The following is a 525,260-nucleotide window of genomic DNA, read 5'->3' as shown; positions in this document are numbered from 1 at the left end:
TATTCAAGAATGGAATTATAATTGTATAATTGCATTTATCAGTTTTTAAATTAATTGAATGTTATTTGTCCAAATATTGTATGTTAGATAGAATGTGTTTTAATACTTTACCAAACAATTAGATTATCGTTAATCACATATATAGAGTTGATTACGTAATAATTTTGACTTGCGGGAAAGGACTGTGTGTTTTTTTTTTTTTTTTTTTTTTTTTTTTTTTTTTTTTTTTTTTTTTTTTTTTTTTTTTGAGGCCCCAGCTGGGTAACCCCGTTTATTTTTCTTTGCATAACATACATGTATATGACATACAATTTTTATATACAATGTCAATGACATATATAGTCAAAAACAAAAACATGATCTTAACATGTTTCTAATCAAAATCACGTCAGATTCAATACGAATATTATGCAAAGAGTTTTGGAAGGTAAGAAAACAGGAAGGAAGGAGAAGGAAGTAGAGAAGAAAAAAAAAAGAGCTATGTCACTTGGGAGTTCTAACTTTGATTAATGAAAAAGTAGATTAAAAAATAAGAATAAAGGGTGATCGTTTCCTGGTTTCAGTAGTAAGTACTCAATACTAGTATATGTACAAGAGTTTTAGGGGTTGTAAAGTTTAGTGTAGTCAGCTGTTATATTCATCGAACTTTGACCATTTTTCTTCATGTCTATCTAACTTGTTTTGCATTAATGCGATTTCTTTTTCAATTTTTATCCTAGCTTTCAAGTATTGTACAAAGCACTCAAACATTGGAATGTTTTTGCTGTACTTAGATTTAAATATAAAATATTTGCATAAATTATTATAAAGTTTAGAACATCATTTTTCTTATTGTTTTGTATTACACCGAAACATATGTTTTTGATATTCAGTTTCACGTCAATTCCTTTAGTAGTCAATAGAATTTTGAATATTGTTCCAAAAGGCTTGTACTTTGGGGCATTCCCATATTATGTGTTCAGTTGTTCTGTATTCATGCAGCAGAATCACATAGGTTACTGGGGGCCAGCTTACAGATCAATAGATATTTATTTGTGGGCAACAGACGCATTAAAAATTTGTATTGAAACTGCGTAGATTTGTATCAATGGTAGAAAGGAATGGTACGCTAAAAAATATTCTTCCAATTTAGGTTTTCATTTTCAAAAAAGATTCCCATTTCACAGCAGCAGTTGGTTTTTCATATGGTACATTGGTTGCTTGTAAATTATAAAGATACTGGTTGGGTGTTTTACAAACTTTTAGTTTTTCTATATGAATGTTTGTTTATTTCCGTACAGAAAATTTTCAGAGATGCTTTCTATTAATATTTTCGGTATCTTTGTAACCAACTGGTAGTATTTGAGATAATCACTTTTTTCCAAGTTAAGTATTCGTTCTGCTTCTTTCAAACTTATAAAACCTGTTTGTTCGGAAATCAAATAATTGATCAATATATTTTATTCCCTTTCTGTTCCAATTGTCCCAATATATTGTATTTTGTTGTAATTAATGTCGGAGTTGTTCCATATTATATTTTTTTCACTTCATTATTTGTGTTTGAAGAATTCATGATTTTAAACCACGAAGTTAAAATATCTTTCAAAAATTGTGATTTTTGCAAATTCTAGCAATATCTTGTGTGTGTAAATTACATTCGAAAATTAAACTGCCCCCAAAGTTTTTAAGGAATTTCTTATACAGTATTTTCCAAAAACCGTTATTTTCATTTGAAATTATTCTTTTAACCCAACATGCTTTGATCGAGTACAGAAAAGCTTTAATGTCTGTGAGTTTAAGTCCTCCCAGATCATAGTTATTTACTAATGTTTTGCGCTTTATTTTTCATTTTTTCCGTCCCATAAAAAATTTAAAAATAGTTGACGTGATATCTTTGATAGTATCTTCTGTGGGTTTCAAGCACCGTAAATGGATAATAAGTTTCGGTTAGAGCATATGTTTTAATCACAGTACTTTACCCAATAGGGTTAGTTTCGATGTTGCCACTGTTTCAGACAATTTTTGAATTCTTGCAATTTAGGTTCGAGGTTGAGCTTATTATTGATTCTAAATCTGTATAAAATGTCATTCCAAGTGTTCTAGCTTGTTTAGAAGTCCAAACGAAATTCATGTTTTCAGCATATTTTAAGTTCCTCTGTTTAAGTGAACCAGCCTTTAGAACTATAGATTTTGTTTTATTAAGTGTTAGTCCAGATATTTTGCCAAATTCATTTATAACTTTTATAAGTCGTTCAAAGATTCTTTCTGTCCATTATTTACCATAAGTGGCATCATCTGCGAACAAGGTTTGTTTAATTTCTGTGTTGTCTATTGTTATACCTTTTATTGTATTATCTTTTGCTATAAAATTGTCAGTAATTGAATGCATATTATGAACAAAGAAGAGGAGAGAGGACATCCTGTCTACCACCCTTCTTTATTGGAAAGCTTTCTGACATATAACCATTATTTATTATTACACTGTTTATTTTGGTGTAAAATAGTTTTACCATGTAATTAAAGATGGTCCGAAGTTGAAATGATGGAGACATTGCATCCATAAAGCTGTGATTTAAGCTGTCAAATGCTTTTGATAATCAGAAAAAAAAGAGTAGACCAGGTTGATTATTGCTTCAAGGTATTCAATGATTTCATAAATTAAGCGAACATTTTCACCAATATAGCGGCTTTTCATAAAACCAGTTTGTTCATGAGTAATAATTTTATCTAAAACTTTTTTAATCTATGGCAATAGTTTTTGGTTGCAATTTTGTAATCTAAATTTAAAAGATTGATAGTCGCCAGTTTAGAAAGTAATGATTGGTCTTTTCAGTCTTTGGTAATAGTGTTAATAACTTTGCTTTTGTAAAATCTGTTAGTTCACACACCTTTCTATACGAGAAATTAAGGAGTTTATGAGGTAGAGTTTTATTTCGTTCCAAAAGAGCTTATAAAATTCTGTTGTTAGCCGTCAGAACCGGGACTTTTGTTGTTTTTCATATCAAGTAGTGCTTGTTTACACTCGTTTTCTGTCAATAAACCTTCGCATGTTTCCATTTCATCATTGATAATTTGTTTATGTTCTGATCCAAAAAATTTATATTTGTTTGGTTTGTTCATGTTTTTCGTATAAAGTTCTATAATAGTTTACTTCTTCTTTTAAAATCTGATCATTTTTTGTTATTTCTGACCATTAATTATTAGTTTTGTAATGTTCTTTTTTTCTGCACGTCTTTTCTCTATATTTGAGAAATATTAGAATTCTTTCATTACCTTCAATATGTATAGCTTTGATCTAATCAATATACCATTGACTTTTTTCTCGTATAAACAGTCAAGCTCATTCTGTTTTTCTGTTATTGTATCTTTAATATTATTTATGTCTTCATTTTCAACAAGTACCTGTTTATTTAAACTTTCAATTTCTTTTATCAGTTTACTTTCCTGATCTGTTTCAATTTTCTTTTTGTATGTAGAATATTTAATTGCTGTATTTCTAATAGTACCTTTGATAATTTCCCATAAAATATCAGGTTCAGCTTCAGAGTTTTGTCTAACTAATTCCTTAATATTGTCTTTATCAATGATTTAAAATCATCATCTAAAAGAATACTGTTGTTTAGCTTAAAATAACCTGGACTCGTTTACATTTGTCAAAATTTATTTGCAGATTAACACACGAGTGATCGGTTTTTAAAGCCTGGCATTATATAACAATTATTTGATAAGTTACATAAGTATTCGGAAATTAAAAAATAATCGAGTCTACAGTATATACGTGGTGTTGAGTTTGATTTCCATGTAAATTGGGTGGATGAATTGTTCATATGTCGCCATATGTCAATTAAGCTACATTCTTGTATAATTGCTTTAAGTTTATTTCTTGATTTTAGTTGAGTGTCGACTCTCCCATTTCGTTTGTCTTTTGTTATATCTAATACTCTATTAAAACTCTCCCCAATGATAACGTTTTGTCATTATTTTCAATTAAAAATTCTTCAAGAGATTTAAAAAAAGTTGACGTCATCTTTATTTGGGCCATATATATTAATTATTGTTATATCTTGGTCCTTATAATTTAATTCTAAGGCAATAAGTCGTCCTTTAACTATTTCTTTGAAACTAATTATATTATGTGATCTTCTATATTGAGCAAAATAGCGACTCCTTCGCTATTGGAACTATTTCCGCTGAAGTAAGATTCACCATTCCAATCAGATTGCCAGAATGTACTTTTATTATCTGGAAATGTGTTTCCTGAATGAAGACATATTGAGAATTTTTGAGATTTTAACCATTGGAATACCTGCTTTCTTTTATTTGAATTTCCTAAACCCCTAACATTCATTGAGCTAATTACGGATGCCATGAACTATTTAGTAGTGCTACTAAAACCTTACTTAACAGGAAACGATCATTTTCCTAACACTGAATTTGTTTTTAGTGGAAAACATATTTGAAAAGATGTCAAGGGTACCAATTTTTAAGTGGTGAGCTTATTTATAGCGAGAACTATCAACATTTTTTCTAAGCTGAAAGTTATTTCTACGTAAGATAAATGCAAATTACATTTAGAAAAATAAAAACAAAAACACACAATACGCACAAAAAAACACAAAAATACATATATAGCGAAAACTATCAACATTTTTTTCTATAGCTGAAAGTTATTTCTACGTAAGATAAAATGCAATTACATTTAGAAAAATAAAACAAAAACACACAATACGCACAAAAAACACAAAAAATACAAAACATACTTTTTAACAGAGGCCTCAATGCCATTTTTCAACATTCATATATGACCAGCAACATGTGATCTTAGAATTCTATTTCAGCTTAAGAAAGAAAAAAAATACCGATAAAATATTCTACGTTTCGTTATCATGTTTTGAAAGCATTCTTATTTGTATCATTGTTTTTTAACAAAAATATTTTTAATAACAACTGACATGAAATTTATGAAGCTTATTGCCGAAGGAGGTAAAACACATGATGTATATGCAAAAAGGAACAAGTTATGCATAGTTTTGATATATATGAGTGTAATTGTTCAAAACCTTCAAACATTACATAGATTCATATTCAGTATTTATAATCAGGGCAGTTGAAAGACAACAATTGTTACTGACCAAACATGGAAGTTATGCATAGTTTAATATATATAAGTGTAATTGTTCAAAACCTTCAAACATTATATAGATTCTTATTCAGTACTCAAGATCAGGGCAGTTGAAAGACAAAAGTAGTTACTGACCAACACGGAAGCGTACTATAAACAGGTGGCCACACTGCCATGCCGTTCTGACCGTTTATGGAACCACACCCTCAAATACCTAGCTAATATCTTCTGGATACTATGTTACATAGTGCCGATTCGAGACTGCTGTCTCTATCTACATGTATATACAGATAGATCTAGTTCAATATCATTTGAATGAGTAAAAACACTTCATGAATAAATATGTTTTCTAACACAAAAAGCATGTAGAGACAGTTCAACTACCAATACTTATTACATACTTAAAATTAAATTATCTTACTTTTGTAGGTTTTCCAGATCTATAATTAGCTACCAACTATTCATTTATAACTGACCTTGTGCTAAAAATAGTCTGTTTTGAACATGATCAGTATCTCATTTCACCTGTTAAAGGTATATACCCATGTTTTTTTTGTATTTTGTCGCATACAGAATACTTATGATCATTTACAATTTATCATATGAACATGATTTTAAATATTTAAAGCGAGTTTAGTTTGTCAATAAAAAAAAAAAAAACAGATTTAACCCTGTTTTCTATTTAATTCAATGTTAAAAAGTAGTGGTGTGTTGGAAGAATAATTTATCAGTGGTGCATAAACGTAGGTCATATACCTTTAGAGTGATTGTGTTATTCTGTAAACATTACTGCCCTCAATATTTTGACAGTTGACATACTGTGTGTTACATTCCATAAAATGAATACACTAAAGGTGTTTTCATACAATAAGAAAATGATAAGTGAAGAAGAATATGCTGAAAAGAATATATAGATTTTGTAATGCAGTTTCATACAGTGCGAACGTCTCCATTGATGGTCTTATTGTGCATAATATATAGAGGTATATTGTGCTTACAAAAAATTCTTAAATAAAGTTTGATCTATTTATGTAAACTATTGTTTTTGTCAATGCACTGATGTGTACTGCTAGTTTATATACGACATTAAGAAGACTTCAGTAAAAGTTTATTTCGTCCAAAATAGTTAATGATGAACCGGTATGCATAAAACAACTTTACAATGACCATTTATAAAGGAGTGAGTTATGGACCATAGTAATGTTGATCATACCATTAATCTAAAAGTTTATCATGATTGATTCTGTGCTTTTGAAAATAAGTTATCTAGAATTTATATTCTTTTGTCAGAAAATTTCTAATGCTGTTCCTGAGGAGGCATATGTCAAAGACCAAAAAGAAACATGAAAACAAGGGTAAATAACCAACAGGAAAATAGTTAAAAACGCATGGTTCACGAGAGCATCCTACTTTAACCAAAAACTCCATGACAGTGTATGTATGGATTTGTCATGATTAACTTATTCACAAAACATTTAGACAAAGTAAACCTTAAAGACAACGAGGACAAAATGAAAAAGTAAAGGAATACAGCAAGGTACCACTTCGGAACAGTGAATAAGTGGCAAAAACACTACTTCGGAATTTGAATCGGTTTATGATATGAACCATTTTTCTTTCTTACATTGTGTAATCACCATCATGTTCCCAAAGTCACATGATGGTTTAAATAAAAGTTATCGCAGCCTGGTGTTCCCACAACACATGGAATAGTATCAAATAGTCGAATGAGTGGCAAAATCAATACTCGACAGATTTCTGGTACGGGCTAAATTTCTTTTTTTAACCACCATCATGTTGTTACGTCAAAGGATTGTTAAAATAAAAGTAATCGCAGCGAGTGTTCCCATAACACTTGCAATAGTATCAAATAAGCGCACTGCATAAAAGAAAAAAAAGATCGTGTCAAATACATGAAAATGCAAAACTAAAGGACATTATAATAGAATCTAAAAAAAAAGATTATTTGAAACGTAGAATGCAACCAGACCAAATAATAGCAGACTCAGCTATATGATGTATGTTCATGAAAGGTGATGAAACGATGCGAAAAAACCAAACAATTTTATTAGATCTCAAGCTCTGTCATATATAATAACACTGAGTCCAAGTACGGAGTGACATTTTCAGCCATCAAGCGGCATTTGTTTCTCATCCACCAGAGGTTCTTCATAATCCCGAGAAACATAGTAGACCTGTGGTATGCGAGAATGACGGCACTTAAATACTGATATTGTGACAAACAATTTAAAGCACTTTCAGTTTGACTATGCCTCTTCGTTAGGGGTAAATTCTTCCACATTAATGCGATCAGATTGTAACGTGCATGACCTAACAACCAACAGAATTGTATAAGGTTACTAACTGTGTAAATGGTCCAGTACGTTAATGCCAGGTGATGTTATTATGTTACCCTGGCTAAGACTCAAATAATAACTTGAAATTCCTATGTGACTTTTAACATTTTTAGTGACTTCCTTTGTAGTACCAAGAGAATACTCACTTTATGCTTATCAAACATACTGACTGAATAGCGAACAGTGTAGATCATGGTCAGACTGCATGTATGTGCAGGCTGATCATGATCTACAATGGTCACAAAGGCAGAATCTATCGTGTCCAGCATGATACGGGTTAAAGTAAAATTATGTTTGATTGCGTTTCTATACGCATTTTAACATCATTATTTTGTTTTTGCTTTGCTTGTTTCAATTATCATCGGTCATTAAACTGGGATGTAAAACAAAACCAAAGGCTACAGTTTCTTCTACGGATACTCAAATACATTATTACTTCCACATAATTAAAGGAACGTACTCATCTGAAACACATTAAAAAGTGTAATTCCAGATTAAATTCGATCAATTTTACAATATTAAATTAACTCAACCTCGGATATTTGATAAATTCTCTGGAAGCACATAACGCAACCAGTAAAGCAAAACAATAGCAGATTTGGCTTGACTGATTCAGTTTAAAAGAGGTATTGAAAAGTAGAACACCGCCCACAATTTTAGCACTTCTAGTATACATATCAACTGAATGGACACATGATCCCAAACGTGTATTACTTAACTCAAATGAGTTATTTCCTTTAGACAAAGGACATTAAATGATATACTTCGTAATTTCGATTCACGGTCGAGGCGTATAACCACCGCGACGATCTGATAAAAGACATTTGTCCTCCAACTCTATGCATGGTGAGAAGTTGGCAATTTGTTGCGGAAAAGATACATGTATTTATATTAAGTACTGGAAAAGATTCTATGAACCTTGTTAGGTTAACTGCCATTAAATTACTGAAACGCTGCTTTAAAAGGCGTTTAAACCAAGACTATAATAATAAAAACAAATAGATGAAATATTTTCCGTAATAGAAATGCTTTAGTCATCTGATTTGTCATTACTTTCGCTATTTATACAATCTTCTTCATAGAAAACAAAAAAAAAAAAAACACTTCATGAATGTATTAAGGTTAAGCAAAATGTCAAGTAGATATAAACTTACAATCCCACTAGACGAAAGTTATCAATGGAAATAATTTGTCTCACAAAATTTTAATATTATTTTAGTGTCGTGGATAAAACTGTAAGGTAAAGTTTTCTTTTTATTGCATGAGATAATTTTCGTTTCATTTGCTCGACTGTAATGTACAATTAATGACTACGTAAAGGGTTCTAAGTCCAAACAACATAATGGCAGACTTGATTTTACCAAGTATGTTCATGGGAGGTAATGAAATCTGCAATACCCCTTGCGGCTTCTAGCAAGGGCTTAACGGGATATCTCTAAATTATATTCTCGTAAATGTGTACATGTTGAGTTCTGCTCAACCCGGGCTAGAAGGCGTGGTTGCTTGCATTTCCAATATTGTCAATGAACAGGCTAAATCACACCGAGCCTGTGTCGCGTTTGGCGACCTGTACTTTTCCACTTCTTATTTTTAATGAAATGTTATTATAAATCAAGCTTTCACTCATCGCATGCAAACGTTTCTGACCACGTTTGGTAACTTTCCATCAAAAAGTTTGTGAGAAGTAATTTAATGTAAAACGCATGAAAACGAATTCCCGACCTAAACTAAAAGCTCACCCCGAATTATTGGTTCAGGCGAGCTTTGAAACGTAGGCCTAAGTATAAGTTAAAAGATACGATTGATTTGACATAACAATCATTTTGATGATGCGCCTATTAATTCTAATGTTTCACTTTTAGTTTAGATAAACATAAACGTAAGAAAAGCCTATTTCGAGGAAAGATAAACTGCTGCGGCGACGGAATCAAAATGAAAACAGAAGCAACATCGATATTTTTTCTTCTTCTAGTGATGTTCACAGCCACCGAAAGCATATGGATAGAGAGAAAGAAACAATGCAAAGTACAAATGATTCATAATCAGAAGGCTCTAAGCTGCAGTCATCAAAACTTACTATACATTCCGAAAACTGGCAATCACATTACGTACTTGATATTTAGTTACAACGATTTAAGAAACGTCTCATCTGAAACATTCGAAAATGTAAGCGATCCAGACAGTCTGGCTTACCTTTTCCTTGATCATAACAGTATTCAGAACATTTCAAAAACGGCTCTTAGTGCGTTTCACAATTTGAAATACCTTTATCTGTCAAACAATCCGATATACTATGAAAATATGAAGAATCTGTTGGGTGAATTGTCAAACTTGAAGTTTCTTTCTCATCTTCATATAAGTGGAATCGGCACCATAACGATAAAACAAGATTTGTTTTCTTTGATGAGAAAAAACAGGATACAAATGCTAGATGTCCGATTTTACAACATGAAAACGCTTTCAATGGACACTTTCGGGACATTTAATAGTTTGAAAGTTTTGTATTTAAGGCACAATCATATTGAAAATATAAAAATTTCTAAAAATAAACATTTGCATAATTTATACCTTGATAACAATAAGTTTGAATCATTCCCAGACTTTGCAGTCGATGGAAGTGAAAAGGATTGCTATATTCCAAACCTAGAGCTTCTCAGTGTCAAAAGTAATGACATAACAGAAATTGATTTTGATAATTTTAAATGTTTATTGAAATTGAAATCATTTCAGCTCAATCATAATCCCATAAAGGTATTATAAAACAACCTCTTGCTGAAACTACCAAAACTTGAATTTCTGGAGCTTCAATTTTTACAGGCAGACAGTGTCACAGTCGAGCCATTAGCTTTCAAATCATCTTCACTAAGATATTTACAATTCGAATTTAGTAGACCTGCCAGAGACCTGTTCCTATCCTTCAATGACACGTTTAGATTTGTGCCAAGTTTGAGACATTTATCATTCGGACTTATTAATTTTCGACAACTAACTAACCAGCAATACTCAGGATTGTTTTCGCCACTCGATAACATTAGGTGGTTTGAGTGTTTTGGATGTCCGATTTCGCAGGATCCTAAAGTCATTTTAAATCATATGAAACAAGTAGTTTATATAAGCCTTCATTCAAGCCAAGTGACACAATTATCTGACGAAACATTTAAAGAAAACAAGCATTTGAGATATCTTGATTTAAGGTATAATGACATTGCACATATACAAGAGTCGGCCCTACGAATTTCACTTCTAAATAATTTACATTCACTTGATCTTAGTCAAAATCCGTTTGTATGTGACTGTGACTTAGAATGGTTAATTAAATGGATGAAAACAAAGCAAGATAATAATGTGATTCGAAGGTATCCACAAGGATACATATGTTCACTTCCAAAAGAAAAGTCTAAAATGCGGCTTTCTGAAATATCTTTCACGTACAAAGAATGTCATCCATGGAGTCCTTGGATATGGGTCGCTATTATTGCCTCGCCTTGTGTTATTGTTATAGGTATTACTGTTCTGTTACTGTATAGAAATAGATGGAATATTAAACATTACATCTATTTGTTAAGAAAGAGAAGGAATTATCAAATTATAAATGGACATAACTTTGTGTACGATGCCTTCGTTGGATACGAGGCAACGGATTCGGCGTGGGTACGTCGCAGGCTGTTACCTGTTCTTGAAGAAGAGGTCGGGTTGAAATTGTGTATTCATGAAAGGGACTTTCAACCGGGCGCTTTTATAAATGACAATATTGTCACAAATATGGACAAAAGTGAGAAAGTCGTTCTTGTCTTAAGCAATGCATTTGCTGGTAGTGAATGGTGTATGTTTGAATTGAAAATTGCACATTCGAAACTGATTGAAGATGAAACAGAACTGGTGATCATTCTTTTAGAGGAAATTGATGGAAGAAATATGAATCACTCCTTAAAAGTTTTGTTTGATACGACGACATACATAGAATGGACAGAGGATGTGGTAGGCCAGGAACTGTTCTGGACAAAATTAAAGAATGTTTTGAAAAAGTAAATACCAGTTATACTAACTGACCTTTTTCCTGTTTTATCTGCAAACTTAAGCTGTATTTTTGCTTTGGAAAACATTCTGTCATATGTCAATAAAAACTGCACTGATCAAATGTAGATTTTTACCATGCGGAATGTTGGAATTTAATCTACTCTCTTATGAATAAAAAAATGCATCATATTTGTTTGCATTTGTAGATTGAGGTAATTGCGCAGTTATTCTTTACAAAATAAACAAGAACAATGTCAACGTTGACAGAATAATTCAGTCAATAACAGGGTCATAACTCAAGGAATAGAAAACAATGCGACACAAAAGTCCCCACAGTATGGACATGTCCTATACATATAAATTTCATTTCAACTGGATGGAAGTTGAAGGTGTTGAGTACAGAAGGAGTTATGACAGACGGACTGATGGATGTGACAGTTCAAACACTATATTTGGCCTGGTTCTTAGGCACCGGGGACATAAACAGTACTTTCGGAGTGTACGTATGTCTTTCAGATAATGTTAAAAAGAGAGTTTTATGTAATTTGAATATGGCATATCTATTTATTTTCATTTCTGTAAATATCACTAGTTATGCGATATTTCATCTTGGTACGTATTACATGTCAATGGTCAAAGGAGTGAATATAACGTTTTTTGAGTCTTGTCAAGAATTGAATACATTTTGCATAGAATCATAGTCAGTTTTAAGCATTGCCTGCTGATGTACATTACTCGTAGGGAGGAGGTATCTGTCGATCAGTGACGGTCAGTGATATTGATGACGTAATATATCAAATTTTCGATATTCTTATGAAAGCGTTGCTGTAAAATGGGGCGCAATTTAGTTTAGTTGTATAAATGATTAATCGTTTAATACGACTATAGTGTGAAAATGAGCAATGAAGACACACGGTGTAAACTCGAGCAGGTGCCCAAATAACTGAAATAGTTAACACAGCATCACAATATTTTCATGCATTGTGCATTAGTTCTTTTGTGCGCTTATCAAATACTTTTGGCTTTTGTATACATTACAGTTGTCTTAACTGACGTGTGCTGAGAGTATGTCATCATATAGGAATCACACCGAGTCTGCTATTATTTTGTTTTGGGTTGCATATTTTGCTTCCAAAGGACCTTTTTACAGACTTGATTTCCAGTAATATTATTCAATTTCTATTTAATCGTTGTATGTAAGATTCTGGTTTTATTAATTATGTACAAAGATGTGAAAAACCTTGGTTAAGAAATAGTTTGCTTTTTGTGAATAATTATATTTGTGAATTTGCTGATAAGTACTGTTTCAATGACTTAGATAGCATCTTATTATGCAACTTAGTGCAAGTATTATGTTAATGGGACTCGAATCAAGTTGCTTTTAAAAACAAATACATGCTCCTTAATGTATATCTGTTTTTCTTTGTGGTGGTATTTTATCTTCATTGTGTTTTTAACATATGCCTTAACATTTATGCAAAGTTTGAGGACATGATATTTATTTTAGTTTTGGAGTAATTTTTAAAAATGTACTTTTGTTTACATTTTGATAATCAATCTCCTCTATTTCTACAGCTGACCGATCAAAATGATTTAATAGCACTGAAAGCGACTGTCGTGAAAGATGTTAGGTTTAGTAATATAAGTTCAGTCGATTTCTTATAGCTTTTTTCTCTTGTAATTCTTTAAAGTGGCCATCAGATGTGAAGACCTGAATTCAGGCTGCCATATTGGATTGCTTCTACCTTTTCTGTGTAATATCTTTGACAATTAAATTTAGTACTTTTAACTCGTTATTTGAAATCTAAAATTCACTGATTATCTGTAATTTTTTTTTCTCTTGTTGATGTTTCGTTTTGATGACATTTATTCCATTTCTTGAATCTGATGAGTTTGGGAAAATGTCATTAACCAATTAGATTGTATCTTTTTTGATAGATGTATTTATGAGCTTTTCAGTTGTTTCTTGCTCTGTTAATTTACGCTCTGAATTCAATATTTCCTCTTGGACTGGAATTCATTTGGAAATTTAGAACCAATTTTTGGACCTTTTTACTTTATTTTTGTTGGAGAATAAGTCAGAACTTGCGGAGTGATATTCAAAACTTTGGAGAATAAGTTAGAACTTGCGGAGTGTAATGAAAAACTTTATTGGCCTGAGAATATACTTAAATTAAGTTGATTTGATTATTTGTGATATCATGTGGAGTTTTCTGAGTATTTTGACATATATTTCAAGATTTTTATGTATGTAATGTAAATGCTATTTTGTGACTGTTATATTTTGGCATATTAGTATTTAATAGTTATGACTGTATGTTTTGTGTGAATGAATAAATAATATAAAGATGAACATACTCTTATGTTTTCATTAAACATGTGTTGACTTTTCTTATCAGGGCAGTGCGATAATAATTAATATAATCTGAAAAGTAGATCCCTCGGAAGCACCGAGAGCAAAGCAAACAGTGAAAATTGCAGGCTCGGTTTGATTGAGTCTGTTTATGAGCAGTAATGGAAAATGCAACACTGCCCACACCCTATAGCACTGGCCTAAGCAGTATTCAATCTTCAAATCCAAACGAGTTGAAATCAATGTTTCCGATAGAACAGAAAATATAACAACACTGAGATGAAGTCGGGCGACTTTTCACGGCCTCCACCCGCTGTTGTGAAGTAAATATAATCTGAAAAGTAGATCGGCCGCCAAACAGCTCTTAACACCTACTGTTGTGATAACATTTAAAAGGCTTTGAGATTACCTAGAAATTAGTGTTTTTAAAGGAGTTCTGACTTTTTATAGAAACAATTGTCAATTCACCCTGAAAATTTAAACCCAAAATTAGGGTACAAAAAGACACCTGTGAGGAATTATGGTCCTTGTTGGAATAAGTTCCTGTTAAGCGCATGGTAAACTGTACTCGTCTCATAATACTGGGTAGGAACTGCGTTTAGTACAGTCAGATCTGTCTATAAAGACCACCCCTAGGAGACCCAAAATGTAGTCTTTATTGGGAGGTGGTCTTTATTTACAGGTTGAAATACTCTGTACTTAACAGAATTGCTCACAGAGTATATTCCTAGTAGACAAGTTTTGAGATCGTCTGAAAATTTTGATTGTCGTTATGTTGTTCCATACAACAAGTGCAAAAAATTCAATGATAGAAGTTTCTGTACTATTGGTCCAAAACTTTGGAATAAACTGCCGTTATTACTACACAAAAGTAAATCAATTGATACATTCAAAATAAATCTTAAGGTACTGTATTTCAGAGATTTCGCTGCATTGTTTTAAATTTTTGATAACTGTTTATCATGCGAAAACAGCAGGTGATAGTTCTTAATTTTTTGTAAAAGGTTTTACATTTCAACATATTTATCTCCAAGGTTTGTTTAATAAACCACTTGTTGGTAAAGCTCTTTGGGTAGGGAAGTGTGTAGTATTTCTTTCTTAAATAGTATATGAAGGCACCATTAACGGGGGTGGGGGGTGAACCTCTATATGCAGCCCGTCTGGGCGTATCAGATGATTTAAGCACTGGTATTGGCAACAGGGGTAAAATGACCTCCAGAGGAGGGGTGCGATCAGGACTGTTTATTACAATAAGGCTGTTATTATTGGTGTTGTCATTATTAATATTTTATAATAACTATTGCTATCATTATTATGTACAACGCCATTGAACATATCATTGTACAAAAATAGGCCTTTAATCAAATTATTCAGTTTCAGTTTAAAATACACTGTAAATGTTAAAATGGGAAACAAAACATGCGGTCTTTAGAGCGGGGTGGTCTCTGTTCAGAGGTGTCTTAACACAGGTCTGACTGTATATGTAAGAGGATTCGCGGGTTATATGTATTGTCTTACCTTTTTATTGACGACACGTTCCAATGTAACTTCAATTACGAAAATGAAATTGTTGTGGATAAAAAAGGTCGAAATGAGAATCATAACATTTATTCTATTTCATTTTAGGCTTGCTGTATTTTCTTGCTAGGTTTATTTAGTGTTTAAAAGCAATGTATAAATTGTCATCAAAGTAAAGGATTCTTATGAATACATTTTAAAGTATTAAATGAGATGATTTAGATTAAGTAAATATATATATATATAATTGAATGCGGCCTTCACTTCAGAATGTCAAATAAAGTGATAACAGCCTGGGCATTAATTAATAGTGACGGGATACAAACTACACAAAATGTATCCAGATATTATCCAAATAAATGTCAAAACCCTTTTAACAGAACCAGTTTACCTTTTTTTAATTTAAGGAAAATATTTCATGCTGCCTATAACAAACTCAAACAAAGACTGATAGTTGTCAATAACGACAGAAAAGGTAAGCATACTTAGAAGGCCTTTATCTTGACCATTGTCCATACATTTAACTACATTTAACTATATGACCTATCATGTGTCGGTGCGACGTTAAATCCAACCAAAACATATGTATATATTTAACTAAGATATAACCCTATGTATAGGCAAAAGGAAGGTAGCGATTCTCTAATGAGATGATTCCTAGAAGGGAAATTTCTCAAGCAACAGTGCACAGTTTATATATCAGATTTGACTAGACCGATTAACAACCCGGATTTATATCGGGTTATCAATTGTACACTTGATAGCATTGTTCAGTGTATGGTTGCTAGGTGATGTTGTCATTTTGATAGAATTTGAACTTAAAGGATTTTTCTACATGTTTAACTCGTTCCCGTTTCCGAGGCACCCTTCAGTGGGTTGTCAACCTTTTCGTGAGGCAGCTGGGCTTCTTGCAATAAGTATATAACACTTTCACCAACAAAGCTTTTTTTTAAAAAAAAAACTAACAGGAGGACAGTGATGGCTCTAAATTGCTCACCTGACTTCACAGTTGGATTGAATAAGGATGGAACGAGAGAGAATGCTGTAACGTTATTTTAAAATAGAATCCATCTGTTCAGCGGAGAAGATGATATCATACGGATATCTGGCAAAGTTTTAACGGGACAAAATGATTTATAGGAATTTAGTAGAGTATTATCCAAAGAACACAGCTATGAATTTTTTTATCGAGCTAGCAATTTTCGAGGAGAAGATTTTTAAAGTTTTCCATATAAGCATATAGAGAATACAAGCTCCGATCCTGACACCAATGTATTTTAACAAATAAACATGGCTTGAAAAAAAATAGGTAGATGGTCAACAAATGAAAATTGCTGTGGAATTATTTTGAAATCAGGCTAGAGGTATAAGGTGAGAGGACTCGAAGTTTTCAAGAAGGGACAACTAGCCCCGTCTCTGACGGGCCATTTTTACGAAACAAAATGATTTGAAGAATTAGAAGCGGGTTACCAAAGGAAGATTGCTGTTAAACTGTTCTCATGTCGGATTTTCAAATAGATCTATAGGGAAATATAGTTCCATCTGGCGGGCGCGAAATAAATATTTCTACGGAGTTTTGTAGCTTGAACATTGCTGTAAAACTGCAGCGATTTCAGAGAAGAAAAAGCAAGAAGGAAAGCTAGTCCCGCCCGCCTAGAGGCCATGTTTTTCTAATGAATCAGAATAATCAGGAATTAAGTCACCCAAGGTACGTTGCTGTGAAATTATTTCAAAATCGGATCAGCGCTTTCTGAAGAGAAGATCTTCAAATTTTTCTCAGTTTGGTTTTGATGGCAACCTGAATTCTGCATTGATCACCTAGATTTAACGACATCTGAAAAGGGACCACATAAGTAACATTGCTGTGAAGTCAATGGCAGAGTGATGTGGACGACAGACGACCTACGGACACCCAACGATCCTAAGAGCTCACCATTAACACTTTGTCCTCAGGTGGGTTAAAAGTTGTAATGAGAATTTTACAATCATTGAAATCATAAATCAAGATTTCTTTGTCATATGATTAATTTGCTAAAGACATTTTAAGACATTAACATGTAAGAGCTTGAATAAGTCCGAGTGAGGAGAAAAAGTGTTTAAGGATAATAAATAGTTCTATGAACTTGTATAAACTAAAAAAAGCCCTGTATACATAAATGGACAGTTTTTAAATTTCAAATATTTTTCATATGAGAGTAATATTTATGTATATTCGTCACTCTTCTATAATACGATTCCCATCATGTCATATTGTGACAGCTACCTATCTCTATGTCACGCCTAAACTGCCTTTGTGTGCGATAATTGTTAGTTCGTTATGTGCCATTTCCAATATATTCTGTACAAATCATAATTTGTTATGTAGATAAAGCAGTTTGTTATGTACATTTGCTAGTTTGTCCTGTACATATTTCAGTTTATGTTGTGCATTCACCAGATTGTTCTGTACTATTAATACTTCGTCATGTGCATTTACCAATATATTCGGTACAAATCATATTTTTTTATGAAGATATAGCAGTTTGTTATGTACATAACATTGATGATCTGCTCAAATAATTCTTGAAACAATCTCCAATTGTTTGTTTGAAGTTGAGGAAAAAAGGAAAGTTTAGTTAACTACAGGCATAATGAAATTTCAGTTTTGGTTTAATAATAGTTAATAATGATTTTACTAATTTCGCTCAACAATTACCATTACGCATAAGTTTTCTATTATGAACCCTTCAGGCCACTTGATTTAATAGTTTGTTAAAAAGTTTATATAGATACGGTAGTAAAAAGGTAATATTACATTTTTGAAAAAATTCGGGCCCCCAGATTTCCCGTCATTTAGCTTTTAACAAGCGCGTAAAATTTCGTATTTCACTATTCCTCAAACAGACATTGGAATTCTCCTTTTACTATCCTCTCGTTAAACTTTATTGCATGTACGACTGTTGGGCGTAAAAAAAATTGTTTGTTTCCGGTATCCCGGCCTACCTTAAACTTTTGGCCCGACGCTAAATGTGTTATGGCCTTGGAGAATATTTTTTTCAACTTTTTAACATAAAGTTGCAAAACTGCACTTTTTATGCTTTAAACATGGCCAGTGATGTTAGAAATCAACTTACTGATGCTCTACAGACATACCCCCTTATTTGTAATCAATTTTTGAGACAAAAATAGTTTCCGAAAAGTCTCCCTTAACTTTCCGACCTACCTGCCCTAATTTTTTGAGCATGTTATCGGAAACAAAGAAATTGTTTAGGCCTAATAATGGCCAAACTGTTGACTCAATATATTCTGTGTTGTTTTTTAACCTGCACACTTGTATTTCAACAATGTCCAGTATTCTTTTGCATTTTTGGACATTAAATATTCTAACTGTTTAGTTGCTTACCCTCATAATTTATTTTCTTATTATTTTCTTATTTCGTTTCGGTTTCTAGACTTGACCATATTCTTTCTATTTTTGTGCATATATCTGCTCTATAGATATTCAAATTTGTATAAAATCTTTCTGTTTCGTTTTGTTTTCATTATCATACCAGGCTTTTATTTAGAAACGTACGTGTGTTTCTTTTGAAAATGGGACCACAAACACGTGTTAAGAAGTTAAAATATTGTAGATTTTCCTAAATACCATGTTCATCTGTAATACACTGAAGAGATATGAAAACGCAACAAACATATGCCTGAATACATTTTTACTACAAAAAGCATCACCTTTAAATGTTCAACACATACACAACTCGATGATCTATACCCATTGTGTTCAAATTTAATCAGCACAACAGACCGTAAAATTAACACAATGTGTATAGAATATCGAGACGTGTATATGTTGAACATTTCAAGGTGATGCTAGTTGAAGTACAAAATATAATCAGGCATATGTTTGTTGCGTTTTCATATCTTTTCAGTGTAGACTCTTAGCCTAAATTTATAGGATCAAGTGTCTGATATGTGTTGGTGTTTAATTACTCTTAAACTCCTTCTTGGAAGTCCTGATTCTAACTATATTTGTAATTTTTCATTACGAACTGTGTCCTGGTAATTTCAAGATAAAATTTAACCCTCTGAATATTCTTCCTGCATTAAAAAGTGCTTGAAAAGATGTTTGTTTTCGACAAAATAAGCTATCCTACTACTCAGGACTCATGAAATAAAAAAAATGACAATCTTTATCATAAATCCTTCAAAAATGGATAATATATTCTACTATGAAATCAAAAATGTGATACGTTTCTAGAACTGCCTTTCGACATATTGTAACATAAGCAACATATAATATCAAACATCAAATATTAAACTATAAACAAATATTCATATACTGTTATCATCAGTTGTTTTCAAAAAAAACAACAACAAACAAACAAGATCTTTTATTTGGCCTTTAACATACACTCTATTTTGTATATACTATTACCTCCACTATCTCTGAGCTTAATCACGGTTCAGTTCAGTTAATATAATTAAGTTTTCTATGCGACAGTCAAATTTATCACTGAGTCATATATCGAACAACAATTTAAGTTTGCTATATCGTTTTCCTCTAAAACTCTAAGTTTTATATTTCCCCATTTGGTACCCCTTCGTTACTGACTGTAAATTTCGCCAGTTCTATTTTTAGACACCGACGTGTTGTGGTCGGTATCCTCGCTGCGTTTTTGTTTTCTATTTATTTGTGGATATATTTCAGATTTGTGTGACAGAATTTATTGTTTGTGACATCGTATCACTTCTGCTGCCTTGGAGTTTTAAACATTTCCTTTAGGGCCGTCTCCTTACTTTTAGGTAAGTTACTGTATTTTCACTTTCAGTAAATGAGTAATACATGTATTGGTAGCACGTGGGGGACGTTAATGCATATCTGAACTAACTTAATCTTATGCTAAATATAAAATTATCATCTTTGTTTAAGTAAAAATCTGAACAGTTTTCAGCCCTGACCGTGGATCGAACTCCCATCCCATCACATCCTAGGTAGAAATTATACAAAAGTCGGATAACTCAGGTGGGTAATAGCAGACATATCTGGTTCTGTCTCAATATGGTCAAATACCACCAATTCCAAAAAGAAAAGTGAGAACAAATCAGGTCAAAAAATACCAATTCTCAAAATTAGCAACCTGTTGCATATTAACTTGCTATTGTATTTTATTCTTTCAAAATATAAAAGAAAGATCACCTTTACAATATTGTAACGTGTAATGCTTGAAAATATTAAATGGTCGAATCCTATTCTTATTTCCTTTTATCTTGATCGTTAGCAATAGTTCGTTCAGATATTTTTATCATAGTCGATCTTTGCCCAGAATTCAAATACTTTTACAAAGAAAAACATTCAGATTTTCTTCAAGTTATGTTTCAAATAAAAATAAATAGTAAAACTATTTCATGTTAATTTTGAAATTATTCTATTTTTATGAAAGCCATATCAGTATTATGACATAAAAGCTTGATAATATGTGTAAGAAATTTATTTTATTTCAATTAACTGAAACGTTTAACAAATACAATGTTCATGTTTCAATAAACAAGCGCCGTTTGTGAAATATATATGTTTTTATGGCTTACCTGTGTAGTTGTCAGTTTCAAGTATTCTGTGAATTTGACCTTTGTTTCTAAGATGCATGCAACAATATAACATAACACGACCGGAGACAAACTATGAAATTGGATCAAGCGTTGTCTGGCGTAGCTATTGAAACCGTTTTAATCTGTGACCCTTGTTGTTTGATCTAGTTACCACAAAAATATCTATAGGCCATTGTTTCGTAGTCTGAGGCCTAAGGGACCATTTCTTATAGAACGAAAACAATTTTTCTGTCTGTGTCGAGGTTACTGTATTCTTGAAATATGGCTTTCTGACATATTTAACAGGGATCATATACGGTTCCCATGCAATCATCCCATGACGTTGGATGGTGCTAGGCCTAATCCTTCTGTAGTCATTGATTAGAATTCTTTTTGGGTGTCCATTACCTTGACTTTTGACCTACTCACCTTAACGTCAAAAAGAGTCACCTACTAACTACAAAACATTATCCTATGTACATTGTAGTTTTAATAATGTAGGCAGGAGCGTTCTCAGTCTCCATGTCATTGTTAGCTTGACCTATGACCTACTCTTCCTCAGGGTAATAAGACTCTTCTGCCGGCCGAAGACAGTCATCCTGTTTACATGTTTATTTACACCTTTAGTTATTGATCGGAAATCATTTTCAATATGAAAAACAAAGACAAATATCAAACAGGGAACGCCACGTACCAAAATCGCAGCCTCCCCAAAACGAAACCTACAGCACGCAAACGTGCACACCACAAACACACACACGCAAAGCCAACACACGAGGACAAAACGAACAAACAAAGGAACACAGTGGGGCACCGCCTTGGAACGGTCAGTGGTAAAAACACCACTGGGGAGCTTAAACCGGTTTAAGTGCGCACCCAACTTCACTCTTACCCCCACCATGTTCCAAAGACACGGGACAGTGTAAATAAAAGTAATTCCCTCCAGGTGAATCTCTAACACACGTAATGGAAACAAAAAGGCATGAAGGTCACTTTTCCATTGTACTTTGTATATGCTTCTGAAAATTTCTCTTATTCCGTTTGTTTTTAAATTGGACACACGGATAACGAAGATTACAGAATTTACTAGTTATGCAGTTTACCACAAACTGTAGATTACATGTAATAAGTTGTACTTTCGTTACTCTATAATTAATTATGAAACCATAATATAGGAAATTTCGACTCATTCCCAAGGCGCCAATATAGATTAAGATTTTACAAAGAATATATTCACAAGGCGCCAATATAGATTAAGATTTTACAAAGAATATATTCACAAGGCGCCAATACAGACTAAGATTTTACTGAGAATATTTTCACAAGGCTCCAATACAGATTAAGATTTTACTGAGAATATATTCACAAGGCGCCAATACAGATTAAGATTTTACTAAGAATATGAAACACAACTGAGCTACATGACAAATGCTTTTTATATGACGGCCTAGATTTGCAGATACAATAAAGGTATGAGAGCAAAACAACAATCTTTTTAATCTGTGAAGTATTAGCAAACATCATTTTCAATTTCAGATAAGGATGAAAAATAACATGGACAATTAAACCGCTGTAGTGGCAGAATCAAAATGATGAGAAAAGGAATATCGACTTTTCTCGTTCTTCTAGTGGTGTCTATAGTCAAAGAAAGCACCTCGACAGAGAGAAAGAGAGAATGCAAAGGACGAATCATGTATAATCAAAAGACTGTTGACTGCAGTCATCGAAACCTGTCATACATTCCAAAGACTGAAAACACGTTATGGACTTAATTTTTAGTTACAATGATTTAAGAAACATCTCATCTGAAACATTTGGAAATATAAGCGATCCGGACAGCCTGAATAGCATCGAACTTGATCATAACAATATTTAGAACATTTCCCGAAGGGCCCTTGATAAGTTTCAAAATTTGAAATACTTACATCTGTCATACAATCCAATATACTACAAAAATAGGTAACATCTTTTAGGTGATTTGTCTAACTTGAAATTTCTTTCACATCTTGTTATGAGTTCGATCGATACCATAACAATTAAAAACGATTTGTTTTCCTTGATGAGAACAAACAGGATAGAAACACTAGATGTTGCATTTTACAACATGAAAACAGTCTCAATGGACTCCCTTGAGAATTTTAACAGTTTGGCAGCTTTGTATTTAAACGATAATCAGATTGAGAATATAAAACTTTCTCAAAGTAAGCATTTAAAAAACTTATACCTTAACTACAATCACCTTAAGTCATTCCCAGACTTTTCAATCGATGGAAGTGAAAACGATTGCTACTTCCCTAACCTTGAGATTCTCGCTGTTGTAAGTAATGATATTAACGAAATTTTTTTCGAAATTTTAAATGTTTATTGAAATTGAAATCACTTGAACTTGATCAAAACCCCATAAAAGTATTACCAAACAAACTTTTGTCAAAATTACCAAACCTTGAAATACCGCAGCTTAGGTTTCTACGCGGAAACAGTCTGACAGTCGAGCGATTGGCTTTCAAATCAACATCACTCATAAAGTTACAGCTAGAATTTAACAGACCTGCGACAGAAGTGTTTCAATCTTTCACTGACACGTTCAGATTTTTGCCAAATTTTAAAAAGTTTAGGTTTGGGGTTTATGAGTATGCTACTATTGACTAACCAGCAATACTCAGTATTATTTTCACCACTCGCTAATATCAGTTCGTTTAAGTGTTTTGCATGTCAGATTCCGCAGGATCCAAAAATTATCTTGAATCATATGAGAAATATTATTAAATTCAATCTTCTGTCGAATCGAATTACAACGTTAAGTGATGAAACATTTAAGAACAATAAGCACTTGAGGTATCTCAGTTTAAGATATAACGACATTGCACATGTACAAGAGTCGGTCCTACCAATGTCACTTCTCAATAACTTACATTCACTAGATCTCAGTCAAAATCCTTTCGTATGTGACTGTAAACTGGAATGGCTCATCAACTGGATGTGGACAAAGCAAGATGAGAAAAAGAAAGTGATTTCAAGATATCCACAGGACTATGTTTGTTCACCTCCAATCCAAAAGTCTACAATGCAGCTGTCTGATACATCTTTCACGTACAAAGAATGTCATCCATGGAGTCCTTGGATATGGGTTGCAATTATTGCCTCCCCATGTGTTTTTTTATAGGTATTACCGTACTTATACTTTATAGAAATAGACAATCTGACTTATAAACGAAGATCTGAGAATGACCAATTCACATTCGTCTTCTGTATATTTTGGATTTCCGATATTGCTATTTTTATTTTCCCAAAATCTATTTTTATTTGAACCAATCAGATGACTTGTTTCAACAAGCATTTAGCTGAACCATCATATACATAACGTCGAATGTCAAAGGGTGAAAAAATGTGCAGTCAGTCCTGGGCTCGAACCTGGGACCTCTCGCTTACAGGTCAAGTGCCCTACCGTCTGAGCTAACCGGCTGTCTGACACCTTACGTGACCAAGTCCGTACCATGACATATTATTTCTCTCAAAGGGCGTAGTCGCGATGTGGTCGTCATAAAAATTGTAAATATGAAAAAACCAGGCTAAATATAGATTTTATAAACTTCTACTTTCACATACAAAATGTTGTAAGTAAGGCTCTGCTTGGCTAGCGGAAGAGTCGTCAGAACGAGGCTATCAATAGCACGTCTTCAGATCCAATCTGCGTAGCGTTAATTGGAGATGTACTTTAGTCAGATTGTAGAAATAGATTGAATATCAGACATTACATCTTTGTTAAGAAAGAGAAGGAATTATCAAGTTCTTGACGGACAGAACTTTGTGTATGATGCCTTCGTTGGATACGAAGCTGGGGACTCCGCATTGGTACGTCGCATTGCTACCTGATGAAGTTGGGTTGAAATTGTGTATTCATGAACGGGACTTTCAACCGGGCGCTTTTATAAATGACAATATTGTATCCAATATAGAGAAGAGTGAAATTATTCTTGTTCTAATTAATGAGTTTGCTCGTAGTGAATGGTGTATGTTTTAATTAAAAGTTGCACATTTGAAAATGATCAGAATGATCAAATGAAACGGTACTGATGATCATTCTTTTAGAGAAAATTGATGGAAGAAATATGAATCACTCCTTAAAAGATTTGTTTGATACGACGGCATACATAGAATGGACAGAGGATGTGGTAGGCCAAGAACTGTTCTGGACAAAACTGAAGAATGTTTTAATAAAGTAAATCAGGCAAACGATGACTGACATCACAATTAGATTTTTGGAAACATTCAGCGGAATAATTTCTTTGAAAATATCATTGAGTAGTCAGTTTCATACAACAAAAACATGTGTTATTGAAACTTTAGCTTCTTTCCTGAGAAAGATTTTCATAAATTATTGCAATTCCACTTTTTAAGTAGGAATATTGCAAAAGAACACTTTTATCTGAATCTGACAGAATTTTTAACGCATTTCATCGCACAGGATTTTCAGACATTCCGGAATCTTAGCGGTAACGCTTTACAAACACTCACAACAAAAGTTCAAGTTCATTTAGTGCTATGTGTGCACGTGTGTTTGTGTGTATGTGTTCTAGCAATATCTCTGTAGTTCGAGCAGATAACAAAGTGTTTTGATTATTTGACGCATTTCAATATACATGTTCTTGCTGTATGATCGTTGCGTTATTATACTGAAAACATAGATATATATCACGGGGGAGGAACTGTTACACGAGACTCGGTTGTGGAGGGTATCATGTTACAGATTTAGGATGCTAGTGTTACAGTATTCCTGGATAACGTTACAGCATTCGGAGGACAATAATCACTGGCGGTGTTTTGTTTGCCAAAGAAATGGTAAAGATCTATCCCTTTTTTGCAAAAATGAAAATTGTATTTCTAGATCAATGGCATGTACGTCAGTTGAGACATAGCTTAACATGAGAAACACAGTATATTGATGTCTGTCAAGCGTTTTATGACAAAATTCGAAATTTAGATAGAAAATTATCAAAAAGAACTTGAATAAAAGATATTTCAACCATATTTTATGCTCATTTGCATCGATTAAAACCCTCTTCAGGCATGCACTTAAAATACGAGGTAGAAAAATTACTGTGGGTCTAATTTTTCGTGGTTTTATATAATGTTGCAGTTTAGCAGGATATGTTACAGTTGTAGGGTGCTACTTCTGAATGTGTTACAGACTTAGGATGATACTTTTTTTCTTCTCTTTTATTAGATGTAAATACTGTCACACAACATTTATTTCGTCATTTGAAGCAGTCAGGCATGTACTAGAGAGGCATTGCTGTAACAACGTTTAAAAACACAGGAAATAAAAAAACTAGAACAATCAAGCTAACGGGAGAAGATGTCGGTTGTGATATGTTAAGAACCACATATGATGAACAGTTAAAAATAAAATTCAGATTCAAACAAAACAAACCGAAAGTCCAGTTAATAAAATCAAACGCCTTATTACACCAACTAAATATGTTCATAAACAGCTATTTCCAAACATTGATTCAAGCAATGAGGATCCTATATCAGAAGTTAATGAAGAAAAACCAAAGATTTCCACAGTTGATAATCCAAGTTATGCAGAGCAAATCTCCTATCTCTTTTCCATGCACATTGACTAATCTCTACATACATCGTTTGTTAAAATTTTTCATAACCTCAAAATAGATCAACGGATATATCGCGGATCGAAAATGTTCTAAGTGTTTCTTTATTTATATTCACATAGATTACTTCCGTTCAAATTTAAGAAGATGTTACTATGGTTATCAGGTAACTCCATATTTTTTAACAATCCGAATTTAATGTGCTCTAGCTCGGGTAAACACAAAGCCAGATGGTGGACATTACAGCCCTGAGACATGCTTTCGAATGGCGCACAGTCCTGTAAAGCCCTTGACACCGGCATACATACAAAGACCAAGACGCGTATGTTTTTAGATGAAAATCCTGAAACATTTAGACTTTTTAACTATGAGTTGCGTTTAACATCCTCTGTTAAATGATTTAGTCTCCTTGCTGTGACCAAATAGATTCAATGCTTCACATTAGCCAATCTAACTGTGCATGCTTGCCTGATTTTCATTACGCTGATGCATATCTGCGTGTAGGCGGTTACGCGCCTGCAAGCAGACGGTGATTCGGTTGTTGTTCCAACAGAAAATACGTATACATGTTTTCACAAAAAAAGTAACTTTTGTTATTTGAAATAAAGTTTTTTCTGCAGAAAAGCCAACTAATTTCTTAAGTTCTCCATTACCGATTCCGAGAGGATATTTTCTTTTAAGCATAAAAGTAATTGAAATCGTTGTTTAAGACACGCATTGCCAAGCTCTTCTGAAGCTAGGACATATCGATTGCTTGGTAGCCCAAACAGGTACTATTTATAAAGGATCAGCTGATTAAAGTGCCAACAACGATTCAATGCGTATCGGTGATTATGGTATCATATACATTGGAAATAGAACAGCAGCTTTCCGTTGAAAATGTTTTTATCATTTTAGTATATAAAGATGTTGATTTAGAATTTCAAAATTCAATAAAAATGCACTTTGTATAACATATATGTTATATCTTACAAAAAAAACGCATAATTTATGATGTTTAAATTTTATTTACTATTCTGGTATAGTATATTGTCTATATGTATTCCAAAACGTATCATCCTAAATCTGTAACACATCCAGAAGTAGTACCCACCAACTGTAACATATCCAGCTAAACTGTAACATTTTATAAAATCACGAACAATAATTATTAGACCCACAGTAATTTTTCTACCCCGTATTATTAGTGCATGCCTGAGGGTTTTTATCGATGCAAAGGAGCATAAGATATAATTGAAATATCTTTTAATCAATCTATTTTTGATAATTTTCTATCAAAATTTCGAATTTAGTCATAAAACGCTTGATAGACATCAATAAACTGTGTTTCGCATGTCAAGCCATGTCTTAAATGACGAACATACCATTGATCTAGAAATACAATTTTTATTTTTGCAAAAAAGAGATAGATTTCTAAATCTTTTTCATTTCTTTGGCAAACACAAGATAGCCAGCGATTATTATCCCCGAATGCTGTAACGTTATCCAGGATTACTGTAACAACAGCATCCTAAATCTGTAACATGATCTCCTCCACAACCGATTCTTGTGTAACAGTTCCTCCCCCGTGTATATTGTGCTTACAAAATATTTTGTGTTAATTGCGCTCTTTGTATATATATATAAGCTAATTTGTATGCCCCCCAGATAAAATAATGACTTTTATCTAAACGAGAAAACGATAGACAGAACCAAACAAAATGGAATTTAGAGAGGGGGATCTGAGGTTATCACAAACTTCCAAAAGACACAAGTGAAGAGCAGGCACCATATCAAAGAAGTGATTAAACAAAACCCAGAAACATTAAACAGCACACTAACACAACATAAATGTCATGTTGACTGATCTGAAGAGATCGAGATCAAAAGAGTTTCATGACTTTTCCCCAATGGGTTATTTCCTTTTTATTTATTTACAATAGACAAAGAACTACAAAGTGGAATATTCTTCCGTGACAAAAATGCTTTAGTTTCCTGACTGGTCATAACTTTCTCAATAAAAGTCGCTTTATGGTTAAACTCAAGTAAATGCATTTAGGCAAAAAATAATCAAAATATACTCAAAAGTAATAATATTAGTGATAATAATAGTATTGGCATATTATTTCTGTGATGTGAATAAAAAAAAGGTAATATGTCTTTTCTTTAATTTTAGAGACAGTTTTCTTTAGTCTGGCTGCAATATTCAATGTAATTTTAACATAAAAGCATTCTAAGTTCCTTGTTTTAAATGACATAATTAATATTTGCAACACATTGTGAAATATATTTGCGGTTATTATTTATATATAGTTGAGTTAGTTCTGCATGATATAGAATCAGAACAACTAAAATATGTATTTGTGCTCATAATATTGAAAAAGACAATACGGGTAACTGTAGAAAATATTTTTTTTATAAATATATCATCATATAGAATCGTCTATTACAGAATAACAAATAAAAGGTATGTCCAAACTCTAATCAATCTGAGTTTATTGGTTACGTTTTAAAGGTATCTTTATGTAACTGTCAATCGTGGCCGCTAGTTTGGTCTTGGGAATCTAGTGCCACTAGTAATATACACCTCATATTAAATTTGACCCAGCTTAAAGTAGGGTAGGAGACCACCAGTTAATGTTTCTTGTAAAATAGGTTACTTCTGAAATTTAAAACAAAAGTCATACTGGAAAAGCCACATTCAAAGAATGCATTTGAACTACTAGGAAATAGTTTTAAAGAATGCTTTGTATTTGTAGGTAAAACAGTGGCACCTGTGATGAATTTTGTCAAAACGATTCGGCTTGCACAAAATTTGTAGTGAACTACTAGCCAAGTATCTAACCTCTTATAAACTTTAGGAGAAAATAGTTTAAAAACATTAACACAAACCGGCAAACAAATTGCTGAATACGAGGTAATGAAATGTGCAACAGCATCCCAGAAAAGATAGCAACAATGAATCCATTGTATAGCCAACACACGGCAATTTAACCTTTACCCTGCCAAATTTCTATAATGGACTGGTCCATGATTCAATTTTGGCAGTACCATTTATCATTCGACGGGGTGTTTACTGAAAGTTTACTGACTGAATAGCGAACAGTGCAGACCAAGATCAGCCTGCACGGTCCCAAAGGCAGAATCATTTGCCGCCAGTAGGCTAAAGATTAACAGTGCTGTTTTGATAGTTATTATGCTTCCATAAGAAGATCATTTAGAAGAATATAATTCAACCATACAAAATAATAGCAGACATGGTTTTTAAGTCTTCATTATCTCTCATAATCTGAGACTGTTATAATTTTGCTTCCAAGGGGTACATACTTATACATATCATTTTCTTTTGGTGAATAGAGATTCCAGTATGTAAAAAGACTGCCTCCTGTGGCAACCCTAAATTTGGTCCAATGAACACAGCTAAACGACCAGTTGTCAACGCTTCATGTGAAATATCGCATATCTAAGCCTAGTACTTTAACTCTGGCGGTCCCTAATTGCAGTCAAACCGTTTACATAAACAAGACAGTGGTCCATGCAAAGGATTCTGACCATCAAGGTTGATGGACATCCATCAAGCGGTTCATGAAAAGTAAATAAATGTACTATGTGGACGCCAGAAAACGGCTATTCATCTTAAACTAAAATCTCATCCCGAATCCTTCGTTCATTTGAGCTTGCAAAAAGGTAAATTCAAACATAACTCAATCCAGAAGTCGTGGATTCGAGCCCCGCTGGGGTCACGACCATGACTTCTCATATGACACCAGTACTGGCTTTTCCAGGAAGCGGACTCGAGAGTGGTTCCAATAAGCTTAAAGCTTTCATCACAATCGAGCTAAAACAAACTAGTATAAACTAAACATACATTACTCTCAATTTCAGATAAACGTAGGAAATCCCTGTTTCGAGGAAGGTGGCTGAATCAAAATGAAATCAGAAGAAACATCGATATTTCTTCTACTTCTAGTGATGTTTACAGCCACAGAAAGCTCATCGATAGAGAGAAAGAAACCGTGCAAAGTACAAATGATTCATAATCAGAAGGCTCTTAACTGCAGTCATCAAAACCTGACATATATTCCAAAGACTGAAAATAATGTTACGTACTTGATATTTAGTTACAATGATATAAGAAACATCTCAACTGCAAAATTTGAAAATGTAAGCGATCCAGACAGTCTGACAGACCTTTTCCTTGATCATAACAATATTAAGAACATTTCAAAAACGGCTCTAGGCGCGTTTCAAAATTTGAAATACCTATATCTGTCATACAATCCGATATACTACGAAAATATGAAAAATCTGTTAGGTGATTTGTCTAAATTGAAGTTTCTTTCTCATATTGGTATGAGTGGAATTGCTACCATTACAATTCAAAGAGACTTGTTTTCTTTGATGAAAGACAACCGAATAACATTACTAGAAATCCGATTTTACAACATGAGAACGCTTTTAATGGACGCTTTCTGGACATTAAATAGTTTGGAAGTTTTGTTTTTAAGTGACAATCATCTTGAAAATATAAAACTTTCTAAAAATAAACATTTGCATCATTTATACCTTGGTAACAATAAGATCAAGTCATTCCCAGACTTTTCAATAGATGGAAGTGAAAAAGAGTGCTACTTTCCAAACCTTGAGTTTCTCTCTGTTAGAAGAAATGATATAACAGAAATTGGTTTCGAAAGTTTTAAATGTTTATTGAGATTGAAAACACTTCAACTCGATCAAAATCCCATAAAAGTATTACAAAATAACTTCTTGCTGAAACTACCAAAACTTGAATTACTGACGCTTCAGTATTTGCACGCAGACAGCGGTCTGACAGTCGAGCCATTAGCTTTTAAATCATCATCACTTAGATATTTAGAATTCGTGTACAATAGACCTGCCAAAGATCTGTTCCTATCCTTCAATGACACGTTTAAATTTGTGCCAAATTTGACAAATTTATCGTTAGGGCTGATCAGTTTACTACAATTAACTGACCAGCAATACTCGGGATTATTTTCACCACTCGCTAACTTAAGTTCGTTTGCATGTTTTGGATGTGAGATTTCGCAAGATCCGAAAGTCATCTTAACTCATTTGAAACATGTAGTTTATTTAAGTCTTCATTCAAGTCAAGTAACGGGGTTAACTGATGAAACATTCAAAGACAAGCATTTGAGATATCTCGATTTAAGATATAATGATATTGCGCATATACAAGAGTCGGCACTACCAATTTCACTTCTAAATAATTTACATTCACTAGATCTTAGCAAAAATCCTTTCGTATGTGACTGTAACCTGGAATGGCTAATAAACTGGATAAAAACAAAGCAAGACAAGATAGTGATTCGAAGGTAACCACAACAATACATATGTTCTCTTCCAAAAGAAAGGTCTAAACAGCGGCTTTCTGAAACATCTTTCACATACAAAGAATGTCACCCATGGGGTCCTTGGATCTGGGTCGCTATTATTGCCTCGCCTTGTCTTATTGTTATAGGTATTACCGTACTTATACTGTATAGAAACAGATGGAATATCAAACATTACATCTATTTATTAAGAAAGAGAAGGACTTATCAAATTATAAATGGACATAACTTTGTGTACGATGCCTTCGTTGGATACGAGGCAACAGATTCGGTGTGGGTACGTCGCAGACTGCTACCTGTCCTTGAAGAAGAAGTTGGTTTGAAATTGTGTATTCATGAAAGGGACTTTCAACCGGGCGCTTTCATAAACGATAATATTGTCACAAATATGGACAAAAGTGCAAAAGTCGTTCTTGTTCTAACCAATGCATTTGCTCGTAGTGAATGGTGTATGTTTGAACTGAAAGTTGCACATTCGAAACTGATTAAAGATGAAACAGAACTGGTGATCATTCTTTTAGAGAAAGTTGATGGAAGAAATATGAATCACTCCTTAAAAGTTCTTTTTGATACGACGACATACATAGAATGGACAGAGGATGTGGTAGGCCAGGAACTGTTCTGGACAAAATTAAAAAATGTTTTGAAAAAGTAAATACCACTTATACTGACTGACATTTTTCCTGTTGTATATGCAAACTTTAGCTGTATATATTTTGCTTTGGAAATAAACCAAGAGTATACATTCCATCATAATATTATGTCAATGGAAACTGTACTGATCAAATGTAGATTTCATACCATGAAGAATGTTGAAAAGCTAATCTACACTTCTTATTAATTAAAACCATTGCATTTATTTTTACTTTTTGAGATTTAGGGAATTAAGCAGTTATTCTTCACACACAAAATCTAAACAGGAACGATGTCAACGTTGACAGAATAAGTCAGTCAATAACAGGGTCATAACTCATAGGACACAAATGTCCCCACAGTATGCACATGTCCGGTTCATATTGGTTTCATTTCAACTGGATGGAAATTGAAGGTGTTGAGTACAGAACGGGCTTATGGATTGATAGTTCAAACATATACTCGGCCTGGGTTTTAAGCACCGGGGACATAAACAGTACTTTCGGAGTGTTCGTATGTCTTTCAGATAATGTACATACAGAATGTTAAAAAGAGAGATTCTATGTAGTTTCAATATGGCATATATGTTATTTTCATTTCTGTAAATATCACTGGTTATGATCTTGGTACGTGTTACATGTCATCGGTCTAAGAAGTGAATATAAGGCTTTTTGAGTCTTGTCAAGAATTGTTTACATTTTGCACGGAATCTGTCAGTTTTAAGCATAACTCGCTGATGTACATTACTCGTAGGGAGGAGGTATTCGTCGATCAGTGACGGTCAGTGATATTGATGACGTAATATATCAAATATTCGATGTTCCTGTAAAATTTTGTCGTAAAATTGGGTACAATTAGTTTATTTGTATAAAAGGTTAGTCGTTTAATACGACTATAGTGTGAAAATGACCAATGAAGAAACACAGTAATTCCCTCAGTAGTGTAAACTCCAGCAGGTGCCCAAATGACTGAAATAGTTAACACAGCATAACAATATTTTTTCATGTATTGTGCTTTAGTTCTTGAGTGCGCTTATCAAATAGTTTTGTATACATTACAGTTGTCTTAACTGACGTGTGTTGAGAGTATGTCATAAAATAAGAATCAACCCGAATCTGCTATTATTTTGTTTTGGGTTGCGTTCTTTGCTTCCAAAGGACAGATTTTAATTCCAGTAATATTGTTATTTCTATTTAATCGTTGTATGTAGGATTCTGGTTTTATTAATTATTGAAAAACCTGGGTTTGGTTAAGGAATAGTTTGCTTTTTGTGAATAATTATCTTTGTGAATTTACTGATTTGTACGGTTTCAAGGACAACGACTTAGAAAGCATCTTATTATGCGACTTCAGTGCAAATTTCATGTTCATGGGGTTGATTTTCTCCACTCGAACCAAGTTGCTGTAAAAACAAATACATGCTCCTAAATGTATATTTTTACTTTGTGGTGGTATCTTATCTTCATTGTGTTGTAAATATGTGCCTTAACATTTATGCAAAGTTTGAGGACTTGAATTTTTTTAGTTTTTAATTAATTTTAAAAAATGTCCCTTTTCGTACATTTTGCTAGTCAATTTCTTCTATTTCTACAGCTGACCAAGGATGTTAGTTTTAGTAATATAAGTTCCGTCGATTTTTTATAGCCTTGTTCTCTTGCAATTCTTAGAAATGGCCATCAGATGTGAAGACCTGAATTTTGGCTGCCATATTGGATTTTTGGGGGACAGATTGATTGTATCATTTCTGTGTCATATCTTTGACACTTGAATTTAGTACTTTTAAATCGTTATTTGAAATCTAAAATTCACTGATTATCTGTAGTTTTTTTTCTCTTGTTCATGTTTATGTTTTTCGCTCTGATGACATTCATTCCACTTCTTGAATCTGTTAAGTTTGGGAAAATGTCATTAACCAATTAGATTGTACCTTTTTTGACAGATATAAATATGAGCTTTTCAGTTATTTCTTGCTCTGTTAGATTACGCTCTGAATTTAACACTTCTTGTTGGACTGGAAATCATTTGGAAATTTAGAACCATTTTTGGACCTTTTTACTTTATCTTTGTTTGTCAGAACTTTCGGAGTGTAATGCAAAACTTTATTTGCAAGAGAATATACCAAAATTTAGGTGAATTTTAATTATTTGTGATATCTTGTGGAGTTTTCTGAGTATTTTGACACATATTTTAAGTAAAGAAATTGCAGATTTTTGTGTATGTAATGTAAATGATATTTTGTGACTGTTATATTTTGGCATATTAGTATATCATAGTTATGACCATATGTTTTGTGTGAATGAATAAATATATACAGATGAACATACTCTCGTGTTTTCATTAAACATGTGTACATTTCTTCTCAGGGCAGTGCGATAACAATTAATATAATCTGAAAAGTAGATTCCTCGGAAGCATCGAGAACAAAGCAAACAGTGAAAATTGCAGACTCGGTTTGATTGAATTTGTTCATGAGCAGAAATGGAAAATGCAACACTGCCCAGACCCCATAGCAATCTTCAAATCTAAACGAGTTGAAATCAATGTTTTCGAAAGACCAGAAAATATAACAACACTGAGATGAAGTCGGGCGACTTTTTACGGCCTCCACATAGCACTTAACATCCGCTGTTGTGAAGTAAATATAATCTGTAAAGTAGATCGGCCGCCAAACAGCTCTTAACACCCGCTGTTGTGATAACATTTAAAAGGCTTTGAGATTACCTAGTAATTAGTTTTTTAAAGGAGTTCTGACTTTTCGTAGAAAACAATTGTCAGTTCACCCTGAACATTTAAACCCAGAATCAGGGTACAAAAAGACACCTGTGAGGAATTATGGTCCTTGTTGGAATAAGTTCCTGTTAAGCGCATGGTAAACTGTATTCGTCCCATAATACTGGGTAGAAACTGCGTTAAGTACAGTCAAATCTGTCTACAAGTCAAAATGTTTCCGCCTCCAAAAATATATATCAGATCAGTCATAATGAAAGTCCTTTTTTATTGTGAGCAATATTTTGTGAGCTAATGATCTCAAAACAATTCGGGTCATCTTCAGGTCATGGCAATCTAAATATATTAAATTATATCCTAAAAAATTTAATATCTATAGTGATATTGATGAGGTCATACACATCAAGCTGTTTTTACAATTTAATATTAAGAAAAAACATAATTCCACAAATCTCCGATAATCGTGGTAATCCTTCATCACCACCAAATTATAAAATTCTTGTCTCTAAGCCAAATGTACCACATGAAAGGCGAAAATTGTAGAAATAAAATGTAAACAAAAGGATCGTGTAAATTAGGTCACGGTCATCCGAAAGGGTCGTAACTTACGGTGTGTTACGAAGATGGCCGAAACTTGACACGTGACCCAAGATTTTTTCATATTTTTTTAAAAAATAATTAAATATATAAATATAATATAAATAGAATATTTTATATTTAAATAATTACACATCTACGAATAAAAAATCTGTATAGGATCGAAAACCTGTCACGTGACTTGCTCCATGTCCAACACCCGAAAAAAAATTAGCATACCAATAAACCCACCGCCTCCTGGCGGCGGGTAATAAAGACCACCCCTAGGAGAGCCAAAATATGGTCTTTATTGGGAGGTGGTCTTTATTTACAGGTTGAAATACTCTGTAATTAACAGAATTGCTCACAGAGTATATTCCTAGTAGACAAGTTTTGAGATCGTCTGAAAATTCTAAATGTCGTTATGTTGTTCCATACAACAAGTGCAAAACATTTAATGATAGAAGTTTCTGTACTATTGGTCCAAAACTTTGGAATGAACTGCCGTTATTACTACACAAAAATAAATCACTTGACACATTCAAAATTAAGAAATAATATATCTCATCCAGTGATTTGTTGTTGAATAAATCATTGTTAGGAGTTCAGATGCGAAGGAATTATATTACGAGGGCGCAGCCCGAGTGATATAATAATACGCATCTGAACGACATACAATGATTTATTCAAGAGCAAATCATTAAATGAGATATATTATTTCGATTCTAACACGTTACCAAAGATTTTTAAGTACATCCTTGACGACATTCATTAAATCTTTGCCCGTTTTCAATCGGTTTCTTTTCCAGCGCGCCGCTATGCCGTTTGACGCCATGACGTAATAATTGTGACGTCAGAACAGTGATTTGTTGTATAATAATTCACCGTTTTCTGTCTTCTTTGTTTAATAGGAAAATGAACCGGATTTTGTTAGAATAAATATTATGACACTGTATTTCAGAGATTTCGCGGCATTGTTTTAAATTTGTTTATCATGCAGATAGTTCTTAAATTATTGTAAAAGGTTTTACATTTCAACATTTATATCTCCAAGGTTTGTTTAATAAACGCACTTGCTGGTAATGCTCTTTGGGTAGGGAAGTGTGTAGCATTTCTTTCTTAAAAAGTATATGATGGCACCATTAACCGGGGGAGGGGTGGGGGTTGAACCTCTATATGCAACCTAAGCGTACCAGATGATTTAAGCACTGGTATTGGCAAAAAGGGTAAAATGACCTCAAGAGGAGGGGTGCGATCAGGACTGTTTATTACAATAAGGATGTTGTTATTATTATTATCATTATTAATATTGTTATAATAACTATTATTATCATTATTATGTACAACGCCATTGAATATATCATTGTATAAAAATAGGCGTTTAATAAAAATATTCAGTTTCAGTTTAAAATACACTGTAAATGTTAAAATGAGAAACAAAACATGTGGTCTTTAGAGCGAGGTGGTCTCTGTTCAGAGGTGGTCTTTAACACAGGTCTGACTGTATATGTAAGAGGATTCGCGGGTTATATGTATTGTCTTGCCGTTTTATTCAGTTACGAAAAGGAAATTGCTGCGGATGAATAAATGTCGAAATGTGAATCATAACATTTATTCTATTTCATTTTAGGCTAGCTGTATTTTCCTGCTAGGTTTATTTAGTGTTTAAAAACAATGTATACATTGTCATCAAAGTAAAGGATTCTTATGAATACATTTTAAAGTATAAAATGAGATGATAAAGATTAAGTAAATATATATAAAACTTAATGCAGCCTTCACTTCAGAATGTCAAATAAAGTGATAACAGCCAGGGCATTAATTAATAGTGACGAGATACAAACAACACAAAATGTACCCAGATATTATCCAAATAAATGTCAAAACCCTTTTAACAGAACCAGTTTACCTTTTTTAATTTAAGGAACCTATTTCATGCAATTACCAATATACCCTGCTGCCTATAACAAACTAAAACAGAGATTGATATTTGTCAATAACGACAGAAAAGGTAAGGATACTTTAGAAGGCCTTTATCTTGACCATTATCCATATATATTTAACTAAGATATAACCCTATGTATAGGCAAAAGGAAGGTAGTGATTCTCTAATGAGATGATTCCTGGAAGGAAAATTTCTCAAGCAACAGTGCACAGTTTATATATCAGATTTTACTAGACCGATTACCCGGATTTAAATCGGGTTATCACCTGACACACTTGATAGCATAGTTCAGTGTATGGTTGCTAGGTGATGTTGTCATTTTGATAGAGTTTGAACTTAAAGGATTTTTCTACATGTTTAACTCGTTCCCGTTTCCGTATGATAAAATTTATGAGGCACCCTTCAGTGGGTTGTCAACCTTTTAGTGAGGCATCATATTCTGGGCTTCTTGCAATAAGTATATCACACTTTCACTAACATACATTAAAAAAAAACTAACAGGAGGGCAATGATGGCTCTAGATTGCTCACCTGACATTCACAATTGGACTGAATAAGTTTGGAATGAGAGAGAATGCTGCAAAATTATTTTAAGATAGAATCCAGCTGTTCAGCGGAGAAGATGATATCATACGAATATCTGGCCATGTTTTAACGGGACAAAATGATTTATAGGAATTTAGTAGAGGATCATCCAAAGAACACAGCTATGATTTTTTAATCGAGATAGCAATTTAGAGGAGAAGATTTTTAAAGTTTTCCATATAAGCATATAGAGAATACAAGCCTCGCTCCTGACACCAATGTCTTTTCAGCAAATAAACATGGCTTGAAAAAATGGGTAGATGGTCAACAAATGAAAATTGCTGTGGAATTATTTTAAAATCAGGCTAAAGGTATAAGGTGAGGTGAGAGGACTTTCGAAGTTTTCACGTAGGGACAACTAGCCCCGTCTCTGACGGGCCATTTTTTACGAAACAAAATGATTTGAAGGAATTAGTAGCGGGTTACCAAAGGAAGATTGCTGTAAAACTGTTCTCATGTCGGATTTTCAAAGTTTTCCAAACAGATCTATAGGGAAATATAGTTCCATCTGGCGGACGCGAATTAAATATTTCTATGGAGTTTAGTAGCTGGAACATTGCTGTAAAACTGCAGCGATTTCAGAGAAGAAAAAGCAAGAAGGAAAGCTAGTCCCGCTCGCCTAGTGGCCATGTTTTTCTAATGAATCAGTATAATCAGGAATTAAGTCACCCAAAGTACGTTACTGTGAAATTATTTCAAAATCGGATCAGCGCTTTCTGAAGAGAAGATCTTCAAAGTTCTTTCGGTTTGGTTTTGATGGCAACCTATATGCTGAATTGGTCACCTAGATTAAACGACTTCTGAAAGGAGACCACATAAGTAACATTACTATGAAGTTAAGTTGAAACTGGCAGAGTGGCAGAGCGGTGTGGACGACAGACGGGCTACGGACACCCAACGATCCTAAGAGCTCACCATTAACACTTTGTCCTCAGGTGAGTTAGAAGGTGTAATGAGAATTTTACAGTCACTGAAATCATAAATCAAGATTTTTTTTCTTTGTCATATGATTAATTTGCTAAAACATATTTTTATGACATTTATATAAGACGGTTCCCATCATGTTGTATTGTGGCATCCACCTATCTCTATTAATTTCCCTTGCGCTGATAATCTCAATCTTTTAAATTAGTATAATTGCATTATCTAAATAAAACTTAAAACCGAACATTGAAAACAGTTTAATAAAAGAGCCCTTAAAAATTAAAGATTAGCTCAAATAATTCTTGAAACAATCTCAAATTCTTTGTTTGAAGCTGAGGAAAAATAGGAAAGTTTCATTTCATACAGACATAATAAAATTCCAATGGTTTTAATAAATGATTTATAATTGTTTTACTAATTTTGCTCAAAAATTACCATTAGGCATAAGTTTTCTATTATGAACCCTTCAGGCCACTTGATTTAATAGTTTGTTAAAAAGTTTATATAGATACGGTAGTAAAAAGGTAATACTACATTTAGAAAAATTCGGGCCCCCAGATTTTCCGTCATTTATCTTTTAACAAGCGCGTAAAATTTCGTATTTCACTATTCCTCAAACAGGCATTGGAATTCTCCTTTTACGAGCCTCTCGTTAAAATTTATTGCATGTAGAACTGTTATTGGCCAAACTTTTGACTCAATATATTCTGTGTTGTTTTTTAACCTGCACACTTGTATTTCAACAATGTCCAGTATTCTTTTGCATTTTTGGACATTAAATATTCTAACTGTTTAGTTGCTTACCCTCATAATTTATTTTCTTATTATTTTCTTATTTCGTTTCGGTGCATATATCTGCTCTATAGATATTCAAATTTGTATAAAATCTTTTTGTTCCGTTTTGTATTTCATTATCGTACCAGGCTTTTAATTTCTATCTGGCTTTGAGGAACGTGTATTTCTTTTGAAAATGGGACCACGAACATTTGTCAAGGAGTTAAAATATTGTAGATTTTCCTCAATACCATGTTCATCTGTAATAGACTTTTAGCCTAAATTTATAGGATCAAGTGTCTGATATGTGTTGGTGTTTAATTACTCTTAAACTCCTTCTTGGAAGTCCTGATTCTAACTATATTTGTAATTTTTCGTTACGAACTGTGCCCTGGTAATTTAAAGATAAAATTTAACCCTCTGAATATTCTTCCGGCATTAAATAACGGTTGAAAAGATATTTGTTTTCGACAAAATTAGCTACCCTACTACACAGGACTCAAATAAAGAAATAAAAAATGACAATTTTCATCATAAATCCTTCAAAATCTATAATATATTCTGCTATGAAATCAAAGATGTGATACTTTTCTAGAACCGCCTTTCGACACATTGTAACATAAGCAACATATGATATCAAACATCAAATATCAAACTATAAACAAATATTTATATAATGTTATCCTCAGTTGTTTTTTTTAAAAAAAACGATCTTTTATTTGGCCTTTAACATACACTCTGTATTGTATATAATATTACCTCCACTATCTCTGAGCTTAATCACGGTTCAGTTAATATAATTAAGTTTTCTATACGGCAGTCAAATTTATCACTGAGTCATATATCGAACAACAATTTAAATTTGCTATATCGTTTTCCTCTAAAACTACAAATATTTGATCTAGAAAAATGCAGTTCTAAGTTTTATATTTCCCCATTTGGTACCCCTTCGCTACTGACTGTAAATTTCGCTAGTTCTATTTTTAGACACCGACGTGTTGTGGTCGGTATCCTCGCTGTGGTTTTCTTTTCTATCTATTTGTGGATTTATTTCATATTTGTGTGACAGAATTTATCGTTTGTGACTTCGTAGGTTTTCTGCTGCCATGGAGTTTTAAACATTCTCCTTACTTTCAGGTAAGTTACTGTATTTTCTCTTTCAGTAAATGAGTAATGCATACATGCAATGTATTGGTAGCACGTGGAGATCGTTATTGCATATCTGAACTAACTTAATTTTATGCTACATATAAAATTATCATCTTTGTTTATTAAAAGTCTGAACAGTTTTCAGCCCTGACCGGAAATCGAACTCCATCCCTCTCACATCCTAGGCGGAAATTATACAAGCCGGATAACTCAGGTTGGTAATAGCAGAAATATCTGGTTCTGCTTGAAAATATTAAATGGTCGCACCCTATTTTTATTTCCTTTTATCTTGATTATTAGTAATAGTTCGCTCAGACATTTTTAACATAGTCGATCTTTGCCCAGAATTCAAAATACTTTTACAAAGACAAATATGTATGATTTTCTTCAAGTTATGTTTCAAATCAGAATAAATAGTAAAACTATTTCATGGTAATTTTGAAATTATTCTATTTTTATGAAAGCCATATCAGTGTTATGGCATAACAGCATGATAATATGTGTAAGAAATTTATTTTATTTCAATTAACTGAAACTTTTAACAAATACAATGTTCATGTTTCAATAAACAACCGCCGTTTGTGAAATACATATGCTTTTTTTGATGGCTTACCAAAAGTAGCTGGATGTGTAGTTGTCAGTTTCAAGTATTCTGTGAATTTGAGCTTTGATTCTAAGATGCATGCAACAATATAACAGAACACGACCGTAGACAATTATGCTATGAAATTGGATCAAGCGTTTCCTAGCGTAGCTATTGATTGAAACCGTTTTAATCTGTGACCGTTGACGTTTGATCTAGTTACCACAATAATATTTATAGGCCATTGTTTCGTAGTCTGAAGCCTAAGCTACCATTTCTTATACAGCGAAAACAATTTTTTCTGTGTCGAGGTTACTGTATTCTTGAAATATGGCTTTCTGACGTATTTAACAGGGATCATATACGGCTCCCATGCAATCATCCCATGACGTTGGATAGTGCTAGGCCTAATCCTTCTGTAGTCATTGATTAGAATTCTTTTTGGATCTCCATTACCTTGACTTTTGGCCTACTCACCTTAACGTCAAAAAGAGTCACCTACTAACTACAAAATATTATCCTATATACCATATGTACTTTGTAGTTTCAATTCTGAAGGTATAATCGTTTCTGTCTCCATGTCACTGTTAACTTGACCTATGACCTAAACTTCCTCAAGATATAAGATTCATCTGCTGACCGAAGACAGTCTTCCTATTTGCAAGTTTATTTAACATTCTTCAGTTATTCATCGGAAATCATTTTCGATATTAAGGTCACTTTTCCATTGTACTTTGATATATTATGCTTCTGAAAATGTCTCTTCTTCCGTATTTATTTTTGAATTGGACACCCGGATAACAAAGATTACATAATTTACTTGTTGTTTAAGAAATAATAAGTTCCCAAACGTGGTTTATCGTAGAATAACCCGAGTTTTGAGTTCTTATGCGTAAGAATAGATCACGAAGGTCGTAGGCCTGAGTGATATATTGTTTCGCATAATTTTGTTTTTCGCATAAGAACAAAAATTCGGGTTATTCTACAATAAATCACACTTGGGAACTTATTATTTCGATTCTAACACGACATAATAGTATCAACAGTGTTAGAAAAAAATGGTAACTACTTTTTGCGACCGTACTACGCACCTGGATCGGGAGTTGTTTATTGCAGAATAACCCGAGATTGATTTTGCTCTACATGTATGTAGGTTATTTGCTGGTCTTGTTAGAATATGTAGTTTACTACAAATTGTAGGTTACATGTATGTATTAAGTTGTACTTCCGTTACTCTGTGCTTAATTATGAAACCATAATATAGGAATTTTCGACACATTCACAAGGCGCCAATATAGATTAAGATTTTAAAAAGGCGCCAATACAGACTATAATTTTTACTGAGGATATATTCACAAGGCGCTATCACAGACTAAGATTTTACTGAGGATATATTCACAAGGCGCTATCACAGACTAAGATTTTACTGAGAATATATACACAAGGCGCCAGTACAGACTAAGATTTTACTGAGGATATATTCACAAGGCGCTAATACAGACTAAGATTTTACTGAGGATATATTCACAAGGCGCTAATACAGACTAAGATTTTACTGAGGATATATTCACAAGGCGCTAATACAGACTAACATTTTACTGAGGATAATACTCACAAGGCGCTAATACATACTAAGATTTTACTGAGGATGTATTCACAAGGCGCTAATACAAATTAAGATTTTACTGAGAATAGGAAACACAACTGAGTTACATGAAAAAGGCAAGTCCGCCCGCTTAGCTCAGTAGGTAGGGCGTTGGTTTACGGATCGTGGGGTTCGATCCTCGGGCGCGGCGTATGTTCTCCGTGACTATTTGATAAATGTCTGAAATCATTAGTCCTACACCTCTTCATGTGGGGAAGTTGGCAGTTACTTGTGGACACCAGGTTTATAGTGGTACAGAATCCAGGAACACTGGTAAGGTTAACTGTCTGTCGTCACATGACTGAAATACTGTTGAAAAACGGTGTTAACCCTAAAACAAACATGACAAATGCGTTTTATATGATGGCATAGCTTTGCAGATAGAATTAAGGTATGAAAGCAAAACAACATTCTCTTTAATGTGTTAAGTATATTCAAACATCATTTTCAATTTCAGATAATGATGAAAAATAACTGATTACCTGGGCAGTTAAACTGCTGTAGTGGCAGAAACAAAATGATGAGAGAAGGAGCATCGACTTTTCTTGTTCTGCTAGTGGTATCTATAGTCAAAGAAAGCACCTCGACAGAGAGAAAGCAAGAATGCAAAGGACGAATTATTCATAATCAAAAGACCATTGACTGTAGTCATCGAAACCTGTCATATATTCCAAAGACTGAAAAACACGTTATGGACTTGATTTTAAGCTACAATGATTTAAGAAACATCTCATCTGAAACATTTGGAAATGTAAGCGATCCGGACAGTCTGATTAGCCTCGAACTTGATCATAACAATATTCAGAACGTTTCTCTAAGGGCCTTTGATAACTTTCAAAATTTGAAATACTTACATCTGTCATACAATCCAATATACTACGGAAATATGAAAAATCTGTTAGGTGATTTGTCTAACTTGAAATTTCTTTCACATCTTGTTATGAGTGGGATTGGTACCATAACAATTCAAAAAGATTTGTTTTGCTTGATGAGAACAAACAGGATAGAAACACTAGATGTTGCATTTTACAACATGAAAACAGTCTCTATGGACTCCTTCGAGAATTTCAACAGTTTGACAGCTTTGTATTTAAACGACAATCATATTGAAAATATAAAACTTTCTCAAAGTAAGCATTTAAAAAACTTATACCTTAACTACAATCAGCTTAAGTCATTCCCAGACTTTTCTATCGATGGAAGTGAAAAGGATTGCTACTTCCCTAACCTTAAGACTCTCGCTGTTGTAAGTAATGATATTAAAGAAATTGGTTTCGACAATTTTAAATGTTTATTGAAATTGAAATCACTTGAACTTGATCAAAACCCCATAAAAGTATTACCAAACAACCTCTTGTCAAAATTACCAAACCTTGAATCACTGCAGCTTAGGTTTCTACGCGGAAACAGTCTGACAGTCAAGCGATTGGCTTTCAAATCAGCATCACTCATAAAATTACAACTAGAATTTAACAGACCTGCGACAGAAGTGTTTGAATCTTTCACTGACACGTTTAGATTTTTGCCAAATTTGAAAAGTTTAGGTTTGGGGTTTATGAGTATGCTACTATTAACTAACCAGCAATACTCAGCATTATTTTCACCACTCGCTAACATCAGTTCGTTTAAGTGTTTTGCATGTCAGATTTCGCAGGATCCAAAAATCATCTTGAATCATATGAGAAATATTATTAAATTCAATCTTCAGTCGAATCGAATTACAACATTAAGTGATGAAACATTTAAGAACAATAAGCACTTGCGGTATCTCAGTTTAAGATATAACGACATTGCACATGTACAAGAGTCGGTCCTACCAATGTCACTTCTCAATAACTTACATTCACTAGATCTCAGTCAAAATCCTTTCGTTTGTAACTGTAACCTGGAATGGCTCATCAACTGGATGAGAACAAAGCAAGGTGATCTAACATGATCCGATTCATTTTCCTATTAAACAAAGAAGGCTGAAACCAGTGAATTATTATACAACAATTCACAGTTCTGACATCACAATTATTACGTCATAGCGTCAAATGGCATATAGCGGCGCGCTGGAAAAGAAACTAATTGAAAACGGGCAAATATTTAATGAATGCCGTCAAGGATGTACTTTAAAGTCCTTGGTAACGTGTTAGAATCGAAATAATATATCTCATTTAGTGATTTGGTCTTGAATTAAATCATTGTCGTTCAGACGTGTATTATTATATCACTCGGGCTGCACCCTCGTGATATAATTCCTTTGCATCTAAACTCCAAACAATGATTTATTCAGCGACAAATCACTAAATGAGATATATTATTTCTTAAATATATTTTCAGAACTGAAAATCCAGGACGAGGATGGTGTTTTCGTTTTGTTGAACTTTGATTTTTCAGAAGCCTTGTTCCCTTGTAATCTATAACAAGAGCACCGCCTTGCGGGTGCTGACGCTCATCTGATTTTTTTTGTGTAATAGAAATATTGTCCTACCCATGATTTTCTAAGTCTAAAAAGGGCCATCATTCTTGCAAAAAGCAGGTTAGAGTTATGTTTCTTGATGTTCAGTGTCCACTTATGATGGTGAAAAACTGTTGCAAGTTTTAAAGCAATAGCTTTGATAGTTTATGAGAAAAGTTGACTTAAACATAATACTCAACCAAGAAAATTATTTTCTAAGTCCAAAAAGGGCAATAATTATTGCAAAAAGCAGGATGTAGTTATGTTGCTTGCTGTACAGGGTCAGCTTATGATGGTCAACAAGTGTTGCAAGTTTCAAAGCAATAGCTTTGATAGTTTAAGAGAAAAAGTTGACCTAAACATAAAACTTAACCAAGAAATCTGATATTTTCTAAGTCCAAAAGGGGCCATAAATCTTGCAAAAAGCAGGATGGAGTTATGTTTCTTGCTGTACAGGGTCAACTTATGATGGTGAACAAGTGTTGCAAGTTTTAAAGCAATAGCTTTGATAGTTTAGGATAAAAGCTGACCTAAACATAAAACTTAACCAAGAAAACTGATTTTCTAAGTCCAAAAGGGGCAATAAATCTTGCAAAAAACAAGATGGAGTTATGTTTCTTGATGTACAGGGTCTGCTTATGATGGTGAACAAGTATTCCAAGTTTCAAAGCAATAGCTTTGATAGTTTAGGAGAAAAGTTGACCTAAACATAAAACTTAACCAAGAAATCTGATATTTTCTAAGTACAAAAGGGGCCATAAATCTTGCAAAAAGCAAGATGGAGTTATGTTTCTTGCTATACAGGGTCAGCTTATGATGGTGAACAAGTATTCCAAGTTTCAAAGCAATAGCTTTGATAGTTTAGGAGAAAAGGTGACCTAAACATAAAACTTAACCAGGCAACGCCGACGCAGACGCCGACGCCGACGCCGACAACCGCTCAAGTGATGACAATAACTCATCATTTTTTTTCAAAAAATCAGATGAGCTAAAAATGGCCCCTAAATTTGAAGACCTTAATTTTAGCATCCATATTGGATTTTTGAGTGGTGTCATTTTTGATCCTTAATTTAGGCCTTACCTTTCTTACTTTCAAAAATCACTGTAAAGGCAGAATTATATTTTTCTTTGATTAGAACAATGAACAACACACTGCAGGGTAAGAAAAATTGTTCTTGTATTTTTGTAAGAAACAGCTAATTAATTCAAGCCAAAACCTTTGAGAAGGAAAAGCAGGTCCTAACTGTCTATGCTAAATTAATATTATGAACTTGTCCATCTTTCATTTTAAACGGTACCATTAACTGTTAAAAGGGGTGCTTACAAAAAGATACCGACTGAATGGTGAACAGTTCAGATCATGATCTACACTGGTTGCAAAGGCAGAATCCAGCATGTTAAGGGTTAAGTACTTTCGAATCTGGAACACAATAATAAAATGTGGTTTTTCGTCTAGTATATGTAATTCGCTTCAGATGGCATTCATTCTATTTCTTGCATTTGATGAAAAGTTTTGCATATTTGGGTAAATGTCATAAACTTATCTTGATTACAACATTTTTAAGCTTGTCTAAAACGATGGGTTCATTACTTATATCTTTGCTCTGATAGTTTACGCTTTGAATTAACACTTTTTCTTGGGTTGGAAATTATTTGAAAATTTAAAGCCAATTTTAGGACATGTTTTTACTTCATTTTTGTTGAACTTTTGGAGCTTAATTTTGAATTTTATTTGCCTGAGAATATACTGAAATTAATGTCCATTTAAATTGTCAGGAGCATATTGTGGAATTATCTTGCAATGTTGACACATATTTGAATGTCAAGAAAATTGCAGAATTTGTTAATTTAAGTTTTAAATTCATTTTGTGACAGATATATAGACATGTTATGACTGTGTGTTCTAAGTGAATTAATAGATTTATAAAACTGGTCTTGTTCTTGTGTGTTCATTTAGTACATGTTGACTTTTCTTACAATCAGTGTTGTGATAATAAATAAATTTATTATTGCAGTATTCAGCATTTTAAAGGCTTTGAAATAGCCAAGAGTTTGTCACCTTGGGACAGACTGGGTTTGGTATTTGTCCCATGCCCTGTTATGCCCTTAGACACTTTAGAAGGCAGTTATCTGGACCATGTGTATAGCTATCAGCTTTAATCCTTTGGAATTAGAAATGCCTTCCCCAAAAGATAATTCCTGTATTGCTGCCTTGGAAGAAATTTATCAAAGGTCTTACAGCAGTGGTATACAACTTAAACATCAAATATAACAAGAGCTGTCTCCGTAGGATGACACATGCCCCCGATGGCACTTTGAATGAATAGTTATGGCCGATGTTAGAGTTTAGGACCTTTGACCTACAGAGCTGGGTCTTGCGCGCGACACATCGTCTTACTGTGTCACACATTCATGCATAGTTATTTTAAAATCCATGCATGAATGACAAAGATATGGACCGGACATGCCCATCAATGCACTATCATGAAAAATGATCTTTAACGTCTAAGTGTGACCTTGACCTTTGAGCTACGGACCTGGGTCTTGCGTGTGACACGTCGTCTTACTGTGGTACACATTCATGCCAAGTTATTTGAAAATCCATCCATCGATGACAAAGATATGGACCGGACACGCCCATCAATGCACTATCCTTTAACATCTAAGTGTGACCTTGACCTTTGAGCTACGAACCTGGGTCTTGCGCAGGACACATTGTCTTACTGTGGTACACATTCATGCCAAGTTATTTGAAAATCCATCCATCGATGACAAAGATATGGACCGGACACGCCCATCAATGCACTATCCTTTAACGTCTAAGTTTGACCTTGACCTTTGAGCTACGGACCTGGGTCTTGCTCACTGCACGTCGTCTTACTGTGGTACACATTCATGCCAAGTTATTTGAAAATACATCCATCGATGACAAAGATATGGACCGGACACGCCCATCAATGCACTATCCTTTAACGTCTAAGTGTGACCTTGACCTTTGAGCTACGGACCTGGGTCTTGCGCACTGCACGTCGTCTTACTGTGGTACACATTCATGCCAAGTTATTTGAAAATCCATCCATCGATGACAAAGATATGGACCGGACACGCCCATCAATGCACTATCCTTTAACGTCTAAGTGTGACCTTGACCTTTGAGCTACGGACCTGGGTCTTGCGCACTGCACGTCGTCTTACTGTGGTACACACTCATGCCAAGTTATTTGAAAATCCATCCATCGATAACAAAGATATGGACCGGACACGAAAATTGCGGACAGACCGACAGACAGACAGATGGTTCAAAAACTATATGCCTCCCTTCGGGGGCATAAAAATGTATAAACCTATGAGCAGGCCGGATTTATACCAGGTTGTCAATTGGTACAGCTGTCGGTGTGGTCAGGTCCATGGTTATTAGGTGCTGTTGTCATGTTGATGTAGGTTCAAAACCTGGTTCCAACTTAAATAATTATATGTTTATCAATCTAACCTTCACACGTTTTGTTTAGTTCTTATTTTTATTGTTCTACCTATGTTGTTTTTATTGCAGGTACTTTTTATTTAACTATTTTGATGATACAACACTGCATGGTAAAATGGAATAATGTTACATTATGACTTTCTATCTCTTATTAGTAGCTTGCTTCAATATGTTTACTCTAGTCAATATGAAGGTATAAAATAACAGCCTTACAAATATAGTTTTTTTTTCAAAAGTTGTATTTTCAATTGCAGCATCTGACATTAATATTGTTAACTTATTCATTCAAAATACATTCAGCAATTTAACATTGAAAAATGTATCTCTAAGTGTAACAGTTACTAACCTCATTTTACAACATTATCAAAATTTGTCTGATCATTTGGTTTTATGTGCCAGTTTTAAAGGTCGAGAAGCACTGGCTCTAAAACACTAACTAACTAGAACCTTTCATCTCCAACAAGACAGCCAAATAATACCTCAAGAGGGGTTCAATTCCACAGCTGCGAGGTGTAAAAGGTGTAATCAGCATCTTTGGCCAGCAAGGTCCAATTTCTGAAACTGACCCTTTATAGGACTTTAAATATTACAGACCATTTTACAAAATGGAATCTATCAAATAGATTGGAAAGGCTAGAAAAGATGTAATCGATATTTTCCATCTTAACTACATTATTTTATGACTAAGTTGTCTGGAAAATAAAAATAAAACTTCATCTGAAGCGCAAGTGAGCCGTGCCATGAGAAAACCAACATAGTGGCTTTGCGACCAGCATGGATCCAGACCAGCCTGCGCATCCGCGCAGTCTGGTCAGGATCCATGCTATTCGCTTTTAAAGCCTACTGCAATTAGAGAAACCGTTAGCGAACAGCATGGATCCTGACCAGACTGCGCGGATGCGCAGGCTGGTCTTGATCCATGCTGGTCGCAAAGCCACTATGTTGGTTTTCCCATGGCACGGCTCAAGTATTTCCCACATTTAACCCTTCAGATAAAACAGAAATAAACAGTTCAAAGAATGGGATAATCACCAAAAATTTTAATTGTCTAAACTCATTGATAAAATAAATGGATGGATATAATATTCAATAATTTCTCTTTACAAATTTACATGGTACATGTGACATATGCCAATCAATTTATATGTTGGTCAATTTATAAAACAAAAGATGTAAACAAGTTCATATAAGGTCACACATTTAAACTCTTAATATTTGTCATGTAAAATGTAAAAAAAAAATTACATTCTAGGAAAACATATGTATATGCTTCTTAAGTGTGTTTAGCTTATTTATGCACACCTAGTAAAAAAAAACAACAGAATTTTCAGTGAAATTGGCAGAGTACTTTCAGCCATCTGCCAACATGTTGCTCACAATTATACAAATGTCGGATGAGTAATGTACAAAATGTTCCTATGACTGTAAGATGAAAGTTTTTATGGAATGACGATCATTTTGTGACTTGTAACAATGACATTCGGAACTGGAGATCACTGTAACGTTTCTGTAATTCTCGTTCACGCTCTGTTTGCCGAACAACATCTTCTGTCAATGACTGAAAAATAAATGTTTATAACAAATATCCTCTGACCTTTTCATAAAGACATGTTTAAATGAATTTTGTCCACATGAAAGTGGAATGGAAATCTTGTAACACACACTGCCTACATATCGAGCCTGGTAGAGGAACATTTCTGTGAAATTATTTCAAAATCAAACCAGAGGTTTTGTAAGATGTTGTATGAAGAATTTTCTATTTCTAGACCCTGCAGCCCCTATGTGTAACTAAGTGGCATTATTTGAACAAGTTTGGTAGAGGACCATCCACAGAACAAGCATGCCAAGTTTTATCAACTTCCATCAAATGGTATAAAAAAAAGTGTAGGTAGATGGATGATTGACTTATAACAGCGAGTAGGCACTATAGCTAACCCGAGCACATTGTGCTCCTGTTACTTAACAAGAGGGCCATGATGGCCCTATATCTCTCACCTGTTATCATTGCAAAGGACAGGAACAACAAAGGAAAGAAATTTAACCAAAAAGAAAAAAAAATTCTTACAAGGTACAGATATGTCAAAATACACCTAAAAATTGGAAGTACCATCCATGTTGTACCACAGAAAAGTGGTCTCAGTTTTTCCCTACGGCCAAAAATAAAAAAGTTACTAAAAATAAGCTATTTATAGTAACGTAAAAGGGAAGTAATTAAAAAGAAAACTGTTGAAAGTGAACAAAAGAAGGATCTGCCAAATAAATCTGTTGACATAAATGAAATTTCAGATCAGTATCTTCATCAGTTACCGAGATATACCCATTTTAATTTGAAATAAAGGGAGGTAATTTGACATAAAATCAGTCCATGGTTATCTACCCTGATTGGCTCAGTCCAACTAATGACAATAATGAAATTTCAAATAAGTCCTTTGAGTACTTACTGATATAAATCCATTTTGACTACAATCAGGGGAGGTAATCAGATATAAAATAACCTATGATTGGATCTGATTTGTAATGGAATCCAAGATTTATTGTTGTTGAAGATATTTTGGAAGTTTGTATAAAAAAAAAAAAAACATAAATGAAGTTTCTATATGGCTGCAAAAGCCAAAATAGCCAATTTTGGACCTTTCAAGGGCCAGAACTCTAGAACCCATGATGGAATCTGGCCAGTTCAAGAAAGGAATCAAGATCTTGTGGTGATACAAGTTGTGTGCAAGTTTGGTTAAAATCAAATCATAAATGAAGTTGCTATTGTGCAGACAAGGTCAAAATAGCTAATTCTGGCCCTTTCAGGGGCCATAACTCTGGAACCCATTATGGGATCTGGCCATTTCAATAAAGGAAATGAGATCTTATGGCAACACAAGTTTTGTGCAAGTTTGATTAAATTCAAATCATAAATGAAGCTGCTATTGTGCAGACAAGGTCTAAAGAGCTAATTCTGGCCCTTTCAGGGGCCATAACTCTGGAACCCATAATGGAATCTAGCCAGTTCAATAAAAGGAACCAAGATCTTATAGTGATACAAGTTGTGTGCCAGTTTGGTAACAAGAGGACCATGATGGTCCTGAATCGCTCACCTCTTCCCACATGACCCTGTTTTGAGTATGACGTCGTTTTTTCTATTATTTGACATAGTGACCTAGTTTTTGAGCTCATGTGACCCAGTTTTGAACTTGACCTAGATACATGTATATCAAGATAAAAATTCTGACCAATTTTCATGAAGATCCATTGAAAAATATGGTCTCTAGAGAGGTCACAAGGTTTTTCTATTATTTGACCTACTGACCTAGTTTTCGAAGCTACGTGACCCTGTTCTGACAATCTAGATATCATCAAGGTGAACATTCTCACTAATTTTCATGAAGATCTCATGAAAAATATGGCCTCTAGAGAGGACACAAGGTTTTTTCTATTTTTATACCTACTGGCCTAGTTTTTGACCGCATGTGACCCAGTTTCGAAACTGACCTAGATATCATCAAAGTGAACATTCAGATTAATTTTCATGAAGATCCATTGAAAAATATGGCCTCTAGAGAGGTCAAAAGATTTTAATAATTTTAGACCTACTGACCTAGTTTTTGACCGCAGTTGACCAAGTTTCAAACTTGACCTAGATATCATCAAGATGAACATTCAGACCAATTTTCAAACAGATCCCATAAAAAATATGGCCTCTAGGGAGGTCACAAGGTTTTTCTATTATTTGGCCTACTGACCTAGTTTTTGAAGGCACGTGACCCACTTTCAAACTTGACCTAGATATCATCAAGGTGAACATTCTGACCAATTTTCATGAAGATCTCATGAAAAATATGGCCTCTAGAGAGGTCACAAGGTTTTTCTATTTTTAGACCTACTGGCCTAGTTTTTGATGGCACATGACCCAGTTTCAAACTTGACCTAGATATCATCAAGACGAACATTCAGACCAACTTTCATACAGATCCCATGAAAAATATGGCCTTTAGAGAGGTCACAAGGTTTTTCTATTATTTGACCTACTGACCTAGTTTCTGAAGGCACGTAACCCAGTTTCGAACTTGACCTAGATATCATCAAGATGAAAGTTCTGACTAATTTTCATGAAGATCTTGCGAAATATATGGCCTCTAGAGAGGTCACAAGGTTTTTCTATTTTTAGACCTACTGACCTAGTTTTTGATGGGACGTGACCCAGTTTCATACCTGACCTAGATATCATCAAGGTGAACATTCTGACCAGTTTTCATGAAGATCTTGCAAAATATATGGCCTCTAGAGAGGTCACAAGGTTTTTCTATTTTTAGACCTACTGACTTAGTTTTTGACAGCACGTGACCCAGTTTCAAACTTGACATAGATATCATCAAGATTAACATTCTGACCAACTTTCATAAAGATCCCAAGAAAAATGTAACATCTAGAGTGGTCACAAGCAAAAGTTTACGGACAGACGCATGGACGGACGACGGACACCGCGCGATCAGAAAAGCTCACCTTGTCACTTTGTGACAGGTGAGCTAAAAATCAAATCATAAATGAAGCTGCTATTGTGCAGACAAGGTCAAAAAAGCTAATTCTGGCCCTTTCAGAGGCCATAACTCTGGAACCCATAATGGGATCTGGCCAGTTCAAGAAAGGAACCGAGATCTTATGGTGGTACAAGTTGTGTGCAAGTTTGGTTAAAATAAAATTATAAATGAAACCACTATCGTGCAGACAAGAAATTGTTGACGCACGCACGCATGCACGGACAGATGCACGCACGGACGGACGACGGACGTAGGGTGATCACAAAAGCTCACCTTGTCACTATGTGACAGGTGAACTAAAAATGAAAAGGAGGCTTACAGTTCTTGGCCTACTTATTCATTTTATGTGACAAACAAGTACACAAATTTCTGAAGTTAAAGCTTTTACAGTTTTCCAAGTAAATGTGTCCTAAACCTGAGACTACTCTGCTAAAAATAGTTTAGATTTTCACCATATACCAACCTCCATTCTCTTGGGTATAGCTCCAACCTCATGTTGGCGTAGATTTTCAAATGTTGTTAACTCAACAAACGTCTGTTCAAGCTGCTCATGTAATTCTGTTACTTGTTTGAATAAACCTTGACTTCTAGACTGAAAAAATAAGTATTCATAATTATTATAAAATTGAAATGATAAAAAATCTACAGTGACATCCAGGTGAAACTTGGTATCTCAAATTCCAAGGAATTAAGCTTTTTACCCCGAGATACCGAAATTTGAGTTAAAATGATATATTGTGCACATTCCAGGTTTCAACTGTACTATATCTATTACATCAAACATTTTCTGAGAAAAACAGGCTTTACCGGTTATAACTCTGGTAATTTTCTACAAAACATCAATGGAAAAATTACTGTATAGTTATCATTTTGTTTTCTGAATGCTGAAAGTATTACGTCCTATTTGTGTTCTAACATATAACTCAGAGGTATTTCTATTAATTTCAATTATAAGATAATTTGGATACAAAAATATATGGAAAAACATTCATCAATCATTACTGGTAACAATGAAAACAGTAATAAGATGTATATTTTTACAATTTTAGGTAAGAAGGTGGTTAGCTGGGAGGAAAAGAATTAATAAGAATACAGTAATAATCATCAAAACTACCAGTATATAAGATCACCATGGTTTGAACTTGCCAATCACTCATCTATGAATCACTGTGATCAGCTTATATGGGATAAAACGTGCTTATGACAAAAACGATTTCTAATACAAACAAAGAAGACATACACACCTGGTATCCTCCCAATAAAATTTTCAATTTCTTTTCAAGTTTTGCAGCTTTTTTAGAATCTTTTGTCATATAAGACCTGTTATTCTGAAAATAAAAAATGTGTATCATAAATAAGTGTACCATAAGTTTTCACTAGGTAAGTCATCACCATTTTGAACTACACATACAGAAAATCTGGACCAACAGTTTAATTTTATCAATTAAACCAAATATATCAACATCATTTTTTATGTGGCATTTTACCTGGTATACTTTAGTACACACACTGATGAATCTGTGAAATGAATTCTTATTCCTGGGTCATATTTTCAAGAAATTCGATAACTGACAATTTCCCTACAGTTTAAAATTTGCATAATTAACCGTTTAAGAAAATTTTTATCATTCCTATTAATTTTATGAATAAACTGAAAATGCCAATACTGCCAAAATTAATTCCTCACAAATAATTCTGACTTGACTTGTGTCATGAGTTTACTCAACACCTACTTGGCCATCATTTACAACTTTAGGACAACAGATTACAGTTTAATCTCTGACATACAGCTGAACTTCGTTCATTGAAACTCGGATAATCTGAACGCCATCCACCGCTTCAACTCATACTTTGGTCCCAGAACTTTTCAATGGCTCCAACTACTGATAAATTGAACAAATCGAACAAATTTTGCCTGTCCCTATTGAGTTCATGTGAACGAAGTTAGACTGTATTTCCAAACTTAACAAAAGGTAAAAAATTACCTCTAATCTTTTCTCAAGAGATTCTATCCTGTCTTTTTTGCTAGCCAGGTTTGCCCTCGTGTACCTGCCTTGTGACGGGAGATACAACACTTGGGAATAGCATTCATCCCACACTTGCGAGAACGCCTCAAGAGATAGGTCGCCATGACCCATTCCTCGTTTAACAACCTCCATCTCCTGATGTAACAACTCTCTAGCCTAAAAATAACATTTTTAACTACATATCATATCTAAATAGTCACAAATAATAAACATGAAGACCAGCTTCACCCTTAAAACACTCATCTGGAATTGACCTTTCGACCTTAACCTTTCCCCCTGCTAAATTTCTAAAATGGGCAGTACCGTTTATCATTTGAAGGGGTGTTTACTGAAAATTTATTGACTGAATAGCGAAGATTGCAGACCATGATCAGCCTGCACGGATCTTGGTCTGCACTGGTTACAAAGGTAGAATCACTTGCCAGCAGGTTAAAGGTTAAATATATATTAAGTCACACTAGTGGTATCATTAAATGCAAAATTCTGTTTGATGTGAAAAATATCCATCCAAAAATATGATAGATAAGACCCTTGCAAGAATGAAGAAGTAAAGATGAACCATTTACAAGAACTTGAAAGAATGCTTTGGACCAAGTTTAAGTGGTAAGTGGTGAGAATAAGTTGTTTAAAAGAAAATTATTGTACCTGCATCAAGCAGAACCACATGAAATTTGAGAAAGGCTCATACAAAGATTCTACAGACAAAGTTTGGTGAAGATCTGTCAAAAGATTACCGAGAAGTAGTCATAAAGATTTTTCTGCTTTTAGCTCTAGCAACCCAAAACAAGAGGACCATGATGGTCCTGAATCGCTCAACTGTCCCCACATGACCCAGTTTTGAATTGAGTATGACGTTGTTTTTTCTATTATTTGACATAAAGACCTAGTTTTTGAGCTCATGTGACCCAGTTCTGAACTTGACCTAGATATCATTAAGATAAAAATTCTGACCAATTTTCATGAAGATCCATTGAAAAATATGGCCTCTAGAGAGGTCACAAGGTTTTTCTATTATTTGACCTAATGACCTAGTTTTTGAAGGCACGTGACCCAGTTTTGAACTTGACCTAGATATCATAAAGGTGAACATTCTCACCAATTTTCATTAAGATCTCATGAAAAATATGGCCTCTAGACAGAACACCAGGTTTTTCTATTTTTATACCTACTGACCTAGTTTTTGACCGCACGTGACCCAGTTTCGAACTTCATCTAGATACCATCAAGGTGAACATTCTGACCAATTTTCATGAAGGTCCATTGAAAAATATGGCCTCTAGAGAGGTCACAAGGTTTCTCTATTTTTAGACCTACTGACCTAGTTTTAGACTGCATGTGACCCAGCTTTGAACTTGACCTAGATATCATCAAGATGTACATTCTGACCAACTTTCATAAAGATCCCATGAAAAATGTGACCTCTAGAGTGGTCACAAGCAAAAGTTTACGCACGCACGGACAACGGACGCCGCGCGATCACCAAAGCTCACCTTGTCACTTTGTGACAAGTGAGCTAAAAAGTTACAAGCAATACCATTTAAACCCAAAAAAATATCGGGAAAACTGATGGATGCTCTCAGAAGTATGTTTACTGCATTTTAAAAGCACATAAGTGGAATTCATCGCCTGGACATATTACTAGTCTAAGTAGTGAAGCATCCAAATTCCAGCAAGTAGCTGTTAAGAAAGAGCACGCACAAGATATGTGTATCTTCTCATGGGACTTAAACTTCCTATAGAGTTATGCTCAAATCCAGAGTGGTTGCTGAGAAATACTCTGGACAAGAATAGCGGGACAGACAGACAAGGCAGCAACATATTCTTGGAGCATAAAAACTCAGAGAGATCAATGCAATGATGCTACAGACCAGGTATACTGAAGATTCATAAAGCAATTCATTAAAAGGTGTCTGGTGGTGGAACTAGAAGACAATACAAGGATGTTACAGCCCAAGTTTGGTGAAGATCCATCATGATTGTGGCTTATGAGAAGCCAATTAGTTTAGTTTATTTCAACAAGCATGAAGGCCTCCGGCCCATATACACAATATTTACATAGCTAAGCTTATACAATACATGCATACAGTTTGTACTTGTGTGATACCCAGCTGACATTTTATTAAATATAATACACAAATAATACAGTAATTATTCAGTTCGTCACATATTATACAAATTTCATATTACCTATTGTCACTATATTCCGCTCTTAACTTAAATGCATAATATATGTATATTGCCAAGTTTCTTATAATATTAACATTGGTACTTGACATCAAAATACAAAATTTATTAACATTTGGATATCTAAAATATTTTTCTTGCAGATATTTTTGTCGTATATTTCTATATATTGGACAAATAAGTATAAAATGGTACTCGTCTTCGACACAATTTTTACAATAAAAACATAATCTATCATTTTTAGGTATACCCAAATGTCTTCCTTTTTCTATTAATAGTTGGTGAGATGAGGATCTTAGAGAGACGATACTTGATCTAAACTTAACTATATCTATAGCATCTACATATGCTTCGACATCAAAATTTGTCTTAAATACATGGTAATATGTTAATTTTCTATTCTCAGCACATTTTGTGTTCCACATTTGCAGATACTGGTCTTTTAGACGTTGCAAATAGGTATATATGAAAACATTTTGATTGTTTACTTTTTGACTTTCCCAAATATATCCAAATCCATTACTGTACAAATTACGTTTAATAACACTGGCCCAGTTACTGTATCCAAGGGAATCTAATTTTAATAACATGTTATAGCATTTTTTCACATATCGACAGTCAGGCATTTCTAAAATCTTGATCCAGTACTTAATTCATCTTTTTTGTGCTACAATATACATAGGATATCGACCACAGTCTCCCATAATAGCTTCATTACATGCTTTAAGGGAAGCATTTAAGAACCGTTTACATGCATATATATGTACTCTTTCAGTATTTTCCATCATATGGATTCCCCATAACTCAGACCCATAAAGTAGTACAGGTACAACTTTAGTATCAATATCTTAAAATATGTTTTGTGTGACATAGGTAATACATTATTCAAACTCTGCAAGAGGGAAACAATAACCCTTTTAGCTTTTGAAGCCATACAATCAGCCATTTTAAACAATGACATACGGCATGTGAATTGTAAACCTACATACATAAAAGAATTTTGTGTTTCAATACGAGTACCGTCATAAAACCATTTTTCATTTTTTGACAGCTGACCACCATTTTTAAATACAACTACTTTTGTCTTGCTAATATTAACAGACAGATGCCAATCTATACAATATTGATGCACAGCATTTAATTGTTTCTGTAATCCTACCACTGTGTCGGAAACAAGGGCAACATCATCTGCAAACATTAATGTAAATACTTCAACCACATCTGGACTCAACTGAACACCATGTGACCCACAATTTTCTACTACTGATGCTAATTCATTGATAAATAAACAAAATAAGATTGGACTCAGCTTACATCCTTGTCTTAGTCCAATAGGGCAGTCAAATATATTTGAACAGACAGATCCGTTTCTTACACAAGCCTTAACTGTATTGTATACTGCTTGTATAGATTTGAATAAATGACCTTTTATACCACTTTGATTTAAGGCTTGGTAAAGTTTTGTTCTGTGTACAGAATCAAATGCCTTTTTAAAGTCGATAAAGGCTACATAAAGACTTTTAACCTTTTTTACACAAGTATTTGCTTATCATAGAATATAGAATAAAACCATTATCAACTGTGGAATAACCAGAGCGGAAACCGGCCTGGCTCTCCGTAATTTTATCATATGCATTTACATAGAAGGTTATACGTTTATTCAAAATACTTACATATATTTTACTAAATAAATCGACCAGTGATATGCCCCTATAATTGTCAGGTTCATTTAAACTACCCTTTTTATGTACAGGTATTAAAATACAGTGTGTCCAAGCACTAGGGAATTCTTCTGATTTAAATATTCTATTGAACAATTTCCTCAGATATGGCAAAATGACATCAATTCCATATATAAAATGTTCAGCTATCAAATTACCAGAGGAGGCTTTCCTTGGATTTATATCATGTATGGCATCTTTAATTTCTTCATCAGTTATATCGCTGTTAAATAGAATATCTTCGACACTATCATATATATTGGTATCATACTCCACTTCTTGTACATAAACACCATCTTCAGAACTAAATACATTTTTAAAATGATTGAACCATTCATTTATGGAAATATTTGGTTCAGCCACATTTTTATTCGTCAGACGTTTTAATTTTTTCCAAAATAATTTCGGATCATTCACTGATGAGTCCAGACTTTGTAAACTACGTTTGAAATATGCTTTCTTTTTCTCTCTACAGACAGCTCTATACTCATTTCTACATGAAATGTAAACATTTAATTCACGTACATTCTTACTTACTCTGAAGCTTCGTAGTAACTTGTTACATCTGGTTTTTAACTTTGAACATTTTGAATCAAACCATTTCTGTCTGTCCTTATTGATGTAAACATTTTTCTGCTCTCTAAACTTCTCTGTACAATTGATTATTACATTTTCAAAACTTGAAATTATATCATCTATACTAACTGCTATATCATCAATGTTTGAATCAATAATATCAAATATACCATTTAATACACCCTCTGTTAACACTGATTTATAATCAGCAGCATTTTCACTATTAATATTGAATTTGTTTGTTTTGATTGCGTCTGTTTTGACTTTATTTAGACACATTTTAGAAGCTAAACTTTGTATACTAAGGCATATTGGTAAATGATCACTGTCAGTCCTAGTTTCAATGTTAAAATTTAATATTGCATCAAATATGCCGCTTGTGCCTATGAAATAATCTACTGTACTACATCCATTTGATCCTAAATATGTATAATCTCCAATATCCTTATCTGTCCCAAGTCTTCCATTTACTATCAACAACCTATAACTTTTGCAAAAAGCTAGTAAGTCTCTGCCATATGAATTTAGTTTACTGTCTCTGTTAGCTCTAAATGTAGGGATGTTATCATCAATAATATCAAGAAATTGTTGTAATACAGGAATATTGTCATTAGTACTTAAATAGTCATTCTCATTCCCTGTTCTTGCATTTAGATCTCCGCAAATCAAAATTTCTCTGTTAACAAACAAATGCATATTTTCAATGATAGTACCCTCCAATAAATTAATACCAGATTCGGAGCTCTCATAGAAGTTTGAATTTTGTGGCGGAAAGTATAAACATGCAAATATGACATCTTTATTCATATGAAATAAGGATTTGTCTAGCTTTAAAAATATCCCAAAATTGCAATTATTTATAACTCGTACAACAAATTTTGCAATATTACGCTTAATATAAACTAAAATTCCACCCATATTTCTACCACCTAATACAGATTTCTTTGCTAAACAACTGTAACACATATATTCAGGTAAAACATTTGTTAAACACTCAGTGTCACTTAGCCAAGTTTCCTGTAAGCAAACAATGTCAAATTTCCCTATAAAATTCAAAAAGTCAGTATCATGTAATTTGTCGCATAGGCCATGTATATTCCAAGATATAAAGTTAACATCATGTGAGGGGCCTTGGCCGGCATCCTATTTACTACATGTACTAGTTTCTTGATTTATCTGGGTGTCTTCTATTATCTCTGTCTCCTCGGTACAGGGATTAGCCTTATCAATTAATGTTGTTGTTTTTCTATTTTCAGCCCTGGAGGCAACAGATACTATTTGAGCAAACTTAAAAGATCAAATAAGAGGCTTCAGACCAAGATTGGTGAAGATCCATCAACTGGTTAAATGAGAACTAGCTGCAGAAAGCCTTTTTTTTCTATTTTCTACTCTTGCAGCCCCTAAAAGGAGCCAAGCAGAAGCAACTGAACATATCTGAATGAAGTCCATGCAAGGATAGTACAGATCAAGACTGGAGAAACTAGAAATGTGTCCATGGGACACAGATGCCCCCACTACATGACATTACAAGAGGACCATGATGGTCCTGAATAGCTCACCTATCCCCACATGACCCAGTGTTGAACTGAGTACGACGTCGTTATTTCTATTATTTGACATAGTGACCTAGTTTTTGAGCACATGTGACCTAGATATCATCAAGATAAAAAATTCTGACCAATTTTCATGAAGATCCATTGAAAAATATGACCTTTAGAGAGGTCACAAGGTTTTTCTATTATTTGACCTAATGACCTAGTTTTTGAAGGCACCTGACCCACTTCTGAATCTGACCTAGATATGATCAAGGTGAACATTCTGACTAATTTTCACGAAGATCCATTGAAAAATATGTCCTCTAGAGAGGTCACAAGGTTTTTCTATTTTTAGACCTATTGACCTAGTTTTTGACCGCACGTGACCCAGTTTCGAACTTGGCCTAGATATCATCAAGAGGAACATTCTGATCAATTTTCATGAAGATCCATTGAGAAACATGGCCTCTAGAGACGTCACAAGGTTTTTCTATTTTTCGACCTACTGACCTAGTTTTTGACCGCACGTAACCCAGTTTCAAACCTAACCTAGATATTATCAAGGTGAACATTCTCACCAATTTTCATGAAGATCCATTGAGAAATATGGCCTCTAGAGAGGTCACAAGGTTTTTCTATTTTTAGACCTACTGACCTAGTTTTTGACTGCACGTGACCCAGTTTCGAACTTGACCTAGATATCATCAAGGTGAACATTCTGACCAATTTTCATGAAGATCCATTGAGAAATATGGCCTCTAGAGAGGTCACAAAGTTTTTCTATTTTTAGACCTACTGACCTAGTTTTTGACCCCACATGACCCAGTTTCGAACTTGACCTAGATATCATCAAGGTGAACATTCTGACTAATTTTCATGAAGATCCATTGAGAAATATGGCCTCTAGAGAGGTCACAAGGTTTTTTATTATTTGACCTACAGACCTAGTTTTCGAAGGCACGTGACCCAGTTTCAAACTTGACCTAGATATCATCAAGGTGAACATTCTGACCAATTTTCATGAAGATCTCATGAAAAATATGGCCTCTAGAGAGGTCACAAGGTTTTTCTATTTTTAGACCTACTGACCTAGTTTTTGACCGCACGTGACCCAGTTTCGAACTTGACCTAGATATCATCAAGATGAACATTCTGACCAACTTTCATAAAGATCCCATGAAAAATGTGACCTCTAGAGTGGTCACAAGCAAAAGTTTACGCACGAACGCACGCACGCACGGACAGACGACGGACGCCACGTGATCACAAAAGCTCACCTTGTCACTTTGTGACAGGTGAGCTAAAAATGACAACTTTTTCCCAGGTCAGGGGCCAGAACTCCTACAATACTGAATGAATCCAGACGCGAAACCCCAGGTGCACATTCCTGTAATCTTTGGTGACTCTAGGTCAAATACTTTTGGAGCTACGCACGACACAACATTAAAATGACGCATTTTTAACTAAGTCAGTGGCCATAACTCCTACACAACTGAATGAATCCGGACGCGAAACCCCAGGTGCACAACTGCATATGCTGACCAACATTCCTGTAAACTTTGGTGATTCTTGGTCAAATACTTTTGGAGCTATGCGCGACACAACATTAAAATGACCAATTTTTTACTAAGTCAGGGGCCATAACTCCTACATGACTGGATGAATCCGGACGTGAAACCCCAGGTGCACAACTGCACATGCTGACCAACATTCCTGTAAACTTTGGTGACTCTAGGTCAAATACTTTTGGAGCTATGCGCGACACAACATTAAAATGACCAATTTTTTACTAAGTCAGGGGCCATAACTCCTACATGACTGGATGAATCTGGACGTGAAACCCCAGGTGCACAACTGCACATGCTAACCAACATTCCTGTAAACTTTGGTGACTCTAGGTCAAATACTTCTGGAGCTATGCGCGACACAACATTAAAATGTCCAATTTTTACAAAGTCAGGGGCCATAACTTCTACATGACTGAATGAATCCGGATGCGAAACCCCAGGTGCACAACTACACATGCTGACCAACATTCCTGTAAAGTTCTGTGACTCTAAAAAACCAATCAAACATAACTTGGCAGAGGTCTATACAAGGATGCTACAGACCAAGTTTGGTGAAGATCCATTAACAAGTTCACAAAAAGGGGTCATTTAAAGTTTTCTTCTTTCTGAGAGTTCTGTTGGCCCCGTATGTTTGAAAAATATGGTTGATGCCAAGCAACATCTAGAGATAGTACCTAAGTTTTTCAAATCATAGGTTTGAAGTTAAAAAGCTTTGAAATGAAGACAAATGTCCATATATTTCTCAAAAACAGAAATATAGACAATATTTTAACCAGAAGTGCGGAGTTATGAGCATTTAATATTTTCATGATAACGAAAATTTTGTGATCAAGGACATGTAACTCTTCTTGAAAATGGAGAGCATAAACATCAAAGGGACATAATATAGTCAATATTTTCTAATTGGGTGTATTTGATTTAACATTCAGCTTTGATCTGGATTGCTAAATACTGATCCATGATACTGTGTGCTAAAAATTTAGAACATCTGGAACAGTCTATTAACAGAAAAACTATGCTTTAGCAGAATCTATATAGTTAAGCTCTAACTGGGACTCGAACCCAGGACCTCTTACACCTAAAGCAGACACTCTACCACTTCCCTATAACAGCAGTAGCTAATAGCTATGCAGTTTAATTGCTGGATTACATTGCGTGAACTGGAACAATAATCGGTGAACTCCGGATTATCGGCGTATTCGCTTTGTTACCTAACGGCATTTTTTGTGTAAAGAAAAAATATAATCTAATGCTGCCAACGTCATAATCGGTCAAATCTGCCCAAATTTCTCTGACGTGTTGTTCAGAGTATGAACTTACTAACTGGCAGTACCAGTGAAATATTACTTACACTGAATATTTTTTATTTGCCCTTTTTGCAGCTGCCGAACGGGAAAGACGATAAGATTTGTCCAAATATAAGTAATTATTTTACCAGTTTTGAGAGAATTTCAATTAATGGGAAATTACAGTTACAAACTAAATACCTTTCTGCAACACATGGAGTCATTAGCATTCACTGTCAATCAGTATTATGATTAAGATCGACTGTCATTCATTCATTTCAAAGTTTCATAGACAGAGTCCGTTGTTTACATTTTTATCGTAACCGGTGCACTTGTAAAAATCACTTTAGTTTGAAAAATCAAAGTATGCGAAGAGCTATGGTATGGTCTCTACAACATCTATTAATGACTACTTCTTATAACCTAAGCATAACCAATCAAACAAGCTTGGCAGAGGTCTATACAAGGATGCTACAGACCAAGTTTGGTGAAGATCCATTAACTAGTTCACAACAAGAGGACCATGATGGTCCTGAATCGCTCACCTCTTCCCACATGACCCAGTTTTGAGTATGACATCATTTTTTCTATTATCTGACATAGTGACCTAGTTTTTGAGCTCATGTGACCCAGTTTTGAACTAGACCTAGATATTATCAAGATAAAAATTCTGACCAATTTTCATGAAGATCCGTTGAAAAATATGGTCTCTAGAGAGGTCACAAGGCTTTTCTATTATTTGACCTATTCACCTAGTTTTCGAAGGTACGTGACTCTGTTTTGAACTTTACCTAGATATCATCAAGGTGAACATTCTCACTAATTTTCATGAAGATCGCATGAAAAATATGGTCTCTAGAGAGGTCACAAGGTTTTTCTATTTTTATACCTACTGGCCTAGTTTTTGACCGCACGTGACCCAGTTTCGTAACTGACCTAGATATCATCAAGGTGAACATTCAGATCAATTTTCATGAAGATCCATTGAAAAATATGGCCTCTAGAGAGGTCAAAAGATTTTAATAATTTTAGACCTACCGACCTAGTTTTAGACCGCAGTTGACCCAGTTTCAAACTTGACCTAGATATCATCAAGATGAACATTCAGACCAACTTTCATACAGATCCCATGAAAAATATGGCCTCTAGAGAGGTCACAAGGTTTTTTTATTATTTGACCTACTGACCTAGTTTTTTAAGGCACATGACCCAGTTTCAAACTTGACCTAGATATCATCAAGGTGAACATTCTGACCAATTTTTATGGAGATCCATTAACAAGTATGGCTTCTAGAGAGGTCACAAGGTTTTTCTATTTTTAGACCTACTGACCTAGTTTTTGACCGCACATGACCCTGTTTCGAACTTGACCTAAATATCATCAAGATGAACATTCAGACCAACTTTCATACAGATCCCATGAAAAATATGGCCTTTAGAGAGGTCTCAAGGTTTTTTTTATTATTTGACCTACTGACCTAGCTTTTGATGGCACGTGACCCACTTTCGAACTTGACCTAAATATCATCAAGATGAACATTCAGACCAACTTTCATACAGATCCCATGAAAAATATGGCCTTTAGAGAGGTCTCAAGTTTTTTTTTTATTATTTGACCTACTGACCTAGTTTTTGATGGCACGTGACCCACTTTCGAACTTGACCTAGATATCATCAAGATAAACATTCAGACCAACTTTCATACAGATCCCATGAAAAATATGGCCTCTAGAGAGGTCACAAGGTTTTTCTGTTATTTGACCTACTGACCTAGTTTTTGAAGGCATGTGACCCACTTTCAGCTTGACCTAGATATCATCAAGGTAAACATTCTGACCAATTTTCATGAAGATCTCATGAAATATATGGCCTCTAGAGAGGTCACAAGGTTTTTCTATTTTTAGACCTACTGACCTAGTTTTTGACCGCACATGACCCAGTTTCGAACTTGACCTAGATATCATCAAGATGAACATTCAGACCAACTTTCATACAGATCCCATGAAAAATATGGCCTCTAGAGAGGTCACAAGGTTTTTCTATTATTTGACCTACTGACCTAGTTTTTGATGGCACATGACCCAGTTTCGAACTTGACCTAGATATCATCAAGGTGAACGTTCTGACCAATTTTCATGAAGATCTTGTGAAATATATGGCCTCTAAAGAGGTCACACGGTTTTTCTATTTTTAGACCTACTGACCTAGTTTTTGAGGGCACGTGACCCAGTTTCGACTTGTCCTAGATATCATCAAGGTGAACATTCTGACCAATTTTCATGAAGATCTTGTGCAATATATGGCCTCTAGAGAGGTCACAAGGTTTTTCTATTTTTAGACCTACTGACCTAGTTTTTAACGGCACGTGTCCCAGTTTCGAACTTGACCTAGATATCATCAAGATAAACATTCTGACCAACTTTCATAAAGATCCCATGAAAAATGTGACCTCTAGAGTGGTCACAAGCAAAAGTTTACGGACGGACGCACGGATGGACGATGGACACCGCGCGATCACAAAAGCTCACCTTGTCACTTTGTGACAGGTGAGCTAAAATGGGGTCATTTAAAGTTTTCTTCTTTCTGAGAGTTCTGTTGGCCACGTATGTTTGAAAAATATGGTTGATGCCAAGCAACATCGATTAATGACTACTTCTTATAACCTATCAGTCTTGTTATTTACCTGTTCAATCTCCTCCTCTGAAACTTTCTGTAGTGGGTGCTCTTTAAGGAAAGCAATATGTGCGGCCTGGTTAGCTACACTCTTCTGACTGGGCTGGTTCTTCTTGGAGCCCGGTGTGATCCCAAGCTGAGCTTCTGTGGCATTGTAGGCTGCATCGTGATGCAACATGATCAACATTTCACGCTTCACCAGCTCCTCGGCCTGTTTTGCAAGAATGTTTTTCTTTTTTAAATACATTCCCTCACATGAATCATTTAATCAAAGTTATAATTGCTGGACTCAATTTTTTTTTGACAGAAATGAAAGCATATAATCTTCCTGTGAAATCTTAGTCCTAAGAGACTACTTTTCTTGCTGGTCAATATTCAAACCCATTGGCCCTTAGTCTTTGTGACCTTAGACCAATAACTTTAGATTTTTGACATGCAAGCCATTCAGAAATTTTGTATAATGCAAACCAATACAGAGAACAGCCTCCTCTTGCAAATACCAAGTCAGAGACCTCTAGATCAGTTGTGAAGGTTTCACTAATCAGCTAAAAAGTATACTAGTAACATGTGCAAAATGATCAGTATTGTCAAAAGAAAAAAGAAAGTTTCTAAAGTAAAGGAAGAAAGCAGCATATATATGTATATACCTTCTGTAGGTCAGTTAAGGGAGGGTCTCCGGGTCCTACATCTCTCAAAATATTTTCATTGACATCATATGGTCGTGGAAGGTCTCTCTGTACAGAGTGAGACTGTAACTTCAATTCTTTCTCCACTGAAAGTATTACAAAGAGAGTAAAGTATACAATGAATCTAACTAACGATTACTGAATGATAAACCATACTAGGGTTAAGAAAAAGTCCACAGACTCACCAAGGTTCTGGAGTAAAATTTTGGAATTAACACAAACACTGTACATGTATATAGCTTCATTCCAAATATTTTAATTAAGAACAAAGTTATCAGAAAAATTCAATTTAATAGCTATTTGGACCAAAATATATGAAACTTTGAGACGACTGAGATGCTATGAAATCATTTATATTAATGGGGCACTAATTATCATGGATTCCGTGGTAGTGTCAATCCACCAAATTACATCTCAAAAATTCATTTTGTCTTCCAACACTGAAACTGCAGGATTCATATTTGCATAAAACAGCTTGTTTTTGACCAGAATCATGGAACTTTATGCCCTCAAAGTTAAATGATTTTAGAGTATTGTATCTTCCCTTCTTTACTTATATGCTCAAACAACAGGTAGACAACTCTATTAATGCAAGGAGAAAACAAGCAAGAAATATATAGGTGGGTGGGGTACATACTTCTTGCCCTTTTATCTGCTTCAGATCTTGCATCAAGTTCTGCCTGGTCCTCAATATACTGATGTTGGTCTCCAGCTTCATCTAGGTCCTCATTCATGTCCTCGGGAACCAGAATCTCAAAATCATTTTTCGGCTGTGGTAGTCCTGCTAACCCTCGCCTCAACTGATCTCTTGGGTCTTGCTGAAATCAATGAAAATACACTTAGTTAACCTTAACCCTCCTAAATTTCTAAAATGGACTGGTCCATCTTTCAATTTTGGCAGTACTACTTATTATTCAAAGTGGTGTTCTGAAAATTTACTGACTGAATAGCGATCAATGCAGACCATGATTAGCCTGCATGGATGTGCAGGCTGATCTTGGTCTGCACTGGTGGCAAAGGCAAAATCAATTGTAGCCAGCAGGCTGAAGGTTAAAATAATTTTGCTTTTATAAATTTATCACATAATAGCTAAACTACAAAACAAAACTGACGCTGTGATATTCGTACATTGTAGTCCACATCCTAAACAAGCATTTGTTGTTTTGAAAGCACAACTTTCACTCTAGATAGGCTAGAACCCAATAAACTGTAGATAAAATAAATAGATTGTGTGACCTGCACTTCTACATTAAACTTATTATGCCCTTTAAATGTATTCCTAAATCAATCATTTTAACAGTATATCTTTTACATCAAATGAATAATAATCCTTTATAACAGACAAAAGTTTCACACTATATAAAGTTGGACAATCAACTTGTATAAATTGTCGTACAAAATATTATTTTCAAGCGGGATCAAACCCGATACTTCTACATTTGTAATTTGAGACTGTAATGGGCATTTACTGAAGTACTACCCCAAACTCGGAACAAATTAAACTGTTGAAAACTAGGGATATACCTGTTCAAAAGTTCCTGATTCAAAGTCATCCCCCTGATTAATGTTAAGTTTATCTCTCATAGGTGTTCTCATGGGCGTGACACCAGGTTGCCCATTCTGTGTGATCATAGGGGTCATTCCATGTGGTGTCATACCTGAAAATGACAAAAAACTGTGTCATACAAAGAAGTGATGAGACATATTAAAATGCTTGAAAACGTACTATAAAGAAATTTATTTCAGTGCAAGATCACAGTATTTTTCACCAAGTGAACATGACATACAATGTTTTCAGCATCCTCTACTGGCTTCTATTCATATATAGAATAAGTGTAAAATGGGTTTAACCCTATAAATACTACACACTGTTTACTTACATTTCTTGCACTCTTTGCAAATACAACTGGACTCTTCTGTTTGTAGTTCATATGCATTTATATTTCTTAAATTAATTTTTGAAATCTGCCCTTGATGTAAACAAGGAGCTGCGTTCAATAAACGCTTGATGCCCCCAATGGCATCCTTGTCGCTAGATTTTGCACCTAAGTCCAAAACAAGGTCATGGTCAAGGTCAAACTGAGGTCAGGTGATGTTTGAAGATGAGGAATGGTCACAGGTTACATCTGCATTAGTATCAAGTCATTCTAGTAAGGGGTATTGATGCTAGACGAAATGGTCCCATTTGGTTAACCAAGAGATGACCCATATAAAGCAACCTAAGTCCAAAATGAGGTCAAGGTCAAACTGAGGTCAGGTGATGTCTGAAGATGAGGAATGGTCACAGGTTACATCTGCATTAGTATCAAGTCATTCTAGTAAGGGGTATTGATGCTAGACGAAACAGTCCCATTTGGTTAACCTCGTACGGACGGACGAACGGATGAACGAACAGACGAACAGGACAATCACTATATGCCTCCCGCATCAGTAGATGCTGGGGGCATAAAAATGGATGAAGACATACAGAGGTCATATGACTTATGATTATGTTCTGCATTCATGACAACAAGCTACACCAATCTCTTTAATTTAATGCACACCTCAATCAGGAAGAGTTAATGATATTTCGTTATTTAGCTTACCTCCCTCCTCCCCAGGTCCTGGTGTTCTGAAAGGTGTTCCGAGCACGGTGTTCGGGGTCTGGATGTTCCTCTGCTGGGGTGTAGCCCCACTGAAGTCAGAGTTATGCAGGGGCGTATTGAGGCCTCCCTTCAGTGGTGTGTCAACATTTGTAAGAGCCATTATGTTCTGGGCTTCCTGCAATATATAGATCACACTTTCACTGTCTTATATTCATTTTATTTCTATTAAAAGATGCAATACTGTGAAATCATTAATATTCGTGGGGGGCTAATTTTCGTGGATTTCGTGGTTAAGTAAATCCACGGAATTAATTCCCAACAAACAAGTAAAATTCCCATTCATTTCATGTTCAAAAGTTGAAATCTACAAATTCATATCCCCACGAAATTGCTGTTTTGACCAAAACCACGAAATTTCATGCCCACGAAATTAAATGATTTCACAGAATCTTAAGATTTTTTCAGTCTATAAATTATTTATAAAGATTTATTTATTACATTTGTACTGAATCAATTTGTTAAAATAATGTTATATTTAAAGCACTAATGAAGGTTTAAACAAAGTTATATTAAAAATAATAATGAAGGGACAATATCCCTATAGAATTCTCTCTTCTTAAATACAGCAAAAAAGGTACACTCGAAACCCGTTATAACGCTTCTCGATATACCGCGGTATTCGTTATAACGCTGTATCGTCTTGGCTCCCAAATTTTAGAGGGTAAAAAAAATCAAAAATCAGAAAAAAAAAAAAAAAATCCGCGGATGTTATTTAATTTGATCATAACCAGCGTTAAAACTACATGTACGTGTACATTAACACCTTTCCATGACAACTGTGACGATTATTGATTTTTATCAATTATCGTCTGCTAGCTTACTTGTTTGCGTATCGCCTTTGTTAAAGTTTCAATACATGTAGACCTGTGACAATTAGGCAATCAGTACCGTGTCAAAATTAGATTGTTTGCATTAACAAGCGTGGAAGATCGGTCAGTCAACTATCAAACCGTTTAAGTTTGCACCAATTAAGTGGATGACATTAACACTCGAGTGAATAAAAACCGAACAACAGGCCCAGTTTTGTAATAAAATGCAGCCATTTTTCATAATAATCATTCTCGGTTCGTCGGAATTTGCGAAGATTCGACGCACTGAAAGCCATATTGAGAATGTTCTCCCTTTTTAATATCGTATATCAACGACGGCGATTTAACAATTTTCTATCTTATTTATCGATTTTCTTCATGTATTCAAAATTATTTTTTTTAAGACTGTCCGCGTTTTTTCTCTTTTAGTTACATAAACCCCCAGTGCAATTGCATTGCGTATGTAATTCTCATGACAGCGCATTCCTCACACAGCATTATACATGTTTACTTCCGGGATAAACAATTTCAACTTTCTTTTAGAATCACCACAAAATGAGAAGATGACACAGCGTTATAATTCTTTTAATGTATTTTTCAGTAGCATTTAAGGTTAATAAATGTCCCGTTTATACGATTCTTATTTCTTATTAACATAAAACAGCGTCCAAAATACGTCTAATACATTACCGATGGGTGGGGTATTGCATTTACCGCTGATACGATCAACCCGCGTTATAAATTTAACCCCGCTAGATCCGCGGGTCTCGAACCTTGGACCCCGATGACAGCGTTATAACGGGGTCACAGTGTATTGTTTAACTAGACAACTGCATAATCATAGTAGAATAACTTGTTAAATAGGAAATCAAGCCAAATTTTTTTTAATCCACATTGCTTTCCTCAGAATACAATTTTACTTAATATGAAGACAAGAAGTGTACAATTCAACATGAATGTTTTTGCAGCTATTTTTGATTGACAAAGTTATAAACATACCTGCATAAGAACATCAGAAGCGAGGGCAGGTGTTCTTGGTGTTCTCAGTACAGAGCTACCTGGTGTGACTGAGTAGTCCTGTAACAAACTCTGTGTAGCTCCATTCTGCATGCCGGACTCCTCGGCTTGGGCTCGAGCATTCTCACTGGCGTATCCTACCTTCACCACCTGTAAAATACTTCCAAACTTATCACTCTGGTTCATTTCTACCAAACTTACTAAGAAATATCAAAAGCAGTCAGTAAATCAGGTTTTACATTGATTTTCATTCACTCATACAATATCAAAAATTTCACTCATACAATATCAAAAACAGAAATAACTAAACTACAAATAGATGCATTGATATATAGCACCATTCCATAGTCTACAATTATGATTTATTTATTTCACTTTCTCATTCCACTGTTTTGTAATTTATTTTGAAACTAAACATATATATGTGTCACTAATAAAGATTTCATAGACATACCATGTCACAATATTTGTAATGATCTTACTGAAAATAACAAACATAATATTTGATCTTGGCAACTGTTTTACAAGAATAATGAAAAGTCTCCTAAACAAGAGCTGTCCGTAAGACAGCCAAGCTCGACTATTCGAAATATTGTCCCAGAAAAAGATAAAATAAGTTTCAAATCTATATGCCTTTTAGTAATAGCTGTATGTACTTGCACGCAAAACTTTAACCAGAATTTTCTAAGTCCAAAAGGGGGCATAATTTGGCCAAAATGAAGGTCAGAGTTATGGGACTTGCTGCTATCAACTAGTTTCATAACCCCGAAGACACATGTGAAGTTTCGATTCAAAATCTGCATTAGTTTTTTTTGGAGATAGTAACTTGCATGTAAAACCTTAACCAGAATTTTCTAAGTCCAAAAGGGGGCATAATTTACCCAAAATACATGTCAGAGTTATGGGATTTGACCCAGTGAGGTTGGTTATTGACCTAAAAAAAGAAAAAATAAGTTTCAAATCTATATGCCTTTTAGTAATAACTGTATGTACTTGCATGCAAAACTTTAACCAGAATTTTCTAAGTCCAAAAGGGGGCATAATTTGCCCAAAATGAAGGTCAGAGTTATGGGACTTGCTGCTATCAACTAGTTTTATAACCCCAAAGACACATGTGAAGTTTCAATTCAATATCTGCATTAGTTTTGGAGAAAGTAACTTGCATGTAAAACTTTAACCAGAATTTTCTAAGTCCAAAAGGGGGCATAATTTGCTCAAAATACATGTCAGAGTTATGGAACTTGACCCAGTGAGGTTGGTAATTGACCTAGAAAAAGAATAAATAAGTTTCAAAGCTAAATGCCTTTAAATGATAGCTGTATGTACTTGCATGCAAAAACTCAACCAAGGTGTGACGCCGACGCCGACACCGACGCCAGGGTGAGTAGAATAGCTAGACTATTCTTTGAATAGTCGAGCTAAAAAATCAGAAATTCTAGATAAAATACTTCAGTGACCTACCTCTTCCAATTCAGCCTCTGAGATCTGGGGTGATGGTAATACAAGTTTACTCCTTTTCTTAATTGGCTCCTGGAAACTGCAAAATAAAAAACAGTTATAAACCAGTTGTGTTACATAATGGCAGTTTTTCAGTTGAACACTTTGCGTACTGGTCTACATTATTTCAGTTTTCTATGGTAGCCAGATAGCCAGTCTCCTTTCAGTGTTCCCTGGCTATAATACCAGTAAATGTGTCACAGTTTCTCCACATGAAGAACAGGACCAGGAAACAAATAAAGGTGAAGTGCAGCTTCTACAATTAAATTTAACGTCACTAAAACACAATTATGTCATATGGCAACTTTTCAGTTTTAAATGGTGGAGAAAGACCCCTTGTGCTCTGCAATGCATTACTTCATCAGGTGAGCATCTTGATAGCACCAATGAACTTCTGTTAGTCAGATGAATGCCTTCCTCACATGAAAAATTTCTACACCCTAAGTGGGATTCAGTACCAGGAGATGTGAGGGACAAGTGATTCCAAGTCAGCGACCTTAAACCACTTGGCCACAGAGGCTTCTCTTATAATTATCAGGGAACATGTGAATTTTACTGCGACCCAAACCCACAACCTTGGAGTATGAAGATCCAAGTATTATCACAAAGCCCTCCAAAAGGAGCCAGTGAAAAGTTAGATGGTAATAAAACAAGAGCACCGCCTTGCGGGTGCTGACGCTCATCTGATTTTTTTTGTATAATAGAAATATTGTCCTACCCATGATTTTCTAAGTCTAAAAAGGGCCATCACTCTTGCAAAAAGCAGGATAGAGTTATGTTTCTTGATGTACAGTGTCCACTTATGATGGTGAAAAACTGTTGCAAGTTTAAAGCAATAGCTTTGATAGTTTATGAGAAAAGTTGACTTAAACATAATATTCAACCAAGAAAATGATTTTTCTAAGTCCAAAAAGGGCAATAATTATTGCAAAAAGCAGGATGGAGTTATGTTGCTTGCTGTACAGGGTCAGCTTATAATGGTGAACAAGAGTTGCAAGTTTTAAAGCAATAGCTTCGATAGTTTAAGAGAAAAAGTTGACCTAAACATAAAACTTAACCAAGAAATCTGATATTTTCTAAGTCCAAAAGGGGCCATAAATCTTGCAAAAAGCAGGATGGAGTTATGTTTCTTGCTGTACAGGGTCAGCTTATGATGGTGAACAAGTGTTGCAAGTTTTAAAGGAATAGCTTTGATAGTTTAGGATAAAAGCTGACCTAAACATAAAACTTAACCAAGAAAACTGCTTTTCTAAGTCCAAAAGGGGCAATAATTCTTGCAAAAAGCAAGATGGAGTTATGTTTCTTGATGTACAAGGTCTGCTTATGATGGTGAACAAGTATTCCAAGTTTCAAAGCAATAGCTTTGACAGTTTAGGAGAAAAGTTGACCTAAACATAAAACTTAACCAAGAAATCTGATATTTTCTAAGTACAAAAGGGGCCATAAATCTTGCAAAAAGCAAGATGGAGTTATGTTTCTTGCTATACAGGGTCAGCTTATGATGGTGAACAAGTATTCCAAGTTTCAAAGCAATAGCTTTGATAGTTTAGGAGAAAAGCTGACCTAAACATAAAACTTAACCAGGCAACGCCGACGCCGACGCCGACAACCGCTCAAGTGATGACAATAACTCATCATTTTTTTTCAAAAAATCAGATGAGCTAAAAAGAAACACGTATGATAACACTGAAGAGTCTGAACAAAACTGGGACTTATTTCATATGGCATTTCTTAATTAACATTTAAACCAAAGTTATATATGCAGTAATATATCATTCAGTCTTACTTGCTTTGTCCCGCTATATGTCCTGGTAAGTCACTCTCTTTTCTTTTCTTCTGTTTATCTTTATCTTTTCTTCTTTCTCTCTGAAAAATAAATTATACATTCAAAACTACCTAACTCAACAGGACAGACATGAAATTGGTCAAACATGTAACAGAACAAACAAAGTGGGTCAAACATGTGCAGGACAAACATGAAATGGGTCACATGTAACAGGACAGACATAAAGTGGTTAACAGGGTAGATATGAAATGGGTCAAACAAGATATGTGTCAATCATATAACAGGACAGGCACTGAATGTGTCAAATATGTCACAGAACGAACATGGAATGTGTAACAGGGCAGACACCCTGTGTCAAACATGTAACAGGACATGCATGGAATACGTCAAACATGTAACAGGGCAGACACGAGTGTGTCAAACATGTAACAGGACAGGCATGGAATGCGTCAAACATGTAACAGGACAGACACGAATGTGTCAAACATGTAACAGGACAGGCATGGAATGCGTCAAACATGTAACAGGACAGGCATGGAATGTGTCAAACATGTAACAGGACAGGCATGGAATGCGTCAAACATGTAACAGGACAGGCTTGGAATGTGTCAAACATGTAACAGGACAGGCATGGAATATGTCAAACACGTAACAGGACAGGCATGGAATGTGTCAAACATGTAACAGGACAGGCATGGAATGTGTCAAACATGTAACATGACAGGCATGGAATGTGTCAAACATGTAACTGGACAGACATAGAACAGGACAGACATGGAGTGTTAAACACATAACAGGACAGACATGGAATGTGTCAAACATGTAACAGGACAGTCATAGAATGTGTAAAACATGTAACTGGACAAACATGAAACAGGACAGACATGGAGTGTTAAACACATAACAGGACAGACATGGAATGTGTCAAACATGTAACAGGACAGTCATAGAATGTGTAAAACATGTAACTGGACAAACATGAAACAGGACAGACATGGAGTGTTAAACACATAACAGGACAGACATGGAATGTGTCAAACATGTAACAGGACAGGCATGGAATGTGTAAAACATGTAACTGGACAAACATGAAACAGGACAGACATGGAGAGTAAAACACATAACAGGACAGACATGGAATGTGTCAAACATGTAACAGGACAGGCATGGAATGTGTAAAACATGTAACTGGACAAACATGAAACAGGACAGACATGGAGTGTTAAACACAAGCAGGACAAACATGGAATGTGTCAAACATGTAACAGGACAGACATTGAATGTGTCAATAATGTCATAGAGGAGACATGGAATGTGTCAAACATGTCACAGGACAGTCATGGAATGTGTGAAACATGTCATAAACCACGGAATGGATCCTACATGTAACAGAATTTGATATGAACCATAATCCATCCATTCAGCTCCAGCGTATTAACACTGGTACCTCCAACTGCTTTATTTTCTTGGATTTTATATAACACAGACACAATCATAGATTATATGGTGACTTTCAAGCTTTTTATGGTGAAGGGAGACCCCATTTTCCCTCCAGACATTATTTCAGGCACAAATGAGCAACTCAGTAGGATTATTGACCCTCCTTAGACCAAATGGAAGAATTCTACACACCAAGCAAGGTTTCAAATCCTACAGTCATTAATATAAGATCTTTTCCCTACAAAGAATGAAAACTCCATGAGCAGTTACCTCCTCCTTTGCATCTCTTCTCTCTCCATCAAGATCTTGCTGTCTCAGACGCTTGAAATTTGGGTCCAAGGGATCATAGTTTTCTTCAGATGTGTCGTGAAATCCTAAAACAGGCACACAAAAAATTACATTATGAAAGTCAGTACTGTTTATTAGGGCACTAAAAGTAGACTAAGGGCTAGTACTTAAACTTTAGGTAACAATGCTTGATTTCTACTAGCCTGTCTCAAAACGAAATGGTTTCTTTAACCAGTTTATATTCTGGCAACCTTAAAGCTAGGGTGTTTGACTTTTCGCTGCACAGTATGACATTCAGCCCAATAGTATGGAATTTAACCAGTAAGTATCGCATTTAGTCCAGAGGTATGAATTAGCTAAGTGGTATGGAAATTTAGCCTTGAAGGATTGAATTTAGCAGGACAGTATGACATTTAACTAAACAGTATGGAATTTAGCTAGGTAGTATAGAAAAATAGCTAGGCAGCATGACATTCAGGCCAATATTTTGGAATTTAGTCATGCAGGAAGGCATTTCACTAACGGTATGTTGTGGGAAAATGTGAATAACCACCTTCACTTGACACTTACCAGGTGCTGGTTTCTTCTCAAAGGGAACCTCTGCATTGTAGTCTACACCTCTCTTCCTCCTAGCCTTCTTCTTTATTCTAAAACATAAACATCATGAATTTCAAATTACTTCTTTGTCATTTCAAAGCAATGACCTGAATTTGAAAATACTGCACTTGGTGTCAATGAAACTAAAGAGAACTGTTCTAATTCAGTGAAACCTTTGAACCCTTACCCTGCTAAATTTCTATAATGAACTTGTCTATCTTTCAATTTGGACAGCACAATTAACTGCTAAAAGGGGTGCTTACCAAAAAGATACTGACTGAATTGCGAACAGTGCAGATCATGATCAGACTGCACGGATGTGCAGGCTGATCATGATCTATGCTGGTCGCAAAGGCAGAATCAATCCTGTCCAGCACGAGAAGGGTTAAACTCATTCTCAGTAAAATTTTACTGCACAAAGCAAAAACAACTTACTCTATTCCAGCAGCTCTGAGTTCTCTACGTTTCTGTAAGGCAGCCAATCTACGAGCCTCTTCCAGCTGTTTTTCACGAGCTTTCCTCTTTGCTTTCTTACCCTGGGTGTTTGCCAATCTTGCTCTTGCTTCTGACAACATTTCCAACTCTAGAAAGCAATACAACAAGAGCTGTCAGTGGACAGCGCGCTCGACTATTCTCAGTGCTTGATAGTATAATATAAGCAATGAGTAAAACTTTAACATTACAATAAGCATATTCTAAGTCGAAAAAGGGCTATAATTCAGTCAAAATGCTTGATAGATTTGCAAACTGGGGTTATATGCAAAACATGAAAGCAATATCCCAATGGACTTTGAAAATATTTTGGGTGGTACGCAAACTTTTAACATTTATTCTAAGTCGAAAAGGGGCCAAAATTCAGTCAAAATGCTGGATAGAGTTGCTTCCTCCTTTTTACAGACTGGGGTCATGATGGTAAACAAGTATGCAAAATATGAAAGCAATAATAATTATCTCAATGGACTTTGAAAATATTTCGGGTGGTATGCAAACTTTAACATTTATTCTAAGTCGAAAAGGGGCCAAGTTCAGTCAAAATGCTTGACAGAGTTGCCTCCTCTTTTTACAGACTGGGGTCATGATGGTAAACAAGTATGCAAAATATGAAAGCAATATCTCAATGGACTTTGAAAATATTTGGGGTGGTACGCAAACTTTAACATTTGTGTGATGCTCACGCACACGCCGGGGCGAGTATGATAGCTCCCCTATTCTTCGAATAGTCGAGCTAAAAACTAGTTCAATCATTTTCATTTTCAGCATTCTCAAACCATATTGAATTAGCCAGTCAGCAGTAATTAAACAAGAATGTTTTTTCGCTCAATTTGTCAACAGCATTATCATCACTTTTTCCGTTATGTATCTGAGATTAGTTTACCTATCAGTCTTTTATCATTTATTACACTTTCTAACTTGTTCCTGGCCTGTAACTGAGAGCTTCCTCATTAAGAACCAGTAGTTAACTAAGTACCTATCAGTCTCTCTTTATCAATTATACTTTTTAACTTGTTCCAAGCTTCCTCGTTAGGAACCAGTAGTTAACAAATCCAGGCACATTATTATCATTATAGTAGCACTATCCTATAGCAAGTTTTTATAGTCTCATTCCACCCCTACTTGGTCTGTATTCTTGAATGTTTTAGGTGTGAATTTCTGCCTCATAAATTTCATTATGCTAAATTTTCCCTTTGCAATCATTGTCAAATAAGAACAGAATTTAATGAAACATAAACAGTAAAACACAGATCACTCAAGACCTTAAGAGGCTGAACAAAAGGCTACCTGCCATCCAGAGTTTAGGGCACTCCAAACATAGGAAAATGGCTGGGGAAAGCAATAAAAATTGTTGGAATAGTCCTTGGTCCTTAAGCCATTATGCACAAGCAATCCCAAGTACTCATGATATCAATGCTTGAGCTGAACTAGGTACTCAAGCCATCCATGCTATAGTGGTCCAGGTGCTAAAGCCATCCATGCTCAAGAAAGCGAGTGGCGTTTCAGAGTATCAAATATTTACCATCTTCATCCATATCAACAGGATCTGGCTTGGCTGGCTTCGTTTCAGCATTAGGGTCAATCTCTCCGGGTTTAAGCCTCCGAGGGTCATCCTCACTCTCATCACGATTCTGTGCCTTGTCTCTGTAAAAAAATAACTAATGTTATATATTCACTCAACATTTTCAACAGAACTATTTTTTACAGAACTATTTTTAGACAAGATCAAGACTAAGCAAATGTAAAATCATCAAACTTCCACATTAACATACAGATGATGCTACACTCATTTTGACTAAAATTTGTTCTTAAAATGGCATTTTTTAAAGACAAGCATGCTTGCCATGAGAAATAAATATATTGTATTACATGTATACTTTTTTAAAACTATTTTTTTTACTTACAGTAAATATTCATAATGCTCGAGACACTGTGCTGCTGTACGTCCTACTATAGGGGCTATGGTACGCCACTGGGTAGGCATAAGTTTAGCCAGATGTAGCAATTTTTCTTCTTCTTCCCTGCTCCATTCTGTCTTCTTAATGCTGGGATCCAGCCACTCATACCTGAAAAATAATGGTTTTATACAATTGCTTAATTTTCCATTGAGAATGACGAGTTTATTTGTATGTAGTAGCAGAGTAACACAGCATATAATCCCTTTGTTGTACATGCAACTACTTAGTAAATATATAGGTATAACAAGAGCACCGCCTTGCAGGTGCTGACGCTCATCTGATTTTTTTTTGTGTAATAGAAATATTGTCCTACCCATGATTTTCTAAGTCTAAAAAGGGCCATCATTCTTGCAAAAAGCAGGATAGAGTTATGTTTCTTGATGTACAGTGTCCACTTATGATGTTGAAAAACTGTTGCAAGTTTTAAAGCAATAGCTTTGATAGTTTATGAGAAAAGTTGACTTAAACATAATACTCAACCAAGAAAATGATTTTCTAAGTCCAAAAGGGGCAATAATTATTGCAAAAAGCAGGATGGAGTTATGTTGCTTGCTGTACAGGGTCAGCTTATGATGGTGAACAAGTGTTGCAAGTTTCAAAGCAATAGCTTTGATAGTTTAAGAGAAAAAGTTGACCTAAACATAAAACTTAACCAAGAAATCTGATATTTTCTAAGTCCAAAAGGGGCCATAAATCTTGCAAAAAGCAGGACGGAGTTATGTTTCTTGCTGTACAGGGTCAACTTATGATGGTGAACAAGTGTTGCAAGTTTTAAAGCAATAGCTTTGATAGTTTAGGATAAAAGCTGACCTAAACATAAAACTTTACCAAGAAAACTGATTTTCTAAGTCCAAAAGGGGCAATAAATCCTGCAAAAAGCAAGATGGAGTTATGTTTCTTGATGTACAGGGTCATCTTATGATGGTGAACAAGTATTCCAAGTTTCAAAGCAATAGCTTTGATAGTTTAGGAGAAAAGTTGACCTAAACATAAAACTTAACCAAGAAATCTGATATTTTCTAAGTACAAAAGAGGCCATAAATCTTGCAAAAAGCAAGATGGAGTTATGTTTCTTGCTATACAGGGTCAGCTTATGATGGTGAACAAGTATTCCAAGTTTCAAAGCAATAGCTTTGATAGTTTAGGAGAAAAGCTGACCTAAACATAAAACTAAACCAGGCAACGCCGAAGCCGACAACCGCTCAAGTGATGACAATAACTCATTATTTTTTTTCAAAAAATCAGATGAGCTAAAAATAAATAAGAAAGGCAAGATGGCCATACACCGCTTACCTGACTTTGACAGTATGAACTTCAATACATGTTACATACTGAATGATGAAAGGTCACATTATGAAGACTCCATGGGAAATTATTTAAAGTTATTTTAACTTGTACGTTAGAGGCAGTGATATAACATTAAAACAAAGACGTAACATACTCTGACGCACTTGTAAGATGTCTGCAAAAAGGACGGGCCAAAATGGAAGCCTTTCAAATATTGATTTTTCTTTATTTAGCTCTGAAAGGTCAAGTGGCTACATTTGAAAATAGTCCATACAAGGAAGCTACAAACCAACTTCTGATACTAAGTTTTACGAGAAAAAAGGATCTTCTGTCACACATTTCTCTCATGGCTGAATAAACACAAAAATTTCATCACACAGCCCTTGTCTAAAGACAGTCCAAGTCAAATAAGGGGAAAATTGTGAGTAAAATTATCATTCCCACAGAACAGATTTTCAATCAATACATTTTTGTGTCCTGTTTTACAGTTTAAGGCAGGTTCTACTCCACCATTTGTCAGAATCTGAGAAAACAATCTTTAATTACCATCTAGCTTTGCACTGTTTGGCTGACTTCCTGTGTAACAATGATGCAATTCTTGCCCACTGATTTTTGCCATATTTCATCACAGCCGCCTTAAGAATCTCATCCTGAAATTATATCATATCACATTCTGTAAAATTATAAACATTTATGGGAGACTAATTTTCAAAGTTTTCACTGCTGAGTCAATCAAGATATTAAATCCAAACAAGCAATGAAATTCCCATTCATCCAGTGTAAATTTGAAAGTTTAAAATAGCCAATACCACGAAATTTTGTGCCTACAAAACTAAATAATTTCACAGTAAGTAAAAATAAACAAAACCAAACACATAACCTTAATAATATATATATATATATATATATATATATATATATATATATATATATATATATATATATATATATATATATATATATATATATATATATATATCACCTCAGCACAATAAAAAGTGGGTATACTGTGGTTCTTTAAATCAATGTAGTATTCAATTTTCATGGTTCATACAGAATATCAGAGACAAAATTCAAGTACTTTTCAAGGACATTTTACAACTTTTCAAGGACTATTTTTTTTCAAAACCACGACCTAATCTGAACAACTTTATTGTTTTCATCATGTAATGCAAAAATAAAACAACCATCACTTGTCACACCATTGTAAATGACGTAATTGGATTGTTAGATTTATGTGATTCACTATTTAGCTGTTATTTAACGCTTCTCTTGTGATTTTTTAGCCCACTCTCTCCCACTGATGAAATGTCAAGAATTTTGTCACACGACGTACAAATACACTTCGTTCTGTCTGCACTATAGGGCTTCAGCCACTGTTTATATTCGTCCTTTGTCTCCTACTTACTTGAGTAAACACATTTATTTTTCTTACTCATTTTAATTCACTGGAAACACTCGCAAATAGCAAAAAACTGCGTGTAATATTCACTGTGTTTATAAACAGAAACGGAAATATGCAAACAGTGATAAAGTAGAAATAGCATTTTGTGTAAATATCGATAAAATGTGGTCGTAGACCACTATCATAGCATACTGGGAAATCATTGAGTGACCCAATCGCGTAATTTCAAAGAATTTATTTTCATTTTCTCTGATTTATTTAAAGCCTTATTCTTTTTGCAAAGGCAAGTTACGGACAGAATGTTTTCAAGGAGTGAAAGGTCAAATTTAAGCAGTTTTTTTCAAAAATCAAGTACTTTTCCAGGTTTTGTAGGGTTTTTGTCATTTTCAAGGACTACCATCGAGTTCAAGGACTTTTCAAGGCCTGTGCGAACCCTGATTTTTATGCTGAAGTGATGATATATAGAAAGTTTCCACCCCTAAGTGTTTTTCTTTTGGCTGTCTCATTCCACAATATTGATGACAGTATCACAATGTATACATATGGTGATATTTTACAATACAATATATTTTTTACTACAACTATATATCACCATTACAAACATGTGTATGTACCATTTTATGAGTCTTTTGCAAATATGTAAAAATTGTTGAAAATCTAAATTTTTTAAAACAAAAACATGTAAAAAAGTCATACTGTTAACATCAAACAAAGTTGCCCTGAGAATACCAGCATTAGCAATTCATTAATATAGAAGTTATAAAAATAAATTGTACTTCACTTATACAAGAGGACCATGATGGTCCTGAATCGCTCACCTGTCCCCACATGACCCAGTTTTGAACTGAGTATGACGTCGTTTTTTCTATTATTTGACATACTGACCTAGTTTTTGAGCTCATGTGACCCAGTTTTGAACTTGATATCATCAAGATAAAAATTCTGACCAATTTTCATGAAGATCCATTGAAAAATATGGCCTCTAGAGAGGTCACAAGGTTTTTCTATTATTTGACCTAATGACCTAGTTTTCGAAGGCACATGACCCAGTTTTGAATTAGACCTACATAGAGAAGTCAAAATGTTTTTCTATTTGTAGACCTACTGACCTAGTTTTTTAACCGCAGTTTACCCAGTTTTGAACTTGACCTAGATATCATCAAGATGAACATTCAGATGAACATTCAGACCAACTTACATACAGATCCCATGAAAAATATGGCCTCTAGAGAGGTCACAAGGTTTTTTTATTATTTGACCTACAGACCTAGTTTTCGAAGGCACGTGACCCAGTTTTGAACTTGACCTAGATATCATCAAGGTGAACATTCTGACTAATTTTCATGAAGATCCATTCAAAAGTATGGCCTCTAGAGAGGTCTCAAGGTTTTTCTATTTTCAGACATACTGACCTAGTTTTTGACCGCAGTTGACCCAGTTTCGAACTTGATCTAGATATCATCAGGATGAACATTCAAACCAACTTTCATACAGATTCCATGAAAAATATGGCCTCTAGAGAGGTCACAAGGTTTTTCTATTATTTGACCTACTGACCTAGTTTTTGATGGCATACGACCCAGTTTCGAACTTGACCTAAATATCATCAAGGTGAACATTCTGACTAACTTTCATGAAGATCCATTGAAAAGTATGGCCTCTAGAAAGGTCACAAGGTTTTTCTATTTTTAGACCTACTGACCTAGTTTTAGACCGCATGTGACCCAGTTTCGAACTTGACCTAGATGTCATCAACATTGAACATTCTGACCAACTTTCATAAAGATCCCAGGAAAAATGTGACCTCTAGAGTGGTCACAAGCAAAAGTTTACGGACGGACGACGGACGCTGCGCGATCACAAAAGCTCACTTTGTCACAAAAGTGACATGTGAGCTAATAAAAATAAAGTAATTTTTTATAGTTAAAATGCGATTTAATAATTGCTGCATAGAATCATTGTGGAAGGTTCACCACAGAAAAGGTCCTTCCTATGTTGTATGTGGAGGAGAGATATTGACCTTTGCAAAAATTATCACAATATCTCGACTCGCATAAAATTAGTTGGACTAACCTTGATCGGGCCGTCAGTCGTACATGTTGTTGACAATTCATTTGTTCTACTGAACAATTTCATGAAGAAGACAATGTTTTATTAGAAAAACAGTACTATCGGAATGCTGAAAATCTTGTATCATGCTATTTTAGTATTTATATCACAAACTGTATATGGCAAAACAGTGAAGCCTCATATATGTATGGCTAGAAAAATGTTTCAGCTATAAACACTAGTCCAACTAATTTGACGCGATATTAGGAAATATTGAGATAATTTTTTCATATGGGCAATATCCCCACTTGCGTCAAACACATGAAAGTAATTGAAGCAATTTCCGCTGTAATTTTCGTCGCTTCCAGTGCTTTACATGCTATAGGTTTTAATACCGATTATTTCATGAATTTGCCATATATTCAAATAAAACTTACATGTATCGAAAGGGAATTCAATTCTTCATTGATTTATGTAAAAATTATCAAATAATATCCAAAATTACGAATTTTCTGGTGATTTAAACCTATGTTTGTACTACACACGATTAACGTTTATCACGTGTCTACACGCTGATATGCGCAAGCGATAAAACCGATATCTTTACATGACTGTGTACTGTGAATTTATCCTCCATTATTTTGGTCCTTCAAAGTTTTGCGTTTAGATTGCCCATCACAAATAAAAAACAATCTGAACGTCAAATTATTTTGGCTACTATAAACACCAGAAAACGGAAGATCTGGACTCTTTATTTTGACAACTTGATACTTCCCTAGGCTACTATGTGATTTGGTAGTGATCAGCATTATAAGGCATACAGACACTAAATAGAAAAGAATGGTAGTCGCATAATGGCGGATACAAATAGTCCTCAGTTTTTTTGCTCTGTAGAGCTATTTTCCTTGTTTTCTTTGCAATTTTTTGGTAAAATCACATGACAGATCTATGCTTGACATGAAGGTAGCATTTTGATAGTGAAATAACAACATGACAAAATTTTTCATGGAAACTTAGATCATACAACACTAGTATAATTTGGGGTCTCATTTTTTAGCCGCTTTTGCAGTTTGTGTGTTTGACTGAAATTATTTTTCTTGCATCAAACATGACCCCCACTTTTCTTTTGATTTTTATTTAGCACCGACACTATTCTTCAAGAAAATATAGGTTACAGACAATTAAAATGGGTCCTGATGTGTGCTGCGGCCATTGGAAATAGGTCAGTTTTATATAGAATAAAGAACAACAACTATTTAGTGTGTTATAACCTATAAGATGACATTGGTAAAAATTGAAATCTGGCCAGATGATGGTGGAAATGGGCTACTTTGATTAGAATTTGATAGAAAATGACAATTTTATTGCAATTTTGTTGAAAATGAGGATAAAACCCAAAAATATCAAATTTTCACTGTTTTAGGTGTATTTTTTACAAAAACTGCGTATTTATAGCCTACTGACAGTCAGGGGTGTAACTGTTTAAAGTTATCGCAGTTTATAACCCATATGAGTTATTGCTTATACTTTCATAACTTGTTTCAGTTATCATAAAATATTATAACGCCCTCCTGTGCCAATTCCGTATTTTGAATGTGACTAATGCTATTATTACCTGAATCCTTGACGTTTTATCTTTCCAGCTCTGCAGTAAAAAAAGTTACGCAAGGCTGATAAAGTTTTACGCAAGAGTTTTAAAGCTATAAAACTCTTAACATCCCATTATGCTTATCAGGTCATGATCAGACTAAAAGAGAATTTGATTAACCACAGTTTGCTACTAATTTCACTATAAAGGTCACTTTGTGAGAAGAGCAAAAAGACTTTTATTGAATAACTTACCCGAGTTAACAATATCTTATAACTAATACAGGTTATAAAATGCTTTCAAGAAAAAGTAACTGAAATAGGTTACATAACTTAAAACAGTTATACCCCTGACTGACTGATAGCTGATTTCTGGCCATCAGAGGTAAAAGTGAACATATTTAACAGCTTAAATGTGTAACTTGTATGTAGATCAGAGTAGAAAATGTCAAAACAGGGCAAAACAAGGCTGCATTTAGGGTAACTGCTTCAAAATTATGTCGCGACAGCTATTTTTGACAAAATCTGACGCTTTGTCTTATGGTACTGAAAATGCCATAAAACCTTAGAAACTGTTGATATCAAGCTAAAACCTTGTATTTTTTCATGCATTTAGGGTTCTTGTACATTTCAAATGAAACTGGCACAGTGTCAGAGAAAAAAGTTTTTCTTATAGGCATACAGACACTAAATACAGTGCTTTAGGGTATAGCGGATAGCTAACTAATTTTTCCTGCATTCAAATTCAAAGAAATGAAAATAGTAGTTTTTTTTCAGTATATCAGACAGAAAACATCTATTCTTCTTAAAACATTCAGCTTTTAATAGAAATTCACATGTTTTTTCTCTCCAAGTCATAGTTTACATATGCGCTGATTTAGGGTGTACAGGATAGCTTTGGTCATTTTTTCGATTATTAGTTTAAAATCCACATCTTAACAAACTTTCCAAGATTTCTTTACTATAAATCAGAATAATAATGTATTCTCTTTTCAAAAACATTCAGCTTTTTAAATTTCTATCAAATACTTTTCATTCACTGATGTTTTTTACATATACACTGATTTAGTCTATAGGGGATAGCTTTATTTCACATTTGATGGCATATGAAAAATAACACAACAAGCAAATATTTAAAATGCATGTCAGAATGTATGTTTGCATACCAGTGAAAGAATGATATGAAAATTTATACAATAATTCAATTCTAAAGATAAAATTTATCAATCTATCCTCTATACCCTAAAATCCGCTATACCCTAAAGCACTGTAGAATAATGGCGCGAAAAAAAATGGTAGTCGCATAATGGCGAATACAAATAGTCCTCAGTTTTTTTGCTCTGTAGAGTTATTTTCCTTGTTTTCTTTGCAATTTTTTTGGTAAAATCACATGACAGATCTATGCTTGACATGTACGTAGCATTTTGATAGTGAAATATCAACATGACAAAATTTGTCATGGAAACTTAGATCAAAGACCACCAGTATAATTTGGGGTCTCATTTTTTAGCTGATTTTGCAGTTTGTGTGTTTGACTGAAATTATTTTTCTTGCATCAAACATGACCCCCACTTTTCTTCTGATTTTTATTTAGCACCGACACTATTCTTCAAGAAAATATAGGTTACAGACAATTAAAATGGGTCCTGATGTGTGCTGTGGCCATTGGAAATAGGTCAGTTTTATACAGAATAAAGAACAACAACTATTTAGTGTGTTATAACCTATAAAAATTTTCTATTTTTGTTGGCATTATTTCCCCACCCACTTAAAAGTAAACTTGCAATTAAAAAAAACACAATTTCTGCCTTACCTCGGTGTTCCTCCAAACACCACCCTTAATCATTATACGAGGCATGTTGAGGAAATTAAAATGCAGCAAACAAATTAAGATATCTTATAGAATTCTTGAACGGAAAAAAGAGAAAAATCAGAAAACGTTTTCCAATCTAAACGGTGAGTCGTTCTAATTCAATATCGTGAAAATTGCTACCCGGAACCAGAAAAGCAGCTTTTCCCGCAAAAATGTCAAATTGTTAAATTGATCGACATTGGTAAATTGGTAACTATTTGGTGTTGTTGTTCTTCATATTCAAGTAAACAAGTCAACATCCACAGCTAAGCTATACAGTGCTTTAGGGTATAGCGGATAGCTAACTAATTTTTCCTGCATTCAAATTCAAAGAAATGAAAATTCATAATTTTAACATGTCCAAAACATTGCTGAATGATACTTATTTCACTTGGGTATTGATTAAATTTTACTCGGACTTTATCATAGACTCCATGTGTAAAATCGCAAACTTTTAACTAAAATAAAGGTATTTAATCGATACTATATTTCAAAGAAACTTCAAGGTTTTGTTGTTTGTAGCATCATCTGGGGCATGTGCAGTGAAAAATCTTAATTTGATTTCTAAAATAGTGTGATATTTATTTCTAAAGTCACTATATGTTCATTGTAAATATACTTCGCTATACCCAAGTGGAAACTGGCAGGTACTTGAAAATGCAGCTCTCTGATTGGTCAATTAGAACCCCTAATGTACTGTGATGTCATGATAAAGTTATGAATAGTAGTTTTTTTTCAGTATATCAGACAGAAAACATCTATTCTTCTTAAAACATTCAGCTTTTAATAGAAATTCACATGTTTTTTCTCTCCAAGTCATAGTTTACATATGCGCTGATTTAGGGTGTACAGGATAGCTTTGGTCATTTTTTCGATTATTAGTTTAAAATCCACATCTTAACAAACTTTCCAAGATTTCTTTACTATAAATCAGAATAATAATGTATTCTCTTTTCAAAAACATTCAGCTTTTTAAATTTCTATCAAATACTTTTCATTCACTGATGTTTTTTACATATACACTGATTTAGTCTATAGGGGATAGCTTTATTTCACATTTGATGGCATATGAAAAATAACACAACAAGCAAATATTTAAAATGCATGTCAGAATGTATGTTTGCATACCAGTGAAAGAATGATATGAAAATTTATACAATAATTCAATTCTAAAGATAAAATTTATCAATCTATCCTCTATACCCTAAAATCCGCTATACCCTAAAGCACTGTACCTTGCAGCAGTGCAGCAATCTGAAATTGAAATTAGAAATTCATGTGAAAAAATAATCACCTAAAAACAGCTTGGGAAATGCAAAAAATAAATAACAAAAGTTGAAATAATATATCTGTAGGTAAATTTGTAAATATGAAAGCTACGCTAAACACTAGATCTATCTCCGCAGTGTGTTGAAGGAAAATGAATGAAAATTTTCAGTACAGGATTTGGTATCATATGCAACTCAAATTGCTACTAAATATGTATTTTCTAATCAAAGAAATACCTAAATAATGAATATGTACAGGCGTTACTTTTTCAAGAAAATGTTAAACCTCTAAAAAACACAAGCACTGTTTTACTAAAAAGTTTTATACCAATAGGGGACTTTTGTATTGCCACGTACGTACTGCAATAACGGGTTACTTTAATTTTGCCTTTTTCCAGTTTTTTGATATGCAGGCTACATTCTCCCTCTAAATTCCAGTTTGTGTCCAACCTCCTCAGTAGCCTAGTGGTAGAGCGGCTGCTTCGAGTGTGGGAGGTCGTGGGTTCGATCCCTGGCCTGTCATATCAAAGGCGTAAAAAATGGTATTTGTAGCTTCCTTGCTTGGCGCTCGGCATTAAGAGGATAGTATTAGGACTGATCAGCCCAGTGTCAGTATAATTTTACTGGGTGGGATATCATGTCACGTGTCTACAGCATGATATTCCAGTGAGGCAGCACTATAAAGTTGGGCATTATGCTCACTGCTACAAGTAGACACCATTGTTATGTGACTGAAAAACATGTTGAAAAAGATGTTAAACTTGAACATGCATTCCAGTTTGTTTATTTATGCCCATTGTTTTTTTAGTTTAGGGCAAACCCATTATTTATCCCCCCGCCAAAGGCGAAGGGGATATTAGAAATGCTCTCCGTGTGTGCGTCCGTCCGTCCATCTGCAACGATCTTTGTCCAGAGCATAACTCGTGAAGTACTGGAGGGATTTTCTTCAAACTTCATACACTGATAGAACACATTGGGAGGAAGTGCAGTGTGCAAGAACAATAACTCTACCTTGCCTATTTTTTGAGTTATTCTCCTTTATCATATTTTCTTAAAACATTTTGTCCAGAGCATAACCCCAAAAGTACTGGAGGGATTTTCCTCAAACTTCATACACTAATAGAACACATTGGAAGGAAGTGCAGTGTGCAAGAACAATAACTCTACCTTGCCTATTTTTTGAGTTATTCCTCTTTATCATATTTTCTTAAAATAAATTTGTCCGGAGCATATCTTCTTTATGCATGGAGGGATTTTGATATATCTTGGCACAAATGTTTATCACCACGAGGCTGAGTGTCATGCGAAAAAACCAGGTCCCTAGGTCTAAGGTCAAGGTCACACTTAGAGGTCAAAGGATACAAGAATAAAAACCTTGTCCGGAGCATTTCTTCTTCATGCATAGAGGGATTTTGATATAACTCGGCACAAATGTTCACCACCTGGCGACGGAGTGTAGTGCGCAAGATCCAGGTCACTAGGCCTAAGGTCAAGGTCACACTTAGAGGCCAAAGATCAGATACAAGAATGACTTTGTCCGAAGCATTTCTTCTTCATGCATGGAGGAATTTTGATGTAACTTGGCACAATTATACACCATCATGAGACAAAGTGGCATGAGCACTTCCCTTCTTTAGAATTACTTCCCTTTGTTGTTACTTTAACCCTTTACCACACAGAACAGAAGCCAAAGTAACCTCTTTTACATAACACTGATAAGTGATAATCAATAATCTATAATCGGTATATGGCTGATAAAGGTGACTGTCTTATCTGAACAGAGGTGTTGGCATTATTTTGTGATTACACACACTTATGTTAAAAATGTCATTATTTTAATATTTTCTGTAAGTTTGACATTATTTTTGTCAATATAAAGTTTATAGCAATTTAAATTCTCTTTCCGATGATACAAAATTTATTGTAGTTTCTCTTTGAGTTTCGAAGATATAAAGTGTTAAAGTACGGGAATATATATTTTTAGGCATAAAATTCTGTTTTGGATTACTTTCACATTGAAATTCATATACAATTTCATTTCAAAATGATGTTTGAAAGTTTGATTTATAGTTAATAGACTTATCTTCCGAATCGGAAACAGTAAGTATTTATATAAAAAAAACAACCATCAAACTGAATAACACTACAAAAATAACGGATCGTAAAATTTCTGAAAGTGCAAAAAGATCGCTGAGATCGAGACTCGTAACCGACTACAGTATTCTTGTGCTAAAAATTAAAATATTTTTAGGATAATATTACGTAATATTTTGATGATCAAACGTCGGTACATCACGGGTGACTTCCGCTGCAATTAACTCTTGGGGTGTCATAAAATATTTGAAAGCCGCGGTCCTTCTGTTTTGATTAACACTTCCCGTTATGTAAGGCCATAAATTCCAAGCCATCGTATACACAAATTGTTGTTTAGGGGAAATCTGCATGTATCACGCGTGACCTTCATGACCTAACACATTTAAAAATACTTCGATGTTAAATGGTTGTTATTTTTAGAACGAGGAAAGCCCGCGAACCGGCCAGTTGCAAGCAGTTTTCTCAGTAATTTTCCATGACGTAGCGTCGTGCACATGTAGGAAATTTCTTTGCAAAGTACTCGATAAATTTAAATAGTAACCACATGATCTTGTACGTAAATAATGATGACGAAATCCCATATTTTGAGTTAGTAAACATCCGGAATTTGTTTCTTTAGGAAAAGAACGAAAATAAAGCGATTGATTATGAGATACGGGATAAAACGATTCTGTTCAAATGGCCGTTAATCGGTATAATACGTTTCTATCGGGGAACCGATAGACACGGGTCAATACGTTTCTGTTTGGTAATCGATAGATACGGTGATAAACGTTTCGGTGTGGGAAAGGGTTAAATAGCTTTTATTGCAACTTTTTCATTACTAGTCATAGGGAAAAACCGAGACCACTTTTCTGTAGTACAACAAGCATGCTAAATCCAATTTTGAGGTGTATTTTGACCAGTCTCTACCTGATAAAGATTTTTGTGTGGACTTGCATTTTTTTTTTTTTTTTTTTTTTTTTTAAAGGTTAACTTCCCTTAGTTGTTACTATAAATAACTTATATTGTAACATTTTTATGATTGACCCTAGGGAAAACAACAAGACCACTTTTCTGTGGTACAACATAGATGTTACTCTCCAATTTTAAGTGTATTTTATTATATATAAGGTACCTATACCTGGTAAGGAGTTTTTTGTGGACTTTAAAAAACAAAAGACTTACAATGATTACTAAACAACCACAAAATTAACATTCCATTTGCAAATACAGCTGCTAGAGTAAAGAAATTTGCTTTGACGGGTATATATTGTGACATTCTGGCACTCTTGTTCCCTATTAGCTTTCCATTCTGTCTTTCTACAGTGGCAATATAGAAAAACATCATAGCTATACTGTTCATGAAAATTAATAAAATTTAGCAGTAAACCGCCTAATTACTGACTTATCCTTTCTTCCACATCTTAAAACCCCTGATGCGAACCACAACTAAATGGTTCTTCAAAGCTTTCCCCAAAATTAATACTTTCAGACACTAACTTGCCAGGAACTTTAGGCTTCAATTATAATATGCCCGGTGGGGGGATTAGCCATGTGTAACATGGCTCTTGTTTTAACTGGGAACCATTTTGCTGCTTTTCATGGAATTGCACACTAGTGTGACATTGAAGGTTCCATGTGCACCACCATATAAATACATCTGTGGGTGTCTCTAAATTATATTTTGGTACAGGTAACATGTGTAAATGTTGAGTTCTGCTCAACCTGGGGCTAGAGGGTGTGGACAGTAGCTTGCATTTTTAGCTCGACGATACGAAGTATAAGGAGAGCTATCCTACTCGACTCGGCGTCGGCGTCTTTCCGCATGCCCACCTTGGTTAAAGTCTTTTTTACACTCTCTTTTTTCTTCTTATCTCGAGATCTGTAATTACTTGATGGATTTGATTAAAACTTAAAATAGTTATTCCTCATCATCACTCACATCATCTGAAATAAGGGCCATAACTCTGGCACCAATATTTCATGAATTATCCCCCCTTTTCACATAGATTTTTCAGGTTAAAGTTTTGATGCACTTTCACTCTATCTCTGTTATTACTGAATGGATTTAATTCAAACTTAAAAAAGTTGTTCAACATCATCACCAACATCATATGACACAAGGTGCATAACTCGGGCACAAATTTTTCATGAATTATTCCCCCTTTTTACTTAGAATTTCAGGTTAAAGTTTTGATGCACTTTCCCTCTATCTCTGTTAATACTGAATGGATTTGATTCCTACTTAAAATAGTTGTTCAACATCATCACCCATGTATATGGCACAAGGTGCATAACTCGGGCACAAACTTTTCATGAATTATTCCCCCATTTTACTTAGAATTTCAGGTTAAAGTTTTGATGCACTTTCACTCTATCACTGTTATTACTGAATGGATTTGATTCAAACTTAAAGTAATTGTTCAACATCATTACCCACATCATGTGACACAAGGTGCATAACTCGGGCACAAATTTTTCATGAATTATTCCCCCTTTTTACTTAGAAATTCAGGTTAAAGTTTTGATGCACTTCCCCTCTATCTCTGTTAATACTGAATGGATTTGATTCCTACTTAAAATAGTTGTTCAACATCATCACCCATGTATATGGCACAAGGTGCATAACTCGGGCACAAACTTTTCATGAATTATTCCCCCATTTTACTTAGAATTTCAGGTTAAAGTTTTGATGCACTTTCACTCTATCACTGTTATTACTGAATGGATTTGATTCAAACTTAAAGTAATTGTTCAACATCATTACCCACATCATGTGACACAAGGTGCATAACTTTGGCACTAAGTTTTCATGAATTATGCCCTCTTTTACATAGAATTTCAGGTTAAAGTTTTGATGCACTTTCACTCTATCTCTGTTATTACTGAATGCATTTGATTCGAACTTAAAGTAGTTGTTCCACATCATCACCCACATCATATGACGCAAGGTGCATAACTTTTGCACCAATATTTTATGAATTATGCCCCCTTTTTGCTTAGAATTATACTTATATAGTGTTTTGATACACTTTATCTTTACCTCCCTTATTACTTAATATTTTTGACATAGACTCAAGCTATTGTGGAATATCTTCATCCATCATTGGAGTCATTAAACACTCCAGTGACAGCTCCAGTTTCCTCAGATGTGCCCAGTTTCACTGGCGTGTTGGGCGACCTATGGTTTTCCACTTTTTCTATTTTGGCAATGATATGTACACTTTTTTTAATTTATAGATTGCTTTCATGTTACTAAATTGTGGTTTTCTTGGCATTTTTAGGGAATTTTCAAGAAACAGAATGATAGTCATCATTTTTAAAAAGTTTTAGGACCAAAGATGACTTAAATGAAAAAAAATGACTTTTAACAATAAATTTTGAAACGTAAAAAAAAATGATATTCTTATCATTATATTGTTAAGAAAAATTTAGTTTACTGAAGTCTTTCATCATACAACTGCAAGTCTAGGTTGTTAACTCCACATTTGATTGATTTAGAAATTGCCAATTGTTGATTCTTGACAGCTTGTTGTCTTGGAGAGAAACTGTGTAAAATGTTTTCTTCTTTCTTTATCTGGTTTTAAGTTCGACTATATGAAGTATATGGAGAGCTATCCTACTCAAGCAGGCGTCAGCGTCCTTCCGCGTCCCTACCTGGTTTAAGTTTTTTTTACACTTTCTCTTTTTTTTCTCCTTATCTCTGTAATTACTTGATGGATTTGTTTCAAACTTAAAATAGTTATTCCTCATCATCACCCACATCATATGGCACAAGGGCTATAACTCTCACACCAATATTTCATGAATTTTCCCCCCTTTTTACTTGGAATTTCAGGTTAAACTTTTGAAACACTTTCACTCTAACTCAGTTAATACTAAATGGATTTGATTCAAACTTTAAATAGTTATTCCACCTTATCACCCACATCATATGGCACAAGGGTAATAACTCTCACACCAATATTTCATGAATTATCCCCTCTTTTTACTTAGAATTTCAGGTTAAAGTTTTGATGCACTTTCACTCTATCTCAGTTATTACTAAATGGATTTGATTCAAACTTAGAATAGTTGTTCAACATCATCACTCACATCATATGACACAAGAGCCATAACTCTTGCACCAATATTTGATGAATTATCTCCCCTTTTTACTTCGAATTTCAGGTTAAAGTTTTGGTGCACATTCACTCTATCTCAGTTATTACTGAATGGATTTGATTCAGACATAAAATAATTGTTCCACCTTATCACCCACATCTTATGATACAAGGTGCATACATCTTGCACCAATTTGTCATGAATTATGCCCCCTTTTACTTAGAATTTATGGTTAATTTTGATGCATTTTCACTATATTTTAGTAATTACTAAGTGGATTTGATTCAAACTTGAAGTAGTTGTTCCACATCATCACCCACATCATATGACACAAGGTGCATAACTCTTGCACCAATATTTAATTAATCATGCCCTCTTTTTGCTTAGAATTATACTTATTTAGTGTTTTGATACACTTTATCTTTATCTCTCTTATAACTTTTTTTTTGACACAGACTCAAGCTATTGTGCAATATCTTCCTTCACCATTGGAGTCATTAAATACTCCAGTGACAGCTCCAGCTTCCTCAGATGTACCCTGTTTCACTATCCAGCATCGAAATAGTTGAGCGCGCTGTCTCCTGTGACAGCTCTTGTTTATGTCATGTTGGGCGACCTGTGGTTTTCCACTTGTTAGCTCACCTGAGCACGAATGGCTCAAAGGTGAGCTTTTGTGACCGCCCTGTGTCCGTCGTCGTCAACAATTTGACTGTTAACACTCTAAAGGTCACAATTTTGGCCCAATCTTAATAAAACTTGGTCAGAATGTTACCCTCAATAAAATCTTGGATGAGTTTGATATTGGGTCATCTGGGGTCAAAAACTAGGTCACCAGGTCAAATCAAAGGAAAAGCTTGTTAACATTCTAGAGGTCATAATTTTGGCCCAATCTTAATGAAACTTGGTCAGCATGTTACCCTCAATAAAATCTTTGACGAGTTCGATATTGGGTCATCTGGGGTCAAAAACTAGGTCACCAGGTCAAATCAAAGAGAGCTTGTTAACACTAGAGGTCACAATTTTGGCCCAATCTTAATAAAACTTGGTCAGAATGTTACCCTCAATAAAATCTTGGAAGAGTTTGATATTGGGTCATCTGGGATCAAAACCTAGGTCACCAGGTCAGATCAAAGGAAAAGCGTGTTACTCTAGAGGTCACAATTTTGGCCTAATCTTAATGAAACTTTGTCAGAATGTTACCCTCAATGAAATCTTGGAAGAGTTTGATATTGGGTCATCTGGGGGTCAAAAACTAGGTCACCAGGTGCAAGTCAACTGCAAGTCAGGGTTGTTAACTCCACATTTGACTGATTTAGAAATTGCCAATTGTTGATTCTTGACAGCTTGTTTTCTTGAAGAGAGAAACTGTGTAAAATGTTTTCTTCTTTCTTTATCATTCTGGTTTTTATCATTTTAATACAGTTATCCGTGGTAACATTTACTGGGTTTCTTTTCTTTTAGTGACAAGTAGACTTGTGTCTTTTAGCTTTTAATGGCACACAAGAAAGTTTTGTAGGAGTTCAGGCTTGAAAGACATAGGTCAGTTGTAGCAAAATCCTGAAAATGCTGACAACAAATAGTTAGACTATGACAGGAGTTAAAAGATATTTCTCATACTGGTATATTTCTTCCAAAATCACTTAGATCTTCATTGTAAAGGCCCGCAAAAAGTATAACATGATTAAGAGAATGGTGCACAGCACTTTTACCAACATTTTGATCTGCCTTTTGCACAGAGTTATTTTGCATAGAAATGAGGGTAAAATGAAAACATTCATGGGGTCACAAGTTTCTCTGTTGGGCTTAGTTTTGAGAAATTTAGTTACTAAAAAGCCAAAACTTTCGCATCTGTTGGAGGACAGTGATATTGCAACTAAATTTGTTCATAAGATTATAACAGTTCATCTTTTATTTCATTTGTTTTTCAGATCTGGCAGTGTGAGGCTCAATATTGTAGCATCCAGGCAAGGCTGTGAAGCAGACATAGAATTTCAAGGGGAACAACTCATAACAGAACCCTTTCCAGGAAGACAGTTGGCACAGTTTTAATACACACCAAAACTTTTTTGACCAGTCTTTAACTAGTAAAAGTTCAGTATAAGATTATAATTTAAGTTTTCAATGTTCAGTATTAAAGCTTGAGTGCATTTGAACCACTGTCATCAGGCCCCTGTCCAGACTTTTTTCTGAGGGGACACAAGTTGTGGGTGAACACCTCACTGGTGAGATAGCAGGAATGTAAGGTACTAAATACAGGAAGAATTTTAGAAAAATAGGTATGAAATGGTGCATTTCTTGGTCTAAACTTTGATGAGTAAAAGTCACTTTGCAGCCACATGAGTTGGGGGGGGGGGGGTGCTACCCCCTACCTCCCCCTCCACACACAACCCTGGCTCCAGGCCTGCTCATCAGTCTAATTCCATTTTTGTGCCCCCCCCCCCCCCCCCCCCATGAGTGGTGGGGGCATATAGATTTGCTCTTGTCCATCCGTCCATCCTTCCAAGAATGTTGTGTCGTGCCTAGCTCCAAAATTATATGATGTAGAGTCACAAAACTTTACAGGAATGTTGATCAGCATGTGTAGTTGTGCACCTTGGTTTTCGCATCCGGATTCATTCAGTCGTGTAGGAGTTACGGCCCCTGACTTTGTAAAAATTGGTCATTTTAATGTTGTGTCGCGCCTAGCTCCAAAAGTATTTGATGTAGAGTCACAAAACTTTACAGGAATGTTGGTCAGCATGTGCAGTTGTGCACCAGGGGTTTCATGTCCGGATTCATTCAGTCGTGAAGGAGTTATGGCCCCTGACTTTATTTTGTTTTTCATTACACAAGTCCAGACTTCTCGTCCAGACTTACTCAAAAAAAAAAAGTTTGTGAAACATGTATGTTAAAATGTACTTGACCTAGAATCATTAAACATTAGAGGATTGTTTTATAGCCTGAGAAGTGTTCTCTTTAGGATTTACTCAGCTAGGCCAGAGTTACGGCTAACTAAGCGAAAAATACACATACGGTTCTTAAAAGTTTGTGTTGCAAACATCTTAAAAATTATTTAACCTGAGTCATTATACCATGTTACAGTGGCAGGAGGGAGGGTCACCTGTGTCCTATGGACACCCATCTAGTTTCAATGCCAGTTATTTTATTTAATCATTGTATGATAATCTGTTGGCTAGGAACCTGTACATAAATATTAAGTGCTCAGTGACTTTATTGATAGTTCATTGAAAGGGCATGTTCTAATCTCTGGCCTGGCCTGGCCTGGCCCGGCCTGGCCTGGCCTGGCCTGGCCCAATGAGCCCAATTTTCGACTGGGCCGGGCCAGGCCAGGCCAGGCCAGGCCAGGCCAGATTTTATTGTACATAGAGAAATGAATGGCATGAAATCTAAATATACAATTACAATAGCAGGCAGTATTAACCTGCATTGTTTACTTGCTGCATGTCAAACAAAATGAGAAACCAGTCCCCTGGAGAATCATTGATTAGCCATCATTCATCTTATTTGAAATACAGATTTGCACTGAAGAAAATGGTGTAACTAAATGATAACTACCCATTTTTTTCTGTGATCAAATTATTTAAAGTCAACTTTAACACTTAGTTTTAAAACTAATGGCTAATTTCATTGATAAGCTTACCTGCTGCAATATAACTGAATATTTGCATGCATCTCTTTGGGAATTGTAATTACAGGTTGTGTCCCTACTATCCTTAGCTGACCTTCTAACTGTTCAGTTGAACTTTTAATGTGTTTGGTTTAGTTAATCTGATGTTCAATTTATGGAAGAGTAATAAAAATAATATTCATTGTGGGACCTCTAACTCATTGTCAGGGTGTTGGCATTTTAGATTATTGATATTTGTCTTGCACAAAAAAATAATGGTGCATTGTGTTTATGTAATTTCTAAGTGATACATTTAATGCTAAAAGATGCTCTTGAGCCTGTTTCACAAAACTTTGTAGGATTTTTTTTCCACATACTTATATCAATATAAAAACAATCTTACAAATATATTCAGTATATGTATAACCTAAACTACAAAATTTATATATTGCTTCCCCGCACCATACTATCCCAGATTCTAGAACGGAGATAGCATTATTTTAGAAATTGAAAGTTGTTGTCCGTTAGTATTGACAGGTGCCATTCTTTATTTTACACCATATTTGTAACCTGAAAATATCTAAATTGACCAAAATAACATGCAATTAAAGTTTACCAATGACACAGTGGCGTAGTGATAAGTTCTGCGACTTTCACACATGTTACCATGGGTTCGATTTCAATTCAGATTGTTTTCATTAAATCAATATAATGTCATTTTATTGATACTGGTTTTGTTCTTACAACATTTTATGGTAATAACTTGTATGTAGAAGAATGTCAAATACTTGTGTATTTCATTCAATAAATGAACAATAAATCACGATAAGTGACAATTTTCCTGCATTCTAAGTTTACAGAGGAAATTTAAAAAAAATGATAATGAAAATGGTCAAACAGGTCACGGTTTCGAACTTACAGTCCCGAGATTGGTAGCTGAACGTTTTGTCAGCACAACTTTATCTGCATGTACGACCTGGCAGTAAAGAAATGTAACTTGTTTATATTTTATTTGGTTTTCAATATTTATTATTTTATTTATGTTTGGGCACCGATTTTTTTACGGAAGCATATGGAATATTCTTGAGTGCTAGTTCAATAATTTCAGACAATACTAAATAATCCTCAATAGACAAAATAATAAACTTAGTTAGCTTATTCAATTTGGGGAAAACCAAGCCACCAGTCAAGAGTCAATTGAGGTGAAGATCCCCTGATAATAGTCATAACAATTAATCAGGCATCGCCTTTAAATTAGACATAATAGTTATGTTAGCTACAGGCTTATTCCCAGGTGTATAATTTTACAGAATGAGAGTTCAAAATGTATTTATATAATGTCTGAAATATCCAAACTTATTCCAAAAGTCAGATTTTAAAGTTGCTATAAAAATCACTTTCACCTTTTACGAAATTGAAATCTATGGCCTGGCCTGGCCTGGCCTGGCCCGGCTCGGTCGAAAATTGGGCTCATCGGGCCAGGCCAGGCCAGGCCGGGCCAGGCCAGGCCAGAGATTAGAACATGCCCATTGAAAGGAAGTTGATGTTACTTCGTCAGTACTGTTACACTCTTGCCATCTGCCAGAGTGCTACCAGCTGTCTGGTATGTTATTCCATGTAAAAATTATTTTAATAGCTGTATATATTTGAAGCAAGTTACTGGGGATTTTTAGCAGTTTTTTTCATCATTTGAAAAGCTACACACTACTGTTACTTTTATAGTAAGATACATGTGACTGTGTCACAATTTAAAACAAATTAAATGTGGGGCTAGGTTAGTTGATTGCTAGTTATATTCAATATGACACATTCCCATTAATTAACACAATGTTAGTGACCTGTCAGCAGTGTAACATAGGTCACAGTACTCTACTGTACTCCACCTGTACACAGACAGGGTGATGAGCAATCTGACTAAAGTACTTGATCTTCTAAACGAAGATCTGAGAACGACCCATTCGCATTCGTCTTCTGTATATTTTGGATTTCCAATATTGCTATTTTTATTTTCGCAAATCTATTTTTGTTTGAACCAACCAGACAACTTGTTCGAATGTCAAAGAGTAAGAAAAATTTGCAGTTAATCCAGGGCTCGAACCCGGGACCTCTCATTTACAAAGCAAGTGCCCTACCGACTGAGCTAACCGGCTATCTGACATCTTTCAACATAAAAATTGTTGATATCAAAACCCACGGCTTTTAAAGCTTGCAGGATATTGTAAGGTAGCTTTTGATTGGCTAGCGGAAGGGTTGTCAGAACGAGGCCATGAATAGCTCGTTGTCAGATCCTATGCGTAGCGTAATAGGAGATGTACTTTAGTCAGATTGGGGTGATGAGTACCTTACTTGTCTGGGTCATTTTTTATCCTACACTGACCCACCCAGATAGATCATGAACTTATTTGGATGTATTTTATGTCTATATAAAAGTTGCTAGAAATTACAGAAGTATAAAAAAAGAGAAAAAAAACATATATATAAGACACTGTTGTTATGGCAGATATCAACTTAATACTTGTAATTTTTCAGGAAGTAAAAACAAATTTTCTTTTTGTTTCAGAGTACCTGTAACATTTCTGAATACCTGAGGGAAAATAATACTGGATACAGATCTATGGTTAACTTTTGTTAAACTTTAGTTTATTTCCCCTATTAAACCTTCAGCCTGCTGGCGGCAAGTTGTTCAGCCTTTACGACCAGTGCAGACCAAGATCAGCCTGCACGTCCGTGCTGGCTGATCATGGTCTGCACTGTTCGCTATCCAGTCAATAATCTTTCAGTGAACACCCCTTTGAATAATGAATGGTATTACCCAAATTGAATGATGGACCAGTCCATTTTAGAAATATAGCAGTGTAAGTTAAAGGTTAAACCAGTCATTGTATATATATCCGTATGGATTACATAAAGCCTAAGTTACCTTATTTGATAATAGTTACACTTGCAACTTTAAGTGGGTATCATTTAGATAATAGACTGGTTTCGCTGACATACTTGCCCAGGAGGCATAGCAAAAATGTCATAATAATGTGAAAGAAATGATTTAATTAAGACTTTATCAATGTTATTCACCTATGCTTGCAGCATAAGGAAATATCTTGATACAGATACTTCGAATTGTTCCATAAAAGGCAGTGTTGTGAAACATATAAAGTGCAATGTCTATATCTGCATATTAATAAGTGTGTGAAAATATTTGCCTAGTAATAGATCTATACATTCACAATGTAATAATTTTGTGAACATTAATTTTAATGTTAATGATAACGCCCATTTGATTTTATGTCTCGTATATCTTTTCATATAAGTTTGCACAGCCTGCATTCAAATCTTTAAAATCTGCAAGTGAATAAACTGTGGTTAAAACGTAATCTGTAGCATGTTGGGTACAAAAATTAATCATTTAATCCGTGCTTTTCAAAATAAATCCCGTTACAGTACACATACATGTTATTACTCATTTGAAATTTAAATCGGAATTTTGCCAGCACTTCCCACTAAGAGGTGTCAGAGTTGGAATCTTCCCTTACAAAATCATTGTCTCGCAACATCGGTCATAATCATTTTAAAGACCTTGTGCTATCATTACTGCGAAATATTAAACCTACTTTGAAAAGGATTAAACCGGTATTTCTTTTACGTTGAACGACTAGGTCGTGTAATTATTGTTGTAACAGGTTAAGCGGTAAAGTGGATTTGTTTATGTTTATGTCATTCACTAAAAGTGGACGAAATGAGACAGTAATGTGCGAGACATCAGTGTCGACAAGGGGGTGTCAAAGGTTACGACAATTTGTATTACCTTAAATTACGGGCTTGTAATGGTCATTCAAGTGGATAAAATTGCTCTACCATTTATGTGGATGTTATGATACGTGTATAGTTTTTTATGAGTGTTTTATATGATAAAGCAAAGTTTTTATTGAACAAATACGCAGCATAGTAGCTAAAGTTTTATTTGTACATTGGATTTTAACATAATTACCACAAGGATATACTTGTTTTTATACTGGTAGGTATGACTGTTAAATATTTATCAAAAAAATTACACTACTAAGCTGAATTTTAGTATGGACTTCCCTCAGTTTCTTCATAAATTTCTGCAAATTGTTTGCCTTTCTGCAAGATTTTGTTTGTTGTCAGTCTTTGTTTTCTGTTTAAAATTAATTTTAGGTTTTATTTCATAAGTTTATTTACTGTAATTATTACTAGGCTTAGGAATTTGCATGTTTTTGATGTGATAGTTTTTCTCTGTGAACATACAATAGAAGCCAGTTCTTGTGAGGAGGTTTCCATGTTGAACCATCCTGAACTGTATGAAAACAGCCATAAAACTGAAATTCTATTTTTAATGGCACTAAACACAAATGTTTGTTCATTTTTTGGTTTGTATGGTCAAGTAGGTTTTTAAGTTAATGTTAAGCTGTAGAATAGCATTACGATACATGAAACTAGCAACTGTGAAATGTACAATATGCTAGGTAAACAATAGATATACAAGACCAGACTGAAGTGACCACAAATATGTCTGTCTTTCAGTTGTTCGGTATTTTTAATTGAGGTTTAGAAGACTTTGACATATAGTATGTGTGCTTAAGGTTTAGCAGTATATCACAAAACAACAGATTTTTTTAGAAAATGAACAGCATCTTGACACACAACTTATCTGTCCAATACATGTTTTACTGTTCTGTCCCACAGAGTTGGATACTTAAAATATTCTAAATGAGTTGCCCCCCTTTAAATAAGAATGCCATTTGTAAAGAAATAAATGTAAACAAATGTCAAAAACGATGTTTTACCTAGTTATGTAAAGTTTAAACACTCGCACGATGTTGCAAATGCATCAAAACGAAGGCATGTAACAGCTTTTAAAAAATGGTGAGTTTTTAAAGGCGCTGAACTGTCCAGAAGTGTGGCCCCTTCATGCAGTCCCTTTCCGGAATTCAATACATATATGAGTAAATTGACAATGGTTTTGTGGAATAATATAAATGCTTCTTATGCTGTTAAATTGTCATGTAAAACAATGCTTTCTTTCAACGATTTGATGACGTTCGAACTTTTTTTCTCTGAAACATGGACCTATACCTTAAGGTAATCTTACATATTTTTTTAAACATTGCAGTCTTCTTTTCTTTTCTTTTTTTTTTTGTAAAATTTAATGTGTTCAGTTCTATTAAGGGTTTATGTATTTATGAGTTTGTGTATTCAGTGGGACATTGTCATATATACCAAACTAATTGTTATTACAAATAATTGACAAAAAAACAACAAAGATTTACAAAGATTTTTTAGATTATTTAAGACATTTTTTTGCTTTATCTAGATCTGTACGAGTATTAAAGCCACGTGTAAGGGCATAACTTTTAACGGCCTTATTGAATACAAAATAACAAGCTAATCTTGCAAATCAGATTTCTGCAGAATAAGAAGTATGTATGATTGAAATCAATAAAAGAGATCTTTGATTCATTAACCTTTAGCATGCTAGATAAATTGTCGTCTGCTGGAAATGTCGTCTGCTAAAATTGTAAAATTCATTCAGTTTGCTCCAAAATTGGAAGAAATATTGTCAGAGTAGCAAACAGCTTGGAACCTGATCAGACGCCGATTTAATCGGCGTCTGATCTGGTTCCAAGCTGTTTGCAAAGGCTGTTAAATTCGCCTGCAGCAGGCTAAGGTTTAAGTAATCTTTCTGTATCTAATGGACTGTAAAATATTGAAATGTTGTAATCAATTAAGCTGTCTTCATTTTGTTCTTTAAGGTACTCCAAGGACCAAAATAAAAACTGGGCTTTGGGTTTTTAATAGGGAAAATTCATGTAGTTATATGGTCTGTAGTCTACTATCATTACTGAGAAAGAAATGGAGATTATAGGCATTGCAAGTAATGATAAACATTCCTTGTGTTTTGTGCATTGTGGAAATGTAGTTGAAAAAGGTTATATTCTCGCTAAAACAAAGGCAGGTTAGTCATTTTATCTCAAAAAGTTATATTTCTGAAATTTGCTATTTCTGAAAGAAAATTTTGTGGAATTTCGTATATTCAAATGTACCAATAAATTTGCAGATTTCACAAGCATTTTGAAATTGACATACCAAAATGTGTTTCTGTTTCAAAATAAATGGCTGATAATATAATGATGGTTTTCGATATTTTTTTTTTTTTTTTTAAATCTTAGGGAAAAAACTGAGAGACTCATATGTATGTTGTTGTGTCTGACAGTCTTTCTGCTGGTTTGATTGTCCTTCAACAGCTGTTTATTTGTTTGTAGTGGTTAAAGTCACATGATTCTTCTTGGCTAATGCTGTGAAAATTAACAAAATCTTACAAGAGTTGTTGCCCCTAAAGGGGTTTTAAACGATAGTTTCATCCGAAAAAGTCTGTATTTCTGTGGGAAGAACAATTACTGTATTTGTAATTGAATTGCTTTGACTGGTTGGATCTTTCATAAAAAAGAGAAAGGGGACAGATTTAAATGAAACAATAAAAAAACCCTGAGGGTTAGGGTTAGGAACAAAACAAAGAACTCTGCTGTTTGTCTCAATTTTACATGCTCTTAACTAAAGTAAGTCATTTTGTAAAAAAAATATTTTGTAGATGTTTTCTTTTTTCAGAAATATTGATTATTTCTTTGCAAACAGAACAAAATTTACATGTACTTTTTTCCTGTATTTGCCTTTTAAAAATTTCATGACCGTGAAATAGTTGTGGTGATATAATGTGGTTTTACAGAATATTAAACAAAATGTGGAAAAGTAGGTTTGTTAATGATTCTATCTATCTTTGAAAAATGGGTGAGATGTAAATGTAAAGAAAAATGTCAGAAAGTGTCGGAAAGTGTCATAAAAAATTATATAGTATGTAAATAGTTATGACATAACATTTTGTAATACTGCATAGCTATGCATAAAACTGTTAAATTGCTTTATTAGTGTTTGAGGAAAAATTATTAAAAAAAGGAAAAAGTTGGGAAAAGCTTAAGAGATTTGAAATAATGAAGGAAAACAATTTATAATTTTATCTGGAATGCACAAAGTTTAAGAAAAAAAAAACATGCATCATAGGTAAACAATACTAAAAAAGTACTTGTATTGTTAAGATGGACAGTTTTTAAGAGCATTTTCTTCAAGGCAATTATTTTTGTAGTATGTGTTATTAATAACTTATATTGTAGTATGTATATTAATATTGACATATGTCATGTTGCGTAACATTAGAGGATCTAATGCTGTCAATTAACTATCACACTTCTGGGCAATATAACAGGTAATTTAAATGTAAGGTGAAACAAGAGATCAAAATGTTATGGACATTAAAAAATATATATATATAAATTGAGACAAATTTTGATCTTGTGTTTTATTGTCATGTAGGATATAATGTTTCCGGCTATTATGCAAAAAACTGGTGATTACACCTAATTTTGAAATAGTAGTACACTGTTCTGACATGATAATTTCCCTCATTTATTTAAGGTCACATATGCCATTTAAAGGCAAGATATCATTCATTTTAGCTTATGATAAATCAGGGCTGTGTTATCTGTCTCTGCCAGTACCGTATTTGTCCTATATTGAGTATCCATGTGTGTAGGTGCAGATATTAGGTACATTTCATGTTTATAAAATTCTACCTCTAATTTTTAGCAGTAAGTCATATAATCCAAAGTTTTGATGGCATCAAACAAGAGTTACACAAGTTATGGATTTGTGCTAACTTTAAGATAAGTACGGTATTTGCTGGATTATGAAATGGATTATATTTTTGTTTTCGTTAATTTTGAAGAGGTTTTGTATCATTTTATAACTTTGACAGTTTTGAGATTTTCTTAATTGGATTTTAATGGGACATAATTAATTTTATCATTGTTTCTTGTGAAGCAAAAATAACTACTGTCAGGATGTTGAAACAATTAATACAATATTTTTTTAAGTTTCCGTTTATTCCATTTTTGTTACACATCTAGATTTCAGTGATTAGAAAGTAAACTGCTGACTATAAGCCTAGTATTTTGGTGAAACTTGTGACTTTTGTCTTTCATTAAAGTCCAAAAGACTATAATTATAATGTATTAAAACATGATATGGCTGTCTGTAGCCATGATATTATGTCTGTGCACGTGGTTGTGGGTTCAGTCATGTTAATCAAAGGTTTTGTTCTGAAGCTAATCAGATTGAGATCTTGTTGTGAATATTATTTTAGATTCTGCTATGTTGTTTCATCTGATGCCTTCTGGTACCTGCCTGTCCCCATCCTTTACATCTTGAAAATATTCTAGCATCATCATTTGTTTTCTATTTCAGACTGTGAAATTCATGTATCTAAGCCTGGATTATTAATGTGATTCGGTCAGATTCAGTGTTGTGAATTGTGATTGGTTGATTTCTGTGTTGTCCACGTCCGATTGGTTGATTTATGTTGTCAAGTGCCAGGATGTGGGAAATTTAGAACTGGAGGTAGCTGTACACTATAATAGAGATGGCAAGTGATGGGTCTGAGAACACAAGTTTTGGATCAAGGATACAGGAAGCTAAAGGTAACCATACCAACAAAATCACTTATACAATAGGGTTATTATAACAGTAGCTCGATCTGGGATGCTTTATTCGGCTCTAGTGGATTTTGCCAGATTGGATCTCACGAGGCGCTTGCACCGAGTGTGATCCGTCCTTGCAACTGTGTCAGCTCATGCATATTAATGAAAGTAGTGCGGCAACATACAATACAGGATTTTGGAAGGTACAATACAGGATTTTTTTCAGCCTGTTCGTATTTCCTTGTGAAATGCAAGCTGTATTTTTGACAGAATTTTTATAGGTATATAATAAAAATGAATATCAGTTAAGTCAAACTCCTACATATGAAAAAATTCAGTCCACAGTCTCAGCCTACAGAGAGCAAAGGTCGTAATAAGCTGCCTTGGCATTTTTTTTTTCAAATATATTTGTGTTTAGGTCAAGTCTTTTTGCAATTTTTCATAGTAGTGCATATCAGTGAAAGTATGTGTAGGCTGTCTGGCCCAAGTATTATCTAATTCTACAGGGTACATTTGATAATTTCTAGATAATGAAACATAGATAACATGCCAAAATTTTAAAACACTAGACACAGTGTACATGCACATTATATTACTTACATAAATTTTATTCCCCCCCCCCCCCCCCATGTACAGTGCATGCTTTTTACATGCAGAAATAACTCTGTTGAAAATTAATCTCTTGCTCATTAGTGAATTGTCTCCCTTACCCCTTATTTACAAAGAGCACAAACCTCCTTGCAGTGATAACTACATATAAATTAAAATGGAACATAGGGAATTCATGTTAAAATCTAAATGTTTCTAGTTTTAGTACCAATTAGAAATTAGCTCAGAGGTAAAGCATACTGTTCATGTTAAACAGATCTTTTGCCGTGTGGGTTCGAAACTCAGCATCAAATTTTTATTTCTTTTTGCAAAAAAAATTAAGATACCTTCATGCGCTCTGTGACAACACAACAGAGAAATATTTAAAGACGATATGACAGATTAGAAAGGTTTAGCATTATATCAAAGATGATATTAATTAAATGCATGCACTTAAGCAAATAATGAACAAAGACAATTTGTATGCAAATACAAACCATCAAAGAAAGAAATGAAAATATGGGAACAAAAATGAAAACGAATGGGAAAAACAAAAAATAAACTTGAAAAACAAGGAGCGCTTGATGCCCCCGGTGGCATCCTTGTCGATACAAAGCAACCTAAGTCCAAAACGAGGTCAAGGTCAAACTGAGGTCAAGTGATGTTTGAAGATGAGGAATGGTCACATGTTACATCTGTATTAGTATCAATCCATTCTTGTAAGCGGTATTGATGCTAGACGAAACGGGCCCATTTGGTTAACCAAGAGTTGGCCCATATAAAGCAACCTAAGTCCAAAATGAGGTCAAGGTCAAGGTCAAACTGAGGTCAGGTGATGTCTGAAGATGAGGAATGGTCACAGGTTACATCTGTATTAGTATTAAGTCATTCTAGTAAGGGGTATTGATGCTAGACGAAACGGTCCCATTTGGTTAACCTCGTACGGACGGACGGACAGGATGATCACTATATGCCTCCGCATCAGTAGATGCCAGGGGCATAAAAAATCCTCACAAGGATTGAACCCAAGGAACAATTTGCTTATATCCAATTATAAACTGCATTTTACCTGACTGAGCTATGTTGCTGTATACTTATTAGATAGTTAACATGAAACAAATACTAATAATTACTTGTCAAGTTATGTGCGAGCATTTTGAATTGTTATTCTACCAGTTATTATGAAATGGACTCGTCCTTGTGTTTCAGCGGGAATTACATTATCATTGGGGATTAGTACCAGTTTTTGTCAGTTTTTTTATCAATTTAGATTTTAAGATTTGAAGACACCTCTAAAATACTGCTGAAAGTTACCTAACGAAATTTTGTTTTAAGATGTTTTGATAAATATATATGATGATGTCTGCATTGTCTCATAATGTTTATGAAATAAGGTAGGCAGGAGTGAGAATTCTTGAAAGTTGTTTAAACTTGGTGGTTCCGAAAATTTCTAATAATGAACTGTTAATATATTAGGAATATCTTGCAGCTTTGATCTACATCTCTTTGCAGAAGAATTTTTGTACGAAATTATAGGAAGAGAGTTGGCAATGCTGCTGTTTGTAATTAACATTTATTTAAGTTTTATGATTGTATCTATGTATGTTGGAAACTGGGAACTCTTCCAGAACAATGAAATGCATGAGATTAAGATCTTTTTCCCCAAGATACTGAGTTTGAGTACCAATTTCAGAATGCAACCTCACCGTTGGTAAATTTCACCATTTAAATTGCTCGGAAAAATTGATACAATGTAAAAGACTGGAAACTGACCATTAAGGTTGCCTCTCCTGTACACTTTGTGCTCTCCTATACTATCATTTTGCACTCAAGGTTACCGTCCTTGCGCACTACACTCAAGGTAATACCTTTCCTTTACTATCATTTTGCACTCGAGGTTACCTAGGTTACGCTCCAGGAAATACCTCTCCTGTACTATCATTTTGCACTCGAGGTTACCTAGGTTACGCTCCAGGAAATACCTCTCCTGTACTATCATTTTGCACTCGAGGTTACCTAGGTTACGCTCCAGGAAATACCTCTCCTGTACTGTCATTTTGCACTCGAGGTTACCTAGGTTATGCTCCAGATAATACCTCTCCTGTACTATCATTTTGCACTCGAGGTTAAATAGGTTATGCTCCAGATAATACCTCTCCTGTACTATCATTTTGCACTTGAGGTTACCTTCCCTGAACACTACACTAAAGGTAAAACCTCTCGTGTACTATCATTTTGCTATCAAGGTTACCTTCCTGCACTCTACACTCAAGGTAATACCTCTCCTGTACTATCATTTTGCACTCGAGGTTACCTTGCCTGCACACTACACTCAAGGTACCGTTATACATCTCCTGTTCTATCATTTTACGCTCAAGGTTACTTCCTCTGCGCACATTGTGTTCAAGGTAATAACTCTCCTGTATTATAACCACTTTGCACACAAGGTAATACCTCTCCTGTGCTATCAATTTGCATTCAAGGTTGCCCTCCCTGAACACTGCACTCAAGGTAATTCTCTACTGCACTGTCACTGCACTCACGATAATACCTCTCCTGAGCCAAGGTAACCTCTCCTGAGCAAATTATCTCACAAGGTTATCTCCCCTGGTATTAAAACCCATTGCTTACATTATGCTCTTAAGGAAATCTCTTTAGGGCACATTGTGCAAAACCTTTCAGACATGATTGAAGAGTTTTTGACCTTGATTATAAGCTTTATATTACCCCTTGTCTGTGAATGACCTTGACCTTTAACCTGTCCCCTTGTCTGTGAATGACCTTGACCTTTAACCTGTAAGGGGCAAAGACTTTGTGACAGCCATTCAACATGTGGCCATGATAATTATAGTCTTTTGCAACCTTTAAAATTGTTTGACCTTTTGTTCGTTGATCTTTACGTTAAACAATTGCAGTATGGGCACTGCAGCCCCAATTTAAAAAAAAAAAATGTGCACTGTAACTATATAATATGCATAAAGACAAGACTAGCGTTGTTTCTCCATTAATTTGGACAGAGGGTATTTTTCTTTTGATAGAATTCCATAAAATATTCTAGTCACAAATATTTTCTGATATATGGTACATCCTTCAGCCCAGCCGTCTCTATCCCAATGTTTATAGCATCAAAATCATCTGGAATACACTCAAAAACATCTTCCTAAAACATTTTTGTCAGAACCTGTGTAGTAACAGCAAAAATACTGCGGATGTAAAAATCATTTCACAGGTCGCTATAGTGATCTGAAAAATGTTCTTTTTTCTGAGAGGAACTATTTTTTGTGACATCGTGTTGCTTATTGAAGACGTGATTGATTTTCAGTGGTATATCTGTGGTGTTAAGATTTTCGGGGAAATCTAGCCTGGTGATAATGTTGTCGGCTAAGATTAGGATTCCAAGTTGGAAATAATAATTTTGCAGATTTCGAGAAATTCTGGGATGAGTGTTGAAGGATGTTTTGACAGATTATGTCATTTTTTTTCGAAAGTTTTGGTGGTGCGTCTTGGAATTTTGACTTTTGTTGAAAGTCTTATTCGGAAGTTAATTGGTATCGAAATTATCAGATACAGAATGATGTAATTAATTGTAACTAGATAAACTTGTAATCAGTGGCTGGCAATATTAAATGGAGTTAATTAACACTTGATTTATTTCTTACTGGGATCAGGAAATAGTGCTATACAACAGAAATGAGTGATTAGTTCTGACAGTTATATTGTAAACAAATGTGAGGGAATATTCTTACATTGGCTTAATTGATTAACAAATGAGAGTTCATTTGACATGATGATTACAAAATGAGGAACATTTATTTTAAGTGTCCAGGTGAATTTGGATTGGACTTGTCTTTCCAAAATAAAGTTGAAATAGAACAATAATAAGAATAATATTCGTGTATTCCTAGATAAGATTTTTTGTAACAGAAAAAATATAGCTGATAAGGCATTAAATTATTTATAGCAGTGCAAGTTTTATTTCATTCAAAATCTAGTAAATAAAAATTACTTTTATATAAAATTTTGATAAAAATGGTAACAGACATGAAGTATTTATTTCTTTGACTGGATATTAATCTAGATTATCAGATAAAGTAAATCTATATCTAAATCCAGCCTAAATCAGGTGCTTCCAGATGTTATGGTAGACAATTTTGATGTTGTAGAAAACCAAGGTACAGTGACCTTTCCATACATCGCTAGCATTGATTTGAAAATTACATTTTTATGCAGCTACTTTTCATTCATGTATTAAAAATCCAGAAAAAAATTAAAAGGTGACAATTGATGAAATTGTGAAAAAAAGTACGAAAAAGGAAGTAACGAAACAATATAAAGGGACAAAAAAACGATAAAGGATATCATGAAAGATACAACTTGCTTCAGAGGAAATTTAAAAAAAAGGTTTAGAAAAAATCTCATGTCTGCATCAAGATTATATTTATAAGAATATGTGAAGTATTTTTATTTGATCATTTGGCAGACATTTAATTTGGTGTTATACATATTCTGTATTAAAATCTCAGTTTATTACCATGCCCTTATTCTTACCTGGGTCAAAGTATTTTGAGTGTAAAATATTACCACTCTGGTCAGGGCATCTTTTAGAACAAAATATTTTCACCCTTTTGACATTATCTTTGAGTTAAGATTTCATACCCTTGTCATAGCACTTTTGAGTCTAAGATATTCATACCCAGGTCACTGTGTTGTTGAGTGTAAATATAGGTATAACCCAGTCAAAAAGAGTCATCAAGAATAAGATATTTATACTTTGTGTCACTACATACTGAAGGGTTGGGGTTAGGTTAGGGCATTGTCATAATTATAGGATAGACCAGGGACCAGACATTGCTCTTTGACCTGACTGTAGGGAGAGGCTGTACATTCCAAACATCCACTGCTCTACAGTATACTCATGCCCCTACTTTTCTGTGACGTTTCTTGTTTCCAATATAATAATTTACAGAAGTAATTTGTTTAGTTGTCTGCTTCAATTATTATATACAGAAATCCTTCAGACTGGAGCTAGAAAATTGGAAGCATAAAACCAGTCTGAATTAAACCAGTCTGAAATACTTCCATCTGTTCAATATTGCTTCTTTATGCATTTTCAGGATGGAAATTCAATTTATATTATAATCCAAAAAAACTGTTTCAAGGAGTAAGCTGCAATTTCAGAAAGAACAAAATTCCGCCTAATCAGGTTTTGGCATCTATTGCTACCATACTTAAAGTATTTTATGAGTTCCTTTGAAATAAGTCAATAAACTGAAGCACCTTAAAACACATGTTTAGAAGCATAAGTCTTACAAAAAAGATAAATTAGTGCCCTTTTATGAAGCTAGTGTCTATAGTTATGATCAAGTGCTAAATTAATGGCCAAATTTTACTTGAAAATAAAATCGAAAAATTTGGCATTCCGCTAATTGATATAAGCTAACAAAAAAGTTCTTTTACTTCCAACTGACCCAGGACAGTATTATATTAGTGTTAAATCTAAAAATGACTACAGTGTTGTTGAAACTTTTTATAAGCCTGTAAAATATGTGTAATGAAAACCATACACTTGATTAGTCTTTAAATATGTAAAGAAAAAGTACTGCACTTTCTTAGTCTATAAAATGTATAAAGAAAAACCAAACACTTAATTAGTCTGTAAAATAAAGAAACCTCCCCCCACCCCGACTCCATCTGTAAAATTTGTAAAGAAACATTTCATTAGTCTGTGCAAAATATAGTAAGGCTGCGTCTTGTGTTAGTCACTCAGTAAAATTGTGAAAAAGAAGAAATTTTATCTTTTTTATCTGAATTTCAACTGAAAACTTTGATGTATGATTTCTGTTTTAATTATAGATAAAATTATATTTAAATATATTTCTCGAAATATGAGTCTTGCACAATTTCTAAAAAAATAGTGCATATACAGTATAACCTCTCCGGAGCGACCCTCTCTTAAGCAAAAATCTCTCTATAACATCATCAAGCTGAAAAATACTATCAAATTTACCTCTCCAGAACAACAACCTCTACATAACAGTCAATATTTATATCTCCCAAAGGGTGTTGCTCTACAGAGGTTGCACTGTATATGATATCAACAAAAAAAATGAAATTATGATGAAAAAAAATCAAAAGAAAAGTTAGTATTATTGAATGTTCCGTATTTGTTGAGTAAGACTTTAAGACATTATTGCTTAGAAAGCAAATGCTACATCGTCTCCTCCCGGGATTTATTGTTTAAAATACTCTCTGAGTTTTTGTATTGTCCTTTATGAGAATTGATTTCTTCTTGTATAATAGGCACTACAAACTTGTTTGGCTATTTTCTAGAGAGAAGCGTCTTAGGTTTTCTGTTAGACAAAGAATAGTATTTTGGAGATGTTCGGACCCATTTGAGGTTTTCTGTTAGACAAAGAATAGTTATTTTGGAGTTGTTTGGACCAATATATTAACAAAAACCAAGATTGTTGGATATTAGCACTATTTCCTGACACTGCCGATGATTTAGATATTTTAAAACTAACGTGAAGAGATCACACACAACAGCTGAAATCAGGAGTATAAATTGAACATGATACTGAAAATTTGTTTAAAATTTTAAGAAACATGGATAAAGACATTGAAAGTAATAATGACTATACTGAAAGTTTAAATGGCAACACTGGAGAAGAAATAATAGAAATGTCAGATAAAGAAGCACAGTTGGCTAGTGAGGCAATGAAGTTGGAAGATTCTGGAATAACTCTTGATGAAAAACCTGCAGAAAAGACTGACACTGAACACATCCAGGTAGAGAATTTACAAGATAAAAGTGACACCGAAGAAAAACAGTCAGCTGAAGGGAATGTTTATTCTATTGAACAAGACAAACATAAGGCTGAAAATGAAAATCCTGATAATGGTAATGGAAATATAGGCACGGATATAGGAAGAGATGAGCAGCCCATGGAAGAGGGTATTGAAGACCTTGAACACAAAATTAGACAGTATGGAGAAGGAACAGAATATGTAAATGAAGAGGCCAAACTAGGCAGTGTTGAGGATTTGATAAATTTCGAGGAAGACATAAGTAAAGGGGAAACATGTACTAATGAACTGGTCCATGAAGAAAATGCAGCCCATATGAGTAATGATAAAGAAAAGCAGTCAATACTTGATAAGAGCTTAATACAAGAAGACGAACCAGGAAATATGCAAGAAACAAGTGGTAGAGATGAAGCAAAAGGTACTAGTTGTATAGAGGTAGAACAATATTCTGAGGAAAAAAGCACTGCAGTTGCACATATCAAAGAAATAGATGCAGAAGATATTTCGGCAAAACAAGAAATAGAAGATAGGAGTGTCGAAAGAGATAAAGATACATGTAAGAATGAAGATGTTCCTGAGAATAGGAAAAGCATACAAGAAAGTAATGATACAAGTAAAAAGATAGAGATTGAAACAGTTGTACAGGAAATTGGTCAGAATCTACAGAACTCTGAAGATAATGCAGGTCAAAGCAGAATGGCATCACAGGAATTTGTTGAGTGTTCAGATACAAACAATATGGATGAGAAGGAGAACAAAACAGATACCTATTATCAACTTCTTGAAGAGCTAAAGAAGGATGTAATCAATTTTGAGAAAAGCTACGATGAAAGTTATTTGGGCTATGAAAACTATGAAGACAAATGTGAGGAATACGGAAATTTCAGAGATAATATAGAAACTGAACAAAGTGTAGATTTGGAATGTGGTTTAAAGTTGGAGCAAAATGTAGATTTGGAAAGTGATGTTGGTAATGAACAAATAGTAGAAAGTTTTGCATCTGAAGTTGAGAGACATAGTGAAGATGCTGACTTTAAACAAGAGGTTGAAAAGATTGATCAAGTCTTTGATAGGTCTACTGCTGCGACGTTGAATAGTCCAGAAAATTTTTATATGCCAGAACCTTCAACTGATCTAGATACAAACATTTATCAAGGATTACAACCTGAAATGAACAATACATTTACCAAATCTTTTGAGCAAGGTGCTGCTGTTCATAACAATGGGATAACAACTGAAAATGGTTTTGAATTATTGCAGGAAAGTGAACAGGTTGATTTAAGTTCAAAGTTAGAATTATATAGAAATGACGAATGTCTTCAGAAGGGTACAGATGCAAATACTGTGAAGATAGATCAATCAATGTATGAGTTACAAGATGTGACTGAAAATGAGATCAGTACGGAATGTCAACCAGAAAACATTAGTAAAATTGACAGTCATGTCTTAGAAAATACTAGTAAAGAACTTTCATATTTAGAAATGGAAGGAAGTAGTGCTAGAGCAAATGCAGGAGAAAATGTATTAAAGTTTGCACAGCTGGAAGATATCGAAGAATCATTAACAGATATTTCAGAACTGACAGAATGGAAACTGGATCATGAAATGTTAAGCATAGACGACAATGTTTCCTGTCAAAATAGAGATACACTTGAAAATGCGCAGGCAGAAAATGCAAATAATATAAACATTGAGGATGAGAAACAAATTATAAATGGTTTGAATGAAACAGAAGTGGACAGTCTAGTGAATGAGGCCACAGCTAGTAATACTGCAGAGATGAGTGAGAATGCTAACAAAGGTGCTTTCGATAAGACAGGATTCAGAGATAATGAAGGTGAACATTTTAGAATGGAAAGTATTGAGCTAATATGTGTTGAAGAACTGTCAGACACTGCTTCAGAAGAAGGCTATGGATTAGATTTACAGATTTTAGAAACAGCAAGTAATTTGGTGATGCTTGACAAAGATTTCACATCACCTACTGATAGTGAGGGTAGAATTATAGTCAATGCTGCATTGTCTGAAGATGAGGAGTATCATAAAATCATGTCAGGTGACCTTGAACTTGACTCCGACCAGTATGATAGCCTTGACCTTGTCCCTGGGTCTGACCTTGAAGACAGTGGGGTCAACCAGTGCTTTGAGGATAGAGAAGAGAATGATGAAGGTGAGGACAGTTGTGTGCATTAGTTGGTTGCTATAGTAATCTGCATGTTGCATTCTAGAATATTGAAAGTGTCTGTTGCTACTTGAAATCATCTGAAGCTTGAGTATTAATTGCACAGCATCTTGGAATGCATTGCTAAATGGTTTCTCATTTTTGTGAAGTTCTTTAAATGTTATAAAATTGAAAATAGATTCAACAACATCGGTCCGAGATAGATGTTCAGGTATCTGATACAGGTGCCAGCTTCAGTGTGGCACATGTTTGTATCCTGTCATATTGCCAACTGTGAAACTGTTAGATTTTATTGCTTCATGCAGTATTTATTTTCTTAACAAATGTGTAGATTTCAGTTTGTTTTCTGTTAAATGCAGGTAAATCTTAATTTGTTTGAATTTGAATTTAGTTCAATGCCATTTTCAAGTCAATAAAAAAATTCATACATTCGTACAGGTAAGGGATACCCATTTTAACAGACAAAAGAGGCATACAGTGTGAGCTTAAAGATTTAGTAAATGTATTCTTTCATATAATATATACTCTCCCACCTACTTTTTATCGAAATATTTCTAAAAAATTTGGTGCTCATAAGTGAATCAGTGTTACTTTGGTAACAGATAGTAAGATTTGTTTCTTGCAAGTTTGATTTATAGCTGTAATCATTTATGAAGTTTTATTTTTATACACCCGAAGGGACTTATTATGTTATGACGCCGGTGTCTGTATGTCAGTCTGACTGTCTGTCCGTCCGTAGCAATTTCGTGTCTGCTCTGTATCTCTTGAACCCCTTGAAGGATTTTGAAGAAACTTGACACAAATGTTCACCACATCGAGACTACATGCAGAGCACATGTTTTGGATGGCTCACTTCAAGGTCAAGGTCACACTTAGTGGTCAAAGGTAATATGACTTTGTTTCGTGTCCGTTCTGTAACTGCTTGGAGGATTTTAAAGAAACTTGGCACAAATGTAACAGCCCTGGCTGATATACAGAGTAACCATTTTTAACAATGAAGGGCTAACTCTTTTATGTCTGAGTGATGTTTTGGTCAGCACTTTTATTAAAAACTCAGGAAACTATTATAGAGATTTCAAATTAAAGAAATATGCTGTCAGTGTCCTTTGTTTGGCATAGTTCATTTAAAGATGGCATGCTGTGTCAAATTGTTTATCAGACTTCCTAATTTCAGCCTGTAACATGGTAAAATTGATGATTTCACACCATGAAGGTTTGAATTAAGTTGTTACAATTCATTGATCTGTTCGGCCCATTTACAGTCTTGATAGTTGGTAATCTATAAGACAATCTATATACTATGTGATACCAGGGAAGTAAATCGTGTGATTGTCACCCCCAGGCACTTCTTTCTTAGATGATTATTGCACGTTTTTCTGATGCTGGGTCATTAATTTTGCCAATCAACAGGTCTGAAATGTTTAAGATGTCTATCACACATACTTAACTAGACTTAAAAAAGAAATCTAAAGAATGTTTCATTAACCATTGAAACAGAACGGATCTTCATATTTTGGTACAAAAGTATTTGATCAGTTCCGCAAAATCAACAGGAATAGATTTGGTTTTAGAAACTTTATTTAAAAAAGTATTTATGGAAATACCCGGTAAATTGGATTTTTACATTGTGATAAAATTATTATGCTCAGTCAACGGGAATGGAAAGCTTTTTGTAGTAAGTTCATCCTTTTTGTACTGTAATTGAAAATAAGGATGCTACATGCTTTTTCGTCCTGTTTGTCATTTTGACAGCCAGCAATAAAATAGGCGTTATAAAATGTCTGCAATCTCAGTTGTTATTGCTATTGTCAGTGCATCAGGAAAGTAGTCCACACTTCTTGGAGGAAATGCTGCTGAAAACATGATTTATCTAAGATTGTTAACTGAGGATGTAGTTTTTTCGAAGTTGTTTTTCTGTGAACAATATTCCTATAGAGATTAAATAAGATTGTTGTCAGCCAGTGAACATGTTTTCTTTAGGATTGTTGTCATGTGAACTACTTGCTTTCTCTGAGATGGCTGTCCTTTAAACTTGTTTCATTCTTTGAGAATGTGTCACAGGGTGAGAAAAATGTGCAGTCAGTCCGGGGCTCGAATTTGGGACCCCTCGCTTACAGGGCGAGGGCTCTACCAACTGAGCGGAGCGGCTGCCTGACACATCTCCCCTAACAAGACCAAGTCCGTACCGTGACATACACCCCCACAAATTGGAAACTAGTCCTCGAGTTCCGGAGGTATATAATAATGCATGCGTCGTAAGACTGACCAAGCAAGCATGCCACGGTCCCATGCGATCCTGTTAACATGTTTTCTCTGAGATTATTAAGTTTCTCTCAGAACATAATGTGAACATAATTCCTCTGAGATTGTTGTCCTGTGAACATGTTTTCAATGAGATTGTCATCCTGTGAACATGTTTTCAGTGAGATTGTCGTCCTGTGAACATGTTTTCAATGAGATTGTTGTCCTGTAGACTAGCTACTAGTCTGATAATAAGTTTTTTTTTATATGCTAATGTATTTCCTAGTCAGATATCTTTCATTTATAGATAGCTCCCTGTTTATAGATTGCTCCCTGTTGAATATCTGGCTGTACATTCGGCAGCAGGAACAGTTAACCATGTTATAACTATGAAGGGAAGTAATATAACATAAAATACGAGAAGAGACTATGACTGGCAAATGTAAGGACTGTGACCAGTCTAGTTGTCCTGTGAACATGTTTTCAATGAGATTGTTGTCCTGTGAACATGTTTTCAATGAGATTGTGTCCTGTGAACATGATGTTTTCTCTTAGATTATTGTAACTTACTACATGTATCTATGTGAACATGGGAATCATGTGAGGAAAAGTCAAAATAGGAAGAAACATTTTAGGGCAGGTGTTCAACCAATTTCAGATTTTAGTGTATGAAATAGCATGGTATATGTTTAAGGAGACTGCTTGCTTTTCCTTAACAAGTGCCTTATTATGAGGTCTTGCATAATTCCTTATATGGTCATATCAAAGTGGATCCTGAGTGGTAAATAGCTTAATTACTGATATGGTAAATATGTTTTTATTTGTTGTTATGAAAGAAGGCAAAAATATCACAGTAATTATGTAACGGAAATAGCAGACATTTCTGCAAATGGTATGCCGTAATTAGAGGCTTGTTATGCACGGGAACTAGTGTTAACTAAATCAGGAGACATCTAATTGCCAGTGGATGAACAATTAAGCATTTATAATTTAACATAATTACTGCAAATATGGTTTCAGTGTAGACTGAATTTGTATATCAGATAATTTAACAATCTGGGTTCATTTTCACTTGAGAAGGTTATTATAAACTTATGAGACTGTGGTAAACAAACATTCAAATGCTTATAAAGTCGACATCGTAACCTTGTTTGACCTGGGAAATATAGTTTGAGAACTACATGACCATGAATTTGTGGTTTTATTGTTTTTCTAAGAGGCTGGTTAACTATGGCCATCTGCCATTGGTGAAAAATATGGATTTTCTATAGTGGACATAGCAGAAGCTTTTGTCACAGAAAATTGTGTTAGTGAATTCAGGGGAGAGAGAAAATTTCATTGAAGATATTTGTTTAGTGCGAAAAATAATCTGGAGTTTTATTGGATTTAGAATGGTTTAGTTAAATCTTAGTAGAAATAAAACTGACTTTGTATGGAAAAAATTCAGTTTGAATAGGACAACCTGAGTGTATTGCATGTATATCATTTAAAACAAGAAAATTAATAGAAAATAAAGGACATAAGAAATTTCCTTTTTTTCCACTTTTCAGACTTAATAATTCTGATAACGGAACATTTATTTATTTTAAGGGTATTAACTTAAATAATCATTTTGCTGATTTATAAAACAAATCTTAAGATTATAATTATGATATCATATTAAAATGTGTTGAATTTTAAAGCTGCTTCAGCACATTTTAAAGTGACTGCAAACGCAACAAACAAAAGAGGAGAATTTAGCAATTTTGAGAAAGCCCGCAGCTCAGAGTTAATGTTTAAGTTAATGATTACTTTACGATGACACTTTTTACAAGTAGCGTCCTTTTTGTCACTTTAATGCTTCGCTGACTCTCGTTAAGAAGTTAGCGACTACAGCAGCCAGTCTCAACTGGTTGCTCCTCGCAACACTTTCACTGTATCTGATCTGGATCGCCCAGGTGGAACCGCATGCTGTCCTGTTTACCTGCATTTGTTGTCATCAAGCTTTTCTGTGACACAGATGCTAAATGCAAATATTTGAGAAAGTAATGTGAAAATGTGACAAATTCAATTGATTTTTGAAACAGGAGTTATATCAGTGAAAGTAAACAGTCGTGTTAAATTTGAATGTTTTAAAATCTGGTTAAAATGTTACACCTGTGATCCTTGTATTTTTAGGTCATATTCAGTTAGAACACCATACGCAGTAGCTATACGTGGTCATAATCAATCAAACATGTTCAAGTAAAATTTCATTCAAAAAGAAACATGTTTGCCTTTATTTGGATAAGTAATTTACATATAAAAAGGAAATGGGTGGATAAAAAGTGCTTGTATCTAAAGCTTGGATTAAATTCGGAAGGCTAAGTCAAATAAAAGAAATTTAAGGGTGTTATTTTACACAGATATAAAATGAGATTAATATTTATCTATGGCCTGTTAGGAAATCTTATGACATTGGTGTTGATTTGTAGCCTATAAAATTATGCAAATATTTGGTCGGCTCAATTAACTAAAGGCTACAATGCGGTCACATTAGTTGAATTGAAAGTAGTGCTATATATAGAATAAATTATTACTGGATTTTACTCACTTCTCATTGAAATAAATCGTGTATGTACAAAAACAAGTGAACGTTTTTTTTGCTAATGTAAAAATGTGGATGTTAAAGATGCTTGTCACCGTGTAATATTGTGGATTTAATAGACAAAAACATGGATGCAACCACACAGAAGTTTCACAAGTTTAGAGGTAACATTTAAAATGACAATTTTTTCTTTTGAATTTTATATCTTTTTTCTTATTTGTTTAAGTAAGAATTAAGGAAACTGGATGTAGTTTTCAGAGGTATCCTTTTCTGTAATATCATATTGTTCATGTTTTTATTTTCATTTTATTCTTTCCTGTGAGCGTTATATTTCTTGAACAAGGAAAATATGTTAATTTTGAAGCTACAGTCCATGAATTCCTAAATAACTACAGGGTTTTTTTCCGGCAGTTTTTATAGCCGTTATTCGGCTATATTCCCAATGCCAAAAAGTATGTTTTTTTCCCAAAATGAGTGCAAAAATTCCCAATCTACATTCTAAAAAAAAAATTCATCAAAATTGCACAAAAACTGACCAAATTATGGACAATTTTGTAATGGAAGTATGTTAAAGATGTTCTAAAATGTGAAACAAGTGTATGAGAAATGTCTTTAAACACACCCTTACTTTATCCTATGGGACTAAATATTTCCCAATTTGGAACATTTACACATCAAAATTCACAATTTTAGGGGTAAAGGCTATGTTCCCAAATTAGCTAGAAAAAACCCTGAACTATTGAAATTTCAGGTTGCTTTGACATTATCCAGACAGGTTTCCTTCAATAGTTATAAAAATTTAACAGGATTTAACAGTTTCTGTGAAATTTAAAAATATTCCATTTGCAGTATTTTGAGTCTCTCAGACACTTTAGAACACAAGCTTTGTTGATTTACTTTAGACAGTTTCAGTCTCTCAGACACTTTAGAACACAAGCTTTGTTGATTTACTTTAGACAGTTTCAGTCTCTCAGACACTTTAGAACACAAGCTTTGTTGATTTACTTTAGACAGTTTCAGTCTCTCAGACACTTTAGAACACAAGCTTTGTTGATTTACTTTAGACAGTTTCAGTCTCTCAGACACTTTAGAACACAAGCTTTGTTGATTTACTTTAGACAGTTTCAGTCTCTCAGACACTTTAGAACACAAGCTTTGTTGATTTACTTTAGACAGTTTCAGTCTCTCAGACACTTTAGAACACAAGCTTTGTTGATTTACTTTAGACAGTTTCAGTCTCTCAGACACCTCAGAAAGGGAGCCTTATTGACAGATTTCTTTCATTCTCTCAGATACTGAAGAATGGGGTTCTTGTTGACTGAATTCTTTCAGCCTCTAAGACACTTCAAAACAGGAGTCTTCTTCAGCTTTTAAGACACTGCAAAACAGTAGTCTTGTTGACTGAAATTTTTAAGCATCTTGGACACTGCAAAACAGGAGTCTTGTTGACTGAATTATTTCAGCCTCTCAGACACTGCAAAACAGGAGTCCCGTTGACTGAATTCTTTCAGCTTCTCACACACTGCAAAACAGGAGTCTTGTTGACTGAATTTTTTCAGCCTCTCACACACTGCAAAACAGGAGTCCTGTTGACTGAATTCTTTCAACCTCTGAGACACTGCAAAACTGGAGTCTTGTTGACTGAATTCTTTCAACCTCTCACACATTGTGAAACAGGCGTCTTGTTTACTATATTCGTTCAGCCTCTTACACACAGCAAACAGAAGTCTTGTTGACTGAATTCTGTATGCAAACAGGAGTCTTGTTGACTGAATTCTATCAGCCTCTCACACAAATCAAACAGGAGTTTTGTTGACTAAATTCTTTCAGCCTCTCACACACGGCAAACAGGAGTCTTGTTGACTGAATTTTTTCAGCCCCTCAGACACTACAAAACATGAGTCTTGTTGACTGATTTCATTCAGTTTTTCAGACTCTGTAGAAGGGGCCTTATTGACAGATTTCTTTAAGTCTCTCAGATACTGAAGGATGGGGTCTTGTTGACTGATGTCTTTCATTTCTCAGACATCTTGTTGACTGATATCTTTCAGTCTCTCAGATAATGCAAAACAGAAGTCTGTTGGCTGATTTCTTTCTGTATCTCAGACACTGCAGAATTGGGGTCTTGTTGAATGATTGCTTTCAGTCTCTTTGTTGATCTACATTAGACAGTTTCAGTCTCTCAGACACCTCAGAAAGGGAGCCTTATTGACAGATTTCATTCATTCTCTCAGATACTGAAGAATGGGGTTCTTGTTGACTGAATTCTTTCAGCCTCTAAGACACTTCAAAACAGGAGTCTTCTTCAGCTTTTAAGACACTGCAAAACAGTAGTCTTGTTGACTGAAATTTTTAAGCATCTTGGACACTGCAAAACAGGAGTCTTGTTGACTGAATTATTTCAGCCTCTCATACACTGCAAAACAGGAGTCCTGCTGACTGAATTCTTTTAGCTTCTCACACACTGCAAAACAGGAGTCTTGTTGACTGAATTCTTTCAACCTCTCACACATTGTAAAACAGGAGTCTTGTTTACTATATCAGTTCGGCCTCCACTGCAAACAGGAGTCTTGTTAACTGAATTCTTTATGCAAACAGGAGTCTTGTTGACTGAATTCTATCAGCCTCTCTCACAAGTCAAACAGGAGTCTTGTTGACCGAGTTCTTTCAGCCTCTCACACACTGCAAAACAGGATTCTTGTTGACTGAATTTTTTCAGCCTTTCGGACACTACAAAACAGGAGTCTTGTTGACTGAATTCATTCAGTTTTTCAGACTCTGTAAAGGGGCCTTGTTGACAGATTTCTTTGAGTCTCTCAGATACTGAAGGATGGGGTCTTGTTGACTGATGTCTTTCATTTCTCAGACATCTTGTTGACTGATATCTTTCAGTCTCTTTGATAATGCAAAACAGAAGTCTTGTTGGCTGATGTCTTTCATTACTGAGACATCTTGTTGACTGATATCTTTCAGTCTCTCAGATAATGTAAAACAGAAGTCTTTGGCTGATTTCATTCAGTATCTCAGACACTGCAGAATGGGGGTCTTGTCGAATGATTGCTTTCAGTCGCTCAGACACTGCAGAATGGGGGTCTTGTTGAATGATTGCTTTCAGTATCTCAGACACTGCAGAATGTGGGTCTTGTTGAATGATTGCTTTCAGTCTCTCAGACACTGCAGGAAAGAAATCTTGTTGACATATTTCTTTCAGTCTCTCAAGACATTGCAGAATGGAAGTCTTGTTGAATGATTCTTTTTCAGTCTGTCAGACACAGCAGAATCAGTGTCTTGTTGAATGATTTTTAGCTTGACTATTCGAAGAATAGGGGAGCTATCCTACTCGCCTCAGCGTTGGCGTGAGCGTGAGTGTCACACAAATGTTAAAGTTTGCATACCACCCCAAATATTTTCAAAGTCCATTGAGATATTGCTTTCATATTTTGCATAATTGTTTACCATCATGACCCCAGTCTGTAAAAAGGAGGAGGCAACTCTATCAAGCATTTTGACTGAATTATGGCCCCTTTTTGACTTAGAATATGCTTATTGTAATGTTAAAGTTTTACTCATAGCTTATATTACTATCAAGCACTGAGAATAGTTGAGCGTGCTGTCAACTGACAGCTCTTGTTTTTTCATTTTATCAGACACTGCAGAATGGAAGTCTTGTTGACAAATTTTGCTCAGTCTGTCAGACACTGCAGAACGGTAGTCCTCAGACACTGTAGAGCAGGTGTTTTTGACTAATCATGATTTTTCTAAATCTCCCTAACCCTTCAAAACAGGAACCTTGTTGACTCTAAATCTTCCTTTCACTACAGAACAGGGGGAACCTTGTTGACTGATTCCTTTTATCTGTCTAGACATCAGATTTTATTCAGTTTCATTTGACATCATAAAAAGACATATGCCTGGCACTGGGAGACAAAATAGAGACATTGTAATCACTGAGTACTGTGTCTTTCTGATTTATTTCTATTGATAAATCAAATCTCTAGACTTGCAGTATCACTATTGGGACAGCTTTTCATCCTCAAATAATTGTATTTCTCTTGCTAGGGACTTCGCAATGGAGAGGAAGTAGCTCTCAGATACTTTGAAAACTGGTGTTACTTTTGAAAACTGGTGTTACTTTGTCAAGGTGGCTGTGTGTCAGTCTTGGGTATATATTTGTGTACTTTGGTTAGCCATGGCTGGTATACCCTTCGATGACGATGACGGCCATAAAAAGATTGGACTTCATACTTTTGTTATGTTTGTGGTGTTATACTGGTTAAAGTTTTGAATGAATTTCTAAAGTCATGGCTATATTGTGTAAAATTTTGTACTTATTTCTTAAGTACTGGCTGTAATATTTAGTTAAAATGTTAATTGTATTTCGTAGGCCATGGGTGGCCTATAGACAAAGGTTTGTATACAAATTTTCTAGTTAGGCTCTGGATTTTATATTATGGGTAAGACATTTTCTAATACATTTCTTTGGCCTAGGTTGTAATATTTGGGTAAAGTTTACTTGCAAACTCCTTCCTGTCGGCAGCATCACTTACAAGGTTAATTTAGTCATAAGTTTCCCAGGTTGCATTATACAAAGTTTGATGAATAGAACCGGTACTTAAGTCAAAACTTACCTTGTAACTTTTTGTTTGCAGGTGTTTTGTGACGGATTAAATTTCTTAGAAATGCATGTATCTATTTCATCCTTATATAATGTATAACAGTGAAGGCTGTTGGCAAAATATCATATATCAATACAGCTTAATTAAATTGATCATGAATTTCTTGGGGGGCTTTTAGTCACTTTTATTAATGCTACCAATTTACTAACTTCCAAGTTGGTCTTGAGTTTGATCCCAGGTTGCATTAATGTCCTCTTTGACCATCCACACAGTCTATAAGCTTCATTCCAGGTTGTAGGAGAGGAATGTCATATATATACTTTAAAGGCGTATGCTAGAATATCACCATTTTTTTCCCAATAAAAGATTTTGTTCATATTTTATATATTGTTTGTTCATTCTATAAGTAACTTAAAAATAAAAAGAAATAAGGGGGTCACCGACTTCGTTTTTGTTTTATTTCAGATTATAATGCATGACCATGGTACAAGAGTATGTTGAAATCTAGAGCGTGTCTGCCATAACATATAAGATCAAGGAATCAAATAAATGATTCATGAAGTATAACTGCTAGTCAAATCTCATAAGACATGATTATTTCCTTTCGAAACAAAAAGAAATTTTAATGAAATTCAAGAAATAGTTGCATGACACTTGTATGTTGTTGTTGTTTTCTAAGTCAAAAAAGCATCATAATTATGAAATGTTGTATATTTCCTTCAGCAGTTAATATTTCCAAATCTACATATAGGAATTTGATTAACCCTTAGCCTGCTAAATTTCTATAATGGACTGGTCCATCTTCCAATTTGGGCAGTACCATTTATCATTTGAAGGGGTCTTTACTAAAAATTTACTGACTGAATAGCGAACAGTGTAGACCATGATCAGACTGCACGGATGTGCAGGCTGATCTTGGTCTGCACTGGTCGCAAAGGCAAAACCAATCGCCGCCAGCAGGCTAAGGGTTAAACTTGCAAGAATAGCACAATATAATGTTTACTTTTGAAATATAAAAAGAAAAAGGGTGGTCACCGAATTAGATTTTTCACATTTTCATTTTGAATGATTGCCCCTTTATGATACTGGTTTGTGATCTCCATGCAGAGAAACAAAAACCATTATAAATCCAAAATAGTCGTAAATACTGGTCAGACTCCAATCGATTACAAATAAATATTCATAAAGAAACGTCACATTGGTCAAATATAACTCATAATTTTAAATAAGAGACTAAAATCTTTGGAAATATGTGAAAAAGTGCGAGAAGATATCTACCTCGACACCGGTTTCAGCCGATGACACTAAAATGACAGAAACAAAAACACAAAACTTACGTTCAAAAATATCAGCGAGACAATTGTATGTTTTAATGTCAACATAAATTCATTATCAGACCTGTTATCTTTACAAATACATTCATATGTACATGTACCAGAAAACGTTCCCAACAAACTTCATCAGAGGTGTCCTTACATAAATACGCACAATAAGCTCGGACTGATGGGACTGTGACAGTCAAACGTTATTGCGTTGTCCCGAAACATACATCCTATTATTTGGATTTGTTTTGATCAAGCATTAGAAATAAACACAGCGATTGTCCGAATATCCAAAACCATGCAACTTTAACGGAAACGGTGAGACATGCCTCGTGAAAATTTTATCTTGCGTACGTTTTCATTGCGGATTTCCTTACAGAAATACTCAGAATAAGCATGGACGTAATGGGACAGATAGTCAAAAGTTATCATGCCGTCCTGAAACGTACGTTCTATCATTTCAACTAGTTTTGACCAACCGTTGAAAATAAACTTTACCGGAAACGGTGTCGTAATCGGTGCGTCATGCGATTTCTGCCTCGTGAAAATTTTATCTAGCATACGCCTTTAATGTAAATTATTATAGTAGGTTAAAAAAATGCTGAAACATTTTTTACTATGACAAATTTTTGGTGTCATACTGAGCCAGTTCATACCGTGAAATTTTTTATGAGGTGAAAATTGTTTTACAATGTAAATTTTGTCCAAGTGAATGAATAATTTAAGAGACTGTGACTATGGTGTTCTGATGGATTTATTAGGTTGTAGGTAAAGGTGACTGTGATTTTATGAGAAGAGAGGAGACTAGGTATAGAGCTGAATAAGCAAACTTCACCCTGCTAAATTTCTAAAATGGACTTGTCTAGCTTTCAGTTTTGGGCAGTAAGTTATTATTCGAAGGGGTGTTCACTGAAAATTTACTGACTGAATAGCGAACAGTGCAGACCAAGATCAGCATGCAAAGTCTGCACTGGTCGCAAAGGCAGAATCACTAAAAGGTTAACATTAACTCTGAATTAACTTTATTATGACATGGTGAAACTGTACCCAGATGAAAACATTTTTTATGCCCCCGAAGGGAGGCATATAGTTTTTGAACTGTCCGTCGGTCTGTCGGTCTGTCAGTCTGTCGGTCCGTCCGCAATTTTCGTGTCCGGTTCATATCTTTGTCATCGATGGATGGATTTTCAAATTACTTGGCATGAATGTGTACCACAGTAAGACGATGTGCAGTGCGCAAGACCCAGGTCCGTAGCTCAAAGGTCAAGGTCACACTTAGACGTTAAAGGATAGTGCATTGATGGGCGTGTCCGGTCCATATCTTTGTCATCGATGGATGGATTTTCAAATAACTTGGCATGAATGTGTACCACAGTAAGACGACGTGCAGTGCGCAAGACCCAGGTCCGTAGCTCAAAGGTCAAGGTCACACTTAGACGTTAAAGGATAGTGCATTGATGGGCGTGTCCGGTCCATATCTTTGTCATCGATGGATGGATTTTCAAATAACTTGGCATGAATGTGTACCACAGTAAGACGACGTGCAGTGCGCAAGACCCAGGTCCGTAGCTCAAAGGTCAAGGTCACACTTAGACGTTAAAGATCATTTTTCATGATAGTGCATTGATGGGCATGTCCGGTCCATATCTTTGTCATTCATGCATGGATTTTAAAATAACTATGCATGAATGTGTGACACAGTAAGACGATGTGTCGCGCGCAAGACCCAGCTCCGTAGGTCAAAGGTCCTAAACTCTTAACATCGGCCATAACTATTCATTCAAAGTGCCATCGGGGGCATGTGTCATCCTACGGAGACAGCTCTTGTTTAAGTTTAAATCTTTTCCTATTTCTGTGTTCTTGTTGAATAGCATTTTAATTAGAAATAGTCATAGAAAAATTTGTCTTAAAGGAAATTGTCAGACTTGAAAATGATTAAAACTAAAACAGAAATATCTCCTCCGAATTCTGTGAAGAACAGAAGCAATTTCTCAGATTTATTTTGTCATTTCATGCTCAAAATCATGGATGAAAATGAATTTTGTATCTTAAATTAATAATTGGTTTTGTTAATTAAGTGAAGTAATCAATTGATTATTTCCTGAAATTGAAGGGCTGTGCTCATAAAACAAATATTTGTTAGGTGAATTATTTCTTTGTTTCATTAACACAGAGATTTGTTGAAATAAATTATTCGCATTTTATCAAACTGCTCATCTTACTTAACAAAAAATTAACAAATATTTGCATAAAATATTGCTGCTTGAACAATTTGTTAAACCTTTGATGTTTTTGCAGTTTTTTTGGTTTATTTTTGTTTCCCCACTTACACATCTTCAGAGTTAATAAAGTTAAAGTAATGTTGGAAAATATTTTTACTTTTACCCTCTTTCGGTATCATACTGTGACAGTTCATACCGTGAAATTTTTATGGTGTGAAAATGGCTTTATAATGTAAATTTTGTAGGAATTTTGTGTATAATTTAGGAGGCACTTTAGTAGTTATGATAAACATATTATATTTTAGGACGGGAATGAGGATAAAATTGTTGTGTTATACAGATTCAGTGATGAATAAAAAATGACATTCACTGTTATTATCGCTAGTTGACTAAATGTATTTATTTTCCTTTTGCAGTCTTTTGAAAAGTTCAAATATTCAAATTTGAGTTCAGAGATTTGCACAGGGTTGGGTTTTTTTGCTGGAACACCTGGTTTTTGCTTAATGTTTTAAATTAATTGCTAAGTTAGTGATCAGTTGTGTGCACCTTGCAGAAAGATGCTATAACGCCATTGTTCGTTACTTTCCGATTATAGTGTTTTTGTGACAGCATAACCTGCTCTTGGTGTTTGCTGATTGGATGAATATAGCAGCAATGGTTTATTTGAGACCAATGGGGAGGCTTGAATATTTCATAGGAGCATTGTCTTATAAAGTATAACCCCCAGAAGACACAGATCCAGACCCCCACCCCTACTCTCCCAATAAGTTCTTAACTCTGTTAACAATCCATTCTTGAAAAACAGATGTTTTCTACAATATTGCTGATCTGTATGCAAAATGGTTGCGCAGGTGGCTTATTTCACAGTGCCGTCTACAGTGCTGTCTGCAATTGATACATTGATATAACATGCATTAAAGATTACCTCTGTTGACATTTTATACCAAATAAGGTAAAAGTAAATGATGTTTAACATGTGAACAGCTTGTTAACTAAATGACGCCTTATTATTTATCTTATAGGCAGCATAGAGGTAACCTAAGAAACGAATTGTTTGATGTAGCATGCTGCATGGATTAATTTTTACAACAGATATGGGAAAAATAAGATTATATTTATAACATGTAGTCATTTCCATTTTCATAAACAGCTTTTTTATGCCCCCGAAGGGAGGCATATAGTTTTTGAACCATCTGTCCGTCTGTCAGTCTGTCCGCAATTTTCGTGTCCGGTCCATATCTTTGTCATCGATGGATGGATTTTCAAATAACTTTGCATGAATGTGTACCACAGTAAGACAACGTGTCGCGCGCAAGACCCAGGTCCGTAGCTCAAAGGTCAAGGTCACAGACATTAAAGGATAGTGCATTGGTGGGTGTGTCCGGTCCATATCTTTGTCATCGATGGATAGATTTTCAAATAACTTGGCATGAATATGTACCACAGTAAGACGATGTGTTGCGCGCAAGACCCAGGTCCGTAGCTCAAAGGTCAAGGTCACACTTAGACATTAAAGGATAGTGCATTGATGGGCGTGTCCGGTCCATATCTTTGTCAACCATGGATGGATTTTCAAATAACTTGGCATGAATATGAACCACAGTAAGACGACGTGTCGCGCGCAAGACCCAGGTCCGTAGCTCAAAGGTCAAGGTCACACTTTGACTTTAAAGGATAGTGCATTGATGGGCATGTCCGGTCCATATCTTTGTCAACCATGGATGGATTTTCAAATAACTTGGCATGAATTTGAACCACAGTAAGACGACTTGTCGCGCGCAAGACCCAGGTCCGTAGCTCAAAGGTCAAGGTCACACTTTGACGTTAAAGGTCATTTTTCATGATAGTGCATTGATGGGCGTGTTTGGTCCATATCTTTGTCATTCATGCATGGATTTTAAAATAACTACGCCTGAATGTGTGACACAGTAAGATGACGTGTCGCGCGCAAGACCCAGCTCCGTAGGTCAAAGGTCCTAAACTCTAACATCGGCCATAACTACTCATTCAAAGTGCGATCGGGGGCATATGTCATCCTATGGAGACAGCTCTTGTTATGCAATGAACTCATTTAAGGCGCAGATATGGCATGCCTCCTGGTGTTAACTTTATGATCAAATATGTTACCTTTTGTGTTGATGAAAGCGCTATCTTTAGGACACCAAGTTACATGTTTATAACCACCGGCGTTTGAAAAGTTCAAATATTCAAATTTGAGTTCAAAGATTTGCACAGGGTTGGGGGTTTTCACTGTAACACCTGGTTTTTACTAAATGTTTTAAATTAATTGCTAAGTTAGTGATCAGTTGTGTGCCCCTTGCAGAAAGATGCTAAAACGCCATTGTTCGCTACTTTCCGTTTATAGTGTTTTTGTGACAGCATAACCTGCTCTTGGTGTTTGCTGATTGGATAATATAGCAGCAATGGTTTATTTGAGACCAATGGGGAGGCTTGAATATTTCATAGGAGCATTGTCTTATAAAGTATAACCCCCAGAAGACGACAGATCCAGACCCCCACCCCTACTCTCCCAATAAGTTCTTAACTCTGTTAACAATCCATTCTTGAAAAACAGATGTTTTCTACAATATTGCTGATCTGTATGCAGAATGGTTGCGCAGGTGGCTTATTTCACAGTGCCGTCTACAGTGCTGTCTGCAATTGATACATTGATATAACATGCATTAAAGATTACCTCTGTTGACATTTTATACCAAATAAGGTAAAAGTAAATGATGTTTAACATGTGAACAGCTTGTTAACTAAATGACGCCTTATTATTTATCTTATAGGCTGCATAGAGGTTACCTAAGAAACGAATTGTTTGATGTAGCATGCTGCATGGATTAATTTTTACAACAGATATGGGAAAAATAAGATTATATTTATAACATGTAGTCATTTCCATTTTCATAAACAGCTTTTTTATGCAATGAACTCATTTAAGGCGCAGATCTGGCATGCCTCCTGGTGTTACCTTTATGATCAAATATGTTACCTTTTGTGTTGATGAAAGTGCTATCTTTAGGACACCAAGTTGCATGTTTATAACCACCGGCGTTTGATGTTACCTCTGTGCCCGGTGTTACCTTTATGTTCGTTGTTAGCTCCATGTACAGTGTTACTTTATGACCCAGTTTCATCTTACTGTTCAGTTTTACCTCTATGCCCAGTGTTACCTTTATGTCTGGTGTTATCTTTATTACCAAGTTTCAACTTAATGTCCAGTGTTACTTCTGTGCCTGGTGTTACCTTTATGTTCGGTGTTAGCTCTATGTACACTGTTACTTTATGACCCAGTTTCACATTAATGTCCGATGTTACCTTTATGTCCAGTGTAACCTGTATGTCTGGTGTTATCTTTATGTCTAAGTTACACCTGAATTTCCGGTGTTACTTGTGTGCCTGGCATTACCTTCATGACCAAGTTTTATCTAGGTCTGTGTCTGGTGATACCTTTATGTTTGGTGTTACCTCTATGTCTAGTGTTACATTATGGTTCCATACAACAGTGTAGTGATTTGCTAGAGGCAGTGACTTTTATCCACAAACTGAGAATTAACCCTTAGCATGCTAGATAAATTGTCGTCTGCTGGAAATGTCGTCTGCTAAAATTGTAAAGTTCATTCAATTTGCTCCAAAATTGGAAGAAATATTGTCAGAGTAGCAAACAGCTTGGAACCTGATCAGACGCCGATTTAATCGGCGTCTGATCTGGTTCCAAGCTGTTTGCAAAGGCTGTTAAATTCGCCTGCAGCAGGCTAAGGGTTAAGGAAATTCAAAATACAGGACCAATGGATGATAGTATTTTACAGAATGAACCAGGTAACAACTCCCCAGGAGGTCAAAAAAGTCTTTTTTTATGATGGAAAGAGCATGACTAAGTACTTTTCATAAAAATTTAAAGAATTTGAAAGTTTTCACTAACAAAAATTGACTGCATTTTAACACAAGTGAAGATTGTGCTGTATTGTGTTTTATTTGTATTTAGGGGTGCGAAATTAGAGACCCTGGATTAAGCGGCATACGTTTAGGTGTCTTATAACACTGCACAAAGGCATATTTTATAGCTACCAAAAGGCACACTTTGTTTGCACTTCATTCAAAAGCAGTACTTGAGTATCCAATAGGCTTCTGTATAATAAGTTGATTAAAGAAAATATTTAGTGTAAAAGGTGGCATAAATGAACTGCTGGGGATCAAGCAGAAAAATCCATGTGAATTTTTGGAATGAAAATATATACCTGAACTAGCTCTTTGTATACCTTAATGAAGGGAAGAGGCTTAGGTAATGTAATTAACAGAAAATTTACAATTTTTTGCGCCATTTCCTCCTGTTACCATGTTTACCCTAATTGAACATTTTATGCGTTTATGTTCGAAAACAACATAGGTTTACATAGGTGCTTGTTGTATGTGAAGCACTGGCACATAGTTAATGTAGGTGCTAGTTGTGCCTGGAGCACTGGCACATAGGTTAATATTGGTACTACAACAGTTGTACCTGAAACACTGGCGTACAGATTTACATAATTGCTAGATGGGTCTTAAACACAGGAATATGGGTTTACATAGTTGCTAGTTGGTCCTGAAACACTGGAATACTGGTTTACATATAGGTGCCAGTTTTCACTGGAATACTGGTTTACACAGGTGATAGTTGTACCGAAAACACTGGTGTACAGGCTTACATGTAGGTGCCAGTTTTCACTGAAACACTGGAATACAGGTTTACACAGGTGCCTGTTGTACCTGAAACACTTGTACAGGTTTACATATATAGGTGCCAGTGGTACCTGAAATACGGTTTACACAGGTGCCAGTTGTACCTGAAACACTGAAATACAGGTAAACATAGATGCTGGCTCATCTGAGTCACAGAGCCTAAAAAATGACCTTGGCAATGGTTATCAGTCTTAAAATAAATGGTATATAGCTGTAGATAAGATACTGTGTGCTCCAGATAAGATGTCCTGTGATCAAAATCCAGCATGATTTGCATATCTTTAACATTGTGATGTCTGCATGAGATTTCTGCACTCTTAACATTTGTTTTTATATTAATTGATTTTTTTTTCATCCCTTTCATCTTGCAAAAACAAAAAATATAGTACTGAAATATACACACTGTTTTTCATACAGAATATTGAAAACAGGCTGTGTCTATCAAACAACTTTGAAGGTTGTTTAATTGAATGAGTGATATTTTATCTTAACCTGTCATCAAAGAATGTTTCATACAGTTTCATTTAGATTATGCTATCTTGCTATATGATATATATATAAAAATATGATCCTTTCTGAAACTTTAACACATTTTAAAATGCTGCATTCATACCTATTATCATACAATCTTACTGTATTCATGTATTGAACAGGCTGTTTGCAGGTCGACATGATTGTAAATGGTATGACATGAAATAGCTATGATCCTTGATCCCAGAAATATGAAACACAGAATGATAAGAGCTCAAATTATAAACCTGTAATATGCATAAAATTCTTTTTAGATAAAATTTGCATAGGAATTGTAGCTTCTGTCCAGTAAACTTGTATAATCCAGCCTGCAGTCGAGGACTTTCTGCTACCTTCAAACATATAGTAAACTGCATGTTTATGACATGATGTTGCAGTAAACTGTATATTTATGACATGATGTTGTTGTGGTTAACTGCATGTTCATGACCTGATGTTGTGGTAAACTGCATGTTTATGACCTATGTTTATGACATGATGTTGTGGTAAACTGCATGTTTATGACATGATGTTTGTGGTAAACTGCATGTTTATGACATGATGTTGTGGTAAACTGCATGTTTATTGCAGTAAACTGCAGGTTCATGACATGTTGTTGAGATAGACTGCATGTTTATGACATGATGTTGCGGTAAATGTTTATGACATGATGTTCTGGTAAATTGCATGTTTATGACATGATGTTGTTGTGGTAAACTGCATGTTTATGACATGATGTTGTGACACAATCACACCATGCCTACAAGTCAGGGCAGTTTATTAGGAGTTGAGTTGCATACATTGTAAATGGGTTGATTGAAGGAAAGACATTCATACTAGGTTCCTGGTGTATGAATCATGCCATTATTCACTGATGTTTCATTCATTGATGTTCTAGTGATAATGTAGCAACCATAACTTTAGCTCTTTCGATCAAAATTAAATTGATCAAGTGTATTTATTATCAGAATTTTTTATCTTTTTGTTCAGTCAGTAGCAACATTCCAACAGTACCAGGATACCCCTTACTGATTGCTTTTTGTTTTTATCCAACATTTTAATCGGGGAACTAACATACTTTATGGGGTAGATCAATTTCGAAGCAGTTTAACATCAAAGTTCTGTCAATTAGACGAGTATTGAAAAAAAGTGATAACTGCTATTTGACAACGGTAAGCTATGTTCATATTTACACATTGATAAACTCCTTCGATTTTATTCAATTACCTGAGAACTATTGGGAGGTCAAAAGATTTATGCGAAATTAGTCCAATTTTAGTTCTGAATGGGCATTCTATTAATGCTGAAGACATTATAGGTAGGAACAGACAGGTATTTGTTCCATATTCAGTCGGGACCTCCGTGACCGAGTGGTTAAGGTCACTGACTTCAAATCACTTGCTCCTCATTGATGTGTGTTCAAGCCTCACTCAGGGCGTTGAATTCTTCATGTGAGAAGCCATCCAGCTGGCTTAGTGAGGGTCGTGGTCCTACCAAAGTGCTTGCCTGTGATAGGGCGTTGAATTCTTCATGTGAGAAGCCATCCAGCTGGCTTAGTGAGGATCGTGGTCCTACCAAAGTGCTTGCCTGTGATAGGGCGTTGAATTCTTCATGTGAGAAGCCATCCAGCTGGCTTAGTGAGGGTCGTGGTCCTACCAAAGTGCTTGCCTGTGATAGGGCGTTGAATTCTTCATGTGAGAAGCCATCCAGCTGGCTTAGTGAGGGTCGTGGTCCTACCAAAGTGCCTGCCTGTGATGAAATAATGTATTTCATGAGAACGAGATGTGGGTGGTTTCCAGAGAGAAGAAACAAATACATTATTAAGAGTTAGGTCCAGGTTTTGGGGGGAAAACATGAACATCATCAAATCATATAAAGAAAGAGTTGTTTTTACATGAAAATTAAACAGCATATAAAACATATATATAAAGGTAAGTCTACAAAAGCATTATCAATTTGCTCACATATATATTGAATTCTGAAAAGGGACTGCATGAAGGGGCCATACTTCTGGACAGTTACGCGTTTAAACACACAACATTTTTAAAGAACTGTTACATGTCTTTGTTTTGATGCAATTGCAATAACGTCCCAGTGCTTAAACTTCACATAAATAGGTTAAAACATCAGTTTGAACAAATGTTTATATTTCTTTACAAATGGCATTCTTTTATAAAGGGGGACAACTTTTGAAAATATTTTAAGTATCCAATGGTACAGGACAGCAAGTTAAAACATGTATTAGACAGGTAGATTGTTGGTAAAAATGTTGTTCTTTTACCAAACATTTCTGTGATTTGGTGATTTACTGCTAAACCTTAAACAACTTTTTCTCCTGAACCACTTGATGAGGCTCTCCCATACATACTCTACAAATGTTTGGATGAACCTTCCTAATGTTTGTTCAGTAGATTCTACTTGACGGCACTGAATAGTTCAGCTGCCAGAGCAACCTTGGTCACTAGCAAGGTCTGAAAGTCCATCTCAGATAAATCACTTTAATATTTGCACTACCGTTATGTGAACACGTTATTCTTCCCCTGAGTGTACAAAAAGTGGGTAAGTGCATTGATGTAAAGAAGTACTCGTCCTTTCTTGCACTCGGATCACAAATTACATTTCACGAATCAGTTTTAATGCAGTAGCCATCTTGTTTGTGGCATCAGAAGTTGTATTATGTAAATACTCTATTAGTAAATAAATTATGTAATTTAAATCTTAAATGTGGGAATCCTTTTATTGTAGTGAAATGACCTTCTCTTTTGTCTGGCATTGTCGTTATGATATTTGCACTCTGTGTTATCTCCCAGTTCGGACCTCAACATAAGGATAAAGTCTTGTTGACTCTAGTGCTAGAGTAAACAGCTCTCCACTGTTTGTAGTGGACACTTAACGTGTAATATATCTAGCATTGTTTGCAAATGTGAATTTGAAATTTTGAATAGAACGTTAATATTTGGATACCGAAACAGTCTGTGAACATTGCAGAAGATAAATTTCATTGTATCGCAGATAATTTCATTGTGTGGTAGATAATTCTATTAAAAGGAAGATAATTTTGTTATATATGATTGGATTTAAATAGCATTTATCTATTGGGTTGCAAAGTTGTAGTGTTCTAGTTGACATTCTACAACTTGTGCACTAATTCTATTGTATTTTTCGGATATTTTGTTGTTCGTAGAGGACGTTTTTTGTTTATCTGTGAAATGTGACTGGGTTTTAAATTGAATGCATGCTATATTGTGTAGAATGGTTTATAAAAGTTAGGATAGAAGTATGTGCAAAGTTTGATATGGCTAATAGAAGATTTTATGGGAACTGTTCTAGAAAAGGACTGCCATCTAGCCTCCTTGGACTTGTTAAAGGTACTGTAAATATGAAACAGGAAAATGTGCCATATGGCAAATTTGTCATGGCTGGTTTTTAACAAAATCTATGTTTAATATTCAAATATTAGTACTTCTGGGTTGAAACTTGCAGATAATTGTTTCGCTAATTGAAAAATTAATTGATATGAAATTCTACACTGTTTAATGCAAGATATTAATTAAATATTTGTATGAATTAATATATTTAAATGATTTGTCGGGAACATTTCATTTGCATCTTTAAGAACTCATAAAGTTTGGGAAAATGCATTGCATGTCATACATTATGCATTGTGTGACAAATGAAATTTTGATAAAGTATAATAAATGAAGTTTTGACATGTTTTACCATTTTGCAAAGTCAAGTTTTATATTGACCTAGTTTGGTTTTTTTAACCAAACCTCCACATATTTATCATGGCCTATCATATTTTATGGTATTATTTACCTTCAATGAATTATGTAAATATACCAAGAGTTAAGGGGATTTATCTGTGAAGTAAATCTCCTTGGTATTTGTGCCCTATGTGATGGTTTCACTGAACTAATAAAACATATGAGCTGCGCCATGAGAAAACCAACATAGTGCCTTTGCGACTTACAATAGGCTTTGAAAGCGAACAGTATGGATCCTGACCAGACTGCGTGGAGATGCAGGCTGGTCTGGATCCATGCTGGTCGCAAATGCACTATGTTGGTTTTCTCATGGCGCGGCTCAATTATATCTGTAAAATCATTATAAAAGGCTAGACACTGTCAAATTGTCATTTCTAAAGAGACTAACCCACACATTTTAGGCGAAAAATAATTTCCCTCAAAAAATATAGTGCAGAAGGTAGTATACTGTTGCAATGCTTTTGAAATAATGCAGAAAATTTACATTCTTCTTGTATTTTTACCACCTTGCAATATCAGACTTTTATTTTGACCCACTTTATCATTTTTCAGTGTCAATATATACATTCTATGCCAAACTTGGTGGCAATGAACATGTTGAAGAATTTCACCCAAACTGTGGGCAGAGTAGTTTTAAACGGATTTAGGTTTTGTTGTTTCTGATTGTGAGTAGATAAAGATTTTCACTGTGCAAAAACCCCAACACAAAAACCCCAGCACAAAGGAAACTCAGTTGATAACTCTTCACTTAGTATACCACAGGGTAAGGAAATGCCCTTATAAGCCCACAACACCAGAAGGTATATTTTTAACATTCAGCCTGCTGGCAGCAAATGATTCTGCCTTTGCGACCAGTGCAGACCTGAAGATCATCCTGCACGGCCATGCAGGCTGATCATGGTCTGCACTGTTCCCTATTCAGTCAGTAAAATTTCATGAACACCCCTTTAAATATAAATGGTAGTGCCCAAATTGATTGATGGACCAGTCCATTTTAGAACAATAGCCGGCTAAAGGTTTATTTCTAAATATATTTGTTCGTGGTTATTCCAAGAAATATAATGAAAAATAATCTAGATATAAAAATCAAATCGCTCCTCTAAAACAAGTGTCAATCTATAGAAAAAAAGTAACATAACATTTATTGTAATTTTATTACTGAACAAGGTACCAAATGAGTCCCCTCGTCACCGACCTCTCTAGAACTGTGTGCACCCTGGATGTAATAAGGTATATGGCAGTTTTTAAATTTTGTAAAATAATGTTATCTTCTTTTTTCAGATGAGAGGGAAGATGTTCAGAAAAAGACATTCACAAAATGGATCAACTCACAACTTTCGAAGGTTAGTAGTCCTTTTTCTTTCTGTTTTGGCCATGAAAATGGAAAAATAGCCATTGTTTCCTGTAAATATGAATGTTTGACCTTGTTGAACATAGCGAAGGACCTCTCTGGGTTTATAGTGGAACCTGTATATAAATACCACTTAGGGAAATGGAAAAACTGGTCTTTGTTGACAGGTTGTCTCTTAGCACAGGTAAATTGGCTTGCCAGTCAATAGTCAAAAATACTGCCCAAGGTCGTAAGGTCCAAGGGCCAATAGTTTTGACTAGTGACCCACAAGCTATTCAATAAATGTTTAAATTATTTTCATATCTATTTTCTTCCAGTTTTGACTGGTCAATAGCACATACTATGGACTGGTGACTGCCCCAGTGAAAAAGGTTCATGAACTTCATGAATTTATTCATGAACAAATTCATGAAATAGTTCATGAATAAATAGTCATGAGAAGCAAAATTTATGTTTCATGAATTTCGATATTCATGAACTTATTCATAAATTAAAAATAATACATGAACAAGTTCATGAATATTGAAATTCATGAAACATAAATTTTGATTCTCATGAATATTTATTCATGAATTTCAATTCATGAACAAATTCATGAATATTGAAATTCATGAAACATAAATTTTGATTTTCATGAATTTTTATTCATGAATACTGAAATTCATGAAACATAAATTTTGATTTTCATTAATATTTATTCATGAACTATTTTTGTAAAAAAAGAAAAGAAAAAGTTCATGAAGTTATTCATGAACAAATTCATGAACTAGTCAAGGAAACCTGGTAGGAGTTAACACTATGAAACCTGAGAGATCTGCATGTAATGGAATTCTTTTAACAATTCGGGTAGACTTGATACAAGAAAAAATCCTGTAGGTCAAAGTGTTGTTCAGTTAGCCTGGCCAGAGACTGTGTTTCTTTTAGTCTCTGCTGAGTCACTGTGACAATGACATTTTCCACCCTCGACAAATGACATGTTGAGTAAAACAGTAAACTAGAGTGGGATTGGGAGCATAATAAGAAGTAAACAATTGCTGTATAAAATACAAAACATTAAGTTAAACAATGTATAATTTACTTTAATCTCAAGATTGAAATTCAGATACTAGCTTTGCTCAGGGTCGTGAAAACTTGTGACATTTTAAAAGGATTTTATTTTTTTAAATGAACGATTTATGACAACACCATAATTACTTATTTGATTTTCAGTATACTCGTGTTCCTTTTAAACCATTCCTAACTGTAGTATGGTAATTATTTCCTTCTTATTTGCTGCACAAACTTCTCAAAAATTGCTGAATCACATGTGCAAAAAATTTCCCAGCATGCAACAAGATAATGGGAACTGATCATGTGACATTGTGAATTTAATGTTCATGAACATTCATGAAAAGTTCATGAACTTATTCATTTATTGTAAAAGGTAATAAACCTAAATTTTATGTTTAATGAATGAACAGTTCAGAAACTCACGATTGGCTTCAAGAACTGGTTACACTGAACTAGAAAAAGGTTTTGAATTTTAGTACTTTTAATGAACCTGTGTTCAATTGTGAACAATTTTGGTTCTTAGTCTTAGTCTAGACCAACAGTAACTGTTCAGGAACTGGTAAAGTTCTATAAGTTCTTGAACTTTTGCAGTTTTTGAACCAATGTTCAAGAACTATCATTGTTCTAGAATCACAGTCTAAGAACATTTATGCTGGTTCAAGAACAGTTCTTCAGAAGTTCTTGAATGTTCAAGAACTTAATACTAGTACTAGAACATTTCTTACAGGGTCATAACCCTGTAGTTCCTGAATCACAATTTCAATCATTATCTGAATTTCATTTTCAAGTTCATGAATTTCTTAAATTAATGAATGGATTTTCTGAAATGTTCATGAACTACATTTACAAGTTCATGAAATGAAAGTAATATTCTTGAACTTGAGACTTCATGAATTTAAGTTAGTGAACTTTTCCTTGTAGTTCATGAACGTTTTTGATAATTCATGAAATAATTCATGAATTCTTAAAAATTCATGAATAAATTCATGAAGTTCGTGAACCTTTTTCACAGGGGTGGTGTGTACAAAGTCATGTAATAGTGGTCTTTACAAGCAGGTTTTATAGTAGTGGCCTCTATTTGGAGGTGCTCTTTACAAGCAGGTTTGACTGTATTTTCATGATTTTAAAACTGAATTGGATACCAGTCTTAAAAGTGTAGCATCTGATTTGTTGCCTTAAATTGACCAATGGCTTGGTTGCATTATAAGACTGGTCTTGTAAAATGCAAGCCAGTGTTAATATTCTCAGAGTGAGATCTTGTAATGCATTTTCATCTGATTGTTTAAATTCTTTAATTCTGTTTTCAGTATTGCATAAAAAAAATTCTATTCTGAAATTGGCTGGATATCGTGCACATGAATAGGCTGCACACCCGCTGCACACCCTAGTGACAACTGTTAATGTTGGAAGGTTGTTACAGAGACACCATGTGCACAACAGTGTTGCGTCATGATCAATAATTCAAGACATTATACTGTACTGAAAATTACAAAATTTAATTAACTTTTTTTTTGCATTTTATGTATCTTGTCAGCTGCGGAATTGGACAGACAAAATGCTCTCTGAGGAGTTAATGTCTTGATTACTGTCTTCTAGATTTTATTGATTTGGTAACTGTAGAATACTCATTTAATAATATGGCCGGCTCTTGTTTAATTCATCAACATTAGGCAAAAGTTGACACCAAGTTCCAAGGTCATAAAACTGGGTTAGGAGACCAGTCTCAAAATACAAATCTGCCATTGGTCAATTTCAAAAGTATTGCCAAGAATCAACCAATCAGATGCTTGAGCTTTGGGACCCCTCTCCAAACTGGAAACCCAGATGTGGTATTTGGAGTCTATGTAGTCTTGTGGTTAAGGTCGCTGACTCCAAATCACTTGCCCCTTACTGATGTGGGTTCAAGCCTCACTGGGGGTGTTGAATTCTTCATGTGAGGAAGCCCTCCAGCTGGCGTACGGAAATTCAATGGTTCTAGCCAGACAGACATATTTACCCTTTAGCCTGCTGTCGGCAAGTGATACTGCCTTTGCGACCAGTGCCGACCAAGACCAGCCTGCACTTCCTTGCACTGTTCGCTATTCAGTCAGTAAATTTTCAGTGAAAACCCCAAATTGAATGATGGACCAGTCCATTATAGCAGGGTAAAGGTTAAGGTCGCAAGAACAGGAAGCATTTGTAGACTTAACTAAATTTCCTGTGGACAAACGCATCTTTATAATGTTAATCAACTATTTCTATCCTGTCAAACAATATAGAATTTGGCTTTCAGACAGTATGTTATCTAATAAACTATCCAGACAGAAATCTTTTAATGACCAGTGTTACATTCATTGTCCCAATCTGTTGACAAAATGACTACTCAGTGGAAAAAGTAACAAAGGGGAGCCAGTCTAGATGTAAGCAAGCAGAAACTGGTGTCAAGGTTATTATATAAAACAAAATTTGGCAACCAGTTTCCGAGTGCAGCTTTGCTATGGGTCAGTTTTAAATTTGTGCTCAAAAGCAACCAGTCAGGTAGTTGAATTTTAAGACTGGTCACCAGGTTAAAGTTTTTAACCTTTGTTCTGATCAGCATTTTGATACCTGTTAAACCAATCTAAAATAGTTAAAAAGTACACTGTCAGCCCAGTCAAAAGATCTAAGGTAATGACCAGGCAGGGATATATTATCTTATTTAGCATGGCCTGAAGTTCATTGTATTTTAATTTCAGTCTGGCAGGCCGGTGTTGGAGGAGCTGTTTACAGACCTGAGGGACGGAACACACTTGCTGTCTCTCATAGAAGTTCTGAGTGGATCTCCGCAGGTAAAATCAACAGATAACTTTATGTTCACATGGTTAGAAAAATAGTCAAAGTGGGACTTAAACCCTGGCTGCGGAATACGGTTGCTAGAATTCCCTACCAAATGATCTGCTTAAGTTCACTTACACATTCTCCCTAGATTTTTAATTAAGGACGAAGCTGTGACATGATTAGATATAGTCTTTAAAAGATTGTGTAAACACAAGGTAAAGAAAGAAAAGTTATTAAAATGCAAGAAAGGATGTTATTTATTTAGATTTTGATAGGTAATAATTTATGGTGTTTGGTTTCTTTGAAGTTATTTGGTACATTGTTTTATTACAGAGTTTGTGAAACTGATAATTGTAAAAAAAATCCATCAATATTTTGTTTCCAGGTTCGAGAGAAGGGACGAATGCGAGTTCATCACATCAACAATGTGAACCGGGTGCTTGAGGTCCTTGAAAAACAGTACAATGTAAGTAAAGTTTGTCCACAATCCTACATCACACTCCAGTCGTTATCCAGGAAATAGTTCCAGGGCTTTTGGGCGTTTGCTTCTGTGGCATAGTTAACCTCGAGAGTGATTCCATGGCATTTCATTTATGCTTTCAGCAAGTTTATTCTCCTATGGTTTCACCTACAGATTAAGGTTTGCTTGCATCATCCTACTTCTTGCAAAAGTAGTCTATTGCTGCTTTTCTGAACTTAATAACACAGCCATTAAGCATTCCAATTCGTCTAAGGTACACTTTCTTTTTACCTGTCATACATATATTTAAAGGAAAACATTTCATTCATAAAATATACCGACAGTAGGTTTACAACCATTAAATCCCCAGATATAGGTGTCATTGTGTTTGTGGCCGATTTTATGCCTCGGTAAGCACTTGTTATAACAATAGAAATCGTATAAACTTAATGAAGCGATCTATTGTAAACAATTACTTTAATAGTCCCCATTTTGTAAATGAGAAATTTCTGTTTTCATATATCGCTACTGTTTATTTGATGGATTTATTAAAAAAATTGATGAGTAATTAATTAAATTGTTCTGTAAATATTGATTGCAGATTTATTTATGTTTACTGAATTATGGGATTAATTAAGATATAACTGGGAAATGAAATGGATTAGATGATTAACTGATGTATTTTGACGCTGTGCGAGTTTTTGATGGATTTGTTACAATATAGACAATTGATTAGTGCCCAGAGAAAAAATCAGTATTGAAGGGAGGTAACTCCAGCAGGCTTGTTGGCTCTTCATAAGATTTTACTCTTCAGTTTGGAGGTGTTATTTTTTTCATGGAGCAGTGTATAATTTCATGCTGTGTTTTGAGATGGTATGGAGTTCATTTAGTGAATGTTTTTTACTGGATAATATCTACAGATAACCCAGAATAAAATCATAATATTTTTCTGTGTTTTATGGGTGTGTTTTTGTTGGATATTACTGTGTCACCGTAAACTGAAAGAGGGGAATATACACAGTTATACCACTACTGTCTAGGATTTAAAACCTAGGTATGAATATATAATCATGCTATGCCTGCCCTGTCTCTGATAAAATTTACATGCATCATTCACTCTTTACGCAATTAGATATCAATTTATCAGTGATATGTTGATAATTTGCATATCTCAAGGACATGCTACAGGTCTGTTAAAATGTTAAAGTAAAAGGCTGTGATTCAACATGTTGTATTTATTTTAAGTTTAACTTCTGATTTTTTTTTGTGCCAAATTCAATCTTGTTTCATCTTTTCAAAGTTATGCTTCCTGAAGAAGCTTAAACATACTTAAGGAACATCATTCAGGAATGCCCTTAACACTCTTACCCATTGATGTAGTCAATAGTTTGGATTTTGACTTTTGTGTGTTTTCTATAATATATGATTCTTAATTTATGCCTTACATAATTCAGAGTGTGTAGAATGTTTGCTCTTATTCTTTGATGTCTAGGAGTATATTGATTTTTGATGAGGCAGCTGGTAATTTTTTTTTCTATTCTTTATCTTCTAAACAAAATGCATGTATAATGAGTAACTGAGGTGTTAGAATATTCATAAACAAAGGCTACAAATGTTTGCAATGTTTACATCAAACATGTCAGTTTTATAGTTTGATAGCTCACAAAAAAGTGATTGATTTTAAAAGGGAGATTTAAGAGTTTGCATTTTAACCTTAAAGAATTTTTATGTGTCACCATTTTGTCTGCAGTGGAGCGTAACAGGAAATATAGTGAATCTTGTTTTACCTGACACCTGCAACAAGTGGAAGCCTCCTAACAAAGACAGTTATCACATGCGTTTCCTTATCAAAGGTTTTGGCTTGAATTGATTATTAAAATTTGGTGAGAAAATTAATAAGCTACCTCTTACAAAAAGACAGAAACAATTTTTCTTTCCCTGCAGTGTGTTGTTCATTGTTCTATGCAAAGAAAAACATAGTTCTGTCTTTACAGTGTTTTTTGCTCTAACGAAGTATTTGCACATTGATACTGTTATGAGCCATGCCAGGGGTAACTAGAAAGAAAAAGCTGCAACAGACTATAGCCATGCAGCCAATAACAAATTTTTAATTACAAAAAAAAGAAGTTTTCAAAATGCTGTATCAGTCAAGAACGCCTACCAGGTTAAATGAAACACAATGAAATCTTCACAGATCCGGGTTATATAGATTTAATAAAGTTTCATATATCTTAATCCAGACAAAACACTTTGTTAAGCTCTAATACTGGTATCTAAAAGTACTGTCAAAATAGTTCCCACCTTCACTGAAAAAATGTTAACTTTTAAAATAAATGCACCCCATTCGGAAAGGAACTAACTGGAAGTTTCAGTAATGAATTCTTTTAAGATAATCAGTAGAGAGTGGTTGTCCTTGCAGGAAAATAAATGATTCAATCCTGTTTTCATCTGCTTGAAGTTTTTCACCTGTTTTATTATTTTATGTTCCTTGCACAAGAAAGTGTCCTAAATAAATTATGAATTTTGTGTTACGATACAAATTGATGCGGCATGTGGAATGATATCGAGGCCTGAAATTAATAACAAGAAAAGGCAGACAACTCATGCAGAGTGAAAGAATAGTTTAAGCTCCTGCTGCTCTTACATTGAGATAAGAGTCCATTGTATTGGTGCTTTACACTTGGCACACTAAAGAACCAGGGGAGCTTCTTGAATTGGGCGTCTTCTGTATCTTGAACTATCCTCCCACTAACATTACTAACAGTCTTCTGGAGGAGTCGTCTGTATGGGTTACTGGTGGCGGCTGTAAAAAAGCTTTAATATGAACAAACAAATAAACACACAGATCATACCAATAAAAACTAAAAACCAGAGAGTCAACCGATTGTGACATTTGGCTGTTTTGAATCATATTTGCATATGAATGCATGCCAGATTCTCCTAGGAACTGTTTTATTGTAACTATTGATTTGATTTGTGACACCATGATAGGGTTATTTAATCATTATTTTGTGTTCACAAGTATCAGAAAGTGCAGGCCGGAAACACGGAAACTTTGTAATGCAGCTGACAGTTGCGGAAAGCTTCAACAAGGAAATGTAATTTCACACAATAAAACCCAAAGAGATAAATCACAATAAAACAAGAAACAATGCTAATGAGCAAGGGAAAAAAATATGAATTAAGATTTGGAAGATATAAATCAATCATAATAAATCCAGATTTATGACAATAAACTAAAATTGATGCCATATAATTTAGAAAAAAATGCTGACATTTATGGAAGCATGTATTTGATTTAAACAGTTTTAAAACACATTTAAAAGTTTTACAAAGTTATATGGTGAAGATAGGAGACAGGCTGCTATGTTGTAGTACTAGTTGCTAGGGTTTGACAGACTTAGACAGTGTTTTTTTTTGAGGGTGGCTGGTTGATTCTTATGAACTCTGTAATGTTTCTTTAGTTGTTTAAGCGAAGAGTTTACCATGATGCTGACTATTTACTGGGTATGTTACTGACCCAATGCTGCCCCCCTCCCCCTCTCTCTTGTCCCCCTCTCCCCACCTTCATAAAAATACATGTGGTAGTCAGCTGTCTCTATCGTTACTATTTATTAAACTGATCCCTGTATTTCCGCAGAGGGTCAGTAACAAACACAGTTTTTATTTCTTTAGTAACAACTATTAAATAAGACCTGAAAATCTTCTATTCCTCTGCAGAAATGTATTTGGTTAGTTGACCATTTTTAACCAATAACGATGATGACAATGTAAGTCTTGTTTCAGTTAAAACTGATCAGAAATTCAAACTTCGTTTGGAATTCCTGTTCACCTAACTATAGGTTGACAGACATAGTGTTTCCAACAGATTCTGTTATTTTGATAGAGTGCCTGCATGTATAAAATAAAAGTACAGGAGACATATTGATTTCTGTAAATCTGTGTCAGCCAGACTTTTAACATCATTTTATTGTTCCTTTATCTCATCAACAAGATTGTTCATTAGCTTCTGTGAAAATTATTATTTCCTGTTTAGCACAGCTGATTAAATGTGTTTTATAGCATTGGTTCCCTGGGGGCCTCCATGGCCTAGTGGTTAAGGTCACTGACTTCAAATCACTTTACCTTCAATTATGTGGGTTGGAGCCTCACTCGGGGCGTTGAATTCTTCATGTGTGGAAGCCATCAAGCTGGCTTACGGAAGGTCGGTGATTCTACCCAGGTGCTTGCTCTTGATGAAATAATACATGGAGGGGCACCTGGGGGTCTTCCTCCACCATCAAAGCTGAAAGTCACCATAATTATGACCGATAATTATGTCGGTGCGACATTAAACCCAACAAAATAAAACCCAAGAATCGATCTTGCAATCCGTAGATCAGCGCTCTTCCTATTGAGCTATACAGGCAGGCTGGTCATTGGTTCCATTATATTGTCTGTCTATGTCTGAAATTGTACCTTGATGGTCTGTTTAGTCTTTCCACACTAATGCTACTGATTAGGTAATTTTTGCATCCCTTCTGTTTTGCCACTAGATAATCATGTTGTTAAGAATTCTTGTTTCATAGCTGGTCATTGTTCTGGAGAGGCTACTGCAACATTTTCCCTTGTCTTTTTAATTTATCGTTTTGTAAATTTTACTGAAAATGATAGCATTATCCACAATTTGGATAGTGTATCATTATGGTGTTTCTGTCACTTTGTTGGTTAAAAGCATTCTTACGGCATCATCAGTTAAATACTCCATACATGGAATGTAGGAGACTGTTATCGATTCCTGGAAATCAGTGTCAACAAGACTTTTAGTGAGGCCTTTTAGTGTCAATTTCATTGTAGAGATCTTATCAAATCATTGGTTTATTAGGTTGTGTGAAAATGGTATTGACTCATTGATGTCTTTGTTAATGAGTTAGCAACAAGCTCGGAGAAAGGTGTTTTTTTAACCTTTAGCCTGCTGGCAGCGAGTTATTCTGCCTTTGCGACCAGTGCATCGGTGCAGGCTAATGATGGTCTGCACTGTTCGCCATTCAGTCAGTATCTTTTTGGTAGGCACCCCTTTAAACAGTTAATGGTACTGTTCAAATTGGAAGATGGACAAGTTCATTATAGAAATTTAGCAGGGTAAGGGTTTAAGTAAAATCTGTCTGAGTTGGAGAATATCACCTTTGTTTGTTTTTGTTTTTTGGGTTTAACGCCGTTTTTCAACAGTATTTCAGTCATGTAACAGCGGGCAGTTAATCTAACCAGTGTTCCTGGATTCTGTACCAGTACAAACCTGTTCTCCGCAAGTAACTGCCAACTTCCCCACATGAATCAGAGGTGGAGGACTAATGATTTCAGACACAATGTCGTTTATCAAATAGTCACGGAGCCTGAGGATTGAACTCACGACCCCGTGATCCGTAGACCGACGCTCTACCTACTGAGCTAAGCGGGCGGGTGAAAACGCTGATGTCTGTAACTTAGAATCTGTCAGACATACATTTTTCTGATCTTAAATGTAAGTCATTTTGAAAGAAGTTTTTGATTGCATTTCTTGTAAACGACTAACATTTATGTATTAGGGAAAAGAGTGTTTGAAAATGCCAACGGATTTGGACATCTGGAGAACACCATTCAATGTATATCTACATAAACAACCAGCTCCCATTAAGATGATTACACTGAATTTATTCTGACATATTTATTGTTTGTTCAGAATCAAAGAACACAACATCTTTACAATGTCATGTTTAGGCAATAAAAGTCTTGTCAAAAAGCTGTATTTAAATGTTACACAATTTCCTACAAATCTTTCCTTCACAAACCTTCAACTTTCATTTGCTAACCTTTAACCTGCCAGCGGCAAGTAATTCTGCCTTTGCGACCAGTGCAGACCAAGATCAGCCTGCATGGTACCGTGCAGGCTGATCATGGTCTGCACTGTTCGCTATTTAGTCAGTAAATTTTCAGTGATCACCCCTTTGAATAATTAATGGTTTTGTCCAGATTGAATGATAGACCAGTCCATTTTAGAAATTTAGCAGGCTAAATGCTAAGAGCAAACTAGTTAAATTAGCTGTGTCTGAAGATGTTGCTGAAGAAGTCCCACAAGTTAATTATTCAATAAATCTCCCACTGGAAGCACAAAGTAATAGGAAATGGTTTCCAAGGCGAGCTGGTATTTTGTAGGTCTATTTAGTTGAAGAGATTTTCCTGAGGTCAATTGTAAGTGGAGTGTCTCCGATTGTCTGCTGTCTGGGAAATTTCTAAGATTAGAAATTTTAGTTTTGGCGCAGTTCAGATGCTGAGCTTTAAAAGTGACATTAAAACTCAGTTTAAACATATTTTATTGCCGATATATATTAATTTTTAATTACAGCATCGAAAAATTTTGTTCATTTATTAGGCACAGCATATTAACAATGGTTCTAAACTCAGCTTTTTTTCTTGGACCAAGTTTTGTGACCATTAAGTGATGTTTCAACCATTTTAAACATCATTTGCCGCTATTAAACTGTGCTTTTCCTAAAAAAAGAAAATATTTCAACCTGTAAACAGTATACTGTGAAATCATTAATATTCGTGGGGGACTAATTTGCATGGATTTCATAATTGAGTCAATCCACGAAATTTAATCCCAACGAACAAGTAAAATTTCCATTCATTTTATGTTCAAAAGTCGAAATCCATGAATTCATATCCCCATAAAATTGCCGTTTTGACCAAAACCTCAAAATTTCATGCCCATGAAATTAAATGATTTTACAGTACCAAGTATGTAGATGATGCTAGGCATAGCTAGAAGTAACCAACCTAAAAAAAAAAAAATTCTTGAACGATTTTGCTGTGTTTCAAGGTACCTGTTATTTTATTGCTATATTATGTGACACAATATTTCGTACCACTAAGCGTGTCCTTAAATGGGACAACTGCATAGCAAATTCATCAAATTACATGTTGTAGTTTTATCCTGGTTTTTACTTAATGAAGAGTGTATGTAACCTTGTGGAAAAGATGACAGAAAGCTGGATGTAATTTAGTATTCTGTAACCTATGACTTAACTATAGATTTACCTTTTAAGTCAGCAAGATCCCACTTTGTTTGCTGTATACAGTTACAATGTAATAAAGTGTAATTGATCCTTGAATTAGTCAGCATGAAAAAGCAGACTGATTGTTGTGAATGAAATGGAGTTAAAAGTTTAATGAATTTTCTTTCAATTTCAGATAAAGTTGGTGAACATCAGCAGTAACGACATTGTTGACGGGAACCAGAAACTTACTCTTGGACTTGTATGGTCTATTATTCTACATTGGCAGGTTATTATGAGACACTTTATAATTACTATATAATGAATTGTGTGTCAGAGAAAGGTTATCTCCCTTTGTTTCATCTCCACCATTTGTAATGGTTTGAAATTGAGGGCTGGAAAAAAATATTCAAAAAAAATTAAATTTTGTTTAATTAAAGTTTGCACTTACTCGCTGACTGTAAATAAACATTTCTTGTAATCTAAATACACACTATACATATATAGCTGGAATTAAATAGCTATAGAGCAGTGGGTACAGAGAAGTGTAGTTAAAAGAGGTAAGATATTTCTATTCAATTAAGATGATAGCAGTGTTGATTACATAATTTATTAACAACATCAGTAAAGCAGAAAATTAAACTAGCCTGCTATATTTCTATAATGGACTGGTCCATCATTCAGTTTGGGCAGTACCACTTATTATTTAAAGGGGTATTCACGGAAAATTTACTGACTGGATAGTGTGCAGGCTGATCTTGGTCTGCACTGGTCGCAAAGGGAGAATTGCTTGCCGCCATCAGGCTAAAGGTTAATATGCTTAAACATGTTATTTCATACATTAGTAAACAGTCAAAAAGAATGTAAACACTGACAATATCTTGAAAATTTTGCAAAGGAAATCTCCCCATTTTACAGTAATTCTCATAGCAACAGTAGATAGATGTGTAGGCATATTTAATAGGGAAAACTGCTCCTAATGAAATAGAAGTACAAGCTAATCAATTAAGTCCTGATATTTTATGCAAGATGCATAATATTATAGATTTACACAAAGAAATTGATACCTTCTGTCCAAATAGATGTATTCATTCCAAATAAAGTGCTGCTTTTCAAATTATTGCATGAATGATAGGTGTGGTTTCAGAGTGTTCAGAATGAAGCATAGAAAGGATGGAGAACAGTTAAATTAACTGTGAATAAATATAATAAATTGTTTGGATTCTATTTCTTTATGAATATTTCATGGATTTTTTAGCACACCTGAGCACTTGGTGTCTATTTTCATTGTGTGTTGTTAATGTTTTACACTTAATGCTTTAGAGATCACAGTTGTGGCTCAGTAATAATGAAACTTGTCAAAATGCTTGCATTAATAAGATCTTTTGTAACTCTGAAACTGGAGTCAAAACTAGGTCACTAGGTCACTCGACGAAATCTTAGAGAAACCATGTTATTACAATCTAGAGTTCATATTTTATACTTGATTTATATGAAACTGGGTCTGATGATTCATTTTTATATAATCTTTGAAAAGATTGAAACTGGGTCATCTGGGGTCAAAAACTAGGTCATGAGATCAGATCATGTAATACCTTGGTAAAACTCTCAATGCCTTGAAACCTGATTAGAAGGTTTGTCTTTATAAAATCTAGGTCAATTTAAACTGGGTTATATAGGGTCAAAAACAAGGCCACTTGGTCAACTGATAGAAAACACATGTTAACACTCAAGAGGCCATATTTTCTACCTGTTCTGTTGAAACATGTAAGACTGTTGTGAAATTTATGTCTATGTTCGAAACAGCTGTTTGAGGCAAGAATTAAGTCACTAAGTTAAATCATAGAAAACCCTTAGTTACACATTAGAGGTCACATTTTCTACTGGATCTTCATAAAATTTTGTCAAAATGTTTATTTACCTTCATGGAATCTAGGTAAAGTTCGAAACTAGGTTGTCTTAGGTAAACAAGTAGGTCATTTTATCAACAACAAAAAACCTTGTTAGTTGACACTCCAGAGGCCAAGTTTTCTGATCTTTATGAAACTTTGTCAGAATGGTTGTCAAGTTTAAAGAAGTAAGAAGTAATTCAGGTGAGAGATACAGGGCCTTCATTGTCCTCTGGTATAAAAAATTTGTATAAAACTTTCCTAGACTAGAGACTGGTTCAGATAAGCTTCTAGCTTTCTTAGTAAATTATTACAGACTAAACTGAAACTTTATAAAGTGCATTTCTTTTCTTTTATTAAAAAATCCTTTAGTCAAAATTTGACATAATGCCATTGTCATGCTATATAAATAACAAGTGTTCTGGTTTAAATAAAACACTTGTGTCAGCTGATGTATCAGTTAAGTAATTTACATACTTCAGTTGTTTGACATGCTAAAATAGTATCATGAATTACAGAGCAACAAATCTAAATGTAATTTACTATGATTTCAAAAACAAGTTAAACTGTGCTAATTTAGAAATAAAAAATATGGTTTGCAGAGGAAAAGTAGATAATGAGCCCCAGCATCAATAGATGGGGAAATGATCTAAGATATATTACAGTCTCAAATTAGATAAAATTATCCTAGATTGGTTTGATGTAATGAGGGAGTTTGCTGTTGGGATTATGGGATTTAGATTGTGTACAAGTTTCTCAATTGATGATTTTATGGCTTTTATATCTTAATTTGTTTTGGTGGAACTTCTATGTATTTTATGGCTGAAACAAAATGTTGAAATACAGTTTATCTGTACTGGGTTTTTGCACAGCAAGACCTGCAAAAAGCATGTTTTGTAAATATGCCAGGAAGAACAAAGACAAACAAAACACAGGAAACTGTTTGTTATTAAATTTTCATTATATCTATATCAGTGCCAGAAACTCCCACCTTTATTTCAGGCTGCAGTTTCAGGCAGTAAAAATAACATTTAGGTTACAATATCAGTTGAATTACCACTAATGATCTCGTGCTATCCCACGAAAAAAGTCCTCTTCTTGTCATTTTCATGCTTTATAAAATCTAGCTAAAATCCAGAGATTTATGTAATATTTCAACTTAAGTTTTGATTCTTCTGTAACTTAAGTTTTATATTGAAAAGAAATAGGAGGACACTTATTGTAAATAAAAAAAAAATTTGAAGGAAATATTATGTTAGAATAATTTGTTGTTACAGGTTAAAGATGTTATGAAAGATTTGATGGATGACCTACGACAGACAAACTTGGAGAGGACACTGCTGGTGTGGTGTAGACAGTCCACTGCTGGGTAACTATTATTTATCTGTCTCTGTTTAGCTATTAAGATTGCGGTTAAGATCGGAAAATGCCCTTATTAGATAGTAATTTAGCCTTACGACTGAAGAAGAATTTTAATTCTAATATGCTTGTTTCTGTTAAAGCATGCTTACAGTAAAATGACGTTACGCTAAGTTGCGATGACTTCAATGTTTTTGTTGCGACCAAGAAAGAGCGTTACTATATTTTATCTACTGTTTTAGATTAAGGGCATATTAGAATCGAAATAATGTATAGCAAAATCGTGTTTTTACCTTAATTAATACACTCAAAATCGGTTATACATCGCCAGAAAAATTCACTTGGGCTATACCCTCGTGAAATATTCAGCAGATGTATAACCTCTTTCTGTGTATTAATAATGTTAAAACACATTTTTTTATACATTATTTCTTAAATAAAATATCTGTAGATATGGCGTTATCTTACATGCAGCCATGGGTTCAAGTATTGTAGAGTTAAAGTTTGTTGGACTTAGACAAAATGTGTACATTGGCATTTTGGAACATGGAAGTTTGTTGAAAAAGGGTTCCAAGCCCAAAACAAATAAATGACTACATTATATAGGTCTACTTTAAAATGGGATGAATTTCTGAGTTGTGAGGCTAGGGATGCTCCTCCTCTGAACAGCTGCCGACTTTGAATCGCCTCTATGGCTTCAAAACTGGATGTAGCATTCTTTCATTTGAGGAAATTAACCAGCAGGTTGTGAATGTTGTGTTGGTGACTTTACCCAGGTGTTGACCCTTGTCGGAAACGATGTCCTTAGAGTCTTCCAGGGGGTTACCTCCTCCATCAAAAGCTCGAAAGTTGCTACTGTAACCTAAAAATGTTTCAGTATGGTTTAAAAAGCTTGACTCTGAGAGTAATTAGTAGTTCATAAGAGATTCCTAGTGGTTTGTAAGAAGTGTAATAATTCAACAGGAAATAACATTAGCAATGACATGTTGATAAACAGGTAACATATTGCATATTGTATGAGATATTTACTAGTTTTCTAGGTGCATACCCCACCTGATACCCTTCTTGTGTGTACAGTGTAAATCAGCATCCCTCCCCACCCCACCACCCCACCCCCTCCCCCGCTCCTTGTGTAAATTGACAAGAAAACACATCTATCAAAGTTTTTAATTAACAAATATTGAATCTGTATTATTTGTTGGAGTTGCATTTTTCGTGGATTTCTTGGTAGCACCAATCCATGATAATTGTCTGAAAGAACTTAAATTTTATTCAGTAAAATTTGAAATCTATGAGAAGTCAGTAATAGCCATTGGGTTTAATGCCATGGCAACGAAATTAAATGATTTAGCATTATCCCTAGAGTAGCAAGATATTGTTTCAAAACATAAATGTAATGTTTAGGCAGTAACATTTCTGTGTACTTGATACAAAAGATTCACAACTTTGATGAAATTGTCTTAAAATGCTATATTGAAGTAAAATTAAGTTACATCTTACATAATTATAAAAACTTGTTTTCCTAATTAGAAAGATGCTGTTATGTTGAGGTTCATAAAATTTGATGTGATACAGTTCACATTTTGATATGTTATAGTTCACAGTTTGATGTGCTACAGCTCACATTTTGATGTGATACAACTCACATTTTGATGTGATACAACTCACATTTTGATGCGATATAGTTCACATTTTAATGTGTTACAGCTCACATTTTGATATGCTACAGTTCACATTTTGATGTGATAAAACTCACATTTTAATGTGATACAGCTAACATTTTAATGTGATGCAACTCACATTTGGATGTGCTACAACTCACATTTTTATGTGTCACAGCTCATTGTTTTTATGTGCTACAGCTCACATTTTTGTGTGACACAGCTCATTGTTTTTATGTGCTACAGCTCACATTTTTGTGTGACACAGCTCATTATTTTGATGTGATACAGCTCACAGTATGTTGTGATACAGCTCACATTTTCATGTGCTACAGCTCACATTTTCATGTGATACAGCTAACATTATCATGTGATAAAGTTTACATTTTGATGCAATATTGATGCTCACATTTTGGTGTGATACAGCTAACTTTTTTTTATGGTAGTGTTTACATTTTGATGCAATACAGCTCACATTTTGATGTGATACAGCTCACATTTTGATGCGACACTGCTCACATTTTGATGCGATACAGCTCATATTTTGATGTGATACAGTTCACATTTTGATGCGATACAGCTCACATTTTGGTGCGATACAGCTCACTTTTTTGTGTGATACCATTTACATTTTGATGTGATTCAGCTCACATTTTGATGTGCTACAGATCACATTTTGATGCAATACAGCTCACATTTTGGTGCGATACAGCTCACTTTTTGTGTGATACCATTTACATTTTGATGTGCAACAGCTCACATTTTGATGCATACAGCTCACATTTTGGTGCGATACAGCTATCTTTTTTGTGTGATACCGTTTACATTTTGATGCGATACAGCTCACATTATTATGTGCTACAGCTCACATTTTGATGCGATACAGCTCACATTTTGATACGATACAGTTCACATTTTAATGTGATACAACTGATATACTTTTGTTTAATATTTCAGATATGCATTAGTTGATGTAAAGAACTTCACAACTAGCTGGAGAAGTGGCCTTGCTTTCAATGCTTTACTACATCATTACAAGTAAGTTTAATATTTAAGTGTTTAAATATATCATTACAAGTAAGTTTAATATTTAAGTGCTTAAATACATCATTACAAGTAAGTTTAATATTTAAGTGCTTAAATACATCATTACAAGTAAGTTTAATATTTAAGTGCTTAAATACATCACTACAAGTAAGTTTAATATTTAAGTGCTTAAATACATCATTACAAGTAAATTTAGAATTTAAGTGCTTAAATATATCATTGCAAGTAAGTTCAGTGTTTCTGTAAGTGCTACCAGTAGGGAGGCCTTTAAAGAAGAAAAGTGTTTTACAAGTATCCTATGTATCTCTCTATGGTCTCTGATCAATATTTGGTGAATGCTTTGGCCTACAGTCACCAAACTTCATACAGTGATTGCTTGTAGTCTGCAGTATAAATTGAAGTATGTCAAAGCCTAAGCCCATAGTGACATTAAGGCTAAAAATTATATCCAGTCAACATCTGATGCTGGTCAGTAGATGGCCCCCTTTATTTTGGATGTATTAATTCAAAGGCCAGTGCCACCATGACCTTTGGACTGAAAGCAACGTTTTATCAGTGAGTGGAGATTGCTTTAGTCTATGCCGCCAAGTTCAGTTGATGACTCTTATTGTCTTTGGAAATAGTAGCTGGAAGGTCACAGTGACTTTCAGGCAGGCTGATACAGGTTTCCAGTCAGTAACTGAAGAATGTTTAGGACTTTTGTTGTTAAACTTTAAAGGGTGACTGCCTGTGGTCAATAGATGTTGTTTTATGGGTTACTTTGACAGAGGTCAAGGTCGCAATTGCCTCCAGACTTGAAAACTGTTCCCAATCGTGTTTGGGTCTGTGCCTTTCAAAAGTCATATAATGTTTACTGATCATGTGTGGTCAGTAGATGACCACTAGTATGAATGGGGTTACTATTGCTTGATTACCCTAAAGACTGAAAATTATATATGTTATATACATTACACCAGATTTATAAAGCACCCTGTTCATGATAAACAACTTTAAAGGGACTTTACTTAGTACAAAGGCAGCCACTCAGGGCACCAAATTCATCCTCTACTAGACACACAGCAATCTGACAGTGAGACACAGCGAGAGAAAGCCCCACGAACACAGACAAAGAAATTTTTAAGAGACAGGCCTGTCTGGATAACATAGCCTAGCTTTTTGCTAATAGACAGTCTCGTTCTTATGCCCAGTGTATAGCACCAATACACTTGAAGCCATCTTTCCTGGAAAGAACCAGTAGTGGCCACTTAGTGAGGTGGGACACACTTCAGAGCATGTGCTTGGGCCGAGACTTGAACTTGACAGTTGAGCTGGTTACCACTATATCCCCGGGCCACCTATAAATTATATAACAAGTCATCATGGAAAGTATATGCATACTAACCAAACAGCACTAGTATTATAGAATTGTGTTTACTCCACTAGATGTTATGGGTTTAGATCCTTCCAGAAGCTGAAATTAGATAATTTCCCATATTTCTTGGATAATTGACAAAAACTTCGGAAGCATGTAAGGGATTGTCTTATTTATGACCTGACTATAACATAGTCATTAGTTGGTAAAATAAGCAGTGTAGTAAGTTGGTTAAAATCTCCATTGGAAACTGATGGGTAGTTTGAGGGTAGTGGTGGTATCTTATGACCACTGACCTCTGAGTTTCTGCTGTTATGTCTGTCCTTATGAAGTATCTTTTGAAAATGGTTAATACAGCTAAGAAGTAAAGTTTGAAGAAAAAATATAATCTGTTGGGTTCATCTATATGCCCGATATAGGTCAGGAATCGGTTTTGTTGCAAATTCAAAGATGTTAAAGTCAGTCAGATTCTGAATTTCTGTAGAAGGCGTAATTCATGTCAAACTGTTATCGTAACATGGTAACATCATTTGTGCATTATCTAGTTAGTATTTATACCAAAATAACTAGATTATTTCCAGCTAGACTTATTTAAATAGTTGATCTGTTTTGTATTTCAGGCCAGACTTGTTTCACTTTGGATAATTTTATTTTCAGGCCAGGGTTATTTAACTGTGTGTTATTGTTAATTTCAGGCCAGACTTGTTTAACTATGATGATCTGTTAACAAAGACAGCGGAGGAGTGCCTGGAACATGCTTTCACTGTTGCTCATGAACATCTTGGTGTGGACAGACTTCTAGATCCTGAAGGTATGTTTTATTTGAAGCATCCACTCATGTCAGTAATTGGAAATCCAGAAGTGTCTCATTTTGTGTAATGGGGTGAGGGTGCACAGCTTTTCATCAGTAATAATCAAATGTTAGTGTGGTGTATAGACAGAAGAAAGCCAGGGTTATGTGTTTGATCAAACCATCATGAACAAGGATAGTTATGTAGGGATTAAAATTAAATGGGGATTTAAAGTGTGAACTGCAGGAGGTATGCCCTGTAAAAACATTTTGTAGGTTAATGTCCGTATGTTAATCACACATTATTCCTTAAATTTTCATCTTAATTAAGAGATAAGGGGCTATTATTCACATATTACATTTAAAATTTCACTTAAAATTAGCTTAACGGATAAGGTGCTGCGGTATAGTCTTGACATAGAACCAGGAGATCCTGGGTTTATATCCCGTAAAGAGCACAGGCTCAGCTGGGATCTCCATAACCCCTTATCAGAGTGCAAGTACAAAAAACAGTCAGTTTTAAACTTAATGGACCCATAAGGGTATTTGGCTTTTTTTTTGTGTGTGATTTCTTATTCTTGATAGTTATTTCAACATAGTTTGACTGTAACCATAACTCATACCAGCAGTAAGTTTTGCGTCGCTCAGAAAATGCCGAAATCACAAACAGAAAAAATGGAGAAAATGTTTTCAACAGAATTTTGGATCAAGTACCTTAAACTGGCAGCTAATGTCCGTCCAGAATTTACATACAAATGTATCTCATACAAACCAGGCCAAAGGCTGTAAAAGCAATATCTACCATGTTTGAAATACCTGTAAGACTGTATACCATTGTATCATTTTAACAACAAATCTGATTGACATTTTAGATGTAAATGTCGACACGCCAGACAAGAAGTCTGTGATGATGTACCTGATGTGCCTTTTTAAAGTCCTGCCACATTCAGACATTCCTCTGGACCAGAATGTGGACTTGCCTATATCTCCAGTCACCCCTATAACTCCAGAGTCTATGTCAGCATCTGCTAATGTAGGAATACAAGAATCTAAAACATCAGGGGTATGTATTAAACATTGACTAAGTATATTGTATCTTTGGAAAAAAAACAGACTGTAATGCGATCATTTGAAATACAGGGCGTTTTATTTTTTTGCTCATACTGGTTGGTGGTAGGTACATTAATTTGTCTATATTTGGATTCAATCTATCTGTAGACTATTTCTTATTCCAGTCAATTATTGGAGAACACTTGGGCTCGCAGAACCAGTAGTACATTTGCACTATTGTTTCTCAATTTCAAATCTGCAGGTCACCATTTGATTATATTCATGAATTTGTTGCATCATTTTGTTGTAATATTTACTGGATATGTAAACATGAGAAGGTGAGAAAATACAATGCACAGATGCCAGCCTGAAAGTAACATTACAAAAGCCTGACGTTTTATATATTATTCAGTACAGTTTTTTTTTCCAAGAGCAGTCTTGCAATTTCCATAAACATTGGCCGACTTGCAAGTCTTCAACTGTCATGTTAATTTATTCTTACACTATATAGGAGTTAATTTCATTTGTTTCAGTTTTTCCGCATTTCTTTATTTTATCATCATCATCACCACTATCATTTTCTTGACAATCATTGTAATCACCTTGTTCATTATCAGTTATCATCAGAAAATTTATTATCAGCAACAGCCATAGCATTAACATCATCCTTATTATCTTCATTATCATCACATCATCATTGACTTCATCATAATCATCATTCATCATCATCTTTTCAACATCACCATTATCATCATTCTCTTTATCATCACTTTCATTCAGCATTGTTGTTGTCATCATCATAATAATCACAATCATCATCATCATCATCAACAACAACAACAAAACAACAACATCATCATCTGTTTGTTTTTTATGTCATCTTTTTTCTTCTTCATGATCTTTTTTGACTTTTTCTGTATGATTCAGTATGCTTAGGTAAACATCAACAAAACATGACAGTGATATTACCATTGTGGAAAATATGCTTACAATCTACATCATCAACTTCAACAGAAACAACAACATTATTGGCTATATTATGATAGTTATCAAAATATAATTATCTTTATTAATCATAAAAGGTTGTTTTCCCATTGAATTCAAGATAAGGCATCTTTATTATTTCACAGAAGTCCTGTGTAATTTATCAGTATTTTACAGGAGAAGTGCAGTTCATTAAAGGACTACATACATTCTGTATTCTTAAAAGGGATAACTGCCTTTTGTTCTGTTCCAAAAAATAAAAAAAAGATCTCCATCTTTATCTGTCCAGTGTAGTGAGGTTTTCTGTAGGATCAATCATAAACAACTTGAACAGAAAAAAATCTCTGATTTTTATGGCTCCTATCTAAAATGTATACCAGATGTTTCAAAAAGAGAGAGTTGTTTTGTGTAAACATCTTGCAAAAATATTGTTCTGTTTAGCTTATAGAAACAGCCAAGGCTTAACCTTTGATTTAATACAGAACACCTACCCTGATGCATTTTTGGCCCATAATAATGGCTATTTCATGTTATATTTGACAAAATATACTTCTCTCTTGGAACCTATCAGGATTCCAGTTAATTGCCAAATGTTTATTAGTTGGCTTTGCAAACAAGTGAATGGTACTAGGAAGTCAAACTTAGTAAAGTATATTCCATTGAACACTGATAAGCTATAGTTATACTTGAAAGCTTTTGTATTTAAACGCTGTAGTGTTCTTAGTATTTCCACCTCCACTATTCCATTTCCAACTAAATCAACAAAGGTTCCCCACTTCCACCCAGCCCATTTTCATCTACATCAACATAGTTCCCCACTTCCACTCAGTCTATTCCAGCTAGATCCACAAAGGTTCCCCACTTCCACCTAGTTCATTTCCAGCTGAATCCTTAAAGGTTCCCCACTTTCACTCAGTCAGTTTCCAGCTTAATCCTTGAAAGGTCTTGCACCTGCAAGTTGCATGTAGAGAAATATAGTCAGAAATATTTAGAGAACACCACAAGGTTGACTGTACAGTTATTATCATCAAGTTGAGACAGAGTGTCATTGCTCGAGCAAGCATGAGCCATTGATGTTGTCCCTGACCATTTTTACTTAAACTTTGTATGTTTGAATCGCTCAGAACTCTGGATAATGAGCACTTTGCCCATATCCTTGCGACCTTGAATGACAGAATTATACTGAAGCTACTGGATAGGGAAACAAAAGACTCATTTTATGCTTATGACTGTCTTCAAATTATTTTACACATTTTATCAGAATTTAGTTAGGAAAATCTTCTTAAAGAATAAAAGTTAAGGGTAGAATTCCCTTCTTCAGCAAAGTTAACCTTTAGTCTGCTGGCAGCAAATGGTTTTGCCTTTGCGGCCAGTGCAGTCCAAGATCAGGTTCGGCATTAAATCTCCTGCATTACCTGTGTTGAACCTAACCCTAACCTTGAGTCAGTATATTGTACACTCAATAAGTGCATACATCCAATAGGGGCGATTTAATGTTGGGGCTAACATCAGCTGCAGGCTGATCTTGGTCTGCACTGTTCGCTCATCAGTCAGTATATTTTCAGTGAACTCTTCTTCGAATAATAAAATGGTACTGCTTAAATTGAATGATGGACTAGTCTATTGTAGAAATTTAACAAGCTAAGGCTTAATGATATCTATTCCCCCTCCCTGATGGATCCTGTAAGTGCACTGTTATTGTTATTTATTGATTAATGAAGGAAAATCTTTCCTATGATTGATGAGCATGCAGCATATTCTGCCAGTTTTACTGCTTTTCAGGTCTTTGATGTTAATCTGTATGAATATTATTAAAAATATCCGTTTCAAATGTTCTTTCCAAAACTATGTATAATTAAATCTGCAATTTCCAACTTGTTTATGGCTTATTTTCATTTCTTAGTTTTCAATCTGTGAGATTTTAGAAAAATGTGCTCCATCTTGCACGTCTAGGTTAGGTCAGTTGGAAAGGTTTAAACATAGAGTCTCATGTTTCCGGCGATTTAATTAGTCCAGTGACCTCCGAAAAAACCTGTATGGGATCTCATGCTGGCCATTGCATCATTTAATATTCAGTTATGTTGCAATCCCAGTAACCTCCCCTTTAACCCATACCCTACTATATTTCTAAAGTGGTCTGGTCCATCGTTCAATTTGGGCAGTACCACTTCTTATTCAAAGGGGTGTTCACTGAAAATTTACTGACTGAATAATGCAGACTGATCTTGGTCTGCACTGGTCGCAAAGGCAGAATCACTTGCTTCCAGCAGGCTAAAGGTTAAATCTCCTTCCTTGGTAAATGGGGAAAAGCCACTGTCCGCTCCTGAAATATGAATAACAAAGAAATGGATACTAGCAAGTGTATGATTTATGGTAATTAGTATGGAAGATACCTGATTAGCTGTAATCTTATTGATCTATTGCTGTATTATCTTCTAGTATCCTGCTACATTACAGTACACAGTCTGTAGATCAAAATATTGTAAAGCAGAAATTTTTACGAGGGTTTAATTTTCACTAGATTCGCAAGGCCGTACATCTCACAAAAATTAATCCTCACTTAAATATTCACCATTAATTTAGTATAATTTTGATTCAAGAAGGATACCATTTTTACAATTTCGTGAACATACTCAAAATTTCAAATTCGCAAAATTGTGACCCAGCAAAAATATGTGCTTTTGCAGTAGTAGACTTGTTGTTTATTTACTGTCTGATGTAAGGTCAAAGATGCTGGATGTACAAACATTCTGCAGGTGGTTGGGAATAGAGTGTTAACTGGGGTAGTGGACCAACTGCTCAGCCACAGACAACTTAAAAAAGTCTGGGTAATGCAATCTTTGGGAGTAGGTCAAAGGATTAGGGATCTGTATACTACATGACTTGTGATCTAGTTCGGGCAGGTATACACATGTATATAATACCAGATTTTATTATATTACAGTCGAACTTTGTTCACGCGAACTCAGATCACTCGAAAGCTGCATTTTGCTCAAACTCATTGTCAGGTCCTAACAAAGTCCATTAATAATGTATAATTTTGGCTCTAATTACTGATAACTTTGCTGGTCCCCTCGTGTTCAAGCGAACAAAGTTTTGACTGTATAATTATGTAGTACAGAATAAGATCATTATCTGGCTCAAGGAACCAACCTGTAATTTCAAAGAAAGAATGCCATTAATTAAGTTTACAAGAAAGATGATAATATGAAATATCTGCATTGTTCATTTCAATTCCAATTTTTGTAGTCAGTTCTCCTTCAACAAATTTGGTTTCTCCCTCTTATTCATATTAGGAAATTTTGTGAGATAGTACTAATATGAGAAAAATGCAGTCTGAATAAAATTATGGGAATTAACCTTTAGCCTGTTAAATTTCTAAAATGAACTGGTCCATCATTCAATTTAGGCAGTACCATTTATTATTTGAAAATGTACTGACTTAATAGCAAACAGTGCAGACCATGATCAGCTTGTATAGACTGATCTTGGTCTGCACTGTTCTCAAAGGCAGAATCACTTGTGACCAACAGGCTAAAGGTTAATTACATAACTGAAGTATTGTTTAAAACCAAACTTTTAATCAGTACAACAAACATACTGATAAAACATTGGAAAAACCGGCAAATGTGTATGCAGAATCTGACCTTAAATTATCACAGAACAAATGTATAGCGGAAGTCTCGGAAGTGTCTCGGGAAGTGTCTCGCAACCTTACATTATAGATGATACAGCAATATGCAAATCCTGAAAGGATCAATTTCAAAAACTAGGAGAGAAAGTGGAGTAAATCAGTCAGAATGAAAGAAACTAAATGAAAATGAATAGCCTTGAGAGGTAAATTTCAATCATATTTCCTCGTTTTTCATTGATCATGGTTAGAAGTCTGCATTTTTTGCTCCTCATTTCAATACATCTGCTGTAGTTTGAAAGAAGGTTTGATTTGCTGCCAAGAGTGTGCCTGTAGATGGCGCTGTAGCGGCTGTACTGATTGATATAGTGCTCTGAGAACATTCTGTAGTAAGTTCAGTTTGACACTTGGTGTGCTAGAATGTGAGATATGATAAGCAAGAAGTCATGTCACATACTAGGGGACTATTTTTATAAACATTTTTTAATTATTTTTGTACCCCCCCCCCCCCCCCCCCCAACAACAAAGTTGTAAGTGGGGGGGGGATATACTGGTTTCAGGTTGTCTGTCTGTCTGTCCGTAGACGCAATCTTGTGCGCACCATCTCTCCTTATCCCCTTGACAGAATTTAATGAAACTTCACACAAGTGATCAGTACCAACAGTAGTTGTGTATGGGGCATGTTAGGTTCTTTTAAAAAGAAATTTGGCAGAGTTATTGGACTTTGTTTTTTTGCTACTATACTATATACATAGACACAATCTTGTGCGCACCATCTCTCCTCATCCCCTTGACACAATTTAATGAAACTTCACACAAGTGATCAGTACCAACAGTAGTTGTGCATGGGGCATGTTAGGTTCTTTTAGAAAAAAATTTGCAGAGTTATTGGACTTTGTTTTTTTGTAACTATACTATATACAATCTTGTGCGCACCATCTCTCCTCATCCCCTTGACACAATTTAATGAAACTTCACACAAGTGATCAGTAACAACAGTAGTTGTGCATGGGGCATGTTAGGTTCTTTCAGAAAAAAAATTTGCAGAGTTATGGGACTTTGTTTTTTTTGTTACTATACTATATACATAGACACAATCTTGTGCGCACCATCTCTCCTCATTCCCTTGACACAATTTAATGAAACTTCACACAAGTGATCAGTAGCAACAGTAGTTGTGCATGGGGCATGTTAGGTTCTTTCAGCGACAAAAATTGCAGAGTTATGGGACTTTGATTCTTGTTAACATACTATGTACATACAGTCTGCATATGCAATCTTGTGCGTGCATAATCTACCAAACCCTTGCACACAATTTAATGAAACTTCACACAAGTGATCAGTACCAACCCTAGTTGTGCATGGTGCATGTTACATTCTTTTAGATAAATATTCTGCATAGTTATGGGACTTTGTTTTTTGTTACTATACTGTATACATACAGTCTATATACATACAGTCCACATACCGTAGATACCCATGTATAATGCGCAGTTTTTTGACCCCCGGGACCACCCCCGAATCGTGGGTGCGCATAATACACAGGTATAGACAATTTTCCAACTTCAAAACAAGTTTGTTACCGATGTTCACCATTTTGGTAAAGGGAAACTACTCCCCGCGCTTACTGTCTCCGCTAAAATCTAAGATTGCCATTACGTTCCGTAAAAGATCGAATTGTTTATTTTTCTTTCAAACAAAATTAATTTCATATAAATTTAAAAGTATTTTGACGAAAAAAATGTTTACAAATCACAAAAATTATGATACTAATTAAAGATCAAGAATTATCTTTAACCGAGATAAAACTGTGAACAACATAATTGGCATGAGGTGACACGTTAATTGCCGGTAATTACTGGCTTTATGGTCATGACAAAAAGACTATCACACCTTTTGTTATCAGTTTGAATTGAGAAGCTCATGTCATTTTGAAAGATATCATTCCGAAATATTGAATCAGCTGCTATTTATTTATTCAAAATAGTGAATTAAAAAAGGTAAAACAACAAATATAACAATAATTTACTGGTTTTATTTTCGAGAAAACAAAAATCAATAGTACCGTGAGACCGATGCTGCTCTCCGCCGCAGAGATAAAATTTATTACCGGTGTCGATGTAAACTCTACTTTCGTTTTCCATCCACCTCAAAATTGACCAAAAATTTTTAATTTTTTTTTCCCCCAACATTTTGGACTAAGATCGGGGGTGCGCATTATACACGGATGCGCATTATACATGGGTATCTATGGTAATTATGCAGTCATGTGTGCGTCAAATTGCAATGTACTGTGTGAGTGCATGCGGGGGGGGGGGGGGGGGGGTACATTCATCACCTTTAGTGATAGCTCTAGTTCCATTCAAGAAAAGTTGTATCTGTATGCATATATATACAGACTGTGTCTTAACAGGCTTCAAAATGGCAAGAAATAGAATGTTCAGCAAGAAATAGAATGTTCAGCAGAACTTGAAACAAAATTTGTTTTGTAAGGTGTGCTGTCAGGGTTCATTTTCATAATTTGTTATTTTCATGTTTTTTTTTCTGAGATACTGTAATCTGGTAACAGAAGAATGTTTGGGTGTCAGCAGGGGCATATTATTTTGTAATCTTGAAGTAGTTGATCTGTTTGTATCTGTCAGTTCTACTCTAATCATCTACAATCTACTGATACAACAAATCAATTTCTAAAACACCACTTTCTTATCAGTTTTCTGTTAATCCTTACCCTGCTAAATTGCTATAATGAACTTGTCTATCTTCCAATTTTGATGGTACCATTAACTGTTAAAAGGGGTGCTTACTAAAAAGATACTGACTGAATGGCAACATGGATGTGCAGGCTGATCATGATCTACACTGGTCACAAAGGCAGAATCAGTGGTGTACAGCATGGTGAAGGTTAAGCCTCTTTATATGTTTTAAATAATCAACCTATTCATCATCATCATCATTTTTTTTCTTCTCTATTACTTTCACCATCATCTGTTTCATCATCTTAGCTAGCAGCAGCATCAATATTCGTTCAGACCAAATTTCCTTTTTATGCCCCCACTTTGGGCAGGTGGGTGCATATAGATTTGCCCTTGTCCTTCCGTCCATCCGTCCGTCCTTCCGAAAATGTTGTGTCGCGCCTAGCTCCAAAAGTATTTGACATAGAATCACAAAACTTTACAGGAATGTTGGTCAGCATGTGTAGTTGTGCACCTGGGGTTTCGCGTCCGGATTCATTCAGTCATGTCTGAGTTATGGGCCCTGACTTTGTAAAAATTGGTTATTTTAGTGTTGTGTCGCGCCTAGCTCCAAAAGTATTTGACGTAGAGTCACAAAACTTTACAGGAATGTTGGTCAGCATGTGTAGTTTTGCACTTGGGGTTTCGCGTCCGGATTCATTCAGTCATGTAGGAGTTATGGCCCCTGACTTAATAAAAAATTGGTCATTTTAATGTTGTGTCACACATAGCTCCAAAAGTATTTGACCTAGAGTCACCAAAGTTTACAGGAATGTTAATCAGCATGTGCAGTTGTGCATCTGGGGTTTCGCTTCCGGATTCATTCAGTCATGTAGGAGTTATGGCCCCTGACTTAGTTAAAAATTGGTCATTTTAATGTTGTGTTGAGCATAGCTCCAAAATTATTTGACCTAGAGTCACCAAAGTTTACAGGAATGTTGGTCAGCATGTGCAGTTGTGCATCTGGGGTTTCGCTTCCGGATTCATTCAGTCATGTAGGAGTTATGGCCCCTGACTTAGTTAAAAATTGGTCATTTTAATGTTGTGTTGAGCATAGCTCCAAAATTATTTGACCTAGAGTCACCAAAGTTTACAGGAATGTTGGTCAGCATGTGCAGTTGTGCACCTTGGGTTTCGCGTCCGGATTCATTCAGTATTGTAGGAGTTATGGCCCCTGACCTAGGAAAAAATTTGTGTCATTTGTCATATAGTGGGGGCATCTGTGTCCCATGGACACATTTCTAGTTTCATTGTGATTAGTTGTTTTAGTATGATTATAAAAGTAATCATTTTCTCATCTCTGTCATCATTATTGTAAAAAAATATTATTGGCCACCACCTCCCATCATCATCGTTGTTGTTGTCATAGTCATCATCATCATCATCATCATCATCATCGTTGTTGTTTACATTGTCATCATAGTCCTCATCATCATCATTATCAACATCATCTTATCATCACCGTCATTTTCACCGATATCATCATTATCATCATTACCATAATCACCAATAAAAACTTCTTTTTCATTATTTTGAACAGACTTACAACATTATACTTTTCCGGTGTTTATTTTCAAACACACCCTTCATTTGTGATAATTTTTTCAGTCATAAAATTGGTTACTAGAGTGTCTTTACCCACCATGTGTGAAATTAGACCCTTCTAAGTAAATGAAAACACCATTGTTTTCAAGCACTTTTGAAAGTTTGTCAGACAATTTTAAAGTTCACTAGAACATATTAACTGACTTAATGTTCTGATATTTTGATGTAGTTTTTGTTTGAAGGAAAACAACAATGATTGTACTGAAATGATCATATCTTTAAATAACAGTTGAGATATATTATATAGAATTACAATGGAAACACATCTCCCTACTGGGTGATTAGCATTCAGAGCTTTTAGCAAAATAACATCTCTTGTTGCAAAGTGCAGTCATTAGTTTTCTATTCTATCTCTTTGATATAATATAGAAAAGAGAGTTTGGAATCTCTTGAATATTGTATGTTTTCAGTAGGAGGATTTGAAGAGTATTTTTTTTTTGTAAGCAAGTACCTGTTGGAGTTTCTATTGAGCTCCAAATTAAAAACTTCTAGAATGAGTTTCAGTAAAAATGTTACTGAATGAAAAGATTGCTGTCCGCTCGCTTAGCTGTGTAGGGAGAGCACATATGTATGGATCATGGGGTCATGAGTTTAATCCCCGGTTAAGGAATATGTTCTCTGTGAAGATCGATAAAAGATATCATTCATCCTCCACCTCTCATTTATATAGGGAAGTTGGCTGTTAGTTGCAGAGAAAAGGTTAGTACTTGTACAGAATCCAGGTGCACAGGTTAACTTCCTGCCGTTACGTAACTGAAATATGCTTGAACAGAATCCAGGTACACAGGTTAACTTCCTGCCATTACGTAACTGAAATATGCTTGTACAGAATACAGGTACACAGGTTAACTTCCTGCCATTACGTAACTGAAATATGCTTGTACAGAATACAGGTACACAGGTTAACTTCCTGCCATTACGTAACTGAAATATGCTTGTACAGAATACAGGTACACAGGTTAACTTCCTGCCATTACGTAACTGAAATATGCTTGTACAGAATCCAGGTACAGAGGTTAACTTCCTGCCATTACGTAACTGAAATATGCTTGTACAGAATCCAGGTACACAGGTTAACTTCCTGCCGTTACGTAACTGAAATATGCTTGTACAGAATCCAGGTACAGAGGTTAACTTCCTGCCATTACGTAACTGAAATATGCTTGTACAGAATACAGGTGCACAGGTTAACTTCCTGCCATTACGTAACTGAAATATGCTTGTACAGAATACAGGTGCACAGGTTAACTTCCTGCCATTACGTAACTGAAATATGCTTGTACAGAATCCAGGTACACAGGTTAACTTCCTGCCATTACGTAACTGAAATATGCTTGTACAGAATCCAGGTACACAGGTTAACTTCCTGCCATTACGTAACTGAAATATGCTTGTACAGAATCCAGGTACACAGGTTAACTTCCTGCCATTACGTAACTGAAATATGCTTGTACAGAATACAGGTACACAGGTTAACTTCCTGCCATTACGTAACTGAAATATGCTTGTACAGAATACAGGTACACAGGTTAACTTCCTGCCATTATGTAACTGAAATATGCTTGTACAGAATCCAGGTACAGAGGTTAACTTCCTGCCATTACGTAACTGAAATATGCTTGTACAGAATACAGGTACACAGGTTAACTTCCTGCCATTACGTAACTGAAATATGCTCGAAAACTTGTGCTAAACCCAAAACAAACAAAAAAAAGAGAAAAGATTATTCCAAGCTAAAAATGCTTTTTAGTAGAAAAAGTTGGTATATGCATAAGTGTTTGTCACTCCCCTAAACATATTTCTAAGATAAGATAAGTTTAAATTATTGTGCTCACTTAATGTACTAAGATTGGTCTTAATTATTTATAAGGTGTCTGTTATCAAAACTTAACTACCTGCCCCCAATCCCCAACCCTACTCCTCTTCCATCTTTCTTATGGATGCTAAACAGCCAGTATGATTGCATGGAGTTCTTCATGCAATGCTTGTATCATTTTAACATGATTATTTATTTCCTGTTATAGATGGCAGCATCTCTCAGCTCCTCATCCAGTCGTCAGAGCACGATGAGTTCCTCGGGCTCCGTTGACCTACTTTCGTACCAGGACAGCCTTGAGAATGTACTAACGTGGCTCCTGGAAGCCGAGGAAGTTGTGGAGACACAGGAAGTGATTGGCAACACAGTGCTGGTCGTAAAGAAACAGTTCAGCCAACATGAGGTTAGCCTTCATAATGTATTTTGTGTATTTATAAGGTCCATCCATTGTTGTGATAGTACAATATGCTCCACAGTACTGTATAAGGAAGACCATAGGTAGTCCTGTGGTCTGTGTCTGTGAATATGCTATAGATTGTTTTATGAGCTGTACTGGGGAATATATAGTCTGCCTACCGACTAGATATTTTTTTTTTAGAAAAAGTATTTCTATTATATATTCTAACTTCATCAGTCTTGCTGTGTTTTGAGAAGGAAAGGGACATAAAATATACAAAATTTGAATAGCCTCAGGAGTTATCTCCTGTGAACAAAACACAGGGTCTGAACACAGACTAGGGAATATACTATACAATGACCTCAGGGCTGTACTGGTGAATATGCAATATGGATAAGTTATAGAATGTTATAGTCTGTACTGGCAAATATGCCATATATTGCTTTATTAGCTGTTCTGGTGAAGGAAGACCATAGATGGTCCTACATGTGTTATTTCAGGAAGGAGAAGTGGCACCATAGAAAAGATCAATGCAGTCTGATCATGATCTGCACTGCTCGCCATTCAGTCAGTATCTTTTTTGGTAAGCACCCCTTTTAACAGTCAATGGTATTGTCCAAATTGAAAGATGGACAAGTTCATTATAGAAATTCAGCAGGGTCTGGGTTAAAAGTGTAGAATTATATGTTTCTTGCAGGAATTCATGTTGGAACTGACCAAACATCAGGACAGTATAGGAACAGTGCTGAGAGAGGGAAATGACCTTATAGTGGAGGGCAAGGTCAAGAGTGATGAGGAAAATGAAATAAGGGTTCAAATGGGGCTTCTCAATAATAGATGGGAGGAGCTACGTCTAAAAGCCCTTGACCGACAGAGCAAGTAAGTGGTCATTGATTGGTCATTTTAGAAACATTTTAAGGCTCTCAGATTTATTATTATGGTATGGGCCATAGTGCTTCCCCAACCCCAACCCCCAAGGAAAGGTCAGGGCCATCATTTGCAGGTCTTTGAATCCTTATCTCTTAAGGATGATGCAAGCCATATTTGGTTTAGATTCATAGAACACTTCACAATAAGTCATTTATAGCCAAAATGACTAGATCTAATTATACTTTAGAGGCCACAACTTCTTGTTTTCTCCACCAGCCTTGTCACTGTCATCAGAAGTTTTTTGTATTATTAATGCTTTCAACCAATTTTGGTTAAATCCATTCAGTTGTGCAGATGAAGATGTTTAGATTTAATGGTTGACAACAGTGTGAATGCACATGCCATATGCTGCCATATGCATAGGCTCACCCTGGTCAGTTAGACAAAGGTCATATATCTAAAATGGAGTCTTACTGGCAGTAATTGAGTGTTGAAACTTGAAGTGCAAGAAATACATTTATATTCTGAATATGTGCATTACAGTAAGTGCACATTTCCTATTTTCATGACCAACTGATTTCACCAGGGGAAAGTTAGATGAGAACATACTGATCAAAGTCTTAAAAACAGATCTTAATTTTCCTCACAAAACAATATGAGTGACACAGACAGGATTAAATGTGTCTTGGCAACACTGGCAGTTAGCCTGTTTTTGCAGAAATTGTTGAAATTGTTCCCACCTTGTTGGGAAGCAGGTGTTATACCCATCATAGATAATTAATTTTCAATTAGCAACCTCAGGTCTGGTTTTCTCAGCTCTTCTTAACAACTATTTAATTGTGCATAGAGTGTTTATTGCAAAGTGGTAATGTATATAAATAATAAAAAAAAGTGTTCGCTATTATTGTTGAAATTTGGCCACATTTTGATAAAATTCTTGTAGCCACTTTCAAAAATCTGTAGCCAGTTCTTTGAATTTGTAGCATTTGGCTACATTAGCGAATGGTAGAGGAGGCTTTGACTATATATATAAAAACATTGAAGCTGTATGGTTCAGTAACACCAATCTTCTAACATTTTAACAAGATTACAGGTTTTTAAGGCTGCATTTAAGTACATATTCTTTTAAGATTATAGGCATAAATATGAATTTAAAAAAAAATTAGTTGTTTTAAAGGCTACTATTTAAAGTTTGTAAGGATGAACCATTCACAACAGATGAAAATATATGGACATAATAAAGTATACCATGTATGACTGTAAGAAATACCTTTGTGTAAAGGAGTATTAGGTACTTCTAAATTTATTAGGAAATTTTCTGTTACAATATAGTTACTTATTTATATAGTATCATCATTTTGATCAATCCTTACATAATTATTATGTCTCCCACCACATAGTGGTGTGGGAGATGTATTAATTTACTGCTGTCTGTGTGTCTGTCCTTCTGTCTGTCTGTCACAAATCTTGTCCACGCTCTAAGTTGAACAGTTCTCATTCAATCTTCACCAAACTCGAACAAAATGTGTTTGCCAATAAGTCCTCGGCCAAGTTCAATAACTAGCCAAATCGGCCCAGGCACATCAGAATTATGGCCCTTGAATTACGAAAATCACTCTGTACACAGATGCCAGTGATACATGTATTAGTGCATGGTTGACTCAGATACATAACTATTCAGATGATTAGACAGTTGTGGGAGATATGCGCTTTCCTCAAAAGCAGCTCTAATTTAAATGTTTTGATTCCCTAAGTAAGAAGTTATGAAGCCAATTTCATCTTGGCAGCCGGTCATCATTGATTTTATTTGAAACAGCATGCCAATTCTTGCCCCTACCTTATGTCTCTTGGATCTGTGCCAGTTCCCCTACCTTATGTCTCTTGGATCTGTGCCAATTCTTGCCCCTACCTTATGTCTCTTGGATCTGTGCAAATTCTTGCCCCTGCCTTATGTGTCTTGGATCTTATCAGGATGCTGAAGCGAGTAATAAAATGTTCGATAAATTTTCAGGCTTCAGTCTACATTGATGACACTACAACAACAACAGCTAGATGAGTTAGCAGACTGGTTAACTAAAATGGAAGAAAGAATCAGTGTGGAGAAGAAGCTTGGATCAGACTTGTCCCATGTTAAACAACAGATTGAGGATCATAAAAAGCTTCAGGAGGAGCTTGATCAGCAACAGAAGAAGGTGGACAGTCTACAAAATATGGTGGTGGTAGTGGACGACAATAACACAGAATCTGGTAAGATTTCTTTATAGGCCTGAAATAAGTTCACTTTGTAGAAACAGACTGGTGCTCCTTTTCAAAGTTACAGTAGAAATTTAACCTCGCCCTTTTAAGATATTGAGATATTTGTTTTGTTTGTGATTGCAGTCAGACATGTTTTGAGAGAAATATTTGTTAATTATTATAATTGAAGTTAAATTGCTTTCAGTTTGAACATTTTTCATCTCTTTTCGCAGCCTGTGAAGCAATGGAAAGACAACTGCAGTCACTAGGAAAACGTTGGGCGACAATCTGCCATTGGACAGAGGAACAGTGGCTCCTCCTACAGGAGGTGCTACTCAAATGGCAGAGCTTTTCTGAACTTGAGGTCAAGTTTTCTGATTGGCTGGCCAGCAGGGAGGCAATTCTTGAGAAAATGAAGACATGTGATTTGTCAGACACAAATGTTGCAGTTGCTCAAGTACAGGAACTAAAGGTAATCAATTTGGTTTTTAGCAACAAATATACAGTAAAGCAAGAGGTTGAGTAATATTTTCAAGTTATCTAGGGTTTGGGGTGACCAAAACATAGAAAATAGGAAAATGGCTGGAACTACATGAATTACTCAGGTGAGCCCTGGTGTTTTAGGTACCAATGCTTAAGTGAGCGATGTTTCATTTTATGGTAATATGGGTATGCTGTGTTGACTATAGATGAAAGTAGATACATGTGAATGTCTCAAAAAATCTTTTTATAGTGTAAAAATATTAATTTAGTTCTCAAGAATTGTTTTTTAGAAAAAGACGTTCTAAGTTGTACCGGGAGTAATCTTTGTTGACTTTCAATGCTTTTTTGTTGAGTATGCTTGCTCAAATCGTGTCTTCTCAGGGCTCAAATCCAATTTTGTCTTTTAAGAATTAAAGCAGCCAGCCAGGGGCCTCTGTGGTCGAGTGGTTAAGGTCACTGACTTCAAATCACTTGCCCCTCATCGATGTGGGTTTGAGTCTCACTCTGTGTGTTGAATTCTTCATGTGAGAAAGCCATCTAGCTGGCTTATGGAAGGTCAGTGGTTCTACCCAGGTGCCCACTTGTGGGGAAATAATGCATAGAGGGGCACGTGGGGTCTTCCTTCACCACCAAAGCTGGAAAGTCACATATGACCCTTAATTGTGTCGCTGTGATGTTAAACCCAATAAAAAAAACAACAACAAATAATTTAGTCCAACTTTCTTGCAAGATAGGAGGTTCTTAGGGATTCTTTTTTTGTTGACATTATATATTTCTATTATATGTAATGTGATATATTTGAAGGTTATAGAGAGGGATATGGTTGTTCAAGTACAGAAATTTGAAGAGTTATACGAGTTAGGGCAACAAATAGTGCAGTGTGTAAACAATGATGAAGCTGTGAGAAAAATTTCGTCAGATCTTGAAGCCTTCCAGGAGAGATGGAAAAATCTTGTTGAAAACATGGAACTACAGAGTAAAAAGGTACAGGCAAACAATTATTTGTTAAGATACTAGAAAAGTGAAGTTTTTTGTCTTGTAGAGTGATCTGAGAGATTATGACTTGGTCTAAAAATTGATTTGACAACTGTGAAGTCATTCACCTCCTTATTTTATGTTGGGAAGTTGCCTTCCATACGATATTAACAGTTTTGTTTCGGTTTAAAGTTCTGAAACACTTGGCTGACTGACAAAGAATGTTGAAATACAGCATCGAACCTATAAAATCGTGGATGAGAAAGATACCAATGTGATTGGGAAAGCAGTAGAACAGTGGTTAGCAAGCTGGACTATAATGCAGGTTTGATTCCCAGTTGTGGCTGATATCACTACTAGTGTTCAGTTCTTGGTGATTTACTTAAATTGGTATTGTTTCCAGCAGTGTCGGCCAAGACTGGATACAGGGGAAGTAATTCCCTGCTGTGGGCTTGATTGAAAATAACTGGTTCCTACCATTCAAGGGAGTGACTTTTGTTGACTCCCCTTGCTAAATAAGAAACGTTAAAATCCTTATATGTATATGTATGTTGGGGTTGAGTGAAAGTATTTCAAATATTTTACATTAATCAATCCTACCCTTAAAATATAAATTATATGATTCATTCCTACATTATATATGTTAATTCAGATTGTAAGTCTGGGACTTGAACTCAGCGAAATCCCCGACATCTCTGAGGAACCTATAGAAGTCTCTGCAGAGGCCAAACTGCGGAGCACAGCGCCAGCAGGGGCCAAGAAGCGCAAGGTGGACTCCACTGTAAAGTTTGAGTTTGAACAGGACATGAAGAAACTGGATGAATGGTTCGAGAGGATTGAGTCTGGACTTGAACTCCTGGCTGGCGATGAGGACCAGGACTCATTTACAACTGAGGAACAGTGTGTACTGATTGAAGTAAGTAAATTTAATTAGATGAATCATTTAAGAGGATAAATGCTAGGTTTGAACTCCTGTTTAGAGGTAAGGACCAGGAATCATTCACAACCAAGGAAAAGTGTGTCTGATCAAAATAAGTAAAGGGAAACTTGAGAGCTGGTAATGTGGAACAGGACATGTTTTCAACCAAGGAAAGTGTGTCCACAGTGAAGTAAGTACAGTTAATTTTGAGAAAATGGTTGCTTTAAGAGGTAATAATCTGATGTTTTAAGTATCTAGAAAGATGTTGAGAGTTGAAGGAAGACTGGTCAGTTGTAGAGCAAGCAGTTGTATTCAATAACTGAAGGAAATGTACCATAACAGAGTTTTCTCCCTTTCACTTAGATTGCTGTGAAGTATGAGTTGAGTCAAGCAACACTGTATTACATTGTTTATTCTGTTTCAGGACAGTCAGAATGAGATAGATGCTCAGTCCAGTACTATCCAGAGGTTGCTCACATTGGGACAGACTCTGTCTAGTGAACTCGGACAAGGTTAGTTACTCTGAAGATTTTTACATACATTTTAAGATAACAGGATTTATCATTGCTTTACGCTCATGTTTGAAAATGTCATTCAACTTTAATAGGCCTGAAGAACCATTTTAAGATGTGTATTAATACAAATCTGTGAAGTTACACAGTTTCTGACACTTTGGAATGGACTTTCTGTTATATTATTTTTGAGCTTTAGTTAAAATAACTTTTTTACAACAGTGATTCATATTTCAAAGATCTACGATTTCTGTGAATTCATATTTCAAAGATCTACAATTTCTATGAATTCATATTTCAAAGATCTACGATTTCTATGAATTCCTATTTCAAAGATCTATGATTTCTGTGAATTCGTATTTCAAAGATCTATGATTTCTGTGAATTCGTATTTCAAAGATCTATGATTTCTGTGAATTCGTATTTCAAAGATCTACGATTTCTGTGAATTCATATTTCAAAGATCTACTGTTTCTGTGAATACATATTTCAAAGATCTATTCATATTTCAAAGATCTATGATTTCTATGAATTCATATTTCAAAGATCTACGGTTTCTGTGAATTCATATTTCAAAGATCTACAATTTCTATGAATTCATATTTCAAAGATCTACAGTTTCTGTGAATTCATATTTCAAAGATCTACAATTTATCAAAACCTTTTTGTCAGTAGCTTGGATTAAATGAACAATTTGTCTTATTTAAAGAGCAAAAATTATAGAGAGCAGTGATATATTGGATAAGGTGCCGTCTACTTGATGGGTTGGTTGTAGTTTTGAACCCAGCTAGGGTTATAAACACTTCTCTTCCAATAACAGCAGGATTCCAGGTTATAAAACTGAGTTTGGGACCAGTCTAAAAACTCAAGCATCTCATTGGTTGATCTTGAGCTCAAATTTGAAATTGACCAATGACAAAGCTTCATTCTGAGACTGGTCTCCTAACTGTTTTATAGCCCAGGGCCAAGTACTTTGTTTTTCAAGACAGGAGCCCAAAAACGATTCATTTAAAGTTAAGGCCTAAATATATTAACATCAATTAAATACAAGAAGTGTGTTTGTTTTTTATTAGAAAAAATGTACTACTTATCACTCTGATTGGTTATTTTTGCAGCTGGTGAGCCATATGAAAATGTTTCCAAGTCAACAAACAATTTAGAAAAACGTTGGGAGACTTTACAGAAAATGCTGAGTGAAACGAAGAAAAAAGTTGATCTTAATGTGGACTCTAAGAAATTTTATGATGAATTAAATTCATTACAAGACTTGGTGGGGACTTATGAAAAGTGGGTTGGTTCTGCAGAAATGATCGCTGAAGATGCGGGTGATATAAATAAACAGGTGGAGCAGTCTAAAGTAAGTGTTGCTTAGAACAAGAAAAAAATACATGATGAATGTTTGTTTGCACAACAAAATCTGAAGCCAGCCATAAAGTCTGCAACTTTTTTGGCTTTGTAATGAACCAAATGCTTGTCAGTATATGAATAATAGGTTGTTTAACAAAATGATAATAAGATTTGAATTTGTCAAATTTTATGAAACTTCCAAGGCAGTGTTCCAAAAAATTGTTTTGCTGTTTGTTAAAACTGAACTATTAATGCTTGATGTATCTTTTCTGTGCTTGATAAGCAGTTTATAACAGGCCTCGTACTGAATATAAGGTATGCATAGTGTCAAAATTGTAGAAAAGGAATGCCTTGAATCTTTTCAGATGGAGATATTTTTCCCAAATCTGTTTGTTTCTAAGAGAAAATTTAGAAGTATAATTCACCAAAATTTTATTTAAAGTGATATTATTGTGTAGGGAAAAAAGGTTTTAAGCTCCATGCCATGGATTTAAATGTTAGAGATCCAAATTTCATAAAATTTTGAACTGTGTACTGAAGTATGAGTTTCTGTAAGACATGCAAGAGAGTTTTTATCAAGAACACTAATGATATTTTCTGTTAAGATGTCCAGTATATGAGTAGGAACAAAATACTGTAAAATCATGTATGTTGGTGGGAGACTTAATTTTCCTGTATTTCACAATTGTGTCAATCCACAAAGTTATATCCCAACAAACAAATAAAATTTCTATCTATTTTGTCTTCTAAATTTAAAAATCCATAAATTCATGTTGCTACAAAATGTATGAAATTTATGTCCATGAAATTAATTTTTTTCATAGTATTTCATTTTCATAGACATATTTTGACATTTTTTCACTGCGCATTTTCACCACTTATTGTATTTTTCGCAGATAAAACAAAAAGCAATGAAGACACAAGAGGACAGGGTACAGAAGTTGTCACGACAGGCAGAACATTTAACAAGGGGGACAAACAAAGCAAAATTCCAGCAAGATTTTGATGCATTCTTTGAAAGATGGAAATCCACATTTCAGAAAATTGGTATGTTTCACTAGTTTTTGTTAATGCTAGCGCTATTTTAAATAGTCTTAATTTGAGGGTATTTACCCTAATTTCATTTTCATCAGTATTACATTAGTGGATTTATTACCTCCCTTTTTCACTGGTAATATTGTGATCCTTTCCCCTCCTCCCTGTATCACAAGCAAAACAAGAATGTTGATTTTATTGATTTTTTTCCCCTTTTAAGTTTTGACATGCATTTTGCCAACTAAATCTTTTTCAAAATACTTGTGTTTATAACAGTATTGTTAAGTGTTGGGTACATCTCGAGTGCTTCCCACTAAAATGTATATAAACTTTCTTTGAAATAATCATTTAAATTCCCAATTCTGTCCACGCGTAGACTTCATTTTTGTCCTACATCTAATACAACAGGAGTAAAGGAAACCAACTTTAGGAGGTTATTTACTTGTGAAGAGCAATTTATTTGGTACAGAAGTCAAAGGCAGCTGGACTGTAGAATGGTGTTTAAACTGGCTTCAAATTCTTCCGCTATGTATTTGTTATTCTATATCTGTATACAGAATGAAAAAAAATCTTTATCTGTTTTTATGTTTTTGTTTTTCTGAATGAATGATGATTCCAGCATTTGACTGACAATTTTTATCGATTTTCAAGGTTTTTGATGTTACGTCCCAACAGTTGAGGCTTATTTTGCTTTATGTTTTAACAAAAAATACTGCGGCTCCAGCACTGCTTTATGTTCAAACAACAAACTTCAGTTTGCTTTATGTTTCAACTACAAATGTTGCTTTTTTTATTGGCAAATGTATCATTTCCTGCATTAGCTTTCAAACTCATTAATTTTGAAGTTAAGGATGTTCTTACATAGATATTTTCAACCTCAATATATTTACATTAGGACCTGAGACGTATGTTTTTTTCCATATTTCAAATTTTCATATCTTGTGCCTGATGGATATTGCCAAGTATAAAGAACAAAATTTGTCATTTATAGATAAGAATAGATGCATTTGTAATGAAGAATTATTAGATTTGAATCAAGAAGTATGCACTTGTTCTATCTTAGAATTATATTGCACTCCTTAAGTTGCACAATATTTTTGCTACAGAAGACTTGCAAATTTCTTGATACAAATCAAGCAATAATTTTCTGACTCATATTTAACTGTGATACTTCTTAAATGTAGTGTTAATTGAACAGACAACCTAAAGGGTTGTAGATATAATATATAAACCCTGCTTCATTAACTGTCATTTTTTGTGAAAAAAATAAAATAACTGGTTTATGTTTTAATGTTTTGCTGCATGGCTGCTACTTCAGATACCCAGGAGAGTGAGTAGATCTGTACTAAACTTTATACATGTATTGTACCTGTGTATTGTGAACCTTTGTACTAAGTTTGATGCATACATGAAATAACAATTAACCCCGTGTATATTGTCCATTTTAATTGCTTGGGATAACATGGTGTAATCATAGTATATCATTTTAATAGTTTAAAATAGAATGAGTGACAATTTTATAAAAGATTGTGTAAAAAAGGCCCTAACTTTTTTCGTATTAAATCCTGGTATAACAGAGACTTATTTTACACTGCTTAAGACATTTGTCCCTTGCAGTCCTTAATTGCACCCAAACCTTTCAGATATAATATGCACGTAACTAGCTGGTTTCACTGTAAAGAAAACCACCCAATCCTACTGTTTTTACATGCTTTAAAATGCTCAATAACGTTAACCTGTTCTGAAGCAGAAACAGTCTGGCTATAACCTTACCCTGTCCTATGTAGCTTGATACCTAAGTTCAAACCCAGCTTAGCTTGATGTGAAAAACAGCTCAATTTAACTTAAAGATTATACAGAAAGATACACTAAGAGAGACTAGAAGAGGCTGGTGTGTTCATTATCCCTCAGAAAACTAAGTTCAATGGTGTATATTGGAATCACATTGAGGCTAGGTGGTCTATTGTAAAAAGTTTGTGGAGGGAACAACTTTCCATGTTTTATGGGGTTTCCAGTGAAACTTCATACATGTCATCACCATGAAATGTTGTTGGTCAAGACAAATTTTTCATGGGTGGATGAAGTTGGGAGTACAGGGGCATGTCTGAAACTTGGCTAGTTTTTTAAAAACATTTTTGTCCATATTTTGCCAACTGGTTACTATTACGGCATGCACTATTGTCTTTATTCAGTGCATGTTTGAATGTTGTATTTTAGGTATTTAAAGTTTATTTCAGCAGTTATTGTTGCATGATGTAAACACCATTTGAGCAAAACTAACACTGTTTGTCAATTATTAAAAACTTAAACTAACAGATTTTATAACATATTTCACGTAATATATAATTAAGACCACCTTAAATGCGAAGGGAAATAATCATTGTTCTGCTCATGTTGGTTAATCTATTATAATAATAATAATAATAAAATCTTTATTTAATGAAGGTAACATACAAAGTGTACATAACATGAAAATGAAACATAAACTAGTTAATCAGTTAGTTGGTAGACAATTTTGGGATCAGATTGTTTTGGCCTATGGCTGTTCAGTTTTATTCAATGATTACACATGGTCTAGTGACAATCTGTCTCGTTTTTAGGGTCATAAGGTCAATGTTAACTAAAGGGTGAGGGGTGTTGCACATTTCATTACCTCTCATAGGCAGACTGGATCAAACTTGAGGGGTTTTGCACATTTCATTACCTCTCATGGACAGACTGGATCAAACTTGAGGGGTGTTGCACATTTCATTACCTGTGTTGCATATTTCATTACCTCACATGGACAGACTGGATCAAACTTTAGGGGTGTTGCACATTTCATTACCTCTCATGGACAGACTGGATCAAACTTGAGGGGTGTTGCACATTTCATTACCTGTGTTGCACATTTCATTACCTCACATGGACAGACTGGATCAAACTTGAGGGGTGTTGCACATTTCATTACCTCTCATGGACAGACTGGATCAAACTTGAGGGGTGTTGCACATTTCATTACCTCTCATGCACAGAATGGATCAAACTTGAGGGGTGTTGCACATTGCATTACCTCTCATGGACAGACTGGATCAAACTTGAGGGGTGTTGCACATTTCATTACTCATGGACTGACTGGATCCAACTGAATCTGTGCTATTTTGCTTGGTTGCATTCCAAAGGATGTTCTTATAAATTTATTACATATTCCGTTAACTCTGTCAGACTATTGAGCGAATCAGAATCATATATGTTATGCAAACAACAATTTTGAAATATATCCTATGACTGTGCTTACATTATTTAATTCAATTAAGCAAACCAAAGCCATGATATATATACTACTGAGCTTGATTTGTTTGATGTTTAAATTGCTTTAGGAAAATTACATCAAAAGTTGTAACCACAGAATTTATGAATTATTAATAATGTGTAGCTGTCAGTTTTCCAGAAATCAAATAATTTTGCTTTATTTCAGGTGAACGGCAGAAAAAGTTAACAGAGGCCCTGGAGAGGGCGCCACCAAAGGCTTATTTGGAGGCGAGGGAAGCGTTGCTAAGGTGGTTACATAATAATGAAGAAGTTCTCGTCTCAGAGAAATTCTGTATCAAAGATCTTCCAATAATGGAAAAACAGCTTAAGCAATTTAAAGTAAGTTTTGTAGAAAAGAGTTGTAGAGGCTTGTAAAATTGATTTTGAAGAGTATATGCTTTGAAATCATTTAATTTCATGGGCATAACATTTCGTGGTTTTGTTCAAAGTGGAAGTTTCTTTTTGGATTTCAGATTGTAAAAACAAAATTAAAGGGACTAATTTGTGGGTTTTGGGGGATTTAATTCAGCAACCATGAAATTCTCGAAAATTGGTCCTTCATGAATGATAAAAATTTCACAGAAGTTTTTAGTTCACTCATTCATTGGTTGTGTATGCTTATATTTGGCATATAAGCAGTTTTACTAAAGTAGTTCTTAGAAGGCTTTTGTTGTTTTGTGAAGATGAAATACTGACTACAAGAAGAAAGATAATCAAACGCCTTTGTATTTCCCCCAACAGACATTAGGAGAAGACCTTCGTGAGCAGAGAACCAGTAGAGATTACATCAGCAAAACAGGAAATGACCTCATCTTGAAAGCGCCCTCTAGTGAGAAAGCTGAGAAATTGGAGGCTGATCTAAAAATAGTAACAAAGAAATGGAACAGTGTCTCTGCGGCCATGGAAACCAGAATAAATGAGTTAGAGACTGCAGTTGAACAGTTAAAGGAATATGAGGTATATAGAGAGTGTTTTTAACTCCAAAATTTTAATATTCTGATGATGTTGCTTACATGAATTAGCAGAAATTAATAAATAGATTCTCCTTTCTGAGATTGATGTGCTAGTGAAGTCTGCGTCAGTATTTGAATTGATGATTTCTTCAGCTCCTACCTGGCAATGTGTTCAAATGTCAGTGTTCCTGGATGTGCATGTTTTCCTTACTGTCAAGTTCAGCTACTTCAGTATGGAGAACATCCTGTACTACTTGACCAGAAAATTTTATTGAAGGGACTTTCTGGATGTTTGAAGTACCTGTGCTCTACTTCCAATTGCTTCCAATTTTTATGCACAGAAAAAGTTAACACTAGCCAGAAGTGCATTATTAGTCCCCTGCCGATTGAGAAAACAGTATTTGGGACTAAATCTTTTGCTTTTCTGTCCATCTTTCTGTCCCTCCACATTTACTTACCCGGTTCATAACTCCTGTCATCCAAGAAGGCATTTTAATATCACTTGGCATAAATGTTTCTTATACTGAGACAGTGTGTAGTGCATAGTACCTAGACCCTTCATTCAGATGATTAGGTTAAGACATGCCATTATGGCACCCAAATAGTGTCATGCGCACATTCTTTTACATGTTTATCTTGGTGAAACTTCTGATTTTCTTTTCTTGCAGACACAAAGGGAAGGCCTGATGACGTGGATGAGGGAGATGGATATTTTCCTTCATGCCGAGGACCCGACGAAGGGAGACCTTCCGACACTACAAGCACAACTTAACGAGAGCACGGAGGCCCAGAATGATATAAAAACATTACAGAAAAACATGGACAACATTAATCACTTATATAGAAGCTTATCATTAAACACGGAGCCAACTTTCGGTGCTAAACTGACAAAAGAAGTGGAAGAATTAAATTCTCATTGGAATAAAGTGCTTACACTTGCTGAACAGCAGCACGCGAGGTTGAAAGGATCGTTAGATTCTAGTGAGGAGATATACAATGAGATTAAAGCTATTATAACATGGCTCGAGCCGATTAAAGAGGATATATCTCATAAGGACTATTCAGTGGAAAGTTTGAATGATTTACAAGTGAAAAATAGGAAATTTAAGGTAAATATTTCATTGAACCTTCCGTCTGTCCTTCCCCTTTGTTGAAGAACACTTAGGCACAGCTCTTTGTAGCAACCTCAAACTTGGTAGGCAGGTTGGTCATCACTGGCAGAAGACATCTACTGATTTTGGGATTGGATGCTCAAAGGTTAAGGTTACGGTGACCCTGAGCTGAAGATCAGTTTCTGAATGATAACTGAAGAATCCTTTGGCTTAAAGTCATCAAACTTCATTGAACAATTGTTTGTAGTCAGTAGATGACCCCTTTTTGTTTGGGAGTAATTAGGTGAAGGTCACAGTAACCCACACACTGAAAACAGTTTCTGCTCAATGCAGTGAAAGAAGGCTTTGACCTAAAGTTGTCAAACTTCTTAGGTTGATTTACTGTGGTCAGAAGATAAAGCTATTTGTTTTGGAGGTCAGTAGGTCAAAGTTCTAGGTCACATTGACCTTGAGACTGAAAATGGTTTCCACTGAGTAACTTAAGAACCCTTTAGCCTACTGTCTTCAGACTTCAAAAGATGATTGACTGTGGTAAGCAGATGACCTGTATTGTTTTGGATCAGGTCAAAGTCCAAGGTCACAATGAACTTGACACTGAAAACCGTTTCAGCTCAATAAATAAAGAAAGCTTTGGCTTGCTGTTCATTATCTTCACAGGATGATTGCATGTGGTCAGTAGATGACCCTTAACATGTTTGGTATGGGTAGGTCAGAGGGTAAGATCATACTGATCTCGGGACTGAAAATGGTACAGACCATAATGGGGGACATACATGTTTTACAAAGAGGTCTTCTTTTTACTTTTAGAATTATTTTTTTAAAACACCAGGAAATAAGTTTAGTCTGACAGAAATTCAAATTTTCAGTATTGTAAATCACTACTCAAAGGCATTTTGACCCAACGTCATAAATTGCTCCCCAGGTCTGTTACATTATGTTTGCCGTATATGTACAGAACTCTTGTAAATGTGACTGATTCCTTCCTGTTTTTTCACAAGTATTCTAACTACATTTCGTATCATTTTCTGACCTTGTATTTCAGAGTTTGAAGATAGAGATGGTAGAGAAAGACACAGAAGTAACCAAGCTGAACGAGACAGCCAATGAGATGTTGAGTAAGGCTCCGTCAGGGTCTTTACAGGATCTAGCAAGGTCGTTGATGCGTATGAATACATTATGGACACACACGTATCAACAAGTAGATCACTATTACAGGCTGTTCTCAAGTTCAGACCAGAGCTGGAGACAGTTCAAAGGTACACCACTCAGTTTTGTTGTCGGTCTGGCCGCTTAGCTCAGTAGAGAGAACACAGATCTACGGATCGTGGGGTCCTGAGTTTGATCCCCAGGCAGTATGTTCTTCATGACAATTCGATAAAAGACATTGTGTCTGAAATCATTCGTCCTCCACCTCAGACTCACGTGGTGAAGTTGGCATTTACTTGCAGAGAACAGGTTTGTACTGGTACAGAATCCAGGGACACTGGTTAGGTTAACTGCCTGCCATTACAATATTGAAATTCTGTTGAAAAATGAAAAACCTAAAAACAAACAAAATCAGTTTTGTTGTCACAAGTTTTTGCAGTCATTTGATAAATTAAATGCTGAGTTACTGTACATGTATCTAATAAACTAAAATCTAGAGAACTACAGATTGGCCCTGTAATGGTATTTCTACATATTTTGGTGGTGTAGATAATATGTAACAGTTGTATAAAGTCTGTGCATACAGTTTGAAATAAAATATTTCAACTTTGATACTGAAATACCAGAACCACCCATGCAGTAGTTTTAATCACTGGATTTCAACAAAACATATGCACAGTTTCATATATATCCATATAAGGAAATTTTTATTGTATACATGTCATTGCATCAGTTATTAACAAGCTGGTTACAAGTTTTTACTTAAGCATATAAATGGCTCATGGATGTATTTGGAAAAAGTCCATAAACATTCTGTAAAATCAGTTAGCTTCATGGGCATGAAATTTCACGTTTTTTTTTGCCGAAACGGCTGTTTTTGCAGGGACAGGCATTCATTGTTTCCAGATGTTGATGATAAAATGAAGGGGAATATTATTGAACAAACAGCATTGGCTCAAAGCCATAGGCTCTCATTAAAACAGTTAAATCAGCTATTTAAATTATTTTGGGATTTAATTACTTAGACCGATTCAACAACAAACCATGAAAATTAGTCCCCCACAAATATTAATTTCACAGTACATGGTTTAACTAATTTTGGCCTATATTAACCCTTAACCTGCTATATTTATACAATGGACTGGTCCATCTTTCAATTTGGACAGTACCACTTATTACTCAAAGGGATTTTCACTGAAAATTTACTGACTGAATAGCGAACAGTGCAGACCATGATCAGACTGCACGGATGTGCAGGCTGATCTTGCTCTGCACTGGTTGCAAAGGCAGAATCATCTGCCGCCAGCAGGCTATGGGTTAATGATGGTTAAAGATATAAAAGTAACTTTGTCATGTGTTAGACATGGTAGGAGTGAAATAAAGTGGTATTACTGTAGAGTTATAAAGCATTGATGTTAATAAATTCAATATAGAAAGACACCTGTATAATACCCTCTGTTTATCATTACATTGTAGTTTTTCAGTTAACAAATAAGGTATTATTAAGATGATTAGGAAGAAGTGTGGCTTACTGTGAATCTGCTTGGAAATATCATATTTAATACCAAATATTTATCAAATGAAATGTTTTACTTTCAGCTGCTATTGATGAAGAAACACGGTACCTTGATCGTTTGGAGAGTAAAATACGACGATCTGCATCATCAAGTGCTGATGCTGAGGAAATCTCAGAACAGATGGATGTAAGTAAAAAAAAAAAAATAAATAAATTGATCCAACTTCACACTTTTTGAAGTGCCCCTCACCCCTGTAGGTTCGAACTCGTACTAAGGGTGTGGAATTCTTTCATGTGAAGAAGCCATCCAAGCTTCTACCTTGTGTCACTTTGACATTAAAACAAATATTTTCCATGTTGCTTTGTCAAAGCCAAAACCCTGGTCAATGTTGCTTTGTCAGAGCCCAAACCCTTGTCCATGTTGCTTTGCCAGAACCTAAACACTTGACCATGTTGCTTTGTCAGAGCCCAGAACTTTGTCCATGTTGCTTTGTCAGAGCCCATACCCTTGTTCATCTTGCTTTGTCAGAGGCCAAACCCTTGTTCATCTTGCTTTGTCAAAGTCAAACCCTTATTCATCTTGCTTTGTTAGAGGCCAAACCCTTGTCCATGTTGCTTTGTCAAAGTCAAACCCTTATTCATCTTGCTTTGTTAGAGGCCAAACCCTTGTCCATGTTGCTTTGTCAAAGTCAAACCCTTATTCATCTTGCTTTGTTAGAGGCCAAACCCTTGTCCATGTTGCTTTGTCAAAGTCAAACCTTATTCATCTTGCTTTGTTAGAGGCCAAACCCTTGTCCATGTTGCTTTGTCAAAGTCAAACCCTTATTCATCTTGCTTGTTGAGGATTCAGTGCGCAACAAACCCTTTCCTGTTTGGGCCTTCTTTGTCAAAGTCAAACCCTTATTCATCTTGCTTTGTTAGAGGCCAAACCCTTGTCCATGTTGCTTTGTCAAAGTCAAACCCTTATTCATCTTGCTTTGTTAGAGGCCAAACCATTGTTCATCTTGCTTTGTCAGAGGCCAAACCCTTGTCCATGTTGCTTTGTCAGAGGCTAAACTCTTGTTCATGTTCCTTTGTCAGAATCCAAACCCTTATTCAGTTTTCTTTGTCAGAATCCAAACCCTTGTTCATCTTGCTTTGTTAGAGGCCAAACCCTTGTCCATGTTGCTTTGTCAGAGGCTAAACTCTTGTTCATGTTCCTTTGTCAGAATCCAAACCCTTATTCAGTTTGCTTTGTCAGAGGCCAAACCCTTGTCCATGTTGCTTTGTCAGAGGCTAAACTCTTGTTCATGTTCCTTTGTCAGAATCCAAACCCTTATTCAGTTTGCTTTGTCAGAGGCCAAACCCTTGTCCATGTTGCTTTGTTAGGGGCTAAACTCTTGTTCATGTTACTTTGTCAGAATCCAAACCCTTATTATCCCCCCACCAAAGGTGAAGGGGATATTAGAAATGCTCTCCGTCCGTCCGTCCGTCCGTGCGTCCGCAACGATCTTTGTCCGGACCATAACTCCAAAAGTACTTGAGGGATTTTCTTCAAACTTCATACACTGATAGAACACATTGGGAGGAAGTGCAGTGTGCAAGAACAATAACTCTACCTTGCCTATTTTTTGAGTTATTCCCCTTTATCTTATTTTCTTAAAAAATTTTGTCCGGAGCATAACTCCAAAAGTACTGGAGGGATTTTCTTCAAACTTCATACACTGATAGAACACATTGGGAGGAAGTGCAGTGTGCAAGAACAATAACTCTACCTTGCCTATTTTTTGAGTTATTCCCCTTTATCATATTTTCTTAAAACATTTTGTCCGGAGCATAACCCCAAAAGTACTGGAGGGATTTTCTTCAAACTTCATACACTGATAGAACACATTGGGAGGAAGTGCAGTGTGCAAGAACAATAACTCTACCTTGCCTATTTTTTGAGTTATTCCCCTTTATCATATTTTCTTAAAAAAATTTGTCCGGAGCATATCTTCTTCATGCATGGAGGGATTTTGATATATCTCGGCACAAATGTTTACCACCACGAGGCGGAGTGTCATACGCAAGAACCAGGTCCCTATGTCTAAGGTCAAGGTCACACTTAGAGGTCAAAGGATACAAGAATAAAAACCTTGTCCGGAGCATTTCTTCTTCATGCATTGAGGGATTTTGATATAACTTGGCACAAATGTTCACCACCACGAGACGGAGTGTCATGTGCAAGATCCAGGTCACTAGGCCTAAGGTCAAGGTCACACTTAGAGGCCAAAGGTCAGATACAAGAATGACTTTGTCCGAAGCATTTCTTCTTCATGCATAGAGGGATTTTGATGTAACTTGGCACAATTATACACCATCATGAGACGAAGTGTCATGCGCAGTTCCCTTCTTTAGAATTACTTCCCTTTGTTGTTACTTTAAATAGCTTTTATTGTAACTTTTTCATTACTAGTCGTAGGGAAAAATCGAGACCACTTTTCTGTAGTACAACAAACATGCTAAATCCAATTTTGAGGTGTAATTTGACCAGTCTCTTCCTGATAAAGATTTTTGTGTGGACTTGCAATTTTTTTTTTTTTTTTTTTTTTTTTTTTTTTTTTTTTTTTTTTTTTTTAAAGATTAACTTCCCTTAGTTGTTACTATAAATAACTTATATTGTAACATTTTTATAATTGACCCTAGGGAAAAAACAAGACCACTTTTCTGTGGTACAGCATATATGTTACTCTCCAGTTTTAGGTGTATTTTATTAATTTTATTATATATAAGGTATCTCTACCTAGTAAGGAGTTTTTTTGTGGACTTTAAAAAACAAAAGACTTACAATGATTACTAAACAACAACAAAATTAACATTCCATTTGCAAATACAGCTGCTAGAGTAAAGAAATTTGCTTTGACGGGCATATATTGTGACATTCTGGCACTCTTGTTCCCTGTTAGCTTTCCATTCCTTCTTTTTACAGTAGCCATATAGAAAAACATCATAGCTATACTCTTCATGAAAATTAATAAAATTTAGCAGTAAACCACCTCACTACTGACTTATTCTTTCTTCCACATCTTAAAACCCCTGATGCGGACCACATCCTTCAATTATGATATGCCCGGTGGGGGGATTAGCCATGTCTGACATGGCTCTTGTTCAGTTTGCTTTGTCAGAGGCCAAAACCTTGTCCATGTTGCTTTTTCAGAGACTAAACCTATGTTCATGCTGTTTTGTCAAAGCCCAAACCATTGTTGCTTTGTCAGAGCCAGACCCTTGTCCATGTTGCTTTGTCAATCTATTGTCCATGTTGCTTTGTTAGAGCTTGACATCCAATTCCATTTTATCGTCATTGTTCTGTGTAATAGTAACATAAGAGTCCAGTTGATTTCTGTCAGTAGCCAGTACTTAATTTAACTTCATTTGTGTACAGGGTATTAATTCATTTATAAACCCGGCAAGGTCAATGCGTATGTCCTTGACCTTATCTGAAACAGATCAAAGAGATTCCAGGGGTCCCTTTGCCATGTACTGGTCAATGGATTAAATGGATACTGTCCAACTTATGGTCAAAAGAAACCAATTAAAATTGTTTGTTTGATAGCATGAGTAGCAGCTGGTATTTGTCTCTATTGACCTTTACTCTGCTAAACTTCTATAATGAACTTGTCCATCTTTCATTTTGGACGTTGAAAGGGTTACTTACCAAACAGATACTGACTGAATGGCGAATGGTGCAGATCTTGATCAGACTGCATGGGTAAGCAGGCTGATCATGATGTACTCTGGTCGCAAAGGCAGAATCATTGGTGTCCAGCATGGTAAGGGGTAAAAAAAGTTTTGCAGTTTGATAAGAACATACTTCAACATCCCGGTAATTAAGAAATTACACCACTTCACTTTAACAGGTAAAATTGTAGATAACTTCATCGCCAGGTGAAATAAGTATTTTATTTCATATATATATTCTAATAGCTATGATATATTTCAAACAATTTGACATGCAGTAAACAAATTTAATAGATTTTGTGGTTTTGGCGCAAAAAAAAGCATGTGGTAAAGATAAATGTTTAGATAACGGGGAATCATATTTTTTGAGTAAGGTTTTCATAAACCACAATGAGATGTTAGTTTTGCTATTAATAAGATGTTTAATGGGGATGATAAATTCAAATTATAATCGGGATTAATTTATGATTGTGGATTTTAATGTAACTACAATTTTGAAATGTGAGCAAAATATTTTTTTTGCACTTTTCGAAAATGTAATATTTCTGAAAGTTAACAGTTATAGGACAAAAAATCTTGAAGTAGAAATTTTAACAATTTTTTTGGACAGACTTAAATAAGACATTTATTTTCATAAATTTGCAAAGTTTTGACTTGTTTACTGAATTGTCCACCTACACAACCATGATGTATATTTTAGATTGTTAAATGCATTGTCTTGCCAAGAGAAATACTTGTTGTAGATGTGGAAATCATAACTGCAGATAGATATGTGTAAATAACTGACGATATAAAAGAGAATATAAACAGATCATAATTGCATTTAATGATATATTTAATGTTACAGAATTTTATGTTGCTGTAAATTAATCAAGTAACTTTCTTTGTTTGCTGTTGTTAACTTCATCAGAACCAGAAAATGAATTTCTTACATTTTGAAATGCTGTATTTTTTATATGTTTATTTTGTCTAAGCATTAAGAAAGGATTGTTTATTGAATGTTAGGCAGCAGTTTTGGGAGCTTTGATGGATTTTACACAAAAATGCACAAAGTGCATGAAAGTGCGTGTTCTAAAATTTCACCAGTTCTATTGATGTTGGCCATACGATTATGTGCATGATTACATGCTTTTGGATTTTTGCCCGTTATTGTAGGATATGGAATCGTATTTAAGCCAGCACTCATCGGAGAATCGGGCGACAATCGAGGAACTTAAGCAGGAAATGATAGTGAATAGCATTCTCACAGATCTCATCAGAACAGAGTCGGAACAATATGTGAAGAGATTGGATACACTAGAAAAACAGGTAAGTTGTTTTTTGTCCATAAAATGTAAGTTGTTACTAAGTAAGTGGGAGTGTCTCCATTGTGTAATGTTTTAGTTTATACAATTTATTTTACATGGATTATAGGGAAGAAGAACTTTCATTAACTACAGTTGGTGACTGCTTCCTGGTTTTTCAGGTGCCCTTGATTATTAATTACTGGGTTTGTTTGTGACCCTCTAAAGAAATATGTGGGGTCAAAATGGAGGGTGGGGCATTAGTCGAGTCCCCATATTTATCATACTTACCCCCACATACTTCCGTGGAGGGTCACTAACAAACCCTATAATTGATTTGTTTTATCGACCACTTATCTATAGCCTTGGTCAACATGAAAATGTACTGACCCTCCACAGTAATATAGGGGGTCACCACTTGACATCTTTTTATGCCCCTGAAGGTGGGCATTTTAAAATCCCACTGTCCATCTGTCTTTGCGTGCGTGTGTCTATATAAATTCTTGTCCAGGCTGTAAATCTGCCATTCATAAAGGGATTTTGAAATAACTTGGCATAAATGTTTACCATAATTAGACGATATGTCGTGCGCAAGACGCAGACCCCTAGCTCCAAGGTCAAGGTCACAATTAGAAGTCAAAGGTTAAAATAGGGTCTGTTTGGTGTCTGGTTCATTATTCTGCCATTCATCAAGGGATTTTGAAATTACTTGGCATCAGTGTTCCCTGTAATGAGGCGATGTGTAATGTGCAAGACCCAGACCTCTAGCTCAAAAGGTCAAGGTCACACTTAGAAGTCAAATGTAAACATGGTCTGTTTCTTGTCTGATCCATAACTGCCATTTATGAAGGGATTTGAAAATAATTTGACACAACTGTTAACCATATTGAGAATTGTGTCATGCTTATGACCCAGGTCTCTCAGGTCAAGGTCAAGGTCACGAAATGATTCATACCTAAACTAGTCTGGCATATTTTGCGAAGACAACTGTAGCATTCTTGGGCATGCTTCGGGGGCATTGTCACTAATAGTGACAGCTCTTGTTATCTAATAAAAATGTTAGAATTTTATTGGAGGGAAAACACGAGGTTGGGAGTGCAGTCAAATTCAACTATTCAACTCTTTGCAGGATTTGAACCTGTAACTTCTGGGCCAGGAGTTGGATGCTGTAACCTAGTACCACTGTGCCACCTGTCACTTTCCCTTCAACACTTGTGTTAAGTTCTTGGTTCCCGGCTTATGAATAAATTAATGGTGAAGAGATAACACAGATCTTTGACAGAAGTTGTGCTAGTTGTCATATGACATTCCTTATTATACCTAACAAAGTATCAGTTGAAAGATCTAGATATTTTTAATATGTTGAATTAAAAGAATATTATTTTCTGTTTTTAACTGATTTCACTATAAAATCTATAAGAAGATCCTTTGGAAGCAAAGAATGCAGCCAAGCAAAATAAGAGGTGACTGGGTTTGACTGAGTCTGGTCTTGAAATTTGAAACACCCCACAGACTCCCTAGCACCAGCTGAAGCAAAAATCTGTTACACATTAACATTGAATGGACTGCAAGTACAAGTTCTGTTGTTCGTATTTCAGGCAAGAGAAAAAATAAAGCAGTTAGAAGAGTCGATTAATGAATCCCAGGCTGTAGAGAAACAGTTACTGGATATGTCACAGTGGATGACAGAGGTCAACAAAGAAATACAGAACCGTCTTGACGCTGATGTCCTTGCTGGAGACGTACCGGAGGAGAGTGAGGTAGGTTGTTGCCGTGATACTCAGATTATTATTATTTAAGTTCTTTGAAGGAGAGATCTATTGCTTTGAATAACACAAAGCATCTTTTGCCTGATACAAAACAAGGCTATGTGCATTACAGGAAGCTAAATCCAGTCTATATTTTTCAGTTAACCCATATCTTGATGAAATTTTATCTTTGAGAAGGTATTTATAGTTCATCAGAAGAGAATTTTTTAAGTAAAGGGGAACAACTACTGTTGTTTACTGAATTTGATTTAGCAAGGATAACCTTCCATGTTCTTACATGTGATATTTTTCCAGTTGAACAGTTTGGCATAATTAGACAGAGTAAAAATCTGAATTATTTTAGATCTGCCAGGTCACAGATATACTTGTCTTGCTTCAATGAAATGTGGTATGAGTGGTAAACATGACATACGAGTTGGAGACATAAGATATGAGAGGGAGGCATTAGGTATGAGAGGGAGAGAATGAGATATGAGTGGGAGAGATGAGATATGAGTGGGAGAGACTTGAGGTATGAGTGGGGATATGAGGTACGAGTGGGGGAGAGACTTTAGGTATGAGAGGGAGACATGAGGTATGAGTGGGAGACATGAGGTATGAGAGGGAGACATGAGAGGGAGACATGAGGTATGAGTGGGAGAGACTTGAGGTATGAGTGGGGATATGACGTACAAGTGGGGGGAGAGACACGAGATATGAGAGGGAGACATGAGGTATGCGTGGGAGAGATGAGGTACAAGTGGGAGAGAAGAGGTTTGAGTGGGAGAGACTTGAAGTATGAGTGCGGGACATGAGGTACGAGTGGGAAACATGAGGTATGAGTGGGAGACAGGAGGTATGAGTGGGAGAGACATGAGGTATGAGTGGGAGAGACATGAGGTACGAGTGGGGGACATTGGGTACGATTGGGAGACATGAGGTATGAGTGGTGGACATTGGGTACAAGTGGGAGACATGAGATATGAGTGGGAGAAATGAGGTATGAGTGGGGGACATGATGTACGAGTCGGAGAGACATGAGATAGTGGGGGAGACGTGGTATGAGCAGGATACTTTGGTATGAATGGGAGACAGGCTTTTCCTAATAGCGGTGTCTGGATATAATAAGATTGTTAGCAAGTGTATGTTGTATTATAATTGTTATGAAAGTCTATTATACTTCAGCAAATGAAAGAAGAATTTCGTCAACAAGACGACGTGATTAAGGCTCTAGAGAAACAATCAGAGAAGTACAAGGCTGAGGGGAAACAAGAGGCGGCCAGCAGGCTCGACTATCAACTTCAAATGGCCAAGGTATATTCTTCATACTGCCATTGCACCATACAGCTTGCTAAATAGTATTTGACAACACAACCCACTGCAAATTAAGACTTGGTTTTAGTACTTACCGTTGTTCTATTTTGATATGCTTTTTGAAAAGTTTATTTAAATACTTTAATAATCTGTCATTAAAAACTGAGAATTTATGCTTTATATGCTGGTTTGGAACATTTCACCAAGGTAATATTGAGGGCACTGCTTGGAAGTTGAAGGTCACAGTATAAATTATTCAGTAGACCGTCAGTCTATTATTGATAGTTTTTCAGAGTTTGTTAAATTAACTTGTTTACAGAGGCATCTGGGAGACCTGAATGTGAAGTTTCAAAAGTTCCAACGTCCTGCTGACTTTGAGCCAAAGCAGAGCCACGTTAAACGTGAACTTGATGGCATACAGGAGAGGATATACCTGCTCGAGATTCACGGGGATGATCTCGACCAGTTACAAGATAAACATGACCAATGTATGGTAGGTGATCAGTGTTAATACTGTACAAGCAAAAATTTTCACTGGGTTAAAATTTCGCGAGTTTGAAATTTTGAGTATGTTCGCAAGGTTTAATATGCCCGAAATTACAAAAATGGTATCATACTTGAATTTGAGTTATATTTATGGTGAATACTTACAAGATGGTTAATTTTCGCAGGATGTAGGGTCTCGTGAAAATTTCTGCTTTTACAGTAGATGATGATATTGAATACCTTGACACTTCTCAGCAAGAAACAACTTTAGTTTCGTTTAATCTTCGATCAGGGTGATAGAAATCTCTTTCCAGTTGAAAAAACGTGTAAAAAATAGGCATTGTATTTGAGTATTTACAGACTGGCAAAGATGATACTGATTGTGTAAAATCTCTTATGATTTATTGGGAATTGAACAAAAATTTGACAGAATATGATAAATTTTAGGTATGCCAAACGATGTTGAATTGCAATTTATGGAGTAACTTGATAATATAGAATTTACTGTAAAAAGACATATTTTTGTTGGGTCATAATTTCATGAATTTGAAATTTTGAGTATGTTCGCATGGTTTAATATTGGTGAAATTGTTAAAATGTTATCCTACTTGAATTAGAATTTTACTAATATTCATGTGAGGATTAATTTTCGTGAGATGTAGGGCCTTGCGAATATAGCGAAAATTAAACCCTTGCAAACATTTCTCCTTTTACAGTAATAAAGTACGCTTTTTTAAAGAAATTTATTTGAACTGGAAGAAAAAAACAAAATCCTGCTACATGAAAAGTTATTTTTGAGTGCAAGGACAGACAGTTTTGAACTTGTTTTACAAAATATTTATTACAGAAATTCTACACAACAATGAGTGAGTTAAAATCTGAAGTTGAGTATGTGATCAAAACAGGAAGACATATTGTTGAGAAAAAACAAGTGGACTTTCCTGATAAACTCAACAAACAACTGGATGCCTTGAAGCAACAGTTTAATGTCATTGGTGCTCAGGTATGTATGTTTAATCTAAGTTATTTGATATTGAAAAAATTCTTATATACATTGAGGCTTTTAAATTTTAAGTTTGTTAGTATCTTTTAAAGACTTAAAACAGCAACAACTGAGGTTTAATGTTGAAGGCTACCACAAATTAGTAGATACTAGTTTACATTGAAGCACATGCAAAAGTTCTTTCTACAGTAATTATCTAGAAATTAAGTAAGAAATAGAAATACATCTGAATGTCTCCAGATTATTATGGTTTTGAAACTTAGCTGGGTTAAAACAAGTCGGAGAAAGACAGCACTAGTTGAGTTTAGAAAAACAGGAGGTTAAACATCCTCTGTGCAGTGGGATTGTTAACCCTCCTACTAAAATAACACCATAAAAATAAAACCTGTATTTTAAAAGTTTGAAAATTCTGTTGTAGGTTACTGAAGGTAAAACCAAAGTTGAAAAGGCGTTAAAACTTACGAAAAAGTTAAGGAAGGAGTCGTCTGCAGTTCAAGATTTTGTTAATAGAAGCAACCAGGAGCTTGATGCACGAGAGAAGACAGTGGCGACCTCTAGTGTTAGCAAGGAGATTGCTTTTGCAAAGGTTTGTATATCTTAGTATAACTGTTTTTTTTTATGTTACAACAGAAATCAAAAATATTTTTTTAAGGTTGAAAAGAATGTTAACTTTCAGGTGTTGCTTGCTGTATGCCTTAAAGAAAAACAGCACCTTTGATTGATTACAGGTATATTTATAACCAATCTCAGAGACCAACATTTTTATCAAGATTTTAATAGGGGATGAAAATCCCCGAGACGGTAACGTCCATATATAGTTATTCGTCTTTGTTGTTTGCATATACTGAGGCAATTTTTTCGATGCTTTCCGGTTCCGGTTTATGTACACACCGCAGACTGGTTGTCTGCATGAACATCCGAGCACCCCGAATCAGTCACAGAAATTCGTAAACCGCACCAACATGATTCTTTTTCTTCTTTTACGTAATGATAACTGTACATGGAACTGAAAAACACTTTTAAAGCAGTAAGGAAGTGTAAAGGTCGTCAAGTTTCTGCGTGGAGTGCAAACTAACAAAAAAATCCTAAAGCCAGTGCGAGAACGCGGTGAATGACGTCATCGTCACGGCTTTCCATAAATTTTGTAAATTATGATATTCGCTGAAAGAGGCATGATGACACTTAATGTAAACTTCACTGTAAGAGCGAACTTTCACTTTCTGTTTCTTTGTAAGTGGATGTATAAAAGATAAATCCCCATGCTAGGCGGTGCCTTAATTTATATTAAATTCTTTTATTCGTCATCTGATATTAGATTTTAGTTATTGAAATAGTGTTTGAGTATATTAAACAATCTAAGGCTACTGTGGGTGATAAAACGAAAAAAATAAAGTCAAAATAAGAAAATGATATTTTGAATCTCTTTTCAATAGTCATGTGATTTACATGGTTTAAGGGGAGGTAATCATTGCGTGGAGTTTGATTTATGACAGGGAAGGGTTGAGAGCCAAAGCCCTGGCTTCAGTAGATATTTATGGAAATGAATAAATTTTTGATTGGAAATGTTTGAATTTTATTGATTAGCCAGGTTTGTGTTTGGGCGAGTTTCCATGGTAATAAAAAAATAATTTTGTATATAAATTCAGGCAACACATGAAGAGATGGTACGTCGCCAGTCGCTGATTGGCTCAATGAAAGATTTGATACATCACTTGGCAGAGTTGACGGAAGAAGGCCTGGTTACCGAGACAAAAACAAATTATGAAAACCTTGTCAGTCAGTGGAACCAGCTGTCAGAGAGATTGACGGCTTGGATAGCTAAATTACAGGTAATAACTGTGAAGTCAATTATATTTGTGAGGGACTACTTTTCATGAATTTTGTACTTGCATCAATCAATGAAATTAAATGTAAATGAACAATAAAATTCCTTCATTTTAACATCAAAAGACCACGAATTCATGTCCCCTAAAAGTAGGGTTTATGGCCAAAACTGCAAAATTTTAACCCCAGTAAGTTAAATGAGTTTACAGTATTTAAATATAGCAGTCTGGATTTTATTTTTGTAAACTGTAAACTACATGCTGCGGATGCAGCAAACTTGAGACGGAAGACAATGGATCAGGTAATGCAAAAATTGTGTAAACTAATTAAATTTGCATTCTTGCGGATAAGTATGATGATGTTTAGTTTTCTTCTAAGCAGATTTTCTATAATTACAGTGTTTACATTTAAGATATTGGATTTTATTTTTGTTTTGTGCAGTTTCAGTACAATTTGGTAGTCATTTAAATATTATGTTGCATGATTTATAATAAATAATTCTCCGAAAGTTTTAAGAACGCAAGATTGAGATGACATGACTTTAGGCAGCCTGTTTTATATTCAGTTACTGTAGTTAATTTTGATATCAGTGAAGGAGAAAGTGCTGAGAATGAAATCAGACTCACAGACTAAATGAGCCACGCCATGAGAAAACCAACATAGTGCATTTGCGACCAGCATGGATCCAGACCAGCCTGTGCATCCGCGCAGTCTGGCCAGGATTCATGCTGTTCACTTTCAAAGCCTACTGCAATTAGAGGAACTGTTAGCAAACAGCATGGATCCTGACCAGACTGCCCGGATGCACAGGCTGGTCAGGATCCATGCTGGTCACAAATGCACTATGTTGGATTTCTCATGGTGCGGCTCAGATAATGTCTTATTGTGAGGATTCTTTGAAAAACAGGGGAGGTAACTGTTACAGAATAAGGTCGCTGGAAAACTAGCCCATTTAGAGTTATTTACCAGTTAGGGATATAATATCTAATGTTTGTTAGAAAATACTTGCATACTTGTAAAATATTTTTTACAGTCTGAAGAAGAAAATGTAGATGTAGACTTCCAGAATTTTCAGACGTTACTTATGAAGCTCAAGGATTGGTTGACTCAGACTGAGGCTGTCTTACATACCCATGATACCCTGTTACCACAGCAACAAGTTGCTGATTACTGGACTGGAAAACTGCAGGTAATACTTGTACATTTATATTACATATTCTGTAAGGATGTAAACACTGACATTACTGGTCAGGGGTGCAATATGTTTCATTCTTGCTAGAATGCTTTAATCAGCATTATATAGGTAGAGTAAAAGCCTGTGAATCATGAGGTCACAGGGGACTTCTGTGGCCGAGGGGTAAAAGTCACTGACTGAATCACTTGCCCCTCACCGATGTGAGTTCGAGCCGCACTCTTGGTGTTTAATTTTTCATGTGGAGAAGCCATCCAGTTGGCTTATGGAAGGTTGTGGTCTCCCGAGATGAAATAACGCACAGAGAGGTACCTGGGGTCTTCCTGTACCATCAGAGCTGCCAAGAAAGTCGCCATACGACCTATAATTGTGCCGGCGTGACATTAAACCCAACAAAAAAAAACACACTGGAGGTCACAAGTTTGATACCAGGTCATGGCATTTGTTCTCCCATGACAGTATGACAGAAGTCAGTGTATACAAAGTCATGCTGCCTTCACCTCTGATTTATGTGAGCCATGCCATGGGAAAACCAACATAGTAGCTTTGCGACCAGCATGGATCCAGACCAGCCTGCGCATCCGCGCAGTCTGGTCAGGATCCATGCTATTCGCTTTCAAAGCCTATAGCAATTAGAGAAACCGTTAGCGAACAGCATGGATCCTGACCAGACTGCGCGGATGCTGGTCCTAAAGCCACTATGTTGGTTTTCTCATGGCACGGCTCATGTCATTTACTCGAGGAGAACAAGTTCAGAACTAGAACAGAATCAAGGAACACTGGTTAGTTAAGTGACTACTATTATATACCTAAGATATTGTTGGAAAACAGCGTTAAATTCCACCAAACAAAACAAGAAGCTTTAATTATGTTCATCAAAGTTATATGCTATATCAAGGGGGATATTTACTATACCGGTTGATTTCTGTCTCCACGGCTATTGGTGGGTCCAATTTTCTTAATGTTTTTTGCAACTGTTTTAGATTCAGAAGTTCTTTTATTTCATCACAGAACCAGTCTGCATCTTAATTTGAATACAAGAAAGAGGCAGGATAACACAGTTCATCATTCCAGACGGAATATTTGTCATAACTGGCTGCAGATCTCCTACATTTTAAAAATTAGAAATTCATGATTGATTGAATTTAACCCTTTATATTCTTTAAAATTACTTAATTTCATGGGTATGAAATTTTATTGTTTGGTCTTGCACAGAATAGGTTTGTACTGGTACAGAATCCAGGAACACTGGTTAGGTTAACTGCCCGCAGTTACATGACTGAAATATTTTTGAAAAATGGCATTAAACCAAAAACAAACAAACAGTATTTCTTGTGGATATGAATTTGTGAATTTCAGATTTTAACCCTTACCCTGCTAAATTTCTATAATAAACTTGTCCATCTTTCAGTTGGGACAATACAATTAATTGTTAAAAGGGGTGATTACCAAAAAAAATACTGACTGAATAGCGAACAGAGCAGGTCATGATCAGGCTGCACGGATGTGCAGGCTGATCATGATCTGCACTTGTCGCAAAGACCGAATCAATTGTGTCCAGCATAATAAGGGTTAAAGGGAAAATTTGCTTATATGTCATCATTTAAGTTTGTAGATTATTGCAACCATGTAATCTACAAATATTTATTCCCCTTGAAGAGTGAAATGATCTCACAGTATACTTATTATGTTGACAGATGTTGCAGAGTGACTGTGTGGAGAAAGCCAGTGATGTGGACGAGGTCCGAGAGTCTGCCGTCCACGTGATGAACCAGAGTAACCGATACACCAGTATGGTCGAACCAGAACTGACATACCTGAACCAGAGATGGGCGGAACTTATTCAAAGAATAAAGGTTAGGATGAGTTTTAGGTGCAACACTAAGTTCGATTAAGTTTCATATAGCACAAAACTTATTCCCTTGAAACATGGACCTTGATTAATATGAAAATTCTTAATGCCTATAACAGCTTAAACAAAAGGTGTTTGCAATATGTGTGAAACATTTTGTGGGTAATCATACTGTATTTATTTCAGGACAAGTTAGCAAATGTTCTATTATTAGACGTCACTGACAATACGGAACTACGCTCACCTAAAGAAATAGAGCATACAGAGGTTAAAGTTGAGGTTGCTAAGACAGCTGTGACCAAGACGACAGTCTCCCAGGTGATGACCTCTGTGACCCCTGTACTGACAGCAGACATTGAAGGGTCGGCCAAAAAGTTCCACTCGCTCTATGAAACAGCACAGGAGATGATAGAGGTGTACCAGAGGGATATAGTTTGCCATGGCAACCTGCAGGCTAAAGACGGCATTGGAGATCTTCAGGATAATGCCAAGGTATGGAAATGTCGATATAATTTATTGAATTTCAACTTGTTTAAGTATATGTGACTGACTACAAGAATCAGTGAACAATTTCAATTTTATTTATTGGAACAATGATGTAATGGATAATGTAACTGAACAACAAGGTCCTGCGTTGGACCTCCACTTGGATGTAACCTTTTTCATAAAGCATCAGTACTAATGTTTTCCACAAAGAAGGGTCCACAGCGGTTCAAGTAAATTTTGGACTTGTAACAAGTGACTTGAGACGAGTAGTTTAAACAGTATCACTGTGCATAGAATATGTTATTGGTGTTTGTTCTTGTTCTGTATGAAGGTTTTGCTATAATGCTTAGTTGTAGATAAGCAAGTTTAGTCATTGATTATATCAGTTGCAATACAGCATTTACAAAATGCTAGAAATACAATTTTTAATTGACTGAATTCTGCATTTTTATATATAAATGTAAGAATGGGAACACTGTCTTGATAGTTACTTGCAAATATCTTTGCACATTTCATAAACAAGATGTTAAGTTATAATAAAGAAATTAGGAATTAATTTCTTTTTAAAAATTTCAGAAACTAGACACCAATCTTCAGAGGATGTCAGAGAATGTTGAGAGTCTGGTCTCCCAGGGAGACATGTTGTCACGGCAACTAGAAGACGATGACCCGTCAGAGAGTTTACGCATACAAGCTGAGGTTGAAACTCTTAAGGTAAGATATAATACAGTTTTTAATTTTCAGCCATTTGCATTTGAATAAAATTAAAATCTTTGAAGATCCTTTGGAAATTGTTTTGTACCTATTGCAAGTAGAACAAATTTACTGAAGTTTTACTTTGCTTATAACTCAAAAGAAACATGATGAAAACTAGCTATCATTGCTCTTCTTAAATAATACCCAACAATAAATGTGTTAAAAGTCTTGAACAGTTAGTGAATATTTGAATACTTCAGTTAAAAAAGACAATTTGACAAAGTCACATATTCAAATTTAGACTGGATTTTCTATTACTGTCTTACTATTGACTGTTAGCATTGGCACCAACAGAAATTTCATTGCCTTTTTCTTGAGTCAAAGAAGTATCCTGTCTTGTTTACTGATTTGCCTAACTGAATTTATGTTGGATACCTAACTTCATACCTTCTAATTTTGCCCAACTTTGTGAAATTTATTAACTAGGATGCCTGGGAGACTTTGAAATCTGACACGGAGAAGAAAAGGAAGACTTTGGTGATAATAGTCCCGCAGTGGACAACGTTTAAGCGGACAGCGAAAGATCTAGAGATGAACCTTGATGCCATGGAGGCAAACATTAAGGTTGCGAATATCAACAGAGAAATACACAAGGTTTATAGTTTTTGAAATGCTATGTGGTTTTGAAGTTTTTGTTTACTGTGGCTTTGTCTTTTTAAAGTAAAACTGAGAGTTGTCAGGTTAAAATGGACCATCACATTCTGGTAAAAGTAGATACATCATTTTTTTATGCTTGTTCAAAAATATTCTTGTCTCCATATGAAAATATTTTTCTTGAGATTATTTTAAAGTTTTGTCTTTTAATTAAGAAATGACTTGTGGCTTTGATATGAAATGCATGGGTATGTTTAAAGTGTACAGAGGTCATGCATACTTTAAACACAACCAATTTCCAACAAGTGCAGCAAGTATATCTTTGTGACCTGATGAATGCCTGGGGTTTATGAGACCAGTTATTTGAGTACAAATTTTATTCAAGGAAATGTATTTTGATTTTAACCATCTAGAATTGTAGTCGCATTATTCCAGGAACAGTTGAAATTTTTTGGACTGCTTGAAGGTATACAGGAAGATGGTCCATTTTGAATGGCAACACTCATTGAGCTTCTCTTTAGCCCCGCCCACTGAATGTTGGATTGATGTTTGGCCTTTTCATTACCTTTTTACAAAGTTTGATGCTTGCAGTTGATGATTTAGTGAAATATGTTTGATGAAATTACATGAAATGCAGGAAAAATTTAAAGAATTCAAATATGAACAAAAAATTTGTAAAAAGTTCTTTCAGTTTTTGGATTTATGCCAGACTCTTTCTTAGAAGTTGTACTTTAAAGCAAAAAAGGTAAAAATTTGTGATAGTTTATGTTAAAGAAAAAACATGTTTATGATAGGTACTATGGCTTATATGAACTTGAGATTAACCAGTTTGTATTGATGTGTTAAGATCCACCTTCAATAAACCATCTTCAGAAGGAGCAAAGATTACTTCATTACAGGAGATAAAACATTTAGCAGTTTTACTAATATCCCTCTCTAGTACAGTCATATTATATGTTATATGAAAGATAATTTTATAATAGGATATGTTGGACTTACTCAAAGATAAAAAGTCTTAGAATATTTAAGACTTTGTTTCAACCTTTGAGGATGAAGTTGAGTCATAAGGTAAATACATTTAGTATTGTTAAAACTTAACTCACTTTTTTCTTTCAAATTGACCAATCAGGAGGTATGTATGGAAAGTAATATTGTTACCATGGTTACGTTGTTTGCATCATTGTTTAGTTACAGTTTATGGTTACTAGCACTAGTTCATGTTTAAAACACACACTGGTTTTAGTTTTCCCCTGTTGAGTGTTAAAGTTATGGTTTCTTGGTAGTCATGTGGCTGTTTACAAGAAACATAATGACTTTTCTGGTAGCCATTTAACTCTTTGTCTGGCAGTCATGTGACTGTATGTTTGGTACTGATATGACTATTTGTAATGTAGTCACATAAAGATTTTCTTGGTAGCCATGTGACTCTGCCTGGTAGTCATGTGACAGTTTACAAGGTAGTCACATGACTGCTTGTATTGTGGTCACATGATGATTTTCTTGGTAGCCATGTGATTCCTTGCCTGATTGTCAAGTGACTGTTTACAAAGCAGAGGTGGCAAAATCATCTGTAAGACCTGCCCAACTAACTTGTGCCATAAGCCGTAATAATGGACAAGTAGAATTTAACCATATTTTACTGTATAAAATTGTATTAACAAATGGAAAATAGCTCTTGGCAAAAAATGGACAAGTAATTAAAATCATATTTCACCAGGACAAAATGACTTTTCCTGGTAGTCATGTGACAGTTCATCTGGTAATTACATGACTGTTAATGAAGCAGCCATTCTATTGTTTGCATGATCCCACTTGTAGTAAATTTACATGGTGTTTGTCACCAGAAATGTTCATTTTCATGGCGTATGTTTTTTGGTGCATGGTAAATTTACTAACTTGCAAGTGAAACAACACAACTAACAATAAACGAAACTTTTGTAATAACAAATGGAACCTTGTTTGGTGTAACTCAGTTCTGTACTTTTTAACATTATTTGAGTCGCGCCATGTGAAAACCAACATAGTGGGTTTGCCACCAGCATGGATCCAGATCAGCCTGCGCATATGCACAGTCTGGTCAGGATCCATGCTGTTCGCTTTCCAAGCCTTTTGCAATTAGAGAACCTGTTAGCGAACAGCATGGATCCTGACCAGACTGCATGGATGCACAGGCTGGTCTGGATCCGTGCTGGTCGCAAAGCCACTATGTTGGTTTTCTCATGGCGTGGCTCATTTAACAAAAAGGTGAATAGTAATTGTTAAGATAAAGTTATTTTGAAATCAGCATACTGTTTTCTAGTTTACTTTGAAGTAGTTCATTATTTTCTCAAAGAAGCTAACATTCTGCTGTAAACATTTTGTTATAGATAGGTTGATTTATTCTGTGTAAAATGTACTTATTCATGGCAGTATAAATAACAGCATACAGAATAACAATGAACAAGTATGCATGTTAAATAAAGCCATGTCATATACATTATAACACAAAGGATGACACAAAAAAGATATAGAAATCATCTCTTATTTCCAGTGTGGTCCATTGACAGATATTTTTCTTTTAAATTGTTGTAAAGTTTGATTTAATTTTATATGAAATTTCCTTTACTTCAGAAAGCACTGTTTAAGTGCCTCACATATTTACTTGATTCTCTTCTTCTGCCTGTTTTCTAAGTTTTTATACCCGTGTTTGAATGTAATTAAGTTAACAACTTGGTTAATGAATATTCTGTTTCTTTAGCAGGGTATCTGGATACTCTTGCAGTTGTATTCCATATCTTATGCGTGAAGGAAGCTTTGGGATTGTACTGTAGCAGTTCTTTCACATATTTCATGTCACTTCCTACATACTCTTTATATGTGTAGAAAGTTTTGAAAGTGAACTGTAGTAGGTTATCGACATGTTTTATGTCAACCAATATATTCTTTCTTTTGTTCTTGTGTACTGTAGCAGCCGTATATACTTTCTGTGTGTAGAAAATAGTGTACTGTAATATCTCATTGACATGTTTTATGTTACTACCTGTATATACTTTCTCTGACATTCTAACATTTCCACCATACCTCTCATTTTCTCCATCATAAAATTGACATTTTTTTTACTTTCCATGATTGATAATAGTAAAAACCAGGTAAATATGGATGCTATGTTTCCAAGGCAACATAATTTGATACAGATGCACAATTTCTGGGGATACTTATTAAACATGCCCCCCAGTAATAGTCTTATTACATATTGTATTACCTGAACATTAAAAATATATTTGCGTAGCTCTAATTAGATAGATGACAGGTGAGTTAGAAACCTCAACATTTTTGTAGTAAGGGGGAGGAGTTGGAACAATTTCTCCCCTGTGAAAACTACTTCATAGAACTGTACATTAATCTAAACTGATGGAAGCCAGCTCTAAACTGATGTTAGGCAGTTGCTCATAAATGAAGTCCATTTTATTTTAGGAAAATTCTAGACACCTACTGCTTTGTAGAGTGGTTTAAAAAAAAGGTTTAATTTTTAATGTTCAGTCATTTGGAATGCATTAAAAACCGTCATTTCTGTTTCAAGATAACTACATTTCTTCTTGGCTCACAAAGTTTTGATACATTTTACATTTCAATTATTTTGTTTGGCATTTTGAAGAGTTATTGCCCATTATCTATAATTATTTCATTAGAGAATATTGTTAGTTTTATTCCAGCAAATTATGGCAAATACCATGTTTATTTAAATAAATATCTTCCAATAGCATAATATGCCCAGTCATTTAAGTCTATTGTCAAATTGTCTGGTTGGATAACTTTACAGAGTTAGTGCCCATTGCAAAACACTATGATTTTTGTTCACCAGAATTTTGAATTTATAAATACATGAACTTCATACTCGTGCAATAAACTTGAAAAATTAATTTCCCTGCTAGTTGGTCATGTGACCTTCGAATTGTTGCAAGTTATTTGGCAGAGGCATTGCTTTAACCAGTCAGAATGTTCCATTGGGTCATATATTTGTACTCATTATCTACTGACACCAGCTCACATAAATAAATGAGCCGCGCCATGAGAAAACCAACATAGTGGGTATGCGACCAGCAAGGATCCAGACCAGCCTGCACATCCGCGCAGTCTGGTCAGGATCCATGCTGTTCGCTAACGGTTTCTCTAATTGTAATAGGCTTTGAAAGCGAACAGCATGGAGCCTGACCAGACTGCGCGGATGCGCAGGCTGGTCTGGATCCATGCTGGTCGCATACCCACTATGTTGGTTTTCTCATGGCGCGGCTCAAATATGGATGTAGGACAGCTGCAGAGTGAAAATATAATCGGCCATTTACAAGATGGCAAGCGGCCAGTGATTGGCTAATAATTGATACATAATGGCTTACATATTGTCACTGCAACATATTACAATTTGCAAATCGGCACTGTTTTTCGTTTTTTTATCCCCGAAGACGGAAAAGTCATGTTTGCTTGATGCATTATAAGCATTTAAGGTTAATAAACACCTGATAAATCTTTCAACAACGACTGTCTATGATCGCAGTAATTTTGGTTTTCTTATATACTGCTCATAATTATTCCTATGTTATGGTTACAAAAACAGACTAAAACAACATCTTTATGACAGAAAAAATAAAACAAGAATAAAAGATTGATGGTATGTCAGCGAGGAATGGGGTGGTTGGGGGAAAAATCATACCTTTACGACATAACTGTGCAAAGGTTTATGGGTAGTTATGTACAATGGAAACAAGAAGAAAATGAGAGTTTTAGTGCACCACCTACTATCAGAGTGGGGTGAATGTGTGCAAGAAATTCTGAGTCAAGTAGTTGATGCTAAAAGAATTCTGACGTTAAAGTAATAACATTTCTTCAAAAAATAAAGTTTGTTTATTTGTTTTGAGTTTAACGCTGTTTTTTTTCAGCAATATTTCAGTTATGTAACTGTGGGCAGTCCACCTAATCAGTGTTCCTTGATTCTGTAAAAGTACAAACCTGTTCTCTACAAGTAATTGCCAACTTCGCCACATGAATCAGAGGTGGGAGACAAATGATTTCAGACACAGTGTTTTTAATCAAATCGTCAAGGAGAACATATGCCCCGCTCAAGGATCGAACTCACGACCCCGCGATCCATAGATCAGCCCTCTCCCTATTGAGCTAAGTGGGTGGTATCAAAAAGAATAGTATTTTTGAGAACAATCGTCCAGATTTTTTGTAGATAATCTGTGTCACTGTTAAAGTATATATAGAGAATATTACAGAAGTGTCTTTTCATGAGAAGTTCCATGGAGCATTTTATCATTTTATTAGCTTAGATTTTGTGATCGCCCTTTGTACCTCGTCTGTCCGTCCGTCCACAATTTCTTGTGAACACGATAGAGACCACATTTTGAAATCAATTTTAATCAAACTTGCACACAACTTGTATCTGCATATTATCTCGGTTCCTTTCGAAAACTGGCCAGATACCGTCATGGGTTCCAGAGTTATGGCCCCTTAAAGTGCCAACATTTGCTATTTTGGCTTTTGCAGCCATATAGAGACTTCATTTATGGTTTGATTTGATACAAAGTTGCATAATATCTTCAACAGCAATAAATCTTGGATTCCTTGATGAATCTGTCAGATCCAATCATAGGTTCCTGAGTTACGGCCCCTGATTGACCCCTCAAAGAGCCAAAATTTGTAATTTTTACCTTATGAAGACGATAGAAGTGACATTTTGTATTTGATTTTGACCACACTTACACTCAACTTAAGTCACAATAAGATCTTGGTTTCTTTCGAAAACCAACTAGATTCCATCATGGGTTCTAGAGTTACTGCCCCTGAATCAAAGGAAAAGCTTGTTAACAACCTAGAGGCTACATTTATTACCCTATCTTTAGAAACTTGGTCGGAATGTTTATCTTGATGATTTCTAGGCCAAGGTCGAAATTGGATTATATAGGGTCAAAATCTAGGTCACCCGGTCAAATCAAGGAAAAGCTTGTTAACACTCTTGTTCATTTGATCTGCATGAAACTTGGTATGAATATTTGTCTGCATGAAATATTGCATGATTTTTTATCTGGGTCATGTGGGGTCAAAAACTTGGTCACCAGGTCAAAACAAAGAATAAGCTTTTTTACACCCTAAGGGGCATATTTTTGATTCTATCGTCATAAAACTTGGTCAGAATGTTTGTTATTATGAAGTCTTGGATGATTTTAAATCTGGGTCACATGGGATCAAAAACTAGGTCCTAGGTCAAATCAAAGGAAAAGCTTTTATACACTCTAGAGTCCACATTTTTGCTCCAGTCTTCCCGAAACTTTGTCAGAATGTTTGTTTTCATGAAATTTTGGACAAGTTTGAATCTGGGTCATGTGGGGTAAAAAACTAGGTCACTAGGTCAAATCTAAGAAAATGCTTGTTTACACTCGAGGCCACATTTTTTGGTCCAATCTTAATGAAAATTGGTCAGAATATTTGTCTCCATGAACATGTTTACACTGTTATGGTGTGTTACTTAGATGAGCAACCTAGGGCCATCTTGGCCCTGTTGTTCAGCAATTGTAATTAATTCAATGTGGAAAGACACAAATGCAATATTCTTTTCATCACATGTTTTTTAGCTTTTTTTACTGAAACATCAAAATTTCTTCTTTCTTTACCTATTCTAGACATCTAGACATAATCACTTTGACCAGCTTCTCCTTTACTTGCATCAAGGTAAACTTCAAAATGTAATACCAAAACTATGTGCTGGCTTTATTTCACTCCAGTGATGTAGCTCAAAGTTAATATGAAAGAGATTAGATTTTCTGGTATTAGGCTAAAAACAAAAAGCAGTTATTATAGTGCTTTTGCCAATTTAAAAAAAAACTTCATTCCAGCTTGAAGTAAGTACACTGTTGAGAAGTTGTGTTCTTGCGTGCCAGACAGAATTTTCCTGTGTTTTCAGAAGTGCTTCCCACTTAGCTCAGTAGGGAGAGCACAGATCTACGGAAATCACGGGGTTAGTAGTTCACTCCCCGGGCAAGGCTATTTTTTGTGACAAATTGTTAAAAGACATTGTGTCTCCAGTCATTTCATCCCCACTTCTGATTCTTGTGGAGAAGTTGGCAGTAACTTGCAGAGTGGAGGTTATAACTGGTACAGAATCGAGGGACACCGGTCAGGTTAAGTGCCCCTTGTTACATAAATGAGATACTGTTTAAAAACAGAGCTAAACCCAAATAAAAAAATCAAAAGGTAAGGGTAAATTTCCTGGGAGCACAGAGCACCCCAAACACAGCCATAGAGCCATGCATCGCAAAGTAGGCCCACAAGAAAAAACGCTGTAATGGAAAAATATTGTAGATGGGTTGCTCCAAAAATCCAACAAGTACATTTTAATTATATGTAAAATACAGAAAAAGGGGTGTGGGGAGGGGTAAGGGGTAGATAAAAGCACACAAGGAAGTGATGACATCAGGCTTCATATAACATTGGCATTTAAGATGTGATGGAGAAGTTGATTAAAATGATATACCCTACCCAGGTATGAAGAAGCAGCCAGATATGTGGGTGGTTCTGCAGTGGTTATAATGAAGTAACAATTTGATGAAGTTAATGAAGTTTCCATACATTGTGGTCAAAGTTGCGGTTCACGCGTTGTTACAATTACCGCAGACGTATGCAACTATCATTATTTTGTTTTTGCATTATGTAATGTCACTCAGCACACTCGGTTATTGTTACTGCAATTGCGTCAGTGCAAGCCCGTTGTAAATCAAGATATACATGCTAGCACTTATTAACTTTTCGTTTCAATGAAACAAATGGCGTTGTAGGTGCAAATCTTGTTCTTTATTGTATTGAATAATAATAGTATTATTTTTGGGGGCAAAGGAACTAATAATCACATGTTAAACATTGTGTAGTTTATGAATTTGTATGATCTTTATTCAGAGATTATGGATCACAGGGAAAAAGTTGATTCCGGAATTCAAGTGCAAGTGTTCAAAGCATACTGTACCCAGTATAGAATGTTATGGTTGCATAAAATTTGTATAAAATGGAGATAGGTGTCTGTAAGTGGCTTTGTTGTTTCGTGAGTCATACTTGTGGATCATCTTTTCAGGAAGAATTCTTGATTTACTGAGAACATGTTTATAAATACTCAACCATAGATTTGTAGCACCTTTGGAAGTGTGAAGGCATCTGTGCAACTTTGCCAGAATGAAGGCTTTTTCTATGCCATTGGCAGAATGAGGGCATTTTTGGCAGGTTTAAAATGCATTCCAGCACCTTTGGTATACTGATGGCAATTAACTCTTTTGACAGTTTAAATGCATTTCTGTACCTTTGGCAGAATGAAGGCATTTCTGCACCTTTGGCAAGAGTTTTCGGCGTCTTAATCAGAGTGAAAGGCATTTCATCTCTTTTAGCAAAGTGGAGGCATTTTTGTACCTTTTGGCACTATGCTTCTGGCAGAGTGAAGGCATTTCTGCATCTTTGGTAAAGGCAGTTGCACTTTTGGCAGTGTAAAGGCATTTTTGGACTTTTGGTAGAGTGAATGCATTTCATCACATTTGCCAGTGTAAAGGCATGTCTTTTCAAAGCAAATGCCATTCTGCACCTTTGGAAAACCAGGCAGAGGAAGCTTCTTATAGAAATAGGAAGACTTCCTGAATATAAGATATACACACAGAATTTTGAACTGTTGATTTATTGTTTTGAGGAGAATGTTATGACATGCCTGTTCTAAGTAAAGGCAAGTTGTCAGAAAAATGTCTGAGAAAATACAGACGGGATTATCATATATAAAACTTTAGAATATTTGTTATAGAAAATACATATACCTGGATGTCAGTGTTCTTGAATCATTTTGTTTTCTTTCAAAGAAGGCCACTAGTGGCAATAGAAAGTATTCCTCTTTGTAAATAGTCCCTAAAAATAGAAAATAATTATTTGCCTTGTATAAATAGTCCCTAATTATTTTCAGTTTCAGGTGACTTTTTAGTTGGACATGTTTTCCAGAATTTGATGATACCTGCAAATTTGTGCATCTCTTCACTATATATTATATATTAGTATAGAACAAACAAATTTGAAGCAGAATTCCGATACAAAAGTGATTGATATATAGATGACATTGGTATACAATGTTTACAAGATACTGTTGCAGAAGTGGTTACTTAAAACTAAGTGCCAGAAACAATCATAAGTTATGTTTGTAGAAGTTATAATAATTAAGTGTCGTCTGCTAATGGGTGTACACTTGGCGCCACCTGGTGAATCATTGTCTTTTGCTACCCTGTGGCTTACCTGTGAACTTGAGAGAGTACTTTGTATTGTTTCTGTTACTGCTGTGTGCTACCTGAGGAGAATCATGTCCGTCTGCTGAGAGTTCTGAAGGAAGAGAAAAGAAGTGAAAGTGTCGTCTGCTCTGTATGGTGTTGTATGTTTGAAGTTCAAAGGTTAACGCAAGAATTATTGTAAAGTGGAACTATTTTTTTTCTGTAAAATTTCGTAACACATGTAAGAGCTTCATTGTGTTGTATTTAAGCAATATTTTATTAAATGAAATTTACAATTTTTTTCCCGTAAAGTAATAAATGATAGCTACAAGATTAAAATTTGGAATATATATTTTCATTAAAGTAAAAGAGACTTTCTAAATATTAAATTAGCTCTAATCAAATTGGAATGTAACAGATGATTGTTCTGAACGTTTCAGAGGTTGGAAATTGGCAAAACGTTGGTATTGTATTCCAGTTCAAAGAGAATGTGAAGTTTCGACTTAATTTCTTACTGAATTTACGTTAGGATAATAAGGGTGGATTTAATTTGTTTACCAGCCATGTTTTGAAATGGTTCACAGCTTGCTCACCTGTGGCCGATGGGCTTGTTTGCTCAAAGCTGAAATTATTTTTGCAGCCCAAAAATATACTTTTTTATCTTGTCAATTCCTATTCATCAAGTGCTAATTATTTCAGCAGAAAGTAAATTGTTGAAAATCTGTTGGGAATATTTCGTAAGTGATTTTGTTGTTATAAAGGATACAAAAGCGATGATTTTCAAAAACTTTGGCTTCGATTACTGGCGATGAATGTGAAAATAATGAAAAAGTGTTTTAACCATTGGATTTTAAGAAGTGATAGACAATCTTTAATGGAAATTACAGTGGTATTCAGGGTGTTTTAGGTATACAGAAAGAAAATATGCTGGTACAAAAAAATAGAAAATGTGTTATTGTTGATTGCGATTGATACAGTGACAAAAATATGTGCAAAAGTGCACGCTTGAATGCATTATGCCGAAGTTTGATTATTCTGGGACGATTCTGGATTTATTTTAGGTAAGATAATTATGGGAGACAAGAATTACCTGTATAAATTTAGGAACTAATTGTTGATTATCATCACTGAGTAAATATTTGAGAATGTGCATTATCATTCGCGAAAAGATTATTTGAAAATTTGGAATTTATTTGTATATCCATAACGGTTAAAGTGAGTTTTATATGGTACGGAAAGAAACTTTGATAGTTGTAATGAAAGTGTTTTGAATATGGGTTGAATATGGGGAGAATATTGAACTCCTGTCACATAAAGAAATAAGATAGACTACAGTGTTGAAAAAAATCTAAATAGGAAGATTCATGTTGCGAGGAATTATAAAGTATGAAAGAGTGTGAAGACAAACTATGGGCTTTTTGAAAAGATAGCTCTGTGTTTGGAAATCTAAAAGTTGAATTCTGGGAAAATGGGAGCAGACGACATTTTGTCGCTTGTGTCGGCGCTGACACTCCTTCTATCTTTAGTCTTCCTTTGCTTTATGGCGGGCATTTTAGGATTTGGAATTCTAGTCCTTAAAAATGTAAGTAAATTTCAATTGTAAGTTATAATGAGTGAATAATGCTTTCTCAATGAAAAATTTGTCTTCATATGTTCATTCTGTCTCTGTCAGATTGTTTGACATTTTTTCCAAAATTTGATGTTTTTTTCCCAGTGCAGTTTCATTATCTTGAACTACTTAAACAAACAAGCTAAAAAGGCAGTTTAATTCTATATAGTTTTTCGGGTAGTGCAGAAAAACAAATCTGAAGAGGTTTACAGAGATTCCCAAAATAAAGACATACATAAGACTATATGAGCCGTGCCATGGGAAAACCAACATAGTGGGTTGCGACCAGCATGGATCCAGACCAGCCTGCGCATCCGCGCAGTCTGGTCAGGATCCATGCTGTTCGCTTTCAAAGCCTAAAGCAATTACAGAAACCATTAGCGAACAGCATGGATCCTGACCAGACTGTGCGGATGCGCAGGCTGGTCTGGATCCATGCTGGTCGCAAAGCCACTATGTTGGTTTTCCCATGGCACGGCTCATATATTCAGAGATGTAAGTCTTTTGGGTTTTCCAGGAATTATAGGTTTTTCTTATCTTACCAATGTTATAGTTCTCAGGGTGCATATATTACAATAATATTGCATTTGGGAGTTCTGTTGTTAAAAACAAGTCGAGACATAAATGGAATACAACTTATGTGTTTATCTGTTATCAGAACTTTCAATCTAGTTTCTTTGGCCTTTTTGTGCTTTTAAAAGATTCTGTAAAAGTTATGAATATCTGATTATAATAATATTTTTGCAACACCCCACCTTAATATGGCCATCTTTAAAAAATGTTGCACCATTAGATGTTAAACAATTATACCAAAAACTGTGTGATTTTGACTGGTTTGCCTTAAACTTTCCATTAAATGTATTTTGCAATAAACTCTCAGTCCAACCAGAACAGTCTCCAAAATCTCAGAAAAATCAGAATAGTCCTTGGACAACTAATCAGTTATGGCTTTGAATGTAATGCAGCACCATGACAACAGTTACAAATTGATTTGACATTGGTGATTAAAGGTGGAAAATCAGATTTTATAAACTTAAACAACTGATCATTGTCAATTGTTTATGTTCATTAACCTTAGCTGCGCAATTTAACAGCCTTGCAAACAGCTGAACATCAACCCGATTATGCGTTGACAGGTTCAAGCTGTTGTACTTGCAAATGTTCCAATTTGGAGCAAATGAATGAACTTTACATTAGCAGACGACATTCACGACGACAATATCTAGCATGCTAGTTAAAATGCTAAAGCTCTGCTCCGCTGCTATTCAAATTCTGTTGTGTGTGTGCAACTCGTGATTACAAAAGGTAACAGTTAATGGCCAATGCGCCACACTTTAGCATGCAAAACCACAGGTATTTTATATAGAATTTTATATTAAATAGACTCTATTTTGACAGGCATCACTGTTCATAGTCAGGATTTTCATGCTTTTTCAGTGACAATTTAAGGGTTAGAAGGTAGGACTGGAGCAGGTCTTTAAGACATTTTAGATTTTTCATTGGTTTTGATTTTCCTATAATCCCTGTTGCCCAACCAAGATGGAGTTATTTTAGTATAACTATAAATTTAATAAACATGATTTGCCTATTAAAAGAATGATACAAATATCAGAGCTGCTGTACTATTATATTTGTAAAAGATTTACATTGACAAATGTAATAATATTTAGCTAAAATTCATTAGAAACAAGTTCGTAGAATTTTACCTCCCTTTGCCAACAACTAGGAAATGAACGAATTTAGAAGCTACACGCAGTTATATTGAAATGAAAAGAAATAGTCCACTTTTTAAGTACTACATTATTACCAAGAAAAGCAACTGCCAAATTCTGCACAACTGTTCCATATCACAGTAATAGAATATGAAGAGGAAAGTGGGAGAAGCCACCTGCTCAACATCTTACTTATATCCGTGGTTTTTTGTAGATACAATTGAAAAAAAAAGTATGTTCTAGGTAGTTTTTATTTATATGGAACACCGGGGTTGTCAGATTTTTTTAGCGCACTGAGCTGCGTAATAAAGAGAATAATTATTATGAAATTATGCTTTTATTAACAAACAGTAACAAAAGTTAAGCTTGTGAAAAAGATGTTAAGAAAACTGAAAGTACAGATTTTTATATACAAACAAGTATGTATGTCTGTTGAAAAGTACTGATGTTATGTCCTTGACAAATGTATAGAACAACATTAAAATAATTTACAGTCAAATATATAGCATAGATTTTCAGTTTTGTACCACCTTGGCCTTAAACAAAATATGTTAAAATGAAATTGTAAATATATCTAGGTGAAATTTTACTGTTGTTACTAAAAGAAGTTTGAAGTTTTAATTTTAGGGGGAACTGTATGTAAGTTTTCTGAGAGGACTGTGTACATGTTCCTGAACCATAGTAATGTCTTTTATGATTGTTGCCTTTTTGCATAGTTTTGTTTTAGTTAAGAGAAAGTTTTTCAAGAAAACACACTTGACATTTCATATGACAGAGAGATGCTGTACATGGCTGTACAGTTTAATCTGGAACAGTTCGAATGTTCCAGAAACCTTTTTGATATCACAAATATGCTGATGTACCGTAACATTATTTTGTTGCAAAGTTTAATATTTGTGAGAAATTTCTTTGTTCCATAAATAAAGGACAGCTTTGATGTTCCATAAAAACAGCTACTATATTGTTGTAAAGTAATATGTTTGTATAGTTTCCAAGAGGACAGTGCAGGTGTTCCATAGCAAAGTTACCATTCTATGATAACTTTCTTTTGTTGTATAGTTAGATATTTGCCTAGGTTCCAAGTGCCTGTCATGTCTTAAAGAGCTGTCTATCACTAGAAATGGTTTTCTCAATCTCCTTCAAATGAGAAAACATTTTGTTTCATGTTATTTTTAGACAAAAAAAAAAGAAAGAAATTGCAAGCACATGGGTAATTAGTGTTTTTGCAGGTTGTATACAGTTTGTGCAGGTGTAAAGGTAGATTTACATACTGTGAGAACACAGCCCAGTCAAAATTGATGGTAGTTCATGGTTTACCATGGTAGTTCATAGGGCAATGGTTAACCATGGTTGACCATGTGCAGTAATTGGCACCACGGCCATAAATAGCACATGGTATCGGAATATGGTCACAAACCATGGTCGACCATGGGGGGAAAACAGTCAGAAATGACGGTTTATTACCATGGTAATTCATGGTTTACAATGGAAGTTCATGGGACCATGGTTTACCATGGCTGTGGTAATTGACACCATGGTCATAGAACATGGTATCAGACCATGGTCAAATACCTTGGTCGACCATGGTTGTGGACCACATTACAACCATGGTTGACCAAGTTCCATGACCATGGTCGAACGTGGCGATTATTGACTAAAACTGTATAAATTTGAATTTGAAAGGGTTATGAAAAAATATGACAATTGCAGTCTGTATCTATTTTGCAAGTCAGTCATTTATTTGTCATAAAAGAGCAAGATGACAACAAATTATAATCAGACTATGAAAATTTACCTTTGAATCTGTCTATAAATGCAGGAAAACTATTCTATAACTAGGAAAACCTTTGGAGCCAAAATGCAGTCAGGCGTCTTTGGTGCATTGTAAAACTTGACAAGTGTGAAAATTACTAACATGACCATGGTTATAAAAAGTTGACCACAGTAGACCATGGTCAAACTACTGATCGTCTTTTCTGACCATGGTCAACCATGGCCAATCTTATCTCACCATGATTGACCATGGCTGATGGTGGTCCTGACCATGTTTCACCATGGTATTTGATGGTTGACCACGTTAGTTCATGGTCAAACATAAAAAACTGTGGTGACCATGGTCAACCATGGTCATCATTTCGTCTGGGAGGCCTGTGAGCAGGTTTACTTACATTCTGTGAGAACACAGATCTGTGTTCAGCTAGACATACATGCTGTGAGAACACAGGTCTGCTTACATTCTGTGAGAACACAGTTCTGTGTACAGGTAGACATACATGCTGTGAGAACACAGGTCTGTGTACAGGTAGACATACATGCTGTGAGAACACAGGTCTGCTTACATTCTGTGAGAACACAGTTCTGTGTACAGGTAGACATACATGCTGTGAGAACACAGGTCTGTGTACAGGTAGACATACATGCTGTGAGAACACAGGTCTGCTTACATTCTGTGAGAACACAGGTCTGTGTACAGGTAGACATACATGCTGTGAGAACACAGGTCTGCTTACATTCTGTGAGAACACAGTTCTGTGTACAGGTAGACATACATGCTGTGAGAACACAGGTCTGTGTACAGGTAGACATACATGCTGTGAGAACAAAGGTCTGTGTACAGGTAGACATACATGCTGTGAGAACAAAGGTCTGTGTACAGGTAGACATACATGCTGTGAGAACAAAGGTCTGTGTACAGGTAGACATACATACTGTGAGAAAAAAGGTCTGTGTACAGGTAGACTTTAATACATTCTGTGAGAACACAGGTCTTTTTGCAGGTAGACTTGTATACCGTGAGAACGCAGGTCTGTGTGAAGGTTCATGCAAAATGGCCAGACAAGATCACCTTTAATAGCCGAAGATATACTGTTTGAGTGATGATTCTAAATTAAAGTGGCATTAATTCCTGGATTAATTCCCATTAATCTTGCCCACCAGAAATTATAAATACCAAATAAGGTAAATGATTTATTTGTGGGATGGATTTGGAGAGTGAACATTTGAGATAGATCTGCCTAAAATCTCCGTGATGACCTGTAAGAATTGGTTGAAGTCTTTAAGAATATTATGGATAAAATGTACGTACATTCAGGAAACAAAGTTTTGAAGAGCCTTAATTCCCTGTTAATTCATTCTTCCTCTCAAATGAAATACTAGATTATTAGATAGTGTTTTTTGCCAGGATGCCATATTCTATTATCTGATGCTAGATACTCTAAATTGACAGCAGGTTCTTTCAATTTTTGTCCACAAAACACACCAGAATCTTCCACCCATACTGCTTTTAGAACACCCATATCAGTCAAATTTAATGATGTTTATAATTGATCAGTATAATCCTGGAGTTATTTAAATTAAAATTTCAACAGTCACAGTGAGAAGTATGATGTAATCAGTGAATTACTGGCACATTTAATTACCTATTACTGTGTTTTTAAATATCAAAACATTACTGATAAGAAATACCTGTCTAGGTGATATTGGATAAAGAATTTTTTTTCCGATTATATTTTATACCAATAAGTTAAATCAGACTGACACTTGAAAATGAAATTGCAGTAATACCTTTGGAAGTAGCAAAATTTCTCCTATCGGTCACTAAAATTTATGAGATCGACATTAAATATACAAGTTTGATTGATTGCTTAACCTCACACCAACACAATTATAGGTCATATGGTACCTACAGTTTTAATGGTGAAGGAAGACCCCAGGTGCCCTTCTGTGCATTATTTCATCTTGAGCGGGCACTTAGTTAGAACTTCTGACCTTTCTCAAGCCAGCTGGATGGCTTCTTCACATAAAGAATTTAACATCCCAATTGAGGCTTGAACCCACATTGGTGAGGGGCAAGTGATATGAAATGAGCAACCTGAAGCTTTTGGCCAAGGAGGTCGAAACATACTTGTTAGTCTTACCAAAATTTATAAGATCTGCATTCAAATATATACATTTATGTCAGCGACCTTTTTTTTTACATCCACATATACATATTTTGTTTATCTTAGAAAAGTTAATGAGATCTACATTCAGATATACACATTTATCTCATCAAAGTTTAAGAGATCTGCATTCAGACATTCGCATTTATCTCGTCAAAGTTTAGAAGATCTGAATTCAGATATACCCATTTACCTCATCAAAGTTTAGGTGACCTGCATTCAGACATTCACATTTATCTCATCAAAGTTTAGGAGATCTGAATTCAGATATAATACACATTCATCACATCAAAGTTTAGGAGATCTGAATTCAGATATACACATTTACCTCATCAAAGTTTAGGTGACCTGCATTCAGACATTCACATTTATCTCGTCAAAGTTTAGGTGATCTGAATTCAGATATACACATTTATCTCATCAAAGTTTAGGAGATCTGAATTCAGATATACACATTTACCTCATCAAAGTTTAGGTGACCTGCATTCAGACATTCACATTTATCTCATCAAAGTTTAGGAGATCTGAATTCAGATATAATACACATTCATCACATCAAAGTTTAGGAGATCTGAATTCAGACATTCATATTTACCTCATCAAAGTTTAGGAGATCTGAATTCAGATATGCACATTTATCTCGTCAAAGTTTAGGAGAGATGAATTCAGATATGCACATTCATCTCGTCAAAGTTTAGGAGATCTGAATTCAGATATGCACATTGATCTCATCAAAGTTTAGGAGACCTGAATTCAGATATACACATTTATCTCGTCAAAGTTTAGGAGATCTGAGTTCGGATATACACATTGATCTCATCAAAGTTTAGGAGATCTGAATTCAGATATACACATTTATCTCATCAAAGTTTAGGAGATCTGAATTCAGATATACACATTTATCTCGTCAAAGTTGAGGTGATCTGAATTCAGATATACACATTTATCTCGTCAAAGTTTAGGTGATCTGAATTCAGATATACACATTTATCTCGTCAAAGTTTAGGTGATCTGAATTCAAATATACACATTTATCTCATCAAAGTTCAGGTGATCTGAATTCAGATATATACATTTGTTTTACCAAAAGGTATGAGCTGAACATTCAGATTTAGATCTACATTCAGAAATACGAATTTCTATCAAGAAAGATTCTACATTCAGACATTCTAAAAGACTTGCAATTTAATTGCAGCAGTACAGTTTTACTTTTCATGACAATTTGTGGCGTAGTTGCACATTTTGTTGTTTCATTGGTGAAGGCCCTTCAACATAAGTGCTCTGTTCATATATCTCGACTTTCCATTCTCTGTTTCTACACTTTGGTTTTTAGCTCACCAGAGCACAAAGTGCTCAGGGTGAGCTATTGTGATCACTCACCGTCCGGCGTCCGTCCGTCCGTCCGTCCGTCGTCCGTCCGTCCGTCCACACTTTCCTTTAAACAACATCTCCTCCTAAACCAACAGGCCAATTTTGATGAAACTTCACAGGGATGTTCCTTGGATGGTCTTCCCTAAAAATTGTTCAAAGAATTGAATTCCATGCAGAACTCTGGTTGCCATGGCAACCGAAAGGAAAAACTTTAAAAATCTTCTTCTCAAAAACCAGAAGCCCTAGAGCTTAGATATTTCGTGTGAAGCATTGCCTAGTGGACCTCTACCAAGTTTGTTCAAATCATGACCCCGGGGTCAAAATTGACCCCGCCCCAGGGGTCACTTGATTTTACATAGAAAAATCTTAAAAAATCTTCTTCTCGAAAACCAGAAGCCCTAGACCTTAGATATTTGACATGTAGCATTGCCTAATGGACCTCTACTAAAGTTGTTCAAATCATGACCCCCGGGGTCAAAATTGACCCCGCCCCAGGGGTCACTTGATTTTACATAGGAAAATCTTCAAAAAATTTCTAAAAATAAAGCAGAAGGCCTAGATCTTAGATATTTCACGTGTAGCATTGCCTAGTGGACCTCTACAAAATTTATTCAAATCAGACCCCCGGGGTCAAAATTGACCCCGTCCCAGGGGTCACTTGATTTTACATAGGAAAACATTAAAAAATCTTCTTCTCAAAAAGCAGAAGCCCTAGAGCTTAGATATTTGACATGTAGCATTGCCTAGTGGACCTCTACTAAAGTTGTTCAAATCATGACCCCCGGGGTCAAAATTGACCCCGCCCTAGGGGTCGCTTGATTTTACATATGAAAATCTTCAAAAATTTTCTTAAAATAAACCAGAGCTTAGATATTTCACGTGTAGCATTGCATAGAGGACCTCTACAATATTTGTTCAAATCATGACCCCAGGGTCAAAATTGACCCCGCTCCAGGGGTCACTTGATTTTACATAGGAAAATCTTAAAAAATTTCTAAAAATAAACCAGAAGGCCTAGGTCTTAGATATTTGACATGTAGTATTGCCTAGTAGACCTCTACAAAATTTCTTCAAATCATGACCCCGGGGTCAAATTGGCCCGCCCCATGGGGTTACTTGATTGTACATAGAAAAATCTTCAATATTTTCTAAAAATAAACCAGAAGGCCTAGAGCTTAGATATTCGACATGTAGCATTGCTTAGTGGACCTCTACAAAATTTGTTCAAATCTTGACCCCCTCAGGGTCAAATTGACCCAGCCCCAGGGGTTACTTTATTGTACATAGGGAAATCTTCATAAATTTGCTTAAAATAAACCAGAAGGCCTAGATCTTAGATATTCCATATGTAACATTGCCTAGTCGACTTCTACAAACTTTGTTCAAATCATGACCCCCGGGGTAAAATTGGCCCCGCCCCAGTGGTTACTTGATTGTACATCGGAAAATTTTCCAAAAAATTTCTAAAAATCATCAGTTTGACATTTGAAACATATTACTCTGGTGAGCGATCCAGGGTCATCATGACCCTCTTGTTTGTCTTTTTCTCTTACATTAAGTATGTATGCTTTATCTATTGCCACACTTAGTTCAGCCAGATTTTCATATTGGTCATTGTGGCTTCCACACATTTTGTGTTCTGACTGTTTTTATACACATTTATTTTGCAACACTCTTATGATATACTGATGCAGCACTTCCACACAACACCTCGACACAACACCTCAACACAACACTTCGACACAACACCTCGACACAACTCCTCGACACAACACTTAAATGCAACAGTCAATGGGCTCCTTACTATGTCTGTTCCAACAATTTGTGGTTTCTTCACACAATTTTTGCTCTGACAGTATAGGTTTTATGCAAGCACTTTTTTCACATTTCTGCACTGCACAAAAGACATTAAAATCAGTGATAATGTAGTTGTTGGTCCCCGCCCCCCTCTTGTCAAATTGCAACTGTTACATCTAATTGCATCTGTGAGTGCCAAACTTCTGTCAGAAACATGTAACACTCCGGCAGAATTGGTGTCAAAACACCTTTTATCAACAATAACAAGCAATTGTTACAGGTTTTCAGTTATTTTAAGTGCAGAAATTCAGAGAAAATTTTTAGTGAAGATGTAAATTTCAAACTTCGATAGAAAATAAAGTTTGTTTTAGCTTGATTTTTCAAAGAATAAGGAGGGCTGTTTTTGCCCCAGCATCAGCGTCTGCATAGGTTAAACTTTTTTATGAAGTTCAGTTCATTACTAAACCCATATCATGCTGGACACGATTGATTCTGCCTTTGCGACCAGTGTAGATCATGATCAGCCTGCACATCCTTGCTGTCTGATCATGACCTGCGCTGTTCGCCATTCTGCCAGTATCTTTTTGGTAAGCAGGGTCGATGCGTGCAGCCCCTTTTAACAGCTAATGGTACTGTTGAAAATGAAAGATGGACAAGTTCATTATAGAAATTTAGTAGGGTAAGGGTTAAGATATTCAGTTGAAACTTGCTTTACTTGCTCATAGCAACAAGTTACACTAGTGTGACAAGTTGAGTAACTCTACCTGCAAATCCTAAATATGTCAGCAAATTGCAATTTTCCCATAGGCTCCCATTATGAACACTAGTCATGTATGAGGTCCAAATTTTTCAAATCAGTCTAACAAAAAACCAGGCAGATGACCCTATCTTTTGTATTTCCTGGAATTTCTTAGTATATTCTGAATTTTAGAAAAATATGTTAATTCAAATTCTACATTATAGAAAAATCTGCAGAGCTACCTTGGTTAACTAGCTTGTGGAAAAGACTAGGTTAATAGATAATGTTATCAAATTAACAAGAAAATGGTGTAATAATTATTGGAAGGTTAATGAGATTTAGATGTTTCATAGATGATGTTAATGTATATAAGAGATTAGCTAGAAAATGGTATTACATGTATATAGTTACTAAAATAAAAGCATCCTAGGAAACTTTTAGTTTAGTATTGGTGTATAATGTATTGTCTGAAAGCATGTCTTTATATTGCTTTAAATTTTGTTGATTTTGGAAAGTAACATTAGTAAAACTGAACAATCTGCTGAAGTTTCTAAGATATTAACAGTATTGTACAATTTTCCAAGTTAAGTGCTCAATTTTGTATGATTGATGTAACGAACAGCTTTTTTATTAGCTCACTTGTCGTGTAATGACAAGGTGAGCTTTTGTGATCGCCCGTCGTCCGTCCGTCCACAATTTCTTGTGAACATGATAGAGACCACATTTTGCAATTGATTTTAATCAAACTTGCACACAAATTGTATTGGCAGATTTTATCTCGGTTTCTTTCGAAAACTGGCCAGCTCCCTTCATGGGTTCAGAGTTATGGTACCTTAAAGGGTCAAAATTTGCTATTTTGGCTTGTGAACACGACAGAGACCACATTTTGCAATCGATTTTAATCAAACTTGCACACAAATTGGCATAATATCTTGGTTCCTTTTAAAAACTGGCCAGATCCCATCATGGGTTCCAGAGTCATGAAACTTGATAAGAATGTTTATTTTGATGACACCTAGGCCAGGTTCGAAACTGGGTCGTGTGGGGTCAAAAACTATGTCACTACGCAGATCAAAGGAAAAGCTTCTTAACACTGTAGAGGCCACATTTATGACCCTATCTTCATGAAACTTGGTCAGAATCTTTATCTTGATGATTCCAAGGCCAAGTTTAACAGGTGAGCAATATAGGGTCATCATGACTCTCTTGTATGTTAATTTAATGAAGATCTCTTTTACATGAAGAATACTTATTTCTATAGAGGATCAGTGTGCGAACCAGGGATCTTTAACATCTTCCCTTCTGTCCTTGAAATGGTCCAACTTTAACCATCTTTATGTCAGTGTGATAGAATTCAAGTGTGTTTTGTTTTAGACTGCATACCATCAATTCTTGAGAAGATGGAAAACATATTTAGAAATACAAATATTTTCTCTATGTGAGAGTTCTCTTTCTAGTTATTCCCTCTTGAATACTCTTCAGTGTGATATTTGTTAATTGAAGAAATAATTACATACTGTAATATTATAGAAGTTCAGATAATGTAAATCCATTACATTCACATAGCTGAAATTTTTTATCTGTTTTCTTTTTAGCTCATCTGATTTTTTGAAAAAAAATGATGAGTTATTGTCATCACTTGATCGGTGTCGGCGTCGGCGTTGCCTGGTTAAGTTTTATGTTTAGGTCAGCTTTTCTCCTAAACTATTCAAGCTATTGCTTTGAAACTTGCAACACTTGTTCACCATCAATAGCTGACCCTGTACAGCAAGAAACATAACTCCATCCTGCTTTTTGCAAGAATTATGGCCCCTTTTGGACTTAGAAAATCAGATTTCTTGGTTAAGTTTTATGTTTAGGTCAGCTTTTCTCATAAACTATCAAAGCTATTGCTTTAAAACTTGCAACACTTGTTCACCATGATAAGCTGACCATGTACATCAAGAAACATAACTCCATCCTGCTTTTTGCAAGAATTATGGCCCTTTTTGGACTTAGAAAATCATGGGTAGGACAATTTTTCAATTATACAAAAAAAAAAATCAGGTGAGCGTCAGCACCCGCAAGGCGGTGCTCTTGTTTTAATTAGAAATACATATACACAGGTATACTTTAATGTTTGGACTTGGGGGTTTGTCAGAAGGAACAAATGTACATAATAGGGTTCCATTGTAGCGACTTTAACAAGTTTGTTTGCCTCTATTCTTGCATTCGTCTGTTTTATTCCGGCATACTTCTTCTGCTCTTGTTCTATTCTGGCATAGTTCTGCTTCTTTTGTTCTGTTCTGGCATACTTCTTCTGCTCTTGTTCTGTTCTGGCATACTTCTGCTCTTGTTCTATTCTGGCATACTTCTTCTGCATTTGTTCTATTCTAGCATAGTTCTGCTGCTCTTGTTCTATTCTGGCATACATCTGCTGCTCTTGTTCTATTCTTGCATAATTTTGCTACTTTTGTTCTATTCTGGCATACTTCTGCTGCTCTTGTTCTATTCTGGCATACTTCCGCTGCTCTTGTTCTATTCAGGCATACTTCTTCTGCTCTTGTTCTATTCATGCATAGTTTTGCTACATTTGTTCTATTCTGGCATACTTCTGTCACTCTTTTTCTATTCTGGCATATTTCTACCACTCTTACTTTGTTCTGGCATACTTCTGTCTCTCTTGTTCTATTCTGGCATACTTCTGTCTCTCTTGTTTTATTCTGGCAGAATTCTGTCAATCTTGTTCTAATCTGGCATACTTCTGTCACTCTTGTTCTATTCTAGCATACTTCTACCACTCTAACTTTGTTCTGGCATACTTCTGCAATTCTTAAAGCCCACATGAGCACATGGTTTCTAGTAATGACCAGGGAATGCATAAATTTATTATGAAAAACATGCTTGCATGAAATTGCTGGTTGTCATTAAAACATACACTACCTTTTTGTTGCAGACACAGAAACTATGTAAATGTCATCTTATTCATGGTTTGAGTTAAAGAATTAACATTATTGAATTACTTGAATTTGTAACAATGATAAGATGTTTCTTTCATTTTCATACAGTAATGTATTCTATTTTGTCATTATGTATTTTCAGGCATTTGAGGAAGAACTGAAGAGACGCCAGCGTGACCTTGACACCTTACGGCAACAGGCACAACCTTTGCATGACAAGGGAGCTGGGGCACTTGTTGAGCCAGATATAGACCGGCTTCAGCGACGATGGCACGACGTCAACAGTCAGGTTGCAATGATACAGTATCCTCCAGTGAGTGTGGAACCAGCTGTCACAGAAGGTCAGGTGACACGTACGACATATACAGTCGTTCAGTCAAGTGTTACACGTGCCAGTTCTCCAAGAACTTCGTCCCAGATTAAGGTCGATATTCGCCGACTGTCTGACCAAATTGCTGATATCAACAGACAGTTAACGGGGCCAGAACTTGGAGGAAAAGATTTCGATGAATTTACCAAACAGGAGGATATACTTCAGGTATAGTATATATATATTTAACAGATCTATGCAAAATATAGTATGACACAAACAATACCTGTCACTGTTATACAATACCTGGAAAATAATTATATTCTTGTTACATTAAAATTGCTGAGAACAAGATTCCAGTTACAGTCAAACAGTATTTATAAAATAGATACCTTTTACACAATAAAGAGTAAATTTTGGCTGAACAGGTAAAGAAAATAGGTACCTGTTGCACTGTACAGTTTAAAAATCTTTTATACATAAAAATAGATGCTCTTACTCTGGTATAATTTTGAAAATAGTAGATACCCCTTGCACAGGACAATAGTAAAAAGAAGTGGGTAGATACCCTTTACACTGAAAATCTAACAGTATTGAAAAGATAGACAATTGTTACTGTGAAACAACAGTATGGAGACAGAAGATACTGGCAAAACTTAAATTTGAGAAACTGCATAATGTTACTTGACAAATTAGATACCTATTACACTAATTGAGTATATTGAAACATACCTGTAAAACTTGCAGTAATGAGACAAAAGATGCCAATTACACAAAATGTACTCTTTTAGAACAAAAAAGAACAAACTACTCTGAACAAAATGGCAAAGATGGGTACATAGAAAATGTTTTAGAGTAGTTATTAAACAAAGAACCTGCATGGAATATAGAGAAAAGTAATTGAGCCGCACCATGAGAAAACCAACATAGTGCACTTGCGACTAGCCTGGATCCAGACCAGCCTGCGCATCCGCGCAGTCTGGTCAGGATCCAGGCTGTTCGCTTTCAAACCCTATTGCAATTAGAGAAACTGTTAGCAAACAGTATGGATCCTGACCAGACTGCGCAGATGCGCAGGCTGGTCTGGATCCATGCTGGTCGCAAATGCACTATGTTGGTTTTCTCATGGTGCGGCTCAATTGTGAAATAATGATCCAGCATACCAATTAGTACTTCTCTTTCATGATATACACTTTACAGAAGATCAAAATCCAAACATTAATAAAAGGGATGTAAAAAAGGAACAGTTTATTTTGCAGACATTTTTTTGTTGTGAACATAACTGTTAACAGTAATAATCATTACATTAATTGTGCTGTCATCCTACTTGTACATTACACTAATTGTGAGATTCTTGTAGAAAGGTATTGTATAGTTCTAGGATGAGAACTTGACATTTGTTTACATTAGAAGGTAAGAAAATGTTACCAGGTAAAGTGCTTTTAAAGATGAATGAGAACTGTTATGAAAAAAAAGAACTGGTCAGCCAATCAAAGTCCAATAATTTTTTGAATGACCAATGATATGATGCAAACCTGGTAATGCTATTCACAGTAACATTATTTGTTTACATTACAAAGTAACATCATTTGCTTACATTACAAAGTAGCATCATTTGCTTACATTACAAAGTAACATCATTTGCTTACATTACAAAGTAACATCATTTGCTTACATTACAAAGTAACATCATTTGCTTACATTACAAAAGTAACATCATTTGTTTACATTACAAAGTAACATCATTTGCTTACATTACAAAGTAACATCATTTGTTTACATTACAAAGTAACATCATTTGCTTACATTACAAAGTAATATCATTTGCTTACATTACAAAAGTAGCATCATTTGTTTACATTACAAAAGTAGCATCATTTGTTTACATTACAAAGTAACATCATTTGCTTACATTACAAAGTAGCATCATTTGTTCACATTACAAAGTAACATCATTTGCTTACATTACAAAAGTAACATCATTTGTTCACATTACAAAGTAACATCATTTGCTGACATTACAAAAGTAACATCATTTGCTTACATTACAAAGTAACATCATTTGCTTACATTACAAAGTAACATCATTTGCTTACATAACAAGGTAACATCATTTGCTTACATTACAAAGTAGCATCATTTGCTTACATTACAAGGTAACATCATTTGCTTACATTACAAAGTAGCATCATTTGCTTACATTACAAAGTAGCATCATTTGCTTACATTACAAAGTAGCATCATTTGCTTACATTACAAAGTAACATCATTTGTTTACATTACAAAAGTAGCATCATTTGCTTACATTACAAGGTAGCATCATTTGCTTACATTACAAAGTAGCATCATTTGCTTACATTACAAAGTAGCATCATTTGCTTACATTACAAAAGTAGCATCATTTGCTTACATTACAAGGTAGCATCATTTGCTTACATTACAAGGTAGCATCATTTGCTTACATTACAAAGTAGCATCATTTGCTTACATTACAAAGTAGCATCATTTGCTTACATTACAAAGTAACATCATTTGTTTACATTACCATACATGTCATACGTCCCGGATTGTCCAGGATTGTCCCGGAAATCACATACTCGTCCCGGTGTCCCGGACAGTGTTGAAATGTCCCGGAAAATTAAATTAGAAATACAGAAAAACGAAAATAACCCCCTCCCCCCCCAAAAAAAAAACTAGGTTTTTTTGCCTATAAATTGTTGAATTTTGCATGAATAAAACACAATAAACAGTCACCGGTGTCACATTGTTTATTCCTAATTATCCGATAATCAGTTTCATGCCCTCGAGCGGGACACATGTTGATTAAGCTAGCTCCTATCACCACTTATATTGCGCACTGCGATATTTTGATGACCCAGATTAATTTACAGTCAGCTATTTTGATGACCCTGATTATGAATTGACAAAATTATGCAATCAATAACAGTTTAATGATAATTTAATATTAGGAACAATAGCCGAAAATCTCGTTGTTGTTAGCACGTAGGCGGTGAAGCTACATGTAGCCTTGATTAGAAGAAATGGCTGATAACGGTCAATTAAACGATAATTATTTTAAAAGGTTGTAATCTTTCAAAATGTAGATTAATTGTCACACATATTCTAAATTAAACTTTTGACTATTGAATGCCTTTGCCGGCCGATCCTTGAAAATTGACCCAACCCGAAATATTTTATATCGATTTTATCTACAAGATTTATTTAATTCCTTTGAGGATTCCATTTATTAATGATTAGGTAAACTTTTAAGCATTAAAAAGATACCAAATAAGCTGGATTCTAAATCGCGATGACCAGGTTAATTCTTCGTATATAGCAAGTCTCCCAATTCAGTTCACCTCGGGAACGCAACCAATTCACGTGCCGAACTATAGACGTAAATTACCCTATTTACCTCCCTTAGAAAGCTAGACGACATTTGCAACAAATTATTCCTAAGCGAGGGAACAATGTTTATCTCCGGAAACTGCATATAATTTTATGATATTTATGCATGAAACAGACGAAAACTAATGTCACGGTTTATGTCCCGGACAAAGGGTAAAAAGCCCGGAAATTTTAACTCAGAGTCCCGGAAAGGTCCAGAAAAACTATGGCATGTATGCATTACAAAGTAATATCATTTGTTTACATTACAAAGTAATATCATTTGTTTACATTACAAAGTAACATCATTTGTTTACATTACAAAGTAACATCATTTGCTTACATTACAAAGTAATATCATTTGTTTACATTACAAAGTACCACTATTACTGTGCTTTTAAAGATAAGTGCTAATGGTTATAAACAAATTGATTTGATATGCCATATTTGACTGACCTTTGATATGTTGCAAACATGATTACAGTTTTCTCAGTGTTAATAGTTTACATTACAAACAGCATGTGCTTATATTACAAAGTTACTACATTAGTTTACGTTGCAAAGTAATGGTAACAAAAACAGAACTTACAGTTTGACAGAGGAATCCTGCTAAATTAAGGTACACTAAAATGGATATAAAATTTATTAAATAAAACAAATACTCATATAAGATATAACTGTTCTGAAACATTTGAGGGTATAGTAGGGTACTGTTTACTGTCAGATTATCATGGTGTATCTGTAGAACTTTCTACATTATGTTGTTTGGATGCTCTCTTAATTGGATGAGGCAAGTTTGTATCATAAACATTGTTACAAGTTAGCCAAGATATGCCTCAAATAACACAGGGTAATTGTAATGAGCAATATATGTCCTAAACCTGTAGGGTGTTACGATTATGTATAATGGTATGAAAGGTTGTGAGCAAAAATTACTGTAAGTGCCAAAGCTTATACAAGTCTTTATAATACTGTAGCTTAGGTATTTCCCTCATCACTTATTTTGCTTTCTAATAACAACAATCTCCTGCCAGTTCTTCAGAATTCTTGCCTTATAATAAGCAAGGGATATTTTTGGAAACATGACTGTTTGAAATTAAGATGATCACAGAGAAGATTAGCAAAAATAAAATCAAGGCCAGGATCATCCAGTGTTTAGTACTATCTCCATCACAGTGATTTGAAAAAAAAGACAAGTCCTGGTATTGTCTCCATCACAATGATTTTAGAAAAAGGACCGAGTCCTAGTATTGTCTTTATCACAGTGATTTTTGAAAAGGACAAGTCCTGGTAGTGATTTCAGAAAAAGAATGAGTTCTGGTAAGGTCTCCATTACAGTGATTTTAGAAAAGGATAAGTCCTGGTATTGTCTTGCATAATGTCTTGTAAATATTAAATGTAAATGGCGAGATTTTTGCAGTATCTCCATGATGTACTTTTAGCACTCTTGGGCTGTACAAATTTTTACAGTGTATACTGAACAGTATTCGTCAGATATAGGAAGAGTTCCCATATCTAACTTTTCTATATAAGTCTGATTTGCTATGTAATTTAAAATAAAAGCCTCTTTATTTACCAAGTAAATCCAGAGTCATGTCCCTTTAATTGACAGTAATAAGCCTGATTTACCCAGTGAATCCAGAGTAATGGCCCTTTGTCAGTAATAAGCTTGATTTACCAGTGAATCTAGAGCACTGGCCCTTTGTCAGTAATAAACCTGATTTACCAGTGAATCCAGAGTAATGGCCCTTTGTCAGTAATAAGCTTGATTTACCAGTGAATCTAGAACACTGGCCCTTTGTCAGTAATAAACCTGATTTACCCAGTGAATCATGAGTAATGGCCCTTTGTCAGTAATAAGCTTGATTTACCAGTGAATCTAGAGCACTGGCCCTTTGTCAGTAATAAGCCTGATTTACCCAGTGAATCCAGAGTAATGGCCCTTTGTCAGTAATAAGCTTGATTTACCAGTGAATCTAGAGCACTGGCCCTTTGTCAGTAATAAACCTGATTTACCCAGTGAATCCAGAGTAATGGCCCTTTGTCAGTAATAAGCTTGATTTACCAGTGAATCTAGAGCACTAGCCCTTCGTCAGTAATAAACCTGATTTACCCAGTGAATCCAGAGTAATGGCCCTTTGTCAGTAATAAGCTTGATTTACCAGTGAATCTAGAGCACTAGCCCTTCGTCAGTAACAAACCTGATTTACCCAGTGAATCCAGAGTAATGGCCCTTTGTCAGTAATAAGCTTGATTTACCAGTGAATCTAGAGCACTAGCCCTTCGTCAGTAACAAACCTGATTTACCCAGTGAATCCAGAGTAATGGCCCTTTGTCAGTAATAAGCTAATAAGCTTGATTCACCAGTTAATCTAGAGCACTGGCCCTTTGTCAGTAATAAACCTGATTTACCCAGTGAATCCAGAGAGATGGCCCTTTAATTGTCAGTAATAAACTGATTTGCCAGTCAAGAGTAGTAGCCCTTGAAATGTTAATGTTACACAGAATTCTGGATATCACCCTTGATTAAGATTTTTATCAACATGATTTTTACAACTGGTTAGATCATTCTTGGGTCTTTTCAGTGACACAGATGATATAATAAGGACTGACAAATGAATGTTTGAATTAGAAATTTTTCATAATTGTTGTTTTTTTATTTACACCAGTGGCATTTCTACTGGAATGAAATTCTGAATGTAGTAAAAGTAAGTTATTATGATGATGGGAAAACCAGAAAGAACAGTAATATCATACTTTATCCTGTAGTGAAAACAGAAAGCTTGAGTGCTCCTGTGAAATTATATGTAAAGTGTAAGTCTTAAAGCAATTAAGGAAGGAATTGTGTTTCATGCACTTACATTAAATTACACAAGAGAGTAATGACCCATAATGCAATGGCACTTTAAATTACACAAGAGAGTAATGACCCATAATGCAATGGCACTTACTAAGTTTAGATCAGTGTTTGTTTCTGTCAGAACAGAATTTTAGTAAAACAAGAATATCTAACTTAAACTTTAATAAAATACTTCATAAAATTTGTATTCATATTTGAATACGGTAAATTATAGATTTTTCCTTGCCTATGTTTGTTGTACTTTGGGCTGAATGATTTACAAAACATAGTTATGATATGTATGACAGTCTAGAATTGATTTGTTTTCCTGTATCTATATTACCTAACCATCTGCTGTATTTTCTCAAGATTTTAAGCATCCCAGAATGCCTGTAAAATATATAAAGCTGTGGGAAAAGTTCAGCAGCTCATGCTTAGATAATCGCCTGCTTGTTTCAGGGTATACAATGGCACAGGGTTAGTATCAGTATTCCATTCATTATTCCTGAAGTATACCTTTTATATGTATCATATTAGATGTATATTTCTATACAAGATAAATGACGTTGAATTACCTTGAAAAATATGGTGTTGGAAATATTAATCACCTTTATATTATATATATTAAACCTTGTATGGTCATTTTTCATCATGTTACATAGTTGCTGTTGTATCAACATCCAACAGTACAACATCCCAGGGTTATAAGATTGTGTTAGGAACCAGTCACAGAATGCAGCCTTGCTATTGGTCAGTTTCAATGTCATGCTCAGAAACAGCCAATCAGATGGCAGAGTTCTGTGACTGGTTCCCAATCTTAGCTTTATAATCTTCAGAACAAATACATGTAGAGAATAAAAGTACATAGACGACCAACTTATTAAAATGTTATAATTGTTATATGTTTAAATTAAAGCAATTAAAATGTTATAATTGTAATATCATTATATTCAAGCAAATTGATTGGTTTAGCCAAGATGTCCCCACATCGATGAACCCCTTGTTTATTTAAGTTCATGCGCCTTTTTCAGCATTTCGTCAGTGCCGAAACTGATAGAAGTTAGTCGTAGAAACAACTATAACTTTCTTATTATTTCCGAATGAAACATACAGTTACTTAGTTAGATCATTTCCTAGAACATATGATAATCATGGCTTCGGCTCATAATTTGACAAAATTGTTTTGGAAATGTTTGTTGTGGAAAGCAATATCATAAAAAGACTAAAATTCATTGTGAAAACATGTTTACTATTAATTTTTTTTCTGTGTTCATGCATGTATAAACCCAGTTGAATAATGCACACATTGAATAAAGCCCCTCAGTAACATCATTCTGTATTACTCTATTATTATTTATGCCATATATATCCACTTTGGTTCAGAGATTAAGGTAGTTCTGAACGTTTGATAAACCGGAAGTGATGGCGTAACGTCATTTTTCCGGAAAACGTAGAATAAAGCCCGGAATCGGCATACGGAAATGAAAATCATTTTATGAATTAATGGCAACCCGTGAGTAAATTTATTTCAATGGCACTGTTACTATCTTTCAAAAGTTAATATATTATATTAAAGCATCTGAGACGTTAAATAATGTAAAATAATGTCTTAGATTATCTTGAAACGAGCAGTTCACTTTAAGTATGGGCAAATATCTATACATAAAGCACATGGACCTATACATTTTATTTCACCACATTATAGACTATATGTTTATTTACGAGTGTGAGAAGTTTCATCAAAATCTACATTGTAGAAAGATTTCTGTTAACGAAAATGTTATGAAATTTGTGATTTTCCCATAGACTCCCATTATGAAAAAATGCGTGAGGTCCAAATTTTTTAAATCAGTCTAGCAAAAAATCAAGCACACGGCCCTACCATTTTTATTTGCTGAATTTTCTAAGTATATTCCGAAGTTTTGAAAAGTCGGAGTTCAATCAAATTCTACATTGTAGAAAAAATTCCGATCCAAACGTGCAGAACTACCTTAATGTAATTTTCAGTACCCACTGGCATCAACCTTAAATACTAAAAAATATTCTGCAGTAAGTTTATTTAACAAGAAATATTATTATAATAAGATCTTTGAGTGGTTTATCTCCTGATGTTCAGAGTTTAGATGCCCAGGAACTAAATATCTAAGCATGTGAATGCTGAACCAGTCCATGGTAAATTAGATGATGAACCATAAGAAGACCCTGATTGTTTTCATTGTAACATGTTCTTTGATTTTGATACAAATCATGCTGGACTTCATTTATCCAATTAGTAATGATTGGGACGTCATGTGGTAATTTGACGTCATACTTGAAGTCATAATGCTGTCTTAATGGTCTGCATGTTGACCGTTGTTTATGGCAGAATATTATATACCCTGCTAAAATGCGGTCATTTGATTGGTCGAAAGGGATGCACGCGCGGGTCCGCAAAAAGCGATATTGACCCGCAAAAGTGATAATGACTCGTGTGATATCACGTTTTCTTATATGTATGAAATATAGGCCAGCCAAATGGGTGCATTTGAGAATAGCATATAATATAACAATTATAGACGTATGTTTTGGTCAATATATGTTTTTACGGACCTGTAAAAATGATGTTGACATCATTTTACAGGTCCATAAAAATACATAGTGACCTCAACATAAGTCAATAACTATACTATAGAGAGCTTGACCTTCTTAAGTCAAAACAAGCTATGTTCGAATGTTTATTTCTAAGCCATCAAAGAAAGAGAGGAAAAGTGCTCTTTAAAAGTTTATTATAGGTACAAGAATACTGTTGAAAAGCTTCAGGGTAGATAATTTATACATGTTTCATTCTTTGTTGAGAATGATAAGCTGTTGAGAACATCCTCATTGGGTGATGTCTGCAGCCTGTAACATAAACCTGCTTTGTATATTATTATATATTATAATTATTGTTATCTAACCATGGGGCATGCGGTATATAGATTTATTATAGAAAGATAGAACAATAAATATTATTGTGCTAAGTTTAGTTGATCCAAACATTTTACCCTCCTGAAAACATTCAATTATTTTATGATATGGTTTGCCACCTGACTTTATTTATGTTATTTTCTTAATCTTAATTACAAAAGTCAGCGTATTAGCTGAAAACTGAAACATTCTTTCTACATTTACTTTGATAAATTCCTTGTTTTCAAGAGGTTACCAATTGCTCTGTTTTTTATTTGTTGTTTTCTATAAGTTTAAATAAATGAAGTTTTCATTCCCTAAAGATTTTTGGCGATGGAGTGAACAGTTATAGCTAAGGGAGGTATCTCTAGTGTTTTACACTGGTATTGATGCCACTCTGTTGATAACAAATTATAGAAACACTATTTTTTTAATTGAAATTTAAAGATTTGCCTTTCTGCAATACATTTAAATAATTTTGTAGGCTAATAAAATTAAGATAATGATTATGAAAATTTCTGTTAAAACTTTAAAAAGTTCACTGAAACCCTTAATAGAATGCTGTGTTACATCACAAACTTGTAAGACACACATATTTACAGAATAATAAAAGTGGATTTTAGGAATCATTGCAAAAAAAAGTTGTTTCTCAGATTTTGGCAAGCTCGGCTCTGAATCTGTTACCGTAATATCCTGAATATAGTTTTTCATAGGCTTTTCTTTCCTTGTCTGTAAAGATGTAATCATTTCATGAACAGTTTGCCAGTAACGTATCTTTATATTTGACTGAAATCTTTATTTTTTGATAATTGAAATAAGATGTCCCTCTGGCAGTGAAATAATTTTCATTGGAAATGATTTATATTTAGACTAGATGGTTTTTTTTTTTTTCATTATTACCACCCTAAATTAATTTTTGAAATCTGCAGTTCATGCAGTTTATTCAGTGATGCTAGAAGTATATGTGCTCATTCTAACTATTACATCATTTAAACATGTTTTATTTGGCAAGTGATTTGGGTAACATTTAAAATTGTAATAGTACACTGAGTTCCATGAAAAATGGTTATTTTACTTCCAGATTAGGGATCGTCAAATTTAGTTACTATATTAAGTAACAACCTCCTGTTTAGGAACTTTAGGGGAAAAAAACAACTAATGTTAGATTACTGAAATAGGAAGATAAGTAGGCATCGACAATAAAAAAAAGTTCAAGGACCACTCTATCTTTGCTAATGTACTTAAAATGTGTAGGCTGGTTCACAGACTTGGCATTATGATGTTGCCTGACAGATGTCAGAGAACACAGTCTGAAATATACATTATATATGCCATTTGTTTAGAAGTTAGGTGACAACGTATAACATAAGAAACCCCGATTGTTATGTCTAAAGTATTTCAAAACAATTTGCTACCTTGTTCAGGTGATGTACTAACTCTTGCAGGGGAAACTGAGCATACTTTGTATTGATTGATAGGCTGACTTTAGTTTGGAAACAATTCCGTTGTCTTGATTATTTCTTCCTAATTTTCAGGGTTTTTTTACCCAAGTCTAGCTGTCTGCCTGTCTATTCATCATAGTCTTGTAAAACACAAGAACATTTTAAGACAGTTAGAAATGATGGAATTCAAGAAAATTTGCAATTTAAGTACCTGAAGGTCTTGCAGGAGAGCATGTATCTAAGTAGGCAAATGCCAGGTTTGAAAAAAATAAATAACAGAATTCCGTAAAATGTTGAAGGGACAGTAATCCTACTAGTATCTATGATCACATTTGTATTAACTTGCTGAATTGTTCTCTATTATAAGGAGGTGCAGAAACGTCTTGAAGATGCTAAGGCTGGAATTGATCGACTGGATCGTGAGAAAGATGAGGTTTTCTCTCAGTGTGAACCAGATGAAAGGCAGAGGTTACGGACATTACTTCAAGATCTCCATAGCTCATGGCAGGACATCAGTGACTCCTACACTGACAGACACAGGTAATTAAGGGCATCAATGAGTGAAAATGTCTCTTTTTAGCTTGACTATACAAAGTATGGAGAGCTGTCCTATTCGACCCGGCGTCGACGTCTTTCTGCGTCCGCACCTTGGTTAAAGTTTTGATGCACTTTCTCTTTCTCTCTGTAATTACTTGATGGATTTGTTCAAACTTAAATTAGTTATTCCTCATCATCAGTGCAAGGCCCATAACGCTGGTACCAATATTTCATGAATTATCCCCCCTTTTTACTTAGAATTTCAGGTTAAAGTTTTTATACACTTTCACTCAGTCTCAGTTATTACTAAATGGATTTGATTCAAACTTAAAGTAGTTGTTCCACCTTATCACCCACATCATATGAAACAAGGTCCATAACTCTGGCACCAATTTTTCATGAATTATGTCCAGTTTTACTTAGAATTTAAGGTTAATTGTGATGCATTTTCACTATATCTCTGTTGTTACATAGAGGATTTGATTCAAACTTAAAATAGTTGTTCCACATCAGCACTCAAATCATTTGACACAAGGTCTATAACTTTTGCACCAATATAGCTTTGGTGCCATTTCACTATTCTCTCAGTTATTAACAAATGGATTTGATTCAAACTTTAAATAGTTGTTCCATATTATCACCCACATTATATGACACAAGGTCCATAAATCTGGCACCAATTTTTCATGACTTATGCCCCCTTTTACATAGAATTTAAAGTTACTTTTGGCCCCATGTGGTTCTGGGACGATCTGTGTATGAAAAGAGTTGGAACCACTGCCTTACCCTTGCATGATAGTAAGAGGCGACTAGTAGGGTCTTAACACTTGGTTTTGCTGTAGCACTGTGATTACAGCAGGTATGCAAATTTTGATTCCATACCTCATGTTTTTATTTCGATGTAAATGAGATGTGAAACCAAAATTTGTAGTCCTGTTTGGCGCCATATAACCTTTACTATGTTGGTGCGCCGTAAAACCCAAATAAATAAATAAGTTACTTTTGATACATTTTCACTATATCTCTGATATTACAGAGAGGATTTGATTCACACTTTAAGCGGTTGTTTAGCATCATCACTCACTTCATATGACACAAGGGCAATTACTCTTGCACAGTATTTCATGAATTATTCCCCCTTTTACTTTGAATTTCAGGTTAAAGGTTTGATGCACTTTCTCTCTATCTCAGTTATAACTAAATGGATTTGATTTAAACTTAAAGTAGTTGTTCCACATCATTTGACACAAGGGCCATCACTCTTGCATCAATATTTTATGAATTATGCCCCCTTTTTGATTAGAATTTTAGTTTAATTTTGATGCATTTTCACCATGTCCCTTTTATACTTATTTAATGTTTTGATACACTTATTACTTAATACTTATGACACAGACTCAAGCTTTTGTCCAATATCTTCTTCCACATTGGAATCATTAAACACTCCATTGACAGCTCCAGGGTCCTTAGATGTGCCCAGTTTCACTATCCAGCATCGAAATTGAGGAAAGTCTGCTCCTTGAGTTGTTGGAACAACTAATTTTTTGGCCATGTCTACGGCATATGTCATATTTACATCACTAGCATCCATTCTAGGCCGATACTGCTGGAAACATTACCAATTAGAGTAAATCAACCAGCACTGAACACTCGTGTACCTATCAGTCTCAACTGGGAATTGAACCTAGATCACCAGCACTGAACCAACTTGCTAACCACTACACTGCTAACTAGATAGAGTCAGTTTTGTCTATGGGTGCAATTTATGAATGTTAGATTCAGAACATAACTGCAATGATAAAGGGCTAGGAAAAAATAAACTTCAACATAATTATGCCCAGAAAGTTTATTGGAAGTGTGGCATATGATTATTTATCAAATAATTCACAGCAGACTCTAGGGAATCTCTGCCAATAAATGCTCATCAACATGGCTGCATGTTAAAAAAAGAAATGATTTGCTTACTCTCTTTGTTTCTGATATTGCTTAAGTTTTATTATTTTCTAGTTTCTGGTTAATTTTTAGCTTGACTATTAGCTATTCTTTTCTCTTCATCACCTGTTGCTTGTACTGTTACTTTATGGATAGCTTCCCAGTCGTCAAACCTACTGAAAGAAACTAGTTAGGTAACTCTAAATTGATTTTTTACTGTAAAGATTTCCTTTTTTCAACTTACAGAATTTGCATGGTTAAAGTATTATAGTGCAAGTTTAACGATCAAGCTGTGTCTCAGTAACAGCTTTCTGTATTATGTATCGAAAGTTCATGAAATTATTCCCAGTTTTCAAACAGCTAAGCAACAACATGTAGTATGATGTTTTCCTTTGTCGAAGATATTTCTATCTTATAAAACAAATATCCTGTATATAAGTAATGGCGTTCAGTGCTTTCAATTGATAAGTTAAAATCTTCAGAAATAAAGACTTATCACAAAGTGAACACATTATCTTCAATGCTGGACATGATGCATGATATAATATCCTATAATAAAGATTATTTTACATACTGTGAAATCATTTAATTTCGTGGGCATGAAATTTCGTAGTTTTGATCAAAACGGCAATTTCTTGGGGATTCGTGGATTGACGCAGCCACGAAATCCACGAAAAATTAGTCACCCTCGAATATTAATAATTTCACAGTAAGTAAATATGGTCAGACGAATTGCCATTGTGTGCCATATTTCAGTCCAGCGGTCCTTTTCAGAATCCCTGTAGTGGGTTTAATACACTAAAATGTCAGGTCTCGGCTATGAAAACTTGCGAAAATATAAATAAATTACATTTTTTCATCTCGATTTCTCCTTATTTCAACTTGACACAACTGAAATAATGAGTTTACCATTGACATTGTTCATTTTTCTGAAACTAATTAAATTTTAATTACCCTAATTTGCTATAGTAATGCGGATTTCCTCTGTATTATATGTCTTAAACAATGTAAATGAAAGCTTTAGAAAAGGGAAAATGTATGTTTTTATACATTCGTAATACAATAAACAACACTAACCAGTCTTCTAGAATTTCTTAAGATAGTAATTTAAGCTACTGGGGTAGGTTGAACAAATATCTAATTGAATTTTTTAGAAAATCTAAACAAGAATGCAAGTTATTGTTTAATTGAAATATGTGTGCTGTCAGGTGAAAAGGAACCTTGTGTAATTGAGATGTTCCACAAAAAAAAAACCCAACTATAATGGACTATTTATATTGTATTAAGCTCAATCAGCCTTGTTAGTGCCTGCAGCCTTACAAGCACCAACACTATCCAACTCTGGGTTTTTCTGTTACAGGAATCTTTACTTGTGTTATACCTTTGTCCCCTAGAGTGGAGAGTGAGGGCCCAGATTTTAAAAAGGCTTTTTAAAATAACAATTTGCATCTTTATTATTATTATTGTTATACCAGATTTATATAACGCCCTTTTCATGATAAACACGTTCAAAGGCGCTTTACATATAGCAAACGCAGCCACACAGGGCACGAAATTCCTCCTCTACTAGTACAGACACAGAGCGATCTGACCAGAGTGACAGTGTGAGATAAAGCCCCCAGAACAGATAAAGAGAAATCTTTTAGATACAGGCCTGTCCGGCTAACTTAGCCTAGCTCTTTGCGAATAGACAGTCGGGTTCTTTAACGTGCCCAGTGTATAGGACCAATACACGTGAAGCTGTCTTTCCTAAGAAGAACCAGTACAGGCCTGAGACTACATTTGCAAATTGTTTGCTGAAATGAAATATTTTTCAGTTTGGCTTAGTTAGAGGATAGGTGTTTCCCACAAGACTTTTAATTGGATATTTTCATGGAAAAATAAGTTTTATAAGATTATGAATTATTAAATTGATATATGATTTATGTTTACGGGTGGCATATAATTGCATGGACAGCAATTAACTTAAATAGGGATCATAAAAGATTAACATTTTTAAGTTGTCATCTTGAAAAGGAGACTCAATTAATCTCTATTAGCAAAACAAGGTAACTTTGTATATAGATAAAGGTGGGCTAGATATTATGACCTAATAAAGTATCGCTTATGACGATTTAATGGTATTAGACAGATTGGCTTAAGTGGGGCTTGACATTGATATTTCACTTATCGAGAGTGACCCTGATGATCGCCGAGATAACTGTTGTAGAATCGTCTGGCACTGATACTTCTGTTTGTATACAATGCTATAATCACATACTGAGGTTTAAAATTGAAATTTTTGATGATTTATGGACATAATTTTGACCGGAGGATTATTTTAACGACATAATTGAAAAGTGAAATTTAAAGTTGTAGCATTTAATCAATATATCTGAATTGGATGAATTGCGGTGATCTAGCTTTGTATTCAAATTCATGATGTTGTTTTCCTTATATTTGATACAAGAATGTTTTTAAAGAGGAGATGACTAAGTGTTAAAATTGTAAAGAAAAAAAATGAAATAATAAAGATGAAAGGTATTAATGTTGTGTAGATGACTGAACAATTGTTAACATTAATAAGTTTTATATAGAGAGAATCTAAAAATGTTGAATATAAATAAATGATAAAAATTCGGGCTTCAAATTAAATGTATTTTTTACAAGTTTACAAACATAATGTTATGAAAAAAAAAAGAACATTAAGTTTTACATTTCAAAAGAGACCTTTATGTTTAATTCATACAGTTTAAAAGGTATATTATAATAGGGTCTTCAGTCTATGTCAGCTAGTGTTAGCTGTCACTGTACACAAGATATGATAATAGCCGAAACTGACAACATTGTAATTTACGAGTTTTGCACATGACTTATTTTTCATTCATGGTCAGTGTAGTCCTCATACAGTCAGTTGATACGGGATTAGTAGTGACCCCCGTCTTTTGAGAATTAATGCAGACCTTGCTTTGCTAAACTAGTTCAAATACTCGTTAAATAGATGATGGTCAAATTAAATCGGTAGCGTTCGTTTATTCCGAATAAATATTGACTTTTAGCAAACAAGAATATATACTTAACATTATGCTGATCTGTTGGACAGAAGTAGCATTTTATGGTTGTAAAACTATGTTGAAGTACTAAATGTGAGATTAGATTAGTTAATTGGAATTTAAATGAATGGAGTTACTGTAACATTTTGTGAAAATTCATTAATTTAGTTTTAATTTGACTTTAACATGAAAAAGCTGTTGTTCAAATGATGATAAACAGTGTAAATATGTAAATGAAGGATGCGGCATTTTTTAAATTGACTTTTTATATTATAAGGATATTTTGTTAGAAAAATCTTTTTTGTTATAAACATTCATGTTCCACAATCTACACTGATTTAGGAGCAGAAAAGCTGTATATTATGTTCTCCATAATAAATTATATAGTTTTGCAAGGATGAAATACAGCAGTTATTTAATGATACTAAAAAGTGGTTAAATACTTGTGCATATATCTCTAGTTTTACAAACAAATTTCTGGTGGACTTATTTCTGTACTATGATGTTGGACCGCAACTCATGGTTCACTTGGATGTAATATGTATTACAGGACCTCATTTTATGGTTGACATAGAGTTATGGATGTAGGATGTCATTTTATGGTTGACATAGAGTTATGGATGTAGGACCTCATTTTATGGTTGACATAGAGTTATGGATGTAGGATGTCATTTTATGGTTGACATAGAGTTATGGATGTAGGACCTCATTTTATGGTTGACATAGAGTTATGGATGTAGGATGTCATATATAAAAATATAGGACCTCATCATTCTTATGGTTCAGTTCGAGTTATGAATATACTACATTCATACAGACCTCAAACTGAACCATTTGAAGATGAAATCCTACATTAAATGTATGGCCTCATTTTATGGTTATGTTGAAATTATGTAGGATCTCATCTTATGGTTCAGTCTGAGATTTGGTTACAGGATTTGGAAACACTGTAGTGAATATGCAGCAGGAATGAGATTTTGTTTTAAACTTTACCGTGCTAAATTTTTAAAATGGACTGGTCCATCATTCAATTTGGACAGTACTATTTATTATTTGAAGGGGTTTTCACTAAAAATTTACTGACTGAATAGCGAACACTGTGCAGACCATGATCAAGTCTGCACAGATGTGCAGGCTGATCTTGGTCTGCAGATCAGGTCGCAAAGGCAGAATCACTTGAAACCAACAGGCTAAAGGTTAAATAGGTCCAGTTTGACTGTTTTCTTCTAAGATTTTCATTACGTTCATTTTTTACTGAAAATATGGAAAGTAATTGAGAACATAATGGTTTATATATGTTCATGGTTCCTGAAAAGAGCACAGCTCTGAAAACGTGAAGGCCAAAATAGAATACATTTTTGCCACTGAGAGCCTGTTGCATAATACTGAAGCAATAATAGTAATAATTGAAGATGGTTATAATAATGACATTAAGCTTGTTGATTTAGGAACAATCCTAGGGTGATTGGAAAATGTTATAACATGAATAAATCAACAACCTAATGAGACAGATTTAGTGTAAAAATGACAACAATCTACTAGAATAGGACAGAAATTAGCTAGTTTTTGTTCCAGAGACGCTGAGTTTTCTGTGTTTTAAGGAAGTAAAAGGAGCGTTATTTCAGTTTAATTAGAGATGTTAATAAAGATGTCATGTAATATTCTACTGGGATATTGAATCTCGAGATGGAGACATTTTACATACTTTGAAACATTTGTTAACTTTTGTAGAATTATATTAAGGAAACAGTTCCTCTTGAAATAGTGTAACTATTTGTGCTGAAATCTGCTACAAAAAGTATTGCTGTTGTGTTTTATTTCGGAAAACTGTGTAAAATTGTATGTCGGAAAGTGTTGAAATTGAACGATGAAAACAGTTGTGTGTAAGGATGGTACCATCAGGATCACAAACAACCCAAAACTGATCCAGTAAGTTCTTCTTATGAACATTTTTGGGGGCATAATCCATCGTGGTGCTACTGTTGTAACGTTAAGATTTTATCACATGTACCTGCCTACATGTTAAAGACATAATTGGTCGAGGTGCAACTGTAATAAGGTTGAGATTCCTAGTCCGTGAAAAATTGTCACATGAAAAAATTTACTTGCTACAAGTAAATAAAATGAAAGTTTCAAACTTCATAAGTAGTGAAACCCAGGCCTTGAGCACCAGTTAATGAATAACAACTATTCTTTTTTACTTCTCGTAAGATTATAAAAAACAGGTCCATTTTCATAAAAGTGAAAAATAAAAAAAGATGTAGATTTTACTGAAAAAATGTAGAATGGCTGACTAAATTGTTGACTTAGCAGGGCACTATATTGCTAAGATGCTGCAGTGTGGACTGAGTACCAGAAGTAAACAAAAAGAGAATGTCTCGGGTTCCTTGTTCAATTTACTATAATTGGCAGACAGTAAAAAAATATACAGTTAATTCGGTATCTTGAATTCCAAGGGATCGACGCAGCATTTTAGTTTGTTATCCGAAATTTGACTTAAAATTATATTTTGTGCACGTGTTTTTGGGATGGGACTTGGAAATGTGTTCAAAACAGCCAAAATTTTGAGATAAGCGTGTTCGACATATCGAGTTTCTACTCTATTTATGTCTCCCACCACACAGTGGTGTGGGAGACATATTGATTTACTCCTGCCTGTCTGTCTGTCTGTCTGTCACAAAGCTTGTCCGGACTCTTAAGTCGAACATTTCTCATCCGATTTTCACCAAACTTGAACAAAATGTGTTTGACCATAAGACCTCGGCCAAGTTCAATAACTAGCCAAATCGGCCCAGGCACTTCGGAATTATGGCCCTTGAACATAATTACCAACAACTACCGGTGCAGCATTGTAGACCGGTTACTCCACTACGTTAAAACATTGTAGACCAGTGCAGCATTGTACACCGGTTACTCCACTACGTTAAAGCATTGTAGACCAGTGCAGCATTGTACACCGGTTACTCCACTACGTTAAAGCATTGTAGACCAGTGCAGCATTGTACACCGGTTACTCCACTACGTTAAAGCATTGTAGACCAGTGCAGCATTGTACACCGGTTACTCCACTACGTTAAAGCATTGTAGACCAGTGCAGCATTGTACACCGGTTACTCCACTACGTTAAAGCATTGTAGACCAGTGCAGCATTGTACACCGGTTACTCCACTACGTTAAAGCATTGTAGACCAGTGCAGCATTGTACACCGGTTACTCCACTACGTTAAAGCATTGTAGACCAGTGCAGCATTGTACACCGGTTACTCCACTACGTTAAAGCATTGTAGACCAGTGCAGCATTGTACACCGGTTACTCCACTACGTTAAAGCATTGTACACCGGTTACTCCACTACGTTAAAGCATTGTAGACCGGTGCAGCATTGTACACCGGTTACTCCACTACGTTAAAGCATTGTAGACCGGTGCAGCATTGTACACCGGTTACTCCACTACGTTAAAGCATTGTAGACCGGTGCAGCATTGCACACCGGTTACTCCACTACGTTAAAGCATTGTAGACCGGTGCAGCATTGTACACCGGTTACTCCACTACGTTAAAGCATTGTAGACCGGTGCAGCATTGTACACCGGTTACTCCACTACGTTAAAGCATTGTAGATTACTCCACTACGTTAAAGCATTGTAGACCAGTGCAGCATTGTACACCGGTTACTCTACTACGTTAAAGCATTGTAGACCGGTGCAGCATTGTAGACCGTCACTCCAACACTACCGACACAGCATTGTAGACTGGTTACTCCAGCATGTGAATACCAATAGGCCACAAACAGTATACAAAAACAGACTTACTATTCAGATGATTAGGCAGTTGTGGGAGACATGCGCTTTTCTAAAAAAACACCTCTAGTTTTAAATTATTATTTCATTAATATAAATACTGTTATAATCTGATATAATGGTGCTGATCAGAATTTGCAGGTGCTTTAAGATAATTAAATTAAATAAATGTTAATTATTATATGAAGACATTTGTCTATTACTATAAAGTTTCTTTTGATGTTGCTCAGTAATGTTTTGAGGTTGGTTCATATTATCACTGATGGGTTGGAACACTTTGGTTAATGTTCAGAATGAAAGGGAATAGATGTTGTAATTACCAAATTGTATCCATCAAAATTAGTGCAGAATATTTTAGTGAGTGCCAGGTGTTAATACTGTATTGTTGACTCAAAGACTGCCAAATAGCTGTATACTTTGTATATAGATTAAAAGAAGATTTGTATACTTTTCTGCACTTCTTTCCCTTTTACTTATATGACCTCTTTACTTAAGTTTTGACCCACCCATTGTTGTTTTCTTCATCATCTATCTGTTTCATTTAACTGCTAGTATGACACCTGTTTATCAGTTGCTCTAAGCCTGTTTCCTATGGCATATTTTTGCACAGCCTCAGTAGGTCTGTGGTAGATTGTTCGCTTGAGTGCAGGAGGATGGTTAATTCCCTGGCCATGTCATACTAAAGACCCGCAAACCTGCACTAGTATCTCCCTTGCGTCACTTTCAGTATAAAAATGCTCAGGAAATTGGCAGTTGTTGCAGCACTAGTTCATATAATGCAGTTACAGGTTGAAAATGGAAAAATACAGTCTGAGCGCTAAAATTTTGATCTGCTTGTAGTACGGAAACTTGGTTTTTCAAATTCTAAGATCAAATGTTTTACTTCGAGATAACCAAATTTCTACTTAAAATGAAATTTTGCGCTCATGTTATAGGAATGGGACTTGAAAATGTGTTCGAGATAGCCGGAAATTTTGAGATAAGCGAGTTCAAGATCTCGAGTTTCATCTGTATATCTACATTTACAGTAATTGGTCAAACTAATTTGTCACAGTAATTTGTTCACACAAGAGCTTTGTAGCCACTGTTTTCATTTGAACTGTAAAACATTTGTTACAAAAGTGTTTTGTGCAATGTAAAGTTTGTTATGTGTAACCATTTTGTTGTTGTTGTTGTTACAGGCGATGGACACGTGCAGCAGAACACTGGAGACAGTACCACAAGGATTTGACAACAGTAACAAAATGGCTGACAGACAGCGAGCAGAAACTGGCAGATCTCAAGTTCCTACAGGACAGCAAACTCCTAGAGAAATCCTACGCAGTAAGTTATAAACCCTTGCCCAGCTAAATTTCTATAATGGACTTGTCCATCTGTCAGTTTGACAGTACCATTAAGTGTTAAAGAGGTTACCATTAAGTGTTAAAACGGGTGCATACCAAAAAGATACTGACTGAATGCGAACAGTGCTGATCATGATCTACACTGATCGCAAAGGCAGAATCAGTCGTGTCCAGCATGATAAGGATAAACTGAAAGAATGGATGAATATATGGTCAGAGACCAACAATACTAATTGCACACTGATTTGAATCAGTAAGAACATACTGGGAATAGGGTAAGGCTTAGTGTGTCTTATAAACAAGGTTTTAGTTAGTTCCCATGTAGTTGGAATAGTGATATTTTGACAAGCTTTGTGTTGGAAAAAGTGATACACTTGCAGATTCTCCAGTCAGGTCGTCAGCAAGAACAGGGGGGTCATCATTCATTCAGAAATTACAAAGATCAAGAATCACATCTCACATTCTTTGGCCATTATTTCCATGAAACTCAGACCATTTCTACAATAAGTTGCACCATATCAGTTTCCTTGGTGACAAGAGCTTAGTTTCATGTAACTTAAGTTACAAAATATAACACTGTAAATAAATGTTTTGTCAATAGACTTGATGTTTGAATGAATGTATTAATGTGTTTGAAATGGTTTGATCGCTGTACTTGGTGACTTGTAATTCAGTATTTTTTGTTTCCGTGTCAGGATTTGGAGTTAGATATCCGAGATCACCAGGGCACAGTTAACAGTATGAATGCTGCGGGAAATGAGATTATTCGCCAATCAGCGGCACCCGACTCAAACAAACTGCGGGAGAAACTGGAAGATGTGAACCAAAGATGGAAAAACATCTCATCTGAAGTTCTAGATAGACAGGACAGGTTTATATGCTTATTTTTCTAGGCAATCCAAATTGATAATTTCGTCCGATTCTTTTCTTCTTTTTATGTAGAAATTATGTTATTTAATTCTGTGACTAGGTCACAAAAGTATTTTCAGGATGAAATGAACTTATTTGAAAAGTGAATTTGTATAAAGATTATTTTTGAACAGTTACTGCTACAAGAATTCAAAATGAAGTTATATTTTAATGTAATTTCTGTAAAATTAAGATGGAGTAGAGTCACAGCCCAGAGGTTTCGGACTCGGTCCAGTCTTTAAAAACTTGAAATTTTTGTGTTAGGTTGGAACAAGCCAGTGTGAAGACGAGCGAGTTTACAGACGACATGGATGAAATGTTTTTCTGGATTGATGAGACAGAAAATATCATTTCCTCTGCGCTGAAACCTGAGGAACAATACCTTGAGGAAGTGCTCGAGAAAATGAGGGTATGGGTCACATTTGTATGTACTTTGTCATGAGTTGTTAGAGAAAATTAGGGTATAGCACTGCGAAATTTTATATCTGTAAGTTCTTTATATCTGTCAAAGGCATGATGTTATATTTGGAACACTTTTGTTCTTTTTATGGATACTGTAATTGTTATGTTTTCAACACCTGCATGAACAAAGTGTGAGACTGGGAAAATATTGTATTCTAAAAAATGATTTATTTATAAACACGGCATTCCCAGAATGCTTTGGCAATCAGTTTTCAGAAATAGTTTTAGGAGATAGTCATAAAATTTGGATGTTTAGAACAAAGTGAAGTAAAATAATATAAAAAAAGGTGAAAGATTTTGTGATAAAGAAAATTGGTTGTATTATCTTACATGATATACATTCAAAGTTCTTCAACAGATACAAAAAAAATAGCATTTTTGGCGAAAACAAAGTAATTGATATCACATTATGGGATTAAATTTTATGAAATTGTTTTATTTATCAAGGATCGTGAAGATGACATTCCCGCCAAGAAGCAGACAGTCGCAGCAATAAACAGAAGTGGGGAAGTTTTGATAAAACACGACACTCTCAGTAAACAGGACAGAGACAACATTCACAAGGATCTGGATAACCTCAATGCCAGGTGGTCAAAGGTAGGTAACTCTTGTATTGTCAGGTGGTCAAAGGTAGGTAACTCTTGTATTGCCAGGTGGTCAAAGGTAGGTAACTCTTGTATTGCCAGGTGGTCAAAGGTAGGTAACTCTTGTATTGCCAGGTGGTCAAAGGTAGGTAACTCTTGTATTGCCAGGTGGTCAGAGGTAGGTAACTCTTGTATTGCCAGGTGGTCAAAGGTAGGTAACTCTGGTATTGTAAAACTTTCATTCCAGGTAGTCCAAGGTAGGTAACTTTTGTATTTTAAAACTTTTATTCCATGTGGTCAAAGGTAGATAACTCTGGTATTGTAAAGTCTTTATACCTAATGGTCAATGGTAGGTAACTCTGGTATTGTAAAATCGTTATACCAGGTTGTCAAAGACATGTAACTCTATTAATGAAAAGCCTTTACACCAGATGGTCATAGGTTAGTAACTCTGGTATTGTGAAATGATCAAAGGCAAGTCACTCTATTAATGTAAAATTTATGTACCAGGTGGTCAAAGGTAGATAACTGGTATTTTGAGGCCTATTATTGCACGACTCCCTTCAAGTGGTGTTAAAAGGATATTGCCTTATTTTTTACATTATGATACCAAAATCATATTATGGGTTGTCATTACTATATGAAGCAGATAGTATAAACTAGAATCTGTTTGATTTCTATGGTAGCTTTTACTAAATATAAACATAGACATTTCCTCAAGCAGAAGTAGCTGTGGAATCATGCAGTGCCCAGGTCTTATTGGTTGTCCAGTGTTTATTTTTTATACGCCCGTTTGAAAAACGGGACGTATTATGGGAACGCCCCTGGCGGGCGGGCGGGCGGGCGGCGTCCACAGACCTTGTCCGGAGCATATCTTCTACATGCATGAAGGGATTTTGATGAAACTTGGCACAGTTGTTCACCATCATGAGACGGAGTGTCATGCGCAAGAACCAGGTCCCTAGGTCTAAGGTCAAGGTCACACTTGGAGGTCAAAGGTCAAATTCAAGAATGACTTTGTCCGGAGCATATCTTCTTCATGCATAGAGGGATTTTGATGAAAGTTGGCACAATTGTTCATCATCATGAGAAGGAGTGTCATGCGCAAGAACCAGGTCCCTAGGTCTAAGGTCAAGGTCACACTTAGAGGTCAAAGGATACAAGAATGAAAACTTTGTCCGGAGCATTTCTTCTTCATGCATAGAGGGATTTTGATATAACTTGGCACAAATGTTCACCACCATGAGGCGGAGTGTCATGCGCAAGAACCAGGTCCCTAGGTCTAAGGTCAAGGTCAAACTTAGAGGCCAAAGGTCAGATACAAGAATGACTTTGTCCGAAGCATTTCTTCTTCATGCATGGAGGGATTTTGATGTAACTTGACACAATTATACACCATCATGAGACGAAGTGTCATGCGCAGTTCCCTTCTTTAGAATTACTTCCCTTTGTTGTTACTATAAATAGCTTATATTGTAACTTTTTCATTACTAGTCGTAGGGAAAAATCGAGACCACTTTTCTGTAGTACAACATGCATGCTACATCCAATTTTGAGGTGTATTTTGACCAGTCTCTACCTGGTAAAGATTTTTGTGTGGACTTACAATTTTTTTTGATTTTTTTTTTTTTTTTTTTTTTTTTTTTTTTTTTTTTTTAAGATTAACTTCCCTTAGTTGTTACTATAAATAACTTATATTGTAACTTTTTTATAATTGACCGTAGGGAAAAACCAAGACCACTTTTCTGTGGTACAACATAGATGTTACTTTCCAATTTTAGGTGTATTTTAAGGTATCTCTACCTGGTAAGGAGTTTTTTTTGTGGACTTAGAAAAACAAAACACTTAGTTATTACTAAACAACCACAAAATTAAAATTCCATTTGCAAATACAGGTGCTAGAGTAAAGAAATTTGCTGTGACGGGCGTATATTGTGACATTCTTGCACTCTTGTTTAAACTGAAGTTCCCTCTACCTTTTCTCAGTTGAGGAAGTAACGGAGAACAAATTAGCAGTGGTTGGACTCAGAGGAACAAGACAATGTTACATAGTTAAAAAAAATATGTGAACAACTTAAACTTAACCCTTACCCTGCTAAATTTCTATAATGAACTTGTCCTACTTTCAATTTAGACAGTACCATTAACTGTTAAAATGGGTGCTTACCAAAAAGGTACTGACTGATTGGCAAACAGTGCAGATCATGATCTACACTGGTCGCAAAAGCAGAATAAATTGTGTTCAGCATAATAAGGGTTAATAATGTAACGTGTCTACCAAACAGGTGATGAATGAGATTCCTGACAGCATACACAACGTTGAGCGACTTCTACATCAGCTGCGTAACCTTATGTCCGCCATAGACGAGTTACAGCTGTGGGTGAACGGTACAAGAGATGTTCTAGAGGTCAAACATGCTCAGTCAGCAACAAGTGTAGACGAACAAGATTCTATCATCGTAGATCCGCAAGTATGTAATACCTTTTGCGATAATATAACTTTGTTCTTTAAACACAGACTGTAATTCCTACAAAAAAGAACAGTACAAAACAACGATTCAGTTGATCATAAATTTCCTGTATCTTGGAACAAGCCGAAGTACAGGCTATAATCTCAGGAGTAGTTGTAATGTGACATTGGAGATAGATGTGATAACTTACTCTGAAGTTAGTACAAAATTATAAAACTGGTTTTAGATTTTTCATAAAATAACATTTTGTTATAGATTAGAAAAGTAAATTACTAGAAATAATAGAATTCAAGCCATTCTAATCTGAATTTTAGACAACACAAGAAGCTGTGAGGGCCAGACAAAATAATGTAGATACAGTCAACAAAACTTGTGATCAGTTGAAAACTGAGTACCAGTCTAAATTACCTGAACCAGTTCAGGAGAAAGTGAACAAGCTCAATGCTGATTGGTTAATAGTGAAAGAATTGGCTGAACAGATGGAACCAACTCCGCTAGACTCCTCTGTGCATGAAGTGTTTGCTCAAGGTACAATCCACTGTTTTTTTTGTAAATTTTTGTCCTTCTGCTGTCTGTTTCATACACCAGTAAAATGAGATCTCATTCAGTTCCCACGTGATGTTCAGGCGAGATTTGCTCTATATGCCTTTCAAGTTGCCGATCTATCTATTTTTATAGTTCTTTGATTTAACTGTATACCATTCTATACAAAAATATATTATTCTTGGATTCAGTTGGTTATTTTCTGACTTGATTGGTCATTTTATTTCACTAAGATACAGGATCAGAATGCATATTAACTATTTATTACTGTGTTGAGATGTAAGAGATATTTGTTATATTTCTTATGTAGTCAGAAAAAATGTATCTATATGGTGCTGTTTAAATCCATTTTACAGATATAAAACTGAGCGTAAGTGATACCATTAATGCTTAAGAATTTGGTACAGAACTCTGGATGCTTTTTAATAATTAATATGAATGTTTGGTTTAATTAAACAGTGAAAGTCTCACAGGCGGCTGCTCAGCCTGCAGCAAAACCTGATTGGTCAGAATTTGACCAATCGGTGGCAGAGCTTCGTGACTGGTTGACATTGCTTGAACGTATGTTGAAGTCTCAGCGGGTCACAGTCGGCGATATAGAAGAGATAGAGCAGATGACAAAGAAACAGAAGGTGCGTACAGAAAAATAACAGATGGTATATGTGTTTATATAATATTCAGATAATAGAGAGGTTTAGGTTTTGATACATGTTCTTGTACGCATATGGAGGGAAAATTTATGGATAACAATGAGCATCTGTTCAGTAAATTGCATGTAAATATGCATTGTTTTTAAACTGCTGTGTGAGGTTTTGCAAGTATTTTGTTACTGTTTACTAAAAAAAAATTGTCCCTTCGTTTGGAAATGTTCAGAATTTTGACACATTGAAATATTAAAAAATTCTAAACCTAATTTTATGCATACTGATACATATGAAATCTCAACCTCTTATAAAAGTATAAAGTAAAACTTCAGAATTTTCATTTTGTTGAGTAGTAGATATTTGAAAAACTGAGCTCAAAACTTTATGGTTAAGATAATTTATCAAATCACTTGCTAGTCACTGGTGTTAGTGTGAGCCACACAGGTCACTGAAAGTCCAGTCTTTTGCTGTGAGTATGCCATACAGTTGGCTCACTTATGGTTCGTGGTTTTACCAAAGTGGCTAACATCTCAAAAAATTGAAAGTAGACATAAAACCTGAACTGTATCAGAATCAGTTGGTAATAGATTTAGACGTAGTTGTATATTTGTACTTGTGTGCTTTCAGTTATAGCCTGCTTTCCCCGTATATCTGGTTTTATAGCGTGTTTCTTGATGAATCTTGGCCTATAGTTTGTAAAGAGCAAGTTTAGTCCATCCAGTGTTTGTGAACATAGAACTTTGTTGTCCTGTATGTTGTTTGTGTTTTCTGAAAGATTTTTTACATAATGATACATGAATTTTTTTTTTCAAACTTGTAGAAAGTTTCTGCCACGCTGCCCTGTGTTTTGTAGATAGTTTGCATAAACATAACAACAATACTCCTTATTGTTTATAATAGACAACAACAAAATTGATGGCAAAATAATTGTATTTATGAAGAGTATTGCATAACATATTAGTATAATTACATTGTCAGGTAGAACTATCCACACATAGCTCTTTATTATAATATCTTTCCCAGAGGAACAGTTTTGTTTATAGAATTACCTACTATCTAATCATGACAGATCACGCTTTGCAAATACTTCTACTTGTATTTATCCATTTGCCGTTTTTTACCTACCAGGCATTTTCATATATGAATAAATAACATTGCTCTACCGATATAATTATTACAGTAACTATTTTACCATGTTGACATGCAAAAAGACGACCAGAAAAAACTTTTTTGTTGTGTTTGTTGCGGCTTTCTGTCTATATTCTCAATAGAATTATTGAAAACCTGCAGAATTTCCTAATTAACCGGAATCACTTGTTTGCAAGAAAGAAATGTAAACAATGTTACTTTCAGGATATTGGAAGCGAATACCACTTACATATGCCTGAATTGAGTATTGTTGAAATAGAAGCTGTAGAAAGCCTTGTCAAGGACATAGGTTCTGAACTTAAACAGTTACAGGTCTGAGGATTATTTATTGCCTGACTCTTCCCTCTCAGGATACTTGGTTTGCCCACCTGAGCACAACTTTTCCAGGATCCTGACAGACTTATATAGCCATTTGTCCAAATGCCTGAAGATATACCTTCTGTAAATAACCAGTCATAGTTTATCACCACATGCCTTTGCGACCAGTGTGGACTAAGATCAGCCTGCACATCCGTGCAGTCTGATCATGATCTGCACTGTTTGCTATTCAGTCAATATCATTTTGGTATTCACCCTTTTTTAGCAGTTAATGGTACTATCCAAACTGAAAGATGGACAAGTTCATTATAGAAATTTAGCAGGGTATGGGTTAATAACTTTTTGCATTGAGGTGACAATATATTTAAAAATTTTACTTGTAAAAAGGGCACTATTTATGTATTAAAGAATTTTCTGGTTGTTCATTAAGTTGTGTTGCAGAACCATTCAATATGCAGAGCTGTATTCCCTAATACAGAAAAAAGTTTGGCTGGTTACCACATAATATAAATCCATGTAGTCTTGATACAATTCATGCTTTTGCATTAGGAGTTTTGACATATCAAACTGCCAATGTTAATTGATTTTAAATAGAGTACTCATTTGATCATACACTGGTCAAATAAATTACAAATTTCAAACAGAAATGTACTGCTCAGGTGGGTTTATATGGCTCCATCAGGGACTCTTGTATGTTTTATTAACAGTTGTGTTCTTTAGGTGCTGGATGTTGCTGAATTCCTAATGCTAGCTTTTTCTGACATGTTGTTCAGATATTGAAAGATACTAGTTGGTTTAGTTATTTTAACCTTCAGCTTGCTGTAGGCAAGTGATTTTGCCTTTGGGACCAGTGCAGACCAAGACGTGCAGGCTGATCATGGTCTGTACACTATTCAGTCAGTAAATTTCGAGTGAAATTTTCAGTGAACACCCCTTTGATAAACAAGTGGTACTGCCCAAATTGAATGATGGACCGATCCATTTTAGAAATTTAGAAAGGTAAATGAAATGGAAAATATTGAATTATCTTGATAATTTTTATTTATTTCAAAGAAGGCAAGTTAAAGTATAAGTAGACAAAAATACATCGAAACAGAAACAAAATTTTTTAGTTTAAACATATTTATTTTGAAATTAACATCAAATCAGAAGTATACATGTATTACACAAATAGGAAAATGGATTGAAATGAAAGAAAACTTAGAATGTCCCTCATCCTCTACCCAAAACTTTATGTGACTTCATTATCATCATGAACAACTTTTATTCCAATTTTTTCACAAGCAAGAAATAACATTGTCAAACTAAAAACAAGCAAAACAAGTTACCTTTTTTAGACCAATTCGGGCAAAATCAGAAATTCAATCTGTGCATGTTTTTTGGTCGCTTGTTTTGGTTTCTGCATATATGTGAAAACCGTTGATAATTGTTGTGCATCCTAATTTTTGGGTTCTGTTTTGGAAATATAGCAACCTGAAGATGTTTGTTACTGGTGTTGCTGATTTTTATTTTCTGCTTTTTAACTGCTGAGCTTCTAGATGTTCTGTTTAATAATTTTATATCTGTGATGAATAGACGACATAATATGAAGTAAATGCAGTTTTATTCTACCGAGGGTCAGCAAGCATCCATGATTTGAACAGGTCATACAGACAAAATATATTTATTTACTACATGCTTATTATGGAAACAATTTACCTTTTCTCTGGAAAGTTCTTCAGAATCTGTTTTAAGATTGTGTTATACATTAATAGTTCAAATTTTAAAAGTTGTGTTGAGATTCAATTGTCAAAGGTTTACAGGTTTACATATTACATTATAATGCAAAGAAAGCGCTAGAATTTTAGAAATCCTTTGTTATGCAATGAAGAACAGGAGAAAAGGACTTCTTTTCAAGTGAAGAGAAAATTATTTACCAAAGTTTGTTTTAGTATTGAAGGGATAATTATTATGTCTGTAGTAACTTTCTTGTACTATATGTGTGACTGGTGACCGGAGGGTTTAGTGGGGCCCAGTGTCCCTTCCCCTAAACAGTCCAGGAGATTGTTTACTTAAACCTGTATATACACCATTAAGTAGACACAAAACAGCAGAAAGTAGAAGATTCCTGCATGTTTACCTCATCTAGTGTAGTAACATTTCAGTTTTTGTTTCAGCTTTATCAGCATGCAGTCAGTAGAAATTGTAAAGATACAATACAGAATATAATATAATATGTATGACATTTGAATACATAAAATGTAATATCATTTATTGAATACATGCTTTTGCATAATAATACAAAAACCTTTTACTTTATATTTTTTTCTGGCTGTAATAACTGAAAAGGATTGTTTAATTGAACAGTATAACTGCCTTAGATTTTAATTAATTGTAGTGGAAGACTAAAATTTGTCCATTTTATTTTTCAGGGCTTCCTTCAGGACATGGGTAACAAGAAGGCGAAGTTGGCAGAGGTTCTGTCTAAGGCGGAGACACTTCGTAAACGATCTCAGAGTGATGATGAGAAAAGAACGCTACGAGAAAAAGGTATTCATTGCACAAAAGTTACAGGGTACTCTTGTTTGTATGAAGGTTCAGAGATATTATTTATGTCACCATGCCTTTTATAATCAGAACTAAAATTTTGACCAGTGAGGTTTAGTTTTCATCTTTTGACTTGTAAAGTTAGAACAACATTGTTTGGAACACAAAAACATTTTTAGCTCGACTATTCAAAGAATAGTCTAGCTATTCTACTCACCCTGGCGTCGGCGTCGGCGTCACACCTTGGTTAAGTTTTTGCATGCAAGTACATACAGCTATCATTTAAAGGCATATAGCTTTGAAACTTATTTATTCTTTTTCTAGGTCAATTACCAACCTCACTGGGTCAAGTTCCATAACTCTAACATGTATTTTGAGCAAATTATGCCCCCTTTTGGACATAGAAAATTCTGGTTAAAGTTTTACATGCAAGTTTCTATCTCCAAAACTAATGCAGATATTGAATTGAAACTTCACATGTGTCTTCTGGGTTATAAAACTAGTTGATAGCACCAAGTCCCATAACTCTGACCTTCATTTTGGCCAAATTATGCCCCCTTTTGTACTTAGAAAATTTTGGTTAAAGTTTTGCGTGCAAGTACATACAGCTATTACTAAAAGGCATATTGATTTGAAACTTATTTTTTTCTTTTTCTAGATCAATTACCTACCTCACTGGGTCAAGTCCCATAACTCTGACATGTATTTTGGCCAAATTATGCCCCCTTTTGGACTTAGAAAATTCTGGTTAAAGTTTTGCGTGCAAGTACATACAGCTATTACTAAAAGGCATATTGATTTGAAACTTATTTTTTCTTTTTCTAGATCAATTACTTACCTCACTGGGCCAAGTCCCATAACTCTGACATGTATTTTGAGCAAATTATGCCCCCTTTTGGACTTAGAAAATCCTGGTTAAAGTTTTACATGCAAGTTACTATCTCCAAAACTAATGCAGATATTAAATTGAAACTTCACATGTGTCTTCGGGGTTATAAAACTAGTTGATAGAATCAAGTCCCATAACTCTGACATGTATTTTGGCCAAATTATGCCCCCTTTTGGACTTAGAAAATCCTGGTTAAAGTTTTGCGTGCAAGTACATACAGCTATTACCAAAAGGAATATAGCTTTGAAACTTATTTATTCTTTTTCTAGGTCAGTTACCAACCTCACTGGGTCAAGTTCCATAACTCTTAACATGTATTTTGAGCAAATTATGCCCCCTTTTGGACTTAGAAAATTCTGGTTAAAGTTTTACATGCAAGTTACTATCTCCAAAACTAATGCAGATATGGAATTGAAACTTAACATGTTTCTTCGGGGTTATTAAACTAGTTGATAGCATCAAGTTCCATAACTCTGATATGCATTTTGGTCAAATTATGTCCCGTTTCGAACTTAAAACTCTTTTGATATTTAACATTTTGGGTAATAATTTCCTGCTTCTGTGACAATATTTCGAATAGTCGAGCTTGGCTGTCTTACGGACAGCTCTTGTCTTTATTGTTCTGGAATGTTGTCAAGTTGGAAAGAAGATAATTGCCTTTGTAGAGAGGTCTTGTTCAGAGTTATTGGGCAATATCATTGATAAAATGGTAGAACACCATCCATTTCAGCTGGTTGACTTCCGCAAATAGAAGAATAAAAGAGTTGAACCGTTGGTAAGGTGCAAACATACATTGTCAGGCACCTTTGATTTTTGGGACAACTGTTTGAAATGCAGTGGTTAAGATCGCTGACTTCAAATCACTTGCCCCTAACCAATGTGGGTTTGAGTCCTGCTTGGGGCATTGAATTCTTCATGTAAGGAAGCCATCCAGCTGGCTTATGGAAATTGGTAATTCTACCCAGGTGTCTGCCCTTGATATAATAATGCCGGAGGGGCACTTGGGGTCTTCCTCCACCATCAAAAGTTGGAAAGTCGCTAATGACCTATAATTGTGTCAGTGCAACGTTAAACCCAACAAGTTTGGCATTTTATGCACTTAATAAAATTACAAATGAAATTTTGAATGTATACTCCCTATAAAAAACTGTGTAACTTTTTATTACAGCTGACAAGCTTCAGGAGCACTGGGATCAAGCTCTATCAAAAGCTCAGCAGAGACAGACTGAGCTTGACGACATGTTACTAGAATGTCATCAGTTTGACGCGATGTATGCAGAGTTTGATCGCTGGCTTGTTACAGTCGAAGAGGAACTCAGTACAGATACTCCAGCAAATCTGAACACACAAAGACTCAACAAACAAAATAAGGTAAAGTCTGAACACACAAAGACTCAACAAACAAAATAAGGTAAAATCTGAACACACAAAGACTCAACAGACAAAATAAGGTAAAATCTGAACACACAAAGACTTTACATACAAAATAAGGTAAAATCTGAACTCACAAAGGCGTAACAAACAAAATAAGGTAAAATCTGAACACACAAAGACTTTACATACAAAATAAGGTAAAATCTGAACTCACAAAGGCTTAACAAACAAAATAAGGTAAAATCTGAACACACAAAGACTCTACAAACAAAATTAGGTAAAATCTGAACACACAAAGACTCTACAAACAAAATTAGGTAAAATCTGAACTCAAAATGGCATAACAAACAAAATAAGGTAAAATCTGAACACACAAAGACTTTACGTACAAAATAAGGTAAAATCTGAACTCACAAAGGCTTAACAAACAAAATAAGGTAAAATTAGAACACACAAAAACTTTACAAACAAATAAGGTAAAATCTAAATACACAAAGACTTAACAAACAAAATAAGATAAAATCTGAACACACAAAGACTCTACAAACAAAATAAAGTAAAATCTGAACACACAAAGGCTCCACAACCAGAACAGGTAAAACAGAACACAAGAAAGCTCAATAAATAAAATGAGGTAAAGTCTGAACACGCAAAGGTATGCTTAAGGTTCAACAAAGAACATGAGGTTAACATGTTAACAGAAAGAGTTGCAGTTTGGGCAGTAATTTAAGAATATAAAAGATAAACATAAAAAAAGAACAGAAGAAGTTGATATTTAAATTTGTATGGTTTAGTAAAACTATTTAGAATTTGGAACTCATCAAAGCTAGTTTTGAACACATTGAGGTTAATGTTTATACACCAAGGTTAATCTTGAACACCAGATCTAATTTTGAACACATCAAGTCCATTCTTGAATACATCAGTGTTAACCATAACACACTAATGTTTATCTTGAACACTCTACATCAAATTTTGAACACATCTAGGCTATCTTGAATACATCAGATGTAAATCTTGAACACAGTAAAGCAAATCTTGAACATACCAAGGCACATTGAATATAACTGCTCACAAAAAAATGTACATATCTATTTAAAAATACAGTGAAGGTAACTCCAGCAGATATTTGAGTACTGTCATGTAGTTATGTCCCTTTGCAGCATGTTAGAGAGATTAATAAGCAATTTGGTTAAAAAGCTTGGCTGGATAATGTCTATCGAAACAATATAGGGATTGCAGTCTAATTGCAAAGTATGTTAGAATTATTGTAGACTTCATTATGGTAGTAAAATGCCAGTTGCAAAATTTAATATTATAAAAGCATTTTGTTTGAAGCTCATAATTTACCAATGAAATTGCCTTTAAAATTGCCAAGGGTAATAAATTGGATACAAATTGTTTTTGTTAGTGGGGAGTTGTAAGAACATGAATATTTTCACTTCTGTGGAAAATAAATAATGGCACTGAATCCTGGGGAACAATAAAAAATAGGTAAAAGGCATTACCACTTGCTTTCTAATGTTTTATTTGGAGGAGAAATAAGACAGAGCAGTGTAGAAATGGTCAGTCTATTATCTTTGTCTAGCCAGGGTTTATATCTACTACAGACAGTGAATTACTCCTTAGGAACAAATAAAATTTGGTTCATAAAGAAAAAATTAAATAATAATAAGAAGTAATGCATTGTCAGCTGTTTTATTTCACGTCTATGGTGGGCTGCCTCATTAAGGGGTGATTGGAACTACTGAAGTGACAAGGTGACACATAGTGACAAGGTGAGCTTTTGTGATCACCCTTCGTGCGTGTGTTCGTCCGTCCGTCAACAATTTCTTGTCTGCACGATAGTGGTTTCATTTATGATTTTATTTTAACCAAACTTGCACACAACTTGTATCACCATAAGATCTTGGTTCCTTTCTTGAACTGGCCAGATCCCATAATGGGTTCCAGAGTTATGGCCCCTGAAAGGGCCAAAATCAGCTATTTTGACCTTGTCTGCACAATAGAAGCTATAATTATGATTTGATTTTTACCAAACTGGCACACAACTTGTATCACCATAAGATCTTGGTTCCTGTCTTGAACTGGCCAGATTCCATTATGGGTTCCAGAGTTATGGCCCCTGAAAGGACCAGAATTAGCTATTTTGCCCTTGTCTGCACAATAGCAGCTTCATTTATGATTTGAATTTAATCAAACTTGCACAAAACTTGTGTTGCCATAAGATCTCAGTTCCTTTGTTGAACCGGCCAGATCCCCTAATGGGTTCCAGAGTTATGGCCCCTGAAAGGGCCAAAATCAGCTATTTTGACCTTGTCTGCACAATAGCAACTTCATTTATGATTTGATTTTAACCAAACTTGCACACAACTTGTATCACCACAAGATCTTGGTTCCTTGCTTAAACTGGCCAGATTCCTTCATGGGTTCCAGAGTTATGGCCCCTTAAATGTCCAAAATTGGTTATTTTGGCTTTTGCAGCCATATAGAGACTTCATTTATGGTTTCATTTGATACAAACTTCCAAAATATCTTCAACAACAATAAATCTTGGATTCCATGACAAATCAGATCCAACCGTAGGTTCCAGTGTTATTTTATTTCTGATTACCTCCCCTGATGGTAATCAAAATGGATTTATATCAGTAAGTACTTATTTGAAATTTCATTATTATCAGAAGTTGGACCGAGTCAATCAGGGTAGATAACTATGGACTGATTTTATGTCAGATTACCTCCCTTTATTTCAAATTAAAATGGGTATATCTCGGTAACTAATGAAGATAGTGATCTGAAATTTCATTTATGTCAACAGATTTATTTGGCAGATCCTTCTTTTGTTAACTTTCAATAATTTTCTTTTGAATTACTTCCCTTTTACGTTACTATAAATAGCCTATTTTTAGTAACTTTTTTATAGGGGAGATCGTGTTTGTATACAAATCCGTTGTATATTCTATTTTTAGAACTGATAAGACAAAGATCGGGTGGGCTGTCGCCGAGCGTCCATGTTTTTAGCTCACCTGTCACAAAGTGACAAGGTGAGCTTTTGTGATCGCGCGGCGTCCGTCGTCCGTCCGTCCGTGCGTGCGTGCGTCCGTCCGTCCGTAAACTTTTGCTTGTGACCACTCTAGAGGTCACATTTTTCATGGGATCTTTATGAAAGTTGGTCAGAATGTTCACCTTGATGATATCTAGGTCAAGTTCGAAACTGGGTCATGTGCCATCAAAAACTAGGTCAGTAGGTCTAAAAATAGAAAAACCTTGTGACCTCTCTAGAGGCCATATATTTCACAAGATCTTCATGAAAATTGGTCAGAATGTTCACCTTGATGATATCTAGGTCAAGTTCGAAACTGGGTCACGTGGGTTCAAAAACTAGGTCAGTAGGGCTAAAAATAGAAAAACCTTGTGACCTCTCTAGAGGCCATATTTTTCATGAGATCTTCATGAATATTGGTCAGAATGTTCACCTTGATGATATCTAGGTCAAGTTCGAAACTGGGTCACGTGCCGTCAAAAACTAGGTCATTAGGTCTAAAAATAGAAAAACCTTGTGACCTCTCTAGAGGCCATATTTCTCAATGGATCTTCATGAAAATTGGTCAGAATGTTCACCTTGATGATATCTAGGTCAAGTTCGAAACTGGGTCACGTGCGGTCAAAAACTAGGTCAGTAGGTCTAAAAATAGAAAATCCTTGTGACCTCTCTAGAGGCCATATTTTTCAATGAGATCTTCATGAAAATTGGTCAGAATGTTCACCTTGATGATATCTAGGTCAAGTTCGAAACTGGGTCATGTGCGGTCAAAAACTAGGTCAGTAGGTCTAAAAATAGAAAAACCTTGTGACCTCTCTAGAGGCCATATTTTTCAATGGATCTTCATGAAAATTGGTCAGAATGTTTACCTTGATGATATCTAGATCAAGTTCGAAACTGGGTCACATTGGGTTAAGAAATAGGTCAGTAGATCTAAAAATAGAAAAACCTTGTGACTCTCTAGAGGCCATATTTTTCATGAGATCTTCATGAATATTGGTCAGAATGTTCACCTTGATGATATCTAGGTCAGGTTCGAAACTGGGTCACGTGGGGTCAAAAACTAGGTCAGTAGGTCTGAAAATAGAAAAACCTTGTGACCTCTCTAGAGGCCATATTTCTCAATGGATCTTCATGAAAACTGGTGAGAATGTTCAGCTTGATGATATCTAGGTCAGGTTCGTAACTGGGTCATGTGCGGTCAAAAACTAGGTCAGTAGGTCGAAAAAATAGAAAAACCTTGTGACCTCTCTAGAGGCCATATTTTTCACGAGATCTTCATGAAAATTGGTGAGAATGTTCAGCTTGATGATATCTAGGTCAAATTTAAAAGTGGGTCACGTGCCTGCAAAAACTAGGTCATTAGGTCAAATAATAGAAAAACCTTGTAACCTCTCTAGAGGCCATATTTTTCAATGGATCTTCATGAAAATTGGTCAGAATTTTTTATCTTGATGATATCTAGGTCACTTGTGCTCAAAAACTAGGTCACTATGTCAAATAATAGAAATAACGACGTCATACTCAGTTCAACACTGGGTCATGTGGGGATAGGTGAGCGATTCAGGACCATCATGGTCCTCTTGTTTTGTAAACATTGATGTTTTTCTAACGGCTTAAACTTTCTTAAATCATAAATGATATCAATAATTTTTTGATCAATGGAAAGGATATAGAACAAGCAATTTATTGATAACTTTTAATTTTTATTTCGAAATAAATTCGATTAATTATGAACGCTTAACTTATAGTGTTTTTTCTAAAAGTTTTGAGCATCGCTACGCCGCTATTAAAATCATATGTCATTTAAAACGGTTATTAATTTTCAAAAGTTATTTGAATATAAAAATATGCAAATCGTAAGCATTTCAAAACTTTTTGAATTTTTAAAATCCATAAATGAATGAAAAAGTTATTAGAAATTAAAAATTCCGATCCCATACACAAACGATGTAAAAATATTTGTTTTGCCCACCGTCAGATAAACAGGTGTTGATGCGTGACGTCAGGGCGATCTCTCCTATTATTTGCCGTAGGGAAAAACCGAGACCACTTTTCTGTGGTACAACATGGATGGTACCTCCAATTTTTAGGTGTATTTTGACATATCTATACCTTGTAAGAATTTTGTTTTTCTTTTTGGTTAAATTTCTTTCCTTTGTTGTTCCTGTCCTTTGGACTTAGATATTTTTTCTGAGGACTTTCTTGTCCTCAAGTGCAATGATAACAGGTGAGCGATATAGGGCCATCATGTCCCTCTTGTTATTGTTATTATACCAAATTTGTATAGCACTCTTTTCGTGTATAAATACAAATTAAACACTATTACAAATTTTAAAAAGGCTGCAATAATTTTGAATAGACTAAACATGAATATCATAGTAAAAATATAGAAGCAACCAAACAGATGGACAAAAGAAAAAAGAAATCGAACATTAGAAGAGTCATAGCATAATTATAATACTCTTACACTTTAGCTGTATTGTGTTGAAAGGTCAGAAACCCTAACCTGCCTGGCACAGTATTGTAAAATTATTTAACTTTGTGGACGTGAAGTTTCGTAGTAGCTTCAGATTTTGTGGCTTTTATCATAACAGCTGTTTTGTGGGGATATGAATTAGGCAATTTTAACTTTTGGACATAAAAGGAATGGAAATTTTACTTGTGCATTGGAATTTAACTTCATCAATTGACTCAACCGCGAAATCCATGAAAATCAGTCCCTCACAAGTATTAATGATTTCACAGGATACTCAAAACCTGTGTTAACCCTTATCATGCTGGACACAACTGATTCTGCCTTTGCGGCCAGTGTAGATCATGATCAGCCTGCACATCCGTGCAGTCTGATCATGATCTGCACTGTTCGCTATTCAGTCAGTGTCTTTTTGGTAAGCACCCTTTTTAACAGTAAACGGTACTGTCCAAATTGAAAGATGAACTATTTCATTATAGAAATTTAGCAGGATAATATAGGTTAAAAACCAATACAAACAGTTACTGAAAAAGAAATTGAAAAAGAAAGGGGGACCAGTCTTCAAAATGTCATTGCATAGAACATAGTAATTAAAACTTTATAATCAATTTGAATTTCAGACTTTGCAAGCAGAAGTTGAAGAATGGCAGGTAAAGGCGGACAACTTGAAACAGTTGGCAAACAAGCTGATAGAAGAATACAGGGAGGATGATACCAGTCTTATAAAACTACAGCTTGAGAAAATCATGAATAGATGGTCAGCCTTACTTAACAGGTAAATCATTATTTATTACAGATCAGAGTATAAGAAAGACAGGAGCTAAGTCACAGACATTGAATTGCCATACTTGCCTTCCATTTGTCGAAGTCCGATCCTTATCATTGCATTTGGTAGTTAGTATGTAAGGAAGCCATCAAGATAGTTCAGTTACTCACTTTTTCCAATGTGATACCCGTGATTGAGATATGCATGGAAGGGTTTTTGGAGTCTTCCTCAACCAGAAAATCTTCAAACTTACCATAAATGTTTCTTTACTTTTAAACCAAACAAAACATCAATGATTCATTGACATAAATGATCATTTCCTCATCAGTCTGAGCTATCTCAACAAAATCATGTCATTATGTTGTGAAGAAAGGAAATTATGTCAATAAGAATTTTCAGTGTAAGAAGTTCATGTACCAGTATCTGTACAGTAGGGTAGGGATGACTCCGCTGACTAGCTTAGATATTTCCATGTTTGTAAGTTGGCAGTTACTTGTGGAGATTAAGTTGTGCTTGGCCTGAAATCTGCGAGTGTGTAGGTAACAGACCAATATTGCATATACCAGAAATACTGCTGGAAACTGTCAACCCACAAAGCTAGATCAGCATTGTGTGAATAAGTGGAACAGAAATTAAAATGCAATTTCATAAGCTTTCAGCAAATATCTTACAAAATTGTGTTTTGTTTCAGACTTGCCAACAACATAAAGGCAGCAGAGAAAACTGTACAAACACCAGAACAGCTCCACCTAGCCCTGGACGAGTTCTTCAGTTGGATGGAGGGCACAGAGAACAGTTTTACGAGACTAGCAGACGAAACCAAGAAAGCAGATGTCATTGAGAACAAGGACCTTTGTAATCTCTACCTTGAAGAGTTTCGGGTAAGTTGCTATTACATTGTAGACATAGATTCTTTCAAGCCATGTTGACATGATCACCAGAGGATGACGCTAGATTTCAGTACATAGCTAAATGGAAAACTTTGGAAATCTTCTCCTGAAACCACGGACTTTATTCAAAATAACTTTTGTAAAATGTCTCTTTGATAGCCCTCTACCAAATTCCTTTATGCTATGTTGATTTGTTAAAGACTAACATTCCTGCAAAGGGGCAGGGCTAATTTTCTCAATATGGCTGTATGGAAAAAAAATCAAAAAAATCTTCCCAGCAGTTGACCTTTCCCCCATTGAAATATATTGAACACGGCTGCTGTATACTAGCCCCACCCCATACTACACCAGTATTATCTCACGATACCTATAGAAGATATCTATGTCAAGGATATTGTATACATGTACTGTTCTAAGGCCATTAACCATGTGCATGAATATTTATGAAAAATTTAATTTTATAATGTAGATGTTGTAGTGTAGAATGTATAAATTATTCTCACATTTTATTATAAAAAGCAACAATGTATGCATAAATTATAGCATAATATATATAAAATATGTCATGTTTAGATGTATTGTAAACCAAGTTCTTAAATATGAAACAAATTCCCAGACATGAAAAACTGGTGAATACATTATAATATCTTGTTCTGTTTCAACTTTGAAGTGCTTTATTTGACTTCACCTTTAGCTCTTAAAAATTATGCAAATTATAATTATGCTGTATATAAAAATACATTTTGCATAATAGTGTATATATATTACATTGTATTTAATAATGCTCAAAAATTACTTACTTTTTAGCTCACCTGTCACACGAAGTGACAAGGAGAGCTATTGTGACCGCTTGATGTCCGTCGTGCATAGTCCGTCGTCAGTCGTGCATCGTCCGTCAACAATTTCTAAAAAAATCTTCTTCTTGAAAACCACTGGTCAAAATTACACCAAACTTCACAGGAATGATCCTTGGGTGGCCCCCTTTCAAAATTGTTCAAAGAATTGAACTCCATGCAGAACTCTGGTTGCCATGGAAACCGAAAGGAAAAATCTTCTTCTCAAAAACTAGAAGCCTAGAGCTTAGATATTTGGTGTGAAGCATTGCCTAGTGGACCTCTACCAAGTTTGTTCAAATCATGACCCCGCCCCAGGGGTCACTTGATTTTACATAGGAAAATCTTAAAAAATCTTCTCAAAAACCAGAAGGCCTAGAGCTTAGATATTTGACTTGTAGCATTGCCTAGTGGACCTCTACTAAAGTTGTTCAAATCATGACCCCTGGTCAAAATTGACCCCGCCCCAGGGGTTACTTGATTTTACATAGATTTCTATAGGAAAATCTTCAAGCAATTTTAAAAAATAAACCAGAAGGCCTAGAGCTTAGATATTTGACATGTAGCATTGCCTAGTGGACCTCTACAAAATTTGTTCAAACCATGACCCCCGGGGTCAAAATTGACCCCGCCGCAGGGGTCACTTGATTTTACATAGGAAAATCTTCAGAAATTTTCTAAAAATAAACCAGAAGGCCTAGATCTTAGATATTTGACATGTTGACCCTGCCCCATGGGGTTACTTGATTGTACATAGAAAAATCTTCAAAATTTTCTAAAAATAAACCAGAAGGCCTAGAGCTTAGATATTTGACATGTAGCATTGCCTAGTAGGCCTCTACAAAATTTGTTCAAATCTTGAACTCCCAGGGTCAAATTGACCCAGCCCCATGGGGTTACTTGATTGTACATAGGGAAATCTTCATAAATTTGCTAAAAATAAACCAGAAGGCGTAGATCTTAGATATTTGATATGTAACATTGCCTAGTAGACTTCTACAATCTTTGTTCAAATCATGACCCCCAGGGTAAAATTGGCTCCCCCCCAGGGGTTACTTGATTATACATCGGAAAATCTTCCAGTTTTTTTTTTAAAAATCATCAGTTTGACATTTGAAACATGTATCTCATATTACTCAGGTGAGTGATCCAGGGACATCATGACCCTCTTTTTTGTAAGGTAGAAATTTGAAATTGTAGAAATATTCTGATCCAGAGAGGTGTGGTGCAGGTCGCGTTTTGACTTTGACAGTGACTTAAATAAGATCTGTGTCATTAATTCTTAGCCTGCTGGCGGCAAGTGATTCTGCCTTTGTGACCAGTGCAGACCAAGATCAGCCTGCACGTCCGTTCAGGCTGATATGGTCTGCACTGTTCGCTATTCAGTCAGTAAATTTTCAGTGAAACACCCCTTTAAATAATAAGTGATGCTGCCTAAATTGAATGATGGACCAGTCCATTTTAGAAATTCAGCAGGGTCTTGGTTAAGTTAAAAACATGCTTGAAAGTATATGAAGTTTTCATTGTGATATCTACAGTAACATTAACAATTTTGTGGTTGTGTTTGGAGGATCTTTTGTGATAAATAATTCGGAATGCTAACAAATTTGGACGTTATGTTGTAAAGTGTATTATAGTATACAATAGTCATTATAGTGTTAATTTTGCAGGATTTTGAAATTCTGTGTGCTTCTAACATTCATAAGTTGAAGATAGATCGTATTACATATTTGATATATGGATTACTTTACACAAAGCTAAATAGTGTTAACATTAACTTGCACACTAAATAATGTTCAAAAAGTGATGTGTGTCTAGTAAACAGTTATAAATTTAAATATACAAAATACATGGTTGTCATAGAGATGAGTTTTATATCAGAGATTAGAAATTTACTATTCATAGGGTTATAAGAAGAAGACAAGATTTCTAATTTCCCTGAAATCCTCTGCAGTGTACCTAGATGATAGAATATATATAATGGGCAGCCGTATAAATAACAGAAACCTGCTCATTAGATATAATTGACTTCTGCTGCCAAACAAAATACAAAACTTCCATCAGTATTGTCTTATTAAGGGGTAATATAAGACTCTGACCTGAGTGTCAAAGATTATTTTGAAGGTCATTAGAATTAGGCACAAATTATTGAAATTTTCTGGTCCGTTTCACTTCAATGTTGTTACTAATATATACTGTAAGACTTGCTCATTTTAACTGTATTTGAAAAATTGAATATTAATGAAAAAAGGTTTATATAGGTAGAGGTGAACAATATAAACAAGTCAAAAATATATTAAATTATTCAAGCAACCTGCTGGTAGGATGTAGAGGAATCTGTTAGGCTTCATTAACATTCTATCTATATTTCACATCCAAGTATTATAGGATAGTGACTCTAGAGAAACCCTGGGAAAATACCTGGCAGGTGTAAATATATTATTTGTTTCCTGTAGATAGTTGATAGTAATTGTTTTCATTGAATAGATTTGAATGTTTCAGAAAGTTATTAGTATAAACCAACCCCTTTTTTGCCAGTGACATTATAAACATGAAATATTTCATGTAGAGGAGAGAGGAATGGGAGTGGGGGTTGTTCCAGGTGTTAGTCTCTTACTTAGTTTTCAGGGTTAACTGTGCTGGTTCTTATCAGACACCTCCTGGGAACCAGACAAGGAGAGTGATGCAGGAGTATTGAAATTTCTTCAAAATTATGTTAACTAAATACTTAAGGTATTCCATAAGCTTAGTAAGTTAAAAATACATAAAGTAATTAGACAGTAAAGACGTTAAAATTTTAGTACCAATGGCCTTTGAAGTGATTTATTATGTTTGTAAGATGTAGCATTTTCTTCAACTTTATGATGTGACAATTTAATAGTTCTAATATGTCAAATATTCCTAGACATTCAGACTCTATGTCAGAGTGTTCTTTTATCAGCTAAACTTCTCTTCACCTTAAATAATGTCAGTGTTATATTGATAAAAATTGCAGAAATTAAATTTTTAGAAGGATACAAGAAAAGAATAATTTTATGCTTTAGCCTAAGCTTGGTATAAGTAATATGTGGTCTGATAATCAAAGGTATTCCACTAGGCTTTAAGCATTTTTTGTGGATTGAAAGCAAAAATATATCATAAAAAGTAATACCTTAACTTTGAGATAAAATGTGTGCAAATTGACATGGAAAATAATTATTTATGTGAGTTTTTTTGTGTGTGTGCTAACGAGGTGTAAAAATGAATGGATTGAACATTTATGGAATACCATTATGTTAATATTTTATAGGTTATTGGTCACATGAATGGACTTCCAAGTTGAATTTTGTTAAAACTAAGAGTTAAATATTATAAAAAATAAATTTTAGTAAATTTGAATTCTGGACATTACAAAGCACGAAGATTGCAGAAAACTAAGTGATAGAAATGAGAAATCATATGAAAAAATGAATACATTACTTGTTTAATTAATTAAGTGAGATAGTAACAACAATAAAAGTTATGTAGGGAATATAGGTTATAGGTTTGTTAAAAGGAAATATGTAGGAAAACACCTGTGCTTGCAGGACTAGATTTATTGTGAAAAAAAGTGATTTTAATATTGCCATGAGGGAAAAATAATATTGTTATCATTTTTATACACAAGATGTTACAGAAATAACTGGTTATGAATTAGGGTACATTTTACAGATGCTGTGACCTTTAGAAACAATAGTACAGTCCTTTTACTTGGTGTAATTTAACTAAAAATTCCTATAAGCATTCTGCCAGCAAAACTGTTCCAAACCAAATTTAAAACTGGTCCATCCCCTGTATGGTTTAGAGGTGAATCTTCCTATAAAGGGACTGAGTTCCAACATTGTTATACATATTTTTCTATCCATGAAATTTTAGAGTATTCAGTATAATAAGTAACAGAAAACTTGTTAGACTACAGTGGGGGTAATTGTGTATGTTGGATAGTATTATCTCTAGCAGAACAGAATACCTGAAAAGTAAACTTGGTGCCTGTAATATACAATATACCTTTGTTTTTCTCAGCTTCAAACAATATCAAGCACATGGTCTGTTTCCTATCCTTGTTATACCAAGAAAATATCCCTCCATAAAAAATGAACTCTAACACATTTTTGTTCTTTTGTACTGTTATAGGACATTCTTTACACAAAAAGTTGGTATTACTAAGATTTTTTTCCTGGCAAAGTTCTGAATTTAAGGACATTCGTGTTTGGATGTTTTGAATTGAAAGACATTCTTGCTTAGAAGTTCTGAATTTAAGGACATTTATGCTTGGAAGTTCTGAATTTAAGGACATTCTTGCTTAGAAATTCTTAATTTAAGGACATTTGTGCTTGGAAGTTATAAATTTATCGCAATGCTCTTTTAAAATAATAATAACAAGAAATTCTTTGATGGATTATGCTATGAAATTTTAAATCTAAGGATGTTCTTAAAACAAATAAAAAAAGCTCTGAGCCTCAGAAATTGTATTCAAACAAAATTATAAAGCAGTCCTGTCAAATTCCATGAGCTATTCATGAACTGCTCATAAATTAAATTCATGAATAAAATCATGAACACGCATAGATACAATGATGCAGAAATATATATAGCATACTTAGGTGATGTATATGATCTATTTGTCATTAACTGACCATATGGAAAACATCACTTTAGTGGTCAACCTTATACCTGACACCAGGTATTGTCAACAATTGTTTATTATACACCAGTTATCATTAAGAAATTATTAACATAGATATATTTGTATAGATCAAGTGTACATTATCAAGTGTTATTGTAAATCACATAAAATTTAAAGTGGACAGGCGACGTTTGAAGTTAAGCGGAAAATGTGACAAGTCGCGACATCAGTTTGACATTAATATAACACATATAAGACTATGTTTGGAAATGATGCATTCTTTGAAGTCATAGTTAAAGTTACTTTATGGCACTGGTATTTACATATATTTTTGATGTGAAAGTTACACTCATTCCTTTATCTTAAAGGGAATGCACACAATTCATTGAAAAAGTAAAAGGACATACTGTTGTTTCGCTGTGGAATTCTAGAAAAAAGTTGCAAAGTGTTTTATGACCTAAAAAGGATAGGTAGAATATTATATAATACAGAAATATATGGAAGAAACACAATGAGAAACAACTGATTGAGAGAGGAATTCTATATTAAGGACAGTGGGATGGTCAAAGAGGTAACTTGCACTTTTGTGTTCCATCATGTTAAAGGTGTGAGGATTGTGAAAGACAGTGTCAGCTCTTCTGAAATGGAGATATATTATATTGTATAACTGTAAGGCTACCTGATTAATATGAAGTCGTGCAGTGTTGGATATTTCATTTTAATCAGGTGTAGGTGGTCATGTATCTTGTTTTTTAGATGGATCTTGTTTTGGTATCTGAGTGTCATCTCAAATTGATTTAAGTTATTGAAAAATTTAATTGAAAGGAGTCAAAAAATATTTTTTGAAACAGGTGATGTAAGAAATAAATGTACATGAGATGGGAAATTTCGTTATGGATATAATCTTACCATATGAAAAATCAGACTTATAATATTAAGCACACTTTGTGACGAAAACAAAAACATGCAGGAAAGACTTGTTCTGAATAATTCAAAGTGTAGTCACAGAATGGACTGACAGACATGGAAATATCTAACATTGAAGTGTAATATGGAATTCTGTGACAAAATAAAACCAGCAAGAACATCAGCAAGTTTTGAACAGGAATTAATTGACCAGATATATCTGTCCGAGTTGAAACTGTTTCAGGTGAGGGTTCTACTTTCTGTTATTTTGTATAAGAAAAGTAGTTCAGTTGAACTTGACTCAAGCTTGTATAATTGGAACACTACCCTTCGCTCGAACTCCATGTCATGTCCTGGTAAAATCCCTATATATGATATATATTTTTCAATGGCTTGAACTGCCGGTCACTCAGGCAAGTTTTTCGAGTACTGTCTAGTTTGAGTGAAGGGAGTTTGACTTCGTTTTCTTTTTCAGTTATTTTTTATCCAAAATTTGTTCACGAATTGCAGAAGTTTTTGTCATGGATAGTTGTCAGTAGAATATAAATGAAATTAATGAGTAATATAAAAACCTGAGATATAACCGAGCTGCAAGAAAATAGGCAAGTTTTGAGAAAGAATTAAATTGAATATAAGGAAACCATGTGTACTGAAGGGAGGTAAATCTAACAGCAGTTTGGGTAAAGAGCAGTTAAGGGAGATAATTTGGTATTCCTTTTGTCAATTAGTTGCATCCTTATACAGTAAAAATTCAATTATGCAAATGCTATTGCCATATTTATTCTCTGAATGAAATCTCTAATTCATTTCCCTAGGAACATTGGAATCAATTACAGGCGTACCTTTTGTGTTAAGTTTCCACTTGTAAACAATTTATTGTCAATTGCTAAGTGAATAAAGAAGATTTCTGTAAATTGATCTATTAATCAATACAATTGTTTGATTAATGCAATTTTTTTAGATATTTGAGCCATGCTTCAGACGATTGACCATGTTAAGTCACTAATTATATTATTGATAGGCGCGATAAATCCTTAGTTCCATTATTCAATGAATATTAATGAAGGAAAGCCATGTCCCAGATATGTGAAGATATTCAGTATTTGATATATAAACTGAAGAAATTTGTTTCCCAGCGAACTGATGTATGACGTTGACATGTTGTACAGTTGCATAAGTAATGATTTTCGTAAAGCCTGGATATGACAGCAGCTCAAAACTCTCTCGTTCTCTCTCTCTCAGGTTCAGTAGTTTTGTTACAATGATGTACTTAAAGAAAACAAGCAAATTCAGTGAACAGGTATTCCCGGCCAGGATAGTGGCTTCACCCTTGAAGAAACATTCTTGCCTACAAAAAAACACTTTAATACAACTGAATTTCAGTCTGTTTGAAAGCTACTCGTTCATTACTAAATTATTGATTAAAAACCTTTTTTCTACATTTAGTAACAGTGACTTTGACCCAAGCTACCCAAAGTTAAAGAAATACTATTGTCTCTATGGAAGCTACCTATTTACAAAGTTTTGTCTGCTTACCTCATCCTAAATGAAGTTATTTTGAGAAAACCATTTTTCTGTTACTAAAATTTTCTGTTTTTAGTAACAGTGATAGGCAACAGTCTCTAAGAAAGCTATATTTATATACTTAGCTTGGTCAAAATATCGCATAGCCAAAATGGACGGTAAAATGTAATTAAATTTGCAGTATAGTAAACATTAATTAGTATTAAGGGTTCTTGAAGCAGTGTCACTGATTTTGCAGGACCACATTTCCCAATTATGATGGTCAGATTTGAAGGGGTAAACAAGCAGAGAAAGTTACTTGAAGGGGTAAACACGCAGAGAAAGTTATATAATGTTGAAGGGGTAAACAAGTGGAGAAAGTTATGTAATGTTGAAGGGGTAAACAAGCAGAGATTATGTTATGGAATGTTGAAGGGGTAAACAAGCAGAGATTATGTTATGTATTGCTGAAGGGGTAAGCAAGCAGAGATTATGTTATGTAATGCTGAAGGGGTAAACAAGCAGAGATTATGTTATGTAATGCTGAAGGGGTAAACAAGCAGAGATTATGTTATGTAATGCTGAAGGGGTAAACAAGCAGAGATTATGTTATGTAATGCTGAAGGGGTAAACGAGCAGAGAAAGTTATGTAATGCTGAAGGGGTAAACAAGCAGAGATTATGTAATGCTGAAGGGGTAAACAAGCAGAGATTATGTAATGCTGAAGGGGTAAACAAGCAGAGTTTATGTTATGTAATGCTGAAGGGGTAAACAAGCAGAGATTATGTTATGTAATGCTGAAGGGGTAAACAAGCAGAGATTATGTTATGTAATGTTGAAGGGGTAAAAGATCAGAGAAAGGTATGTAATGTTGAAGGGGTAAACAAGCAGAGAAAGTTATATAATGTTGAAGGGGTAAACGAGCAGAGAAAGTTATGTAATGTTAAAGGGGGAAACAAGTGGCAAAAGTTATGTAATGTTGAAATGGTAGTATATAATGTTTAAGGGGTAAGCAAGGGTAATAAGAAAGCTATATAATACAGAAGGGGTAAACATCATTTGCAAGGAACAATGTAGTTTATCATTCTATTATAGTCTTGCTTCAGAAAAAGATGTTTTCTGTCATGAGTGACTTGCAGAATAGATTAACAAAGAGGAACATTGATGAGTTTTAGCCTTGCTGGCTGCTATTTTCTTGAAATAACACATCATTAAGTATAATTTGCTCTGATAGAATATGATGTATTTAGTGAAGAACTTTTCACTATAGATAGTTCTAGTCATCTTAAATCTTCACAAAAGAAGCAGATAGTTTGTATTTTTTCTAAGAGGAAGGAAAAAATTGGAAAATGGATTTATTTATGTATGAATTTCACTGAAGCCAGGTCTATATTTCAGTCTAAGTTTGCTGGACAGAAGTAAAAAATTGTGAAAGAAAAACTTTGAAAATTTATTTTGTAATTTTGTAATGTCAGATAATGAAATAATTATTGAATGGCATGTCAGTCAGTGAGTGTATAATATTGCCAAAAAATTGCTGTTGAGTCATTTATATAACACCTTATTTCTGTTATATATTAGAGTTATTTATCTTTTTTACCATCAGCAGAAATTTATAATAAATTCAGATGGCATGATGTGGCTATATGGAAAACTTAAAAATGTTCTCATATGGAAATGCTGACCCAATTTAAAACAAATTCCCACAAAATATTCTTGGTAGACCCTCTACAAAATTCCCTATGTTAAGAATTAATGGCTGCCAGTGGGCAGGCGAGTTTTCCTTATATGATCATTGTAGCGAAGCCTTTGAGAATCCTCTGGTCAGAAACTGCTGATGTGATCTCAAAATCATTTCGCACAAATGTTCCTTGGGTAAACCTGTAACAAACTTCAGATTATACCTTTTTTGTGGGGGCAGGGAGGGGGTGGGGGGGTTCAGTTGCAACCAGTGGGCAGGTTAGGTTCTCTAAACGGGTAAAGTATAAAAGTTTTAGAAACTTTAAAAAAATCTTCTTGTAAGAAAACATTGGCCAAATTTTCAAAATAATTTCAAAGATATTTTATTTGTGCACAATTCAGTCACTCAAGCTGTGAAACTGATGAGCTATCTAAAGCCATTATGCCTCCCTCTTGTTCAACTATGAGGTAAAGTTGCATTGTTCTGCGCAACTATGAGGTAAAGTTGCATTGTTCTTGCACAACTATGAGGTGAAGTTGCATTGTTCTTGCACAACTATGAGGTGAAGTTGCATTGTTCTTGCACAACTATGAGGTGAAGTTGCATATTTTATGGATCTTCCCAGCTGCATGAATATCATATATACAGAGGATAAACCTTACTTGACAGTGTTCAGGATATTATAGTACATGTAACGTTGTTTTGCACGCAGTTCAAACGGCGTCACTTTAACACGCATTAGTATTGTATTGTAATGTTTACGTATGATGGCCTTGACGTCACCACTTGCATTATTCCGCCGCTTTGTACAGATCGGCCATAAAATATACAAACGATCATTATCATTTGCTTACTAACATATAGTGTCTTTCTGACACAGGGTATAAACTAATGTTGAGGACTGTAGACTGACTAAATGTTCAGGGGAACAACTAATTTTGGCAACTGTAGGCTATGGAGATGTCTGACATTTCGTCTCCATGGTTTTCGTGTCTCATCAGATTCCATTTATGGGAAACATTTCGAATATATTGCAAAGTAATATAAGCTATAAGTGGCTTTGGGTATAATGTGGAGAACCCTGTCTCAATTTCATCTTCCTGTCTTCTGGCAAAAAAAAAACAACTTTTTTGTTCAGAATTATTTGTTTGTTCCCATAGAAATACTTTGACAATTTGGTCCATCAATAATTGATGAATTGAAAATTCTCTAATAGTTAGTGCCGTCACATATAGTATTGATTAGTATGTTTTTATGTATGTATATCCCAGTACGTTTGTGCGTCTATTGATTGTCACCATAACGTAGAAATAATCGTAATTTGCGTGATTCCCCTTGTCTTTAGAGAGCTGTCAGAGCAGTGTCCGGCCGCTAAAATGTGGTGAAAAAGAAATTATTGAAAACTACGGATTATTGGATTTCCCTCATCGGGGAAAACCTTTTGTGGATCGTAAATGAAGAAAAATGTTGAATGACATGTCTAGCACAGTTTTTGTGTTGTTAATGTCACTAATGATAAAATCGGAAGGACAAAAATAATTGTAGTAGATCATATATTGTATGAGATGAGCAGCTGCAGATAAAAGAAAAAATAGTGCACTTGGACTGTATTGGGTTGCGCTCAGAATTATTAGGTTATGATTGGAATTATTCACAGCTGGCCACACAGATAAATGAGACAAGTAGTAGAAAAGTTTCAAATTGTTTTACTAATTATTAAACTTCTGGAAATATCCGTCAGTTTTTAAGAGACAACTTGTGTCTTAGTGCTGCTGTAGGATTTGTGTACTTTATATAGGTTTGTTGACTTGAAAATTAACCGACATTGTATTTAAAATCACTGGAATATATTTGGTAGACAGTACAAAACTTAGCAGCTTAAATATGATGTTATGAAATAATAATATACATCCCACAAAGTACAGAATTTACATAATTTTACTATAATAAAACAATTGTTTTGTATGAGGAAGTTTTAAACAGTTGTAAATGATTGGCCTGTGGTGGGAAAATACAGCACTGTTACTGCACTATAACGACAGTTACCTGATGTATAATTAATTTAAAGGTGCGGTTTTAATGAAAGAATTACTTTAAATTATGACATTATGTTATCTGATACCAGGATAGATGCACTAATGAATGCTATTGCTTTAAGTTGTCTTGTACAGCAGTAATGATTTTCTTAAGTCATAAATTTAAATTTATTTTCTTCATATAAAGCAGTATGTTACTTTGCTACAAACTTTAATGGCAGTGGCTTATTCTTATAAAGGGAAGTAACTGTTTCCTAAGAAGCAAGGAGACAAAATTGGAAGACATCATATGATAGTTGTTTTGCCAGAGAAGTAAATTTTAAGAAACAGTGTCAGCAAAGGTTATAACTAGAGTACAATAACTCACACAGGGATGTAATAGTAGTAAGTTCTTCAAGAAGTAAGACTCTTCAATTAAAATTAGAAATAAAGAGGAAGAAAGTACATTTGCATCTGTTTAGTGATTAAGTCAATGCAAATTCAGTGATGACTTTGGATTTACACTGTACCTGTTAGTGAGTCTTGCAGTTTTTTGTGATGAGTTTGTTTAGAATAAATAACTGAAATGGAAAATGGAGGATACAATACACCTCCACATCAGCCGTATTTCTCAGAGGAGGTAACTTCATTCAGTTCAGGAAATAGTCCACGACGTAATAAGGGGAAGAAATACAGAGTCACTTTTGAGGTTTGTCAGTTTAATCAGTAAAAATATAGTGATTGATTGATTAATTGATTGTCTATATAATGATTGATTGATTGTCAATATAGTGATTGATTGATTGATTGATTGTCAATATAGTGATTGATTGAACTTTGTTGACTGATTGTAATCTTCCTGCAGTATTAAATTCATCAGCATTATGTCGCTAATATATCATCTTACTGTGGTAATATAGTTTCTTATTCTTTAAGAAACATTGTAGAATTGTAACTGTTTCAGTGTTCATCTGCACATGTAGCAGTGTATATCGGACCTGGTTGCATCTGTACATGAAGCAGTATACATTGGACCTGGTTTCTTTCTTCTGTTCATTTAGCCCAGTTTCTTGCATATGTACATGAAGCAGACTTGACCTGGTTTCTTTCTTCTGTTCATTTAGCCCAGTTTCTTGCATTTGTACATGAAGCAGTGTACATTTGACCTGGTTTATTTCTTCTGTTCATGTAGCCCGGTTTCTTGCATACATTTGACCTGGTTTAGTTCTTCTGTTCATGTAGCCCGGTTTCTTGCATCTGTACAGGAAGCAGTGTACATTTGACCTGGTTTGCTTCTTCAGTTCATGTAGCCCAGTTTCTTGCATCTGTACAGGAAGCAGTGTACATTTGACCTGGTTTGCTTCTTCTGTTCATGTAGCCCAGTTTCTTGCATCTGCACAGGAAGCAGTGTTCATTTGACCTGGTTTGCTTCTTCAGTTCATGTAGCCCAGTTTCTTGCATCTGCACAGGAAGCAGTGTACATTTGACCTGGTTTGCTTCTTCTGTTCATGTAGCCCAGTTTCTTGCATCTGCACAGGAAGCAGTGTTCATTTGACCTGGTTTGCTTCTTCAGTTCATGTAGCCCAGTTTCTTGCATCTGCACAGGAAGCAGTGTTCATTTGACCTGGTTTGCTTCTTCAGTTCATGTAGCCCAGTTTCTTGCATCTGCACAGGAAGCAGTGTTCATTTGACCTGGTTTGCTTCTTCAGTTCATGTAGCCCAGTTTCTTGCATCTGCACAGGAAGCAGTGTACATTTGACCTGGTTTGCTTCTTCAGTTCATGTAGCCCAGTTTCTTGCATCTGCACAGAAAGCAGTGTACATTTGACCTGGTTTGCTTCTTCAGTTCATGTAGCCCAGTTTCTTGCATCTGCACAGAAAGCAGTGTACATTTGACCTGGTTTGCTTCTTCACTTCATGTAGCCCAGTTTCTTGCATCTGCACAGGAAGCAGTGTTCATTTGACCTGCTTTGCTTCTTCACTTCATGTAGCCCAGTTTCTTGCATCTGCACAGGAAGCAGTGTACATTTGACCTGCTTTGCTTCTTCTGTTCATGTAGCCCAGTTTCTTGCATCTGCACAGGAAGCAGTGTTCATTTGACCTGCTTTGCTTCTTCACTTCATGTAGCCCAGTTTCTTGCATCTGCACAGGAAGCAGTGTTCATTTGACCTGCTTTGCTTCTTCACTTCATGTAGCCCAGTTTCTTGCATCTGCACAGGAAGCAGTGTTCATTTGACCTGCTTTCTTCTTCACTTCATGTAGCCCAGTTTCTTGCATCTGCACAGGAAGCAGTGTTCATTTGACCTGCTTTGCTTCTTCACTTCATGTAGCCCAGTTTCTTGCATCTGCACAGGAAGCAGTGTTCATTTGACCTGCTTTGCTTCTTCTGTTCATGTAGCCCAGTTTCTTGCATCTGCACAGGAAGCAGTGTTCATTTGACCTGGTTTGCTTCTTCTGTTCATGTAGCCCAGTTTCTTGCATCTGCACAGGAAGCAGTGTTCATTTGACCTGGTTTGCTTCTTCTGTTCATGTAGCCCAGTTTCTTGCATCTGCACAGGAAGCAGTGTTCATTTGACCTGGTTTGCTTCTTCTGTTCATGTAGCCCAGTTTCTTGCATCTGCACAGGAAGCAGTGTACATTTGACCTGGTTTGCTTCTTCTGTTCATGTAGCCCAGTTTCTTGCATTTGTACAGGAAGCAGTGTACATTTGACCTGGTTTGCTTCTTCTGTTCATGTAGCCCAGTTTCTTGCATTTGTACAGGAAGCAGTGTACATTTGACCTGGTTTACTTCTTCTGTTCATGTAACCCAGTTTCTTGCATTTGTGCAGGAAGCAGTGTACATTTGACCTGGTTTACTTCTTCTGTTCATGTAGCCCAGTTTCTTGCATTTGTACAGGAAGCAGTGTACATTTGACCTGGTTTACTTCTTCTGTTCATGTAGCCCAGTTTCTTGCATTTGTACAGGAAGCAGTGTACATTTGACCTGGTTTACTTCTTCTGTTCATGTAGCCCAGTTTCTTGCATCTGTACAGGAAGCAGTGTACATTTGACCTGGTTTACTTCTTCTGTTCATGTAGCCCAGTTTCTTGCATCTGTACAGGAAGCAGTGTACATTTGACCTGGTTTACTTCTTCTGTTCATGTAGCCCAGTTTCTTGCATTTGTACATGAAGCAGTGTACATTTGACCTGGTTTACTTCTTCTGTTCATGTAGCCCAGTTTCTTGCATTTGTACAGGAAGCAGTGTACATTTGACCTGGTTTACTTCTTCTGTTCATGTAGCCCAGTGCCTTGCATCTGTACAGGAAGCAGTGTACATTTGACCTGGTTTATTTCTTCTGTTCATGTAGCCCAGTTTCTTGCATCTGTACAGGAAGCAGTGTACATTTGACCTGGTTTATTTCTTCTGTTCATGTAGCCCAGTTTCTTGCATCTGTACAGGAAGCAGTGTACATTTGACCTGGTTTATTTCTTCTGTTCATGTAGCCCAGTTTCTTGCATCTGTACATGTACAGGAAGCAATGTTCATTTGACCCGGTTTATTTTTCTGTTCATTTAGCCCAGTTTCTTGCATCTGTACAGGAAGCAGTGTACATTTGACCTGGTTTATTTCTTCTGTTCATGTAGCCCAGTTTCTTGCATCTGTACATGTACAGGAAGCAATGTTCATTTGACCCGGTTTATTTTTCTGTTCATTTAGCCCAGTTTCTTGCATCTGTACAGGAAGCAGTGTACATTTGACCTGGTTTATTATGTCTCCCCCAGGAGACATATTGTTTTTGCCCTGTCCGTCTGTCCGTCCGTCCTTCCGTCCGTCCGTCCGTACGTCACACTTCATTTCCGAGCAATAACTGGAGAACCATTTGACCTAGAACCTTCAAACTTCATAGGGTTGTAGGGCTGCTGGAGTAGACGACCCCTATTGTTTTTTGGGTCACTCCGTCAAAGGTCAAGGTCACAAGGGCCTGAACATTGAAAACCATTTCCGATCAATAACTAGAGAACCACTTGACCCAGAATGTTGAAACTTCATAGGATGATTGGTCATGAAGAGTAGATGACCCCTATTGATTTTGGGGTCACTCCGTCAAAGGTCAAGGTCACAGGGGCCTGAACATTGAAAACCATTTCCGATCAATAACTAGAGAACCACTTGACCCAGAATGTTGAAACTTCATAGGGTGATTGGTCATGAAGAGTAGATGACCCCTATTGATTTTGGGGTCACTCCGTCAAAGGTCAAGGTCACAGGGGCCTGAACATTGAAAACCATTTCCGATCAATAACTAGAGAACCACTTGACCCAGAATGTTGAAACTTCATAGGATGATTGATCATGAAGAGTAGATGACCACTATTGATTTTGGGGTCACTCCGTCAAAGGTCAAGGTCACAGTGTCCTGAACATTGAAAACCATTTCCAATCAATAACTAGAGAACCCCCTGACCCAGAATGTTGAAACTTGATAGGATGATTGGTCATAAAGAGTAGATGACCCTTATTGATTATGGGATCACTCCGTGAAAGGTCAAGGTCACAGGGGCCTGAACATTGAAAACCATTTCCAATCAATAACTAGAGAACCACTTGACCCAGAATGTTGAAACTTCATAGGATGATTGTACATGCAAAGTAGATGACCCCTATCGATTTTGGGGTCACTCCATTAAAGGTCAAGGTCACAGGGGCCTGAACATTGAAAACCATTTCCAGTCAGTAACTTGAGAACCACTTGACCCAGAATGTTGAAACATAATAGGATGATTGGTCATAAAGAGTAGATGACCCCTAACGATTTTGGGGTCACTCTGTGAAAGGTCAAGGTCACAGGGGCCCGCACATTGAAAACCATTTCTGGTCAGTAACTTGAGAACCACTTGACCCAGAATGATGAAACTTCATAGGATGATTGGTCATGCAGAGAAGATGAACCCTAACGATTTTAGGGTCACTCTGTTAAAGGTCAAGGCCACAGGGGCCTGAACATGGAAAACCATTTCCAGTCAATAACTTGAGAACCTCTCGACCCAGAATGTTGAAACTTCATAGGATGATTGTTCATGCAGAGTGAATTACCCTTATTGTTTTTGGGGTCAATTCGTTATAAGTCAAGGTCACAGGGGCCTGAACATTTATAACAGTTCCGATCAATAACTTGAGAACCACTTGACCCAGAATGTTGAAACTTCATAGGATGATTGAACATGCAGAGTAGATGACCCCTATTGATTTTGGGATCAGTCTATTAAAGGTCAAGGTCACAGTGGCCTGTTCATGTAAAATCATTTTTTGGAAATAACTTGAGAACCACTTGACCTACAATGTTGAAACTTAATAGGATGATTGGACATGCAGAGTACATGACCCCTATTTGTTTTGAGGTCACTTGATCAAAGGTCAGGGTCACAGGAGCCTGAACAGTGACTTGAGAACCACTAGGCCACGAGTGTTGAAATTTAGCAGGATGACTGGACATGCCAAGTAGATGATCCCTATTGCAGCCAACCATCAGTGTCTCTTTGACTTTCGCTCCTGACCCCTATTGACTTCTTGCCTATAGGACTTTGCATTGGGGGAGACATGCGCTTTTTTACAAAAGCATTTTCTAGTTTCTTCTGTTCATGTAGCCCAGTTTCTTGCATCTGTACATGTACAGGAAGCAATGTTCATTTGACCCGGTTTATTTTTCTGTTCATTTAGCCCAGTTTCTTGCATCTGTACAGGAAGCAGTGTACATTTGACCTGGTTTATTTCTTCTGTTTATGTAGCTAAATTTCTTGCATCTGTACATGAAGCAGTGTACATTTGACCTGGTTTTTCTCATCTGTACATGAAGCAGTGTACATTTGACTGGTTTCTTTCATCTATTCATCCAGCAGGCAACTTCTCTAGAACTTTGAATGAGGCTTTAGAGAAGAATGATTGTATAACTATTAATTGGAAACAGTGACACAGTTTTCTTCAACTGAATGGTTTAGTGTCACCTGTTATTGACTAATATTTTTGCTATCAAATTCTATGGCTTCCTACTTTGGTGTTTGTTTTTTCTACATTGAAAGGTTAGTTGAAAAGATTAATAAAGATTTGAACAATATTGATATGACATATGACATTTATATCAGATTCTGTCTGGAAGCCATACTAGATGCTGTTTTATGAAGAAAAAAATATTTTTTACATTTTTCTTATCATTTTAGTTGATTTAGAATGATAATTTGTTGTATTATCATCAAAATTTTATATTTTGGAAATTAAATGTGAAAATGTAATGCTCCAAAAATATTATGGTATAAAAAGAAAGGGCCATAATTTCATCGGTATCTAAATTTTTCTCAGTGTTTGACAAACCATTGAGACAGTTTGATTTTATTTATGTTTCAAATTATCTCCCTTTAGTAAGAATACTTTTTGATAAATTTTGTTTTCTAATTACCTCCCTTTAGTGAATTATTTTTATGCCCCCAAAAGGAGGCATATTAGTTTTCAACTGTCCGTCTGTTCAGTCGTTAGTTCGTTAATTTGTTCGTTCGTCACAACATTAACTTTTTGCATGAAGGCTTTTTACTCGCGAACCACTGCACCCAGGACCTTCAAACTTCACATGCTGATAGTACTTATTGAGTACACGACTCCTATTGACTTTGGGGTCACCAGGTCAAAAGTCAAGGTCACTAGGTCAAAAATCAAGGCACTGCGGGGGGCATTTGTCACCATTTGTGACAGCTCTTGTTTCTAATTACATGTGTTTCAGAAATTTAGTCTTTTTTAATTATCGTACTTTAGTAACTAGGTTTCTGATTACCTCCTGTAAGTAATTTAGTTTTTTAATTACTGTTTCTTAATTACTTCCCTTTAGTAAGTTGGATTCAAGACATTTTCCAAAAAAAAAAAAAAAAAACAGGAATTAAAAGCAGCTTGAGACCTGAAATAAAAACAGAGACAAGTCTATATATGTTGCTATAAAGAAATTGTAATGTTTAATTGTGTTGTAAAGGTTGTTTGTTTTTAGATTAAATGAACATTTTTACAGCAGCACTTATTGCTATTTTTCTTGTAAATTAAAGAAGATCTAATGGGCAGGTGTCTAGAGATAGAATGCCTGATTATTGAATTACTGGGGGGAAAGACAAGAAGATACAGTAGACATATAGTTAGGGTGTCTTCATGAAATTTTTTATGAGGCAGAGTTGACATTTAATCTTGGAGTTTTATTGCTAAATGTGGGTTGCCAAAACATGCAGTAAATTCACTTTTTCTTTTGACTTTGAGGCAGTTAAAGGTACTGGCTTGTAATAAGATACGGTTTGAGGCATACTAAATTACAATTTCCAGGTAGCTATTTCATCATCATTAATTTGTGAAAATCCAATAGAAAGAAATACTTACCAGGATATCTGTAGCAGTCATTTGATGGAGCCCAAAAATTACCATTTTAGGTAGAAAGGGTAGAGGCAAGATGATTTGGGAGCAGTTATTGTAGGGGTGGGTGGGGTTTATTTAGAGGGAGCAGTTAAAATAGGGGTGGGTGAGGTTTAAGAGGGAGAAGTTATAGTAGGGGTGGGTAGGGTTTATTAAGAGGGAGCAGTTATAGCAGGGGTGGGTGGGGTTTAATTAGAGGGAGAAGTTATAGTAGTGGAGGGTGGGGTTTATTTACTAGTAGAGGGAGCAGTTAAAGTAGGGGTGGGTGGGGTTATTTAGTGGGAGCAGTTATAGTGAGGTTTAAGAGGGAGAATTTATAGTAGGGGTGGGTGGGGTTTATTAAGAGGGAGCAGTTATAGTAGGGCTGGGTGGGGTTTAATTAGAGGGAGAAGTTATAGCAGTGGTGGGTGGGGTTTATTTACTAGTAGATGGAGTAGTTTAAGTAGGGGTGGGTGGGGTTATTTAGAGGGAGCAGTTTATTTAGGGGTTGAAGGGACTATTTAGAGGGAGCAGTTTATGTAGGGGTTCGTGGGACTATTTAGCGGGAGCAGTTTATTTAGGGGTTGGTGGGACTGTTTAGAGGGAGCAATTTATGTAGGGGTTGTTGGGACTATTTAGAGGGAGCAATTAAATAGCTAAATTAGTTATAATAGGGGTTGGTGGGGGTTTATTATAGAGAACAGGTGTATGGGGGTTTATTAGAGGGAGTAATTATGTCTCCCCCCCCCTCTGGGGGAGACATATTGTTTTTGCCCCGTCCGTCCGTACGTCACACTTCATTTCCGAGCAATAACTGGAGAACCATTTGACCTAGAACCTTCAAACTTCATAGGGTTATAGGGCTGCTGGAGTAGACGACCCCTATTGATTTTGGGGTCACTCTGTCAAAGGACAAGGTCACAGGGGCCTGAACATTGAAAACCATTTCCGATCAATAACTAGAGAACCACTTGACCCAGAACGTTGAAACTTCATAGGATGACTGTACATGCAAAGCAGATGACCCCTATCGATTTTGGGGTCACTCCATCAAAGGTCAAGGTCACAGGGGCCTGAACATTGGAAACCATTTCTGATCAATAACTAGAGAACCACTTGACCCAGAATGTTGAAACTTCATAGGATGACTGTACATGCAAAGCAGATGACCCCTATCGATTTTGGGGTCACTCTGTCAAAGGTCAAGGTCACAGGGGCCTGAACATTGAAAAACATTTCCGATTAATAACTAAAGAACCACTTGACCCAGAATGTTGAAACTTCATAGGATGATTGGTTATGAAGAGTAGATGACCCCTATCGATTTTGGGTTCACTCTATCAAAGGTCAAGGTCACAGGGGCCTGAACATTGATAACCATTTCCAATCAATAACTAGAGAACCATTTGACCCAGAACATTGAAACTTCATAGGATGACTGAACATGCAAAGCAGATGACCCCTATCGATTTTGGGGTCACTCCGTTAAAGGTCAAGGTCACAGGGGCCTGAACATTGAAAACCATTTCCGGTCAGTAACTTGAGAACCACTTGACCCAGAATGTTGAAACTTAATAGGATGATTGGTCATGCGGAGTAGATGACTTCTAACGATTTTGGAGTCACTCTGTTAAAGGTCAAGGTCACAGGGGCCCGAACATTGAAAACCATTTCCGGTCAGTAACTTGAGAACCACTTGACCCAGAATGATGAAACTTCATAGGGTGATTGGTCATGCAGAGTAGATGACCCCTAACGATTTTAGGGTCACTCTGTTAAAGGTCAAGGTCACAGGGGCCTGAACATGGAAAACCATTTCCAATCAATAACATAAGAACCTGTCAACCCAGAATGTTGAAACTTCATAGGATGATTGTTCATGCAGAGTAAATGACCCCTATTGTTTTTGGGGTCACTCCATTAAAGGTCAAGGTCACAGGGGCCTGAACATTGATAACCAGTTCCGATCAATAACTTGAGAACCACTTGACCCAGAATGTTGATTGAACATGCACAGCAGATGACCCCTATTGATTTTGGGGTCAGTCTATTAAAGGTCAAGGTCACAGTGGCCTGTTCATGTAAAATAATTTTTTTGGAAATAACTTGAGAACCACTTGACCTAGAATGTTGAAACTTAATAGGATGATTGGACATGCAGAGTAGATGACCCCTATTTATTTTGAGGTCACTTGATCAAAGGTCAAGGTCACATGAACCTGAACGGTGACTTGAGAACCACTAGGCCAAGAGTGTTGAAATTTAGCGGGATGACTGGACATGCCAAGTAGATGATCCCTATTGCAGCCAACCATCAGTGTCTCTTTGACTTTAGCTCCTGACTCCTATTGACTTCTTGCCTATAGGACTTTGCATTGGGGGAGACATGCGCTTTTTTACAAAAGCATTTTCTAGTTATACAATGGTATACACTACTGCATGTTGTGAAAGCTTTTTCACAAAAAAACATTTTGCATGTGACCTGCCTTAATAGACTTACAGAATAACACTTGCAAAACTGTTTTACATTCAAATAACAGCAGATCAAAATGTGTTCCTTGTGTTTTAAGGGGAAAGCAGTAGTCATGCAGATATCCTTAGGGATTGTTAGTCATTTACCAATCACTTTCTAATTGGATGATGTTGTGTATGGAAATGTAAAAAAATAAACAGATGGAATTTCAGATCCCAAGTGCATCTAAAAATGAGCAATCAGTTGCATGTAAACATGTTTTGTTTAAACCAGTGTTGTCTGGAATCTCTGTGGAGACAAGTTTGTGTCTCCAGCACTAATATATGTCAAGACAAATTATCTTCTCTTGTAATGTCCTTACAGATAGGTACACTCGGGGTATTCATATTTCTATAAATTATATGGAAGTTATTTAAAGATGAAAACATGCCCCTGAACACTACAGATTTATTTCTACAGGTAATCTCGACTGTCTTTGAAAAATGGGTTTAATCTGTATTAAACAAAACAAAACAAACCTAATTGAAATAATTTTTGCCTTTGGATCACTTTTTTAATTTAATGAGGAAAGTTAATGAAAATTGTGCCAACTGGAATTTCAAAAATCTCTTTGGAATTTTTTCATTCATTTTGTCAAAGCCAGTTTTCAGAACATAACTGCCTGCTCAATAAATGAGCCGTGCCATGAGAAAATCAACATAGTGGGTTTGCGACCAGCATGGATCCAGACCAGCCTGCGCATCCGCGCAGTCTGGTCAGGATCCATGCTGTTCGCTATTAGTTTCTCTAATTCCATTAGGCTTTGAAAGCGAACAGCATGGATCCTGACCAGACTGCGCGGATGCGCAGGCTGGTCTGGATCCATGCTGGTCGCAAACTCACTATGTTGGTTTTCCCATGGCATGGCTCAAATAGATCTTTAATTACAGGAAAAAAACTGTTAATTGGATTTTGCTTAAGGGATGTTTGGAAAAGGCTTAAAATGCCTAGAGTTGAATTGTTCTGCGATCATTTCCCGTTAGTTTTTTGGTAAGGTAGTTGCTCAATCTCCTGCAGTCCTTTTGCAATTTTATATGTGTATGCTAATATTGTCTTTAGTTGATTCTTATACAGCAAGTAAAACAAGCCGGCCTGCTAATTAGCTCAATATGGAGTGTGCAGATCTATGTATAGCGGAGGCGTGAGTTTGATCCCCATGCGTGTATGGTTTCCGTGACAACTTGGTAAAGACATTGTGTCTGAAATTATTCGTCCTCCATCTCTGATTCATATGGGGAAGTTGTCAGTTATTTGCAGAGAACAGGTTTGTACTGGAGCAGAATCCAGGAACACTGGTTAGGTTAACTGCCCGCCACTACGTAACTGAAATACTTTTAAACCCAAATCAAACAAACATACTCAGTAAAACACCTTACCAAGTGCTTCGATTAAAGTGTTGCCAAGTGCATTTAAGTTAATATGGTCAGGTAATGGAAATGTGGTCACATTTACATGGAAATATGGTCATGCAATGGAAATATATGGTCACGTAATGGAAAAGTCAAACAGGATTTATTTCTATGATACAAGCATATGGAATGGATTTAAGGGGGTTACTGAATAAAAAAAGTTGCTTAATACAGGTGGTTGTATGTACAGCGTTGACTGTACTCATAGCCCGCCCGCTTAGCTCAGTAGGGTCATGAGTTTGATCCTCGGGCGGGGCGTATGTTCTCCGTGGCGATTTGATAAAAGACATTGTGTCTGAGATCATTCGTCCTCCATCTCTAATAATTCATGTGGGGAAGTTGGCAGTTACTTGTGGAGAACAGGTTTGTACTGGTACAGAATCCAGGAACACTGGTTAGGTTAACTGCCTGCCGTTACATGACTGAAATACTGTTGAAAAACGGCGTTAAACCCAAAACAACAAAACAAAGCCACACATTTCAGGAATAGACCAAAAAGAGCAACATTTTTAATGGTAAGATACATTCTTATGAGGAAAGGAACAAAAGAAAAGGATAGATCTATCTCATACAGTCTCCTTCAAACTATGTCATTCATTGTGCAATGTGCGTTTGTCAAGGTCTTTACAGGAGAACTTGATTGTCTGTTCAATAAAGAGTTCTTTAATTACAGGGAAAAACAGGATTTTCTAATTAGATGTTACAATTTATTTGTGATATTTCGGAAATGCTTAAGATGTCCCCAGAGTTAATATGGTAATTATTTCTAATTTGTTTGTTGTCTGTAAATGTAGACCCCGGTAACTTAAATTAATTCTTTGTACTGTGTGATATCTATACTGACAGTACCCATAGTCATGCCATGTGATGCAAACTCACTGGGTCCTCTGTAGGCCTATATCCTTGTCTTTGTATAGGTTACATGTATGTAGTAACCATTGAAAATATTCAAGGCAGAACAAGGCCGACTGGAGTTCTGTCATATAGTTTCCAAGGGGTTGCGGGATTATGCCCCCACAGAGTTCCTGGCAGGCTGCTCAGGTGTTTCATCTCAGAGATTCAGCAAGTTTCAAGATGGGAGACCAGTCTCAACACTTGAGCATCTGATTGGTTGATTATAAGTTCAATCTTGAAATTGACCAATGACAGGACAGCATTCATAGACTGGTTTTCAAACTGAAGTTTTATAACATGGCAGTATTAAAGCTGTAAAGTTGCTGTCAGGAATGTTCCAGTGTTGTCTTCCTTCAGACATAATCCATATTTTCCTCAAGTTCTGAAAATCCTTACAATTGCTTTATTCAGACATTGTTCTCTCAACTTCTGTTTTATTGTTAACCGTATGAAAATAGAAATTTGTTGATGCTTTTCCGAAGCATTTATATAAATACTGTTACAACTTTTAAAGCATAAAATCCCCAACTGACTGTGGCCGGATTCAAACCTGCGTCGCTCGGGTGCTAGTCCAATGCTCTAACCACTAAGCCAAAGGGTCAACTCCCTGGTGCAGCTCTCAGAGATTGGCTTTAAACATACAGGTTATGCATATTAAGTGACAGTAACAATACAAAACATAAATGAAAATTTGATATCTGGATAATTATATTATTTTCAAAAAAGCAATGAATGAACATATTTTACCATAGCTTTGTGGAAGACTCAGTAGAAGTGTCACAAATCAGGGGAAGTAACTAGTAAAGTCATATTGAGTTTTACTAACAAACAGTCAGGGGAGGTAACCAGTCACTGATTGTGACATAAACCCTAGAATTGAATTTTATTGATTTTAGGTTACAGAATATTAAATTCTGTAGTAAAATTTCTAGATGAAAATTATGTGTAATTTTCTTGAGGAAATGACTGTTATCATCAGAGAAGGGTAGTTATGTTACAGACAATACTGTAACAGCATGACAACTGATGTATTTTACTGCTCCTTTATTCTTTGATGATAGCAGAATAATTCTCTTGGCACACTGACCTTATTTTTAGCTCACCTGAGCACAAAGTGCTCGTGATGATCTGTTCGGATTGTTCATTGTCCGTCTGTTTGTCCACACATTTCTTAAGATAACATCTCTGAAAATACTCGTCAGAATGGCACCAAACTTGGTGGGTAACATCATGGCATGGTCCTCTGTCCAGGTTATTAAAATGTTTCAGTTTAGCCCTTTTTAGGGGCCTCGAAAAGCTAACAATGGAAAAACCTTCAAAACTGAGTTATTAGTGTCATTATAAGTTCCTGTCACGATTTTGTTCAAATTAGGAATAGAAAAAAAAACTTTAAATGACTTCTTCATATGATCGGCTTGATGGATCTTCATCAAGTTTGGTCTATTACATCATCATAAAGTCCTCTCCCATTAGTTTTGTTCAAATGGGGGCATTTGGATATACACTTTATCTGTATTTCCCCATATACCTGTCTCTGCTCACATATACCACCGTTCATCTGTTTTCTTCATCTGTATTTCCCCATTCATCTGTTATTTTCCCACATGAACCACCATTCAGCTGTTTTCTTCATCTGTATTTCCCCATTCATCTGTTATTTTCCCACATGAACCACCATTCAGCTGTTTTCTTTGTCTGTATTTCCCCATTCATCTGTCTTCTTCCACTTGTACCATCTTTCATCTGTTTTTATGCCCCCGGCATCTACTGATGCGGGAGGCATATAGTGATTGTCCTGTCCGTTCGTCCGTCCATCCTGTCCGTTCATCCGTCCATACAAGGTTAACCAAATGGGACCGTTTCGTCTAGCATCAATACCCCTTACTAGAATGACTTGATACTAATGCAGATGTAACGTGTGACCATTCCTCATCTTCAGACATCACCTGACCTCAGTTTGACCTTGAACTTGACCTCGTTTTGGACTTAGGTTGCTTTGTATGGGCCATCTGTTGGTTAACCAAAATGGGACCGTTTCATCTAGCATCAATACCCCTTACTAGAATGACTTGATACTAATGCAGATGTAACCTGTGACCATTCCTCATCTTCAAACATCACCTGACCTCAGTTTGACCTTGACCTCGTTTTGGACTTAGGTTGCTTTGTATTGACAAGGATGCCACCGGGGGCATCAAGCGTTTATTGAACGCAGCTTCTTGTTTTGTCTGTATTTCACCATTCATCTGTCTTTTCCCACATGTACCACCATTCATCTGTTTTCTTTGTCTGTATTTCACCATTCATCTGTCTTTTTCTACATGTACCACCATTCATCTGTGTGCTTTGTCTGTATTTCACCATTCATCTGTGTGCTTTGTCTGTATTTCACCATTCATCTGTTTTCTTTGTCTGTATTTCACCATTCATCTGTCTTTTCCCACATGTACCACCATTCATCTGTGTGCTTTGTCTGTATTTCACCATTCATCTGTGTGCTTTGTCTGTATTTCACCATTCATCTGTTTTCTTTGTCTGTATTTCCCCATTCATCTGTCTTTTTCTACATGTACCACCATTCATCTGTGTGCTTTGTCTGTATTTCACCATTCATCTGTGTGCTTTGTCTGTATTTCACCATTCATCTGTTTTCTTTGTCTGTATTTCCCCATTCATCTGTCTTTTTCTACATGTACCACCATTCATCTGTGTGCTTTGTCTGTATTTCACCATTCATCTGTGTGCTTTGTCTGTATTTCACCATTCATCTGTTTTCTTTGTCTGTATTTCCCCATTCATCTGTCTTTTTCTACATGTACCACCATTCATCTGTGTGCTTTGTCTGTATTTCACCATTCATCTGTGTGCTTTGTCTGTATTTCACCATTCATCTGTCTTCTCCCACATGTAACACCATTCCTCTGTTTTCTTTGTCTGTATTTCCCCATTCATCTGTCTTTTTATGCCCCTGAAGGGAGGCATATAGTTTTTGAACCGTCTGTCTGTCGGTCTGTCAGTCTGTCGGTCTGTCGGCATTTTTCGTGTCCGGTCCATATCTTTGTCATCGATGGATGGATTTTCAAATAACTTGGCATGAATGTGTACCACAGTAAGACGACGTGTCGCGCGCAAGACCCAGGTCCGTAGCTCAAAGGTCAAGGTCACACTTAGACATTAAAGGTTATTGCATTGATGGGCGTGTCCGGTCCATATCTTTGTCATCAATGGATGGATTTTCAAATAACTTGGCATGAATGTGTACCACAGTAAGACGATGTGTCGCGCGCAAGACCCAGGTCCGTATCTCAAAGGTCAAGGTCACACTTAGACATTAAGGGATAGTGCATTGATGGGCGTGTCCGGTCCATATCTTTGTCATCGATGGATGGATTTTCAAATAACTTGGCATGAATGTGTACCACAGTAAGACGACATGTCGCGCACAAGACCCAGGTCCGTATCTCAAAGGTCAAGGTCACACTTAGACATTAAGGGAAAGTGCATTGATGGGCGTGTCCGGTCCATATCTTTGTCATCGATGGATGGATTTTCAAATAACTTGGCATGAATGTGTACCACAGTAAGACGACGTGTCATGCGCAAGACCCAGGTCCGTAGCTCAAAGGTCAAGGTCACACTTAGATGTTAAAGGTCTTTTTTCATGATAGTGCATTGATGGGCGTGTCCGGTCCATATCTTTGTCATTCATGCATGGATTTTAAAATAACTACGCATAAATGTGTGACACAGTAAGACGACGTGTCGCGCACAAGACCCAGCTCCGTAGGTCAAAGGTCCTAAACTCGAACATCGGCCATAACTATTCATTTAAAGTGCCATCGGGGGCATGTGTCATCCTATGGAGACAGCTCTTGTTCTACATGTACCACCATTCATCTGTGTGCTGTGTCTGTATTTCACCATTCATCTGTGTGGTTTCACATGTACCATCATTCATCTGTTTCTTTGTCTGTATTTCTCCTTTCATCTGTGTGGTTTCACATGTACCATCATTCATCTGTTTCTTTGTCTGTATTTCTCCTTTCATCTGTGTGGTTTCACATGTACCATCATTCATCTGTTTTCTTTGTCTGTATTTCTCCTTTCATCTGTCTACTCCCACATGTACCACCATTCATCTGTATGCTCTGTCTGTTTTTCACCATTCATCTGTCTTGTCCCAGATGTACCACCATTTGTCTGTTTTCTTTGTCTGTATTTCCCAATTGATCTGTTTTCTCCCCCTTGTATTAACATTCATCTGTTCTCCTTAACATGTGCCACCATCCATTTTTTCTGTTAGCCCTATGTATCTGGTCATACTGTTTGTCCTCATTTATCTTTCCTTTATCTCTACCTTCCTTCCCCCCCCCCCCCCCCCCCCCCCCCACACACACACTTTAGTAGATAATTATAACCTGGCAGCAGTGGACATACTACTCTCACATTGTGTTGTTTGATCTCTTTGAAAATTTACTTGATTTTTAGTGTTTCGGGGGGAAATGTAGTAGGAAGTAGCAATGTCCTGAGACATTAGAGAGGCAATGTTTTATATTAATTATCACATTATAATCTACTTTATTGATTACGGTAAATGATGTATGTCTGAAAGCACGGCTGTAGACAACAATCCCCTCAGAGAGGTGGAGTAATTATTGTGGAGAATTGATGAGGCTCTTTGTACTGTAGACCTACATAATTACATATGGTTGCTAAGACAAAATTCAATATTAAACCAATTTATCACTGTATACCTACCAATCCTGATAGGTAGCGGGAATAATGTAGGAGGTTTGTATCAAAGTGAATTTATCTATTTTCACTTACAGACCACATATTGCTTTTGTTCAAGTGAGGTTACTCAGAGTTTCTTCAGTGAAATTTCCTTGCAGATTGTCTCCCTTCGGTTAAAAGGCTGTCTGAAAAATGTGCTTGTACAATTAAGAATGATATAACAAGACAATGTATTAAGTGGTTTTTTTTTAATTTTAATAAAATCACTACATGGCATAATTATAATGTTCTTGGCCAGAAATATTATGAACAGAATTCTGGACCATATTTAGCACAACTGAACCTCTGTAACTGACATATCTGGCTGAAAGATTTCCCTCTACACAGGAACAATGTCTTAGTAAAAGGAATTCCTTTAGCCTGCTGGTGTCAAGTGATTTTGCCTTTGCAACCAATGCAGACCAAGATCAACCATTTGTGCAGGCTGATCATGGTCTGCACTGTTCGCTCTTCAGTCTGTAAATTTTAAGTGAATACCCAATGGTACTGCCCAAATTGAATGAATGAGCACTTTCAATATGCAAACCTTATTAGACAAGAAAATGTGAGTCTGCTAAAAAAAGCAAAATATTGCTGTATCAAACATTTTAAGGTTTAAAACATTTAATTATTTTAGAAACCAGGAAAGTGTTAAAATTTTAATGTTTGAAATTGTTAACCAAGCACCATTTACATTGTCTGTTTCTGTTTTGATAACAAGAGGATGTTTTCTTCTCTGTATAATACTGTGTTTTTTTATATATAGCTTATGGAAAACACAAATCAGGTATATAAGTATACAGAGGCTGACAGATCAGATCATGTACTGTTAGAAATAGATACCAAGGTGAGCTTTTATCAGGAAAAAAATTTAGAATTATCAAGAAATAAATGAATTATCACCAGAAATGGCCTCTACCTAATTGCTGCTGCCTCCTAGAGAGATAAGCCGGACCTGACAGAATATATAAATCACAAACAAAGTTCCATTTTTCTTCCTTTATAGATACAGTACTTTCACCTGTATATACAGTGAAACAACAGTGGGAGGAACGCCTAGACTCACTTGAACAGTTTATGTGGTCTCGAAACAGACTCTCACTTGACACCCTCTCAACCAAAACCCTCTTACTCAAAATCCTTCCATGCAAAACCTTCTTACTTGAAACCCTCTCACTCGAAACCGTCTCACCTAAAACCTACTCACTCAAAACTTTCTCACTCAGAACCCTCTCGCCCAAAACTCTCTTACTTAAAACCCTCTCACCCAAAATGCTCTCACTCAAAGCTCTCTCATTCAAAACCCTCTCACCTGAAACCTTCTCTCTCGAAACCCTCTCACTAGATAATCCCTCTCCCTTGAAACCCTCCCATCCTAAGTTGTCTTCAGTCGATAATTTTAGCATTTTGTTCATGTCTATGTGACACTTTTAGGGATTGGAGTTTTACTGTATATTATTTTAAGGGACTTATTGTTAGTTATCTACCTAATTGAAAGAATCGCTGAAGGTATTTTTAAAAAAAAAAATATAAAATGACAACTTTGTTGAAAGGAAGATTTTGTTGAATGTCAAGTTTAATTTTGGTCAAAAAAACAAAAAGATTTCTCAAGTATACACATGAAAGGGACATGCCTCCAGATCAATATAAACATTTCAAAAGATGTAAAAATTGTAACCAATCCAGTAATCCTTATATTTTGTATCAAATTTCAGTATTTCACAATCAAGTCATAATTCTGGCATATTCTACATATCTTACTGACTGAAAAAGTGTTATTGTAGATAAAAAAAACTCTTAAAATGTATGGCATCACTTTAATTGCAATTACTAAGTGAAGAAAGATTTTTTATGCCCCCGAAGGGAGGCATATAGTTTTTGAACCGTCTGTCTGTCTGTCTGTCAGTCTGTCGGTCTGTCAGTCTGTCCGCATTTTTCGTGTCCGGTCCATATCTTTGTCATCCATGGATGGATTTTCAAATAACTTGGCATGAATGTGTACCACAGTAAGACGACGTGTCGCGCGCAAGACCCAGGTCCGTAGCTCAAAGGTCAAGGTCACACTTAGACATTAAAGGATAGTGCATTGATGGGCGTGTCCGGTCCATATCTTTGTCATCGATGGATGGATTTTCAAATAACTTGGCATGAATGTGTACCACAGTAAGACGAGGTGTCGCGCGCAAGACCCAGGTCCGTAGCTCAAAGGTCAAGGTCACACTTAGACATTAAAGGTTATTGCATTGATGGGCGTGTCCGGTCCATATCTTTGTCATCGATGGATGGATTTTTAAATAACTTGGCATGAATGTGTACCACAGTAAGACGATGTGTCGCGCGCAAGACCCTGGTCCGTACCTCAAAGGTCAAGGTCACACTTAGACATTAAGGGATAGTGCATTGATGGGCGTGTCCGGTCCATATCTTTGTCATCGATGGATGGATTTTCAAATAACTTGGCATGAATGTGTACCACAGTAAGATGACGTGTCGTGCGCAAGACCCAGGTCCGTATCTCAAAGGTCAAGGTCACACTTAGACATTAAGGGATAGTGCATTGATGGGCGTGTCCGGTCCATATCTTTGTCATCGATGGATGGATTTTCAAATAACTTGGCATGAATGTGTACCACAGTAAGACGACGTGTCATGCGCAAGACCCAGATCCGTAGCTCAAAGGTCAAGGTCACACTTAGATGTTAAAGGTCTTTTTTCATGATAGTGCATTGATGGGCGTGTCCGGTCCATATCTTTGTCATTCATGCATGCATTTTAAAATAACTACTCATAAATGTGTGACACAGTAAGACGACGTGTCACGCGCAAGACCCAGCTCTGTAGGTCAAAGGTCCTAAACTCGAACATCGGCCATAACTATTCATTTAAAGTGCCATCGGGGGCATGTGTCATCCTATGGAGACAGCTCTTGTTTAATTTTGAAAAAAAAAACATAAATCTGGAGTCGTGCTGTTTTATTAAACAACTATTTTACACCTTGCTCTGACTGAAATGACAACCAGTTTAACAACAGAAAATTTGAAAAATTGTGTTAAACTCGCTCTGTACAAGTTACAGACAAACTGACACAAAACTACTGATTGTAAGTTTTGAAGTGACAGAAAATTCAGTAATTCAACATATTTTGATTAAAGTGATATTTTCATGTTTGAAAGTCATTTAAACATGACATCTTGAAGAGTAAATAGGGCAATTGTTACAAGAATAATACAATTAAATGTAGATCCTTTTCTGAACTCACTGAATTAGGTAAATTGAAGCTAGACATGTACAATGAAGATTGCTTTAATGAAACAGTTTTACACCAGTTGTATTTATAGTTTATTTATATGAGCTGCGCCATGACAAAACCAACATAGCGGCTTTGCAACCAGCATGGATCCAGACCAGCCTGCGCACACCATGGATCCTGACCAAACTGCACAGATGCGCAGGCTGGTCTGGATCCATGCTGGTCGCAAAGCCACTATGTTGGTTTTCTCATGGCGCGGCTCATATATTTTTCAATGGAAAGCTAATAATCTATTACATACGTATAATCTACACATATAAATGTTATATATTTGTTCAGTAGCCTTAATATAATTGACATAACTGGCGCAGTGACACACATTAAAATGACGTCATGCACCTAATGTATTCAGACGTCAGTATGGGAAAGTATTCACTTTCCAGTTCCATTGTGACTTAACCCTTACCCTGCTTAATTTCTAAAACAAACTTGACCAACTTTCAATTTGGACAATACCATTAACTGTTAAAAGGGGTGCTTACCAAAAAGGTACTGACTAAATGGCAGACTGTTCAGATCATGATCAGACTGCATAGATTTGCAGGCTGATCATGATCTACACTGGTCGCAAGGGCAGAATCAATCGTGTCCATACATTGAGAATGTTCAGACAGCTATCATACTTTTCCCTCGCTGGATTTGCACCTACGACTTCCAGGTCAGAAGACCAATGCATGTACACCTGCTTCTCTTCTACTTGATGCAGTTTTATGCGTACAGTTCATGTTGTCAAAACTGTGGATAGTGTTTTAAAAATCTTTTTATCAACTATCTTCTTATGAACACTGTCATGTTCTTGTTTATCAACAACTTTTGTATAAAAACAGGTGTATTTCTTCCCATTTGTGATTGCTCTGATATACTTCTAATGATATCTATTTAAGGTGTCAAGATCTCTGAGACTGTGTTTTAAGGCTGCGAGATCTCAGAAGCTGTATTTGACTTCATGAATTCAAAGTTTATTAATGTTATAAACTGTTAGATTTTTTTCAGTAGCTGAGATAATAGTGTCTTCATGATCTTGAATTTGTTTACTTCTTCCCACCCCTGGTCTTGGCTTTTGCACATTTTTGCATGTAATTGTGTTTACAGTTTACACCACTTTGACTTTGAGTTAATAAAATCTCAAGAGGTTGTCAGTAGTTTTTTGTTTGCATCTAGACAGGTTTATACAGTAGCTTTTGAAGCAGTGTTGATGAAACTTCCGTTGAGACTATATTTTCTACATATCTCATTGTATACTGGTTTCAGGCTTTCTGTCCTAGTGTCTGTCCATAGACACATTCTTGTGCTCACCAGCACTCCTCATCCCCTTGACACAATTTAATGAAACATCACACAACTTTTCAGTAACAACAGTAGTTGTGCATGGTGCATGTTAGGTTCTTTCAGAAAATCATTCTGCACAGTTAGTGGACCTTGTTTTTTGTTACTATACTATATACATACAGTCCACATAATTATGCAATCTTGTATGTGCCTCAAATTACAAAGTACTATGTCAGTGTGTGCAGGGGAGGATGGGTGTTGGGTACATTCATCACCTTCAGTAATAGCTTTAGTTAGTTATTAGTTTATTCACATTTCACATATATACGTACCAAACTTAGTAAGAGGTTTGTTTATCAGAGAATGAGATCTTGAACACTATATGCTGCAGTTTGTCATTGTTATTAAAATAAAGATTTTGGTGAAAAGAGGTAAGTAAGTAACAGCTTTATTTAAAGTGGATAACATATACGGCATTGGATACATTTTTCAAAACCAATTAACAATATGATCAACTTTATACAATGTACAGAACATCAAACATATACATGTAATAAACTATATACGGATATAACAAACCTGAAAGGAGAACATTATAATATGGAAAGAAGCAAAAGGCAACGACAATGAATCAGTTTTATGTAAAAATGTACAACCTAAACATTTAAAATATACCAAGTCAAGAAAAACTCAAAATATGACAACATGTGACTATTGATATTGCTTTGTATTCTAATTATATATATCAGAGAAGTGCCACTGAAGATGATGATCTTTTGAATTTTTATGCCCCCGAAGGGAGGCATATAGTTTTTGAACCGTCTGTCGGTCTGTCAGTCTGTCCGCAATTTTCGTGTCCGGTCCATATCTTTGTCATCGATGGATGGATTTTCAAATAACTTGGCATGAATGTGTACCACAGTAAGACGACGTGTCGCGCGCAAGACCCAGGTCCGTAGCTCAAAGGTCAAGGTCACACTTAGACTTTAAAGGTCATTTTTCATGATAGTGCATTGATGGGCGTGTCCAGTCCATATCTTTGTCATTCATGCATGGATTTTAAAATAACTAGGCATGAATGTGTGACACAGTAAGACCACGTGTCGCGCACAAGACCCAGTTCCGTAGGTCAAAGGTCCTAAACTCTAACATCGGCCACAACTACTCATTCAAAATGCCATCGGGGGCATATGTCATCCTATGGAGACAGCTCTTGTTCTAAGGTATATAATGAGAGTATATTTATAGGAATGTTGTTCCAAATTACAGCTCCTAAGAGTACTGTAATGATTTACGAAAGAATTCCAATTCTTGGCTTTCAGGTACCATGCATTACAGCACTACAGACACAGAAATGTGCAGATATAATGAATTTGAACATTTCTACTGACCATTAATACTCATTACAGAAAATAAAACTTTTTATTGCACAGAAAGTGCATGAAGTTGGGGAATCAAGTGGCTATATGGGCTATTTATGTGTGCCTGGATACAGTTTATAGGCAGCATATGGCAGGCCTGATTTTTAGTGATATGAAAACATTTACACAGTTCAATCAACCTTCAGTGCTGCCAATTATCTTAATTGCTGTTAAAAGATCATAAAATTCACTTGTTTTGCTTCATTCATCTCCTTCCCCCCCCCCCCCCACACACTTTTCCTTGGGACAGTTTGACCAAGGTGGACAAAATCAGCCACCATTTATTGATTTTGTTAAATAAAAAAATGAAATATGAAATTTTTAAAATGATAATTTTAAATTATCAAAGGGGTATATTTTCAGCTTTGGTAAAACTTTGGTCAAGCAGGTGAGGATTTTGTCCCCATTCAACTGATTCAACCTTTAATTGACTGGAAAGACTAAGCTTTTTTTATTCAAGAGGAATTAAAGTATCAAAGCCATCGCTTCTGACTCCATGTAGAAATTTTTACACAAAATCTCAATAATGTAGTTTAAGCAGATTAGTGTCACAACAAACATGGCCAGATTCGGCTCTTTCTCAAATGTAGCAGTATTTGAAGACTGCAGGCACACAAAATGTAAAGATATCAATTCTTGTGTAATTTCCTTGTGCATTTGTCCTTATTCACCCAAAATGTATCATAAATGATATACGGCAAGTCAGACATTACATAGTTGTAAAATTAATTTTGATAAGGTTAACTAAAAGTCATTGTGAGATCTATTCCTGGCATACAGACACTAAATAGGAAAATGGCGTGGAAAAAAATGGTATTCGCATAATGGTGGATTCAAATAGTCCTCACTTTTTTTGCTCTGTAGAGCTATTTTCCTTATTTTCTTTGCAATTTTTTTGCTGAAATCAACGACAGATCTATGCTTGACATGTAGGTAGCATTTTCATAATGAAATAACAACATGACAGAAGTTTTCATGGAAACTTAGGTCATACACCACCACTACAATTTGGGGTCTCATTTTTTAGCTGATTTTGCAGTTTGTGTTTGACTGAAAAAAAGATGTCTTGCATCAAACATTACCCCCACTTTACTTTTGATTTTTATTCAACACTGACAATATTCTTCAAGAAAATATAAGTTACAGACATTTAAAATGGGTCCTGATGTGTGCTGCGGCCATTTGAAATAATGTCAATTTTATATAGAATAAAGAAGAACAGCTATTTAGTGTGTTGTAACCTCCCGGGCAAGCCAAGATGATTGGACAGAAAATTTTATGTTCTTGAAATCAGTTCTCCTCCCTCAGTAAGAACTGAAATGGAGTTAAGAAATACAAGAGTGAAATCCTGTTGAAAAATGGTCAGATACCAATTTCAGGTGAACAAACATTAGTCATTGTAAGGAATGGTAACTGATGAGTTCACTTGAATGGAGTAATAATTGATGATTCTGTCGGCAAAATTTAGAAGACTTTTACATTTTTTCATCAGTTTTGATAGGGACAATTTTCTTAATGGTACATGCACACAAAGAAACACTGTACATCCTGCTACATTCTTTGAAATACAGAAAAAATGTTTCTGTCTGCATTCTGCAGGGTAGTCAGTCATATTATATGAAGAAAAATGTTTCCATTAGCATTGGATTGTATGTTGAAAATGTCAAAACAATTCATGGTTTGTTTTGAGTAATGGATCAATGGAAAACAAGAGTACAACATATGTTAAGCTGGTATCCCAGAATGCATTATCAGTCCGTTTTACTGTCTTTTATTTATTAGAAGCCCCAGTGAATATTGTAAAAAAGCATTCCTTGAAGTATTTCTTTGATGTTTTCATCTTCCCAGTGAGGATTCTATGAAGCATATATTTTAAAAAAATGCATGTGAAATTTTGCACGACATGAACTGTATTAAGTTAGAAAATTTATGTTACAGAGTAAGGGTGCACATGAAAGATTTACTGGTATATATAGATGCACATTTTCATGTCCATCAGTAGTTTAGGTCAAAATATTCCAATTAGGTTTTTGCCATATCAAAATGAACTGTTATTAAATCATACTGCTATTTTTTTTCAAGGTGAACCATATAGAAAGTCTTTAGCAGTCTCCTACAGTGGCATAGAGGGGACATAGGAAATATTTTATCACGTGTGCACGTGGTAGCTATCATGTTCGCATATCAAATATTTTATTTATCACGTTCACATAGGAAATATTTTATTTATCACGTGCACACATGTTAATTAACACGTTCGCACGTGTTAGCTAACACGTGTGCACGTGATAAATAACATATTTCCTATGTCCCCTCTATGCCACCGTAGTCTCCAGTGTTATGCTGATTAAATTAATTTTCACACAATCACTAGCATACATATGAAAAAAATAATCATCAAAATTATAACATGATAATATTAGATAAGAATAAATTTTGTTGTTGACAGTATTTATTACAGAAATCAGTTCAAGTTATGATATATATTATATATTGTCCAGTTTGATTGATAACTAAATTGTTTCTTTTTTGAGATATTTGAAATGACATGGTTTAATGAATGCTTTAAAATTTATGATACAAGGTACTTTTCATATAAGTCTCTCTGTCTGCATGTAAATTGTTTCGAGATATAAAATACTTTTAAGAAACTAATTAAAGGATGGTTGTTGTAATATATATCCCACTTCAAACAAGTTTCCATTTCACTAATTTCCCCTTCATTTTCTTACTGAAAACGTTAAATACAACAAAATTCTCTTCAGACATTTTAAATTGGTTCGAGGTATTTAAAAGATATACATGCTGATCGACCTATAGTTAAAAGTTGATTTTACCACCACAAGTACAGTGACCTTCCAGGTGGGTAATCTCATTGTTTCTGCAGGGGGTAGGTCTGTTTGATTGACAGTGCTATTTATCAATCAGCAAGAGAATATGTTCTTCAGCTTTTTACCTGGCTAAGATTCTTAATTCAAGAGTTGTACTTCATTTGAGGTTAAAGTTTGAATGGATAGAGTTTGCTCTAATGGTGTTCTTTTTACAGAAAGAAAATATTCAAATATTTTTTTGTAATTGACATGTATTTGATCTCCGAAGGATGTAAAGAAGTTGGAATACCTATCTTGATCAAATTTAATGAATAGAAATTGGATATATTTGTGAAATAGAAATATCCCCTGGATTATTTGTTAAATGTATATGAGAACTGGACATTAGTTTCATGTAGGGCATGACTAGGGAGGTTATTGAAAAGTTAATGAGTTTTGTGTTTAATCAAAGAATAAAGGATGACTGTTCAATAAAACAAACATGTAATTACTGATACGGAAACATGTAAAATATCATGTGAAATTTTAGAAAATAATTTTTCACATATCACATGATGAATGATGTGTTTAAGGCTATCTAGTCACAATTAAGTTGTCAATTAGTGACCAATTTACTGATGAGTGATGTAAAAATACTGCAGATAAATATTCTAATTGATTTTCTTAATTAGAGGTGAAAAGTGTATCTGGTAATATTCTTAATTGAGTAAATTTGATCAGGTTCATTTCACTGTTAGAATAGGAATAACTCTGATGCATATCAGTGAAAAATGAGAGAAAGTTCAGAAAATGATTTTACATGTCAATGTAATGGATGAGAAGTATTGTCAACTTCATAAACAGCTGGGATAATTATTGGAAATTATTGTGTTATAATTTACTGTGGTGCTGAAAGTCAATCTAGATTATTACTAGGTGAAAGTATTATACAGGTATTGATAGGTATAAAATTTGAATGGCTGTAGTTAGATACATGACTTCCATTGATGCACATGAAACGATGCACACTTCGAATTAATGAAAGCATTAATAATTCAAGTTTGGACACTAATTTATTGTCGTCAGCCATTTATATTTCAGAGACGGATATAAAACACAGCTAAGTGTCTGTTAACATTTTAATTTTATTATCCTGCAGAGATTAGTTGGAATAAAATGTTTTGTGATAGTACTTAGCATGAGAGAAATTTTACTGAAACATGTTGTTTTATTGTGGATTAAAAAAGCATTGGCCTATTATTTATAGTTTAAAGCAAAATATGTGAAATCTTCTATGCTATATCAATTGAAGCTGAAAAAGAAAATTGAGCAACATTAAATTGCACAGAAGGGAAATAACTGATACAATTTGTTTATAGTATTCAATCAGTGGAGATGTTAGGTTGCTATTTTAGGCTTGAGAGATAAGTTCTGATTGACAGGGGCAGATAACTCTTTTGTCAGATGTGGAATATAACAGAGAAAATGTACATATATATGGGTCATGGAAACATGTTGGTTTAGATTATGAAGATGGACAGTTATCTCTGAAAAAAAGGGGAGGTAAATCACGAAGATATTTTTTGTTTTTTCAAAAGGAAGATAACTCATTAAAAGCATCTTTGACATATAAGAAAAGTGATTTTTTTTCTTAAAGGGAGTTAACTTTGGAAGGGGAGATATTTTTGTTTGAATGAGGAAGATAATTCAGAAAAGTGGAGCTTTACGAGCTTGCCAATGTTTTGTCACGCCTGGTGCAAACAACATCGCAGGAATTGAGGACCAGGAGAAGACAACTCCAGCTGTCTCCAAATCTCATTGAGATTACTATGAATCTTAAATGCTTGCTTAAGAAATTTGAACAGGTATATATTTAACATTTCACAAATGATTTTGATTCGTAACACATTAAAATTATTTAAAGTCTTATTTTGCTCTAACTCTGGTACCAGGTCAGTTAATGCTACATGTCGTAAAATGCTCTGACTCTGGTACCTGGTCTGTTAAAACTACTGTATATCTTAAAATGCTCTAACTCTGGAACCAGGTCAGTTAAAACTACTGTATGTCTTAAAATGTTCTATGTCTTAAAATGTTCTAACTCTGGTACCAGGTCAGTTAAAGCAACTGTATGTCATAAAATGTTCTAACTCTGGAACCAGGTCAGTTAAAACTACTGTATGTCTTAAAATGCTCTAACTCTGGAACCAGGTCAGTTAAAACTACTGTATGTCTTAAAATGTTCTATGTCTTAAAATGTTCTAACTCTGGTACCAGGTCAGTTAAAGCACTGTATGTCATAAAATGTTACTAAATCTGAACCAGGTCAGTTAAAACTACTGTATGTCTTAACATGCCTAACTCTGGAACCTGATCAGTTAAAAACTACTGTATGTCTTAAAAGTTCTATGTCTTAAAAAGTTCTAAACTCTGGTAACAGGTCAGTTAACTACTGTATGTCATGAAATGTTCTAACTCTGGAACCAGGTCAGTTAAAACTACTGTATGTCTTAAAATGCTCTAACTCTGGAACCAGGTCAGTTAAAACTACTGTATGTCATAAAATGTTCTAACTCTGGAACCAGGTCAGTTAAAACTACTGTATGTCTTAAAATGTTCTAACTCTGGTACCAGGTCTGTTAAAACTACTGTATGTCATAAAATGTTCTAACTCTGGAACCAGGTCAGTTAAAACTACTGTATGTCTTAAAATGTTTTAACTCTGGAACCAGGTCAGTTAAAACTACTGTATGTCATAAAATGCTCTAATTCTGGTACAAGGTCAGTTAAAACAACTGTTTGTCGTAAAAGGTTCTAAATCTGGAACCAGGTCAATTAAAGCTATTGTTTGTCTTAAAATGTTCTAACTCTGGAACCAGGTCAGTTAAAATTACAGTTTGTCTTAAAATGATCTAACTCTGGTACCAGGTCAGTTAAAACTACTGTATGGCTTAAAATGTTCTAACTCTGGAACCAGGTCAGTTAACTTTACTGTTTGTCTTATAATGATCTAACTTGGTGAACAAATTTGAAATTTCATTAGATTTAACGAGAAGTGTGCCATACAATTGAAAATATTTACACCAGCTGTTTCATGACTATTTACAATTTGGCGGATTGCCGATGGCAGCTGATTCTGTGAAAGTCTGTTACCACCAATACCTGGTTCACATTTTTTTCACAAAAATTAAATTATGGGTTAATTGACACTAATAATTGATCCTATAAAGAAGAAGCTTTTCCTGTCAGGTTTATAAATGATGAATTGGAGTTTAGGTGAAAATGTGTTCCTGTGGAATTATCCTTGATTATCTTGGAAAATAAAACAAATATACTGCAGTTCTCTTTCAATACACATTGGTAATATTAGACACCTATTATTTCTTTTGTGAAAGATGTTTGTTGAAGTCAAAAGAAAGTAAACATGTTTACTTCTCAGTTTTAAGCTCCATGTTTATATTGTCCTATATTCAAAAATAATTCTATAAGAATTTTTTGGTGTTGAAATTCAGCCAAAAAAGCAAGTCACAAAATGTAGTCAGTATTTGGAATTACCTCTCTTTAGTAAATCTTTGCTTAAAAATTTGGACCTCTAAGTAATGGCTTTTGCTTAGAAACACTAGCCTTTTAGTATATCTATCAAATACACTGATTTAATATGAAACATATGTACCTTTAATCAAGAAAAATTCATTCTGTCAATTTTGATTATATCCCTTTATTGGTCTCTGCTTATCAGCCTCTAACACAATTTGATGGGATTTTGAACCATTATGATAATTGCCTTTCTGGCTGGACATTATCTGCTATACATTAGAAAATGGCACCTTATCTACAACATACACAAACTGTGCTAGATCATTAAGCATTAATTTTTGATATATGGAATGAACCTTAATTGAACAAAAAAAAATATGGACAAAACAAGAAAGGATAAAAAAGTTACTATTTTTAATTACAGAAATGAAAAAAAAATGTCAAAAAAGGTTTTTGCTATTTTACTGTTCTTGATACTGTCTGTATATTTGGTTCAACAGTCATTCATTCTGATTTAGTTCTTGAAAATTATCTCCCTTTAAGCATTGTGCATTAAAGTTACATTATTAATTTGTACTCTTTAGGATTAAATGTCTCAAGTGGGAGGCATATTAAACATTACATAGTAAGTTAACTATTGACCAGTTTAAATGAGGAGATAATAATTTCCAAGTATCTTCTTACTAAATTAGTTAATCTCCCTCAAGCCCACTTAAAATGAGAATACAGTCTGTTAAGAAATATCAATTACCTCCCTTTATATTGGTAAATATAACATGCTATTTAATTATTTTGAATGTCTATTAAAAGGCCTGTCTCAAGTTGGGATTGAATTAATTCACAAAGAGATAGTCAGTTGTTAAACACTAATAATTATGTGGTATACTAAACCCTTTTAGATTATTCAGCCATTAAATTTGATTTTAGATTTTCTTACAATTTTCAATGTATGTGTGATGAAAAAGGAGAAGACATGTTAGTATACTGTTAATTTAATGTTATTCCAGAAACATAACCTTTATTATATCTTTTTAAATAGACAGAATCAGATCTGTAATAGAGATGAAAAATGGCAAGATACTGTTGGGCATTAGATGTCTGACACCCATCTTGAAGGGTCTAGGTTCAAACTAGATGGGACCAGTGACCTTTTCTCCTTTATAGGCCAGGGTTCTCTTCTGTTCTAAAAGTGGTTCAGGTCAGCTTCAAGCTTTCTTTGCTGTCACATTTGGCAAGAGGAAAAAATGGCAACTTAATTCGAAAGTATTTCTCAAGAGGAAAAAGGGGCAACTGAATGCAAATGTATTTGACAAGAGGAAAAAGGGGCAACTTAAAGCAATGTATTTGACAAGAGGAAAAAGGGGCAACTTAATGCATGCACATGTATTTGACAATAGGAAAAAGGGGCAACTTAAAGCAAATGTATTTGACAAGAGGAAAAAGGGGCAACTTAAAGCAAATGTATTTGACAAGAGGAAAAAGGGGCAACTTAAAGCAAATGTATTTGACAAGAGGAAAAAGGGGCAACTTAAAGCAAATGTCTTTAGCAAGAGGAAGAAGGGGCAACTTAAAGCAAATGTATTTAGCAAGAGGAAAAAGGGGCAACTTAAAGCAAATGTATTTGACAAGAGGAAAAAGGGGCAACTTAAAGCAAATGTATTTGACAAGAGGAAAAAGCGGCAACTTAAAGCAAATGTCTTTAGCAAGAGGAAAAAGCGGCAACTTAAAGCAAATGTATTTAGCAAGAGGAAAAAGCGGCAACTTAAAGGAAATGTATTTGACAAGAGGAAAAAGGGGCAACTTAAAGCAAATGTATTTTACAAGAGGAAAAAGGGGCAACTTAAAGCAGATGTATTTGACAAGAGGGAAAAGGGGCAACTTAAAGCAAATGTATTTGACAATAGGAAAAAGGGGCAACTTGCAAATTAAATTGTTGCTTACATCAGACTAAATAAGCAGTATGAATGTGTACTTTGTATGATGGTAAAACAGCAAGGACTAGAATAAAAGCAAACAAATACTCTATATTTTCAGAAAGTTATTATTATAGGCACAATAATATCTGGTATAGTTGTTACTTTGGCCAGTTGTAATGAAAGTCAAACACATAAAGCAGAACTCTTCTGTACATTCTTCTGGGATATGTTCAGAAACTGGCGGGATGTTATGATTTTTGTCAGTTACAGTTTGTATGATTGTGGAAATGTGTTTTGAAGTATGCGCTTAATTGACCATTTCTTTTAATGTGAAATACAGGCTTTTATTAATACCTTATGCCAACTTTGGCCGGATTTTCACATCTTGGAGCATCGAGGATCACTGTTTTTTTACTGTTCTCATAAAATAAAAAAGATATCTGGAACTTCTTTTCTTACAAAGTACAAAAAAGTTAGTATTTGCAATGAATTATAATGTGGTTGTTTTCTACACTTTGTATTGGGATACAAAAAAAAAATGTTTGTGAACAGAAATATTTCTATATCAGTGCTGTCTATCAGTCTAGGTAGGTTATGTGAAGAACCAAGTTGCTATATGGCCCTTTCAAGAACAAATCTTTCTCACTTTAAAGTGTTTTTTTTTTTTAAACTTCAAGTTCATTGCTTGCTTAGAATTTCAGACTGTTTGCCTAACTGAACTTCTGTCTTAAACATTTCATCACTTCAGAGCAAAACATTCTGTTTGTTTGTTCGTTCTTTTTGCTGTTTTTCAACAGTATTTCAGTTATGTAACCATGGGCATGCCGTTAACCTAACCAGTGTTCCTGGATTCTGTACCAGTACAAACCTATTCTCCCCAAGTAACTGCCAACTTCACCACATAAATCAGAGGTGGAGGACAAATGATTTCAGACACAATGTCTTTTATCAAATCGTCTTGGAGAACATACGCCCCACCCGATGACTGAACTCACGAACCCGTGATCTGTAGACCAACGCTGTCCCTACTGAACTAAGCGGGCAGACTAAAACGTTTTGTAGACAAAAGGATTTTATTCAACTTCTGCCATTGTCAGCTTATTCGGATCTTCAGGATGTGACTACAGTGTGGATCATTTCAACCATCAATGACCACACTATGCTTGTTCATTGTACACTTTTACATGTAAATAATGAATGTAAATTGCCAATTAAGATTAAATATCATTTGAATAAGTAGGAAATTAAAATCAGACTGATTATACGAGATGACCCTTTAATTCGCCCATTATTTGCATTTCTATTTGCATTTGATATAAAAGAACAAATTCATGATTTAATTAAACTCCAATAGGCCAAGATATCAACGTTACTTGAAAATTTATTGCTTGTATATGTTATAAACTCAAGTTAGTATTAATAAAAATTAAGTTACAGTACAATTTGTAGTTACAATATGTTACAATTTATATTTTGGTTGTTACACTTTGTAACATTTAAGTTAACCTTTACCCCGCTAAATTTCTATAATGAACTTGTCCTTCTTCCTATTTCGACAGTACCATTAACTGTTAAAAGGGGTGCTTACCAAAATGTTACTGACTGAATGGCTAACAGTGCTGATCATGATCAGACTGCACGGATGTGTAGGCTGATCATGATCTACACTGGTTGCAAAGGCAGAATCAGTCGTGTCCAGCATGGTAAGGGTTTAAGTACATTGCAGCACATTAGTCAATTTGGTCAAGTCACAGAGTCAAATTAAAATACTTCATTACACGTTTTTCAGTGAATTATAGAAAAATTACAGTGAAATATATCTAGTATTTTCACAGTGAAAAAAATCAAAATGTATTTTTCACTGGTTAGAAACTACAAAATGGGTAAATTTATAAAAGGAAAATTTGTTTTACATGTAAGATTGTTCATTTCTCTATAATTCTTCAGTATACGACGTTTGTAACAACTGATTTAAATTTTATAGCACGCAACACAATTAAAATGTGAATATCACGATATATGATAATTATCTAAATGTTAATTATTTTTGCAATATTGAAAATATGTTTAATTAATGCCAGGGTTTACCTGCGGCAATTCACCGAGATCACTTTATTAGTCTGATATTGACCACTGAGTTACTGCCCTTGGGCACAGACATATATTATACAAACACCTATGTTGGTCAATAATATTTGTGATATGTCATAGAGATAAACAAACTGATAGTATAATTAGTGAAAATGTTATACAATATTGGATATAAAACCCTGCCTATCAATATTTGATGTGTAATATTGAAACCAGATATTGTTAAGAATTCCTGATATGGCTAATTGCAACATTGAAATGGGTATCCAAGATTATGCAATCCAGGACTAATTATAAATATTTATAAGGGGTTATTCGATGTAAATCTTAGATTTATTCTGCTTCATTGAACTGATGCCTTGTAAACCCATCCTATAGAAAACATGTAGATACTACAGTGTAGATAGCCTATATTTAATTTGTGACAAAAGAATGATGTCTTACATGGTACTGATGGCTAAGCCAGTAAGATATAAAATAACAAACTTGAATACCACACTAGCTGTTTTCAACTATTTTCTACAGGTCTTCAGCATAATTCATCTTGACTAATCCTCTTTCCATACGATATGAATGGGAGGCAGTTTGGTACTGTTGAAAGATTTTTAATTATATGTGTACTCATATGACTTGAAGATGGCAGTCTGTTGTGAATACACTAGGGCTAACCAGTACCCCAAAATTAGTTTAGACTGGCCTGATCCTTCTATCCCAAATCAAATTCTTAAGCAATGGTCACATTTACGTTCACGCACGTAGTTGTTCGTAGTTCATTTTAAACGTAGTTTGTCGTACGTTGAAGTACGTGTAAGTACGAACAACTACGTTCAACTACGAGTAAATCGGGTAGGGTTAAATAGGGTATCACTATGTCTTACCACGAGTTACTACGTTACACTACGTATATACTACGATCGAAGTACGAACAACGACGACAAATTACGATCAACTACGTTGAGCTACGGAAAAGCGTTAAGCCGTAGTGGAGCCCTAGTTTAGTTTAGCCGTAGTGGAGCCCTAGTTGGTCGTAGTTGAACCGTACTGTCGATGTGTTTTTCTTGTACTACGATCAAAAACGATACACACTACTGTTAAGTACGATCAAGTACGTTTAACTAAGATCAACTACGTTCAAACTACGGTCACAGTAGGGTCAAAACATCGTAGTTAATCGTAGTCAGATTTTGAACATGTCGAAAAATTATTTGCTTACTACGGACAAATCATAAGTTCGAACTACGATCATTACTACGTTTGACTACGATTATCTACGTGTAACTACGCTTAGTACGATCAACTACGATCAGCTACGATCATTCCTTACTACGATTAACTACGTGTAGTGTGACCACGCCATTAGTCTGAGGTTATAAAACTAAGATTTGAGACCATTCTGAGAATGGAACCTTGCCATTGGTCTATTTCAAAATTGTGCTCAGAAACAACCAATCAGAATGATGCTAGAGTTTTTAGACTGGTCTCAAAACTCAGTTTTGTAACCATTCACCTTTGACTGCAAATAAAGCTAGATGCAGAACAATTAGTTCTTGGCATAGTTGTAAAAAAAATCATTTAATAAAAGGTTTTGTGTGAATGTTTCCTACATTTTCGTCTTCCTGTTTCAGGATCTGCAAGCTGAGGTTGATGCTCATGAGAGTACCTATGATTCATTGACTTCTGCCGGTAACCAGCTTTCACACAGAATGGTGGGAACCGATATTCAACGACTACACAAACGTCTGGAGGAGATGAACAAACGGTGGCTCAGTCTGATGACCAAATCTATGGAAATTAGGTGAGACAGAAACTGTTTCTGTAAGACTGTAATACAGGGAACCCACTCCAATTTTGATAGATTGTCAAGAGTAATTTATTTGAAGTATGAAGATTTTATGCCCACGAAGCCTTTCTGTTTGGAGGTTTCTGGATTCTGGTTTTGGGGGTGTTTCACTGTATCATTGTTGAAATTTGTTACCTCCTTATTTTGAACCCTCTTATGATGCTAACCTGCAGCTCTGTGCCTAATGGACAGCTGGAATACAGACTAGCTACAGGTATTTCATCATTAAGGTTTTCAAGGATTAAACACAATTTTGACATCCCCTCTGGCCAAAGCCCTGCCCCTTCTCCACTGACTTTGTGGTTGTTTGATCTAAAAGTAACTTACTGCATGTAATAAAGAAAAGTTAAAACTTCTATCACCAAAAATAATCAGACATTTTTGATATAATTCTTGAAAGCTCACCTAAGCAAAAAGGCTTTATAGATGACCTGAGCATAGGCTTGTTAGCTTGCTTAAGCAAGACTTGATAGTCCACCTAAATTAAAAACTTGTTAGCTTACCTGAGCAAAAGGCTTTATAACTTGCCTGTGCAAAGGCATGTTAGCTGACACCTAAGCAAAAGGCCTGTATGCTCACCTAAGCAAAAGGCATGATAGCTCACCTAAGCAAAAGACTTTATAACTCACCTAAGCTAATAGCTTGATAGCTTGCCTAAGAGGCTTGATAGCTCAGTTAAGCAAAAGACTATATAACTCACCTAAGCAAAAGGCTTGATAGCTTGCCTAAGCAAAAGGCTTGATAGCTCAATTAAGCAAAAGGCTTTTATAGCTCAATTAAGCAAAAGACTTTCTAACTCCCCTAAACAAAAGGCTTGATAGCTCACATGAGCAAAAGGTTTGTTAGTTCACCTAAGCAAAAGTTCTGATAGCTTGCCTAAGCAAAAGACTTTATAACTCACCTAAGCAAAAAGCTTGATAGCTTGCCTAAGCAAAATGCTTGATAGCTCACCTAAGCAAAAGGCTCGATAGCTCAATTAAGCAAAAGACTTTATAACTCACCTAAGCAAAAGGCTTGATAGCTCAATTAAGCAAAAGACTTTATGACTCACCTAAGCAAAAGGCTTGATAGCTTGCCTAAGCAAAAGGCTTGATAGCTCACCTGAGCAAAAGGCTTGATAGCTCACCTAAGCAAAAGGCTTGATAGATTGCCTGAGCAAAAGACTTGAAAGCTGACATGAGAAAAAGGCTTGATAGCTCACCTAAGCAAAAGGCATGATAGATGTCCAAAGTAAAATGCCTGTTAGCTTACCTAATCAAAAAGCTTTATAGCTGACTTTAGCAAAAGGTTTGATAGCTTAAAAAGGCTCAAACTGAGCTGATCTTGATGCCAGCATCTTTTGTTTAGCACTTGTATTGTTTAGCGCTATAATCATTTTCCTTGTATCCGACAATGTGCAAGTTTTGACTCTTCAGTATCATTCCTAGATTTTGCCTGGAAAACTCAAACCTTGTTTCCAAACTGATGCTGGCTAGTGTTGGTGATATCTAATATACAGAAGATCAGATAAAAGATTTCATTACATTTGATTCTCACAAAAAATCAGTTAGTCTGTAGCTGACACCTCAGGCTATATGTAATGATCCTGGTTTAAGAATTTCGAGACTGTGTTACTCAATTATGCATGATCTTGTGGGTGCTGTTACTGTATAGTGTCTCACACTGATTATTTATTCATTTTAATGGGGATGTTTCCACACAAAATTTTAATCATGTGTCCGGAGTTTATGAAGTACACTATACTAATAGGGGCATACCTGCAATTGTATATAACAGTGTCATATTTTATGAAAACAGAGGAGCAATTTTTTCAACCATTTGAGTTATATCCCAGAAAACAAGACAAAATTCAGTGGGAGCTGGGCTGGGTTTATATTGAAGTCATCCTACAGTCATTTAACCTCATCAGTGTCAAATTCTCCACTAGCACAGCATTGGAACCAATGCTTCTGTGAAAGCTATGGCCAGTGTTTACACATACTGCCTAGAACTCTGAACAAAAAATTGGCATACATACCTGAACAAATATTCTTTATGGTTGCTCTCACTCATTTGTTCTGGACACTTATTTGTCTGTTTTTCCTATCACTTTACTATTAGGGATGAATAATTGAGCACATTTAGTGTTCTGACCCAGATACTGATGTCTGCACTATTTCCTGGATATATCGTTAATAACTTTTATACCATGTGTTTTAGCATGAACGTTTTAATTAAATTTTATCGGCATGTAATAGATTCTGAAATAAAACTTTTATTCTGATTGCTTGTTGTATGTTGCACTGTAAAGTCATTATTATTCATGGGGAACTACTTTTTGTGGATTCAAAGGTTTTTCTCATTCGCAAAATCACAACACAAATGAATTACAATGAAATTGTCTTACCTCTTATTGCACTGTTTATTTTTGGTTAGAGATTATAGTGGTAAAGGTTTGTTTTAGGTTAGAGATTATAGTGGCAAAAGTTGGTGCTGGTACAGAATCCAGAAACACTGGTTAGGTTAAATGCCTGCCTTTACATAAATGAAATACAGTGCTAAACCGGAAACAGCAACAAAAAAACGTGCAGTTTTGTTTTAAATTAGAGATTATAAAGATGTGATTAGCAAACAAAAAAGTGCTGCATAGATCATTTCTTATGTTCATAACCTAAATTCAAGTTTAATTAACTATTATGACCGTATGTACAAATTTTGACTTGAATACCCTTGACCTTTCACCTTTGACAGCTTTCTGACAGTTTCTGATGCTCTTGTTTCAGGGGTCGTCTGGAGACAAATGCAGAACAGTGGTTACGTCTGCTGCACACTGTACAGGACCTGTTGGCATGGATACTGAAGAAACAGCATGATCTCAAAGCTCAACGTCCAGTTGGGGGAGATAACTCAACATTGCAAAAACAATTGGAGGCAAATAAGGTATGTTTGAATTACCCCCCTTTTCCTCTTAGTGGCATGGAACTAGATCATGTTGTTTTGGCATCTGAATTAAGTATTTAAAAAAATTTTCATCATTTAGGGATTAAGCATTTTTCTTGACAGGTATTTACTGTAATCTGATAGGATAAATTGCTTCCAAACTTTTTTCAGTTAGATTAAATAGACTATGATGTAATCAGGTGTTTACTGTGAACTAGTATGTCAGTTTCCATTTGATTGTTAAATTATCTGGTTGGTAGACGTGACGGTAGTATTAAGTTTAATTTTTGCTTTTCATCAGAATTTGTGTGAAGAGTTGAGTATGAAACGTCAGTTGGTCGAGCAGACATTAGAAGCAGGGCGCCAGTACCTACAGGAAGAAGGGGAAGATAGCCGGCTCAGTATAGATAGCGGAGACAGCAGTGAGACAGGTAAATATTAACACCAGATTATGTAACACTGTAAATAAAATTTAGGAAAGCTGGGAAAGCATTATCATGATTCTGATGGAATGTTGTTAGATCAGATCAGTGTCTGTACAGTCAAGAACAATTTGATTGGACTATTAATTATTGAATCTTTTTTGTTTGCTTTTGGTTTAATGCTGTTATTCAACAGTATTTCAGTTAAATATTGGCAGGCAGTTAACAAACCAGTATTCCTATATTCTGTACCAGTACTAACATGTTCTCCACAAGTAACTGCCAACTTCTTAATGTGAATCAGTGGTGGAGGACAAAATGACTTGATACATAATGTTTTTTATCAAACCATCTTGAAGAACATAATCCTCTCCCACAGTTCACACTCACCACTCCTAGATCTGTAGATCTGCGCTCTCCCTATCATGTTAAGTGGGCCAGCTCTCATAGGATTTAGACAGAGGCATAGTAATATGCCAAGATGCATGAACCTATCATCTCAAAAAAATTTCAATATTAAGAAACAAGTCCAAAAAAACAACAAAATAATAAGTTGCAATACAGACATTTAAGACTATTTGTTACAAAGTAACATATTATGTTTTATGTTACTTTTCAGGGGATGTCAGTTTAGAAAAATCACCAGAGCATGAGGCCCGTGAGCTCATTAAAAAAATTCGACGCCAGGTCCGACTCTTGAATAGAAAGTGGGTGGAGCTAAACCAGAACTGTAACCAGTGGCAAGCCATACTGGATGAGGTGTCAGAGGTAGGATAAATGGTTAACTCCCTTAGATCAGTATTAATGGTATACCATGTGAATAATGTTCTTCTATTGTTCAGTGGTGCGTGAAAAATTACTGACGTTTGATGAATATATTAAAAGACTTCACCATAACTCATACTTACATTTTCATCCTTCTTTTCTATTCTAGTTATATTAAAGAGTTTTCCTTGATTTCTCTGTAAATATAAAACAATACCAACTCGAGAGGTTTAATGGCAGCAATTCATGAAAAATGCTGTTACAGATTAACATTACATTTGAATTGGTTCCAAAGAAATGGTCTGTTGTGTCAGAAATAGGTGCAAGTGTAATTCCTATTTTGCTTTCTTATTTTAGCTTGATTGTGCAAAGAGATAGAAGTTTATTTTAATGTCTTAAATCTGCTTCCCCAGTGGGTTTTACAACCATAAACTTGCATTTGAGTGCCTGATACTGTTGCCACTATACCAGGCACCTGACTTCACTGTGATTCTCTGAAGCTGTGCAGTTTTGTACATTTTAGGAAAATTTAAAAGATTTTACAATGTCTTGTTTTCAATTTTTGATTGAAGTGCTTGTTGTTGTTTTTTTTCCAGAAAATGACGTTTTTCCAAGATGCAATGGATGATTTGAATGAGAGTTTGGTAAAAGCTGAACACGAGAAAAATAGCTGGCATCCTGTAGGTGACATACTCATAGAAAACCTGCAGTATGAGATAGAGAAAACTAAAGTAAGTGAGATAAGATAGCTGGCATCCTGTAGGTGACATACTCATAGAGAACCTGCAGTATGAGATAGAGAAAACTAAAGTAAGTGAGATAAGATAGCTGGCATCCTGTAGGTGACATACTCATAGAGAACCTGCAGTATGAGATAGAGAAAACTAAAGTAAGTGAGATAAGATAGCTGGCATCCTGTAGGTGACATACTCATAGAGAACCTGCAGTATGAGATAGAGAAAACTTAAGTTAGTGCATTCTGTAGGGACATACTCATATAAAACCTACCATATGAGATAATGAGAGAAATAATCTGCAGCATAAGATAGAGGTAACTAAAGTGAGATGATCTGCAGTATGAAGTTAAGAAAAACTAAGTGGGATAACGTGAAGTAAAAGGTTGAAAAAACTTAAGTAAATGAGATAACCTACAGAATGAGATAGAGAAAACTAAAGTAAGTGAGATAACATGCAGTATGATAAAGAGAAAATTAAAGTATGTGAGATAGCACACAATTTGATATAGAGAAAACTAATATAATGAGTTAACCCGCGGTATGAGATAGAGAAAACTAAAGTAAGTGCGGTAACATGCAATATGAGATAGATAAAAACTGAAGTAATTGAGATGACCTGCAGTATGAGATAGGGAAACCAAAACTTGAAATATCCTACAGTATTCATTGTATAAGTTTCAGTTACTCGTAAAGAACAAGTTAATATTGTTAAAGATCCAAGAACGCTACTAAACTGTATTAACTTTTAGCCTGCTGACTGCAACTGATTTTCCCTTTGCGACCAGTGCAGACCTAGATCAGCCTACACGTCCTTGAGGTTGATCATGGTCTGCACTGTTTGCTGTTCAGTCAGTGAATTTTCAGTGAATACCCCTTGAATAATAAGCTTTGCGGGGTAAAGGTCAAAATACAACAGGTCATAACTGAAAAACAATTTCTCTTTCAGACATATCAGCAAGCAGTGGCCCCTATACAGGGACAGGTGGACGATGTTAACGACCATGTAAATGATTTTGAAGCAGCTAATGTAGTGCTATCACATGTTATAGTTCACAAATTAGAAGATTATAAAACAAGGTAAGAAAATATTTCTATGTCTTGTTATCAATATCTTATGATCATATTGTGAGAAAATGTTTTTGGCACAAAACTGGTTTAAAAAGCCAGCACATTGTCAGATTTTGTGCTAATCTTGTTAATCTGTTTTACCTTATCAGTTGAAGATACAAACTGTGAAAACCTTAATGTTCATATGGTACTATTTTTATGGATTTCATGGTTGGATCAGTCCACGAAATTAATTCTCGGTGAACATTAGCAAAGTTCCTATTATTTTTTCTTCATTTAAATGGAAATCCATGAATCCATATCTCAAGGAAATAGTCATTTTGGGCAACAAATCTGATATTAAAGACATTAAATAAAAAAGGTAAAGAGCTGACACAAAGATCCTTTATAAAACTAAATATTTTAACTTTTGTTTTTGTTTTATTCAGATGGAAAGAAATCCAGTTATCTGCAGAAGATCGTTTAAAAAATCTCCATGATGCCTTCCGAGCTTTTGGTCCGAACTCTCAACATTTCCTCTCAGGTAATCACAAACTTGTCTGAGCTTTTGGTCCCAACTCTCAACATTTCCTCTCAGGTAATCACTTACTTGTTTGAGCTTTTGGACCCAACTCTCAATATTTCCACTCGGGTAATCACAAACTTGTCTGAGCATTTGGTCCCAACTCTCAACATTTCCACTCAGGTAATCACAAACTTGTCTGAGCATTTGGTCTCAACTCTCAACATTTCCACTCAGGTAATCACTTACTTGTCTGAGCTTTTGGACCCAACTCTCAACATTTCCACTCTTGTCTGAGCATTTGGTCCCAACTCTCAACATTTCCACTCAGGTAATCACAAACTTGTCTGAGCATTTGGTCCCAACTCTCAACATTTCCTCTCAGGTAATCACTTACTTGTCTGAGCTTTTGGACCCAACTCTCAACATTTCCACTCGGGTAATCACAAACTTGTCTGAGCATTTGGTCCCAACTCTCAACATTTCCACTCAGGTAATCACAAACTTGTCTGAGCTTTTGGTCACAATTCTCAACATTTCCTCTCAGGTAATCACAAATTTGTCTGAGCATTTGGTCCCAACTCTCAACATTTCCACTCAGGTAATCACAAACTTGTCAGAGCTTTTGGTCACAATTCTCAACATTTCCTCTCAGGTAATCACAAATTTGTCTGAGCATTTGGTCCCAACTCTCAACATTTCCTCTCGGGTAATCACTAACTTGTCTGAGCTTTTGGTCCCAGCTTTCAATATTTCCTCTCAGGTAATTACTAACTTGTTTAAGCTTTTGGTCCCAACTCCCAACATTTCCTCGCAGGTAATCACAAACTTGTCTGAGCTTTTGGTCCCAACACTCAACATTTCCTTCCAGGTAATCACAAACTTGTCCGAGCTTTTGGTCCCAACATTGTCAACATTTCCTCTCAGGTAATCACTAATGTGCGTTCTTAAGTGCAGTACGATGCTACATGTGTTTAACGGACTTTAATACTCAAATACTAGAAACATGATAGTTTAGACAGTTTGTTAAAAATGCAGTAGGATATTATCTTATTTTAGGATATTTTGAAAAGTTCAAAAATTATTTAACAAAAGGGGCCAGGTTTTTTACCACTGGAGTAGCAAAAATAATTCCAAATTGGGGTAAAAGCCATCTAAACATTATTAATTGGCAGGTATTTTATTGAGTCGGCTAAAGGCTGAAAGCCTTTTGACGAGTCCTTGCTGTTCAGCGATTCTCTAAATGGACCGAATAATACGTGAAGGGATGTAGTTCCATTAGATTTCTCAAACTTCAAACAGTTCACTGCTTAAATGAAGTTAAGTTGTGTCAATTCCCTTTGCTATGACCAATATACAATGTAATCTGTCATATTTATGACTTGTAATTGTGCAATACTCGAATGTAACTCATTAAGCATAAATGTGCATTTTAAGAATTGCGCAGGCTTACAAAGCTTGGGTAACATCCAGCTAAAGACAAAAAATAGTTCCACAGGGCTCCAGATAAGATGCGTATTTGCGTAAATTACGTATAGAAATAATGCAAATACGCATGTCTAATAATTTCTAAGCGTATAAAAACGTATATAAAATTACAGAAACGCACACAATGCCTTTTTAAAAACAAAATCTGAATCGTCTGGATGCGTTAGGTAACATAGCTGATCAGCCTTAATTCTCCCACATTGAACGTAAACACGCATCTTATGATTTCTATTAACTTTGCGTGGGTTGAATTTTACAGTCAGTAAACGGATAAATTATCGGAAGAAGAAGCTCTTACTGGTTTGTTTAGTTACTACTGATATTAAAAATGATTTTAATTCTTATTTTTCGAGAAATAAACAAATCGGCGAAACATTAAATTGTATTTTCTTGTAGTTTTTTAAATCGAAAGTAGATAGTCTATGTTGGCTGCTTTCACGAAAAGAAACAACTTTTTTATGAAAAGATTTAAATAAGAGGTAATTTAACTGTAAACCTCAATGTCAGATACTGCCAATTGCTGCTAAATGTCTTCGTATCATCACAATTTGTAAAATATATTGTTGAAACTGGAGAAAAGTGTAATCGTATCCGGATATAATATTTTGGGTAAATATCGAGCTGTGTTATGAATTTAAAGAAAAAAACTAAAAACAAACTGAAACTGGTAGACTATACTGTCAGTACATCAATCATTAGACGACTCAGGCCCTTCAGGCCTTTGATTCATATTACCTGAAATGATAACTGAAAACATTATAAAATGTATTTTTAGCATCCTTTGTAACATTTCTAGATGAATTTAAACAGAAAGAAGATTGCTTTGAAATATTTTTTTACAAAATTCTAATCTAAATTAGTGTCCTTGATTAATTGGCCATCTACTTTAAAGTTGATGACAAACAGATATGGATAAATAAAGTAGTTTGTATTCATTCATGCTGAAACATAACGATGTATTGATAGATTAGTCCATTGTTTCATTTTATCTCCTCGGTTGTGATTATTTCTTAAATACTATTATCATTTATTGTATCAGTATCAATGTTTACCTGTGAATAACCTTGTGAAACATTTTAGATATACAAAATAGTTGTAAAATCATTCACATCTTAATAGTATATGAATAGTATTTGTGCACTTTAAAGACAAAATTTATAAAAAATGCTTTTAAAGGGACTTTGGTGTGGTGAAAATAAGATTTCTTTTCTTGCAAAATAAAAAGAAATATCTTTGTTAAAAGTGATTATTCGATAGTAATGGTTTTGATTTCAATTGTTTTAGAATTTAAAAGAATCCAAAAATTTGCTGTTAATTTATTTCTTTTTTGATTGGATGGTGGGTTTTAAAAAGAACTACTTTTCTCATATGTGTGTGCAGTAGAATTAAGTAAATTTGTTGTGCAAATTTTGATTTATTGCCAGGATTATGTTCTTGCAGGGTAATTAACCGGCAATTATCAGGGCCGTTTACGTAACTTTATCACTGCTATTCACATCAATGTCTAAATAAGAGCAAAACTTTGATAATGGAAATCTTATCTTTGTTCGGGTTTGCCAGAGTATGTTGAACTTTTCGATGCATTGTGGACATAGTGATTATTTTACTGACCTATAAACTGCCTGTGAACCTAGTGCTGAACATTTAAAAACAGACTTTTTTCTTTGATATTTATCACACCAAAAATTTGGAATTTTCATATTTTCCAAAAGCTGAATGTAGAGTGTATGTAAATTTAGGCAAGAAAATCTTGATTTACGAAAATAAGTAGTGGAAATAAAGGAAAAAGCTATGGAGTCATTCTTAAAAGGTATATTACTTTTATCTGCATCAATCTATTTTTAAGAAAAACAGTTTAATTCGGTTTGAAGAGATTTGTTCACATACGAGTATAACTAAGAAATATAATGTATAAGTGTATAATATCATGGACATATTTAGGGAGCTGTTAAATGTCTTGAGTTATCTTTGTACACTTTTCAAACTAGTGATAATAAAATAATCATTTTTTTGTTATGATTGTATAACCTAATTAAAGTATAAAAGTAAAAATGAAACAGAAATTATTTGTCCAACTATCCTTTAGACAGTGAGTTTATGAATGGCAGGTTATTTGATAAGTATAACTGCAATTGATTTGTCCAAATATTTTTGAATGGTAGGTCATTTAAAAAGTAAGCCATTTTTATGTATAACAGTGCAGAGATCACTGTTGTATGAAATATCTTCTTCATTGATTGACACGATTATTTATTGACAAATTATTTCATACATAACTTTATAAGATATATATATATCTATACATAAAAAATAAGGAATTATATATCTGATAATTATTTTTTGAATCAGTATTGTAGAGCAGAAAGATGAATATCTAGATTTGACTGTATCGTTCATTCTGATTGGCAAATGAAGCTTATAAACCTTGCAATGTTCCGTTTATTAGCTCACCTGAGCAATGCTCAGGTGAGTTTTTCTGATCGCTCGATGTCCGGCGTCCGTCGTCCGTCGTCTGTCGTCTGTCGTCTGTCGTCCGTCGTCTGTCAACATTTAGCTTGTGTATGCGATAGAGGCTGTATTTTTCAATTAATCTTCATGAATATTGGTCAGAATGATAACCTTGATGAAATCTAGGCCGAGTTCGAAAATGGGTCATCTCGGGTCAAAAACTAGGTCACTAGGTCAAATCAAAGAAAAACCTTGTGTATGCGATAGAGACTGTATTTTTCATTTAATCTTCATGAATATTGGTCAGAATGATAACTTTGATGAAATCTAGGTCGAGTTCGAAAATGGGTCATCTCGGGTCAAAAACTAGGTCACTAGGTCAAATCAAAGAAAAACCTTGTGTATGCGATAGAGGTGGTATTTTTCAATTAATCTTCATGAATATTGGTCAGAATGATAACCTTGATGAAATCTAAGCCGAGTTCGAAAATGGGTCATCTCGGGTCAAAAACTAGGTCACTAGGTCAAATCAAAGAAAAACCTTGTGTATGCGATAGAGGCTGTATTTTTCAATTCTTCTTCATGAATATTGGTCAGAATGATAACCTTGATGAAATCTAGGCCGAGTTCGAAAATGGGTCATTTCGGGTCAAAAACTAGGTCACTAGGTCAAATCAAAGAAAAACCTTGTGTATGCGATAGAGGCTGTATTTTTCAATTGATCTTCATGAATTTTGGTCAGAATGATTGCCTTAATGAAATCTAGGCCGAGTTCGAAAATGGGTCATCTCGGGTCAAAAACTAGGTCACTAGGTCAAATCAAAGAAAAACCTTGTGTATGCGATAGAGGCGGTATTTTTCAATTGATCTTCATGAATTTTAGTCAGAATGATAACCTTGAAGAAATCTAGGCCAAGTTCGAAAATGGGTCATCTGGGGTCAAAAACTAGGTCACTAGGTCATATCACGTAAAAACCTTGTGTATGCGATAGAGGCTGTATTTTTCAATTGATCTTCATGAATTTTGGTCAGAATGATTGCCTTGATGAAATCTAGGCCGAGTTCGAAAATGGGTCATCTGGGGTCAAAAACTAGGTCACTAGGTCAAATCAAAGAAAAACCTTGTGTATGCAATAGAGGCTGTATTTTTCAACTGATCTTCATGAAATTTAGCCAGAATGATTACCTTGATAAAATCTAGGCTGATTTCGAAAATGGGTCATCTGGGGTCAAAAACTAGGTCACTAGGTCAAATCGAAGAAAAACATTGTGTATGCAATAGAGGATGTATTTTTCAATTGATCTTCATGAAATTTGGTCAGAGTGATTGCCTTGATGAAAACTAGGTCGGTTTTGAATATGGGTTATCTGAGGTCAAAAAACTAGGTCACTAGGTCAAATTAAAGAAAAATCTTGTGTATGCGATAGAGACTGTTTTTTTCAGTTGATATTTATGAAATTTGGTCAGGTTGATTGCCTTAATGAAATCTAGGTCGAATTTGAATATGGGTCATCTGAGGTCAAAAACTAGGTCACTTGGTCAAATCAAAGGAAAAACTTCTGTATGTGATAGAGGCTGTATTTTTCAGTTGATCTTCATGAATTTTGGTCAGAATGATTGCCTTGATAAAATCTAGGTCGAGTTTGAACATGGGTCATCTAGGGTCAAAAACTAGGTCATATCTAAGAAAATGCTTGTTTTATCGCAAGAGACCAATTTTTTGGTCCAGTCTTAATGAAAATTGGTCAGAATATTTGTTTCCATGAAATCACTAGGTCAAACATGTTTTACACTGTTATGGAGTGTTTCTTAGGTGAGCGACCTAGGGCCATCTTGGCCCTCTTGTTCCATAATTTATGCTCCAGGGGCATTACTACTTTTTGGAAAAGGGTGGCGTTTATTAAAGGCCTAATTTTTTTAGTAAATATAGACTAAAAACCAACTTCAAATAAATGAATTTAATATTTATAGCATTTCCATAATGCTAGTTATTTATTTGTGACCCGAGTTACATGTGGACAATTCAGGAACAAGATCAATTAGAGATAAAGAGTTCATCGAATGACATATTATTGTGAAAGCATTTATGTGTTTTTTCTCTATGTCTGACATGTATATATAATAACAACATATATAAATTTCAGCCTCTGTAGAACCTCCATGGGAACGGTCAGTTGCTGGAAACAAAGTGCCTTACTATGTCAAGTAAGTATTCTGATCACTCTTAATAATACTGTAAAAGCACATATTTTCTCCGGGTCAAAATTTTGTGAATTTGAAATTTTGAGTATGTTCACGAGGTTTAATATTCGCAAAATTGTAAAAATGGTATCCTACTTGATTTTGAATTATACTAACGGTGAATATGTACTCGAGGATTAATTTTCGCGAGATGTAGGGCCTCGCAAATATAGTGAAAATTAAACCCTCATGAAAATTTCTCCTTTTACAGTATATATAGTATTTGTTTTAATGAACCCTTATAGAGCATTTCCAGTTTATTTCTTGGCCTTTTTGGCTTCAATGTTCTTTGTATCTTACTGGTCTGCTTTTTATGGATCATTATCAGGTTTCAGAGCTTTGATTGATTAGATAGAAATACAGTTATAGGACTAAATTTCAGAGAAATTTTTGTTTGAATTTCAGTCATACCACACAAACCACACATTGGGACCATCCTGAAATGACACAGCTCATGGAAGCATTAAGTAAGTTACACTTGAGCAAGTAATTACTACAGTAAAACCTGTGCTAAAGACCACCTGTAAAGAGAGACCATCTGGCAGTTGAGACATCTTGTTTTACCTAGTTTAACATATACAGTGTATTTTAACCTTTGAATAAAGACCTCATACCTGTAAAAAACACCTTTTGTCTCTCCCAATGGTGGTCTATATAAAAGGTTTTACTGTATTTGATTAAATATCACTTCCAGTGTCGGCTGTCAAACAGTTTTGATGATAAGATAAATATCACTGTGGTCAGGTCCATAGACTGATATTCACCAGTGTCATCATATGGTATTTTATTAGCCCACCATCATCAGATGGTGGGCTATTCAAATCACTCTGCGTCCGTGGTCCGACGTCCGTCCTTCTGTCCTTCCATCCTTCCGTTAACAATTTCTCGTTATCGCATCTCCTCAGAAACTACCAGGGGGATTTTGACCAAACTTTGTCAGAATGATGTATTGGTACCCTAGTTGTGTCCCCCTGAAAATCAGACTGGTTCAACAATTCTTTAGTGAGTTATGGCCCTTTGTTTATTTCTATAATTTACATAGATTTATATAGGGAAAAAACTTGAAAATCTTCTTGTCCAAAATCACAGAGCCTAGAGCTTTGATATTTGGTATGAAGCATCATCTAGTGGTCCTCTACCAAAATGATTGAAATTATTTCCCTGGTGTCTAATATTGCCCCGCCCCGGGGGTCACATGGTTTATATAGACTTATATAGGGAAAAACTTTGAAAAACCTCTTATTCAAAAATACAGGGCCTAGGGCTTTGATATTTTGTATGTGACATTATCTAGTGGTCTTCTACTAAGATTGTTCAAATTATTCCCCTAGGGTCAAATATGGCCCCGCCCCGGGGGTCACATTGTTTACATAGACTTATATAGGGAAAAACTTTGAAAATCTTCTTGTCCAAACCACAAATTCTAGGGCTTTGGCATTTGTAATGTAGCATCATCTAGTGGTTCTCTACCAAGTTTGTTCAAATCATCCCCTAGGGTCAATTATGGCCTCGCCCTGGGGGTCACATGGTTCATATAGACTTATATAGGGAAAAGCTTTTAAAATCTTCTTGTCAATAACCTACAACATTCAAGTTTGGACCACCTGTATGGTTTTGAGTGGCAAGATGAACCTTGACATGAGTTGACCTTGATTTTGACCTAGTGACCTACTTTCACATTTCTGTAGCTACAGCCTTCAAATTTGGACCACATGCATAGTTTTGTGCACTGAAAATAACTTTGACCTTGATATTGACCTAGTGACCTACTTTCACATTTTTGAAGGTACAGGCTTCAAATTTGGACCACATGCATAGTTCTGTGTTCCGAAATGAAATTTGACCTTGATTTTGACCTAGTGACCTACTTTCACATTTCTCAAGCTACATCCTTCAAATTTGGACCACATGCTTAGTTTTGTGTTCCAAAATGAAATTTGACCTTCATTTTGACCTACTTTCACATTTCTGAAGCTACAGCCTTCAAATTTGGACCACATGCATAATTTTGTGTACCGAAACAAACTTTGACCTTTACATTGACCTAGTGACCTACTTTCACATTATTGAAGGTACAGGCCTCAAATTTGGACCACATGCGTAGTTCTGTGTTCCAGAATAAAATTTGACCTTGATCTTGACCTAGTTACCTACTTTCACATTTCTCGAGCTACAGCCATCAAATTTGGACCTGTTGCATAGTTTTATGTACCGAAATGAACTTTGACCTTAAGATTGACCTAGTGACCTACTTTCACATTTCTGTAGGTACAGGTTTCAAATTTAGACGTACATGCATAGGATTGTATACCGAAGCAAACTTTGACCTTGACATTGACCTAGTGACCTACTTTCACATTTTTGAATATACAGGCTTTTAATTTGGACCACATGTATAGATTTGTATTCTGAAGTGTAATTTGACCTTGATTTTGACCTAGTGACCTACTTTCACATTTCTAAAGCTACAGCCTTCAAATTTGGACCACTTGCATAGTTTTGTTTACCAAAATAAACTTTGACCTTAAGATTGACCTAGTGACCTACTTTCAAATTTATCAAACTACAGCCTTCAAACTTGATGCACATGCATAGTTTTGTGTACAAAGAACTTTGTCCTTGAAATTGATATAGTGACCTACTTTCACATTTCTCAAGCTGCAGGTTTCGAATTTTGACCACATGCACAGTGTTTTGTACGGAAATGAAATTTGACCTTGAGCTAGTCAATAAGTCTTAAAATTTGGAATTCTCAAAAATGGCACATTGGTGGGCGCCAAGATCACTCTGTGATCTCTTGTTTTTTGACTGCATTGAAAAAACGAGCAACGTATCTAATAAAAAGTAAATGTTAAGATTGTTTATAAGAAAAAATATTAACAGACACTTTTCTTATGTATACTAGTTTCTTGTTTAGAATTGCTTGACAGATCTATATTTAGTATTGCATAGCGTTTGTTTCTCATTTAAGGTTGTTTACAAGAAAATCACTTTTTACAGTATCACATACTATGAACGTCAATGTGACCAGTTACTGGTCATTGAGATAAGGGAAATTTACGAGTCATAAAATAAACATGAATATATTCAAGAGCCTTTAATTGTTATGTTGAGTCACCAGTTTGTCACCCGCTTTGTTCCAATTTGTGCATGCTCTGTGTTCACGCGTTGTAAATTGAAACACTGTTGAAATAAATTCTTCTTTTCTTGTAACCATTTATTTTATTTTACAGACGACCTAAACAATGCAAGGTTTGCAGCATACAGAACAGCCATGAAACTCCGGCTCGTACAGAAAAAACTCTGCTGTAAGTTTGTAGTAATGTAGTACTGGCTTTTACTGGTATTAACCCTTAACCTGCTGGCGGCAAGTGATTCTGGCTTTGTGAATAGTGCAGACCAAGATCAGCCTGCAAATCAGTGCAGTCTGATCATGGTCTGCACTGTTTGCCATTCAGTCAGTATCGTTTTGGTAAGCACCCCTTTTAACTGTTAATGGTACTGTCCAAATTGAAAGATGGACAAATTCATTATAGAAACTTAGCAGGGTAAGGGTGTTAACTGATATTTTCTGCAGTGATCAATTCAGATCTGATTCTGAGTTCAGTAGTTCTTAAATAGTAAAATGTTTAAATCAATTTTGACAGAGATTGGAATCAGTCGCTCTTCCATACAGCCTTATTGACTGGCAATAACAAATCCAGCTACTGTGCCATTTATACATCACTGCAGCAACCTACTCTGCCATTTATACATCACTGCAGCAACCTACTCTGTCATTTATACATCACTGCAGCAACCTATTCTGCCATTTACACATCACTGCAGCAACCTACTCTGCCATTTATACATCACTGTAGCAACCTAATCTGCCATTTACACATCACTGCAGCAACCTACTCTGCCATTTATACATCACTGCAGCAACCTACTCTGCAATTTATACACCACTGCAGCAACCTACTCTGTCATTTATTCATTACTGCAGCAACCAACTCTGCCATTTATACATCACTGCAGCAACCTACTCTGCCATTTATACATCACTGCAGCAACCTACTCTTCCATTTATACATCACTGCAGCAACCTACTCTTCCATTTATACATCACTGCAGCAACCTACTCTGCCATTTATACATCACTGCAGCAACCTGCTCTGCCATTTATACATCACTGCAGCAACAACACCAAAACATGAGCAGATCATTTGGATAATATGATTTTTGTATTTGACAACTTATATATATTGTTCCTATAATGGTAATGGCTACAGGGTAATGATATTTTTATGCCCCCGAAGGGAGGCATATAGTTTTTGAATGGTCTGTCAGTCTGTCGGTCTGTTCGCAATTTTCGTGTCCGGTCCATATCTTTGTCACCGATGGATGGATTTTCAAATAACTTGGCATGAATGTGTACCACAGTAAGACGACGTGCAGTGCGCAAGACCCAGGTCTGTAGCTCAAAGGTCAAGGTCACACTTAGACGTTAAAGGATAGTGCATTGATGGGCGTGTCCGGTCCATATCTTTGTCATCGATGGATGGATTTTCAAATAACTTGGCATGGATGTGTACCACAGTAAGACGACGTGCAGTGCGCAAGACCCAGGTCCGTAGCTCAAAGGTCAAGGTCACACTTAGACGTTAAAGGATAGTGCATTGATGGGCATGTCCGGTCCATATCTTTGTCATCGATGGATGGATTTTCAAATAACTTGGCATGAATGTGTACCACAATAAGACGACGTGTCACACGCAAGACCCAGGTCCGTAGCTCAAAGGTCAAGATCACACTTAGACGTTAAAGATCGTTTTTCATGATAGTGCATTGTTGGGCATGTCCGGTCCATATCTTTGTCATTCATGCATGGATTTTAAAATGACTATGCATGAATGTGTGACACAGTAAGACGATGTGTCGCGCGCAAGACCCAGGTCCGTAGGTCAAAGGTCCTAAACTCTAACATCGGCCATAACTATTCATTCAAAGTGCCATCGGGGGCATGTGTCATCCTACGGAGACAGCTCTTGTTTTCTGTCAGTTTGGATTCAATCATATATCATTATGAAATATCAGGTTTGAATAATTAAATTCATTGTTTAATAATATTATTATTACAGCTTGGTATGTTTGTCTATTTCAGTGGATCTCGTTGAAATGGAAGCAGCAACAGAAGAGTTTGAAAAGCAAGGATTACGCGGCCACAATGATAACCTCATGGATGTAATTGAGATTATAAACTGTGTGGCGGCGATGTATGAATCGTCTGCCAAAAATAATAACAACATTATCAACGTTCCACTCTGTGTTGATTTGGTGCTAAATTGGATGTTAAATGTTTACGATGTGTAAGTTTTTTTACTATGTGAATGAAGTTACCACACGTGGAAGCAGGATTTTCCTTTCAAGGGCTATAACTCTGAAAGTGCAATAGTTTTAAGTAATTTCAAAAAAAGTTTAATTAGTCTTTAGTTTGATTTACTGTTGTTGAATTTCTAAGAAGAATGTTGTAGAGGACTTAATATAATCTCTAAGCATGTGTGTTATATGCTTCCCTGCACACGTATTTGGGAGCATAGTTTGGGGCTGAAGAAGTAAGTAGGAAAACTTTGCATAAATTGTAGAAATAAATCACTTTCACTGCAGTTCTTTATATGAAAGTTGTATTTTTATGTTTTGGATTAAGATTTAAACTTTTAGTTTTGTAAATTAATATTCATTTTCTTTGCTTTAGAACGAGAAGTGGTAAAATTCGAGTGTTGTCATTCAAGGTCGGTGTGATATTAATGTGTAACGGCCATGTGGATGACAAATACAAATGTAAGTTTAGAGATTATATCTTGGTGTAAGTTTAGAGACTATATCATGATACAAGTTTGAGATTACATGTGTTATGACTGATTACAGAAACCTCATAGATCTAGTATCAAACAACCATATTTAAAAAGTATGATAAGATATGTTACATGCATCAATTATTTCTGCTTCAGAAAGTGGGGAATAACTTTCCAGTATATAACATGGTGTACAAACTGCTGGAATTTTCTCCCTTTCACAGATATTGAAGATTTTTCAATTGATGTCTTTTTTGTGTGACTAATTTTGGTCTGTCAAAGCTGATAGAGGCACTCCCCTATGGAGCAGTGAGGTTTTACATGAAAAAAGCATGATTACTTTTAAATGCATCACAGAATTGCAGTTTAATATGCTTTTGCCATGGTATCAAACATTAATTAATATATTCTACTTAAATAGAAGTAGAAATCTAGCTTATGCCATTTCATTAATATTAATGAAGTCTCTGTTAAATATTGATAGGTTGCTTTTAAACAATTTAACACGCAATTAAATACATTCATGAGTACAAGAGCTAAGTTTCCGACTTAAAACTTTGATAACCTGCGGAGTGGTACTGGGTTGTAGTGGAGAGAGAGAGAGGCCCTGAAAGGGTATAATGATTTAATTGATAAAATACAGTAGGTAATGGGTCAGGGATTCTAATCTTGATAGACTTCATTACAATTCTGCAGTGAAAATGTCAAGGTGCTGTAACTTTCAAGCTTTCATTGCAAGTGGGTCTGAAATAAACGACAGTTTTAAGCTACTTTAAATATAGAAATTTGTACCAACAAGAAGACCTGTACCTCTGGGGACAAATTTGTCTATATTCTCATTTTAGACACGAGTAAGTGTCTAAGTTCATTTTGGCAAGATAAATATGATGTGCTACTGAGACAGATACAAAAGGGAAATTTGAGAATTCTGAAACAAGATCAATGTTATATGATTATAAACCACTTTATCTTGTTGGGGAAATGTGTGTGTTATGATTTATGGACTGTATTTTATAGGCAGTATTGAATGGTGTAAATGCATTAGCTGAAGCCCATCAGTACTCTAATAGAAACTTGATCATGAATGAAAATAAATCTATTAGAATGTTGTCAGTATTGTATTATGATAAAATAATGTTGAAGATTCTTTATCATGTTATCACAATATCTGCAAAATAGGCAAGTCAGTAATAAATGCTAGAGTTAAATATTATGATAAACATAGATTTTGCCTAGTATTTTAAGAAATCATAATTAAGCTTTTTCTCATAAAGAATGTATGTTATATGTTACAGTTTTGTTCCAGTTGATAGCTGATAAGAATGTATGTTCTATGTTACAGTTTTGTTCTGGATGGAAGCTGATAAGAATGTATGTTCTGTGTTACAGTTTTGTTCTTGTTGATAGCAGATAAGAATGTATGTTCTATGTTACAGTTTTGATCTGGTTGATAGCAGATAAGAATGTATGTTCTATGTTACAGTTTTGTTCCAGTTGATAGCAGATAAGAATGTATGTTCTATGTTACAGTTTTGTTCCGGTTGATCGCAGATAAGACTGTATGTTTTGTGTTACAGTTTTGTTCCGGTTGATCGCAGATAAGAATGTATGTTCTGTGTTACAGTTTTGTTCCGGTTGATCGCAGATAAGAATGTATGATCTATGTTACAGTTTTGTTCCGGTTGATCGCAGATAAGAATGTATGTTCTATGTTACAGTTTTGTTCCGGTTGATCGCAGATAAGAATGTATGTTCTATGCTATAGTTTTGTTCCAGTTGATTGCAGATAAGGATGTATGTTCTGTGTTACAGTTTTGTTCCGGTTGATCGCAGATAAGAATGGGTTCACAGATCAACGTAAGCTTGGTTTGTTACTACACGACTGTATGCAGGTTCCACGCCAGCTCGGTGAAGTCGCAGCATTCGGAGGAAGTAACGTAGAACCTAGTGTCAGAAGTTGTTTTGAAAAGGTAAATTAAATGTTTATATACTGTGAATCATTCTTACTTTTAAATTAAATGTCACCTTAGAACAAGAAAGAATAAACAGTGAATGATGCAAAATGTTGACTTTATGAAAGAACAAAGTAATATATGGATGAAGATATTCCATATTGTGTTGATTTTGTACCTATTTTGCTTATCCAATCGGCTATTTGCATTTGGACCATGTGACTATACAGTATATTTGTAAACAACAAAAGCTGTTGACCAGTTAAAGTATAAGCATGAAATGCAATATCAATAAATACATGAAACACCTTTTCTGTATACATTTCATTGGAGTCATATCAGTCTATATTGTTTTCCCAAAAATAAAAAAATGGAAAAAAGTACAATTTAACAATACAGTGCAACCTCTGTAGAGCAACACCCTTTGGGAGATACAAATATCAACTGTTATGTAGAGGTTGTTGTTCTGGAGAGGTAGATTTGATAATATATTTCATCTTAGGGAAATTTTGATGATGTTGTTATAGAGAGGTTTTTGCTGAAGAGAGGACTGCTCTGGAGAGGTTGTACTGTATTATTGTGTACAGTATATGGTGTATTAAGACTCGTACCCATCTGCAAAAACACTGGACTAGTCCATTGACTTGTCCAGTATATTTTTCCAATGTGTTTTTCCCCAAATAATTTTTCATATCCTACAGAGTTATTTTAAATAGACTAGCAACAGTTTGTTTAGTATGAAATATCTATAAAACTGTTTCTCTGCTGATGTTTTCAGGTAAATGGTAAACCAGAGATAGAGGTGAAACACTTCCTGGAGTGGTTACGCCTGGAACCGCAGTCGCTGGTCTGGGTACCAGTCATGCATCGTTTGGCTGCAGCAGAAAACGCCAAACATCAAGCAAAGTGCAATATTTGTAAAACTTTCCCAATTGTTGGCTTGAGGTCAGTTTATGTGATTAATTTAAAATTCCTTTGAAATTTTCCTTTCTTTTGTTACAGCATTGAAAATTGGCTAAAAGAATAATTATATAATTATTTGGAAATATTTCATGTTTTGTCAACTCTGTTAAAAATATTGAAATTCAAAAATTTGAAATTGAAATTCTTACTCTAAATTCAATAAGTGCTTCTTGAACTAAAATCCATGAGTGCCATGGGAAAACCAACATAGTGGGTTTGCGACCAGCATGGATCCAGACCAGCCTGTGCATTCGCGCAGTCTGGTCAGGATCCATGCTGTTCGCTTTCAAAGCCTATTGCAGTTAGAGAAACTGTTAGCGAACAGCATGGATCCTGACCAGACTGCGCGGATGCGCAGGCTGGTCTGGATCCATGCTGGTCGCAAAGCCATTATGTTGGTTTTCTCATGGCATTGCTCATTTGTAAAAAATTTATTTGATTTGTAGTAATCTCCAGTTTTGTAAGAAATCTGAGCCATAAAATGTTGTTTAAATACAATATGTGACATTTTTGCGAGTAACCAGAAGAAATCATAAAACTTGAGACTTTTATTGGGTAAATGTAAATCAGTTTTACAGACTAATGGATGTTGGGATATATATTTCAGATATCGATGTTTACGATGTTTCAACTTCGACATGTGCCAGAATTGTTTCTTCTCAGGTCGTCGGGCAAAGCACCACAAACTTACTCATCCTATACAAGAATACTGTACCACTGTAAGTCAAAATTACTTCTTATAAGATAATACAGTCACACCTGCAAATAAAGAACGTGATTACATAACCTGTCTTAAACAGATATTTCACCATTTTCTGTTTTCAGCTTACTTACTCGCTGTACATTTTTACTTGGTATTACAAAAACACCTGTAAATGGATACCTTACTTTTTTTTTCTCAGAGATGGTCTCAAAAGACAGATTTGACTGTATCTTAGTCTTTTCTCAGTAACATCTTTGTAAGTAGGATGTAGTGTTTTATTTTACGCACCATCACCATCACAACCTCTAAGAATAATACATTACAGTACTTTGTAAATCAGTATTGGTCAAACTTTGAACTTGCCATAGGTTGAAAATACTGAATGTCAACTATTACTTACATCAAATACATACCTGATTGACTTGTAATACGATTTGGTTTGTTTACTTTCAGACCTCTTCAGGGGAAGATATTCGAGATTTCACCAAAGTTGTCAAAAATAAGTTCAAAACCAAACGGCATTTTCGAAAACATCCTCGACTGGGTTATCTCCCTGTACAAACAGTACTGGAGGGAGATGCATTAGAAAGGTGAGTAATTCAATGCTATCTGAATATCATTAAGAGTTGTTGCCCTTGACTAAGTAGTATTTGGTTAGATTTGGTAGTAAGGAAGAGAACTTTGGCTCGGTGGTTAGGCAGTGTGAGTCAGTAGCTTAGTGGTTAACATACTGGATTACAATGGATGTCATCCCAAGCTCCATTCCTGGTCTTTGGTGATATTCTGACAAGTATTCAGTGCTGGGTAATATACTGAAGTTGACACTATTTTCAGACATACTGGTCTAGAGATAAATAAGACACCTGTTGTAGGCTCAATTAGAAATTAGTTGTTCCATCCATTCCAGGTAGGGACTTAAACCATCTACCCAGAAATCCAGGAAAATTATTTGCTGACAATTAATAGTGATTTTGCAGTGTTCTTAATTCACAAGTAACAGTGGTCACAAGTACAGGGAAAATAAAAGTACCCAAACTTAAAACAATCCTTAAAAAGAACAAAGTATGTACTAGACAGTTTCCAGAAACAGACAATTCAGGTTCAATGAGTGCATGACTAGACTTAAGATGGAATGCATTTCAAAATGTCTGTAAAAGTTTCTGTATGCAGCAGCATCTCGGCAAACTTTATTTGATTTGTTTACTTTAATTCCCCCAATGACTCCTGCATTATTTAATGACTCAGGCTGATGGTTACTGTCTAGAGAGGGAAAACATATTGGATTTTGTCTTTTCATGCTATATAAGGTACTTGACTCATCAAACAGTTTATTCATCAATTATTCTATGTCTTTCTACGTCTTTTTATTTTATGGTACGGTTTAACCCATATCCATCTCATTTCCACAGGTCTGTGGTCTTTTCGTTCTAGTATTTCATCTTTTAATATGGTTGCATCATATTGCTGCAGTAACAAACTTGTTTGGAGAGTTCCGCAACCATATAGGATGAAATAAGTGAATGCTGCAACCATATTCATGAACGTTCTTAGTCTGAAACTACAATATCATAACTTTGTTTATAGTAAATTGAAATGAATGAAATTTGGCAGAGATGTTAGAAGTTATCAAATGCACTTCCATGCAAAGTTAAGTTACTATATAATCATGATAGTTTAACAATGCTAAAGCAAAATGATAATAAAAGATCAAACTCCTTAGTCTGTGTTTTATACTTTTAACATTGCTAAGTAATGGCCCTGATCTGGGTTCAACGTTTATAAAAGAGAGTTTGGGAACCAGTCTCAGAACTTAAAGTTCCTGATTGGCTGTCACAATTTTGAAATTGACCAATGAAAATACCGCATTCTGAGACTGGTCTCCAAATTTATTTTATATCCTTGGAAGCAGCATTTTTGATTAAATTATTTCATTCAATAGCTTCATTATCTGTCTGCTGTCATTGACATGTCGTCTGTCACCAATTCTAATAAACTTGTAAGGACTGGTATGAATAATTGACAAGTATTCTGCAGATTTCATGCAGAGTGTGATAATTGCTTGAGTTATCGCCACGCTATAATGCAGTATAGGTAAAAAAAAAAAATATTCCAATCAGCTTTCAGTTATTGCTTCTATTGGGATTGGAAATCATGAAGAAAATAGTTTGTGAAAGTTGCTGTGTTGATTGACTCGCTCTCAGTGGTTACATCATTTACACTTCTTACCTCCCGGAATGGAAAAAATAGATTAATAATCATCTATTCAACTTGCTGCTAGAAATTCCCCATCCGATATTATAGGAAAAATATCAACTGGTCTGGAAAAGAAAACAGATGTCATTTTGTATTTTAGAAGCATTGTTATAGTTTTTTCTAAGTTTTTTTTATCAGTACAAGCAAGTTCTCCGTTACTGAAAAAATACAGCTGTAAGAAAGTCTTCCTTCAATGTTTTCTTCATAAGAGCAAAAAAAACATTTTCAGAGAAACTTCATTACTGTTCCTATAATTATATTTTCAAGACAACTAATCCAATTGTATGAAAAATGAAAAGTTGTGTGAAAAAGACAATTTTATTGTTGATGGTCAATATGTATAAAGCTGTGAATCATTGCCTGACAAAAATCAATTTTACGATCAATGATAGTTTTCCAAGCATCGGATAAGCAAAAAACCTGCTCTACGTATTGATTGGAATCTTACAGTAGAGTAAAAGACGCAATTGGTGTTGTTAAATAAAGGTTGCCTAGTAAATCCATTCTAAAATGAAATAATTTGCTACAAATAGATATAAATTGAACTTGGATGTAATTTACAATTGAGCTAATTGATATTTATTGAATATTATTTATTTGTGTGGAATTCCGGTGTCTGTGGATAGGATTAAAGTACATTTAAATACCTGAACAAGTTTATCAGGAGTAGTAGAGAGGAGTCGGGAGTAGTGGAGAGGACTTGGAATATATATTTGTGTGTGTGAACAATTTCGTGTTTATAAGGCAATAAATCAGTTGTGTTTATGAACTGTTGTGAAGTTTGTGAAGAGTGGTTAAGTTCCAACATGGGTGTGGAATTCCTTATAAGGTAGTAATATTGTTTAATTTTTCCATCCAAGAATTAAAAAAATAGGAAGCAAATAAATAAAATTGATGTATAATAGTCTATAGGGAATAGCTGCTTACTGCAGATATATAACATTCTGTACTTGATATTATTTTGTATGAGAAATAAACTGGATATGAAACATGTGTTGATTATACTGTGCAGTATTGAAGAACACAAACTGGTTGTAGTGATGTTAAACTGAATAAAAACAGATTTTCAGCCTGCTAAAATGTGAAGCTTTCTCACAGATTTAGGCAATCTGTTTGACCTTGAGTAAACAATTAACATTATGTTCAGCATGCTAATCTTATCATCTGTTATGAAAATATTGAATATGAATATTGTTTGTTGTATGAATGTGTTAGCTTGTTGAAACATAGTGTTTACCAGACAAACCCCTCCTATTACCATTTGTATAACCTGTGAAAGAGAAAAACCCATTTCTCCTTTATCAATATATCTGTATATACAAATCGCCTTATACTGCTTTACCCAGAAATGGTAGAACCAGGAGTGTTAAAGTACTGATCAATTTATTCTGTAATTCTGTCTTTGTGATCACACTGTTGGGAATGCCTGAATGGTTACTGTGAATACATGTAGATTAGGCTACTCTACAATATGTACATAGACAACCTGCTGTTTTCATTGTAAAAGTGAATTTGGGGACCAGTCTCAAAATACAGCCTTACCATTGGTCAGTTTCAAGACTAAGCTCAAAATCATCCAATCAGATGCTACACTTTTGAAACTGGTATCCAATCCTAGTTTTATATATAAGCATAGATCCAGGTCCAGTTTGGAGAGGCAACTGAAGCCTTCAGAACCAGGGTTTTGGTATAGTCCCCTTTATTGACAATTCATGTCCAGTCTTGATTGTCCTCCACCTAGAGTCCATGTAAGACAGTTGTCATTTACTCCAGGAAAATGAATTTGTACATGTTTGAAAAACCATCTTATTACTGTAGATTAAGTAGTTAACACATAGGCTTTATTTAATGGGTTAGCACCATCATTTGTGATGTTAATAGTTCACAAGTGCAAATAGTAGCAAAAATGAATCTATTGCAAACATAACTTAATCTATATTAGTTTACTTAGGGGAGTTAATCATTAATTTTACAAAATTTGTAGGAATATTTGCAGGTAGATCGAGGTTCTGTCGTATTTAATGAAACATTTTGTGTAGTATGATCTGTCTCAAAAACTGTTCTCTTTATCAGATGTTGGAACCGATGGTTCCCTAATGAGTAATTTTTGCGATATAGCAGTAGTAGCACGTATTTTTTGCGATATAATAATTATCGTTAGTGGAGATATATGACATTTTATCAATATCTGTTACTGTGATATTTTATTGATTGTAACTCTATAGATCAGTTTGTAACTGTTATTCTGTTGCGTGTGAAGTTCTATCTTTAATTGATGAGGCTGTGGCAAATAATTTCCTTTTTTGCATTTGATTTTTCAAAATCCGATATGTTATAATGGAATGTTAAATGTCAATATAATGACTTATAAATATTTATAGGTTATTAGCTTTGTATTGGAAAATAAGCACAACACGAGTTCTTAAGCGGAAATATTGCGCGACTTTAGGAGCGTAATATTCTTCCGCTGAGGAACGAGTGCATATTTTCTGATGCAAAGATAATAACCTTTTTATTACATACGCATCTACACGTATAAATATTATGTAAAAAATCATAAATATATTCAATAGCCTGAATAGGATTGACAATACTGAACTAAATAGAAAAAATAGTGAAACAACACACACTGAATTATGTCACGCACCCAATATGAAATTCAGGCGTCAGTGTATGGAAAAATATTGACGTTTCCAGTACCAGTGTAACTTAACGGAGAATAGAAACGAGTATGTAATAGTATGCATCATTGTACATATGTTTACTGAAGCTTGAAATTAAGTTGCTTGTTCATGCATTTTTCACATTCTGTTATATAGTGACTGTTTGGCATCTTTTATAACATCAGTCCGCTGCATTAATAGCTTCATGTTTTGACTTCAGTTCCTAAATTTTATGTTTCTTTTCACAGTTTTAAGAGTTCTTCTCTGCGTTTGGGTTATGTTGTTTTTTCGACCTCCCCAACCTATGCCATTTATTATGTCATGGTTATTCAAGCATCTGTTTTTCTGGCTTTGGAATATTGCTTCCTGCTGAGAACTTTCTGATGATATGTTAAATGCAAGATAAAGACCCCTAGCTCAAAGGTCAAGGTCAGACTTAGAGGTCAGACGTTTCATTTCATTTTACGTATTTGGTCTAAAACTTTACTTGGATGGATATCTAAATAATTTAACAGACTAAATCAGTAAAATTAGACACGTTGTCAAATGTAAGACTTGGGTCCTGAACTGAAAGGTCATCAGGTCACAGTTAGAGGTCAAATTGGCATGTCTCTTGCAAGAACCTTAGGTCTAAGGTGATGGTCACAATTAAAGGTCAAATCGACATGTCCCTTACAAGACTTGGAACCTTAGGTCAAAGGTCATGGTCAAACTTCAGGTTCAGTCTGTTGTCAAGGTGCCATTACTGACTGTCTGTCCTAACATCACATAGCCATGGCATTCCAGTCCTCTAGACACATTTCTAGTTGTATTATCTGTTAAAACATACAGGTCTGTTCTTAGATTTCTGTTTAATCAAAACATATAGAAGCAGACATGTTTATATTCCTCTAGGAACACAAAAGCATTCATATAAAGCAATACAATGAAATTATGCGATCTCTTACGTAATGCACCCTATCTAGCTGTTATCTCCCAATATTCTGCCATTTTCTACATATAATAAAATATTCAACAGTTCCTAAAACGACATATAACTCACATTTAAGCGTATAAATTTTGCACACAACTTTTCAAGCTCGGTTTTTATGTTTTGGTGAACATTATGCGATACTGTGTCCATTAACAAATTATTCAGCAATGGTATCGTGCAGGAGTTTGGGAGTGTATATTTTGATATCTTCCATTGACCAGTAACCGGACAAGTTAGGAATAAAAAGCTGTAAAAAAGGAAATTTTGCAGAACAAAATGAATAATTTATATGGTGCTATTTAATAGAAGGAATTCATCACTAATTTTGCCTTTATCTGATGTTTGAGCTTTTATTTATTTATGGGATGTGAATAAAAGTTGCTAATAATCAATTCATTAATCAAATGATAAATAAAGTTTTCAAGGTATACTGGATGTGAGTAAAAACGTTTCGATTATTTGTGATTGCTAGGAATATCTTGTTCCCACAATGCATCAGTTTGACGTCTGCTGTTGTTGTAATTGCTCTTCATGTTGGAGATGGTAATTTGATTGTGCTATGATATTTGATTCAGAATTGTCTTGTGTCACAGATAGTTTGTTTCTGTGCTTTTATATGGCAGTTGTATTGTGTTATACTGGACAAATTGATCTATTTGAGTATAGTTTGCAAATATTTATTTCTATAAAGTATAGATGTTATCAAAATGTTCCATGTAACCTAGTGATGGAATCTTCGTGTATGTCTAGTGTTAAGATGGTTCCAGACTACACAACCAGGGTCTCAAGTTTGACTACTTGATCTAAGAATACAAGTTTTCTTGACACAGTGTTGCCAATGCACACCATATTATGGCAATTTGATAAAATACAATTTTATATGCAAGACTTATTTTATTGGTTTGTTTTCAGCCCGTCACCTTCCCCACAGCACAGTATATCACAAGACATGCATTCCCGCCTCGAGCTGTATGCCAACAGGTATGTTGTCAATTTAGGAGACATTTTTTTCATTGCGAAGGAAAGGTTTGCCCCTTCCAACTATGGTTTGTTAAAGAATACATTGAGGTTTTTTACCAAATTTGGTGATAGGTTAGATACAAAGTCAACATTTGATGTCAGTGACCATCACTTAGACAATTCGACTTTTTAAGATGATTTTTGTTCTGCCAGCATGTTATAGGTACAGTGTTGTGATAAAACATGCCAGTCTGACCTTCATTCACATTACAAATATTCAAATTCTTCAGACATTATTAGCTCCTAGGTTCAAGGCTATTAAAAACCATTGGAGATCAGTCTTAGATTGCATCATTTCCATTGGTCAGTTTAATGATCGAATTCAAAATCAACCAATCAACCAATGCTAGAGTTTTGAGACTGGTCTACAAAGTCTTGTTTGTAACCACAAGTAGGAGTAATATGTGAAATGAATGTCTTGACTTTTAAGAGCTTTAAGAACAGTCAATGAACTGTTCTTGATTTGGCTGTTAATTTTTTTTTCAGGTGCTACTTCTTTAAATGAAAAACCATTTTGACTTGCATAGAAACAACCAGGCAAATTATATTGCCTACAAGACTTCACTTTCCAATAAAAAAAATATACAGAAATTGTTCAGTTTCTAGAGCGTCAAATTTTGTAGAGAATTCAATTTGTGGATTTCATCCATTAATGTTTAATGAATGGGTGTTTTATCTGATTGTGAGGTTTTAATTTTGTGGATAAGCGTAACCACGAAAAGTATTCCCCGACAAATATTACTGATTTTACAATACCCGTAAATGGTAGCGCCCATAATTAGGAAGATAAAACAGTATGGTAATTAAGAGTTGTAATGAAATGTTTAGGTTTGTGTGTTACAGGTTGGCAGAAGTTGAACAGAGACAGGCTACAGCTGCCCCAGATGTGTAAGTTTCTGTTGACTGAATTTTCTCACAGATCTGCTGTCAGACTCATTCATCAAATTTGAATAACACTTTCATCTACAGTTCAGATTCAATTTGAAATAAAGTTACATATATAATGACACTGTCCTTCCAGTGGCAGATATGGTCGCTTTTCAGGAAGTGTATAAAACTAAATTACTGATTTGTTTTTACTTGTTTTCAAAACAAAACAAAAATGGAAGAAAAAAAAGGAAATCTCGGATTTTTCCAAAAGATCATTTAGCAACTTCATGTTTGCTAAGTGAATCCTAAAACTCCTGTTATTTCTCAAATCATGAAAGGGAAGTATGGCTGTTAAAACACATGAATAAAAATCTTAACACCAAAACTGACAGTGGATTTTCAAAGAATAGTGATGATATACAGAATAAAAATACTACCTCATGGGCCTATCTGTCATTTGAAGAAACTCTGTGGATTGCATATTCGTAATTTTTCCTAGATAGAAATCTGCACAGAGTCTCCATAATCTTAGTAAAGCACCATGCTGAAAACTTATTCAGTGAAGTTGTTTAAAACCACTATGCTACTGTCAAAGATTGCAGAAAACATAAAAAGAAAAAAATCTTACAACTTGTGGTTAGCCCCAGTTGTCCTTTAAACAGTTGAAGATTTTATTACATATTGATCTGGAGTGTCTGATCAACAGGAATCTACAAAAACTGTTTTTATATTGTACTAACAGGATCCTGAGCTCAGTCTTACTTACATTAATTAGGATGTCTGCCTTACATTAATTGGTCATGACCACAATGTTTTGTCAGAGAGGGAAGGATATATCCCAGACTTACACATGAATACTGTTAATCAAGTCTGAATGCAGCATTGCTTCTCTTGGGTTTAAGACTAGTGGAAATGAAAGTGGTACAATAGTAGACAGTCTTCACTTTTAAGATTAATTGTTCAGAAAATAGGAAAATAGAATGTTAGTTTACCAGGATAGAATGGGGCCTCCTGGGCTGAGTGGTTAAGGTCGCTGACTTCAGATAACTTGCCCCTTATTTCTGTGCGAAACATCACTTTGGGCCTAGAATTCTGTCTTGTGATGAAGCCATCTAGCTGTCTTACAAGCATGATGGCTTACAGAACATTGGTGCCACCAGGGTGTTGTGCCTGAAATAATGCCCAGAGGGGCACTTGGGGTCTTCAAAAGGTTGAAAGTTGCCATATGACATAATACTGTGTTGTGAAGTTAAAACTCAACAAAATTCTATAAAAAGAAGCCCACCCACTTAGCTCAATAGGGTGAGAGCAGATCTACAGATCACGGGGTCGTTAGATGGGGCTTATTTTTTCCGTGACGATTTGATAAAAGACATTGAATTTGAAATCATTTGTCCTCCACCTCTGATTCATGTGGGGAAGTTAGCAGTTGCTTACAGAAAACAGGTTTGTACTGGCACACTGGTTAGAATAACTGCCCACCTTTATATAACTAAAATAATGTTGAAAAATGGCGTAAAACTCAAACAGACAAACAAAACTATAAATAAACTTTATATTATACAGAGATGATGAGCATCATTTGATAGCCCAGTACTGTCAGAGTTTGAATGGTGACACTTCACAGCTTGCTGTAAGTTATTCTTTATTTACTTGCACCAGAAAACTTAATTCTTTCTAAAAAAGAAATTGTCCAAAGATTAATTTTGTTAATGTTATATATTTTAGAATTATTTTCCTTTAATGGCAGGTGTTGGAATAGAGAGGTCTAAGATTGAGTCACAATGCAGGTGTTCCTCTTGAAACACCTCATTTCCACACATACCTACACACAGCATTGTTTCCACACATACCTCACACAGCATTGTTTCCACACATACCTCACACAGCATTGTTTCAACACATACCTCACACAGCATTGTAACTAAACAAGCATAATAAATAATGATGTACCTACCTGGCCAGATAAAAAATTTCATAGGAAATTGAAATAGACATCTTTTGAACAAATTAAAACACCTGTTGAGGTTTGAAACATGTACAGTTAGCTGAAGATTTGGAGGTTGTATGTGATTTCAGTTGAAGAGTCCTATGCAGATAATGATGGCTGTCGATGTACATCAGAAAACAGAACTCGAGGCAATGATCAAAGATCTTGAAGAAGAAAATAAGTAAGTAAACCAGCAAACAAGTAGAACTTGAGATTCCATGCATATATGTGTGGACAAGTCATAAAAATACACAAGGGAAAACTTAAGGTTTCATACTTAAATGTGTGGACAGTTCACTTGAGATTCAATTCGTTTACATTAGGACAGGTCATGTAAATACACCAAGGACAATTTGCTGTTCCATACAAGTATTTGCGGATAGACCATACAACAGGGAAAATGGCATTCCATACATGTATGTGTGGATAGAACATACAACAAGGAAAACAACATTTCATACATGTATGTGTGGATAGACCATACAACAGGGAAAATGGCATTCCATACATGTATTATGTGGAAAGTCCATATAAATACATTTATCTTATGTTTGACATTGTGGGAGGGAAATAAAACCATTACAAAATTTTAGTATTATACTAGTGTAATAAAGCTTTGATGCTGATGTCATTTTAAGTCTAGGAGATTCTGGTCTATAATAGATAAAGAAGAAATTTTAATAGCTGACAAGTGATAAAAAGAATATTACATTTTTGTCTTTCCACATTGAATTTATTAAATTGAATGAATAAATTCAGTACAAAAAGACACACACATAATACCATATGTATATATATGATACCTAATCATTTTTAACCTTAAGCCTGCTAGCGGGAAGTGATTCTGCCTTTGCGACCAGTGCAGACCAAGATCATCCTGCACGTCCATGCAAGCTGATCATGGTCCGCAGTGTTCACCATTTAGTCAGTAGATTTTCAGTGAACACCCCTTCGAATAATAAATGGTATTGCTTAAATTGAATGATGAACCAGTCCATTTTAGAAATTTAGCAGGGTAAAGGTTAAGACAGTATGGAATGAAATTAAGCCTGGGCAATGGGTGCGTTGTTAACTGGAACACCCTCTCCATTTAAAAAATCTTAATCCTTTTTAACATGTCTTTCAGGAAGTTAATTTGCATTCTGCTGATCAATTTATCCTGTTATTTATTGCTCTGCATGGAATTTGTAATCTAGTTAGTGTGTATATATTGTTGCTGGTTCCAGTTTTCAGATGGAGAAAAAATGTGCCTTGTTATCAGATGCCTTTATTAGGTAAAATTGACTGAGAAGGTCTGCTACATTGAATATTCTGGTATATATCAGAGTTTACATCAGCTAATTGTTGCTGTGAAACATCTAGAAAGACAGAAATGAAACAGACACTGTTTGTTCTTTTCTTGCTTCACATCGATTACTGCCTGTATTGTAATTATTTGTGGATTAAAGTGTAACCATAGCAATGCAGACAAGCAAACAATTTTGAATTATATGTTGTTCACACTGGCTGTAATATCCTGTTGTACAGATTTTAAAAGGACTGTCTTGGTGCTTAATGGCATAATATCAGAATTTGCAAAGCAAATACACATTTGTAGAAAATGCAAAATAATAAATGAACAGAGTCCAATTTTAACATTTTACTAATTGTTAGAGGTGCACAATATATCAAAAAATAATTTAATTATTCATGGTTTTAAAATCTTTATTTAACCTTTAGCCTGTTGGCGGCAAGTGATTTTGCCTTTGACCAGTGCAGACCAAGATCAGCCTGCACTGTTTGCTATTTAGTCAGTAAATTTTCAGTGAACACCCCTTTGAATCATAAGTGGTACTGCCTAAATTGAATGATGGATCTGTCCATTTTAGAAACTGAGCAGGGTAAAGGTTAAACTGAAGTGTATTCACTACTCTCCTGAAGAAAGGCTATGTAGTAAGAGGTTAGACTACAAAAGCTAGCTCAGAATTACTATCACCCACTCCTCCAACTAAAATCATGTATATTCTTTTGGATATGAGTCTTTTTGTATACATATCAAACAACCAAGGTCTTTGTGTGGATTATTGCCTAAATAACACAGGTCAGATTATTAAAAGGCACACAAGAATTGAGCTACGAGGGGGCAAACGTAATGATAGAAATTATGCTGATCATTCATCAGAGTAATAATGATCCAGACTCATGCAGTAATTTGACATCATATTGTTCTCTCACTGGTTTGGGCATCGACTATTCTTGATAGAGTTAGAATATACAACTCTTGATATCCTTATGAAACTTGACATTTAGTACTGGTATAAAAATCGGGAAATAATCCATGTGTGAAAATTGTCAATTTAGTACTGGTATGGAAATTGGGAATTAATCCATTTGTGAAAATTGTCAGTTTTGCACTGGAGAAGCTGGGAATTGATCTATGTGTGAAAGTTATCAATTAAATATTGGTAAGGAACCTTAGAATTCCGTTCATAACTAATTCTTGCATGAACTGAATTCAACTGGGGAGAAATTGTAAATCCAACAAACCAACTCCCATTGAATAATACATCTTAGTAAGACTAATTCTTATATATGCAATCAAAATTTAAAATAAAAAGTTTCAAAACATTTGATCCTCGCCATAAGAAAACCAATATAGTGGGTTTGCGACCAGCATGGAACCAGACCAGCCTGCGCATCCGCACAGTCTGGTCAGGATCCATGCTGTTCGCTTTTAAAGCCTAAAGCAATTAGAGAAACCTTTAGCGAACAGCATGGATCCTGACCAGACTGCGTGGATGCACAGGCTGGTCTGGATCCATGCTGGTCGCAAACCCACTATGTTGGTTTTCTCATGGATGCGCAGGCTGGTCTGGATCCATGCTGGTCGCAAACCCACTATGTTGGTTTTCTGATGGCGTGGCTCATTTTAAAATGCCGTCTATATTTTTTTTTTTCCCAGAACATTACAAGCGGAGTACGACAGACTTCGAACGCAACAAGAACATAACAACAATGAGAAGACACTTCAGGCAAACGAAGATGATTTCACAAATCATGATGAAGAAATGCTTGCAGAAGCTAAGTTGCTACGGCAACATAAAGGTCGTCTAGAAGCCAGGATGAGAATTCTAGAAGATCACAATAGACAACTAGAGGCTCAGTTACAGAGATTAAGACATTTGTTAGAACAGGTTAGTTTTCTGAATCTTTCAAGAAATATATACAGCTCCTTTTGTAAACAGTTAAGTAGTGCTGTGTAACAATTTTTAAAAGATGAATTTTGAATCTGTTACGACCATTATCTATTTTTGTGCTCAAAATATATAAAATGACTTAAAATTACTACATTATGTAGGTAGTGTCTAGTTTATCTATGTTATGTAAGTTATGTCTGGTATAGACATAGTCCAAACAATAGGACGTTTCAAGACAGCGTGATAACTTTTAACTGTCGCTGCCCATCTCGTTTTAAAGGGATATGGCCACAATAAAATCAGATAAAATAAGCCATCCATTAAGCCGAGTATAAGGCTTAGAGTATAGACAGTATGTTCTCTGGCTTTTCATTTATCATTTAAAACATCTTCAAAGGTTTCATTGAGGTTTTACTATACATTGTACTGAATAATGAGACGTTATCATTGTGTATATTTCAGTCGGGAGATAAGAGTTTATCATTATCCTCATCCATACATGGTTCACCAATGACCACGCCCAGTTCATCCCATAGTTCCCTCCCCGGTGGTACATCCAAATATTTGATACCGCAGCTAGAATCCACACCACAGATGAATGGTCATGAACATACAGGTAGGTCCCATACTTTTTTTGACTTTTTTTTTCTACATTTTAATCGAGATATTTTGAGAGCTTAATTTGAAAATTGGAGCATGAACTCAGAATTCTGTTTGAAATACAGATAGTCCTAATACATATTTCTAAAATTTGAAGAAATTGAACACACTAATGTTTCTTTATAAACTTAAAGCACTTAACCTTCCTTTGGAAGTTAGTTTAGGGATGGTCAATCAAATCTTTCCTTTTAGTGTAGAAGCATTAAGTTTTCACTAAAAACAATGCAGTACAAGTATTGTTGAAGTGTCATTCAATATAATTATTTACATTTTGAAATGCATGTATTATTATTTTCTTGCCAGGTTTGCACGATGATGACAAGAATATGAGTCCAGTGTTAGGTGCTGATAATTCTTTACCCCCATACAGTGCTGACAGAGCCAGGGGTAAGTTAAAACTGCTTGAATATTCCAGTAAATATACAGTGAGATATTTTAGTATAATTATGTCTTAATTGAGACCTTTTAAGCAGTTTTAAGGGACATCCATGGCCAAGAAGTTAAGGCTGCTGACTTACTTGCCCCTCACTGATGTGGGTTTGAAACCTTGCTTGGTGTAGAATTCTTTCGTGTGAGGAAGCCATCCAGCTGGCTTATGGAAGGTTGGTGATTCTATCTTGTGGCAGTCCATGTCTGAAATAATGCCTAGCGTGGCACCTGGGGTATTTCTTCACAGGAAAAGTTGCCATATGACCTAAATTGTATCATTGTTATTCTAAACCCAACAAAAACAAAACAAAAACTTCAAACACTGTCACGTATTGACTTTTTAGCTAGACTTTTCAAAGAATAGGTAGAGCTATTGGACTCGCCCATGCGTCAGTGTCGGCATCCCAATTTGGTTGAGTTTTTGTATGTAAGCTGCTGTCTCAGTACCCATTAATGGAAATGGATTGAAACTTCACACACTCGTTCACTGTCATGATCTGACCTGAAATGCACAGATTCCATAACTCTACTTTGCATTTTAACAAAATTATGCCCCTTTTTCGACATAGAATTTTTTTGTTAATGATTTATATGTAATCTGGTATCTCAGTACCCACTGTTGGGAATGAATTGAAACTTCATACACTTGTCCACTGTCATAATCTAATATGCAGTGTACAGGTTCCATAACCCCATTTTGCAATTTTACAAAATTATGCCCCTTTTTGGACTTTTATATTCACAAAGCTGTTGAATAGACGAGCATTGCTGTCCCCCCGACAGCTGTTGTTTTATTTTGCACTTGTCATACCTTTTCATAAGTATAGAATTGCTTTCGAATATTTTTCTTTACAAAAAGAATTAACAGCAACATTGTATTTGTCTCCTCTTTCATGTTATTCAGAATAAAGCAATATCACAATATCTAAAATTTACGTAAAATTTTAATTATATTTTACAGTGTCGGGTTCCAATAATGTTGGCGAGTTGTTCAATATGGCGGGTCAGGTCGGCAAGGCTGTAGGATCTCTGGTCACAGTGATGACCGATGACAACGGTGACACCATCGTTGAAGACAACAACAAACACTGACACACGGCCAAACACTCGAAAGACATGTCGTAATTCAGGACCATTTGTGTCACTAGATAAATGTCTGCTCTCACATACCACTGATACATATGTGTCTGCCAAGAAGACTACAAAAAAGCAGTCATTCAGACACAAATGCTATATATGAGATAGTCAACCGCCAGTTGATACATTTCTGCCACAATACCACAAGTGGATTGAATCTTACACCCAGCCAGTACATCATTTTGTCATGATACAATACTAGACAAATTTGTATGTTATTTGGAACTTAATATGGAGGGAAATAAACGGGAAGGGTTGTTGAGGCCATTACTTTAGAATAGTAGTAAATGTTTTGAAATATCGTTAAGTTCATGAAGAAAGATCAATGGCATAAACGTAGTAAGTGTAACTATAGCAACTGTTCCAAATTAAGGATATTGAGTAGTTAGTGAATACTGAGTTTTAAAATGCTTGATTATCGAAGGAAGAAGGGTAGCATTTTAAATTAATATTTTTTTGTTTTGATTTCGCAAGTGCTGGATTTTTCTTCAAGGGAAGTAACTTTTCTATAAAAATGAAACAGTGTAAATTTAAAGCACATTGCTTGTGCTGGCAATTCTTTTAATGGCAAGGTTTTCAGATAAATTTAGATTTGGGAGGTTGTGAGAAAATGACACAAATGTGTAAGTTCAAATATTTTCGAAACATGTTAAAAAACTGTATACCGTTATGCACTGACGTATGATTTACTACTTTTTATGTTGGCAAAAAGTAACAAAATGCTCATTTCACCAATTGTGCTTTATTTTTGTTAATTACAACTTTTGTTAGCTGAAACCAGTGTGCGACTACCAGCAGTTGTTTTTATCGTAATTTTGAGCAATTGAATTTTACACACATAGTAAGATACCCATGTATTATGATGATGATTTTGTTTTTCATTTTTATGATTCTCTTCAAAGAAGAGGTTATATTGTTCGGCTCTTGTTGATTGGTCAGTTGGTCAGTCCATCTGTAGACAGTTTATTTCTCAAGGAATATCTTGAGAATACTTGGGCCTACTTTTACCATAGCAAGATTGCAAGTGATCACTAGATTACCCATAGCTTACCGGGCTTGCATGATCGTAAGAGGCAACTAATAGGGTCTTAACACTTGGTTTTGCAGTAACTGTGATTCCAGCAGGTATGCAAATTTTGATTTCATACCTCATGTTTTTATTTCGATGTAAATGGGATGTGAAACCAAAATTTGTAGTCCTGTTTGGCGCCATATAACCTATACTGTGTTGGTGCGCCGTAAAACCCAAATAAATAAATTTTTGTGTCAGGTCAGGTGTCAAGGTGACAGAAAAAAAGTTTCCAATCCATAAATGGAGAATACTTAGACAAACTAACATCGAAAGTAGATATCTATTAGTGTGATAGTTATACCCATTGTTTTGAGGGGGTCATATGTGTTTTACAAACAGTTTTTATTAAAGGTGGACTTCAAGGTCATTTACAAATTCTACTGACACAAATTAGCATAAACTGTTTCTTCCATGTGGACATTTTAAATGTTACCATCTGTACAAATATTTTATTATTATTATTCTTTTATTATGTATCATCCCCCATCCATTCCTTATTTTATATGTAGTCATATTTTTATTTAATTTTATTAAAGCATAGATACAAAGCCCTAGATTTTAATTCCAATGTGTAGATATATATAGGACTGGTAATACTAATTATGCAAGTGTAAATTAATTCTGGAAATATGTTTTGAAACAAAAAGGTACTAAAATGATGGTACAGATACTGCAAATGAGATTTTTATAAAATTCAGGGAAATGTTGACGCTTTATGTTATAGAATTGTAGACCTTTAGTTCAGCACTTTCAATTCTGACACCAATTTACTGATTTGATGGCTTTTTTAATTTGTAAGTATGAATAAAAAAGCATTTAGACATTTTTTATTTCTCTTAAATTCATGCATTGCTCACATTTACTATCACATGCAGTTTAGTTCTGTCACATAGTTCACTGTGAAGTATTTTCTGCACAGTAATTAGGAAGCGTAGCAGATTGTAAAAAGCTTTCCAGATTTCAAATATTTTCGTTCACCATGTAGGTTTACTGTACGGATAAACTTAAATAGCAATTTACAGAAATAACTTAATTTTCTGTAACAGATTTTACATAGACCTGCATGTGGGTACCACTATAGACATACATTTGGGTACCAGTATATATAGACCTACATGTGGGTACCAGTTTAGACTTACATGTGGGTACCAGTTTAGACTTATATGTGGGTACCAGTATTATATAGACCTACATGTGGGTACCATTTTAGACCTACGTATGGGTACCAGTATTATATAGACCTACATGTGGGTACCAGTTTAGACCTATGTATGGTACCAACTGGTATACTTATATATGGGCACCAGTATAGACCAACATGTAGGTACTGGTATATGGTAGATGTACGTATGGGTACCAGTATTGACCAACAAGACTTTAGTAGGTACCAGACCTATTTGTGAGTAGCAGGCATGAAAAGTTTCCAAATGTCTGAGGAATGATCTTTTATTTCGTTTTCCTGATATGTTGTAATACTAAATATATGTATATATTAAGGAACTCACATATATTTATTATGGTGCTATAATAACACAAATACTAAATACATTTTTGTAGATAAAACAATAAATGGTTGTATTTAAATTTGTAACACCCTTTCAAATGTTAGTCAAATCTGACCAGAATTTTTTTTTAAATATTTTCATTTTAAGGATATGCAGCATTATTTAAGTGGCTTCTTTCATCAGTAAACTTTATTTTCACAATATTATTACTGGTATGCATCAATATTTAGAAATTAGTTACTCTATTGTATGAGTCAGTGCATAGATTTTCGTAAAGGAAATGGATGTTCTTCGGTAGAATAGGGCAGATTTTTCTCTCTTGTGACAGGAACATTTCGTTAAAGGGTACACATTAATTGAAGATATTCTGGTCAAATTTTAGAACTGATTTTGGAAGGGTGTGTAGTGTAGTCCTAGAGTGTATCTGGAATAGTTTTATAGTTCCAACTGTTTTTGTGAATTAAGGGTTGATAGGAGAGACTGTTTTACAACAATCCAATCATGTGTAAAAGTTATGACTTGTTGTGTTAAAACCACAGATGTTTAAAAAGCAGTTACAAATTTCTACAGAATTTTACACATATTTTGTCTGCTCCACAGAAGGTGAAAAATGTTACAGATTCAATCAAGTACACCAAAATTTGTTTTTTTGACTGGTTTGAATGTTTTACTTTAATTAAGATATAATAAACACCAGTCATCTTTGTTTTACTGGTCACACATGGTTGTATTCTAAATGACCTTGGAGTCAAAGGTCATGACCCTTCATTTTAAATTACAAGGGTTATGACCTTGACCTTAAGGGTCATGTGGTATTTGAAGTTTCTGTGAATGACAGCCTGTTTCTGTCCATGTACATGATGAGATATTTTAACCATAAATGTCCATTTTATTTACCTTTTACATACCATTTTACTGCTTTTATTATATTTACCATATTTAAAGTATTTACCTATCTGTGTAAACATGTAAAATGCAGATGAATGGTTGTGTGTTCAGAAGGTCATTATTGATATCTATAGATTTATAAAATGCAAATAAAATTTGATACAAACAAAGGAAGGTTTTCTGTTGTATATACAGTTCCGTACTAGATGAACATGGCAAAGAATATAAATAAGCTGGTATTTGATCCAGCGCAATACCAGTGCAGTTGTATTGTGTTACTGTGAAATCATTAATATTCATGGGGGATTAATTTTCGTGGAAGAGTCAATCCACGAAATGTTATCCCAACGAACAAGTTAGATTCCCATTCATTTTATGTTCAGAAGTTGAAATCCACAAATTCATATCCCCACGAAATTGCCATTTTAACCAAAACCACGAAATTTCATGCCCACGAAATTAAATGATTTTACAGTATTAAGGTGGTATAAGTAGTTTTCTTCCTTGTAATGAAGAATTCTTTCAGATTAGAAGATACACAGCTGACTGGACTTTGTCCAGTGGTTCTACCCAGTGCCTGTAATAATGAATGTACTGTATGGATGGAAAGCCAGGGTCTTTCTCCACCAATTTCAGCTAGAAAGTCACAAATTGTCTTAAATTTTGTTACTGTAACTTGAAACCTATCCAAAAAGAAGTGCCTAAGTCAACCTATGGCATCTGTGTATCTGTTCCTTTCAAAATAGACAAACAGCAACAGAATCATCGGCAATGATAGGGAGCAGTCCTCTTCCACAGAGGTTATATAGTATATACAAAATTACGGATGAGTAAAAACCAGTGACCCTTCATTTGCATAATGACAACACTTTTATCTATGTATATAATTGTCAATGAAAATGCATGCAACCTTTGCTCAAAAAGGTTCTATTGGATGCAGCTATACTTCTGTTGTGCTGTATAAACCACTGGATCTTACTAAAAGTAAGCCCAGAGTGAAACGTATGACAAGTCAATGAATTATCTACTCGTATTCAATTAGGTTTATTAACAAATAATATTAGTTTGATGAACACATAAATAATATGGTAAGAAAGGAATATTTCACATCCTGTGAGGATATCTTGTCCAGACGAGTTCAGTTGAAGCACTCAAATATAAGGCTGCAAACAGAGGAAAAGCAGTTCAAAAAGTTCTGATACTTGGATGAGTTGAGCAGAAGATCTAGTCTGTGTTCCTCACTATTTTAAGTCTGAAACTTCGACGCTAAAATTAAATTTTCCCTATATTCTTTAAATCTTCAGTTGATTTTAATAAATCTGACCAAATATATAATTTTTACTACAACAAAGTGATGTGTAATATTTGGTTGCATTATAAAGGCAGTTACGGCAACTTCCCTTTCTAGAATCCTGGACCCAGACAATCATGACTTAAAGGATCTCAGTTTTTTCATTTTATCACAGGTTTGACGTCGCAGGAGTAAAATAAGGCCATTACATAAAAATGATTATACACTAGTGTAATAAAGCTTTGACGTCGACGGCTTTTAAAGTATCGGAGACGTTGGTCAAACTGACTTGTTTATAATAGTTAAAGAAAGTAGAATTTTTTATGTTTCCGCTGGAAAAGCTTACATGTGATAAAAAGAATATTACATTTGTGACTTTCCACATTGAATTTATTAAACTCGTTGAATAAAATTGATAAAATGCTCGGCAGAGCCTCTCATTTTATTATTTTATTCAACTCGTTTAATAAATTCAATATGAAAAGACACATGTAATATCCTGTATGTACATGATTATTTGCACACTTAACATTTCTCTTAAATATAACTAAACCATTTGTGGTATTACAAAGGAAAGCATCAGAGTATAAACTTCCATGTTCTATCCGAACAACAACACTCCATTATCATGCTGGTACAACAACACTTCACTATCATGTTGGTAACAACAGCACTCCATTATCATGTGGGTAACAATATCAATACTCTATTGTCATGTTGGTAGCAGTAACACACTCCATTATATGATCTACTTTTTTGTAGGTAAAAAAAAACATTTATCATGTTGACAACACAATGACTTGTACCCTGTTTCTGTTTCTTGTTTTCTATACCTTTTCTACTTATTTTTGTGTTTTTGTGTCATGTTTCTGTATACTTCCAGTATCCATTTCCTTTGTACTTCCAGTGTCCTGTTTGTGTCCTGTTTCTTTGTACTTCCTGTATTCTGTTTTTGTGTACTTCCTGTATTCTGTTATTGTGTACTTCCTGTATTCTGTTTTTGTTTACTTCCTGTATCCTGTTTTTGTGTCATGTTTCTTGGTCCTTCCTGTATTCTGTTTCTGTGTACTTTATGTATCCTGTTTTTGTGTCCGAAGTTTCATTTGCAACTTTCTGCCACCCAGCTTCACAAAGATTATCTCCTAGTCCACATTGCTATTCTGTTTCCAAGCAGTACAAATTTTGACCAAAGTCTCAAATTTATCTGTCACAAGTCAGCACCCAATTTTTCACATTACTCCAGTACCCAGTGCAAACTTAGGCCACAATTCACACAATTAGTTTAAAAGACAGGCTTCCATACCAAAAATTTAACATAATTCCAGTACCAAACACCATTCAGTTTGAAAGACTGGCCATCCGATACACAATTATGATATAATTCTAATACCCAGCACAATTTTTAGGCATAGACACAGTCCACACAATTAGTTTGAAAGACTGGTTCCCAGCACCACAAATTCCCCATCAAACAAATCCACTGTTTATGTACGACTAGGATATATTTGTTGACTGCATCTGGTCGAGGATGGGACCAATGTTTAAATTCATGAGCTTCACAATTTCCTGAAATAAAGAAGTGCCCACATGTAATGCATAATGTTAGGAAACATGTTTTAAAATATATATATATGAAAGTAGCCAACATGCAGTGTGTTTGAACCCTGTTCTGCAGCGATAGATTTACTTGTCAAATAATCAAGCACAAGACTAGTGTGGGTAACTGCAATGACTTAACCGTTAGCCTGCTGGTGGCAAGTGGTTCTACCTTTGTGATCAGTGCAGACCAAGATCAGCCTGCACGTCCAGGCAGACTAATCATGGTCTGCAATGTTTGCTATTCAATCAGTAAATTTTCAGTGAACAACTCTTTGAATAAGAAGTGGTACTGCCCAAACTGAATGACGGACCAGTCCATTATAGAAATTTAGTAGGTTAAATGTTAAAGTTTTTGCACCGAGTTGACAACATGTTTCACAAAGACATGTGATGGGTGCACACATACTATTTCAAATTTTGATCATTATTAAAAAACTTAAGACAGAATGTCACTAAATATTCAATTGAATACAGTTTCTCCAGAAGTTAGGATAGCCGCAAAAAGATGACACATAAGATATAATGCCTGTTACTTCTTTTTTATTAAACAGGTTGAAATTCTTACTGAAGACATATCTTTGTTATAAATAATCAATGCATGCTGCTGATGTTTTTTCTGTTACTCTATATTGAACCTTATTACAGTCGTACTTCATTAGCTTAACCTTGATGGGATCAGCAAAATTTGTTCTAGGAATAGGTAGTTCGAGCCATCAAACAAAAATCATTAAACAGGGATACTGCCTGGACCTGACGCCGAGTTCGAGCGAAAAGTGGTGTACAAATTATCTGAGTTCGAGCGAACGAAGTTTGACTGTATATATTAAGGACGTATGCTAGAATTTGGTGCTAAAATTTTCCCAATAACAGAATTTCTTCAAACTTTGGATATTGAAGGACAATCATCTAAGAACAATAAAAATCATAGGTCACCGTAGCGAAAAAGAGTTATCTGTCCTTGAAAACGCATTTCCCCATAAATGACGTTTTTCAAGGGCATGATAACTCTTTTCGAATCCGTGACCTATGATTTTTATTGCATTTTTTTGTTTCTTAGATGATTGTCCATTAATAATCCAAAGTTTAAAGAAATTCTGTTATTGGGAAAATTTTTGCCCATCTCATATACAGGGAATTCTAGCGTACGCCTTTAAAGGAGTCTATTTTCTGGTGAAAACTTTATTTCTTATTTGTCTGGAAATGTTTTTGAGGGTATCTTTGATTTTTTTTTCATTTTTGGTAAACATTCCTTTAAATGAACTTAAGATTTCAATAATTTCACTTATCCCTTATCACAGTTCTTATTTCACTCAGATATATATATTGTAAGATACCTGACTGAGACTGTAATCCTCCAGCTGTAGATTTTCTATCACATTAAAGTGGTCAGTATCTGGTATGACCATCAGAGTGGATTGTATACCTCGTGAAGATAAGGCCTAAAATATATATACACTCAGGTTTATCTATACTTGGGCAACTCATGCAGTCACAACCTAAAACATAAATAGAACTGGTATTCCAAGGAAACTGTCCGTACAAGTTTAAAATTTTCTTCATTCAAAAAAATGGTGTAAAGTAGAATAAGTCCACAGTTCCATTCCTTAAAACTGTCCAAATACTGCACACTTGGTAATACTTGTGACGATTCTGTTTTTGCAAATATATGCCACTCACAAATTCAAAATGTTTGCAAAAATTAATCTGCATTATGTCCTAAAATACACACGCTCACATTTCACAAAATGTTAACCCTTATCATGCTGGACACACTGTGAGAAGTTTCATCAAAATCTACATTGTAGAAATATTTCTATTTGCGAAAATGTTATGAAAGTTATGATTTTCCCATAGACTCCCATTATGAAATATTGCACGAGGTTCAAATTTTTCAAATCAGTCTTAGACTAGCAAAAAATTTATTTACTGAATTTTCCAGGTATATTTTGAAGTTTTGAAAAATCAAAATTTAATCAAATTCTACATTGTAGAAAAAATTTCAATCCAGATGTGAAGAACTACCTAAACGAAGGGCCATAATACTGGTCAAAATGGTCACAGCCCATCCTTTATGGTCAAATCAGATAAGGTTGTACATCTGAGCAACTTTGAATCCATTCCTCTAAAAAATGTGAGGAGCTGCACACACCAAATTTCTACACTATGGTCTATTTTGTGAAATTAAGAAAGGGCCATAATTCTAGAAAAAAATAGCCACAGAAAAAAGTCCATTACTTATGGTCATCTTCACATCAAGATCCTTCATCTGTGAAACTTTCAAGCATTCCTTTCAATACAGTGTTGGAGGAGCTGGACACACAAGATTTTTCTTTTTTCTCTATATTCTAAATAACAAAACTATCAAATGGTATCTGCAGTAACTATAGTCACAGTAAAACAATCCTTCCTTTATGATCACATCAAGCTTGTTCATCTGTGAAAGTTTGAAGCAAATCAGTGTGAGAGGAGTAGGACAGGAATCCAGGATGTATATACGGATGAACATACTGACATACGGACAGGAGCAATGCTATATGCACCCCCCCCCCCACATAAATGAGGGGGCATAATTACCAAATCTAAAGTACAATAATGGGTACACTACATACTTACAATGTTAAATTCTGTACTTTGTCTCTGGAACTCGGGTGGATCATGATCACCATAGGCAACAATAAATCTTCTTTTCTCACTGAACCCAGCAATTTTGTCGAGATGTGTCACTGGACTGTTCCTCACTGCATCCTCCCTGTAATATTTTCGTTGGTTACCACTCAAAAATATTTTAAAACTGACCAATGGTAAGGCAGCATTTTGTGACTGATCTCCAGTCAGTGTTATGACAAAAATGTTTCACTTTCCCAAATGTAACAATAAAGAATAGAGAATAAAAAGGCATAACAAAAATTGCCTTAGGTAAAAAAAGAGGTTTTGGTATTTCAAAATAATTTCTTGTTAATCAACTAAGAATTAAAACAAGAAATTAGAACAAAGACTTTTAAATAAAAACTTAATCCAAAAAAGGTGGTACGTTATCTTTTTATGTTGAGTTTCATATATGTATCTGCTTACACTGTCATTTTGAGGGGATCATTGACGTAAGTGTTGACCAACGGTCTCAGGTCATATACTCCGCAAACCAACACAGCACCTGAAATAACAATGTTACGTTACTTTGTTGAGTTTTATGTTACTCAATATGAACTTATGCATCAATCATATGTTTTTCTTGATTTTATTATTAACTACTTCAAAATATAATTTGAATACAGCCGATTGCGAATGAAAACTGATTCTGCGGATGGTCTGAAACGTCGTACAAAATATTGTGAAAAGATCGACAATATCTACAAGTTTGGTATTGTTTTCGAAAAAAAAATTCTACAACTTGTCACATAAAACAGGCACCAATAAAAATGAACAAAAGATAAAAAGATATCACATTTGTGCCTAATACAAACTGTTAATCCGTAGTGATGACCCCAGGTAATTATGCATTGCAATTTTCTTGTTAATTGGACATCTTTTGACATGCATCTGACACACTGACGCCTGTTGCAAACTGTTAATCCATAACGATGGCCCCTGCCAATTATGCATTGCTATTTTCTTGTTAATTGGACATCTTTTGATATGCGATAAACTAACATGACATGGTTTTATTCTGTAGAATTAGCACGCTCATATTGCCCAAAATCAATGATGCTTATTTTGAAAAAAAAATTACAATAATTTACGAATATTCTAATTTGATTTTTATATTCGAATTAACCGATTTTCGAATATTCGAATATTCGTTCCCATCCCTAGTTTCAATCCATTCCCACAAGTGGTTACTGAGATACCAGCTTACATACAAAACCTTAACCAAATCGGGACGCGGGCGCCGACGCAGACGCGGACGCATGGGTGAGTCCAATGGCTCTACTATTCTTTGAATAGTCGAGCTAAAAAGTGAGAGTCAAGTGATTCAAAGTACACATCATTAACCACTCAGCCAGTGAGGCCTCAAATCAATAGTATATATATGAGAACATTTCTTTCATCTAATGTAACTTTTTTAACATGTCCTCTCTTCAAGTTATATTTTCACATTACTCTGTGTTATTGATGATTTTATAAAGTTAAGTTCTACCAGTATGTGAAAATAAGGCTTCAGAAAAGCTCTTGATAACAGTTCACAATATTTTACATCTTAGGAATAACCATAGATTGCTCAGTGACATTTACACTTGGTACATCCGACTTACCTTTTATCATACCAGGACTGACCATAGTTTCCTCTAACCAGTTTTGGGACAACATTAATGCTGCAAGATGTGCACCTGCTGAATGTCCACACAAATACACACCACTGCAACAATATAGGAACAATAGAATCACTTTCTACAGTTAAGAATATTTTCATACTCTATGAGCTTGAAGAACATTAATTTCTAAGACAAATATGGGCAGAAAAAACATAGGTCACCAAACTCATTTTAATTTTATAGGCATTTTCTTCAGCCACTATTTAAGCATTTCTGAAATTAAGTAAAATTTAAAAAATGGGGGTACTTTAGATTATATAATCATAAATATCACTAAGAAATCTTTTTCATTTTTACAAGTTGGCATAATTACCCAATCCACCTTTTTTCAATGGAAAAACTGAACCTACAAAAAAATCTGCTGTTAAGATTTATAAAATATTTTGCTGCTTTAATGACACAAAAAAATGCTTCAAATTGGAAAAATGGAAAGAAACAATGTCGGGGTCACAGTGCATCTAAGAGATATATTTAGAATAAACCTTTAAAAACTGGTGAATTTTTATATTTTCAGTTCTTTTTGTTTTAATTTATACTTCCTACATAACATCACAGGCACTTGAAGCTCTATCAATAGATTTATATGCATTATCAGATCCCACCCACTTAATATACTATGGTTAACTAGATGATTTTCAGCTCTGTCCTTATAAGCACAAGGCAAAACTATTTCAACAACATAAAAGGGGGACGAACCATCCAAGAACATCAAGGTAAATTTTCATCATCCTCTAGTGTATGGTGTCAGAGGGACTGGTGATGAACAACTAACAAAGGAGGAATCACAACTGCTCGACCAGAACTTACATCCAGATGAACTATAATGGCACTGGTACTATACAAAATATATCAACTGACCTTGAGCCCCGTCTTGTTGCCATAGTGAGTACAAAACTGACGGCTTTCTTCACCTGTGAAACTATTTCATCCATATTTGCTGCAAAACAAATGTGTAAAACAAAGTGTAGGTTAAACTGGTCTATAGATAACATCAATTATTAACCCTTATCTTGCTGCACACAATTGATTCTGTCTTTGTGACCAGTTTATATCATGATCAGCCTGCACATTCATGCAGTCTGATCAAAATCTGCACAGTTCACCATTCAGTCAGTATCTTTTTGGTAAGCACCCCTTTAAAAACTTAATGGTACTGTCCGAATTGAAAGATGATAAGTTCATTATAGAAATGTAGCAGGGTAAGGGCTAAATAACACATATGTGGAGTGTACATGACCTACACGATACTGATTATTTCCGAAAGCACTGGTGTGTCCTTGCCTACAGATAGAATCCATGGCTTCTGGTAAGTATGTCTGTTCCCTCTCTAATGAACTAACATAAAAAAAATTTATTGATACAAGAACAGACATGGATACTTTCGGCACCAGTCAGAGCAATTATTATGCAACTGACCTGATGGAGCAAAATCATATCTTACTGACACCTTGACAGCAGAGCTTGTAACTTACCTTGTGGAGCAAGATCATATCCTACTGAGACCACTACAGCTCCGGCTTTACACAACACTTGTAACTTACCTTGTGGAGCAAGATCATATCCTACTGAGACCACTACAGCTCCGGCTTTACACAACACTGGTGCCATAAAACTGGACATCTCTCGCCTGTAAATGTTTATGAAGGGAAAAACTGTTGCAGTATATTATAAAATTACACCTCTCTAAAGAAATTCACAACGGATATATGATTTTTTTTTCATATTTTCTTTTCTGAATAATATATTTCTAATATTTCAAAAATACAATGGCACCCCCTCTGTTAAAGAATAGCACATACTTTTCTTATAATGACAAAGATCTTAGATGCAAGAGTTTGTCTTTAAAGAACCAAATTCGGCAAACAAGAGGGTCATATCGACCCTGAATCGCTCACCTGAGTAGTATGAGCCACATGTTTCAAATGGCAAACTGATGCTAAAATATTAAGAAAGTAGGTCAGTAGGTCACATTCATGGTCACTGAAAGTCAGTTTTAAGATTGGTGTGCAAAACTGTATATGTTGTCCAAATTTCAAGGCTGTATCTTAAAAAACAAGAAAGTAGGTCAGTAGGTCAAGGTCACAGTCAAGTGACCCCTAATCACTTGGGGTCATCAGGTAATTATAATTAAACAGTCTAGGAAATATGACCTGACAATTCTTTAAGTATTTTTTCCTATATAACTCATAAAGTGACCCCCAGGGCATGGCCGCTTTTCAACCAAGGGGCATAATTTGAACAATGTTACATACCAAATATCAAAGGCCTAGGCCTTGAACTTTCAGACAAGAAGACTTTTCTCCTATATAAGACTATGTTGAACTTGGGACCCCTTGGGCAGGGCCTCTTTTCCCCCAAGGGACATAATTTGAACATTTTGGTAGAGAAACACTAGGCAAGGCAACATACCAAATATCAAAAGCCTATGTCTTGCAGTTTCAGGCAAGAAGATTTTTAAAGTTTTTTCCTATACATTAAGTCTATGTGAAACTTGAGACCCCCGGGGCAGGGCCTCTTTTCAACCAAGGGGCGTAATTTGAAAAATTTTGGTAGAGGATCACAAGGCAATGCAACATACCAAATATCAAAAGTCAAGAAGGCCTTGCAGTTTCAGACAAGAAGATTTTAAAGCTTTTTCCTATATAAGTCTGTGTAAAACTTGAGACCCCACCCTCCCCCACCCCCCCAAGGCAAGGCCTCTTTTCACCCCAGGATTATAATTTGAACAATGTTGGTAGAGGACAACAAGGCAATGGGTGGGGTGGGGCCTCTAGGGTGATCACAAAAGCTCACCTTTGAGCACTTTGTGCTCAGGTGAGCTAAAAAAACAACAACAAAAAAACCCCATCTACTTCACTTTCTAGTACAGTTTGTTCATCAATCCTATCTTGATATTAGTCTGAAACAAGAGCTGTCACTAATGGTGACAAATGCCCCCGCAGCACCTTGACCTTTGACCTGGTGGCCTTGACCTTTGACCTGGTGACCCAAAAGTCAGTAGGGGTCATGTTCTCAATAAGTACTATCAGCATGTGAAGTTTGAAGGTCCTGGGTGCAGTTGTTCGCGAGTAAAGTGCCTTCATGCAAGAAGTTAATGTGTGACCTGGTGACCTTCACCTTTGACCTACTGACTGGTTGTGTACTCAATAAGTACTATCAGCATGTGAAGTTTGAAGGTTTGAAGACAAGTGCCTTCATGCAAAAAGTTAATGTTTGACCTGGTGTCCTTGACCTTTGACCTGGTGATCCCAAAGTCAGTACGGATTGTGTACTCAATAAGTACTATCAGCATGTGAAGTTTGAAGGTCCTGGGTGCAGCGGTTCGCGAGTAAAGTGCCTTCATGCAACAAGTTAACGTTTGACCTGGTGAACTTGACCTTTGACCTGGTGACCCCAAAGTCAGTCCAAAGGTGACCCCAAAGGTCCTGGGTGCAGTGGTTCGCGAGAAAGTTAACGTTGTGATGAACGAACGAACTAACGAACGGACGGACAGTTAAAAACTGATATGCCTCCCTTTGGGGGCATAAAAATTTTGGACTTTTACTAAATATAAACATACCCTAAAGCTGACCAGTAGCCTCCATGTATATACACAAATATAGGAGCATCTGCAAAACAATACAGCAATTTGTAAAAATGCTTGGGCACTGGAGATATAAGTAATTTTATTAGATCTTCTTTAAAATTGAAAAGATGCTAAGTATTACTTTTACCATAGTCTTGAAAGCCTTGAACAAGTATCATATACTAATATTTACATTCTCCTTATTGGTTTCACTGAAAATTGTGAAGTTCATTTTGCTTGATCCGCAAAAGGAAAGGTGCCAAAGTTATGAAATTGATGCCTGGTGATAATGTGCCCCGTTTTAACGATGCCTGCATGTAGTCAGCGAGAAAGTTCCAAAGATGATGTCACAGTTGTTCAGTATGGTGAACTGAATGACGAGAAGCTGATTCTAATGTTAAGTACAACAAAATGTGTGCAGTTTATAAAAAAAATGTGTAATGGGAAGAAAATATCATGTAACAAGAAGGCCATGATGGCCCTATATTGCTCACGGGAGTTGATCTGGCCTACTGATCAAGTTTGACCCCACATGACCCAGTTTCAAATTCACAACTGTGGCCTCTCTAGTGTTAACAAGTTCTTCCTCGGATTTGATTGGGTGACCTGCTCTTTGACCCCACATGAACCAGATTCAAAACTGACTTAGAGGTCATCAAGACAAACATTCTGACCAATTCTCACAAGTTTCAATCTTAAACCGTGGATTCTAGAGTGTTAACATGATTTTCCTTTGATCTTGCCTACTGACCTAGTTTTTTTATCCAACATAACCCAGTTTCAAATTTGATCTAGAGATCATCAAGACAAACATTCTGACAAAGTTTCATAAAGGTTGGGTCACAACTGTGGCCATTAATGTGTTCACAAACTTTTCCTTTGATTTGACTGGGTGACCTAGTTTTTGATCTCACATGACCCAGATTCAAACTTGACCTAGAGATCAACAAGACAAACATTCTGACTAATTCTCATGAGTTTTAAACTTAACTTGTGGTCTCTAGAGTGTTAACAAGATTTTCCTTTGATCCTGCCTACTTAGTTTTTTTTTATCCCACATGGCCCAGTTTCAAATTTGATCTAGAGATCATCAAGACAAACATTCTGACTAAGTTTCATAAAGACTGAGTCACAACTGTGGCCTCTACAGTGTTCACAAGCTTTTCCTTTGATTTGCCCTTGTGACCTAGTTTTGACCCCACATGATCCAGATTCAAAACCTAACCTAGAGGTCATCAAGACAAACATTCTAACCAAGTTTCATAAAGACTGAGTCACAATTGTAGCCTCTTGAGTGTTCACAAGCTTTTCCTTTGATCTGGTTTACTGACCTAGATATTGACCACATGACCCAGTTTCAAACTTGACCTAGAAATCATCAAGACAAACATTCTGATAAAGTTTCATAAAGGTAGGGTGACAACTGTGGCCTCTAGAGTGTTCACAAGCTTTTCCTTTGATCTGACTGGGTGACCTAGTTTTTGACCCCACATGACCCAGATTCTCGTGAGTTTCAAACTTAAATTGTGGTTTCTAGAGTGTTAAGATTTCCTTTGATCTGGTCTGGTTACCTAGTTTTTGACTCCACATTGCCCAGTTTTGAACTTGACCTACATATCATCAAGACAAACATTCTGAGCAAGTTTCATAAAGATTGAGTCTACAGTATTCACAAGCTTTTCCTTTGATTTGACCTGGTGACCTAGTTTTTGATCCCACAAGGCCCAGATTTGAACCTGACCTAGAGATCAGCAAGACAAACATTCTGACTAAGTTTCCTAAAGACTGAGTCACAACTGTGGCCTCTAAAGTGTATACAAGCTTTTCCTTTGATCTGGCCAACTGACCTAGTTTTTGACCCCACAAGACCCGTTTTGAACTTGACCTAGAGATCATCAAGACAAACATTCTGACCAAGTTTCATAAATATTGGGTCACAACTGTGGCCTCTAGTGTGTTCACAAGGCAAATGTTGACGGCCGCCGCCGGACAATGACCGGTCACAATAGCTTACCTTGAACACTTTGTGCTCTGGTGAGCTAAAAATAAGAAATGAAATACATTTTTCACTGTTCATGTGAAGTGAATGATAGCATATGAAAGGCAAATTAAACAAAAATCGCTACTGGAATTCATGGATATGCTGATTATATTCTGTCCATCATTTTATATGGACTCAGAAGAAAAAGAATTAATTTTTCAAATAAGTACTCACCACCTGGGAGAGTTTTTGCTCCAAACACATCAAACTTTTCTTTCTCTGACAAACCAAAACTAAAGCCAACCTCACAGTCTACACATTCTCTCGCTAAATTGCTACCTGTAAAAGAAAGAGAAAGACTGACACTTAAAAGTTGTTTTTCTTGTGGCTATTTACTTTAGCATGAACCAATCTCTGTAAGATGCTTATAAATAAAAATCAACAGAAATGTTTTTTAAAAAATAAAAAGTGCACTTGTTTCTTTAACTAATATGTACATGAAAACCATTTCAGCTACTGTCTAATATAGAGAGGAAGTCTAAATATAGAGTTGAAGTCTAAATACTGAGAGGAAGTCTAAATATAGAGAGGAAAGCAAGTACTGTGAAATCATTCATTTTTGTGGATTTCCTGGTTGTGTCAATCCACATAATAAATTCTCAATTAGCAAGTAAAACTTTTATTCATTTTAATTATGCTCAAATTTTGAAATTTAGTTATTTATATCCCCATGATGGCCAAAAGCATAAATTTCGTGCCAAGGAAATTAAATGATTTTACAGTATATTTTGTAGAATGTTAATTCAAAATAGTGAGGTATAGAAAATGTAAAATGAAATAAAACTGTAAGGCTGAAATGAGGTGACCTTCAGTGAGTGTTTTGATGTGAGCATTTATGACATCATCAGATCCCATCCTGTGAGACCATCGTGACGGCGAATATGCATGTTCCAGCTCCTGAAACAACACAGTAAGTAAAGAAATCACAAATTAAAAAACAAACCTGACAATGTATGACATATTGTATTACATTTATCATTCACTTGTTCTTACTTCTTTTTGTAAAACTTCAGCCCTAGAAAATCAGGTGGAGGGGGAAAGGTGCATCATCTTAGTTGTTCATCTTTAATTGATCTTTTATCTACTTATCTTAGTTTACATAAAAGTATCAATTACAGAAATTAACATACAACATGTCTGTTGACTGTCTACTGTTACAATGCCAACTTAATTGTATCCTGAATGCAGAGATTAACCCTTATCATGCTGGACACATTGATTCTACCTTTGTGACCAGTGCAGATCATGATCAGCCTGCACATCCATGCAGTCTGATCATGATCTGCACTGGCCGCCATTCAGTCAGTATCTTTTTGGTAAGCGCCCCTTTTAACAGTTACTGGTACTGTCCAAACTGAAAGATGATCAAGTTCATTATAGAAATTTAGCAGGGTAAGGGTTAACTGAAACAGAGTGAAATTCTGAAATATACCAACCTCTCTAGATGCCATCATATCTAGCAACAGTAATCTTTGACACAAACTGAAACAGAAAGACAACAAAATAAATGCTTGATTACTCTAAACTCTAACAGGTTTATCCTTTAATCTTAACCAAAATATGGTTTGGTCTATATTCTTTAATTGCAAACTGGAGATTTTCACTAAACCTAAGAAACAATGATCATTGAAGTTCACAAACTTCATAAAGTCATAGCTGTATCTGTATCTAGACGACCACTTCAGACATAAATCATTTGACAGCAGTTTAGAAGGGATGTGGGAGGGCTTGTTTAAAACCCTTGATACCATAGCTACATGCCTTTCTAAGTTATCAAAGTTAAAATGTCTCAGAATGACTTCACTTTTATTGATCATCTATAAGTATGACTGTTATGTAACTTTCAGGGTCCACTGCCTGCACCAAACCCCTTGCTATCTTGAAACCTAAGCATCACTGGTCAGTTGCAGGTGCAATGAACTTGTAGGGTGCTGAGCTTCGATGATCTTAGGCATATTTGTTACACACCCTTCTCCCTCGGATTTAAAATAAAACCTCAAGCTATGGCTTTGTCTAGGTATGTGTCCCATTTAACTGAGCAAAGTTCTAGCTAGGATCTCATTAGTGCATCTAGCCAGTCTAGTCAAAATAATTCGACGTTCAGATTGTTTTATATTTGTGACAGGGCAATCTAAACGTCAAAACTTTGAAAAAACAAAATAATGGGGGATAAATCACAGTACAAAGTCATGTAAAGTTATTGGTTTTATCGCTTGCACATATTGGCATGCTGACACGGTAAACATTAATCGTGTACAGTACATACATAGGTTTAAGTCACCAGAAAATTCGTAATTTTGTATATTATTTGAGAATTTTTAGGTAAATTGAATCCCCTTTTGATACATGAAAGTTTTATTTGAATTTCTGGCCAATATGTAACATAATCGGCATCTAAATCTATAGCATGTAAAGCGCCTATCTATCTATTTTCCATTTAGTCAAACACCTGCTGGGGACCTAGACTTTGCGCATCAACTAGCAAGAATGTTAAACGAGTAAAAAGTATTGGTAAAAAGCAAGAAGGAGAATGGTTAAAAACAGGTTAAAAACAGGGCAGGTGTATTTAAGGGGAGAAGTGCTCAATCTGGTTTACAGCCTGCATGACTGAACACTGGCCCAGACAATTTGACAACATCTGAAGGCAAGGCATTCCAGCAGCAATGAAAATTTCATCGGAAATTTGCGCTCCTATTTTGGTCTTTTGAGTGGGGATATTGCCCATATGGAAAAATTATCTCAATACTTCCTAGGATCGCGTAAAATTTGTTGGACTACTGGCCAGTCTCTAAACAAAATGTCACCTATTCAGAAAAGGACAAAAAATGATCATTAAGTTGAAAATAAATAAATGTCATGTGAAAACTACATTCATAACATTGTTGTCATCCAAAAGAAGAATGATTTTTCTGAAAGAGACAACCTGACAATTCTTCATATTAATAAATTCATTCAATTTTTAACTTGACTTTTTCACCTTTCTGTTGTCAGATAACTTGTTTACATTGAAATAGCATCAGTTTCGAATTTACTAAAACTGTGTCTTTGGTGAGTCAGTTAAATTGTATGCTGTAAAAACAACGAATACATCATTAAAAATATAATTTGCAATTTATCACAGAGAAATATTTCGGTAATTCGAAAAATTATCCGTAATATTTTGCCTTTTTTTCCTAGCCGCAGTTTGAATAAACAAGATGGCGGAAAATTTGAGTGTTCCTGCAGATTTTGCTGAATCAAAACAAAAAGGTGCTATTACTTGGCAGTCTGAAAGAAAATGGTTTATTTTATGTGAAAACTGAATTTCTGATGGTTATGCTACACATCATTCAACACATGAAATTTTCAACTCAAAAGAATTGTTTTCAGAACATGCCCAAGCCTGAAAACCAGACAGATTCAGAGTTTAAAATATATTTGAATAGGAGAGATCGCCGTGACGTCACGCGTTAACATCTGTTTATCTGGTGGTTGGCAAAACAAATGATTTTAACACCGTTTGCGTATTGAATCAGAATTTTTAAGTTTTAATAACTTTTTTGCTCATTTATGGATTTTCAAAATTCAAAAAAGTTTGAATACTAAATTTCATATTTTGTACCAAATATCTTTTTCAATGAATAACCGTTTTAAATGACATATAATTTTAAAGCGGCGTAGGATTTCTCACAACCTTTAGAAAAAACAGTGTAAGTTAAGCGTTCATACTTAATCCTTTTTATTTCGAAATAAAATAAAAGTAATCAATAAATTGCTTGTTTTATACCTTTCCATTGATCAAAAAATTATTTATGTAATTGTGTTTTAAGAAAGTTTAGACCGTTAGAAAAACATCACTGTTTACAAAAAACATGGACGTCGGCTTTCTGCCCACCCGATCACTGTCTTATCAGTTCTAAAAATAGAATTTGTTTACAAACACGATCACTCCTATAGTTTGCTGTTGTAAATTAAAAGTGACTGATCATAACTTAAATGGCAATTGATCGGTAGAAAATTTGTCTCCAAATATTGGCATAATCCTGTCATCGTCCCCCTATGATGGAATGAATGAAAATAAATAAATGGGCGTAATAAAAAAATAAATAGGAAGTGGCTGCCGGACGCCGGACCTCTAAACTACTCGTATAGGGCAGGCTAGAGGTCTGGTAATCAATATGAATGCTGAGAACGGTATTTACAAAGAGCTAGGAGACTAATTTATCTTTGAAAACGGGAGATGATTCCAAAATTTTATTGTTTTCATATTTTTCTCGGTGTTTTAAATACATTGCAAGTCACAGGAAACAGAAGTAGTTTAATCCCGGGAAAACACGATCACAGATAATGTGACAAATTCGACAAAAAATTAATAGCATTTTTTTTGTAAGCCGTATATAATCTAATGTTTTTATTAAAGCTTCTGATTACGGCGTACAAATTGCTATTAATCAATTGAATTTGCGATCATGTTTTCCCAGGATTAAATAATAATAAATACATCTGTTTCCTGTGACTTACCAGAACAAACTTTTGAAATCATCTCCCGTTTTAAGATAAAATACAGTCTGCTCTATTTTGTCAATTTTCAGTATTCATATTGATTACCGGACTTCTAGCCTGCCCTGTACAGGTTGTCTAGTCTCAGGTCCGATAACCAGACCTCTAGACTCCGGGTTTAGAGGTTCAGTTACCAGGCCTCTAGCCACTTCCTAATAAATATTCAAATTTATCATCCCTTCAAGCTAAGGCGTCCTCAGTTTGACAAAGGCATAATATTATATGGCCACACAAATTGCCTCTGTCACGGTATAGAACTTGAATGGACTTATTTTAGTTAAAGTGCTATGAAGTGTCCCCTGAAGACAAAAGGTAGGTAGAATATTGAAACGGGGAGAAAGTGTGTAGGGGACCGGGTGGCTCAGCTGGTAGAGCATCGGAACAGTATTCCGAGGCCCCGGGTTCGAGTCTTGGTTTGTCTGCACATTTGGCCTCCACCATGGGACTGTGAAGGTATTACACTGGTTAGTCTCCGATGCCTGTATTTGCTGATATATAAAGTACCTGCTGAAATTTGAGGACGAATTTCAAAATGGTGGGGAATTATGTCACGGTATAGAATTTGAATATTAAAATGGGGAGAAAAATGTGCAGCCAGACCAGGACTCAAACTCTGGGCCTTGGAATACCATTCTGATGTTGTACTGACCAAGCCACCCGGCCGCCAACACACTTTCTTCCCGTTTTGATATTCAAGTTCCATACCATGATTGACCTATTTCCCCACCATATTGAAACTCGCCAATGGACTAACCCTGGCTTAAATTAATGCTGTTATAAGGCTTAGATATATATGTTCCGTACAACTGGGTTCTGTCGAGGCCGCGATACCGCAAGGATCTTGCGTAAAAATTTTGAATGTCGCACTAAAATTGGTCTAGAACCGTCAGTTGTCGCGTTACAAAAATTTTAGGGATGAATGTGCGTATGGGACGATGGGAACTGAGTATGAATCATTCCGTAACCAATAGAGGAGTTTCCTGCAAAAATGTCATCTTGATCAACATTGAGCAATTTTAAGCTAAATTTCTGTATCTGCAGATAAGAAAAACATTCAGTCCAATGATTAAGAAGCCCCATATACCACACAAACCCGATATTGTTTACTGTTCTACACCCACTCTTGGCAGATGAAATTTAAAGTGCGCCCGTTGACTGATTAAAATCTGTCTACCATTCCAAACTTATTGTCTCCAAAACTAAAATGTGTCACAAAATCAAACCACAAAGGTTGCAGAAAATTCGGATGAAGCCAAAAAGGAAAGTGACTCCAAATTTCAGGAGAGTTGATAAAAAGAGTTTCAATGGTTGGACTTAAATAAAGACTTCAATTTTGGTGATGTTACTGTGTTATTTCAGTGACATACGGTTAAAAGTTGTTGTCTCCAAGATTTTGAAAATGTCCCCACAATTTTCGTACTGGGGGGACATGTGTCCCCAACATTTTTTATCCTCAGCAGAACCCTGGTACAATATTTCATCACTTAGTGGCAGACTAACATCTGGCAGCCTATGCATGTTCATTCCAGATTTAATTATTATTCCATCTTCAGGTAATAGTCTGTTAATTGAAATCACTGTCTTACCTTTGCATGATTGTAAGAGGCGACTAATAGGGTCTGAACACTTGGTTTTGCCGTAACTTTGTGATTCAAGCAGGTGTAAAAATTTAGATTCCATGCCGTATGTTTTTATTTTAATGTGAAAGCAAAGTTTTTAGTCCAGTTTGTACTGTACTGTGTTGGTGCGCTGTAAAACCCGAATCAGATCAAATGTGTCGCTCTGTCTGCTGGCTGTTTAATACAGGTTTGATTATAGTGTAATATTTGGTATATCTAAACAAATATTCCTTTTTTACCAAAAACAGACATGAATTTTACCAGTTGAAAAAGTACCAGTACCATTCCCAAAGTGGTGAAAAGAAATTTGTGTTTAACTTGAATTTAGTTTGGTTACTTTCAGAAGAAATTGATCAATTATCACTTGTAAGTTTTAAGGTGTCTTTCAGATTGTTTTGTATGCTTAAGTTGCAGTTCAATGTTACATTTACTTTTAACCTTTAGCATGCTGGCAGTATGTGATTCTGCCTTTGCGACCAGTGCAGACCAAGATCAGCTGCCAGTCCATGCAGGCTGTTCATGGTCTGCACTTTTCGCTATTCAGTCAGTAAATTTTAAGTGAACACCCCTTTGTATAATTAATGATACTGCCCAAATTGAATGATAGACCAGTCCATTTTACAAATTTAGCACGGTAATGGTAAAGAATTAAGAAAAGTCTTTGTATTACTTTCAGGTGTGAATATGAACCTGTTACCCCCATCAGCATTCCAAACCAAAACACGACAGGGAGATCCCTGGAAGGAAATTGCTAAAGCCACAGAGGAAGTTGTCAAACTAAAGATTGAAAACACCAAACTCAAGTAAGAGATGAATGAGTGAAGACAGTACTCGTTTATGTAGTACTAAATTTTCACTAACAGATATGTACTATGAAATTACTGCTTTTAGTGAGGTCAATATGAAGATTTGCCAACCTGGGAAAAGTGGTATAGATCGATAAAGGCAACAATTATAAATAGTTTCCTTTATCAAATCCAATAACTCAAAAGTGTTGCAAACATTTGCAGTTGTTGCTAGATTTTTAGCATGTAAGGATGTTTCTCAGGAACTTAGTTGAATGCTCCTGAAACTGCTAATATTCTTATCAAACAGAATACTGGTATAAGTTTCACAACCCATATACCACTGGGAATATTCTACATAAGCAAAACAAGTTTAAAAGTAGCGAACGTTTAGCATTTTGAAAGAATCTTGACTCTGCAGTTAAACATCTCTATACCTGATGGGAATCATGTAGTGTAAATCTGTTTGTTGCTTTTTTAGCAAACTGAAAGTAGTAGCACTTCTTTGGCACTATTTTGATCAAGCAGTATAATTATGTTTAGATTTTTGTGCAAGTTCAAGTTTACTGTCCACAAAATTGCTTTGATGAAACAGAAAGTGAAATGAATGCAAGTGTTGCAAGGAAAAAATTATGTATTTCAGAGAGGCACAGAGCAAGTCACCAGAACCAACAATTGCCCAGCCAGTACCAGCACCAGTAATACAGGTATATATTTTCAAGATTCATTTCAGTCCACCATGAACCTTCAGTGTGTGTTTGATAAAGACTCAAACTCTTCAATAATGTGTTATGTCACTATAGCTTCTAAAGACAATGCCAGGAGGAAGGAAAATTCAGTATTTTGTTTTATGCATGAAGCCCCATGTATATTAATTAGTAGTTAATGCCATGTTGTAGCAACAGAACAGAATGTTTAAATTCTACTTTTAGTGTAAATCTTTAAAGCATGAAATTTCCACCTGAGAAACAAACATCAATGTTCTGTTAGAACTGTTAAAGGCATTATCTATCCATTATGCATTGATTTATTTCCACTGTAGGAACTGTAACAGTGACAAATATTTTTTCACACTTTATTGATGCTCAATGTTTTCAGGAACCAGCTCAGAGAGCCCCTCCACCTGAAATCTGCAAATACTCTTCAAAAAAGGAGGATTTCAAATATATTGATGAACTGATCAACAAACAGGCGTGTGAAATTACAGAATTAAAGAATGAACTGAGATCTTTGAAATGCCAGCATAGAGAAGAAATGACAGAAATGGAAAGGCAGTTAACTCTGAAAGAGAGAGAATATACTCATCAAGTTACCTCCCTTGAAGTAGAATTGAAAGCTGCAGAAGACCGATATGAAAGTCAGGTCAGTGACCAACTCATGGTCTGAGATTTCCTTTATTATTGCAGATAATTTTTTCACTAATGTGTAGATTCCTGTCCAGAGCATGATTTGTAAACAAAAAATTACCAGTAATCTGCAGACCCATAGGTCCTTTCAACTTTCTGAAATGGTCATTTTCAAGTTTTAATTTGTGTATACTATTAGTTATTGCCTGCTTTTTGTTTGTTCTAAAAAAAATTATCATAAAGCACAGGCTGATTTACAGATAGCTGGGATTCTCTTTGGGTTTTAAAACATTTGATTCTCAAGAACTATAGTTTTCTGAGGCTGTGTATTTTAAAGTACTGAACTGTTTACTATGAGACATATGTTTAAAGTGATTTAAAATGATTTTAGCAGTTTATTTCCTGTGTTCTGTTACTTTAGCACATCATGAAATTGAAGAAATAGCGGAATATACTATAATAAATTTCATGTTTATTTCTTATTCTTCTACTTTTAGATGGATAGGTTAAGTCGGGAACATCACAGGGAGGCAGATAACCTGAGAGGAACCATAGACAAACTTCAGGAGGAACTGGAAAATATCAAAACCCGGTCATCAGAGAGGATCAGTGACTTAGAAACAACGTATGAAAACTTCAAACGTAACAGTGATGAGCAAGTGGAAAAGTTGATGCAAGAATTAAAGTAAGTATCACTTGATAATAGTTACTTTGAGGTAGATGTTTCATCTTATTTCTTTATTGTGTTCTAAAATGTTTGGACAGCTTTTCCATCTGTTTTTATCATAAGATTTAAAGATTTATGGAACTTTATAGCTATAGGACCGTAGCTTGATATTAAACTCAACATAACAGACAAAAGTTTTATTTCATCTCAAATTAAATTTTTAGACTATGTAAATTGTCACTGAAACATGTAATTTGCTTTTTTATGCCCCCAGCATCTACTGATGCGGGAGGCATATAGTGATTGTCCTGTCCATCCGTCCGTACGAGGTTAACCAAATGGGACCGTTCCGTCTAGCATCAATACCCCTTACTAGAATGACTTGATACTAATGCAGATGTAACCTGTGACCATTCCTCATCTTCAGACATCTCCTGACCTCAGTTTGACCTTGACCATGACCTCATTTTGGACTTAGGTTGCTTTATATGGGCCATCTCTTGGTTAACCAAATGGGACCGTTTCGTCTAGCATCAATACCCCTTACAAGAATGAATTGATACTAATACAGATGTAAACTGTGACCATTCCTCATCTTCAAACATCACCTGACCTCAGTTTGACCTTGACCTCGTTTTGGCCTTAGGTGCTGGACTTAGGTGCAAAATCTATCGACAAGGATGCCATTGGGGGCTTCAAGCATTTATTGAACGCAGCTCCTTGTTTTCTATAATTTGAGCCGCACCATGAGAAAACGAACATAGTGGCTTTGCGACAGCATGGATCCAGACCAGCCTGCGCATCCACGCAGTTTGGTCAAGATCCACACTGTTCGCTTACGGTTTCCCTAATTGCAATAGGCTTTGAAAGTGAAGAGCATGGATCCTGACCAGACTGCACGCATGTGCAGGCTGGTCTGGATCCATGCTGTCGCAAAGCCACTATGTTCGTTTTCTCATGGTGTGGCTCATTTCATGAGAAGAAAAATGTGCAAAAGCAAACAGAACCATCTGTTTGCTGAAAAAAGGACCCGTTTTACAAAATGTAAGTTCAAAAAAGAATTCATTTGACTTTCAGATCTAAAGAAGTTACTATGGAGAAGCAGGTGAAACAGATTGGTCAATTAAAGAAGTACATTGGCGAGACAGAGAACCTGCCAAAGCCCAAAGATATAGCTAGGAAAGAGATGGAATCCATGGTAGCTAAATTAAAGGTAGCTTTTTGAAGACATTATTATACTCCCACAAAACGAAGTTTGGGGGGTATATAGGAGTGAGCTTGTCTGTCGGTCCGTTGGTTTTCATGGTTTCCGGATGATAACTCATGAAAGGCTTGACCTATTTAAATAAGTTTTTGTACACAGGTGTAACCTCAGAAAATACAGGTCAAGTTTGACTTTGGGGTCAGTAGGTCAAAGTCACAGTTACTCGAAACAGTTAAACGATTTCCGGATGACAACTTGAGAATGCTTGGACCTAGGATCATAATTTTTTGTACACAAGTGAAACATGATAAAATACAGGTCAAGTTCGACTTTGGGGTCAGTCGGTCAAAGGTCAAGGTCACAGTGACCCTGAACAGGTAAACAGTTTCCGGATGATATCTTAAGAATGCTTGGGCCTAGGATCATAAATTTTGGTACACAGGTGTAACATCATGAAATACAGGTCAAGTTTGACTTTGAAGCAGTAGGTCAAAGGTCAAGGTCACAATGACACGAAACAGTTAAACAGTTTCCGGATGATAACTTGAAAACGCTTGGGTCTAGGATCATGAAAACTGATAGGGAAGTCGCTATTGACTAGCCTGTAGTTCAGCACTAAATTTTGATTGGCAAAAATCAGAACTTGAAAAAATGAATATGAAAATTTATTTCTTATGTCCTGTAATAAAACACATGGATGGATTGCCTGTCAATAGTCAAAACTATTGGCTTTTGGTCTTTTGGACTGTAGGCAATAGTTTTGACTATTGACCAGCAAGCTATTCAGTAAGAGTTTAACAGCGAGATGGACAAATGCGTGGAAATAACTGCTGAAAATATTCATGTAAATTTATTTTACAACTGCCTACATAGAGACATTTCAGACTACTGAAGTAGGTTCTGCATGTGAAATTATGAATGTTAATTGTCATCTACCCTGTGAAAGAAAAAGGGTGATAGTGAAGAATATTTCTTGCAGACCAATACTGTGAAGTTATTTAATTTCATGTTCATGAATTTATGTGGCTTGGGCCAAAATAGCTGTTTTGTGGGCAAATTGATTTGCGGATTTCAAATTTTAAATATAAATTGGTAACTTTACTTGTTATTTAATTTCATGGGTTCATTCAAACGCCTCAAACCCTGTCACAAATATTCAGGCTTTTACACTTTGAACAGTACCTGTCAAAGTACATTAAAGTTTCTAATTCTCAGTGATTTTAAGTGCAGTGTAGCATTCAAGTACCTAAAAGTAATTTGATTATGAAATTATAATTATATAAAGTCATATTTTAATTTGTGGGCATGAAATTTTGTGGTTTTGACTGAAACAGCTATTTTGGGTGATATAAATTTGTGGAGACAAAAGAATGGTAAGTATTTGTTCATTTGGAATTATGATTTATGAATTAAACAGTTCTGTTATTTTGTTCTTTCAGACATATGAATCTGAGAGAGAAAACATGAACTCTACCATACAGCTGTTGAACATCAGGTTGAATTCAATGAATGAGATTTTGAAACTTCAGGAGTTAGAACTGAGTAAGGTATGGCTTAAGGTGTTGTAGACCTAAAGTTTTCTCATTTAGTTAAAATGTAAGACCAAGAGAAAACCCGAAGTATTGACAAAATCCATTTTTAGCTCACCTGTCACAAAGTGACAAGGTGAGCTTTTGTGATCGCGCGATGTCCGTCGTCCGTCCGTGCGTCAGTGCGTGCGTCCATAAACTTTTGCTTGTGACCACTCTAGAGGTCACATTTTTCATGGAATCTTTATGAAAGTTGGTCAGAATGTTCATCTTGATGATATCTAGGTCAAGTTCGAAACTGGGTCACGTGCCTTTAAAAACTAGGTCAGTAGGTCTAAAAATAGAAAAACCTTGTGACCTCTCTAGTGGCCAAATATTTCACAAGATCTTCATGAAAATTGGTCAGAACGTTCACCTTGATGATATCTAGGTCAAGTTCGAAACTGGGTCACCGGCCAACAAAAACTAGGTCAGTTGGTCAAATAATAGAAAAACCTTGACCTCTCTAAAGGCCATATTTTTCAAGGGATCTGTATGAAAGTTGGTCTGAGTATTCATCTTGATGATATCTAGGTCAAGTTCGAAACTGGGTCAACTGCGGTCAAAAACTAGGTCAGTAGGTCTAAAAATAGAAAAACCTTGTGACCTCTCTAGAGGCCATATATTTCATGAGATCTTCATGAAAGTTGGTCAGAATGTTCACCTTGATGATATCTAGGTCAGGTTTGAAAGTGGGTCACATGCCATCAAAAACTAGGCCAGTAGGTCAAATAATAGAAAAACCTTGTGACCTCTCTAGAGGCCATATTTTTCATTATGTTGATAACATGAGCCAATATACACAATTTATGAATTCATTAAACAAGCGATTGGAAACAAATGTAAGATTCTCTCATGATATTTTACGTTTTGGCATCATGACACTCTGCATGAGTCCGTATAGTGCCAACTCTTAGACAACACAATATAATCGTGCCAAGTCACCAGTTGTCTGGCGAAACAGTCAAGAAATGTTAGGTGGAGACGAAAATTGTCGCAAAAAATAACATGTGGGCATATACACGTATTTGTTTGAATATACTACCGGTATTTCATAAGTAAAGCATGTGCAGATCCAGAAATTTTGGTTAGAGGGACACCAACTTTAAAGAGGGGTCACCCATTTCAGGGGAGGAGGGGAGAGGGGGAGGGGAGGGGGTCACACCGAGTTTCAAGACCGATTTTCTTTGTAAAATGTAAGAATCAAAAGGGGAGATTTACCCACAATACCCCTCTGCCAGACTCTGGGTCCGTGCATGTAAGGAATGGAGTTATCCCATACGGCTAACAGGAAACTTCCCGCATCATGATACCATAGATCAGAAATTGTCTGATACTTCAGAAGAATTTTCCGTCTTACTAGTACCATTTTATGTTTATAATTAAAACGCAGTTGTCGTATTAAGTGTCCAACAGAAACGGATTGATTTTATTTGGAAGTGAAAATAAAATATTCCACCAAATTCATTTTTCAAGTAAAAGGACTGCCATGCAATGTGCCTCCATCCAAATTCCAGTCTTTGATGCCGAGTATGTGGACAGAGTAGATGTAAAAAGACTGAAGTTTTGACTTTCGTGATATCACATCTTCGGACGTTCGAAACTTCACTTCATACGGCAAAAAAGGCCCATCTAGTATAATCAATACCGCCTGGGGACACAAATATGCCGTAGAAGTTAACGTTTGAACAAAATCTCAAAGTTTCTCAAAATCAGTTGATAACTTCATACTTCCAGGTTCAGTTCAATGTATTTAGTTAAAATCATTAGCCATACAAAACTTCATTATTCTTATACTTATTGATAGTGTTTCGAATCAAATTCAGTCTAATTATACATGTGGATAATCGAGTAACTTAATAAGCAAAAATCTTGAAACTATGCTTTTTATTTCACATAGTAATAAAGAGAAGTCTTAGGCTTACTTGATATTACATGGAAAACTTCAGTAGCAACGTCTGATATAAATAAAATACGCGCATGTCGGTGACGTTTTACCCCAAATATATATGAGAGACGTTGAAGGCGAAGGCGAAGGTTGAAATCTCAAACTCTCTAATTTCACTCAGGCCACGCCCTTGTCTAAACTATTTTCTTAATTAAGTTCATGCTCTTTATTTGTAAGTACAACAAAGAAAGTGTTTCCTTTATTCATTCAATAATTTCTTAATACGGTATACAAAAAATTCCTACAACTGATTGGAAGATCTGACTCTCAGATAACTGTGTGGCAGTCAAAAGGCTTCGCCGACCGGAATGTGTCATTCGTCCACTCCTTCTGTGTGAATTGCACCACTCAAACAAATAAAGCGTCACGAAAAACTTGCGAATTATAACTCATTCTTAGAATGTCGTGAACATTACTTTAAATCATCCAATTATTAAGGGTAGCAATTCAAGCCGTTTAACGGTTTGTAAATAAAATATGTAAAAAGATCCTTTGGAGGAATAGAATGCAACCAAGCAAAATAATAGCAGACTCGTTTTAATTGAGTCTGTCATGTATTACACATGTATTGAATGGACTCCATGATCCCAAAGAAACCAGAAAATATACAACACTAGTTAAGTCAATTATAGTCTGAGAATTTTCTTTCTAAAGTTCTCTAAAATAAATGTGGTTTAAATATGATTTTGTTTAAAATGGGTGATACAAAATGTCAAAAGCTGTAAAAGAAGTTTTCTTCGTCCAAAAACCTTTGACCTTGACATGTTTGAAATTTTGTTTTATTATTGAATCATTTTTGCCAGGCTATATCAAAATCCGTTGATTGATGGCACAAGAAGGAGCTGGACTTGCAGTAGAATTTAATTTTTCAACCAGTATGGGACAAAGAATTATTAAATTTTAAACAAAGATCACTTTTAATATTATTTTTTTCTGTTTTAGGGGAAGCCATACTTTGTTGACATCCCGTCACTAGATCAGACTGTAGACTGCAAAATATATTCGACATGTGTTATAGCATTGTATGTTAAATCAACGATGTAAGTAAAATTTAATATTCTTGACATGACAATTTATGTTTTACTTTCGTTATTAAATGTATGATTATGTAAAGTGAAAACTGTCAAACTTGTATCGCGTTAACAAGATGCTTCAGGTGAATATTGTTTTCAGGTAAGGACACACCAAATTGATGTCTTGTTCTTCGGATTTTCTTTTTTCAAAAATATTTGGGACGAGCGAGCGAAAACATTTTGTTTTTCAAATCATTTATTGAAGCGAGCGAAAAGCGATGAAAAAAAATCACTTAATGTCATTGTGTCATATTTGACATCAGATCAAGTGTGTTTCTGTTCATAGGCCGGAAAGACAAATTTGTGGAGGTAACATTCATACAGCATTGTCTTTGGAGTACTGAATGTTTAATTTGTGATACATACAATAAAAGTAAGAAATAAATCTGCGTAATTATCATTCTGAATTGTCATATAGATCACTTAACAATTATCTCTGCTCGTTGACATTTGACCTCTTAACCGTTGGAGTACTAGACAAAAATATATCCATTACAAATGCAGTTCACACAGCACTCAACTGAACCTGCTTAAATCTTAGGTGGCACTATTCAGTGCTAAGTTAGCAGGCTGGGTTTTACCGCCAGAAATCAAATGAAAATCCAGCTCTCTGAGGGTTTGACGATACAAAATATTAAAAAACAAATGTTGAAACTTTTGAGCGACATGTAAGCAAATGTCTAGAGGACCTGATGTTACTCTTTAAAACTGCAGCTCGGGGAAATTTCAACAGGTGTTGTTGGAAATATTTGCGTTTTGTCATCTCGATAGGGGCTGCCATTTTGTTTTGCCCGATTTTTAAAGCAATCGAATATTACAAACATTTAATCGAATAAACTGATACTACCGGGGTAGGTACTTCGTCTTCGAAGGAGGGAGACTATGTAGTGGGTGGCTGTGTCAGAGAACATGTTCTTCCGATGTTCCAACAAATTACAAGCAAGGTGCGTTTAGACTTCGTAATTTCCTTTTTTTTCGTTCCTAATGATTTCGACCCAGCGCATAAAGATACGCCAGGAGCGGGCGGCCAAAAAATGTATGTATATTATTTAATTTCCTATCAAATTGATACAGGAAATCCGACGAAACGGTAATCAGTGTGGTGTGGCCTGACAACAAGAAAATTATTTTTGTCTTAAACAATTAAACAAGCAAATACCGTCGACGCGCCTAACGGACGTCAACATGTAGACGTTTAGACAATAGATTTAGCGCATAATAAATGTACATCATGAAGTAAAGAAACACTACTACTTGCTTTTAAATGAATGATTGTTTGATAACGTACTTATTAACGGTTTATAGCGAAGTTGTAGACGTACACGTGACTGTCAGCTTCTTAGATAACTTTGAGTTTGGTCCAGTACGGAGCGTGACACATAAAGGTGAAACAATGTACCAAGCGGATCTTTCATTTGAGCATTTCATGCACGGGAAGGAAAAAATCTGCTTCGTGGCAATAGATAAAAATGGGTATGTTAGATTAGTATATTGTTTACAATGTATATGTATTTCTTCTTCCCCTTAAAACTGTGAGTTTTGGGACACAGTTTCAAGCTACAAAGCATATAAAAGAAATACACTGGCTATTGAAAACGCATTCGGCAATGGCCTACGGACTGTGTCTGTGGTATTATCCGGAAACAGTCCTCCTTGAATTCCAAAAAAAAGTTAACAACAGGGCAAAAAGTTAACTGAATATCAAAGAACATCATTTACTTTCAAGAAATGACGTTGTAGAAGGTGGAAGAAATAGTGTACATTTAACAGATCTTTTAATAAAACATGTGAGATGATCCTATTTGATCCTATTTGTGGTCTGCGCTTCTGTGAAATCTACCCTTACCTTTTATTTTTGATAGTTTGTTCATGAGAGGTATTGAAATGTGCTTGAAACCTCACTCCATAGTGCCTGCCTAAGCGAAATTTTATATAAAAAAATGCGGAATTCTATTATAGAAGAATTGAATATTCCCTATGATCTTGAAGTACCAAAAATATAACACAGCACCTATCTTTTGCTGGCGTCTTTTGAATTACTCAAATATCTTCTTTAGATCCAAATTTATATAAAAAATATGAAAGCTCGCCAGTTATCTTAGTAGAGACGACGTCCACAAAACTTTTGTGACAGACGAAGAGACATGCAGATGGAAGGACGGACAAAACAAAATCATTATATCTCCCTGCATATTTGTTTGACTTCTTTTTAGAGGCCTCAGTTTGTTTGGAGGGCCTTATTCGATTTATGGAAAACCCTATGAGGAAGGGACTCAATATAATTCTGGATATGAGATATCTTTGGAGATAATTTTATTGACTGTTGGCTCTTATTCCTAACCATTGTTAATGGAATGTTTTATGATCCATAAATAAGTTATTGCGACATACACGCAAAACACATTATTAATTGGTTTAAAAAGCAGTAATTGCGTTTGGAGAATTATGTTTGAAAATACAATGTATTTCACTTGTATATCGGATTTATTAAATTATTTTACAGAGGTGAAAGTGAGATAATTTGCATACAGTGCAAAATTGAACCTCTAGGTAAGTGAAAAATATGTAATGAAAAAAAAAACAAAAAAAAACAACTGTGTATTAATGTTTCTTGTATCGAATTCAACTTTAAAAGACAACTCGCATTCGATCTAATAATTTCAGCGTCAGACATGTTTGTATGCTGAAACAAACCCAGTACTGAAACCCAACAAAAAATCGTTCAAGAAATCTATCACGCTATAATTTCATCAAATGAAATGCGATGGACCCATCCTTTGCTTCAAATCTTTAAATCATTTTTTCTTTTGATCTTGCGTATCAAAAAACATGCAACACAATCTGAACACAAGTTATACACACACGCTGCAAGCGGGCGCCGTTGTCTGCAATATTTTGCCTACCATTGCAGTTGTGACGTGAGCAGGGTACCCTTCATTTTGAAAACAAAAAGGCGGTTAAAATCGTTGTTTATTGATCCTTTTTCTGTGAGTTTAAACCTTCTCAAGTATATTTTCCTGAACTTTGTTGAAACTGGTTTTATTTATGACTCAATTAAAATTCTTAAATATATACAAACTGTTGTTCTTGATTTTCAAAAATAACAGTGTGTAATAAAAATTGCACGACGTAGTCAACAAATATCTCTCCCTCGTGGGAGGCTCCCTGGCCGAGTGGTTAAGGCCGCTGACTTAAAATTTACTTGCCTTTCATCGATGTGGGTTCGAGCCTCACTCGGGGCGTTGAATTCTTCATGTGAGGAAGAAATCCAGCTGGCTTACGGAAGGTCGGTGGTTCTACCTCCACCATCAAAACTGAAAAGTCACAATATGACCTAATTGTGTCGGTGCGACGTTAAACCCAACAAAATGAAATAAATAAATCTCTCCCTCGTTTCATAATATTCCTAGTAAATTAGCATCTATAAAGCAACAACCTTTACTTTTCCTCCTTAGCAACAACAAGAACATGTTTGCCTGTGTGTGCGCTTATATGAAGTTATTTAGTGAGGATATGTCCCACGTTGATTATGTATCTATATACTTTTTGCCTTATAGATCCGTGTAGATTTGATCCATGCCAGAATTCAGGTACCTGTGTAATGGATACCGATACAGGAGGATTCACTTGTCGTTGTTTGCCTGGATTATCGGGAGAAAGATGCCAATTTAGTAAGTTCACAACATTAATGTACAAAAACAATGTTTACATCTTTCATTTTCAAATATACTTTAAATTAGTAATATTAAAATTTTATTATTATTATTATTATACCAGATTAATTTTCATTACATATTTTTTACTTACATAGAGGTTTAAATTTTCCATGTGTGAGCTTTAAAACAAATAGAGTAATCCCTTTGACGTTTTCTTTTCATCCAACAACATCTGAAGAAACACGATGAGTATGTTGGTGTAGGGACATGTAGGGCGTGAGCAACAACATAGTCCAAGAGATTCTGAAAATGTTGTTTCACGATAGAAACGTGTTTAATCCAATCCCTTTCTGCGAAATTTTCAAGTAATTATGAAAAGATGACAGCCTTTGGTCTATTGGAGCTGCGAGAAACTGCGCCTGCAATGCGATGTCATTTTATTGATACACAAAATGGCGACATTCGAATATGTACTTCGACAATCGAAATATCAAGGAAAGAATATTCATAATAGAGTGTTTCATTTTACTGAAGACAAGGATACATGACTTACATGACTATATGACATTTTATTTGCATTTAGGAAACTTTAGTTGAAATACTGCAAAGCAAATGTTAGTTCCGCTATCTGTGTATTAAACAGGAAGAACTGAGGAACAAGTGTTTGTTCCGCGGTCTGTGTATATATATTTTATATTCATTTTAGATAATTTGATTGTCGCACGATTTTGCATCTGTTTGTAACTCAAATAGCATACAAATGTTTGCAAAGCGTGCAAATATTTATGTTATACATGTATAGGAGTAAGACAAACAAACACTAAGAAATCATTATTATTCTTTGGGTTGAAGTTTCGTTGAATTGGACTTATCCAAGTTGTGTGTTGGAGTAGATTGAAAAATGTGTGCTGTAAAATACTAGCAACACACCAGACAACTTACTGCATGCATGCCCTCCTCACGCCGCCTACGCCACCAGTGATGAAGTTTTTTTTTATTATTATTACTATTTTTATATATATTATTTCTGTATTGTTTTATTTATTTTTCTGTGCGTTTATATCAATTTCTTTTAGACACATACTTAATGTCACACGCATTTATAACTTCAGGATTTTTTTTTTGTAAAATTGAACTGAAAATGCCGTGGGGGGACTAGGCAAAAACATCACAAAAAGGGGAGTATGTGCACAGCAGCCAACGATTTTTTGCCCAGCTTTACGTTGACGATACCAAGCAATAATCTGAACCTGACTGTAAATCTATCCGACAGAAATAACGCTTGGCATTGATAAGCCTGGACTGGATTAATGACATAATCAGGCCTGATGCAAGGGCAGATATATTTATATCATAATCACCTTCCTCCACGGGTGTGACATTGGCTTGTTTTAAATGATAACTACTAAATGTTAAAGACTGGAGTCGTTGCGGATTTAGCTCGAATGGCATCTGTATGTCCACCTGCCACGACTTGAGAGATGGCCATTTTCAATTCTGCTAAATAGTTGACTGCGGGTCAACTCCGCGTTACGAAGCATATCATTAACAAGGGCCACATCCTGATTATTGGTTTGTATTAGCGGTGGACGAAAAGCATTTGTAGTGGATGTCAGAAAATCTGTTTAAGGGTCCGAGAATGTGATCCAAATCATGGTGGATGACATGATCGAATAACAGCCACTCATTCATTCGCCGATGATATGCCTCTACTGCCAACCTTGCTTTTGTCACAAGCCGAGATAGATTTGCTTCTTCAATAGAATGCTTTGTCATCCCAGCAGGAAGGAGGTCATCTTTGGTTCCAAACCATAATCTTCAAATACATTAAGCACATCACGGAAACCTCGATTTACTATCTCCTTCCTGAAACTTTTCAATGAGGTCACCCTGCAAGGATAAAATGTGCCCCTTTTACCTGCATCATTGTTCTTGCCCTCGGCAAGGTAAGGACCAACAAATTCCAATACATAACTATCTGGCAAGACATGATTTTAACAGAGGCATGTGCTTCTGACCGAGTTTGTTTTCTACCAAACTCATTGTCACCACAATTGTATGAATTAATACGTTCCATCCCATATTACACAAAGTCTACTGCCATAAAGAAACAGCCAGTTTGCTGTCATATAGTTATCTAGAACTACTCGTCTTTGAAGGTTATAAACTTCAAGTTGAATAGGGACAAAATACTAGTACAGATTCATAGCAATCGTCTTGAAAGCACGCGAAGCTGCTCTGCGTCCATTATCATTTTTTTGCTATAATGAGAGAACCTATTTGATGAGATGACATATTAATTTCAACTTCACCAAAAAATAAAAGCAGTGCCTCACATTTGTCGCGATTTAACTGGACCAAAGTATCTTCAAGATACACAAGCATGGACTAAAACTGTTGCTTTTTCCGGTCAGTTCAAATCATAAATTATCATTGAACATTGGACTAAAGAAATCAAGTTTAAATGAAGATTCTTCCAGTGATTAGGTCAAGAAGGGTTCAATCAGATTAGTAGTGTGTTGGCAGGTCATATCAGTGACAGATTCACATTCAGTTTAATGCCAAGAAAGTGATGTGTGATGTCGCTTTCCTTTAAATTGGCATATACAATTACGACTAGACTTGTCAGATAAACTCGAAAACGATTAAAAGTCCAGCCGAGCTTCAGATGGAATTTTTATGCAGCGGCATGCTTCTACTTTATCCCTACAAATGATATAGATGTGAAAATCAAGACAGAAATATATGTTTTACTGCAGTGAAATATTAATACATTGAAAATATGCATAATATTTCACCGTCAGTATGTCTCAATATTTCATTAGAAAGTATATAATCCAAGTAGCATGTGATTCAGTATACGTCATCGTTTGAATTTTCAGAGGAAGATAAATGTACTCCAGATCCATGTGTTCAAGAACATACAGTTATGTGTGTCGATTTGGCCGGTGTATTGTGCTATTGCAAACCGGGATTTACTGGAGATACGTGCGACATAAGTAAGTCATTGAGTCTTTTACATAATAAACATGTACGTTTCATCTGTATTTAGTTACTTTTTGCCCAGATTTCAGAGAATTTCTCTGATTTTCCCTAATCCACGCATGTAAATTTATGACCATTTAATGGACATTAGTTGATAAAATTAAAGCTGTTTATTGAGACAACATGTGTTTATAATTCATTTATAAACAATGATACACATTTGCTTTCCAGTCTGTATAAAGTTTTATGGTGCATCCAACTTCATTTGCAAGAAGTCAGAACTATTGAACAGCCTGCTTCTCTTGAACTTCACCTTTGGTCCTTATAAAATACCTATCTTCATATGGTATATAATTACTATGAACGTTTTGAGTAATCATAAAACTGTATTTTTAGCAATTCCATACTTTCCCTAGTTAATTGCTCAGTAAGAAATGCAGTACATCATGTTTCTCCAATTCTCTTGAAAAATGAACTTGCAAGAGTGCTGTAGACGAAGTTTAGTGTAATTCCTGCCTAGTTTCAAAAAAGATGTTTATAAAACTTCTGGACGATGGACTACAGGCCATGAGCTCGGGACAATCCATCTAAACTAATAACTCCGCCTGACCCATTGGGTTCGGATAAGCTAAGAAATCATTTTAAAGGCACTAACCCCAATTATACGACAACAAAAGAATAGAAGAGGTTTTTTCTAAATATCAGGAAATTACTTCTGTATATTTCTTAAAAAGGCTTTGAAACTTAATTATTGACAGATCATAAATTATGGAGACACATAAGAATTAGTTGTTTTTATTGATTGTTTTCATTCAAAATTGAAAAGCGTTTGATATGGGGTATCTTAGGTAAACTGTCTTAATTATAAAACTTTATATTTTACTACCCGTTAAGTATATATTCCAGTCTATGGTGTAAGGGTCAAGACTGCAAGAAAATATTTATTGCCCGTGTTCGATTCACGATTCGTGCTGGTCTATTTATTTTCTTGATTTGGCATTTTCAAGCTATTTCCGAAACCAGAATTAATGTTCATAATATCACCAAACCTCAATTTTAAAGATTGATTATTTTAGACAAATTCTGAAAGTCAGTGCCTTTAATACTTTTTTTAATTCATAAATCTGAAACACTGATAAAATAAGATTGGCTTTCTCAAAGGGAACGGGGTCCAGACTTTGGCAAAAAATGACTGTTTTGTCACATTATAACATGAATGTTTATTTCTATTAAAAAATCCACATTATGCTTTAGATTCATGATCTTGATCATGCTGTTTAATTTGGAAACAGAATATGGAAATTCATGTAAATTTAAAAAAAAATATTTTCAGATGATATAGAATATCAAACTCAGTGCTTAGTTAGAAACTACAAAATGCATGAGATATATGATAATTTTACTTGAAGTATTCATTTGCCACAATTTTGAAACTATAAACAACCACTTTTAAAAAAAATGAATTTGCATTTGTTGGATTATAAACAACATCTTCTTTTTGTGTAACAATACATGTACAGATCAAAAGTACCCAGATACAAATACATCACAATATATCGCTGTTGTGATAGCCTGTAGCCCCGTAACTCTACAGGGGATCAGGAAGTTGACTGCTATAGTGATAAGGTTAATTGGTTCACAAGTAAGCTGGAGTCCTAGTAGTTTCTACTAGGAAAACTGGGCAAAAAGAACATACTGTATTTGAACATATACGTATGACTGAGGGGGTTAAGGATTTGTGCAACATATAATGATAATGGTTGAATTTTTATTTTTCAAAAGTCTTCCTCATCAACGTGTCTGGTTTATGTTATGTATGTTTTCTATAGGTTTTGAAAGTGGTAAAATTCATGTACTAATATGTTTCTTTGTGACAATTTGTAAAAATATTATTCTGAACTTTTGATAAGCATTACTTTAGTTTTCAAGAAAAGCGTGAATAGAAAGTTTTAGAAAATTCGTACAGAATATAACCATTCATAAATTAGATGTTGAATGTTATAGAATAAGCCTTGCCTTAAATAGGTATATATATATACTGATGGAAGAGATTGAAAGATTGTTACTTACTGTAAGATCTTTTGCCACAGAAAATGCTGCATTTTAGCCTCAGCTTTTGACACTAATAGTGCTGTTGAAAGTTATATCGTGTACAACTGCGGCTAATTTTGTAAATAAAACTTTTGAGACCATCCTTCAGAAACAACAAAGCAACCTGATGTTATCTGTACTCAAGAAAACCGATTCTGATATTAGTTTGAGTGGTCGTTTGCTGTGCTTGTAATTAGCTATGCTTTTAACGTGTTATTACTTTTACTGATGCAACCTGAGAGATTGCTTGTTTACTATGCTTCCAACGTTCTGTTATCTTTGCTCGTGCAGACCAAGTCTGATATTACTTTATCTGGTTGTTTACAATGTTTTGGACGTGCTGTAATCTGCACACATGAAAACCTAGTCTGATATTATTTTCTTGTTTGTTTCTCATGTTTACAAAGGAATTTCTTGTATATAACGTTAGGAAATCTTTCATGAAACTGCTGGATCATGTAAAACCCCTGATATCCTACGTGGGAGAATTAAGCTTGTATTCTGCGCACAACATAATGGTCAAGAATGCCCAGTTGTTCTGACTGTTAAGTGCAATTCCTTGTTTTCGTCCTCGTGTTTATATGCATTATGTACTTACATATACATGTTCATTTCAATGATATAAGCAAAGCCCTTAGTAGTAAGTACCGTAGTCAGTGTAATTTTGCTTTATAACACAATACTAATATTTGCAATTTCAATGTTTTATCCAACAGACATTGACGACTGTCATGCCAATGCATGCAATGGACATGGGCTCTGTAAAGATAAGGTTAATGGGTTTGACTGTGAATGTTTCTCACGTTACAATGGAACAAAATGCGAGATTGGTAAGACTTTTTTCACGATTTTCAAATTATGTTTGTATAGTTCTTAGTTTGTATAATTATATTAGCTCTTTGATCCTTTCTTTTTTATTCAATTGCATAGACTAATAAAAAATTAAAAACGGTTATATTCAAATAGTAAAATCAATAAGCCAATCCATATCTTGATATTATTTCACTGTCCAATGACTGGCTACAAACCTGATAACGGTATTCCCAGGTAATTTTGACAAAATAGTAACATAAAATGTTGTTTGAGGATTAGAAAACAACTTTGGACGTCAATAATAAAGACTCTTACATTGAAATATATACAGTTGAAAAAATATTGTTTGCTATGTTACAGATAAATGCCCAACCCAATCAGCTGGAAACATGAGTTGCCCCGCAGGTACTGTATTTAAACAAATTTCTGTAACTGTAAATAAATAACAGCGAATATTTTGCAATAAGAAACTGTTTAATGGTCTATTGAAATATGCAATTAATTCCAGTAAGAAACCTAAATACTACTCAAACCTTTCCAAGTTCCATAAGGCTTAAAAGTCTAAGTAAAAAGGACAAAATAACTGTCCAAACAGGTATACTGCATAAAAATATCGTTAAAATAAACAATCCCTTAACTACTACATATGACCCTAGGCAGTTAGAAAATATATCTGTAAAAAGATGCTTTGGAAGCATAGAATGCAACCAAAAAGAACAATAGCAGATTCGGTTTGATTGAGTATGTTCATGAAAGGTAATAAAATGTGCAACATCTCTCACGCCTAATAGCACCGATTAAGCGGACTATCTTTACACATGTATCGAATGGACTGTATGATCCCACAGGACTAAAAAATATACACAAGGCGCTTAAATATTGCTGTTGTGATAGTTAATTGAATTTGTAAAAAGGCGCCCTGAAAGCAGAGAGCCGTAATGGGAGGTAAAAACAATGAATTCAATAAAACTGTCTACAGTGGTAATCAGAATTAATACTTGGCAAATATTACGGAAAATAATTATCTTAAGTATGATTGAACAAAATTGTAATATTTTATGTTCACAACGGAAACGGTTACAGCCACACAATGACACGGGCATTGTAAGGCTTTAGCTGAAGAAAAAATTGACTTTTAACGGGGTCTCATTTCCTGGTATAGTTGAAGCACTAATTGATGTGTTATTATACATTGGAAACATAAGCATTTATGATATTTCCGTTATTTGTAGAAGGCAACCATATCACATTTATATATCTAGCCACCAAGCAGTTATATATTTAAAAATAAACAATCAATTTCAAGATTGTGTTACTCTTATGGGAAACATTATACGGTGTCTATATTTTACAACTTATTCTTTTTGTATGAGCTTGTTCAAATAAAGAGGATTTTAATAAAATCTTCCTAAAATATTTGATACATCAACCCGACGGAAGGCTTTCACTAAATTGTACTAAGATTGTCAGAACTTTTAAATAAAAATAACTCAAACTTTAAAACAGTACTATAGGGATGTGGTTGATAAAATTCAGAGTTTGTTTTGATAAAATATGTAAAATATGTACAAAAAGCTTTATCAAAAGAGTATTCAATGTGAAAATCGTTCAGCATAGAGCCCGTTAGTTGATTGGACTCCTCTGCAGTTAGTCGCCACGCTTTCTTACTTGATGATGCGATGACCGATAAAGTGTAATACTTCTAGATGCTTTTCTCCTAAATCCTAAAATCCGATGGAGTGAGTGATATTTAGTGTCGCGGCTTTATTAATAGTGCACTTAAAAGTTACGCTCTTGGTGCTCTGACTTCAGGCAAGTGATTAAGAACATTGGCGTAATTATGCTTTAAATTGATCATTTGCGAAATGGGTTGAAAAACAATGTAATAAACTTCAAAATTATATTGAATCATTATTTAGTTTTTATCATATTTAGATATCAAAATCTTTATAACAAGAATAAGCAGTTATGCAAAATCAATTAAAGTCTTTCTTAGTTTTTTATTGTGTACCTTTTCCATATACATTACTGAGAGACATAAAAAATATATTGAAAACAAAATACTTAAAAAATTAGTTTTGAGAAAACATAGATATTTTTTTCATTTCTTTATTGTTGCTTTAAGCTACCACTTTTAATGTCTTATCATTTAAAGTAGGTACATGTTTTACGTACAACAAATTGAGTGGGACATTCACTTTCATTTCATATTTCATTTTAATGTATTTAACCCAAGTTTAGATAAATGCATAAGAGATGAATCCTTACCCCCAGTACTACTGGTAACTCCACTGGTAAAATACTCTAAAAACAACAGACATGTGTTCATGGAAAATGAGTTTCAATCTGCTTGTTTTAAATAACCTTCTATGTATTCTGTCACATCATCTATATTTGTTGATCCCTGCACGGGTAATCCTTGTGTTAGAGGAATCTGCTTTTCTCATGTGTCCCATTTTTCCTGCTTAAATGTCCGAAGGGATTTTTGAGAGAACTTGTGATACTACCAAACAGTAATGTTTCCTTCGAATTAATTGTTATCATATTTACATTACTGTTTTATTTGTGTTCTAGTTTCTCCAAACGGGAAGATGATCTGGCGCTCAGTGTGAAGAGAACAATTTATTTGTTCGGCCTACCTCTTCATTAACATGAAGAATATTAGTTAATCAATGACCCATGTTACATTTGAATTTGTGTTTATTGTTGTTAAGGATATTAAAAATGTAATTTGACATGAACATAATACAACTATTTTTACATAAATTTCCACTTAAATATTACCTATTATGGACGATATTAATTTTGTATCAATCTGGTTTCGCCTTCAGTACAGCACGCACTTGATGGACCGAAAGAAACATATTTGAAAGTACCTGTCGGTAGTGAACTAACGTTGAACTGCAGCATGTCTGGGCTGCATCCGCCTACACTGTACTGGTCAAAATTAAATGGTTGCGGGTTTGAATATGAAAATATCAAAGGTTTGAGGATTTATGTAATATCTTAAGCACTTGCAGGAACTCTAGAAGCTTTACTGAAAAAAAAATTGAAGAAGTGTTCTGCAACTATGTATCTGATAAATTGAAATAATTTTTAACGCTCTCTTTCTATTATTTAGAACTGCCACCTACGTTTAGACTTTTATAGTTGCTAACCACTGTTAAAATTGATCTAATTTACGTTTTAGTATCTTAAAGATTTTAAACATGAAGCATTCTATATAACTTCACTGAATGTTTCTATGTATGTATATCTAGCGTCAGTTTACCGCCAACCACATGCAGCAATAGGGGACTCTGGAACTTACATATGCACTGGTTCAGACGGGTCTGGTCCTAATATTACCAGATATTTCCATGTGAACATTACAGGTAAGTCTTTGAGACAGAGATTGAAATTTAGTCTTACAATGTAATTATCTGTAACAGAATGATTTATGTACTATTTAATTTTCTTTAAGTGAAGACCGTTCTATTCTCTTTATATCTTCGAGGTATATAAAAATAACGTCCTTTGAATGCACATCTATTTACAATTACATAAGTTGCTATAAGTAAACGGTTATAGGAGTATTAGTTTTAAAAGATTTTAGTTGTCATATTACAAATATATATATCATAATGAAATTATATTCAGAAGTATCTGTACAAAGATAGAAATTTTATATTATAACATTGATACAGACTGTCAAGATGACTTCGACAGATTGCAGCTTGATTGCGTCCTAAAATTAGGCATCCAAAATGAATAAAGTTAAAATAAACATACTTTCTTTCATCTTGAGCATTTGGAGCTAATGCTAGGTCTTGTTTTTTCCATTTAATCTGCATTAAGTTTTCCTTGAATTCCTGTTTTATTGTGCAAGATCCTGACACATCAATACAAAATTGCCCAAGTCTGGTACTTGAAACATTTTGAATTTTCAATTCGTCCGGGAAAATGTAAACTTTATGTCAAAATATCAAGAATACGATTCGTTTAGCGTTTATCATAGAAAGATTTTTGTTTTATGCGTAACAGGAAAAATAGTAATAATTCACAGATAAGTAAAGCCAACATTTGAATTTAAATAAATAGTTCTGTGAAATAAATCAAGATATTTGGAAAATTTGAAAAGTTCTTTTACCGTTCTAACGTTGCATAATGTAAATGTAAGTATCCTATGTTTAAAGAAGCTTGTTACGGAAAAATCAAACAGTAGAAGGCGGATCCTTTTTAGTATACGTATTATTGCGAGTTCATTTATTAAATAATGCAAGTGAAATATAATAAGATAAGAGCTAATTAAGTTTGTAAAAAAGCAGTGAAGCTTTTGTTAAAACAAAAGAAATGGAACCTGATATTATGATATCGAACTTATACAGAAATTTCGAATTTGTTTTTGCGAACAATGTTCTGTAAGACTTCGTCTTCCTTGTTATTAAGATTGTTTATACCTTTTTCTGCTTTTAAATATGATAATGATTGAAAACATGTGCATAGACATCCTATAAATTAGTGAAACATAACTAAAACGCTTAAACTGATCATTTTACAGTACAGGGAAAGTACATATATATAGAATCGTCATCACCAAGAAAATACGGGGAACATGCCAGTATTTCATCGCATGTCCTACCGGCGAACAGGACGATGTGTTTCGAGTTTTGGTATTATATGTTTGGAGATGGATCTGGACAATTGTTCGTATTTATACAGGTAAACATATGACAACTAAATCCTTTATCTATGTAAATATATTGAATCTTAAACTGCCGCTAAGAAGTCCAGAATTTCTAGTTGGTAGTTTGGACGCACCTAACTTTCCATTGACAAAATGTCGTAGTGTTTCTTTTGAATATGTAAAACAATACTTTAAGCATAAAACGCAATCAACCAATGAAAAGCCGAGTCCTTAGATGAGAGGTAATGAAATGAGCTCCATCCTTGCGTTCCCTAGTACCGGATTAAGCAGAATTCTGTTCTACACTTACTTATAATAAATACTTTCAATGCATATTTCAGCAGCAGGCTTGGTTTATGACAGGTAATGAAATGTGCACCTTTTATAAATATGGCAAGTTACAGTGCTTCTTCGATTTGCAGTCACTTAAACATATAGATAATACATTTTTACATCGGAATGTCAGAATCATCTGTGGTGGTACAATGAACTACGTGTCTGTTTAAATTTTGTGAAATATGATCACAGTTCCATAAAGACAGTCGAATCTCACATATAATTGTATTGATGCAGAAAGTTCAGTCCATCTTTAAACTAAAATAGTTGCTGATCATAAAACCCTTATTTATACCTAAATGAAAAAGTAACTAGACTGTACCGGGTTGTAACGTGAATTATACCGTGTTTGCTACCGCTAATGTTGTTACCTAAAAGACATTGTCTGATTAAATTTCATTCGTATCCATATCTTTAAACCAAGATTTTGAGGATATACATTTTAACTTTGTATTTCTAATTAACCCTTACCAAGAATTTGAGGATATACATTTCAACTTTGTATTTAAAACAAACCCTAACCCTTACCCTGATGCAGGATACGTGTACGAAAATGGAAACACAGTTGCTTAAGGAGGCAGGGGACAAGGGGCAAAAATGGAATAAAGCTTCTGTTACAATAGCCAGAGATTCTGTTCCAAATGACTACAGAATCGTCCTCATGGCCGACGTCGGAGCAACATATCATGGAGATACGGCAGTAGACGATTTATTCATACATGATGGACCATGCCAAGGTATGGTATAGGTTGGGGTCGTAGAGAGCTTTATCACAGAATAGTAAGTTGCGCATGTTTCAATCCCATGCAAAGAGTACTAAATTGACAAAAGGGGGTTTAGTATTCGGAATGTTTGAAGAATTCATTAAATTTGAATGCTGCGTTTGTGTGTTTCTGATTATATTTCTTTTATCTAATAAATCTTTGAATATTGATTATCTACGACGTCGTATTTGATACATTTTAATTAAATGAGAAACTCAGGTTTTCATTATTCAATGAATGATTTTTATGCACTAAATATTCGAACCTATTCCTCTTCGATTTCTGTCGTCTGTTCGTTATTTTCAGTGGAAAAATTATTTCAAACATCTATCTGTTTATTTCAATTTAATATACTAGCTAGCATGTGTTCGTCATAATTTAGGAGATTTTGGAACTGTAGATAAAGTTTGGGTTTATAAAAAATAATTGGAATAGGAAGAAATAGGAAGAAATGTTTTCTAATTTTAACGTTTGCTGCCGAGTGAATAAAATCTGAAATATATCGATTTTACAGGGAGCAACGGAGCACCCATAGTCGGTAGGTTTATTTGAAGACTCTCCATTATTTAATCGTAATTTCTTTTAATTTTCAATTTGTGTATTAAATAATAATATTATTCTTATCGTATATTATATAAGTAAATATGTTATCTTATATATTAATTAGAGAAATTCGGATTTTGATAAATAACCATTGCTACAATTTATTTAACTCATTAATGGTAAAATGGTTTCATTACAGGTTAGAGACGACTAGGGCGAATATTTTACTTCATCATATTAATCAAGAGTGTCAATTGTATAGTTGTTACAAAATTTTTTGTCTTTTGTTCTGTGGTATTGTATGTATTGCAATTCAATAAAATGCACTTAGAAACACATACTGTATAATTTGTTACTTTTCGGCGAGTAATATAATATAATTATTATATATTATGTTTTTTGGCAATAGATTGAATGCAGTACAAAGCAGTAATAAGATATAACTGTATAGTGCTGCGAAAAGTGTTATTTTTTCTTTTCATTGAAGACGTGAATTCCTGTAATCAAAGAAGTAATATAATTTCTTGTCATAAAAGATGAAACGTTTTTACTTGTTGAAAAGATGTAACAAAAGTTTTGTCACAAAAGATGTAACATAATTTGTTTTTATAAAGGACGTAATAAAATATCTTGTCATAAAGGTCATCATGTAACATGTAGAATAGTCTGTGGTTTGTTTTTCTTGCTTGATTTTATTTAAGAAAAATATGTGCTGTTTGTTAATAAAGAGCTTGTAAAATATGTTGTTTGGTTTTTATTTTGAATAGAGCGCTCAATAGTAAATGTTAGGGTCACCCACCAACATAGCTCAAAAGGGATATCGCAGTCCAATTGATCGTACATTAGATCCCTTAGCATGGCATATATTCTCCGTAACGTAACTTATTCATGTAAGGTTGACAGTTAATAGCAGAGAATCTGTAAGTACTGATTGAAATACCATTTACGGCATTCATTTGCCTTTACCTTTTTCTCATCTGGGCTAAGAAAAATATTATATGTGAATGACATCTACATCTCAAACGAGTAATAAACCACTTGGTGCTTATAAAAAGATCTTTATATAGGTATGAACCCTATTTTTGCTTTTAGCACAGCTGTATTAACACTTACCTTGCTTAACTTCTATAATGAACTTGGAGAGTAATATCAATAGTTCAAAGGATGTAAGAAACGGATATGAAGGCTGATTATGATATACACTAATCACATAGGCAAACTGAGTTGTGTTCAGCATAAAAAGGGTTAAGCCCGTTTTCATAACCTGCAATGACCAATGCAGATGCAGCGTGACTATGTTGGCAAATCTAAACTGCTTTTTAATGCATATGGGTTGCATTTTTTGCTTCCAAAGGATCATGTACAGATTTTATCAACTATCACAACCGCAGTCTTTAAGTGCAGAGTGGCGGCTGTAAAATGTCTCGCTTTGATTTAGTGTTGTTATATTTTATTTTCTGGTCCTTTGGGATAATAGAGTACATTCAATTGATGTGTAATGGAGTTCCGCTTAAGCCGGTGATAAGAGTTCGTGAAAGGTGTTGCATTTTTCATTACCTTTCATGATGTGACTCAGTCAAACCAAGTCTGCTATCATTCTGCATGCTTGCATTATTTGCTCCCAAAGGATCTTTTTAAAAAAATTATTAGCTAAACTGAAGATTTAAGCAACATTGCTTATCGGATGAAAGGGTCAAATGTTGTACTCTGTGTCTAGTACAATTCCGTCTGATATGCTACAGCGTTCAGCTCAAGCTTACAGCTTTAAAGGTATGTGTTGGTCAGTGTATTTAACAATAATGTTGAGATGTGTAAAAAATGTATGAAGTATGTCAAATACAGTCGAACCTCGTAAACTCGAACTCAGCGGGACCAACAAAATGTGATCGAGTGATCGGTTGTTCGAGCCATCGAAGAAAACTCATTATACAGTGATTTTTCCGGGATCTGACAATAAGTTCGAGAGAAGGTTGGTGTTCGAATTATCCGAGTTCAAGTTATAAAAATTGACTGTAAACATAATACTTTTCTTGAATCTACAGAATCATATAACTAGTACATACTGCATATTATATTTACAGATATAGTTTTCAGGCGCAATCGATTAAAGACTACCAGGAAGAGAAGGGTTTCTATTGACAGTCTTTTCTCTTCTATGTATTAAAATACAGCCAATTTTATGTACCAATATTTTCAACTTGTTTTTGTTCGTTTCATATTTTATGATACATTTATTGTCTTGTTTTTTTTGTTGATGTTTCTTCTCTCAGCTATAGCCCCCTTGTATTTACACCCACTCTCTTTCCACTGAGCAAGGTTAGGTGCCCACCATGTTTTAGCTATCTGCCGTCTCTGTAACCAGATTGTCAATTGGTCCGAATGGTCTGACCCTACAGAAAGAAGTAAATCAAATTAAATCTACGTCTTTTGTAGGTTGATAATAGAGAGGTGTCGTTGATTATTGAAAACTTTGTGGATAAAACGAAATAGATTGATACTGGTTATTAATCAAGGTTGTCTTTGTCACAGTAACTCCGAGAGCCAGCTGCTGTTATATATGTGGACGCTTACGTAGTGCAGTCGGAAATTATAGTCTAACAACATCTCGGTGCATAGATGCTGAAAGGGCTCTAGTAAAAGTATGTTTTTGTTTCTTTTTTTCAGTACTTTTGAATTATTACGAGCTGTTTTAGATAACTTGAGTTTTGTGGTTCCTAGAACTATTGCAGGTATAACCGGAGGCCAAAATCTACTATAGCCTTTGGACAAATTACGCAGACCACTTGACATATGTATGTAGAGAAAGAGCCTAGGATTTTTAAAGAAAGAATCACAACACACAAAAAATTAAATCAAATAACCAAAACCTATTTTCCTGCTCTAGACATAGCTGCAATAGTACAATTTATAATTTAATACATGTGCATATGTAAAAGGATCGTCTTACATATTTTATTTGTACTGAACGGTGAGATACTCCCCGAAATTGAATAAAAACAACGCGAAATTCATATTTCAAAGAATATATTGCCAAGCAAATCTGTTTTATTCTCTTTTCTGCAATTATACATTTTACCGGTAGATGCAATACAAAAGAAAACCGATATGATCGTTTTGTTGATAGTGAAGTAAAGACAGCTTGTCCTAAATATCAGGAACCTACAGTTTAAGGGTGAGCACATAAAGGCACCGCAGACATTTTGAAAAGATTCATGTAATTACTACGCAAGTTCCTTTTGATGTTCAGTACGGGATATATAATGTCAAAAGCTAGTTTTGGGAAATTAGAAGAGATAAGAAAAGCGGAACCCCATAAAGACATTTAGCATAACACACCGTCACACATTATCTACAGTTACAAAAAGTGGGGGCCTCCGTGGGCGAGTGGTTAAGGTCGCTGACTTCAAATCAACTTGCCCCTCATCGATGTGGGTTCGAGCCTCACTCGGGGCGTTGAATTTTTCATGTGAGGAAGCCATCCAGGTGGCTTACGGAAAGTCGGTGGTTCTACCCAGGTGCCCGCTCGTGATGAAATAATGCACGGAGGGGCACCTGGGGTCTTTCTCCACCATTAAAGCTGGAAGTCGCCATATGACCTATCATGTGTCGGTGCGACGTTAAATCCAACAAAAAAGTTACACAAAGTAACTTTAAAATAGGTGCCACTAGCCTGGGAATGCATGTGTCTTAACAGAAATTTAGAAATGATATTAATTTTGCAATTGGCAGCTGTGTTTCCCAGTGTTATTCTGCATAGATTGTATGTTTATACTAGAGGTTATTTATTTGAACAAAAGAAATTCAAAATACAAAGAATGCTGCATAAACAAAACATTTTAGCACACATGATATCTTCTTCCAAGATATGAGGAAACAAAAGAAAACCGCTACAATTGACACATTTGATACGAATATTAAAAAATACTGTGCCTGCTACATTTTAACAAAATTATGATGTTCCGTAAGATCTTTTAAGTTATAAAATGAACGTAAACTTAAGCATAATTGAATTAAGCTTTTTGAACGAGAAAAGGGAGGGTGTAGCAGACGATATATCTAACTCTGTTTACAGATATTAATCAGAGACACTTCCTTTTTAAAGTTCTTCATCATTTGGGATGTTTTCTCCGCCTTTTTTACATTTCATTTTACTTCTTCTGGCAGATAGGTTAAGATCCCTGACTTTGAATTACTTGCATCTCACCGTTTTAAGTCTAAGCCTCTCTCAGGGTGTTTAATTCGTCATGTGGGGAAGCCATCCAGCTGGCTTACGGAAGTTCTACCCAGGCATTGGCTCAAAATGGCATAAAGAACGAAGGGGCACATGTGGTATTCCTCCATCATTTCAGCTTGAAAGTCCATATGAACAATAGCTGTGTCGGTGCGACATTAAACTCAACAAAACCAAAAACTTAAATGCCGTATTTACATTTAATTTATTTTCGAGAAGTACTAGAACAAAACAGTTTCCTCAAATGGTTCTGACATTGTTGGATCCGATTAGACAACACCAATACGCACGAGTTCGAGCCTTTGGATGGCTACAAAAGATAAGCTAATGTATTTTAATATAAATGATGTTTCTATAGCTCCAATTGTGCTTTTTCCAGTTTTAGCAAGATACACTTTATATGACTGTTTGAAGAAACAGCTTGCTGTGGTATTTTGATATAAGCTACTACTCGGATATATAGTCTGTCAGAAAAAGATGCACAGGCATACATTTGGAGAATTATCAGACATCTTACTCATTTTGACATATGTTTTGAGATAATATCTGGTTTCTATTTTAAAATGTATATATAGAAATTCTTAAATGTGTAAGTCGTCTGTACGGTTATTAGCAACCTGATTATGTTTCAGTACAGGTAAATTGAAAAAATAGCATATTTTTATTAACTGTATGGCGGCCATTAATCATTATTGCACTTTGGATATGGTGCTAAGACAGAAAGAAGTGAAGTGTTGTCAAAACAATATCAACATGGTTGAAAATTTTCTAAATAGAACTTTATGGATAAAAATTTTTAAAAAGTGGTATTTGGTGCGCTTAAGCAAAGTTTCTGTACACCATTAAGTCTTTGACAAGCAACATACGAATCCATAACAGTATTGTGGAAAATAGCTATAGCACAAAGAGCTAAGACGGAAGAAAAATATCACAACCTTTAGCCAGCTGGTGGCAAGTGATTCTGCCTTTTCGAACAGTGCAAACCATGATCTACATATCCAGGTAGGCTTATCATTGTATGCACTGTTCGCTATTGACTCATTAAATTTTCAAAGGACACCCCTTTGAATAGTAAGTGGTACTGCCCAAGTTGAATGATGGACCAGTCCGTCTTAGAAATTTAGCAGGGTAATGGTTAAAATCCAATAAAATTCAGAAAAATTAAGAAGTGTCAGTTTTACGTATAGAATAAAATTATCCTTTTTAAAAAAATCTTTTTATCTTTCATGATGGACCGGCCATATGAAAATTGCAATTGGTTTCAGGAGCTTACAAAATTATCTTATATATGTATTTCTTGTACAACAAAGAAAACTGGCACTTTCCATTTATGAAAAAGCAAAACGAGTCTATGTTCAATGTTCGAGTTGAAATAGTTACCCCAACGCGAAGTTGAGAGTCCGGACACATTACCCAATATACAAGAAGGAGCATAATGCATATTTTTCATGACTGTAAAATGTTACACGTCTTGAATATAACACATCTGAAATGATACACATGCTATGCATGTAAAAAGTTCCTTATGTGAAATGTTACATTGTGAAATATTATGCATGTAAAATATTTATCGTAAGATCGCCAAAGAAAAACGACATGAACATCGACTTAGAACATTTGGTCCTGAGAAATAATAAATGATGGAAAACTGCTTAAATAGTCCATTCAGTCCGTTCTTGTTAAAAGTAGTTTGACCGTTTATCATTATGAATGTTTCAATGATAAACAGAGGAAATATGTTTCTTTTAAGTGAATATGGAATATATCTGAAAAGTAAGAAAATTTCAAATATTTGAAATGTTTTAAACATTTTCTCACTTTGAGATGAGATATATTCCATAAAATTCTACTAAACACACACAAAAAAAAAAACACATTGTCTTTTTATTTTATGCTTAATTACTTTGAGATATGCATTTTGCAACAAATTTTATTCTCAGCGCGGGAAACAGACGTGTTGTGACGTGAATGTTTCTCATTGCAGAGTTGGTGTAGCCGTTTCTGCGCATGCGCGGAATTATTATCAATTGGAGCGCATGCAAACATACTGACTAAAGGTTAGGGTTAGTATCACCATGGTTAAAAAATATATACATTTAAGATATTTCCGTTAAATTTAGTTAATCCGGTATATACCGGAGTCTGTAATATATCACAGGCGCACCAACTCTGTATTTAGTCACAGCCTTGTGACGTTAGAAAGACGCACATGACATAAAGTTTCATCTTATTTTATTTCTTGCTGCATAACGTTACGAAATTATCATTAAAAACAATTTGAATCGAGAAATATACTATAAAGAAGAAAGTGCGCCTACAGTTTTTATCCTGTTTTAAGCAAATAATTTAAAATTTATACACAATGTACTAGTAGATCGGCAAAGCTGTATCAATTACAGTGAGTATTATTCAGTGAGTGATATGGATTATATCCCATTGATAAATACAGTATTTCATGAGTTAGCGTAAAATTAATATTGAAAGTTAATGCTTTGAGGTAATGAAAATGCATAGTAAAAATTCTCCATTGTAGCCAACTTTCAATCAATTAATTAAGTGATCATTTATTACAAAGGCATTTCTTTCAAGGAAAGTACTAAATATCTACCATCTGTCTTCATAATTAAGTAATATATCTTCATAATTCTGTAAAATCTTGAAAAAAATAGGTTATTTTACTTAATAAATGAATGTACGTATATTCTTGGTGAAATAAACAGTATTACCCATTCTTGAAAAAAAAAACTGCTTGTTTTATATATTACTAAAGAAAAAATAATCAAATGTCAAAATTTGGGCGGTATTTTGTATAAAATTATAATATTTTCCTTATGCCAGTTTATTGAATCAATTCGAATGTTTGTCATCTTACTAATATGTGTGCACGAATTGATCTCAAAGAATCTAGGTCTGAAACGTGATAGTTTAATTAGATAATCATTAATCACGGAAAATGTCAGTCCATGAGTCCAATGTACACAAAGTAAAAAATATAAACAACCAACGCTGTGACATCTATATCTTTAATCAATGATAAAATAGTAACCCTTCGATTTCCTCTTTATGATCAAACATCAACCCGAGGATCAATTTTAGAGTTTTCCAATATTTTTTTTTTCAAGTTTGGATTTAATTTCCCCGGTATCACAGGATTGTCAATACATTGGCTGAAAATATGACAGTCTAGATAAAACATCACATTGAAAAACATGCATTTTGGATTATATATCAGGTTTTAGCAAAAAAAGGTAAATTAACTAGTATTATATATTCAGTGTTTGCACTTAGTAAATTGTTTGTTTTATAACATTTCTTAAAACAAAATTAAATGACTATTTAAGCTATGTGTAATATTAATGATAGAGTTGATCAAAACCTTAATGCTCAAGTGCTTTATATTATATAATGGGAACTTTATTTAAAAAAAAATGGTCAGAAACTGTTGGCATGATTTAAAAAAACAATCATTCAAATGTTCCTTGAATAACGCTTTGCAAAGATGGTTTAAATTGATCAGAATGGTCAAAAGAAGGCAAAACGCGTGATCATTTTTTTTTCTATATTGTGTATCGGAGACGTTAAAAATCTTCATGTGAAACTGCCGGTGTAATGAAGTATTTCGACCCCCATAGAATAATGACCCCCCGGTCATTATTCTATAGAAAAAGTGACCCCCCGGTCATAGTATTATGACCTCCAGATCATAGTACTATGACTCCCCCACGTGAAGTAAACTGAACCTCACGAAGAATATTGACTCCCATAAATCAACGACCCCCGGTCATTTGGTCAAATTTAGTGATAACTCAATTATCTAAGGCCTAATTACTGCATTTTATGCCCCCACTCGGGGGAGGTAGGCATATAGATTTGCCCTTGTCCGTCCGTCCGTCCTTCCGTTTGACCATTAGCCCCAGATACCATCACTTGACACAGAAATCAGAGCATTCCGCAACGGGAAAAGGGATTCTATTTCTAGACGCTGTGTCTTGGTGTATACATTTTTTTCAGGAAAATAATAATTCACAATACGTTCACAAAACACGCCAGTGTCAATAATCCCTGCAAATTTCGGTATGAAGTAATCTTCAGAAGAAAACTGCACAAGAAACTGCTAGCATAGAACTTAGTATTAATAGAAGTTGCAATACTTAGCAGTGGCAGTAAAGTACGGTAGCGGCAACAATAGAAAGTAGTAATAGAAGTAGTAGTAGTAGTAGTAGTAGTAGTAGTAGTGGCAGTGGTAGTGGCAGTTGCAGTAGCAGCAGCAGCAGCAGCAGCAGCAGCAGCAGAGGAATAAGTGACAGCAACAACAGCAGCAGGAGAAGAAGAGGTAGATGTACAAGACGTATTAGTGGAAGCAGGTATAGTAGTATCAGTAGCAGCAGTTGTAGTAGTAGTAGTAGAAGTAGTAGTAGTAGTAGTAGTAGTAGAAGAAGAAGAAGTACATGTAGTAATAGCAATAGAAGTAGCGGCACCAGTAATAGTAGTACAATCAAAATGTTACTATTGGCAATGGAGGGTATTAGAGTTGTAGATCTAGTAAAATTGTCAGTTAGGTTTGGTGGAGATCACTTTTTAATAGATATTATCGTCGAAAGTCTTTTTAGGAGCCGGTGTTTTACACGGAAAGAGTAACTTTTTTAAATAGAATAATGTCCGGGAGTCGATATTGTATGAGAGTTCGAATGTAGTAATTTCGACAGTGAGTATTTTACATGGAAGGAGTCACTTTTTCTATAGAATAATAACCGGGGTCGTTATTCTATGAGATTCGAAGGGAGTCATCTTTAGGGAGTCAGTATTTTACTTGGAGGGGTCAGTTTTTCTATAGAATAATGACCAGGGGGTCGTTATTCTATAGAGTTTTCAAAGGGAGTCAGTTTTTTATAAGGGGAGTCAATATTTTACAGGAAAGGAGTCATATTTTCTATAGAATAATGACCGGGTGGTCGTTATTCTATGGGGGTCGAAATACTTCATTACACCGGCTCAATTTAATGTCATTTTTACACAAAGGTTTCTTCAGTGGCCCTTTATCAAAAAGATTATTCTGTGTGGGGTAAATACTTCAACTAACTGATTTGAGAACATTTTACAAATACTATGAATACCCGTACAAAAGTTTGATATTTTGATTCGACATAAAACATAGACAATACCTTCAATTTTTCGTTTAAATTAAGATATTTAGGTGTTCTCTGTTTTCTAAATATCAAGTATATTATTATGGTAACACTTGTCACATATTACTTTTCCCCACAGGGGCTCGTATGACTTAATCAAATGAACGAAGTGACTTCCACTCACAAACAAATGTAAATATAAAACTTGGCTTAGTCTCTATGTGCAGTTGGTCTGTATTAACAAAATGAAAATGTATGATTTTAAAATGAAGCTAGTGATGTTTAGAGTGATTGTGTGTATGACAGACGGGAAACGATAAAATATCAGAAAAAAAGCATATTAAGATTGATCATCAGGTGGTATTTATTAAATGTCTGCACATATCGGAGTTAAAAACACCGAATACAAAGACTGGTGGTTTGAATTTTGTAAATACAGCTTGGTTTGATCGAAATCAATCAGCTATAAGCAGAAAAAAGTGTGAAGTACGGAAGGTCGGTGGATGTGCCCGCTAGTGGATAAAACAAAGTTTGGTGAGACAGCTAGGTCTTTAACTAATGTCAAAAGTCACCCCAACACCACTACCAAAAAAGCAACAAAAATCAACTTACCAAACTAGTTTTCGTATAAGTTTTGTTTTTTCTCAACTGTAAAGTTGGAGCATTCACAAATCATCTATAATGAATAGAATGTTCAGGTCTGCAAAATTTTACCTGCAATGTCAATCAGGATAAAACATACAGGAATGCATGTGATTGCATCATTTGATAAAATATTAAAAGTTTCTTTGTATTTTTTAAAAGTTAAACATGATTTGAAGCCTTAAGCGAGCTCAAAGAAAACAGGATTTACTACTTTAAATATACTTGCGTTACCGTAAAACTCAATTCTCGAGCAGGCCCGAATCTCTTCGTGCTAGTTTTTTTTTTTTTTTTTTTTTTTTGTTAAATGTTCAATAGCCTTAATAAATCTGACAATACTGGCGTAAATAAACATATAACGCAACGAGAAAAATAACATGACCTCATGCACTCAATAATGGCTATATGAAATTCGGACGTCAGTGCGGAAAACAATTGACGTTTCCGGTTCGTTTTGTAACTAAACGGTGAGTAGAAACAAGTATTATCGCATACTTGATGTCGTGAGATTGAAGTAAAGCAATACCATTTACAGGTTATTAGATTTGTATCGAGAAATATGCACGAGTTCAACAGCGGAAATATTGTGCGAATCTGGCATACAACACTTAAAAGTACGAGGGTTGATAAAAAGTAATGTCACTATATGTGACGCACCATGCCATTTTGGGTCCAAATTCGGCGTTACGTCATTTGAGAAAACATCGATTAAAGTTAGGTCACAAAAAAAATGCTGGACGTTACCACGTGTTCGCGGCAATTAATGCATTTCTTGTTTTCAATAATACTCTACCTTGCCACAAGAAAAAATGAAGTGACATTTATTAACATTTCCGTGTTTTGCAATTCCGTTTCTTTAAAAAATTTAAATGATTGATAATTTATCGCCCTTTGAATCGACACGCCATTTGTAAACATCGAAGGTCGCGGGGAAAATGAAACTACCAAAAACAATTATTTGATGATTTATTTCGATTGTATAAAGAATGACAGTTAGCAAATCTCAAGGTAAGTAAGTATTTAAGCGATATGTAGTATTAAAAATATTATTTGAGTTCATATCGACAGTTTTGTCCGATATCTTTTCCAAAAATAGCCCGGATTTGACACTAATGACAGATTCGAGGTAGATTTAGCGCAGTTCACATTTTATTTACAAGTGTCAATATATTGTAGACTATATTTTATTTACTGAATCTGCCATGAATTCAACTTTTTTTAAATCGGTTTTGACTCTTACTCAGTAGAATCTGTATGCAAGACAATTACAAGAAGACCTTGTGACTCTGGTGCCAGACAAAATTACAACAGTCAGTCATAATGTTTAGTTACATATTAAAGTTAAAGCCCTGATCATTTTATAAATATAGCCATGCCATGAAAGTGACTGATTAAGAATAGTTGAAACACATCTATTGTCAGCTTCAACCACTAATTTCTTACATGTAATGTCAAATCAGTCCATACATAAAACTTCTACAAGGCATAAATATTGTTTTTACTTGGAAAGAGACAGTTTTTTTTCCAAAGCTTTTCATGTTAAATTTGCATACTGTTCACTTGGCCATTATTTCTGGATTCCTCACCATTTTGTACTGTTCTTGGCAAGTGACTAAAAACCACTTAGCAAAATAAATAAACTTTAGATACATTCTGTTTTGAAAGCCTTGCCAGGAATTCAAACCTATTACTCTTTTTATAGAAGTCTTTGTGCTAAATAAGTACTGAGCTAACTGCCCAGGGCATTTTTATCTCACATTTCAGCCTTTTTCAGTATTTTTTTTCATTTTACAGATCAACCACTGAGGATTGTTTGGCTTGATGCAATGACCTTAAACAGTGAAATTATTTTCCAGGAAGGTCTATACACAACAAGCTGGATTTTATGGGGGTTTGTAAATTTCTTCTTACATTTTTACACTTACTATACTGCTATTCTAAGAAAGATAAAGACATTAAAGTAGCATAAACATAAATGATCTATTTCATTCATAACATTTTAAGAGAAATGATTTTGATTATAGACCCATTCAACAAATATGTGTAATATATTAAGAAGTGAATAAGTAATGACATACAATAATTGAATATATCATGTACGTATTTTTTCATATTTTCAAAATTATTTTTACAGTATTTGTGTTTACATTAAGTTTGATTGCATGAATTGTATGTCTAGTCTGTAGGAATCTTAGCTAGTTTATGTATTCTTGAAAAGCTACTTTTTCTGCATGAATACTGTAAGATTCTTGGATGAGTTTATACTTATCAAATCTGCTTTCAGTCAGCTTTTAACAAAAAGACTCTCTTAAGCTTAAAAAGATGCTTTACAGTCTTATATTCTGTAACCTTATACTAATCTTATTAAAATGAAGTTCTAATGTTGATGAATTTTTGTTTTGCAGAGATGAAAGAACTATGAATATGTAAATGGGAATGAAACAGAAGGAATTAATATGTTCTACTGATCATCCAGCTGAAATCATGCCTGTGGAATAGAGTGCATGTCACAAATACTGATATGAGCAAATAACTCCATATTGAACAAATAATGTCATGTTTCCTGCCCTCATGACCTGAAAAAGTTAAAAATTCTAGTTCAAATTACAAATGTGTTTCAAGAAAAAGTAAAACTTAGTCAGCTGTGAGAAATATTGGGTAAAAGTAGTGTTTTGATGTCATGACAGCTGTTAAGTTGTTTGAGAAGCACTATCTTAATTGTTCTAACAATACAGAATTTAACATAAATTTTCCAAAACTGCATGCATGAAATACTAAGACATGTCTGTTGAATGAATCCTAGTTGTTTCAAAACTAAACATGTGTGACATTAAAGCACAACCTTTGGAGGAAACATTTTTACAATAAAAACTGCCTTGCCAGTGTGAGTGTAGGAAGGATTTTTCCAGAAATGGCAGAAAACTACCAATATAGCAGAAAGTATTTGTTACTGGCTGAATATAATATATTTTATTTCAAGAATTAATCATGTTAATCCATGGTTATAATTGTGTTAAAAGATATTTTTACATGACATGACCTTTGCAGAAATAGCTATTTTTTTGCAAAACATTGTGAGTTGCCATGGTAACACAAATTTGACTTAAATTTAGATTTGTTTGATTATGTAGACAGCATGTGTCTTCTTTATATTCTGCTAATCAGACTATGTTCTGCAAGAAAATATATTTTATGTGTAACCATCAACAAAACATGTCATAACACAAATCTGTCATAAAATGGCAGAGCTGTAATGCAGGTAGGCATATCAGGAAAATATGTAGTTCTGAAAGACAAGTTATATTACATAAAATGATGTTTGTTTTTTATAAATGATCATAATTGACCATTTGTGGTGTAAAACAAATGTATACTGAACAGATGCTAAATGAATGTTCTGATTCTTTCTGGAAAATTTACAAAAAACTACTATTTTAAGAAAATAGTGTATTGTTGCCATGGTAACATTAATTTAACTTTTAAATTATTTTGGATATCATCATATGTAAACAACATCTTTCTTGTTTATATGTTAAGCTGTATTATGTTAGTGAATATATTTTCATATGTAATAATTGCATCAACAAAGCACTATGTTATTACACAAGCCTGCCTTAAAATGGCAATAGTTGTAACTGAGAGAGGTGTATCTGAAAATTATGTATTTCTCAAACCATATTACATTAATTTTCACGGAATGATGTCTACTCTCTTACTTTTAAATAAGAAAACAGACAGCTTTTGATGTAAATATATGGAAAAACACTTCCAATATTCAATTTATTACAAAGAAACTGCCAAAAATGTTAGTATTTTTGTAAGAAAATACCACATTGTTGCCATGGTAATGTTAGTATTTTTGTAAGAAAATACCACATCTTTGCCATGGTAATGATTCACTGATCAGTAATCTAAGTCTTTTGAAATTTTAGCAAACTCACAGTTGATAATAACAGTCTAATAATTATATTTTCTTGCCTGATATTCTTTCTTACTGTTTAATAGATAAAGTGTCTATAATAATAAGATTAATGTCCTAGTTTTTGGGATGTTGTCTAATTTGATATCAAATGATTTCTGTATCTTGTTCAAAAGAATGTCATAAAACAGTTGTCTGTAAACTGTTAGCACACTAGAAAAAGTTAATTGTGTTTTTATTTCACATTCTATGTAATTTATTGCCAGATTCATCAAAAAACTGTTAAAAAAGAGGTTAAACAACAGTGTTGCTATAGAAACGATTTTTAGAACATAAATATTTTTATACTACATGAAAGAAAGAGACAAAAAGAAATACATTCCATTAATTGCATGTTGCTTTTATTATTTTATCATGTATTTTATCTTGATATTATTTAAATATGGTGTCATTATTAAGATATACTGCCTCAATTTTGATACTGTTAGACAAAAACATGGTGTCCGAAAAGTGGTAATATCTCCATGACAACGACTGATTTTTGTTGTCAAATTGAAGATTTTTACTCAGAACGGGTCAGTCTGTCAGATTAGCCCAAAACCCCATTTTTGACCAAAATTGCATTTGGACCCAAAATCTCATGCTCTGTCACATATGTATAAAATCGTGTATAATGAAATGAAATAAACAAAAAATGCAAAACGAAGTACCTTTATCTGTTTACAAAAATGTCTGAAAATGTTGATTAGATATGTTTCAAAGCTTCAACGATATCGACATAAACGGGTTATTAAAGTCCTAGACGACGTTTCTTACTGCCTGCTATCAATATCCATTCCTTTTAAAAGTATCGTCCTTGATTTTCTACACACCGCTCATGTCTGTTCACCCATTTACGGAAAGCATCAACATACTATTACTTTGAATAAAATGAAAATCCCTTTTTACATGCTGTATACAAGCCCCCCGGTTCACTGTTTACGACCCATATGTGTTATCTATAGCCTGTGTGACCTCTAACCGAGACTTTCCTAATTTGAAACAACGATGGAGAACAGCGCGCTGCGATTTTTTGTCTAATACCCCAGTCACACATACGGCGCGGATAGCTACGTCTAGCTACGGATATATACGTAATAATCCGTATCGATCCGTACCGGAGCCGTACGGATTGATACGGATTGAAACGGATTACTACTTTACGGTACTGTTCAGGTACGGATCGATACGGATTACAACGTTTCTATCCGTACCTAGACGTAGCCATCCACGACGTATGTGTGACTGGGGTAATACATCGGCATAGTTTCTCTCAGCGTTATCAAGCGAGAACATTGCATAGATATTTTCAACGGGCGGTGTGACGTCAATAAAATTTCAACAGCGGACGGCAGAGATACGAGATGTCACGTTGTAAAAAATTTCATATGATCTTGCGCGTTATTTTGATAAAGATCACTGGCTGCCTATGACAGTTTTATCAATGAAACCAATAATAGTTAAGCGTGCGGCGACATAACGTCAGTGGTATCTTTTTTTATTTTATATGCATTTTTAACCAAAAAAAATAATAACAAAAAACATCGGAAATGAACATTTTACCATATTATCAGAATTGATTTTGTACATTTCGATTGATTTTTATTAATATTATGAATTAGCGCACCATGGACGCAGTGAAATTACTTTTGAATCATCCCTTGTATTATATAAAATATCTAAATATTTTTCCTTAGCCTGTGTAAAACTGAAAATGAGGTCACAATTGATGTCACGCACTCGATATGAAATTTAAACGTCAATATGGAAACAACATTGACGTTCCAGGTTCCACTATTATTGAATAGAGTATATAAATGAGTATGCAGTACACTACTGTAATAAAGCTCTGACGCAGACCTTGTTTTAAGTATTGGAGACGTTGGTCGAAATGTCTTGAATTATAAAGGTTAATAAAAGAAATAAAAATACCCGACTAACCACGAAAAATCCGTTCTAAATTCCCGCCAAACAAGATCAATAAATTACCGTACAGCCTGACAATTTCAAAACGGGAATAATTTCACTTACTCACACTTACGCTGTGAGTAAATCAATTATTCTCTAATCTTAATTATCAGAAGAAAAAAAGAAAGAAAAAAAAACAGATACAGTATAGGTTTAGACTATGTATTTTGACAGCAAATATCAAGTTCAATTAGCATCAGATGTTAAGATGGTATTGTATGTTATTTGGTATTTCTTGATAATTTTTTCCTCTTTGTTGTGTGTGTGTGTGTTCGGGTTTAACGTCTTTTTCAACAATTTTTCAGTCATATAAACGACGGTGTCTACTTGTAGCAGTGAGCACAATGCCCAACTTTATAGTGCTGCCTCACTGGAATATCATGCCGTAGACACGTGGCATGATACCCCATCCAGTCACATTATACTGACACCGGGCTGACCAGTCCTAGCACTATCCCCTTAATGCTGAGCGGCAAGCGAGGAAGCTGATAGTACCATTGTTTTTACGTCTTTGGTATGACGCGGCCGAGGTCGTGGGTTCGATCCCCGGCCGCGTCATACCAAAGACGTAAAAAAATGGTACTAGCAGCTTCCTCGCTTGGCGCTCAGCATTAAGGGGATAGTGCTAGGACTGGTCAGCCCGGTGTCAGTATAATGTGACCGGGTAGGGTATCATGCCACGTGTCTACGGCATGATATTCCAGTGAGGCAGCACTATAAAGTTGGGCATTGTGCTCACTGCTACAAGTAGACACCGTCGTTTATATGACTGAAAAATTGTTGAAAAAGACGTTAAACCCGAACACACACACACACAACAAAGAGGGAAAAATTATCAAGAAATACCAAATAACATACAATACCATCTTAACATCTGATGCTAATTTGAAGACTTGTAACTGTAACATTCTTAACCGCAACTGCAGTTATCATGCCCTCCTCTACATCCAGAATCTAATCCAGGTTAGTACTATTTTACATCAAATCTGTCCATTCAGTTCTAAAATATTGAAATGTTAATCAATATGATGTCATCAAAAAGTACACGTGTTATAATATAATCATCAGTATATTCTAAAAGCTATAAAGAAAGCATTACTGTCATACTGATATAACTATCGAAACAAATGTGTTCTTTTTGTTGTATTCGAAGTGAAATTAATAATTTAAATGTGTTTGTCTAAAACAATTCAGTGAAAGCATAACTGTGTACTAAACAGTTTAAGGAAAATAAAGAAATAAATGAATGAATAGAAATAAATTATTAAGACAATCGATTCATGTATACTTTGCTCACCACAAAAATGAAGTTTAGAATACTTATCTCGAACAGGCAGAATTGGAATGACATCTCACCGTAACTAAGCCACAATCACTCTATTCTTTCGTCAACTTCAGATCCATGCATCTCCAAAACCATCTTGTTAACTGGACATGTCATCAATTTTTTCCATATAACACAGCCTGGGCACATTACTAGAAGTTTATGATCCGTCTGTTCCACATAACGCAGCCTAGGCACATAACCAGATAGCTATCACCCATGCGAATCACCTAATGCAACCTGGGCACATAACCAAAAACTTATCAGCCGTGTATTAAACATAACGCAACCTGGGCACATAACCCATAAGGAAATCACCCGTGCGTAAAACATAACGAAGCCTGGGCACATAACCCGAAGGATATCAACCGTGCGTACAACAAGTTAGTTTAAACATATTTTATTGCTTATAATACATGTATTTATATCATTACAGCAACATATGGATATTAACAATCAATTGAATTATAGCAATAGGGTCGGGCCACAAGTTTTAATGCAACGCAGCCTGGGCACATAACCCGAAGGATATCACCCGTGGGTACAACAAGTTTTAATATAACGCAGCCTGGGCACATAACCCGAAGGATATCACCCGTGCATACAACAAGTTTTAATACAACGCAGCCTGGGCACATAACCCGAAGGATATCACCCGTGCGTACAACAAGTTTTAATACAACGCAGCCTGGGCACATAACCCGAAGGATATCACCCGTGCGTACAACGATTTTTAATACAACGCAGCCTGGGCACATAACCCGAAGGATATCACCCGTGCGTACAACAAGTTTTAATACAACGCTGCCTGGGCACATAACTCGAAGGATATCACCCGTGCATACAGCAAGTTTTAATACAACGCAGCCTTGGCACATAACCCGAAGGATATCACCCGTGCGTACAACAAGTTTTAATACAACGCTGCCTGGGCACATAACCCGAAGGATATCACCCGTGCGTACAACAAGTTTTAATACAACGCTGCCTGGGCACATAACCCGAAGGATATTAACCGTGCGTACAACAAGTTTTAATACAACGCTGCCTGGGCACATAATCCGAAAGATATCACTCGTGCGTACAACAAGTTTTAATACAACGCAGCCTGGGCACATAACTCGAAGTATATCACCCGTGCGTACAACAAGTTTTAATACAACGCAGCCTGGGCACATAACCCGAAGAATATCAACCGTGCGTAGAACAAGTTTTAATACAACGTTTCCTGGGCACATAACCCGAAGGATATCACCCATGCGTACAACAAGTTTTAATACAACGCAGCCTGGGCACTTAACCCGAAAGGTATCTCCTGTGCGTTCCACATAGAGCAACCTGGACACATAACATAAGGATATAACACATGCGTACAACATAACGGAAACTTGGCACATAACTCCGAAAGATATCACACGTGCGTTCCACATAAAGCAGCCTGGACACATAACATAAGGATATCACCCGTGCATTCAACATAAAACCTAGGGACATAACCAAAAGGTTATTACCGTACCTCTATAAACTTGGTTATCATATAATGAAACGTAGGCACATAATTCAAAGTTGTCACCCGTACAGACAAATTTACATAATCAGTGCACTAAAAGTCAGTGCTATCATCAATCACTCTGCAAGCTCACAACTCCACATTATACCCTTTTTATAGAATAACTTGTTTGAATAAGTTCAACTGAGTCGGCTTTGATAAAGGTACAGAATGACATCCTCACATCTCTCGATCAAAATTCTGTAACAGTCCTCGTGCTACTCGATCTTTCTGCGGCTTTCGACACGATTGATCACCAAACACTGTTACACCGGCTCGAACATCATTTTGGAGTCACAGACAAAGCACTTGCATGGATGTCATCATATCTTAGTGACCGCTATCAAACTGTATGCGTTGATGGTGAGTTGTCGACGCCTACGTTGATAGAATACAGTGTGCCCCAGGGATCAGTGCTTGGTCCAAAGAACTATATCATGTACACTAAACCCGTGGGTCTGAAGGAGCTTCACTGGTTGCCAGTGAAATACAGGGTGCAGTACAAGGTTCTGACCCACACCTTTAAGGCGTTACACAATCAGTCCCCTGCCTATATTAGGGATATGCTAGAAGTGTATAAACCGGTCAGGACCCTAAGATCGCAAGACACTGGTCACTGGTTATGCCAAAATCTAATACCATGATGTATGGCAATCGCAGCTTTTCGTGCACTGCTCCAAAGCTTTGGAACTCTCTTCCTGTCAAGATCAGGGAAGCTGACACGCTAGCTGCTTTCAAAAGCCTGCTCAAAACCCACTTCTTTGTACAATATTTTGTTAACTGACCGATACATTTATTTTTTTTTTTATCCTGTTTTTTTTTTTTTTTTTTTTTTTTTTTTTTTTTTTTTTTTAAATTATACTTGTTCTCATTCATGATTTTTGTTAATGTGGAATGCATTATCTTTGTATACGTATTTGTTTGTATTTTTGCAATTTATTCTGTAAAGCACTTTTGAACGTGTACAAGTGCATGAAAAGAGTGCTATATAAATGTGGTATAATAATAATAACGGCAGTATCGTCACGATATAAGTGACCTGCATATGTCAAGGCAAGGTTTTAGCTTATATTCGACAAAAAGAATCTGTGTCCAAGGGAAGTATGTACCAAACATCTCATTATCACCGTGTATTCTAAAAAAGCAACATGTGAACATAACGCAGTCACAAAACCGTGGACAATAGGATATACGGGAGGGGCATACAATTAGATGTGCATTGTTGAATATACAATGCCTGATCAGCAAAAACGTTAATAAACTGGAGTCAAAAGAATTGAAACACTTATTCGCAAATAATGATTTTGTTTTCTTTACAGAAACTTGGTCTAATGATTTGCATGAAATGACAGTTGATGGATTTCAATTATATAATTTGCATCGTACAGAGAAAAGTGTTCATACCAAACGTGAGTCTGGCGGTCTTGCCTGTTTTATCAAAAATGAGCTTTCTAATTTTGTCTCACTCTACTGTACCGAAAATGATGATATAGTGTGGCTAAAAGTGGATAGGAGTTTATTTAGTTCACAATATGATGTATATATATGTTTGTGTTATAATGTACCGAAAGGTAGTTCAAGGGAAGTTTTCATTGATACTGATATATATGATAGAATTTCGATGACCATGTCAAAAATCCAAAGTTCATGTAACAGTAAATGCAGATTTATTGTTCTTGGAGATTTAAATAGTAGAATTGGCCAGTTAAATGATTATTTAGAATTAGACTTCGTTGATGATCACACAAATTTTCTGCCGGAGGATTATATATCAGACATTGAGTGTGCGCGGTCATCACAAGACTACGGTACAAATCAGTATGGCACGCTTTTACTTGATTTTTTAAAACAAACAGGATTGAGAATTGTTAATGGTAGGGTTGGTAGAGACCGGTCTATTGGTAAGTGTACATATGTTGGGCCTATGGGTAGTAGATTAATAGATTATGTGATTGCAAGCCAAACGTTATTTGACAATTTTGAGTATTTCGAAGTTTCAGAACCAAATATACTCTCAGACCACTGTGTAATTAATTTTGGTGTATCTATTCGTCGAAACATGGTAAATAGCCATAAAGATATACAAATCTTACAGATGTGTCTATAATACAAGTGGGACGGAAATAAGAGTCAGAAATATAAAGATTCTTTGAATACAGAAAATGTTAAAAATACATTACGTAATCTTTGCTCGGATCTTGAAAATGTGGAGAATTGTGAGCAAATAGATAATAACCTAGCTAATTTTTTGTCACTTATGGGCGAAGTATGTGACCCATTATTTAGACAAGAGATTAAATCTGCCCCATCTCAAAATGTATCTGGTTTTAATAATGCTAACAAATAGTTCGATGAAGAATGTATGTTAAAGAGGAATATTTTTTATCATTGCTTAAATGAATATCGATTAAATAAGTCAAATGAAAACAGGCGGAATATGTGTAATGCACGATCTGTGTATGAACGCACTATTAGAAATAAGCGTTACAAATACAGAGAAAACTACACAAATTCCTTTTTAAACGCTAGAAAAGATAATGCAAGGGCTTATTGGAAAATGTTAAAAGATGCAGCTTATGTTAAAACAAATACATTGTCGGCTAATGAATTTGCCAGGTACTTTAAAGCTATTAATAACCCTGAAGATGCTTTTTATCAACCATACGAAGATATTTTATATTTTACTGATAGATTTTTAAATGGTGAAATGCAGGTTATGTTTGAAGAGCTGGATGTAAGAATAGAGGATGAGGAGATATTTTTTGCTGTTAAACAATTAAAAAATAATTCTAGTGCAGGTGTAGATAATTTGATAAATGAATTTTTCAAACATGGTATTTCTTCTTTATTACCTTACTTATCATGTCTTTATAATAGTTGTATCGAACACGGGCATTTCCCGGAGTCTTGGAGTGAAGGGCTTATAGTACCTATTTTTAAGAATGGCAGTCCTAATGACCCAAACAATTATCGAGGTATTACTCTTTTGAGTGCACTCGGAAAGCTTTTCACACGTATTATTAACAACAGACTGAATAAATGGGCCGAAAATTACAATGTTTATATTGAAGCTCAGGCTGGATTTAGGAAGGGTATGGGCACTACTGATAATATATTCGTCTTAAATGGTTTGATATCACATTGTCTGAATAATAATGAGATACTTTATTGTGCTTTTATTGATTTTACAAAAGCCTTTGATTTTATAGTTAGAGATATACTTTGGTATAAATTAATCAAGTATGGAGTTAGAGGCAAATTACTAAATGTTATTAGGGCTATGTATAATTCAGTAAAATCCAGAGTTAAGCTAATGAATACTTATAGTGACGAATTCGAATGTAATTTAGGCGTACGTCAAGGTGAATGTTTATCTCCTTTCCTTTTCAGTATGTTTTTGAATGATATTGAAGAGACTCTAATTATAGGTGGTGCTGAATGTATAGATTTGGACACGGTAAAACTATGTGTATTACTTTACGCCGATGACATAGTCCTTTTTTCTAAAACTGCAGAGGGACTCCAACAGTCTTTAGATATTTTACATAATTATTGCAGCAAATGGAAACTAACGGTAAATATACAAAAAACAAAAGTTGTTGTTTTTAGAAGAGGTGGCAGACTTCCAGAAAATATAAATTTTTATTATAACGGTCTGCGTTTGGAAATAGTCAGCAAGTTTAAATACTTAGGGGTTATATTTACTCCTGGTGGAGCATATAATGAAACAGATAAAATGTTATCTGGTCAAGCACTGAAAGCTATATTTATGTTGAATAAGTATATGTATAAGTTTACTAATATACCGTTAAATCATATTTTTGACTTATTTGATAAACTAATTATGCCAATACTTAATTATTCGTCTGAGGTATGGGGTTTTAACAAAGGTACTGCTGTTGAGAGAATTCATTTAAATTTTTGCAAACGACAACTTGGTGTTAAAATTAGCACTCAAAACAGTTTTGTGTATGGTGACTTAGGTAGATTACCCTTATCTGTTAAAAGACAAATAGATATAGTAAAATATTGGATAAAGATATGCAACACTTCTCATAACAAATATGTTAAGGTTATTAATAAATTATTGAAAAGAGAGTCAGATTTAGGAAAAGTAAACTGGGTTTCCAATGTTAAGACACTATTGTCTACTTCTGGGTTTTATGATATATGGCTAAGCCAAGGTGATTGTAATCAAAAACTGTTTTTATATAATTTCGAGCAAAGAATAAAGGACATATACATACAGAATTGGAATACAAAATTAGAAGAGTCTTCAAGGGCATTGTTTATCGCAATATTGCTAGTTTTGATTTCAAATCTTACTTAAATATTGTTAATGTTTATAAATACAGAGTTGCTTTAACCAAACTTCGATTATCTTCACATAGGTTAGAAGTGGAAACTGGACGTTGGAAAAGACCTAGTACAATTTACAATGAACGTAAATGCAATATATGTAATACTCTTGAAGATGAATATCATTTCGTATGTGAATGTGAACTTTACAAAGATCTTAGAAAACAATACATTAAACCTTATTTCAGAATTCATCCAAATTTTGTTAAATTCATAGAACTAATAACAAGTGAAAACACAGCATATCTAAGATCACTAGCAGCTTATATATATAAAGCATTTGAAAGAAGAAGACAACTATTGAATACTTTTATATAATAATAAATAGCTCATTATTGTCTCTCCCTGTAAATGTTGTATATAATGTTCTGATGCTTAGTAGTATTTGGTATGTGTTTCTGTTCGCCATCTGACCTGCATGTCATACTAGTATTTATTGTACATGTTAACATGTTTTGTAAATGTTCATGGGCCAGAAATGGCTTATTACGGAAATAAAATGTAAATACATAACTATCATGTATTCTGCATAAAATAACTTTTGAACATAACACTCTCACCTTGTATTCTACATAAAGTGACCTGTGAACAAATCATTGCGTTACCACCCTGTATTCTTTATAAAGTGTAATGACCTGTGAACATAATATTGCATTATCACTCTGTATCCTGCAAAAATGGATCTTTTACATAAGACGCCTTGTATCCTGCGAACAGCGAACTGTGTACATAACACTTCTTTATCTCATTGTTTTATGCATAAGTGACTTGAGAAATTAAAAGTTATCGCATTGTATGCACATAAAGTGACCAAATAAATTATTATCAACGCAGCATATATTATTTGGTGTTAAACGACTTTAATCATGCAAATGCAAACAAAGTGTTACTATGCCGGGTGTAGGGTAAAATAGGTGGACATGGATAAAAGTAGACAGCAAGTCATGTGCGCATGTGCTAATGTATATATAGTTAATGGGCGGAGAGCCCTAAATATAATCTCAGGGTACATCTCAAAACCTAAAATCACTGGTTCGCCGATTGATAAAAACAGCCAGTAACAAATAAATATCATCTGGATTCAAGACATTTAAATTTCCGTGTATAAATTGGCATAATATTCTATAGCTGACTTATCTTAATACGATGGACATTGATATCATCATAAGGTCTAAAAATAGTTTCTGTGTTTTTCCGGTTATATTTTACCTATATATAATGCGCAGCATGAAAGCTCCAGCGAATAGCGATAGTTGTGTGCTCGAGTCCAGTCAGAGATTATTATCAATCGGCGAACTAGTCGAGGTTATATTAAGCGCGCTCCGCCCATTAGCTATATATAAGTTAGCGCATGCGCATATGACCTTCTGTCCACTTTTTTCATGGGTCCACTTATTTCACCCCACGGATAATTGTGTCTTGTTTTAATAAAGCTTATTTCTTAAACTTGAATCTCATTTTACTAATTCAAAGAGTAAATGATAACAAAACAGTTCTTGATAATCAAGCTTAAGTGTAATAATAAACCACATATAAAACATGTGTATCTATCTTAACATTCCAAAACACTGTCTCTATTCATATTCGGAAATACTGTGCAGGTAAGGCAGAGAAAAATCTGCGTTGAAATAAGTTACACAACTTATCACTTAATTCATTAGATAGAACTTAAAAACGTTATATTTCATTAATCAGCTGACTTATAAACGATCCGGTAAGAGTTTTTAACATATCCGACTCTAGCAAAGACAGATTTCCACCTCCCATGCCGTTGCCTTAAGTCTTTCAAAGGTTTTATTGTTAGCGCTTACTGATGCTGCACCGGATCTGAATGAATGTAAACCATAAGAGCCAGGATTCAAACCTAATATTTCAAAATAAGACTTGAACAAGTCATTGACACCAGTATAAGAGAGCGGTTTATCTTTCTTCCTTAACACATACTTTTTCGACTGTTTACAGTATTGAACCGATCTAAAAACATATTCTGACGACTTTGAATTTATGTCAGCTTCAGACAAGTATCTTTCGAGTAAACGAACTGGACAGGAAAATGTAACTGTCCGGGCAATTACAACAGTATTGCCGTCTCTTAAGACATCCGTTTTAGATTTTGAAATAAATATTTGACAGTACGTGTCAAAAAAAATGTAATGTCCGATCTCCTTAAATTTAGAACTTCACTGATCCTAAAAAAATCAGCATATATAAGAACAAACAAAGATACGATTCTTAACTCTGCAAATGAACTGCTCTAAGAGGCAAAACTTAAAATAAGCTTTTTAATTATATCTGAAGTCATTGGTTCTTTCTTATTAACTTGTCTTGAATCCTTTTTGGGGGCCTCCGTGGCTGAGTGGTTAAGGTCGCTGACTTCAAATCACTTGCCCCTTATCAATGTGGGTTCGAGTGATGGATTTATCGAAATATGGTGGTAACCGCTAGATAAATCAACATGTATCCATTAGGTACAATATACTGTTTAGCTATTTTAAAATCCTCGAATTTAACACTTTCTTTTTTAACGTAAGTATAACAAATACTCAAATCCAAAATGAAACGCTTCTTGCCGGACGAGTTAACTGCTTCAGAGAGAGGATTAACATTATGCGGAATAAATGGTACCTCATATATACAATGTTTTTCTAGTAATTCAGTAACTGCCGAATCAAAAAATTTCTGATTTTCCATTGCAGACTTAATATCTTTATAACACATATCGGGGGTTTGATAATAAATTGAATGACGTAACCATTTTGAATAACTGTCATGACACCACTGTCCGGCTGAATAACATCTGACCAAAACTTTTCTGCATTTTTAATTCTACCTTTAACTGAACAATCAGATACTTTAAATTTGGTTTTCGAATGTTCACAAAAATAAAGTTTGAAAAGTCTACATAAGGATCAGATAAAAGCCAATACTTATCATGATGGTCGCAGTGCAAGCTTTCACTTCTTGGATTGTTCTGCCACAGTTGTTGCCGAACCGGAGGTTGGTGCCTGCGTGGAGCCCATGTGTGCTGATTGGGAAATGTCAGTTGCACAGCTGGAAGCGAAATGTTTTCCCAGCCCGCATTCTTCTCCTCTGTGAACGAATCTTCCCGCCATTTGAGTTATAGTGTTTTTACCACGAAAGCTGCGAAAAAACTGATCAGCAGGATTAACATTTGAAGGACTGTCAGACTTTTTGTACTTTTTAATTTTCTTTTTTGCCCTCTCTTCAGCCCTACGAATTCTCTTGTCATCATCGAAGTCGCTGGCCATACCACACAATTCACATTATTGGATGGTTGCCCAACCATCGGGCGAACTGTCAACGATTCTGATCAATTTATTCCAGTGCTAAATTTTGTCAGAAGCATCTTCAGTAAATTCATAGGCCTTTTTTGCCTCTCTAAGCTCAACTGCCGTTCTAATAGAAGCCAACAAGTTAAGAATCTCTGAGTTAAACGAAAATGTTTCCTGTTGGCAAGTTTTTTTTAAAGTAATAGAATTATTAGTTCTAACCTTCTTTCTCGTGTTTTCTGCTATCCATTCTAAATCTGTCGTCAAATCCCTCTTTAGCTGTGTAAATTTGCTGTCGAACAACTGCTCTAAATCTGAAACAACCTGTTTCCTCTATTCAACACTCGATTCATCAGGATGTGTATTGCTGTCAAAATTATAGCCTCAAGTGACGACTACACCTGTGTAACGCCTAAATACACCTGAATAACCACGAAAACCCCCTTCTAAATTCCCGCAAAACAAGATAACCGTACATCTGACAATTTCGAAACGAGAATAATTTCACTTATTCTCTGCAGTGCCTCGCATTTTCTTTAACTGTTTTGATATATTAAGTATAAGAAAGACACTCATATTTTATCCTCTAAATATTATGATTGCTGGACATGGGGCTACTACCGGACAGACCAATAAATATCTTCCCTGTTTTTTTCGTTTCTTCAGAAATGATAAAAGTTATGGTAAAGCACGTACTCATCATAATTGTGATCTTGGCCAGTGTACTTCAACAACATGCACGAGCTGAGCAAGGACAGTTTTATGGTGGATCAATGAGCTACAAAATGGACAAACAAGCCAACGGCACAAATATGGTTAGACTTTGATAGTTTCTTTTGCAACTGACTCGACATTATCGAGCTATTGTGCACAGCTTATATGTACAGTACAACCTCTCCAGAGCGACCCTCTCTTATGCAAAAACCTGTCTTTAACAACATCATCAAAATTTCCCTAAGCTGAAATATACTATCATATTTACCTCTCCGGAACAACAACCTCTACATAACAGCCAATATCTATATCTCCAAAAGGGTGATGCTCTACAGAGGTTGCACTGTAATAATTATAATATATTTGATTCAGATCGTGAAAAATGTTATTTACATATGAATTAATCATAATTTGAAATAGGCGAATAACACATTATGGTAGTCTTACATGTTTCTGATCCTCAAGAAAGTAGTATATAAAAAGCTAACACATTTAGAAATTCATGGCAAAGAGTACTTTACGCTTCATTTGCAAGTATTATATATATTTTTTTTGATTATTCCTGACATTTTTTGTAGGTGACCATTGAGCTAATTACAGGGTGGGTACTAGGGAAAGGTCCCTGTGGCCCAGGTTGTAGTCGTAGAGACATAGGTAGATCTACACGCTCTACAAGACCATTAATGACGAGAACATATTTAGACTATCTAGGAAACTACACATCTGACTATGTAAACAGGAGCACCGGTAAATGGGAAACTCGAGACATGAATGCGCTAGTACTTTCAACATACAATGAAACTGTAATAGCCGTCAGCGAGCACGAGAAATGGGAACAGGATATACTTCATTTTAGTTTCATAATGCCTACTGGAACAGAAAAATTACATATAAAGTAAGTAACAAGTAAAAACGTTTGTCTAAATTATCCACTTTAACTTTTGATGCAATAGATTGTTCACCTTAAATCTCGATGCATTAGTGCTAAGATAAGTACCAAGCTGTACGCGAGGTGAATACAGACGATGTATATATTATGCATTTCTTGAATAAATAATGATTTTAATACTTAAAACATTGTATTTTGTGTTTAACATTTTGATGTGTAAATTTTACATTCAAAGTTGTCACTCTTATACTATAAATATTGTTAAGACGGGACGTGTTTAAAAATTTATACCTTTTATAAAATATTTCAAGAGTTCTTTAAAATTATCTTACTGTTATAGTTCTCTTGTCGGAAAGAAATGTATTTCATAGGTGTGACTCCCATAGTATTCCCTGCTTTGGAGAGCGTGTCACAATTTTTACCTCACGTGAGCATGGTGAGCATGAAGTGCTCATATCGTTCGATGTAGGTCGTTCGCCCGTCCACCATCTATTATTTCTTTAAAGACCTCTCTTCCTACACCAATATGCCAATTTAAAATAAACTTCACAGAAATGTTCCCCTTTTAGATTCCTTAATAATTAAGGTCATCCTTGCTGATTTCTTGTTGCCATAGCAAAAACTTAAAGTTCACATGTCCATTTTTGAAATTATTTCAAGGCGGGACGGGATTTGTCTATCTAACGTTAAAGAAAATTTTGAAAATCTCCTTTCAACCATCAATCCGTTTTCAAACTTATTCGACCGTCTAGTTACTTTATTTCGTTAAAAAAGAACATGGCCGCCTTGGGACGGAGCTAAGTTTCTCTCGACGTCTATATGGAAAACGTTTGTTCTGAAACTGATTGTCAGAATTCAAAATAATTTCATACAGATGCTCATTCGGTGATCCTCAGCCAAATTTCTTCAAGCTTCCACTTGCATTACCCCGAGCCCAACCTGACCCCACCTCAGCCCAACCTTCTTACTTTTAGTTTCTTCTGTTTCTTGATATTTTCTCTTAGTTTCGTGTCATCCACATCCCGCTTCACCTCTACACACTCCTACATAACTCAACCTTCCCAATATTATACTATTTCTTGATATTATGTCTTAGTGTCCTATGTCTCAGCTAGACCCCTCTACACAAGAAACGCACATTCTTTACCCACCCTTATTTATTAAGCGGAAACTGCTGGCATATTCCCATCACCAAAAAATGTTCTATTTCAAAACGAACTAAAGTTATTTTTCAAAGTCAGGGTAGCGATATAGGACCACTTGTTTAACCTCCCATAAGATTCCTACATTTTCATTGTATAAAAGGTGGTCACATGGCGGCCTCCTATATTTTTATATAGGGTCAATAGATTTTCATGTCAGTCTAGGCTAAAAATAAGTGGTCGGTAAAAAAATCAAATATAAGGTATAAGTGATCTCCATGGACAAATGTGGTGTCAGTATGATGAATAAAGGGACTCGGCTAACGCCACGACCCCCATTAATCAAACGTACCCTATATATTTCCGCAGAAAGTCACTAACAAACCCAATGATTAATATTGTTTCATTTAGCATATACAGATTATTTCTATTTTCGTTGCGTTAACTGCCACACCGACACACTACGGTGAGTTTTCTAGTGTTTGTTGACGGAGGAAGATCACAGTTACCCCTCCGTACATTGTTTCAGACATGAAACAATTTACGTCCCCGGTGAGTGGGAGTGATTCAAAGACAACGAGCTTAACCACTCGACTGAGGCCCTAAAATGCAGCACTCGGCTTAAGCCCTTAGATGCAGACAAATTTAATAAATAAAAACGTGTTCAAGGTCGGGACAAATTATTTTTCATTCTTTATGGAATGGTTGCAAAAGCAGAAATAATAATACACGCATGTCAGTCTGCTCTTTCCAGTTCATGCTATAAACCGCGACAAAACCCTGATTTTATAAAAAAAAATGTTTCAGAGCTTCAAAACAACTGTCGGTGGCTTTAGTGTCAGTTTTCAAAAAATAAGACATTTGAGTAGCCAGAGTTCAGCCAGAGTTTAGCCAGAGTAGCCAGAGTTCAGCCAGAGTTTAGCCAGAGTAGCCAGAGAAGTCAGAACTCTGGTTACTCTGGCTATTCTATTTTTACACTCAAAGTTATATGGAATTCACTGCAATTGTTTATGATATCAATATAAACAAGAGGACCCATATGGTCCTGAATAAGGTCTTGAATCGTTTACCTGGACCTTGTGGGTTATGACAGTCATAGTAAAAATTCACAATTTGTAATTGTTAACTCTAAATTCTGGGCATTCTGGAAATTTTAAACTTATATTGTATAAGATTAGAAGTATATTGATTATCCACAGAGAGAGACTAATATTGCCTTTGGGGTGGTGATTCATTTAAAAGAACTCCATTATAAATTTTGCTAATTTACATGCAAAATATTTCAGCTCTTACCCTTGTGGCTCTGAAAAAGAGTTTTGCTATGTAAGTATATCATGTTTTTTTTCTATATAAAACTTAAGTAGAAACCATTTTGATTCTGGGGTATTGATTTGAACATGTAAACTATCTTAACTCTTGTCATTGCAGTTCTTTTGAGAAGATTTTAAAGGATTTTCCTGTAAGACTTTGCAAGCTCATTAGCACAAGCGGGGGCAATTTTGACATCAGGGGACAGGATTTGCTCAATTTTAAGAGTGGCATTCACTAGGCCATGCTACATACAATATATATATAGTCTGGGCCTAAAGGAAATAAGAATATTTTCATATGATTTAATATATTACTCTATGTGAAACTTAAAGCCCCAAGGAAGATCCAATATGACTCCGGTGTCCATGATTTGAACAATTTTGAAAGAGATGTATTTGACAATGCTTCTTGCAAAGTATCTAAACGCTGGGTCTTGTGATACTTGAGAAGATTTTTTAGGCTTTACAATATAAAATGGAATAAGTATTGAGTTCAGTCAAAGAGCCTGACTCAATCTGATAGTCAAGACAAAAGTTGATCACAAAACCTTTGGCCAGCCAAAGTAACCAGAGCAAATGAAATCCTGGTGACTCGGGCTTCTCCGGATACTCTGGCTGACCAGAGTAGTCAGAACATGTTAAAATCCTAGAAACTCTTGCTACTATGGCTGAACTCTGGCTACTCTGGCTGAACTCTGGCTGAACTCTGACTACTCTGACCAGCCAGAGTAACAAGAGTTCTGGCTACTCTGGCTACTCCAGAGTAACCAGAGTTCTGGCTACTCTGGCTACTCTAAATAGCCACTTGAAAATAGTAATTAACTTGAAATTCAGTTTAAACATGCTATTTAGATAGAAACGACATATTAAGTTTCATAATCAAACTCAGCTAAGACGGAAAGTGTTTTGTGAACCAGGTTACTCTGGCTACATTTAAAATCCTAGAAACTCTGGCTACTCTGAGCAAATAAAATCCAGGTGACTCAGGCTAGTCTGGATACTATGGCTGACCAGAGAAGCCAGAACATTTTAACATCCTAGAAATTCTGGCTTTTCTTGCTGAACTCTGGCTACTCTGGCTGAACTCTGGCTACTCTGGCCAGCCAGAATAACCAGAGTTATGACTTATCTGGCTGAACTCTGGCTACTCTGCCTGAACTCTGTTTACTCTGGCTAGCCAGAATACCAGAGTTCTGACTTCTCTGGCTACTCTGGCTAAACTCTGGCTGAACTCTGGCTACTCTGGCTAGAAACTCTGGCTTTTCTTGCTGAACTCTGGCTACTCTGGCCAGCCAGAGTAACCAGAGTTCTGGCTACTCTGGATGAACTCTGGCTACTCTGGCCAGTCAGAATAACCAGAGTTATGACTTCTCTGGCCGAACTCTGGCTACTCTGGCTGAACTCTGACTACTCTGGCTAGCCAGAATACCAGAGTTCTGACTTCTCTGGCTACTCTGGCTAAACTCTGGCTGAACTCTGGCTACTCTGGCTAAACTCTGGCTGAACTCTGGCTACTCTGGCTGCTCTGGCTAATTTCACGCACATTAAATTTTCGTACTTAAAGCGGCAGTTGTTTATTATAGAAGGTAAAAACGTGTAGTTTATGATGCTATTACAAGAGTTAGCTGAATGTTACATCATAATCATACCTTCAGGAAACGAATTAATAATTATAAAGGATTAGATCTTGTCAGCAATATAGCGTGTCACAGTCAGAGGAGAGGTAATATGGCTGCTACAAGAGACAGACTATTTCATGCAGAACGTAATATGACGCTACATGTTTGAAACTTAATACATTTATACAGAAATTGTAATTTATACCTGCATGTTTACTTTTCAGTTTTGATGGTGAATATTGGCGAAAAAATTTTACACTACAAAGAGGAACTGTCAGATGGCATTTACAAACCAGGGTGTCAGCAGCTGTGCGTAGTGACACGGGAAAAACTAACCAAAGTCCTCGGTCATTTGCAAAACCGTTCTATAGGCAAGGAATAAGTTTGCGGGAATACCTTTTTGCTTGATTTTAGTTCTCATATCAAATAGCAATTTGAACGCTATAAAGTTCAATGTCTTCTGGTATGGTCATCGCACAACAAGTGTTATCAAATGACTCCTTATTGAAACCGATGGTCCTTAGTTTTTGTTTTTGACTGGACTAAATTAAAAAACTAAATTTTGCTTGGTTAGGCTGAATACCTGAAGAACAAAATCATGAAGATTTATTTTTATGTCATGTGATACAACACTTCTGAAATGACATGTAACTTAATAGTCAAAACTGTTTGCTGCCTGTCTTTCGGAGCTTGGGCAATAGTTTTGACTATTTACCGGAAAGCGGTTAATTACCTGAATACTAAATCAAGTTGTAATTGATGGTATGTTAGCGTAAACCGTTTCACTATCTAGTCAGAAAGTACATTAGCTTTTTATTCTGGCACTATTTACTGACATTATCATCTCTTGATTGATTTAATTCTGCGGTTTTTGTACGAAGGCATTGACTTTGGAAAAGGATTTTTATTTGTTTTCATTTGTAACATATGATTTAAGATTAAAAAAACAACATTTAAGAGCATAAATCAAAGGTACAAAGGTAGATGTATCAACTCTGTTGAAGTCGAGATTAAACTTCATAGAATAGCTGTACACAGACGACAACACTCCCAGCAAGATATGACGTTGCATAGACGTTGTACGGACGTTAGACCATGACTTTGGATGATTCTGCGTATCATCAACATAACTATGTATTTTCTAATCTTTATTTCCTACAGTGGCATCTCCATATTTACGCGTGCACGTATGAAAACATATACAGACACACGTACATATTAACGCATGCACGCATATCTTTTTACCCAAAACAGCCTTTCGACGCGAATGGTACACCACAAAATATAGCATGTGCCAATAAGAAGTTAATGCCAAGTGGTAGAAAATTTAACAACATTTAATTGATACTACTTCATTTCAGAGTTAAATTAGGGGCAGCCACAGAAATACACATTCCAGCCGTTGATGATGACGGAGACTTTATTAAATGTGATATAGCAAAATATATTGAGGGAGGTGATATTGCAATCCATCCACCGCCAAATGTGCAAGTCTTCAAAGTAGGTTATCTTAATTTCGAAACGCAATGACGTCTTGCGCGCTTAATAATTACTAAAAAACACATTGCTGACAGTTATCATTTAACTTTAGTTGGCTAGGGTGTAAAAGTTTCGATATTGTTGCAAAGCTTTTCAAACATTTTAATATTATGCAATTTTATGGTATTCTGTTTCTTGATTGATTTTACGTTATGATTTTCACATTTTCAAAAGTGATTTCCTCTGTCAACCATTATTATATTCATGTGTTCATAGAACTGTACAGTATCCATCAATACATCAAAGTCTAGCAACTACACGGATGACTCATGGATCGCCGTGCCAGTCATTGTGAAGGACTACAATAGGAAGAAGATTATTTATGGCACGGATGAATACATGCCATACAAATATCGATTAAGTGCAACTGTTGTGCAGGTTATGCTTTATACAATGTATATAGATGTGTTCAAATTTGAGCATTGAACAGATTTGCTTAAGTTTACGTGTAAAATAAAAGCTCACAAAACAATTTTTGAAATATAGGTTTATATGCGTTTCAATCTTTTATGTAACGGTCACATCTAACAGTATTACGCATAGTGCTACTATCAAGCAATTGCACTATTTTATGATTATATTCTCATTTATTTTGTGTCCACTCCTCCACAGTGCTTATGGCCATGTTCGTCTGACTGTCCGTCCGTGCCCTTGTCTGAATTCGTGTCTGGGATTTCTCAAAACGTATTTGATCCAGATTTATCGAACTCTACTTGATTGTCATTCAGAATATGAAGTTGCGCAACAGGTGTTTTAATATTTTAAATATAAATATGAGTAGTTATATATATAGCGTTTTTAAGCCACTCTGACCCCAAACTGACACCATTTTGACCAATGCTAACCATTTAAAAAAACATTCGGTTTGGTCAATTAAAAAAAACCGGTTTGATGAACGTAAATCCCTGGGAACAAGATTCACTTAAACAATTAAAAAACCACAGGTTTTGAACCCAGTGGAAATAAAAAGTTTTAAATACATATGATATAGATGAGTTTACAGAATAAAATATATTGTTTGAACGAAAGAAGATTTACTGATAATATAAATCCTCGTTATGTTACAGCAAAAAGCGGGAGAAAAATGATACTAGCTACCTGTTCATCTTGTGGAAGAATTAAATCAAAGTTTGTTAAAAGTACAGGGGGTAATTTAGATATTCATAAAGCAATGTTACCTTTATTACCTAAGAAAGGTTTAAAACTCCCAGGATACAACTATTGCGGGCCGGGAAACCCTTTAGATAATGGGCCTCCTGTTAATGAACTGGACGCAGTATGCAAGACCCATGACTTTTGATATAATGATACTAGTACAAATAAAAGCGAATGCGATAAAAAAATGTTATCTAATTTGAAGAACACTAAATCAAAAACATTTGGAGAAAAGATTGCAAAACATTTAGTTGTAAAACCTGCAATTTAAAACGAAATACAAACTTGGTCTCGGACAAAAACGAAAATCAAAAAACGGGAAAAGGGTGTAGAGTATTTACTCAAAAAGACCCCCGAAATAACATGATGAATTAGCAGAAGAATTACATAAACCAATTAAACGAAAATTTATTAAACGAAGAGTGATAGTTAATGATATTGATGATACTTGGTCGGTCTGTTGATTTAGTTGATATGCAAGCTTTTTCAAAATATAATAAAGGTGTAAAGTACTTGTTAACCGTTATTGATATATTCAGCAAATATGCTTGGGTTATTCCATTAAAGAATAAAACTGGAGAATCTGTTACTAAAGCATTGAAAAAATAATTTCTGAAGGTAGAACATCTACAAATTTATGGGTAGATGAAGGAAAAGAATTTTATAATAAAAAGTTTAAATCATTTTTGAATAAAAATAAGATTAACATGTATCATACATTTAATGAAGGAAAAGCTGTAGTAATTGAAAGATTTAATAGAAGTTAAAAAAGAATAATGTGGAAATATTTTACAGCAAATAATACTTACACTTATTTAGATAATTTGCAGGATATGGTTGATAAATATCACAAAAGAAAACATTCTAGTATAAAATGACACCGACTGAAGCCAGTAAAAACTTAAATAAAGGTACTGTTTACTTTAATTTATATGGTAATTTAAAGATACCAAAGAGTAAACCAAAATTTAAAATTTGTGATCGAGTTCGCTTAAGCAAACTTAAACGACATTTTGAAAAAGGATATACACCAAACTGGACAGAGGAAATATTTAAAATTTATGGAATTAATAATACAAATCCCAGAACATACACTATAAAAGATTTAAATAATGAAAAAATTCAGGGTTCATTTTATGAGCAAGAACTTTTGCCTACTAAACAAGAGGTTTTCAGAATAGAAAAAGTTATAAGACGAGACTATAAGAAAAAACAAGCTTTAGTAAAATGGAAAGGTTATAGTGAAAAATTTAATAGCTTGTTTCCGTTTAGTGAACTGGAAGAAATTTAATTAAAAAAAAATATATTATATAAATGAGTAATAAAAATCTAATTTCTAATGAAGACAAAGTCTTCGGAAACCACGGGTTTCCTAAAATAGAAACAATAGATCAATTAATTATTCACTTGACTAAACTTGCTGCTGCTTACCGAAAAAGTTATCAGTTTTGTGGAAGAGTAAATACAGGATTACAAATTACAGCAGGTATTTTTTGTTGTTCAGCTGCATTAGCACTTGTTCCAGCTATTCCTATATTTGTAGCAGTTGCTGGCGCTGTTCCATCAATAATTACTATATTTATTAATAAACTAAAAGTTGGAGACAAAAAAACTATTTTAAAATTACATCATCACAAAATAAAACAACTAATAACAAAAGCACGAATCGGAAAAGTAAATAAAGAAGATTCAAATAAAGTTATTCAAGATATTTTTACAATACTGTTAGAAATACAGAAAGGAAAAAACTATTCAATGCCTCTTGAAACGTATATGAAGGAATTTAATCTTAACGGATATAAAAGAAAAAATATTCTATAAGTATATCATATATAAACGAGAAAAATTATATCAGTTGAAGGTAATGTTGCATCAGGAAAAAGTACGTTTTTAGATATTATTAAAGAATATAATCCTAATTTTAATATAATTCCAGAACCAATTCATGAATGGCAAAATGTTATGGATCCTGGTTATAATTCATATAACCTTTTTGAACTTGCTGCTCAAGAATCTCTAAAACTTTAAAAAGTCATATAAAAATGTTAAATTCTGCTAAAAACTTTGATGGTGTTTCTTTTCTTGAACGATGTTATTTAACTAACAATAACGTTTTTACAAAACAATATCATGACAACGAAGTTATAAATGATCCCGAATGGGCAGTATACAATCTTTTCTTAACTGATCATATTATTAAAATACATTGAAAACCCCCAATTGATGCTTTTATTTATGTTAAAACCGATCCTAAAATATGTTTTCAAAGACTTCAAAAAAGAAACAGAACTGAAGAAAACAGAGTTGGTTTAGATCATTTAGAAAAACTACACTAATTACACGAAGAATGGTTAAACAGAATGTCTCAAGAAGGTATTAAAATTTTAACAGTTGAAAACGATTAAGAAAAAAATAATTTTAAAATCTTTTTCAAAAGATATAGATAATATTAACACTTTTTTAAACGTTCTTTAGGTGTGCTGTTAAAGATATTTTTTCTTTAATTATATTATATAATGGTGATTGTCATAAACCAAATAATCACCGAAACAATCCGAAAAACGTTATTGCCACCGATTGTGATACTAACGAAGAAAAAATATATAGAAGCACTTACGCGGCATTTAAAGACCTTGATATTAATTCTGGTCTAATAAAAATGTGCTGTGAAGGGAAAAACAGAGTAAAAAGCGGAATATCAAAAACTAATGGAAAAAGATTTAAATTTAAATATTTTATTTCTTCTTAATTTTATGTTTTTGCTTAACGATTTTTTCTCTCTAATTATAATATATAGATGATGATTAAAGAAATCGAGAAATCTACAAAACAATATATGAAAAAATTTGAAATTAAAATTTTAAGTTCAGATCCAAAAATTCAATTATATTCGAATATAAAAGATATAAACAATACTCTTAAATCTGAACTTAAAACTTTAAAAGGTATAAAAATAAATGTTGTTTTAAAATTAACTTTTGTGAAAATGAGTAAATCAGCTTATTTTCAATCTAACCCTTTAATTATTATTAACACAAACGAAATAAAAAACACTTTACATCAAACCTTTGATGAAATAATAAATAGAATTGGTAATTGGATTTCAGAAGAAAGCGGCTGGAGAATAGAGTCAGTTGATGCTCATTATATAAATAGATATAAATATAATCCATTAGCTGCTTCAAGTTATTTAGAATTACCAAAACCATTACAACACCCAATGAAAGCATTAATAAATATAAAGAATGAGCATGATAATGAATGTTTTAGATGGTGTCATTTAGCTTACAAATTTCCTGTAACAGAACATCCTGAAAGAGTTTCAAATTACATAAAAAAACATATAGAAAAACTCAATTATAAAGGAATAAAATTTCCTGTTACATTAAATCAAATACCTAAAATAGAAACTCAGAATAAAATTAAATTTATTATATTTGGTTATGAAGATAATAATGTTTATCCATTGTACGTATCAAAATATCAATATGAAGAACACTGTGACATGTTATTAATAAGTAATAAGAAAAAAAAACACATTATGTTTGGATAAAAGACTTTAATAGATTAATGTTTAAAAAAACAAAATATCAACATAAAAAACATAACTGCAAATCATGTTTACAATGTTTTTCTCAAGAAAGAATATTAAATGAACATATTCCAAATAGTTTAGCTATTAATGGTGTTCAAGCTGTAAAAATGCCAAAAGAGGGAAGTAAGATTTATTTTAAAAATTATCACAAACAATTAGAAGTACCTTTTGTAATTTATGCTGATTTTGAGTCAATAACTAAGAAAGTTTCAACTGCTTTACCATCACCTGAATCTTCATTTACTGAACAATATCAAAAACATATAGATTGTGGTTATGATTATAAAGTTGTTTGTTGTTATGACGATAAATATACTAAACCAACACTAACCTACAGAGGCCCTAATGCAGTTTATAAGTTTATAGAAAAAATGCTCGAGAAAGAAGAATATTGTAAAGAAATATTTAATGAAAATTTTAATAAAGATTTAAGAATGACTAAAAAAGATGAAGCTGAATTTAAAAAACAAAAATTGTGTCATATCTGTGAAAAAGAATATAAGGAAAATGAAACTAGAGTAAGAATCCATTGTCATATAACAGGAAAATTTAGAGGAAGTGCTCATCAAGACTGTAATATTAATTTTAGACTAACACACAAAATTCCTGTTATTTTTCATAATTTAAGAGATTATGGTGATCATTTTATTATGCAACAAATAGGAAAATTCAAAAACGAAATTAATGTTATTCCTAACAATATGGAAAGATACATGGCATTTATGGTAAGTGATTTGGTTTTTATAGATAGTTTCAAGAATTTAGTAAAAGTAAAGTTGCGAAGCTGGAACCTTCGGTTGCACTTGAATTTTTAAAAACAAAAGGTATTTATCCATATGATTACATGGATTCGTTTGATAAATTCGAAGAAACAGAATTACCTCCTATAGAAGAGTTTTATTCAATTTTAAAAGGAACACATATATCTAACGATGAATATGAACATGCTAAAAATGTTTGGAATAAATTTAAAATTAAAACAATGGGAGAATATCATGATTTATATTTAAAAACTGACGTATTACTTTTAGCTGATACATTCGAAAATTTTAGAAGGCTGTGTTTGGAATATTATAAACTTGACCCTTGTTATTACTTTAGTAGTCCTGGTTTAGCTTGGGATGCAATGTTAAAAATGACCAGAATAAATCTGGATTTAATAACTGATATTGATATGTATCTTTTTATTGAAAAAGGACTGAGAGGAGGAATAAGTTATATAGCTAATCTTTACAGCAAAGCAAACAATAAATATATAAAAAACTACGATTCTGAATTAGAATCTAAATACATTATGTACCTCGGCGCCAATAATCTTTACGGTTGGGCTATGTGTCGACCTTTACCGTCTGGAAATTTTAAATTCATATCCGAAAAACAATATAAGAAATTAATTGCAAAAGGTAAAACTAACTTTATAATTGAATGTGATCTTGAATATCCAAAAGAATTACATGCTGTACACAGCGATTATCCTTTGGCTCCTGAAAAAATTAAAATACCAGACGAATGGCTTTCAAATTATAGTAGAAATATTAAAGAAGAATTTGAAATAGGAAAAAGTAATGTAAAGAAGTTGGTTCCAACTTTAATGAAGAAAAAGAATTATGTTGTTCATTTTAAAAATCTTGAACTATATGCACAATTAGGATTAAAAGTAACAAAAATGCATAGAATATTAACTTTTGACGAAAGTTCTTGGTTAAAAGGATATATTGATTTTAATACTCAAAAAAGATCTAAAGCAAAAAATTCTTATGAAAAAGACTTTTTTAAGTTAATGAACAACTCTGTATTCGGTAAGACATTAGAAAATTTAGGCAAAAGAGTTAATATTAAGCTGACGCATGATGAAAATCTTTTATTAAGATATATAGCAAAACCTTCCTTTGTTAGTTCAACAATGTTTAATAAAAATTTATTTGGATTTCATAAAATAAAAGAAAGACCTTGTTACGTCGGAATGTGTATTCTAGATTTATCAAAATATTTAATGTATGATTTTCATTATAATTATATTAAAGAAAAGTATAAAGACAACTGTAAATTACAATTGACCGACACCGATAGTTTGTGTTATGAAATAAAAACTAAAGATGCATATTCTGATTTCTATAAAAATAAAGATTTGTTTGATAATAGTGATTATGATCCTGAATCAAAATTTTATTTCGACAATAATAAAAAGGTAATTGGAAAGTTTAAAGACAAAGCTGCTGGAATTCCCATTGTTGCATTTGTTGGATTAAGAAGTAAAATGTGTTCTTATTTATCAGAAAATCAAGTTAATATTAAAAAATGTTAAGGAATTAAAAAGCATGTTGTAAAGAAAACAATAGTTCATAAAAATTACAAAGATACTTTATTTAATTCAACCCAAACTAACCATACCTTTAAAGTTATTCGTTCAGATAAACACAATCTTTCTAGTTATGTTATTAATAAAACATCTTTATCATGTTATGATGATAAAAAATATATTAAACCTAATGGTATTAATACATTAGCTTTCGGTTGTAGAACCATAGATTGTTAGGTTATGTCCTAGAACCATAAATTGTTAGGTTATGTTCTAGAACCATAAATTGTTAATTGAATATTCTTAACGTTTAGATTGTTTCATTTTTTTCTGTTATTTTTTGCATTGTAACTTTGAAGAATTTTATTTTCTTTGTTTTTTTCATTCTAATTTAACTTCTCCTTTATTTAATTTAATTGCATCTATAAGAATAATTAAGATGCAATTTTGTTTGATTGTTACATTATTACCTTTTTCAACTAAACCAGGACTAGCATTACCAACTTTCCATTGAAATAATCCAGCAACATCTTCTGTTGCAGATGTTAAAAACAAAGGAGGTTTTCTTACTATTTGCCGTTCTATTTTATTTACTTTTTCATTTATATTATTGAATATTCCCATTATATAAAAGATTAAGTTTATTAATTAACTAGATAGAATCTGACATAACTTCCTGGTTCTATAGTAAATTTAACATCACCAGATACCGGTGCCGGATAAATGGCAAACGCCGCTTTTTTGTTTAAATTAATTTTAATTTTTTTTCTTGAAAACCAATGTTGTATTTTTAGCCTCAGGTGATGTATACTCTTGTCCGTTTGTGTTATCATCTTGCCATCTAAAAGTAAAACGATTTAATTTTTTACTAGAATATTAAACGATAATATTTATTTCAATTATATAATCCCCATCTTATTGGATTATAAATACACTCTCTTTAAATCCTGGTATAAAATAAACAGAATTATGATCTGTTTTAATAAAACTTTTATAATCTGTAATCTTATTAACTCGTATTTCAAATAATGCAAAAAAATCTGTGGTAAATGATACCTTTTGTTGTAACTGTTTATCTTCAATATCATATCTTCTATAACCAAAAATCGTTACATGTAGTTGCCTGCTATGGTAATATTCAAAAAGAAACACTTCACGTCTTACTTTTTCCAGTTCAGATTTATATTCTGCAAATTTATTTTCATGTTCGAGAATTACTTCAGCTAAATCATCAACTCGTTTTACTGTAGCAACTTCAGAAGCAGACAAATTGTCAACAGTAATTTTTGTTCTGGCTAATCGTGTTTCTTGTTTTAGAAAAACATTTTTTACTTTTGTAATTTCTTCAGCATTAGTGGAAATTGCTTTAGCATTAGCAGTAATTAATTCTCCTTGTTTAACTGATTTTTCAACTACAAAGTTCAGTTCATTTTTATTTTCTTCAACTTTAGCATTAAGCTGCGCTGTATCTTTTTGTAATATTTCTGTAAGTGTATTTAAGTCTGCGTACTTTAAATTGTGACGTGTGTCGACAGTACTAATCAAGATCCGAAGTTGTTTCTTAAAATTTTCTATTTTAGAATTAAGCTCTTTTCTAAGGTTAGTTAATGTTGTATCATGGTCATCACCTCTTTGTGAAGCTGCCTTATCCAGTTCAGATTAATATTCTGCAAATTTATTTGAAACTGTGTCAAACAAATATTGATGTTTTTTGTAAAGTCATTGTTAAGTTTATTTACTTCTGTCCTGATTTCTAACTGATACATATTTTGTAACTTTTTTCAGCTTCAATAATCTTGTCTTTTAGTTCTTCATGTTTAATCATACTGTCTTTTAATTCCTGAACTTGAGTGAATAACATTTCAAAATTAACCCGTAATACTTCTTTCATCTGAATGTCTGTCAAATCAGATTTTTCTTCAAGTTCTTTAATAGAATCAACCATAGCTTTCATTTCTTTTTCAATTTTACCTTGTAATTCAACTATTAATAATGAATTGTTTTTAAAATCTTTTTTTATTTCTTCAGTATTCTTTACTTCTTCTTCTAATGTCTGTTTTATACTTTTGATGTCTTCAAGATTATAGTCTTCTATTACACTTTGAACTTTTTTAAACACAAACCGTTTTGAAACTGCATCACCGGGTTTATCTGGATTTCCTAGGTTGATTATTTCATTACCTCCCATATCTAATGCTCTGCTCATTGTGTTATCAAGTTCCTTATTTTTATGAAGATACGATTCCATGTCCTTTTCAAGTTTTTTTAATTGTTTTCTTGTGGCATAATCACTTAAATCAACATCAAATTTAACTTTACTTATACTGTCTGGTTGATTAATTTGTTTTACATCATTAAAAACTCCCATTTATATAATTCCCGTAAAGTTTTTTCTTAAAAACTTCCTTGGTTTGTCAACATATAAGAAATCATATTTTTGTTTTGTTGCATTAGTAAAAGAATCACGGTTTATATTTTATTCATTACCAATCATATCATTTTCTCTTTTACCAGGGCTTTCAAATAAAATATAACGTGAACAGTTAATACGGATATCCTTCGGTGTTTTATAGTAAGACTGGCTTAATAAATACCGTCCATGAACAGGCTCATTCAAACCGAGCCTGCAACATTTTCGTTTTTGTCTGAAACAAGGTATTAATGAACTAACTAAAGGAATGCAGAGAGAAGCTAAAAAAACGACAAGCTTTAAAACCGGCTCCCTATTTCCATTCGGTAGATTGGGGAGATGAACCTGTTGGAAAGGTTCCTGAATATGAACTTAAGAAATTAGAAGATTATGGAAGAGAAAGGATGAGAATAACTGAAAAACCGTTACCGCCAGAGAAAATAATAACGAAAAACAATTTGATAAATTAACAGAAGAAGAGATTAATAAATTAAAAGAAAACTATGTACCAGTAAAAGAAATGAAAGATGGATCTATTAAATTATTACTTAAAGAACATAAGGGTTCGGATCCGGATGAGTATGAAGAATTTCCTGATGAATTGGGGACAAGACCAAAAGAAAAAAAGTTAATTTAAATGAAGGTATTGATATAGACGATTTGGATTATTTTCCAACACCACAACAAGTGTATGAAAATATCCTTGACACCGATCCATTTTCTGAACCGGCCGGACTATTAAACCCGAAAATTGTTATAAGCCATGTGACAACAAAAATATAGTCCCTAAATTGTCAAGCAGCGGGTTTAGGACGTAATCCTGATAACTAAGAAGAAGTAAAAAAAAATAAGAGATCGAGTAAAAAATTTCCAAAATTACAAAGAACGAATTAAATATATCCAAGGTCTTAAACCAACATATATGGGAGAAGGAATAAAACATCATAATCCATATAAAGTTTCACCAAATGGTAGATATGGTAATTTATTGATTGATCTTAGTAAACTTTATGGTCAAAATAAATTAATTGCTAAAGATAGAATAACTGGAAAAGAAGTTATTAACGTTAAAGTAGATGATGATTTGATTGATCTGATTAATAAAAGATATAATAATATAAAACATTCAATACTTTCTAGGAAAATATTTAAAGAATTAACAGAAAAATCAGGACTACCTATCAATAAAAGATCTATGATATTTAAAAAAGTAATTAGGGGACAGGGCGTTTGTCCATGTAATCCATGTTTGTCCATGTAATCCAGAAGAACTGGTTAATAACTTAGAACTTATTTGTGGTTCAATTAATTCCGGAAATAATAATGAAGAACTTAAAAATGAAGGTATTAGCATAATTGATGAACTATTAAAAATAAATAAATTGTTACCAGAACAACATGAAATGTTATATAAAAAATATTTTTCTTGAATATATAAATGGAACAAAAAATAGTATTAAGTTCTGAGGCAGTTAAAAACAACACTAAAGATACTCCAAGCGATTTTACAGTTAGATTTAGTCGTTCTTTAATTTTAGATAAAAATAAAACTTATGTTGTTGGTTTGGATAGTATTAACACTATGACTTACTCTTGGTATAATATTAGTGATGAATATGATGATAAAAGAGTTCGTTATAATAATGGTAAGGATTGGAAAGATATTATATTTCAAAATGGTTCTTACAGTTATACAGACATTAATAATTATATCAGGGAAACATTAATAAGCAATGGTGATTCTGAATTCATGATAATTTTATATTGGATTTAAGAATGACAAATTTTCATACATTGCTTGGATTAGAGAAAAAAGCTTTGAGAAATACTGAGTGGGGAACTACAACACCAAATATAATTAACTCTGTAGATACAATTTACATTCATTGTGATCTTATTGATAATTCACTTGTCGACGGTAATTTTAGTGATATTATCTATGTTTTAAGTACTGCAGATTTAACAAGAGCCTATCCATTTACAAAAGAACCAAACAGAGTCGGATATTCTGAAATCAATAAGAATGTTATAAATTCAATTAGAATATATATTACAGATGTATTTGGTAGAATAATTAATTTTAACGAGGTTGAAACAAGTTTTACACTAATTTTAAAAGAAATTAATTAATATATAATGTAAAAAAAGGTTTATGATAAAAATAAAGGAATATTTATTTATGTTGATGTTCAAACTGGAGAAGAAATTATACATGGTAAGCCTTTGGCTTCCGGAGATTCCATCTCTGGTACAGGTATCTTCGACACTTTAACAAAATTAATTCAATCTTCTGTTGCATCTGCTGGAAAAAAAGCTTTAGAAACTGCAGGAAAAGCAGCACTTGAAAGTGGAACCCGCAGGATTGGAACGGAAGTCGGGAATTTAGCTGCTGATAAAATTACAGAAAAAATTAAAAGTTTCAAAAAACCCGCTCGTAATGACATTAAAAAAACCTGCTGTTGGTAAACCTGTGGTTTCCGAGAGTTCCACTTACAAATTACCAATTACAAAAAAACAAATTCAAATAATGAGAAGGAGGATATTAATATAAGAATAAATAAATTATTGTCAGGGTCTGGGACTTCAGCTCGGCGTAAGCGTATTAACAGATTAATTTATAAAAAATAAAATAATATATAATATATATGTTTAGAACAAAACAGTATTGTGAAAGATATGAACTAACTCCTATTCAATTAGATACACCTTTAAGAACCCTCCTGGGAAATAATGTTAAACAGCAAAAAAGTGGGTATCACTTTACAATTAATGATAGAAGTTCATATTTTGATTGGTTTAATGGTTATTTTAAAGTAAGTGTTAAAGTTAATAAACTTGCTGATAATAATAATTTTGCTGATGGAGATCAAATTGCTTTAATTAATAATGTAGCTTCAATAATTGTTCAGCTAATAGTTAAACAAAATGAAAAATTTTCTATGATTGTAATAATTTATATAAGGTTATTAACTTAAAAAATTTAGTTGAACTATCTAAGGATTATGCAGAATCAACTGGAACAAATGAATTTATTTATTTAGATACTACTGCTGTTGCTGAAAGTAGGGATGACCAAGCTGGATATAATTAAAGGTTTTGAAATTAGAAAGGGATTAATCCAAGGTGGTAATAATGTAAATGCTAAAATTCCGTTAAATAATTATTCATTCTTTCAGGGTTTGGAACAAAACATATTACCTCCAAGCCAAATCCAAATAACATTACAATTAACTAATGATGATGAATTAATTTTTAGAGCTAATGCTGCTGATCCAGGTAAGGTAATTGTAACTAAATTAATTTTGTAGGTTCCGCGTTTAATTTTTAATGATTATGGAATTAATTTAATTTCTGAAAGATATACAAAAGCAAGGTGGAAATACTTGCGCGAAATGGTTATGCAAGATGTAGTTACCAGACAAAGTCATATAAATTTAGAATAACAGCTGGTGTAACAAAACCCGAACATGTGTTTGTTTATTTACAACGACTTGATAAAAGTAATTCACAAGAACATGATCCACATTTATTGGATACATTTAAAGTTAATGCAGCAAATAATAATTGCACATTGGAATCTTGTCGTCTTGAAGTTGGTAACCGTGTTTTTTATCCTGAAACGGAATATACAAGTATATCAAGAATTTACGATGATGTTCTTAATTATTCTTATAAACAAATTAATAAAACCACTGGAAGTCTCTTAAATAGATCAAATTTTCAAAATTTGTTTGGATTTGTTCATTTTAACTTAGAATTTAAAAAGGAAAGAATTGCAGAAGATCCTAAACATATTGCATTAACAGTTAAATTAAATATTCCACCAGCAGCTGATATACGTGCTTACGCAATTGTATTGTATGAAGAAACAGTTGAAATAAATACTATTGGAAATGAACTTGTTATTGTTTAAATAAAATAAATTTTAAATATATAATGACATCAAATTATACTGAATATAAAGTTAACCTAACAGATGGACAAAAGAAAAACTTAGCGAAAGCTTATAACAACAAAATTTCACATACTTTCTTGATTAAAATATGAACAATTACGTGGGAACTTTCCTTTACTTTTAACAAAAACACAGATTAATCAAATTAACAACTCTATTAGGAATAAAAAAGGATTAGAAATTACAATTTCAAAAAAAAAACAAATGTCCAGTCAAGGTCAAAATGGAAGATTCTTGGGAGCTTTGGCTGGATTAATAGGAAAAACAATTCTTCCAATGGCAGCAAAAATAGTTCCAAAAATATTAGCTCCTCTAGGCGTTGGTTCTTTGTCTGGGCTTGCCAGTAATGGTGTCAGTAAGTTACTTGGGAATGGTATGGTTTCGGTAGCTAATAATAAGAGAAATATGATAACACCATATCTTACGCCTAATCAAAGAAAACAATTGAGGGGAACTGGTGTAATTACATTAACACAAAAACAGAAACAAAATGGCGGCTTCTTAGGTATGTTAGCTGCTAGTCTAGGGATACCTTTGATTACATCTTTGTTAAGTGGTAAGGGACAAGGTCAGGGCATACAGATAAATTCACAAAGAAGACCTTACAGACGAATTCCTACTATAAAAAAAATAAAATTTATAATCAAGCCAATCTCTAACATTGAAATTGAACAATGGGTAAAACAATTAAAAGTTAAAAACTTTAGGGGTGTATTTAGTAGAAACGATCTCCCGAAAACAAAATGGAAAAAGACTGAATGTGGAATAATTAATTTAGATAACTCTGTCGGACCTGGAACACATTGGGTGTGTTATGTCGGGAAAATATACTTTGACCCATTCGGACTTCCTCCACCAAAAGAAATCGTCAAATATATACCTGGACGTAAGTCCCCGGGGACTGAAAGCTCACCTGGAGTAAAGTATAACAACATACAATATCAAGACAAAACAAGTGTATTGTGTGGTTATTATTGTTTATTTTTCATGAAAATGTTACAAGATGGTATAAACATTTATGATTTATTGTACAAAATACTAAAAGTTAACAATCTAAAACAAAATGAACAAACAATCACTTCCTATTTCATGTCCCATTAACACATCTGCAGAAAATTGTCAAACAATCCTACGCTTGAGTGAACAAGTCTCATTAATTGATAGATCAATATCCTGCAGAAAATTGTGAGAAAATCCTACGCTTGAGTGAACAAGTCTAGTTCCACAGATCAATATCCTGCAGAAAATTGTGAGACAATCCTACGCTTGAGTGAACAAGTCTCATTAATTGATAGTTCCACAGATCAATATCCTGCAGAAAATTGTGAAACAATCCTACGCTTGAGTGATTTGGTTGTTTTATTTACCAACCTTTTTCTTCAAACACTTAATCGACGTTGTAGTTCTAATATATTTTGTTCTAAACGTCCGTCGTCTTCCTGAAGTTTGACATACTGTTGAATAAGTTGGTAATAATCTTTGTAGTAGAATTCATTCCATTTCTTTATTTAGGGGTCGTCGGGGTAAGTGTTCCTCAAATGTGTAGTAATGTAATCAGTATCACGCGAGAATTATTGAATACTTCTGAAATGAAATAAAGAAAATATTTTTTAAAGTCATGTATCACTTACGTTTTCTGCAACGTATAAATAAATTGTTTACATCAATATCAAAATATTCAAACAGTGGGTAAATATACTCAACATCATTGATGAACTTTATATTTTAAAAACCGCACTGAACTGTATTAAAAGCATAACACGATTTATTCTTGACGTAATTGAAACGTCACTGTTGGGCTGTACGTGCAAATGCTGACATGTATGAAAATTCTATCACAAAACATTCATCGCATTTGAAAGACAGCCGACAGACTAAAAGGAATACGTTTAAAAAGCAGAATTTCCTTGCTAAGAAATGCCAACAGGTAATTTGTATGGTTAGTGTTGACCTTTCATGTCGTGAAATTGCACGCCGTATGTGCTGTTCTCGCTTGACTTCTAAAGTTAGTCAAAAGATAAGAAAAATAACACTTACATTTTAATTGTTTTAATTCCTTCCGTCGTATAAATTAGTTGTTATCGACTTATTCTACTTCTTTATGTCAATAAGTTTAGCGTCCTTGATGTCCTTGAATAAAACACTTGCCAACACACGCGTCGCGAATGTTCTAGAATCCGATAACCACCTGACAGCGAAATACTCTTAATGGAAAAGCGATCAATAGTGCGTACGCGCTAAGGCTGAAACTATTCTGTAATTGTTTTCAGTCTTGATAAAGATTTTGAAAGTTGAATATATATTTTTCAGTACTTTATTAAACCAGAGGTTTTCGCTGGATTCAAAACCTGTGGGGTTTTTTTAATTGTGTAAGTGGATCTTGTTTTTTGAATTGGTCAAACCGGATGTTTTTTGAATTGGTCAGCATTGGTCAAAATGGGGTCAATTTGGGGTCAGAGTGGCTTAAAAACGCTATATATATAACTACTAATATGCTTAAAATGCCCTAAAAGTGCGTTCGCATGTGTCTTAAAAGTATTTGAATAACAATTGTGAACTATTATAGAAATATTATTCAGCATGGAAAGTTTTGTTTGAGATTTTACACAGCCAAATCTGGGTTATTGCCCTTGACTTTGTCAAAAATATACATAAAATGGCATAAAAGTATTTGATTTGGAGTGGTAAAACGTTAGAGAAATGGTATAAAGCAGGTGAAAATGTGTACCTGGTGTTTCGGTTGGGATGTCACACAGCCGTAACATATTTTCGGTATTACACTGGCCTAGTGTAATAACATTTTGACGTTGACTTGTTATTTAGCATAGAAGACGTTGATCGATTCAGTAGTTAAAGAATGAATGGCTAGCATTTTATTATTTTACTCAACTCATGTAACAAATGCAGTATGAAAATACACTAATTTAATATTCTCTATTTGTTACTGTAACATTGCTTTCGGAACTAAATTGGATGGGCTTCCCTGAACGCATTAATTCAAAAAAGCCATTTTCATGTACAAACCATAGCTCCTGGTTATCTCAAATATCCATTTACATATATTCATTTTAGAACATTAATGGCGTCCTCTAATATGAAACTTTATACGCTATTTACAAAATTACTCTTTTTGAAAAATATTTGTTTCTGTATTCTTATTCAGCTTCTTCGGATGGCCCCGACATCTTGTATTTATATTGTTTTGATGACCTCATGCAAAAAGTATTACTGGCTTGAATGAGAATTACTTCCCTTTAATATTAGATACTTATTGATATTTAAATTTGGTCGTCTTTTTGGTTTGAAAGCATAGTAGAACTAGTTTGAAGTGTTCACTAGTTTAATCGTAACGAGTTTATGAGTTTTTAGTCGGGTCAGCAAAGTAAAGTGCGACAGGACTTGTGTTACCCAGTTACAGTTCTGACAATTCTATTATGATTCAAGATATGATGATTTTCTTGTCAGATTATATTTCCGGTATCTTGAAATATAACTTTTATATCATTTTAACAGCAGATCTAGGGTATAATTTTCATGAACATTTGTAACATTTTATTATATGTACATACACAGATTTCTTCATACCTTTGGCATGTTTGTTCAAGTGATTTGAAGTCAGCGACCTTAACCACTCGGCCACGGAGGCCCCCTTGTCATGTTTGTTACATAGTGAGACGGTTGTATAAATTCAATGCTATCTGATCCGACTCATATTTCTGTTAAGAAAAGCATATGTAGTTTTATTATATACCTATATAAATTTTGTAAAAAGAAAACCGGTTTGTATTTCACAAGTAAATATGATCAGGCAGAAAACAATTCCGTATTGTACCTTTTAAATTCCGTATTGTATGCTGCCGGACTACTTTCATTAATATGCATTACCTGACACAGTTCTATAGGTAGTGCACATAAAAAAACTTCACTAAGTTCCATTTTAATATCGATAAACATTGGAGATTTCGTTCAATAACAAAACCACAAACAAAAAGGTAGATGTTGATACTAAAACGGGTCATTAGTAGTAGCTAGATCTGGGATTTTGTATTCGGCTCTCGTAGATTTTGCGCGCCTCGTGGGATCCGATCTGGCAAACGTCCACTTGAGCCAAATACAGCATCCCAGATCGAGCTTCTGTTATAATAACCCTAGTGTATCCATTTTGTGATGACTCTTATTATGGTGTACATGATTGTGATGAGATGCAAATAAAATATATCTACTTAACTTGAAAAATAGATGTGAACTTTGATCAGGGATAAGATTTGCCCCAGCGAATGATTACTTTTCTACTGAAACAGGAATTGTAAGTAGGGCCTTGTCACTTCTGTAATAGCACTATTTCATTTATCGAAGATTTTGTGTAAATGCAATATTACATGTAGCACAAACTATTAAAGATATCCCCTTTAGAATTTCAGTAACAAAGCCAGTCTCGTGATATAAAGCGAAATTCATAAGCATGTCACAATCGTTATAAAAAAAAACTCTCAAAAGACAAAAATCATGTTTAAATGACAAATGCTGATAAACGGTTTTATATTATTTGCAGAAAATTACGAACAAATTAAGGGTAACGTTCAGTTAAATTTGAGCAATTTGGTGTCAAAATGGCCTGTATATGTATCACAAAAGATAGAAGATTTTTTTCAGCTGTATCCACACATGTAAATTAAAATTAAAGAAAGAACAATAATTCAAACGTCTCTCGATTAATTACATGATCCTCTATTTTGCATTTGAAAAACGCATATCGATTCCTTTTCAAATTTACGTTACCTCCCTTTAAACGGCAGCGAAATTATTTGTTTTATAAGAAGTATAAATCTTGAAGGTCAGGACATAATTAAGAAATAAATAAGGTTTTCTTCCCTTGCCTATTTTGACTGCAAAACAAATAGGTAGGGTAATATACAATCCAAAACAATTAATCCTGATCGTTCAAAAAGTCCTATAAAATGTCTTTCCTTGAGTAAGTCTTTCGGTATTGCAAACAAAACATTGGATTGATCGTACTTGATAGCTTGGAGCTACTGCCATATATTTTTAGCCCCCTACCGGTGGAACACCGGAGGGACTATAACAATGCCCTCATTCCGCCCGTCCGTCCGTCCGTCCATCTGTCCGTCCAAAAATCTGGATCTTGCGATAACTTAAAATTATTCAAGCTAGGTTTATAAAACTTGATATGTGTATAAAGAGCAATATGTAGATTATGCACGTACATGAATTAGGCTTGTAGGTCAAAGGTTAAGGTCACTATTAAAGGTCAAATGACAATTGTTTCTGCTCCATAACTTTTATATGCATTGATCAATTATCTAAGTGTTACATACAAACGTTCTGCATGGTGAGACAATGTATCAACGCATGACCTGTGCGTGTCGGTTAAAGGTCAAGGCAACTGTTCAAAGTCAAGTTAAAATTTGTTTCTGCTCCATTACTTTTAATTGCATTAAAGGTTTTTTAGTACAACACATAAGTGTTCCCATGATTAGTCACGCACATGACCCATGGTTGTCATTCAAAGGTCAAGGCCGCTAGGGTCAAGGTCATGTAATTTTTTTTCACCCGTAGGAGGTTTCTGTGTTGTATCTGCAATACACGGTCGCTTGTTTCGATTATTTTGCATCCCCGAATGTAGTTTGGTGCAATAGGAGAAACCGGGAAACAGAATCCCACCAAGAAGGAATCTATTAAAACTCTTCCGAGACTACATGGTCAATGCCACATTTGCAGTCCAATGATTTTGGGTTTACCCTGTGAAATATAAGGTCTAAGAATAGCTCATTGTTTTTCCTAAATGTAGAACGCTGCATAGTCCCCAGTATAACTGCATGTCGTTTTACTTAAACGAAAAACAGCAAATTCCTGCTTTTACTGTCCGGCAGCTTATTTCAAGCTCAGCTTGTATTATAAAAATAAATATAAAAAAACACGAAGTTTGTCTCTGAGAAGATAAAACATATAAATGAAAGATAGGCTTCTAATACGAAGAAAAAAAACTAGATCTAATGCCTGTTTCCTGATGTTAAGTTTTTAAATTAAGGATTAAAATTTCTTTTTTTTATCAAATATTGGTTTCTACCATTTAGCCTAAAAAGGAAATTTGACATAATGATTCAGTTGTTGACTTCTGGGCCATTTAATATGACCAGGAGAAGACAATATTGACCGAAGCGATGAGGTAAAGTAACCTGTCAAATGGGTATCGCGGAGGAATTTTGTAGCAAATTTCTGTGCTTATGTTGTGGTCGATCCCACTAGTCTGTAAAGGGTTGGTGTGATCTTTATGCCGCTTAAGCAAATATGTAGAAAAATTATTACCTTAATAGGCCAAACCATTCCTTTTTAGAAGGAATTTTGTTTTTCATTTGTATCGATTTAAATGTGCATCTGTAATTCCTGCTTTACTTCACAAAGTCTGAGATAATAACAACTTTGTATTTGTTACATTTTCAATGCCTGAATCTTTATTTGATTGAGAAAATTCAATTCAGAATCTACCGAATGCTCACAATGACTGTATCTGTGCTTGTGACAATCATATTTAGTGCGAGAAAGTCAAAAATGTTAAAAACACTCCTTGCTGACCTAATATTTCATTTTGAGACAGCTTTCTTGAAAATGTCCTACCCAGGCATGGCAAGCAATGTGAAGAGGCAAACTATTCCACGGAACTGTAGGCGTGACAACATAAACCTGGCTGAAACAAAAGTGATGTATAATGCGGAGCTTGGAAATATGTGAGAAGTTGTGTATCTACTGGCCTGGATGTTCCAAGATAGATCTTAAGATATGTCCACCTCTAGATATTTTGCATTGAATAATAGTTTTTACGGTAGGTATGATTACTAGAATTATGTAAGACCGAACGACTCGAGTAAAACTTCATTTGAACAAGCTCAATCAAACCGAGCCTGCAACATTTTCGTTTTAGTCGTGTTGAGCGACCTGTGGAATTTTCTCTTTTACTATTCCATTTCTTAGCTCACTAGAGCATGAAGTGCTCAAGGTGAGCTATTGTGACCTGTCATTGTCCGCTGTCCGTCGTCGTCCGTCGTGCGTCGTCCGTCAACATTTGCGTTGTTAACACTCTAGAGACCACAGTTATGATCGAATCAATATGAAACATGGTCAAAATATTTGTCTTGATGATCTCTAGGTCAGTTGAGAAACTGGGTCATGTGGGTCAAAAACTAGATCAGTAGACAAGATTAAAGGAAACTCTTGTTAACACTCTAGAGGCCACATTTATGATCCTATTTTCATGAAACCTGGTCAGAATGTTTATGATGATGATCTCTAAGCCAAGTTTGAATCTGAATCAAGTGGAATCAAAAACTAGGTCATCCAGACAAATCAAAGGAAAAGCTTGTTTACACTCTAGAGGCCGCATTTGTGACCCTATCTTCATGAAACATGGTCAGAATGTTTATCTTGACGATTTTTAGGCCAGGTTTTAATCTGGGTTATATGGAATCAAAAAGTAGGTCATTAGGCCAGATCAAAGGAAAATCTTGTTAACCCTCTAGAGACCACATTTTTTAAGTTTGAAACTCATGAGGAATGCTCAGAATGTTTGTCTTGATAAAATCTAGGCAAAATTAGAATCTGGGTTATTTGGGGGTCAAAAAGAAGGTCAGTCGATAAAATCAAAGAAAAACAATGTGTGGGTAATAGGGGCTGCATTTTTCAATGGATACTTATGTAAATTAATCAGAATGATCTTCTTGAAAAAATCTAGGTCAGATTCGAATATGGGTCATCTTGGGTCAAAAAACTAGGACACCTGCTCGAATCAAAGACAACCTTGTGTGTGCAATAAAGGCTGCATTTTTCATCTGATGTGCATGAAACCTGGTCAGAATCTTTTTCTCCATGAAATCTCGGATGTGTTTTTATCTGGGTCACACGTGGTCAAAAACTAGGCCACCAGGTCAAATCAAACAAAGAGCTTGTTTACACTCTAGGGGGTCACATTCATTATTCAATCTTCAGAAACTTGGTCAGAATGTTTTGTATCGTGAAGGCTGGTATGATTTCGAATCTGGGTCATGTAGGTTCAAAAACTAAGTCACTTGGTATAATCAAAGGAAAAGCATGTGTACACACTAGAGACTACTCTTTTGTTCCAATCTTCACGAAACTTTGTCAGAATGTTTGTTTTTATGAAATCATGGACGAGTTCTAATCTGGGTCATGTTGGCTCAAAAACTATGTCACTACGTCAAATCAAAGAAATTGCTTGTTTACACCCAGGCCACATTTTGGTCCAATCTTTTGAAAACTGGTCAGAATATTTGTCTCCATAAAATCTCATACGGGTTAAAAATTTGGTCCGGTTGGGTAAAAAACTAGGTCACTACGCCAGATCGAAGTAAAAACACTAGAGGCTACATTTTTGCTCCAATCTTCGTGAAACTTGGTCAGAATGTTTATCTCCATGAAAGACGAGTTTGAAACTGGGTCATGTGGTGTCAAAAACTGAGTCACTTGTCAAACATGCTTGTTATGGTGTGTTACTCTGGTGAGCGACATAGGGCCACTCTTGTTTAATATGCAGACCTGATCCTGAGTTAGTATTAAATTGCTTTAATTTCATTTTCACTTTGGTGAGTTTTGAATATTGTCATGTTCAATGTAGTCATAGCCTCCAAATTGATAGAGATCGTTTAAACTTCACGTTCAACAGTACTGGACCATTGCAACAGTCATGTCTTTATTAAAATAATTAACTTTAACCGATTCATTAAAAGCAATCAGGGTACTTTTTTGAAGTATAAGTCTTGTGTCTAAAGTAACATTCACTGGGCTGTGATTTACTTTATACTTAACTATCTTTGATCTTCAGTTGGCATACTGTGGCTTTGATACTTTGGAATTGAAGTATTTGACTGTCAGACATGATGCATATTTGTATTAAACATGTTTATACATGCATGAAACAGTGTAATGCTTTGGGTGAATATTTCATTTATGTTCTTTTCAGTAACAACGCTATGCAAACAATGCATGAGAACCATTCACTTTTTGGCGCTCCGTGTCATTTCTGGAAACAAAGGGTAAGACAATAGTCGGTTTATAAAGTTATAATAGTTGCTCATATTCCCCACGGGATAACTTAACTGTGCAAGCATCGGTGAGCACCTCTATGATGTTTACGGCATTCTATTGTAAGTAAAGTTCCCTAAATTTTGACATATTGTTTCAAATATTCCACCCATCAAAGGTAGTAATATTCTCATAAATAGTAGAGATGCTTTTAGCATTTTCGCATGGTGTTCACTTTTTCATTACCGAAATGTTTTCTTTCTTTCTTTTGTTTTATACAGTAGCACTATTTGAACGAAAACGGTTTCTAGACGCAGTTTAGAATAATATATTTTTACGCGTGAAAAATCATAACTAATCAGATATTTATACGATATTTTAAAAATTGATATAATAATATTATGAAAAAAAATATGAAAACATCACAAGACATTTATAAAATAGAAAAAGTGGAAACTCCACAGTTCGCCTAACACGACAAAAACGAAAATATTTCAGGCTCGGTTTGATTGAACCTGTTCATAGATGGTAGTGTATATGTATGCTTCCGTCGGTTGGGCGGAACTAAAACATTTGCACAAGTTACAAGTACCAAATCACAAGTAAAAGAAACCCACAAAAAAGGCGTCAAAACTTTTGATATTTTTCTTCATTTTATTCAATTACTTTCATGCCCTTATATGTGCTGTAACAGAGGATCATATCCCTTAGCTATACAAAAAGGTGACAAGATTCCTTTCAAATAGAGAGTACTGTATGATAAATAATTGACTTTTTCGCCATTCAAAGATTTGTAAGAAGTCCATGAGTATTTGAATATCATAAAATATAAATATATATCTGTCCACGTTAAATTCAACTTGACTTTCCAACACATGGTTTTATACATGAAAGAGACTTTAATAAACTAATAAACTAGTCGTTCCGATTTAATTTTGATCTTTATTGTGTTTGTTCATAGCGTGGCCTAAATTATCTCAATAAATGTTTTGAGATGCTCCCTAAAAAAACGTTTATAATATCAGGTTACGCTTCGATACGAGTACAAATAAAACCCGTTACATGACAATTATATATGTATCAAAGCCAACATGGCGGTGGAAAGCCCTGGATATGTTTAATTTTTGTGGAAAATTTACAAAACGGTAAATATTTATATCTTTCAATATAAAAGCGTTAATGAACTGCTGATACCAAGCTTAATGTCTCTACTTTATTAATTTAAATCAAAATGGAAATTAAATTTATATCAGATAAACGTATCATATCTTGTCTAAATACTCATTTCCGTACTGATCGATTCACCTTTTCCTAACAAGGTTGTCTTTTAATTTCTTTTGAAATATAAAACTATACCATTCATGTTATACGTCATTTTAATGAACTCCGAGGGTGGTAATATGAACTGATTAAATTTCCAAATATTGTCAAATTCGATTTGATAGTTGAAATGTACCAAAAACGTTTAAATTTATCTTTTTTAACATGACTTGTTGATGGATTCTTTTAACATTTTCTGGTTATCTTAATTAGGATAAAAGCAACATTTACTTGTAAAATATTTTTTATGGATAGGGAAAAACACATTGTTGAAATAAAAGTGACATTATCAAAAATATCAGAATTATTTCAAAACATTCTACCGCCGCCCCAGAGACATTTAAAAAGATGTATAACTTATATTTGGATATTATATAACAAAACCGTTATTCACGAAAATTTCATACGGGAGTGGTAATTTCTGAAGGGGAAGTGATCAAATCAAGAAGACACTTTAAATAGAAAAAATGATGCTATACGATGAAGAATATCAATAACATAATGTCAGATTTAAATAGAAAGTAGAAATAAAAAAAAAAAAAGCAAAAATAGAAGTTGAAAAATAAAACAACAAAAAACAACAACATTGCTTTCAAATTATATGGCACGTTATTTTTGTTGTGTAATATAGAAGTAGCTAGGTTTGCATATACTCTGGTTCGCAAGGGCGCACTAAGATCACGGAATCCACGTATACATACAGTTTATGAATGGAGGCTACTATCGAGAGTTTATCGTAAATTGTAATAACAAAATCAGTTCGAAAGTACATTCTCCCTATGCTGATTACCTGCGGCCTGCCTGAAGGACGCAGGTATATTGGAATGCAACAAGTAGTATAGCACATGGGGACTGGGTGATTTCACGTGACTTTTTACCGATATGCGATTGGTTTATCGCATTTATGGAACGCCGTTTTTGCAATATAGCTAGCACTATATATGATATATAGAGAAATGTTTGTGACCTGAATTCCTCATTCATTATTTCATATAATTTATTCAATCTTTCAGCAATGATCAATATTGATACCATATTGTGCATAAGGGTTTTTATGTTACTTGCTCTTCAATTTCCTAGATCATTATGGTCCTGTGTTGTCAAGCAAGTCCATGTGAAGGCATGAATCACATTTGTGAAAGCTCTAGTGAAGTATTTCAATAGTCAAGGAATGCAACCAGTTGAGCTAAAAGTTATGTTATAACGAAAGGGAAATAGTTATTTTTGCTCAAAACAATAACTTTCAGAATTAAGAAATACATACTTCATATATCTACTTGTAAATCATGTAGAATGGAGTAATATTTCTTACATTAAAGCGTAATGGTATAATAAAAAACATAACAAGTACGTTATTCACCCATAAGTTACTATCAAGAAATTCTGGTCTGTATAACTTCTGGCCGCAGGAAATCTTTCCACTTGTATCAAAATGGATTAAGATTTCGGAATGCATGGACTTACACGAAGGTACTTTATTCTCTTTCTTAACTGAAATACAAACGAACAAGAATTCGTAATGCATGGACTTACACTGGTTTGTTAAATCTTACTAAATTCATTTGGTACATAATAGACACAGTTTAAGAAAGGTATGTATGCAAATAGGAAGTTACTTAAATTCTCGCATTACTTGTTTAACAAAAAAGCATAAATTATGAATAATTGTTTCATTTTTGCACGTCATCAATTCTTTGTATTTCAGGATATTTGGTCTATGGGAAAATCTACGAGGGATTTATTTATTCCTATGAGCTGTAAAGAAAGGACAAATTAAGAGGTAATGCATTTCATCCCCAATATCGTTAAGTGGGCACCGTGGGCACTTTCTCTCCTCATGTGCAACATAAGATTGTCGCCGGTGTAATGAAGTAATTCGACCCCCATAGAATAACGACCCCCCGGTCATTATTCTATAGAAAATGTGACTCCTTTCCTGTAAAATATTGACTCCCCTTATAAAAAACTGACTCCCTTTTAAAACTCTATAGAATAACGACCCCCGGTCATTATTCTATAGAAAAACTGACCCCTCCAAGTAAAATACTGACTCCCTAAAGATGATTCCCTTCGAAGCTCATAGAATAACGACCCCGGTTATTATTCTATAGAAAAAGTGACTCCTTCCATGTAAAATACTCACTGCCGAAATTACTACATTCGAACTCTCATACAATATCGATTCCCGGACATTATTCTATTTAAAAAAGTTACTCTTTCCGTGTAAAACACCGGCTCCTAAAAAGACTTTCGACGATAATATCTATTAAAAAGTGATCCCCACCAAACTTAACGGACAATTTTACTAGATCTACAACTCTAATACCCTCCATTGCCAATAGTTAACATTTTGATTGTACTACTACTACTGGTGCCGCTACTTCTATTGCTATTACTACATGTACTTCTTATTCTTCTACTACTACTACTACTACTTCTACTACTACTACTGCAACTGCTACTACTGATACCACTATACCTGCTTCCACTAATACGTCTTGTACATCTAACTCTTCTTCTCCTGCTGCTGTTGTTGCTGCCACTTATTCCTCTGCTGCTGCTGCTGCTGCTACTGCAACTGCCACTACCACTGCCACTGCTACTTCTACTACTACTACTTTCTATTGTTGCCGCTACCGTACTGTACTGCCACTGCTAAGTATTGCAACTTTTATTAATACTAAGTTCTATGCTAGCAGTTTCTTGTGCAGTTTTCTTCTGAAGAATACCTTCATATCGAAGCTTGCAGGGATTATTTACACTGGTGTGTTTTGTGAACGTATTGTGAATTGTTATTTTTCTGAAAAAAATGTATACACCAAGATACAGCGCCTAGAAATAGAATCCTTTTTTCCCGTTGCGGAATGCTCTGATTTCTGTGTCAAGTGATGGTATCTGGGGCTAATGGTCAAACGGAAGGACGGACGGATGGACGGACAAGGGCAAATCTATATGCCCCCCTCCCCCGAGTGGGGGCATAAAATGCAGCAATTAAGCCTTAGATACATGAGTTATCACTAAATTTGACCAAATGACCGGGGCTCTTTTTTTGTGGGAGTCAATATTCTTCGTGAGGTTCAGTTTACTTCACGTGGGGGAGTCATAGTACTATGATCTGGAGGTCATAATACTATGACCGGGGGTCACTTTTTCTAAAGAATAATGACCGGGGGATCATTATTCTATGGGGGTAGAAATACTTCATTACACCGGCGTCGATGGTTTCCTGTTCTGAAATGCAGGAGACTTAGACGGAGCGAGCAAGGCAACGACAACAAATAGCTTTCCATCAGAAGGTTATCTTTAAATAGGCTATAGCCTGTATCTTTTGAGGATCCATTTAGAGAAGTTGACCACTGCTGGTTAAGTTGGTCTGTTAGAACCCTTTTAACCAAAATATCGATACCTTTACAATTTAATGTTGCCTGATTAAGCCAGGTATCACTTGATGAAAATACTGGGACCAAAATTTCCAAATTCTAGGTTAAAATATAGCTAAATGTGTGAAAGCATTTAGTAATACAGATTTTATGACATTTAAAACCCACGCATCGCATTCTTCGTTCTTATTTCTATTACATATTTGTGAGGAAAGTTATGAGAATTAGATATGGACGTCTAACATACTAGAAGACATTAGACTGAAATATCACTCAGCAAAACAGAATGATAACGTTTAAAGTAAACAATAGAATACATGTACTAACATCAAAGAAAAACAAGTCCAACAGAAAAATACCTCTTTCTTATTCATTCGTTTTGAAGTTATTATATCAAGATTTGTTTTGGTGGGATATTTTCAGTGTATTGTAAATATCAGACCTTTTCTATTCAGTTGATTGTAGTTTTGACATCATTTGTCGAATTATCACGAAACTTCCAGGGTATCTTAAAGTTATCAAAAAGTGTATTGAAACATTGAGTACAATTTTAGAAAAAAAATCTAAATATTTACGGGTCAGAAATTTATACAGGAATTTTCCTATGAAAATATACGTTGGCCAAAAATCAAAATGATAAAAGATATCTCCAAAATTTAATTTCCAAATGAGTCCACCGCGTTACATACTCTTGAAATTATGTTTAACTTCTGTTTAGTTAAAAAATGAAGGAGTTTGCAGCTTTTTTTCTTCAAAAGTTTTCATTCAATATTGTTCTGAAAACAAGATTCGAGTTGGCTCATGAAAAGGCATAATATAACAAAACAGGCGATGTTTGATTGATTAACACGCTAGATCAAACTCTGTATCTATGTTTCATTACCTCGCGTTAACAGCAATATCATTATTTTGCTTTTTTTCTTCTTAATATTACAGATGATTCTATTCATTTTGATATGAAAAACGTATTATGTTAATTGAATAATATTTTGAAATTTCACATTCATACTCAACGCTTCGATAATTCACAACAAAGACGTATCAAATACATCTTATTTTTATAACTATTTGTTCACAATTACCTCTTCTTCAAATAACCATAGAAAAACAAGAAACAGCGTGCTGTATGTATTGAAGGTTACTTGTGTAACTTGATCAGGTCTTGTATTCACACTCTATAAACTTCTGTACTCCCCCTTTTCCTGTTGCGACCGATCAAAACGACCGAAGTTATGAAATCGTCTTTTTGTATTACATGGTATGTGTATTTAAGTTTTACGATAAATTGAACATAAATATTTGCTTGTGGTGATATACCAGATAAAACGGAAAGTAATGATTACAAAATGCTGACTGATCACACTCATTGCAAAGAAATTCACTCAACCAAGCCACGAAACTGGTGAATAACATGTCAAATCGATTTGCAATCCAATAATACATGTTGTATTAGCATGCATACTCCATAAATATATCTAAATAAGATGTTGCATAGCTTTTGCGTTTTTGAAAGAAATTACTTTTTATCTATACATTTATCAAAAATTCACTGTATGCCAATTTTGATATTTGATCTGAACTTTTCTTTGCGACAGACACTGTTCCATTTTGCGATTTTAGCATGCGATTTGTGTCCTTCAAGACACTGATTCTGGTATGCAAGGTATGTGGCCTATGGTCTGCGTATTGGCGGTAAGAGCCAATATACAAGACTGGACGATTGATAGACTTTCTTCTGCTTATCATATTAAGCTACTGTATAGCTACTGTGCAGTACATAGATTGCATGTGATATTTTTCATCTTTATAACAAACCAGTTCTCACTTTTATAACGAGTTTAGAAAGCCTAATTAAATTCGGACTAAACAAACAAAGTGATAAAATACAACAGCATATTTAGTTTTCAATTAATCAAGCTTTAAAACAATTATATCTCATTATTGCTTAAATTTAAAAAATAATAATAAATAATTCTAACACGATCCGCAGCAGTTGCTATATACATGTAAACATATAGCGAAATCGCCTATACATGATTCTACGATAAAATATAGCTGTTCCATTCCACCCTACGATTGTAACAGGACTGTGAGATTCTACATGCAGACTAAATTATAGTACATACTCTACACTTTCAGTGATAAGTACTAGTAATAAAAAGTACATCAAATTTTCTGAAACAAACAATTTCTAAATGATGAATTTATTTGTTTATATTTTTACCGTAAGAAAATGTTTCAGCCCGGGAAGTTTCAACTTCAACATCGGTGCATCTAGATCTATATCTGGTCGTATGCGTATTTTATAATTTCTGCGTTGTAGGACCCACACATGTCAACTCTATTCTACTTTGACAGTAAATAAATTATAATTCATGTTCCAGTCTTCCAGACTCAAGAGTTTACGTGTTTATATGCTGCAATGTTCTGGCGTGTATGTTTCAGTATCATCATGTTTGTGACGTGTACTATTTTTAGAAACTGCATATATAAATTTTGAATGAAGTATTTATTTCTATTTCTGTATCCGACCTTAAGGTATTAGGCCCATAATAGAGTACCTCCTTTTTGAAAAGTATTCAATTCCTATCATAAACCCAGATTGACTGCAATTTTCAGGGAGCTAGGTTCAAGCCCCACTGGGACCAAAATTTTTTTTCTTATTTTCCTTTTTTTCTAGTAAGTTTTTGCTTCTTTCAAAAAAACAAAGAAAAATATCAAACAGGGAGTGCCACGCACCAAAAGCGCAGCCTCCTCAAAACGAACCCCCCAGACTTGTTATTTACTTATTGTACACAAATGGGAAAAAAGTGATTTTCTAAGCTATTTCTTGCTGTTCAAAGTGAATTTACCTCTGAAACAGAAGGGGTAGAGTTAGACATCTCTAAAAACACTGAGTTACATACGGTGAAAGTTCTCAATTTTGCCTTCATTCTTTAGATTACATATTGTGGAAGAAATATAGGTAGGTTTTACTTCTGCCCCAAGGTTTATTTTTAATGAAGTGAGCAAAATTCAAAACAGACCCGCATGATTCGACTTTAATTTTTCGATGTTGGCGTTACAATTCTGTCTCCTTAAATCCGTTTACTCGAGGCACCCTAGCAAAAATGATATTGACAGTTTTTATTTTAAGTTTTATAATTATTTACCAATAGTTTGATGTTTCTTTAATAAAAAATAATGGTATAATGAATTCTCTGCAAACGTTTTGGATAAAGGCCACCACTCGTGATTTAATTATTACGCATTCGAACTCCTGCCCATATTTTATTAACTGATAAAATATAGGCACATATTTATTATTTCTTAAATAAAATCCAGCAATATTCAATTTTTCTGTTTTTATTTTGTTACTTAGATAAACAGATCATAATCAAATAATGATTGAAAAAAAATCTTTGTCCTTTCTGTTATAGAGTTTTAAATAATTATTTCATTTTTCATTAAATAAGGGTGATAGTTTTACTAAAATGGTGTGAATTGCCTTGATGTAAGAATTATAATTTAATTGGTCAGGATATTACTCATCAAAAATGATCAGTTACAATTAGTATATTATCAATTAAAATAATTGTGTGTATAATCTGAAAAAAAACTGCATTTCAACCAGTGAAGTGTATAGCACTGGAAATAACCAATTATCTATACATATCAATAAAATTTATGATCCTCTGACATGGACTAACTTCAAGTCTACAGAGGAACCTTATCAGACTGGACCAGACAGGATCCTGTGTATTGGGGATTAAAATGTCTGGCTTTTAGGGGTGGGGGTCACTTATATAGGAGATTTTCTTTGCCTTTAAAGGGCGTAAATAAAAAATACATACCAAAGTGTCTCCATCTATCAATCTTCATGTCTGTACCGTCATTTAATGTCGAACCCCTTGTGTAATGTATGTACTTATCGATTGGGGGTGGTGGTTGGGATGGGGGTCTGTAACTACCTAATAATATAACGCTACTGAATGCTTCATGTAAGTATTCCGTGTTTGTTTTAAACAAAGAAGTATAAAATACACAGAATGGCAACTGGCTGTAATCTCGCGTGATCTCGTGTCAGAGTGTGAATCGGCGTTATCTTAGTAAAAACAAACATCGGCAGGCATGGAGTTACAATTTGTACCTTTAAAACTACATTTAAAATACATGTTAGCTTCTAAAACAACATTAGTTTAATGTGAAATAGTCTTAAGACACAGAGTACACATTTCTTACAATTAAAAGAAGCGTGGTCATACGGTGATAATTAATTTACCGATGAATAATTGCTTTCGTATACAAAATGGCGCGTGGAGAACGCATCACTTCCGGTAAACGATATCTCATTCAGTTGTCACGGGGTGTTGGCGAGATTTGCTCCTTATGCCTTTCAAGTTGCCAATCTATTTATTTTATGGCTCTTTGTTTTACAGACATAATTATACACTCAAAAAAATAATACAGAATAAGAAACCGAAAGTATACACAGCGTCCCTAGTATGTAACGCAAGAAATTACCTCTGTCGATTCCCTATAGCTATGGATGTCACGCGAAGAAATGTTTCCTGCCGAATTCAAAAAGTCGATGAGGTGAGACAGGAGGGGACTATAGGTTTACCCACTGGCTGTCTGTCTTTCCATCCGCAAAGTCTTCTAATAAGTGTAGTTTTCGTCAATGGGTTAAAATTTTAGAGAATATAGTAAATGGAGCTAAACTGTGGCGAATTTACACTACAACCATATGGGAAATGTTTCACTGGTATATAGCTTCTACAATAACGCACATTCTCCACTTTATGTGTAATAAACGTAGAAGCTAGAGCTGCCGCCTAACAGTCGCTACTTTATACCTCCGCTTCTGCCGTCAGACCTGGCCCAATTCATAATGGCAATTATTTTTTAAAAATAAAAAGTACAAGCGAAGACAATGATTGCTATGTGCAATAATTGTATACATGTTTTAGTGAACAAGTAACATAAGTTACGGTACGGACACGAAAAATCAACTCTTTATTTTTATTTTGTGGTCTTGACCCTGGAGCAAGGGACCAGCTTATTGTATGGTACGATCAAAATTTTCTCTGAACACTTTTGTTAATACCAGTAACAAAACACGTTACCTATTTCATATGTTCAAGATTCTATGTAAAGACTTACGAGCAGGTAGCATGTTTCTGTATAATTGTCTATTTTCAAGAAAATAGATATCACAGTTTTGTCCGTTGAATGAACGAACATTTGTCCGGTCTTGAAGATTTAAGTCGACATTTTGTAGGACGGTTTACTGACATGTACGTAGAAGAATGTTGAATAGTAGAGTATTTCTTTCAAATAATGAACAATAAATCATGATAAATGTGACACTTTGACAGATGAAAACATATGGATAGACAGAGAACTCGAATCCATAACCCTGAGATTGGCACCTGAACGCTTTGTCCGCACAGCTATATCTGCACATGCGACATAATAATGTTGATGTTTAGAAATGTATATTATTGGTTTTTCAAGAGTTGTAACGTTGTTAAGGTCCGGGCACCGAAAATTAATTTACGGAAACATACGGAATATTCATGAGTGCCAGGTCAGTATTTACGGACAATATAACAACCTCAAAGAATGGGCAAATTATCAACAGACCTAATCGATGAACACACTTAGTAACGGAAGAAGCTTAGTACTCGACCTGGTACCGGCGTCCGCGTTAGCATCCGTTCCGCGTCCACATCTTAGTTAAAGTTTTGATGCACTTTCACTTTATCGCTGTTATTACTTAACAGTTATTCCTCTTCATCACCCACATCATATGACATAAAGGGACATAACTCTCTCTGAAATATTTAATAAATCCCCCCTCCCCCGTGACTTTTAACTTAGAATTTCCAGATAAAGTTTCGGTGCACTTTCACTTTACCTCCATTATTTCTTCATGGATGTGATTCAGTCTTAAAATAGTTGTTCAACATCATAACGCACATCATATGACAAGGCCCATAACCGTGACATCAATTTTGCATGAACTATGCAATCTTCTTACTTAGAATTTTAGGTTATTTTGTTGCACTTTCGATATATTTCTGTTATCACATAAGGAATTTGCTTTAAACTTACTAATTCTTCCACATCATCACCAACATCATATGACACAAGGGATATAACTCTCACACCAATGTTTCATGAATTATCCAGCCTTTTTACTTAAAATTTCAAGTTGAAATTTTACACTTTCGCTCTACATTTGTTATTACTGAATGGATTTGATTCAGACATAAAACAGTTGTTCCACATCATCACACACATCATATGATGCAAGGCCCATTACTCTGGCATCAATTTTTTTAAATATGCCCCTTTTTCTTAAAATTTCAGGTTAAAGTTATAATGTCTTCCTCAGTTTGTTACCAAATTGATTCTATTCAAACCTAAAATAGTTGTTCCACATTATTAACCAAACGATATGGCAATGGTGCATTATTCTTGCAGAAATATTCCATGAATTATGTCCCTTTTATACTTAATTAATGTTTTGATACATTTTCACCCTATCTCTGTTATTACTAAATACATTTGACCCAGATTTAAAACTATTGTCCAACATAGTCATACACATCGGAGGAATTTAACACTCCAATGATAGCTCCAGTTTCCTCACATGTGCCCAATTTCCTTATCTGGCACCGACATAGTCCAGCGCGCTGTCTCCTGTGACAGCTCTTGTCTACTTCCTGTTATCATCATTAATAAAAAATAATGATCAGTAAGTAACTTGTAATTACCATTTAGGTACTCGTAATTACATTTATCATGCAACTACTTTTTTGATATCAGGTCGTTAACAGACGTATAATTTTGTTGGGTTTTTTTTATTAAGCTCCTCCCATATTGACAGACTAGTGTTTACATCAGATTGAATTTTATTACTGGTGGCATATTTCTGCCAACCACATATCCACTTATTTATATAGACAGTTTTCTCTAGAAATGTCACATATCCAGTCTTTCTGGCATGTGGCAAAATTAAGTGTTATTCAGATAAACAAAATGGAAAACCACAGGTCGTCCAACACGACATAAACGAAAATGTTGCAGGCTGGGTTTGATTGAGTCAGTTCATGGTCGGTAGTGGGGATGCATGCTATCGTCCATGTCCTCTAGCCCCTGATTAAGCAGAACTCATCATTTACACATGTTATAAATACTAGGAAATAATTTAGAGACATCAGCAGATGTACTCATATGGCGGCGCACATGGAACCTTCGGTGATGTACAGTCTGACTAAAGTACTTGATCAAAACGAAGATCTGAGAAAGACCCATCCACATTCCTCTTCTGTATATTTTGGATTTCCAATATTGCTATTTTTATTTTCGAAAATCTATTTTTATTTGAACCAATCAGACGACTTGTTTGAATGTGAAGGAGTAAGAAGAATTTGCAGTCAGTCCAGGGCTCGAACTCGGGTACCCTCGCTTACAGAGCTAGTGTCCTACCGACTGAGCTAAGCGGCTTAGACATCTACGACATAAGAATTGTAGATATCAAAAATCAAGGTTTTTTTAAGCTTGCAGAATGTTGTAAGTTAGCTTTTGATTGGCTAGCGGAAGGGTCGTCAGAACGAGGCTATCAATAGCTCGTGTTCAGATCCTAAGCGTAGCGTAATAGAAGATATACTTTAGTCAGATTGCGGTGATGTACAGAGTGCAATTCCATGAAAAAAGCATATGGTCTCCAAATGAAATAATGGCTTTGTCCTAAACGAGAAAACGGTGCAAAACTTAATAAACTGGAATTTAGAAAGGGGATCTGTGGTTATAGAGCCTGCATATCACTGAAACTGCCAACAGACAAAGTTAAATAGCAGGAACCATATGCAAGTGGTGATAAAACAATACCCAAAGTTTTTAAAGCGGTACTTGAAAAGGATTACCATACCTATTCTTCATTTATGCCTCAGATAAGGCATCTGATTTTAATAAGCAGAAATAAAATGAATGAATGAATGAATGAATGAATGAATGATTACGATAATGATGATGATGATGATGATAATAATGATAATGATGATGAAGAAGAATACATGTAATGTTTGATGGTCAAAGACCACCTATTTAAAACATGAAGGGATTTTACTGAGCGTAAGGTAAATCGGCTACCTGGGAATAAGGTGATGTTTTCCGTTCTGAAAAGAAACACAGGGAGTCCAATTTATGTGAAGCCGCAGCGCAGTTATAATTACCAAATGCTAAATGACAAAATTAATAGTTAATGCAAAATGCTATTTGCCAAATGCTTAACGTCAATTATTATTGTTAAATGAAAAATGCGAAACAAAACTTCCAAAAGTTTATGATCTTATGGGCTGTAGAGCATGTTACTTTTTTATGTTAGACTGGTAGAATATTGTATGTCTGAAATATTCAAAAGTAGCATTCATTAGATTAAAAGATAGAAATCATTATATTAACAAAGTTTAAGAATTTGAAGATTAGCATTGATCATTTATACCCCGGTCACAAGAACTCTACGAGCTCCATACTGTGAGTAGGTTTTCAGTCGAATTTTTGCAAACCCGTACGGCGTCGGTACGGACATCGTTGACTCGTACACGCATCGTATGGATTGCCGCGCTCCCGAGTTCTCTTTGAGCTCGTAGAGATTTTCGAAGTCGGGATCAGCTCGCTAGAGCCCTGTACGAAAACCACACCGACCACGGATGAGCTCGTACGGGCATCCGTGCGGATTTGGGAAACTGCCAGGCTTGCTGATGCTCGCACGACTACCGTAGGGGACTCGCACGGTCAACGTACGATGTCCGTACATTATGGCCGTACTGACTCCGTACGACTTCCTTTGTGATTTATGGTGGTATCAAAACACAGTAACAACGGAAACCGTACGAGTGCCGTGCGAGCGCTGTACTATCCCACGAGCATCGTACGAGGTACGGCCGGGCTCATTGCGAGCTCCGCACGACTTGTCTGCGATGTCAGTACAGATACCCTACGATTTTATCCTCTTAAGATCGCACGGTGCCCGTATTTACTGTGATGAGACGCTACGATTGTACAGAGACTGTAATGATTCTAAAATTGGTAGACTCGTACGATTTTTTCAAACCGTACGGACATGTATGGTTTTTGACCGAGGCATTAGCATTAAGCATTAGCTATTTGACATTTAGCATTTGACATTTTGCATTAAGTGTAAGGCATAAAGCATTTGGTATGTAGCTTTTAGCATTGAGTAATTGGCAGTATGCATCAAATAATTGCCATTATCATACAGTAGTTTGCATTTAGCATTTAATATTTGCTATTTAGGCATGTCATTGAATAACTAAGCAAATCAATCAGACGAAACACTTACTTCTATATGTTCAATAAATAAACAATTTCCTATCGGCCAAAACTGATGTTTTTGACAAATAAATAAAACTCTTTATACTGACCATAATTATAAATCATCATCACCCTTCATTCGTAATCATTTATTATCATATTCAATTATTCATTCATTTCTTCATCACCGTTATTTATTCATCATTATTTTTCAACATCAGTGATAAATCGTCATTTTTCATCACCATCATCATCAAAATCTTCAATTAAATCTTCATTTATCACCATTCATCGCCATTACAATTATTTGTCATCATCATCTTTCTTTAATTCAGTTGTTACTTGATAGCATAACTCGGATGAACCATCGATATTTTAGTCGAAGGATGGGTGTGGTAGGTATGTATAATAGTGTATCCGTGTTGTAACTGGAATGACCAGAAATCTGATGTAAACACTGTACTGCAGTTTTTAATTATATATTAATCAAAGTACATGTATCTTCAAGAAAATGGTGCAATGAACAGATTTTGAAAGTCTCTTTCAAGCTCTAAGAAATAAATTTTAATTTGAATGTGTTCAATTATAAGTTTAACACCCGTAAATGACATAGCGGTCAATTTTTAGACAATTGGAATGACAAATTTTAGCAATTTATTATGTTACATAGGCGTTCCAAAGATAAATACCATGTCTGACAACCCAGAAGAAACAGCTTACTACCTTCGACTTGTGTCTATGTATATGGACCTTTGTACAGAGAGTGTCAGAAAAGTGTTTAATTTTCATTCACCAAATAAAAAAGGGGAAGATTTTATTCTATTAAACCAAGCCAAACTGAATGCATTAAAGACAAAGGGAGTTCTGAATCAACAAGAATGTGAAGTCGTAATCACACCATGGCCAAATCTCAGACATATGGATGTATCGCTACTGATTACTCTCTCTATCAATTTATTTACTACCGTACAATTACCGCCTCCGACAAAAGGATGGAACTATCCACCAAAAGGTAAAGACAAATCTATTGCGGCTGATCTGTTACGTTTGAGAAAGATAAGAAATGCCATAGTCGGTCATCATCCCCGTGCTCGTCTGTCTCAGGGGACATTCGAAGAAGAGTGGAGGAATGTTGAGACTATATTACTAAGGATAGAAAGGCAAATAGATCCGGGAAACGAGGTACATCTTCAAAGCCAAATTGAACGTTACTTGATACAACAGCTGCAACCATGTATTCATGATTCGAAACTGAAAGAATGGTATCAGGAGGTGTCCAAAGCTCAGAAACAGGTATCTATCTATAATAAAATAGTTTTGTTGACAATCTTAACCGCACTGTAAATTAAAGTTTATGCACTTTCATGATAAATTATAAGTTATTGATTGCAAAACCTTATTACGAACGTTTAGTCGTAATTTTAAACTTTCTTGTGCTCTGTATTATGTTTCGATTACTTTTTATTATCTTGTTGTCTTCTTGAATAGGTAAACGAATATCTCACGAACCTTGAAGGTAAGATAGATTATATCTTGTATTGTGTTAGATGTGTAAGACATATATATATATTTACTCGTGTATATACATTATATAAATATCACACATTTTAAAATAAAACTTACTGGGCTTAAAACATGTAAAGTGATTTTTAATAAAAGAACATCATACTATAATAATCTCATTTAATTCTGAGTGGACTGTAACCTTGTTATTCAATATTTGTTTTAAGACCATGGTACCAAGTCCGGTTTACACTGAGCAAGTGATTTGTTGTTTGAACATTTATATTGCCTTATATGAACTTTTAACTTAGACTAAACATTTCTGACAATATTGTTTACTTTGACGCACAAAAAGAACAACACAACAACATCTAGATATTTGTAACTGATTGGCTAAATATCATGTTCATTGCAGTCAACAGAAATTCTTTCATTTTTCTGAGTTTTCGTTTTGACACCAAAATCATTGCTCAATTTTACCATGTAAAAAGAGTAGATTTCTTAAATTGTAATAATACGATGGTTATAAAATAGCTTATCGGTCTGCTGTTTTGAATATGTATTTCTTTATATTTTGATTCCTGTCTTTCTTATTGGAGTATATGAACGTTACATAAAACTATTGGTTAAAGGCGGGAGATTTGTATTGTCTGCTCTAATTAAAACAAAATGCCAGCAAAACGATTTGAGATGCAAACTGAATGAGAAAGAAGATATACTTAGGGAAAAGATCACTGATGCGGATCATTTGGAAATTATCTATCCATCTGCATCAGATCGTTTGGAAATCCCGTTGGATTTGTCAGTATGGGACATTTCGTTACTGGCTGGGGTATTACTGTTTGCTTTTGAATGTAGTGGTGATCTGAAGGAAGCAATTGGCAAACTCCACGATGCACGGAAGAACTATGCAGAAGTAGCTGTCTTATTACTAGATCCGGAAGCCTTCTTTGAATGCCTGTATGATCTCAAATGCAGCATTGATGTTGCTAAATCTTATCTGAATTCGGAAGAGAAATCTTACATTAATGAACTAGTGGAAGAGAGTAAGCAAAAAGCAAAGGAAGATGGCTCGTTTAAGACATACATGGAAGAACTCAAATCGCAGGGTTTGCAGATGAAAACTTTTTCAGACATTCACAAAGGTGAAACTAAATTTTGAATTTTATGTATTTGTTGTGTAATTCTATTTTGCTTAAATTATTTATAAGAGACGATAATCATGCTTTTTTATCTAATGTTAAACGAAAACAAATATGTTCCTTAAATGACAACATAAAAACTGGACTTGATGCCAATAATAAAAATAAAATCTGTTCTTCATGTTTCTTTCAGAGATCGTTCAGAAAACGAAAGAAACACTTCAAGAAATGATCACACGTGGAATATGCTTTGACAGTAATCAAAGTATGCTACAATTTTTATATTCATTATAGCTGACCTGTCACGTAGTGACGGAGTAAACTTTTGTGATCGTCCTTCGTCCGTCGTCCGTCCGTTCACATTTTGCAATTGATTTCAATCAAACTTGCCCACAACATATATTGCCCACGACATCTCGGCTCCTTTCGAAAACTGGCCAGATCTCATCATGAGTTCAAGACTTATGGCCCCGCAAAGGACCAAGATTTGCTACTTTAGCGTCTGAACACGATAGAGACCACAATTTGCAATTGATTTGCACAGAATGATTATTTTGATGATCTTTAGGCCAGTTTCGAAACTGTCTCATGCGGGGTCAGAAACTAGGTCACCAGATGAAATAAAAGGAATAGCTTGTTAACATCTTAGGTGCCTCATTTATGACCCTATCTTCATGAAACATGGTCTGAATATTTATCTTGATGACTCCTATGCCGAGTTCTAAACTGGGTTATCTGGGGTCAGAAACTAGCAATTCCAGCACTGAAAATACAAAGATATCTAAAATTGCTGCATTTTCAATTATTATCATAATTACAAGGGGCGTTCAATATGTAATGTTATTCCGTATACAGTTCCGTAACCGCTGGTTATTTTTAGATGCGATTTTCGGCACATTATAGAGCAATTTATTGGGAAAAAAATGCTATACAAATTATAAAAATCGGCAGGTTCAAAGTAAAGATATAATCATTTGAGGTGTACTGAGGTATACTGGACCATTATTATAATTTAGGTTTGTCCTTGGCATCCAGAGTCTCAGAAAAATAGAATAACTTGTAAAATCACATAATTCTATCATTTTTCCACGAGATACAGCAATTTGTAATGAGTTTGCTTGTGTTTTAAGCTATTTATTGCATTTTTAATTTTACAACACAACTAAAAAATCTAAACTCGAGGTTGATTCAATCCGGGATGGGTGTTGAGAGAGATTCATCAACGTTGTAAGAACTAGTTTCGCAATTGAGAATTAAGATAACAGTATCAACTTAAAATACAAGAATGTTTTAAATGATGATTATCGCGCCTGACAAAATTGCAGAGGCTTATTGTACTCAACTTATCATTTTTCGAGTAAAAATAAACACAGTCAATTTAATACTGATATATACTTTTTTATTTTAGTTTTCAAATGTTTTTGTGAAGATCATGATTTGTTTTTATCTGTTTAAACTGAAAACTGAACTATAGTTCTAGTTGTTGAATAGTAGAATCAAGGAATTGCACATTACAATCTCAATATTTTGGACATAAAATTGTCCAGTATACCCGAGTACACCTCATTCAAATGATTATATTTTTACATTGAATCTACCGATTTTTTATAATTTATATAGCATTGTGTTCCCAATAAATTGCTCTATAATGTGTCAAAAACCGCATCTAAAATTAACTAGCGGTTACGGAACTACATACGGAATAACATTACATATTGAACGCCCCTCGTATACGGTTAAATAAAGGAAAAAAAGAAAAACTTGTCCACACTGTAGTGACCGACCACATTTATGATCCTATCTTCATGAAACTTGGTCAGAATATTTATCTTGATGATTCCAATGCCAAGTTTAACAGGTGAGCAATCTTGTTTTGACTGTTGCAATCTTTATTCTCTGTTTATTTCTTTATACTTACTATTTCTCCATACAGAATAATATTTACTCCATGGTCGATTATGATAGTAATGGAAAAAATGCAGCAATATTTAAGTCTCTTTGTATTTTCAGTGCTAGAATTGAAAATGATAACTGTTGGATCCGACGAAGAGAAGAAGCAAATTGCTGAAAACATTTTGTTTGAAGTGTGGCAGACAGCATTGGATCAAACAGAAAACAACGACAATTTTCAGGACATCCAGGAGGAAGTTAACAAGATTTTGAAAGAGATAAAGAAGTCAAAGAATATAAAAAATATATCCGTTGAACAGAAATGTGTCCTTCTGCAGATTGAAAGTAGGGAACCCTGTGACATGTTGGCCCTTATTGATATTTCGAAAGTAACTTATTCCACAAAAGTCTGGATGATATATGTAAAGAGATTGGATATCATTGCGATACGATTGTTGCAGTATGTTCAAACGTGACCATTGAATCTCTGCACGGCATACTTAATGCACGTAAGTATCACCGACTTAATTACTTACTAGTGTTAAACAATAATACTTTATGTTTTGATAAAGATTGAAATTGTTTGGATGCTGAGCATTGTGAATAAATTGTCAACAACGTACGAATCATGGATCTATGGCTGTGTTTGGGGTGTTCTGTGCTTCCGTGAAATCTACCCTTACCTTTTATCTTTTATCAAATATTCATCTAATCTAAAGTTAATCGTTCTATCCTCGAAAAAATCATAATAAAGAAAACATAGAATATGTCGGTTCTCTTTATCCATTATATTGTTCAGCTATAAACACTAATGTGAAATAAATCATTAATATTCACCAATACGATTTTTAAGTTGCTGTTCTTGTTACTTTCGTTCTCGTTAATGTGCAGAAAATCTACCAGAGCAACAAGAAAGTGGCATAAGAGTTCCAATTACTATTTCTTCGCCAGCTGCCATGTTTCAATTGTGGAAATTATTTCGAAGTGAGCAATTTTCAAATAGCACAAATGCTATTGCGGAGAAATTGTCAAAACATTCTAACACATCAATTACCCTGAAAACCTTCACAGATATGAAAGAGTTTAACGACGTCTTTGATGGAGGTTTGTTTTAAACATGTTTTATCACTTGAATTAAAGGAGTGATGGATAGTTTTTGATGTTTACTGCAAGCGAAACGGACAGGGTGGATGTAATTTCAGAATGACGCATGTTTATCCACCCTACATCTATAATGACACAAACGTTTATATATACATTGTGGCAAAGTTTTCTGTTTTATAGAATTGACTTGAAGAAGTAATAAGTAAGAAGTAAATGCTCTTTCTTGCATGCTTTGACTATACCAACGTTGTAAATCTATCATTTCATTCTACTAAAATAAAAAAACTACAGTGAGGCTTTGCAGTAAGATATACAAAATGATTTCAAATATCTCATACTTTCACCATTCCAACATTAAATTCAGCCATTACAATATTAATAGAAAAATATATATCTCCTTCGTACAAATCATCTTATGTATAAATTTGATATTCCGCAGACACTGAGCAAAGCAGTACAGACAGCGAAAGTAATGATTCCTTGACTCAAGACAGTAGCCGAACGTTTAACACTGAATTAGATTTCCCATACAAAGGAGATGTAGCGGGACATCCAATTGGTCAGTCGTACCAATTTGACAAACAAATGGTCAGTATAATTCACTTCTCTGACTTTGGGCTTATATTTATCAAAGTTTTAGACTTACACTTTAAAATGCTGATTTTTTATTTGTTTTGTCATTGTTAAGCTAGCACATTTTATAATGTCATAATATGTGAATGTACTTTCTGCAGATGCAGAGAAAAGTGATATGAACTAAAATAGACAATTCAAACATTTGTCTTTTTGGACTTTATCACGCCCGTTTAGCTCAATTGGAAGAGCGCAGATCTACGGATCGCGGGGTCGTAAGTTCGATACCCGAGCGAGGCGTATGTTCTCCGTGAATATTTGATAAAAGTCATTGTGTGTAAAAAAATTTGTTTTTATCTCTTATTCACGTGGGAAAGTGGGCAATTACTTTTGAAGAACACGTTTGTACTCGTGCAGAATCCAGAAATAATGTATAATATATTGATCCCCAAATCAAAGCTATACATCAAGAATATTAGTTACATAAGATTTCCACTTGTAGTTATTTTTCTATTTTCAGAAAGAGATAGACGAAAACAAACAAACTATATCCTTCTCATTAAAATCTGAGCCAGGTATGGTAAATACATTTGTCACCCCAGTAAATTCGTTTTATAGTTGCACAGTATACTAATTACTACCACCTTTAGTTGCACAATATACGTGTTACGAGCACACGCCTGACGATTTATAGTTGATCGATATAATTCTTACAATCTATAGTTGCGCAATATGCTTATACCAATGATTTCAAATATCTCATACTTTCACAATTCCAACATTAAATTCAGCCATTACAATATTAATAGAAAAATATACATCTCCTTCCTATAAATCATCTTATGTATAAATTTGATATTCCGCAGAGACTGAACAAAGCAGTACAGACAGCGAAAGTAATGATTCCTTGACTCAAGACAGTAGCCGAACGTTTAACACTGAATTAGATTTCCCATACAAAGGAGATGTAGCGAGACATCCAATTGTTCAATCGTCCCAATATGAAAAACAAAAGGTCAGTTTAATTAACTTCTCTTACTTCTGGGTCCATATTTATCAAAGTTTTAGACTTACACTTTAAAATGTTATTTTTTCATTTGTTCTGTCATTGTTAAGCTAGCATAGATTATAATGTCACTTCATGTGAATGTGCTTTCTGCAGATACAGATATCAAAGTGATATGAACTAAAATAGCTCAGTAGGAAGAGCGCAGATTTACGGATCGGGGGGTCGTGAGTTCGATACCCGAACGAGGCGTATGTTTTCCGTGATTATTTGATAAAAGACATTGTGTCTGAAATGATTCGTTCTCCATCTCTTATTCACGTGGGGAAGTGGGCATTTACTTCCGGAGAACAGGTTTGTACTGGACAGGTACAGAATTCATGAACACTGGTTAGGTTAACTGTCTACATAACTGAAATATTGTTAAAAAACGGCGTTAAACCCAAATGAACAATCTTTTCGGACTCAAAATATGATAAATACTGACGCTTTTTGATATTTGTAAAATACTAATTCAAATAAAATCTGTAAAAAGATCCTTTGGAAGCAAGAATGCAACCAAGAAGAATAATAGCAGATTCGGTTTAATTGAGTCTGTTAATGAAAGGTAATGAAATGTGCAACACCTCTCACGTCCCCTAGCACCGGCTTAAGAAAGTTATTAATTAATTCCCCACTTCAAAGCACGAATAAAAGTAACTTTGCACATATTTGTCAGACGGCCATACCAGTGTTGTCAAATCCTAAACACTTTTGCGTGCGTAAAGCCACAAAAATTGTTTGTATAAATGTAAGAGAATTTATGTTTAGTAAAAGGAGAGGAAAACGTGTTAGTGATTGAAAGATAAAAACGAGTGGAAGGTCAGGTTATGGTACGGTTATTACCAATATCGAACAGCTCAGTGTTTTTGGAGGAAGGGAATATCAGGTGGGAGACTATTCCACTGAACAATAGATTTAGAGAAGTATTTATAAATTCACATTTTAAGTCAAGAAAAGATTTCCCCGAAGGACAGAGCACAGCAAACACAGCTAGAGCCATGCACCGCGAAGTGACCCACCACAAATATACTGTAGTGCACAGATATAGCAGAGGAGTTGCTTCGAAAATCCAACAAGTATATTTTGATGGTATATAAGACACAACAATGGGAATGGGGTAGAGATAGCGTTGTTGGGGAACATGGCCGAAGTCGAACATAGCCAAATGCGCTGTCCGTGTTGACAGCTTCCATCGGGTCTTTTTGGTTTTGGTGTATAAGGGCAAGACATCGGAGCTACTTTCCAGCTGGAATCTCACAAGAGTCTTTGTAAGCCATGGACTTTGCATTGACATTTCTATGCCTGCAAAGGAGACATAGAATTTGACTAGCCTTATTTTTTTATCAATTTACAATAAAGGACTTTTAAATTCATGCGAAAATTTGATCTATTTGTGTAGTGCATACATTAATGAAATGTTTAGTAAATGAGAATATTAAGGTAGTATTTCACTATGCTAAACGAAATCTATATATCTCTAGATACTGCCAACTCCTCTCGCGAATGTTACATATAAGTGTACGTCGGATTGTTAGTAGATAGGGGAGAGAGAAGCGTAACTATTCCTTATTAAGCTCATAGTCGGGCTAGTTTTATTTGGATACGTAGGTTGTCGCCGTCAAAAATGAATGTCGACTTTCCGTTTAAGTAGTTACTCTGTTTAAGATAAATAAATTAATCAGTTTTTATGCCCCTCGAAGGTGGCCATATTCAACTATGTCCGTTCGTGTGTCCGTGTAAATTCTTGTCCGGGCTGTAACTAGGGATTTTGAAATTACTTGGCATAAATGTTCAACATAATGAGACGACATGTCATGTGCAAGACCCAGACCCCTAGCTCCAATGTCAAGGTCATACTTAGAGGTCAAAGGTGGTTAACAGGGTCTGTTTCGTTTCGGTCCATAACCCTGCCATTCATCCATGAACAGATTTTGAAATAACATCGAATAAATGTTTACCATAATGAGACAATGTGTCTTGCACAAGCTTAGACCAAGACCCCAAGCTCCAAGGTCAACGTCACACTTAGACGTCAACAGTGTATGTTTCATGTCCTGTTTATAACTCTGCCATTCATCAAGGGATTTTGAAATTACTTGGCATAGATGTTCCCCATAATGAGACGACGTGCACAAGATCCAGACCCGAAGATCCAAGGTCAATGTCACACTTAGTAGTCACAAGTTAACAGGGTCTGTTTGGTATCCTGTTCATAACTCTGCCATTCATCAAGGGATTTTGAAATTACTTGGCGCAAGATTCAGACCCCTAGCTCAAAGGTCAAAGTCACACTTAGAGCTTAAATGTTAACAGGGTCTGTTTCTTGTCTGGTCCATAACCTTACCATCGATGAAGGGATTTTAAAATTACTTAGCATATATGTTCCTTATAATAAGGTGACGTGTTATGTGCAAGATTCAGACCCCTAGCTCCAATGTCAAGGTCACACTTAGAAATCAACGGTTAACAGGGCATGTTTCTTGACCGTTTAATGACTCTGCCATTCTTCAAAGGATTTTTAAATTACTTATCACAAATGTTCCCTATAATGAGTTTATATGCCATGCGCAAGACCCAGATCCCTAGCACCAAGATCAAGATTACCTTTTGAGAATTTTTTTTCTTTCTTTTTCGTCTAGTCACAAAATGATTCCTACCTTAACTATTCTGGTAATTTTGACTGTAGCATTCTTGGGCACGCTTCGGGGGGGAGGGGGGGGGCATTTTTCACTAAAAGTACAGCTTTCGTTCAGTGACAAAAGGCTGAAAATTAAATTGCGAAACGTCAACGTAGGTGACGTTGCCGCTTTTTAAAACGTTCACAGTGTGATGAGAGACGTTGAACCCTAGGGCTGCAGCCTTGTCTAGTATAATGGCGATGACTGTCCCATACCGAAATAATTAGATGTATATAGCTTTTCGATATGCCTACTTTTGACAAGATTAAAATTATAAATACTGATTGTGATGAATAGAGATTTGATTGGATAATAAGCGGAAAATTTTGAAAACCTTGTTGCTCATGGGTTTGTAATCGACTTCAATACGTAATACCATTTATTTTTTCATAAATGCGCCCCGCGCATTATGTATGACGAATATAACAGCACGAGCTACACATGCACAGGTGTCAACGGTCACGCTTCAGGTATCAAAGAAAGAAACTACTATATTTGATAAGATTTAAAGTTCCACAAAGCTTTGATTTTATTTTTAAACAGATAAAGTAACTGTCCATTTAGATGAAATGCATATTTACCCGAATATAAAATCGCTACTTTCAATGTTACATGTGAATTTAGTCAATTAAGGGGCCGCAAATAGCTGTTTTCACACTTAAAGACGCTCGCGGTAGTTTTTTCGGACGGGTCGATATTTACTCCAACACCGTGCGAATTGGTTGTCCTAATCCCCGTACTGTACCCGTACCGTACATCCGTTTTCGGGAACTATCGGTTTTGATCGGAGAATAGCGGAAACCTACATTTATAACATCTATAACATCATAATACTTCAGAAACACGTAAAAATCCGCTTATTAAGAAATCTGCCGTTTGATAATTTGATATATCTATATTTAATGATTTATTATTAATAATAATAATAATAATAATAATAATAATTTTATTTGTGCACTTCATGTCAAAACAAATTACAAAGCATAATAAATTATCACAGTATTTCACAGATATCACAGTTGTAACAGTAAAGTCATCTATCATATAATATTGATTATAATTTATCACAGGATGTTATTCTTGTTTTGAATATATAGTTACTGAAACAAAAAATGTAAAAGATATCGATATCACCTCTACATAGTTGTAATGCCAGTATTTATAATTTCAAATAGAAGATAGTGCACTGGATTGCCCGTAAAGCTTTGGCATTTACATGCAAAAACTTATTTCCAACGGGGTCCATGCTGTCACATTTAGATCTTAAGTGACTAATTACTCTACTTAGAACTGTCACATGATGGTATAAAAGTGATAATGAAATCATAAGATAATGATCTTACGTTGTCATATTACATATTATAGAGTGGTAGATACATTCCATTTTAAAACAGTATTCTTTTTTTGAATACGAAGGTGTTAACAAGTCATCATCTTATGAGTGACTTTAAAGATTTAGGTGTATGTGTCATAAGCATATTATATAGGTCTTACAAAATCAATGACACCATGATACAAACATATGCAGAAACTAAGAGTCTAATAACTTTCTACACGAATTGACATGTTAACACAAATACTAAACACTAATTTCATAAAAATACCATAAAAATGTTAAAACAAAACCAGTTAAAATATATATATAAAGATTTCTCATCTCTTTCCATTTCTGTTAATAGATGTTTCTTTAAAAGTTTCTGAAAAGTAGCTTTGGACTTTGCTGATTTTATGTCAACTGGTAACTTATTCCAGTCCTTAATTGCATTGTAATAAAATGAATTTGATGTAAACCCATCGACTTGTGGCGTATAAAAATTTAAATGTGATCTGCTCCCGTAAGAATGGATATCACTGCATTTTGTAAAGTGTTCATGCATGTAACTTTGAGACTTGTTATGGAAAATCTTATAGACATGATTCAGTCTCAGTTGTCTACACTTGAATTCAATATTCAAAAAACCAAGATCTTTAAAATCTGCGACGCAAAGAGATGTTCTACAATGGCAATTGTGAATAAAACGAATTACTTTGTTTTGAGCCACTTGTAGTTTACTCTTCAGCTTTTTAGTAAGCTAAAAATAATTAAATTATTATTGTGTCAACATTTATATACTTTCATGTATAATAATGTAAAAATATAAACAACCGCGGAAAAAACAGTTTCTTCGGACACACCGTAAGCCAGGTACACATAAGCAAATACATGTGCGGAGAGTTTGATTTAGTTTTATTATTTAAAACTCGATAAAATAGCAGAAATCCCAACTTAAGATCGACAAAAATATGAAAAATAACCATCGGGTCTGCAGAACAACTATTGTTTTTTTACAAAATCAAATTCTTTTAATTTCTCTGAGCATGTTTCCAGAAGAAATATTATTTTCTGAAATAAAAATGCTTAGATTTCAAATTTATGCTAGTTATTGTACTTTACGAAAATACATGGTAGGAGTATGGAAATTTTGAAAAATGACCAAAATAGCATCATATCTGGGGGCAAATAAAACTGAAACAGTGTTGGTGACCTAGTATTTTTATTTCACTTTTCAATACATCATAACATGATCTTGTAATACAGAACATTTCATCAAACTCTATTATTGCGAAAAAAATCACGAATCTGCCGCGAGCGTCTTTAATGCAGAAATGAGGAAGGGGTGGATTTTAAAGAAATAGGTGATGGGTAGACAAACAAGAGCTGTCACAGGAGACCGCGCGCTCGACTATTTAGATGCTGGATAGTGAAACTGGGCACATCTGAGGAAACAAGAGCTGTCACTGGAGTGTTTAATGACTCCAATTGTGGATTAAGATATTGCACAATAGCCTGAGTCTATGTCAAAAATATCAACTTAAAGTAATAAGAGAGGTAAAGATAAAATGTATCAAAACACTATATAAGTATATCCTAAGCAAAAAGGGGCATAATTCATTAAATATTGGTACCAGAGTTATGCACCTTGTGTCATATGGTTCGGGTGATGATGTTGAACAATTATTTTAAGTTTGAATCAAATCCATTCAGTAATAACAGAGACAGAGTGAAAGTGCATCAGAACTTTAACCTAAAATTCTAAGTGAAAAGGGGGAATAATTCATGAAAAATTGGTGCCAGAGTTATGCACCTTGCGTCATATGGTGTGGGTGATGATGTTGAACAACTATTTTAAGTTTGAATCAAATCCATTCAGTAATAACAGAGATAGAGTGAAAGTGCATCAAAACTTTAACCTGAAAATCTAAGTGAAAAGTGGGTATAATTCATGAAATATTGGTGCAAGAGTTATGCACCTTATGTAAGATGATGTGGATGATGAGGAGGAATAAGTATGTCAAGTTTGAATCAAATCCATCAGGTAATTACAGAGATAAGTTGCAAAAAGAGAAAGTGTAAAAAAACTTTAACCAAGGTGGTGACGCGGAAAGACGCCGACGCCGGCGCCGGGTCGAGTAAGATAGCTCTCCTTATACTTCGTATAGTCGAGCTAAAAACTATCCCTAAATCGATAAAATGTTCATGGACACCTTTAATATTCAGTAGTTTGTGGATAAGTATGCGGTACTATGAATGTAATAAGAAAACAAAGACTTTTGTGCAAGTGCAGCCAGCATAAAATGTTAAGCTTTTGTATAAAAAAAGTTTTGTACAATACCAGTGTAACAAAAAATGTTGTACTTCTGAGAATTTTTCTTTCTAAAATACCAGGTTTCCTAAACAGGACAAAATTGAACGCCCCACCATCTCAACTTGGGATGGATGCTATCTTTCTCATTGATGTAAATGTAAACAAAAAAAATCAGAGTTGGATTAGCATTGCAAGGGCAAAACAGGACATTCTACAAAATGAATACCTTAGAACAGCTATCTAAGATGCTACACTGGTCTGGTGGGTCAAATACATAGTGTCGATCACTTAAAATTGATCTTGAAAAAGTTGTTAATTTAGTTTATTTATATAATTTTTAATTTTCCCACGACTTTTCGGCGATTAATTGCAAACAGAGTTACTGCGCTGGACGAACGGTAACTCTAATCATACAACGGGAGACAACATAGGTGACAGCACGTGTGTTTGTTTTAATTTTAAAACTGTTGATGTTTAGAATAAGAATTTCTTATCGAATAATGAATTCTACTTAAAAAGTGTCTTCAAGATCTGAAAATTATTAATTTGTATTGACCTACCGCTGTATGAACACATCTGCGGATGTCTCTAAATTGTTTTTGTACTTCTAACATGTGTAAATGTTGAGTTCTGTTCAGCCCGTGGCTAGAGGGCGTAGACGGTAGCATGCATTTCAACTACCGTCCATGAACAGGCTCAGTCAAACCGAGCCTGCAACATTTTCGTTTTTTGTTGTGATGAGTGACCTGTGGAGTTTCCACCTTTTTATTTTACCAAAAAGTATTACCGACAGAGGACTATTTCTTCATGTTTGTTTCGTCTCCCCGTTGACCTTATACGCTTTAGTTTGTCTGTGTAGGTATGCGTACATATTAACCATGTACACATCCACAATAGAGTTCTATACGGTTACTGTTGAGAAGTCTGTTTTCTTGGAATATCAAACACTATGAGCAAGTATAAGCCGGCCTTTAAAACTTTGTGCATGTACGACCTTACAGCTGCGTTGGCAATTTAATACATGTATAACATGATAGATACATACCTATTTTATATCTCCCAGCAATTTATTTGCAACAGATACTTTGCCAACTTCGTGTATACATTTACGCATACCAAAATTCCAATGGGTGGAGTGTTGTATGTGATGTTGCATCTTTCAATGTGTCTTTTCTTCTTAAACATATTTCCTTTATTTTCAAGCTATTTCTCTTACATGATTATTAACTTGTTATCTAATGGATTATTCAAATGTTGTATCAATTAAATGCTAATGCCTCAAAGTACTTTAAAATGACGAACTTAACATCATGACCGCTCTTCATGGAATGTGAAAAAGTATTTACATTGTAACACCTTTGAAAGCAGAGCCCGGAAACTCAAAAAAAAAACAAAAAAACAAAAAAAAAACTCAAAACAAGACAGATTTTGTGCTCCCTTTAAATGAAGTTTAATGGGGTTACACTGTTACGGTGTGTTGACTTAGAAATCATTAAATTATACTGGAATAAAAATTTGTTCAATTTTTCTAGTTTGGCTTTTTCTGAAGATATTTGGATAAAAAGTCATGTAAAAAAAAAACTAAAAAAAATGTTCTTTTGATTTTGTTGATTGAAGCAGACTATAGAAAGAAGAGGACATGATTTATATTTCAAAAAGAAATGAGAATGAGATGATTATTTTCCAGAAAATGTTAAGATGGTTTATTTAAAAACTGAGATAATTTATAACCAAAAAGTGTTACAGAAAAAAAGAAAGAAATAGTTTATTATTTTTTTCAAAAAATCTGTGAAAAAGTTGCTTTAAAGTGTTGGTTGTAAATGAGGAGGCTAGTTGATGAACATATATAAATATAAATAAACATATTCACATGATGATAAAGTCATCAAATTTGACAAAAAATGATTGTTCAAAAATTAATTTGACAACATAATATTCTTTATCAGTTTAAGAGCTGTTGTAAAATGATAAAGTCTTAGGGCATTTTTTTAGTTTTTATCATTGAAAATACATTTAAGGCGTACAGTGTGTAAAATAAATATATACAACCGTTGGTTAAGAACATATTGAAAAAGATTTATGTGCAAAATGAGGGGAAAATAAGAAAAACAAGTGAATGAAGTATTTCCATGCAATACAAAGTCCCCTACTGGAAGGCACCTAATTTTCTCTACTGCAGTATAACATAATGAACTGATATCTGTCAATGATGTATAAACAATATTGTACTATATATACAATATGTTATAACAACACACTTGGATTAAAATATGCATATATAAAAACCCACAGCTGTTTTCATATTGAATTGTTTTGGCTGATTATAAAATGTTATCATATAAGTTATTTATAGTAACAACAAAGGGAAATTAATCTTTAAAAAAATCTATATAATATAAGTCCACAGGAAACTCTTTACCAGGTAGAGATAGGTCAAAATACACCTAAAATTGGATGTAACATGAATGTTCTACCACAGAAAAGTGGTCTCGATTTTTCTCTACCGCCAGTAATAAAAAAGTTACAATAAAAAATATATTTATAGTAACAACCAAAGGACGTAATTCTAAAAGCAAGTGTGCCTCATGGTGGTGCATATTTGTTCCATGTTACTTCGAAATCCCTCCATGCATGAAGAAGAAATGCTCCGTACAAAGTCATTCTTGAATTTGACATTTTACCTCTAAATATGACCTTGACCTTAGACCTAGGGACTGGCTTTTGCGCATGACAATCCGTCTTATGTTGATGAACATTTGTGCCAAGTTACATCACAATCCCTCCATGCATGAAGAAGAAATGCTGCAGACAATGTCATTCTGACCTTTGGTCTCTATGTGTGACCTTGACATTAGACCTTGGGCCTGGGTTTTGCGCATGACATGTTGTCTCATCCAGGGGAATATTTGTGCCAACTGATATCTAAATCCTATTTTGCATGACAAAGTTATAGACCGGACAGGAAAAAAATCCTCTTGACCTTTGATCTCAAAGTGTGACCTTAACCTTTAAGCTAGGGTTCTGGGTTTGCACATGGCACGTCGTCTCATCATGGGGAATATTTTATGCAAAGTAATATTGTAATCCCTTGATGGATGACAGAGTTCTGGATCGGAGAGGAAAAACCCTTCTTGACATTTGACCTCAATTGTGACCTTTACCTTTGAGCTAAGGGTCTGGGCTTTGCGCACAACATATTGTCTCATCATGGGGAACATTTGTGCCAAGTAATATTAAAATCCCTTCATTGATGGCAGAGTTATGGACGGAAAAGGAAAAAAACTCTGTTGACGTTTGACCCCCAATTGTGACCTTGACCTTTAAGCTAGAGGTCCGGGATTTGCGCATGACATGCCGTCTCATCATGGAGAACATTTTTGCCAGGTGATATTAAAATCCCTTAATGAATGTTAGAGTTATGGACCGGACACGAAACAGACCCTGTTCATGCTATGTTGACATTTGTCTGCTAAGTATGACCTTGACCTTTGAGCTAGGGGTCTGAAAGTTGTGCTTGACACATCGTCTTATTATGAGGTACGTTTGTGTCAAGTAATATTAAAACCCCTTCATGGATGGGAGAGTTATGGACCGGACAGGAAAAAAGCCTTGTTGATCTTTGACCTCCAATTGTGACCTTGACCTTTAAGCTAAGGGTCTAGGCTTCGCGCACAACATGTTTTCTCATCATGGGGAACATTTGTGCCAAGTAATATTTAAATCCCTTCATGGATGGCAGAGTTATGGACGGGAAAGGAAAAAAACTCTGTTGACCTTTGACCCCCAATTGTGACCTTGACCTTTGAGCTAGGGGTCCAGGATTTGTGCATGACACGTCGTCTCATCATGGAAAACATTTGTGCCAGGTGATATTAAAATCCCTTAATGAATGTAAGAGTAATGGACCGGACACGAAACAGACCTTGTTCATGCTATGTTGACATTTGTCTGCTAAGTATGACCTTGACCTTTGAGCTAGGGGTCTGAAAGTTGTGCATGTCACATCGTCTTATTATGAGGTACATTTGTGCCAAGTAATATTAAAACCCCTTCATGGATGGGAGAGTTATGGACCGGACAGGAAAAAAGCCTTGTTGACCTTTGACCTCCAATTGTGTCCTTGACCTTTAAGCCAGGCATTCAAGTTTTGCGCAAGACACGTTGTCTCATCATGGGGAACATTTGTGCCAAGTAATATTAAAATCCCTTCATGGATGGGAGAGTTATGGACCGGACACGAAAAAAAGCCTTGTTGACCTTTGACCTCCAATTGTGACCTTGACCTTTGAGCTAGGGGTTTGGGATTTACGCATGACACGTCATCTCATCATGGGGAACATTTGTGCCAAGTAATACTAAAATCCCTTCAAGGATGGGAGAGTTATGGACCGGACAGGAAAAAAGCTCTGTTGACCTTTGACCTCCAATTGTGACCTGGACCTTTGAGCTAGGGGTCCGGGTTTTGCGCATGACACGTCGTCTCATCATGGGAAACATTTGTGCTAAGTAATATTAAAATCCCTTCATGGATGACAGAGTTATGGACCGGACACGAAATTGCAGACGGACGGACGGACGGAATGACGGAAAAGCGCATTCCTATAGTCCCCGAAACTGGTTTTCAACCAGTAGGGGACTAATTAACGGCTTAGTTTGTAAAAGTGATTTATGATCGTCAGAGATAACAAATGGCAAAAAATGTACAAGATTTGACAAAAATTATTAACTGATAAATGGATTTTCGGTGAAGAATAGACATTTAGCTGTCCGACACAGTGATAGTATTGAATTGTTTGACACTTAACGATGTAACATTTTTTGTTTAAAAAATATTTTGATTTTGGATTGATTATTCAAACTGGATAGGCTAAAGCTTTGTTTGTACTTTTAGCGATACGTCAAGTTTTTATTTAAATGGAGGACAGGATTGGAAATTTTTGTAATTGAAGTTAAAATTTCTTTTTTTTTCACTAGATTAGAGGATTTGAAAGTGAAGCTTCTTTATGAATATTTTTGTAAACATGTGTTCATGCGTTCAATTTTGATACACTAGTACAAAGTTACAATATCCAGACTTGATTAGAATTGTATAACTCTCACTTGTGTAAGGATATATATATATATATGTACATAAATTATGTACAGACAAACAATTATATCAATTCAATATTGATATAGTAGGTATTTTAGAGCAGGAGGCTGTAAAATCCACCTGTAAGTATCATCAGTGTTGTATATATATATATACACTACCTTTAATTATTTGTTTGTGCACTTTTTTTTTACTAATTTGGATGAGAATCAAAAGTTTTGGTAGACATGGAAACACTGTCTGATGCGCAAGTAATAATATTGATGATGTGTACAACACTTTAGTTCATTGCTTGCAGAAAGGATGGTTCAAAGTTGGCTGTAATATACATTATTTTCTGGATTTATTGGAAATTTGGTACACTCTTATACCATGCCGTTCAAACTGAGAAAGGTAAGCTGTCATTTAATATACCATAGAAAACTTTTATGTTAGGTTGGAGTAACTCTAGTAATAGGTTTGAATCTCTTAAAGCTACTTGCTCGCAGTAACTGTTGGGGTGAAGTTTTTTTTATAACATGTTAATTTGCACTGAGTTTGCATAGAATATATATATGACACTGAAAAATGATGAAGTGGGTGAAAATTAGTAAGACTTCGGTAAAAGGCAAGAAGAATGCTACATATGGCATGACAGGTTAGCTCAGTGGCATGCAAGGTTAGTTCAGTGGCAGGACAGGTTAGCTCAGTGGCATGCCAGGTAAGCTCAGTGGCCGGACAGGTTGGCTCAGTGGCATGCCAGGTTAGCTCAGTGGCAGGACAGGTTAGCTTAGTGGCAGGACAGGTTAGCTCAGTGGCAGGACAGGTTAGTTCAGTGGCATGCAAGGTTAGCTCAGTGGCAGGACAGGTTGGCTCAGTGGCAGGACAGGTTAGCTCAGTGGAAGGACAGGTGAGCTCAGTGGCAGGACAGGTTAGTTCAGTGGCATGCCAGGTTAGCTCAGTGGCAGGACAGGTTAGCTCAGTGGCAGGACAGGTTAGTTCAGTGACATCCCAGGTTAACTCAGTGGCAGGACAGGTTAGCTCAGTGGATAGAACACAGTAGTCCAATCAAGAGGGGGTGTGTATGAATGAAGACAAGGCGTAATTACATGTATTTTCTTTGTTAGAATAGGCTGAAGATGTTATACGTCTTTTATAAAGATTTATGTTTGGAAGTTGACATTTTTGCATGCCAAGATTGCCAAAGATTTTGTTAAGACTGGTATGGAATCTGGGAACACTGTAAGGTGTACACATAACAAAAACAAAAGATGTGAAATATAGATTAAAAACAGTAATTTGATTTTTTTCCCATTTATATGTAACAATTGTATGTTAATGATTGAACCATTAAATCATTTTACCATTTTTTTGTAATTATTGTATATAAATGTAAGATGAAATCACTTTTACTGGTATGACCTTTTACATTATTATGATAGTGGCATGTATTGTTTGTCAATAAAACCAAATTATCAAGTTTTCACTATACTGCTAGTTTTCAGCTTTGCCAGACTATGCAGATAATGATTACATCAAGATGTCTCAAAATTGTATAAGATTATATACTCAGCAAAAGTTCTAACTCCACACCTACATATTTGGATATATCTTGCTAACCTATGGACATATTGCAACAAAATTTGGACACTATTTAATATAGATCAAATATGTAATAAAAGTAATTCATGAAACATTTGCATAAAATGGCAAATTCATTGAAGCGTTAACACTTTGAACAGTACAACCCCAAAAATGAAAAAGAGAAAAGTGGAAACTTCACAGGTCGCTCAACACGACAAAAACGAAAATGTTGCAGGCTCGGTTTGATTAAGCCTGTTCAGTCACACAATCCGAGTTCTTAGTATCTTGTGTGCCCTCCGACAGCATTAATACCGGCTGTACACCTGGAACGTATGAATCGAATGAACGGTCGGATAGGCCCTTGTGGAATAGCATTCCATGTTCTTACAACAGCATTTTGTAGTTCATGGAGATTGCGAAGAACAGGTCTCAGACAGGTGTTCAATGAGGTTCGAGTCAGGACACTTTGAACACCACGGTAGCGCACGAATGTTCTTTTCGTTTTAACTAGTTTTCGAATGTTATTTCATATAAAACATGTTGTTTAAGCGTGTACCTCTCGGTTTGATATGCCACTTTTGACCATTCCGACGGCACACCCTTTCTCGTTTAGCGTCATCCGGCGCATATTTGTGGAAACAGGAAACTTTTATGTTTTTCACTATTGATCACACAGATTTCATATACACATATTTTGTAGAGCGACCGGTAGATATTTAAACATGAAAAGCACGTAATGCACGTGCACGGTGGAAATCGATGAAGGAGAGGGTATTTGCTTATGTATTTTATAGTTAGATAAAATTATTTATGTCATTGTTGTACATTTGGGCGTATAGGTCTCATTCTGTATTATGTTAATGTATGTACTACGCTAAAAGCCAATCAGGGATTTCTCACGTGATACCGTTTAACCAATCGGGAAACGGCATCTTCCTTCTTCGTGAAAACCACGCTTCTTTCTTCTAAGTTCATTTTGGCTACTTTTTGGTTTTATCTTGAGTGAATCGATTTGAATTTTATGGTAATCTAATACACACTATATTTGTTGGCATTTTCATTCTAGTTCATTGCAGTACGGATGGGATATACTTATAAACTTAGAGGTTATTTTTATTTTGGTGTACACGGCGTTGGACTGTAAACCATGACGCACGTCTTTGTTGAATAATTCAAAATGGCGGTTTCAATCCAGCTTTTCGGACATTCTTTTGTGACTCGTTTGAAACGTTTCATTAGGAGCCAGCCGCAGCTACATTTCAATTTAAATTTATCGTCGTCCCCTTTGGTTCAATATTCTGGTTATCCTGGAGCTAATGTCGAAACACTACGGAACAATTTGTCGGACATAACTGATTTTTCTCCGAACGTTGTGGTTCTTGTGGTTGGAACAAACGATTTATATCATTTAGAAGCAGACCCTAACACTGTTACGTCATTAATTTTGGATCTTGTGGACAGGTTGATATTTTTAAACACGTGAAAAGAGTGATAATCTGACAGATCTTACATCGACAACCGTCTGACACAGGCCGCTACCAATTTGACACTTCCTGGTTCAATCACCGGGTTGATGACACAAATTATCTGTTATCAGCACGGATTCAAGAACTTCCGCATACTCGGATCACATTTTGGCGTCTAAAAGGATTTTGGTCGCAAGAAGCCCAGTCCACTGCCTTCTCAGCAGATGGTGTACATCTGTCAGATGAGGGCCAAAGGAAATTATATTTCAACATCCGTGCTGCAGTGGTTCACACATTAGACAGAGGACTACAGACTTAGATAAACAAGATACGTAGCTTATTTACGCTTATCATTTTATGCTCATTATTTTTTCTTCAGATTTGAGAAGACTATACTAATATTGTTCAGCAGATAATGTAAAGGACATTCTTATATTGTTTACTTTTGCCAAAATTTTATTCTATGTAGCCTGCTGCTTCGATAATGTTTTCACTACAGCTTACATGGCAGGCCAACCACAGCCTTTGACCGTCTGTACCATGTATGTCGTGTTGTCAATGATACACAAAACATAAGACAATTTACATCAGTCTGTAAGGGTTGAGTGGTTTACTTACATGCTGAATTTATCAGGAATCTGTCCTTGCAGGCTAACAAAGTCAATAATTAATAGGTGCAATAGGTTGCCGTGCTATTTACAGTATTATAACATTCCAAGATTATATTTCGTTTGTTTTATCTTGTTGAGGTGACGTGCAGGAATTCGAATTTTGTACATTGTACCTTCTAACCTTTCCCTGGTGTAAATTTTCATTCAGTAACAAGGCAATTCTTTTGTGAGCAATATAAACTGAACGGTTCATTATTTTGTATCCAGTGACAGGTTTCTCTAGGCAGCGCAGTCTGACATTTTAAATGGTATGGTAATTGATGAAAAACAGCTCTAACCTTAAATTCGAGATAAACAAGAGTGGTGTAGCATGAATGGGTTTTTAATTATTTTATCAACTGCAGCTCGCAAGCATGAGATATCAAGTTACAGTACGATCTGTCAAATTCCATAAATTTGTTCACGGCATTTTTACAGTATATATTTGCCTAATCAGTTTCAAACTTTAACACGGAAAAGCTGTCATGTTTAAGGATAAATAAGATTTTTATTTTATTACTTTTTTTGTCCGGTTTTAACCACTCGAATTATTAGTAACCTAGGAACATTTTAAGTTCCAGACTATGTTCTGAGGTTCCAGACTATGTTCTGAGGTTCCAGACTGATGTTCTGAGGTTCCAGACTATATTCTGAGGTTCAAGACTATGTTCTGAGGTTCCAGACTATGTTCTGAGATTTTAAGTTCCAGACTATGTTCTGAGGTTCCAGACTATGTTCTGGGGTTCCTGACTGATGTTCTGAGGTTCCAGACTATGTTTTGAGGTTCAAGACTATGTTCTGCGGTTCCAGACTATGTTCTGAGATTTTAAATTCCAGACTGTGTTCTGAGGTTCCACACCATGTTCTGAGGTTCCAGACTATGTTCAGAGATTCCAGACTATGTTCTGAGGTTCCAGACTTTTTTCTGAGTTTGATATAAACATGAAACAGTAACATTAAGATTTCCAATATTCTAATATCATTATGATCTTCTTACAGATGAAACACCAAAAGCGCTCTGCTACCACGAGCACGTGTAGTCTTCCTTGTTGTGAGGGCGGTTGTTCAAAACAAAGTGAAAGTTCTCAGCCTTCCTCGACCCATCAGTCCGGCAAACGCGCTAAAACTAAATCCAAACAAAACTCACACAGACAAAACAGTGACAGTCTTAAATCTTACCCTGGGCAAATTATTCAAGAAACGCGGAACGCCAGTAATAATAAACAAAACATACACAAGAGCAAAACACGGACACAAAAAGCTCAAGGAAGCAACCAAGTTCATGCAAGTACAGGGAGAGTCCTCTCTCGGAAGCCTGGATAACTTCACAGCTACTCCATTACAGGACCAGACGGAACACCAGCAGGTTGAGCCTGAAACAAACAACGATGTATCGTCGATAGTATCTGAAAATACGTCAATTTCAGAATATTCAAACAGTGATGAGGTACAAGACAATTTAGATAATGTTGTAAATTCACACTTCAATCAGCTTCCAGGTAATATCCTTGGTAGCCAGACACACTTCGTCGAACCGGTTTCCACTCCAATTGCCCACTCAGTTTCTAAGTCCCTAATTAAAAAAAAAATCCAGAACAACAAGTTCATAGACTTTGCATTACTGCTACCAAACACGGCTTTACCGCATACAGAAGGTTATTCAATTACCGTCAAATCACCTACATCTTATCTCCTCCTCTACTTCAAAGAAAATATTTTCTTGATAGACACATGGACCACGGCTTTTATCAGGTTTGCAGCCATATACTCTGCAACCTACCCAAACGAGACCCCACAGTTAATGAAATATGGGGAAATTGTTCGGGATTTAGCTCGTCGTCGACCTGGCCTGGCATGGTCTATTGATGATAGACAATTCCGGATGTTTAGAGAACATCAACTCATGCCATGGGACCGCCTGCATACAGAATTTTGGGTAATGGCAACAACACAATATGCCAACCCTTTCCCTAATAATTCATTTCAAGGCAATCGTCCCTTTCGGCCAGGGTCCAGCAGGTCATTCCGTCCTTCCCAGAACTCTTTCCGTTGATCCCCCATTTTCCTCGACAACACTTGCTGGACATACAACCGGCGAGGTTTTTGCCGAGAGCCACGATGCCCACGGCCCCATGTCTGTGGGTTCTGCAGGGGACAACATCACTCTGGCCAATGTCCCTTTACTAGCAAAGAACAAGCCTTCTCCGCAACCCCTCAACGATCGGTCAGCAACAAAACAACACCCAACACCAGTCGTAATCCAAAAAAGTAATATATCTGGCAAACCTACTACTCAAATACAAGTAAAGGTTTTGTCAAGATTCTTAAGGGGTTGCCCGGGCCATGACTACTTAATATAAGGTTTCACCAGAGGTTTTCATCTTGGTTACACTGGTCCTCATCACTCTTCTTCAAGCTCAAACCTCAAACCTCCTTTTTCTGAAAGACCTTTTCCTAACCTTCATGTCAGTCCCATTGGGTTAGTTCCTAAGAAAACGGCCGGGAAATTTCGCTTGATTCATCATTTAAGTCATCCAAAAGGTAACTCCATTAATGACCACATAGACTCAAACTTGGCAACTGTCAAATATGCTTCCTTTGACAACGCAGTCACAGCGTCTACAACATGGCCCAGGTAGCTATTTCGCAAAAACCGATATAAAGAATGCCTTCCGGTTAATTCCGATACATCCAAGTGATCATGACCTGTTAGGCATCACATTTCAAGGAAAATACTACTATGATACATGCCTTCCAATGGGGTCCTCCAGTTCCTGTGCCATTTTTTAGGCTTTCAGCACATCTCTACATTGAATTGCTTCATATAGACTTAATATCCCTAGCAAAGTTCATATCGTAGATGATTTCCTTTTCATAGGTCACAACTTTCTCAAATACCAGGGATACCTCCAACAATTCCTACAACTTTGCCAGGTTATAGGAGTTCCCATTAAACAAGAAAAAACAGAGTCGGCCAGGCAGATTATAACCTTCATGGGTTTAGAACTTGACTCAATCGCGATGGAGGCCCGTCTTCCTCCAGACAAACTTAGGAAGCTGCAGTCACTTTTAACACATCATTTAGGTTGTAGGAAAATAACCCTCAAGGAACTGCAATCTTTAATTGGCCTCCTGAACTTCTGTTGTTCGGTGGTAGTCCCGGGCCGCTGTTTCTTACGTAGGTTAATTGACCTCACAATGAAAGGTTCTAAAACCTGCCACCATACAACACTTTCTGCTGAGAGTAGACGAGATCTCAAGACCTGGAACCTGTTTGCACAACATTTCAATGGCAAAACTCTGCTACTACACCAACGTTGGGTATCGTCTCCCACATTACACCTGCATACTGATGCTGCTGGCTCTCTTGGTTTTGGAGCTATTTTTAAAACACGTTGGTTTAATGGGGTATGGCCAACACAGTTGGCATCTTTCCACATAACATTCAAAGAGCTTTTCCCAATAGTGTTAGCACTAGAAATATGGGGCCCCTTTTTGAGTAACAGTTGCATTGTCCTACACTCTGATGATTATTCAGTTGTGCACATTATCAACAAACAGTCTTGCAAAGGCTCGATAATTATGAAGTTAGTACAGCGCTTAGTCTTAGCATGTATGCAACATAATGTTTTGATCCATGCCAAACATATACCAGGAAAGGCTAATGTGTTACCAGATCTCCTTTCACGTTTACAGGTAAAACAGTTCCATCAAATGGCACCTCACATGGACGCTCAACCCACCAAAATACCTGACAAGTTGCTGCTTCTGCACTGAATAGATCGGTTCTACGTATACTACACAAGTCCCTTGCTCCTTCCACACAAAATAGTTACCAAACAATATATACATTTTCATAATACTTACTACCCAAACCATGAGTTACTTCCCATTCCAGTATACAAAATGGCACAATTTATTGCGGTTTGCCTTGATATGGGTCGCAAACCAGCAACGATCACAACCCTGGTATCAGCCCTATCATATTTCCATCAGCTAAAACCGTTGAAAAATCCAACCAAGTCTTTCATAATTCAAAAACTACTTTACAGTATTCGGAAAGTAAAGGTCACGGATAAACGTCAAGGTTTTACACCCCCTTTGCTAAGAGCATTAATTCAATCACTGCCCAAGTTTACAACAAGTCCGTTTAACTTGTTACTGTTAAGAACAATGTTTCTAGTAGCATTCTATGCTTTACTTCGCCTAGGGGAAATTTCCACAACAAAAACCGGGGCTGCCAATGTAATAAAACTAAAAAATGTCATATTTTCATATGACAACTCAAAAGTTACAAGTGCCTCCTTAAAACTCACACACTTCAAACATTCCAGAGGTTAGACAACCACGATAGTACTTTACCGTTCAAAACGCCGTTCTCTATGTCCAGTGCGGGCCTTGAAGAAGTATGTAAATACCATCTCAACCCGGAAGGGTCCTTTATTCCGATTTAGCTGCGGTCGTCCAGTTACTTCATCTTTCTTCCGACGCATTCTAAAATTATGTGTAGAAGATTGTCGGCTTGACCCAACTAAGTACACAACACACTTATTCCGTACTGGTGGGGCAACTTTGGCCCATGACATGCATTTCTCCAATACGCAAATTCAACGGTTAGGTCGTTGGTCGTCACAAGCTTACACAAAATACATACGTCCAAACCTCACAAGCAGTCCTATATAATTGCCATATAATAAAGTGTTTCAGAGGTCACATTGTGTCTTGACGTGAAGAATCAGCAACAATTTTAAGGGGTATTTCAAGGCTTACCACTAAGTAGGTTTGTTCTCTTCCTTGACTGTCTGAGATAGCAAGACGTAACATATATTTTAGTTGTTCGTTTTAGTGTCATGGCTGTGACAGTGAGGGAATTTTGGACGGCTAGATCTATACGATATCAATATGTTGAATGAACCGTTCTGTACAAGAGGAATTCTAGATGTTTGACTCGATTGGCTGAGGCGACGAGCTAACTTTCTTGCTTTTTCATTTGCTGACTAAGGGTTATTTTTATTTCGTATTGCTTGACTGACTGGGACAGCAAGCTTAATGTTTTAGTATGTTTTTTGTTGTTGTTTTATATATTGCTCGACTGACTGAGGCGGTGAGCTTTGAATATATTCCAAGTGACAATTTTAAGCTGCAAGTTTAGATGTTATATTGTTTCCGACGTGTCTATTTTGCTCGACTGACTGAGGCGGCGAGCTTAGAATGTATTCCAAGTGACAATTTTAAGCAGCAAGTTCGATGTTATATTGTTTGCAACGAGTCTATTTTGCTCGACTGACTGAGGCAGCGAGCTTAGATTATATGCCAAGTGACACTTTTAAGGAGCAAATTTAGATGTTATATTGTTTATATCGTTTATGACGTGTCTATTTTGCTCGACTGTCTGAGGCGGCGAGCTTTATAGTCTTTTATAATTGCTCGACTGGCTGAAGCAGCGAGCTAAGGTGTTTGAAATATAATTTTGTATAAATTTCTAAACAGAGACAATTACCTTCTTGTAGGCAGTAGCTACGGTTTTACTCTTAATACTGAATAAGGTTTATGTTAAGCTTTGCTTGATTAGTAACTGTCATTTGAACGAAACTGTTACTACCTTTGTGTTTATGTAAATTTCTTGCCATTGTTTTGCATAATATTAATAGACATACTACAGTCATTTATTAATGTGTTTAATAGTTTTCTGGACACCCTATAATTTTTGCAGGTATGACTTATCTGTCTTAGGCGGCAAACATTCGCAATTCACCTTTATAATTTTCTTACTATGGTTACACATGCACCTCATATACTGGTTATGGAAAGTTAAAATGCCACTCGAGCATGTGTCCCTGTGTTTCTTGGCGGCATCCCAGGTCACCAGTTCCCTGGTCTTTTGTGGCGGTATATTTCGCCCAGATATGTAAAAATATATATTTGTTAATATATTTTTGGCAAAATAAATATTGCCCTTTTTCTGTCAACACTTAGTTCACTCTTATATTTTCCCATACATAGTCCTTAGGGCCAGTGCTTCGTGGTGAACAGATGCACATAAAAATAATATCAGTTATCTGTAGGACGATAAGTAGGTACTTAGCAGGCGACATACAGATATATTACCGGCTATAACAAGAAAAATATTCATATTTCAATAAGTTGTTCATTCTCCAGATAGAAGGGAATCAGTGCTCATTTGTGGTCAGAGTTGTAATAGACACTGTTGTGATAACTACATTATAACATGAATTGAAGTCTAAACTTCTGGTTGATTCCTCCAAAATTTTAGAATTTTAGATTCGTGGTTGTAAGTCACTGCCATCTGTCAGAAGTTGCGTTGTTGTGTAGAGTCTGTCATGATAACTCTGTTGATTCATGGGAGACAACCTCTGAGGCATTTCAGTTTGATACGGTGTTGTCCCTTTTCTTTTGCCAAGTGGGAATTTAAAAAATGAAAAAAAAAAACAGAGATAAAGAAAGCTATTTTCAAAAGTGATCAAGTCTATGAACAGACTGTTATAATATGTTTAAAATTGTCATACTGTTAATTCTTGTTGTCCAGTCCAAACATTTTTCTACAGACAAAAGTTATTGTTTTGTGTCAGCAAGCCATCAGAACAAGTTGAATAACAGTAATTAGCACATTATATTCTTTCAGTCTGTGTTGCCTGTAAATTATAGATGAATCTATTGCCATATGGTGCAGTGTGTGCACTTTGTAATGCACATATTTGGTTTAGTTTCAAGTAAAAACGGAGATATTTTGATCTTATTGAAGGTTATTTGGTTGCAAAAACGAAAAATCACAAAGAAGCAAAAGCAATTGGTCCATTGTTTGTTTATACCAGGATATTTCAATTGAAATTTGTATCGTATTTATACAAACAAATTGGACTTGTAAGAAAATATAAGGGCAGAAGATGGGCAATAGGGTACTTTGTTCTGTAAGAGGGGCAGGCCTTGGAAAAATAGCCCGATACTGGGATGAAGACTTTTTGAAGATTTTTTGGGGGGAAACTGCATGATTTGAAAGAAATTATCATAAGCAAAGATGCCTGTTAACAACTTTTGCTGTGGAAGGGGAAGCCCTGGGAATGGTTGATGTGGGAGAGGAGTGGTAGGGTGGTTAGCAGTACAGATACATACAGATACTAACAGACAGACAGAAACATTAGCCAAGACCTTCCCTACTTCTGTTGTAATGTGATATTAGCTGCTTTTTACATGTGGGTCTCGAGGGAGCAGATCTCCCTTCCTTTCCCCAGTTGTTACACATGCCAAAAAAAGACAAAAATCTTTGATTTCATAATAATTATAAAGCTCTTAAAATTAAAGATCTATTATGAGTTCAGAAAAAAAAACCAAAAAGGGAATTTTGTCCAACTTAACCAAATTAGGCAGTGGAGAGTATGTCTCTGTCATAGTAAGACAAATTGGCTACTATGTTATTTGCAATTTGTGTTACAGCTTTCAAAAATTTGGTTTGAAAAACTGACAATTTTATATCTTCCAGATGATGAATCTGTGTTTATTCAGCAAGTTTAAAAGAATAAATTATTCGCTTGACCTATTAGCCGAGACCAAAACCTCACTGTACTAGAAGGGGTCTATTGTTACGGTTGTCACAAATTAAATATAAAAACGTATAAGGGGAATAATCGCCTGTGTTGCTTTGCGGTCTAAATCATTTGTATGAATGGGGTTATCCGAAATATAATTATTGGGTAGTTTACGGCTTTATAGAAGTACCTCATGGAATTTAAATTGACAGGTAGGGATAGGTTATGTACATTTGAATAAGTGGCGATTGATTTTACAGTGTTATTTATGATAGATTTTATAACTGTTTCAATGGCTTGTATGTTTTTCATATCATTCCAGCTGTAGGTCTGACATTAATCTTTTGCATAGTGTGCAAACAAAAATGCAAAAATATGTATTCTGTATTTAGAAAAACAAACAGAGTAACTGTGTTTGATTTATTAGATTCGAGGTATTGAGCCTGTATATGAATGACAAGGCAAATATAAGGTATTCTCAATAATGTGATTTCCACATTCCTTGTCTGGTACGGGTTACATGGTTTGCAAAAGAATATCGAAATAGCTTATGAGAATACATTTGGCTGCGATTAATTCTTTTTGAAAATGTCCATGGAATGTTTATAATTATAAATGAATTTTTTTATTCCAAGCTGCTATAGGACCTTCAGTACTACTAAAATTATATTTGTTTTATGTCATAGTGGTCCGAGAGCTCACGGACTTTTTTTGCAACAATTAGGCCAAAAGAAGTTTATATATTTTTGGAAACAATATTTCATATCCTGCATGAAAACCCATTTCTTAAGTGTCAAAGCCTTGACTATCTATATTTTGTTCACTTATGTTTGCGATATGGGAGGTAAAACTCACTTGTAAAAATATTAGGGGGTAGGGTAAAGTTTACGTCTACCAGTTTTTTCACTGATTAATTACAATAACTATCTGATTGTCAGTAAATGCATATTTGTACAACAATGACAGCAATAAGAAATTCATCAAAAAGGACTGAAGGGCAAACTGGATATTCAAGGTCAAAGGTCAGATTCATTTAAAAGTCAAAAAATTGGCATATTTGAAATTTATTTTTATTCTTAAAAAATAGTTTGTTATCATAAGTCACTCATCTTTATTTATGTAATGTATATATATCAGCCAAAATCAGAAATGCAAATCTTATTGCAAAAAGTTAAGGTCAACCCTGAAAATTGAAGGCCAAAGTTCATTTTTATGCAAAAATGTGAAAATTATTACCTTAACTTTTTCTAATGTGTTTAATATATTTTCACATTATTAGTCACTTAAGTTAATTCGTTTTAATGTTTGCATGTCAGGCAAAGTCAGCAGTGCAGATGTAACCCTAAAACTGCCAAGATTAAAGCTAATATCAAGGGTCAAAGGTCAAATTTGTGTGAAAAATCGCATAAATAGCTTCCTGTTGAAAATATAACAGATATATTTTAATCATTATAAGTAATTGCTCGTGGTTTATTTCAAAGTATATATGTCTCACAATATCAGTAATAAAGATATCGTCTAAAATCAGACAGGTTCAAATATAATATTAAGGGTCAAAGGTCATTTTCAAGTAAAAGAATGAAAAAAAGCTCTTTAACTTTTTTCTTTATTAACAATATCTTGTCGATCTAGTCAATGATATCAGTTCATTTTAATGTATAAATGTTAGGCGATGTCTGGTATACACCTAAAATTTCAAAACATTCAAGTTCAACCATGATATGAAAGGTCAAAGGTCAAAAAGTGAATAAAATGTTGCAATAATATCACCTATTTGTAATATTTTTTATTGTTTAAAAGTATTTGTTTTGTCATTTCAGTAACTGATCGTTGTTCATTTTACTGTAAATATGTCAGACGATGTCATGGAAGAGAAATAAGTCAAGGTCAAATCTGGTATTAAGGGTCAGGGGTCATTTTTGTGCAAAAGATCAAAATGTAGCATACTTACTCATTACTTTGTTCAAAAACAGCATGTTGTTATATTTCACTGTTAGAAATTTATTTTAATGTATACATGTCAAGCAAGGTCAGCAATGTAGGTTTTATCCTAATAAGTCAAAGTCAGCCCTTTCTATCAAAGGTCAAAGGTCAAAGTTGTGTGAAAATTCGCAAAAACAGCATTTTTGCAATGATTTTTCTTTATTGCTTTAGGGTATTTTTGTCAACACTAGTAACTGATCATTATTCATTTTAAAGTTTATATAACAGGTGATATCATTCTTCTTTAATTATAAAAAAAATCAGTCATTGTCAAACCTGACATTAATGGTCAAAGGAGAGGGTCTTCAAGAAACTTGCCATTAGGAAACAATTGCTTGAACAGGATGGAGAGCAAATGAAAAGATCCTACGGCATGTCTACACAGGTACCGTACGGTCCATAGCAGAGTACGCAGTCACCTCATGGGTAACTGCTTCCAAAACGAGTACAGATAAACTGGACAAGGTTCAAATTTCAGGCCTGAGGATAATTCTCGGGGCAATGAAAACAACTCCAATAAAAGAAATGAAAAATGCATCCAACATTGAGCCATTAGAGACAAGACGAGAGTGCAAGGCCCTTGTGCAGGCAGAGAAGGCAAAGAGACTACCATCATACCCACTCCATTCAAAACTCGAGAGCAGAACTAAGAACAGACTGAAACGACAGAGTCTCAACCATATCGTCAAAGGACTACAGAAAGTAAAAACAGCAGCACTGGATGCAGAGGCAGAGCCGCTTGTGCCCGATGAATGGGTTCATAGACAATATGCTCCAAAGATCAGATTGGAGGTGCCAGGAGTAGAAGAAAAGGGAAAACAACATCAGGCCCACCAACAATCTTTTACGCTAGAAATGATCAATAAGCTATCCAGCACACTCTTGGACCCAAGCATATACCGATGGATCAGCGGAAAAAGCAGTTCATAATGCTGGAAGTGGTGCCTACATCAAATTCTCTCACACTCTCTCATCCAGTCGGCAAGAGATTCTCAAACTTTAGAGCCGAGACGCAAGCCCCCACTTCGGCCACACCCCAACTGTATGAGCGAGGAGAAAATGGACAAAATATTGTTTTCCTGACAGACTCCAAGTGAGCTCTTCAGACTCTCTCAGCAGGTCCATCAGACATCTTAACGACACAGCTGCTGGAAATGTGGGCATAGCCGGAGATGAAGCTGCGGACAAACTTGCAAAGGAAGCAACCAAGCAAATACAGTCCCAAACCTCCAACTTCATACAGATAATCTCAGATTCTGCGGAAGAACAGATTTGCGTCAGACTGGAAGAACATAAATGATGGAGGCTACCTGCCAAATCATGACAGTCTGCACAAGCTAATCAGGCACAGCCAAACAACTTTCCTCCGTCAGCGCACTGGACACTGTGGCCTGAGAAAATGCCAGTGCGGATCAGTGGAACAAATACCATTCCACATCCTGCAGAGCGGTTTCTATCTGGGAGAAGTTCGCGAGAAAGTTTAGCCCACAGACATCCCAAATGTGACCAAGCTGTGGGGAGATACCAGCGACCTGCAGAAGCGGAGCAGTTCACTGCCGCATCTAGTGTCAAAGCAATGCCTATCTATATTTTGTTCTCGAAATTTGATGTAGGCACCACTCTCAGCTTTATGAACTGCTTTTTCCACTGATCCATCGGTATATGCTTGGATCCAAGAGTGTGCTGGATAGCGGTCATTGATCATTTCTAACGTAAGAGATTGTTGGTGAGCCTGATATTGTTTTCCCTTTTCTTCTACTCCTGGCACCTCCAATCTGATCTTTGGAGCACATTGTCTAGGAACCCATTCATCGGGCACAAGCGGCTCTGCCTCTGCGTCTAGTGCTGCTGCCTTCCTTTCTGCAGTTCTTTGACGATACGGTTGAGATTCTGTCGTTTCAGACTGTTCTTGGTTCTGCTCTTGAGTTTTGAGTGGAGTGGGCGTGATGGTAGTCTCTTTGCCTTCTCTGCCTGCACAAGGGCTTTGTACTCTCGTCTTGACTCTAATGGCTCAAGGTTGGCTGTCTTTTCCATTTCTTATTTTGGAGTTGTTTTCATTGCTCCGAAAATTATCCTCAGGCCTGAATTTTGAACCTTGTCCAGTTTATCTGTACTGGTTTTGGAAGAAGTTACCCCTGAGGTGGATGCGTACTATGCTATGGGCCGTACGGTGCCTGTGTAGACTTAACGTAGGATCTATTCATTTGCTCCCGTACTTGTTAAAGCCTTAATGGCGATTTCTTGAAGACCCTCTCCTTTCACCTTTAATGTCAGGTTTGACCTTGACTAATTTTTCATAATCAAGGAAGAATGATATCATCTGTTATATGCTCTTTAAAATGAATAATGATCAGTTACCAGTGTTGACAAAAAATACTTAATACAATGAAAAAAAATCATTGCAAAAATGCTGGTTTTTTTTGCGAATTTTCACACAAATTACACCTTTGACCTTTGATAAAACGGTTGGCTTTGACTTTTTAGGATAAAACCTACATTGCTGACCTTGCTTGACATGTATAACATTAAAATAAATTGCTAGAAGTGAATTATAACAACAAGCTATTTTTGAAAAAAGTAATGAGTAAGTATGCTACATTTTGATCTTTTACACAAAAATGACCCCTGATCTTTAATACCAGGTTTGACCTTGACATATTTTCTCTTCCATGACATCGTCTGATATATATACAGTAAAATGAACAACGATCTGAAATGACAAAACAAATACTTTTAAACAATAAAAATATATTATTGCAACATTTTACTCACTTTTTGACCTTTGACCTTTCGTATTATGAATGACCTTGAATGTTTTGAAACTATATGTGCATACCAGACATCGCCTAACATTTATACATTAAAATGAACTGATATCATTGACTAATATCGACAAGATATTGTTAATAAAGAAAAAGGTTAAAGAGCTGTTTTTTCACTCTTTTACTTGAAAATGACCTTTGACCCTTAATATTACATTTGAACCTGTCTGATTTTAGACGATATCTTTATTACTGATATTGTGAGACATACATACATTAAAATAAATCACGAGCAATTACTTATAATGATTAATATATGTCTGTTATTTTTCAAACAGGAAGCTATTTATGCGATTGTTCACACAAATTTGACCTTTGACCCTTGATATTAGCTTTAATCTTGGCAGTTTTAGGGTTACATCTGCACTGCTGACTTTGCCTGACATACAAACATTAAAACGAATTAACATCAGTGACTAATAATGTGAAAACATATTAAACACATTAGAAAAAGTTAAGGTAATAATTTTCACATTTTTGCCTAAAAATGAAATTTGACCTTCAGTTATCAGGGTTGACCTTAACTTTTTGCAATAAGATTTGCATTTCTGATTTTGGCTGATATACACACATTACGTAAATAAAGATGAGTGACTTATGATAACAAACTATTATTTAAGAATAAAAATAAATTTCAAATATGCCAATTTTTGTGATTTTTAAATGAATCTGACCTTTGACCTTGAATATCCAGTTTGCCCTTCAGTCCTTTTAGATGAATTTCTTATTGCTGTCATTGTTTGGCATATATGCATTTTTTGACAGTAATTAATCAGTGAAAAAACTGGTAGACGTAAACTTTACCCTACCCCCTAATATTTTTACAAGTGAGTTTTACCTCCCCTATCACAAACATAAGTGAACAAAATATAGATAGGCACGGCTTTGACACTTAAGAAATGGGTTTTCATGCAGGATATGAAATATTGTTTCCAAAAATGTATAAACTTCTTTTGGCCTCAATTGTTGCAATAAAAGTCCGTGAGCTCTCGGACCATAGCCTATCACTAGAGTTTTATACATCGTTAAACCTAGTGTGCATTTTCTGCTGTCAAATTATGTCTCCCCCCTTATATATTGTTATTACCCTGTCCGTTTGTCCGTCCGTACGTCACACTTCATTTCCGATCAATAACTGGAGAACCATTTGATCTAGAATCTTCAAACTTCATAGGGTTGTAGGGCTGCTGGAGTAGACAATCTCTATTGTTTTTGGGGTCACTCCGTCAAAGGTCAAGGTCACAGGGGCCTGAACATTGAAAACCATTTCCGATCAATAACTAGAAAACCACTTGACCCAGAATGTTGAAACTTCATAGGATGATTGGTCATGTAGAGTAAATGATACCTATCGTTTTTGGGATTACTCCGTCAAAGGTCAAGGTCACAGGGGCCTGAACATTGAAAACCATTTCTGATCAATAACTTGAGTACCACTTGACCCAGAATATTGAAACTTCATAGGATGATTGGTCATGCAGAGTAGATGATCCTTGTTGATTTTGGGATCACATTGTTAAAGGTCAAGGTCACAGGGGCCTGAACATTGAAAACCATTTCCGGTCAGTAACTTGAGAACCATTTGACCCAGAATGTTGAAACTTAATAGGATAATTGGTCATGCAGAGTAGATGACCCCTATCGATTTGGGGTCACTCTGTTAAAGGTCAAGGTCACAGTATGTTTGTTTGTTTGTTTGTTTTGGGTTTAACGCAGTTTTTCAACAGTATTTCAGTCATGTAACGGCGGGCAGTTAACCTAACCAGTGTTCCTGGATTCTGTACCAGTACAAACCTGTTCTCCGCAAGTAACTGCCAACTTCCCCACATGAACCAGAGGTTGAGGACTAATGATTTCAGACACAATGTCGTTTATCAAATAGTCACGGAGAACATACGCCCCGCCCGAGGATCGAACTCACGACCCCGCGATCCGTAGACCAACGCTCTTACCTACTGAGCTAAGCGGGCGGGCTTTCCAAGGTCACAGGGACCTGAACATCGAAAACCGTTTCCGATCAATAACTTGAGAACCTCTCAACCCAGAATGTTGAAACTTTATAGGATGATTGAATATGCAGATGCAGAGTAGATGACCCTATCGATTTGGGGTCACTCTGTTAAATGTCAAGGTCACAAGGAGCTGAACATGGAAAACCGTTTTCGATCAATAACTTTAGAACCTCTCAACTCAGAATGTTGAAACTTTATAGGATGATTGAACATGCAGAGTATATGACCCCTATCGATTTTGGGGTCACTCTGTTAAAGGTCAAGGTCACAGGAGCCTGAACATGGAAAACAATTTCCGATCAATAACTTGAGAACCACTTGACCCAGAATGTTGAAACTTCATAGGATGATTAAACATGCAGAGTAGATGACCCCTATCGATTTTTAGGTCAGTCTATTAAAGGTCAAGGTCACAGGGGCCTGGTCATGTAAAATCATTTCCGGAAAAAACTTGAGAACCATTTGACCTAGAATGTTGAAACTTAATAGGATAATTGGACATGCAGAATAGATGACCCCTATTTATTTTGGGGGTCACTTGATCAAAGGTCAAGGTCACAGGAGCCTGAACATTGACTTGAGAACCACTAGGCCAAGAGTGTTGAAACTTAGCGGGATGACTGGACATGCCAAGTAGATAACCCCTATTGCAGTGTCTCTTTGACTTTCGCTCCTGACTCCTATTGACTTCTTGCCTATAGGACTTTGCACTGACAAAAGAAATTTCTTGTTTTATCTATTTGTACAATTACAGGCATTAACCTTTAGCCTGATGGCAGCAAGCGATTCTGCCTTTGCGACCATAGTAGACCAAGATCAGCCTGATCACGGTCTGCACTGTTTGCTATCCAGTCAGTAAATTTTCAGTGAATAATAAATGGTATTGCTCAAATTGAATGATGGACCATTTTAGTCCATTTTAGAAATTTTGCAGGGTGAAGGTTCAAGACTGTTTTCTCAGTTTCAAAAAAAACTTCTTGACGTCAGAAATTGGGCCCCTTTAAATACACAGTAAAATCATGCCTTCAGAGCTAATTTAGTTTTATGTTTGTCTTTTTGTTTTTATTGTTTTGTTATATTTTCTTTAATAAAAGAATAAACCACAGCCAAATTTGCTAACTGTTCAACCTTGTTTGATTTTGAGCTAAGGTTAAGAAGAAATGGTACATTAGGTTTTAAGTCTGGACCCTGTTCACCCTTAAGGGCCTCCTTAGGCCGATTTGTAGATTGATTAACCAAATTTAGCAGATATAGATGTAATATGGTAAGAAAATCGCGACAACTAAACAGTGCCCTCCTACGAATTTCAGCTATGATTTATAGGTTTATAAAGACACCTGGGGGCTAATGTTAAGTAATTTATACCTATCTCAATAAGGTGATCGAGACTTTAAAATCAATTGAATCAATAGATAAAGTGCGCAGTGGTTAAACTGTTTAATTCATTTCTTTAATTTGATAGCCTGGGAAATAAAAACATTGAACAGTTGAAATTATAGTATATTTACTTAGACAATTAAATGCTCTAGTTTTAAAAAAATATGATATACATTTATTCTCTGCTAACTATTCAGTGATGTGGCACATGACATGGTGGTTTTCTTTTTTATCCAAAGGAATCAGAACATTGAGAAAACAAAGTGATTCACATAATTTTCTATAAAGTATTTAATCTTTTCTACAAGACACACTGATACATAGAATTAAAAGCTTTAAGTGTGTATGGCTATTTAATCTAAGCTAAAATTTTAATCAGAATGAAAAGTTGCTTGTTTCTGCAGTTCAGATTATGGGCTCAAACATATTCCTTAGATAAACCCTTTCAAGAGTGAATATGTTTACATTTCAAAAGAATTATTCTAGACAAAGTGGGTTTTTCTTGTTCCATAATCGACAAAGTGTCTTTTTGTTCAATAATCATTTTGATTTTAATGAAAAAAAAACAGCATATCAATAAACTAAAAATGCGCTTATCTTTTAAGATTTGAAAATTGATAAGAGCAGTTTGTTTTGTTATTCTGTTAAATGAAAATAAGATATGTTCAAAAGACTGGTATAGTATTTTGTAATTGTGTAATATATATATTTTGTTACATTATTTTTTGACATTGTTGATTTAATTTATTTAATATACTTAACCGGAATGAAAACTACTTTGTAAGGGAAGTTACCGGTAAATGATTTTAATACAAAGGATTTTCTTGGGTTTTTGTCAAAATAATTGCCAACCCCAATGCATAGAAATTATTGGTCATTTGTAAAGTAGGTGTAGGTCAATTTTGTTTTGTTTGTAGTTTTATTTCATTTGTTTGAATTATGTCATCTTATTTAATTAGTTTTCGATTCTTTGGCGTTTTCAGTTTTTATGTTTATACTTTCAGTTACTACGGTTACGCACAGATGTCGACAGTATGAGCTCTTCGTCAAAGAAGGATGCTGTTACAGCACGTAATAATCCTCCTCCTGGGAACAAGGTAGCAGCGCCACCTACCAGCATGAAGGAATCCAAGTCAGACAATTCAGGTTTCACTACCCCTACCAAGAAGCAAGCACTGGCTGGAAAACCAAAGAACTCGCTTCTCGGAAAACCTGGTGTTGGATCACCATTAAACAGAAACTATTTGAGTAAAAGTCATGAAAACTTAACTACCCACCAAAAACAAAAATTAGGGTCATTGCAGACAAGACCAAAATCAAGTCTTGGATTACCTGAAACAAAAAAGAAAGGTGCTAGTAATAAAGAAAATGTACAGATTAAAGATAAAGAAGGATTTCTTAAACCAAAGCCGCTAAAGCCAAGTATGACCAGTACACCAATGAGGAAAGCATCTAGTCAGCAACAGATTGATACAATGGGTACAGGACAATCAACTAAGAATCTGGCAAGTAATTCAAGCAAAATGAACAATATGAAATGGGCTCATAGCACTCAAAATGTCAGTAAAGAGAAGACAGTGAAAAAGCGAACATCGGCAACTCCAGATGTGATGGCATACAATGCAGAACTGTTAGCAAACTTTGAAAAAGAAAAGAAAAATCAGGATGCAAAGATATCTGAACTGATTCAGTTAGCGGAGAGCCAGAAAATGGACATCGAAAAGTACAAATATGAGATTAAGACATTAAAGGAACAGACTCCTAGTCATGAGTTAGAGGAAGAGGTACAAATTTTACGAACTCAAAATGCAGTATTCAGAGATCAGTTGATAAAACTTGGAGTTCCGATAGAGTCACAAATAACAGACGCAGAGAAGCTTAGCCTGATTCAGAGTCTGAAAGAGGCGGAATGTATGATTACAACTAGTGCGAGTTGTGATAGTATGTCCACTGATGGTCATCCAATCTCCATGATGCCAATGGTGTTAGGGGCTGGTAAGTTTTTTTCTTAATTTTATTTCCCTTATTTTCAGAACATAAAGTTTCGCCATATGACTGGCATCTTACATACACAGAGATCACCCGAGAAGCATTGTTTCAAAAGTTTAAGACTTTAGAGACAAATATTTTCAGAGCCTCCTCTGCCATTCCCAAATGTAGCCAAATGCTACCAATTCAAAGAACTGGCTACAGATTTTTGAAAGTGGCGACAAGAACTGTATTAAAATATGGTCAAATTTTAGCAATGCGGCTTCAATTTCGCAGTTCTCTCAAAATGTGGCTACAACTTTCTGAGGCACAGTGGAGACCCTGATCTTAGCTAGCGAATTGAAATTTATTTGGACAAAAAGTCATGAGAATTTGTGCTGAAATAAAACAAGCAGAGTATTCTAAAGATTATAGAAAACATTTGGACTCCTTCTGTTATTTTATAAGATGAAATAGCCCTGATGAAAGGATGATATAGGCTGCATCTAGTCGGATTAAATAAAAATCAGTTATCTACATTCAGTGTGTGATTGCGTGTTCCACTTTTCCTTCATGTTATCTAAAATTTTATGAAATTATTAAAAGTTTAGAAATACAGACTGCCATTTCTTAAGTTTCTGAATTGAAATTTAGGGCTTCCAACAAACAGGATTTTTTTTATCGTGTTTACAAATCTGTTTTGCAGTTTCAGGTATGAAAAGTTCGCCATCCATAACAATGTCAGAGCCAGATATTTCGTTTGGAGATTACTCACGGAGTTACCCAGACCACTCATCTCTAGATATACATGGCAAATGGGAAACCCGCAGTAAAAGCAGTAATGCTTTAAGCGATATCTCTGTATCAAATCTCACAGAGATAATTCTTCAAATGAAGGAGACTCACTACAGCACCAATGAAGAACTTCAAGCAACTTTACAGGAATTAGGCGATCTGCAAGATGCTGTTAATGAACTTACTGAAGAAAATGAAAGACTTGCAGACGAACGATCAGTATTATTAGAATCTCTTTGTACACAAACTGAAAAGCTAGAACATTGTCGGACACAAATAGAACAGTTAAAATCTTTGTTAATAAGTGCGGAATTACCCGATAAGTCAGACCGATATCAGCATTTGTTGGGACTTCTGAAAGGTGCGCAAGATGAGAGGGAAGAATTTCGAAGAAAACTTCATGCAGCTGTAAGTGATGCCAAAGTACATCAGGGTCACACAGAAGCAGAACGGGAAAAATCAAAGCTTCTGGAGCATAAGATCAGTGCTGTACGATCAGAGAAAGAAAATTTGGAGAAACAGCTGATGAAAATGAAAGAAACCCTAGCAAATGAAAAAATTCAAGTTGCTCATTTTAAAACTCTTCTAGACAATGTGAAAACTAAGGTGCAAGAGTCATACTGTAAAGCTTATGATCAAAGTAATTTAGAAGAGTTATTGCATAATACTAGACAAGAGAAAGATAAACTTGAAGATAGACTTGCGGATGTGCAGCTTTAGCTCATAGTCAGAATGAAGTTACAAAGTTGAAAGTCGTTATTAAAGAAGAAGAGGTTAAAGTTCATAGAAATAATGCAAAGTCCCAGGTGATTGATATGGAGTATAAACTTGAGCTAGTCAAAAAAGATAGATATGACTTCCAACAAGAGCTGGAACATTTACGTGAACATATCGACCAGTTAGAGCAAGATAGTGATAAATATTTCGAGGAGAGAAAAAATTACACGGCTAAAATACAAGAACTTCAAGGAGAGGTAAGTGTAATGAGGCAGTTAAAGGAAGTTGCAGAGGCAGACTTGCAAGAAAACAAATTGAAACATGAAGTTGAAGCAGAAGATTGGAAACTGTTTCAGAAAGATTTGCAGTGTGCTATTAGAATAGCAAATGATTACAGATCAGAGACAGAAGAAGATGTAGAGAAACTGAAATCAGATAATACATCTTTGAAAGAAAAGTGCCAGTCCCTGCAAACAGAAATTGACAAGTTAAAAAGTGAAATTGATGCATATAAGATTCAAGAAAAATCTGGGGCTTTTGGTACTCAGAAATCATCAATTCTTTCATCAGCTGAACTTAAATGTAAAGTAATCAGTACAGTGGATAATAAACTTTTATATTTACGTGAAGGTCGAAGGATAGGGGAGAAAACACAACAGACGCTTTCTGTCAAAAATCTAATACGCTCTATAGATGAACAAGTGAAAAGTGATTGCTCATCAATTCATTCTAGTTCATGTAGTTCGAGAAGAAATTCTGATTCGGAGTCTTCATTGGTTGGCTTAAGAGAATTAATGAAATCATGAAATCCCCTTCGTCGCCTGTTGGTGATCAAGGACTACTGTCTCCAGAAAATGGTACAACTCCATTACGCTCAGTTCTGAAACGTTCAACTTAACGTCCCTCTCCAATGCAGCGACACTCAATGGGTGGTTTACCATTTGATGTATCGAATTCCCCCAAGTGAATCACCGAAGTCTTCTCCACCAATCTCGAGAAATGACACTCCAACATCTCTGACTGCCATTCTGTCAAGCAGAACGCCGTCTAGACGCAGCAGTGGAGTAAAGTAGGAAAACTTTTGTTTGTTTTTTTTAGGTCTTTTCGATTTAAAGTAACCAAATAAGATGATGATTGATAATTACAGAATACTTTGGTTAGTTTTAGACAGAAGTTGATTTTCAGGTCAGTCAGTAGTATATCTGTAGCCTTTACTAGAGCTTGATGACAAGTGTATAAATCTGTTTTGGTTAAATATTTTAAAAGAATGAAATACCTGTTATGTTCGGTGTTATAAATAATACAACACATTTATGTTTTAAAATTTAATTTGATACAACAGCACTAAAAAAATGTGTTAATCGAGGGCTGAGCGTAAAACTGTTGGAACTGTATATAAATAAAGAACAAGATACAATAGTTTTCCGCTCAGCCTATGATATGTATAGTATAAATCATTCCAAGGGCTACGTGCAAACAGTTTTAAATTGTATGAAATAATGGAGGTACACATATTTCAAACCAAATCATTGATTTTGGCTCTTAAATTTTCTTTGTTTTATTAAGTAGTCTTGAGGCAGGGGCCAGTGACAGGAAGGAGAGTAGTGCCAAGGACCCATTAGCGGGCCTCGCCAAGTCTTTCAAATGATCAAAACGTAATGCATTGCTCAAATGGTGCCAGCAAAAGACAATCAGTTACAGTGTAAGTATATAACAAATGTGTTGCCTAAGGACTACAATTAGATGTGCAGATAAAGCGAATAGACTTTTTGGCATCTCTTGTTACTTATTTATAGAATTAAACCTGTATTAAGCTGCTAACCAAAGGACTAACTCAGGCAGTTTGATGCTTGATACATGTTGGATATTTGAGACCAGGTGAAATAGGAACAATGAAGTATTTTAGGATTTTAACTGACTGGCAGCTTAATGATTTCACACAGAATAAAAATATTATTTTTCCAGTTAGATAAATGTAGATGGTACACTTTCTCCTTTTGGATAAATTTGCCCAATAATTGCTGCCTTGAGATAATGTAATTTCTCTTGTTGGGCAAAGTTGGATTATACCCTATATAATTCTTTTGGATAAGTTCATATGGTATTATTTCTCCTTTGGATAAGTTTTAGTGGGTGTATTTTCTCTTTTTGTACAAGTTTAAACAATATAATTTCTCTTTAAATAAATGTATAAATGAGCTGCGCCATGAGAAAACCAACATAGTGGTTGTGCGATCACCATGGATCCAGACCAGACTGCGCATCTGTGCAGTCTGGTCAGGATCCGTGTTGTTGGCTAACGGTTTCGCTAATTGCAATTGGCTTTGAAAGTGAACAGCATGGATCCTGAGCAGACTGCGTGGATGCGCAGGCTGGTCTGGATCCATGCTGGTTGCAAAAGCACTATGCTGGTTTTCTCATGGCGCGGCTCATATATCATATAAATCTCTAATATACCAAATGGTCTTCGTAGTACCAAAAAAAACCCAAAAAAAACGTAACATTTGTTAAATGTGTAATACCACTGTATATGAAACTGTATGTAGAATTTTGAATTAATCTGGCTTTAAAGGTGCCCAGATTCAGTTTTGAGATTGAGTTTTCATTACCGGTAAATGGATGGGAGGGGTTGTATGCATAGTACCAATTGCACAACTGTAAGTTGGGTAAAAGCTGCCAAATATCTGGAAGTTAATGGACAACATTCGTGAAATGTTACCTTCTTGCGGCACCGAAATCACATGCTTATTTTCAGGATTGTCATTTTGGCCTTATCATCTCTGATGAAAATTAACCTTAGATAATTAAAGGGGAGGTTACTCATGTATTTATTGTATTGTAGAACTTAGATGTGACCAACTTCAGCAGCAGCTGGAATTATGGGCTTGCATTCTGTGCCTTGATACACAGTTACCTACCAGACAAGATACCATATGGTGAACTCACTTCAGATGACAAGGTATGTTATTCTTAAACACTCTGGCTAAGCTTATATCTGTCACAAATTTGTTGTCTTACTAAAGAGTATTTTTTGGAGTTAAAATGTACTATTTACCGCTGAAACCCTGCTGCACTTCTATTTTATATTCTGTGATAAACAAACACGTCGACAGGTGAGAGGTTATTATGATGTCAGTAATGATGTTCAGTTCATTACAAATTGGATGAATAAAGTTCATGATAATTTTTATCATCATGTTTTAAGGTAGTTCTGCACGTTTGGATCAAATGTAAAATGTAAAATTTGATTAAACTCCAAGTTTTCAAAACTTCAGAATATACCTATAAAATTCAGCAATTAAAAAGGATAGGGTAGTGTGCTTGATTTTTTGCTAGGCTGATTTTAAAAATTTGGACCTCACGCAAAATTTCATAATGGGAGTCTATGGGAAAATCATAACTTTCATAACATTTTCGCGAATTTAATTTTGTCTACAATGTAGATTTTGATGAAACTTCTCACAGTTGTAAATAAACACATGGCCTATAATTTGGTGAAATAAAATGTATAGGTCCTTTGCTTATTTTTTAGATATCTGACCATGATTAAAGGGAACCGGACATTTCACGTTAATTTTAAGACATTATTTTGATTTTTTGAACGTGCCATATGTTTTAATACCATATTTTGACTTTAGAAATATAGCAACAGTGCCATTGTAACAAATTTACTCACAGGTTTCGATTAATTCATAAACTGAGTTTCATTTCCGTACGCCGAATCCAGGATTTATTCTACGTTTTCCGGATAAATAACGTTACGCCATCACTTCCGGTTTTTCAAATTTAATGAGCACCAAAGAATGAGAATAAACAAGGCCTTCTTATGTTACCACAGGTCATTGTTCAGATGCTTGTATATGTAATTGCTTGGGCTGACTTCCTTATGGTTCAGTTCTGGTGCATCTGAACTATGAGCTGTAGTGAATCAGATGGAAGCCTTGATTATTGCATAAGCAAATATCTGTCTTTATAAAGAGGTGTTTTCTCCAATGTACTTAACCAGGGTAAATCTACATCCTATAGAAGAATGCAGTCCTAAGGCAAAACAATATGCTTTTTCCAAATTCTGGACATAAAATTTTCAAATGATTGTTTACTGTTAGAGATTTTGCTATATTACAGTAGCTCTGCTGCTTTGAATGTTTATTTTGATGAAGTAAGCAACAGTCGTAATATCTTGTTGAACAATATTTGTTAATACATGTATTACAAAAAAAACAACAACACCTTTTTATACATTTAATACAGTAACTTTCAAATTTTCCCAATTAAAACAATTTCAGTCAGCATTTTTCCCAATTCGACCGATGTTGGTGATTTTCCCAAAATGGTTAAAAAGGCCTGTTAACAGAGATTAATTATACTGTATACTCGACAGTTTGTGGGAAAGTTTTAACAGCCTCGTTCCTGGATTTCAAACTATGACATGATTGTTTAGAATATCTTTCTGGGATTTGAACCTCTAACCTCTGGGCTATGTCTCTACAAAACTGCCTCTCCTGCATCATTACTTTGATAATACTTACAGAGCATCAGATGAAGCATTGGACAGCTGTGACAACTTTTATCTTTTAAGATTTGTTTGTATGTACTCTACTGTGAAATATATAAAGTTTTTTGGCATATCAAATTTAGTGGCTTTCACCAAAATGGCTATACTTTGTGGACAAAAATTCATGATTTTCTAATTACAATGTAATAGCATGTTTGTATATTCGTTGCACGGTCATTTTTAGCTCGACTATACGAAGTATAAGGAGAGCTATCCTACTCGACAATATTTCATTATTTATCTCCTCTTTTCACTTAGTTTTTAAGGTTAAAGTTTCGATGAACTTTCACTCTATCTTTGTTATTACTGAATGGATTTGATTCAAATTTAAAATACTTGTTTAACATCATCACCCACATCATATGACACAAGATGCATAACTCTGGCACATATTTTTTATGAATTATTCCCCCTTTTTACTTAGAATTTAAGGTTAAAGTTTTGATGCACTTTCACTCTATCTTTGTTATTACTGAATGGATTTGATTCAAACTTAAAATACTTGTTTAACATCATCACCCACATCATATGACACAAGATGCATAACTCTGGCACAAATTTTTTATGAATTATTCCCCCTTTTTACTTAGAATTTCAGGTTAAGTTTTGATGCACTTTCACTCTATCTCAGTTATTACTGAATGGATTTGATTCAAACTTAAAATCGTTGTTCAACATCATCACCCACTCTATATGACACAAGGTGCATAACTCTGGCACCAATTTTTCATGAATTATTCCCTCTTTTTACTTAGAATTTCAGGTTAGTTTTGATGCACTTTCACTCTATCACTGTTATAACTGAATGGATTTGATTCAAACTTAAAATAGTTGTTCAACATCATCACCCATACCATTTGGCACAAGGTGCATAACTCTGGCACCAATTTTTCTTGAATTATTCCCTCTTTTTACTAAGAATTTCAGGTTAAAGTTTTGATGCACTTTCACTTTATCTCTGTTATAACTGAATGGATTTGATTCAAACTTAAAATAGTTGTTCAATATCATCACCCACACCATTTAACACAAGGTGCATAACTCTGGCACCAATTTTTAATGAATTATACCTCCTTTTACTTAGAATAAAAGTTAATTTTGATGCATTTTCACTATATCTCAGTTATTATGAAATGCATTTGATTCAAACTTGAAGTAGTTGTTCCACATCATCACCCACATCATATGATACAAGATGCATAACTCTTACACCAATATTTAATTAATTATGCCCCCTTTTGGCTTAGGCTGTACTTGTATAGTGTTTTGATACTCTTTATCTGTACTTCTCTTATTACTTAATATTTCTGACACAGACTCAGGCTATTGTGCAATATCTTCACCCACCATTGGAGTTAATAAACACTCCAGTGACAGCTCCAGTTTTCTCAGATGTGCCCAGTTTCACTATCCAGCATCGAAATAAACGAGCACGCTGTCTCCTGTGACAGCTCTTGTTCATATTAATATTAAAATTGTTTATATTACTTTATTTTCAGAGGAGAAATTTTACATTAGCATTTAATGCTGCAGAAACAGTGGGAATCCATTCAAACTTGGTAAGATTTGTGGTACTTTACCTTTAGTCTGCTAAATTTCTAAAATGGACTGGTCCATCATTCTGTTTCGGCAATACCATTTATTATTTGAAGGGGTGTTCACTGAAAATTTACGGACTGAATATAGAACCGTGAAGATAATGATTAGCCTGCATAGTCATGCAGGCTGATCTTGGTCTGCATTGTATGTAAAGGCAAAATCACTTGCCACCAGCAGGCTAAAGGTTAAGCAGCTACTTAAAGGTTAAGCTGGCTCCAAAATTGAATTTTTGTTCAAATTTCAACTTGTCTTAACCATTTACCTGTCTTAATCAGCCTTATTATTTAGCCAGCCTTATTATTTAGCTCCCTTGGTTGGCTGCTTAATAAAGGTTTGACAGTGTATAAATTACGAAGAACTATGGTGTATGAGATGTAAAAAAAAAAAACCTGAAATATTTACTTGATTAGAAGTAACACAGCTCTTCACGAGATATTTAAATGTCTTTGTATTCTGCCCACTTAGCTCAGTACGGAGGGCGCTGATCTATAGGGTCAGATTTGTGAGTTACATCCTTGCAAAAGCTTAAGTTATCTGTGACAATTTGATAAAAGACCTTGTGTGCAAAGAACAGGTTAGTACTGGTTCAAAATTTAGAAACACTGGTTAGGTTACATGCCTGCTGTTACATATCTGAAATACTGTTGAAAAATGGCACTAAACCCAGAACAAATAAATAAATTACCTTTGTATCATTATAAATGAGTCATGTTCTTCTTTTTGTAAAGTAAATTTCAGTTTTGTTTATCTCTTAATCAGAACATGAAACATAATAAACAAAAAAAACATTTTTCAGAACATCAATGATATGGTTGCCATGGAACGAGCCATGGAACGACCTGACTGGCAAGCGGTGTTCACCTACGTTACAGCTATCTACAAACATTTCGAGGTTGATGACAAAGGATCAGTTTGATTGCAGCGATGACAGACAGGCAGTGTTATCCATTCTTAAATTACAGAGATATAAAGATATTTCATGATGAATAATTGACAAAGATACAGTTTATTGCACTAAAGAACTAAGGTCCCCCTTCAATATCTGCACAAACAACTGACAGTTTGGGTGAAAATTTTGAATTTCTTCGTTCACATGGATTTTGATCTAAAATGTTCACCTCTGCATGTGATTTGATGTCGACCTTTTAACAACTGCAGTTGTGCTTTGCAAGTCTCTTACTGATCATTCTTGCCGTCCTTTCAGTAGGGACGGTTACTTCTAGATTATTTTGAAAGTAGCTTTTTCTATGTGGTAGAATTTATTATGCCAAGTAAGATCCTAGTGGAGGTTTATGTAACTGTTTTTGTAATTTTGTTTGTTTAGGTAGGTTTACAAGCAGTTAATAGTTGAAATCCAGATGCATTTAAGTTGCTTTTTTTCATTGGTGTACAAACACAGTAATGTTGTAGAGTTTGTGAATTTCTGTTAATTTGTGCTAGCCCTGAGCTATAACTGTCAACATCAAATTTTATCTGTAAATACAAATCAGCATTTCAGCATTAACTGGACAATAAATATTTATAGCCATTCAGAAATAGATATATTCCATTAAGGATAGCTTGTAGCTTATTACACACATGTTGATTTTCTATTTTAGTACTTGTAAAAACTGTTTATTCTTTAACCTGTGTGTCTGTTTAATTTTATAATGATGGTTGTATGCAACGACTCCTACCAATTGTTTATGACATAAAAGTTACAAAATAATGAAAGTCAATGTACTTAAAAATTTACTGGGGGAAAAAGTGAATGGATGAGTTGGTTTCTGTGTCGTTTTGTGACACAGTATGTCATACCATGCTGGAACGAAGTTTGAAATAGATGAAGTAACTAAGACAGACCGTTGTCTTACTTACTTAAAACACTAGTCCGTTAAATTCAGGGTTTAGTCCATTTGTTATAAATAGTTTTATTTGAAAACCATGGAACTGGTTTAGATTCAGAAAAATCATATGTATATTTTTCCATACACCGAAGCCTGAATTTCATATTGGGTGCATGTCGTAATGTATTGTGTGTTGCATTAATTTTTTTATTTAGTTCAGTATTGTCAATCATATTCAGGCTATTGAACATCCATAATGTTTACATTACATTTATATGTGAAGATACGTACATGTATGTAATAATTGTCTTTGCATCAAGAAATATGCACTCGTTTTTCCACGGAAGAATACTGAACCCGTGAAGTCGCACAATATTTTTCGCTATAGAACTCGTGCATATTTCCCAGTAGAAAGCTAACAGCCCATTAATATCCTCTAAATTAATACTGATTTATGCTTTTTTGGTTTGAGTTTGAGGGGTTGTTTTACCACAATATCCTAAAAAAACACTGAAATTTTTATGTTCATTTGGTACATGCCCCTGTATAAAGGAAACAAACTAATGATTATACGACGCCATTTCTTCTCTTTCTCTTAGAAAACATAATTATGCTACAGCAGGTAAGTAATTCATATACAGTCAAACCTGTGTTAAAGTCCACCTCTGAACAGAGACCACCTGGCTCTTAAGACCACATGTTTTGTTTCCCATTTTAACATTTACAGTGTATTTAAACTTGTGAATAAAGACCACCTCCCAATAAAGACCACATTTTGTCTCTCCCAAGGGCGGTCTTTATACACAGATTTAACTGTATTTACACTTTCAGAGATTTATTATGAACATGTTACACCAAACAACTTGATGTTTTTTTTAAAAACTGTAAATTTACTATTAAAAATAAACTGATTTTGTGAGCACTTTAATATATATAGAAAAATATTGACGTTTTCGGTTCCATAGTAACTTGCTTGGGAATAAAAACAAGTATGTAATAAATAATGAGTATGGTAGGGAGCACATCTATTTGATCCACCTTTTTTGCAACCAGGTTTTTCCATGATTTCTTGTGAAGTAATACAATGCCATATTATATATCATTCAAAAAAAAAAACTCTTGAGGGTAAAAGTAGAAACTTTCTAAATATTCAGATAAGCTTTAGTAGTTTTGAATTTTAAATTTATTGTCAAATAACTATTTTCTTGTTGTAAATTTCAGTCATATTTTGACACCAACAAGCTGAAAAAGACAGAAGCATTTTTGACATTTGAAAATTTTATGGCTTCCTTGGTTAGCAAATAAGTGATTTTCCTTGATCAATTTTGTAAAATTCCTTTAGAATTTTTTGGTTTTTGAAATTCTGATTTTTTTCCGATTTTTGCAGTTGTAAAAATACATTTTTGGTCAAAAGATATTCAAAAAGATCTACTATCACCCTTAAGAATGATGTGTGTAGTTGATATCTGGATCTTGCAAGGTAAAGCCTGTCACTTACAGTTTAAGTGGATTTCTTTTTATTTGCTCGACTGATTGAAGAATAAGTAGAGCTAATGCACTCACCCATTCCTCATTTCCTTGTCCCAATTTGATTAAGTTTTGTATGTAAGATGGAATCTCTGTAACCATTAATGGGAATGGATTAAAATTTAACACCTTGTTCAGTTTTATGATCTGACATGCAGTGCACAGGTTCAGTTACTGTGTTTTACAGTTTTACAGAGTAATGCCCTTTTTTGTATGTCAGCTCATATCTCAGTATCCATTAAATGGGAATGGATTGAAACTTCACACACTTGTTCACTATGATGATCTAAAATGTCCCATAACTCTTTCTTTCTTTTTAACTAAGTTTTACCTCTTTTTCAACAAAGCAACAGTTTAGTGTAAACAATTTTATTATTCAGCACCATTTCAGTGACTCAGAACTGTTGCCTCATTTGTACTTTTCATTATTTTAACTTTTTTAGTAACAAGGCTTTTGAATAGTTGAGCTTGTGTTCATTACTACTTAGAGTAACTTTTTTTACATATCACACAAGTGATTTGTAAATATCTATTGTTTAGTACTCACTGAAACACTTCTTTCACATTTTTTGTTTACAATTTCTAATTATAAAGGTATATATATATATGTCTTTAAAAAAGTTTACCTAAATATAGAGGTGCCCCTTCACACAACAGATGTTGCACAGAACTATGATCAGTATTACTGAAACAGCATAATTTTTGTCAATGTATTACTACTCCGAAGTGTATGGCTTACTGCTATTAATCAGCTTTAGTAAAATATTAATTGTTTTGATTTAAAGGGAAAGGAATGTTGTTTCTTATGATATGTCTTCTTGTTTCTTTAAGGGAGTGAAAGAATTTTCAGAATAGACATAATAATGAGAGTTATGAGTATTTCAGTATTTTGATTTTTAAAAAGGCAGCCATTTTGTTTCCTTGGTAACTTTAAGTGACTCGTGTTTATTTTTAGATTTATTAGATTTACTTGAACAGTATTTACTTAATTCTGTAAAACAGTTTTGACACTTTTCCAACTAAAACAAAAGAAACTGTCATGCTTTACATCGTAAACTTAAAAAATTTAGAAATTTATCAGTTTAAAATCGTATCTTTTGAATGTATAATCCAGCAGTGTTTAAATGATGCCATAAACATATTTTTACTAGCTGCTTCCATGATCAGATATTTTCTTTTAAATTTCCGACTGTCCTATCTCCTTCATTTGTGATCCGATTTTAAATGTTATTTTAACGTTATGAAAGACTTAAAGATGGCTTTCTTATAAAATGAAAATTGGATTTCCTTCCCATTTAATACAACTGTTTAGTTTGTTACTTTGCATGAATAAACTGACAACAGGTACTGACAGAACAGAAAGAGTGTTTAAAGGGACTTGCCTCAAGATTGAAAAAGAAAGTGATTGTGAGAAAATAACTTTTTTATATTAGTAAATTGTTAAAACAGATACCAGTTTAATAGTAATAGTAAGAGTTTTGACTGTATTTTATAGTGTGCGGAAAAAAAAACCAAAAAAACTTGAAACATTTATTTATGATTTTTTAATAGTCTACCATAGTGTACATCAGTTTTGGGAATAGTGTTTTGATACTGATCTTGAAGCAAGTCCATTTAATTCTATTTAGTTTTTTGTGAAGCTGTGTGGATATAGAAAGAAGAGATTATTTGAGCCATGCCATGGGAAAACCAACATAGTGGATTTGCGACCAGCATGGATCCAGACCAGTCTGCGCATTCATGCAGTCTGGCCAGGATTCATGCTGTTCGCTTTCAAAGGCAATTGCAATAAGAGAAACCGTTAGTGGACAGCAAGGATCCTGACCAGACTGCGCGGATGCGCAGGCTGGTCTGGCTCCATGCTGGTCACAAACCCACTATGTTGGTTTTCTCATGGCGTGGCTCATTTAGTAGTCAGTGTACATCCTTTATTTGTCTTTTATGAAAAGTAAACTTTTCTTTTACGTCAGCTCTAGTTTTTCTGGGGTCGCAGATTTCCTGAAATTTGTTCTGCCAACCGCCAGAACAATGTGTTTGTATTATGTGTTTTAAGTGCAATATACTCAAAATCAGTTTTATTCACGTCCATTTCTTTCTCATTTATGGCATAATCATTTTGTGTTGTTTTTTTTTTTTAATATATTTTGTCTTATGTGTTTTGCAGTTCTTTCTATTGATAATACATATTAAAAAGATGCATGTGATTTTAAAGTTGTTATATTTTTTTAGTCAACAGTAGTTTGTATTATTTTTAATGATTCTTCTTTAAGAACCGATACTTTTTTATATCTCCCTTTCTCATACTGGTGGGCAGGCCAGTCTGTTGATAAGTTTGTAGAAGAGATTGTCTTAATCAATAACTAGGAATTGCTTTGGCCTATATTTGTCAAACTCATAGGATGATTGCTTTTGGTCAGTAGATTGAGAATAAGTAGTTTAAAGGTCAAGTTCTCAGTGACCTCAAGACTGGAAATGGTTGTCAGTTATCAACTAAAGAATGTTTTGGCTTAGGACTGACTATTTTTACCCGGTGATCAGGTATGGTTAGTAGGTGACCCTTAGTATGCCCTTTTTCAAAGAAGTTGAGGTATATTGTTTTGCAGATGTTTGACAGTCGATTAGTCTGTCTGTCCGTAGACCAATCTGTTTCCGGATGATAACTCCAGAAAGCTTGGGCCTGGGATCATGAAGGTTGATAGGGAAGTTGGTCATGACCATCAAATGACCCCTATTGATTTTGAGGTTAGGTCAATGGTCAAGGTCACAGTGACCCGGAAAGTTTCCAGATGATAACTCGAGAACGCTTGTGCATAGGATCATGAAAGTTGATAGGAAGTTTGGTCATGACCAGCAGATAACCCCTATTGATTTTGAGTTCAGTAGGTGAAAGGACAAGGTCACAGTGACCTGGAACATTTAAACCTTTTTGGACGATAACTTGGAAACACTTGTGCCTAAGGATCATAAAAGTTGATAGGGAGGTTGGTCATGACCAGCAGATGACACCTATTGATTTTGGGGTTAGTAGGTCAAAGGTCACATTGACCTGGAACAATAAAACATTTTTCGGACGATAACTTGAGAATATTTGGGCCTAGGATCACGACACTAAATAGGGATGTTGATAATGACCAGCAAATGACCCCTACTAATTTTTAGGTCAGTAGGTCAAAGGTCAAGGTCACATTGACCCAGAACAGTAGAACTGTTTTTTTGCCAAATAACTAGAGAATGTTTTGGTCTAATATCAAATTAGATAGGCAGTTTATCTATGACTGGTAAATGACCCATAATTGTTGATAAGAAGTCAGTATGTCAAACATCCAGTGCACAGTGCACAAATAATTTCAGTTTCTTGTGCAATTACTGAATGCATCAATGTGTTGGAGTCAGAAGGTCAATGTCACATGACCTGGAGACTGAAAACAGTTTCTTAACAATAACTGGAGAATGCTTTTACCTCAGACTGTCATTCCCAGGGTGACTGCATGTGGTCTGTAAACGACCCTGTTGTTCTCGGTTCTCGGGGTGAGAAAGGGCCTTTATTGCTCTTAATTGCTCACCTGACTTGGTCCATTTAATCTTGAATATATGTCATGATACTGTGTATCATGGATTGTAACAATTGTATTTAGTATGAAACTAGATGAGCAAGA

The 525,260-nt window shown here is 34.9% G+C and overlaps 8 protein-coding genes and 2 pseudogenes across 18 annotated transcripts; 8 read left to right on the top strand and 2 right to left on the bottom strand.

The window, feature by feature from the left end:
* Positions 1-10,215: 10,215 nt before the first annotated feature.
* On the top strand, positions 10,216-13,303 carry LOC128556145 (toll-like receptor 6). The gene has a single exon (XM_053540108.1). It carries the CDS (start codon positions 10,552-10,554, stop codon positions 11,485-11,487), a length of 936 nt encoding a protein of 311 aa, XP_053396083.1. The 5' UTR covers positions 10,216-10,551; the 3' UTR covers positions 11,488-13,303.
* Positions 13,304-19,954: 6,651 nt separating this feature from the next.
* Positions 19,955-45,347, top strand: LOC128556102 (carboxypeptidase N subunit 2-like). Its single transcript, XM_053540007.1, has 2 exons — positions 19,955-20,125; positions 43,869-45,347. The coding sequence occupies exon 2, from the start codon at positions 43,929-43,931 to the stop codon at positions 45,345-45,347; it is 1,419 nt and encodes a 472-aa protein (XP_053395982.1). The 5' UTR covers positions 19,955-20,125; positions 43,869-43,928.
* LOC123552589 (toll-like receptor 4) lies at positions 28,167-32,986 on the top strand (annotated as a pseudogene).
* Positions 45,348-50,409: 5,062 nt separating the features above from the next.
* Positions 50,410-88,939, bottom strand: LOC123550799 (cell division cycle 5-like protein). The gene is made up of 19 exons (XM_045339185.2): positions 88,788-88,939; positions 82,480-82,583; positions 80,593-80,754; positions 80,211-80,332; positions 78,632-78,779; positions 78,170-78,246; positions 77,582-77,685; positions 75,872-75,951; positions 74,050-74,125; positions 72,571-72,738; positions 70,703-70,877; positions 69,642-69,775; positions 68,755-68,935; positions 68,079-68,203; positions 67,442-67,642; positions 55,847-56,044; positions 55,106-55,189; positions 54,325-54,453; positions 50,410-50,893 (listed from the first exon to the last, which is right to left on the bottom strand). Exons 1-19 carry the CDS (start codon positions 88,830-88,832, stop codon positions 50,789-50,791), a joined length of 2,418 nt encoding a protein of 805 aa, XP_045195120.1. The 5' UTR covers positions 88,833-88,939; the 3' UTR covers positions 50,410-50,788.
* Positions 88,940-103,522: 14,583 nt separating this feature from the next.
* On the top strand, positions 103,523-357,157 carry LOC123552588 (dystrophin-like). Of its 10 annotated transcripts, none has more exons than XM_053540095.1 (76): positions 103,523-103,893; positions 108,192-108,424; positions 141,252-141,313; positions 145,086-145,178; positions 145,553-145,633; positions 152,837-152,929; positions 155,807-155,898; positions 158,507-158,587; positions 160,643-160,758; positions 161,610-161,800; positions 172,764-172,958; positions 173,650-173,831; positions 175,834-176,069; positions 176,291-176,529; positions 177,345-177,524; positions 178,168-178,431; positions 178,859-178,946; positions 180,062-180,303; positions 181,190-181,340; positions 182,647-182,658; positions 184,786-184,958; positions 185,361-185,576; positions 186,241-186,681; positions 187,727-187,940; positions 189,430-189,533; positions 194,201-194,353; positions 195,927-196,088; positions 197,262-197,390; positions 197,710-197,883; positions 198,724-198,879; positions 199,298-199,465; positions 200,526-200,708; positions 201,737-201,892; positions 203,593-203,751; positions 203,934-204,239; positions 204,810-204,947; positions 205,416-205,583; positions 229,091-229,486; positions 235,944-235,961; positions 240,219-240,391; positions 250,333-250,474; positions 251,190-251,365; positions 251,668-251,812; positions 252,313-252,462; positions 254,735-254,920; positions 255,235-255,448; positions 255,923-256,095; positions 257,461-257,568; positions 259,986-260,103; positions 262,158-262,360; positions 268,503-268,657; positions 269,340-269,529; positions 316,087-316,256; positions 319,064-319,220; positions 319,522-319,651; positions 320,262-320,410; positions 321,004-321,138; positions 322,091-322,221; positions 322,641-322,735; positions 328,796-328,856; positions 329,298-329,359; positions 332,126-332,200; positions 334,039-334,243; positions 334,630-334,715; positions 336,542-336,699; positions 337,460-337,626; positions 338,252-338,363; positions 338,801-338,937; positions 345,149-345,217; positions 346,100-346,144; positions 347,693-347,759; positions 348,206-348,297; positions 351,058-351,289; positions 351,755-351,908; positions 352,256-352,339; positions 353,343-357,157. In XM_053540095.1, exons 2-76 carry the CDS (start codon positions 108,367-108,369, stop codon positions 353,471-353,473), a joined length of 11,307 nt encoding a protein of 3,768 aa, XP_053396070.1. In that variant the 5' UTR covers positions 103,523-103,893; positions 108,192-108,366; the 3' UTR covers positions 353,474-357,157. The 10 variants fall into 10 exon arrangements, with proteins under 10 accessions (XP_053396070.1, XP_053396068.1, XP_053396064.1 ...); XM_053540089.1 differs by lacking the exons at positions 103,523-103,893; positions 108,192-108,424 and adding exons at positions 115,564-117,989; positions 321,250-321,296 and having other exon boundaries at positions 321,004-321,091; XM_053540088.1 differs by lacking the exons at positions 103,523-103,893; positions 108,192-108,424 and adding an exon at positions 115,565-117,989.
* Positions 357,158-359,253: 2,096 nt separating this feature from the next.
* On the bottom strand, positions 359,254-372,800 carry LOC123550798 (kynurenine formamidase-like). Of its 2 annotated transcripts, none has more exons than XM_053540104.1 (12): positions 372,767-372,800; positions 371,226-371,271; positions 370,596-370,686; positions 369,964-370,068; positions 367,743-367,791; positions 365,725-365,810; positions 365,042-365,120; positions 364,124-364,227; positions 362,946-363,024; positions 362,487-362,622; positions 361,208-361,312; positions 359,254-359,840 (listed from the first exon to the last, which is right to left on the bottom strand). In XM_053540104.1, exons 2-12 carry the CDS (start codon positions 371,241-371,243, stop codon positions 359,769-359,771), a joined length of 924 nt encoding a protein of 307 aa, XP_053396079.1. In that variant the 5' UTR covers positions 371,244-371,271; positions 372,767-372,800; the 3' UTR covers positions 359,254-359,768. The 2 variants fall into 2 exon arrangements, with proteins under 2 accessions (XP_053396079.1, XP_053396077.1); XM_053540102.1 differs by having other exon boundaries at positions 372,713-372,785.
* A 161-nt stretch (positions 372,801-372,961) lies between these two features.
* LOC123550797 (ribosome-binding protein 1-like) lies at positions 372,962-394,476 on the top strand. The gene is made up of 12 exons (XM_053540006.1): positions 372,962-373,038; positions 376,624-376,750; positions 377,376-377,439; positions 377,831-378,094; positions 378,576-378,763; positions 379,823-379,958; positions 381,389-381,496; positions 384,408-384,505; positions 385,844-386,011; positions 393,184-393,250; positions 393,987-394,100; positions 394,444-394,476. Exons 1-12 carry the CDS (start codon positions 372,987-372,989, stop codon positions 394,474-394,476), a joined length of 1,419 nt encoding a protein of 472 aa, XP_053395981.1. The 5' UTR covers positions 372,962-372,986.
* Positions 394,477-398,625: 4,149 nt separating this feature from the next.
* Positions 398,626-401,127, top strand: LOC128556143 (MAM and LDL-receptor class A domain-containing protein 1-like). Its single transcript, XM_053540107.1, has 4 exons — positions 398,626-398,784; positions 399,624-399,822; positions 400,364-400,387; positions 400,592-401,127. Exons 1-4 carry the CDS (start codon positions 398,719-398,721, stop codon positions 400,594-400,596), a joined length of 294 nt encoding a protein of 97 aa, XP_053396082.1. The 5' UTR covers positions 398,626-398,718; the 3' UTR covers positions 400,597-401,127.
* Positions 401,128-407,759: 6,632 nt separating this feature from the next.
* On the top strand, positions 407,760-432,950 carry LOC128556142 (uncharacterized). Its single transcript, XM_053540106.1, has 4 exons — positions 407,760-407,871; positions 427,506-427,654; positions 428,132-428,448; positions 432,738-432,950. The coding sequence occupies exons 2-4, from the start codon at positions 427,508-427,510 to the stop codon at positions 432,919-432,921; spliced, it is 648 nt and encodes a 215-aa protein (XP_053396081.1). The 5' UTR covers positions 407,760-407,871; positions 427,506-427,507; the 3' UTR covers positions 432,922-432,950.
* Positions 432,951-472,653: 39,703 nt separating this feature from the next.
* LOC123552585 (cytospin-A-like) lies at positions 472,654-523,808 on the top strand (annotated as a pseudogene).
* The last annotated feature ends 1,452 nt before the right edge of the window (positions 523,809-525,260 follow it).

Source organism: Mercenaria mercenaria, chromosome 4 (genome assembly GCF_021730395.1).
Source record: "Mercenaria mercenaria strain notata chromosome 4, MADL_Memer_1, whole genome shotgun sequence".
NCBI classification, from domain to species: Eukaryota; Metazoa; Mollusca; class Bivalvia; order Venerida; family Veneridae; genus Mercenaria; species Mercenaria mercenaria.
Note: the sequence above shows the minus strand (reverse complement) of the source record. Positions and strands in the feature narration are given on the sequence as shown.

Excerpts from the sequence above, each read along its gene's own strand:
- LOC128556143 (XM_053540107.1), top strand. The coding sequence starts at position 398,719 with ATGTGTTTCGAGTTTTGGTATTATATGTTTGGAGATGGATCTGGACAA. Across the intron at positions 398,785-399,623 it reads AATTGTTCGTATTTATACAG|GATACGTGTACGAAAATGGA; the intron begins GTAAACATATGA and ends ACCCTGATGCAG. Across the intron at positions 399,823-400,363 it reads ACATGATGGACCATGCCAAG|GGAGCAACGGAGCACCCATA; the intron begins GTATGGTATAGG and ends TCGATTTTACAG.
- LOC123550799 (XM_045339185.2), bottom strand. The coding sequence starts at position 88,832 with ATGCCTCGTATAATGATTAAGGGTGGTGTTTGGAGGAACACCGAG. Across the intron at positions 78,247-78,631 it reads CTCAGAGCTGCTGGAATAGA|AATAAAGAAGAAGGCTAGGA; the intron begins GTAAGTTGTTTT and ends TTTATGTTTTAG. Across the intron at positions 56,045-67,441 it reads CAGAGGAGGAGATTGAACAG|GCTAGAGAGTTGTTACATCA; the intron begins GTAAATAACAAG and ends TGTTATTTTTAG.
- LOC123550797 (XM_053540006.1), top strand. The coding sequence starts at position 372,987 with ATGGCGGAAAATTTGAGTGTTCCTGCAGATTTTGCTGAATCAAAACAA. Across the intron at positions 376,751-377,375 it reads ATTGAAAACACCAAACTCAA|AGAGGCACAGAGCAAGTCAC; the intron begins GTAAGAGATGAA and ends TATGTATTTCAG. Across the intron at positions 378,764-379,822 it reads AAGTTGATGCAAGAATTAAA|ATCTAAAGAAGTTACTATGG; the intron begins GTAAGTATCACT and ends TTTGACTTTCAG.
- LOC123552588 (XM_053540089.1), top strand. The coding sequence starts at position 115,619 with ATGGATAAAGACATTGAAAGTAATAATGACTATACTGAAAGTTTAAAT. Across the intron at positions 178,947-180,061 it reads GTCTAGTGAACTCGGACAAG|CTGGTGAGCCATATGAAAAT; the intron begins GTTAGTTACTCT and ends TTATTTTTGCAG. Across the intron at positions 197,884-198,723 it reads ATAAACATGACCAATGTATG|AAATTCTACACAACAATGAG; the intron begins GTAGGTGATCAG and ends TATTTATTACAG.
- LOC128556145 (XM_053540108.1), top strand. The coding sequence starts at position 10,552 with ATGAAACAAGTAGTTTATATAAGCCTTCATTCAAGCCAAGTGACACAA.
- LOC128556142 (XM_053540106.1), top strand. The coding sequence starts at position 427,508 with ATGATAAAAGTTATGGTAAAGCACGTACTCATCATAATTGTGATCTTG. Across the intron at positions 427,655-428,131 it reads AAGCCAACGGCACAAATATG|GTGACCATTGAGCTAATTAC; the intron begins GTTAGACTTTGA and ends CATTTTTTGTAG. Across the intron at positions 428,449-432,737 it reads ACAGAAAAATTACATATAAA|TTTTGATGGTGAATATTGGC; the intron begins GTAAGTAACAAG and ends TTTACTTTTCAG.
- LOC123550798 (XM_053540104.1), bottom strand. Across the intron at positions 362,623-362,945 it reads GATCCCCTCAAAATGACAGT|GGAGGATGCAGTGAGGAACA; the intron begins GTAAGCAGATAC and ends AAAATATTACAG. Across the intron at positions 359,841-361,207 it reads AGGATTACAGTCTCAGTCAG|GAAATTGTGAAGCTCATGAA; the intron begins GTATCTTACAAT and ends TCTTTATTTCAG.
- LOC128556102 (XM_053540007.1), top strand. The coding sequence starts at position 43,929 with ATGATGAGAGAAGGAGCATCGACTTTTCTTGTTCTGCTAGTGGTATCT.